Source organism: Pezoporus occidentalis, unplaced genomic scaffold, assembly GCF_034315485.1.
Source record: "Pezoporus occidentalis ecotype Australia unplaced genomic scaffold, CSIRO_AGI_Poc_V1 ctg32, whole genome shotgun sequence".
Lineage (NCBI taxonomy): Eukaryota > Metazoa > Chordata > Aves > Psittaciformes > Psittacidae > Pezoporus > Pezoporus occidentalis.
Window position 1 is genome coordinate 3,823,275 of NW_026915158.1, and position 576,716 is coordinate 4,399,990.

Consider the following 576,716-nt stretch of genomic DNA (forward strand, 5'->3'; position numbering starts at 1 on the left):
ACAGGGAAAACATGAGCCTCTTTTTCTCAGCTAGACATGCCCCTTTTCTTCATTCTGTGCCACAGTGCACACTTTTAAAAAAATAATGAGTCTGCATGAATACTGTTATTTTCTTTACTAAAGAAGACAGATACCACCATGATAAAGTAACCCATCGGACAATTCAGACTTTTTCTAGTGCAATTTAACACTATTGAGGGTTCTCCGGATTTTTTCCTGGAAGACCCAGAAGAAAAAGATAACACGAAGTAGTTTTCTTTCTTTAAAAAATAGAAATCTCAAAACCAAGTTGAGTACAGATTTATATCCTACTACTTTCACACAGGTTACTCTCTCACAGTTACTCTCACAGTTTCAACACCCCCAGGTCCTTCTCCACGGGGCTGCTCTGAATCTCTTCTCTGCACAACCTGTAGCTGTGCCTGAGATTGCTCCGACCCAGCTGTAGGACCTTGCACTTGGCAGGCATGGTTAAACTTCATGAGGTTGGCATCAGCCCACCTCACGAGCGTATCGAGGTCCCTCTGGATGGCATTCCTTCCCTCCAATGTATCAACCGAACCACACAGCTTGGTGTCATCGGCAAACTTGCTGAGGGTGCACTCAATCCCACTGTCCATGTCAGCGACAAGACCGGTCCCAACACCGATCCCTGAGGGACACCACTTGTTACTGGTCTCCAGCTGGACATTGAGCCATTGACCACAACTCTTTGTGTGTGGCCATCCAGCCAGTTCTTTATCCACTGAGTGGTCCATCTATCAAATTGATGTCCCTCCAATATATCACACAAGTCTACAGTTTGCTGTCATCTCTCACTTCATTTATTTTGGCCCACTAATTCTTTTCAGAACATTCCTGACCTCTTCTAGGTACCAGAATATATGCTGTTGCACTCCACTGCAAATCCTCAATCTTCCCTGAGTGTATAGAATGGAAGGGTTAATCAGATTTCACTAATGCTCTATAAGCCTGAAAGCTAAACACTGAAAGGAGATTAAAAAATGTTAGTGAAAATTGTCCACAATTTTCTTACTAATAATTGCACATTCCATTATCCTACTAGTCTTAGTAACTTTTGCATTTCTTTATGGGACTTTCCTGAAAAAAAGTCAGCAGTGGTGTTTAACATAATATAACATAACATATACTTCTCTGTTAATACTGTGTTCTTCCTAAGGGTAAACCATTGAGACTTTTATATGGTTTTTGCATCTGAGCAGTAAAAAATGCTTTTCTACTGTGCTCAGGGATTTAGGCTAAGATGCATGAGGCCATTTTTTGTTTTAGGAAGTGTTGAGCAACACAGCCATTTATTTTTTTTTTAATGGATGTGTAACTGTTTCAGCTGAACTTTGTCAGGAAATCCTTCTTAGCTTCAAAACCTACAAAATTAGGTGCTTTCTCACAGTAGCTTTGAAGGAACTTTATCTCTCACATGCAAGAAGCAAGTTCAAATCTCTGAATCAGCATCTTGCAACTTTTGCTGACAACTTCTTTATTTGTTTGGGTATGGTTTCTCTTTTCTGTCCTGTTGTGTGAAATGAGCATTTTAAAAATTTTTAGAAGTTTCACTAGGTAGGTATTTTACACAGAGTTCTTTCTAAAAATTTCTTGTCCCCAGTTTCAAATTTTCTAAATTAGGGCAGTGTTTTAAGGAAACAGTCCATCTTTTCTTAATGCTTGCAGATGTGACAGCTTATAAGAACAAATCTATACTTCTGGGGTCCAAGTTAGGAGTTATCCATTTTGTCTGCAACCAAAATACGTCTTTAAGTCAGGTAAGGCTCCTTTCTATCTCCTTTTCTGCTGTAACAATGGTAGTAACTTATTATGTGAGCTGGTATGACCAATTATATAACATTATCAATAGAACACTGTTTAATATAATATGGCATAGGGATGGATTTGTTCCCAAAATTTGTGGCACATAAGCTATTATAAAGATCTTAATATGTCCTTTACAGTTAGGGCTGAGAGAACACATACATGTCTACTAAATTATTTGTGACATATGACTGTCATGAAATGGTGATAGCAATGACTAAAAATGGAGACCAATGCACTCAAATAAATTCAGTTGGTATATGTACATTTTTTGTATATGAGACAGCACACTTAAGACTACAGTTATTTTCACACCATTGGCCAGACACCAGTTTAACTCAATGCTTGTGAATAATAGAACAGCAGCAACCATTTGCTTGAGTGACTTTCATGTGAACAGAGAGATTTCTGCTCAGCACACGAGTCCTGACTGCTCTCTTCTATGTGTTATAATATGAAATGCAGAGATGCTTATTCTGGGTGCTCACCAGAGGCTCTGGAAGAGACAGTCCTCACTAGACTCATGTTTCCAAAAAAACAGATTTCAGGTATGAATTCAATGTGGTTTAGACTCTTGAAAGCAGATATACCTGTCACAAATGTAGACAGGTTTTGAAAGGGTGGTAATCCAGTTAAACAAATAGAAGTGAGATCCACAGTATAGGTCTTCCTATTTGCCCTCCGCCCTATGATTTTGACCCAGCTACTAGCCACCCATTTCCAAGAGCAGATAGAAGTTAGTTTTGGAGAAGGATATCCCAGAGTCTTTTGTCTAGGGCATTTTTTTTAGAAGATAAAACATGAATCATTATAATAGCTGTAATATATATATGAATAGTTGATATAATCAAGCCTATAATATTTGTCAACCTCAGAGCTAATGCTTACCAAACCAAAGTTACATAGTATTCTTTAATTTTCAGAGTTCATCACCTTTGTAAGATGGTTTGCATTTTTTATTCACGTTTATTCACAGACCTATTGTTTAATGCTGCACCAGGGGAGGTTTAGATTGGATATTAAGAAAATTCACCAAAAGGGTTGTTGAGCATTGGAACAGGCTGCACAAGGCAGTGGTGGAATCACCATCCCTGGAAGTGTTCAAAAATCATGTAGATGTGGCATTTAGTGACATGGTTTAGTGCTGGTCTTGGCAGTCCTGGAGTAATGGTTGGACTTGATGATCTTTCTTAAGGTCTTTTTCAACCTAGTTGATCCTATGAAATGAATGAAAGATGTGAATGCATGAATCTGCTTAGCCAAAAAGGCAATTAAAGCTGTCTCTCATACAAGCAACTTCTAGCTTACTTAGAAAAGAAATAAAGAAAAATAGTCTTTTCTCTCTGCTGTCACAGAATAATGGCAGGTGCTTATTCTTGCAAAGGATTTAGGTTTGGGGTTTTAGTAGAGAAAGCTTTTCTTTAATTCCTGGTTCAGAATGTGAGCTCTGAAGATGGGTGGGAATTCAATTATTCCCCCCCCCACCCCACCCCAGTGTTTCCTGTTGGCTGGCTCTTTCTCCCTGCTTTAGTGCCTGGAGTTATTCAGTCCTTGAGCACTGTGCTCTGCTTACAGCTGAACTTCGGCAGTCTTTCCTCGTGCTACATGAGCAGGTGCAGGTGGATGGGCAATAATAATTAACACCTTGGTCCATTTCAGTCATCCAGGATACACTGATTTATTGACAGGTCAAATGAAGTGGAGTAGCAAAACAGTACAGATTACATGTGAGAAGAGTGATGTCTTGCTCATGACCTCTCTGTTCCACCTTCTGTCTGCAAGGTATTCTGTCTTGCTCAGAGATTCTTTTCACCTTACAGCCTCTTGGTCTGCTCGGTTTTTGCTTCCTAATTATAGTAGTCTTAATATACAGTTGATTATATGTCTTTACCATGGGAGAATCCAAGAAACATTACCATCTTTTTATTTTTTAAGTATTTTAGAGAAGTTATAAATCCATTCTTTACCTTTCATTTGTCCTACCGTCACCTGGGCCTTTGCTTTAATTTGTCTCACTTCTATTTGTTTTACAGTGTCCCATCCATTATAATTAGAGATCTGATTGAATTTGCATGCCTTTATGTTGATACTGGAGAGGTAAGAGAGAATAAAAGCGACACTATATGTAACCTGCTCACATAAAATAAACCTACACTACAAAATGGTGTTTCTTTGTAGTGGCAATCATGGTCACTTGTCAGTCTGTGGATATCTCTGTGGAGAAGTTTTATTTTATTTGAGACAGATAAAACAATTATAACTGGGCAAAACAATGTAATTGATGACTAGGTACAGTTTAATACAGCATGAGTAACTTCTCACTCTTCCTTGCATAGTTCTTAACTTCTTTTTTTTTTTTCTCTACAGACTACACTTCGTATAAAGGTAAGCTTTATGTAAGCTTGCTTGGAAAAGTGGGAGTTCTTTTGTTTCCAAATCTGTGGTACATGGACTACATCTGTGAGATGTCAATGCATAGTTCACAAAATACTTTGGAAAACTCATTTTAAAAGCTTAGATGTGAATTCCCACATTCAATTAAAGAAAAAAGGAAAGCAAATTAAAGTCATAAAGAGCCTCAAAATTTAGCATAATTTTATTTGTCTATAGAAGAGGATCAGTGTGGTAATATTGCACAAGGCTGCCTGTAGATTTCTTCCAGCATGATCATGTTGGCTTTTGTTTTGCTAAGATTATTTGCCTTTGGAAAGCTACATACACGTTTACTCTGTAATAGAAAGAAAAGAGAGTATTTAAATCAGGAATCCAGATTAGATCAGTTCAGAGTTATCCTGAGACTGACATTCAGATGTATGTCAGAAGCTAAAACCCAAATGAAAATCTACTGTATCCCTGTTACCAAACTTTAGCTCGTACTGTATCCTAATGAGCACACTACGTAAACAGGCACTATAAGAATCTTAAATTTCAGTATAACTGTGGCCCATTAAAGCTGTCAAAAAGAAATAAATGCATCAAATTTCATGTCAAGACTCACAACTTCATTTTCCTTGCAATGAAATCTTTTTTGTGCCATCATCACACTGAAGAAGCATCACTGAAATGGGTAGTTGATTCTCCTCCTGTTCTCCTTTTTCCTTCTAAGTTGTCCCTCAGTTCCTAGTCAGAAAAATAAATAGATGGAGCTCTGTTTAATCCCCAAAGTTGAGGAGAGGATCAGAAAGCATTGCTTGTGCCATTAAGAGAGCTTCCTACAGTGTCTCTTTTTTGATTTCATAGGAAGTAGAATACATACACCGCCTCACGCTTTTCTGGATTTGATAGGGATAATTTCTCACACTTTCTCTGGCTCACCACTTTCCCGGGTTTGTCTGAAATGCTCTGAATATGTAGAATGCCAAACGCATACATAGTGTACTCCAAATGTCTTTTTCATGTAGATGGGAAACCTCAGTTAGCTTTAACTCTTTCTATTAGCTGTTTTAACCAGGCTGTTTTCTGTTACATAATTTTAGTTTCATAAGAATATTTATGTTTTAAGTTTAGTTTCATAAGTTTAATAATAATTGGAATTCTGGTTTAAATGTCTAAATAGATTTGTTCTATATGAGTCAGCTGGATTTTAAAATGTTACTTTCAACTTAATTAAACTCAAAGAATAGCTGTAGGAATTGAAAAGTGATTTTTTTTTTCTTAACAGTCTTTCTAAAAGTGATTTCATATTTCTGAACTTAATAAGTTTAAAAATTGCTGCATAAATATTTCTACACTATTATGAATATTTCTACAATTATTTGAAAGTTTTTGTCCTCAAAAGACTTGTGCCAAGAATCAGCTACAGCACTATACAGGACCTTGCTATACTGTACTTAAGACATCACTAATGAAACTATAAAGGTATCAAGCAAACACACGTAGATTTGTACAAAGGATATACAAGATTTACAACTCGAAGTTTCAAAGATAAGCTGGTAATTTCATATTTTTGAGGTACAGATGCAATTTGCATTCTTTCATAGAAACATCAGCTAGATCAAAATAACCAATGTCTTCTATAGAATATTTTTCCAGTGCTTGTTTTTTCCTTGAAATATTTAGTGTCTGAATACGAAAGGTATTCTTGGTAATAATTTTGCAAGTGCCAAAGCTGAGGGTTTTCTGAGGAAAGGAAAGAAAAGAAAGCTTTTATAGCATAGTTTATGGCTCCGATAATACATCCATGCTTACCTCTTTACTTCTGAACAGCACATCCTTTCAACCTTTCAAAGTCATAGTAAAACAGGAATATCTTACAAAATTCCTTTCCTGAGATAAAGATCATAATTACACCCCATGTTTCTTGTACAAGGGCCTTTATTCTTTGAGAATAAAGACTTGTTGGCTGTCTAGGTCTCAAGTGTGCTGCTCCTTGCTCTAAGATACACTGTATGAAGGATAAATACAACTTGCAGCTCACATCTAAATCTGTAGAACAGAATAAACAATAATCAATGCATACATCCATTTTGTAAAATAAAGTACCAAACCAATGTAAAATACAAAAGTTAAAAGCAGCTAACATCTAAAAAGAGGTTGTAAAAATGTAAGTAGATGTAAAGTGGTTAGGAGTGCTCTCTTCTTTGGATCTTTTTTGGGGTCTGAATGTGTTTTTGGTAACAGAAAGCAGAAACATTCACATTTTCCCTAATTAACAAAACCACAAAATTTATTAAATCAAAAAGCAACTTCTTCCTTCCTGACAGAAAAGCCAAAAGTGTTGTAAGCATATGTATCACATACAAACAAACGATTATTTGCCTTTTAGGATTATTCAAAGATGTAGCCTAATTTGTAAAGATTTGACAGTACAAGTTGTAATAACTAGTACAACTATTCTGATATAAATTATCAAAAATTGTCTTTGCAATGTGTTTTTACTGCACACGTATTAATGTTTTAGAAGGAAAAAAAATAAAGAATGTATGCCATATTTTTCCTCTAGCCAGACTTCGACAATCAAATATTGGAGATGCCTGGATCCTTTGGAAGGCTGTTTTTATACAGCCAAAGCCTGGTTGATACAATCCATGGTTATAATTAGATTGTCAATGCAAAAACATACTGCATAGTTGAAAATAATGTAAACAGCCTTTACATCTTTCTTGAAATGAAAATATTTTACAGTTGTTTTTTTTTCATTTGACAATGCAGACAAATATGAAATATCAACAAATCTGCAGTTCTACTTTACTTAAGAGTATCTCCATCTTTTTCTCTTTCTCCACATGTTCCCTAGGAGAATGATGAGCCCCAGTGATTTGCTGAGGCACTGCTTCTGTCTATTCATGTTAGGTCATCCAGTTGGGGAAAAGAAACAACAATATCTTCCTAATTATCATCATGGCATCTGAGTGCGTAAGTAGGTGAATGATTACAAACATCAAAACACGATTTGAGAATAATTAATTCCCTAAATGAGCATTTGCAGAAAACTGTTTGCAAAAAAAAATGAGCTTCAATTTGTTTGCACAAGTGTGTCAAACAACTCTGAATTGCAAACATATTAATAAGAATATTTCAGCTCTATGACAACTTTTAAGAAGGGAAGGGAGGGGAGGGGGGGAGGAGAGAAGAGGAGAGAAGGGAAGAGAAGAGAAGAGAAGGGAAGGGAAGGGAAGGGAAGAGAAGAGAAGAGAAGAGAAGAGAAGAGAAGAGAAGAGAAGAGAAGAGAGAGAGAGAGAAGAGAGAGAGAGAAAGAGAAAGAGAAAGAGAAAGAAGAGAGAAGAGAAGAGAAGAGAAGAGAAGAGAAGAGAAGAGAAGAGAAGAGAAGAGAAGAGAAGAGAAGAGAAGAGAAGAGAAGAGAAGAGAAGAGAAGAAGAGAAGAGAGAAGAGAAAAGGAGAGATTTCAGTTGGAAGGGACCTACCTTCTGGCTGGGCAGAGAAGAGATTCAGAGCAGCCCTGCGGAGAAGGACTTGGGGGTGCTGGTTGATGAGAAAATGAACATAGGCCGGCTTCAGTGTGTGCTTGCAGCCCAGAAAGCCAACCATATCCTGGGCTGCATTAAAAGGAGCGTGACCAGCAGGTCAAAGGAGGTGATCTTGCCCCTCTACTCTGCTCTTGTGAGACCTCACCTGGAGTATTGTGTGCAGTTCTGGTGTCCTCAACATAAAAAGGGCATGGAACTGATGGAAAAAGTCCAGAGGAGGGCCACGAGGATGATCAGGGAACTGGAGCACCTCCCGTATGAAGACAGGCTGAGGAAGTTGGAGCTGTTCAGCCTGGAGAAGAGAAGGCTGCGTGGAGATCTCATAGCAGCCTTCCAGTATCTGAAGGGGGCCTATAGGGATGCTGGGGAGGGACTCTTCATTAGAGACTGTAGTGACAGGACAAGGGGTAATGGGTTAAAACTTAAACAGGGGAAGTTTAGGTTGGATATAAGAAGGAAATTCTTTCCTGTGAGGGTGGTGAGGCACTGGAATGGGTTGCCCAGGGAGGTTGTGAATGCTCCATCCCTGGCAGTGTTCAAGGCCAGGTTGGACGAGGCCTTGGGTGATATGATTTAGCGTTAGGTGTCCCTGCCCATGGCAGGGGGGTTGGAACTAGATGATCTTAAGGTCCTTTCCAACCCTAACTATTCTATGATTCTATGATTCTACAAAGATCATCTAGTTCATCTAGACCTTACTAAGTCAGGGCTGATGGCAAGTTAAAGCATATTATTAAAGCCATTGTCCAAATGCCTCTTAAACACTGACAGACCTGGGGCATTGAACACCTCCTTAGGAAGAGTAAAGAAATGTTCACTTTAAACCTCCCATGTGTCCTTTCACTGGATTGCAGAGAGGAGCTCAGTACCTTCCTCTCCAGATACACTCAGGTGGCTGTAGGGAGCAATGAGGTTTTCCCTCAGTCTCCTTTGCTCCAAACTAGACGAGCTCAAGGACATTCCTTCCAGCCGTTTCACCAGCTTTGTTGCCATCCTCTGGACACATTTAAGTGCTTTTAACATCCTTCTTCAATTCTTGGGCCCAGAACTGCACACAGTACTCAAGGTGAGGCTGCACTGACACTGAATACAGTGGGGTAATCACATCTTTTGACCAGCTGGTTATTTTTTGATGCAACCCAGGATACAGTTTGCCCTCCTGTCTGCCACAGTATGCACTGCTGACTCCTATGGAGCCTGCTGCTGACCAGCACCTCCAGATCCCTTTCTGGAGGGATCTGTGGCTCTCTCCCCACTCCTTTCCCAGTTTATGCTTGTGTCCATCGTCACTCAGACCCAGGTGCAGAATCCAGCATTTCAGCTTGTTAAATTTCATCACATGAATCATAGTCCATGTTCCAATCTATCTAGATCCCTCTGCAAGGCCTCCTGTCCCTCAAAACAGTCAACAGCACCTCCCAGTTGGGTACCATCAGCAAATTTGGTAATGGTGCATCAAACTCTGCATCCAGGTATTGATATATAGAACAGAACTGGCCTTGGGGAAAACTAGTGGTGACCGGTCACCAGTGAGATATAACAGCATTCACTATGACCCAAAATGGCTCTGCTCTTCAGACAGTATCTTCACCCAGTGCACCATCAACCCGCTCATCCCAAGCTGAACAACTTGTCCAGAAGGTTGCTGTAAGGGGAAGTGTCAAAAGCCCTACTGAAAACCAGAAAATTACACTCATCACCATCCCCTCATCCACTGGGCAGGTGACCTTATTGACTTCTGTTTTGTAAAGCCACATTGACTGTGCCTGATGATTGCATTATTCTTTAAATGTTTTTCAAGTGTACCCAGTACGATCTCCTCCATAATTTTTCCAGGACCTGAGGTTAACTAAAAGGTCTCTAATTTCCTGGATCTTCCTTCACACCCTTTTTGTAAATTGGAGTAGCACTGGCTACCCTCCAGTCTGCAGGGACTTCCCCAAACTCCCAAGACTTTTGGTAGGTGATTGAGAGGCATCCTGCTGTAACATCTGCTAGCTCCTTCAGCCAAGCCCCTTGGACTTGTGAACATGCAGCTGATACACCTGCTCTCTTACTGTTTTGGTGCCCCAAAATGGAAAATCACTGCTCCTGTACTTGTGTTCTTCTGAGTCAGGGGATTCGGAAGCCTGAGGTCTATCAGTATTGTTAAAGACAGGAAAAAAAAACAAACCCAAACATTGAATATGTAAGTTTTTATTTCATCCCTATTAGTCAGGTGACCATCTTTAACAAGTGTCAGTCTGATGTTTTCTTAGACCTCAGAGTTCCAAGCTCTTGCCTGTGCCCAGCCTGCCTGTGGGAGGAACAGTGTAGGAAAATGAGAAAACTCCAACACTATGCAAGCCCTGCTCCACAGTAGTATTTTATCAACATTGTTTAAGTTATACATCCAAAATAAAGCACCAGTGAGTTGCTGTGAAGTAAACCGACTCCATCCCAACCAGACTCAATATACCTATTTAATAGCATTCTACTAAGGCTCTTTTTCTGTATAGCAAGTGAGGGTGGCTGACATAGTAGGTTTTGTCTCTCTCTCTACCAAGAAAATTGCACCTAGTTTTTTGGCTCTTAAGTTATTTTTATTGTTAATGGGGTACTTGACCTTCCATGTCCTGGTCAAATCAATTACTTTTGGAATTTAAAGAGACCTGGTGATTCTCTTATTTCTTGGCAGTGATAGCTGTGGTACTAAGTTGGCAGCACCCATGAAACCTCCTTGAAAGCGCTTAATATCTGTGCTACAGGGAGGGTTGCCACGTTAAGACAGAGAGTCCCAGAGGTACCTTGCAGGTGTCTTGAGCTTGCATCTCTATAGTCTTCCCTAAAACACTTCCTGAAGGAAACCTGAAAATGAGGTGATTGCCTGACAGAATGCTAGCAAAAAGGAAAAGATAAGCTAAGCAAAGATGTAATGCCCTTCCCACCTCCTCCTCCCTGTGAAGAGTCTGGCATCTTTGCCCTCCCTTAGGGAGGCATTGGCAATCAGGTCCAATAATGAAGAAAGCATTGGCAATCAGTTCCAATAATGGCTCCATTATTAATGGGTATGTTTTCTTCCTACAATATGTTTCTTCCTTGATTCTGTCTGTAGGAGTCTTATTCTCCTTACCCCTTTGGCTAGCATTAATTTGTTCAGCTTGCTTTTTTCTTTTTTTTTTTTTTCTCTGCCCTTTCTTTTCCCTGCAAACCTTAATTAATTCTGTATATTCTTGTTTAATAATACTTACCTACCTCAGAGGGACATTTTGAAGCTTAATTAATTATTGTTCAGGTATTTTTTTTTTGGTTGCATCTTTGAGCAATCTCTCTTTACAGCTATTCTGGCAACTTCTCGTTCTTTCCATTCTTCTTTTGTAGGCCTTGTAAAATCTTGTGCCCCAGTGAAGGTAATTAAAATTTTTCTGCTCTTCTTCCACATTGAAGAATTCTTCCTTGCATTCAGATCTGCTTGCTCTGGGCTGTACTGAAAGGGAACCTACTTTTTTATTATTCCTACTTGTTTGCTTTTGCATGTGCTGAGTTTCAGAGACATTGTCCCTCTCCTAAGCCACTGAAGAAGTGCTGTTCTGACTTGGTATGAGGGTCCCCAAGGTTGGGCTGCCCTGGGAGATGGTACCTAAGCTGTGAAGAAATACACAAACCAGAGGGAAATGGAGCACCATTGTTGATCTTCTCAGCACTTCAGCAGTTATTTTAACCAGGTGAAACACACCTGAAGTACTGCCTGTCCATTCCCATAGGTTGCATGGCACCCTCAGTCTTCTCCTCCACTGCCCTCTCTGACCCTTGGTAGCCACTGAAACCCCTTCACTCACCATTCTGTAAGACTTCTTCCAATGGCTCCTGATGCATGTTATCATATTTATATATTCATGTGCTGTTTTCACCTTCACATCTGCATACATCCCCCACCTCCCCCTCACCATCAAGATGAACCTGTAGGCATTTTACAGCAGAACAGAATTTCTTTTGTCACTGTAGAGAAATAGTTGGAGCATTTCATAATATTTGCAACTTACCCCCTCCAATTTTCCAATTACCTTAGCAGGAGCTTAATGACAAAGGTGTTTGTGCCTCTTGATAATTAAGGATGGTGTGACTGTGACAGAGAAAGGAAAAGACACCAATCTATGACTTTTTATGAAAGTCTAAGAGAAACAACTTCTTACAACGATTAAAAAATTCTACTGACATTTATTTTTAAAATATTAGCTAATTCTACACCTCGGGTTTTCTTTGAACTAAGACATCAAACTTCCACAGAACCACTCCAGTGGAAGGGGACATAACTCCTCTAGCTGATTATATTCCAGGAAAAGAGAAAGGAGGAGGAAATCTCATCTAAAAGCTTTGAGTGACTTCACTAAAACTAGAACATTTTTTTGTAGGCAGTATTGCTTTTACATTTTTTTTCAGATTGAATTGCATTTTGAAGCCAGCACTCCCTGATTGCTCACCACTGAAACAGCTACACTACCTTGAGTTTATTGCTTGATAAATGGTAATGTCAGGTCTCAGAAAATAACTGGAAGCAAACTACATTATGACATAACAAAAATCCTAGTTCCCACATTAGCCTGGTGATTATGACAAATTTGGAACACGTAGGACAAACAGCATTTCTGAAATCATGACAGATTGTAAAAGCAATAAATTTTAACTTATGTTTTAAGCCAACTCTTTTTTTTTTTTTTTTTTTTTTTTTGGCCTACAGTGTGTTCTGAATATTCTGTACACTTTTCATAGGCTGTATTCCCTTTGAAATCAGTAAGAGAACTGCAGTGTGAATCCAAAGACTGAGTTTTGCCCTGGGTGCTTTTGATACAAAAGTAGCAACTTTTATCCAAGCAGGTATGGGATTTGGATTAGCAAAAGGGTCTTTAAAACATGGAGATGAGACATGAGGCATGTTGAAGCTTGTTTTGGTTTCCTGTGGGTAACCAGTCCCTTCTTCCCAGCCAAGGGATGGAGGACAGTACAGAAAGATACAAAAGCACCTTTGCAGTGTCGTTGAAATTGATGGCCAAACACCCTCTGATTTGAGCTCCCACCTCAGTTGGTATGTAAATTCTCTAAACCAGGTCCTATGTCACAACAGAGTCCATTTGGTTTGCAGCAGCTCTTCTGCGAAGATACTGAATGTTCATAGCTACAAAATAAATTAGTAATAAAGTATGGACTAATATATTAATGTGTATTAAAGTCATTAATCTCCCTTTCTCCAGTCCTCCCAGTGCTGTGAGAAGCATGTGTTTTGCCAGGTATACTGCTACTTGAAAGACATCTACTAAATCAATAATTAAATAATAAAACTAGGTGATGTTGCTTAGAATTCCCAAAAGTTGTTATAGAGTGCTCCTAACTCTGAAGTGCCCATCAAGTAAAAATTTTATAGTAGTCATCATCCATGCAGCATGAGCTTCAAAACAGCATTTTGTTTCTTGAGTTACAGATATCTCCCTCAATTGTTGCCTAGAGCTGGACCAAACCTCTGCTATCAATCCAGCACTCACCACTATGGCTCAATAAATACAGTATTTGGAATAACTTGAATTAAAAAAGAAAAAAAGAACAGTTATTGACAGAAAATAATTTACTTTCTACAGACAGCATATTTCAATTGCAGATTTACTTCTAATCAACCTTCCTTCCTTTTCCTCTGTTGGATGTTTGTATCATTTTTCATCATAGTTTTGCTTCAGTTCTCCATGCACCCTGATTTTATTAAGAAATATGATCAATGATCTTAATGCAATGCTACCTAGAATATTTTTACTGTTTTACATTTCAGCTTCTTTCACATGTACAACAATCTTTAAAACTGCTGAAAATAGTGACTTTCCCCTGTTTCATTTAGAATGTAGCAAAATTACATTAAAAGATGAAACCATGTGGACGACTTATTAAAGTCCCTCACATTTGTGTAATTTAGACATTACATAATGTATGAAGGAGCACAACTCATATATACATATTTCAACAATAAACATTAATAGCATGTTATTATCTTTATTCCTATGCTTTTCCTTTAATCTACCAAAAGCAGCTGGAAGCAAAGTTCATATCACAGTTATTTTCATTAAAGCTACCCTATTTTAAGAAAGGCTAAGCTTTCTTCAGTGGGTTATGAATATTTTACCTTTCAGCATACACATAAATAAACAAATCTATGTATTTCATATACCTGCTATTTAACAAATGTTTTCCATCTGGACAAGAAGATATTTTCAGGACATTTGGACTCATTCTGATGAACGGAGCCATTACCAGAAAATCAGGTACAGGGTCATGGAAAACTATGGACAAAGTAGGAAACTGATTTGAATTCCACAGAGATGGACATAATAGCTGCTTTCTCAGATACATTGATATTTCTTGCTTAGATATTCTATACTTCTACAGTTATTATTGCAGCTATAGTCTGTATTTTATAATGTAGAAACATGCTGTGACTGCTGACAATAGAATTTGATGTTTATATTGCAGTGAGGCCTAGCGACTATGTCACTTTGCCCTTGCAATAACACTGGGCAACTGTAAAAACCTCTACGGACTAGAATATGGAGATAACTGGAATGTACCCAGCTTTGTTATCTGAGCTCCTCTTAGATCACATTTTGTTTTCCTGAATGGAAAATGTAATTTAAAAAGAAGTCCAGAATCTGTGAGCCAGGGGTAAGGAGAGGAGAAGAGCTTGTATCCTTGGTGCCAGGGAGTGAGGCTGTCCAGTTCATCATCTACATGAGAATTCCATAGCTGTTGGCTGAAATAATACCACCCACAAAGCTTTATTCTCAACTGAGAAAAAAAATGATAACAAGGGAGGGGCAGAGCAACACCCATTCTGGTATACTTAGAAGAATGTGGAGTCTTTTTATATGTGTGTGCAAAGGGAGTGTGAAAGCACAAACTCTCTCCCAAGGCACCCGAGTAATCAGTGAGGGCAAAAAAGCTGGTCAAAGTTACCGGCACACTGGGATGCAGGCTACTACAACTTCCATCACTGTATATTTTTGGGAACAGATTACCTGTTAAGCATGTTTTGCATATTGTTGATCCTATTTTGGAGCACAGGAATGGACTGTGTTCTTCTAAACCTATTATGACACTATTTCTTTGACAGTGTATTTAAAGGGTGACTTATAGTCCTTGGGACAAATTGTATGAGAATGGTGAGATCATGCTGATCAAGATTCAGTAGTTTAAGCAGCAGAAAACACACTCCTAGAACTGTAGCATGTAAGGCGTAAGAACCAGTGGTTATTCCAGGACTAATAGATCAGCAGTGGGTTTAAGTTCTTGGCAGGGCAATGCAACACATCTTGTTTTAATTAACCCCTTAGGTTAATTAAGCAGCTCTGGGACAGGATCTAGATCACATAATTTATTGTCTATCTGCTGCTGGGACTAATGGAGAGCTGGTTACCAAGAAAAATGTCAGACTTTTCCTGCAGAATTGAAAATTTGGCAAAGCACATCAATCTGATCAGTTCTCATACTTTCTAGGGCATGTGTCTGGAAAACAGCCACCATTAGAAACAGTAGTAACAAGCAAATAATGACATGACACGCATTTAAAATCAGTGTTGATACTGTCAGAAAACGAGCTTGCTTAGAGAACAGATCATACCAGCTGGAAGATAGCAACAGTTGCTCCCCTCATGGCAGAGTTAGAAGCAAATGCTATATAAACGAACAATAAATATTTAAAAGAAATCATCATAATTTATTTGCAAGATTGAAAGTATCCCAGATCCACAGAGAGAGGAAAGAGCATATAAAAGTTTATTGCTTTTAAGGAATGGATTAGTGAACATGAGAATCTCTAAGACAACCAATCAAAAAATCCATAAATCAACATTTTTCTAATCAGTCAAGTGTAGAACTATTAGATAGCAGCATCTGACTCAGACCACATCTAACTACTATGATCCTTCACAACTGCATCACAACAAAATCATCAAGGTTAAGTATGAAACCCCAATAATTATGTAAATACAGTTAGATAAGAATCAGTTATTCTAGATATTGCTGCAAGTCAGAGACTGGGAATAAGGGAGAATGATGTTTGCAAATTAAAGTTCACATTCAAAATGTCTAAGGAAGTTGTTTCTGCCAGACAGACCTGTATTAATATGGCAACCAGACCAGAGGTGGATTTATGAATAAATATGACTAAACCTGTAGCTTATAGGTTATAACCTATAGTTCTATAATGCTATGAAGGAACTTGATTTTATTTTAGCAGAGAGAGTCTCACCTCAACTGCAGTTTTTTTGTATTCAGAAGCTTACGCTTAGTTGTTTTATCTACATTCCCTGAATTATGAACTTTAAAAATGTTTGTACAAAAAATACTCTTACATTAAAATGGCTGATTTAAAGAAAATATTTGAAAATTATGTCAAAAACATCAAATATGGGAGAAGTTTGAAGTAAAATGAGCACCCATTGTGACCCAAAAAATTAAGGCTTAGGACCAACTTCCAGGAACACTTCTCCCTATCTCCCCTCACAGGTGACTTTGACCTTTTCTTTCAGACAATGGTTTGGCTGCAGCATGTGCGCATTTGACATCTCTTCCCTGTACAACCACAGCTGTACCACTGATTTGAAAGTAAAATGGAACCAAATGTCTACAGTCAATGCAGTTTATCTCATTTCTTCTTGTCTTCTGCTCAGGTAATCCTATGCTCAGATCTTTATACCAGCCAGTCATTTTTTGATGCCAGCTTTTGGTTCTAATCTCAATCTTCATTTTCCCAAGAATTTATGGAATGAACTTCAGCTAAAGTCAAGTCTAATTCCTGGGGAAGATCACAAAACTGAGGGTGGAGCATTTGAAGAAAAGGGAGGGCATGTTATGTGTTTCTATGATCTCATTAGAAAGGATTCCAGGTGAATCCAAAACCTGTCTGCCTTAAGAAATGCTGTGAAGCCTCTGTATTTAAGTGAGCATTCTCCACAAAAGGCACTTTGAGAGCTCAAATACTCTTGTTGATTCCTACCAGCATGACCTGGTCAGTCAGCAAGTACTCTTCAAGCTGAATTTGGATTCAAGGACAAAAGTCTATGGGGAAAGAACCTTGAAGCTACTGTGCTTGATTTTATATGAAACACACATATATTCCAGGCATAAGTGACAAAGCAAATCACAAGATGGTGAGATAGGACAAAAAAAAAAAAAAAAAAAAAATCTGTCACTTGAAACAACACTGGACTGTTTTTTGTTTGGAATTTAGCATAGAGAGTGAGCCATTGGCCAAAGAAGCTGAAATCTAGGATATTGTTATGAATGTAGCCCCTCTTTATATTTCCATGGAGCAGTCTTGTAGTATTTGGAGCTTTGGCAAAAACTAGAAAATTTTCTGCTAGAATGGAAAGCAGTTTAATCTTACCCACCCCTCAGGTAGAAAGCTTGAATGTTATGTAAGCTAATATTGATAGCATAAACATTACCAGGGCATTAGAACCAAAGCCACAGGAAATTCAGGCCTGCATAGTTGATGTTGAAATTTAATATATGGATTCCATGCTTATCCAGTGTCAACAACAGCTACTCACATGTTTCCAATGCTTTCAGTCTACGTATGGGGTGAGTGTATAAAAGATAGGAACCATGTGGCAAACCATATACTAGCAATTTGTGCTGTATAATAGACAGAAAAAAAATACCATACACCCCTGATTATTCTGATTGCACATAAAGATCTTAGATGTAAGACAACCATCAAATCTACCACAAACAGAAGATACATATTTTGGGCTATATTTCTTTTGGTACCAGTAATATCCTCAGTTTTTTTGCTGCATGAAAGTAGCAGAATATTACCAACTTAATATATATATATATATATATATATATATATAAATCAACCCTCTGCCACTGCAGTTAGGTAGGCATAGGTAGTTATTAAGATACGTCCTTGCTATAGATCAATAGGTGCATGCACACTTAAATATGTACACACCTTTATGTTTGCATGTATAGATATACATTATTTAGATCTATGTAGAGAAAGAAAGAGATAGAAAAAGTGAGAATTAAGAAGAGTATGGGACATAAGTTAAGCCTTAAAGTTTTTCAAAACAGCCAGAATATTAACCACCTTCTTGAAAGGAGAAGGAAGGATTAATTCATGGGCACATTCACAGGGAGTGCCCAGGACAGTGCTGTTTCTGTCTCATTAAAATTTTCACATTTTAAAAAGAAAGTTCAGGGGAAAAGTTTAAACTTGGAACATAAATTTGCATTCACTCTCAACTTGTGTTCTCTCAAAAATCCCTTTGCTGGTTGTCCTTATGGGTGAAGTACACTGATTCTTTACTCTGAAATTTTGTCCCCATCTTCTTGCTCAAGATTCTACTGGAGAAATGCTCATACTTTGTACATCCTGGATTTTACATAATAGATGCTTTGCTCCTTTTTGTATAATGATGGATTAATGCTGTAAAGATATCAAAGCTAACTGTCAAAATATTAGAATATATTAGTTTTGAAGTTTTTAAGAGAAACTAGACTTTTAGAGTTGTCCTGTATGACAACATGTGTCTGACAGTGATAGGACCAAAATTAATGACTAAGTAGTTAATATCCTGAATGGCAGAAATATAGCAAGACTAGAAGTAATACCTTACAGACACACTTCCATTACTACAATGTGAAATGTACCTAGAGGTCAAACCTTTTAAAAATGAAAACTTCAAAGAACCTGATATCTGCTTAGGTACCTAAGGACATTGAACAATTTTCAAAGCACTCATGAAATGATGGCTTGATGAAACATGCTGAAAATCTGAGAGGAAAGCAATTTCTAACATCATTAGGAAATGAAGACTTAGGCTTTTTTTTTTTTTTTTAAACCTTGGACATAGCATCCCATCATAATTTACAACATAGCAAGATCATTATTGTCTGGACAGCAAGTGTAGGAAAATGGTATTTTCCCATGGTACTCTGCCCATTTGGCCAAAGGAGATTTTCCTGTATCTTAGAACCACATTGTATAGACAGAAGTAGTTGAACTGTGGAAATAATGATTCACAGATGTCTGAGAATTTGCTTCAGACACTGGGGAAGATACATAAAATGTGCATTGTGTGAGCTCTACTAGGCTTTTCCCTAATGGCATGAGTTAAACTTCTGAGTACCTAACATTTTTCCCTAACCATGCTTTTAGTATAGGTTATACACTACTATATTCTACTATATTATACTTTTTTTCATTTGTCACATGTGGTAAGAGCACAAAGGCTCCATTGTTGCTAAGCTTAAACTTCCTCCCTATTATTACCACAGTACCTACAAACTGAGACATAGCAGACAATCTGCAAGTCATATTTACAGGCTTTGTTCTGCCTCTTCCTTCTTAAAATTACTTTTTTCTTTTTTTCTTAGTAGTGATGAAGATGCTTCTTTATTTCTTTAATAATTGGTGCAGTCAATTATTTTCTTCAAACCAGAATATGCTGGTTGTCAAACTGGTTATCCATTACTTGGATGTTCTAAAGCAACCAGTGGGGCACTTTTTCTTTCACTTATGCCTCATTGTGTCTTGGTGCTCCCCCAGGATCCATGTGCACCTCAGTCTCTTAGCTCCACCAAACTGCTTCAGGTTCTTCTGATTGCTGGTCATTTTCACTCTTGTATTGCCACTGGTGAGATTACACTGCAGCAGTTCCAACAGTCCAGCTAGAATTGAATAGGATTTTAGCTAGTAATGTGAGTGTTGACATAGCCATTGTTTGTGGCATTGAAATGTAAATAAATTCCTCCTTCCTTGTTGGTTTCAGGTCAGAAAACAACAGCAGCCTCTCCTTCTGCCCAAGTCTCCATCATCTTTTTTTTCTTTTTTTTTTTTGTAGTCACAAAACTCATCAAATAGCTTTGTGAGCTGATCCATTGTCTAGGGAATTCTCCTGGCAGTACCCCCTTCTTGACCCCTTTTTTTTTTCCCCATTGAGATGATAAAACCACTTTTTGTTTCTCATTTTTACCCACCATGGTCAGTTCTTCATGCATGTCTTTTCCCTACTTCCACTGCTTCCATACTCCATAACAATATTTTTTCTTTTTTTTTTTTTTTCTCTGGAAAACATATCCTTCCTTGTACATAAGGGTCTCTGGAAGGATCTTTCTGCTGCTGTCTTGCTGCTGTTTTGTTTTCCTGTTAATCACATTCTTCATCTAGCTGTGGATCTCATTGGACTGACCATTGCCACAACAATTTATACAGTACTTTCTGGGAAAAAGCAGAACTCTGTTGTTCTGAAATTAAATTGGCACTTTACTATTTAGAGAGGCACTGTGAATGCAGTTACCATTTTTTCTAGGTGCTTCCTGCTGCCTCTACCAAGCATCTTCCCCCTGGAAGATACAGAATGGTGTGTGTGGGGTGTGTATCTGGTGTTCAGATTGTAGTTTATTGCAGCCAAGTGCACTATAAAAAACAGACCAGATGACTGGCAATCTATAAGCAGGTCTTTTTCTCTGCTGACTAAAAAGGGGGCCTAAGCAATTAGATCAGATGAAGATGTCTACCCTGTCAAAAGTGTGATGAGATAAATCCCATCAATATTAGCTGTGATGGATAGCCTTTACTTCACAGCTGCCATTAAAAAACATTTAAGGATATTTAAAAGAACCTTAATAAAAGGTGTTGTGAGGCAAAACACAACTACTCTTAACATGTTGTAATTGCATACTTCAGTATGTCTGGCAGATAAGGCACCTATTGTTCCTTAACGCACGTGAGACGAATAGCACATTTAATTACCCTGTATGTCAAAATTAATGCAGATCCCAAAGCAGGCAGTGTCAATACATTTAGGTATATAGCAATTATAGTGCAGCCAGAGCCACTTAATGTACAGGATTGAAAACAGAAACTAAACAAACATGAAGAAAGGATAAAAAAAGCATGGATCAGTGCTTCAAAGAATAACCTTATAACCTTAGGAAAGCAGGAGTTGTTCATTAGTACTAGGCTGCAAGTCCAAATAAATATGTAACCTCTCAAAAGTGTTCAGACCAACCCCAGAGCCTGTTAGGCCTTGTTGTTTCAGAGACCTCAGAAAGGTGAAGGTGAGCTCTTGACACAATGCTTTTCATTTGAATTCACTTCCTGCTCTCTCGTTTACTGGAGGTAACTTCCCTTGGTACCTCAGCTGGCTTTCTTCACACAGAATGATTCGCTATTTGCATTTTGGTTCTAATACTGAATTCGCCTAACATGATTCAATCTTATTTTCCCCATGGTACCATTAATATTTTAATTTAATCAGAATTTCAGAAACTTGTTTGCCATCCAGAGCAACTTGGTTACCTGTCAGCCTCCATCAGCTTGTCATATTAGAGGTGATTGTTCCTTGAATCTAATCTACTTTAAATGATTTCGTTGGGTAGAGGTCTATAAATCATTTGAGAATGGGTCTGACAGATGAAGGCTTAGGTAAGTAAACAAATCAGGCTTGCTTTACTTTAGGCAGCAATGAACTTGGCTTTATCAACTTCTCATTGATTTCTGCACTCCAAAAGGTCAAAAAAATCTCTTTAACATAAGAACATTATTAATGTAAGTACAGTATTACAACCAACCATAATTAAGATAAGTCCCAACATTCAGTGATGAGGCTGACTTAAGAACATTGCAGACTGCATTTCAATAAAGCCTGTTATGCAGTTTGAATTGATGAATTCATTTCCAAAAGGTTTACTTTCTTCTTTCCAATCAAAACAGAAATTAACTAATTAAGCAATCCGGAGTCCCTCTGGATTTTGAGCTAAGTTTATAAAGGATAATATGATAAGGCTTTAGCTGGGAGTCTAATGTACAGTATATTATTTGAATCTTACAGTATGTTCACATTTACTTACCTAAATTGTGGTTAAAAAAAAAAAAGAATCTGGTTCCTGTGAAATGTTGCTGAGGAATCAGACATCACATTGTGATTCACTTCAGACATGTGCTGGGGCTGAGTTAATCAGTGATTGTCAGCATGAAGCTGGCAATAACAAGGTTATGCAGAGTTATGTAACATAAGCACATTTTGTCATAGTCTCCAGATTTCAAACAATACTCGTACATGTGCCTTGGAAGAGCTGTCTCCTTCAGCATGGGCAAGGGGGAAAGCTCTGCTCTCTGCAAGTGATCTCAACCTGTAGATGATAAGCAGAGGAAAGAAGTGAAAAATAGGTGTAAATAATGAGACAAAAAAACCTCATTTAGTTAATTAATTGTTTACACAGTTGACAGAAATACTAATGAGAAATACATAAGGAGAGATCCTGCAGCAATTTTAGATGCCCTTAAAACAGAAGGTAAATCAACAACCAGAAATCAACATCGGTAAATCAACATGCCCAGCATAACCCCCTCTTCTCCTAGATCTGTTCCACAAAAGGGAATAAAAGCTTATTTCTGTTTCTCATTAGTCTACAAAATGGAATTCAGATAAAACATGCATATAATAAGAAGTTTAAGGAATGTTTTCCTTAGAAAAGCTGATTTGGCTGCACTGGCACCTCCTGCCACATCCATGGATCAATGGAAATTGGACAGTTAAACAGGCAAACATGCCCATTGGGGTATGTAGCTACAAAGTTTGAACTCACCAAAAAGGGATCAACTGTCCTCAAACCTCCATGTCCCAGGGAAATGTGCAGAAAGTAAAACGTTTAATAATAATTAATATAACTCTATACATGTTGAAGTAAAATCCCTTCATGCTGATCTCTAAAACACTGCAGATAATTTAGCTTCACATTGGGCTGAACTCTTCTTTTTTTTTGTATATTAATATTCACATGCAAAGTTGTTTGAAGATTGTTACCAAGATCACAAAGTCCATGGGTGTACGAGATTAATGAGATTTACAGTCCAAGCTAAAAGAATTGATAAGGCTGGTGTCACACCCACTTGGTTCGGAACCTCAGCACATGTTATGAAGAAGCTATTTACAGTTGAGATTCCTGGGCAAATTTGCAGGAGTTCATGACATGGCTTAAATACACATCTCTTGTTTGTAGTAATTGTTTTAAATACTCTGCTCCAATCCCTTAAAACCATTTAAAAGTAAGGAAATTTTGTTGCTTGGGAAGGCTTCTTTCTGTCTCAGGCAGCAGTTTTGAATTGCAATTTCCAGTTACATCATCATGTCTTTCTACACGTCACCTTCCTGCACAGTAACAAACTGGTAGATAGCGAACTGGGCTGCTACTGGTGATAACACATTGTCCTGCATTGGAGGATGCTGGTGACTGAGGCTGACATGTAGAAAGAAAACGTGTATATTGGCCTGAAAGGACATATCCGCCTCTGCTATTTAAAATCTAGCGTCCTGTAGAAAAGGCACTTGTAGGTAGAAATTTACCCCAGTTCTCATTGATGGGTATGTCAAGACACCCATCTTAAGATGGATGTGTCCTAGAAATGCCCTGTTTCCCCTACCAGCTGCAGGGAGAGTCCGGACCATGCCTAGTCACAAAAGATTTACTCTTAGACTGGATGGCTAAAATTGGTGTGGGAAAAAAATACAAAGAAACAAACCGTTCTGAAGCTATTAAGTATCTGAAGCCAACAAACCAAGTTCTTTGGGTTTCTTTGGGAATAAACTTTCTTGCCCTGGGGTGCTTCCCAGCAACACAGGCAAAAGAAAGAAAAGCCTTGCATTTGGATGATACCGCAATATTCAGGCTAGACTGCAAAAGCATAGAAACATGATTTTGCTTTGGAACAACTTTTCAATTGCCCTAAAATGGTCTTCAGGACTAACCTTGTCAGTTTCTAATATAAATTTATTTGTTTATAGCTTTGATTATGTTCATATTTAGGAAAACCATACCTTAGTCACTTAAATGCTTCTACCCCAGTCGGATTTGCTTTAAGTTTTCAGTTATAGTCATAAGAGTTAGCACTTGTGAAAAACTATGTACTTTAAAGTCACAGCTGCATCAGCATCAGAAATAATATTTTATTTAAATTAGATGTATATATGGTAGTGACTTCCAATAATTCTATACACTTTTAGTTCTTTTAGCTCATTTGAAAATGGTCATGACTTGAGAAGAATTCAAGTTTTACATAATAATATTAAGCATTATTGCATGGTAATATATGTGGGAAATAAGGAAATAGAACCCTCTAAGACTTCTGTTTCTGATGGACTCAGCTTTAGTTGGTGGTGAGTCCATCTTGGAGCTGGCTGAAACTGGCTTTTTTTGGTCTAGCAAAAATAACATTTACCAACATTAGTTCAAGTGTTTACAATAAAACTCTTTGGTAATGCCTTCATCATTTCTTAATCAGGAAGACCTCGTTCGAAAACAGAAAACATTCTGATATTCTTGAGTTTTGTTAGCTTTTGCCTTTCAGAAACATTTGGTGGGAAAGAAACCTATGTGAACTGAAGCTCCAACATCTGGCTGTTGATTTGGAGAAAACTCCAGGAACAAACTTGCCAAGAAAGTTTTCAAGCTGACAAGCAGGTATTCTTTATCACGGAGCCAGGAGACACGGGGGATAGCTCCTCCTAACGTGTGTCTCCCCACTGCCACACAAGCCATCCTTTTATAGCCACTGGGCATACATACATATTCATGAGGCTACGCATGGATTACGTAATTTTCCAGAAAGTTCCCCGCATGCGCACAGAATTGTGGTGGTCTCTGAGGGTCATTTACTTCTTCCAACAATCTTCATCACTTCTGGCAGCCTTTGAAGCATGCGCAGTAGATGCTCGTACCAGTTTAATTGGTTTGTTAGCACCAGAGACATAATAATCCTCCTGTCCTCCTGCTTATCAGTTAGTTTAACTGTAGCCCATCCTGGACACCTGCGGCTCCCAGTTGCTCTTTATCCCTGTGTCCTGTTCTTCCAGACTGTTTTTCTTAAACTATGTCACAACTATAACAACTATAATGATTTATCTTGTGAGAACTCTCAGTATGTTCTCTAGCTGTACTCTATTTTTTTTCTCTATGTATTGTGCACCTCAGTAATTTTCCATTGCTGTTACAAAGCCATCAAACTTAACATACTTAAATCTAATTCTAAAGGTTTCTATATTCCATTTTGTGATTTTGTGCCCCCTTGCCTCACTATCTTAAGCAAAAGTTAAACTGGAGGAAATTTGTATCTTGGTGTTTTGTAAACTTTTTATGATATCAGTGGAGAGTGTCTAGTAAGTGACATTTATCACTGCTTTCTATTAAAGCCTGCCTGGAAGATTCAGGAAAGTGTTATCAGTGAATGCACATACATAGACTAAAATAAATGGTTACATGCTTTAAATTACAACATTACTTTTGCTTTCATACCTTTCCAGTACCTTAATCAAAGATATGCCTTGGAATTATATTAAACATATGTCATACATGTGCAATGTATACTTTACATTCCATCTCTACCAGGCTTAAAATACAGGTCAGAAGATATATTGTAAATTGCTCAGGGCTGTATCCTCCTCAACCTCTTCATTCCAGTGGGAATTTTTTCTATTTAATTCACAAGGCTTTGGATTCAGGTCCTTATTGTCTTTTTAGCTTTTGCCAGTCAAGAATAAGTTCCTCATTGAATGGTAACCAAAGATGGTATGGGCCAAACAATGTGATTGCTAGGTGAGAAACCTGCCTCTTGATGGTCCAGAAACCACCTGATTATACTCCTGAGCTGCTGAAAGGCAAAAGGAATTTTCAGATTTTTTATGGGGTTTTCATCACAATGTAAGAGCCAGTTCATCCAGTTCCAAAGTTTATCAACAGGGAAACTTGAAATTGATGAGTTTACTTCTTTTTTTTTCAACTGATATATCTGCATATGTGTTGCACAGTATATTCAATAATAATTTTGGTGATACAATTAGCCAAAGATAAAAGTTTTGGTAATATCCTGAGATTTAATAACTAAAATAATACTGGAAAATTAATGCATGTAGCTACACAAGGATTTTATTTAGCCCCCACTGGTTTCACTGTGAGTCATCTTTGCAGCACAGATGATCTATACATTTCTTGTCTTGTGAGGCCAAGAATGCTGGGGGGGGGCTGAACCACAATTATGGTTCTCTGGAGCTATGACGAAATGGGGCTACGATCTTTTAAAAACTTGAAACACTCATTAAAATTAGTATTCTATATGACAAATAAAAGTATTTGAGGTTTTTTAAAACGTAAATATGCTGTGGGTTTATTTTATTTATTTTTTTCAATAAAATTTGATATTATATGATTGATATGTATGTGGAAATAAATTGTTTACAGCAGTCCTGGTCTCCAATTGAATAACAAAGAAGAAATACTAGTCTGCTTGATTTGGAGCAATTTTCTTTTCTGAAGTTGCAGGGAAGGATAAGGAGTGGGACAGAAGCAATTTGGCAACACTATGTTCTTGCTACTATTTTCCTAATGACACAGATATGAATGAAACTGAACCTAGGGAAACATTAGAATATTTTGATACTTATGTTCTCTAAACCTAATGTTGCTATTTTATTATATAAAAATTTAATGCTTATTTTCTCTTGCTGCCAAAAATAGGAATGTATTTCCCTGACCGACACCTTTGTAAATTCACTAAGATCAGCTTTTGTGTTAGAAATGAATAGCGAAAGGTTTTAAAACTCAGCTGATGCATAGCTCCTGCAGATCTTTTTTAGGTCAGCTGGTTGTAGTTCTCTTCTCATTTAGTTTCAGATCAGAGGGATTTTTTTGTTTGTTTATCTTGGTGACGTTTAGTAAGAAAACAAAAACTTTGGGTCATATTCTGCCAATATATTATGCAGAGAACACCCAGAAGCTGTCTGCAGTACTTGATAGACATGATAGGTACAGAGATTGGCAGGACGAACTGGATGATCTAATGAGTTTTCCTTTTTTTCTGTCTAACCTCTAATACATAAATTTAAAGAAGAAAGATACTGACACATTTATCCCTTCAGCCAAAGTGTTGAAAATGTTGGAATGATTGCAAATAGCCTCTGTTTAACAGAGATAACTGTAATTTAGATTTCAGCTTGGATTTTGCAGCAATTGCGCTGAAATGAAAATCATAGGCACTGAAAAGTGTAGATTTTACTGCATGATAGAAAGCATTTTTTAATTTAAATCTTCCCTACTCTTTTTCATGGGAAAATATATTTAAGACATCAGAAAAATGTGTCCTTTGCGATACAGTTGGTAATGATAAGATCAGGTTATGAATATATTTCAGTTCTTGTTGACTAATAACATTTTGATATTTATGATGAAAAGGCCATGGAAGTTTAATATTTAAAATATTAAAATATCAAAAGTGACAATAGGAAGAATAATGTTTTCTAAAATGTGCTCTTCCATGATTATATTTGCTGTGGAGTACAGGTGTCGGCAATTTCTTTCTTAAAAGATTTTTTTATACTCATTTAATTGCTAAGAGGAATTAAATAAGTGACAATCCGTGGGGATTCCTTGCTGGTTTATGTAGTCAGTTGTTACATTTGAAAAAATGACTTTGTAACTCATGATTTCATACTTTGGAAAAGCAGGGCTTTTTTTTGCTTGTTTTGGGTTTGTTGTTTTTTTTTCAGTGTATGAGCTTGTAGTTTTTGCTGGGCAGATTAGTCCTGGATATTTCAAATACTCTCAAATAACGTATTCTTCTCTTTCAGTGACTGTGTCAAGAACATGACTGCTGCAACATATATCCACATGTAGGTGGTCAGCACAGCAGGAAAATGCTAGGACTATACGACAAATGATAGGTATAAATTATTTGCAAGCTCAGGTAACTGCAATTTGACTTTTTTGAGTGTGTAACAATGCCCCCGGAGAAGAAAGTGTGAATTTCTTCAGATCATTGCATTTTCATGGTCTTGGCATTAAGCAAAGGTAGCAACTCTAGGTTTTTGGATTTCTCTACTCATAAATAAAAGCCATTTTGTTTTTTAAGTCTAATTTTTGCGTGAAATATGTATATTCTAATCCTTGCTGAGAAGTCTTCAAGGAATAACAGTGGAGGGTTTTTGGTATAATATTTCATCTCACATGCTTGCAGGAACCATACATCTTTGGTGTTGAAGTTGCGGCACCTATATCAAGGGCTTGTGTATCAAAGCCATGTTCTTCTGTATTCTAGTGTTTAAAAATTTGCTGATCATGACTGACAGGTTTAGAGAGCTAACATGTTCTAGAGTTGTGGGTGATTTATCCCAGAATAACTTAGGTAATTCAGAGAATTTAGCTGCCACAGTCTTCCTTCTCATCACAGAAAAAAAAGTGCCTATTAGGATTGATTGCATTTCCTTTAAGATTTTTCATTAGAGAAGGGACTTCATCCTACAGCGTCCTCAAGTAACAATAATGTAAGTATCTAAATTTTCATTGAAGAAACACAGAGAAAAGTTTTGCAGTTGTAGTTACTTTTATGTTTGCCAAGCTTTTTATATTTTCTTTTCTTTTGCTGAAATGACAGTTCATTGCTAATGGTCCCATACAGAGAACCAAGTCTGTATACAGAGCTCATGAGACAAATAAATGCCTGGCAGGATGAGTGGAAATCGTTCTTACAAGAAGACATGATATATGACTTGGATGCCACAATCCTCGTACAGGTGAGATCACAGGAAAGTGAAATGCAGACCTGGAGTGGAAGTAGTTCCTATTTGTTTTCAGTATTTTTCTTTTCACAGGCACTGAACCTGGCCTCCCTTATCTCCACTACATAATACCATGATGTTCATAGAAGCAGAAGTATGCAGAAGAGCTAAATGCAGGCACTCAGTTGAAATCTTCTAATCTGATCACATTTTTTTTTAAATTCTTTTTTATTCTTCAGTGGAAATTAACTTCTTTCCCATTATGCTGGTTTTGGTTGGGGTAGCTATTATGGGGCTGTGTTTTGGATTTGTGCTGGAAACAGTGTTGATGACACAGGGATGTGTTAGTTATTGTTGAGCAGTGTTTACACAGAGTCAAGGCCTTTTCTGCTTCTCACCCCACCCCAACAGTGAGCAGGCTGGGGGCACACAAGGAGTTGGGAGAGGACACAGCTGGGACAGCTGACCCCAACTGAGCCATGGAAGTTCAGAGCAGTGCTTTCTCCTGGAAATCATGCCTGAATGTAAGGATATTACTGGCACAGACATTATATAGGGGTTTTCTTGCGTATGTATCCTTCTCATTTATCCTGCAATGGAAGTAGTAACATGGTCTTAGTGAATACCTGGTTTCAGTTCTAGGCTAAGTGAAGAAAAGTGCTATTTTCTTCTGTCATGTTCAAAAGTAGAAAGTGTAAAGTGAAAAGAAAAAGGTCTTTATTGATGCATGTGTAGGTATCTGCGTATATTTGAGTTTATATTAAGACATACAGAAACAGCGAGGAAATAGGATAGCTGTCCAAAAGTACCCCTAAACAGTAAAGACTAGAGAGGGAGACCAGTTATATATGTGGAAGGACAAAGCAGGAAACAGAACATGTCTTTAGAAAAAGCTCACAGATATTAAAGAAAGGTTTCTAGTTATTACAAGAGTTGAACTGAGGCAGAGTATCTGGAATTACAACCTATCTAGTTTAAAGCTTAAAATACCTGACAGATTTCTTAACAACTTTACTTGATGTGGGCTTGCCTTTTATATTAAAGGATTGAAGGTGATCCAGTCTTAAGCCTTGGATTGCTTTTAGTTTTGTTTTTATTTTAGGAGCTTTTTGGCTGAAGGAGGTTGTAAAGAAAATTATGGCACTGTCAAGTTCTCCACAAATTCTATTATTTTTATAACACTTTTACTGTTTTGTTTTGATTTAGTAAGTTTTTGAGGGGACGTTACCTAAGAGAAGGAAGTTGTTTCTCCCTCACCTCTTACACTAATCCCTGTGCACTAATACAAAGGACAACTATATTACAGACTTTAGGAGATTTATAACCACTTTGACCACAATGGTTGAAGAGGTTTTTGGTGGTGCATGGTTTAATTTCTAATTACCTCTTCTGCAACATATCCTGTCTCTTTTGAGTGAAACCTTATATTTTGCTGGTTAAAATAAAAAAAAAAAAGTTTTGGTTAAATCCATTTATGTTAGAAAATCCCCTTTTAAATAGGACTTGAAATGCAGAAGTATTGAGCATTTCTAGTTGAGTTTTTAAGACTGTGCAAAGTAACTGAACACAGAATTTAGAATTAGAAGACAGATAGGAACACATGTAAACAGGAACAGAGGACATCTATTCTACCTTTAATATCTGTATTTTGGTACCTCTTCTAACATTTGAGACTGCAGATAGGTCTTTGATTTTTCCACTGATTTCTCCTTAGGAATCTATAAGCCCTTTCCAAATTTTTATACAGATATCTGTCCAGTCCAGACCGGCCCTGAGGTAGTAAAAGGTAAGAAGCTTCAGCACGGTGTCTTCCTACTCTCACAGTTTATTACCAATTCCATTACCAGGGTACATTACAAATCTTTCTCAGGAGTTGCAGGAGGATCACTTTGAAAAGAGGTCAGATCTCTTCTTCTGTGTCTAAGCACTCATATTTCTTCATCCAAAAAAAAGCTGTCTGGGTATCAATTAAAATATATTTACAAACATTAAACTTTTTCTTTATAGCTTATTAGCAAGCATTTTCAATTTTCAGAAAAATTCAACCAGCTTTGATTTGCAGTATCTCTGTTAACCATCTGAAGCAGCAGGCAGCAGCTGAGGATGTTCATGAAGATGATATGCCAAGAACAACAACCACTTGTCACGGTCTCTCAGAACCCTTCTGTCCCATGGTGGCACCCCAGGATGGCTGAACTGGAGGGATAGATTTTTCTCTTGCTTTTGCTTACCAGTTTCTGGCTTGTTGGCAGTCTTACAAACATTGGTGAAGAACTGCCAAAGTAGCTTTGCCCACTGTAGAATAACAGCGTGGGCTCAGCCCTCCATTCTTGTGTCCTCCCAGCCCTTTCCAACATGCTTGTCTTCCTTCTAGTGAGGCTTCCTCACAGTGAAAAGACCACAACTATTCAATGCCATGTTTCTGAGGACATCAGCAGTTGAAAAGACCCTTGTTCTTGTGAATTGCCTTCCTTCCCCCTGGATGCAGGTGAAATGTCATCTCAGCCCCAGAATATACAGTGAATTTTGTTGAGGATCAACTGATCATCCTGAATTTTCAATAAGCCCCATGATTTTTTAAACCTGTTAAGGGTGTTAGGACTAACAAATCTGCCAGCTCTTCCTCAGGCACCTCCATCTGAGTCCTTGGTCCTAATCCAGGAAACTGTATAAGCATACGGTGATATGCACGTGGAAGAGCAGAGTTGCTGGAAATATGTACAAGTCTAGCATTGAGCAAAAATTTAAATTCTTTCCTGAACTGGAAGTTTCTGATGAAGCAACTCTTTAGTTCATTCATGTTATCATCATAGGCTGATTTAGGGGTATAGAGCAGCTGTACTGTGTAAGTCCTTGGTGCACTGACTCAAGGCTCAGAGCATAGAGATAATGTGGAACAGCTGGAGGGAAGAAATGATTCTTCCTCATTTTTTCCCCAGATTATTGGAAAAAAAAAACCACGTTAAAAAGGGAGGAGATTATATACTTTTTGACACAGTGTATTTAAAATAGCCAGGTTTAACCTGTTATTGAATAATAACAATAAATGTCTGTAAATTCATGTAGCAAGTACATTTGTAACTTCCTACTTTAAGAGAAAACCATTCTTTTCCTTTAATTTGCTGCTGTACTGGTACAGCCTGTGTAGACACATCATTCCTCTACTATCTACATTTTACTGATGTTTAACATTCTGCATATTTTCCTTCTTGCTGTTATCAGCTGAGGCATGAAAAGTTAATACTGCTAATTGTACCTCACATATATATATACACATATATTTACATCCATATATGCCATGTCTCAGCTTTGCTGCTGGTGCCAAGGAAAATGTTGGATTCTATTCAGTTTTATTCATATTCATTTTCCTGCCCACTTAACAAAATTACATTCAATGAGCTGTGGGAGAAATTCGCATCAACGGGCTATGTAATGCAATTTCTGGTATATATAAAGGAAGAAAAAGTCCTACATTTTCTTTCATTTCTGTCAAAATCAATCAAATTTTACTGAACTGAACATAATCTCTTAAAAAAAAAAACCACCCAAGCATTTCCAGTGAAATAAGCCTCTCTTACATGGTAACATGCACATATTTAAGAGGTCTCTGTTTTATTTTTTTTTAATCATGCCTAATTAGTTTTTTTTAATCACCCACACAACTAAGTCTCTTGCCTGCATAATTTATGACATAGAGGGGCCGGTGTCAGAAATCAAATGTTGTAAATTAAAAATAACAAGTTTGAGACTAGTGATTCAATTAAAACCCTAGAAAACATTGGATTATGCATAATTGAGAGCTTGTATGCAGAGATGCATGTCATGCTTGTCAGCTTGGATGGGAGGATTGGATTGGAGCTGTCAAGAGCATTTAAATCAACTCAGTAAAAAAATTAAAAAACAAAGATGATATTTATTATTAACTTCCAGTGTTCAAAAATAAACTGAGAGGTATTTAAATTGAATGCTTAGATGACAAGGCTTTATTTATAGCAGGAGTTAGAAAACTCAGTAATAACCCTAGCTGGCACAGAAGTAAAGATACTACTGTGCAGCTGAGCTGCAGCCTACAGTGTGTGGATTCAGCTGTTGGCTCTGAATCAGGTTCAGCTAATAGAAAGCTGTGTTGGAAGAGAAGAAATCCAGATTTTTGAAGGGAGCTGTGAAGGACCAAATCCTTATTTTTATTATCTTTTTCTTCCCTTTCTTTTATTGCTCCTAGAGACAATGATGATGTTCCATTAAACACTTTGGGACCTCTAAGAATATGCAAGGCCTTTCTGGGGAAATCCTGACTTGTCATGGTGACCCACCTCTGCAAGACTACATTTTACAGACAGTAAAGCTAGTTGGTAGGAATAGCGGACGTCCAAAGATTAACAATATCTTCCCACTTCAGCCACACAACCCAGAGTCAGTTCCAAAATTTATTTGAAATTGTTGAATCAATGATAAACTGCACTGTTGAAAATGAGCATAAAAGCTAGCCAGGACACTTCCCACGTTTGAAATTTAAAGAACATTTTCATTTCTAGCTTAAGAAGAAAGACTCCAACAAAACAGAATTGTGACTCTCAGGACTAGAATATATCTCTCTAATACACCTACGGACTCACCAGAACTCATCTTAGCCCTCAAAAATACACCAAGAAACTAAATACTCAGGAAGATTGTTTAGTTCCTAGCCTATAATTCAGTCACATATAATGAACTTCTATTTATTATAAACAGTCTAGTTTCTAATGATATGGCCATTTGGATAACTTGAGATTTCATGGCCAGGTACCCCAAAATGCTGAATTTTTTTAACATTTTTCTTTAAACAGACCCTTCCGTGGTTCTCTTTTAGCAAGTTCCAAGACATAAGATTCCATCTTTTGTTCCCTGAAGCTTCTGTGAACTAAATTTGCCAGTGTGCTCTGTTCCCTAACGGGGTATCTCATACCAAACAAAACAGGAATGTAACGGAATTGCCACCAGCTTTAGAAAGTTTTAAAGCATATGGCTCAGTGAGGTGGTACCTTACAGCAATGATGCCAGCCTTTTTAATGTTTTACGATGTTTAAACCTACACATAATGCTAGGGAAAAAAATCTTGCCTCAGGAAAAGTAAAAAGGACCTTAAGAAAGTGGAGGAAACTATATGAAGAGTTAAATTCTTCTCTTTTGGTACACCACTAACTGCTGACGTCAACAGGATTTACAAATGCACATCTGAGAGTGGAATTTGGCCATAAGTGAGGTGGAAAAATGATTGATGACTGCCTAATGGTGGAGGAGTTGGATCAGTGCAATCACACAGCCAAGCTGGAAGTTGCTCAGTTTGCCTTCAGCAGATTTCTATCAATTTTCCCTGAGAGTTCTGGGGCAGGTGGAGAGTCTCTAGGAACACAGGCAGCTTTTGGTACCCAGCTACCTCAGCTGAACATTAGCCCCACACAGTGCTGCTGGGGATGAGTTTCTGGGGGCCCCGTGGTGGAAAGAATGCACCGCAGAGGTGAGTCAGGGTCACCTTTTGCATAGCATATGCAGGGGATTCACACCAGCTCGAAATTTAGAAAGCGAGGCAGAGGAGCATTTAGGCAACTTCCAAAGAGGGAAATGCATAGTTAAAGCTCCTTAGTGAATCTAGAGGTAAGATTTCAGTGGTTCATTTTTTTAAACCTCAGTTGGCAATTCCAAATCTTTGCTATACTAAATTTCTCTTATAGCCTATGATCACTTGGTAGCATTTACATATACTATCTTTGTATCTCTTTCATCATCTTTCTTTGATGTTTTATTAGTTACGAGGTTTAGCCTAGAAAAGACTGTGCATTCCTCTTTACTTAAAAAAATTAAAATGTGAAAGATTTTAATTTAAGCCATTCTGAGAATTCTCCAAACTCTAACAAGAATAAAAATATGAGCAGGAGATTTATGTAAGCAGAAGAGATGAAGCAGTGGTGCATGATTTTTACTATATTGGAAACTGGAGGTTTATTCCTGAAAGTTCAAAATATTAAAATAATTTTCCATTCTTATAGGCAAAATCAACTAAATGGGAAAGTTGTGTAAGTAATAGATCTGCAAGTGCCTTCAACATTGGCTTAAGATTTGCTATTATTAACCTCTCTAACACTTTTCATATAAGATTCAATGGGAATAGAGTTCAGCCAGAGTCCCTCCACTTATTAACTCTGGTGTCTGGGAAAAGGATCAAACTTTTGTTGTTTATTTTGGAGAAACTGCTGGTGTCAATAAGCAAATTTTCACTATTGAAAAAAGTTAAATTCCATTTCTGTTAGAGCACAACCAGCCATTAGATTTCCCCACTAAAAGATAAGCAAGCCATTTTCTTCTACACCAAAAAGCAGATGCAAGTATTTCATTTGAACTGACTTTCTAGACTTAAAGGAGTGGAAATGAGAGACCATTCTTGCAGGCGAAACTATTAATCATTAATACTGTTCATTGTCATGGGACTCTTCTCTACTGTGTTCTACACTTCCACTTTCTGCAGAAAGGAAGAACTTTTGTATTTCCCCCATGGATTAAATCAAAAGGAGGGGTACTTTAAAAACTACTCTGGCAATTTAGGTCTGAATAGATGTACCCTGCAAAATACCTTGAAAAAAAGTCTGAGCACAGATTTCTAGAATGAGAAGATAGTAAGAGAGCTAACATGGTGAAGGCTGGATGTAAATGAGGAAGGTCTATGAAAATGGGAGTGAAATTCTGGGTCTTTGAAGTAGATGGGAGTGTCTACATTTTATTCTCTAAGATTAAAACTTCACCCTTTGCCATGTCTCCTCTACTTCCTCCCACCTTTACCATTTCTGCAGATCATCTGCAGATCTGCGCAAAGGAAATAAAACTCAAAACTGTGACTTCTGCCCGTGTTAGAGACAAATCAAAGTTTTTCAGACTGCTCCTGACTTATTTTTTTACTTTTGGGAGAAACTGCATGGGGTTTCAAGGGATGAAATGTGTGAGAGAATACAGGCCTTTCTTTTGGCCAAATGGCAAATGACTCTTCTTAATGGGATCTGTAGGTCTGTGTTTGATGCCTCAACTCTATATGCAGTGTGAGATGAGATAGGACTCAGAAATATTTTCCATAAAATCCGGTGTGCTGCATAGAAACTCCTGTAAGATAAGAGATTTAAATAACCCCTGTATTTAGAGAAACTGTGTGTAAGCACTTTCCTCAGCTTCCAGCTCTCTCCTTGACCAGCTGCCTATGCTGCTGTTTGAAAGCATGCAGGCTGACCCTGGAACTGTAAGCAGGCTCTTGCAGGTTCTTGGTCCAAAGCAGAGCGAGGGAGCACACAGCAATAAAGCAGTGTGGGCCATGCACAGTCATTTCTTCAACCTCTTACCTAACACTGCAGACATATCCTCAGAAAAATGAACTAGTGAACAGCAAGTTTCTGGTTGCTGGTTGCACATAAGCATGAACCAAGACTAAGATCAAGACTGGGGTATATCAGGACACTTTCAGAGACAGAAGTTTTACATTTCCTGCAGAAACTCAGGGGAGTGTTGTTTGGGTGAGATCAGTGTCTTCCAGGTCAGGTAGCAGCTTAATGGAGCTTTTCAGGGTTACACTTTAGCATACAGACAAATAAATTTCTTCCTAATTCCTCCTAAGGACACCTACCTGTCTTTCTGAATGTGGTCTTACTTATCTAGACAACATTACTAACAGAAAGTTAGGTGCCATGGGAAGACAACTATATTCCCCCTGGGGTGAGGCAGCAGCTCACTGGGGTTTTGAAGATCTGTATTTTGGACTTAGATGTTTACAATGGCTGTTAGACTCCTAATTCTTTTAGTGGATCTAGGCCATGGCATGTAGGCAAAGCTCGGTAGAGTCAGCTGAATTTCTTCTTAGAAGTTTTGTGTTTCTTTGAAGCTGAAACTCACAATGGAACTAATTATAACTTAATTGTAGTTGTCTGCCTAATGCCTTATAATATTGTTTGAGACATTCTGTACAATTATTTTTATACTTTTTAAAATGTGGTATCATGTTCTCTCTTTATATATAAATTAAAAGCGTGATGAATATGAATTCTAATGTTGTGTGGTGGGTGTAGAATTCTATAATGCAACCAGAAATATTTTTTTCCTTGCTGAAAAGCTTGAATTTCTACAGATCTGAAGAAAAAAAAAAAGAAGAAGAAACAAAAGCAACAACATGTTTCAAATAGTCCATGTTAGTCATACTGAATGAGTATGAAAATACATTAGTGAATAAAAATAGTGACATAAAGTTCTATGTAGTAACTACATATCTTAGTAACCTAACAGTAATATGCTAAACCCAAAGATTTCTGATCAAAACGTTCAAAACCTGGGATTTTTGATTGAATAATTCATAGATTTTAAGATCAGTAGGAACTGATGCAGTCATACGGTCTGACCTTATGTACTCAAATGCTTATCTGGCAGACAGTGAGAGAGAAATCCCCATTTTGTGGCTGTACTTGCTGTGAAAAGGGTGTATGCAAGAGGTTATCAGAGAACTACTTCATCAGAGGAACCAACGTAAATGTTAGCAGACTGCTAGGTTGCCCCCCCTGATTAGCACGAAACCACTGTATTGCATGAACTGGGAAGCTTTTCTTCCAAATAAGCTACAATAAAAGGCTAATGTGATAAAGGTAACAAAATGTTAACCTTTATACTAATCCATCTTTTCAAGAGACAAGGAAAAATAAATCTACTCATATAACCCTGAAGAATTAATTGGGGCTGCCCCATTTCATGAGACTCGCTTAAAAAAAAAGAGGGATGGTGTGATGAGAATCAAAGAAGTTACAAAAGAGAAGACCTCAGTAATAAGAAAATGAAACAAGGGCTTGGAATACAGGTTCCAAAATCCCAAATCATCCAAAAAAAAAAAAAAGTAGTAAGTGAAATCCTCAAAATACAGGATCAAAAAAACATCAAAGCAATCACGTATACACTGCCAACAATTAGAACAGTATTAATTAGCAACAATGTTCTTTAATCTATAAATAATAAAGTGATCAAACGGTCCCACAGAGAGGTGTATAACAATACATAGAATTTTACAGTCGTAGGTCAAAAAGTCTATTTAAAATCCCTGTGGCTAATTCATATGTTCTGTTAAAGTCCTGTTTATCATTTCGTTGAGAGGTAGAAGAGATGTCAAAATCATTCCCATTGCCTCAGACAAACTATGTAGCATACAGTGAAGAAACTGCATTCAATCTCTACTTTTTTGTGGTGAAGAAAGAAGGTGGAGAAAGTAAAAAGCTACAGTAAGAAAGAATCTATGTTTTATAAGAAACTTAAACCAGTCAGTAAGACAGGGAGTCTACACAGCATATTATGAGTGAGCTGTGCTGTCAAACTGAGTGTTCTGACAGGTAATCATAGTGTTGTAACAATACGTAACATAGATATGAATAAATCTATAAATTACACTAGATATATAGTCAGAATACTTAGAAATTTTCTTGATAAAGTTGTGTTGAAGGATTTACTTAATTAAACCACACGATGTTCTGATGAGCTAAGTTAACATTGTTATTGCCATTTAACTATTGAGTCAACTAAGGTAGACAGGTTAGATGAGTAATGGAAGGCTATTTTTCATCCCATTTTTCCATGTGGGAGACTGCTTTAGAATCTGATTACTCAAGTAGTTGGGAGCCTTCTTAATACTGACCCAAATTTATTAAAAGTTTATTTCTAAAATTTGAGGCTTTGGAATTTTATAATACCTAAAATCAGAATTATTCTCCATCTGTTATTTGATTATTTCCACACAGGGCAGAACTGTGCAGTTTTCTTTACTGAATCATGCATTGATTGTTTTTCCTGGCCACTTCTTCAGTTTGTCAATCTTATAAATTTATCTATGACCTCAAACATGTTGCATTCTTATCCAGATGTCTTAATCTGAAGACCCAGTTTCCACATGCTTTTTACCTGTTTCCACAGCATTTGAAGATCTTCTGCTATAACTTACTAATTTTCTTAGCTTTCCTTATCACAAACATAGTTTGATCTTCTGCTTTTTACATAGTTTTCTTCAAATATCTACCAACTCTCACACTCAATTTCTTTTAGGCTGGTTTCTCATTGTGCCCATGAACTTAATCAAGATGTTAACATTTTTGCAATTTTAAAGACCATATTATCATTAGTGTCCTTCATCCTTATATAACTTTTGGCCAGCTCAGGGTGATTCCTAGCAACATTATTAGTATCCATATGAATGAGAAGCAGGTAACAGCACCAAAAAGGACTAGTTAGATGTTTGCAACATTCCCACAATGTCAGACTGGGAGCACTGCTGGGTCCCTTTAGCTACCCAGAAGGTCTCTTAAGCCTCTGCTAGAAAGAGACACCGGCCAGTTTTTTTCTTTCTGGAGTAATCTTGAATCTCAGGTCCTTTGCAGCATGGGCCTTCTCCTGGAGGTGAGGTACAGATTGGTGGCTGACCAGTGGCTTTGTTGCTGACTGTGTGGTGTGGGGCAATGACAGCACCATTACAGGTGAGTGGGAGTGCTCAATGACTAACCACACACCACGCAGCATCTTTGGGCCAGGCAAGCAAAGCTACTCAGTGTCTTCAGTTTTCTCTCTGAGTTGCTCATGGGACAGTCTGTTCATTTGGGCAGCTCTAAGTCTGCCCCACAGCAAAGCTCTCTCCTGATATTCATATCTCAGTGTCTCAAGAACACTCCTACTTCCCCACTGAAGTGAACTCCAGTGCACTGTAGACAAAGCCCAGGACCCTTTAGTCCTTCTCTCACCCTGAAACTCTGAAATGCTGCTACTGAACTACTGTTATGTGGGTTCTGCTTCTCAGCATTCCCTTCCTCCTGTGGTATTGCTTCATTACCATTTCTTTTCTGGAGTACAATACATGGGAGAAAGTTCCAATGGAGCAGGCATAGTCTGAGTTGCCTGCAACAACCCTTGAGGTTGTGACTGAGTAATTATGTCACACTTCACCTCTGGTTCTTGGTGTCTTTGTGTCTTCTGTGCATAAACAACACCATGGAGAGACTATGGGAATAGAGTCAAGCTGTGGCCATAGAATATACCTAGGCAAATCAGCCAGGAAGTGCTCCTGGGTCCCACAGCACAGAAACGTTAATATAAATGTTGTATATCTGCTGAGTTAAGAATATAAAAAGGCTTCATCTGGGAAACTACTGGCCATTTAATCTGACTTCCCTTCTAGGCAAGTTAGTTGGGTCTGTAAAAATGAGCAAGACCCCTGAGGAAATGGATTAGCACAGTGCCTTGGATGCTGTCAGCTGAGTGGATTCAGCATGGTCTCTGTAAAGGCAAATCTTTCCTGGCCAACCTGAGGCACTTCTCTGAAGAAGTCAGTGAGCACACAGACTAGAAGAAGCTTGTGCAGGCAACATACTTAGTTTTCAAAAAGATGTAGGCTTTAATAAGTTTCCACATCAAGATTTTTAAAGTAACTGAGTTAACTGAATTTCCTCAGGATTGTGAGAAAATTCCTTTTACAGACTTAAACTCAGACTCATCAAACACTTGGCCATTTTTCAGGGTTTAGGGATGTCACTGGTAGACTCCCACAGGGATCAGTGTTAGTTTTATTCAATACAGACCAAGGATGCTTCAAAAAGGTGACATGGTCAAAAGGTGGCAGAAGAACCTCAGTATAAAAGGTATATTTTAGTTGCAAACCTGGGGAATACTAATTTAATCTGTGCCTACATGATGCTGAACTTGGAGCTGGCAGTCACAGCTCAGGAAAGAAATCTTGGCATCATTGCTGCCTGGTTTCCAAAGTCATCATCTCTATGTGCAGTGCAGACAAAAAGGCAACAGCATCAGGCATCATCAGGTAGAGTTCTGAAAACAAAGGAGATGACAACATTTTGCCACTTTATTAAGCTGGAATGTGCCACACCTCAAGTGCTGTGTGCACTGTCCTGTGTCTGTGTCTCAGGAAGGAGTTAGTGGAGTTGGAGGTGATACGTGAGAGGAGCAGTGAAGGAGTTCCGGGGGTGGAGCAGCTGCTTTCCAAAGGGAGATCTCAAAGATTAGGATCTTTTTTTTTTTTTTTTTTTTTTGAGAGGGAACACTCTGAGGGAGAGAAAAAGAAAAAATAAATGTGACAGAATCAGGAGAGTGCTGAATAAGCTGAATATAGAGCTGTCAATGACCTCCTCCTCAAATGCTGTAACCAGGGATCACTTGGTGACACAAGAGGGAGACTGGTTTAAAAGCATGCATTCCTTTACCAAGCACATAGTGAACTGTATCTTTCTGTCACATATGGTGTGAAGGCAAGCAGTACCATGAGACTGAAAAAGATTTCTAATAACCCTAATCCAGTGATTGCAGAAGCTGGGATGGATAATGCAAAGGTAATGATCTGCAATGAAAGGCCAGGCTCACGTGTTACATATCTGGCTGCTGTTTATACAGAGGGCCAGCCTGGATGGAGCAGCTGTCCTGACCATTTGGGCATCTCTTTTCTTCCTATGTACCTTTTAGGGGGATGAGTGAGATGAAAAACTGAGTATATTGACATCTCCAAATCTGGGTTGTCTCCAGCTGTCTTTCTGTATTTACTAGTAAAATTGCTTATACTGCTTCAGTAGCATAAGCAAACTTCTGCAATGCACAACCCCAGTGCTCTGGGGTTTTGCTTTGCAGAATGGCTTGGAAGCAAAGGGGAAACAAACTGACAGAAAATTATCTCACTGCAGTCTTATTAGCATACCTTGCTCTCTCTCCTTCCTTCTTATCTGAAATGGATTAGCCCTTAGCAGAAATTCTTGCTATTAGTCCCTAAGTACATGACCTTATGCCACTTATTTTATACACTTCATTCAAATGTAAAGCACTTTGTCAGAAAACACGTATTCCATACACAACACAAAGTAATTTTACACACATACATGTACTTGGTGTGTTATATACATTTATATAGAAAGATCAAGTAAAGTTACTGTCATTTCTGGGTCAGGATGACATTTTACACAGAACTGACCTCTGTCTTGAAGATGGAATACAAGTTTTCTGGTGAACTAATAAACTGGTTTTGAGAACTTTGATTTTTCATTTATATACCTTGTGTACACTTCTCTCTTCATGTAATTTCCATAATTTTCATTATTATACTCTTTGTAATGCATGTTAGATTTAAGAAACTAGCCTTTATCAGAGTGACCCTTTCAGCTTAGTGTTTAATTCAACTTTAACCACTATAGTGAAGTTTAGTGTGCAATGGCTTTGTACTGTTTCAATGTTTGTGATGGATCATTATCATCAATCTCTTTTGTAAGCTTTAACATTGTTTTACTTCTGACTATATATATGTTTCAGCATCTGCTTCCAAAAATCAAAATCCCTTTAACAACCCAGTTTTTCTTTCCACATATTGTGGAGAAATTAATTCTGTATTCTGTTTAGATTGGTCATCAGGAGGCCTGGCCCATACAGCACTCTCCTCCTGAGCTTTCTTAGGCCAGTCGTCCCATACACATCCAAAAGATTATACTTCTCTGCTGGGAATAACTCAGAGAGAAAAGAAGTTGTTTTTAATATAGAGTTGTCCCCTCATATACCCCCGTATATTTTTTGCAGTACATTCCTCCTCTGAATTGCAGGAATTGCAGTACATTCCTCCTCTGAAAAGAGACGTCAGACTCCTTTGGCTTGTGAAAAAAAAACCCAAACCTTTTCACTTATTTGAGCCTAGAAACCTCTTAGCTGTCTTTTGCCAGAAAAGTTCCTTCACCACTTCAGCAGAGTACAGCAACTGAATCTCCTTGTAGACACAGATTTAATTTGCTCAGATGTTAGCCAGTTCTGGAGCTTGTGGTTCTATGCTCTCCATTTTTTCCATGGTAAACTGTATGCAAGCTCTAAATCTTGCTACATAGCACTTCTCACTCATGTACTCAAAACCATTAACACTGCATCTCAGCAGGAATTTCAGAACTACGCAGACACACAAGAAGAAGCAATTTAGCTACAAATGTTTTAAGTTTGCCAATAACATGCACAGAAAAGAGCAATAAGCAACATTTGGCCATGGCTAATACCTACTGACATTGCATACAAGTCATCTCTGAAAGTGAAGATGACTCCCTTCTACTTCATTCTAGGCTTTTCTGGGCTAATGGCACTTTCAGAAGGTACTTACTTACATATTTTCCTCTAGAAAAGCTCGATTTACTGTCAAATACGTCTAGACTAAATAATACATGTATTTGCTTACCATTAACATTTTTCTGTAGAATTGTAGGTAGTTTACTGTTTACAAAGAACATAATCATGAGCGCTGACAGCTCTGTGCCTGCATGGTCTGCTAACTTTTAATGAAGCAGCAGGAGTTATCTGGTGCTACTTGGTCTGCAGATTTTAGCTTATGCAACTGATACATTTTGCATTTCTGATTTTTCCACCTGGGGACTTACTAACAATTATTTGGATCATTTCCTGCTCTTGTCTCACTGTCTGCCTCTTCCCTGGACTGTAACTCTGTGTAACAAATATGGTATGATTCATGGTACATAAACGAACAAAAAAGAATTATATGCTCTCTTTAAGGGAGCATAAGGTAGGTTTGTGTATTGAAAGCTGATCAACACAAAAGCTTGCCTTTTCCTAATGACATAAGTAATTTCATTTAATAAAAATGAGACATTTTCACGTCATCTTCATTTTAGTAAAATTTCCCTGAGTAATGTCTTACATTGTGAATATCTGATAGTTAATTCCGATTTCAGAAAAGTTCATTATTACATTCTTCAATATTGGTACATAAGTAATAGAAGATTGTTTGAAATTTTAATATTGCACAGAGCTTAAACATCCCTGCTATTGAGGCCTTGGATTTGCACTTTTAGATTCCTATTTAGAAACTTGGGGTTTGGATGGTTATATAAACATCATAGAAGGTCTGTGTTAGAAAATGGTTCCCTTCCTACTTCTGTAAGAAACTGGGGACAATATTTTAAAGTTATATATCAAATTGTACAAGGATGAAGTGAGATTATAATTAATTTTGTCAGGGCTGGAAGTTAATCTTGACAAAACCACAGAAAAATGCAGGTGAAAAGAAAAAAGGTTTCTGCCTGTTATTCCTCTCTCTGGTGAAATTCATAATCAGATCAAGGCAATATTTCCTCCCACTGACTTATAGTGATGAGGCACTATCCCCTTTCTTTTTAAGGGCTTTATGTTATGATCCTTAGTTCAGTTCTGCAGTAATCAAAAAAGTGCAGTCTTCTGAGCTGGGGGGGGGGTTCAATTAAGTTCATGTTTTTTTGTAGTTGCTCTTTGTGGTTACTTAGCAAATATATATACAGACAGACTACAGAGTATTTACAGAAGGAGAGAGAAACCAGCAGTTGTAAGTATCTGCTTAAGTAAGCCAGTTCTCATCTAACCAGCACACAGGAATGTATATCATGTAGACCCAATTTCAAACCTCAAAAATATATTGAGAATTAAGTAGAGATGAACAAGGCGTAATCTACATGCTGATCAAGAACTTGCAGCATAATGAACGCTTTTTTAAATAATGAATACATTTGACAGAATCCGTTTGTTCAGAAACAATCTAAGAACAGATAGGCATATTCAGCAAATATGATTTTTGTTATGAAATATTAACCTGTGAGCAATAATTAGCTCCCATACATGAAATCCTTACATGAGCCGTTTGCAAGGACCCTCTTCCTCCCAAATATAAGAAAAGCCCATTTGCAGAGAAGTCATTGCCTGGTCAGGAACAGAGTTAGCCTAGGAAATACATCATTTAATTGTAGATGGGGATTTGTGAAATATTTTGCACAAAGCACATTTTACTCAGGTTACTTTCCTTTCACCCACTGTGAAATCTAGAATAACAGAAGTTGGACAAGCTGATGATCAAATTTAAATATTGCTTGCAGCATCTCATAGACCTCAATTTGAATTCTGCCCAGTGTGATCTGTGACATTCCTATTGTCTTAAGAAAGCTTTGAAAGAGAAGAGAAAAAGAAAGCTCAGTCAGGAAAAATAAAAGGCAAGCCTGAATTAAAATGTAAATTTAAAAAAAGAGGGAACTAATAATTCTTTTCTGCTTTGCTGTTGATGGCAAGAGGGTTGTGCAAAGACAAGTACCCATTTGATTGTACTCCCAAACTTAAGGCTGTCATGTGGTCTCTGTTGCTGCAGTACCTAAGCGTGTCACCACTCTTCTTGCAGGTATGCACAAAACTCCCCTTCAAAGTGGCAGAGTTTTATTCTCTATATTTTAAATTTGAGGAATAAACAGTGAGTAAGGAAGAATTCTATATGCCCACTAACTTTGGAATTGATTTCACCTATTTTAGGTGCTTAACAGGGGCACTAAAACTAGTAATGTAATTGCCCTTTTGTAAAAACTACTTTAGTAGAAATGTAGTCTCAGGTAGCCTCTCCCCTGATGCCCCTATGTATTTCAGTGCAGTGCCTATTGTTAGGCAAAGTCACCCAGACAAATAATGGTGGAGCAAAGTCCTTCTGAGTGCTTCTCCATCTCTCGCATTTCTGGAGCTTCTTTCCTCACTTGTCAAGTGTTTGCTTATTATTACCACAAAAAAAGGGGACTGTGTGGTGATGATAGGGGACTGTGTGAGTTTGTGCCTACTGATACTCATTTTGACTGTGGGGTTCTGACTAAAGTTGCCATAACACTTCCAGTTATTGCTGGCAGCTGTGACTGAAACAATGTCAACCAAAGGCACAGAAAATAAACTTTTTCCTCTGCAGCTACCGTGCCTCACTTGTGGGTGGTGTGGTGGAATGTGTGTTGCTGCCCCTTATGTCACAGTGCTTCTGTAGGAGGGCAGAGAGCGCTCCCACTGGAAGGTTTCCCAAAGCACGTTCTTCTGGGGTGCTCGGCTAGCTCAAACATTCCTACAGACATGTGGTTTACAAAGGAGCTGTTTGGCCTACTTGCAACCCTTTGAGTTTTGCTAATCTGTAAGATTTCATGTATAGGGAACAAACCTTTTTCCCTGGGCTTAAATGAAGAGTTCTGTCAACTTCAAGAAGAATCCTTCAAGATTTTACTGTAACAGTGTTGAGGCACTGGAATGGGTTGCCCAGGGAAGTTGTGAATGCTCCATCCCTCGTGGTGTTCAAGGCCAGGTTGGACAGAGCTTTGGGTGACATGGTTTAGAGTGAGGTGTCCCTGCCCCTGGCAGGGGGCTTGGAACTAGACGATCTTAAGGTCCTTTCCAACCCTAAGTATTCTATGGTTCTATTCTATGATATCGGCTAGCGTAAGCAAGCAGAATTTGGCTCTTTCTCCTAGCAGTGATAAAATGTTACCAAAAATACTTAAATTTGCAGAGTTATATTAATAACACATAGATGAAATCAACCTTGAAATATTTTGATGTTTGCCTTTGGAGCAAAATATGAGTACGTGTTGTTTTCCTTAAAAAATAGAAGCTCAAGCTATCATGCTGTAAATATTGAATTATCATTAATATATTAGCACAGAGAACTTTAAGCCCTAAGACCTTCAGTATCTTTGCTCTTTGCTGAAGTCAGCAGCTTCAACCAGAGCTTATCATTGGTGTCTCTTGTGTAAATCCTTTGAAGTTATTACTGCTCTGAAGCGAGGAGAAAAACCAGGGTTTTATAGGGGAAAAGCTATACATTCAATTAGAAGATGAGCTCTGTTCTTGGAGGAGGTGGGAGAAAAGTGAAAGACTATGTGGTGGACAGCATGGGCCCAGAGTACTATTGAGGGCTGATCACCAGCTTGTATAATGTGTGCAGCTCTACTGATGTTGGTGGAACTACACAGGTTGCCACCACCTGGGAAACCGCACCTTTCTACTCTGGACTTACCTGAGCTGCTCTCATTTCACCTTCATCAACAAATCCCCAGTGATGGAGGCAGGAGTAATGATCTTACTCCTTCTATTCAGGACAGAGTTCTGGAGCCTGGCGGTTGTCCCAGATGGGAAGAATCCTGTGACTGGAAGAGAGATGAAGGGGAAACGCATGTGAGGAGTGTATGTATACTGTCCAGGTGGCAAAAACCTCTACCGCAGTTCCTAACACCAGCCACATAAACTCCCTTGCACTGCCAGTGCCAAAAGACTTTTTGTGTTTGCCAGACTTCCTGGTGTCATTCATCTTCATAAAATTCTTAAAGTTTTCCCATGTAACATTGATCTATGCTGTTGTTATTATGAGAGAAAAAAATCAAGACAATAGAAGTAACCAAGTAAGACTCCACTGAGAAACCTTTTTGTGAAAGGAGCAGCAGCTCTTCACTTTGGTGGAGGGATCCATACAGTGCACTACTCAGGCAGCTGAAACATGATGGTGTTTCTAGTGCTTGATGCAGGTGAGTTTCACGTGTAAGTAGAGGTAACCAGCTTTCTTTTGTGGACAGTTTTTTTTTCTTAATCCTCTCCTTAATTCCTTCTCTCCTGCAGTTGCAGAGCACAGAACTAATATGACATTTGAAGAGGACACTAGGGGAAATATAGTTCATTATACTATATAAAAAGATAGGATACACTAACTTATTAAATACTCTGGACAACTTAGTGAGAAAATTCCTATTCAATATTATTTCTTATTGCTAATAGAGAAAAAGCAGTTTCAACTTGTTTTTCTTAGAAACTGAAGCAATGGAGTAAATGTTTTATGTGTTGATCATCAAGTTATTAATTTCAACTGAAGAGCTGAATAGCATTTTGCCTTTGTGTAAGTGGAAATTAGGCAAATAGAGCTGCAGATTTTACTGTAAGAAATGTGGGTCATTGTGTGGGTTGGGGAAGATATTTTGTTCTGTGATCATTAACCATCAGACTTCATGACCTATAGTTGCTGCAACTTCCTGTATATTTAGTTGTTAAGATCTGTCCAAAGTGGCAGGACCTATGGATCAAAAATAAGATTTTTTTCTGCTTTTTAAATGTGATGGCTGGTACTGTTGTAATGGTAAAGCATGTTCCTGTATGTTTAACTTAAGTAAAACTCAAAACTCAGTCATGCTAAGTTTTATCACATAAAGAAACACGGATGAATCCCTTGCAGCCAGAGGTTCCCTTGAACCAGCTTGAAAAAAAAAGCAAGGGGTACAGCAGATCAGACAAAACTGTTTGGTACAGCTTCAGAAAGTGTTATGATCAGCCAGGGATTCCTTTTCATTGCTAGCTCAATTCCTTAAGCCTTTTCTAAACTATGGAAATGTACTATTCTAAGAAGCAGTTGGCTCTCCTAACATAGCTGTAAAATGCCTCATGCCCACGCCTATAGGCCTGACTTGATTTGCGGAAGTGTGCAAATAAGAAAAAAAATTCCCACTGGTAGGAGCCACACAGTAGACAAGATGTCTATGAATGTAGATATTTTTACCACCATTTTGCTTTGCTTTGTTTTTTCCAATAGGTTTAATAAAAACTGTGGTTGTGGCTCCCACTAGTTTTGACACATTCAGCAGCATTGGAGTCAACCTATATAATTTTAACCAGTTGTAAATTTCCTCACTATTAACTCTGCTAGAAATTCCTCAGTCCTTCTTTTTCTTTTTTTTCTCTCTCTTTCAGGCTTCCTTTTCTCCCTTGTCGTTCCTTTTCCTTCTTCCCTTCCTCCCTTCCCCCCTTCCTCTCTTCCTTCCTCACTCCCTTTCCTATTCTTTCCCCCTCTCCCTTTCCCTCTCTTCCTCTTTCTTTATCTCTTGCTTTCCTTCCCTTTCTTTTTTCCTCTTTCTCTCCTTCTTTCCCTATTTCTTCCCTTTCTTCTCTCCTTTCCCCTTTCTCCATTCCTTTCTCTCTCTCCTCTCTTGACACAGCTTATATTATATTTGATATGATCTATTGAAACCAGCACTGGGGTCTTCTATGTTAAACTTGCACGGTCTTTATGTCTGTGCAAACAGAAGTCACTACCCTTCATGCAGTGACTTGTCTGAAGTTCACTTCTGGCTTTTCAGAGTCTTCAGAACTCACTGAAATGACAGAGCTGCCAAATGTATTGGCAGTTACTGCCCCTGCAGTGACTAGGTGCCATATAAGATCCATACACAAGATGGGTGGCAGCTTTATGAGGGAGATGCCAAAGACCCATATAGACCAGAGGGGTCAGCTGAAAGACCCTGGGAAATGTAGGTGGAGCAGCTGGGAGACACTTGGCAGCTGATCAGAGAACGTATTAGGTGGGCAAAACCAGAGGGTAGGGTAGCTCTGAAGAGGCAATAATCCATGATGAGATCAGCTCATGCACCCACATGTGTGGCTTTACTTTTGTCACTCAGTATGCCTTGTTCAGATAGAAATAGCCCATTTTCTACTACTGGCACATAGCCAGGGTGTTGAAAAGCTTTGTGTGGGTTTGTACCAGAGAATCAGGTTATGGTCTAGCTCTGCACTTTCCTCATGTTACAAAAATACTAAATATGGTACCAAGGGGAATACGTTTTTAACCTTAACACTTCAGTGATGGATAGTAGGATGGATAGCTATACTTTCTTTCTAAGAGCCTTTCATTTACATCTGGGGCTCTCAGGTGACAGGTTACAATTCCACCATCCTTTAGCTCTCTTTCAATGAATCTGCAAAATTGCAGCTTAGATCCAAAAACAATTTTTAAGCTGAAAATAAATGTTTTCTTTTCTCTAAGAGGGAGAGAGAAATCCATGTGTCTAACAACCACAGAGTGTGGCTGTCTTTTCAAGTTTTTCAAATCTTTACAACCAATTTACAAATGAGTACATTTCTATAACCGCTGTGAATAGCCATGTTTTTTTAATGCAAGAATCTGTTTTATTTGGACTATCTCTTTTATTTTTTACTTTTTTATTTTTCTCCAAGAAAGCATACCACATGAAGAAGAATGTGGGGGTGTTGTGAGAATGAATGATTTTCAAGCTGTGAGGGTGTAATGGCCTCACGGGCCTCACGTACCCTAGGAAAAGTACTCTCTGCTGATGACTAGCGTCAACAGTGACTGTGGCTGAGCAGTGCTGAAAACAATTCAAGTCCTTCTGTCCCCAAGCTCACACAGTATTCAACAACATTTCAGGTAGTTTGATTAAAATCTGAAGAGGCACTGATTCCACTAGCCTGGTATTAACGGGAGAGTGAGCCTTAGTGTAGACAGCTGCCTGGCCCCAGAAGCCATCAGCAGTGCTCTGTGTGCTTGGTGTCTCCTGGAAATGGCTTCTGAGCCAGAAAGCTGTCTACACTAAAGTGTTCTTTATTTTCTTGTGTTACCATCAGAATAGGGTGAAAATTAAACAAGTGCAGTTGAAAAATGCAAATACCCTTTTCATTTGAATTTCCTCACGCAACTGAAATTTAAGATACTTAGCAAAACCTGAATTACTTTTTCTTTATATCCTTTTCACAACAGTAAAAGGAAAGAAAGGTAGACTGAAAAGGAAACAAACTGAATAATTTTCTGGTTTAAGATTCTCAATTAAAAATATCATCTTGGAAGGGGTCTTTTTAATTCTTCCCTCTCCCCCAAAAAAAGACTTTTTCACATTAGCTTGCTATGCATCTACGAAATGACCAAATGCAGACTATAACACTATTTCCCCGGGAAACAGCATGAGCAGCCCTGTGTTAGCCAATGTATACTTCCAAATGTGGTTGAAATGCAAAGCTAGTATGTTCAGTCTCCAATAAAAAGTGTGGCAATATGTATCAGCACCTTGTTAACAGAAGGACTTTTTAGTTAACAGATTTAAGCTACCTTCTCAAAAAGCCAGCTTCCGTTTCCTAACTGTACATGGAGAAGAGGGAGACTACTCACTCAACTTTAGTCACCTACACAAAGGCAAGCGTTTTCAAGTTCCTCAGCTACATAATTTTGACCTCTGCTGGAAGTTAAAATAAATTAATAAAACCACGGGGAATCATAGCTACTTGTTTAAACCAAATGATGTAGCTGTTTATTTATTTGCTTTTGCATCAATTTTCTGTCATCAGACAACACTGCAGATCTTTTCAAAGGCCCACAGCACTGGAAAAATTCTCTCTGGTTTAGAGCCTCCCATGAGGTACAGATTATCATGCCAGATTCTTTGTACAAAAATTTGTTTGGAAACTACTGTAGGACTTATTGTATAGAGAAAAGTGTCCAAACAGCATGTCAAACACTACACCTCTCTATCTTACTGAAACTGTATTTGAACCACGTGCATTTGAAAAGTGTGCAGATTGTATTTTCTAAAAATGATGTTACCTCCTCCTGTTGGTTCACTGATCATCCCTCTTCACACACATGAACATACTTGGCGCCCTATACTTCTCCTTTCACATTCAATAAACAGAAAGGTCATTAATGCTGTCAGTCACCAGTACATCTTGTTCTCTAGACCTGAGAAGCATATTGGGCTCACTGTCTGTTTCCCAGGCTCGGGAAATGTGGGAAGGATAGGCTTTGGAGTACAATGGAAAATTTCCTTGCATTAGCTACCAGAAAAAAGAGACACCCTGAAGGCCTTGTCCTTTTTCATTAAATTCATAAAAAGCTGTATAATTACAAAGCTTGCGCAATGCTAATTTTCTACATAACTTTCACACTTTATCAGCCCTAAAATATATCTGAAGTGGCAGCACTGATACACAGATCAGGTGCCAGCCCACATATCCTGCCATAGATAATGCAACATACAGAAGCATCTTCTAGTCTGTAAAGAATTAAGAAGAAATACCTCTAGTAAGGAGAAATGCTCTAGCTGGATTACTCAATGAGTGCTGACAGGAGAGGCATTAAACCAGGGCATTAACAGACTGCAAGAACTGCAGATTTGCCCCTGCTAGGCAGAAACGCCTTAATCATTAAATTAATGATAAACAGAACCCCAAAAAATCACATGCAACTATTAATAAACAATCTCACAAAGTTACATTTCATTAATAACCATAAACAAATCTGTAAATGGTGTCCATTGGAAGGATAATGTTTTTCCATTCTCTGAGAACATGTGTTTGTAAACCATGTAACTGGGCCCCGAGTAATTTTGGAGTGAGTAATTTCCGAATGTGCAATTACAAATGGCTAAAGTGCAATAGCTCCCCGAAGCATCATCACAATTTCTGCAGTGAGTGTTTAATTGTAGCCAGACTTTGTAACCTTACCATGGCCTGTGTCCCTGCCATAACCCTAGGCCTAAGCTCCACTCTTCAACATATGGGAAAATTTTTCAAGCTGATTGCTCCAATCTGATTAGGGGAAGTTATGTAGCTGCCATTTATTCAGAGTCTTGTTACCACGCTCTAACAGCTGCTTTGTAAAAGATTCCCATTAAGGCCATTTTCTGCCTACTCCAATTCCAGCATGCCTGTCAAAGTAATCATGATTGCACTGATTGTTCTGAGGGTGTCGGCAATAAAAAAATTAAAAGTCTCTTTGATACCGGCCTGGCAAAAAGCAACTTCAATGCAACAGTAAATTGGCTAGTAGAAAGTGCTTCCTGCCTCAGCCAGTTTCCTGCCTTGAATCCCTTGGTAAATTCCCCAGTGCATGAAGGCACAGGTGTCTCCAGGACAGTTGGAGAAGAGGAACTCGCTCTGTAGCAGGTGACTGCTAAAAACCTAGCACAATTCTATTTTATGACAACAATCTTTCCCTCCAGTTGCATCTTTGGCAATCTGAAAAGCTTTGCTGGAATTTTCACTGCCAGTTGCGGTAATATTGAGGTTGGTAAGCTGTGCATAACTGAAATGCTGTGGCAGTACTGCAAATCAAATGGAGAATAGATGGCTATCCATCATAGTGATAATCGCAAAATTAAAAAAGATAATTTTTTAAGAAACAAAAGAAATGTCGTGTTTGAAGGTAGGGCTGTCTAAAAGATAAGAAGACTCTCTGAAATTGCTGCCAGTGATTTCAGCCTGTCCAGAAAGACATCACCCATGAAGATAATGCATAATTTTTTTCTCTTGCTTATCCAGATATTTTTTTTTAGATTCAGAAGTTTGAATTAAACATGCAGTTAGAGGGACTTGATGTCAGTTAATTTCTGACACAAATATTCAAATGAATGGGTGACTAAAGCTTAAAAATGGTCTAGGCAGACTCTTGGTTTGAAAGAGCACCCACATAAGTATTTGTTGAATTCCTTGGATTTGCTTATGCATATTCCAACACAGATGCTTTTGTTCCTTTACATTTCAAACGTGGTTTTGCACTTCAACCATTGACGATTTTAGTAGTCAGAGATACAATATTACCATTTTTTTTACATTCTTTCTTCTAGGTAAATAGGAATGTAACATGATTAATGCCTGTCATATTTTTCAGTGATTATTCCTCCATGCAACAACTATAAGGTTCAAACCCAAATGAAATCAAAGACATTTGTTTAGAATTTAACTCACCTTAAGAAGCTTCAGGCTAATAACTGGTGATTATTAATATTACTTTATATTACATATAATCCATGGATTATGGATTTTGGAATCGTTGGTTGTATTCCGCCTCTAACTGTAGTGGTTTGTCTGCAATGGTTTTAACACATTTTGCAGCCAAAAGTAAAGCACACAGATCTAATGAAAATTCTCCAACTTGAATTTTACAGTCAGCAAAGCATGTTTATGGCTAATATAGGCTTACTGAGTCCCTCTGCCTGGACTGTGTTGACCATTTAAAATTTAACCGCCAAATCCAGTTATAGCTTAACCACAGTCTAAGCTGTTAACTTTGCCCAATCTATGTTTTTTTAAACTTAAGGTCCACAGATCTTCTAAGAATTAAACTCAAATAACAGTACTTCTCCTTTACTGAGGAAGAGACATTTGACTTCTTCCATGCCTTTTGAGAAGTTGACAACTGGAAAAGTTCCAGTGAAATTAAGTGATTTTTCTCTCTTTAGAGGGTGAAGCCAAATTCTGGGTATAGAGCATATAACAGTTAAAGGTCAACATATCTGCATGTGGGGTCCTATACTAACCATCAAACCTAAACAAAGTACTTAGGAAAACCTCTAAGCAAGGTTTCTAAATCTTTAAATAAGACAAGCCTTTTCCTTGAAAATGAGGTTTTTGCTCTTTCATTAGTTATGAAAATTGTCTTTTGTACCCACAAGGAGGGTTTGCATGTGTTCCCTATTATGCCTGGCTTTCCAGGGGTCAGGAGCACAGAAGTTATTTGGTGAGTTGTCCATGTTCCATGTTCCATGACAACTTGTCTGAAGGGGTCATGTTCTTGGACAGAGAATATTACACTTTCAGGTTATTTTTGATTAGTTCCTGGTGGCTAATAAGGCTTCTCAGTTGTGGCTGGACCTTACTGTGTAAAATAAAGTGGTTAGTTATTCCAGCAAAAGATGTTGGTAGACTGATCGTAGGATCTTTCTGCCATCACTGCAGATGAGTCATGCTCTCCAGAATCCCTTGTGTCTCATCAGTTTATCACAGTAGGGCTCTCACAGGTTTATTTCTAGCTGATTTTTTGATTATGTATATTGTAGGGGAGGACAGCTTGGCATTAAAGAGGCAAGAGGAGAAGACAGACAAAGAATTTAATGTCATTAAATTCACCTCATGATCTTTTGGCAGAAAATACTTTTATGAAGCAATTTTTGGAGTTAAGGCAAAGTCTAAAAATTTTTTGCTTGAAAATGGTGGTGAATAGATTTTTATTTCTGTCTGAAGGCAGAAATGGTTTAACCAAAGCAGCATGTTCATCGTTTATGCCCACTGATAGCCTAAGGGCCCAGTCCGAATGACAGTTGGATCTACACATCCAAACATTACCTGTGAGAAATTTAAAATTCAGAATTCAACTACAAAGCTTTAAATCACTGTATTGAAAACTTTCTTTCTAAAGGTGTTGATATACCTCATGGCTGCAACTGTTTTGGATTTTATAAGAACATGTCTCCCTCAGTTTCCATGCAAATGTTAGTTTTATGATGGCTTTTTGTAGGTCTCTACTTATTCGGAATCCATGTGAGTTAACTCTTGGTTAGATTTCCCTGGGCAACTCTGTTTTTGCTAGCATTCTGTTGATGTGATTTTTTTCAAATACTAACTTTTTATGGGACAAGAGACTAGGTGGTCAGGCTTCTTAATGGTGGTGAAGAAGTGAAGCAACACCTTCTGAGAGAGTGGCAAAATTGTTCAAATCCCCACTGCTTTATAAGGATTAATTTAATGAGAGCTGTCAGTGAACATCGGAGGTGTGAGAGAAGACCAGGGTGTTACAACTGCTCTTGAAACCATGCTCTGGCTGCATACCTGCCAACATTTCAAATATTCAAAGTGGTAGACTTGGCAGATATGCTGAGTCTGGTTCCTATGGCTGCCTGCTCCTGCAAAGCCTCCTGTCCCTTCTCTCCCCACCTCTTGGAGAGGTCAGCAGTTTCTTGCTCTTGCAGGCTGGCTTTCCCTCCTGAAAAGTCATGGACTCTCTCCTTCAATCCTTCTGCTGTCATTGTTAGAGGAGGCAAGACACTACTGATCCTCTGAGCAGGGTACCCTGCCTCAGTGACTGTGTGCCTGTCATCTTAGAGACAGTAGAAATTTTGCAAAATGGACATGTTGGACCAGAGATCTAGCATTGGCAGGCACATTTCTTGGGCACCAGGAGGAAGAGCAGCCAAAGCAGCATAAATATGGATTACAAAGAGAATTAATTGATAGACACATTATTAAATTATTTAGCAAAGGGGAGTGGTGAATACATTAGACAGTGCAGGCATGAAGCAAAATGGTAGAGAAGATGGAATTGATTTCAGATCTGAAATCCCCAAATGTGAATCTATAGGTGCTGTATGAAATCCAAAACTGGTAGACTTGTGCACTAGGTCCATCACTCTACTCAGGATTTATACAGTTATGTAGACATAAAAAACAAGTGCACCCAAGATTTACCTGATTTCCTGTGTTGTCACTGTCAAATGTATCTCTGCATGCTCAGTAAACTCAGTGCACTCAGCATGAATAGGAGATGTTAATCAGGTTTATACAGGCACATGAATAGTTGTGTGGGATTTGCAAGTGTCCACAAACTCAGTAGATTCAGAAACTATGAGCAAATGGACAAATTTCTTTTGCCCCAAATGGTCAACGGCAACATGAGAAAGGGGAGGTAGATGAATCAGAATTGAAAATCTATGGCCAGAAATGTCAGAGTTGGCAGGTATGGGTTCTATTCAGAAAGCAAAACAAAACAGAATAAAAACAAACAAAAGAGAGCAGTCACGGAGGCTACAGCTGGCCTGCATCTATAGTGGCTGTGGCAGAAGGGAGGAAATGAAAGCAGAGCTCCCAAACACCTAACCTGCAAGTATCTGAATCTGCCTCAGCAGTACTCTTATTTTGACCTCAAAAATGAATCTAATGATGAACCACACAAACAAATGCTGACCAGACCTGTTAGCCGATATTCTCTGCAGAGGCAGTAATGTTAAGGACTTCTCTGGTTACCCAGAGCTGAGCTTCTCTTCTTTCTGCAGATCAGATTTTTTCCTCACTGTCCTGCTGATCCAGTTAGCCCCTGATGCTATATATACCCTGCCCACACTCACTGCGTTTACCTTTACTTAAGGGAAGACTTGTGGTGGGGAAGTACAGGATTTGTCTGAACTAAGCATGGGAAGAATTATAGAATCATAGAATTAGGTTGGAAAAGACCTTTAAGATTTTCAAGTCTAACCATTAACCTATTCTTAAGGGAAACAAATTTCAGACTTTTTAATTCCTACCGTCAGGAGTGGAACCATTATTCAACTTCAGAATTATCCAGCTTTTCTCCTCTGAGATGTTAGAATTGTAGACAGTAGAAAGAAAAAGAGGAGAGTTGGTACTGGGTAAGAAAAGAGAATGAAAGATCCAACAAACTCATTTTGGGCTTGAAAACTGTAGTAGTTGAATCCCCATGGGAGACATACTGAAGGGTAATCCAGAGGAGGCTGTGAGTTGAGAGCAGGGGTAATTGCAGGTACACAGAATCGTGCCTGGAGAGGGCATCAGTGTGCCAGTTACTGAAAGTTAGGTGGGGCTGGGAAGTAGCAGGAAAAAGACAAAGTAGACCTGTGCTCTCCATACAGCCTTCAGTATTTTGTTGTCACAGCACGCCTTGCTGTATAGATGAATCTGAATGCCTCTGGTTGAGATGAGCATTGGTCAGCTATTTCTTTGTGAATAGTCTAATCAACAGGTTATAACACAGGAGCCTAAATCCTAGTATATTAAAGAAAAAAAGGAGAGGCTGTCTTCTAAAGAAAAAGCCTAAACTTCCTGCTCTAAAAGGAGTTTACAGGCCCTAGGGCTTCAATTCAGACCTGTGTTTTGAGCCCTGGGAAGTGATGGTGGTTAACCAGACGATGTTGCTTCCCTGCTGGCTTAATTCTGAGGCCTGGCACAATGAATGGGACTGACTTTTGCGGGCTCCATGCCTAATGTGGTGTGCCTTGAGCCACATTCTGCACCAAACTCTCTGCTCTTCCATGTAAAACCAGGGCATAAACCCAGCAAAGAAACTACTTTCTGCTCTGACAGACACATGGTTAGGTGCAAAGTGTTTCTCATATTAAATTATAGCAGTGACATGTTTCATGGTGTCTTTGGCTGATTCAGTATTTATAAGCTACCTACCTCCTCTCCAGTCAGTCAGTCATAGAGGATTTGGTTGCAACATGTCCATCTGGTCTATGTCCTGAGGTTTCCTTTAACACCTGGGGGAGAACAGGAGGGAAGGATGGAGAGGGGAAGAGAACACCTCGCTCCTACCCCCATCTGGAGCTAGGGACCAGCAGAGGCCCACACCTGGTCGCAGGAACTGGGGAGCATTGCTGGGCTCAGCAGCACAGGCACAGCCTTTGTGTTAGGAAGGGCTGTGGTGAACAAGGTGGCTCCTGCCACGTAACTTCTTCCTTAATGGTGAGTGCTTGGCTTTGAAGCTCTAGTCTCCCCTGATCAGTTTACTCCATAAATTAACGTGTTAATTGTACACAGAGTGCTGTCTATTAGGGAGGTGTGTGTTTGACAGCCTCCAGCTGCGTGTTTGCAGAGATCCTGTTGTAGAAATCATTACAACGAGCAGTTTTCACAACCTTTTTAACGCACTCTTAAAAGTAACAATTACAGGGGCTTTAACATTTGCAGCTGAAACATGTTTGGAAAATAGCTCATTCAGCTGCTTTAGTGTTAACTTGATGTTAGATCGGATTGCATGATACCAAATTAGCCATACACCACATATCATCCCACTAACATTGTAAGAGTTTTTCTTTTTCTTAAAAACAATAAAAAACCACCACCATTTTTAAAGCTCATGCTTCAGAAATTCTTTTGTAACAGGTTCCATCTGTTCTTAATTTCTTGCCTAAACAGGCCAGGCTAGAAAGCAAACCCTTTACTCACTTCAACTCCTTGTGTGAGTCACAGCTCGCAAAAGCGTGCAGGCAGTCTGGCCCTGAGATAGAGGCAAGCGTGTGTTATCTATTTACAACTAATCTCTCTGACCTCTCAAATGCAGTGGGCACTACTGTTACTATATATTGAATCCTGTGAATCATCCAGGCAGAATCAGAATGCATGCGTTTAAAAGTTTTGTTTTTTTTTAAATTTATCATTCTTTTCTCTTTTGACACTGATTCATACACCTGTAAAAACAAGTAAATATAACTTTGTTTCTTTTAATGATAGGAACTGAAGTCTAGCTGATGTTTGGTATAGGGTTCTACTGTCAGAAATGACCATTTCATGATCCATCAAATAAGTATTACTGAAGTGCCCCAAAGGGTCCAAACGTCAACAAGTCTGAGAGTATCCACACAGGCATTCACAGCCACCACCAAGGCATACAACCCGAACAACAGCTGATGAACTGTTTGTCACCTGTACAAGCAAATGTATATGTGCAGGGACAACAAACAGCTCATTGCATTGGTAAGAAACACCTGCACGCACCACTGGATCCATGTTCCAGTGGCTGCAGCTAGAAGTTTGTTAGGAAAGCAGAAGGGACCTATTTTTCTTTCCCTTTTTACATGAAATTTCTCTCATTGAACCTGGAAGGGCTGGGAATAGAGGGTGAGAGCAGAGAGGAAGCAAGGCATCAGGTGGTGAGAAAAAGATGCAGTGGAAGTTAAAGCAGCTTGACCCGAGGAGACACCGATCTATGTAATGGAAATGGGAAAACTTGAAGAAAGAAATGGTTTGCAGACAAATAATTGGAGAAGGTTGACCTCGATGCTGAATAGGGAGGGGAGGGAGAGAGGTAAAGAAAGAGGAAGAGAGGAATGAAGACTTGTGTAGTGTAAATCAAGACTTCAGTATAAGCATTCATAGACCATTTGGAGCCTAGAGAATGTATGCCTGTCCTTTAGCTACAGAATGCTTCAATATGCAATTTTTTAAAGTCACCTAAAGTGCTGCTTGTTTAAAAGAAAAAAGAAAATAAATAACCCTTTACAAGGCTCTGCAATTTGCTATTAAAATTGCATTAGGGATTTTCATGTAGTAGGTCACAGGTATGCTGCCCTACTTCACCAATCTTTTCCAACAGGCAGTGTGCTTAATGCATGCTGCTACCTGTCAGGGTTTTCCTGAATTTAGTGGAGGCCCTCACTGGTGTAGTAATACAGTAGGTTCTAAAATGCTCGAAAAATAAAATGAAGATTAAGATTAAACAAAACGTTTTTCTTGGTGATAAATTTAAGCACATTGAACGTAATTGCTCAGTTTTATTTAAAGAAAGAGTCTGTGCTGACCTTACACTCAAGTATTCTTCCTGACTTTACAAGCCTGGATACATGACATCATTTGGACAATTTGCACATATTTACACAATTTGTCATCATTCTGTCTTTACAGTCTGGAGAGTTACAGGATTTGCCTCTAGGCTTACTTTTCTCCCTGCACAAGGTGCTTTATGAGAATCATATGCTTGCAATACTATTTTTAAAAACTGAAAAATTTAAGTAAACATTGGGAACCTACTTCATATTTAAAGCTGATATGAAGAAAATAAATTGTGAACAGAGAAATGGGGGCTGGAAAATTCTAAACGCAAGCATGTACTGGAGGCACAAGTATTTTTTTTTTCCTTAGGCTACCTTTGACACGGGTATGTATGAAAAGCATGGGCCAGGATAGTATTTCAGAGATGGAGGAGGCATTAAATGATTTTTTTTGTGCTTCCGCCAAACGTAATTGACTCCTGTACCTCATTACCATATCAGTCAGTTGTGTGGATTATCAGAAAGATTAGAAACTGACTACTTGGCATGCACTCCAAGCTTAGATTCTTTTGAGATGAAGGAAGAGGAGATTGGCACAGTAGAGAGGAGAAGCAAACTAAACGCTTGTAGCTAAGTTACAAACTAAATGCTTATAGCTAAGTCCTTAGTGGCTGGAGCTTGGGAATAAATTGTCTAACTTTAAGTGGTTAAGTAAACCAATAGATACTTCAAATAAAAATTTGCATTAATTTTTGAGAATTTGAGCCTGTATATTGGGAGTCTTCTTAGGTCTACCCATTCAGCTCCTAGTTTTCAAATTAGAAAACTTTATCTTGTTTATGGTAGTTGCTATTCCTGAGGCAGTCTTTAAAACAGGATAGCAGAATATGTTCTTAAGAGGGCTGAAATGTTCTTTTCCAGCTCTGTTTTTTAGGCTGCACCTAAAACAAGGACATCTGTGAACTTTGGTTTAGGTGTATACTATGTCTGTGTTTGGGTTCTTATCAGGACAAGACCTTACTAGTCCCTTCTATCTGATCATTACTTTTGCATTCTGAAGTATGGATCAGAGCTGATCTATACAGTAGATTGGCTGAATCACCACTTGAAGGTGGTAGTAAATATGGGGTTGACAGAACTTATTGTTTTTACCGTATTTTCTGCAATTCCCTTAATCCTAATAAAAGGATAAAAGGATAAAATGTTTTTTTTTTTTTTTATTTCATGACAGGAAAAATAGTGTGAATTTAAAGGAAGACCAAACTGTTTGTAGAAAAAGATCACACATGACAATTCACTTCTTCTGGGCAAGGTGTTTTGTTGTTTTGTCTTTTTTAAAAAAAAAAAAAAAAAAATCATATTTTTCCCATTTTGAATGAATGTTTTCTTTTGGATTTTGCTTCATCATTTTAGAATAGTTGTAATTATCCCACAATAAAAAAAATAATTTTCACCTCAGGTTGAACGAATTTTTTTGTTCAAATAATATTTTTTCAACATTATGGCTTGACCATTGAATCAAGAAAATCTGCAGTGTGTGCAGCTAGTAAGACCTTTCTCCCACAGCAAGAAACAAGCCTGGTCATTGATTTCAGCTAGCATAAAATGAAGTCCGAATCGATTCACACCAGCAGCTTTTAACTTTCAGAGGGGGCTTACATTTGAACGATAGACTGAAAGTGAGTGATCCATAAACCTGGTAAATAACACTTTATTGCTCTTGTAACTCAGTAGATGTGCACTAAGCTTTATAGACAAAAGCAAATCTTCTGTCTAAGTTATTAAGGACAAATAGAGAGGAGACAAACAGCAGACTCAGAAAGGTGAGGATGGATGAAGACGGTAACCATCATTTGAAGTATATTTCCAATGAGTAATTGGAAGCAGGGGTCAGATATTCTGGCTTCTTGAAACGATCACTTTTTTAGAAGAGTTAGAAAGAGAAAGATGGAAGTTCTTACTGAAAGCAGAAAGGGATGAAAGCAGAAAGATAAACACAGAACCCTGCTTTGGGGGGCATGCATTTTGGGCTCAGTGACAGATGTGGGGAAAGAGGTATGGTAAGTGTACAAAGCATCAGGACATCATAGGTAAGGCTGAAGAACTTTTTAATGCTCTGTAAGGGAAAATAAACCTGAAGAGAGACTTTAAAAGCTCCCTGCGGCTGAAGCCATGCCACAGTTTTGCAGAAAGACTCAGTTAATTAAAACCTGTAAACCAAAACACCACTATTAATTCACTAAATGGTCCTGTGGGCTAACAGGCTGCTAATATAGCTTATGCAGATCCTGTGCCACTTGCCACTTGTGACAGCAGATTCTGCAGACAAGACTTTGCCTATGCTTATGTTCATATGTTGCCACTAAATCTTTGCACAATCAGGGCCTAAGCATCTGTCAATAAGTCTTGACCACACAGGCACATTGACTTATAATCTGACTTCTATTCAGTATGTGCAAGGGTCATCAATGCACATATTTGATACCCTTCATTAGTTTAGTGTGCTGTCTTTAGAGAAAAGTCAATGGCCTGCCCATCTCAATGGTTACCCTAGAATAAATTTGTGAACTAACTACAAAAGAGTACATAAAACCAGATGAGGCATGACAGAATTAAAGTCTTTGAGTCAGAGGCTCAGCTGTGGCAAGCAGCCAGCTGTGCCACTGCCAGTTAGGCCATGCGTATTACCATTACAATTATATCGAAGGGAAATGACTTCATGTGCAGGGTATGGCTTGAATATTAAAAATTCCTTGAGCGAAATGAAAGGAGCATTACGGGATGATAGAAAAAGAGTGCAAACATGTTTCATTTTATTTCAACACTACGCTCCAGCAGATGCAGTGGTAAGCAAAGGAAATTGCTAGGTCTCAATTTCATGTTCCAGGGCTTTACTGATTGGAGGACAGATTTACAGCACATGTAAGAAACAATTAGAATAGGGACTCCACCAACAACAAAGCGAGGGAATAAATTCCGATAATGAGACGGGAAAAGTACAAGGTAGAAATGATCTATGTGCTTGCATTCGAGGTATAAAATGTCAAAAAGCCCTGTGTCAGCATGAATTGCACTAGGCAACAGATGGTGTACAGATTACGCTCTCTCTCCTCCTCTGTCCCTCTCTCTGCGTCTCTTTCTTTTATAGTCCTTTTTTTTTCAAGAAAACCTACAGATTTCCCTCAAACACTTCACTATTTATTGGCTGTCAACTGAATAACCATAAATGTTTGGTTGTGAGATTGTTGGGGAAAGAAAGAAGGAAGGAACGGACCAGAAAAACTTCAAAGTTTTTCCATTCATGTTGCATGTACAGGAGATCTACTCTTTGGATGCTGAATTGTTGCTTTTGGTTAAATTTTCTAGGCTGAAAGTTTTGATTTTTCTCTTCCCCAACCTGGAGACAGTAACTAAGTGTCACGTCAAAAAGAAACAGAGAGAGGTGCCTGCAGAGTAAGAGCTATGCAGTGCTGAAATCATGTCTGACATCACTGCAGTGAAATAGAGCTCAAAGAAACTTGTTGCTCCTTCTTAAGCATTTGTTTAAATTGCATAAGCAGAGTGCCTGAATCATGCTAAGGTCTCATTTTGTAAGAAAAATTAATGAGTCATGGAGGGATCTGAAATTTGTGACATACTTTTACCTTGATGACTCATAAACCACACCACCTTATGACTGTAAACCAACTGACACTGCAGAAGTCATGCAGGTAGGGATTATCTGCTACCCCAGTGCAGGCACTTTGTGTGTGAAACTGCTATATTACATACAACCATTTAGGACAAAAGGTGAAGGAATTATTAGTTCTAAGAGAAAGACATTTGAAACTCAAATAAGGTAATACCTGAATGAGAATTCACTTAAAAATCTCCATCCCAATGAAAAAAAAAATGTATGAATGCCAGTTGCATCAGGCATTTTAAAGTCAAAACAATAAACTTGGGATTTTACAGTTGTTGCATTTCTAGAGCGGTACCCATTCTTCTGTTAGTTTTAACCATACCGTTATATTTTCACAGGGGCTGAATGCTCTGGAAGAATAAGACGAAAATAGCCTTCTGGGTGACATTTTTGCAATTTTCCACTTCTAAATTTGAAAACTCTCAGATGCCATTTATTCAGAATGCACCTGAACAAATTGTTTATTTATTAAAATTCTAGAAGTGTCTTTTTCTGAGTAGGAAACTGTCAGGACTTGGAACACCTAAGTGGCCAAAATTTATTTTAAAGTTCAAAGCTCAATTGTATTGTGATACTGTGCCTTGCACTTTCCACCCAGACCAATCAATCCATTTACAGCCAGACTGGTTTCTAACTTGCTTGATCACAAAGATTTTAGAAACGCAAATTAACCAAATCAGCAAGGGAGGGTTTTAACCAGAAGTTATGACCCCTTCATAGCCCATTAGCACCTGCTGAGGTGACCCACACTCTGCTTTGTGCCAGGGCTGCAGCAGTATGATAGCCTTGCCCATCATACCACTGCCCCAGGTCCTGCCCATGCTCCTGCTGCTATGTCCCACTTGCAGAAACAGGCAATGCTTAGAGGTATTACATGAAGGGGGGACAAGGGATGCTGTAAGGGGTAGTGGTTCCTGGGATACTATTTGTGATAAGTACAGCAAGGAGATGTGTCCAGAAGCAAAACACTCAGAGCTCAACCCTAAGGTTAGGGCAGTTACAGAAGTACCTTTATTCTGAAATAATAGTTTCAGTGTCGAGTCCAAGGTAGAAGCAGAGTGAGTATGAAAATCCACTGGAAATGAAAGTATGAGTTGTCTAGCTCTGTGTATTACAAGTAGCATATCAGGTTGTCTAGACACTCTCCAAACCCAGCTGACTCTGGATGGTCATTCAGGCGTTTCCCTGTGTGTGCATCCTGTAGGCGTATACTCACGGTTTGCAGATACAACCTACCTCATTTACTTTATCTGTTGAGTAGGGTGACAACTGCCATGTTGGCTCAGGCTGAAAACCTCTCAGCTGAGTGCCATGTCAAGGGATCATCACTCTCCCTCACCACCCCTGCACTGGGGTTCACAGGAACACTCACCTTCTTGTGGGGTTTCCTGAGTGCTTACTTTGAAGAAACATTCCCTGTCAGTCCTATGGAGGCAAATGCAGCAGCTGTTGTTAACCTTTGCCTTGTGGGGGTATATGAAAGTGGTATCTTCACAAAAGCAAGAGGATGCATGCCATCTCTAGCATGTCTCTTAAAAACATCACCAAAGAAGGAGTAGCAGTTATTCTCCCATGTCCTCCAATCACACATGGCTTTTGCCCTTATGGGATTCTAAAGAGGCTGACTATCACAACTTAAAGGCCTCTTCATTTCTCAGTGGATGAGGGAAACATTTAAATAATTTTTTCTTCTAGAGGTAAGTGTCCCAGGATGTGCACCCATCCTGAAATATGTATTGATGTCAGTCTGGACCATACTCAGACAGGAATAGTATTTCTAAAGGCACCAGTGGATATTATGACAATACCAATCATAAAAGCACCTGGGATGTGTTATTGAAACAAGGAGGTCTTCTGAGACACAAAGGAGAGTGTCAGTCCCCTCTGACACTGAACTGACAAGAAGAATTCTAGTGAGGACTGAAGACAGACTACTAGACATCATGTTACAAAACATTAGCAGAGACAGGTCCAAATACACAAGGACTTTTTCACATTTCACTGCCTGGGGAGAGACATGCAGCTCCAGATCATATGGTTGGGAGTTAAAAGTTCCAGATTTTCATATGGTAAAAGTGGCTACAGCTTCACAGTCTGCAGCCAGAGGCTCCAGCACACAGGAGGATGCTATTTCTTTCCATTTCTCCCATCTCGGTATCCTGAATTAATTTCTAGAACTTAATTAAAACTTCAGAATACCTCTGTAGTATAGATATTCTAATCACTTTCCTCATTATACAGATTGTGAGCGGAAAGAGAATGAGACTTTAAAAAATACTTAACATTAAGCTAATTGATTCCTTTGAAGTCTTTAGGAATATTACAAAGAACATGAAAGCCAGCGGAGTTAAGCCAGCTTTAAGTGCCAGATTTTTGAAGATCTTATTAGAACTGATTAAAAAATATAAAAATATAAAAATTTCCCGTTACTTAGGAAACTCTGAAGTTTATTTTTTATACCAAATTGGAAAATAGATTCAAAATTTTCCCTAGAACTAAAATTTCAACTTGAAAACACCAGACATTCATTGTCAAATAGCTTGTTAATATTATAACATGGTTTTGTTTATTGTCTGTCTTTTAATAGTATTGAGTATGTAATAAAATTGTCAAAAGAAAAAAGTTTTACTTTTCATTTTATTTGCATGAAATATTGGCTACTATAATGAGATAAGATCAAGCCAATTTGGTTTGACTTTTAATTGTAGGAAATGTCATAACACTTTGACACATTTCTGTGAAATGCTTTTAATCTGATGAAAAATACCCTTTCAGATGGAAAACCCTTTCACCTGAAGTGTTTAACCATTTCTAGCACTTATGTCCTCAAAGATGAAAGTTAGTTCCCTTGAAGAACCTGTATAAGTACCTGAACTGGTAAAATACATGCCCTTCCATGAACTGTAAGCCTTCATGTTTCCAAATAACTTCATAAAATATGCCTGAAAATCTCACCCAGGTCGTTTGGATACCTTACATTAGGCCACTGAGCAAGTAGGTGTTGGTGCCAATGAAACATGACAGGTCTACAGTCTTAACCATAAGTCTTGCTCCTTCCTTTTGCAATAATAAAAAGGAGATAATATGAAGTTTGTGTAGGAGACAGGTAGAGACTAGACTAAAAAGGGAGCCAGACACATCCATCCTTGTTGCATACCCTTTCAGCTGGGAGTGGAAAGGGCAGTGTATCTTTCCTATGGAACCAGCAGTCTGTACAGGTAGCAGCAGTCCTGCTGCTTTTGTGTTACACCAGCACTCTTCAGATTCATTTGCACTGACCTAGATGCAAAGGTTGTCATGCCAGGAACTCTTCAACTGGAGTCTGTGTTTGAGTATTGCTTTCTTCTTTTTTTCTGGGTTAAATTTTGTGAACTTTTGCTGCCTCAATTTCTCTAATAATAAAGTATACACCCTGTAGAGAAGTTGTGAGTACAAATTAATGAATACCAATTAACATACAGTGCAGGGGAAATCCTTGTTAGTTAGTACTATATTGCTCAGTTTTACTTCTTGGATCATGATCCATTTTTAATCTCAGTTTACTTTAGAAACCCCATGAGAATCACTTTGTTTTTCAGTTCCCAGTATACATATTCATTATCAATTACTATGACACTGTATTTACAAGTCTGTGATATGTTCAAAGTTTCTTTAAAGAGAAGTAGGGTGCTGTTCTTTTGCCCATTGATCCCTGCATCAATGGGAGAGAAATTCTGAAGGTCGGTCAGTATAGACAAAAAATACGCCTGTGTGTATATATGTATGTATATGCATAAGCATTTCTCATGAAAGATTATATTGGAGTTGCTATTTAAATAGATATCATTATATGTTGTTCAAAGGAAAACTTCTCACACCGAGGTGAATGTGCATGCTCTGTCACAGAGCTTTCTTAGAGCGCTTCTCATTATTAGGGACAGGATGATCATCAACTTCCAGGCTTAAAACTATTTATCTGAAAAAGACATCAACAGACAACACTTATAGCCAAAGAAATAGGCAAAATTAAAAGCAAGTTTTCAACTCAAACAAGAACAACAAAAAAAGCTAAAACTGTCAGTGTCAAGCTGTGAAGTAATTAATGACAAAACTGTGATCTGCATAATTAGTTTTTTGTAAGAAATTATTTTTAATAGTCTACACACTTAAAAACTGATAAAATGTAAGAGCAGCAGTAGGTCAGGAGATGCTTTGAAAAAAACCTGCAAATGTTACTGGGAATTTTGATTCTAGCATATACTTTCCATGCACTTTGGATCCAAATTATATTTTTGGGCTATTACACAGCTTGCCTTTTTAATTTTTTTTGTTCTCTCTGTTACACTTTTTTCTTAGATGTAGAAAATCAACACAAACTAGGGATGTATAAATTATGGTATATGTGGAATAGAGGCCCATGAAATTAGTTCAGTCAGGAAAAAATATGGCAAAAAATATTGAACCCTCTCTTAGCTTATTTTGGTTTTGAACAAAGTTAACAGTACTATGTTGTACTTTCCCCGTTAAAAATGGAACATAGATTAAGAAGAAAGGATTGGGAATAAATGTATGAAACACAGAGATACAGAAATTGATTGTGTAGTTTCATAACCCATTTCATTAGGCAACTACCAAGAATGAGGACGTTGAAACATTATTCTGGAGAGTTCTACGCAAAAATATGTAGCATCAGGTTTTAGGCTTTGAGGAATACAGTGGACATAACCTAAATCAACATATGTAGGCATGGTGTATGGGTGTGATTAAGTGATAGGGCTCCATCATTTCTTATGCTAAGTTCTCCTTATTTCTCCCTCAAAATTATGTGAATATTCTCTTCTATTTTGACTCAATCAGCTCCTGTTATGAAACCACCTGCTGGCTTTTACTTGCTTCCCATGTCGTTGTCAAAACTCTTCAGCCTCCAACTCCAGGCTCTGCAAACTCAGCCCATGGATGCTGCTCTGTGCTGCAGGTAACTCTTCACGCAGACCAGGAGCAGGAGCAGTACAGGCTGTACTACCATGTTACACCATGATACAAGCTGCACAGTTATAAACCAATGATTATATGGAAGCTTGAACCTGCTGTTTTGTGATTCAGTGACAAGGTCCACAAAAATGTGGAATTCTTTTTAAGGATGCCTTACTTTTTAAATGGCAGAGTCCTTTACAATAGACAGGCATTTCAACACTGTAAAATGAAAAATTTTGAAATAAACTAATTTAACTCTAGAGACATTAACACCATTTGTAGGCTCAAACTGTTCCAAGTTTTGCTCTGAGTTTGTTTGAAGCAGTAGATGCTAAAAGACATTAGAAGCCAGGTGAGCTTCTACTAAGGGAAACTCATTTCTGGAAAAACCGCTCCAACATTTGTTTGCACATTCACACATACAGATGGAGAATAGCATTATGCCATACGGAAGATAACCTAAAATATTAAAATACATTAATTCTCTTGCCCTGAAGGCCTGCTGGCTGATTACAGACAACTCACTGGGGGTTTGCACTCCAGTAAATTTACTTAGTTTCATAACATAGGTATTTGCTTGCGCTGCGATACACTGTAGGGCAATGAGCCTATTGATCCGCTGTTATTAGATGTGTTAAGGCTCTGAACCATGTTCAAGAAATAAAATAACTGAATTCTGACATTTTTCAAAAAGTTAAATATTACAAAGCTGCAGGCAAGCGGCAGAAAGTTTGGCATAATGTTGTCTTTTTTCTCTGGCAGTTTTAGATGTCTTTTTGTTCTGAATTTCCATGCAGACCAGGGTATTTCTTCCTAGATCCTGTGTTACTAGTTGCCCGTATGCTTGTGTACAGCAGCATTATAGCATCATAACAGCAAAAGGGGGTGTGAAACCTTTTCCAACCACCTTCCAACCCTTCTGGCTGCCTCCCATCTGCAACTGGAACTTAGATTTGTTGAACTGGCACTTAACAGTGGTCAGAGGAGGCTGTAAATCCTGCCATAGTGATGCTCCTCTACTCATTGCTGGTCTGATATGGTTGCATGAATTTTGGTTCCCTTGAGGTGTATCAGCCTTCAAAGAGGATAAGATAGCTGAGATCTTTCCACTGTAGGGGGAGACCACTCACAGAGGACAATAAATTAGCAAAAATCATCAACATTTTTAGAGAGTAAATATAAAGAGTATTGTAAATAGTGTGTTAACATGGACAGACACCCTCAGCTGGGTGAAGCTACTGATGCTGGATCCCCTGGCTACTTGTTTCTGAACACAAACATACTAGTGAATGAAATTTCAGCTGCCGTGACACCTGTACATATTGGTAAAATGAGTAGCAGGGAGACTGTAGTGGGCCAGCTCTTTAATTTCTGTAAATCAATTTAATCTGACTAACTCTCCTATAGCTGTTATGGTTCAGCCTAGAAAAACCTCAGGCTGAACCACTGCATTCTCACTTCAGGCCTTTGTTTTATATTCTTACAAAATAGGGAATATTTGTAAACAGTAAGAGTCTCTTCTTCATACACTGTCATTTAGAAGATAGCAAAGCAGCCTTCTCTTGTTGCCAGTTTTTGTTTCTATAACAGACAGTCAGGCTGTGCTATTTCAGCAAATTTTTTTTTTCCATGTAACATTTAATTTCTAGACTACTTGGGCCCAATCCAATTTCTACTGAAGTGAGTGGAAAAGCCTAATGTCAGTGGCAGCTACCTGAGGCCACTGAGGCTAATTTCCCCATTTGGGGAAAAAAAACCAAAACAACAAAATAGAAACACCAAAGAGAAATACTGCTTTCAACATCACTGTGTTGGCTCTTGATAGATTTATTCTGAGAAAGACTTAAAATGTAATTAGATGGTGGTCACTGTCCATTGCTAATCTCTTCCTTAGCTTAGCCAAACATTCACCAGAGGCAGTCTGGCCTTGCTTTCTGTCTTCATGAATATGAGCTGATTTCACAGCTAAGCATCATTCCCTTGTCTGTGTCTCCATCCACCCAGTTTGCATTTGGCCAGAGTTTGACCCCATAGTCATGGTTACTGGTAATTCCTACTGCTGCCTCTTTCCTCTGTCACAGCCTCCAGGTGCCGCACAGCTCTTCACTTGGTTGAATAGTGGTACTGCTCCCTCCTTGAGAGACCACACTGTTAAAACAGTTATATCCACATCATCAGTTAGTAAATTGTTGTTTAGATGGTGCCAAACCAGTGCCAGTGCTCATGGCTGGGAGGGAAGGTGATGGGGGGGGACACTGGGTGTATGGGTTGAGCACCTTCAGGTCTCCAAGTTAAGGCCCACCCCTTTCTGGCAGCAGTGGCAGCTGCCTGCTGCTTCAGAATGAAGGTGTGTATCACCGTTTTTACTGATGGACCGCTGAGGTGAATTCTGGGATAGATGTTGTATTCATATCCTTGGAGAAGAGCCATCAACGCTTGCTAGGAATTCAGCAGATGATATTAAGAGGGCGGTTCTATTCAGCTGTTTTATCCAGTATCAACGACTACAGCACATGAAGCACTGCTTCTAACATGCTCTTAAGCATGCTGCAATATGCACCCCTGGTGCAATCATTTTTGATAAATTGGTCTGTTTATTCAAGCATATTTTTCTTGCTGAGAGACTGTGAACTACTTGCATTGGCTAATCCACAGCCATGAAGACAGCCATGAAATGACATGGCATTTGTCACCACTGCACTTATGTGAGTCACTTCTTCCTGAGTCTCAGTTTCTTTGTTTGCAAAAGTAGAAATAGATAATCAGTGCTTAATTTTGGATAGCAGTTTAAATATTTTCTAACCAGCCATATATCATCATTACTTGCTACTTTATTAGTTTCATATTTAACACATGACTTTGCCTTGGTAACCATCTAATTTCTAATGACTGAATTTCCTTTGTATGTCTGCTCCTACTGAAAAGTACCATTAGCTGATTATAGTGCTAACTGCTGTGGCATTTTAATACACAAGCAACCCAAACATTATGCAAGTCCCTATTACACAAGTCAGATATCCACTGACATCCTCTAAGGTATGCCCAATTTTTAAAGCACTGAGGCTTCTTAAATAAAGACTGCATTCCCTGCACATGCTGTCAATAAAACTACTCTTTTTTAGATAGCAAGGCATGCAGTCACTCAGCATTCAACTGAAGCAGTGTGTTAAAAAAGAATCCCCCAATCTCTACAACAGCCTAAGTTGTAAAGGAGCAAAATTTAAAAATTTTGGTGGTAAAAAATTTTTCATCCTCTCAAGTATGGCATTTCTGGTTTCAACACAAAATTTTCCAGAGTATAGTGTCATTTACACTATGGCTCTAGATCCACAGCAGTAAACACTTAGGTTAGACTGCTGAACTCTTTCCTACAGCTGACTTGACACAGTGATTTATGTAAGCAGTGAAAAAAACACTAAATATAATTTTTCCATTTTACTGTGAAAAAAGTTGATCTTCTCCAGAACCCTCAAATTTCTCCTGTAAATCAAACACATTGATTTCTTCTCAAGAAAAAGAAAAAAAAAAAAATCCCTTGAAAGGAAAGCACTTTGAAAAAAAAAAACAAACCAAAAAAGTGTGGGGAGCTATTCTAGCCACTGTTGTTTCACAGTTCTTAACCTCAAGGCTACATTGGCCTTGAAGTTCTGCTGTACAGCTTAAATGTGGCTGGGAAAAAACTGGATAAAGATCAATGTGTTTCTGACACAAAATTTTGACGAACTTTTAAAAGAAAAAGCTTTCCAAATCCTAAGATATGTCAATATTTTAAAGAGATATCCCCATCATCCTCTGCACTGCAGATAATTTAAGACTTTCAAAATTAAGTGTGACTCCTTTGTGAGTGTTATTATTCTTGCATTTGAGTGGAGAAAGGCAACTTCAGTGTTCCTGGGTTGAGTAGTGGCAGCCCTTCTGACACTGCATATTACCTTTTACTGAGTGTTGTCCCACAGCCCTTTCTATATATAGATATATTTTGGAGAGCAGCATCCTAAATTACTATTATTCATTTTGACATAAAAATCAGACCCATTTAAAGTGTTTGAGTTTTCCCATTGCATTTTGTCCCTGGGACAAGATATGACTCTTTCTTCTTCCAGATTTTTTATTCCCTCTCCCTTCTTCATCCAACCTTTCTAAATATTTTTTAAGTACACATTGTGAAGATATTATTCAGCATCCTCCTAGTAAGAAAGACTGGATGAAAATCCTTTCAAAGTCTTCTACCCCTTCCCTTAATCATGCGAGGTGTAGTTGGTAAGTTATGTAAGGCATGTCTTTCCCCAGGGACCTAGCGCTCAAAGCTCCTCCTGATTGCTAGGGGAACAAGAGAGCTAGAGGGGATCCTAAATCAAACCCTGTCTCTATAGGGATGCTGGAAAGGGACTCTTCATTAGAGACTGTAGTGACAGGACAAGGGGTAATGGGTCAAACAGGGGAAGTTTAGACTGGATATAAGAAGGAAATTCTTTCCTGTTAGGGTGGTGAGGCACTGGAATGGGTTGTCCAGGGAGGTTGTGAATGCTCCATCCCTGGCAGTGTTCAAGACCAGGTTGGACGAGGCCTTGGGTGATATGATTTAGCATAGGGTGTCCCTGCCCGCGGCAGGGGAGTTGGAACTAGATGATCTTAAGGTCCTTTCCAACCCTAACGATTCTATGATTCTATGATTCACCAGAACACCAATTGCTGCAACATCTCGCTTTCATTAGGAATGTTTTCTCCAATTAAGAAAGGCATTGTCAAGTCTACTTTTAGAGCTTTTTGTTTTCTACTGGCAGAAATTGTAACACCATCTCAGAGTCCAGAGCATCTTCTGGGACAATATATTGTCTGCTTCTGTGCCATGACATATCACCATAAAACACAGGGCTATAAGAGCCTGTAACAATTTATGAGAGTACATTAGGTGCCCATGTATAATTTATCAAATCGGCATTATGGAGGCAGGACTATTCCTGACTGACAAAGGTTACCTCTGTATGGGTGTCTCATATAACCACGCAGGGAAGAATCCAATAGCCGACGTTCACTGAATTACAAGAAAGAAGCTTTTTCTTCACAGACTGGGCACTCCAAGAAATGAAGTTGAAGTGCATGAAAATAATTCCTGATCTTTAATATTTTGGTACTCTCCACAAGATTCCTATAGGGGTTTCAATACACATTGAAATTGGAAGAAGCTGTTTTTAAGGGGAAGGTGGTATAAAGGCCACTTGAACTTGAGCAAGGATCTGGATTGGATTTAGTAAAAAACCTGTGGGACATGTTCAAAATTTATTCAAATGTAAAATAAGGAACCCGTTGACCCTTTGAGATTCTCATTTCTTAGGACCTGCTATGTCTACAGTAGCAGCTTAAACATCATAGCTTTAGAGGTTGAGTACTCTTCCACTCAATTCTGCTCCCACTAAAATGAACATGAATTGGCTCATCTTGGGAAAAAAACCCAAAACCTCAGATGCAGTTGAGTTTGATTCAAAATAATAATCAGAATCTTATTTACACTGAATTATTTTGTTTTTTCCTTGACTGAGTGTCCTGGGTTCCGCAGTAGCAGTCATGTTTTTCCTTTGTGTTAACTGGTGCAGTGCTGTGTTTTGACTTCCAGTTTGAGAACAGTGTTGGTGAAGCCGATGTTCTCGGTTGTTGCTAAGTGATGTTTACCCTGACCAAGGACTCTGTGAGGCTCATGCTCTGCCAGGGAGGAGGGGAGGCTGTGAGGAAGCAGAGACGGGGCGCCTGACCCGGGCTAGCCGGGGAGGTATTCCATACCACAGCACGTCATGCCAGGGGTGGGGGGTAACTGGGAGTTACCCGGAAGGACAGGGGCTTCCGGGTGGAGCTCGTTTCTCTTGGCCGGTGGTATCGTATTCTCTTCCCTTGTTATTTTCCCTTATCATTGTTGTAGCTGATAGTAGCGGTGGTGATTTGTTGCTGGACTGTTTTTGTCTCAACCCGTAGGAGTTGCACTCTCTCGATCCTCCTCCCCGTTCCTCCGGGAGCGGGGAAGGGGAGAGCCCCGGTGCGGGGAGGCAGGGGGGGGGAGACGGACACGGACCTCGATTGTTGTCAGCTCGGCACCACTCACTGGGAGTGAGTGAACAAGCTACCTGACTGGGTTTAAACCACGACACTGAGAATTCTGAATAGAACACTGATCAAAGCCTCTGCAGTATGGTACTGTGCACTTGGCCATGTGGCAATACTATATTCTTCAGAACAAACTGGCTAGACTTTGGGTTGACCTGCCAGTTTAAACGCTGGCCAAGCTGCCATAGCCTTTCTTCTGGGCCTCCTGACCAGACCAGCAGCTATGTTGGTGGTATACTCAGTTGACCTCAGCACTGTATGTTCAGCATTTTAGCCAGTCCTCAGGGAAGGGAAATTGGTCACAGGCTGGAGCTATCAAGCATGGCTTCTAGCTCACTGTTCAATGGCTGCAGCCTTCAGGTTTCTTCACCAAAATCTCCAATTTTAGAAAAGGTGATATTTGTCAAAATAGCTGTTAGCAGACTGAAGCCAATAAATTCATTTTGATTTCTCTATTGAACAGTCCATCACATGATAAAAAAATACTCACTGTGACTCTGAACTAAATTTGTTCATTAATTTGGCATTGAAAAGACAGTAATATCCTTAGGAATCTGTATTTCTTGCACTAATATTATTTTCATGGCATCAAAATGATCTGTTTCCTCTGGGGAGACAGATAATTCAGTGGGTGGTCTGGCAGTTAGGGCACTGAATTTTCTGCCTTGTGGAACCTGTTGAAAGATACTTTTAATGAGTGACTATTCTCAGAGTGCAGTTCTATTTCCTTTAAAAATCTTCTTTTCCATGTCACAAAGATATCATTCCATTGTAAGCAAAAGGAAAAAAAGAAAAGTGTTTCTTTTTTAAAGCTTGTATTTTACTTATCAATTTCCTTTCATTCATCTTCCTTTCCCTGCTCCTCTTGCCCTCGAAATTTTGAATGATGTCACCTTAGTGTTTCTTTTGGAAAGCAACCAAATATTCTTCTGTCTACCTAGAAAGAAGATAGAAGACAGAAGATACACAGACATTCCTATCTTCCAAATCTCTCTCTGAGGCAAGCAAGTCCTCTTATCTGGAAAATTTTTGGAAACACAAATATCTCTCCAGAACTGAAATCCCACTTCTCACACATTTATACGAATGAAACATCTGTTCTAATACATACCAAAAGGAGTCTAGCCTCAGTTGAATACAAATAATTAATAGGAATAATAAATAGAAATTTTCCTATTTCTTATGTGCTAGCTGTGTTGCATGGTCTACAAATAGAGAAAATGATCCTGCCCATGTTCCAGCTGGTTTGGACAGTAACACAGGCAGTCATCAGAGGTCAAATCTGCAATGTTGGTTGGTGGCATATTCTACAGGAATGTGGTAGACTTTTGAAAAGGCTTTTGAGTCTCTTGTTGGAAAGCTTTAAGGAAGAAGTGATTTTCTTAAAATAATGTAAATTGGTAATCCAAAGATGAACAGCCAAGTATGAGAAGATGCAAGTTCCTTGGGGTATATGTGCAACATACTGTCATATTGTGTGTGAGATGTATTAAAAGACTATGATTTACATGCAAAACTCAACCAGTATTTTTTACTATTTAAAGGGGGGAAAAAAAGCAAGGCCTGGAAGATGCTGCCCAGAAGTGCATACAGTTGTTGATTTTCAAAAGTTGGTTGAGGGCTTGCAGTGAATAGTAGGGTAATAGAATATTCATGAAGCAAATGCCCTTCACTTAGCAGAGGGCAAAAGAAAGCAGATTGCTAAACCCTTTCAAACTTCCTGCGCAAGAAGCTTGCACTACAGAATAATGAAGCCTGTGTTTGCCACTCTGCAGCACAGTGCTAACCTGGCACCACTCGGCTCTTTCACCTCTCCCTTCCCTTTTAACTCCTCCTCCTATTTTCAGGTGTGGATCCCCACTACCGCCACACACTGCCCCTTTGACCACAGCTGCAGCAGCACAGACTTGCATAACTGATCACAGCCTCACATAAATCCTCCTGCCTTCCCATTTTCCCCTGTAGCCAGCCTGGGAGGATGAAAAACACCAAGCTGCTTTTGAAAGTGTGGTACTCACCTGTCAATACCTGAGCATGGTGGGGGGTCAGTGAGCCCACACCTCCTGCTGGCCCAGAGAGACAGGCTGCTTTTCACTTTGTTTCATGGATTTACCTCAGTGAGCACTGGTATAACTGGATGGAAACTGTATCTCCATTATGGCAGGATACAGACTTCAGGGCTCAAGCAGTTGGTATCCCAGTGTACACAAAGTGCGAGATTTTCCAGTCCCAACACTCCATGGGGTCTTGGAAGCCAGAATATCCAGCCAACCCTAGCATCTTAGCATCCCAGGATCCCAGCATCCCTGCAGAGGTGGGCACAATGATGCACCCATGTCATGACTACCAAAAGCAGGAGTGGAGATGATGCCCTGCCTTGGCTTGGGCTCTTGCACCCGTGGTGGGCTCTGCTTGGCCAAGCGCAGTATGCCACTGTCAGGCACATGGGGCACGATTGTTCATCCCCAGCTTGCCAGATTGGTGTCAGCTGCCTCTGCCCTGGCTGGTGATCCCTGGGGCCCCATGGATGGAGGCGGCCAGCACACACAACCAGCAGGCAAGAAGCAGCAGGTGGCCCCCGTGGAGGTAATCAGGATCACATTCAACGGGGGAGTCGGCTCAATTTTCAGCCCTGTTTCTGCTGAGGGGCCTGGAGCTGCCTTGTTAATGCTGCAGGGAACACGTGGGACACATTGACTGCATTAATTGTCCTCACTCATTCAGTGGTGGATGAATTATAATGTTACCACTCCAGGGTAAAACAAACACCTATCATAACAATCATGTCATTAGTGTGCAGATGCCGGCTGCTCTGCTTAACCTTTTGTATCTTTTCTTGTTGTTGTTTTTTTGTTTTATGGCATGTAATAAGAATATTTTTTATTGTTGTCAATATAATTGATTTTTGGGTTGCAAGTGTTGCTAAACCCTTGAAACAAGCTCAGCACATTACTCAGAAGCCAGGAATAAGCACACTGACTGGCAAAGCACAGATTAAAGTTCCTTTAGAGAGAAACAGTGAGGCTTTAAAAGTTTATATTTGCAGTTTGGTTTATCCTTTGCAGTATGACTGACACATTTGTTATTCGTATAGCAAGAGCTCTAAAAGGACTAATGGTCCTTAAAAAATATAGCAGTCTTGGAAATGTTTCTAATTTAGCTATAGCTACTAGCAACCAAAGTTTATGTATGCACACCCAGACAAATGTCACATTCTGGTTTGAAAATTAAACAATTCACGTATTTATAGAAAATCTTTTTTTTTGCTGTTGTGTACATATACACACATAAATGAAGAGAGACATGTATACATACAGATGTATGTATATGGGCATTCCTTTTTATCTATGAAACTTTATATTAAATTAAAACTAGTATGTATATTAATAATTCACATGTAAAAATACTACCTTGGCTTCAAGTTGCATTTACTCATTCATGAACCACAAAGCTTCTCTGAGTGTTGCAACTTCATTATCCTGCAATTAATAATCCTGAGCTAGAACCATGTTCTCATGTCTCTTTAATTGATCTCTATTCTGTTTTTTGCCATATTCTTAAATGGCATCATCAAATGTGCTTGGAACTTCCTACTGCATGCTACTAAAGTGTTCAAGTGCTCTATCAGATGTTACCTGTAATCCCTTACCTTGAGAGATATGCAAACAGAGCCGACTTCCAGCATCCCTTGTGCATGCCGTGAGCAATTGCTCATCTAAACACTCCAAAGAGGAAAACCGGCAGGCTTTGAAAGTGGTTTGCATGGTTCAGTGCTTGGCCCTGACTCTGCCCTGATGTCTGTTGAAACATAGAGATCCCTTATACTTGTGTAGATCACTGCTGGAGTCCGCAGCTTTGTCTCATTTTTTGTTAAAGTTACTGATACATATTGCAACATCCTATGGAAGTTGACTGTTCATTCATCTTCCATACATGAGCTTCAGCATGCATTCTTTGTGGAGGTGGAAAGGAGATGCTCTTCCATCTCCCCTCTGCCCTTCTCCCACTTCTCCATGCCCCCTTCATTAGGAAATGACCTGAGGTCCCAGACTTACAGACATTTGCTGATCAAATGCCTGTCATTACTTGTTGCAAATAAGCTTTGGGGGTTCACTGGAAATAAACACATAGTGTAAAGCCAGACTTGCAAACAAGTCTTTGAGTAATTTGCACCTAAAACCATGGTGCAAGAGGTGAGAGGTGTGCATGGAGAATATCATTGCATTATTCGTAGATGTACAAATGTAGAGTTGCATTATTCATTGTTTGATACTGTTACTGAGAGCTAGGTTTAAAATTGGATCCAAAGGTAGACACAGTGTCATAAAGCAAGAACTGGGAATGGGAAGAATAATAGTCTCAATACGATTACTTAAATACATGTAAATCTATAGCAGGAGTATGTTCATGGCAGGATGAGGTTAAGGATGAGGTTAAAGTTTTATGGTTATTGTTTCGGTGTTTTTTAAAATCATTAGACACCTTAGCTGACTAATTCCACATAGGTGCTTGTGGTTTGTGAAATGGAGAAGCCATTTAGAATAGTTTAGTCACATTTTAGCCTTAAACAAGTATTTAATTTTTACATATGTATGTAAAACCATGTTGTTTATTGGTATTTCCACTGAAAATTACTGTGATTCAGTTCTTTTGGATGCATTTCAAAAATGTAAAGTGAATTTATGTTCCATAATCAGTAGAAGGTGTATTTCCCTGAAATCAAAGATGTCATTTTTTATTATGATGGTGGATTCACCTGAGAATATAGTACCATTTTCTGGTATGCTATATTTCTATAAAACCAGAATACAGTATTACATAGCCCTTATAATGTTATATACAAATACATTAAACAGTATAATCTTTTTTCCGTACTTACCCTTTAGATTGTTTGTGAATGGGAGAATTCATCTTCCAGACTCTTTTACTTTATGTGTGCAAGTACATACTATCAGACTAAGAAATCTGCAGTTTCTGAAAAGTGTTTTTATGAACAAAATAAAGGCCTGCAATTGTCTGTCCTGTTTGATCATATTTTTTTTCCTCCAAATATTTATGATATGTTTTTTCAAGCACACATATTTGGTTGATCAAAACCAAACAAGGCTGTTCAGTGGCTGTTGGGTGGCTGTGCGTGTATTTTTCAAGTAACCTAGGCTAAATTCAACTTTATCCAGAAGTTTTTTTCCCTGGTCTCCAAAAAAATGACCATAAAAATGAACCCATATGAAAATGAGCACTTGTATGTAAAATATTTTCCCACACATTGCTGCTGCCGAATGTTTTTACTTAGCTTGCTGCAAAGGGTATGTCTGCACAAATAATGAATGTGTGCTGCCGTCACATCCATTCTCACATTTTTCTATTTGAAAAAGATATGTCGAGCATGGACACGACATAGATTGGGAAATAAATCTCTGTTTTTTGCTTACAAAATATTCTACCCTAAATTAATAAAGCATTTGATGATAATTTGACCTGGTACAGTATATTGAAGTTTGATAACCAGTTTTTAAACCTACAAGTACGTGTGCTATTTGCTACCATATGTGCACATACTTAAACATATTAAGAAGCCTATTTTGGATTGTATGCATAGATATAATAATACTTGAAATATTTTTAGTCATATATATATATTTGTTAATCCCTGGATGATAACGAAAAGCAAAATTCTAACCTAAAGATGACTCATGTTATAATTTGCTATAATGATTTCTGTAAGAATATTATTGAGACATGAAAACTGCTTATGGGGAGAAGTTCACAAGTAAATAAGAATATAAACTTAGATGTTGATTTGTACCAGCTGATGTTCTGCTCTCTGAGACATTTTTCTTTTCCTTAGTAGTGATGGATTGTTTTATACCCAAATAACTGGATAAATAAAATAGCTTATAGTTCCCCATATAATATCTATTGTTATATTAAAAACACTGTTGTAATGGCTTAAGAAACATGAAATTAAATTAAACCCTACATAAATATTTTAGAGTTAATTAGGAGACTACAGGTATGAATATACCTTGATTTATTCATAATTAAAAATCAGATATCACATGCCACTTCTTTTAGAAAGAAAAACTATTAATTGCCTGTAATTAGGCAATTGTCCCTATAGTTTGCTAAAATGAATTGAATTGGAATGAACTTGGTAGAAGGACATATTCATGGTAATAAGCTAAGTTTCCTGCATTTTCTTTGTTCAGTTGCTTTTTTTATATGTCAGTACAGAATATGGTAGAAACAGTAAAATATGCATATCTTTCTTACAGATACATTAAATCACAGGAAATACCTTTCTGTATAATTTGATATAATTTGGCATTTGACCTTTATCTAATGCCTCCTAACTTTTTATGCCAATTATTTTTTCTTCCTTTACCAAAATGTGAACGCAAAACCTGAGCTCATGAATGACAATATATTCATTCAGCAGACTGAAGATGTATTTTTCCAAAGTTGTAATTAGCGTTCCATTTTTTTTACAATGTGGAAATAAAGCAAAGAAAAATAGATTTTTTGGAGCCCAAATTCTTGAGAGAAATTACTGATCAAAACAAATACCAGACAGATTGTTGCTCTGGTGTCTGACCCTGAAGTATGGCGTACGATATTCGTGCATGGTCTAGAGTAGCTCCTGGAAGGTATGGTGTTAACGAAAATTTTAGAATCTGCCTTCTTTAACGCAGTTATTTACATATAAGCATCTTAATATAAATAGCTGCATTTCCTGCAATGTGAACATCTACCTCTTTTAGATACTTATTTTGAGGATCAATTGCCCTCTACAGGTTTATTGCCCCTTGTGGTGACTTTAAATGTAGCTTAGGTGACAAGCTTAGATTGAATGATCAATCTTTCTATGATTAAAAGTAAGCAAAAATAATCCAACTTTAGTTTTGTTGCATCTTTAGAAATGGAAGAATTTTCTTGACAGCCTATAAGTGCTTTGAATTACCGGGTCACATTCTGTATTTCTTATTGCACTTATTGTAGACAAAATCTGACTTGCACGTTCAAACTTAAAATCAAGATTCTTAATTAACCTTTCTCATAAGTATTTGAGATCCATATATGATGATTTACCATCTCTAGATAAAAGAAACGGCCATTGTACTGAGGGAATGTGAAATGTGGTGCAGTGCATGTATTGCATGCATATAGCTGCACAAACATACATTCTTATACAAATACATAGAGATGCACACAGAATCATAGCCCACTTCTGCAGATTGTATTGCTGGTTAAAAGTATGTGTGCATGTGATGAATAAAGGCAAATGTCTGGACAGCTTAGTGAAAAGAAATAAGGGCTATGAAGCCATCAAAATTTACAGACCAAATATTAGTTTGCCCTAAATCAAAGAATACCATTGAAGGTCTTCCAACAGAATCTAATATTCTGTATTTCACGACATATTATAATCAGTCATAGAACACCTGTAAAGAGTTAGTCTGGTCATGAATAAATTGCCAGTGTTTTATGAGCACTGTCAAGATTGGTAAATAGTTAGGAATTAGACCTTTAGAAATATTTAAAGAAGACTGGCAAGAACCTGTGGACTAATATATGATTTACACATGCTATGTAGGACATCTGAATGCCAGTTTAGAATGGGAAGCTTGTCTTATGGAATCCTAAGCCCACTGTCTCTGTCAGATAGGAGACATGACTGGTTATCTTACGGTTAAACTTATGTTGCACTTTGAGGGACTTAGCTGAAAGTTGAGATGACTGTGGCAAACAAGCATGCAAGTGCTACGTTCAGCACTACTATAACATACCATGAGGGATTGTTGGGACCGGAGTGCTGGACACGTCCTAAGGGGCCATTACATTGTGCTTTGTCTCTAGATGCTTATGGACAGCTTAGATGTTGTCCTGGGTTCAGCAGTAGCAGTCATTTTTCTCCTTCTTAGTAGCTGGTGCAGTGCTGTGGTTTTGACTTTCAGCCTGGGAACAGCGCTGATAACAGTTGCTTCTTAGTAATGTTTACTCTGACCAAGGACTCTGTGAGCCTCATGCTCTGCCAGGGAGGAGAGGAAGCCAGGAGGAAGCCGAGACGGGACACCTGACCCAAACTAATCAAAGAGGTACTCCATACCACAGCACATCATGCCCAGGATGTAAAACTGGATGAGTTACCTGGAAAGGCTGGATCACTGCTCAGTCAGGCTGGGTATCGGTCGGTGGGTGGTGAGCAGTTGTATTCTCTTCCTTTGTTATTTCCCTTCTCATTATTATTATTAGTGGTAGCAGTAGTGGTTTGTGTTATACCTTAGTTACTGGACTGTTATTATATCAACCCGTGGGAGTTACATTCTTTCGATTCTCCTCCCCATCCCTCCCTGAGCTGAGGAGAGAAAGAAGTGGGTGGAGTGAGTGAGCTGCTGCGTGGTTCTGAGTTACTGGCTGGGCTTAAACCACAACAGATGTGGATTTGGGCAACCTGATCTAGTGGAACATGTCCCTGATCATTATAGGGGGGTTGGATCAGATGACCTTTGAAGGCCCTTTCCAGCCCAAGCTATTCTATGATTCCAAGTCCAGAGACAATGCTGCCTGGCTGCTCACAGCCTATGGACCATTGGCAAGTCTGCTGTCTATGTAAAAGAAGTGAATTGAGACAAACCTTTAAGGCCAGCAGAGGTTACAGCCTCAGATACTCTATTTGTCAGCCTTCTGCATAAAGCCAGTCACAGCTGATGGCACAGTCAGTACTGAGACTTCATTAGGAAAACCAGTGGCTCAGAGGTGAGCCCCAAATCTCAGACAAAAGATGAGGTCCCAAGAGGCTTGCTGCCACGGGGCTTCATGCATGGTCTACCTCTGCAACTCAGCCTCAGCAGAGTATCTCCTTGAACTCAGTGTATATCATCTGTTGTTCACAAGAATAAAGGGGAAGTCTGTGTCTGCACAAACCAGTTTGTGAAAGGGAGCTGCTGGAACTATATCCTCCCAGACTGTGGCTCTGCAGTGGTAAACTATTTGAGGTTTAGGGCTGTTGAGGCTAATGATGCTGCTGAGATTCCAGACAAAGCAGGTATATTTTTAGTACTCCCTTAACTTTATGAATAACTGCCCCACATGCTTTGGTTCCTGTTTCTTGAAGTATTTTGACAGTTATCTAAAATAGAATAACCTACTTTTAATGTTATTGTATTATACCTACTTTTAATGTTGTTGTATTATACTTATATGTATAAATATATATTTACATATATATGATGTATAACACCCATGCATACACATGAAGGAATGTAGTGCCAGGAAAAGGCGGAATGGCTTTAAGTTGAAAAAGGGTAGATTTAGATTAGATATTAGGAAAGAATTCTTTATTATGAGGATGGTGAGACACTGGCACAGGTTACACAGAGAAGCTGTGGCTGTCCCATCCCTGGCAGTGTTCAAGGACAGGTTGGACAGTGCTTGGAGCAACCTGGTCTAGTGGAAGGTGTCCCTGCCCATGGCAGGGGGGTTGGAACCAGGAGATCTTTAAGGTCCCTTCCATCCCAAACCATTCAGCGATTCTATGATAAATTGCTTATATATACATTATTCATAAATCCAACTGGAGTGAAAATCCTCATACTTGAAGAAGAGGAAGATGTTGTCTTTCATAATTCCATTGTTTTAATGCTTTGACCTTTATTCTGAATGTAACAGGAATTTAATAGATCTTAGTGCAAAAGAAATGATGAATTTTTCAATGCCCGTACGATACTCTGTGTTTCTTTATATGAGCTATATTCTACTTAATGGGAAGATTTATAGGCTATGATCATCTATAATATCTATCTTCATTCTATGATTCTATAATTCATAGAAATACATCATATAACAAAGGGATATTGATGCAGTGTTTGTTTTTCCGTCTCCCCAACAAAAGCACACAAAGACTTCACAGTGTTATTAAATAAGGACAAAACCATGGTGCAAGTCTGTAAGCCACAATTCTGTGTTTTATCAGAAGATAAGGTATGAAAGAGTAAGTCATGCTTTCAAGGAAACTCTGCAATCTTTAGGACAGTGTAGAAAAGGCAGTGATAATAATTAGCCTTTTAAAATAATTCCTCTTATCCTTAAGCACATTATGGAAATGTATAGTACACATCAGATGTCTGTGTTAGGGGTGTGGGGGTCATGAGCATGTATGTGAATGCATGGATATGTGAGTGAGTGGAAGAGAGGTTTCCAGCCATCTTTGCATGGCTGCATTTGTAACTGAACTGAAATAGTGGAGCAATTTGTAGTGGTGTCATAACTCCCTGGGAGATGTTCACTGAATGCATGTCATTACTAGGTGCCACAAAACTTGCTTGGCTTGTTGCTCCCTCTGTGATACTAGTTCATGGTATGTTCTTAAAGATTATAATGTTCTACTCTAATTTTAGAGGTATTAATGTTGGTTAATCTTAACTAATCCTAAAGATTCCACTACTTTTACCACTCCCATCCTACCACTGGCTATTCAGCAATCAAGATTATCTTTTGTTCATTGGTAGACTATTCTTACTTATATATTGCCATGATTAAATTAACCAGTTAATTAAAATGAATTAAAATTAACATATAGAGGAGAATAAGATGATGAGGCAAGGCTCATTGCTCACTTAAGTACTCCTAAATTTTCACTGTAAAAAAGTAAGAATAGTACGAGACTAGGGGATTGACTTCCATGGTGAACTACCATATGCATATAGATTTACTATGCATATAGTAGCTGTTTGTCTAGCACATTTGGACACCTGGACATTTGGAAGGAAGGAAGGAAGTTAGCTTTACAGAAAAAGATCTAGAAGGTCCTAGTGGATAAGTTGAGCTGGAGCCAGAAATGTGCCCTTGCAGTAATGAAGGCCAGGGGGCTTAATTAGCATTAGCTGTTTCTTACCTAACAACAGGCACAGGAAATGACCCTTCCCCTCTATCTGGTACTAGTGAAATACCGTGCCCAGTTTTGTGCTTCCCAGACACCATAGGAAATCCCAGGAGTGGCTACTAGGCTCCTAGGGACTAAAACATGTGCCATATGAGGAGAAGCTGGGGCAGTTGGGTCGGTTCATTCTGGAAAAGAGAAGCTTTCAAGAAGGATCTAATTGCTGTCTACCCAACAAGGAAGAAGACAAAGCCTAACTCTTCCCAGAACTGTGCAGGGATAGGACAAGAGGCAACAGACACTGCTGGAAACACATGAAAATTCTTGATACAAGAAATTTTTACAATCAACCATGAGGCTGGTCAAACACTGGAAGAGGTTGCCCAGAAAAGCTATGGCATCTCAGTCCTTGTAAGTGTTCGAGATTAAATTGGACATAACCTTGCACAACTTGACCTCTGCTGAGAAAAAGGTGGGTCCAGAGAACTCTTGAGGTGCCCTCCAATCCATGTGGTTGTGTGATGGCCTGGTCCACTGACTGAGTCTATACTTCCCCATATTCCCCATATGCAGCTCCATGCAGTATCCTTCAGTTGAGAAAATGAGACTAACGTATGGCAGAAGTAGCTATAGACTGTGACTTTGGCTATACATTCTCACATAAATTCTCACAAGCAGTGTGGAATGCAGGTCTCCTGTATCTTATGTGGCAGTGTAGCTACTGTTCTCTTGGATAAAAGGAGGGAACCATCTCAGTTCTTCTGGGATCTGGCACTTTCCTTCATTTGCTTTCATATGTAATGCCTGTAAATGAAGTGTTCTGTTCTTGATTGACCCAAACACTTTTTTCTTTCTTTTTTTTTTTTTTTTCTTCAAGAAGAAACAACTTTAAAAAAAAATAAAATTGCTTTGGTTTGGCAGCTGCTTTGAGTGATTCTCACTGCCCTTAAGAAGGAATAGAAAGTTCAGTGGCTTTCTTCCCAATATATGGGCCAAGACAGTGGCCAGGAAGGATTGTTTTACAGCTTTATACTCTGGCCCAGGGACTGAATTTCATTCCAGTTTACCCTCTGCTTCATGCTCACATTACATCTAATCTTTCTATAGAGACAAAAAAAATCCAAAAATATTTTAAAAGATTAAAGTACAAATCACCATTGGCAGCCAACTTAGCACTTAAATAGCAATTTTTTTCCTTTGATTGTTTTATGCAATAAAAAAATCCCCAACACAGGGTAAATAAGACACAATTTCCAAGTGAATTCCAGATTTCTGGTTGTCATTGTTCATAATTTTTCCAAGAACAGTCTAAAAATCTCTGTTTTTTTTTTTTTCTGTGTCAAATTATAGAAATGTCAGTTCCAACATGAATAAACACAGCATTCAACGAGCAACAACTAGCACTGTTCTTTCCTCCAACTTCCTTCTGTACCAAAAAATATTTTTATGTTATAGGCTAGCCACTAGAAGGACCTATATCATGGACTATTTTTATTATTATTAAATGTTTTAAAAAAGAAGAATTAGAGGCTGAATTAAAACCATTGGAAAAACATTATATGGACATTTGCTTGGATGGGAATTGAAGAGTATCTGTTTCCTGTGGCCTCAACTGCCACAGAAGAAAGCCAAACGACTCTATACTCCATTTCTGGCAGCACAAGACCATTGATTTTACTTTTAAAAAAGATATAGCGACAATGCATTGAACAAAACTCGTTTTGGAAGATGCCATATAGATGTAAATGAGAGTACTTGGCTTCTCTACCTTCACACAAGTAGTGGGTCTTCATTGTTTCTAAAGTGAGCTTTGAAGTTGGTACATTGGCCCCTAAGCTAGTAGTAAGGGGACTGGAAAGGCTGCAAGTCTGGTGCTGCAAGAGTCTAATATGATGTAGCACAAAGTGTGTAACAGCTGAGGAAGGTACAGGTAGCAGGGGGAGTGGGTGACTTGTGAGGGCACTAGTAGGTCTCAGCTCTCCATATCAAGACTTCTTGAGGTATCTGCATACAAAACTACCAAAAGCTTCTTGGCTAGAACTAGGCACAACTGAAGCAGAGGGATCTGGGGCAGGCTTCAGTACTGCAAACTGAAGCAAATCTTCTGATGAAGCTGTTTGCAATAGCAATGGAAATGCACTCCATGCGCTGAAGTAACACAGTTCTCAAAACACTTGCATTGCTATGACTGCCAACAGCTCCTCAGACAAGTAAACCACTTCTCATCAGTTTCCAAAACTGTAAAAGGCAAATAAGGATAATTATCTTCCTTGCAAGAGGTTTTGAGGTCTGCACGTGTAAAGAATTTCAGAAGTGGGAGTATTTCACTGCATAATACTGTCTTTCATAGCTACAGGACATTTGACTGGTAGATTTTTATATTATGCATAAGTAAAATACATTCTTGATGAACTACAGATAACTTAGAAAAATTGAAGTAAAAAAAAAAAACATGAACAAAATAATAGTAAAAAAATTCCTTCAATTTATTCAGTCTATGTTAAAAATTACGTTATTATAATCGATTCCTCCCACTTCCTTACAGAAAAACCCACCAGAACCTTCTGACTTCATGGAATGCAAGATCCATTTTGACTGGAATAAATTTTGTAGAAATTTTCGTGGTGATGTCATAAGCTTTATCTTATTTCTGTTTTATTTTCTGTTTCTTCTAAGGATACTATAATTCTCTGGACCTTCCACGGGAAACTGCTAGGTACTTTCACATTCCTGCCACATACCAGACTTGGGAATATAAGCAAAGTGTGGTGGTGTCTCTTTGCATCAGTTCACACTACCACAAAGAGGTCAGCAGTAATGTGAGACTTTAACTAATATGAAGTATTTCATTTATAATTACCAGTATTAAGCATGTTTTTCTAAATTTTGTGTTTATAGTAATTAATTATTTAGCAATTACATGAAGTCTTAATATTTGTGTGAAGTGAGTTTAAGCTTTAAAAGTACTGAACACTGTGCCAAGAATATAACAACTCTGAAAACTGGGAAGGATCTAGCTGGAGAGCACTTTTGTATATGTCTAACCTTAAGTACCTAAGCCCGTACTTCTGTGCTGAACTGGGCTGGGATCTTAGTGCTCAGCACCTCTCTAGATCAAAACTGCAAGGGGCACAAATTACCATTAATCACTTCCTACTTGAAAATGCTGTGTCCCAGCTGCAGCTGTACAGCATGCTCTGCCTGGCCAAACCTGTCCTGCTAAACAACTCTAGGCCATAAAGATACTTGGCTGAAGAACAGAAAGCTCTCACCTTCTTTTCTTGTGTCCCTTAATGTACTTTTTTTTGCTGCCACTCTGGCGCCAGGGCTTCCTGCAACCTCTCTGTTTTTGCATTTTCTCACTGGGGAAAGGTGAAAAACAGGCTGAGCAGGAGCTGCAGAAGGCTGCAAGCCTGGTGCAGCCCCGGCTGGGCTAGAGGAGGCTAGACTGCCAATCACCCCTCTCTTTAAGCTATGCTACTTTTGTTCAATAGAGGTAATGGGTCCAGTGGGTAAGTAATAGGTCCAGTGGGTCTATTACACATTTTTATTGAAAAGCAAAATAAATAGCCCTGTAAAACTCACAAACTGCCCCAGGGCTGCAATAATTTATGCACCTTCTTAGACCTTCTCTCTTCTTTCTCTCTTTTCCTTTTCAGAGTTGCTTGGGTGAACTTTTCCAGCATGGCAGGTAAGAGGTTTTGTAAATTCAACACCAACTGTTTGAATAAAGCAATATTTGAAAATACTGCATGTTGTTATGTGGAGAATTGTGGCAGGCCTTTATTACTTGATTATACACATGTGTAGTACCAAAACGGATCACATATTACTCAGCCAAACTTGTTTAACAGAAAAGGCATAAAAACCAAAGTACGTATGGTATCAGGTTTGCTTTCCAGAGAGAATGTGTTTTTCCACAAAACTAAGGAAAGCGTAATTTACCACTCAAACAAGCTGGGAAAAAGAACATTCTTTCCTAAACAGCAACAATTATGCTTTTGGCAGGCAGTAATAAAAGCAATTGTGCTTTCTTTCTTACCCTCTTACCTTCCTTTCTTAGGTAAATCTATACCTGGAATTGATTAGAGAACAACAGGAGAGGTGCTGCTTTTGTTTTCAAGGACTACAAATGAATTTTTGTTTGGTTCTGAACAGATATTACCAGTAAAGACTGTCTTCACCTTTTTTGTGATTGGCTCCCACATGTTCTTCATTTGTACAAATACAGATTTCTTATGAGTGGGGTAAATAATAAACCCCAATGTTGTTGGAACATCAGGGTGAGGAATCAAAGGACATGATAAATGAAATAATCCTGATGGGAATCCCTTGAGACCTGCAGAAATCCATCCTTTCTTGAGTATCATGAGCGCAATATTCAGAGTTGTGCCTTGTCTGTTCCAAGTCTGATCCAGACAGTGCAGCAGGATATGAAAACACTGCCCTTTAAGCCCTAAAAACTCTTTTGGACAAAATCTTCATAAGGTAAGTGTAGCTTTGCTGTACCAAGCCAAATGACTCACTGCTCTGCTGTTCTGTTTCTGTAACCCTTTTCTTCCCAAGAACATAGCTGCATTAAGCACCTTTGGAATAACCTACTTTTTCAGAAAGGGAAAAAAAATCTTAACCCCATTAGTTAGAGGGTAGCATAGGCCCAAGAACAAGAGAATGAATATATTTCTGAAAACTCTTTGTTGACTTTTATCCCTACTGTTAACAATTTGGATAGTTTCATTGCCAGGTGGCTGTTGTTGTGCAGGATGATTTTACCTAAAACAAAGCAGCTCTTTCCCTTTTCTTTTTTTACTCATGAGAGCAAAACAGCAGGAAAAAAATCAATTTAAAATAAATTAAAAACCCCTTTTTAAATTGAATAGAACAATTTAGGCATCGCACTTGAAGCAGATGTTGCAGAAAGAGAAAAACACAACCTCTTTTCACTCCTTCCCCTCGAACAAAATTGTCATTAACACCTAAATATTGTGAGACAATAATATTTATATCAGACTGCACAACAGTGAATAAAACTTTATAGAAAACCTGCTGGCAGGATTAGTACTTGGAAGCTGAGTACTTCTCAGCTGCTATGTGGAGAGTGCTATGGCATAACAGTGATGTGTGAGGAACCAGTGAGGAAACTAAACACATAGCTAGCCCAGAGAAGCCTGGGACTGTGTGTAGTAGGTTAAGTTGTCTTGTGTGCTGTAGTTGGCTTCTGCTCATGCAGAAATAATTTAGAAGATGTAGCTAATTGTGGAGAGCAGAATAGTAAGCTATTAAAACAGTGTTGAAAGCTGATTACTTGAGGTTAAACCAGAAGACAAAGATTAATAGAGCACAGAGGAGAGGTTTCTTTATGGTGTTATTTTTCTAAAGTATTTCTTCTTCATATTTGATGTTGTGCCTATGAAAGCCACCGAGTCAAGAGGCCTGGAAGTTGATGTGTGTTGTCTGCAGAGCAGTAACAGGGTGACTTGTCACCTGACTTCCCTAACAGATTCAGCTTGAAAGAAACTCCCTGAGATGCAAAAATATACAGGTTATTTTCAGCAGTCCTAAATTCTACTCCAGGTCCCTCTTCCTACCATTCCCTCTAGTTAGCCCCTTTGTTTAGGGCCCTTTTCTGGCTATTTAAATGATCAAGAATTTCAGAGGCACCTTGCTTTCTCTGTTGGCAGCAACCACAGTGGTCCTTGGTGGAATTCAGATGAGAGAAATCCATCCCTGTGTCCCTATGCTCATTCAGCCTAGGGAGCCTCAGTAGAGACAGTGGCGCGTTGCATGCATTTATCTGCTACGACCTGGATTGGGCTGTCAGTAATGCATGAGCAAGGAGTAAGCAGTTCAATTACCTGTTGTGATTCTTTACAGGTTCAGATTTCCTTCCATGTGGAATAATGACCTTACCACTATTTGGAAACAGTAGTGAAGCTTAAGTAATAGCAGTGCTATAGGCAGGAAGGAGGAAGTCCCATAGGAACAGAGGACTTACATAGGGACTCAAAATTTTCAGGCCTAATATCTGGATTTAATTTAATTTTTATTCTGTTGCTAGAGACAGCCTAGAGTTTCTCTAAAGAATAAGCAAAGATACTGTCCTTTTATACTCCCAGGAGCGTAATCTTAAAAAATGTCTTCACTGTTTTTCCAGTGGCTACAGCCTCCCATCACATTGTGTTACCCTGTATGGTGAGGACATCTGGGGGGATTGAATCCTCTGGCTCCAAGTGAAATTGGTACTACTTGTCTCTCACCTTCCACTCTTAAAAACACTTGACAATTTGACATTCTCACTGCTAAGTGGAACTGACAGAGGCTCATCAACAATAGGACATTGTTATCAGCCCTGGCAGAAATCATACCAACAGCCTTATGTGAAGTGATGACTTGCATTTACTTCCAGCAGGATGAATGCAATTGGGTGTCAAGTGTTCCCAGTGTACAACTAGGGAACAGTGAGGAAGTTACTTAAAGAACTTGTGTTCTTCCTGCTCTCACCTCAGTCATCTTGGAAGTAGATTGCAAATTGTTTAAACCTTAAAATGCTGCAGAATAAATGTCTCATTATTACACTGTAGTTTGATATGGCTTAGGAAAAAAACCCTAATATACCTCAGTGATTGTTTTCAGATGTTGGTCTTTATCAGGCCCAAGATACTGGGCAAAAGATGAAGGCAAATTATTACTACCACTCTGCTTGCCAACAATTAATCTTCTTTCTGTTTTTCTTTCTTCTTCTCTTCTTTCTCTTCCTCCACTCTCCTTCCTTCCTTCCTTGAAGATAAATTCTTCTCGCAGAGATACAACCATTCCTTTCCCCCTGCTGCCTGGATCTTTTTAAATGGTCCAGATTTGGCTGTTAATATCTGAGAGCTCCAGAGCCTGAGACTGTGGGGAATAAAAATGTTTTATTGAAGCCAGCTGAAGATGCTCTCATCAGGTGACTGGAGGTGTGTTGACAACCCTCAGGTGTGTGAGTGAATGACATCCAAGTCCTGCATCCAACAGTGACCATGGAGAAAAGTGTATGAAGAAATTAATGGAAGAATTTCAAAAGGGTTAGGTTTCCATCCCTGTCATCTTATTTTGTGATACTCAATAAATAAAGAGATAGATTAAATATTTTTTTTCTCACTGTCCTGTCACTTTCAGACCTGTTGACAAAAACGAGTAATGTGACATTTGGCTACCAAACACTGAATGAAAATGGGGCCCACTCTACTTAAAAGGCATCATTATTGCACTGCATAAAACAAAATACTGTAAAAACCTTAACTTAGCTAGGGAAGGATTTACCCTTTCCTCTTTCCTAGCAGGAGGTTTTGTTGTTGCTGCTTTTAACTTCTCATTTCAATGCATTTCTCAAATAAGGAATGTAAGAGCCAAAAAGGCTCTCCTGAGGAAGAAGCCATCCACTGATTTCTCGGTTTGTTTTTTTTCTGAATATGGAAACAGCAGCAAAAGCAATGCGTAAGAAAGAAGGAGTGAGGCCTCCGGGTTTGTCTTTTGACATGGCTGAAGTCCCATTGGAGACCACCAGGCTTGGGATCTGTGCTGGCCAATGCTAGATCCTCAATGCTAGAAGACTCAGAAGTGCAGAACCAGTAGGTTCTTCCTTATTTCCTTGTCATCCACTGGGAGAAGCTCGAGCTACACAAACCCAAATAAACAGCTGAGGGAACTCCTAACTGTTACCCACATTATCCTTTATTTTCCCTTGTTTCTTAGACATTTGGTGCTGTAGGAAACACCTGCATGGGGCTCTGGTCTTTTTCTACCCAGCTGACTTTTTTCAACCGTGCACTGGCTTGGGGTCAGCCCTCATGAGCAGGTGTTTTCCCTCAGAATAGCTTTCTTGTCTGAATCCGAGTGGATCACAAGGGCCGAACTTCACTGCCGGAGGTCATGGGTCAAACACGGCAGCACAGGGTCCCCTGGGTACCGCGCTTCCCAGGTGTTTAATATTATCATAGGTTATTTGCTGAAACCGTGATAGAGTGTTCTCAGCGATTCAAAATAAATTTAACGAGAACAGTTTTAAAAGCCCCCACATTAGAGGATGTCTGCTCAATGGACAGAGAGGTTAAAGTTAATTTGATCAGGCATGTGTACTTTCTCCAAAAAGGAACATATGCACTCAGCAGCTTGGCCCCATTTGTTGCAATTTTGGGTCTCATTTCCATTTGCAAGAAAGATAACTACTTGCATATGGAAGCAATAAATAAGAGAAGTCATTAACATTTCTCTAATTTAGGGGAAGAAAAAAAAAAGTTTTAACGAAGTAATATCTTTGCCAGGGCAGACAGAAATGTAAATTAGAGATTGGAAGGAAACCTATTAAAGGAATAGCTATGTTACTAGTCTTTTTTAATCTAATGAATTTATGAATTGCCACTTGTTAGGTCGCAGACTTTGTTAATTTCCTACTTGTTTAGTTAAGCAGAGAAAGTGTAGGGCAGGAGGAGGGAGGGTGAAAGGAAAAGGCTTGTGAACAATGAACCTGAGCAAATATTTTCATACAATGTGTTAAGGCTATTAAGTTCAAAATTTTTGAATAAAACCAGCTCTATTTGAAAATCTAAGAAAGATTGGTCTGCACATTTACTTAGCAGGATGAGATGTACATTTCTGAAACTTGTGTTTATTTTCTTCACTTTTATAAACTTACACCCTTTAAAGGTGCAAAGGGTTAAAAGGTTATGACATTGACTGAGTATTTTATTAAAAACAAGAAAAAATTTAAGAAAACCGTGTCAGCGTATGGTGCCAACTTAGTAATCACACATCCATGGGCAACACTGTCAAAAGTTATAGCCATGCTGATACCTCTAGGGCTTTCTTTGGTCCAAAGCAGGAGGAAGAATTTTCATTCTCTCTCTTTTCTTGTGGATTGCAGAAGCTGAAAGCCAGTGCTCCACTTTGGTTCCCCTTTCATTGTTGGTTAGGACCTGAGTTACTGCTGAAGTGCAACAGCAAATGTTCATCTGTGAACCCACTTTGAAGAATGTCAAAGTGGGATTCTCAAGTGTCCAGTACCCAAAGGTGGGATATTTTTCTGAATTTTCTTGAAAAAACAGTTTTTATTGTGGAGGATGTGACAGAGGAGAATAAACAGCCAAAATAACAGAGCAAGCAAAGAAAAGACCTATGATAGTTCATATCAACAATGGTAGGCAAATTAGTACTCTGTGTAGTAGATAGTATTTTGCAATCTTTGGGGTAATTTCCATTACCCCAAAAAGGTAATGAAATAGTCCTACTTGCATCCATCATTACAGGCCTTTTCATAGGACCCTTTTCTGACATATAAAGAGTGAATGAATAGTACTAATTCAGTGGTGGTTTAAAGCATATGACTTAGCAATAACAATTCTAACAACTGCATCAGCAGTTACTCCCTAAACATTCAGCAGCATCCCCTCCCAGACAGACGAATGAGTGAGTAACATACTGAACACTCCTACATCGACCCTGGGTAGCTGCAATTTCCTTTGTTTATGGAGGCAACCAAACACTGAAAGTAATTTCTGAATGGAGATTCTTGGTGCTTAATGAAAAATGTTCAAATAGCAACCTGTTGGGTTGGCAAGTGGCTACCTTCTCACCTTTGAGGGCTGCAGGCAATCAACTGTAACAGTATCCCCTCTGAATGGGCCAGAAAATATGGACTGAGAAAAAAGTTACACCCCTATGTGTGCATGCACAAGCATATATATACACTTAGAAATTCAAACCAAACCTTGATGAGTTTTGATAAGGCCCCTCCTGCACATCACTTCAATGTAAGTCTGTGTGGTGCTTCTGGCTCCACTTAGAGCTCTTAAGTGAAAAAAACCCACAACCAAAACCCAAAACAAAGGCAGTTTTTGTTGCATTTATGGCATAAAAGAAAGCAGAAACAAATGGAAAAGTAACTAAAATGTCTGCTCGTGTGAGGCTTGTGTCTGCATTCTTGAGGGTTCAGATCGTTTGGATAAACTTGTACAAATATCTGGACTTTTTGGTAGGTTTTCATGATGAGCCTCTGAACCTTCTGAGGTTCACAGGTGGCTAGCCACTTTTGTGCTGCTGCTGCTGTGGGGCTGGATTCAGTTTTCTTTCTCAGGCCCTTGGTACTGAAAATATTTACCAGGTAGTTAGTAGAATCCAGTGAGACAAGTCATAAGCCTGTCTTTTGGGTTTCATTGGCCACCACAAGGGAAAAGTTTATGCTAATGAATTAGTCATCAAGGGATGAAATAGGAGTTGCTTTCTGGTTCACATACAAGTCTAGACCTAAGAAGATCTAGCCTCTGTTCCAGGTCCTACTACTGACTTCCTATAGGGTTTAAACAAGCCCCTCTGAACCTCAGTGATGTGTTTGCTAAAGGGGTTTGGTCTGTGTTACAAGAATAAACTTGTTATTTGTCACATAGTATAGAAATGAGCACATTAGAAAGCCTAGAAATCTACTAAGTAATTCCAGAAGGATGAGTAGACTAGTGTGGTTTTAGTTGGCTAGTCCCAGGTACAATCCAAGAAGGAAATTCTTAGGAAGCCTAATGGACTTCAGTTACTACTTTGTTTGGTGCTCAGTAATATTTAAAACAGCTTGGATTTTAAACCACATGAAAAATATGCCACCCTGCTGTTCCCACAGGCGTGAGCCAACTACTTGAGAAACTACATTTAAATCCTGTGCCAGTAATACATTTATTATTTATGTTTTCAATTACATTTCCATACCAACCTCCTTGTGTAAAACTGAAAAATGTAACCATGCTCCCCCCAAGAATTATCCATGTTTTTCTCACAGCAGACACTGTGTCTTTGAAAAGAGCACCATTCCCTGTGATCTAAGTGGCATAATTCCCATTGAAATTGGTGTAATTCAGAGTGAGTCCTTTTCCCCTCCTCAAAATGGGTATACCGTGGAAAAGCTTCTGAAGCTGTATAAAGTCAGAGGGTCAGTTGGTGCTGCAGTGGTTGTTGAGCAGCTTGGGCAGATGACTATTAACATGAGCATTGGAGCCAGTGTGATGCCCTGGAACTGAAGTTAACATGACTATGTTTAAATGAGAAAGGGATTGAATGCTTAGGAGCATTTATGAAAAATGTCCTGGGCTTTGATAACATGAAAGATTTCAATGACCAAATACTGAAAATTTGACAACCAGCCCATTCACGTACCTTAGAAGTAAAAAATATCTAAAAGCCTTAACTTTGGTGTCCTACCTGATCTTACATCAGATGATTTCTAGGGAAGTTGGGTCAAAGTGGAAAAGCCTTTGTGGTCTTTTATACCATGTCCTAAAAATATTAGTGGATCATTATGACAGCTATCAATCAGAGTATTTCTGGGTTTTCTTTTCATAAGGACTTCAGGATGAGAGACCCTCGAACACTGTAGATTTAAAGGTCAGATCTACCTATTGTAAGGAAAGAGCATTTTGATGCATTAGTTGTATTTCAAGCACTGAACTCAGCAAAACCTGTCATTCATCACCTATACTCCTCTGAAAGTAGCCTATATTCAATGTAAGAAAACATCTGCTGCACACATGCTAAAGTACATGTGACATTATGCAGTTGCATTTAAAATATTGTAAAATTACTTTGTTTTTCTATTATATTTTAAAGTATTCTGTGGCACGATGTAGATTATAAAACATAAGAAAATATCACAATCCTAGTGTCATGCTGCATGTATTAAGTAATAAGAACACTGTCAACTTTTGTAATATTTTATATGTGGAATCTGATTGTCTTTTCCATTTGTTGCCTCTCTAGTACCCTACAAAAGAAACAAAGCAATCAACCATATTGATGATTGCTAATCTAATGCTGTGTTTTTATGCTGTGACACGCTAACACTGAAAAATAGTTTCAGTATAAGGAGAAAAAAAAACAAACTCCTGAAAGGTTGATAATGCAAAAAGAGGAGAAAGGAGAGATTCCTTTTCACACTTTTCTGGAATGCAAATACATGAAAACTTCTTTGGAGGATTACTGAATCTGTACTGTTTACAGAGCTCAAGGCACCTGTTATCAATTTGATTTCTTACGTACGCATAGTTTTATTAAGGGAAGCATTGTACAGTTGCAGGATTCCAAGCACCAGTTAAAAATAATTTGAAAAGCTGTTAAAATAATTTACAAAGCCCTACTTGCTGATGTGAATTACAGTGTTTTGGCAAATGCATTTACTAAAAAGAGGAGTGTGGAGAGATGGAGCAATGGGGAGCACCTATTACAAATTTGAGACTGACAGTTTCAACAGCATGTAGCTACTGTGAATGAAATTGGGCCTATCCTCTTTTAAGTCTTGTAATGACTGTTTCTAAAAGAAGCTCAAAAACAAGAGCCAGACTACTCCTGCTAATTATCTGAGGTGTACCGAACAGTTGTGGATTAATGTGAGGCATTTCAGCTGTGGTCCGAATCCAGTGCTCAAGGAAAAGCCCTATGTTTTTTCTTGCTTATTCCTCCATCTATATTTTGTCTCTTTGTAGTGGTCTTCGTTGGTTCAATTGACTAAATATAAGTGACTGGTGCTATTTGTCATGTTCTAATGTATGCAAGAAATCCACACACATGGCAGAAGCATCACAAGAACTTTGGGACACCTGTGTTACCTGGAGCTGCAGATGGAGGCCAGGTGTGGTAAGCTAAGGCATCTCAAGGACAGTTGAAAGGAATCTGTATTTAGACTGAATCAAACCCTCTCTGAAACTGTAAAGGTCTCCCAAAAGCCCTATGTCTTGTCTGCAAGTTCTAAGCAGAATTTTTGAATACCCTATGGTGTTTCAAACGATGGCCAGCAACAGCACTTAGGAACCAAAATCTTGTACTCTGGAAATGTTCCAAGGATTAATGGTGTTAAAATTATTGCAAATTAAAATGAAATTTGTTCTTCTAGAAGGGGATTTCTTTTGAAATTCCATCATGCAGTACTAGCACTCACCCTAAAGTGGACCACTATTTTTCATCCAGTTGAAAATTCATCTAGATTTCTTTGCACCTAAACTTAGGTGCCTTCTGCCACCTAAGATGCCTTATAGTATCCAAAACATCTTTATAAGGCTGGCAGAGGTGACACAGGACCCACACACTACTGAAGACCCATGCATTCCTGGAGTGGCAAAATGGTATGTATGTCAGGAATATATTACATATGGGTTGACAACAACCATGTCAAAGGGAATTAGGTGAGCAAACCTACTGAAAACCATTGATTGTATTGATAATCTCCTTTGACTACAATGTGAATGTAGACATTAGTCGAGGGAAGACTGCATTTAAATACCTGTTGTTTCAGAGGGAGTCCTGCCCCAACTCCCTTCAGCTGTCAGCAGGTTCTTTCCAGGCACAAAAATTTTCCAGTCTTCATGCTGCTGCCAAAGTTTTGCCACTGGGTTCAATCCATAAAATATTGGCACTCTGGACATAAAAAATATTTTAGCTGTGGACTTATTTAAGTGTCCAAAATCACAAGGATTGTCCACCACTTTGCAGGAATAAACCTGTAAAACTGGCTTTGTCTTTCTTCATTTGCAGAGTGCCAGACTTATTTCTCATAACATGAAGAAGATGACAGAAGAAAAATAATGTTTTTGCATCAGCTGAGGTGGTTCAGTGTTTATGAAGAACTGAGATTTTATTTGCGAAATCTTACTGCTCAACTTCAGTAAGTTAAGAAGGAGCTTCTAATAGTCTGGGACAAATTATTACTAAATTGTACAGGAAGAAGCAAAACTTGATTGTTCACCTCATAATACACACAACTTCCAGTGCCATTTTATATTTCATTGGTACATAGAAACATTAATAGCCTTCTCTGTGGGGATGTTTTTCCCTGCCCTGATCTTTCATTAGTGACTGTCCTCCATACAGATTGTTGTATAGTATTTATGTATGTTTCCATGGACCCATTTGCTGTGAATTGATTTCATGATCAGACCGTATGCAATGACTCATTTATTAGCTCTAAACTCTCCTTATTTGCACAGACTACTTGTATTGATATAATTAGCTTTGAACAACCTCAGTAGTCCTGTTCATGGCCATGAGCTTTTAAGTTATAAGCTCAGTTCTTAGCAATGTTCAACTGGCAAGTTTTCAATCAGTTCTAATTAGACTCAAGTTAGAAGAAAAAGGCATAGCAACAAAAAAACCCTGACAATAGAGATACATTCTTAGTGGCCACAGTTTCTTCGTTACACACTCAGACAAGCATATCCATGTCATTGGTACTTGAGGATTTTACAGTGTCTGAAATGCTTCTAAATATGAATTACATATCTGAAAATTATTAATGACATTCCTGGCATTCCATTAATGTTATTTATTATTTATCGTGTGTGAGACGGAACTGCCTAGAGGCCTTTGCAAAGGATCAAGGGCCCGTTGAGCTAATCTCTTGCTAGGCATATCAATCCAGATGGATGAGCAAATGCAGAAGCACATGGCAAGCAGCAAAACCTGTTTGTCAGTTCAGCATTCCAGCCTGCAAAATGCAGATCTAGCACTGAGGCAGTGGCACAGTTTACACTAACTATTACCATCAGCTGTCACAGCTGAAAGGACATGGACTGAACAAAATCAGGCTGGTTTTAGACTTATTTACTATGAATCGTCTCATCTGTTCTTTGGCCTGAAAGATCATGTTTTCTAAAGGAGGCTTTGAAGGTAGGAGGAAGTGTACAGTTTGTTTTTAACCTGTGATATTGACTCAGAGTGTGGCTGGGGAGAACAAACATACTGGGAAACGGGAAGGTAATCCTTTTTACCTTATTATTAAGCATCATCTCATAGGACTTTTAACTCTGGCAAAAAAGAAAAGCAATATTAGTGCCGTGTTGCACCCATTTTGTGTATCAAGTGGACTTTCTTTGAAAAAGGTGGCATTAAAAATCCTCTTCTGATGTCCGCCGTCAGAAACTTTTTCTACCTGCCATTGATAATGAATTTACAGATATTTCTACTTCCTAACCCTCTTCCTCCACCTTTTCCTCTCTGCACAATTTGGAGGAAAAGGACTCGCTGGTTAGGGGCTACTCAGTGACCAAGAAGACCTGGGGTTAATGATTTCTTCTGTTGCAGGTGTCCTCAATGAGCCTGGGTCACTTGTATGGGTTTTCTTAACATTTTTTCCCCGTGTATTTTTATGGAAGATGAAGTTGTCTTCCTGTGGGGCCATAAGGATTCATGAACTTGTTATTGATAGGTGGTTTCAGCTTTTCATCTCCTGCTCTCCCACATCACTTTTTTAGCTACCTTTGCTTCATGATCTCAAGAGAAAGAAGGGTTGGGAGGCTGGTGATGAAAGATGCCAGGAGTTCAAGGATGACAGCAGGGCTGCTGTGTGAGGCTGGTGCTAACAGCTGCAGTCCTTTATTAACCATCACAGTTTCTCCCTTTAGATTGCTCATGCTCAAAGGCCTCTGAAAGCAGCTTAGAAAATACAACTGAAATCAGGAAATTTCCAAACTGCAACAAGGCCCAATAGCCAAATAAAATAAATGAGTTGGCCTACAAAATCCTTGTAACTTGCCACCCAACAACAATAAACCAACCTTGAGACAAGCTAGAAAGGAAACAAAGAAGCCTTTTAATTATTTACAGTAGGCTTATTGTGGCTAAGTAAACATTGGCCAAAGACTTATAAAGTTAGCCTCAGTAAAGCTGGCTTATGCAGTTGTATATAGCTGCAGCTTTTTTAACAGCAGCTTTTTTAACCAGTTCCAGCCTAGCATAAATAAAACATAACTCCCAGCAGAAGGGCTGTTAACTTTGAGACGGTTTTCCACTTACCAATTTTACTATAATCATTTTATAATAAGATAAACTTATTATCAATTTTTGTCTTAAATGGGGTAATCAGAGCTTTAGAGACAGAAAATAGTGTGCTAGCAGAAGAAAGCTTCCTGGTGTGGGGAAAAGGTAGTCCCACTGCACCCAGAGGTTTCTAGTAACCCCCTGATCTATGCTCTGAGGTGGCTGCTTGTAACTCCTGGCGCACTTTTGGGTCTACTTGTGAATGCTTTGGGTAGTATGCCCTGTCCAGCGGATGAGGAGCATGTGAGACCTAATGTCTTTTACATGCCATGTGAAGGTGAGCAAGGCAGGGTGCCTGGGCCTGGTGCGGAGCGGGAGGTAGACAACAAGCTCAAGTCAATCCAGCAGTCCTGCCCACAACTGATATCTAGTAAAAAAGCAAGTGAAGAAAATAAGAATTTCAAATGTACATACTCATTTGTACATACATATTAAAAAAAAACCCAACAAACAAAAACAAAAAACAAACACAAAAAAAAAACAACCAAAAAACCAAAACCCAAACATCCACAATGAAACAAACTCTTCAGCTGAGGAGATTTGTGTGTGGTGGAATTAATGAAATATGAGCATGTGTTTTTCTGTGTATTTAAGTAGGATGGCTGTTGAAACCCCTCAATCTCATATATGGCTTCACTCATTCCTCCTTTCTTTCCCCTTCCTTTCCCTCAGCCCCCATCTCCCTCAGCTCCACCCTTCCTCCCCCAGTCCCAAACCAGCAAGCATGGTACTGTGGCTCCCATTCACCTGCTCACCATCCTGTGGCAAGAGGCACCATATAACAGTGGTTGAGTTTCCATTAATGCCTTTCCTTCAGTGATTCATTGCTTCAGCTTTCTCACCTCTTCCCTGTCCCCAGATCTTATGAGATTTGCCAACCCTGAGAGCACAGCCATTTCTTGAATTTTGTTGAAGTTGACTACAAGTTTCCAGCAGATGGAAATGTATGCACTCTACCGGTGACTGAGATTATAATCAGATAAAATACTTGTAGTCAACTAAGTACTTTAGAAATTAACACACCAGCCAACAAAAATGGCAGCAAATCCCACCTCACTTTTAAATTAAGTCTTTTCCATCAGTGCTAACAGATGATTTTTGTGACAAAAGCTACAGCCCAAGAAAGGCAAGAAATTTCAGAGCAGATGGCATACAAGTGCCAAAAAATGGTTGGCCAAGGCTTGATACTCCTAGTTCTTCTACGGCAAGATGGAGATGTAATTACAATGTTTCTGAATATTTGGTTTTGGCTTTGGCCAGAGTTTCAGCAAGGAGTAAAATGTCTTATCACTCAACAAACTCCTCGTTATTTTAATGCATAAGGTAGGGAAGTGACACTACTGCCTACAAAAAATGAGTGTGTTTTGATTTTTTATTTGTAATGGTGTATTGTTCTAACCATTCTACTCTTTCTCAAGAGTCTTTTATTAGACAGTGCTGTCTTTTACGTCAAAATCTTCAACCTTTGCTTTAAGGCTGTTTTCTGACTTTCTGTTCTCACATGCTTACTACTCTCCCACTTAGTCTTCCACTTGCCTAGGTCTCCTTCTGCTTGCATCTTCTGTGTTCCCTATATAGCTGCTAGGCCTCCTCCAGTATAAGGAGGATATATAAACAAGTACTTACCTGGTGTTGGATTCAGCTATCTTTTCCTTGCAGAGCACAACTTCCTGCAGATCTAGTCCTGATCTCCTCTCTCCTAACTTTAAAGTTATAGTCTGCAGTATAGCAGGATGACAATGGTAGTGTGTGTTTCCTCCCTCCCCCGCCAAACAGTTAAAAATCTATGCAAAATGCAAGAAAAAGGAACGAGAAGTTCTGCTTTACCTTGCTGCTTGTGGCTTTTGTAGGCAGCATCTGTCCAGTTTAGCAGAGTTATCACAGGAGACAAGGCATTATGCATTGCAAATCAGGAACTCAGTATGTAGCAATTTAAAAATGAAAGTACAGCTTGAATGAAATACAACTCCTGGGTTACCAAACACATAGGAAGCCAGGAAAGTAATTGCAAATACAGATAGAAAGGAAAAAAGAGACACTAGGGAAATGTCTTACAATATTTTCTAGCAATCAGTCAGTAGTTTGTTGTCTTTAACATGGCTCAAAAAAAAAAAAAAGAAAAATCCTATAGGTTAAATTAGGTTGAACTTCACGTTTTGGGGTTTTCTTGTTTGTTTTGTGTGTGTGTTTTTTGTTTTTTTTTTTTAATTAAAAAAAATTATACAAGCCCCACAGGAAAAAAAGTCAAGCATGTAGTTTCCTTTCAATATATTCAAATGATAATAGTTATTTGGAGCATAGGGTATGCCAGATGGTATCACTTGAGTAGTTTATCTACTTTCCAGTAACAAGCTATATAAAATACTGATCACAGGAAGTTTTCGTAACACCCAGCAAAGAGTTTATCATAAACACTTTTAACTCTCTTAATAACCTTTCTTTTAACTAAAGTGTCATTTTCATTGGGTTTATTTAGCCCTGCTATTGCTTTGGCAAGAAGGGGAGGAGCATATTTAAAAAAAATGTTCACATACAGGGAAGACTTTCAGGTAAATCTTTGCAGAAACCATTGATGTTGTTGTAAGAACATCTAATGTAGAAATATACTTTTGATCAAATGAACCTTATCCTTGTCCATGTTTTGACATACTTAATGAACTCCAGACAAGGACTAAGATTATTTCAATGAGAAAATGGTCAAAGTGATTTAATTTTGCTAAGACAACATTTTAATTTCAATGTAATTTATTATTTTTCTTGAAGGGAAGGGAGGAGAAGGAAAGGAAAGGAAAGGAAAGGGAAAGGAAAGGAAAGGAAAGGAAAGGAAAGGAAAGGAAAGGAAAGGAAAGGAAAGGAAAGGAAAGGAAAGGAAAGGAAAGGAAAGGAGAAAAGGAATGAAAAATATCATTTAACACTGGCCTGTTATTTTAACTAAGCACATATCTTTTAAATGGTAATTTATCCTAAATGGGCAAACACTAGCTGTTGTACTCATGCCCTTCAACTAGTGCCATCATTTTAGAAGAACTAACATAGGCTGAAGTATACAGTGCGTTTGTAAAGACTTCCAGTTGGCTCCAAGCATATTTCCTGATTGGTGTTATTTTTCTATAGCTTCTGGATCTCAGGCAAACATTTAAGCTTGGCTTTAGGTTTATGCCAGGAGAAGTATTGGCCCAGATATGAAGTTTAAAGACACATCACTTTCCATCTTCCTTTCTTCTCTTCTCTTTCTAATTCCAAAACAATAAACTCCTAATAAAATGGACTGTTATTTTAGATCTTCAGAAATAATATTGTTCTAGGAGGAAAACCAGTTCACAGATGGGCATTAAATTTGGCTGTAAAGAAGACTTCTTACTTCTAAAGCTGCTACCAGTGTCTGGCTGTCTGAAGAAAGAGCAGATAACACAGGGAAAATGATGGTAATAAAACCTCATATTCCCATGTAATGATAGAGTTATTTATTCTCTTGGCTAAATCTCTACAGTTTGGTGAGATTTGCTGAGATCAGTATTACTGTGAATATTACAGTGTCTGGAAATCACCCGCTGTATTCTTCCTGAGCACTTAGTACAGTAATCCAACCTTCCTTACCCAAACCAGACTTTCACTCGACTCAGTAGTCAATTGCTGGGACTGCAGATTTTTAAGAAAAGTTAATTTTATGCATTATTTATCACAGTGTACTAGAATTTTAAGGCTATGAGAAAAAAAAATATTTTTGAGCTACTGTAATAAACATCAACACTCTGTGGAGTTGTCAGTATTAAAAAAGAAAGAAATTCAGCTGATGATATGTCTTCCATTCTAAGGTGTTGTTTATTACACAAAGAGAATTCACAAACCAGAAAGGATTTAAACCAGAAAGAGTGACTGGCCAATTTCTAAACATGAGTAATTCTTAGTTTTATTTACACCTTTCTGCAGGGTCAATTATAGTTTTAATGAATATTTGAATACCAGACAGTGCAAGATACTGTCCTTCTATGCAAATCTATGGGTGTTCTGACCTTGCATAACAGGGCCTTTACAGATTGTTTTGGTAGAGAGGGGGAGACAAATTTTTTAGTGTTTTTTCATCTCTTACTTGAAAACTCTTGTCAACTAAAGGAAAATGAAAGATATCCTGTACAGTCTTCTTCACAGGATTTCCATCCTCTTCTGATCTTGTTTTGGCTTGTCAAAGCTGCAGTGTCACTTTAGTTTAGCACTTCTGTTTCTTGCCTTGGCTGTAGACACTGAAAGGAAAAGAAGCACAATTAGGATATTTGTTTTGTAAAAGATGGAATCAACAATCGTAAGATTTGGAGTAGTCTCTATTTCCTTCAGTGAAGTTTGTCTAAACGAATTCCCCCCAACTCTGTTTTGAAACAGAAATACCCTCAACTGCATAGCCAGCAGTGATTATTTAGTACAAGTTGGATCTACCTCTGAGTATGTTGGATCAAATTCATTTCTCGGAGACAACTGCAATCTAGATGTGTTAGTTCAAATTCTTCATGACTGGCAGCAAAACTAGGTAGCTGGCATTGAAAGCTCTTCCTATGAGGTATTGTTCTTGCCATTTTTTCACCATTTCCTTGATTTCCAAGGACGGCTGTGAATCTGATGTGACCCTGCCAATGATTCTGGGTGCTCATGCATTAAAAACCTCAACAGCTATTTTGCAGATGTCTAGAAGGGTCATAATATGTATTTGTTACTGCTGTGGTAGTGATTTCAAGCTCAGTTTCATAAGTGCTGTGAGTATCTTTGGGAATCAGATAAAGTAATTATTGTACAGAGCTACTGTCAGGGTTTTTTTCATTTTTTTTTTTTTTATCTTAACCTTCCTGAATCCTTCATTCCGAAATTACAACAGAGGTAAAGTCCAGTAAACCAGAAAGTCCAAGTTACTTCCTGCACCAGGGGACATTTGCATGAGAGGGGAAAATCACCTTATTGATCATATGTAAAATAAAGAGACATGCTATGAAAGCTGCTGGGATGCAAGAAACTTGTGATCTTCTGTTAAAGCTGTCAAAAAATTTCCAGTACGATGCAAAGGGCATGGCTGCTGTGATACAAAGCTTTATGAGATCTCACTTAGAATGCCAGACTACTACCCAGTGTTCAAAAGCAATAAATTCATCTTGAACAGGGTCTGTTTGGATGGTCAGAGGATGAAGAACTTGATTAGAAAAGAAAGAATTGAACTTGCAGAGCTTAGTGGAGACAAGGGGTAAAGAGAATGTGATTACTCCAAATAATAGAAATAAAAGAAAGTGCATGTGTAAATACAGAGTAGAGAGGGAGAATAATTCTTTAGACTAATGAATAACATTGAGTAAAAGTCCTGATGCCAAAGTAAGGTTCTGGTGTAGCTTTGAAAGGTTATTCCAGTAGAAAGGACAGAAAATCCTAACTAGACAGCTGGTGAACAGACTTGATGACCCATGAAATCCCTTCTGGTACTCCATTCTTAGTCTTTTTGAAAGCTTTCTGTCTAAAATACATGCATTTTACAGGCTTTTTTTTCTTTGTGTTCAGTTTTACTTAGTAGTGACTTACTAAGGACAGCATAAGCAAATTGCCTAATGTGATATTTGACCTTTCTTTCATCCCCATGTAGTAAAACTATGTTTTATTCCAGATCAAGAATACTGTCTTCATCACATCAAAGATGAACTGAATCGCAGCAAGGGAAAAGTTTATTTTATTTTACATCTTGCTAGAAATCAGTGGTTGCCAACATGTATACTGCCTGAGTTCCTTGCAAAAAGTTTTACATACTTTCATTACTCCCTCAGAGCTGGATGTTGCTCACAATCCCTTCAATGAATCCACCCAATAAATAGGTGGTAATTTCCAGCAAGAAGTTTAAGTTCCACTGGTGCTCTCCTGCTTTTAAAACGGTGTCCCGGGTTCAGCAGTAGCAGTCATGTTTCTCCTTCGTGGTAGCTGGTGCAGTGCTGTGTTTTGACTTCCAGCCTGGGAACAGTGCTGGTGAAACCGATGTTTTCGGTTGTTGCTAAGTGATGTTTACCCTGACCAAGGACTTTGTGAGGCTCATGCTCTGCCAGGGAGGAGGGGAAGCCGTGGGGAAGCAGAGATGGGGCGCCTGACCCAGGCTAGCCAAGGAGGTATTCCATACCACAGCATGTCATGCCCGGGGTGGGGGGTTACTGGGAGTTACCCGGAAGGACACGGGCTTCTGGGTGGGACTCGTTTCTTCGCTGGTGGTATTGTATTCTCTTCCCTTGTTATTTTCTCTTATCATTGTTGTTGTTGGTAGTAGTGGTGGTGATTTGTGTTGTTCATTGGTTGCTGGACTGTTCTTGTCTCAACCCGTGGGAGTTGCACTCTTTTGATCCTCCTCCCCCCCCCGTTCCTCCAGGAGCAGGGAAGGGGAGAGCCCCAGTGGGGGGGCGGGCGGGCATCCTCGATTGCTGTCAGCCTGGCACCACTCACTGGGAGTGAGTGAACAAGTTGCCTGACTGGGTTTAAACCACGACAGTTCTTTTTGGCACTGAACGTGGGGCACGAAGGGTTTGAGCTGCTTCGGAAGTGATTGGCACTGAAGCACAGCTCCTCCTGGCACCCTGGTTGCCTGTGCTGGGCTGGATGTTCAAAGACAGGGTCTCCTCTACACATCATGCAACTGATGCTACATGGAGTAAATGGGCTGCACTAATTACACAATGAACTCGAATAGGAAATCTCAGTCGTCCAGGCATTCTGGAAGTCATCATGGACTGGCCAGAGGGCAAAGATTTCGGAATGTCACCAGAAGAGGAGGTGGTGTGTGCTGAAGAGGCCCCACCATATAATAAACTGTCAGAAAGTGAAAAGCAGTGTGCCTTGTTTACTGATGGGTCCTGCCGTACTGTGGGAAAGCATCGGAGATGGAAGGCAGCTGTATGGAGTCCTGGACGACAAGTTGCAGAAACTGCTGAAGGAGAGGGTGAATCGAGTCAGTTTGCTGAGGTGAAAGCCATCCAGCTGGCCCTGGACATTGCTGAACAAGAAAAGTGGCCAGTACTTTATCTCTATACTGACTCATGGATGGTGGCAAATGCCCTGTGGGGGTGGTTGAAGCAGTGGAAGCAGAGCAACTGGCAATGCAGAGGTAAACCCATCTGGGCTGCTGCACTGTGGAAAGATATTGCTGCCAGGGTGCAGAACCTGGTGGTGAAGGTACGTCATGTAGATGCCCATGTACCCAAGAGTCGGGCCACTGAGGAACACCAGAACAACCAACAAGTGGATAAAGCGGCTAAGATTGAAGTGGCTCAGATGGACTTAGATTGGCAACATAAAGGTGAATTATTTTTGGCCCAGTGGGCCCATGACACTTCAGGCCATCAGGGCAGAGATGCAACATACAGATGGGCCCGTGACCGAGGGGTGGACTTAACAATGGACACTATTGCCCAGGTTATTCATGAGTGTGAAACATGTGCTGCAATTAAACAAGCCAAGCGGTTAAAGCCTCTTTGGTATGGAGGACGATGGTTGAAGTATAAATATGGGGAGGCCTGGCAGATTGACTATATCACACTGCCACCAACCCGCCAAGGCAAGCGCCATGTGCTTACCATGGTGGAAGCAACCACCGGGTGGCTGGAAACATACGCTGTGCCCCATGCCACTGCCCGGAACACCATCCTGGGCCTTGAGAAACAGATTTTGTGGCGACACGGCACCCCAGAGAGAATTGAGTCAGACAAGGGGACTCATTTCCGGAATAACCTTATAGATATTTGGGCCAAAGAGCATGGCATTGAGTGGGTATATCACATCCCCTACCATGCACCAGCCTCTGGGAAAATCGAACGGTACAATGGGCTGTTAAAAACTACACTGAGAGCAATGGGTGGGGGAACTTTCAAGCATTGGGATACACGCTTACCAAAGGCCACCTGGTTGGTCAACACCAGAGGATCTCTCAACAGGGCTGGCCCAGCCCAGTCAGAACTTTTACATATTGTAGAGGGGGACAAAGTTCCCGTGGTGCATATGAAGAATTTGCTGGGGAAGACAGTCTGGGTTATTCCTGCTTCAGGTAAAGGCAAACCCACTCGTGGGATTGCTTTTGCTCAGGGACCTGGATATACTTGGCGGGTAATGCGTGAAGATGGGGAAGTCCGACGTATACCTCAAGGGGATTTGATTTTAGGGGAAAACAGCCAGTGAACTCAATTGTATGCTGTTGCCTGCTGTGTAATGCTTTTATAGCCCATCAACTAGATGTCTCCAGGTCACCAGCGACTGGCCCTGACTTCCCTCCAACCATCATCCCAACAGAGAATGAACTTTGATAGAACCGGATGAGTTCCGCAGTAAAGGAACGAACAGCAGCAGCAGGCAATGATCCAGTACTGCACACAGCCTTTCCTGCCCTGAAAGATTGTTACAAGAGATGGAACCTGACATCACGGACCGAATGGACTCTGCAGCATTATAGGGATTGGTCCATGCACTAAGAAAATGATCTTTTTCTCTTGGTCTGTGTGTACATGGATGTATATATGTGGGAGAGCGATGGTGTATTGAAAATGTGGGATCTGAGCATGATGTGAATGGTATGGAATAAGGGGTGGATAATGTCCTGGGTTCAGCAGTGGCAGTCATGTTTCTCCTTTGTGGTAGCTGGTGCAGTGCTGTGTTTTGACTTCCAGCCTGGGAACAGTGCTGGTGAAACAGATGTTTTCGGTTGTTGTTAAGTGATGTTTACCCTGACCAGGGACTTTGTGAGGCTCATGCTCTGCCAGGGAGGAGGGGAAGCCGGGAGGAAACAGAGACGGGGCGCCTGACCCAGGTTAGCCAAGGAGGTATTCCATACCACAGCATGTCATGCCCGGGGTGGGGGGTAACTGGGAGTTACCCGGAAGGACACGGGCTTCTGGGTGGGACTTGTTTCTTGGCCGGTGGTATCGTATTCTCTTCCCTTGTTATTTTCCCTTATCATTGTTGTTGTTGGTGGTAGGGGTGGTGATTTGTGTTGTACATTGGTTGCTGGACTGTTCTTGTCTCAACCCGTGGGAGTTGCATTTTTTTCGATCCTCCTCCCCGTTCCTCCAGGAGCGGGGAAGGGGAGAGCCCCGGTGGGGGGGGGGTGCGGGGCGGGTGGGCCTCGATTGCTGTCAGCCCGGCACCACTCACTGGGAGTGAGTGAACAAGTTGCCTGACTGGGTTTAAACCACAACAAACAGTGAGCCAGGAGAGTACTTAGCTAAACCTATGGTAATAATGACAGCTTAGTGTTGATAAGCTCTGTCTTTCTCTCATTTAGTTAGACAAACTAACACTGTTCCTTGCGGTTTTGAAGAGGAGAATGGTCTGTGGTTCTCATCTCTTTTTTTTTTTTTCTCTGATCACACTCTATGCTGTGACAGCCTTTATCTGTGATTGAACTGGGACTAGAATTTACTTTTTTATCTTGCCCATTCAGGTGTCTAGGTCTCTAGGGCAATCTAGTACTTTTTATGTACAACACTAACCAGAAAAAATCCTCACAGTTCAATTGAAGCCCATAATGTTATAAATTGTAATTCTGACTGAGATTTATTTCAGAACATTCACATTATGAAAGCCATTTCATAAAATGCATAGATGACTTTATTCTTAAAACTTCAGTACAAAAAGAAGCACTGTGGTCTCAGACTTTCCCTGCAGCTTTATGCCCTCAGTATACATAAATTTAAACTAAACCTAAATTTTATCTCAATATTTATTTTATTACCAATTGATGGGTCCATGGGCTGAAGTGCCATTTACAGCGCAGGGGTGCTTCATAATAGACTAATTTGCATAAGTACTAAATAATTTACATATATAAATTATATATCAAAATGTTCCCTAGAATCTATTCAATTCAATGATATTGTTGTTTTGTAGCCTTTAATACTGTTGAGTCTTTAATATTTAAATCCAGCACCTCTTCCAAAGCAAACCCACAGGAATTCTTTATTTTTTTTTATTTTTTTTTTTAAGAAATGTACTGTCCTTGTTATTAAGACAACAACTTGAACCTGATTTAACTGCACTGAGAGATATCAATGACTCCATCAGAAGTTTGGGCTCACAAAAAAGCTTCACACGAAGATTATCTAAATATTCAAAAAAGCATCAGTCATCCAGAGAATTGTAGTTGTTCAGAAGGATAATTAGGTGGGCATGAAGGTACTGCCTCAGTGATTCCAAGAGCCTTCTCTGTTCAATGAGCAATGAAAGCTTTACACTCAGATATATAAGTAAGAAAAGCAGGCAGCCAAAACAAAGGCCAGAATATTATCTCATCTAGGTTTACAAAACTTAAAAAATATCAGCAGAAAATCAAGTACAGCTGAGTGGATTAGAGAAGATCATCCAAGATTTTCCCAGTGGCTTTTGGAGTTAAGATTGGGTGGGTCTCAACAATATGCAGTATGAAGATTTAATTTGCCAACATAAACAGACAAATAAGAAATCTTTCTATCAGGTGATTAGGTACACTTCATATTAATGATGCATTGGAACTATAAAGCCAACTGTGTTTTTAAAGCTCTATTGAAAATTGTTTTATATATATAAAGTAGAACTATTTCTAGCCTTCACAATTAATCTGCTAAAACATTTGGTCAGAGTTGTCACAATGTCATTACCAAATCTATTTATTAATATGCGAGTCGAGACCAAAGAAGTTGCTTAACCATGCAGTATTTTTAAATGTGAAATTATAGGGATTTTTCTAATGATATGCAGCCTTCACTGTGGCTGTCCATGTATCCATTAGTCACTTTAGACTAGTTCTATAGTCAGTGGGTGAAAGTGTGCATTCAAATGGCACAATTTACCTTGCTATAATATGCACATCTCTCATACATCTGATGAATGGAATCCTGAGAGCCCTTGCTTTTGTACACTGATTGTAAGGGAAGTCCAGGGTGATTAGCCCACATGCAGTGAGTGATTTAGTACAATTGACTAAACATGATATCTGATGAATTTTAAGATTACTAAAGTTATTCAAACTGAATTCCACCCATGGACTAGTCTGAAAGTCCTTTGTCATGTCTGACAGCCCTTGTGGATGTCTGAGGCTTTATAGGATACATACAATATTACCATGTTCCTGTGAGTGATTCCAGCCTTAGATGCCCTCTTCAGGATGAGCACATATTTCTCCAGACTACATTATTAGCTGGACATATTCTGGTTGCCTAAACACAAGCAATCAGGGATGGCTTAGACTGCATGAGACATTGTCCATCCATTGTAACATGGGTCTACAGAAGATCTGCACTGTTTGATAGAAGGTGGAATATGGTACTTCATGCTATGCGTAAACTGAGCTGTAGATCCCATCCACTACTGTAAGACCTTTCACACCTGTCTCAGATGTGAACACCTGCTACATTTGGTTCTTAGATAGCTGCAGACTGGTACTGAATCCCATTTCCAATGTTACAGGGAATTAATTCAATTTCTAGTAAACTTGTAAATATAATTTGTCAGTTTAGTAAGCTTTTGTTTTTACAGATGTTACTCTGTCACGGGGTTAGAAAGCTGCGCTACCTGTTTGCTTTATTTTTGATCTGTGGATATACATAATATTTAATATTTTGCATTGTGTTTTGCATAGTCCCCAGCAAAGGAAAAGCACTGAAAAAAAAACTTTGCTTTAGAAATTTATCTTGCTAAAAATGCTACTAAATTTGAGTCTGATAGCAAAGTTTCTTTAAAACAGTACAAGAGCAGACAACAAATCAAGAGGAGTTGTGCAATACACATTATTTCATCTATCCTTACATACCTTTGGAGGGATTCAGTAGCTTGAACATAAGTGTCTAGTGCCGTTTGATATGCCCCAGGATACCTAAGACATCTGCATGGGGCTGACAGGTATGTCACAGGACTTACAAGAAACCCGTGTCCTCCTAGACGGGCAGCTGGAGACCAGGTGGGGTTGCCTGAGATGTCTCAAGTGGCAACAGATGCCAATGTTTAAGCAGTTGAATCTTGTTCTTTGTGTACAATAGAAGCCGGACCACAGTATGTGTTGCCTTGTCAGACACAATGCAACTAGCATGAAAGCTTTCTCTCTGACAGGAATCACCATCAATGATTTGTCTTTTAAACCATTCTTAATAAATTATTAAGAAATAAAACCTCATGCATTAAAGAAGCTTAGGGCTGGGTTCTGAGATAATATAAATTATTGCAGCTGCACTGACTTCTGCGAACTGACTCCTTTCTTTTAATCAGTTGAGGATCCAACTCCTAATAGAGCTTTTGCAGTTTTTTTACATTTCACATTCACTGGTATGGCGTTTTCTGGAGTCAAGAACATGTGCTGCTTGGCACAGTGCGTTGGGACACAGTTGCTGTCATTTGTTTGGCTTCAGATATTGTTCCTTCCCCAGGCAGCATTAGCGTGATTTGCAGTTGCTCTTTCCAGTCATGAAAAACAAAAACACCAAAAAATTACCTCTTTTTCTCTAATTGTGCATGAGAGTACATGTCCTTCAGCCATTGTATTATTTTTGGTAGCAATTGGGTCAGATTCCTGAGGGCCTGATCTTTCAGGAGCATGAGGGTGGTGGCTGTAGTACTTATTTCTGGGAATCACTCCTCTCACATCCAGGGAAAAGGTGGTTTGCCCCTTTCCAGAGAGTGTCCCATGGTGCAACCTTCCCTTTGGAAATTAATTTCTCCTACAGTATATGTGTTCTGAATGCAGCCTGCACCCCTTCTGATGAAAGACTGCAAAATTTGGGTCTAAAAATGTGCACCTATTAAAAAAAAATTACTGATTCTCCTATTTCTAGCTGCTAGATGAGCAGAATGTTTGGACTGAAGGGAATTTTTCCCACTGTTTGATTTTAGTTTTTTTTTATTAAAATACTGAAGTAGTCCTCAACTTTATAACTCCCAAATAATTCCCCAATTATGGCCTACATTGCTTCTGAGATAGAGCAGGTGGGATAACATGATGAAAAACCCAGGGATGAAATCCAGTCCATCTAATTTAGGCTGATAGGATAGGCACCTGCCTATCAGAAGCATATGCCTCTTCCTGCTGCAGCTCTAGAGAACTTGGGCATCATCACTATGCATTAAGAAGAAAAATTTGGGCATATTTTAGATGTTAAATTTAGTAGCAGCGGATTCCACCCTAAATCTGTAAAATCTTTTAAGCATCTGCTGTATTTCTTGCAAGGAAGAGCTGTTTGTGAGTGACAGGTTTCTTCATTGTCTTGTATAAATTGTCAGTACCTTTTGTAAAAAAATATACTCTGTAACAAGAACTATTTCCTTTCTTTTATCATTTTAGTCTTCAACAAGATATTGGTGGTTTAACCTCATTTTCTTGTAAATATAGGTAGCAATTCTTCGAGAGGTATATGCTTTTATTGTTATAAATGGATCAGGAAATGTATACACTGTAAATGTAAAACATTATTGTTACCTGTAGGAGAAAAAAATAATAATCATGTTTACTGAAATGACAGGCAATGGCAGCTGTCAAACCAAGCATGACAGTAGAGCAAAGATATCACATGAATTTGCCAAAAGCCTATTTGCATCAGCATTTAGAATTACAATTTTCTGCAGTATTTCACTATTTTAGGCCGAATAGCAATTTCAGTTTTGACCTATTACACAGTTACTTGCTTCTCTGCTCTCCACAAAAGGAGAATTGTCTTGACATAATATTTAGTTACTTTTCTGAAGAGAGCTTTGGTCTCAGTAATTGGTTCACATGTTAATGGGTGAAGGCTCAGACATGAGCTCCCTGAAATTTATATATGTGAGCTACAATTCAAGGTGAGCTAAATGCCACTTGTCCATGCATGGTGCACAGAAGATTTGGGTCTGCTGCTGTCATCAGGTCTCTAGCACGAGATGTAGTAACATTTCCTGGTGGAGGACTCCCACTCTGTTTCCAGCATATGGGTAAGGTGGAGCCTGCTACATTGATTTGAGGTTTTCCTAAGTGCTTGGTATGACTCACATGTTGTTATGATTTCCAGCCACCAAGGGAAAACAGTTGGCATGTTAGTCAGACATGCTGTGGTCTCCTGACCCAGAGAAGATACAAATGCACTTCCGTACTCAGTCTAGACTTATACCAAAACCTCTAGACACACTATTCTTTCCTCATTTGGTGTACTACACAAGACTGGGGCCATCAGATCTCCAGGAGAGATTTCACAGGTAGAAGACACTTTCCTCACTGCACAGCATACACATAATTTAGACCATGATGTAAAAAAGGAAAGAGAGTCAAGTCTAGCGAGGATTTCCATTGCTGTCCAGGGGAGTAAACCTGAGCTTACTGCCATTTTGCAGTGGTCAGTACAGCTGAGAGGAGCAGGGAAAGAAATCATGCCAGGAAAATTTATTAACTTTTCCCTGCAGAGAAACAAGGAAGCAGCAACTGAACCGTGACCGTCCTGTATTTTCCGGTAGTAAAGCAGTGACAAGGCCACAGCTCAAGTACAGCATTCAAGAGTCCAGCTTTTCTAAAAAAAATATATTTTTTTTTCCCCTCAGTTTTAGAACAGAAAAAAATGGGGGAGGGGAGAAGGATCTAATAGTAAATAAGTCTTCATAAGGTATTGGTGAAGTTGGATAGTTTCAGTGCAGAGAAAAGTAGTGCTTTATCCTAGATTTACTTCTAAGCATGCCGGTAATTGTTGAGAGAACAAGCCCTATCACAAATCTTCTTACCATGCAAAAAGGCGTTTGGACTTCACCAAAAAGTTTAAGCAAGGTTTACAAGTTAAATTAGTTATTTTTGTTGGCATTGTACTGCAGTGAAAAATTGTGGCCTTGTGAGGGTGAAGAGAGATGCCTGGCTCTAACAACTTATACTTCCTTGTTTCAATTCCCACATTGAATTATTTGCCATCCAAAAAAAGGGAGGTTACACTGTATTTGGATATGATTAGATTATGATTTACTCAATCATAGCCTGATTCTACATTAAGGTTTTCCTGATTGCATCGTAAGCTACTCATTGTGATGTATACATTTCTTTGTCCTGCATGTCAGATATTCTTCATTTCATAAAAAAAAAGGGTATATGAGAAAGGATACATTTACCTAGTAAGTGAAAACTAAAACTTGATGTGAGATGTTTTTGCATGAATCAGAGCAATTATTTTGTTTTCCTCTCTTTCTGCAAGTCATACTCTAGTTTTTTTTCTTTTTCTCTTTTCTTTTTCTATTTAGGAGGTTCTGTTCCTAATTTGAAGAACAATGTCTTATGATTACACAAGTTTAGTCTGAGTAAGAGAAACAGCTTCTTTAAATTCAACTGCAAACTGTATTTAAGTATCTATTGTTCATATCAACTGAAAATTGAAAAAACATGAACTGAAAAGAGATTAAAAATACACCAGAGACTTCTTCAATGAAAAGCTGATAAATACATAAGAACTGTAAAGAACATGAACCAAATGTCCAAAGATATGATACTAATCTGATTTTAAATTTATCTGATGAATTCTGGAAAAATGAGAAGCTCAAGCTTAATTCGGTGTTTACATCCTCAGCTTTATTTTCTAGTTTCTTTGTAATAGAATGACAATAATGAAACCTAGAAACACATGGACTTCTATATTAGAATGAGTTGCTGAAAAAAAAGAAAAATATTGTATATAAGCTCAGTTATGTTGTTTTTTTAAAATGTATTTGAAGTTACATGTACACAACAGTACTGTTAGAAAATAATTTTAGAAGTTGAGTGTATTTTTTCCTTTCACAACACAAGCATTTGCAAGAAAACCATTTCTTTTTGCAAGACAAGTGGACTGTTTGCCTCCAAAGCTGGGAGTCAATAATCTAAATAAAATAATTTTAGAAATTATATTTAATTATTTTGATTTACAGTGAAATTACACTTCTTTTAGGGATGAACTTGGCCTTTTAACACACCTAATGTGGTGAAGATGTATCTATGTCAACATTTGGAACTTATTCTGAATTATCAGAAATAAAAACAAATTAAAACTCTTTTTTTTCTAATAATTTGTATAGGTCCCTGAATACTGCAGGAATCTGTACTATGCATAGCTTAGGTACCCTTTTGTCTCCACCATAAAATCAACATATGCATATTCTTATATAGTAGTTGCAATGCTAAAATACACAAGTAAAGTGCTTGGAAACCAGTGGATAATATGATTCGAAATCCTTTCTCTCAAATAGAAGTTAAATAGAGTAATTCACTGGCTTTCACAGAGCTACATGAAAGAATAATTTATCATCAGATACTTAAATAAAGTTATTAATAGGCACTTTAAAAATTGCTTATCCATTTCAAAGTAAATAAACACTGAGTTTATTCATGCTGAGTGTAATTTAACTAAAAGTGACTGGAATTTGCTAGGCATGAAGGCAGTCTCCTACTGTCAAAAATGTTCTCTGATTTACTTTGTGAGTTGAATTTAAGTCAATGATCAAAACTTTACTTGATAGTTCATGGGCTAAACCAAGTGATGAAATAAAAGGTTATATAAGCAGCTCATTTAAGTCATAAAAAGCAACGGATTATTCTACACAGCTTTTAGTTACATAGATTTTGCATTTAACTGAAATGAAAGACTTAAACCTTAAAATGGTGAAGAATGTGTGCAGGAAGAAAAGATAAATATGAAATAAATGAGGCCCAAAATTTTCCAAATTTACATCTCTCTCTCTGAAACATTTCCACTGATCTGTTTGATTCTTTAATGGAAGTTTCCACAAGGCTAGCTTTTCTGAATAGTCTCGTATTTTTCCAACCACAGTTGCCAGATGCTTATCAAAGAGTTTCAAGCAGACCATATGCACACTAATCTCTCCCTGATAGTTTCTCTGGCAATTACCATTTCAGAGAGTCCTTGAGACAGACATCACACCTTCACCATGTTGCACATAACCACCAATGAACATATTCTCCATGTCCCTATATAATATTTGAACACATATATATTGAACACGTATATATTTGTCCTCTCTAGCATCCTGTGCCAGTGCGTTCCCTGACAGAGTCATGTTGTACATGAAGAGAAACTATGGGCTTCACAGCTTTTCAGACCTGCCGGTGGTTGTTGCATGTTCCCCTTAGCTGTGCACTGTTGTTAGAAGTGCAACATGCTGCTGTTTTCAAAGACAGATCATGGATTCAGGACAATGCTTGTAGATAACCTTTTCCAAAACAGCTAATTGAATTGTATCTCAGCTTCTTTCACAGTAAACTGGTACTGAGTAATATTTACTCACCTTACCAAAACAGCTTAAGATGTGCTGAGTTGTAAGGAAGATGGCTAAACACATGCATTTTTATGGTGTTTAGGAACATTTTTTTGATTTAATGAAGTTTGAAAATATTTCTGAAACTCAGTGTCTTTTTGTGGAAATGGAAGATGGCATAGTATGCATAATAATTAACACTTGGCATGATAACATTGTAAAAAGCATCAGTAATGAACTTGAGCAAGTCTTATCAGGAGAAAATAGCTTTAAAACCATCAAACAATATGTATGGTGTTAGCATAATGTTGAAAAGCTTTTGTTTCTCATAAATTTTTGAGGTGCAGTGCCTGCAAGTGGAGTTCATCAGCTAAGAGACGGGTTACTGAGCTCTGGCTAAGCATAGATTGAGCATGCAATATGTTGATGTGAGCTCATAAGTGACTTTCATTTACTAAACTGACACACAGTCTTCAGACTGTGGATACTTCTCTAAAATCCTGTGTAAGATGGATGACTTGCTTTCAGATTCACTTAGGCAAAGACGTTTGGCCATGTTTAATTTGCTAAAGTAATTTCCAGAAGAGTAGTTTCCTCCAATTGTCCATTAACATTAAGTGAGATTAAGGGAGCTATTGAATACTTATTCTTTTACTCAGGAGATCTCTATGCCTAGACAGCTTTCCTGATAATATTTATGAGAAGTCTTCTGATACACTTATACCTCATATGCTAAATATTTCAAATTCCTCCAAAGAGAGAAAGCAGGTGGCTTTGTACTCATTACAAGGAAATCTCATTTTGTTGTCCAGATTAGCTGTGGAACCAAAACAACATAAAATGTATGCCCATCTCCCTGATAAATGTTGACAGAACCCTCTTGCCAAAATACATCCATTTAAATCCAAAGTAGTATAACTAGTTTTGTTCATACAGCTTTTATTTACAGTGGGAAATTCTTCGCAATGATCTCTGACAAGTTACCAGACTATGATAAGTGATGGGTGAACTTCGAAAATACAGTTTAGTAAGGCAACTAAAATACTGCTTGTTTATCCAGACTTCGCAAAACCTCTTTAGTCAGAACATCTGATAAGATCTGGCATCCTCCTGAGATGTTCGGTACTTGCAAATTCTGGCTGAGTTGAGTATGGGAAATATTAAAGAGGTTTCTCTAATGTAGGTGGGATAGATTTGGGTGAAGGAAAATCAGGCTGGTGCCTAATTTATGACACTTTGTGTTATACATGATGTGTCTAGATCTTTTCAAAAACCACCAGAAAACAAACAATGATAATGGTTTGAACACAAAGAGTTAAGAATCCTGATGAAATTCTAAAAATTTTTTTGCAGCTTCTAGGCATTTTGGAGCATCTCTGCAGACTGATTTTGGTTAATTACCTTGCAATATTTGCTTCTATCTACAATTAATTACATTTCTACAAATACATGACTAAAAATGTATTTCCCTTCTTTTCTTTCTCTGCACCTACTGTTACAGTAAACATACCTGCTGCTTAAAGTGCTTGATTTTTCAGCCACTTGTTTCTGATATCCTGAGGGAGAGGACTGCAAGTGGGCAGGTCCAGGGCTGAAACAGATACGAAAGAGGTTGATAAGTACACCCGCACTCTGAGAAGGAGGTGCAGAGTGAGCAGCTGCATGTATGTCCCAGTACTCCTGGAGGACGCAACCTGGGGTACGGAATGTACCCAGAGCAGACTCCATTTCAAGAGTGCTGTGGATGGGCCAGAAAACAGGAAGAGCTTCCTGCTTCTGCCCAAAGTGGTGCCAAGATGTCTGGTATGTGGGAAAAATGAGTCAGACCTGTGCCTGCTGTTACACAATACCTATACACGATACCTGTGGTACAGGGAAGAGGACAGGCTGCACGAGGCAGCTCATCTCCGCAGAGCTGGCAGTCTGGTGGCTGCTACAGCTCAGTAGCATGGCTGTGCACATAAGCTCTTTCCAAACCTGTCCTAGCACACAGCTTCCTGGCAGTCCAGAAGAGCTTACCTTTGCATGTGGCTTGCCTAGGTGACTTGCTGCTGAGCCTTTCTTTGGAACCGCAGTGAGAAGCACTGCATCATCTTCCACATTCTCTGCCTGACAGAAAGACCAGACAGGCAGGTAGCGGGAGATTACTGGGAGTTCTATTCTGCCCAACTCCACTGAAGGAATTCCATGCCTGAAGGAAAAGGAGAGCCTTATCCTTCATTTTGCTACTTGTCTTAAGATGTTATGCAGCTTTCCAAGGAGGAAAATCAAAGGCAAGGTTTCTGCAGGGAACCTGGGAACTTAAAGTTGCTATGAGTAGTGGATTCTGGGTTTATTAAGTACTAATCACTCTCTTGTGTCAAATAGGTTGTTCTCAATCTTAAAAAAAAGGGCACCATCCCCTTCCTTCACCCCCTGCCTCCTTTTCTGTATTGAAATTTTATGAGAATTGCAGACTTTTTTCTCCTTTCCTGTGTATCAACTGTAAGTATTTGAATTTCAGAATCAGAGAATGGTTTGGGTTGGAAAGGACCCAAAGCTAGTTCCAGCCCCCTGCCATGGGCAGAGACACCTCCCACTAAACCATCTCACCCAAGACTCTGTCCAACCTGGCTTTGAACGCTGCCAAAGATGGAGCATTCACCGATTCTTTGGGCAACCTGTTCCAGTGCCTCACCACCTCAGAGTAAAGAACTTCTTCCTTATATCTAACCTAAATTTGTTTTATTCCAGAACGGATTTCCTGAATAATAATAAGTTTGGTGTGTGAACATGCTGGGGATGTTTCTAACCTCTGGTCTGCAAATTGCTAATAGATCCTTCTGCTAATGCTGGTTATATAAACATACATGCATTTATCCCCACTTTTCTGATATTTCAGACTCATTTGGATCTCAGAACTGGAAACAAATCTCACTAATTAGTCTTTTACTTTTTCCTGTAACAAAGTATGGGGTTTTTTTTTGGTTTTGTTTTGTTGTTTTTTTTTTTCCCCCACAGGTGATGTTGGTAAATGGCAAAAAAGCAGTTTATCTTATCACACTCACTTGTACTGATTATAAACCCATTACTAAAAACTAAAAGCCCCTATTCATAAAACCAAAGGGGAGGGGATGTTCCCCTCCCATAAAAATTCCAAGACGTTAAGAAATTTCCTGTTTCCATTCCAAAACTTTTCAAAATGTTTATATGAAAAATGAGAACAAATCACACCAGAGCAACTACTATTTGAATGGTCCAAGTGATTCCTAAGGAGACCTATGACCAAGTTCCTGTTCCTGCCTAGGAAGAGTAATTCTTTGTGTTAGATCTGCTGCAGTTTCATAGAGGAGTACCTCTAAAACTGGCTTTGAACCTCACTCATCTATATATCTCCTAAACAAAAATTTAAGACTAGATGTAATAGGTGTACAGAACGTATCAGAAAATTTTGGAGACCATAGCACAGGTATCTGTGGCATGATTCTGTTCTATTTCCTGCCAGTGCAAATGCATTGGCTTCGGGGGAATAAGCGTGCACATACTGTACCTCTATCAGGGTCTTTGTCTTCAGTTCCAGCAGACAGACTATATCAGATAAATACAAATGAATTATTACAAACTATTTCAAAGTTATAGGTCATTTGCTTTCCTGTTCTTCAGACAAAATGACGAATATTCCAAAAGAAAAAGAGAAGCTGAAGATATACTGCAAGATGGTTTATTTGAAAAGAAAAAGAAGAGCATCAGATACTAAAAGAAAACTCATTTTGTAATAGTCATTAAAGATTTTGAAAGAATGACACTTTCTAAAAAAGAAAGCTGGCTTGCTTTTCCATTTTATTCAGATAAACGTATCAAAATATGGATGAAAATTGAGCTCTAGGGAATGTGGTAAGGAGAGTGAAACCCTCAGAGCTGTGCTTTTTTTACTACTTCATGAAATGGAGAGGAATAGGCACTCTGAGGTCACTGTTCATCTGACCTGTTTCAGACACTGTTTGGAAAAGAATGAAGTGCCTGCTTCTTTCTGTTGACTATAACAGGAGCCTAGAGTAACTAATCAAGATGTAGACATCTGGATTGTTATTATTTGATGAGGCAAACCTTCACCATTAGAAATGCTTTAGTTAAGTTTAGTTGTTCAGGTTAGAAAGTGCTCTCTCATGCTTCAGAAGTGTTAGAAAATACAGCAGGGCCATAATTAATAATCTAAAACATGCTGACTTCTGAAACATGATGCCCTAATCACTGTGGAATTTGAATTATCTATAAATGTTGTCTTTTCATGCTCAACTTGAATTCATTAAGATTACTTCTGAGTTATGTTTGTTACTGGTGTGTAAGAAGGGAGCTGTGGAAAGATTTGATCTTAAAAAGCAGCTTTTCTTCAGATGTATATTGACCAACTTCTGTTGACTGCTGTAAAGCTGAAGGAATTGACATTCTGTTTCTGTTGGCTCAGCCAAGAAATGGATATCCTGAGTTACTATGGAAATTAAGAAACTTCAGGATTGTTGATGTTTTTTTTGGTTTTCTTTTTCTTTTTTTTTTTTTCTGGAGAAAATAATGGTTCAAAATTGAGTAATTGAACTATTATAGTAATTTTACCAAAAAAAAAAAAAATCCTGATATTTACCATTCTGTGAGATTAACTGCTTTCCCATGCAAAGTAATGGTACCGATATTAAGGGAATGAACTTTCAGAGTATCTAAGCTCAATCCTGTGAACACTTATGCACATCAAACTTGATTGTTCTTGCTGACAGAATTATATAATGAGTAGATGAAAGGAATGCAGCAGAGGTCATATGTTTGGAATTCAGCACAGCATATGTTCTTGTGCTTCATGACATATTACAATGGAAAGTTATTTACAGTTTGGCTGTAAAAGAAATTGTAGTTTATATGAATTAGATATCATTCTTTAAATAGTCTTTACCTTGCCTCATGGGATTCCCTCTTTTCTATTGTTTTCATTTGTACATTTGCACAAATTACTGAGCGTGGTTTCTGGAGTTTAGACCTCATACTTTGATGTATCAGTAATTTTCTGTTGGGTAGAGAGCAAGAGAACAAGATTAATATTTTCCTATTGTCTAAGAAGAATTAGGAGATTCTTAAGACTCCCAAAGATCTAGTCAGTTTACAGATCAAAAATGATAATATTGCTTGCTGTTGTGGAAATGCCAAGATCATGCGGGAAAATGAATATTTCTGATTCTGGTTCATCTATCTGTAAATGCTTCTTTCACTCTTGAAAACAGGTAGTTCTTCAGAATTTGAATTATCTCTTAAAAATACTCAGTATGATTTATTTTTTTTTGTATTTTTCTATTCCAATGAAAAAAAAATTAAAAGGCTAAAAAAATGTTGGTATTGCTAAATGCAGTTTTCTTTCTTATTTTCTTGTCTTACATTTCTTTGGATTTCTTTGAAAAAAAATTATTGAAAGATCAGAGAATTTAAAATGAAACACTATGAACTTAATGAAAATTACTCCAAGTAAAAATTTTCAATCCATTTACTATTTCAATAGTATTTGAGGTTTGAATTTATTTACAGCCTATGGGATCACACATTGTACAGTTGTCTATATTTGAACAGAAGAGCACGATCTTAACTTTACTGAGTCAGACCAAGGTCCACCAAGTCCACTGTCCTTATCAACAAATAGCGTATAAATGATGCCTAAGGATGAACCCGAGACCAAAACTGATATGTATTTGTTATAGTTTTTAAAAATGTCCTCTCATCCTTTCTTAGTGATTTATGGCTCTTGGAGTTCCTTAGAAAGAGGTAATGCTTTCCTGTTCAAAATTGTATCTATCTCCAACTCACCACAGCATTAGATGCCTATGAGTCAATGGAGATCACTAATTATGCAGTGAAAGTTTAAAGAATTAGGATCTTATTTTTCAGTGTTTTCTCCATCAGAAAGTTCAGATAACAATGTCTGAAAAATGGTTATTAATTTCTTAAAAGAGCTAACATTTGTTTTCATCTGGGTAAATATTTTTATTCTCATGTATAGCTATTTCCATGTCATGAAAAAAATCCTTTAGTGAGGAAGAAATGAATATGTCAGGCTTCTATATGACAAGATGTCACAGCTTTCAGATGTGAGTCAGCTGACAGTTTGATTTAACTATTAGTCACAGCAATTTTTTGTTTTTATTTAACATATAGGCATCTTACTCAGAGTTTTAACACTTTGCTACATTAGTTTTTATCCTGAGACACAAAAAATACTAAGAGAAGAAATCCTCTTATGCCAAAAATCAACTAAGCAAATGTAGAATTTGATTAAACCCTCTGTAAGTGTCAGTTAAAATGTAAAGATCTTTCAGGTTTTTATTGAATACTGGACTCTCTTGTCAGCTGGTATAAATCAGTCAGGTTCAATTTATGTTAATAGAAGTAGTCTGAGCTCTTTCAACTCTAGCATATGTATGTTAAGTATCTATGTTAAGTCAATCAAAAAATTTTCTATGACAAATGATGAAGGTATGATATGATCTAGATGGCAGGGAGTTGTGTTATATAGTGTATTTTAAAATTCAAGGTCAAAGATGTACATCCTGTTCAAATCACAGTGTCTGAGTTTTGAACATCCAGATATTTCCTTTAGAATAGGGGATAAAAATACAGAATAAACGGCTTTTTTTTTTTTTTTTTTTGTAAATAATTCAAATAATTTGAAACTGTCTGACCATCTGTACATTTTTTGATTGCCTACCTGAACTTGTCACAAGGAAGTGGTAACTCACTTCATTTTGAGTGAAAAAGCTGTCACATAAAAATGTCACTCCAATGTCTAGTCCTGTCATCACTCCCAGTGAAGAGACCAAGATTTAAGTGGATCACAGAAGCTAAACTGCTGGAATTTGGAACATGTTCTTCCAGACCAGAGCTCAAATCCATTGGTTACAAGAGTGAAGATGGTCTGAAGAATGTTCATTTAGCTATTTAACAATTTAACATGAAATTCATCCCTCTTGAAGTGCGATCTTGTAACTCTTATGCGCTTGTCCTGTGCTTTCAGTAGTGTGAACAGGCAGCCTTCTTTGCAGTAATTTATCACAACTGCCTACAGAGTGATCAATTTTTATGGGGGCTGAATCTCCCTCTAGTATATTTTGTGTTTCATCTTGAGTACAAGAGAAGTCTAGATGAGTGTCCTAGCCTGCCTGCTCACTTGTTGTAGAATAGATGGTTAAAACCTGGACACAGAAAACAGAAGGTGGGGTTTCCAGGCAGGACTTACCATGGTAGTGGACAGAACACGTCCTGTCACAAGGGTGGTGTAACCACACAACCCTTCTGGGTAAGAGCAATCACTGCCACCATTTTGGAGACCAGCCACAGCCCACATGTAAAAGTCAGCAGGCTAAGGGCACTTCAAGCTTTACGGTAGTCTATCCAGGCAGGACAGAGGCAGTATTAGGGTCCAGATTCAGCTCCCAGATTTGAAAGCACATTCTGTATCAGACTGTGAAAAATTGACCCTATTATTGTCTCTAGTACTGGCAGTCCCATGGTTCTATATTCCTGCCTGGACAGGATGTCAAACTAGGTCCTCTTTGAGCCCCAGCTGGTTCTGATGCTATTACTTACTGCATTGAAGGGAACTGACATATTTTTATTTCACTGGCATTAAAAAAGAAAACAAAAAAAAAAAGAAAAAATAATTTGGTAAATCTTTTCTAAAAGCTATTTATAGTTGGAAATAAGAAGAAGTTCTGACTCCATTGTGGGAAGAGGGAAAGCAGTTCATTAGCAGCAGTTGTTATGAGGAACATGTGAAAATTTTTCAATACCGTTCTCTTCTGGGCAAAAGGATCTACCAGCACCTCCCATGACCTCCCCCCTTCTCCTTTAGCAGCATTTCAAATGGGTTTAATGTTTATATGGATGGTAATAGTTTATCGCTAGATTCTAAATATGTTACATAAAACATGTGTTCTGATTTTCAGTTGATCATGCTGTACCAGAGGGGAGGAAATGCAATTAAAATAAAAGCAACACACTAACTGGTATTTCTGAAGGCAGTCTTTAGAATTCAAATTGTGACCTCAGTGTAGACCATAAATATAAAATTCATATGTGCTCTGCTTCCTGCATATAATTACCTATCACAAGGCTCATAGTTTAAATGAAATTCTTTATGAAGCAAGAAATAGTATAATGGTGTTTTCTGGCTTACTGCCCTACAGGATACATCAAGTGAAGATACTTTTTCTAATTTTAAAGAGAAATAAAAACATGTGGAACATATGCACTTTTGATGCTGTAATCCTATCAGAATATGTTTGTTTTTATTAAATTTTCCTCATTGAATGCTTCCTTTTCTCAGTGCATTCAGGGGGTGACACTACGTTCCACATGAGTTTACTAGTCATGTGAGCAGTCTGAAGGATCGTTCCGATTCTCTTCTTCTCCCTGTTTATAAATACTTGAAGCCCGCAGTCTAACTATTGGTCATACTTCCTCTCATCTTGGCGCAAAGCCTGAACAGGATTTGGGTAGGTGAATTGTGCGAGGGTTGAGGGTGGACAGGGAAAAATGATTAATCCTTCCAGACTGTAGGTGGGCAGCATAATTTTCCTAGTGGAAACTTTGGGCTCGCTTAATTGCCCTGTCTCATTGTGCAGTAGGTTCAAACCATGGATTGATCTTTCTGTCCCAAGAGCCACCATCTTTCTGACTGTTCATCTCTATATGTCTGTGGTTCTCCATCTTTGAAAGCCATCTCTGAGGTCATTTTACTGCTTTGCCCCTAACACAGAATCTCAAAGATGTCTATGTAGCAGCTAATAACACCCATGAGATTTAAAACATATGGGTGAACTCTAGGTTTATCTTAATTTTTCTTTAGACAAATGAGTCTGTTCAATGTTGTTGATTATTCATATCCAGTACATCTATTATGTCTGTCTTGAAGACCTCCTGTATATTTTCACACTTCAATACTTCCCACAAGGCATCAAATAACCAATGGGAATGTGACATCAATGTCCTTGTCGATCTTGGTCACTAAGGAAACTCACTTTTTCTTATATTATCTGCTATTGCTATGTTGGTCCTTGCTTGGATTTCAAGCTTCCAAAGCTTCTCTCACTTAAGCACAGGGAAGTGCCTTATGGCTCCTACAGTCTTCATTGTGAAAGTACGGAGCTCAAATTTGCGGTATTTATTTCAAATACACAAGGGGTATTTATTCCGAATAATCTTTGCATGATGTCACAGCTTGCTCTTTAAATTGTGTTCTCATTATATGTGCCAACATATTTGGAAAAAAACTGATGTAGAAAAATATTTTATCTACATCTTTGTCATGAAACTTGGTCTAAAAATATTTAAATGTATATGAAGAAAACTGAATCTATGTTTTTGTAAGAATGTTAATTTAAATAGATGCATATGACTACATTAAATACTTTTAAGAATGCTTTTAGGATGATTATGAAGTTCCACACATGTATTTTGCTTAAAAACCTCTTCAGTTCAAATAGCACCTTGTTCAACGTAATCTTATTCACATGTATTCTAAAACTGTGGTAATCTGTTTTGTGGTACATACTCAAGGATATGTGGCTATTATGTGCACATGATCATGCAAGAAAATGTGACAGGTAAAGAGAAATGTACGAAATGCATGTAGAGATGGCAGCCTACAAAGATGGCAGTGACAGATGTTCTTGTTGCAGTAATCTGATCATGGCACAATGACAACAGTAAAAAAAAAAAAAAGGAAGAAAAATGTTTAGGGAACACAGAAAGGCTAGCAGTTCTACTATCAGTAGAACAACTGCTTAAAATAGTTTTTAGGACTCAGTTCAGTGGCCTAAGTACATTTGTCTACTGCCACTGAAGACCACTGCTATAATAGCCTAAGAAGAGCTAATCCATAAAGCCAAAGGAGTCTGAAGATGCATTCACCTCAGTTAAAAGTAGACAATAGTGGAGATCAGCCGCATAACTCTCCAGACTCTGGAGGGGATTCAGTAGATCTTCACTGACTATCATCATTGACAATAGCTTAGAAATCATCCTTGTATGTAGACATCAACATCTGGACACAAACCTCTTGTACTCAGGTTGGAATGTTGTTGGTTGATTGTTTTGGTTTTTTTTTAATTAATTAGTTCCTTGTGGTTGCATTCTCTAGTATCTGATAAAGTACAGCCCCTTGATCAAATTACAAGCTCTTCTCCTACAGCTTTAAGATAGTAATATCTCCTGTGTGCATTCAGATTTCTGACTTGTCCTATAATTTTTTGTACATACTGCTAAAGGGATGTCTGTTATCTGAACACTCATTTTAAGAACATGTGTAGATACATAATATCTCTAGAAATATTACTGCCTGTCAAGGAGATTGAAACTGAACAACAGATTTAAGAATTATTGGTAGAGTAAGTGGGAAGAACAAACAGAGAAATAGTGTGGTAACATAAAAATGCAAAATGCTTTCTCAGTTATTTTTTCAGCATAACTCATATACTATTGATATTTAGACATAAGAAGAGTTTTTTGTGTTTTTCCTGTGCAGATTTTGGCAGCACTGTATGCCTGTAGAGAGTGGATCTCATCTCATGGGTGCTGTTTCCCTATGACACTGTCCTATATTTTCTATATTTTGCAATTGTACAAGGAAAACTTTTTTTTTGCTTTTTAATTCTTGTACCTTTCAGATGCTTGTGGTTTTTCATTATAGCTGCAAAAAGTTTTTATTTGTATGGTTCTTTTAATCTGTCCTTATTACAGTTAGTGCCTCTGTGGCCATATGTATATATTTTTGTAGATTTTCCTAAATTTCTTCCAGTTTGTCACTAATGAGAACAGTGTATTACCATCTTTCAACTAAGAAGCATGTGGTATAAGAGTGTTACATTAATATATGCATGTGTCTGGCTGTAGATCTCATGTCTTTTAGTAACATCAATGAGATAATATTGACTTCTTATTTTCCAGAAGCAGACGCAGGCACCATCTTGTTCTTGTATGCCATCATAATGCATAACAAAGATTTCCAGTTCAAGTTAGAGCATCATGAATAGATAACTACTCAAAATCAGAGCATTTTCTGGCCAGAACAGCAGCATCAGACCATATACTCCTTACTTTTCATGTTTTTATTGGTAGCCTTTATCATATTTGAACAGAAGAGTTGTGTTTATCTCTTTCAAAGGTGAATGAAATCATGTTGCTTACTACTTATTGAAGAAGTAAATCTTTCTTTTACCTTTGCCTCTCTGCTTGATGGATTGTTTAGAGAAATAAAGCTCTTCTCTTTGCTAAAATTGTCTTGCCTGAGTCTCAGCTTATTCTTTTGTATATTAGATATGTGTCTTTTTCTTTTCAAATGTGAGATCTAAAGGAAGGTGCTGCTTCTGTTATTCTTCTGCTCTAGGGTCCTTTTAAAGTTTTTATTTGGCTTAACCACATATGAGATTAATCAGTCCATGGAAGACAGGCCAGGTACCCCATCATGTCAGATTGTTACCATTAGTTTTCATTTCAGCCCTTCAGTTATCCGTATAAACTACCAGCAAGAATCAAGCTCAACTGTACAGCACTCTATTTTTGCTATCTGGCTCACGTTTTTCCTGGATCTTTGCATTATTTTCAAGTGCTTGAGTGATGCAAAGTTGCTTGCATTTGGGTAACTTCTGTCTAAAGGAGACATTAATAAAGACAAACATTCTTCATTCAGTGAATGTAATAATGTCTGGAAGCCTCCACGTGTTGTGGAGTGATCCCAGGCTTTCCAGCCAAGGAGGTATCTGTTGAAAAATCCCTTATCTCCCCCAGGGAGGAAACCTGGGATCCATTTATGTGTTCTTTGTAGTTGATAAAAAGATTACAAATGGTCAGTTAATATTTCAAGATTATTGTAAATTACTGATTAGCATGGTAAATTTCAAAACATTAAAACAAATGAAGACATGGTTTTTAAATATATTTCCTTTAATAATCAGGGCTTCTAGGGCAGTTGGTTATAAAAGACCAAAGGTCAACCGATTGGTTCCAGTCTGGAAATTTAGACGAGGTAAGTTCTTTAGGGCTCCTGGTTTGGATCAGGAACAATTAGAAAGAGCAACAAGCTTTTTTTTTTTAAAAAAAAAAGCCTCCCTGGAAATGAGTTAATTTCTTGTTTGAAGACATGGCAATAACAATACAGGAGGTCTTCTCTTCCTACTGTGTTGTAATTTGCATCCATAATGTTTTGATTTGTCTCTTCCTATTTCTCAGAAAAGATATAGTAGCAGGATATTACTGAGATTCAGAATCATTAGGACTTCATTAAAAATATACTGAAGCATGTATTTGTTAGTACGTGATGTAATTTCACCATAAATACTGAAAAACTAAATGATAGCTGTCAAAAATATTTCTTATGATATTAATTTATTTTTTTTTAATTATGAGACTAAACCCTTCAAAACTACAGAGGAATTTATGTGTAATTCTATAACATAAGTATCAAATAAATTGTGCTTGAATAATGTAGTTGTTCTTCCATTACTAAGCATTCATATCCCAACTTCATATATGAATAGCTTTCATTCATTTAAGGAACTGAAATTTATTGTGCTACATGTTATGTTTCTTTAATTTTGATTTTTTTTTTTGTAATTTTGTTAACCAATTTAGCATCTGTTTATTTCATTAAAATGAACACTTTATATGTAAAAAGGGATCAAGAAGAAAGAACTTGACCATCCTACTTAGATATTCTTTCAATAAAAAATTAACCTATCCCCTCCACAGCAATTGCTGACCCTTTCACCTCCTTTATCCTGTTGCCTCTCCAGCCTTCCAGGGCAATATTCTGGCTGACAAGGAAATAACACATCGTGTTGCTGAAGCTCCTATTTAATCTCTATCTGTTGATCCTGTTGGCAAGTAATATCATCAGTCTCCACTCTAAATCTAAATTATTTCTAACTAATTGCTCTCTTTGTATCTTCTCTTCGTTTTGCCAGCTCTCTGGTAAGCATCTTTTTGAAGGTATTGATCACCCTTTTCCAGCCATAGGATAGAGGGCATGCCACAGGCACTAACTTACTTAACCCCCAGCTACAAGAGCACTTAACACCGTGAGGAGCCAGGTTCTTCCTCCCCTTTCCTCCACCACTCTAAACTTGAACTGAAAGACAGCATTACAGCTTCTTTGTCTGATTCTCTACCTATCTCCTGTGCAACGTTCAAAGGAGTTTCTTATTATTATAGTCCTTGTTGTCAGAGCTGCTTCTTCTATTTTTTGAAGTGCCTCCCACGGTCATTGCTGACTCCAGGGCCCCTTCTTGTCAGTTTTTACATTAATGACATTCCCAGTGTACCTGAAACCAGAAATATTTATGTTTGCAGATGACAATGTTCCTCAGTTTGCTGCTAATGTCTCCTTCTCTCCTTTGAAAAGACATATGTGATCAAGTAGCTTAATAATATGCAGTACCTCTTTCCTTTTTGCCCCTCTCTCGACAGATATGTGGTTATTCTCTTTTCCTGCTCACAAATTAGTTACCCTTTCATGCTGCACAAACTTTACAGTTCTAGAAAAGTAGCTTATCTACTTCCTTAATAAGATACAAATGTTTTGTATCTACAGAGGTGATCTCTTCAGGTCAGGGCTGAGGACTGTTGGCTCAGCAGCACAGAAGGAGACCTGCACTGCTTTGGCTTTCTGGCACGTTTGTATTTTCAAAAGAGACATATATATATGTATATGTATAAGTGCACATGCAAATATATGCAAATCTGTACGTGTCCCTGTGTATACACACAGACGTCTTCCTGCCTCCCCCTAGACTGCACTGGAGCATCCAGCCCTTTCCAAGAGTATTGCATTCATCTGGGGAGGGGGTGGGGAGTGAAGAGAAAGCTTCTTGTCAAATATTATGACTACTTCAAAGGAATGGATTCCTAATCTATTTAAAATATGAAGTACATTTGGATAAGCCATGTAAATTAATGTTAACTTGGGGAATACTATGAGTAGACAGCTAAAAGGGGTGGAGATTATTGAGGAAAATGAATTCGAGTGGGAAAAGGAAATCAGGAAATTTTTAGCTAGCAAGAAAGAAGAGAACTTTAAGTATTTGAATATGTACTTTTCCTGTAAAAATGAAAAGATGACCACCAAATTGGTGGACAAAACTGTATCTTTTAAAAATGAGAGGGAGTATGGGATAACTCAGTGTAATAATAACTCATGTCTAAGTCACTAGTTCAAACACAACCCAACTAGCAAGAGCAAAGCACCCTTCCCAGCAGTCACTGGACTACTGAACAGAGACCTGAATGAAAGTTAGCTCAGTGCTAGTATTTCTAAGGTTCATTTGATGACTTCTGGTAGCTGCAAGGGGACATACACAATACGCATACACTAAATAGAGTCAAAAGGATAAAACCAAGAAACACATCTGTGATGCTTAGAGAAGGTTATTTTTTCTGGTATGAAAACGAACTATCCCTGAAGACCAATCATTAAACGGGCAGGAGTGAGACATCTCATAAAATATTCTATTCTGTCATTCCCCAACTCCTGGACTTTTTGGAGACCTGAGAAAACACACAGTAAAGTGTTAGCCTTGCCTGTATGCTAGGTTTTTGTTTTCTGAGACATTGCTTTTATAGAATGTCTCAGGACAACATAAAAGCTGTTTGACAATGAACGTTGGAAAGAGCTCATGTAAAGAGCAACATGGAAGGTCTACCGGTCTACCTGGAAGTGTGAAGTGCTGTGCAAATACTCAAATTATCTCAAATACCAGCAGCTGTCTCACCACATGAGTGCAGCAGACTTTCGGTGAATGCATCCTTCTCCCTTTCTTAGCCTGGACAGAGCACTCTGCTGATGTGAAGACTGCCCACATTTTCCTGAGCAGATGTGCTCAGAGTCAAAACCGAGGACGAAATGAACTCCAAACTCAGAATTACAGTCCCTGAGCTGACAAGAAATGAAACATTACAGGAGCAATGGGGAGGGAGCAGATGACATCCTTAGAAGCAACCTAAAAAATTGAGTTGATGTGGGCAGTCCTTTCACCTGTAGAGAATGGCTTCACCTACAAAGGAATCTTTGCTTTCCCTACAGAAGTCCTGTGCCTCTGAGGTCCTCTTGCCCTTACCAGTCTATGTATGGAAAATCACTAACAAGGCAGATGATAAAAAACACAGGCTCAAGTACACAGGCTAGTAAATTCTTTCTGGATCTTCTTTACGGGGCAAATTGCTTTAGTAAGATAGACCACATTCAGAAACATACTTAATCTACAATGCCCCGGACGCCAAATGCATCTCAGACTTATACAGATGTTTGCTGTTCTTGTAGGCTCTTCCATGCTTTTGGATTCAAATAACCACAAAATAAGAATAAAGTTAAAAATAATAAATAAAATAAAATTAAAATAAATAATAAAATAAAATAAAATAAAATAAAATAAAATAAAATAAAATAAAATAAAATAAAATAAATTACCACAGAAAATTGGGCTCTATCCAGTTCAACACAAATCTGACTATAAAGATCAATGAATGCACTAATGATGTTAAAACAGGATTCTTGAACTCATCTTAATTTGGATAGTGGACACAAACTCCTGCAGTCTGACCTGTACTTTCTGGGGGAAGTTGTTGCTGATGGGAATTAGTTCTTCAATCACCCATAGTTTTTGACTTGGGGAAGCTGATGCATCCTTAAATGGTCAGAGAGTGACCTAACAACAACTACATGATGTGAAAGGTGAGGATCAGATTGCTTTTTGAGAGTAGCTGGATCCTTGGCCCTTTTTTGCTCAGCAGGATCAGCATACCCAAAGTAATTTTAATTTTTCAGCCTCGACTGACTAAATTATAGAAATCCTTTTAGATATGAAAGATTACAGGCATTAGGTTTTCATCAAGTTGAAAGAATTCCCATGTCCACCTATGACTCAGAGGGACTGTTCATATCTAAATACAGAATGAGTCTAATTCAACTGTGAACATGTGGTATTTTGATGTTTGTAAGGCAGATTTCCCAAGTATGATGACATCTTTGCAAATGTCATGATTTGGGATTGCTATAATGTGTAAAGAGGAGAAAAGAATTAAGGAAGAAAGAATAGAGAGAAATATTCAGTCATTCCTAGACTTTTGAAATACTTATAATCAAAAATGTGAAAAAAAAAAAAGTGCCTTTCCTCAACAGATTCCAAATACTGGCTGAAAAAAAAAAAAGCTTATCTAAAAATGGTTAATTTTTAAATATAATGTGTATTGTAGGACCCTATCCTTGTATACAGCTTTTGAAATGATATCAACCTATATTGCACCCATCAAATACCTCACCCTATGTCCAATCTGTCGTAACACTGTATTAGAAAAGCTGACTTGGGCCAGTTTTGCATAAGAGCAAACTTATCAAGCACTTAGTCAGTAGATGTCTAGCTAGACATAAGTCTAATGAATCATACCCCAGACGATACTGTTTCTACTGAAACTCAGAGGGCCTACAGAAGGATAGCTCAAATGTATTTATATACACTAGCATGTGAAGTTAGATGAAATAAATTATATTCTCCATTTACAATTCCGTGCTACTAATTCATCTGTGTTTCCACAAAAGAGGCAGAAAGATTGAAATGGCAGGTAGAATTTTGGGTACCATGTAAAACCTATAGACTACTCATTTGTGGGTATGAAAATTTCCAGCATAGTTTAAGTCACATTATAGTTCTGAACTGTACTTGTACTACTGCCATCTTGCCCAAAAGCCATTACTATGATTTTCAACAGTATCTGAAATATCAGCTAGAGATTATATAGCTCTTCCTCTTTTATCCTAACCTGTTGGAAAGTATTATTTTCAACAGTTAAGCAGAGATTGAATTTGAGACCATGCTTTAGTGGTGAATGTAGGGTATATGGCTTTTTAATCACTTCGGGACAAGCAATATTACTGTGCCTCTTCTGTGGAAGAAACTACTAAATAATTGCTAGGCTACCTGCTGCACCTTATCATAATTGTAATTCTTTTCCCCTAAATGTTTGCTTTGAACTAGTTTCAGCCTCTGATACATAGAAGGTTTTTAATCTTGGTTCTTACCAATACATATTTACCTGAGACTGTCAAAGAGTCAGCACATTGGTTTATTAGCTGCTCAGCTAACCCAATCAGGCTGATAAATGTAGTCTTCAAACAGTAACAATAAATCAGAAAACATTTTGGATAAGATATGACTTTGTCCTGTTCAATCAGATATGTTTGAAATCACTACATTTGAATATATGCACTGTTGCTGATACAAGAAGCAATGTTCAAAATGAAGGTCAGTGGAGTTTTTAAAGAGCTGACAGGCAGAAGGATATAAAAGCAGCATAAGCTTAGGTTCAATATAGCTGGGGTTACATTATGTTATAATAAATTAAAAGATAATTTCCCCAAGGAGGAAGGGGCAAGAGAAAGCATGACGAGAAAATATTCTCTAGTGGAAGTCACGAAATAAAGAAATGGTAAATCTTGAAAATTCCTTTTCTCATTGAATCTGAGAAAATTGCCTCAAAAGACACAATGTTCTGCTTTGATTACTGCTTGAATTCTTGCTGCAAAGCTTAGTGGCAAAAAGGTGTGTATAACATGCGTGCATCCGGATTAGATAAGCATTTGCTGCATGGGAGAAAAGCATGCAGATGCACTCTAGAAATGATGATGAATTGGACAGCATTACATTCCTGGAGTGTTAAAAGTCCATCCCAGCTGAAGTGTTGCTTTATTTGCTCAAATAAATGCAACACTAGAATGGCTATGGTTCTCTGTTTCGCACACCAGTATATCATTTGTCTATATCCACGTAAAGTCTGGACCTATTGACCCAGGACATTATGTTAGATACACAACAAATCTATATAATATTTGCTCATCTTGCTATCTCTTTTTATGCCTACTGCTTTAGAAGAACTACCCCTGAACTGGAGACGTTGTGCTGAAAATATAATTCAGCAAACCAGAAACACTATGCTGTGCATGAGCAACATCCAGAGCTTTTTGGATCATCTCCAGTGAGCCTGGAGCACGAGAGCAAACAGAAACCTATACTGCTGTTGTTGATTTTGTACAATAAAATAATAAGAAAAACGGAACTCAGAAAAAGAAAAAAGAGCAATATGAGAGAGGACTGTAAAAGATACTTGGAGGACCTTACTGTACCCAGCATAGATAGCTGGCTTGTGACTGTAATGGGTTCAGCTACTGCTTGAACTTGCTGGAAAGAACAATTCTGAGGAATACAGTGGGCCCTTTTTGAGTAAATACAGTATTCAGTTTAAATCTGTCAACCTGGAAGCATTTAAGATTGCAGGATGTATGATTAAAATAATAAAAATAGTGTTTGTTTCTACTTTGTAAGACATAATTCTGATAGGCTGGAACAAAGTATGAGTTTGTGTTTTCCCTTTTACTTTTCCACAGAATAATTTCATATATAGCTCCAACTGCAAAATACACAGTCATATTTTTCAGAAAAGTGAGATTTCAGGATGCTTGTATTCACAGCTTCAAGCAGTATTAGTCTAACATAAAACACTCTGCTTCCAAGATGAAAAAAGCCTAGGGACCTGGCCACAAGAAGATGAAGGCTGTAGTGGCATCTGATTAACTTAGCAAAATAGAAAGCACACAGTCCTATGGTGAGAGCCAGGCAATAAATATACCAAATACTGCAGTCTAGTCTAACATGGGTTAATGCTTGTATCTTTCTAATCTTGCAAAACACATTTAGAGATGTACCCTTGTGTTGTTTCAAATTATTTCCTCATTGTTTCTCTGTGAGAAATGCACACACATAAATTGTTTATGAAAGCTCATCTCCGACACCATTTATCCACTTTCCTTGAGATATCAGATTTGCCAAAAACGAAACCTTCCTGTACGGTATATGAGCCACTTCCTGACAAAATCCCCGTTTAAGGGTTAGAGACGGGTTGTCTCTTGGGGACTGGTAATGAGATACAGAGCAGAGTTCTGCAAAAGTTCAGAAACAAAAGTATAAGCCATGTGAATCACGTGTGGTTTCATGCCTTGCTGCAAAGAAACATTGAAATGTTTCTGTGCAGAAATCAGACGCAGCTTGTCATGTGGTCTGGTTTGGATATGAAATCAGACAAAACCTCGGGTTTTAGCAACATTTCCCTTTCAGAATGTAATTGTACAAAGCTCAGACTGTAACTGAAGAGATATCCTACCAGTGTACAAGCATTATACATTGAGCTGCTGCAGAGAATTGTGTGATGAGGCGTACAGGCTGTTCTAATATGACTTGCAGCATCTCTCACGTGTAAGTACTAACCCAGAGCACTTTTGCAGCAGTGGGCAGAGCAGCACCTCAGGGCCTTGTCCCAGAGTTGTGTGCTAAAATAAATTTTAGCTCTGGGCTACTTGCACACTCTGAATGGGGCACAGGAGATGCTGTGAAATTTCTGAATGCATCATCTGAATATCCATTAGTACTCTTCCGGTTTTGGCTGTAATGGAGTTAATTTTCTTCATAGTAGCTAGTATGGTGCCATATTTAAGACTTTTGAACAAAGCAGCATTGACAACACAAGAATATTTTATCTATTGCTGAGCAGTCCTTACGCAGAGCCAAGGCGTTTTCTGCTCCTCACACCATCCCACCAGCAAGTACGCTGGGGGTGCACAAGGAGCCAGGAGGGGGCACAGCCAGGAAAGCTGACCCCAACTGACTGAAGGGATATCCCATCAAATATGGCATCATGCTCAGTGTATAACCTGGGGGAAGAAAAAGGAAGTGGAGATGTTTGGAGTGATGGTGTTCATCTTCCCAAGTAAGTACCAGGTGTGATGAAGCTTTACTTCTGGAAATGGCTAACCACCTGCCTGCCAATGGGAAGTAACAAACAAAATTTTTTTCTTACATGCACAGCTTGTGCTTTACCAATTCAAATGTCTTTACTTCATTCCATGAGTTTTTTCACTTTTATCATTTCACTTCTTTCTTCTATCCCATTGAGTGGGAGGAGCGAGCAGGAGACAGGGTGTTTCTTAGCTGCCTTCTAGGGTTAACCCACAATTGCGTAAAGGTTGTAAACTTTAGGATGTATGGGATGGAGAGTGGACTGCACTGGAGCAGCCCTATAGTCCTTCTGTAGGATTTTAACACTAGTTCTTATCTTCTCTGCATTTCCTAGTCTAGTATTCTGGCATTTGCTTTGTCTGGGGGCTCAGACCTTGGTTCAAATCCAGCCCAGGTACAATGCTGGGCATGCCTGTGAACCCTTAAACTGGAATGACTTCACAACCCTTTTCCATGGAGTAATCAGCACCCCTGCACGGGTTGGTTTTGTCAGGTTTGATGGGAACTTTCACCAGAAGTGACTCAGATTTTCATCATTGTGCATGTTCTTTCCTAAGACATTAATGCATGTTCCACAAGTGTTGCTTCATAGCCACTTCTCTTAAGTGTTACATAGGATATATAATACATTTTCCTGTAATAAGATACGACTGTGGAAATCAAATTTGCTTTCCAAGCTTCTTTAGAAGATCTTACTTACATCCCAGTAACTCCAGATCACCTCCTTTTCATCAGTCAAGTTACAGATTTAACTATATTTCAATTAAAAAAGGACAGATTTTGGGTTTAGGGAAAAGCAAACAAATTAAGAATAGAGCAACAAAGCAGAAAGCAACATAAAAAAAATCACATCTGCTTCCAAGAGAGACCCAGACGATGCAACATACCTAGACACGACAAGAAAAAGAAAAACAAACCTCAGTTGGCTTGCAGTCAGACACCTGCTCTGAAATCCATGACTCAATGGATTATAGTTCATTAACCCACTCAAGACATTTTCTAATTATTGTCACATTTTGTTATTCAAAAACTTGGCCACTTCCCAAGATAAAGGATCATCCTCAAAAAATGTCCTTGAATTCTCTTGAGAGGAAAAGAAAAGAGGAACTCGGGGTAAAAAACAAATTATATTATAGTATTGACAGTAAAGTCCCCAAACCTGGGTATGTCTATATTAATTATGAGCTTCATCTTGAATATATAGTTCAGTGGGAATGCTGTTTGCAACCAGAGAAAACCAAAAACCTCTTGACAGATTTTCATCTCATGTTGTTCTTCAACTGTCTTAAGATAATTGAGAGAATTTTTGGTAACCAAAACAAACCGTCCAGACTTTTTCTTGCTTTTTCCTAGGCAAATGTGTGCCTCCAATAGTCACCCACATCTCTTGCACTCTTGACACGAAGATGCGATGGGTCTGTTAGTTCTAGAATACAATTGCTCAAGAATTCCCTCCTCTCTTTCCCTGATGGAAATAAATAAATTCAATGCAAACTCTAAGATGTAAATAAAATATCCACAGAGAGAAAAAAAATCTTAGCTCAGCAGACATATCACTTTATTTCACTGTTTAAAAGGAAATGTCAAGGAAACCTAAAACCTTGTCCTAAGACATTTTTGCTTCGAGTTTGCTCTAGAGTTATGGAAATTCAGAATGATCACCTATTTCTAGGCTTTTAAGTTTCATATGGTGCCCTATGGGCACATTGCCTACTACAAAGTACTTCGATTTGGGGAAGTAAGAATCTCACTGGCTGTAGGCTCCATTACCCATCTAAACTGTAGAATTCTAAAACTTTGCCCAAGTCTCTAAAGATGGTCTGACATTTTAGTTGTCGTCCAAGCACCCTGAAGCTGTACTGCCAGCACTAAACCCAGTTAAAAGCATTAAGAGAATGGATAATTTTCTTCAAAAACAACTCAAAGGGAGGGTCTGACTGTCTTTTAATCATTGGCCTAAAATTATAAACGTTCAAGAATTTGGGAGACATGGGCTCATTTACTCCTCTTGAAGATAGGCAATTGTTCAGAGGAAGGGAGAAATCACAAAATGAGGAAGGTAAGTGCAAAGCTGACTATGTAATAGAGAAGGCACAGAAATTAAATGTGCAGAACCTTCCCTAACTCCATGGAACAGCTATGAAATTTACTTTATCCAGCAATGGATAAAAGCAGTTAAATCAGGCTGTAGCGATCAGACTCACTTCTGAGAGAGTCTCCCAACCACCAAGAGACAAAAATTCTCTTTGGTCTGCTCTTGACTGCACAGCTTTTTCTTTGCTTGCAGTTTGAAGAGAAGAGAAAGCATGGTAGGCAGACTAGGTGCTTCAAGAGTCTGTAATTAAGGCACTCTCCAAGGAAGAGAGAAATAGAAGTTTGGAAACCCATCAGGCCAAAGTAGAAATGAAATTCACATTTCCCACTTTCTGTGTGTTGGCTGAAAACATCAGGCTAATTTTCAGTAGTGCTTGGTGTCTTCAGACTAGTAAAATGCCTGCTCTCCAGAGAGAGTCTGTCCTCCCAGATGCTGGGACGACAGGAGTATTTGTACTCTGGAGATAAGTAGGAGCTGAGACATGGTTGTGGTCAGCAGCTGGCTCATTGTAAGTAATCTCATGCTCACTGTGTGGAAACACAGCACTGACTATCTTTGGCACTGCTCTATTTAGGTGATCCAGGTTCCTAGAAACTCAGTTTTCAGGCAGCATGATGTCTGCATTAGATGTCCAAAGTAGGTGACTAAGTTCTGAATCTAGCCATTCTCCTCTTAGGAGAAAAGATCTTCCTCCAGAGCTCTGCAAAGTTTATTATAAACCGTAGCACCAATTTTGTCCTCTTTGATTAAACTAGCAAGATATAATCCCCTTAGAAATAGTATCATCTTATTGAAAGATAGCACAGCACTTTTAAAAATTATTTCATAATGAACAATGCATAACTCATTTTCTGCTGATCAAGTTAATCTGTGCTCAGATAGCAAAAAATAACATTAAGCTAGGGCTGAGTCCTCTAGAACTGCAAATCGTCAGACACAGGAATAGTTCTTGCTTTAGGAAAAAACATCAGGTTAGCGGCAGGAAACTCTTCCCTGGAATTTCTAATTTAAAATAACAGACATCTGTGTAGTTTTTGATTGGGTAATTTTTTCAGCATACTTTGACAGCTGTGTGAATTGTAGATTTCCTTGCAGCCCAAAGTCTTATCAGTACAACTAAATATGACTGTTGAGGATTGCTAAAGGCAAAGAAGGAAATTAATCAGAAAGTTAACTTTGATTTTTAACTAATAGACATGTTCTAAACCAAAGTTAGAATAAAACTAATAATGGCTTGTTTTAAACAAAAAATAAATAAACAAATCTGATCTTTTTGCATAGTAGACATATTTTCAAATCAATTTTTTTTAAGAGATTATTGGAAAAAAAAAAATGTCTGAGATTTGCTCAAGAAAAGGATAAAATACAATTGTAGGATTGTTTATAGGGGAAAAATAAAATAGAACAAATCTCAGTGAGACTTGTATCTATGAATCCTAGAGGAAGGACAGTGTCTAGCTCCATGATGGAGGAAGAACTCCATTTAGTATGTGCTCCCTTTTTATTTTATGGTAGCTTTCAAGGCACTGGCAGACTAACTTTCTTTTATTACTTTCCAGAGAAAAGAACATGTTCCCTTACTAGTGGAATTAATCACCTTTTTGGAATCTCCATCTTTAAGAAAGAAGGATTTTTGCAATTACCTTTGCTCAGTCTGAAAATCTAGGCAGGACATATGTATTCTTATTCCAAGCTAAGCTTTCTGTTATATAATATTGGTCTTTATCCCATCAAGTTTTGTTCTTCCTTTTCCTTTTTTTTTTTTCTATTCAGATAATGTCTCTGTCATATTCTGTACAGTAATTTTAGATTTGTCAATAAAAATTTGTAGTAGTTGGAAGGGAAGAACTTAGCAACTGACCTTACAAAGTGTGTCATTATTTCTGGAGTGTGGTTTACTTTGAGGTGAGACAAATGGAAATGATTAAAGTCATATTTTATTGAATTTAGTAGAGGGGTGATATAATAGAAGATAGTATGGAGATGATTAACTGAAAATCAGTCACGTTATGTATCAGAAATGACTGGTATAATAAGAAATCCACAAAACCTCTCTCACAATATATCTAGGAAGGGAAAAAAAATCTTGCCATCAAAAAGCATTAAGTATTACCAATTAGTATCTTTTACTAGGGCTTTCGGCACAAGAGGATTGTCTCACCAAGGCTGAAGTTGTAGGCTCTGGAAAAGGACAAAAAAATCCCAACCAAAGCTCTCTGAGCCATCAGTCAGAATACCCTAGGAGACACAATATCTGTGGTGAGACACCATGGAAAATTATGCTTCTGCCCCCAATTTGGATGCAGTGTACATTTTTTTGCCACTAGAGCATCACAGCTCCAGCATTATTCATGTCTGTTCTTTGCCCTTCCCTGGTGTAGCCAGGCTGGACGTTTCACAAAGGAGAAGGAATTCACAAAGGCTCATAAGAGAACAGAAAAAAAAGCCTTGTGCAGGATATGCTGTGGTAATTAAAACAAAACCACAAAACAGCCTCTTTGCCTTAGCAATACTGGTCAATTTGTAAATAAAACCAAGCTGTCTCTTGAGGCCTACAGGAAAGAGAAAATAGGTTGGTCTTGGAAATAAACCTAAATCCAACAAAATTTATCTGGTCATTACAAATCCGCTAAGTGTAAATTATGGGTAAATGACTGGACAAATCAATTCACAGCAGCAGCATCCTCATGTTACTTATCTACTTGCCAAAACACTAGCCATTTGGGGAAATATATATTCAACATGGTTGAGGATACATAGTCATCTGAAGCATATTTACCTAGAAAGACAAATGGATGTTGCAAGAAGGCATCGTTAGATTCTAGCACTACTGTCCTTAATTGTATTTTGCACACAATCTGCAATTTCAAAAAAAGTATTTTTGACTTTGTAATTTTCAAAGGTTTCTCTGAATTCTGAGGCTTTATTTTTTTTATTGTTTATTTATTCTGCATAATATGACTGTCTTTGGTGAAACAAGAAAAACTGGGTTTGCAATCAGTCCATAAAGTTACTAATGTATTATTTTGGACTTTTTTTTTTCTCAATGAACAAATCCTTTTCTTTGGGGGGGGAGAAAGGTGGGCAGCAGGGACGGGAGGAGGGTTGAGAGAAGTAGGAAAGGCATACAAGTGGTAGATCTCTGTGATATTAATAGTATAAATGAAGAATTTGGCCAGTAAAGCCTTCCTCTTGGTGAAGAAGTGAGATAGTTTAGCTTAGGGAGAAATAATTCCTTAGAGTTTACTACGATCACTGGAAGGGAAGTGGAAATTTTGGGTTGGACATAGGCAAGTATAGGCCTTCTATGTTAAACAATTCACAATCCAGCAAAAATTTATGATAACCCTGTCTGGAAACTGAGTATTAAGTATTACTGTAATGTTATTAAGTATTAAATAATGCTTAGAGTATTATTTAAACAATAAGAAATTGATTTTAGGAAAAGTATGACTCAGAATCGCTGTACAACTGGAAAAAATGAGTTTCTGTTATAACTTGAGTGTTTTATTAGAAAGAACTCTGAGACAAGCTGTTGAAGATTATACCAGCTTTTTTTACAGAGCAGTGTATTTGCATTTTTTCAGTCAAGTTTACAAATAAAGGAGCATGTTAGAACTGACATCAGCCCTTTTAAATAGTAGTAATTGATAGGAGCCTTTTTCCATCATCCAGCTTGGGAAAGAAGATACTATCTTTTATTTTTTTTTATTTTTTTTTGTGCTGTTGTTTTGTGGACTTTCCTTTTATACTGCTTGCTTAAAAATCCATCCCTGGAGGTCACAAGGAATGAAATAAGGCTCATTTGTTTTGAGCTCTCATTGAGCACTCATTCTTCATTAATGCTGCCTAGGTTTAGATCAGAATCTGTAAGCAGAACTCCCATAAACCAAAAATCTAGGAAATGACAGTTCTGCGCTAACTTATGCAGATAGGTTTTAGTCTCTAAAATGTCTAGAGTACCTTTTGGCAAGAATTGCAATAACCAGAAACAGTACAAATACTCAAGCCTGGTTGTGATGCTGTAGCCCACAGAAAACATTGGGTTTAACTGTCTCAGCAATTAACTTTCTTTCCTTAATGCACCAGGACTAATTTGTTAGTCATGTGAACATGTCACAAAGTTCCTCTCCAGCTTTGTAGGCAGCATGGGAAATGGATGACCAACGTGTAGGACAGCTGAGAGTCTAAGCTTCATGCTTTTCAATGAGTGATAGATGATATCTATTCGATTAAATTCTTTCTACATGCTTTGTATGTGAAAAATTTTGTTTTATTCTACAGATGTACAGAGAAATAAGTACGCTTGCCATTGTTATAAATCAAAGATATAAAATATATAATTATGTTTATGAGTTGTAAGAAAAGCTACAATAAAAAAGGAATTTGTTCAAATAAATTGGATCATGAGGACAGTGCATGTCATGAGATCAATAAACAGCATTTGTTAGGCAACTCTATTGCTGATGAGACTGTCACAGAATTTCAGCTTCATCAAGTTCTTATTGGAAGAGCAGGCAAATGGATGAGGTGGAAGAGAACAAATGGTAAACCATTAATGTAGCTAACTGGAAAAAATACGGTACTGAAGTGTGTCTACATGAATTATAATTTAATCTAGGTGCCATTTGTCCTCAATTACATAAAGATACTTATAAAAATACCTTTGCTATGTCCAGTGCAATTTTATTATTTTTTAATGTGAACCCAACTGATAGTCACATTCAGTTAAAAGATACAAAGATGCAAGATGGAAAGTCTTATTGAGAATATTAAGGTGTAGATCTGCACTTTTACATTTTTTACCATCCAAATCGCAGTGGAATGCAAGTCTTTGATGCCTGTTAGATCCACTTTTTATGAGACAGAATTTTTAATATTGGAAGTTGGATAGCACTACAGCAGCTTCTGAATCCCAGCTGATTGAGGAGAAGGAAAAAAAAAAAGGCAGGAAAAAAAAATTTGAGGAATTTAGTAACAAAAATAAGTGACTCATATGTTAAATTCTTATCTGAGGGAAAAAGGTGTGTGGTGGACCCACACCAAAGCAGAAGGTGTGTAACATGTTTACGTGTTGGAAAAATGAATTTGTCTTTAATGAATATTCACAGTCGGAGAGCTGATAAATGTTTTCTAGTAATTGTAATTAGTTGGTACATATTTCTATGCCATTTTGGCATATCTTAAAAATCAAATTATGGGCATCAGATAATTTTGTGCATGTTACCTCCAGGTTGTAATAGATTCAGATTTGGGACTTCTGCATTTTTATTTGGCACTGTATCCAAACTGAGAGGATACATGAACAACATGTGAGTCAGGAAGCCAGCAAGCAGGGGTTCCGTGGTTCAGTTTGTTTACCTATGCACAGACATCCATGTCTTTTGGGATTCCTTGAGGTATCAAGGACACTGATGCCTTGCAAGTACAAACATGAGCTGTGGGTGATCCCAGTGACATCTCTGGGCAATTGAAGGTTAAGGAAGATGCCCTGTAGCACATCCACTCGTCACTTGCTAGGCAGCTGAATATCATACCAAGCATGGAGCTTTAGATTCAGCCCCGCTTAAATTTAGTTTCCACATTGTAGGCATCCATGTGTGAGTTAGGTGTCTGTGCTTCCACTGGATTCAGTGAAGATTTAATCTAAGGGCTATTCAGAGCAGCCAGAAATAGACAAGTTTTTCAACCACACTCAAGTGTCTAGTTCCTTTTGTAATATCTCCTGGCATTTTGACAGGACTCCAGCTGTCAGCTGAGAAAAGCAAAGTGTCTTATAGTTTCTAAAATATGTCCAGGAGACCTGTATTGATTACTCAGGACACTGTGTCATCTCAAATGTTAGACCACCATGTGCTGGCAATCAAGTCCTCACATTTAATGATTTTAATAGCTCTCTGGACCCTATTCATTGTAGTGTTTGATCCCAATGAACTATATGGGGATTTAGACACTTGACTTACATGTTGATAACCTTATTTAAATGTTGAATCTGGAACTGGATTCCATCCCTTTTGTTTTAAAGCCATCACATAACTGTGGTGCCCAAGGCAGCCTTAGCTGCCTATAGAATAGGGTGCATATTTTTGGTAGCGTACTGTAGTCCAAGTTGTTAACATGGATGTGAACTCCAAACAGACACTAAATAACAGATTTAACATGCCCATTTTCTTTAACATGTCCTGAGATCTCAGCTGAATAGGCTTTTTTTCCTGGAACATAGTGCACCGTTAAGTGCAGCTATATGGTTTTGATCTGGAATTAATTTGCATCCATGTAGCCTGGAGTCTAGGAAAAGAAAGCTTGTGTTTGCCAGCAAAAGGTATATGCATCCTTGGAAGAGCTATATCTGCAGCTTTCCCTTTTGGGGTTCTACCAATAGAGGTGAATAGAGTAATCAAATCTTCTTCTGGCAAAATACTGTTTACTCTACGTAATAGAAATGAAGCTTTTCAAAACAGAGGGGACTGGAAAATAGTCTATTCTACTTTATCTCAAGGCTTGCCACTTCCTCTTGAAAAGATGAAAAGATCCAATTTTCTCACTAATCAGGCATCTATGCCTGCCTGAGGAGGTCCTTAATCACAATTTTTCAGGTACTCAAAAGAAAAAAATTTTGTCCTGCTTGAATTTTTTATTTTGGGCTGGTTCAGCAGGGTCACCCAATCGCCCCCTGAGGGAATGACTCTACCCCTTCAAAGAAGGCCTCTCCTTGACATCGTTTTGCTTTCTATTTCTGCTTTATCTGCTACCCAGCGGTGAGGATATCTCAAGTTAAGATCAGGGACTCTACTGCCACCATGGCTGCTCACATATGCAGTCCTGCTTAAATTCTGCAGAGTAGAAGACATAGACTGTCATTTCCTTCAATGATCACCTTTATTGTTAGTCCCTAACACAGTGATTCTGACTGAGAATTCTGAGCATTATGCAAATTACCAGTAACATTACTGTTAAAATTGCTACTGCTGTTACAACCGCTACTAACTGAACTTCTTTTTCCTAAGTTAACCTAACCTAACTAAAAGGTTCTTAATTACAAAAATTCAGCTTTATATTGCCAGATATTTTAGATAAACCCCATAATTTCATTTGAAAATAGCTATTTTCTAAAATATGTTCCCTTAGTGAAAAAAGGTTTTTTTTCCTCTTGAAAACTTACGAACTGAATTTTTTCATCAGGTATACCGTGTATTATCACAGTATCACATTTCATCTAGTCAAAGCAGGAACACCTTACACAGGAATTGTCCAGTCCCTCCACAAACACTGAGTGACCCCTTGTCCTTCTGACTGACACTCCCCCTTTATATATTTATAGACACTTATAAGGTTTCAGTCTCCTCTTCTCTAAACTATAAAGACCCAGCACTCCCTTTATGCAAATTACTCACCAGGGCAGAGTAGAGGGGAAACATTACCTAATTAAAATTGCTACTGCTGTTACAACCGCTACTAAACTGAACTTCTTTTTACAGGCCTAAGTTAACCTAACCTAACTAAGCCGTGAGGATGCTGTGAAGACTGTGTCAAAGGCTTTGCTGAATTACAAAAATTCATAAAAGCTAAGAGATTTTATAATTGCCTTGATATTTTAGATGGCACCAAGGACAAGGTGTTCCATCACCCATAATTTCACCCGGGTCCTCCTTCTTGCCCTTTTTGAAAATAGCTACCTCTTTTCCCAGGACTTGGTAAAGATGATGGCGAGTGGTCTAGCAATGACTTCCGCCAGTTCCCTCAGCACTCGCGGGTGCATCCCATCTGGACCCATGGAAAGTCCAGATTGCTTGATTTTTCCTCATCGACTAAGGCAAGTCGCTCCGTCGAACTTCACTAAGGTCTCAGGGGTATAGGGCTTTCAGGACTGCCTGCAGCAGAGTAGACAGAGACAAAGAAGGCATTCAGTAACTCTGCCATCTCTGCATCTTCTGTCACCAGGGCACCCATCCCGTTCATCAGTGGGCCTATTATCAACAAAGAAAGGAGGCAGGATGTACAGGCATTGCAGAAGGCAAGAGATGTTATTCTCATTCATAGCCACCAAACAAGCTTCAGAATTAGCCTGGTGAACTGTATGCACTTCCATGGGTGATGATGAAAAATACACCTTGCCACACTGAAACTGAATGTAGGTGTATGCTAACTTGTAATTACTGAAGCAAATGCTGAAATATCTAAATAAGCTCACACTGAAACAAATGACTATGAGAGGCAGACTTGAACACAAATGTTCATCTTCATTAATGCTGAGGTGAAAAAAAGCAACGTGCCAGCTCAGTACATGGGCATTAAGGTCTGATTATAATCTTTTCCAGTAACTGCTACAGGTACCTTAATTGTTTGTAAAATTACAGTGGGATTCCTACAATGTTGCATATCACATTTTCATGAATACCACATTACTTCTTGTTGGTTTATCAAAATAATGGCTGCATTAATAAGGACTGGTCATTTGTTTCAAAGTGATCCTGTCAGCTAACACATGGAAAACCCTCATTCATTCCTTCCCTCTTCACTGTATTAACATTATTCATTCTGAACCCTGCTGGCATGCATGTGACAGAGTATGGAATTTGAGAACACTTTGGCATTGAACAGAACCCAATTATTGGAAATTATTGACATTAACAGAAATGGCTCTGATCCTTGCTTTTTCAGCAAAGAATACGTTGCCTCAGTTCTAGCCGCATGCTCGCTCTTTTAGCCTCCCCATTCCCTTTGTTGATTAAAACCAAAGCACAAGTGAGTGAATTCTCCCCACACTCCACCCCAGTATCCTGATAGCTGACTAAATTAACACTGCCCTCTGATCACCAAACGAATGGTCTTTATGGGACCAAAACATGGGTGATCAAACAGAGCGTCCGCCTAGTTTGACAGGTAGGGAGTTGAGTTGCACATGTGCCTCTCCTGTGCCTGGCATCAGCAGCAGGAGGGGTGGAGCAGTCCAGGGAGTTAGTGCATTTACAGTTGTTACCAGGGAAACAAGAAAAATTGTAGACGTTCTGCATTATATATAATATGATCTGAACCTGGCTGTATCACAGAAACATTTGGCTAATATAGCAATGTACTACAATATTAGCCAAGAAAATCCAATATTTTTACGGCTGTAGCAGGGACCTCTTTTATCTAAAACATTAGTCATTAGAATTTAAATTAGACCTAAAAGAGGAATGGAAATACCATGTTCAGCTACCTATCTCCTCAAAAAGCTGGCCTTACACTGAATTTCCATTGCAACTTCATTCATTTTCCAGCTTTAAATGGCCAGCAATGCAGACGATGCTTTGTTGTCTGAGAATTCCCCTTCCACTGGGGTCCCATTTTTGACTCTCTGTGAATGAAGTCTAAATTTCTATTTGGTATTACATAATTCTCACCAATTTCTTGCCAATTTGGACCTTCTGTTCCCACTGACACAGTACAGAAGAGCAAATATCTCGGAATAGCAAGGATGACGGAGAAGGACTATTCATCAGGGATTATAGTGATAGGACAAAGGGTGATGGGTTTAAACTTAAACTGGGGAAGTTCAGGTTAGATATAAGGAAGAAGTTCTTTACTGTGGGGTTGGTGAGGCACTGGAACAGGTTGCCCAAAGAAATGGTAAATGTTCCATCCCTGTCTGTGTTCAAAGCCAGGTTGGACAGAGACTTGGGTGACATGGTCTAGTGTGATGTATCCTTGACCATGGCAGGGGATTGGAACCAGATGACCTTAAGATCCTTTCCAACCCTAACTATTCTATGATTTTATGATCCTATATCTCTACAATTTATGTGAAAGTAATAACTGGTAAAAATAGAAAGCTGCAACACTCTCAGTTATATCTACTTTCTCAGCGCCTAACACCAAGCCTTTGTAACATGTCAAAGGAACAAAAGAACTATGAATCTCAGCTTGATTTTTGTAGCCTCTTTTCTGTAGAAAGCAGTCAAGTATATACACTTATTTTATACATTTATCCTGAATGGGAGACAGACTCTGAAATAACCACCAGAAAAGAGACCCTTAGCAGATCTATAGCTGTCTTATTTTGTGTCGGATGTTAACAGCCTCTGCACTTCAGAGGTGTGAAACAACGAGTTCCATACAATTATGCTTGATCAGTAAGACCAGTGGCCATGTCACTGGTGTTGAAGCAACAAAATGACCACTCCTAATATGACCTGTAAATTTATTTTCAGTTTTTAGGCAGTTGTTGCGTGGTCAAGGGAAGGGTCAGACACCAAGATTTGGGATGGAGGCTGATCAATATAAGTTTGGAGATAAGAAATCTTCAACAAGCCCTACTGCTACAAACCATAGATTCTTAAATGTGTCTATGTCAATGCCCGCAGCATGGGCAACAAACAGGAGGAGCTGGAAGCCATTGCGCAGCAGGGAAATCATGACATAATCGCCACCACAGAAACATTCTCATGATTGGAATGCTGCAGTGGATGGATACAGGCTCTTCAGAAGGGATAGGCTAGGAAAAAGAAGGGGCTGGGTTATGTTCTATGTCAGGGAGTGCATTGACTGCCCTGAGCTGCATTGACTGCCTTGAACTCAATGTTGTGAGTGAGAAGGCTGAATGTTTGTGGGTGAAAATCAGGGGAAGGCCAACCAAGCTGATATCCTGGTAGGAATCTGCTACAGACCACCTATCCAGGATTAAGTTACAGATGAAGAGTTTTTCAAACAACCGGGAGAAGTTTTACAATTGCTTGCCCTTATTCTGGTGGGGGACTTCAACCTACCAGATGTCTGCTGGAAGTACAATACAGCAGAGAAGAAACAATCCAGGAGAATCTTGGACAGTGTGGAAGATAGCTTCCTAACCCAGCTGGTTAGTGAGCCAACTATGGGAGATACCTGGCTAGATTTACTGTTTGCAAACAGAGAGGGACTGGTGGGTGATGGGATGGTTGAAGGACTTCTTGGGCAAAGCAATCATGAGATGATTAAATTTTCTATCCTTGGAGAAGTCAGGAAGAAGGTCAGCAAAACCTCCACCTTAGACTTCTGGAGGGCTGGCTTTGGCCTGTTTAGGGTACTGTTTAGCAGAATTCCTTGGGAAATATTACTGAAGGACAAAGGGGTCCAGGAAGGCAGGACACTCTTCAAGAATGAAATCCTCAAGGCTCAGAAGCAGGCAGTCTGCATGTGCCAAAAGTCAAACCAGCGGGGAAGAAACCAGCCTGGCTGAGCAGAGAGATATTGCTTGAACTCAGGAACAAAAAAGACAATTTATCACCTGCGGAAGAAGGGACTGTCACCACATGAAAACTACAAGGATGTTGTTAGGTTACATAAAGTTAGAAAGGCAAAGGCACAGATGGAAATAAACCTGGCTGTTGACATAAAAGATGATAAATACTTTTACAAATATATTAGCAATAAAAGGAGGGCCAAGAAGAACCTTCATCCTCTACTGGATACCAGGGGAAAACTAGTGACTGAGGATGAGGAAAAGGCTGCTTTTGCCTCAGTCTTTAATAGTCACACCAGCCATCCTCAGGGTACTCAGTTCCCTGAGTTGGATGGCAGAGATGGGGAGTTGATTGAAGTCCCCATAATTCATGAGGAAATGATTAGTGATCTTCTGCTCCACTTAGAAGTACACAGTTCTATGGGGCCAGATGGGTTACACTCAAGAGTGCTGAAGGAGCTGGTAGAGAAGTTTTCTAAGCTGTTTTCCGTCATTTATCAGCAGTCCTGGTCTAATGGGCAGGTCCCTGAGTATTGGAGGTTGGCCAGTGTGATGCCTCTCTATAAAAAGGGCAGGAAAGACCCTGGAAACTACAGGCCTGTCAGCCTGACTTCAGTGACAGGGAAGGTCATGGAGCAGATGATCCTAAGAAACATCATAAAGCACGTGTGCGGAAGTGGAGGGATCCAGCCCAGTCAACATGGGTTCATGAAGGGCAGGTCCTGCTTGTCCAACTTGATCTCCTACAGTAAGGTGACCCACTTTGATGATGGAAAGGCCATGGACATTGTCTCTTTGGACCTAAGTAAAGCATTTGACGCTGTCTCCCACAGCATTCTCTTGAAGAAATTGGCTGCTCGTTGCCTGGATAGGAGGATTATTCCCTGGGTAGGAAACTGGAGGGATGGAAGAGACCAAAGAGTGATGGATCGATGGGCTGTGGCCAATAGCATGAAGTTCAACAAGGCAAAGTGTTGGGTCCTGCATCTGAGCCACAGCAACCCCATGCAATTCTGTAGGCTTGGGGAAGAGTGGCTGGAAAGCTGCTCATGAAAAAGGACCTTGGGGGTGCTGATTGACGGAGCTGAACGTGAGCTAGCGTGTGCTCAGGCAGCCAAGAAGACCAACTACTTCCTGGTCTGTATCAGGAATAGGGTAGCCAGCAGGGCCATGACAATGATCATCCCCCTGTACTTAGCACTGGTAAGGCCACACCTCGAATCCTGTGTACAGTTCTGGGCCCCTCACTACAAGAGAGACATTGAGAAGCTGGGGCGGGTCCAGAGAAGGGCAACAAAGCTGGTGAAGGATTTGGAGCTCAAGTGTGATGAGGAGCGGCTGAGGGAACTGAGGTTGTTTAGTCTGGAGAAGAGAAGGCTCAGGGAGGACCTTTATCACTATCTACAACTACCTGAAAAGAGGTTGTAGTGAGGTGAGGGTCTCTTCTCCCATGTAACAAGTGATAGGACAAAAGGAAACAGCCTCAAGCTGCACCAGGAAAGATTTAGATTGGATATTAGGAAAAAATTCTTTGCTGAAAGGGTGTTCAAGCATTGGCACAGGTTGCCCAGGGAAGGGGTGGAATCACAGTCCCCGGAAGGGTTCAGAAACTGTGTAGATGAGTACCTTAGTGACATGTTTAGTGATGGTCTTGGCAGTCCTGGGGTAATGGTTAGACTTGATGATCTTAAAGGTCTTTTCCAACCTAGTTGATTCTATGATTCTATGATACTGCAGGTATACATCTGCAGTGTATGAACTGATATACGTAATTTTTAAAAGTCTTTAATAAAATCCATCTGGCTTTCAAGGTGGCAAAAGAAGAAAATGTTTTGTGCAATATTCATGCTTTCATCTTCCAACTAGCACTCTCCAGAAAAAGAAATGGAAAGTGAATTTAGCATTGGCAAAACTATTGCTAATTCCTTACCTTTGTTCTTATAAATGGCTTTCACTTGTTCCTCATGCTCTAGGGTAACTGAACCTTCATGAGAGGAAATCGTGAAACACCATAGATAGTTAAATTTGCAGAATTATTAGCAAGAGAAAGCAGACTAAAACTGAAAAGCGATTGACCTGCTCTGTGCCTAAGTACTAACTAGCATTTCTATTTCTGTCCACTGAGTTGAGTGTGGCTTGCAAATGTTAAGGATTTAAAGTTTAGCACAGTTCCAGCAGCGGCTCTGAGAGGGACACTGCAGTCACAAGCAAAGGGAGTAGGCATGGACCACTGGTGCTGCAATTCATCAGGAACACTGGGATGAGAGCTACCCACTCCTGACTTCCATCTCCTCCTCACCAGCCTCCCTTCTGCCTTGAGTGTGGGCTCATCTCAGCTCACAAAGTGCATTAAATATAAACACCATTCAAATCATCCCCATTCCCTCTGACTGACAGCAGCACTTTGTCAGCTTTGTCAGCTCCCTGTGCCTGTTTCACAGTGGGGGTGTGATGAAGAGGATGTATGGAAACGTATTTTAATTACAGGCATTTTTAATTGAGAAGAGTAAACATAAAAAATGTAGAAGTGTGACAGTCCTACATAATTAATTGGGGCCTAACAAGGCTGCCACTGGGCTGCTGGCACTCACTGGGCTTAGTAGCAATTTGAGGATGAGGAGAGGGAAAACAAAACGGCACACAGAGCCTCAGATTATATGTGTTAATTGAAAGCATATTAAAAACATCTCCACTGTACTTGGTCATCTCACCAAGCTGCAAGTTCATTTAAAAATATAAATAAAAATCTTAAACTGTTTAATTATTTTCTTCCAGAATGAAATTCATAAAGAGCCCCTCTGAAAGATTTTTTAATCAGCTTTCAAAAAGGCCTTAGAAAAATAAGCCCCCCGCCTTCCCCTTTTTAAATGGAATTTGTAATCTAACGAGGAAATTATTTATGAAGTATTTGCTCTGCACCTGAAAATACCTCCAGTGAAATTATGTTTGGCAACCTGAAGCACTTTGAAGTCGATGGAGTGGCAATAAAAATTAGGCCCTCATTAAAGAGCAATGCCTTTTCTCCAGCAAACTGGCACTGCCTCAAGAGGTCAAACTCTGGCAAGGCCACAGATCTCTGCCCAAGCTATGCCTGTGCACACACATGGAAGCAATTTTGCCCATATTCTCTGCTGCTCTTTATGAATTTCTCCTTCTCCTTCCCCCCTCCCCACCCTTTTTCTCAGGCTTCCTCTACAGCTTTCATGTTGCATTTAGGAAATTAACAGTAACTGTCAAATTACTCTGCAAATAGGAGAATATAAGTTTGGAAGGAGTAGAACTTGCCTTTTGCCCTAAGGCCAAGTCAGTGGAAAAGCAACAAAGGAATCCTTGAGAAGTGTTTGGATAGACTGTTTTAGCAAGCCAGACTCTTATTTTATCAAGTGCACACAATTTTTCCATTGGCAATTCTTCCCCCCTTCCTGTAAGTTATTCTTTCCCCTTGTGCACCCCACTTGCTGCATGGACTGGGAAAAGTACTGGGAAAGATTATAGCTGCTAAGCATTGGCAGAGTGGGTATTAATCCCTGGAGAGAGATGGAAGATATTTGGAAGAGGGGGTTCCTTGTGGGATTACAAAAGATGTAGTTTTGTTTGGAAAAAAAACCCAGACCCACCACTTCTCACATGTGCATACAAAGACAACGTAAAGGAGGGAGTAGTTACTTTAATTAAATACTGAAATCTTTTGGGGAAAAAAGTGAGAGAAGAAAGCTCAGAGGAATTGTAATCTATGGAGATGTAAGCTAATTACTTAATCACTTGCATTTGTAAATCTTATTATTGGAAAAGAAATTACTGTAGTGATTAAATTACAGATATTTATCTGCTAATAGCCCTGATTAACTGGTGATGCTAATCTGTCATTCTGAAAGCCAATATTAACCGCATCAATCTCACAGAACAATAAACAGTTTATATGAAAGAAAACTTTGTCCTCCTAGAGTCCAGATGTGAGAAGGGAATGTGGGATGTGTGAGATTCTGGAATGAGTTTGCTGGACCTAAACTGCCGACTCTCTCAAAATGAGTTGGTTTGGCCCATTAACCCGTTGTCTGGCACAAAGCGCTACTTAGTTATGAACAAGTGCTGTCTTATACTGCAAAAAGCAATTTAGTTAGCAGAACTTCTAGAGTAAATAAATAAATCCCAGGCTTAATTTATTACCAGAAAATTATTAGGGCTAGGGCAGGTAGGCCAGAGAGAGTTGTTACTAAGTCTTGCTTACAGGTCCTGCAAAGAAAAGGTAGCTGATAGAAGCCAAAGAGAGGTATAATTTATGTATTTTTAACAGATACCTGACTGATGCTATTGATTTTCACTTTGGCTAAATAAACTTTTTCTTTTTAATCAGTGTTTCTTACCACAAGGGAAAGTGATGAAGAGGAAAAGTGGAAAGACCGGTACCTTAATTTCCTCTCCATGTTGCAGGGCAGGTTTTACAAGGAAATGAAACTCCAGCAAATAAACCCAAGTTAGAGCTTCAGAGGAAATTTGCTGTGAAGCGGACAATGGCAAAGTACCCAGAGAAGATCAAGTTTCCTATTTAAGCTGTTCAAGAAGTACTGCAGAAAAAAAAAAAAAAGAAAGAAAGAAATGAAACAATTGCTGTAAGTGCTCTCCTTACAGAGCTCCTATCTGAAATATAACTTGAATCTACCAATGTAATCTTTATGATGACCAGATGTTACTATTTCTGGGGATGTCCTGAGTTTTCAAGGGCTGCTCTAGTTTCCTGGCTGATTATATTGAAACCGGTGTTTGCCTTGGTTACAATAAAATCTGCCAGCTGGCTAATCTCATCCTATCAATGTCTCCCACTGCAGTCTTCTTTATCCCAGAGATTTAAAGCAATATTTCTTTGTTAAGAAACTGATGCAACAGTCTTTAAACAAGAGTTAAGACCTTCTGATTAAGTTTTGTTGGAATTATTGGTGAAGGAAGATAGTATGGAAGGCAAGTGAGGACATGGCATGCTATTTCTTGTACTGGATGCAAAGATAAGGATGTACTGATAGTACAGTTCAGACCAGAAATGGTAAGAAATTACATTCACTTTGGCACAGCATCCAAAGAGTCTATTTTCTTCTCAAGAATGACAGAGATTTATCTAGAACTACCAAGTCACATGCAGCTGAGCATCTACAACAGGTCTGAGAGGCTGCCACACATTCAGAAGTCCCAGATGAGTCTACACCACTTGTGCAAGGGTTCTACAGTATGAGCTCAGTGAATCCTTTCAGAAAATACCAGACCAACAGCATGTGTTAGTCCCAGTCTTTAAACATCTCTGCATGAAAGTTGCCTATATAGGAGTCCCAAATAGCATCTGGCATGCTGCAAATGCTAGATTCAATGTGCAGTAAATCTGAAGTATCACAGGCAGTGCTGCCTTTATAGTCTGAGGGTAGGCAACCTGTGCAGTGCATGTGCAACCTGTGCAGTGCATGTGCCAGTATTTCTATGTGGGAAATACCTAATGGCTTCCTAGGGTTTAAAGGTTTCACCCTCAGCAGCAAAATAAACCAAACAAAAATGAAGGAAGAACAATATAAATTATTCAAGACATCCTGCATTAGAGCCAGACCTTTTGAGGAGCAGAACATTGCCAGTTTTCTGACGTGTTCAATAGTGGAGAATGCTTTCATGGATAAATACAGATTAATCTGATTTATTATTACAGATTTACTTCAAATTATTACAGATTTATTAAGTGCATTATCTCCCTCTGCACTTTTGAACTAAAGATGACATGTACTTGTGTGGTTAGGATCATGGGAGAAGAAAATACACAACTGCTTTCTTCCATCACTCCAGGCATGCACAAGGGTGAGAGTTGTGAGATCTAAAAATCCTAGATGTTAGGTAAACTGGTTTGGTTGAATAAAAGTATTCAGCACCCTTGGGCAGCTCAAGGTGTTCTAGATCGTACCAGGAGTGTAAGACAAGCTCATGCGTTAAGTGACAAGGAGCCTTCTGAAGACCTGCATCTTGCAATGGCAGGTGAAAAGCAGATCTGGGGGACCTCCTAGTATCTGACAAAACCATGTTCTGGGGACACCATGGCAGAAAATTGCCTAGGGAAAAGAAGACCATATTTTCAGGTAATGTAGAAATGCTCTCAATTTCTGACTGTGCAGACTGGGAAGCAGAATAGAGAAGCCCTCAAGTTTTCTGTCAATTTTCTCTTCTGAAAGGCTATAAAGTGCAGAAACCCCAAGGACTAAGGAGTTATATTGAATGGCTAGGAAGAAATGTTTTGTTGTTTTTGTTTTTGTTTTTTTTTATTATTTTTGGTGGCACGCAAGATTGGGGAGTTATTTCCCTAACAAATGGAGTGCCTTCTTACCATAAGGAAAAGGATTCCAAACCCAGGATTGACTGACTGGATGAAGTAGCAAATAATTTATCCTTGGTAGTGGTGCCTTGATTATATGAAAACATTCAAATGAAAGGGACCTTCTGTTTTTCTCCTCTTACTGGACTGCATATATTAATTTAATTGGGAAGGAACCACAGCAAGCAAATTCAGAAGAAAGCAGAATAATGAAAGCTCAGCAAATTTCGGACTGAAGAGTAGATCCTCCGTAAGACAATTTCATTTAGTTTGGTAAATTATAGGTGAATCTCAAAAATAAAACCTCTATAGTGAAGAATTTTAAATAATATTGGAATATATTCCCCTTTTTGATAACCACCCCAAGTTCCTGGGATGCAACAGATGGTAAAGAGAGCTTGAAACTTTCTGTCAGCCATTGGAAGCAGTGAAATAAAAAATCCAAAGATATAATTCATATAACATTTCTGAAGCCTGAAATCCTCTAAAAGAGAAACAAAATGTTTCCCCAAAAATAAGTACACATATTAAATAGTTAGAATAGAAAGGTATGTTTATTGTCAGGCTTTTGGTGTCTAAAATAAGTTATCTGGGATGAAAACTCAATACTCTGAACCTGTGTTCTGGCATGAAAGCACAGGGAGATCCATTATCTAATTTTGCATCCACTTAAACAAACCATTTTACACATTTTCAGCCAAGATCTTTTGAAGTTCACTTAACCGAATTGTTTTACACTCTGATTTCAATAACGTAAGGGTAAAGAAAGGCACATTCATTATTCTTTCTGAAATATTTTTAACAAAATATCTGTTTTTATAAAGCATTAGTGGTAAATGGTTAAAATGAAAAAAAAAAAAAAGACACAAAATGTTTTTATAAATAACTTAGGCCCTTCATTTTTCTTTCCAAGCATTTTGTCTGCATATTTTCTTTTCTGTGGTTGTACTAATTATGGTATAGTTATAAGTACTGTTATCTTTCTGGTAGTAAAAATGGCAATTATGACAAAGGAAAGAAGCTTTGTTGTGCTTTCAGTTTGTCTTGTCTCTTTTGACTGGGAGCTCTGCAAGGGACTTTCTTAGTCTGTGCTTATTGAGTAGGGATACAACATGATTCTGCTGTCAGTGGGAGCTGCGGGAATTCTGTAATTACCTCTAATGTTCCTGTTTTCCTGGCAAAGGAGGGGGAACAATCCGTTAGGAACAGGCATACATCTTGAGTCTCTTCTGAACACTAGGCAACTGAAAGTGCTTCATCCTTCTACAGTCCTCTTTAAACAGTTATATTTTTTAAGAGAAATACATTTTTCAGTTTTAGAGGCAATAATGCTGCACCACCAGTAGAGACGATAGACAAGTATTGAGGAAAGGGACGAAAGCCTAGTCTTCTAATTTATATGGTATGTACAGCAGGAATTCTTATTAGAGTTAAAATACTTGGGCATAAAAGAGTCACATCAGGCTTTTTTTCTGAGCCTAATGGCAGTTCCCCAGTTTCTCTTCCTTTCTGAAAAAAGTATGTCCTTCTACCAGTTGGACACAAATTTCAAGGAGCTTTACAAAATATTATGAATGCTTATAATGATGCCTAAATGCAAACCTGCAGTCAATCTGTTTGGACAACAGCTCTGATAACATCCTTTTTTTCTGAATAAACAGGTCTAATAACATCCTGTTAAATAAATTATTTTCCACAGACTCTGGTAACTTTAGATACCCAGACAACAGCTTGAGTGGCCTTGTACACACAAATAGTACATGTAGGGATACAATCAGAGAGAATGGCTTTAAACTAAAAGAAGGGGGATTTAGGTTATATATTAGGAAGAAATTCTTCACTACGAGGGTGGTGAGGCACTGGCACGGGTTGCCCAGAGAAGCTGTGGCTGCCCCATCCCTGGCAATGTCATGGCCAGGCTGGATGGGTCATTGAGCAATCTGGTCTAGCAGAAGGTGTCCCTGCTCGCTGCAGGGTGCTAGAACTAGGTGATTTTTAAGGTCCCTTCCAACCCAAACCATTCTATGATACCATGATTCGATGATTATGAGCTATAAAACTATCATGAATTCCTTTGTGAGAATAAAGTCATCAGTTTGTAAAATATCAAGGACAAAAATATATTTCAGTCCATGTAGCTCCCAAGTCTGTGATTATAAGATAATTTGCAGAAGTTACAATTTCAGCTTTGCAAGCAGGCTCGTAAGAATTCAGTGAGCATACATGCAATGCAACAAAATGTATTCAGGATTATAGCCTAAGCTAGGGAAAGATAAATCTTCCTAAATCTTCTGGATCTGTATAAAGAACAACAGCAGGTGTTAAGGGGAAGCATAAGACAAGACTGGAGTCATAACCATCACTGCTGCCTGAATGTTTGTCCTCGAGATTTTTCTTATGTACTATTTACAAGAGTTGAATGACTGGCTCAGAAACAAAAAGATCAGTATCCCCATCTCATCACTCTGTCACTTTAATAAGAAGACTGTCATTGTGTTGCCTACTGAATTTGAATACTTTGACTCCTTTGTGTGACTTGCCTAGCTATAAACTATCAATCACCCAGATGTGTGTGCAGTTCCTCTCTCACAGCTACCTAACTACCCATCCCCTGCCCCAGATATTAATCTTTCCACAGCCACAGCGGGACATTCCTCTCCAATGAGCATGCTTGACCAAACATGATGAAGGCAGACCTTGCAGAAGCACCCTGCTGTCAAAGGCCTGTAAGCAGAAGATTCTTAAGAAAACCTACATGAGTTGATATTGGGTAGAAAGACAGCTGGGAAAACTTATTCTGGGGTTGAATTAGTAGTGATGGCCTTCTGGCAAATCAGAAGTAAGACTCTTAGCTCCCAAAAGTGCCATGAAGGGTGTTTTTCCTAGATGTGACTAGAGAAAGAGGCTAGTGGTGGGAGTCACAAATAGTTATTCAAAGAACCTCTTCTGTAAGTGCTGGCAGAGTTGTTCAGATATTTTCTGGGAAACCTTGGAGCTTGGTCTGTGTTGGAGAGCTGTCAGGTGATTTGGGGGGTATAAGGTAACCATGGGTTATCTACAATGACTGACTCTGCTGGTCCATTTCTGTGGTTCAGGACAGATATCTGTCAGTGCTTGATAACATCACCTCTCAGTGTCTCTGGGGGAATGCACACGGTTTTTCATGATCATTAGCATCTAATATCAAGGAGTCGAAGCATATCTTCATTTTAGCCTCTAAGAGTTTATCCATTTCCATCTCTAGAAATGTAGCAAGTGATATCAAGTAATCACTTGGCATGTACCAAGGTGAGTATCCAAAGCAGTCCAATGGCACTGAGATTCAAAAGGTCTCTTTCCACGTACTAAAGAGGTCGGTGAGGTGGATTTACCTCTGGCCTTTGTCATGGCTCCACACATCTTTGGCATCATTAGATTATGAAGCATGTAATGCTTCATTTTTGCTTCTGCTCTTCCACAAGCAATTATTCACATTCAACTGTGTCAAAAGCCTTTGCTATAGATGGAAAAATAATAGAGTATTATGCAGTCACAAATGCCTTAATTTTTCAATGTTGGTCATATTTTTCATTTATGCTGTCTTCATTAATGGAGGTATAAACGTGGTAGAGTGAGAAACAGAGGATATAACACCTTCAGGAAAAACACAGAAGCAAATTACAAGGACATAATTAAATCAATATAAATAGCAGATTTTACTTTGAAGAGCTAAAATATGTTAAAAGAATTCTGTGTTTAGCAGAACATTTTATTAACACTCAGATCATTTTTACCTCTCAAGGACTTGCAGATTTCAGTGAGTATAGCTTACTGGTCTGACCAGTCGCACAGACCTAATTTAGGTCATGGACTTTGAATTCTTGTTTTTTTAAAGATTGTTGCAATCACTGGGGCAGAGGATTATGGTATGGGAAACTGATTTTTTTTCTTTTTTTTTATAAATTATAAAATAATTGTTTAGGTATTAGAGAAGGGATAATCTTACTGAAAATGTGAATCAGACTTAACCTGGAAAGTGACTGCTAAGAAGTGTGAAGATAAATCACATAAATTCAAACACCTTTCATGCGTGATTTGAAAGAGGTTTCAGCTCTCTCAGATGGGTATCTTACATTGGGGCATCTGCTTCCTTTATCTTGTGGAAAGGCCTAGACCTGTTCTGAAGGTATCCCCCAAAATGTAAATGTTTATTTAGTGGATGCTGTATTCAGCGAGATATTAGTCAAGTTGAATTTGCATACAAAAGTAATTACAGCTATTGTGACAAATCATTTATCACGTAAACTTTTCATCAAAATAAGCGAATAAGTAGAAATAGGTACATCCCATAACATGAATGTAATTGTAACTGCATAAAGATGTCCCTAACCAATAATGTGTTATGCCTTTCGTTATTAAGAAATATTTTTATTCACCTAAAGTTTTGTTTTACCTATAAATAACTGTGTCTCAGTTAGTAAGTGTGAACTGCACAGTTTTAACCACAACAGTACATCTATTTTGAGCAATGTAAGAATTTATCAACAATCTCTCTTCCCATCCTGTAGTGGTTTCAACTTCAAAAGGGCTGGCCTGAAATGAATTGAGAGATTAATGAAGGAAAAAAAAAAAAAAATCCTACCTGGAAAGTTGTTAATTACATAAGATCTGCATTCCTGTGTTTATAAGTACCTCTATTTACCAAAATTTTACTGAATTTATACAAACTTAAAGTCATGATCTTACATTATAGTAGATATTTCTGCACTTTCTCATAGTTTCTAACTGTGTTTCAGATGGAAATGAATGCTATTTTTACTTTTATTGATTGTTCAGAAGTGAAAACTGAAGGTAACAAAAAGTAATACTTCACATGTATTACTTACATTATAAACAAATTTGAATTTTTACATAATGATTTTTAAAACCCTCAGGAAAGTAAAAAAATTTAGATTGTCTTTAAGTAATTTCTCCATGCCATGAAACAGATCATCTAAAAAAAACCAGACAAAACTGCCTAACAGAATACAGAAACGCTATTGATTTAAAGTACAAATCAAACTCTTAAATAAAATACATGAAAGGAAATCAAAGACTTAGTGAAGAAAATAAGCAATATACATGAATAAGGCACAGTTACCTATAGCTTTTTTCAGTGTTATTCATATTGTTCTGTTTTGTGGAAGGAGATAAATAAATGCCAATGTATGCTTTTTTCTAAGGCAAACTAGCAAACCCAAAAAGAATTCTTCATAGAAGCCACATGTCAGTTTGTGTAGGTATGTTTTCTCCAGCTGGGTTATATTGAAAGTGATATGTCTGCCATCCATGAAAAGAGGCAAAGTCTTTAAGGCTACATATATGTACAGTATATTGGGAAAGCAAAGATGCTGCAGTTGCACAGCTAAACAAGGCAGTTTCCCCATGGTATAATTCATTATTATTGTGAGTTTAGTTAAGTGGGAGGTCTATTTATATGGTGGTTAAGGTGCCTGTCAAAAAGGCGCTTGGCACTTGCTCCTCCTTTGCGCTTTGAAGTTTACTTCCTACGGTAACATTTTCCAGTCATAACACCTCCTTCTTCACAGCTAAAAGTCAAGGCTGCTAGCCATCCCCCTGTGCTTCAAAATGTAGAAACCATAACTCAGCCCTAAGGAAATGAACCAATTACAAGGAATTGGGTTTAACTTCTTGCTGCAGTAGATGAATGGAGATCTACCATGAAAGTAAGCCTGCAAGCTTAAGAAATACATGTAGGTATTGAACAATTACAGTCAACTGGAACATGCTAAGAAACAAACCCAGTCTCTTTCTGCAAGGACCAATCATTGCACTTAGCATTAAAGGATAACAAAGCCATTATGATTGCTGTACTCCAGACAGAATGATGTGTGAAATTTCCCGTTCTGGTTGCATATTTTGGTGTTTTCATGATAGCGAAATAAATGACTGGTCTACAAACTGCAAGGAATGTAGATCCAAAAAATGTTTTCATTTCTGGCAACAGAAAAGAAGAGATAGCCTGCAGAGATTCATACATATAAATGGTATAGATGTATTAATAATTACAAGTTTAGCCTAATAAGGAGTAAAGGTCTGAAGTAGAAGGTTAGGACACCTTGCATCATTGTTCATTGCTTGATGCCTGAAAAGTTAATACTTGCTTTAAAACCTAGGAAATCTAGTAAATTCTATCAATTAATAACATCAAAAGTTAATTACCTTCATTATTTCATTTTCTGATAGTGCTGGTTTAGGAATAGTACTCCAAGAATGCAAAGTAAAAAAACCCAAACAACTAGTATCACTTCTCTCTACAGGTTCTTCTCATTTATTGCCTGGAATTGCATCTCATGTAATCCCAATACTATTCGTATTTAGTTTAGCATTCAAGATATTTTCCTTGAAATTTTGGATCACCTTTATTCCCTAAAATAAATACAGTGTACTGTGTGCGTTCAGGAGAGATGAAAAATATGAACATATCACAATGTCGTAGTACCTTACAAATCAGTTTAAAAAAAAAAATAAATTGAAAATCATTGCAGTCCACTTTTGATAGGCACTAACATAAGTATTCAACATATTCAGAAAATATTTACAAAAGTCCTAATGAAATCAGCTAAACTGCTTTGCTAATGTTGCTTTGTTGTGGAAAAGATGTTTTGGGCATGATCAACTAGTCAGAATAAAATGAGGTGGAAATTCCAAGATTTGAGATGTTCTACAAATGCTGCAGAAAACTGATGAACATTCAGCCAAACACATGATTCTTGGTCTCTTGTTTACTACATAGACAACAAGCATTATTTTTTCCATCGAGATTTGTATAAATTCCTTTTAAGCTGAATGTATGCCATGTAGGATGATTGTACAATCCTTTGTCAACTCTCACAAGCTAAATGAGGTCAGGGTCAGGCTGGGTTAGGATTGCACAGGTCTCCAAAAAGAGCTCAGGATACAGCAGGAAGTGGTCATGGTCACAAGGCAACAGGGCAGCCTCAGACTTTCCCTGGCTCAGGGATGAAGTAGCACCTCTCATGTTTGGACCAGCCTGGAAACAGATCCACTGTCTTGGCTTGGTGTGAAAGCCAATGTACTGCCCTGGTAATAGCTGCATTCTGTTGCATACTTGGCAAGCTCAGAATTATTAGCACTACTGTCCTGGCCAAAACCCCATCTGGAACTGCAGTTATGCTGGCCAAATTAATTATCTGCTTTGACTAATTTAGGCAATTATTTCAGTCTATTTGTTCACCATTTGTTTTCCAGATAAAACATGAACAAATATATATAATATTTGTAGTGAAAAGCTTTTGAAAACCTTTATTTTTTCAGCAATTACACTGTGAGCTAGATTACAATGAGCTGTCCAATTTTCAGAAGAGTCAGTGTTTAATAAACTGTAGCCACCGCATGTAGTCAAGACTTTCACTATCAGGTATTCGTGATTGAAAAATTTTAACAGAAATACATTTTAAATAAAAAAACCACATCCATGCGCAAACTGATTTGGTTTTGGTTGGTTTTTTTTTTTTTGCCTGCAAAGTTGTAGTCAGGGGATTGTGCTGTTTATCCATCTTACTTGTCAGTCTCCCTAAATAATTTCTCAGCATACTGGGCAGTATTTATTAAACTGAGAAAACCCCACAAAACAGAACAGGTGAAGTCTCAAAGTGAATTATATTCTATAATTTTTAGGCACACAAGTGCCTTGTCGGAGAAGATGGATCCAAAGCAGGACCTCCACTGCCAGGCATGACTTAATAGGCACATAAGGACTCAATATCACAGGATATTGAGTGATATAGGCCATAATAGCTCAGTATCACAGGTTTATCATCCAACTGTGTACCTTGGGGTTGCTTCTTAACCAGGGATACAAAGAAGGGAATGAAGATTATTGTAATCATTAGATGGTCGATGGCTCAAAGAATGTATAACCACAGGAAAGGAGGTTGCATTAATTCCAGTGGTCATGGAGTAACTTTATTTTCTATATAGAGGGAAATTGCATCAAAAGCTAGCTTTGTTTCAGAAAATGTTGACATGTCACATGAGTAAATCAAAATTAAATTTATACATTGATTTTTTTACTTTTATATTGTCTGTGTTATTCATATGTTATTTCATAGCCTGCTCTTCCTGTCCAGATCAAAACAGGTGTCAAAATGCTAAATATTTTATACTGAGAATGTTGAGTATCAATCTGGCTTTGTATCAGTTTTGCAAAGAGTAGGACTAGGCAGGAAGTTGGTTATTGTTCATTTCATATTACCTTATGCTATTTAATTTTATTCTTCCATGTGCATTTCACAGGGACATAAGGCTATTTTGAAATATTATATATTATCTTCTTTCTAGATCTACAACCTCTGACCTTGTCTCTCACAACAGTCTCCTTGTCCAGCTAGCTGTGTAATCTTAGTGCAAGTCTCTAAAGACCTTTACCTTTACATCCCTCCAACTTTGTGACCATGGGAAGCTGCTTTCAGCATTGCATCTGGACAAAGCCTCAAGCCAGGACCTGGGATTTAGCCAGTCCCTTCCCAAGCTGGTTCCCTCCTTAAAGCCAGCAGTTTGCCTTGCATTTCCACCCTCTAAAGACCCCAGGATACCAGATGTTGCTGCTCCTCCAGCAAGAAAACTCCCATGGAAATCCTCCTTTGCTAGACAGTATTTTCATGATAATGAAATTACAATGAAAGCGGCAACTGGGGCAATAATGGCATAACAGCCATACAGAGTGGTGAGGCAGCACCTCAAATTTAGCCTGGTTTCTCAGAAGCTGTAGAGCTCTCCATAGCTGAGGATGGGTCCCCACACTTACTGCTTTCATCTTAATATTCTCCTCATATTTAAGGGTTTGGTAATGTAGCAGCAAGGTTAGGTGCCATTAAAAAGGACATAATCAGCCATTGTCTCGGCTTCACAAAAAGTTATGGTACTGTGGTATCTTGCCCTGTGAAAGCAATTTTTGTCTGATGAAGGAGGAAGGGCCAACCAAGGAAATATCTACAATGTGGCTGAGGAGCTTGTGATAATAGTGCAGTAACTATTGCTAGCAGTAAACACAAATAAATCTAGCCAATGACTGCAGCCTGTAAAAACTTTCCCCACTCAGATGACTCTATCAGCACAGTTCCTCCTGGGCTCTGAAACATTTTTAAAGTAGATTTTTGTCTTTTTTTTTTTTAATTTTCAGTTTTCTTCCATCGAACTTTGCATGTCCCTCAGCTCCCATTAAACACAGCCCATCTGACCAGTCACCCTACACGTGGGGAAAAAAAAGAAAATGAAGAAAAAAAGAGGTCAGGGAAAGGTTGGTTGAATAGGCAATTAGTGGGAAATTTCATAAACAATAAGGGAAATGTGTTAGGGAGCAGCCTATTTTTCCCACATCAGTCTCCATTTCATCTCCAAGAATATTCTTTTCATGCATATTTAGTTTAAGAAAAAATCCACCGTACATCTTTCAGGAATTTTTTGTTCTTCATTTATGATACTCTACATGTTTTGGTAATAATGCTGGTACTGGAAACGAGTCAAATGAGCACAATCCAAATTAGTGGGCAACCTAGAGCAGAGTCTTTCATTTATAGTCCGCTTGATCAGACCACATTAAAATCAGCAACACTTAAGCCTACTCTGTTTGCAGCCCACAGGTTGTTATCTAGTTTCAAACCTTTCCGTTCAGAATTGTTAAGCCAGTGCTGTACTGCATGCAGCTCACCATTAATTGGAAGCTTGGATTCTAATGGCTGGTTTTGGGGGTGGGAACTGGAAATACTGAAACTCACACCATGCCCTAAAATGTATTAATTTAATCTAAAACCTTCACATAAAATTACCTGTTATTTTAAATTTAAACATCATAGTCTCAGCATTCTGTATCAGATGCTATGAATTTATTCACATCTAGATTTTAAACTACCTCTTTTCCACTTAAGATGCCAATTGCACTAGGCTACCTGAAACATCATTTACATAGAGTTATTACATCAGGAAAGAAAAAATCCTCTCTTGTGTTCAGTGCCTTGTTTCTATAATCCCCACAGACAGTGAGGAAGAAAGGCTGGCTTTATACTGTCAATTTCTTTTACTGCACCCATTGGCACTTGTCAATATTCTTTACCAGACAAAATGTGCAAATATTCTAGGACATGTAACAGCTTCAGAAGTTTGCTGCCACTTATATGTGGATGTACTGTAATGTCTGCATATTAATTAACAGAAAACGAGGAATATTTTGATGTTGCAAAGCCACAAATGGTTCCTTATTAGCTGAGCTAATAAATCAATTCCATGAAGTGTTCGTGCTTCTAAATCACTATCATATTTAATAAGAAAAAAAAAAAATAATATAGGCAGCAGAGTACCTTCTTGTAGTATCTAATGAGAAAAAGTCACTGGATAACTAATGGAATCTTGTAAACATACACAGTTCCTTAGGGCTTTTCTGGGAGATGGAATAAGATATGCTCCTAATGTACACTCTCCTGGTATTTTTAAACATGGGTTTGAACTGAAACATACATAAGATCTGGGGCCATTTGTCATGGGACATGGGGCCTGTACCTTTTCTTATAGGTCAATGCCCTAATTTATACACATTCTGCAGGCTCTTAGTAATGGTATTCATTCTTAGGCAGTTGTCGGACAAGACTCAGTCACACCTACTTGCAGTCATTCTCTTGTCACACTGAGTTAGAGTGACCACTAACAAATAAGAAACAATTGAGAATCATTCCAGTATTTTCTTTTCTTACCTGACAATTCCTCCTGAGGAGCCCTAGGTGTTAGACCTAGGTAAATGTAATTTTAGTAACTGAGCTCTGCCTAGCCAGCTTTCCCCACACTGATAACTCAGTGACACGTACTTCTCTCCTTGTCCTCGACTCTGAGCTGGACTTGTTTTGTGTATTGTTTCTTAAAATAAACAGAACAGTTCAGTACTATTTTGGCATGTCATTGAGATGACTTCTCCTACCACAGCTCAAGCTTTTAATTGTGAAACCAAGTCTAGAAGATGCATGTTGTGGGGCACCTTAAAAATTTAGTCTACTGGATGTCTCAGTTGGTTAATAAACTGAACTGAACTGGGCTCCCATTTATCTTATGCACAAGATCATCCACTTTTCCAGGAAAAAAACCCAAACCCAACAAACCAAAAAACCAAAACTAAACCAAACAGAAAACAAAACAAAACCAATCAAGCGAAAACCAACCAAACACACACACACACACACACACAAAAACACAAAAAAACACCCCCCTCCCCCTCAACCAACCAAACAAAACCCAACAAGAAGCAAGGCAGAAATAGATGAGACTGAAAAGGATAATTCTCTCTCTACACCTAGGATTCAGTTGAAACATGGCAGGTATGTTCATATGGACTCATGAGATCAGAAATGCTTCCATGTCAAACAATTTAAATAAAGTCTTAGAGAGCAAGCACTTATACTTGTGTTGAAACCCTGAATGAAGTGATACACCCTTTGAGGGTATGGTATATTTGAATTAATCTGAAAAATGAGCTTTTCTTTTGCAAGAATGGTGCAATAAAGTAAAGGAAATGAGAATGCTTTTATAAAAATAAAGGAAACGAGAGAGTTTTACAAATTGTATGAAGACAGAAGTTTTCTTCAACCTGTAGACTAACAGTAAGCTTTTAACCTGGGGAGGTCTAGTAATGAAACACCCACAGATATTCCTGAATACCATCCCATAATCTGCCTGGTGCTCACATTCTTGCTAGTGTTCCTGTCCAATATAAGGCAAAATGACAACAAATCTGTGAAAAGAAGTGTAGTTTTTTGTGTAACAGTTTTACTTTTTATAATTTAGGACTCCCTGTTTTCAATTTTCACACCCATTTAATATCAAGGCATATCATACATTTCAAAACAGTAAGTGCTGAGGGTTAGTCACATGATAACACCTGACATGTAGGTCATTTACACACAAGATGAACAAGGAAATCTGTCTCTTAACTTTAGATGTCTACATCTGACTGTGGGTGTCTACATATGACCTAATCATCCTGAACTGCCTCTACAGTAATGAGAGAAACATGCTTTCCAGGGGTGACAGCTTGCACTAAATGTAGGTGTCTGCTCTGGGACAAGATGAATCACATTCTAGAAATGTCTGTTTCTTTCCAGTAACTATAAATAGACTCACATTGATTAGCAGATATGTAGACATCTGTGCTATAGATTCTGACACGCAGTCAGTTGAATCTTATCCAAACACTTAAGAGATGCTTACAAATAAAAGAAATATATTACACAAGTAATTGACAGTGAATATTACCACTCATAATCATGCAAATCCTAATCCCGTGTTTCAAGATTGTGGTATTTTATGTGTTGGAATTTTAATTTTAGACCAGTGGATAAATTTGGATATGTTTAAACATGCTTTTCCTTCAAGACTTTTTAAACTGAAAGAAGAATCAAACCTTCACAGAATTAAAAAACCCTAATGGCTGACACATTTTATACTTGCACAACAATACTATCTGATTACTACTTAATTTCTAATAATAAAAATATGTACTTTAAATAAGTCTTTCTCCACACAAGTATAGTGATATATTTGCATAACTCGCATACACTGCAGGCAGGACAAGGTTTCCCCTCTACCACTCCTTTTCTTCTCATTTATATCCCAGGGGACAAAGAAATCTACCTGGCCATACAAAATAAAAAAGGCATTAAGTGTGATTGAGAATGCTGAAAGAAACTATGTATAGTATGTTTGCTAACTTTTTATAATGGTCTTTACCAAAAAACTCAGCCAAACTAAGAATAACTCATTTGTTCTTTACAGCATATAAACCTGTCACAAAATATACATATGTTGTATGGGACTTGACTGCAATTGCTGTATGACTTGTGACTAGAATCCTTTTTTGTGACTACCCAGAATTTTTTCCCATAAGCAGTTATGCTCTTCGATGCTCACTCTCTTAAAGAAGTACTGTATCGTCTGTGATTGTTTCAGTGCTGATGCCCTGAGCATTTCCCTAGATGTAATAAATACACTTCATGGAAAACTTCTAGCGCCAGGCAGACTCTATGATAGATATGTAAAAACCAATAACACAGCATTTGAACTGTTATCTTTTCATTTTGACTGCTGAAATCCTGATCTTAAGTCATTCACAGAATAATCTACCATGTAATAAGGGACTGGAAAGCTTTCTTATAATTTCCTCTATCATGAACAGGGATAATGTTTCTCTTGAAAAATTGTATTTAAGTCTCATGTGTCCTATAAGCTTTCTTTTCCACAGACTACTATAATAAACAATAAATTTGCTCATTCTGTCTCACTTTGTGCAGTTCACAATTTTTTAGAACTTCCCATTTGTCTGTTTCCTCTGGAAACTAGATTTTATCATTTTGTTGCTATCTGATAGCAGTAGGCATTAGAGTGATATATGTTTTTTTTCTGTAGTGAATCTGATATGAATTTATACACTAATGCACACAGCATTGGGAATAAATAGGAATTAGGGAATAGTTGCAGGTCTGTGGTCTTACTGGGCTCATGGAGATGTCGTGGGACGGTTTGCATGACTGGAGGGTTGCAGTTGAGGGATACAGACTTCATTGGAAAGACAGACAAGGAAGATGAGAAGGGGGAGTTGTCTTTTATGTAAGAAAACAGCTGGGGATAGATGATGAGCCAACTGAGACATTACAGGTATGGAGTAAAGAGAAGACAGGTAAGGGTAACACTGTAGTGGGTATCTGCCACAGGTTTCCTGACTGGAACACAGGAGGTTCCCTCTGACCATCATGGAACATTTTTGTAATTGCAGGGTCACCAACCACAGGAAAAAGTTGCCTAGGGTTGTTGTGGAGTCTCTACCCTTGGAGATACACAAAATCACATGGTCCTGGACAGCTTGTTATACGTGGCCCTACTGAAGGAAAGAAATTGGACCAGATGACCTCCAGAGGTCCCTTCCAACCTCAGCGGATCTGTGATTCTAAGATTTTGAAATCCACATTTTAAATGATGTGGCAAAATTATCAGCAACTTTTGTAAGATGCACATTTTCCCAACAAAAGGTTTCCTAATAAGAAGTGATTCAAAGAAATTTCAGTGTTTAATATGCAGTTGTTTTTTCATTTTTTTAAAAAATGTTTTCCAGAAACCATCATCCTTTTTCTCTGAAATTTAAATAGTTTGATTTGCTTGGTTTTTTATTCCATTATCTGAAACAAAAATGAGTCAAATATTTTTTTTTTTTTATAAAGAGTATTAAGGTCTTGATTGGCATTTTCAGTTTTTCTGCAAGATTGTCTTGAATATGTACAATCTAATTTTCAAGGAATTATTGCATTATTATTATCACTATTATTATCAGTGTTAGCATTATGGTCATTATTATATTGTTTCAGAGTTTCACAGTATGCTAGAGATTGGAAGGGGCCTCAAAAGATCATCTAGTCCAATCCCCCTGCCGGAGCAGGAACACCTAGATAATGTTACACAGGAATGTGTCCAGGTGGGTTTTGAATGTCTCCAGGGAAGGAGACTCCACAACCTCCCTGGGCAGCCTGTTCCAGTGTTCTGTCACCCTCACTGAGAAGAAGTTTCTTCTCAAGTTTAAGTGGAACCTCTTGTGTTCCAGTTTGTACCCATTACCCCTTGTCCTAGCATTGTTTGCCACTGAGTAGAGCCTGGCTCCATCTTCGTGACACTCCCCCTTTATATATTTATAGACACTAATAAGGTCACCCCTCAGTCTCCTCTTCTCCAAACTGTAGAGACCCAGCTCCCTCAGTCTTTCCTCATAAGGGAGATGCTCCACTCCCTTAATCATCTTAGTTGCCCTTCGCTGGACTCTCTCCAGCAGGTCCCTGTCCTTCTTGAACTGAGGGGCCCAGAACTGGACACAATATTCCAGATGGGGTCTCAGCAGGGCAGAGTAGAGGGGAAGGAGGACCTCTCTCGACCTACTAACCACCGCCCTTCTAATACACCCCAGGATGCCATTGGCCTTCTTGGCCACAAGGGCACGGTGTTGGCTCATGGTCGTCCTGTCGTCCACTAGGACCCCCAGGTCCCTCTCCCCTACACTGCTCTCTAACAGGTCGTTTCCCAACCTATACTGGAACCAGGGGTTGTTCCTGCCCAGATGCAGGACTCTACACTTTCCCTTGTTATATTTCATCAAGTTATTCCCTGCCCAACTCTCCAGCCTGTCCAGGTCTCGCTGGATGGCAGCACAGCCTTCTGGCGTGTCAGCCACTCCTCCCAGCTTAGTGTCATCAGCAAACTTGCTGATAGTACACTCAATTCCCTCATCTAAATCGTTGGTGAATATAATAAATAATACTGGTCCCAGTACTGACCCTTGAGGCACTCCACTAGTTACAGGCCTCCAACTAGACTCCGCCCCATAGACTACAACTCTCTGGCTTCTCTCCTTCAGCCAGTTCACAGTCCACCTCACTACCTGATCATCCAGACCACACTTCCTCAATTTAGCTGTGAGGATGCTGTGGGAGACTGTGTCAAATGCTTTGCTGAAGTCAAGGTAGACCACATCCACCGCTCTGCCATCATCCATCCACCGCGTTATTTCCTCATAAAAGGCTAAGAGATTGGTCAAGCATGATTTCCCCTTGGTGAAGCCATGTTGACTGCCCCTCCTAACCCTCTTATCCTTGATATGCCTTCAGATGGCACCAAGGATAAGGTGTTCCATTACTTTCCCAGGGATGGAGGTGAGGCTGACCGGTCTATAGTTACCCGGGTCCTCCTTCTTGCCCTTTTTGAAGACTGGAGTGACATTTGCTTTTCCTCCAGTCCTCAGGCACCTCTCCCGTTTCCCAAGACTTGGTAAAGATGATGGAGAGTGGTCTAGCAATGACTTCCGCCAGTTCCCTCAGCACCTGCGGGTGCATCCCATCTGGACCCATGAATTTATGGATGTCCAGATTGCTCAACTGGTCTCTAACCCATTCCTCATCGACTAAGGCAAACCGCTCCATTGACCTGACTTCATCTAAGGTCTCAGGGGTACAGGGCTCTTCAGGACTGCCTGCAGCAGAGTAGACAAGAGACAAAGAAGGCATTCAGTAACTCTGCCATCTCTGTATCTTCTGTATTGTATTTATCTACTACATTTTAAGAAGAGGACCTACTGTCTTGCTTATGCATCCAGTGTTTGAGAAAAATCTAGTCAGATGCACATCATTGGAGTCTAGATGTTATAGCTGTCTAATCGCCCTTTGCAGTGAGCATGCAATACGTGAACTTCCAGTGCATTTTAATTCCATTTATTTTTGACATTTATTTTAGAATGAGAAGAATCATTGCAATTCCCAAGATGTGAAGAAAGATTAGGGAAAAGTAGAAGCTGCCATCCACAAAGCCCAGCCAAAACCATCACAGAGATGTAGCTAAAGACTTAATCAGAGACAAGCCAAGAACAAGTGAACTTGACCAAATGGAGGACTTCATAACAATTAAATAGTGCTAACTGGAGAAATCAGAAACAGTGAAGTGAAGCAGCCTTCTTCCACTGAAGCCAAAATGAAGAAGTCACTTCCATTCTTTTAATCCTTCTGTCATCTGTTTCAGAGAGTCTCTGTTAATTTGCTTTTTTTAATTTTTGTCGCCTTCCATACACTCAAAATGTGCTATTTTTCTAACCTGCACTTTATTCTTAAGTATCAAGCTCTGTTGACCTCTTAGAAATAATTAGAATTCCCTCAGAGGATGATATAATGACTTTTGCATTTGAATTTCCCATCTCCAGTTTTCTATTTTAGCTTTAAAATATCAGCCAGATTTAATCCCATGCCAGTTTTACTGAAGAACCATCTGTAGCCTCCCTTGGCCCTGAATCAAGCCTAGTGTGCTTGTCCAGCTTTAGGATACATTATCAATTACAGTGAATGCTGTCTCACCAGATCATGAATCGACTCACCACATAAATGTCAAGAGAATTTTTTCTCTTGAGCTTCTTTTTTTGTTTTCAAATTTGGTTTCCATTTACTGAAAAATCTTGGTCTTCTACTGTAGACAATAAATAAAAGCAAGTTTCTTGTGCTGTATCCAAGTTGCTTATCTACTGTTCCAAACAACAATAGGAAGTATCACATTAGGGAAATCTATTGCCTCATCTGTGGAATCTAACCTGAAATTAAAAATGGTCTGTTGCTTCCTAAATTAAAAAACAAAACCTAAACTTGCAAATTTTTTTTTGTGATGCAGGAGAAATGCATTAATGGAACTCAGCTATAAAACAAAGGAAATAGATTTAAGTCATCTCTGAAGTGGATTTGGTCTTTTTAATTTTGGATGGGAAGCCTAGTGTCTTCAGAATTCCCCTAGATGTACTCCTTACAATAGATTGTGGGTTTTGATATGTATATTAGTACATTGTTTAGGAACAAGAAAAGAAAAAATAGATACCTGAGATTATTTAAAACTTACTTAGATTGCTGGTATGGCTCGTGAGCCAATGAATTTCATTTACATGGACTAAACTTTGATTCTCATTTTTTTCCTGCTTTATACTCTATTTCTCTTAGCCCAGTCCCAAGAATAGCATTTGGGAATATCACCTTGCAAAGACAGCGGGAGCCAGAACAGCTCAATTCAGGTTGAAGCTGGACTTTGCAAAAGAGATACCATGAATGTAGAATGTGCTTGAAGAGAAATTAACTGACAAAATTAATCACAAATCAGATGATGAGGAAGAAATAAAGGACTGAAGTAAGGTCTAACTTCTTACAGGTTACCAGTAGTTTTAAACCATAAAGGTACCTGTGATTATAGGTTGGCTTTCAAAAATGGTGTTTAAAATTTGTGACAAAGAAGAACTACAAAGATGTCCTCATGGCTGAAGAAACGGACCTTGAAATATTTAACATGTATCTGTTTAAATATGTTACCAGTGGGAAGGTCAGGTGTGAACTTACCAAGGAGTGATTCATATATAGATTGTCTTGCTATGTATTATTTATATGTCAACACTAACAAATGTTTCTGGTTTCTTTAGTTTTCATTAAGGAGCACTTTACATAATTGCTCAGAAGATATAAATAATTCTATGGGAAAGAACTGAGCATTGCAGTGAAAGAGACATAAGGCAAGTGTCTCATTTCATATTGGAAGACTTTGCTCTTCTGAAGTGAATCATCCAGTTGTCCTTGTTTATTCTGTGATTGTACATATAGCGGCAAGGCCTTGGAGCCCACAAGATGGTTTTCTTTTTAATGTCATTAAGTCAAAGAGGCTAATGGATGATAGCAAGCTGGAAGTAGACCAGTCTGAAATTTGTGTAAAGTGGACATTGGTCTAATCACGATCACTCTCTGATAGCTGGTGGAAACACAGTCCAGGTTCAGTGAGACATATTCAGTTGGACAGCAGATATTATGTTTGTTGATGTAGGCCAGATGGGTACATTGCAAAAAAAGACATATTGCATGCTTCTATCTCATTTTGATGATTCTTGATGTTACTGTTGTTTCCCTTCTAGTTTTGTTTCTTTTTTTCGTTCTTTTTTTTTTTTTTTCAATTATACCATTGCAGCCTGGTGTTTCATTTTGGTTTTGTGGCTTACAGAATAATTTTCTGGGGAATACAGGACTCCTCCATTACCATAATGACCTCTGTCTTCCTTTCTCTGTAAACTAATTGCCACCTAGTTGTTCAGTGCATTTGCCCAGCTGTTCATTGCATCAGATACAGGGATAAATAGCAATTACTTTTCTGGAACATGACTAGAACACTCAAGGAAAACTGAAGGACTGCTAGCAAGTTACTGTCTTTGACTATTGTTTTAGATATGCTCTGATGACCAAGATTACATGCATTGATTCTGCCCAGTTGTCTCACTGACCTACTTGAGTAGCCTTACAGAGCTGTAAAATCATACTTAAAATGCTGACTAGGGAGGCACAAAGTTTCTACAGGGTGCACAAACCCTTCCACTAAAATGATGACTTTTCAAAGACAATTTTTTTTCATTGCTCAAGTTCCAATTATGTCACAGTCTTAGAGGCCACTAAAGAGATTTGAAAATTGGTCTGTGTATCAGTATATCAGTAACTATTTCTCACATATTGTTTTCCTTAAACCTAAGTGTTTCAGAAAGTCTTTGTTGATGGTTATTAACCACAATTTTTTTTTTAAAACAATTCTGTTAAAAATTGGAATTTCAAAATATGAAGTCTCTTAGGCCTGTACCCTACAAAAAACATGTTCACATTCTGAACACTTTGGCGTTGCACAAATCTATAGGATTAAGGCGTAAACTGGTTTGGCATGGATACATAGGTGCAGTATTATCTCTGTTTGTTAGTTGATTAGGGACTAATTGCTGAAATCAGGTGTCTAAGCTAATATTTGTTTTAAATTTAAAATTCCCAGCCTCCATATTTTTACTGGATTTACTAAAAATAATGTTCATCACAAACTTCCTGGGTAACTGCTTGTGGAATATCTGAGATGCAACCATCACGGAAAATGTGTCAGTGAACTTGCGAAGCTAGAAACACCCTCCAGCTGAAACCATGTTCTTGCAAAAGCGATAATGCTTCTTATATTTCCCATTGATTTTTCTTTAAACAAGAGGAACAAGCCTGAAGATGTTAAACATCTTTATATTTCTGATTGATTTTTTTGAAAATAACAGGAAAAAGCTCACAGATGTATTTTCCTCATGTTATCTTTAAGCAATTATTTTCATACTACATATATCATCACCCAAATATTATTAAGAGGGTTAAACAAGCTGTAAAGCATCTTTTCCTTTTATCATGTTGCTGTTGGAAACATGATCACACTAATAGCACTCACACTATATTTACTTTAAGGAAAATATTACCAGTATTATTGATGTGACTTAATAAAAAGGAAAAACCATTACAAGTGCTGGAATAGATTTCTCATGGGAATAATAATTCTCTTATACCTAAAATAACTCTTTTTTTCCCTTCTTCTTCAAAGCTTTGTACTTTAAAAAAACAAAGCTGATTGATAGAGCTCATTGATCCATTCACACTTCTCTTTCTCTGTGCATGTCATCTGACTTCTTAACATTCACATAGCTTGTATACTTGCTTTGGGGTAAAATTCCTGTTTAACTACTCCAGGATGTTTAACTTCATGACTGAAACCTTATAGTAATCTATTACCATACAGGAAAAAAAGTGGCATATTTGTGCTAATTTTATATTTAAATTATATGTGTACTTTTTCATAAGTAATGGTATTTTACAGCGCCATATGACTTGATGATGTACAGTACAGATCAAAGCAGATTTTGCAGCAACATATGAAAGAAATACAGCAAATAAGAGGTACAGGAGTTTTTATTTAATTTTATTTTAATAAATGCTTCTGCATTACTTCCTTTCATACCTACTATGCTGGAGCATCTTTCAGACAAATACCATTCTCAAGTGTCTGTGTTTGCAGGGGGAGATATCTGGGCCATACTCCCACAAAATATTAAAGATTTTGTTGAACTAACTCCAGAATAGTTCATGGGCAGCTTCTTGAGTGACCTAAATGTCAAGGTCCCATAGATACAAAGAAATCAATAATAATGCTAAGCAGACTCTCAATTGTTTTGTAAACTTATTCCTAGAAAGATTGCATTAAGTAGGCAATACAGTTAACAAATTATGAACAAAGCATAACTTTTCCCTTAAAACTAACAAAAGCTGAAGTTAGAAGAAAAACTGGTAATACTGAGGCATCCAAACTGAAGCTAGGAGAAACAGGGACTTGAATTTGGATGACTGCTGCCTTCACCTTTACAAAATCACAACATTAACAAATGTTTACAAACACATGTCCTTTACTCTTGCTCCTGGTTTATAGATAATTTTTTTTTATAAATAACTTAAAAATAAAAGAAGTATTTTACTTCTTAATCAGGATTTTTAGCCATTTTGCAGTAACAGTTATAGTAATTTTGGAGCTGTGCCTGCATCCAAACACATCCAATTTTAGCAGGTGCTAAAGTCCCACATTCTCTTGCAGTTGTCTTTACTAGATCATAATATTTAACATACTTGTCACCTTAATCATTTGTAAACATAACACCACCACTTACTGACCTACTTCACACATGCTTTGTAAGAATCATGGATTATATATCCCATGAGGGTACAATAATGGCATGTATTCTGGCACCTTGGTGATGAATCTGGGAGCTTGAGAAGACTGGGATTTAGCTCCGGATGTAAGCACTGACATTAGACTTCATAATAAATCTGGGAAGTTATTCAGCTGCTCAAAGGTGCACGTTTGTTTTAGGAAGAGTGAAACATCTCTTCAGGCTCTGGTGGGTAGCTTGACATCCATTAACAATAATAGAGTAGCCACCTAGATCTCACATAGACGTGTGCACTGGTGACTTCAGTGTTCAAGTGTGTGAATCTTGAGTTGCTACAATCCGGGCAGCATCCTGCTGCATAAGCAATAGGCATCCCGGGCCATGTGAGTTGCCTTCAGGGTATCAGAGAAATCTGAACAGACTGGCAGATATGATGCAATACAGGGAGACCTGTACCTTTCTGTAGAGACACGTTTCACTGACTTAATCTTACTGTTTATGTTAAAGAAATTGGTTTAGCTCACATGGGCATCTCAGCTTTGTTATAATGCTAATTTGATTCTCTATTCTCTGTCAGCCTGCTACTTTTAAGGACTGTTGCAGTTCACAGTGGGGTTCACTGCATCTAGCTTTAGCCATACCCTGAAAGACATCCTTGTAGCTATTAAGAAATTGACTGGATGAGGTCATGAGGAGTGGTGGAGCTTTCAGCAGGAAGTTGGACCAGACGCCTTTCCAACCTGTAGGACTCTATAATTCTGCTTACATTTGCACCAACTACCCTGGGCTGCTCTGAGACACAGCAAACAAGCACCTAGGGGTTGGCACATCTGAAAAATGTAGGCACCAACTCCAGGGTGAGGTGAGTTGCACTCTACATATGCCTTGCCACTGACCTTAAGAAGACCGTATAGTAACAGATTCAGATGTAGACAGCTACACTGAAGATCTCTACAGCTGGTCAGGTAAATCCTTCCTCAGTAACTGTAGATTTCTACCTTCCAACATTTATTTGCTCTTAACAAGAAGACATAAAACTCCCCAATCTATTTCTCAGGGAGAAGTATTTTAAATGGATTATTATTACATCCATATTAATTTAGTTAAATAATTTATAATACCTTTATTATAGCCAACACATAGGTAGACAGTGTGGTCATATAAAACTTGTTTCCCTCAGAAATTAAGTTTAATAATGTAGTGGGGTTACAAAGCCTAAGAGATTAGTAACAGGAAACATATTTAATAGTGAGATGGTAGACTCTTTTCCCAACTTTTATCCCCACTTGCTGTGTGACCATAGGCAAGGCACTGTGCCTCAGTTTATTCAAATGTAAAATAGTTATAATTAATATTCAGCATAATTAATGATTAAGTGCCTTGAGAATGTGATGAAACAAGCTCTAGAAGAGAAGGGTATTTCTGCTTCAACCTCTTTAAAACTGTATCCCCTTGCCACATATTTTCAAAAAGTCTACAACTCCTTACTAGAGCTAAATGACTAATTCAAATTAATAATTTATCTGAAGAATTTTGCTTTGTTTTCTCTTTGCAAATTGTTCTCAAACAGACTGTAAAATTCTTTAACTTATTAGTTATTGTCAAATTATGCACTGATCTCTTTGGTGACTAATTCTGTGTCTGAAGAGCACTGATTTTTTTTCCTGAAAATGTTAGTAATTTGCTTTTTGCACTGTGCTGGTAGTCCTTTCTTATTATTGAAAAGCATATGTAATTAATAAATGCAGTTGTACCTATGTGTAATTATATTTTATAAATAAATATATGTTAAAAAATTCTGATTCATGGATATTAAAGGTCAGAGAGCACCAAGAGACCACCTACTCAGAACATCTGTAGAGTCAGCTTCCCCTGAGTTAAGCCTAATAATTTGTGCTTGACTCAAAGTGGCAGACTGCTTTTAAGAGGATCTGCAAAAGATTATTGAGAAAAGAAAACGTATTTTCAATAGACTTAAATTCACTATATGGGGATTGATTCTTTCTTCTCCTTCCACTACGAATCAAAGATGACTAGAAACTATTGTATTAAATTACATCCTCTGTTCATTCTCGATTAGATGACTTCAGGAGGCAGAGGACAATGCACTGCTATTGGTAAGCTCTTCTAATACTTAATTACCCTCTGTGTTAGAAAAGTTTCTTACTTTTAATATAAATTTGTCAGGCTTTAATTTCCCATTATTAGCTCTTGTTAATAACTTTCTATGCCAGTAATCCCTGTGAAAGTATTTACACATCACAATCAAATCACCTCTTGATCTCTTTTGTGAGCTAAACAGAGCAAGCTTCTTGATTAGTTTACTGTAAGCCTGTTTTTAAGCCCTCAAATAATAGTCTCTTCTGTACACTGTCTTAAATTTGTTGACATGCTTTAATATTCTACTGCCAGTCTCAGCAGTGACATTTATATAGGTAAAGTTCATGACATATTGATTAAGAACATCCATTTCCTGCTCAGAAATCAGGAGAAAAATCATTGTGACTGTTGCCAGACAAATGATGAATCATACATACTTAATAAAGTTTCAGTTACACACACACAAACAAATTCAGGTTTGGTCAATGCAAATATTTCATTTGCCTAAAAATGACATTTTTAATTTACTATTTATTTGTGCTTATTTTATCTATTTAAAATTCTTTGGTTAAAATTAACTTTTTTTTTTTTTAAAAAAAGCCCCTCCTTTAAAAATGAAATTAAAATATACATAATTTGTAAAATGAGTAAGCATAATTATTTGTTTTATGCATCTTTGACTGAAATGCAGGACACAAGTTTTGAATTGTTTGAGTTTCCACTTTTCAGTGATGTTGAAAATTATCTAAATAAGTTTTATCTGGCTGGCTGTGTGACTTAGGCTTTTAGCTGCAAAAAAATGTTATTGTTAAAACAGAACATCCAGTGTGCCATTTTTCCCAATTAAAGTTCAAAATCAAAATTAATTTTTCACAAACAATTTAGTTTTATTGACAGGAGAGCAAGGGAAAAATAAGGTAACTCACATCAAAGTGAACCAAAATTTGCATTAAAATCAGAAGATACAATCCAATCCTGAAAGAAATATATTCACTATGTACACATAATAAAAAAAGGTTACTGATCTATCGCCTCCTTAAGATCCCTGATATTCAATAGATAAGCTCATACTGGATTCAGTAGAGCTTAGATCTGGCTCTGTACATGATTTTCTTGGCATCATATGGCAGGTTATATGAATGGACACTTTACTTTGTGCCTTCACCATCTGTTCTGCCCTCTAATTACAAATGCAAAATGAACATAATTAAATATTGGCATCACAAAAATAAGCTAGAAGTTTTTTCAATGCATATGCATGTTCTTTATTAAATGCAACAAGCATCTGTTTTGTTTTCTTATGTTTCAAGACACAGATAGAGGGAAATTGCTTTTTCCTGACAGAAAGGATTTTTTTTATTAGTAAATTGGAATTAAATACAAGAGGTAACACTTTACAACAGTTGGTTAACCGCAGTTTCTGGAAACAGTTCTACTCTGAAGAAGCAAAAGAGAAACAGCAAAAAACCAGGAAGGAAAGCTATTACTACACATTCTGACTGACTACTGAAGTTGAGGTCTTGGTCCAGGTGGCACTGGAGCTGTATGATTCAGGTAGAAGTAACAACTTTTGAGTAGGCATCAAGACTCATGCCACAACCCCCTTCCAATGCAAGCTATTTATCAGCAGGTGCTGGCACAAACAAGTGTCTGCTTTCCATAGTGTTGTAGACCTTGTGCTTAATTCTTGTGAAGTGTTACTAAGTATTTTGGCACAGCATCTATACAGGGTGTAAAGAAGCATAGCCATTCCTATTTTTCAGATAAGGAGGAGCAGCTCAAGCAACATTATGAACTGCATGTACCCCACACTGCAAACATTACAAAAAAATACATCTATACCAGAAAATAAAAAAAGAGGTAAGGAGTCTCCTCTGTACCTGAAGCCATGTCGCATACAGTGGCTTGTGACCAGGCTGCTCAGGATCAACCTTCTTCAGAGCTGCACTGCTATTACATAGTACTTGGTCCTATAGTTCTTCATGGTTCCATGATTCTTATTTTTTATGTGATTAGTTAGTTCACAGTACCTGAAGTAATGAAGGATTATGCTGCAGCCTGCCATAATGATGCTTTTATAGCTTGAAACTGAGCATGTCCTAGATGTAACCAAGAAAGCACATGGCTGGGGTGAGCACAGATTCCACTGAAACACTGTTGGAGTGTTTTGACAAGGAGAAGGCAAAACTGCTGCCAGCCTCCCTAACTTGTTTTCCAGGGGAGTGAGCTGTCCTTCAAAGCATGCCTGGGTTTTCTGTCAGAGAGCTGAGGGAGCTGGCCCAACAAACCAGGCAGAAGATGCTGTGCCCCAGGAGCATAACGGCTTGCACGTAGCAGAGTAGCTACCCTTTGAGACTAGATCCAGAGGAGAAGTCAGTTGCTATAGCACTTGCACTGCAATAATGATCAGGTCTTTGGTGACTTGAGTAATTCAAAGTCCTGGATTAGGCCTATGGAGTCCCTACAGAGGCTTCAGAAAGACTGAGAAACCCCTGACTGGGATTTGCAAAATGCAGCCAGCCTGCCAAAGCTACCTAGGCTACTCAGGGTAGCTACAGAGAGAAGTTTGTTTTAGAATAAAGCAGACCCTGACAGTTAATTTCTGAAACCTAGGCTTCATTTTGAATTCACAGACATGAATCCTTTCCAGTAGAATTATGCTGAAACTGTTCCTTTGTCACATATTGCATAGTAAGCATTTACCAGATCATAGACTAGAAGTGAAATGTCTTGGTTCCCAGGTTGTCATTTACACCAAAGGTAATAAACTTTCTGTCTCTCTTTATGCAACCTGGACAGAAACTGCCTGATATAAAGAAAGAATCCATGAGAGTGAGTTGACTAGAGCATCTTTTCTTGGAAGGCAAGGCTTGCAATCACCCTTAAGTAGACAAGCATGCCAGCTCAGTGCTCCAACAGCAAAGCCCGTGTTTACTGCAGTACTCAGCACTTAATATTTGCAATATTTACTCACTTTTCATGACTGGCATGAAAAACCCAGGAAAAGAATCTGATATTTATGTTCTAGCTATCAGCATGAACCTTTCTTTTTTGGAGGCAGGGGCATGCACCCTGTTGCAATTCTGATTTGGATTTGTTTTCACTTCACTGTACTTCCACATACATCAGCAGCGTCTTGCTGTCAGCTGAACTGAATGACTTCTCAGTAAGCATGGGGATGGAATACACTGTGTTGTAGGCTAGGTTATACACATTTCAGAACCAGTGCGTAAACTGCCACCAGCAAATACTGGCTGAGTCCTGTGTTGTCAGTGAGCTCCCACAAGTTGTCCTCCACTGACAAAGGTAACATGCAGCTCAACCTTGTCAAGACTTCATCAGTTTGGGACTTGTCAAAAAGCAGGTCACTAGGCACTCTCACTTGGATTTTCTCTGCCCTAGCTTCAACTCTAAAAATTGGGTGTGTAGTCCAATTTTGTCATTTGGGCTCCCTCTAGAGCCAACTGCGTAAGAAAGATGCTCTAGCACATCATTTCTTTGGTCACAAGATGTGTGTCCAAGAAAAATAATCTGATTCACACACAAGCATAGAGAGAATCCTAGTGATTAGCTCAGTCTATATGCCTAAAATTAGGAGAGAGGAAAGCCACCTGTATGGGTTTTTCTAATGAAAACTAAGTCATGTTTCAACTTAGTTTGGGGATTTAAGTTTTCAGCTAAAATGCAACTCAGGATCTCTGGCTATTGTTGTATTTAATGCTAAACCAAGGTTTGTTAGATCTTTTGTGAAGATGTTCTCTTAGACGATTGATTGGTATTATTTTCCTTGGTTACCTGTTGAAATGGCTAGGGATTATTATGCTACTGCAAATGTCTTGCAGATTGATAAACTTTTTTTCTATAAATGTGTAATTTAAGAATTCCATTAAAACAAACAAATAAGCCCTAGCTCCATGTTGAATATTTGACTATGAATGCAGGTTGTAACAGTGAACAGGTATAAATTGCTCATATCTCCCAGACAAGTTTTTGCAAGGAAATCTTTTCCACATCTGCTGACCAGAGCCTATAGAAGCCTTACAGAAAGGCTAAGCAATATTTACTTCAATAGGTTCATATAGCTGATGTATATCTGGTAGAAGGATAGAGGGAGTGTAATAGAGATATTAAATAATTTTTAGAAGGATGTGTGAGATGCAAAATTCATACCAAAGACACACCACACTGTAATGATGTTCAGAAGCACCCGGCCCATTTCAGGCACTTCAAAATTTTTTCAATATATGCCCTACAGTGTTGCTTTTTTAAACACAGAGGTTGTCTTGGGGAGGATAACATCAGCTTGGTACTGTACCTCACACAGTGTGAAGAGGAAAGAGTTTGTTTTTCCTACAGTCCTGTTGAAGTGTTAATTTAAAGAAGTAATAATGTAAATTTTATTTCAAACATTCTTTCCCAACCAGCAGACATCTATATTAAGACATTTGGGTAATTGACCAATGTTACTGTAGCTCAGCAGGCATTATTTTCTTTTGGTAAAAGGATACCATAGTAAATTTCAATAAGAACAAGTAAAAAAAAAATAGGAAAAATGAGCAGACCTAAATAAGACTTGAATATGAAAGGAAAATATAAACCAGATGGGAATGATGGAAACATGTTTTCATATCTTTCTTTTCTTTTAAGATTGGTTTAAGTTTCCCTTCACTGCACTGGCTTTCTGCCGCAGAGTAATGTGAGGCAACATAACAGCAGCTGGGAACTATTCATTGACTGTGTATTGCTGCCTGACTACACTGAGGCTGGATCCAGCCTCCAACAAAGTTCAGTCGGAACGCTCCCACTGCCCTCTTTGGGCACTGGTGCAGGTGCTGGAGGGAGTAGCCTGATTCCTCTGAAGTTGATAGCAAAGTCTTTGATGAGGTCAACCTCTCCTTGGGTCCTGACAACTCCACTGTCAGTGTTTTGGGGGAAAGAGAAGAGAAGCCCTCCTGTTGCTTCTGTGCTATCATATGTGTCTCTGACCATTAATAAGTTTGGAAGCTGCAAAATAAGTAACTGTGGGGCTGGTTGTAAACAGTGCTGGGACACCTCATCCTTCTTGCACCCACTAACAACAGAGAATTTTTGTCTTCTGTTCTGCTCCTCCTAATTAAGCCATAGTGGCCACGGTAGCTCTGGGGCTCTTTCTTCAAGTCATTGTTTCTTGGTATGATTTTACTGGCACATGAAAAAAGCTCAGGGGCAGGAGTCGCATGGTGTTTTCTACTGAAGCTCGAGCTTTAAAGCTGGGACTGAGACTGCTTCACTCTACTGCTGACAATTTAGCAAATGGCCCATGTTATGCTGCTTTGATCTTCTGAAAGTTTTCAAAAATTTCATCCTCGAAGAAAGCTACAGGCCCAACAGATCCCCAGTTCATTAGCAATCCTTTAGCAGTTCCCAACAATTAGAGCTGTCAGCCAGCCGAACTCCGTTCTGAGGCCACGCATTCAAAATCCCTGACTAATGACTTGGTAAAAAGACTTGACAGTGTGTTGCAATTTGTTATAATTGAATCTAAGCTGCATCAGCTGTTTGAGGGGCTGAAATGTTTTCAAACATTACATTAATTTAAATTAATGCCACAAAAATATTCAGAAATCGTGTCTGTCAGATTCAGTGCTAATAACCATGTTCTTTTCAGATATGAAGAAGACATTTCATCACCATTTGAAAACATTGTCAGGCAGGCAGTTTAAATTCCCCCTCCTCCTCGCCTCTTAAGTGAAAAATAAGTTGATAATCATTATATTCATGAGAGGAAAGTACTTGGTAACTGGAAAGGGATGGGATGGGATGGGAGGGAGAGGCCTCCTGAACTATGAGACCCTGGGGAAGTAAAATTTGAAAAGCCCATTACAAATAATAATTTTCACTGACTACCCTTCAATATAAAACTTCCAAAAAATTAAACCAATTCTGCAGCAATTGTTGGAGAAAGTTCAAAAGTAAGATTCATCTTTTCATAACGCACTCTCTGCCTTTATTTTAACTGTGGACACATAAGCTGAACAGTGGGACATTTGGCAAGCAGACTTCCAGCACAAGCTCTCTGGTTAAATCTTGCATCTGCTTAGAGGATGCCTTTCACTCAAAAGACCTGGGATGACATGAGATATCAAGGCAGCTTTAATTTACAAATAAATTGTTTGCTTCTTTTTTTTTTTTAATCTTCTGTTAGTACTGGAAAGCTTTCCATTTAAATTGAGAGGGTCTCAGACTGTAAGCTCTGAGCATGAATTTTCCTACTTTGGATGCTCTAGAGTCTGAAAATGCAATTTAGACTCCTTATTCCATTTGTATGAGGACTATTTAAAAGCCAGCTCCAGACAGAATTTGGGACTTTGCCTGAAAATCAAGACAGTTTGAATTCAGTGTTTTTTCTCTCTCTTGGAGTACAAAACAACTTGAGTGGACAAAACGATGAGTTAATATTTAATCAGTACAGAAATTTCAGTGGTGTAAAAGTCACTGAAGGAGTACATTTCTCTCTAATATGCCTATGCAATTTAAGCAGAGCTGGGACACTACAAGTTCTAGTTATCATCACACTACTTTGCCTAACTAAGGAAAGTATTGACAAACCCTAGCATAGAAAGAACTAATTGACTTTTCTGACCTACAGAAACTAATTGCAGCCTCTTAACATGGTTAGCCTGGTGATGTTCACATCAGTTTTACTCCTCTAAGGTTCTGAAAGTCATGGCATTCACCTGACCAAAGGTGGATGTCCACTGTTTACATATCCAACACTGAGCTGGTCAATGGGTAGAACTAATGGGAACAGTTCACCTCTCCATGAGGTCGATCAAGTCAGCATTCGCAATACTGGGGCTTGAACGGTAGAAAGCTGAGATAATCTCAGTTCCTAATCAGGAACTGGACGTTCTTAGAAAACTGGCTGATTACAAAAACAGTCAACGAGAGAAGCAAACAGACCATATTCTGAATCCCTTCACATTCATAACCTCTTCTGACTTCTTGCTTCTCTTTCTCCAAGCTCACATGTGTTTTCCTGTGCACTGTATTATGAATAATCCTTTATATTAGTAACTACCTTTTCTCTATATTTGCTATTAATATTGTGGACCTGTTTTTTAATAAATTGCAAGGAAAGCCTCAGAAGAGTCTTCAGTACAAATGCAAACACCCTCTGAAAGAAGTATATGAACATGCCTGTGTTACTTTAGAGATAATGTAATGTACCTTTTTATTTACAAAGTTTTACACATGTAGACCTCTATATTAGCTAGATGGTATAGGAAGAACTAATAATATAATAGTTATTCCTTTGGTGTTGACGATTTCACAAACAAAAAATGTAACTCATTAAGCTCCTTATATAAAATCTCCTTATACAAAAAGACCTTCTGTGCTATGTTCTATTATTAAAAAATGTCAACAGTCAGCTTTGAGTTCTTAGACTTCAGCATTCCTAGGTTTTACAAAGATGTGTGTTCCAGGGATCATGGTTATCATTAAATAAATCACAGAAGAATATTCTACTAACATATCCTATATTAATTTCATATATCCATTTTCTTTAAGGTTTATGGATCTGATTCTACTAGGCAGGTGTAATTTCAGGAATGCTGATGTGTGGCCCTTCTTGAACACTTAAGTCTAGATTTATTTCAATAACCTGATCCATTGAAGCTAGGCTCACTCTATAGAGATGGGAGTATGAGAAGCATCTCCAGACAGAGATTTGCCTCTTTACTTTAGAAAACCATCTCCAGATGCTGCTTTCTGCAACAAGCATGTTGTTCATTCAGATGCCTTACAAGGTCAGGGAACATTGCAGCTTTTCAGATGCTTACAGAAAACATTCCACAGAAAAAATCCTTGTAATGTTTTTTGTTGAAACTTTTTATGTATTTTCTCTTACACCCATATTTTAACATCTTAATTATAATCTTATTCTGGTGTACTTTGAGTGCCTAACAAGATCTGCTGAAGTCAGAGGCAGCAGCTTCATACACGCTTAGTAGTAAAAGTTTTGATTTAGGTACAACAATGTAAATTGAGTGGCTTAATATAATGTGAAATCTGATAAATATATAAAATATGAGATTTTTTTCTTTCACATTAGAGTTATGCCTTACCTATTGTATGTCACAGCAGTTTCTTGATGTAATCTCCATGGCATGCTTGAATTCCTACTGCAAATTGCTACCTTTTAATTATTTCTAATGTACTTTCATGTTTCTTGTTTGCTTTATTCAGTGAGCAGCTTGTCTGCTCAAAACTGTAGAGTTTTGCTCTTCCACCTCAAATCAAAATATGTAAACTGAAGTAAAAACTGATTTAGAAAGGTGGGAGAGAGGGAATGTTAATTATCCAAAGGTGTGAGATCTACAAAAAGAGCCAAGTCACAAAAGGGTTATCCATTTAACTTAAATAGCCAAGTTAAACAAGACACAATTGGGGTTAATTTAGCTTTCCAAGCATTCATAAACTCATACTTGGGAGGTCGAAGGAGGGAAGTCAATTAGCCCCAATTGTGTCTTGTTTAACTTGGCTGGGTGAATCACTAACCCTTTTGCAAGCTGGCTCTTTTTCCAGTTATCACACCTTTTGTATGACCGAACAGTTTTCTAACTTTCTTTTTTATTGATGTCAAATATTTTTTTATCAGATATCACAGTTTCCTTGGGACAGTGGTTTGATAGCAGCATAATTAAATAACAAGAATGTATTCATCCATTTCAATGCTCAGATACAAATAAGTGTGGATAGAGATTTGACTAAAATCACATACTCAACAGGCTTTGTATTCATAGATTCCTGAAGCAAAGCCAAGTGCATAATCCACAGGGCTGTATGAAGCAGTCTGTGAAAAGTGGTTGGAATGTCCATGTGTTAAATTAGACACAAAGAGAAGCATCAACACTCCCATGAATGCAACAGAAACAGAAAAAATCCTACTTAACTCTGTAAAAGAAGCCACTTACTTGGGAAAACACGTTCTGTTACTTTCAGAGCTCTGGATGAAGCATATTTTGAATGCTTGCAGTACTGGTTGTTAGATTTATTTTTTCATTCAACAGGCTGCTAAATTCAGTTTTGGCAATTGTGTCCACAAATATCAATAAAATGCTCCTGCTGGCTGGTACCTGAGTTATGGCCTTTGTGCATAAGATGCAAACTGTAAGTAGAGAAAGAAACTTCTAACAAGCAATAAGCTTTTCTTTCTGAAACAGCGATGGAAACAGGGCAGAGACACACAGGGAGCACATCCACAATGGGAGCCTGTCAACACACACCTTGAGTATCTGCCACTGTGGTCAAACTCTTGTTTTATAGACCTCTTTTGTTGATGTCTTTGGCAGCTTAATTTGTCTTTTCTTTTTTCGCTCTCTCTTTTTTTTTTTTCTTATTGTTGTTAAAGAACATATATATTCCAAGAATTTCCATTGCAATGACATTCATCCATCATCTAACACACACACTAACACTTCCAGTTCCCTATGTATGTCTTCTACTTGCAAGCTACCAACATCCCTTCAACATAGTATTTGTGTCCCAGTAGGGTACTGTAAATATTTCAACGTTGAAACCAGTGAATAGACAAACAATAGCTGAATAATTAGCAGAAATATAGAACCTGGATCTTGAGTGAGCGTTTAGCTGCTTCGTTTAGATAATAGTATGATACCTGGTAGAAGGTCCCTTTACATTAGTTTCATTTCAGGTGTTGCAAGGTAGGAATGTTTAGCAAGGGTCTTTCCTAAATCTTTTGGCTCTGACATTATCATTCCTCCTTGCAGTGGTACTTTGTAGTGTTGCATTCCTTTCTCTGTGTGTCTGTTATTGTAAGTGTCTCATCTGGTGGGCCCAGAAATTACCAAAATATTGGAATTGTTCATTCTCTCCTATTGCGCAGAAGCACTGTGCATATTAATTATCTTCAGTCAGAAAGCTTCTTGGCAATTTAATTTTATTAGAGATGGATTGAGATACTGCCTGGAATTAATATGACTAAGGTGAACACATCTCTCCTTGGTTTCTGAATACTGGGGTAACCCAATATCAGCTCTGACTGGTACTTGATATGTAATATGATGGATGCACCCAGTGGAAACAGCTAAGTAATTACTGAAAATTATAAAGAAGCCAGATGAATTCAACGGGTTTTCCTTCTGATAATGTCTGAAAACAGCTGCTGCTAGAAACATGTACATAGTTACATACACACCCATAGCCTTGTCATGCACAATACAGTACTCACTGAGTTTTGCTCACACTGCATCTGCACTGTGTTGGAGGGATTTTATTTCATCACTTTCAAAATAACTTTCCATGTTTATGTGGTCTCCCTTTTATAAACCTGAGTTGCACCCTAACATATTTCAATAATATTGAATATAGTTTTAATATACCATATAAAGAATTTTGCCTTTGCATTTTTTCTAGTATGAGGCAGAAGGTTCTAAAGAAAATGTCTCTGCTTGGATATCATAGGACAAAGCAGCTGTTCCAGGTCATGGTCGTTTAAAGTGTTAAGAATTTTTTCCTTAAACTTGTCCTGTTGTGATATTTGACCAGGCTCTTTGTGGGTATTTATCGTCATCCATTCTTATTATTTCAGCAGATTCTGTCACCTCTTTGATCTCATTCAGTATTTTGTTCTGATCTGGAGGCCGGTAGTATAAAACCACTAGTGTATTTGTACAACTTAGTGAGACTCAGCATACTTACAATTAGTGTCAAAATGGTGTTTGATCTTGTCACTACCACCCTCAGCAAAGTATCCACAAGAGAATCAGAGAGGCTTTTTCTTGTTATTGCTCTCCAGAGGATCTCTGCCTGCCAATAAGAAAAAAGGTGACTGCAAGTTCACGTGCCTACAATGGCCATAGTTTTGACTATTTAGCAAACTCCAAAAGCCTCAGCTACTTTGAAGTCCCTCTCTTTCATTACAGACAGGGCCACATAAATGCTGTAGAACATCACTTCCCTGACCAAATATGACATGGTTTCCCTTTCAAATAAGGTTTCATATTACAGCACTTGAACTGAGGTGTACAGTGCCCAGGGGTGCATAGTGTTTGTCATTACAAGAAAAAGGGAAAGACAGGGAAGGGAATAATCAATAAGCTCATGCAATATTTGAACCAAAACAAATTTTTTTCCAAATGATCACTGAAATACAGGGTTGATGCTGATGTTGAAACAGAACAAACTCATCCACTGATGTCACAGAAGAATTAGGAAGAATTGAGACATCAGAAATCACTCTGAAAATGTAATATGCTCTCTTAGTTTTCTAAATTTATTTCCCAGAATCATATTCCATCACATAAAATATAAAATGCATGACAGACAATGATTTTCAGTTGTTTCTAGAGGTTCTGTAACCTTCAGCGCATGTCTCCTGACACTCTGAAATGCACTTCCATCTGTCTGCACTCTTTCTTAGTGTGCTCAGATGACTTTTCAAGTCTCTTAGAACTTTACAGACACTGATTAGACCATATTATTAAATGGGCTTTTATTGAATGAAGAGCTGCATTTGGGAGGAACTCCATTATATGGGGAATCGTTAAGAGTTCTTCAAAATGAATAAAAAAGGAACCAGAACTTTCCAAAATTACATTCTTCTAGGAAGGCTGAGGGTATTCAAGCAGTGCAGATTGCGTTGGCAGGTAGAAGGTGCAGATGTGGACAGGAAGATCCTGTAATCAAAAAACCCCTGCATAAATGTGCCCACCCCAAGTGTATGTACATAAATAAAGAATTGCTGAGAGACCAGCATGATGGGGGAAACTTTTCTTGGGAAATCAGTACAAAAGGTACTTCTATGAAGTGCTATACACTGATGTTTGCAGCTTGGGGAGCAAACAGGAGGAATTTGATGTCTACATGTAGTTACAGGGCTATGAACTCACTAGGAGCAGGGAGATGAGATGGGATAGGTCATGCACCTGGTTGCTGCAGTGGATGTATACAAGAGAGACATAGACAAACTCAAGTGAATCCAGGGAAGGGCCATGAAAAAGATTAAGCAGCTGGAGCATCTGTCATATAAGAAGTGTCAAAGATGTCTAAGGCTGCTCAGTCTGTAAAAGAGAAGGCTCAGGGGGATCTTAACCTTGTATATAATTACCTGTTTGGGGAGGAAAGGGTAGTAAAGAAGATGAGGCCAGATTCCAAGGTGCTCACTGACAGGACAGGAGGCAACAGTCACAAACTGAAAAACAGGAAATTCCACTTAAAGATTAAAAAAAGAAAAATCTATTATGGTCAGCATGATTGGGAACAGGTTGCCCAGAGAGGTTGTGGACCCTCTGTCATTGTAGCTATTCAAACCCTAGGTGGACCCCATACTGGGCAACCTGCTTTAGCTGACACTTCTCTGAGCAGGTGTTGCATTACTCAATTTCCAGAGATACCTTCTAATCTCAGACATTTCATGAATACCAAGATGTGTGTGGACAGTATATATTTTAGGCAAAACAAGAATCAAAAGACACCCATGATAAGGCAGGGCAAGTAAATCTTGCTTCAAGAGAAAAAGAGCCATTAGGAAAAAGCATCAGACTTTAGTTAGAAAGGAATTATGTTATGTGTGCTAGAGCTCACTGTGTCTGGAAAACGATAGCCAACGATTCAGTGAGTTAACAGAAGGCAATATAGAATGAGAACTGAATATATGAATCCTATAGAAACATACAGAGCATGAAATGGAGAAAATTGACTTCCTTCCAAAAGACAGGCGCATAAATATGACGTGATGCAGAAGAAAAGCACCAAATAGTCCTGTTCAGCTCTGAAATGTTTCTAACAAAACATCCTTTAAATCCATTTCTTCCTACTACTAAACCTACTACCTTGTAGCCACTCCATATAGAATCACAAAATCATAGAAGGGTTTGGGTAGGAAACAATCTTAAGATCCTCTAGTTCCAACCCCCCTGTCATGGTCAGGGGCACCTTCCACTAGACCATATCTCCCAAAGCCCTGTAAAACCTTGCCTTATCTTCTACCTCATTTAATTTTTAATGAGTCATCTTCAAAGCCATCAAGTCAAAGGCTAATTCTATCAGCTATTCAATGGTCCACCAAGGTAGCTGTGCTTTTTTGACAACACTGCTGTTGATAGACACAGAAGGTTATGGGAAGTGGTTTTGGCTGGTGGAATAGTGCAGCTGCCAGCGAAAAGATTAACTCTGTGTGTGGCACCTTCCAAAGAAACCCTCCCCTTTTAATCAATAATTCCTATTAGAGTGGAAGTCAATGAATAAGGAGAAAGGGAGTTACTGGAATTCTTTATCCATATGCATCCCACTTCTGGTGAGCATGCACCAGAGATGTGAATACCTTCACCACAGGGGTTTAATAGGTTTCACATGTACCCACAAGTTGAATTACAAAGATGAAAAGGGAGCAAAACATACAACCTCTTTTCTGTTATTGCAAGTTTTGTACCTGGCAAAGCCCACATTGCCACATTGCCTTTGCAAACAGCCATCTACAGCTACTCTCACCTCTAAAAGATATAAAAGTCTTGATGAAGATGAAAACTGCTGCTGTGTAGCATTGCCTGAGTTTTTTTTCAGCAGTAGGACTTTACAAGAATACTTCACAGAGCCTGTGCACAGACTTAAGTGCTGATATGCAAATGTCCATAAGTATTAAATTTCTGGCGCGGTCTCTGGCAGGGTTTTGCCTTATTCCAAAATAACTTTTCCGGAGTTAGCCTTGGAGAATACTTAGGGACACAGACGGATAATGTAAGCTAAAGACTGTTCCCAATATCTATGAGATCACCATGTTATGGAGGAAGATAATTTAGACATGTGTACATGAGAGAAACTTACCTTATTATCATGTGGTATATTATAACAGTGTAGTTATAACCCTGAGGGTCCAGACAGTCCTTTCCCTTTTCCTAAACTTCTCTCTCCTTGCTATAGGATGAATAAGAGAACAAGAGGTGCCTAAATACCACCACTGAGGGAGGTAAATAGACAATACCCCCAGATCAGTGAAACTTTGTAATAGAAATTTACCTAGGTGAGACACATGAATCTTTTGTGTCATCTTCATAGCAGGCTATAGAAATACAAATTATTCAAGTAGAAGAGCCAACATTTACTCCACTCTGGTTTATGTTTGTGACTGCACAGAAAGCAATACAGATTATTTGCATCAAAACAGAAGTTAATTAACTGTGCATTGTCAAAAATTTGCTGTAATTGTTCCTGGGCCTACTTCTTATTCCAGTACAACTGGGATTTGTTATGGTGATGGTTGCTTCTCCAGTAGACTTAAATATTTCCAGGAATAGTGCCTTTTTATCCACAACAACTGCAATCTGTCACTCTCTGCCCTAGTTCTTTATATCTGTGCTGTGACTAGAGATGTCTTTCAAACAAGACTATCAAGACGATGCATTTGCATTCTAGTGAGCTCAGCCGGTGCTGAATGATGTTTGGCCTGTGGAGTGTCACCTCCTCTCAGCCAATCTGTGTGATTCAAAAGGCACAGCTGTTGTGTAGAGGGGGGAAAAACCCCTCTTCTGCATGTTTAGGCATTCATCAAAAAATATCAGCTACTGAAATGTAATAATCAGATGTTATAGGTACACTTCAGAATGGCCATTTCCTCTTCCATCAGCTATGCAATCTCACTGTGGCAGCAAGAAGAATGGAAAAGTCTTTCTGATATATGAAGTCTTAATCTTTTATTCAGAAAGTATATCCTGATCAGTGTTTAAATGTGATAGGTTACAAAAAGAAGACCCTTACTGTTTAAATTGCAGCCTTCAAGGCACAATGAGTCTGTTAATCTCCCTGCATAGTTACTCTATGGCAGCTATCATGATGGCATTTCTTCTTATCACAGTGATGTGATCCAAGCAAAAACTGTTAAAAGGTAATTTCCCCCCCTGTCTTTGGCTCCCTATCACACTCCTAGAATATTCTGGAACAAGATGTTTTCTACTGTCCTTATTCACCCACTTTCCAGTCAGCCATTTACATTGGTATTACATGACCCTAATTGACTCTGAAATTTTAATTGAGCTAGAAAACTAGTCAAGGTGTTTTTTTTTCTAGCTACTCAAGCTAAAAATTGAAAGAAACCCACAGAAATGGCTGATTACACTGTTCCAGAACAAAATATCAAGAATGAATAGTCTTCTGCAATTAGTGAACTGTAAACTCTGTTTTTTTTTTTTGCCTACCAGGTATATCATTATAGCCCAACCTGAGCAATTAACCTTTCTAACAGAACCATTCAAGCATAAACTTCCCTTTGCATTTGAGGACTTTCTGAGCCCCAAAAGAGCTTCAGTTGTGTTTGAATGAAAGTATGTTGTCATACAGGGATATCCTAGGATGCTAGAAGCCAAAAATTGCAAACCTTTATCAGTTATATTCTTATCAGACAGCCAAGCACCTCTCAAATTATGCTGCTTTTTTTTTCAGAAATCAAAGGCCTTCAATATTGATCTGGTAATCTGATAACTTGATGAGACATTGCATTCAACTACTTGACCTAGAAAGAAGGTATTTTCTTGGATCTGTTGGGCTACTTGTCCTGTTGACCTGTAAATAGGATTTGCAGTAACAGAATCAGGAATTTAAACCCTACCAGCGCAGGAAGAGCAAGATACTCAGTAAAGCACTGAGCAGGCTGCTGAAGACATAACCAAAAATGTTTGGACAAGTGATGAGGGTGACTCAGTCTACATGCCTGTTCTTACCTGTGGTTACAGAAATAAAATTCAATAGCTCTGGGCTAGTGTAGGGAACAAAAGGAAAGTTTTTTTCACTGCTGGATAGATTTCACTTCACTTTATATTATCTTAATAGAAATATGGCAATAAATAAAACAGCATCACATAGTATCTCCCTCTGGAAAATGACTGGCATCACCAGAGAGCAAATACTTTTAGTAAATTCCTCAGATAGGTGGAATGAATCACCTGCTGGAAATACTTATCTATTTCTACTGCATATAAAAAAGAAGTCAAGATCACTGGTTTACTATAGGTGTTCAGCTTTCAAATGGCTAAAATCAACATTTTTATCAAGTCAATTCCACTGAAGTTGCAACCTTCTCACTGGATAAGATTTCCGCTTACATTTCTCTGACAATATGCGCATGTACCTCAGGATAAAGTATGTTATATCTGTTGTAGTTTCATTATGCACTGCCTTGTGACATTATTTGTGTATTATAGCTATCTTCTGCCTCTTGTAAATTAGGGGAAAGCTAATACAATAGTATAAATGTTGGTATGTGGAATTGTATATTTTTGATAGCTTCCACATGAAAGTATGAATATTTCCAGACACAAAAAAAACATTGTTTCCTTCATGCTCAGGAAATTTTTATCTGCATGAAGTTGAGAAAAAATTCTGCATGCTTGACCATCACATTTCATTATAAAAAATGGAACATTTGTTGCTGCATGTGAATTATTTAAGTCAAATGACAACAGCTTTTGAAGAAGAATGCTGTGCACTTACAGGGACATTCTTGGAAAGAGAATTGTTCAACTAGAAAACCTATAAAACTTTAGGATGTTCATATAATATTAAAACTGAATCTCACAATCGATGTGTAAACACTTAATAATTAATAACCAACAAATATGTTTAGTAACAATTCTGTTCCAAAAAGAGAAACAGAGAATGTAGAATGAAAGAACCATTGACTCCAGACCCTACTATCATGGGGTCAATTATATCGCAATAAGCATCTACTCACAAACTCATGAAATACCCTTCTAAGGTTAAGTTGTTAACTCCCTATACGTCTACTGGGCATACTGTTCAAATTCTCACTCCTGGGATGTCTATATAACTTCTTCAGACTCTCAGCCTCATTATTTTAAGCACAGCTTATAACTATTTGCTGTTACACCAACGCTATTTTTCAGATGAAAAGGTAGTTTTCCCTGTATTGTTAAGCAGTCACTGAGAGACAAGGGGTAGGATTGATCTCAGCAAAATGGTCTGAAAATTAGGTCTTCATTCACTCAAAGCTTAATCTACATAGCTAATGGAAAGAAGCAGTCAACTCTGGAAGACATAAAACATTCTGACAGACATATGTTATGATCCTTAGATAGCTCTCATCAGTGCTTCACCCTCTTAATATTGGCTTTCTTTACTGAAAATGTTGTCAGATGCATGCATATAACTGCAATGTCTTTTTTCACAGCAGTGTGTACTTTGTCAGCTGAAGTTCATCCTGGGTTTGTCTAACACACATGATCTGGGTCTTTATCTTACAGCAGCAACCTTTTGCAAAACTTCTTGTTGCTAGCCTTCACCTTTCTTGACCTCAGTACTAGTCTATTTCCTCATGTTTCTAGTTCTTTTGGTTTCCTGGTCAACCAGTTCTTCCTATATTTTCTTCTAATGCTACTCTGTGATGACAAGAACTGCCACCTCTATGTCATCAGCAGTTTAATGAACAACCTCCTGATTTCTGTACTGTAGTTATTAATGAAAATACTAAACAGTAAATAACAGGGAAATCAGTTCCAAGATCAGACCTTCAGGATTCTTATAAGGATTCTTAATTGAAGTCAACAGCTATTTCATTCAGCTCAAGAAGTTGTATCTTTCCTTTATTCCTTTCTACATTTCTGTCATTATTCTATGTCTATCCAGACTTCCTCTCATAACTAATACATTCACATCATATAAAAAATTATTTATTGTAGTCCTAATTAAAAAGGAATGTAATTCAGGAATGGAATGTATTACATTATTTTGGTATAGATGAGACTACTTTAGCTGAACTCATGGTTTGTTTTAACTCAAGAATCACAGAGCAACAGACAAGGACAATTAATGATAATAATAACAACATACAAATTTATTTAGCCTGCAGCCAAAACCTTAAGCATGTCTTTGAGGCATAAATCAACCAGACACTTTATCTAGTTTCCAGATAGATAAGTGAACATCCAGAAATGGAAAACAGCAGCTTCTAATTTTCATTTCAGATATACTTTTAAAATTCTTTGTAAAGCATCTTCAACAAAAATCTAGAGAATTCTAATCCCTAGTATTTTATTGCTGTAAATATATTTATAGGAAGAAATAATTCTCCACACACACTATAATGCACATAAGCACAATTCATCCTGTTCCTACCCACTGTTCTAAGGATCTATTTCACTCATTTACAAGAATAAAAACTAAGGAACCTAGTGCTGACATGCTTCTCCATTGAGATTCCTAAATGTTTTTCACATACATTGTCTTTCTAGTGAAAAGTAGGCATCTTCGAGTGTCAATGAAAAGTGAAGTATGACCTGTTGCTAATAAAGGGCATTTTTGTATATTTGCTTGGACTGTTATGTTTTGCTTGAATGATTCTTATCTTATGAAACAACTCAAAGCAATCTTCTAATTTGTGTTCTTGTTCTTTCTTTGTAACCTGCCAGTCTTAACAACAGTGGTTACATTTTCTCTCAGATCCTTAAAATACTGAATAGCAATAACATATCTAAGGATCTTTTAGGAACACCATTATATTCACTCCTGCCTAGCAATGCCATGAAATACTCAAATCCTCAACCATTGATATGATCTTGATCGATTAGAACTAACTTCTCTCTTAGTGTTAATTTTAACTTTATATTTTGCAATGTTTTTAAACTACTTTGCAAGATTTTAGGTTGCTGTTGTTTCAGCTGCAACTGGTAACTGGTGCAGTGCTGTGTTTTGACTTTAGTCTGAGAACAATGCTGATAAGGCACCAATGTTTTAATTGTTGCTAAGTAATGCTTACCCTGATCAAGGACTTTTCAGTCCCTCATGCTCTGCCAGCGAGGAGGGGCACAAGAAGCTGGGAGGGAGCAGAGGCAGAACACCTGACTGAAAGTAGCCAAAGGGGTATTCCATACCACGACATGTCATGCCTAGTATATAAACTGGGGAGAGTTGGCCAAGAGAGGCTGATTGCTACTTGGATTGGGCTGGGTATTGGTCAGCAGGTGGTGGACGGTTGTACCGTGCATCACTTGTGTTTTCTGAGATTTAATTTCTTTTTTTGTTGTTGTTGATTCTTATTATTATTCTCATCATCATTATTATTATTGTTGGTATTTTTTCTATTCTCACTATATTTTACTTTGAGTTACTAAATTGTTCTTACCTAACCTGTGGGGTTTGCATTCTTTGGATTCTCCTCCTCATCCCACCTGGGAAAGGGGGTGGGGGGGGGTGTGAGCAAGTGGCTGCATGACGCCTGGGTTTAAACCATGACATAGGTACATATGTGACTACTCAAATTAGCCAAGCTTAAAAAAAAAAAAAAGAAGGATTTTTTTGATACCATTTTCCCCAAGAATATAGTGACAGTTGATAAAATCCTGCAGTTTTTAATAATGATAATTAATGGTAGCTTTTCAATTATTTTCCAGGGAGTGATATTGGTCTAATATCTTTTAAATTTACTGACAGAAAATTTACCATCTTTTTATTTTTCATATCAGATGCTATCAAACACAACACAAGAGAGCTTTCTGTAATACATGTAGTATTTGTTGTAGTCAAACCATCTAGTCCAAACATGGTAGTCAAAATCAGAAGAGCTGTGCATAGCTAAAACTGAGCCAAAGTCCCTCTCTTAGCAAATACAATCATGCAATGCAGATGTCTAAATCTGAATGAGTCACCTTAAGAGTCCCTTCAGAGCTGATGGAGGGAAACAGATACTTCCAGAGCAACATTTCTTTCCTTATAAATAAATATATAAAACAGATTAAATAAGTCACACCTTAAAAATTCTCATTTCCTCCCCTGAATATGAAGAACTGCAATAACTCACTCATATACAGAAATTTAAAGCAAGGTGGAATAAATTGTAGCCTTAATATGTGAGCCCCCCATCTGTGACATGAGCAACAGCATAGACACAATGACTGAATATTTCTGAGTCTTTATTCATTAATATTTATAAAGTACTTTAAGATCTTGGGATCAAAGCAGTAAAAAGAGGCAATCAGCAATACATGGCCAATCCACTCAAGTGTCCAAATCCCATTTTATAGAATATTGTACGTCTAGGTAGCCCTTCCTTAAAAAGCTTATGAATTAATTGGGAGGATAGTTGGTCCACAGAGGGTAGGTGCTCCTGTCCTTGTACATGAGAATAGTGTAAGGAAATTTTAGTATAGCATCTTGCTTGTCTTCATCTTGTCTTAATATCAGAAGTGTTATGCTCCTACATATGCTAAAAGTAGTAAGACTTGCCTGCAGACTGTGTTGTACTGTCTTGCAAAGCTGATGAGCCTAAGAAGGGTGACCATAGCACAGTCCCTTTCATCTTCACGCATACAAGTTCCCTGGTGTGGGCTGCACTGCAATGTAGTGTGAACCCTGGGTACTGCCGCTGTAATGACAACCAATTCAGCAGCAAAGGCTGACTCCTTTTAACTGGGTCAAACTGCCTGGTGATATACTCTGAACATGAACACTCAGCCCTTCTTAGAAAACCCCAACCTATCTACAACTGCTCACATAGACCACCACAAACAGGTTCATTATCAGTCATATTTTTATTAGCATTACTTCTTTTAATCATTCAATACACTTGGAGAGCTAAAGGGGGTTAATGGCTAGAGGATATCCCCTCTCTGATTTGGGGGGCTCCAACCATTACATAATCACTATGCAAAGTGCTGTTTGCTTATTTTTCTGAAAGAATTGTACATTTGGCACATGGGTCCTAATCACACTGCTGGAGAGGAAAAAGGGCTGTATAAAGCCACACATCCAGCCACGTGCACAAGTGTTTTTTAGGTTTGCTTCTTTTTTAATCTGAGCTAGTTTTACACACACACACACACATATTTCCTAAGACATTCTGTATAATTCAAGTTATTTTTGTGTAATATGCTCTTTCTGGTGTTCCCGTGGATTCGTTAGGGTGAATAATTTCTGTCAATAATGAACACAGGAACCCAGTACATGAATACTTGACGAGATGAATATATGCATAGGTTATACATATCAATTTGTGGTGAATGCATGAAACAAATGCATAAGAAACTGATTTAACTAGCACGAAACACAGATGAAATAGATGGCATATAAATGTAATTATATTACTCTCAGGCAAATAAGATAGTGTAGATCTGAGGGTGATGGGTATGTGGATTCTGTAATGAACATCAGGGCAGTGGAAAGGACCCTTGCAAAGACAATTCTCATTTTATGTCCTTAAAAAAAGCAAGAGTCATAGAAAAAGCCAATAAGCAAGCAGTGTTAATAGGTGGAAAAATAAATGTATTCTGTGGGTTAAGAAACTAGAATGGATATAAAAATGAATCCTTGTGCATGGAAAGAAAGGTAATGAGAAGTATAAGGAATTACTAAGGACCTATCACACGAGGTAGAATTTGTATTATCACCTTCAGTGGATCTTAAATCTGACCCTAACAGTTTAACTGACATGCAGTATCAGAATGACAGTGATATTATTTATTTGTATTTCTGATCACAGTAAGTACAGATATTTAAAATCATATTTTGAAAATATCTAAATCTTTAAAAATCCCTTTTTAACGACTTGAATTTATTTTAGTTTTTTTTTAAGAATCTTAAAAAAGTATTTTATGATGCTCAGACTATTTTTATATTAGGTAATAATACTCTATGCTAAAGCTTACCATGCTGGAATGCCTCTAAGGACCTAGTCTCTAGGGATGTATATGTGGAGGACCTGGCCTTCCAGCTAATTAGTTTTATGGTCTTCTCTCTTTTAGTGCTGTAAAGCAGCTCAAGTTCCCAATAAAACAGTGTACAACTCCTTATCAGCTCCAACATATATCTTGCACCCACCAATAAATTACTCATAACTTTTGTCAGGCAAAAACCTAAGCCTGCTTTTAGCAAACTTTGCTTCCTTCATTATCTTCTCAGCCTCACGCATCTTTTAGGGGATCCTCAAGAGCTCCTGCAACACATTCCTGAATGAGAACAAAAGGCAAAAAATTTTTACCTGTTCAGTGATTTTGCCCTTCATTTCTCTGTGTGCTCCCTGTTTCCTGCCCTTCTGGATGCCAGAGCACAGACCATACAGTTTTCATTTGGACCTTGGCCCAGAGCTCATCACCAGCAATCTCATTCTTCTCCCCTGGCCTTTTCTTATCACCTTGCTATTTGTTTCTCCTGGTATGAAAAGCCACTCGTTCTCCAGTGAGGGAGGAGTGTGACCTTCATGGAGCATGCTGTATCCCACAAGGTTGCCTGTAATGGGTCTGTGGTCTCCTGTGAACCCTTTTGTTACCAGAAAGGTTATGCTTTGTGCCATAGAGCATGAAAGTGAATTCTCTGAGTAGTCAAGAGTTAAAATTTACCTTGGCTGTTTCAATAAAATGCAATTTAATGCGGCAAGGAACACATTTCATATCTAATGTTGACATTGAAGGATCTTGTACTGCTTTTTTACCAATAGAAATGACAGTGATTCATCAGCTTTTATTCCATTTTATATTGCTCCAGTGCTCTATCAGCCAGAGAAATGCTCTAATTTTTGGCAAAGTTTACCTGAGTTCTTTTCCTTGCTGCTTTTCAAATAAAAAATACTTCCTGTAGAAGGCACTCACATTTTTGTTATATTCCTGGTCTTCCCACCTTATAGTTTCCCAGTCCCCCTGGAATCCACAGCTCAGTATTTCCTATAACTTCTTTTTCAAAAGGACCATATATAAATGTGCGAATTCTTTCAGACTTCTTGACAATTTTTCATGTCTTTGCCTCCTCTGTTTTATTTTTAGAGTTTCAGCATGCATGCCTAACTTTATGTGCTGTGTACTTTGAATTGCCCTAGACTCAGAGGATTTTCTGAGATCAAACAGCATCAATATTAATTACTAATAGAGTTTCCTTTTTAAAAATAAACTTGGTTTTAGAATACTGAGACAGCATTTTACCAATTAATGCATTGAATTTACTTTTACACATACTCCATATCCTTTAATCATGAGGACAAGAAGTACTTAGATTCAAGTTCTTTGTTGAGAGAGGTTCAACATTGGTAGTGGAACCAGTTTGTAGATCTGAAGTTTGGACTGCAATTACGTAGAGTGTAAATCTCACATAGGCAGTTGTCATGAAGCTTTTACTCTGTGAATTAAAAAAAATCGTAGTCACTTCTTAATGCTGAATTCAGTTAGAATATATATATATTTAAAAAAATTAGGAAGAAAAAAGGAGATATTAATATAATTCAAACCTAAACCAAAACAGTTTCCTTTGTGTTAGCCTGTAGACAGGGTGTGTTTAATTTTGCAAATTTAACTACTCATACACTCATATCTGCTTGTATTTGGAAGAGTTTCAGATATAGAGGTTTAAACAGGTTCACATTCATCCAAGTTGAAGAACGAAGCAGAGCATAATTATATCAAAAGATACACTAAAAGGCTCCTTTTACAAATTGGGATGCATATCCACATCTGACTGGATACAGAGACAAGTAACAGAAGTATTCAGAAGAGTAGGATATGTAAGAAGGGCATCAACTGTCCTCCTACCTGACATAGTCTGAGTGGCAGGCCCTGAAAATAAGAATTAGCAACTTCTCAAGCACTCTATTTAAAATAGTGAAGCCACAGCTGTCTACTCAAAATGGCTAAGAAGGTATGTATTAAAATAAAAAACTGGAATCTTACTTTTCTAAGGAGCATTTTCTCAGAAGATGCAGCAGTATTTCTGTGAGCCACAAACGAACTGTACCAGCTAAATGGCAAGATTTAAGCTATGTGAATGAACTGTTTCATAGTACCAAACCCTTTTCTTTTGCCCTTTTTCTGTCCATTTCTCCTCCTCACTAACTTTTCAATCCTCAAACCAACACGAGCTCATTGGTTCATTACTCAAAATGAAATTCCATCACTTTGTTACTCTTCTAGTCGTCAAGCTGTAAATACACTTTCAAAGTAGCTTATAATTTCCTGAATATGCTTTACTCTGGGGAAAAAAAACAACCAACAAAACAGTGTGGAAAAATACAAAGAAAAAGGGCAAAGTGCAATCTATCTCTTATGTGCCAGAAGATGTGTTATTAGAGATGCCAAACCAGGCAGTTTAAAGACACAGTAAACGGATTGAGGCTAAGAAATACTTAAGGATTCACTGGAAAACAACATATGTGTGAGAATTTCAGAAAGGCACTCAAAATGAGACAAAAAAAAAATCTAGTCTCCCTTTTTGTGTCTAAGATGTCATAGAAGAAATCATAAGCTTAGTGTGGATTCTTTATGTTTTGCCAAAGGTTTGGCTGGAAATGATTCTGCTGCCATAAAATCTGTTTATGACAGCATAAAGTAAGTATATCACTCTAAAAATGCTGTCTATTCTACCCCAAATAAATGCATCAGGGAGACTTGAACCTTACCTTAAAATCAGGATGGGGAAGAGACCTTAGCAAGAACACATGGACAATCTCACCACCATATCACCCCAGGACCACAGGCTGGTGCTGCCATGTGGGAGTAGGTGGTTAGCTCTCTATCAGAAACCAGCTTCAAGAGCTGCCTGGGAAAATGTGAAACAAATGTACTGACAATGTCTGAGCTGCATGTATTTTGGTGCCATGAGAGCAGCAATAATTGTAGGGCAGTGTGTCTGATGCTGTGCTATAGTCTGCAGCTGTTGGTAGCAAATGAGCATTCAGTAAGCTTTGCACAAACCATTTTCCCTTCAGTGTTCATGTGTTTTATGGGCTTAAAAGTTAAGGAGGAAATAGAAATGCTTGTAGGGGGAAGTGCTCTTAATATATCATAGTAATTTTTTACTTGTGACTTTTGTGTTAACATAATTTGTGGCTCTTTCATGTTCTCCTTTCATTCTCTCTCCCCTGATTTTTGCTGTGCAAACACTGAGATTTCCTGGTAGAAGGAGACTTTAAACAGCCCACAAAGATAGACTGCTTTCATGCTTCCAAATTTTCTCAAGCAGTTCAGCTCAGGAGACTGGTGCAAGAGCATGGATCAAGTAACATTGACACACACACAGACAAACACCAGGGAAAGGAGGACATGAACCAGCTCCCTGACATGAAAAGGCAATATGACTTCACACCACAGGGCCATCACCCCACTTGAACTATGTGACAGCATTCTCTGAAACCAGCCCAGTCAAGCCAGATCCTTTGTGCCAAAAGACTGCTGCCTCACATTCCTAGGCTAGCTTAGAAATAAAAACCCAGAAATATCTCACAAGCCTCTTTCAGGACAGTCATTTTGTTAGTAAAGAGCAAAGCTGCTACTCCCGTTGGCCAGCCCTCCAGTGTCTGTGCTCCGTGACTATACCCATCTATATCAGGGTATATACACAGAAGAGGATGACAAAAGAAAAAAAGTTAGATGTGGTCAAAGAGAAAATGGAAGAAAGCTGAGCAAATAATCACAGAGCCTAGCAAATGCCAGTAAAGGGATGAGGGCTGGAACAACAGCTAACTACGAATAGCTATAAAAACAGCAGGGAAAAGCTCTGCTTTCTACATGGAGGCATCTCTGAAGCAGCAGAATTCCATCATAAGCTGGCCCCACATCCAAAGGCCTGAGCTCACCCTCCAGGTATTTTTTGTCACTAAGCTTATTTATGCCAGCGTAAGGTTTTTGTTTGTATGTTTCCACACCAATGGTACCACCTTTCTGTCAATTGATAGAAGAAACCTAAGCAATTTCCAGCTAAAGGCTGGGAGTATTTATAGTGTTCTTGTTAGCATGAGCTGGTGCTTCATCAAGGATAGTTAATCTACAGGCATATAATAATTTTTTTTCAGCAATCTCAGAACAAATGGGATTGAGGCAAAGTACAGAGATGAGGACTGTGAGATTCCTTGGTGCATTCTGGAGTTGCACATTTTCCACTCTCCAAACCCAATGTTATACAAGTGTGTAAGAGAAGAGATGCCAACAGAACAGAACAGGTTGCCTGTCCAATCTGGCCCTCTGTCTGTAGAAAAAGCAATCAGATATTTAAGCCATCAGCCTGTCCACTTCACAGCAGACCTCTTCTGTTGCACTGTGACAATTTCTGCAACCACTCGATTAGGGATGTTAGAGGGTATTTTCCTGTCTAGTTCTTCTAGTATCTGTTTATATATCTACTGATCATGAATTTGTCGTCTCCTTTTCTCAGACTGCTGGTGCTCCTTGGCTTCACCCCACTGTGGGAACAAGGTCTTGCTCTCAGTGATTATACTTTACTGATATTTTGGCCTGACAATACCCAAGATTATTCCCTTTTGCATCTGCCATTCCATGTTAAGACAATGATTTTGAAAACCAGCCAGAGATGACTCCAAGTTTTCTTTCTGGTAGTTGAATCTCAGTTGCAGCTAGCATTTACAGCTCAGGTTTCAGCGTCATGGAAGCATGGTTTAGATTACTGCTCCCTAGAGGCATTCCCTTGCATTTATTGATATTGAAGCTCATCTGCCACCTTTTCTCCAACTCATTCAGCTTTGTGCCGTTTCCCTCCTAGCATTTCTTACAACCTGTGGATCTGTTGCCTACCCAAGATAGACTTGGTGATTTTACCATGCATTGCCTTTCCCAGGTTGCTGTTGAACACAGCCAGCATTGGCACAGGTGCTCAGTGGACAGAAGTGGAGGCAGAGTCAAGAGGCTGTGGCTTTCAGACCTTTCCAGAGCCCTTAAGTACATGGGAGTTACCCTCTACCCTTTGGTGGCCACATGGTCCCACTAATCCCCTTGCGTGTTCCTTCCATGGGTGCCTTTGGAGAGCGTCTTGTCATACTCTTCATGTTCCTTTCATCCCTTCTCATTTGTTTTTCATTTACCTTAAACTTGCTGTGTGCGTGGTCTTTCCTGTTCTCCGTTTTGGGGCCAGATTTCCTTAAAAAAAAAAAAAAAAGGAGAAAAGGCCTTTCCATGTGATAGCCTGCATAAATTTCCATTCAAAGCTTGAAGGGATTTCATGGACTGATTTGTTTTCTTTCTGAATTGTGGCACACTTCTTACCTGACTTCTAGCACTGTATTTTTCAACAGCCTCCAGGCTGCTCCTAGGCTTCTTTAGTTTTGGACAGCTGCTTTTAGGAGTTTTTTGCTTGTTTGTTTGTTCATTTTTAAACAGTTGCATCATTTTTACACAGTTTCTTTTCTTTAATTCAGTACTGTGGATACTATGACAGAGGTTCTCACTGAAGTGGGTCCTGTGAGTCACTCCAGATTATATTCAAAAGAGCCTCTTTTTCCTGTGGTTTTTAAGGCTAGTTGTTCCAGACAGCAGCCATCTAGTGTCTCCAGAAAATTTATGTGACTGGTGTGTAAAGGCACTTGTCAGTTTTATTCTGTTGTTTAATATTGTTCAGGCAAGTCAAATGGTGGTCTAATTTGCCTTCATTTTTTATTGCAGTTGCGATTATATTTCCCTTTTGGCCTTTTCAGGGATGCATTGGACACCAGCCACATCCGGCTTGTATGTTGTATTATTCCAGGTACTCTTCCATATCTATGCATTTTCTCCTGTTTCTACTTTAGGAAAGGTCACAGGGAAGTATTATGTTTTGTTGACACTTTATGAAGTTTTCTCCCTTTGTGCTCACGAGGCCAGGTACCATGCACTCACAAAAAGTTATCTGACAGTTTAATAGCTGAATCTCCACTGCCACCAGCTGCTCCTTCCTCACTCCTCTGCCACAGCAGCAGGGGAAGTGCAAGATGACACTGACATCAGGTGAAACGAAGGGTCTCATGTACGAAACTGGATGCCTCCCCTGGGATCTAGTCCCAGGCATCCCAGCAAGACTCCCACTTGCCCCCACACAGGGTCACCATCATATGAATATAAACCAAACACTTCCTGCCCTTTCTGGCCTTTTGGGACCCAAACCCCATTTTCTTGTTTTCTTCTTCTTACAGTTTTCCTAAGCATGATTGCCCTTCTGCTGCCCCCTTTCCCACTGGCAGCAGCATAGTTCTTTAAAAGCCACCGGCAGTTACAGACTATATATATATAGCACTGCCACCTGGTGAGTCTGGTCTGGAAAATACTGATCTCCACAAATCATTGTTTCATGGCTCACTGACCACAGTCAGAAAAGTTTGATTCAAATGCAAAGAGATGGAAGATATTCTGCTGGGCTTTTGCGCTGTCCATTGGCTTTTCTATGGAGTTTAAAGTAACCTGAGCACTGATAACAGGCATTACTTGCTCATTCAACTTGCAGGTTTGACCAGTTGCACATATTGTTTATCATCACTTTCTTGTAGCTGGGAGTGGTTTAAGCACAAGAAGCATTTTCAGGAGGGAGATAAGAGGTAGCAGGAGCTTTTCCATTTTCTAAGGGGAAGGAAGCAAGTAAAGCAAGTTTGTATCCATGAGCATATCAGCTGGCAGTTGTCTGCAAGTAACATTTCCTCAGTGAATCCATGCAATTTTCACCAGCTACATGCCATTTTCACCAGCTGCATGCCAAGATAATTCCAATAACTTCAAGAACCTTGGTTGTTTTGTTTTGTTTAACAAAATGTTAAAAATGCTAACATTAGAGCAGACCCAGTTTCTCTTTACCTGTCTTGTTTATTATTTGTTTTGCTTGAAGTTACCAGAAGCATAGAAATAACATCCAGGACTTACTAACTGTTTCAAATAAGAGTGTTTGAGCTCTTTATTGCCCTTCCTTCCTATTTCTATCTACAAAATTTAGGCAGAGAGCAGCTGAGGATTTTTATCTACTCATTACAGTAAGTTAACCAGTTCATTAAAACCAGTTTAATCTCAGAGTTGCATACAATAAGCTCCTTATCTGAGAGACTCTCATGTTCCTCTGTTCTCTTTTGTTCTCCTTTGCATCATCCTATTATCAATGTTAGACATAAAGTTTTAATTTAGTAATTACTGAAAATTTTATCCATCACTTAACAGAATTCTGTAAAATTTTGTATAAGGGTTGCCCTTGTTCTCTGTGACCACGATGAGTGAAATTAAAGCACAAGCTTTTCCAAGCTGCATTAACTGCAGTTCCTGCAAATCCACATGCCATTGCCAGATGCATTGTCTGTGACTGTTTCTGAAATGTGCATGTAACAGAAAAGCATACTCTATATGGAATAAAAATCTTACAGTTTTATAGAATAAAAAGTCCCCACTGTAAACATTATGAAATGACAAATACTCTTAGGGGATATTTATGTATCCAAAACAATATCAATTATTAAAGCGAAAGGGGAAAAAAAAATTAACTAAAAATAATGCAGAGTGTTTAATAGATTTGTTTAAGAGTCATAAACAAATAACCCATGAATACTTTAAAACAGTGTTGAAGGAAGCAGACACCCAGAAGATTTTATTAAAGATTCAAACATTTATGAAGTGTGCTCTAGAGGTTAGAGCAGGGTCCTGACAGCCAAGAGAGATGCCTTATTTCCCTGCTTTACTGCAAGTCTTCCCTGGAGTCAGCAAACTACCATACGACTCTATGGCTGCTCCTTAGACAACACTTGGCTGCATTAGGAGAGTGCTCATTAGGCCTATTGTGAGTTGCACAATCTTCCATAACCAATAGTAAAAAAAAACCAAACAGGTCTACAGATAACCCTCTGCACCCCAACCCCCCTGGCCCTGGCTCTGCCTTTTTCTCTCCTTCTTTTCCCCCAGAGAGGAGACTTTAATAAGTTTCTTTTGTTTCTTTAGAAAACATATTAAGGGAGTGCAAGAGGCATGCATTTATACTTTCAGAAAAAGGCAAAAGAGAATACAAATATCCTTGTTTTCTTGTAATCCAGATTCTAAGTAGACTTAATGGCCCTGTTAGTGCTGGACAAAATTAAGTCCTTATGAAACATGTTACAATGTACCTTTGTAGATCTCATTTTCAATAAAAAAAAGGTTTAGGTCATGTTGAACAATCTGCTACTTATTAGCACTTTGCCTTCAACAGGTCACCTTTCATGGTATAATACTCTGTTTTCATTAAACATGGAATCTAAAATGGCTATATTTTTAGAACTCAAACAAAATATATAACTTGTATTGTAAGCACAAAGATAAAGAAACACAAAACATTTAACTGCAAAACCTATATCTTGCACAAATCTGTCAGAGTCAATACTTTTCTCTAAACGCTGTGATCATTACAGGAACAGCTTGTATTTTTTAAATGTGAATTGTTAGGTGTAACGTTTGTTGTTCAGCCAGAAAAGGGAAAAAAAAATAAGAAAAAGAGAGAAAAGAAAAAGAAAGAGCAGTAAACAAAAATAAGCAGAAATTGCAGACTTTGACAAGTTCAATATGGTCTACATCTCAGAATCATGCACACCTGAGAAGAAAGAATGAGGTAATGTAAAACTTAATCTGTTTATATTTTTATATTTTAATAGATAAAAATATGATAGATACTAGATATATCCCTTTTTTTTTTTTTCCTTTGTGCATGCATTTTGTTTCAGGCCTGCCTGAGGAATATTTCTGAGGTTAAAAAGTCTCCCCTCATCTTTTGTAACAGCAGTTACTTCGAGGCATAAAAACCTGAAACTGTGCTCACATTTCTTAAAGGCTATTCCAACATATGGATATGTTACTTTTTGGGGAGCATTTACTTCTGAGTGCTTATAATAGTCCATTATATAGAGAAGGAACGGATAAGTAATCTCCTCCTGCTTCATCTTTTTCAAAAGTGAGGGAATACTTCTAGCCCTTTACCTTGGAAAGTTCACTGTTCCTTTAGGAGCACTATTTTATTTGCTTTGATCAAAGAGCCCTCCCAGTCAATGAGTCTTATGCAGGTGGTTGCATTTGCATGGGGTGCATTGATACACACTTGTGGATTGTTGACTAAAAGAACTAAAAGCACGTGGTGAGATCAATAGTATCTGCCTGAAGACAAGAAAGTTGCAATTCTCCACCACTCTGCCTCATAAGTGCAGCCTAGAAGCAGAAATCAGTACTAGCTTCAGTCCTCTATGCTGTGCACAGGGGTGAGGAATTTCAAGCACCAGCATTTTTTTTCTTATTTCAATGGTATACGTGGGGTAATATTTTTTTATGCTGGAATAAGGTCTTGGCAACAGGTGCACTGTCTATTCCATGATAGTGCACTAACCATGATATGAAAGACTCCTTCCCAACTTTATTTGTTTTCTGCATCAAGTTATCTCCAAAAGTTTTCTGAAAAGGATATATGGCAAGTATTGTCATCCTGGATATCCCAGTGGCAGATTTTAGGTCTCTGTCATGGAAACCTCTCAGAGGTACAGAAATCTGACTAGTGGCTTTGAAGACCAGCAATCCTCCTTCCCAACAAAACAAATATGGGGAGACATTCTTGGTTCTCTACATCCCAGAGGTGAATCACAGGCACTGAAGTCAAAGGGTAATATTGCTAAACCACAGGGAAGGTGGAGATTTCAGCGACAGCTGTCAGCAATACTAGTAATATGAGTAGGCTGAAGAAGGTGGCTACACAGGTCCTCCTTCAGATCACTTAGAGTTTTGATCTGAGACTTGCTTCCCCCATCATCCACAGAGCCCCTCATGTCCTTGCTCCCATGTGTCTTTTCAAAGGTGTGTACTTTATACTTAAAGTATGCATTAGTTCAGGTTAGGCTAATCCCAATGTCACGTGCAAAGGCATCAATCCTTCCCTCCCTCCACTGGAAACATGTCTCTTTCCTACATCTGGGCAGTATGTTTGCCTCTCTCACGCCGTGTCTCTCACATCCTGCTTATTCTGTGATGAAAAAGACAAGGAATAAACCACATAAAACCTCATGATATGAGCTGGGGTCGAAAGTAGGTTATTTAAAGGTTGGTAGCTCACTAGGAAATCAGTTTTAGAGCTCAGACTGGAATAAGTCCTGCACTTCACATTGACCCTTCCTCTTCTTTCTCCATCTTCCGAATGATAGCTTTCTGTTCCTTCCCTTGTTTTCCTAACCATTAACACATGCCCTCATATGAGTTCTGAAAGTTCAGATTTAACAGAACAATCAAATTTCCCTTGCTTATAAACACATGCTCTTAGAAGAGGAAGACAACTGCTTGGAGTGATCTACCATTCCTAATTTTATCCCATTTTTTTTTACCTTACTGGCTTGCTTTTTGTTATCAAATGCATTAAGGGTCACCAATTCATTGACTAAAATTTAGTCAATTTATTAAAAAAAATAGAACAGGAATTGAAAGTAATATCAAATGTTAAATCCTCTATTTTAAAAAATACATTTTCCAAAGACAGTATTGATATAGTAAAATAAGTTAATGTGTAAGTGTAAATAGCATGCAGAATGTTCAAATTTGAACATTATATTAATGCCTGAGTGACAAAAGCAGATTATTTATATGAAAGACTTCTTCATAGAAAAACACAATTTTAATTGTCTGTTTCCATTCTCAGCAGATTGGAAATGATTTCTTATCATACTGTGGATTTTAACTGGTATGTACATACTTGCAAGTGACAATCATACACATTTGGGAAATTACTCCCATAAACGTTATTCCATTCCAGAATCCTATGTTTTAAGCATGATGTTCATCATATGCTGGAAAGAAGCTTGCAGTTAATATATGGAAACATCATTTGTATTTAATCATGCAGTTGGGAGTAGTTATAGTAACTAAGTAGATGCAGGCAGTTTAAAATGCACAGATTGTTACTGCAACCTAGCTTGCCACGGGCACTTTTACCCTTTGATAGCTCAAGTGCCGAATAAATAAAGTACAGTCAATGCTCAGAACTGGTCAAAAAAAGCTGTGCCATCTAAGTTATACTGTCAGTCATGTTAAATATGGCCATAGAGCTTAGCTATGACAGTGTGAAAACAAAGGGCACGTGTACAGCTTTCTTACTGCCTTTTGTACATCATTTCTGGCATCTGGAGGGCACAGCAGCATTTTCACCAGGCTTAACTGGGCTCCCTTTCATGCCCAGATATTTTTAATAGCAGATGGAATCTGGGCTAGGACATTCACCATGTCATCTAGTGTCTGTCTGATGCCAGCTGCATGCACAAGGTCAAAGGTGTGACAGGGTGACTCCTGCACTGGGTCTCACCAGGCAGTTTCTGTTCAGCACCTTTCAGTTCAAGCAGTAATCATTCAGGAACTGAGTTTAAATGACAAATTAAATTAAGCTAGATCCCAAAATGATTTTTATAATGTATCACTCTACAGGCACAGATAAAACAATGGCCTAATAAAACAAATGCAAATGTATAGACCTTTTGTCTTATTAAATTCACATGAAAAATGTCATCTTAAGGATGTTGGGGCATAAAATCTTAACAACATTTCTCTTTAGACAAAATAAAAATACATGCAGTTCCATGTATGCATGGTGCATATGTTTGATATGTGTGTACATACATGCACATGCAAGAAGGACCTACAGAGGAGGAAGAAAATGATTCTGTTTGTCTGATAATAAACTAATGTGCTGTAAAGCATTTTAATACTGCAGAGATGGCCTTTAGAGAAAACTGGAAGCTAGACCAATGGATCTATACCTGCACAGTAGCATGCCTAGTTTTTAAAGATTTAGTTATACAAGTTTCCTGTAACACATTAAAACACATTTATGCTCACATACTATTGCAGAATTGTTGATACAAAATTTGCTGCCTCCTACATTAACATTACACATGATGCTTGTTTTTCCTTCTCTCTTTTTCCAAGGTATAAATGAACAAGTAATGTGGAGTTCAGTAACATAACTGTACAAAATTAGTTACAAAGAGAAATGTCAGGGTTGATATTCCTGACACAGCCTTTTTAACTCTTGTTATGTCTTAGGCTTGCATACTGGAGGTAGAATAATGCAGCAGTCCAAGGTCCCAGGAGGCTTCTGCTACTATTGTCTTTAAGGTTTTTAGCCTGTGGCCTTGATTGAAAGGAGAGCTTCAATTGGGCATACTCATTCCTTATTATTAAAAAATGGGCATTGAGGCATGCCTTAGTGAAGAAAAAGAAGAAGGAGGAAGGGGGGAGTTTAAAATATTTGCTCTCTGTTCCTCTGTAAAAACTTCTAAGATGGACTTAGCAATTGATGTTGAAGCAGAGTTAGACAGCCTTTGAAACAATTACCTAGTTCACTCACATTGTGGAGGATCTAGCTCACTGCAGTTTAGATTCTTAGACAGCATTTTGCTTTTCTGTGATCAAAATGCCTGTGCGGTTTGAAGGGCTTATCATCAGAGTTGAATCCACACAGAGCCTAACCTGAGAACAGCCAAGAAAAGCATACATTTGAAGGGCTTTGATGCTCCATCACATAGTCATTCAGTGGCTATAATGGAAGAGAAATACATGACAGACTTTGGTCGTTACTGTCATTCATAAATCTTGGTTACATACACCAAGTGTTCCAGATTTCACAGTGAAATTGAGTCGGTATTTCACTTTGCTGCAGAATGAACTCTCACTGCTTTAATCGCACACATTACTTTTCTTTACTCATACTACTGAGGAACATATATGCTAAAATGATTTTATTTTCAAGAAGATCTCTTTACTATATTTACATATTTTAGCAGATGGTAACCTACCAGATTGCAAGAAGCAGGCTTATTGATGTGTTTTACACTTCTGGTTAAAGAATAAATATGCGCAGGCACTTAAATTTGAGAAGTAAGGAAAAAAATGTCAGATTTCAAATACTAATATTACATTCAGGATAATTTTTTCTTACTTGTTCAGAGTGAAGTCCTTTTTAAAGCAGTTTGGCAAAGGATTAGGACTTGTAATATATGTCTGGTTGAGGCAATAAATAGATTAGCCAGAAGCTAGGGATTTTAGTTTTTTTTTTGCCACTGGCTTCAGCAGTGCCAAGATTTTGGCACATGGTCTAATTTTGTAATCTTTAATCAAGCAAAATTAATTTGTATCAAGTATAGACAGAAGTGCTCCCACACAAGCCATCAGCAAGGCTGTGAGTGCACAGTAAATAAAATAAAGGGTGAACATTTTTTACAAGGAACAAAATCATTCAGATGACGGGTCATTGCCAACACCACTCTTTAATGGCCTTCTCAACCTCTTCTGATGTAACATAGCTCTTTCTTGTAACATAGCTCTTTCTTTTGCAGCATATTACCCTTTCTTAATCCAAAGGCACATATTATTTCTGTATTGTTATATTTATTTCTCTCCCTGAAATGAACACTACCAGCTCATCGCCTCTTCTTTGATTCTTATTTCTAAGGTTGGTTTATACATTGTTACATGTCTTTACTCTGGTGAACATGTGTTTTTATATTTTTACCTTTAATCCTTAATAAGGATCTTCCACCCTGTGTGTTTTCCTCCTCAATTCCTCCCATTTATTCAGTCTATTATTCTTATCAAAACAATTAACAAACATGCATGTATTTTTATTGTTTCAGTGAAAAATTAAGAGTTACACTGTTTTAGCAGAGGAAAAATCCTGTCAAAGAAAAAGCTATACAGTTGTTTAATTGACTAAATCTCTCTGAAAAGCAAAATGAAAGCACCAGATGCTCAGTAGCTATAATAATTACCAGGGATGTACAAGCTGTGTCTGTACATTCCCTGAGAATGCTCATATTCAGCTTTATTAAAGAAGTCCTATAGCCTTCTCTTGGTATCAGAAAACCTTGTGTGTCCAAATACATGTGCTTCACACTTCTGGAGAGCACCTCAGGTGGGAAGTCCCTCAAAGCCTTCAGAGAGCAGGAGACAGGAGTGGACACATCCTTCCTTTGTGTTCTCCCCTCTCTCCATGCCCTGTCACTCCCTGGAGGTGTGACCACAGCTTGCCTCCCCAGCAGTCCTCTGCAAGGCCATCAGGATTTCACTGTGCTCTGTTCTTGTGCATCGATGAGAGAGTGTATGGTCCATGGCACAGTGGCAAGGGATGCCATCAAGACTAACAAGCAGCGCCTTAGTAGCCTATAATTTCATCCTGAACTTTGATGTGCTTCCTGGAGACTAATTTCCCTTGAAATATTTTCCTTTCTTTCTCGGCAAAAAGTGTCTGGCAGCCAGGCCCTGGCTTGCTGCTGCCCTGCTGCTTCTGGTGCTGTGCACTGGACGTGGAGCTGAGCTGGGTGAGAGCACTGTGGGGCAGAGAGGGTAACGTGCCTATGTGAAACAGCAGACCAGGTGAGCTCTCAGCAACAGAGCAGCCTCCTGTATAAATGTCTGAGGGTCATGGGCCATCCCTCTTTATCGAAACATATCTGAGGCTGAACCTTGGTTTTCCATTTGTATTGGCTAGATGGTTTCAGTCTGGTTGACGTATTCATCTAACCCACATCCATCAGTCTGAATAATCCTTTAGGTTCTGCCAGTGCAGCGGGTAAATAATCTTTCTAAGCCCCCACTTTTACTGAGATATGAGCAGTGCTAATTGCCTGCTCTTTGCCAGACCTAGCAATATGTTTTCCACATTCCCTAAAAAAAAGTGACTAGTTGGCTCAAAATTTCTCGTCTTCCTTCATCACTTCCAGTATCTATTATCCTCTAATTCTCCAGTAATACCTTGGGTCTAAATTAAGTTAGTGACTCAGTAATTGGCAGTGATCTCTGTAACATTGCAACTGAAATGGTATGGGGACTGGATTTCTCAATCACTAGTATATGAACTACATTATATAGAAGTCAGGTGAGGATTTTTTCCACTTGCAGACTAACCTCCAGGTCCCAGTCTCTGCTGAAGCCTGTCAAGAATTTTCCCCTTGACCTCAGTGATTTCTGGCTCTAGATCCAAGGTGGTTTGCTATGCAGGTTTTTTTTTGTTTTTTCAGTTCTCATAAGATCTCTGGGATTTACAGTCACAAATCTGTCTGTAATTGTGTTTTCAATCCAATTACATTGAGTAATCTGCCTATCTATTATCTGGTAAACAGTATTTTAAATCTGCATTGTAAAATTTCTCCATTCTATTTTAGCTACAGCTGTGCTAACTGTATGGAACAGTGTATCAACCTCCTTCATGATATAGTTCTTGCCTGCCTCACACAGCAGACATTTCCAAATGGCTTGTGGGTTTTTTCAAAGCAAAACATTCATACAAATGCTACCATTTGGAATCTGCTTTGATCTCCAGCACCACATGGGAGTTTCTAAGATCCCATTGTTGATCTACAGGAAAATCATTGCTGAATTTGACCTGTTCACATTGACAGTCACTAGACTTAATGTGAGGAAATCAAAGTACTGTAATACAATGAAGTCACTCATGAGTTGAGTTGTAACTCTCCCTTACAGGGAAACTTAAAAGAGTTGAGAGAGTTTCAGTGATAGTTTGTGTCTGTTATATAATATATGAAGGCAAAATGAGGAGGAAAGAGATGTTCCCATCAGAAAGGACTTTACAGTATAAAGCAGCAGTTAAAATACAAATGTTGCTGAATTACAGAGGAATAAAAAGAAATAGGAAATGTCATGGATCAATTTGTTAGTGATTGTGGAGATACTGAATTGATCATATACCCTGGAAAGTTCTTAAGCTTATGATTTATGTAACCATGAAGGTAAATAATTTCTCCCCCCACCTCCCTGGAATAAAAGTATATCTTCAGTATGATGCAGGGAAAATTTTTCTATAAATTAATATCAGGAAAATCATTACAGGAAGGTTTTTCAAAAAAACATTTCAGCACCAAATGGAGAGTGCTGAGACACTATGGGATCCAATAACGTCAGCCAGCCACAAAAATGGAAAGCTATGTAGAGATCTTTGCCATTTATCTAAGCATAATTTCCTTGTTCCATAGCTTCTCACATTTCCCTTGTCTTCCAGAGGTGCCATAGATGATGCTGTTTCTCATCTGCTATCTACTGCAGTTGCAATACAATCAAATAATGCCAAAGAAAGTGCACAGGTGAGTGAAACACATCCACAATAACAAGAGCTATAGCTTTGTAGCCCTATATAGGAAATTCTTGGCTTGAAACATTCTTAAAGGAGACTCCTAACATCGTTCATCAACATTTCTGTCACCCCAGCAGACATCACATCTGATGACTGAGGGCTGCCCCTTACAAAGTGACGTTTCCTCTCAAGCTGGGTTTGGTGTTACTGCATCCCCTGAGAAAGAAAGGAGAGGAACAAATGGTCCAGAGTAGGCACTGCTGGTGAACCTGCCCCTTAAAGGTGGGCTCAATGAACTTGAGAAGTGTGCAATTAAAAACCAATGAAAGTGAATGCTTTTCTTTATATTATTTAGTTAATAATTCTTTGCTGTATCTCTTCTTTCAAATTATTTAAAACAAAAAAAGTGGCTAGATGTGCATACTTGGAGCCTAACCATTCTATGATTCACTGAATATTTGGTTATTATCACTATTAACATTAGTTTTGGATAAGAACCTCAAAGACCCAGGTACTGACCTTTGGCATACACAGGCAGAACCTCAGGTTTGATCCATTCATGTGATTCCTGACACATATAGCCACCCCGCAGAGTATCTGTCATCATTTCAGAGTGTTTTAAAACTCAGGGAATAGCCAAAAAAAAAAAAACCAGCCTCAAGATTGTCGTCACTGGAAGAACATTAAACAGATGGGATTTGTTTCTTTCAGAATGTCTATTAATCCTTTCAAAATAAAGATGTTAAGATCTTGGTAAGATTGATTTGCCTTTGGTGCTTTGTCATGTACTGTGGAAAGTTGTTTAATAAGGTTAATAATTAGAAATACAACATGGATCAGCTGAAAGTTTTCAATAATAAAGTGGCACACATTTAGGAAGTTTTCCCTATCAGTGTCAGACAAGAACAAGAAGTTATTTTGTTTCTCAATTTTGATGAAACTCTAACAGGAAGTTTACTACAGGCCTGACAACCTTCTGTTGAAAAGGAGAAACTCCCATTGCATCTGTGAAGCTGTCTGTACCATTTTGCCAGAGGAAAGTATAACAGTGGATGCGTGTGTGCTAGTGATGTTTTATCTATTCTTTTTTTTTTTTTTACATAAGGCAGTTGTTCAGTTCTGTTGGAAATCATACAGAAGATTATCTTGATTTTAAATCAATATCAATAAGTCTGGGGCAATTTGCTTGGAACGTCTAATTACTTTTCCCCTCCCACTAGATTTTCAGGCCTGGTTACCTCAGGGCTTCAAATACCTTGGGATCCATCTTTGTCTCAGAATTGTTCTCAATTAACTTTACATGCCCTCTTTAAAACCCTGGCATTGGCAGTACTAAGCGGTAAAATCTTCTATTAATTTATGGGCAAAGCCACACTAATAATACAATGTATGCTTTTTCTATGTACTGCATTTGTTCACACCCTGACAGTATGGCTTTTAAGACATTATGGAAAGGGACTGAGTATATTACAGAGTATTAATTTTCACTGGTGGGGAAAAAACAATTAAAAAACCCAAGCACCAAAAAACCCTGCCTAAGTTTGTTAAGACTACGCTATCAAAAAATAGTAAAGGAATTAATCTAAATATCTGTGAGAAGTTCTGCAAACACTGTATATAAAACGTGCTGGCTGTACCATGATAGAAATTAAACAATTGGCAGAGCCTAAGACGATCATGCAGTCTTGATTTCTTCTAATGTTATTCATTCTCTTGTAAGCCAGGGTAACCAATAGTAGAAAGTTATCAATAGGATTGCAACAACATGTCTGCTTTCTCTTTCTACCATATGCAGCAGATTCTTGGGATGAGCTCTGTCAGAACTCAGAATAGTTCCCCATAGGATGGGTGAGAAAGTCAGAAGCATCACCATTGAAGTCTCTCTTGGTACCACATAAAGTACTAGTAAAGCCACAAGAATATCCTTTGCTGACAAGTGACTGGATACTACATATTCAAACAATATCTAGATCTGTAAAAAAGCACAAGCAAAGGAATGATAGAGATCTCGAAAATTCTGAAAGGAAAGTCAATTTGGAACAGTTCTTCACTATCCCCTCCAGTTCATTAAGTAAGGGACATCAATGCGCTGCTGAATAGTTCAAAAGAAATGAATGGGTAGTTTGCTAAACGTGTAGTCTACTGGTCACAGATAATGTGGAAAATAGTGTGAAAGCATACATGGGTTCCAAATAGCTGCAGAAGAAAAAAGGTTTTGCAAGGCTCTGTAGTAAAAATACAAGTTCTTGTTCAGGAAGATCTCAGACTTCAGTCCACTGTCTTCTGGAAGTCTTTACTGGGCAAGAAGCATCATTGCATGCATTCCATTTTTCATTGCCTTCCCCAGATAGCTGATATCATTCACTGCCAAAGATATGTAACTAAGTTGTCTGACCTAGTTGATACTTTCTTATATAATTTATGTGAAATATTATAGCCACTGTGAACTATGTTCCCTGAAATGTGTTCTCTTTTGCTTTTAAACTCAAGAGTTTGAATGAGTCTCATCACAATAGACAATGAACATTTTTTGTATGCAGGAGTTCCAGGTGCTTAGTTAGGTTTCTGTAAGCCTAAGGGAGGGACTGGTGAATGGTTCCACCAAGATTTTCTCACACACTGCATAGCATAGGAGTTAAGGATAGGCAGGAGAAAGGAGAAAAGCCAGAGTTCAAGGCCATAAAGGATTAGCCAAGCACCTACACTACTGCAAAGATAAACATGGGTTAAATACAGTGATTCACGAATAAAAAAGCTGCTTTTTAGGATAATTTCCTTGGGTTGCTCCTGTGGTTAATCACACTTAATATTAAAAAAACGTGCCATAATATTTTTGCCTTCAAATTCCAGCCTGTGGTTGTTGTAAAACTTGTATTTGTAAGACTGTTGAGTCTCTTAGGATCTGCTAAATTTTTCCTGTAGAGGTTCTTATACTTTGTAATCAAACTTTCTCTCAATTCTTATTGTTTTAAAGCTCTCCTTCCTCTTTTTTCTTACATCGAACATTTTATGCAGTCTTCAAACATTTCTGCTGCTCTTATGTGAAGGTGTTTCAGATTTCTATTATTCTTTCCAAACTGTGGGCTTCAGGACAGGTAGACCACACTACAGCTTCATCCTAACTGTAAAGCAGCCTCACTGCCTTTACAGAGTAGGATAGGAATACCCTTTGTTACTGCAGTACTGAATGGAGACCTTATCCTTTGTTGTTTACTTGTTCTGATCTCTGGGTCACAAAACTGATTTTGGTTCATTTTAAAACAATGGACCAAAGGTACAATTACAGACATGCTATGCAATTAGACTTTTGTATCTTTGTGAATTTAAGAGGCTGTTACTTGATACTAGCACCTTCCCTGTAGCTATGTGTTAAAGCCAGGCCTCTAGACCAGCTGAGAGTGTTCACTGGCATACCAGTAGTTTATAAATGCCATGTCAGAAACTATCCATAAAGCAAATGCCAAAGGCAGACTTCATTATGGTCTTGATATCTGTAAGAACTACCTGAGGGAAAGTTGCAGTGGAAACTTAGCTACCTAAATGACTGCTATAGACTTCTAGTCTGCAGATTCACTTTAGGACCCTAGTGAGTACATCCACCTGAAAGAAGGGCCTACATTTAATGGAAAGTAGTGAGTGCTTCTGAAGATTTCTGGGGGATAATCCTGCTACAGTGTATATATTAACTGAATTGGGATTTCTCTTCCATAACTTTTACAGTCACCACTGACTTGATAGAAAGCCTTAGGAGAACATTTTTAAACAAAATCTCAAAATAAATGTACTCATTAAGTGCCTCATAATATCACTTGATGTTCCATCTATCACCATATGCACAATAAGATAACTTTTTCATTTCTGAAGGCAGATGTGTTTACCCCAGCTCATAATTATTCTGATATAGTCTAATTTATCATCAAGGGGGTACTACAGTGATACTTCTGGGACTTGAAGAGAAACAACCACCTGAGTCAACTGGTATCTGAGTGGAAGGACCTAACATTAAATGCAATTTCTAACCAATTTCATTGGAACCTGAGGAGGAATGGAGAGAACAGCCCTGCCCGTGGGAATGGTAAGGGAAAGGCATGCTATCCTATGTCAACAGTGAAGTAATAGTTGTTTCACAATGCATTGTTCAACATATACCAAAGCAGTACCAGTGAAGGAGGCAAAGACTGAACTCTAAGTATCTGAGTTAGATTTCCACTTCTGTTGCAGTTATTGACAGCTACTGACAGTGAGTCAAGCAGCAAACTCAGCACCTTGGTGGTACCTGTAGCGTTTGTGGATTTCTTAGGAAATAAATTGTTGGGTAAAGCCCAGTGGGAAATACGGACAATTCACATGAAGCCTGGTTTATTTTTACTCAACCAAGAATATTTCTTAACAAAAACAGCAGTAGTACCACTACATCAGCCTGTAATATTTCTACCATTTAAACTGTAAATTTTTGAGGATTATGCTGAATGCTGCAAGATAGCTAAGTAGCTGAAAAGCTGTGTCTCTTCCTACAGGAAGAGGAAAACATGATCCTGGCAAATGGGGCATGCTAGGAATATGGAAATAGTCAGGCAATTCTTGTTTTTAGGTTACAAACTCTTACCCACAGCTTCAGTCCTCTTAAGCTCTAGCCCTCTCTCAACATACCGGTCAATTCCTAATTGCACACTGGGATGCAACATGCACTTTTGACTCCAGAGTCTAATTTAATGAAAAGGTTTTCCATCTTTATGGCTGGAGAATGTCAGAGGTGCTCTTTGCATAGACATTGTTTTTTCAACTGGTTTACTAACATCATTTTGCTATTCGTACCTAAGGGATTTAGGAAAAACACAGCTCCTGACACAGTTACCATGAAGACCTAATGTTCATAAATGCCAGGTTGTCAGTCTCATCAGGTCTAAGCAACCGAAATAGAAGGTGCTTTTTAATGCTACCCCAGAGTCAATTAAAATACAGTAATGCTGACATCTGCAGAATACAGAATGATCAAAGTAAAGAATGCCCATACAGCTTCTGACATAAAAACAGTGTGTTTGGCGGCAGAGTGACACAGTGTAACAGGTCAGGTAATTATGAGAAAATCTATGATGTATCTGTTGCAATTGCTTAGCTTCTTTCCATTATCAGAGCCATCAAACAGAACAGTGCTCTCACTTCTCCTGATGGATCGTAAAGCTAGTGACACCCTCGCTCTCCTGATACAGATGGCATCTCAGGAGCAGCTGAATTAATTTGACAGTAAATAGGTGATAGCAATTGCTGTCTTCTCTTTTTTTATTATTTTTATTATTTTTTTTAATTGCACCAGGACAGCTTTTAGCACGTCTGGGAATAGCTCAGAAAGCCTATGTCATGATTAGCAGTGTACCCTCCTCTCCTGTAAACCCCTTCCAATGTTTCTGCTGCTGTTTTATTTACATGATAATTGCTCAATGGCAACAAAATTTTATTCTCCCCCATCTCCCCATCCTAACTCTCAGACTGAACTATGTGCATTAATTATGGTGATTAAGGAATTCTCTCATTTTTTTTGCCTTGATGTGTTTATTAAATTAATGAAGGAATCTGACACATGGGCTTGTATGCTTAGGGTACAGTTATGTTAAAGTCATGGGTATATTTTAGATGGCTGAATATTTTCTGCCTCAGTAACATTATAATTGGCTTAATGGATTTTCAGTTATGTGCATTGGCTTTCTCCCCTCTCCAAAGCAGACTAATTACAGCTTTTTACATTAAATTCTAATAGATTTCAATTTATCTCCTCTAAATTATCACAATAATTACAGTAATAAATTAGGCATGTAGCTGTCATTAATCTAAACAATTTGAACTGGGTATCATAGCAGCGCGACACAGACTATGTTTCCTAAATGTGCATTCAAATATATTCCTTACTGTAACCATTGTGTGGGAGGGTCTCATTTCCCAACAAGCTGCAAAACCCAGAAGGCAGAATGGAAGGAGAATGAGGAAGAGAAGGGGGAGGTGGGGAATGGAAAAGGCATGAGAGAATGGAGTAAAAGTGAAAACAGACCAAATTTTAGGGACTATTGCATACAATTAACAGTGTCTGAAGAATTGTCTTGGACCCAAACATACCTGAGGAATCCTGGCAGACCTCAGACTTCATCACTAATCCGTGACTGTTTTTTTCCTTCTTATATAAAAATGTGTTGCGAATGTTTCTTTACTCAAGAACACCTACTTGAAATTGCAGCTGGCTGAAACACGAAATTTTAACTTTCATAGGAAATTTTGGAAGGGACAACTTTGGGGTTGTTTTTTTTCTAATTTAGCAAAAATTTCCAATTTATCAGAACACATGACAAAACAGAAATTCTGAAAAATACCATGGAGGAAACTCATGTGACCATTTCTTTTTAAATTAAGAGCATTCTCCACTTTTCTTTTTCCCTTCACTGAGAGATACTGACAGAAGTATTGACTTGACTTTAGTCAGCTTCAGAACAGCTCTTCAGCAGAAGGCTGCAAGGCAGTGACATGCTCACACCACTTTCCTTGGCAGCTGCCAGGCTTGTAGGATTTAGGCTTAGGACAATTCCCTTCACATCCCTCTGTTTTCTCCCTTCTTCCCTAGACAACTGGACTTCCAAAACATTTGGCATCTTGTGTGCTTGAAACTCGGGGCAGGTGGACCCTTCATGCTACAGGACAGTCACAACCACTGCAGTAATAGCAGTTCAGGCAGGATTGCAGCAAACTAAGATCGACAGAAAAATCACCCCTTGGCGGTGATGTGTGTTGGCTTCTAGACTCTTACAGATATAGCAATGTTGTTCCCTCCCCTAGAGGTTAAAGCTAGTTTGGCTATGACTACACTAATGCCCAGCCATGTTGGTGTACTATAAAGCAGGGCCACTGTGCAGCAGGGTGGTGTGGCTAGGATGTAAAGACTCTTCTAGGGGCACAGCCAGACCCTAGAAAATGAAAAATCCGTGTTCAGAGAGGCGGTAGCCCCTTCACAACCACAGCTCCTTGGGAACACAAGACTTCGCTGCCCTGGCAAACATGCAGACACAAATGTACGTTCATCTGTGGGAACATGTGGACTGTTACCAGAAGGGACCTCCAGGCTCTTCCTCAAATGCAAAGCACTGATGGTCCAGTGAACTATCATTTCTTATGGCATGTACTCTGCCTGTGCAGTTTCCAATTACCTCCATTGGTAATTAGAAATAGCAATAGGGGTAATGCAGTTTAATAACCTACAGTTCAGGGGTATTTTCATCCTGAAAAAGGAAAAAAGATTTAAATCCATGTTGTAGCAGGGAGTGCTTTATTATCCCAAAATTTAAAACCAAGGGCAAGAAATTTTGTAACACTTGGATGTAAATTTGTATATACTGAATAATTCTCTGCTTCCAATTATCAAAATATTAAGCTACAAAGATCCTTATATGGTATAAATCTGTGAAATTTTTGGCTTTTTCTCTTATGAAAGTGCAATGGAAGTTGTATGAACGTTAAGAGTTAGTAAAAATAACTTCACAAAAGTCCAACCTTTCAAGATCCTGTACTGCAGCTAAATAAAGTAGCCTCAGAACACTGATGCCACATATATGTGTGTATAATATAATGTTTAAAGCTTTCCTGTGAACCAAAAGGGAATACCTAATGTGAAGTTTTAATTGAGTTTCCATATATAAAGACACTTACTACATTTCTGTTATACGCCTTCTAGAGGAAAAAAAAGTCACATTTCTACTAGTGAAAATAACATTTTGCAAGTTCAGGCTGTTTTTCAATTTTGGAGAGGTTTAAATTGGTAACACTTAAAATAGTAGCATGTTGATTTGTGCAGCTCTGCAATGGAATTCCTCTGGAAGGATGTCTGACCTCTCCATTAATATGAAATGAGCTCCTAGTGATATCTTAATGAATATGCAGCATCCCCTTAGTGACATGAGTAACATTTGAAACCCTTATGCATTTTCAATGGGCATTCACCTCAACTAATCCTCAGAGCAGATTCATTCATAGTAATGTTTCCTGTTATCTGCTTACAAAGTTAAGATATTCTTACTCTTTGAAATTTGTCACTTGCTCCAGAAGAGGAAGGAAAAGAAGTGAGCAATGTCTTTAATGGGCAATGTGCCAAGATAAATGGTCCCCACTGTGTATGTTAGAGTTGAAGCAATTGTTCTTTCTGTAGATGCTACTTCCTGTACAGAATATTGCAGCCTTATGGCAACCTTTGTCTTTTATTTTAATGATTGTATGAAATATTAATCCCTGAAATGGTAATGCTAAAAAGAATCATTCTGCAGTGTATCTGGTGGCTACAGCTGTGGACAGGGATTCAGAAGTCAGATCCTATTCCTGTCTGCACCATAGTCTCAATGGGTCTGTGTCTGAGTTCTCTCACATGTCAAAGAGGAAATAATATCATTAGCTAAGTCCTAGGGGAGTTTCTGCATCTTGCCATGATAAGCTGGTAAAACACGCTGAGACCCCATGTGGGACTGGGTGGCAAAGCTTTCTGATTATACTAACTAGAATTTATACTGGACACAGCGTGTCATGTTATATTGTTGGCTGACCATAATAGGCTTAAACATCCTGACCTAAGAAGTACTTTCTTACCATAGATTTTTCAAAAGTTATTGCCACTTCAGGAAAATTCAAGGTGTTTCTGTTTGAAGGCAAATCTTTAACAGTATATTTATGAGGCTTCGGGAGTCTAACAGTCTCGCAGTTCATTTTCATCTTGTAGTCAGTGACAAAGATCAAACAACAGATACACTTTTTCTTTAAGTCCGATGGTAGTTAAAGTTCAGAGTGAATTTTTTTAGAGATAAAAAAAAAAACAAAACAAATCAGGTTTTAGGTTTGGTTTTGTTTTTTGGTTTCTTTTTTTTTTGTTCTACACTCACTCATGGAGGGCATGAAAAGTCTTTGTAGACTGTTATCCTCCTTGTTTCCGTTTGACGTAAAGAAGCACATCAAAACACACATACCTACATACCTATATGAAGGAGTCAGTTTCGTTCTACTATCCTTTCTACAATACAAATAATGTGGTGAGTACATCAGTTGAAGGGAATAACAAAGCCATTTATTACTTTTGGTGGTTTGGGTCTTTTGTCTTTCTTTGTTTGTGGGTGGGTTTCTTTATTTGTTGTTTGTTTTCTTTGCTTCCCCCCACACACATACCTGATGGTCTTTGTTTCCCCAGAGACCTACTTACATCTGAAGTTGGTTCTTTTTCTTTCTTAAAAAAAGCCCACCAAAATTTAATTTATTTCTAAAATGACTGGTGATATTGATTACTCTCCCAAGCCCACAAAAGCCTGCTATAGAAAGTGAAAAAAAAAAAAAAAGAAAGGGAGAAGGGTAAAACAGGGATGAGATATGTTTGGATTTTTTCTCTTTTCCCACCAGTCCAAAGTTTACAACATCCATCCCTGTTTATTTTCACATTGTTTATAACCAATGAACACAGGAATGAAAGGCATAAGTAAAGAGAGAGGAAAGAATTGCATAATTAACTTTTAAAATTAATTCATGACCCAGTTAAAAGGACAAGGAGGGGGTTATTAATTAATTAAGGTGGGAAACCCTGTGGGCATGTGAGATTTAGCGAGTTTTAACTTACCAGCCAGGTTAAAAGGGTTTTTAAGAGTGTACTCAGCGCTCAGTGAACCTGGAATGCCATTAATACAAAAAAAAAATGTGAAAATATATTATAAAAGGTTTTTTCAAGGGGACTAAAAAGTCTAAAAAGACTGAAAATTAATTAGGAAAAATCCTGAGAAATGTTTCAGCACAATTTGAAAAAAAGCTTAGCCTGATTCTCAGCTTTTTTAAGCCTGCTTAGCTCTACTGAGCACAGTGGATGCTTGATGTTATAAAGACAGAGATTTAGTCATTACATTTATTTTTAAAATTCTTGTCAGGTCCTAAGCTTTTCAGCAGAACAGATGGATTAACAGCTATGGCAATTGTAGCAATATTAACTGATATTATTCTAACTGAACTTTTTTGACTCTCTGGAGACATTATAGACTCTCTCACATCACCCATGCTGTTTCCAGCACTTGTTCAGGTACTTCAGGGTAAAACAGGTTAAGAAGTCCTTACAGCTTCTTTTTCCTTCCTTTTTTCTTATTTATACATCTTGGTGTCTTTAGAGTTTACAGTCAGTCTTTAAAGTCAGGGATAAGCCTTCCATGAACTGCTGGCACTACCAACAACAAATATGATAGTCCATGAGTTATTTTCTGAATTTACAAAAAAAGAGTGCTCTTTCTCACTGAGACTATTTGAAGTGGATTGCATGGTTTACTATTTGCTTATTTAACCAGTCTTACATTTCAATCATTTAATGATAGATATCAAGACTAACTACGTTCAGCTGACTTTCATTAGCTGATACTGGCTATGTGTCTCTGTCTCATCAGTGTTTGGCAAAATCTCAATCACTGTTCAGATATTGTCACAAAAGCTAAATAAGCAGAAAATCTTTTCTCTTTCTTAGTCGCCACTTTGGAATACCAAAGATTTTAAAAATCCCCAAAGTAATAAGCAAAAGGTATCAAAGTGTTATGGAAGTTCAACTACAAACCATTTGAAAATTAGGGGGAGAAGAAAATTTTGATTAGTAAAGACAGGCCACTGTTACTGGAATTTGGGTCTTTTTATACACAAAATATGTCATACTAGCTGTGCTGTATTACTGTTCCCTAGGCAAGTAGCAATCTTCATTGCTTTATGATTCTCTTTTTCTTTATCATACTGCAGCATTTTGGTGTGAGAATTTTAAAATTAAATCTCCTTATTGTGCAGGCAGGATGTCCAGTTTTATTCTATCAAATGCCACAGAAACAAAGGGAACAATCCATTTTTCCTGATAGAAGCCAACAGTTCGTAAGAGGTTTGAGATGAGTGTAAGGATACAATTTGCCTAGAGAGTGCCTGAGGATCAAGACAACCTGACTTTCCACGGAATGAGTCTGTCAGCTGGCATCTTGCAGTAATTGCTTCCCATGGCAGGACCTTACCAGCCAAGGGAGGACTGCTCTCGTCAACCAAGAATCAATTTCTACAGTAGCTGAATGATAATTGTTTGCTAAGGCTTGGGGAACTTGTTGCCAAGACTGAAAAAGGGGCTGAAGCTATGATTGGCACTCATTAACCCGGGATTTGGATTTATCATTTACTTTAGTAGAAGAATCTGTAGGGGTAAAGGAGGGAGAGGATTGCAAAATGTTCTTTTGTTTGGAAGGAACAAATGAGATCAACCTCAGAGTGGGTACCTGAATGTCAAGCCTGAAACCATACCTATCTTCACTCAAAGGGACCAAAAAGCATGCACTATGAGGTGATTTGAATGCTTTCCTTCAAGTAGAAACATCGCTTTGGATTTTTCTTTTCTTCCCTGATACCTCTGTTTGTGTGTCTTGTTCATTATGGTAAGCACATACAAACTTATGTCCTGAAGTTAGACTGCTGAGTTACACAGAAAAGAGAGGCAGAGAAGACATGCTAGAGGCTCAGAATAGCTTCTGACTTCCATAGCCAAGCTTCTGCTTTTACAAAAGGCAGTCACCACTGCCTACCCTCTGCTGCAGAATTTATGCCCAGCTGCAGCTGTACCCAGTAATGTTAGCTGGACAGCTGTGTGTGGCATGTTCTGATCCTCACTAAAGTATGCTTAATGCCAAGTATTATGATTGCCAAAGACCCTGTCAAACAGCATTTAGCAGGTAGACCAGACATATGGAGTGTGATTTAAAGCACCTGATACTGCCATTGCAGTTGTCTTTCTCAGCGCCTGTTGATTATTTATGTGACCTTCCAAAGTACATTGATCAACACAAAAATATCTTTATGTCTTCGTCACAAACTGTGCATCCACATAAGTCTGGCAGTGCTGGTTCAGGGACAAGCACTGAGCAGTGACTAAGTAGATAGCATGGTATTTAGAAGACTGCTTCAGAGTCATGTTCTGCAAGGGATCCCCTATATCATCTTTGGTAGCTATCAATGGTTTTGGAAATCCCAGACCAATCTCAGCTCTATGTTTTACTCTCCATATGTATGTGCATTACTAGAAAAGAGAATATCTGTTTTGTGACTCTGGTTTCAACAAGGCTGTCCCTTTCAGATTCTTTTATGCTTGGATCTCCAGAATAGTAAAACTGTCTCTTGCAGCCTGAAAGTGACCCAAAGGTGGCTGTGGAGCCAGTGGTGGCTCTAACGGGTTTTATCTCATAGTGATCTCAATAGAAAGTCTTGCAGTAGGCATTTCAGCATCTTCACGTGCATATAAAGTAACAGACATGAATAAGAACAGTACAATTCGATCATTATCAAGATAATACTAACAAGACAAGAGGAGTTAGCAGTTGTCAGAAAAAAAGACCAGCCAAAATAACCCAGCCATTGTAACTTTCTCCTATGTAAACTTATTAGTGCTTATCCCAAGTTGCCTCATGCAGAGTGTCCCTTGAGGCCAGCAAAAAGATATAGTGTATGGATTCTGTAGAGACAGGAAGGATGTCGTATCTTGCATGACCTGACAGGACTGGAAAAGCAGCAAATCTGTAACTTTTCCATGCAGGCTTGGTTTGCAGCTCTCCCCATGTCTGGTTTGTGTGCACATTAAAGCTTGCTTGCTTATCCACACTTTTAATAAAAAAAAAAACACAACAATATTCAGATCTGGGGAACTGTCTCATCATCAGCTGGAAAGGGTCTGTACTCAGCTGTGGTCTTACTCCTCACCTACAAGCCACATGGAGTTCTTTAATTTTTTCTTTCCATATGTAGTTTGGAGTATTTTTTCACAACTTTCTGTTTCCAGAGACTTTCAGCTGTGAACTCTATCAGGTTGTTGTTTCCAGTGCATTCTGAATGCAAACCTGCTATCCAATTAATCTTTTGTGGTGCAGATAGTGTCACATCATTTGTACCCCCTCAGCAGATCAGCCATGTCCTCAGTGGCAGCACTACCTGGGTATTTGGATGCGAATTAGACAGTTCGAGCAGCCAATTGCTAGACATGCTAGATTGGAGACAAGCATCCGGCAATGAACTGGCCCACAGAAATCTTAATCTTAATAATAACTCCCCTGTTCCATGACCTGCTTTTTGAATGTTCATGAAAAATGCTGAATGACTTGAGAGGAACTACATAGATTAAGTGGCTTAGTAGATCAGAATTCCTCAGATCCTGCAGGCTGATTCTTTAGCTCCTCTGACAATTATACCTCAATTTGACCACAGGGGAATACATTTCCTCTTTTCTAATAGTTTGGACATTACGTGCTATACCTTCAAGTGCAGGTCTACCAGCAAATCAATGTGAACAGATGTCAAGTTACAGAATCCCAGCCTGGCAACGTGTTTGCATTGAGATTTAACTGGGGGAAAGCAACTCTGTAAAAATGCCAACTTTTCTAAGATTCACAGCCAAAAAAGTTCCATTAGATGAATCTTGCACATGCAAAACGCCACAGTCCCTTATTAAACCAGTCCCAAAAGAGACAATGTTCTTTAACTAGGAGGATGTATTATCTAAGGAACATGATTTTCAATCTAAATCTGGAGATTTATATGTGCAATATGTATGTGCACAGACAGTGGAAATAGTGATTTTACATCTGTCATACTTACGTATTTTCCAGCTGGTTATGAACTGCTTCTTAGTGAGCAGATACCGTATTTCACAGAGATCTGGAATATGACTGACTGCTGTTCATTATACTGCAAGTAACACTACTCAGCTGAGTTCTGATTGTGCGTCCAATGGTTTGTATAAAGCAACTAGGGTGACATGCCTCTTTGATGTGTGAGACAGATTTAATCTGTAGGCCTAGCATTTTCACAGAATAAGGCCCTTAAATGGGTAGTTCTGGAGGGGTATTGCCTTACCAGAGATACAAAAGTCTAAAAGGAGCAACACCAGTTTGGTGTTTGGTAATTTGTCTTGAACTATGGGTTTAAGACATTTGAAAAGACAGAGAAGAAACCATGGTCCCCAAAGTTATATCAGAGTGTTGCCATGGATATGTTTTGTGACAGTGCTCCATTTTGATGACTGGTTTGGAAAATGCAATGGCCTTTCACCCACACTCATAATTTTGTTGGCGCTATCTCTGTATTTCCACCAGGTAGGCCTGTCTCTCAGAAGAACCTGTACTTTGTAAGTTTTATTATGCTAACAAATTTAGAAGCCCATGTCTCTGTTTCTCATGCTCCTCCCCGCTAGTCTGCTATTGGAAAGCAATGTGGGACTGGTTATTGGTAACGTACATTTTTCAGTCTGTAAACATTTGCATTCCATACTTTTATTTTCCACATTCCTGTAAGATTACAGGGATGGTAAGCATTAGATTTGTACCTGTGCTTTCAATTACCTTACACAGGAGTTGAATTAAGTCACTTACTAGGATGAGTGTAAGCTCCTGCACACTACCTTGAAAATATGAGGCTTAAAATGAACATTATAGTAACAAAGCACAGCCAAGAGTCTTTGAAAGTTAAATTGACGAAATATGATGAAATTAATAAAATGAAACCTTATATCCGAAGATGTTTTCTTTGTTCTTGAATAGAACATCTTACATTAAGGTCCCTATCTGAATGAGCATACAGCATACCAAAATTATAGTGTTAGGAAAAAGACCTATCAGGTTATATATTTTGTGGTTAATGGCTTCTGCTGTGTTTCATTTCAGAAAAGCAGCTCAAGAAATGATCCCTATTTCATACTCTCCTTGGGAGAAATCCTAATCCTGAACCAGTATTAATTTTCTTTCAGTGTCTAAATCACCCTGTGTACAGAGGCCTCCATTTATATAACTGGAAATCACTGCAATAATTGTGTATGTCTCTCTCTTTTTTCATCCTTCTGCTGCACCCATAACTCATGTCATCCTATCTGTGCTAGTGTTTGTCACCACTCTTTTCTGGAATGAGATGTGTTGGAGTGTGTATAATAATCTTAATTCATAAGGGCTGCCTAAAAAGAAGATGTAAGGTCAGCTCAGACTTGGTTGACAGCTAACGAGATATTCTTCATCAGTTCAGTTATTACAGGTGTCTTTTGTAGAAGAATCTCCTATGGCTATTGTGAAGCACAGACAAGATCTAATCATCTGTTTCAGTGATAGTGGGGAGATTCCATGGCACGGTCCCAGTAAGGAATTGATGCCACTGTCAGCTTCTAGGTGTGAAGACTGCTGACATTTGTGTCTTTTTCCTGAACGACTAAGCAGTCAAATTTACTTCAACAATAACATTGTTTCCTCAGCAATCCCACTCTTTGCAGGAAAAGAATAAGACTTACAGCAACACTGATTTAGAATATAGGTTCATAGCCCAGGAGGTTTCTTATTTCTGTGCGAACCTATGAATTTTTCCAAATTTTGTGTGGGCACATCTGTTAGCCTCTCCTTCATGTGGTGGATTCTGAGTCAGCAGGACTTAAACGGTCTCCTGCCAAAAACCACATCGCTGCATGAAGGCAGTGCTGAGCCTGACCTTATAAGCCCAGCTGGTTTGTGGGCTCCTTGGGGCATATTTTTGTTCTAACACTGATATTTGTTTTCTTTCAGCATATAAATCACTCCATGTACAGTCCTGCACTTACACTGATGGTCATTATATCGTTATATAGTGCAGTGGTATTAGCTTGGCCCCTTCACTGTTCTTACGCAGTGTTACAGCTTTTCAGTTGAAGATGGCTTGCCTCCTTTTGGCTTGGGGTGCAAAGATATGAATATTCCTCTTTCCATGGACAGCTGTGTAGGCATGGGCTGTACCTAAGGAAAGCTAGGCCAGTGGACTTACCAGTTTTAGTTCAACTTTATTTTGATTGACCTTTGTTTTGATTTCTGCCCTTATGGCTGTGAGCCACTAGGTAGCAATCCAGCCCACACCAGTTTTTATGATGATGTCGCAAGCATGCAGTGCCTGTTTATTCCTCAATGGTGAATAGTTCTCTGTTTAAAAAAAAAACCGAAGCCACTGTTCTCAAGTCATTTACTATGAGTAAAACTCGTTTTTCTTTATTATGTGACATAGTTTCTTACCTCTTCTATAACTCAGCAAGTACAGCTCTGGAACTGGGCCATGGGGGAATTAACAGAATCTCTATTGCAGAGGTGCTGGTAGCCAGACCAGATCAGCACAGTTAGTCAGCCAGTTACCATGCCTGTGGTACCTGTCCTGCTGAGTTCACAGCCATGTTGGCAAGGCCATGGCACCAGCAAAGCCGAGGGAGAGCTGTGGCTCCTCTGCACCAGCACCCTGGCAGCACATTGCTTCCAAAGGACCCAAAGCCTGGCATCTGCCCTTTGTATGATCCTTAAGCCTGTGAAAAAAGAAAATTAATGCCTCACTTGATTTTTTTGTTAGAAACCCCAATGAGCCAAACTCTTTGAACGCACACTATGTGGGGAGGATTTAAATGTTTGGGAAAGGTTGTATTCCAGCGTACATCGCTGGAAAGCTGCCAGATACAGCCTGGAGCCAGTGAGGAGAAAAGTATTTATTGTGGTCAGTGTGGTAATATTGAGGGCAGCAGGGACAGACCAGAAGGAGACTGAAACCAGAACAGCCGAACACAGAAAGTACACAGAAATTATAATCTAATAATGAGCTCCTGAGAAGGCAGGGCATGAGAAGGAGATGCCTGAGCTGTGGAAAGGGTCAGGTAGCTAATTTCAGTAGCCTGGTAAAGGCAGAATGGCTGCTGCAGCAGAGGCAGTGATTTGTTGTCAACCTTTGTGTTACCAACAAAGGCTGGGGCAAAGGGCCCAATCCTTACACCTCTGGAGCCACCTAAAAACTCTGACCTCAGCATCTTCCCAGCTCTGACTGAACCTCCTCCATCTGACAGAAGGCAGAAATGCTCTTCTGTGCTTTCCCTGAAAAAGGCTTTTACAGTTATTTTTCTACTTCCTTGTAGTTCCCTTCTTTCCCCCTCCCCTCTTTTTTTTTTTTTTTGTGTGTGTGTGTGTGTGCATGTCTTATTTTCCCCTTTGTAATGGAGTGAAAAAAGGTTAGATTAGAAAACTTCAATTAAGCCTTTAAAAAGACCATCTGCTGAATGCTGACTGGGGTTTCATGTAAACAAAATGCCTGTGCTGGTTACAAACAAATGATCTTATCTATTGTATTGTGTTACAAATTAAAATTAGATTAAGCCACCTACATGGTACCGCTGCTGAATCTTAAATTTCTTATGGAAACTGAATGTTTGCTGCAAGTATTCATTCGGCCTGATGAGAGCCTCATTATTTTTGTACCAGCAGTACACACTGGGTATAGCATAATCAAAGCCTGGGGGTACGTATTAATTATCCTTTTGAATAGTGATGAAATTTTAAAAAGATCTCCTTTAGGCTCACATCATCAGCAGATGAAACAAAGCTTTGCACAGCTTGTGAGCAGTGGCTCACATGTGTTTTTACATCTGTTCAGGATATTTCAATTTGAAGCGCAACAAGCCAAGTCTGGGATTAAAGACCCGGAGAAAGAGGGGGGAAAAATCTGCAACAATAACCAGACCCCTCCCCTTCCTGTCTGCAGCAGAGAAAGAGCGCGTCTTCTTGGTAATAAAACCTAGCTCCATTTTGTTTTTCTTTCTTTTGGCTTTGGGAATATAATCTAGAAGAGGGGTGTAATGCTCTGAACCTGTGCTCTGCCTGTGGGTGCTAGGGCTAATTACCTGGTCACCTGTTCTTGTCTGCCTATTGTGGCATCCAGTGAAGTTCTAGTTCAGGCTGTCAGTACTAGGGGCTCTTGTGAGTTTACTGATGTTTGTTTCTCCAGTATGAATTACGGTCAGGTAGAAGAGAAGAAATATTTGTGCTCCCTTGGATCCCTGCAGATCCGTGTTTGTCAGCTTGTGACAAAAAATGGGGAAAGAGAGATGCCTTTGTCAAAAGGGTTATGTCGTCCTCTTTGAATGGTATCAGGCACATGCTAGAATTGCTTTGCTGGAACATGAAAGGATCAGCTCAAAATACTTTTTAAAACAATCAAACTGCAAGCCACAAATTGTGTAGGTTAAGTCTTACTGCTGTCATGAGTAAAAGCAGAAGTGCTCAGTTAGAATGGGGATGTATTAGCTTTCAGCGGGGAAGGATTGCTGCAGTTCAGTGCTCAGTCAAAGGACCAGATTCTCAGGCAGCCACAAAGTCAGAACCCCTCTGAAGTCTGTGTGAGCTCTGACTTGATGGGCATTCAAAGATCAAACTGATTATGTTTACAAGTCCACACACATATTGCTACTTAGTAGGTCTTCTTTTTTTTTTTTTTTTTCTTTCCATTGTATCTCTTGAAAGAGAGGCAACAGCCATTCAGCCAAATTAAAATAAGAGAGGCAATGGCAGGACATGAATGGAATCAGTGTTGTTGACCAGCCATGAGCTTAGATCAGCTGGTTAAAAGTTTATTCATTTTTACTTAGGAGAGCAGGCCAAATTCTGCACTCTCAGATGCTGCTTTCTAAAGATGGGACCAAGCCTGTTCAACATCTTTGTTGGTGACATGGACAGAGGAATTGAGTGCACCTTCAGCAAGTTTGCTGACGACATTAAGCTGTGTGGTTCTGGATGCCATCCAGAGGGACCTTGACATGCTTGTGAGGTGGATCAGTGTCAGCCTCATGAGGTTCAACAATGCAAAGTGCAAGGTCCTACACCTGGGTAGGGCACAGCTACAGGTTGAGTAGAGAAGAGCTTCAGAGCAGCCCTGTGGAGAAGGACTTGGGGGTGTTGGTTGATGAGAAAATGAACATGAGCCAGCAGTGTGCACTTGCAGCCCAGAAAGCCAACCGTATCCTGGGCTGCATCAAAAGGAGCGTGACCAGCAGGTCGAAGGAGGTGATCCTGCCCCTCTGCTCTGCTCTCGTGAGACCCCACTTGGAGTATTGTGTGCAGTTCTGGTGTCCTCAACATCAGAAGGACATGGAGCTGTTGTAGTAAGTCCAGAGGAGGGTCAACAGGATGTTAAAGGGGCTGGAGCGCCTCCTGTGGGACGCCAGGCTGAGAAAATAGGGGCTGTTCAGCCTGGAGAAGAGAAGGCTGCGTGGAGACCGCATAGCAGCCTTCCAGTATCTGAAGGGGGGCTATAGAGATTCTGGGGAGGGACTTTTCATAAGGGACTGTAGTGATAGGACAAGGGGTAATGGGTTAAAACTTTAGCAGAGGAAGTTCAGGTTAGATATAAGAAGAAGTTCTTTACCGTAAGGGTGGTGAAGCACTGGAATGGGTTGCCCAGGGAAGTTGTGAATACTCCACCCTGGCGGTGTTCAAGGCCGGATTGGACAGAACCTTGGGTGACATGGTGTAAGGTGAGATGTCCCTGCCCATGGCAGGAAGGTTGGAATTTAAGGATCTTAAGGTCCTTTCCAACCCTAACAATGCTATGATTCTATTGTAGCCTAGAATGTAATCCAGAGTTTAATTATAGAATCACAGAATCATAGAATCATAAAATAGTTAGGGTTGGAATGGACCAATGGACTTGAGTGAAAGCATTAAAATCTGCTAGAAAATAATCTGTGTTTCACAGATTAGAATACATGCTTCAGTTTTTATGACAGATCAGAAATGTTTTCAGAAGTACATAGGGACAGCACCAAAGATAAGCCATATAATCTATTTAAAATTCATACTTCCTTAGTTATGTATGATGTTTTTGAAGAACAACAATCTTGTCAAAGAATAGGATTTGTAATTCACTTACTGGGTTGAGAATGGAAGAGTCTTAGACACATAGAATCATAAAATCTCCCTCTATGGGCCATTTTGAGAGATCATAATCATCTCCCTGTTGATGTATGTTGTAAAGCAAGCAGGACTCAGGGAGGAATCCCAGACTGGCCAGAACCTCTGTTCCCTCTGGGTCAGCTATGAAGGTGCCATGGCATAACCACACACACAGCGAGAGAACTCAGTTTTATTCACAAGTTAGCAGTAAAGAATGTGAGCCCGTTTCTACTGATAGGATAAAATTGACTTAGACAAAGTGAGCTCTGCCTAAGCAAGGACTGGTGGGAGAACGCCCTAACCTCTACTTTTCAGGCAACAAATAAATGCTGTCATTATTAAAAATTAATTATGCTAATGAGTTGAAGACTACGCTCCAAGTTGTGTGGTTTCTGCAAACTAACAGCTGTTGCGGTTCTTTCTCTGTGCTCCAGCCTGCATGGCCTGTCATTTATTATTCCTTGCAGAGTCCGGAGCATGGATCATAACAATATAAATATGGATATATGCTTAAAAACATGATTAAAAATAGTTGCTGCTCGTGGACAGTAGCCAATTTGCCAACATGAATAAAAACAAATCTATTTTTAAAAATGTAGCATGACATATAATAGACAAGCCTGTAAAACTCAAACAGTGAAACTTTTCAAGAGTTACAAATGACTGAGTGTTAAAATCTGCTTTCCTAGAAAATAAAAAGTGACCAAAAGTGGGGATTTTTGTATATACAGAGGAAAAAAAAGAAAAAAAGAGAAGTGCTTGCAGGCTGAGACTTTGCATGCTAAGTTTCAGCTTAAAGCAAAATTTAACAGCTGAGTTACAAACCCCTAAAATAGGGTTTGTAATGCAAGTGCTGACACAACTTTATCTATTATAGAAAGAATGGCACAGCTATAATTAAATGTACATACTGTATTTTGTCTTTAACTAACATAAATAGGTACCAGGATGGCCTCCAGTACAGCTCGGCACATTATTTTGACTTCAACACAGAAGAAGCAATTCTTTATTCCTGCATGCTGAGACGAATTATCTAAAATTATAGGGCCCTTGGATTTCTCTACAAATAGCACCCAAACACCCTCACAAGTTGATGTCAAGTGACACTAAGAGCTCCAGCTGTTGTAAGGGACAGCGATCTTATCCTGATGTTGCCCTATGAGACCAAATTACTTGTTTTTCTGGTTCACTTCATTATGTGTATAATCAGGGTGTTTTCACCAAAATATCAAGGTTATGCCAATCAACTAGACCAAGCCTTTGGCTTTGGGTGCCTTTAAATTGCTAGGTATCACTGTGACTTCTTGTTTTTGTGGTGTCTCTTGTTTTTGTGGTGTTTTTAATGATACTTCATTGAATAGGTGATATGTAGTTAAACTTTTCTGACTTCTTTTTTCCTGAGTTTTGCAACCCTTCTCTTACATTTCTATGTAAAAAAACCAGCTATTTAATTACACTCTTAGCTTTTATCTAGTAAATCATCTTGTTGGTTTTGCCTTCTACTTCTTTTTCCTGTTTCTTTCTTCTTCCTGTGTATGTTGCTCTCTCTTTGCCCCCTTTGCCCTCCTTTCTCTCCATAGGACTCCTTTTCCCACCTCTCTCTTTCCCTGACTACTTTGCATCTGAGTCTGGCATTTTCTAGGGGAGCTTCATTCTGAGGGGATTTTTGCACATCTAACTCACAGAAATCTATGAGTATTTTGGGTACAAAGTGCCAGACTCCTAATTTCTGCGTCTTATTTGCAAAGCATTCGAGTTTAACAGTTTAAAAAAAATATGCAGAAGTCAAGCACCTTGTTTGGCATATACTTTCACACATGTTCAACTTTGTATGAGTTGTGTCTGTTATGGCTTGAGTCTGAGAGATGGGATTGAGGTAGAGCTTTGCAAAATACTTCTGATTCATCTGGGGGGTTTTGCAGACAGTCAAGGATTTTCTTGCCCTGGTGTCGCAATACCTTGTGTAACTTGTGCAATGTGCTCCCATCGTCAAAAGTGAGCTTTCAAAGTGAATTCTCTCAAAAAAGAGGATTCCTCTCCTAGAACGTGCTTCGGTGCAAGGAAACACCCCACATCTCTGCTGATGCAAACAGTATCAACTCCTTTGGTATCTCTTCCAGGACATTTAGGTGATTTTACTGTTGCTGTAGCAATTTAACCAGAAGGAATGTTTCAGAGACAAATATGGGATACACATTGCTAACGATCAGGTGACAAAAGATAGAAAGCAGACAATAAGAAATATAGTAAAATGGCTGATGAAAGAAACATGAAACAACATCTTTTTTCTAAGGAAAATATTCTGTAGTAAGGACAAGAAGGAAGTTTTATTTTTGAAAACCATTTTTTTTCAGTGAAAAGCAGAAAACAAACAAAATTTTAGATAGATGAACTTGAAAACAAAGATTGAAACAATTTAAATACTGTTTTACAGATGTTTAGTTTAGAAATCTGGGGAGGTTTAACAAAATTGTAGGATATTAAAAAAAGTGAAATTAAGATATTAGAGAATTAATTAATTTTAATTAATTTTTATTGCTTAGTTTTCACTTTGAAGCCAGTAGGGGGGAAATTAAATGAAGATTAAATAAGAGATGCGTTTTTATTGCTTGTGGTGTAATGAAATGACAGATAATATTTATCTTTTTGCATTTCTTCCTTACATTTTTCTTTTTGTTGTGAGCCTACTCTTACAGATCTGCTGCATAATGCTAAAAACCACCTGGTGTCCCAGGACATCCCCTCTTTTCAGGTGGTTTCGGCTCTCAATTTTCGGCCTCCTGCCTATGACAACTCACCCGAGGCACAGCGATATCCCAGCATAACACAAGCCCTGTCATGTCGTACTGCTTAAATAACACAATAAGGAAATTAAAAGGCTTGCAGGTTATGATTTTCATTGTTATGGCTTATGAAGTCTTGGAGAATTTCAGGAAATTGATTACTGGGGCGAGGGGTTGGTACCCATAGTTGAAAAAAACAAAACAACGAAAGAAGAGCAAAGAACCTCAAAGTCTTTTGATATTAATACAGAATATAAGCCCCTGTCCACCGTCGCAGAGCTATGATCAGGCAGGGATGGAAGTGCCCGGTCGGTGCCCGCGGTAAGCCGGTGGAGGAGGAGCGCTCCCTGCCCCGGCCCAGGCTGGATCAGCGGGGGGCTGATGCCCTCTACCGGGGGATCCGCCTGTTAACCGCCGTGCCTCTGCTCCCTCTTCCGCCCAGGAGAGCATTCACCTGTATCTTCTTCCCACCAAAATATAATGGGAGAGGAGAAAGGGCAAGGCACTAATTAATGCCGAAGTCCTTTCACAGGTCAGCAGCGGGAAGGAAATCAATGGTGTGGCTTGCAGCTGCACTGATTCGGTGAAGGGAGTGGAAGAAAGCAAGTCAGGTTTCTCTTTATCTCAGTATTGTTCCTAGTATTGCCATGGCATTGCCCCGCTATTGCCTCTGGCAAATGCCTGACCCAGGCCAGCCCTTCTGCCTAGGGACATGAGTTTCACCTGAAGCTTCATGAAGCAGCTGTTCAAATGAGCACTGGAGGTCTGTGCTGTGTTGGAACTCACAAGTTTAATAACACCCTTGAGTTTCATCCTATTATAGGGGAAAAAAACCCAAAGCAAAGGCAGGTTGGGTTGCCACCCACAGAGAAAGGCAAGAAAGATGGTGGTGGGAGAGCTGCACATGGGGTGGTGCAGCCTTCCCTGCCCTGTAGCATGCAGTAGGACTGTGTCCATTCAAGGCACCCCTCTTTCCCTCTTCCCTATTCCAGCAAGGGTGGCTGGGAGGAAAGTACCAATGGACCCAGGGAGGGTAGAGGTTCTGGTCCAAAAATGAGCACGGTCTGGGAGAGGCCAACCCTGGGGTGCTTTCTGGGAGGAGAGTGCCTCCTGCGTCATGCAGGAGTGGGTACCAGAGAGGCTGCTTCAGTGATGGCCACCCTCCCCACATGGTGATGCACCTTCCTCTGCGGGAGACCCAGCTACTGCCACCATTGCCAGCTCTCAGTGGCTGAGCGAGAGGTCTGGTGTTAGCCACATAGGCATGAACATTTGGTCTTTGTGCAGAAACTCACATCCAAACTCAGCAGCCAGTGCACTGCACCCAGCCAGCATACAACTGAGTGGGATGAGGCTGTTTCATTTTGAGCCTTACCCCAGGATCTGGTCACTTACAAAGGGTTCAATTAGATCCATCATGTTATCTGAATGGTTATTTTGTGACTTAATTCCCCCTGCCTTTTCACAGTGGTAATTAAATGAGCAAGGGGAAAAAAAAAGAAAGAGACAGATTAATTGATTGAACTGATTCCAGGAGAAGCCATTACTCCCATTCCTCTTCTGCTCTATGCGGTGTTTAAACAAGACTGAAATAGGGGTGGGAGAATCCTGCCAACATATTTCTGTGAGCATTGCTTTGATTTTCAAATGAATTGTCTTCATCTGCTTTTATCCCCTTATTGCCTTGCCTTTATGTGAACATTTGTACAGTCTAGTTTGCTCATGAAAAAGAAAAAAAAAGCTAGTGTGTTTCAATACAATGGAAAATGAATTTTGTTTCCATGAGCTCAACAGTTATGCAGTGAAAGGACAAAAGCAGAATCACCTAGCAGACCAGTAATCACTAATGACATTGCTTAGATATGCCACAGTGCAAATGAATATTGCTACATCATGGATTGAACAAAATTCATGGAAATTACTCAACAGAACTGCCAAAATCACAAACTATAGAAACTCCGCATTTAGAAAAAGAGAGGAAATGTACCAAACACTGCAGTTATTGCCAGTTATTCACTCTTGTATTGAAAATATTAGGAATATTTTTCTTTTAAATTACATTCAGTTAATGTACATTTATAAGTGCGATGGCAGCAAGTATAGAGCATATTAGTCAAATCTGTGTTTAGGGAATATGAATAATGTGTATTAATCATAAAAGTCTCTTGGTAGTAACAAATATAGTTACAGATTTTTAAAAGTATTTTGAAAGGAAGGAAGCAAGCAAGAAAAATCACACAAGAGTGCACTTTTAGGAGAATTTTACAAAACAATCATCAGCATTAAGGAAATGCAATTTTTCATCAGGATCTAATCTATAGCTTCATAAATCTCCTCGTTGAACAATTATTCAGAGAGAAACTAAATATATATAGTGCTAAAAATCCTAATAAATATTTCCAGAAAATGTGAAAAGTAGGCAAAAAGCCACTTAGTTACCTTCTCTGCATCTATAAGAAAGTTTACTATGTTACCTGGTGTTTGTATGCAACTTTTCTTTTTCATAAGTTGCTTTATACAGCAATATAAGCTTATATAAGGTTACAGAATAGCTGAATTTTTTCAAAGATATATTTGGAATTTTTAAACAAGCAGAACTGATGTTTAGGACAATGTGTTTTCCCACATCATGAGTCTTTGGTTTAAATGTCAGCACTGGGATTCCTGTTTCATCCTGGACGATTGTTCACCTCAGGAATGTGCTATGGATCCTCTTCCCTCCCGAACTGACCTACATGTTTGGAGAAAGCATTATGATTTTAAATCTCCCAGGAAGAATGCAAAAGGCAAATTAGAATGGTAAACAGGAAAAAAAATAATGAGGGAGTAAGGAGGAAGCTTCTCACTGTGTTCTTTCATCCTGGATGTAGCTGAGTATACACACAGCCTATACAAAAGTCTCAGGTTTTGGTATTCCTTTAGAAATCATGTAGAAAACAATATTAAATTTGCTTTATTATAAAGCACACAGATTTCACATGCAAGTTTCTGTAAAAAGGGACCAGAGGATTATACAAAATCAATACAGGGTTGTGGCAGTGTGTGTGTGTGTGTTAATTCTGATATGAATATCACATATAAGTCAAAGGAGGTATTATCTTCCTGAGAAAGGTTTTTGCTGCATTATCATCTTGGGCATAATTCTGTGAGAATTGATGTAGCCAAACAGAAGAAAGTACAGGAGGAAAGTCTTAGAAAATTTGAGGAAAAGAGAAAGATGAAAATGGCTTCTGATTTGTAGAAAATCTTTACTATTTCCCCCTTCCTCCTCTGCCCCCACCCTTATCTGGATAAGCAGGCTGACTAGGAGTGGGGATTTTTCCTAAATAAAAATAAACCTTGGAGGTGGGGCTTTAATCTCTCTCCCTCTCCTAAAATCTCCACACCTTTCACCAATGGCCACCGTTGCCCAACTGCCTAGCTCCGTTGATGGGCCTCCAGTGAGAAGGCAGCATGGCAGAAGAAACTGTGTGGGACCTGAGCATCTTTCCTTCTGCACCTGCACAAGTGGCTTGAATTCAGGCAGATGAGCATTACCTGCAGAATGTATGCACAACGTGAGGGGAAAGGGGTGCTTAATTTAGTTAGAGACTTAAAATGTGTTGTTTGGAAGTACCTGATAACTTGTGGCTAGCTATGTATATGAAAGCATATAAAGTTCCCAACAATGCCTGATCGCGAACTACTGGCTAGTACAGTTTTTCAATCAAGAAGGCGAAAGAAATGCCTTCTGTCAGAGCACAACCAAATCCATTGGAAAAAATAGTTGTTATTTCAGGTGCACAGGTTCCCAGTAGAAAATAAGTTCAATTAATTAATTTATTTTTCTAATTTGTGAAAATATGCCTAGGGTGACCTCTAGGCACATGTGCAAAAGCCATAAAACCAGATTCATTCATTAACCAGCTGACACAATGTCAACTGAGGATAGTCAAATAAACAAATAACATGTGAGGAAAACTTAGACTCCTCCCAGCCAACTCTCTGTAGGAAAATGCCTTTGAGAGTGAACACACTTGGCAGCATGCCTTAGGCTCCTTGCTCACCACCTTTCTCGGGTGACAGAGAGAACGGAGGATGATGAATCATGGTGATGAACCCTTTCATTTTTTTTTTTCATGTTTATGCCATTCAATTACATAAGCATTAATTAAACTATAAATATACCCAGTTTTTCCTCTTTATTTTTTTAATATGTCAAATGTGAAATAAGAACCAGTTGCAAAAAGGAGTGTGTAAAAGCATTTGGATGTCTGGGATTGGACAGAGAACTGGAAATCAGGATTTCTAGCTTCTCCTCCTCCACCACCACCTGTCCTGCTCTCTGATCATGGGGAAGCTATTCAGAGTGGTTTTATGTTTAAACTTCATCACATAGGTCATCACTTCCTAGCAGATCTCTCATTGCTACAGGATGCTATAAATGGAAATTAGCTGAGGAAAAAAGCAGATGTACCTCAGTACTGTCATTACAGAAGTAATGGAAGGAGTCCAGACACTTCTTGAAGTACCAGGGAGCATAAGATTCCTGTGGATAGGTGACAGTGATGCTGAGACATCAGCACTTTACCCCTTTCCTAGCATTTCCACATTATTGTAGTGATTTCGCTGTTGCCAGTGTCTTTGAGGTTCCTGAAGAAAGTATCTATCAGGACTTGAAATGATGTTATCATGCACATTCACTGTGGCGTCACTAGCAGCTACAGCATTCCTCCCACAACATCTTTGTTATGCATTATGAAGTAATGTGTTACAGTTTACATTACAAATAACCAATTTTGGAAAACTTATATTTTAGCTGTTTGACAAGCAATTTTTTCCTTAGTAATAGAAACAGGTTTGTGACCAAACATCCCTTATAAACCCCTATTTGTAATCACATGGGGAAAAAAAAGTGTTTTGGGTTACAACTTCATATTTGAGTTCTAACAGATGAGATTCTGTTCAAACCGGAGTGGTGTGGCTGTGATGGATACAGAACAGGGCAAAGTATATCTGGCTTTCAACCTGGGAGGAAATCTTCCCCCTACCCTGCCCCCCTCAAAAATGTTTTCAAGAAAAGGTCAGACACAGGTTTTTAATGCCTGGGGAAAAACAAAACATTACCCACAATAGATTTAGGCAGTTCCATTTTTGCTTGCTATTTTTAAAAGCATACATGTTATTTAAAAATAATTAGCTTGAGCCAATTTATGTGCAATGTATATATTGCACATATGTCTAGAGGAAACCAGAAACAGGGTTGTATAATCGTAACCTTACGGCACTGAGGGCCTGGCATAATTACTGTTGCAAGAGAGAAAGCCAAAGAGATTTTATCTGTCATATTTATTTCCCCCATGTAAATCTATTAAAACAAGACAAAAATAAACTTTTGATGTGCAAAGCTTAACCCAGTTTATATAACATGCATTTCATTCTTTATTATTATTATTATTAATAATAATAATTTCCCTCATATTCATGTGCAGTAAAGCACTTGAGATGGCATCTGGAAGGTTATTTTTTCAGCAGCTGCAAATTTCATCTGTTGCTCATGAAAAAACAAAGGCATCTTCAAATCCGCACGTGCGTTTTTTTCTCTGATTTTGCTTCTGCATGGCAAGTGAGGCTGTATGGGGCATAAGTAGGTTTTACCAAGCAAATGTAAGCATGTGCATCTGCATAGTCTTCTGACCCTTTAAAGCTTAATTAGTCAGTATAAGAAGTCTGCTGTGTATGTGCAATATCATCACATTGAATATACCACAGGACTGAATGTGAGGAAGAAAGTCTGGAGTTGAGATCTCCCAGAGGCTTTGGACTGGCAGATGACTGACGCTTTTCTCTATCCTCAGATTAAACACCAAGGTCAACTTTACTTGCAAGGAAAAGATGCAGTCAAATAAAACCATATAAACCCTGCTAAAATAATACAATTTGAGTAAATCAAAGCCTTAGGACTTTCTCAAAAGTGTCTTAAGAAACTCACTGAAAGAGAGCAGTGCATTTCTAGTGAGTGTCAGTTAGGGACTTTTAACATTCTCCTCTGTAGCTTGGTGACCTTGCCAGCGGTGGGGTAGATTTTCCCTATGCAGAGCACACATCTTTTTTTTTTGCAGCACATTGCAAACACACTTTTCATAGTAATGTCTTGTTTTGTTTCAGGTTTATTTTTTTTTTTCATAGATTATGCATTAGTAATTTGTGCATCACATGCTGGCAAGCGGAATCACAGTACATTGCACACACTACTAATGTGAGACAGAAACCTCAACATATTCTAGCTCTCTTCTCATATCTTGTTAGCATCTGTTTGTGGTAGGCTGCGATGATGAGGTGCTAATATGATACAGCGAAGGAAGTGTAATCCATGAACATTTTTGTGTCACATTTGTGTAATATATTACACTAATCTGACCAGACTTTCATGTGCTTTTACCCAAGGAATGCCATTCCAGCTTCCTCCCTTCCCCCATCAATGCCTTTGAAGGTTTGTGAATGATTTCCTGTACACAGGCTGTGTAAGAAAGTGCACACATATTTTCCCTGGTTGAGGAAGGAGTGATTTTTATACTCACTTGCTCTCAGTGTAACAGCGTTCATGAACAAATTGCACAAAAGAGGGAAGCATGTTCAATTATATTCTTCTTTCTTAGCTCAGAAGTAAATGAAGTAGAAGGTGCACCCTCTCCAGTAAGCATCAGATCCATACAGAGCACTTCGTGCAGTGTCTGGGGGCAATTTTTTAGCAAAGCTTTAATGAGGCAGCAGTCTGCAGGTTGTACAGCAGTAACTAGGTTGTCTGAATTGGCAGCCATTGCTTTCTTCCGAGGTACCATCAACTGGTGGCATCTTGCAGACTGGTTCTGATTTGCACCTTGTTACTTGTCCTTAGACAATTTCTAGGTCTATTTTTTCTATCCATGATTAGTATTCATAGAATCATAATATCATAAAATGATTTGGGTTGGAAGTGACCTAAAGCTCACCTAATTCCAACCCCCTTGTTATGGCCTTCAGGTGGTATCTGTCTCTTCCTATGTGCTTATGTAGCTCTAACACATTGGGATCCTATTCCTGACTGTAATATCTTGTCACTACTGCAATAGAAATAAATGTGGTAGTAAAGCGAACTCATAAAAAGCAAAATTGCATTATAATTATAATATACAGTGCTTCATATTACTGATCTGATTCTGAAAAGGAAAACCCATCAAAGTTCTGAAGGAAAGAAAATATGTTAGAAATTCATAATGGTTTTGGCAAGCCACTGTGTATTTCTCTTGTTTGTGGATCCTCAGTGTAAGTTAGAATTTAGAAGGAGTGGTGAAGAAAAAATATTTAATACTGAAAGTTTACTGGTCTATGGAGGCCATATGTATCTATATATCTATGTATTTATATGTCTCTCTCTATATCTCTATATATCTATGTATTTACCTATACATCTATATATCTCCACATCTATATATCCTTATTTTAGGTATTAATTTGAGACTTGAATGACTTGATACCTATCATATGGTGCAACTCTTTAGATGAATCTTCCTATAACTTCCCAAGAGCTGCATGTGATGCAAGACCACAGCTTGTCTATCCCTGTGATAGACAACACAACAGATTTGCATTCTACCATATTAAGATCAGTTTTGCTGTCTGGTATTTTGCATTTTTCCCCATTAGAGGTTCTAGGGCTTCAGGAAACAACAGCTCAGCAGTCCTGGTACTGAGAAGAAGACTAATCCTGTTGGAAAAGGAAGGAGGAAAGGAGGGTGTGCATTTTCTAATAAATCAAACAGTGTCTGTAATATTTCATAGCACCAAAATGCAATCTTGCACACTGTCAAAGCTTTGCCTTGTACTAAAGAACATTTCCTGAGCAACTCCCAACAACAGCCACAGAATGCAATCAGAGCACCTGCCTAGCCCAAGATGATTAGCAGACTTCTGCTTTGGACTACAGGTAGTTCTGTGAATTTGTTCCCTGGTAGTTCCTACTTAGTTTGCTTTCTAGTGTTTTTATTTTGCCAGATATGGCAGGACCAAACTTGATTCTAGATGGCATTATTCATTGCAAAGTGAAGGAGGATTTAAAAATATCTCTCAGTTATAATCGGATTTTATCATTCTTGAATATCTGGGGAATTATTTATTTAGAATAGCAATGGCTGGTAGTGACATGCAGTATGTTTGTCCAGACCTTCAGTGCAGCCACTGGGAACTGGAGCAGAAATGCAATGCAAAGGCAAGCCATGTTCATCTCTTCCCTAGGTAAGTAAGCTGTGCATTGTAGTATTTTGGTGTCATCAAACAGAATATTGGTGAATTAATCTAGTGGAAGAAGGACAAACACCCCAAGTAAAGTGTTTGTGGATAATGCTGATGTAAAAGAAACCCAGATCAGTACATACCATAGCACATTAACTTGTCGCTACAATATGAAAAAATAATGTATTCGTAGTTTGTGTTCTGACCTCCTATTGATGCTATGAGGTTTTGAGCGTAGCTAGTTTACTGAATGTCCTGGTAAAGCAAAGATGAATAAAATTAAAATAAAGAATGTATAAATTGCAAATCAGAAGAAAAAAAAAGTAATAGACAAAAGCTGTCAGAGTCTCATGAGCTGTTTTAAAAGCATTTTTTTCTTTAAGAACTACTCTTTTCCATCTTCCCTGACAACTTTTCGCTTTTTCTCTTATTTTAATAAAAAGATAGTATTTGAGAGAATCCCAGAATCCAGCATCTCAGCCTCTGCCTTTGTTGTATAAATTACAAAAAAGAAGCAAAAAAGTCAAAACCAAAACCCAAAGCCTTTCAAAAAAACATCACCAACATGACTTGGGCCTCCCCTTTTGGATGCAGAGCTTCTTTAACTGCCATTAAAACCAGGAATCTTGATCAACCCTCTAAACAAAAAAGACACTGAAACAGGACTTCAGTGTTATAACAGAAAACAGTACTTTTGTCTGATGCTGTCTGTTGTGAAGTGAAGGCTTAACAATGACAGGAAAAGGTGCTATCCCTAGACTTTCCCTGATCTAGTGTGTACCTTTTTTTTCTCTGCACTCGTCTTGCAGAATATTTTAAAGCAGGAGTGTTCCTGAGGGGTCAGGTGGTGGGCTATTTAGACTGTAAGGATCTCGTGACTTCTTAGATGACCTTCTCCAGGCTATGTGTCACATACAAAGGAGAGACATGAGAACAAGACTCTGCAGTGTAGAAAGATGCTGGAGGGATCACATTGAGATGGTAGGGAATTGCCTAGAAGGATGGGGTGTATATCCTCCAGATACCAGAGATGTTGCCATGTCTGCTTAGCTGATACTGTAGCAAGGCTGAAAAGCTTTGAGGAGGTTAATTCAACATTTATAAATGTTTTTAAAGGAGAATATAGGTTTAGGGTTTTGTGTTGTTTTATAAGGTTTCTACTGAAGATTCTGAAAATTGTTATATAATCTGAAGAACCAGAGAAAACCCTATTTAGGCACTCTGGTAGGTCATTGCCCAGTTAATTACTTACAGGAGAAAAAACTCACCATATTTTCTGTGTTGGCTTTGGACTACATTTGTTTGCAATCTCAGTTTGTTGCTTTGAATCCTGTGTCAATGATATATATCTACAAAAGCAAATGTTTTATCCCAATGTCTCCTTTCTTAATATTTGGTCCTAAAGTCTATACTTGCTGAGGTAAGAAATGGCAAATGTTTTTTCCAGATCTCAGGAGAAAATAAGGCCCTTTTGGTCATCTAAAATTTTTCACCTGCTTTCACCAAGGTGAAAAAATGCCGATGTATGCAGAACAGATAATTCTTATAAAAGGGTATTACACTGAGTAGTTTAGTGATTTTATTTCTGGTCAGCATAGTACTTGCTGGGGGCTGGTTAACCAGAATTTGAAGTAACAGTTGACCAAAGGTCTGTATTAAAAGCTTGGTTTTGGGGTTTCCAAAGTGTCACTGTTCTGTGACATAGGACAGGGAATATAGTAGAATTGGTTTATTAAAGCTACAAGCTCTTTCCTGTTAAGCAAGGCTTCTTTTAAAGTTTAGGTATGTGTCAATATAGTTACTGTTTATATAGTCAGTCCTATCTGCTGGAAGAAGAGAGTTTTGCATAAACTTTTATGCCATCTATGATGTTTGCATGCTTTGGGAAAGGAGTCTCTGAAAGCTATATAATTATGTCGGTTTTAGCCATATTGTCAACAAAGGGTAAGTGATTTGTTTTAAAAATCAAGCAATACTCTAATGAATATTATAACATGCAGGAAATTTTCAAGTTCTGTAAATACGTGTAAGACATGGGAAATTGGCCTTTGGGGGCTCATTCTGTAATAGAACTGTCCAGATAATTTAGTTTGTGCAGTAAATGAAATACAATATAAAGACATTGGACTGTAACATATGTAGTCTTCATTGGTGTAGATTGGTGTCTGCTTGAACAACTATTGATAGCTCAGCATGATATATAGGAAACATAAGTTAGATTTAGAGATGAAGAGTTCAGATAAGACTTCATCACATTTTCCCTTAGAAGAATGAAGTGAGGATTAAACAAAAAGTAGAGTGTAATGATGCACACATTTTTATACTTAGACTGAAAAAGCCCTAACCTAGAACTTTCCCATTGGAAAAACAAAGCTGAAAATATTTTAAGATAAAATTCAAGAGCTTTTAATGTAACTACAAAACTAAAAATATCTTCATACAAAATTTGATCAAGCTCAGGATAATATTATTAGATTCCCATTGATTTCAACAGAAGCCATATCAGACCCTAAAATATTCTTTCAGTTATCTTTAAAGAAATGGGTAATTCTGTGCACAAGCAGTAAACAATTTCAGCAAACATATCTAACTTCAAGTATTTCTTAAGAGTGGAAAGAATTATCATTTTCATACTGATGAAACAATCACAGAAACATCTGTACCCAAAGAACAGTATTATTTATTGTTTAATATTGCTCATGTTTGCTCACTCAAACAACCAAGAAAGAAAAATGGAAGGTAAGTAGACAGTGTAGGGAAGATACAGCACTGTAATAAAAGTGAAAATTCCTCAGTCACTTGAACTACTGCACTTTTTGTCATGTGAAGGTTTCCCAAATTATAGAGGGAGTCTAGGGTAACGGAACTTTTTATTTTGTTTTATATGCCACTGGTCCCATGGACCATATTTTATACCCACACAAAATAGGCTTCTCAAAGAATAAAATAAAATTTCCATCTCATAGGATAAAAGACAGAAGTGAAGAGTTAATGGAAAATTATGGTTTTCTTGCAACAAATATGGTTTACATTTATTCCTATGTAAATTTTAGCTTGTCCTGTTCCAGTGAATTATTTGGCAGAACTTGCTTGATCTCAGTAGAAACAGAATCCTTGTAGGAGGTCTGTGACCAAGTTTACATGGGAGAGAATCATAAATTCTTCATTTCGATTTTGATAAAGATTTTTTTGTTATCTTTTTGCACTCTCCTACGTTTTTATCTCAATGCAGCTGAGCAGCACAGTTACTCAAGCAAAAGGTGTTAGAGTAAAACTTAAAGATTCTTGAAGATGGCTAAGCAGAGCTGAAATAGGAGCTGCTGAAGTGCTCAATGGGAGCAGGATTGTAGGCATGCAAGAGATCTAAGGGAGGAAGTTTTTAGAGGTTTTCCTTCCTCATATTTTTGTCCCAAGAGTTTTCCTCATTATTTGATTCTCAGAGGAAATCTAATCACTGTTGGTATCACTTAACACTCCTGGATTCAGTCCCCAAGTCTGCCACTTACAGTTAGAGTAATTTTTTCTTGTCTCTGTTTATTTATCTTAAATAAAACCTGTTCTGTTATTTATTCTGCTCACTGGAATTGAGTGAGGTTGGTTTATTTAAAATATTTATATATGAATAAACATTATATATGTAGGAAATTTCCTATATAATTTTAAATAAAATAACATAATATATTCTTCTTAATATATTACCTAGTTATAAAGAACATAGCCAACTGCAAGAGAAATGATATACACATATATATGTAACCTTATGTATGTGTCTAGATTATTAGAAATACTACTGGTACTTGTGAGCAGACAAAAAAAGTAACTTTTGATATCCCAGTTAAAGTAATATCATCTTTACTTCTTTCTTCCTCATTGATTTCTCTCCTTTAAATTGCCTTATTTTTCTCTAAGTGAAGGTGTTAAGTGAGGAAATCTCTTTGATAGTCTCCAGAAAGAACTTCCCCTGCAACATACTTGGTTAAAGGAACTGTTAGTCTTAACTGAGCTACTCACATCCATTAAAAGTATTTGTCCCAGATGTGTATATAAATGTGTAATATAAACAATATTTTTACACAGGGAATTTAAGGTTTTGAGGACATTATTTTCGAAGTGTCTCCAACCAGATGTGCTTTGTGCTCTTTGTTTCATTTCTCTGACCATCTCTAAACATTTTACTTTACTCATTTTCAGAAGGATTACATTCACAGGCAACTTCAAAAGCTGTGTACCAGTCTTCTTGTTGTATAGAATGCAAGGGGATCCGTCATCTCAGCCAGCATCCCTGCCATGAGCCATTTATTGCAACAAAAGGCACTATGTTAACGACATGGCTCATCATCAGTCATTTCTAGTGTAAAAGATGTCAGATCCACTGCTGGAGAACAAGGATAATTTGGACTTTGCTTTTTGAAATGGAAAGACGGCAGGGGCTGCAAACAAAATTACCTGTAAATTGGTTGATGATTTTCTAGGCTTTTTTCACAGTAAACCCCTACTCTGAACCTCTTCCCTTTTGTTTCTCTGGTTTTGGTTTTTGCTTTTGAAAAGCATCTTAATTTTAATCAAACTGCATGTTTTAGTTTACTCTCACAATTTAAATTTAAAGCAATTTTATAAATTTAAATTCCTGTTCTAGTGAAATGTATTTTTCATGATCCTGTAATTGAAAGAGCTTTAATTGAAATTAGCCCTATAGAAATCAGATAAAAGTTTATAGAACTCTCCAGAAAATTGTAAGCCTGACACTGACGTATATCTTTTAAAGTCTTTGGTCTCACTTTTGACAAGTTTAACATTAATGTTGGCAAGAATGTAACTGCATGCTCTAATAGAAGAAGGTCAGTTTTAACCAGTAGTTGGGCTGGCAATAATTGTACAGGCCTTTAAAAGGTTTTTGCTCTTTTTTTTTCTGAGTATTTGTAAAATGTTAGATTGCTGGTATGAGTTTATCATCATAAACTCATATACTTCATAAACTCATATAATATTCATATTATATCCTTTCTTACTGCACTGTTTCTTTTTCTTTTTTCTTAAATATCCTACTAAGCAAAATTGAGACTGATCTGTCACAGAGGATTTCAGCAGCATATATAGATTCTTGTGCTGAGCTTTGGAGAAATAATGTTCCTGGAAATAAATAGCTGATGTACAATAAGACTCCAAATTTACAGTAACCATTTTTGAGCTAGGTAAATAAGCTGGCAGCTTGCAAGCACATGTATGATACATTTATCGGCAAGTAGCATTTACTTGCACTTACTTTGAACTCATGCTTAAAATTAAGCATGATCATAAGTGTTGAAGAATCATGGCCTCCACAGATAAAAGGAAAAGTGAGACTTGTAAGTTATTTGCATTCAGCTAAAGCATTCAATATGGAGTCTCATGAAAATTGGACTAAAAAATTAATTCAGTTTGGTTTGAAAATACATGCTCTTCTGTGGTTTCAAGAGTGTTCAAAGGAGCTTAGTAAACAGTTAAGTAGCAAGTATCAAACTAGGTTAAGGTGTCTAGTGAGGTACCACAGGGATCTCTATTAGGTTTTATTTATTTAAGTTGTCATTAAGAACTAGAAGAGGGATTCTGTAAGTGAGGCATATAAAATGAATGTTAATAACCACAGTTTAATTAAATTCACAGTTAATGCTAAATTGGAAAGAAGTTGCAAACAATAGAGAAACAATAAAGAAGGAAATAAGCATCTGGACAGGACAAAATAAACTGAAGATCAGTTTGAAAGAAAACCTGATACTAGTGGGGAAAAATATTGTAATGCAATAGGAGGAAGTAACAAATAATAGAGAGACTTAGGAATGACAGCAAATAATAAAAAGCTCCACACAACTGTTTATTCTTGGTGTGTCTGTATTCAGAAAGTATTATGTCATGAGGCTGCTTTCCATATTACTCTTGCACACTGCCTTATGATATTTTGTTTCTATATCAAAGTAATTTTTGTTGAAAAATTATTATTATTTTACTGATACAGTTTATGGATTAAAAAATAAAAAAGAAGAATGCTGAAAGAAGAAAGAATTAGATATACAAGTAGTATATTAGATATACAAGTAGACCATGGACACCTAAAAAAAATGGGTTTTATTTTGGACAGTGAAGAACATCTCAGCTGTTGTTAAGAGGATGGAAGAAAAAAAACGAAACCAAACCTACCTAGGTTCCCTTATATTGTGGACATATGTGTGCTGGGGCAGGGTGGGGGGCTATGAGACACTCTTTGGACTTTTTAAAACCATGTTTTTTGAAATGTGGAATGATTCTACCCAACTGAGAGACATTATCTTATTAAAAAAAAAAGTTTATTGGCAGCATCAATTTCCTTGACAGAGTACAAACCCTTGTGAGCAAACCATATTTTTTTGACTCTGACCCCTAAGTTTCCATGACACACATTGATCCTATATATAAAATGATAGTCAGTGAGGAATCTGTAGTGTCTAGTTTATGTGGTCCTATACTCTACTAGGAGACACAATTTTCTGCATGTCATTAATTTTTCTTTGTTAATTGATCATGTATTCTACAGCATTTATAACTGCATTGCTGGCTTGGAATAAGCAATAGTGCACCTTGCAAACTTTGAAAGCTCCTGCAGAGGTGTGATTAGTGTCATTATGTAGCTTTGGGGAACAGGAGAGTGCAGATTTCAACATGAAAGTTAAAAAGGGAACTCATTTATTATTTTCTGCATCTGACTGATGTCCATTTCTTCTATAGTCCCCTCTGATTTATTATCCTAAAGCTACAGAATGTCTGTAGTTGATGTTCTGTCAAAGCTGCAAGGGAATAACTAACAGCTGTGCATGGATTGTATTGAAAAAAACCCTGCATCCTATGATTTTATTTGTTCCTTTCTAGGTGCTGTTGGAAATGGTACTAACAGATGCAGCTTAGTAGTCTGAGCAATTTATGAGTTTTTGTCTCAAACAGGAGGTGTTCAAAGGAATATTTAGGTGGTTTGATGGTTAATACATGATGGTTAAACTACAACTTACGAGCTGAAATGTATCTATTGCTAATTAGCTCTGTGTTTACTCTCTAGCATACTCTTATTTTTTTTTCACCATTTACTTCTCAAACTCATGACTCTCAACATGGTTTCCTTTTCCTTTGCTCAAAAGTAAGGGTGCACAACGCTTGAGACCTGGTTCTAAAATGAGGCATTAGTAATTTAAAGTGAATGTAAAAATGATTGAAAGGTAATTGAGCCTCCCCCACCTCCCCTTTCCCCCCTGCAGGAGGAGATTGAGCCCCATCTCCAGCAGGGGATGCTTTGAACACACTCATTGTGCACCAAGGCAATAGCTAGAGAGCATTTGACCAAGACGTGGGAGGTGCACATTCACTTTTTGCATGTCTGATAGGAATCGAAAGCCCACATCTCTGATTCTCCTGGGAGTGCCCTGTTTATGCATTTCATCCAATGACAGCTTCAAATAAAACTTATAAATGCTCCTTTCTATCAAGCAATCATTGAACAAGACGTAAAGAAACAGCTTTTCATGTTCAGAATGGAGTCCAAGATTTCCTCTTGCTTCTTTCTTTCTCTCAACCACCCCCATTTTCCTTCACACAGCTCCACCTCATCTGTGAGTTAGCTCTAGCAGATTATTTGGATTCATGTTGTAAGACACCTAATTCTGCATGCATTGGGTTAAGTGCTTTTTGTCCAATTTGTCTTCTAGATTTTATTCTGGGAGCTAAATAAGCTTGCAAAACTTGACTATTGGGTTCTTAGGTCTCTGTTTTGTATGTATCTATTCCTATAGGAAATCATAATAGTATCCCTCTGAGAAAAAGCAATAACGCTATGTTGTGAGCAGGCTGATATGGAATGCAAATGTGTAGTTTCACCTAGATAAAACTGTGCAAAATGTAGCAAAAAATCTTCTGTTTATAGTCTGAGAACACTAAACTCAGGTATTGTCTTGTAAATGTCATTATTAAGAGAATGATAGCCAGATGTAGTCACACACCTGTGTGAGTCATTAAAACTGAAATGAGTAACAAACTATCTGAATTAGCAAGAGCATTTCTACAGCTACTGCTTGAAGTTTCAGGGTTTTTAAATTCTTTTTTTTCTGATATCTATGATAAGTTTGGCTTTTTTTTTTAAATCCTTATTATCCTCCTTCTTTCTCTGGCTCAAGGATGTCCCCCAAGGTACAGTTTGTATCTTACAGATATTTGTTCTTTCTTTTATGAACATTGGCCCTGACTTTAGCAAGAGAATGATATTTTCCTTCAGTAAGGTACAATTAAGTAATCAGGGACATGAGCAGCCTGTCTTTAATAGGCTGATTAAGATCCGTGAAAGTCAGCATCTCATTTTTACTGCGCATACGAGGCCTTATTTACCACAGTTTGGACTGTTGTAATGAGATCAAGAGAAAGTGTCTTCATCTTAGGGTAACAGTCCACTAGGACTTGTACCAGTTTAACTATTTCAGAAGGAACTACACACTCACCACCATATCTGTACTAGTATGAATGCCGACCAGACCTATATAAGATATGCTGTGTTCATGCCAGGAAAAAATCAGTAGGCTTTGATAAATATGCAAGAAGGATAAATTCAAGAAAAAACCAATTTCCCAATAATTAAAAAGAATTGCTGATGGTTACTTTTGAATTTAAAAGAATAACAACATTCTAAGTAATTCTTGTTATTCATAGAAAAAAGTTGGTTGGGATTTCCCATAGTTGTGATTCTGGTTTAATTTCCTGAAAGGTTTCTTATGAAAAGTAAAGCTGAGATGCTTGATGTTTTTTGTTTTATGTAACTTATTTATATATTTCTTGATTCTGTTGCTGTTTCAGTGAAAGTGCTATAAAAATTTGGTTTCTCTCGTGAGCTTTCAAATGCCATATTCAGTCCACCCTCTCCCACCAACTTACATTAGGCATGGCAAACAGAGCAAACAAATTCTGTGTCTCTTAAAAGTAAGACCATTTGCAGTAAAAATGTGGCCAGTTCCAACTGCTCACCTAACTAGTGAGATTTTCACAGACATCAGGCCCATCTTCTCGTTTAACCAAATGACTGAAGAATCTTGGGCTGAAGGTGTTTTCAGCTATAAACAGTTCATCCTGTTGAGGCCTTATATTTAAAAAGTGTGTTGGGACTCTCAGACAAGAGAAAACCTGTCAGTGCATGGCACAGAGTCGCAGCACAGGTAGTACGAAACGTCAGTGCCATGAGGTGCAGGACGCAGAAGGAGCAGAATGTAATGTTGCGTTGTGGAGATACACAGACGTTACATCAAGGATGTAGTGCAGATAGCTAGTGAGATGATAGCTTTAAATTACTACTGCCCTAACCAACAGTATTACACCTGTGTTTATGTGGGTTTCATGAGCTGAGGGCTTAGAAACACTCTGGAGAGCCTTGTAGCATCTATGGTAAGCTCCTTTCCATTACAGCAGGACAGCTACTGATGATGGTCAAGTTGATAAATGGTCTGTGCTCTGGGTGGGGAGCTGGCTGACTAGTCTCTCCCAAGGAGTGCTGGTAAATAGCTCCTTTTCAAACTGATGACCTGTCACTAGTGGGTCACTAATGATATCAATGATCAATATTGGGCCAAACACTGTTTAATATCTTCATAAACTATCTGGAAGATGGGGTCAAGTGTACCCTGACTGATTTTGCTAACAATACCAAACTGATCGGGGGAGTGAACACATTGGGAGGGAGAGCCACCCTGCAGAAAGACCTGGATAGGCTGGAAAAGCTGTTGGAATAATCTCCCTAGGTAAGTGGTGGATTCCTCAGCATTAGACACTTAAGATTTGTTGGACAGTGTGCTGGGCCAGCTTGTCTAGGTCGTGCTTTGCTAAGAAAGATTGGACTAGGTGATACTTAAGGTCTTTCCAACATGGTATTATTCTATGTTACTATGAAGGGAAACCTGATTAAGTTTAGCTTAGATATCAAAGTCACTGCTTTGGTTTTTGGTGTTCTTGTATTTGGAGTTCAGATTTAGAGAAGGGACCTTCTTCAGGCAGCGGGCTGCCAGTGGTTTTCTTGGTAAGAGGTTGCTGGCTTTGAAGCTGTGGAATAATTCTTGTTCTTTGATTTGCTTTAGCAAGAACACACTCATACCTCCTTCTGGAAAAATATGTGCTATAATGAACCATTTTACCAAGTTTGTCTTGTGGAATTTCCCATAAATTCTGCTTGCAGGAGAGAAAATGTTGATGTTAATGGCATATAACAGAAGTGAGGAGCTGGAGAAGTTGCCTATTATGTCTAAATGACATCGCTGGAGACAATCGGTGAGGTGGATTCTCTTTACTTCCCTAGTATCTTTTGTTGTCTTATTACATAGACAAACAGGACTGTCAGTAGCTCCTCAGTCCCTAGTTGTTCTAACGGCCTCTTTCAGAAAGTTTTCCCAAAGTAGGGTGAATGTCACAACAAATCCATCACAGTTTCCTTATCAATGAGTCTTTGTGGGCTAAGAGGCATGGCCCACCTTCTCATCCTTCCTCCCACCCATCCAAAGAACTGAGACTGACATCTGGTAAGTCCTCAGGGGAATGATAGCACACAGCAGTGGTGCATGGACCTCTTATAGAGCTACTGAACTTTTTAAAAAATGTGCCTCTAAAATGACCATTTAAGATAAACTTGATGAAAAACAACAAATGCACAAAGAGAAGTAGGTATAAAACTTGAGCCCTTTAGATTTTACTTAAAGCTCTATATTCAAAAAGGTTTAAAAAGGAATGCAATGGAACATTTCATGCCTCAGTTTAAACTATTGTTTTTCAAAGGAAATGTAACTTGAAATAACCATGCATTTCTTACTAAGTGGAAGCGAGTGTTATGCAAACAGAGAGTCATGTGTGAAAGTAATTCTTATCTTACTGCCTGGACTAGTTGGGGGATAAAATAAAATAAATCCAAGTCAGGTCCAAGTAGAAAATGGAACTCAAATTTCTGGAGCACATGGAGCAGGGACTGAAAATGCTGTAAATCAGGGGAAGTCAATTGACTGCAGTAGGAAACATGCTTTCTTTGTGCACACCTGTAGGTCAGGACTAGCAAAAGCACTATTAAAAGCAATATCCCTACTTAATTTTTAAGGACTGTTTACAGATCAAAGTACACTCATTATAAATAGGGATGTCATATTTAAATAGTCCCTGCTTTACTGCCATCTAAAGTACTCTTAAAATATTTCCTTTTTACTGTGAATTAAAACATTCTTGGCAACACCAGTCCTCCCCTGCTACAAATATTGCTCCTACTAGCAAATGGTAGATATCTAAAAGCATATTTTAAAGTTTTTCACTGTAGCTCACATCATCTCCAGTGGACATCAGAAACAGTACAAGCTCCATCATCCACAGGACTCAGAGAAAGTTTGAGTTGCTTAGGACAGCTTCTGAGCCTACTCCATTAGGGGGCAATACTGTAGATGGTCCCACGGATTTAACAAGGATTTGTATGAGGAGAGCTACTGAATAATGAGTAAAACCACAAATACCAGTTCTCAGTAGGTCACAGGTGAATCTTCCTTGTGTTTGAGGTCAGTGTCCCCATTTTATTGAAACCAGGATATGCACCTGCTGTCTCTTCCCACTCAATTCCTCTACTGTTTCCTCAACCACAGAAGTTTCATGGAAGTATTGTTATTCATTTTGTCCTTTCTATGATTTTTTTGAAGATATTAGAAGAAATGGACTTTTGAGCTGATGTACTACAACATTCTTAGTTTCTTGGGGTTTTCGTCATCTGCCCAGTCTTCACAGCACTGGTGTACAGCCTACCTTAACAAGCATAACTGACTTTCGTGTCATGCTGTATCAACAATGGTTCGCTTCTAAACAACCTAGTCCTGAGATACAAACAGTAGCTGAAAAGCAACAGCAAAGTTCTTCCTACCTTCTTGTTCCAGTTGGCCTCTCTTCTCCAGAAAATGTACTTCAGAAGAAATGGACATCACAGAGTGTTTTGAAGGTGGGTGCATTTAGGTCAGGATGAACTATACTGTTAGGAAACAGATTCCTCAGCTGGGGCCTTTGGAGAAATCACTCTGACTTTTCTCAGCAGACAGTGGAGCATGGGACTATAGCCCAAGCATTGTAGCTTGGAAGAGGTAATCAGGACTTCTTAGTGCTTTCCCAATTTCCAGGTAAATAACCTTGAACTTTTGAAGGGCCACTAGCACTTAAAAAAAAATTATTACCTTGAGTCTTCCTATTAAGAGAGGATATCTGATATGAGTACTTCCTAATATTTCAAGGCTCAGAACTTGTATTGTTCATTGTCTGGGTTTAGCAGTGCTATTCTTAGTATACAATGCTTTGGATTAGTAGTGTAGATGTTATTCCATGCATTTTTGGAGTTCCTGTACTACTTCTTATCTTCTAAATGCACCAGAGGCAGTGGTTGTCAATGATGTCGATACATCATAGATTTGGTAGTTTTGACTATAGCTATTCTCTGGCACAAGTCTAAATGAGGAATAATGTGACTGGAGTCAATGCAAGCATGCATGTGAAAAGACGACATGAAGAGACAGAAGACTGACCTACAAATTGTTTTCACCAGTGTAAAGTGTAATATGTTTTCTGTCATCCCTAATTTGATCATTGTCTTGTGCTATGTGGTTTGTGTTTGTATTAGTTACTCTGTGGTGCTATGAGTGTGATAATATACCTCTTGCCACTTGTAAAAGGAACAGTAGTTTTTATTTAAGGTTTTTTTAGTACAACCTGAAATTGCGAAAGCAGCCATGCAGAGTTTAGCTAAACTTAGAAAGCAAATATTTAAGTATGAGTAAGTCTATAAATAATAGCAGCAATCAGCTCAGGTTGTTGCCTGTTCAGAAATGAGGGTTTTCTTTAAATGGAAATGTTTTCATTTCATAATTATAATGCAAGGGAAATCAACATCCTTTTGTCCTATAAAAAAACTTGAAAAAACACAGTAGGAAACAAGTGGCCCTTATTCTTACTTCAGTTTTAATACCCAGAGAGGCAAGGTGTCTTCAGTTCACATCAGTTTCAGTTTTAATCAATAGAGATGCACTGATGTCCCACAGCATCTGCCCTTCACACCTGTTTGGGGTTTCCTTCATCCTCTAAAGCATGGATGGCCAATTTTCATATCCTAAAATCTATTTTTATTCCCAGCCAGGTGATATGGGGCCAAACAGACATAGACATGTTTCTAAAGTGCTGCTCCAATCTACCAGACCAAACCTAGATCTGCACCTTCTCCTTCCTACAACATGATATAGGAACAGGCCAACTGCTGACTGGCTAGTGTTCCCTGAGCCAAAAAAGTGTCGTTACAGGCTGAGTGCTGGCCCTGAGCCATCTGTTGACTAGTTAGGCACAAGACTATTCCAAATCTCTTCCCTTTATTCTTTTTGCCTCAAGGATCTGAGTGATTAGATTCCAATCTCCTTTCCACAACCACCTCTTTTTACAATACTGGCACTGTTTCTGCTAGTGACAACCCTTCCTAAAAATGAGCTTCTTCCTGGAAGTTATTCTGAAAGGTTCTGTAATACTAATCTGGTGAAGCCCTACCAAACAACATTGCTCTTTGAAACCTTTGCTAAGAGTTGCTTGTCTCATTATTTTCCTCTTTTTTTCCCATGCCAGTGTCTGGACTTTTTGTGTGTTTTTCTCTGTTTCAACTGAGATGATGTTTTAAAAGGATCTTGTCCTGGGTTCCGCAGTAGCAGTCATGTTTTTCCTTTGCGTTAACTGGTGCAGTGCTGTGTTTTGACTTCCAGTTTGAGAACAGTGTTGGTGAAGCCGATGTTTTCGGTTGTTGCTAAGTGATGTTTACCCTGACCAAGGACTCTGTGAGGCTCATGCTCTGCCAGGGAGGAGGGGAGGCTGTGAGGAAGCAGAGACGGGGCGCCTGACCCGGGCTAGCCGGGGAGGTATTCCATACCACACAGCACGTCATGCCTGGGGTGAGGGGTGGGAGTTATGGAACTCGTTTTCTTGGCCGGTGGTAATTCTCTTCCCTTGTTATTTTCCCTTATCATTGTTGTAGCTGATAGTAGCGGTGGTGATTTGTTGCTGGACTGTTTTTGTTTCAACCCGTAGGAGTTGCACTCTCTCGATCCTCCTCCCCGTTCCTCCGGGAGCGGGGAAGGGGAGAGCCCCAGTGCGGGGGGGGGGACGGGCACGGACCTCGAATGTTGTCAGCTCGGCACCACTCACTGGGAGTGAGTGAACAAGCTACCTGACTGGGTTTAAACCACGACAGATCTGCTAGAAAAAGTCTTTCTGAACTGTCTCCCTGTCCTAGGAAGGACACAACACAATGTTTATAATAATTGCTACAAGGTATATTCTATTTTTAATTATACTCACAGTAAATTAAAATAACCGTTATAAAAATTAACATTGTAATCGAATGGAATGAAAAGACTTAAAAACTAAAGGTTAATGTCTCCTTTTATTTATGTGAATGAAGAGTCATGTGGCATAAGCTCACTGAAAGCGCTGAGCTCAACAGTATCCACTGAAATCAGAGGGGATAAGGGGAAGGGGTGCAGCTCCTAAATGGAGAAGCTGGTCAAGGAAAAGACACTATTAACTTGCTGATGTGCTTTGCCCTTGTCCATTATGATTTATTTGTCTAACATCATCATAACGAATTAGCAGGGCTCATTTGGAGAGCTTTAAACTAGATTCGAAGGGGGATGGGGTTGTAGCTGGGCTTGCCCCAGTGGGGCAGCACTCCAGAATTGATGAAGACTGGGAGGCCTCCTATAATCCTAGGGTGAAATCGGTGTGCTCAGCTCGCTCCCTGGAATGTCTGTACACCAATGCGCGCAGCATGGGAAATAAACAGGAGGAGTTGGAAACCTGTGTTAAGTCAGGAGACTATGATCTGGTGGCAATTACAGAGACTTGGTGGGACAGCTCACATGACTGGAATATAGTCATGGAGGGCTATGTCCTTTTCAGGAAAGACAGGTCAGCCAGGAGGGGTGGTGGGGTTGCTCTTTATGTGCAGGAGGAACTACAATGCACCGAGTTCTGTCTGGGGACAGATGACGAGCGAGTTGAGAGTCTGTGGGTGAGAATTAAGGGGCAGGCTGGCAGGGGCGATACTGTTGTGGGTGTCTGTTACAGACCACCGGATCAGGGTGAGGAAGTTGACGAGGCCTTCTACAGGCAGCTGAGAGCGGCCTCACAGTCACAGGCTGTGGTCATCGTGGGGGATTTTCACTTCCCTGATGTTTGCTGGAAGGACCACTCAGCAACCCAGCCGCAGTCCAGGAGATTCCTCCAGTGTATGGATGATAACTTCCTCCTGCAAATGGTGGATGAGCCAACCAGGAGAGGAGCGCTGCTGGATCTCATCCTCACTAACAAGGAGGGTCTGGTCGAAGCAGTAAGGGTTGGGGGCTGCCTTGGTTGCAGCGACCACGAGATGGTGGAGTTCAGGATCTTGTGTGGTAGGACCAGTAGAATAGCAAGTAGAATTGCAACCCTGGACTTTAGCAGGGCAAACTTTGGCCTTTTCAAGCAATTGCTAGGGGAAATCCCATGGGCAAGGCTGTTTGAAGGTAAAGGGGCCCAAGATAGTTGGTTGACATTCAAGGACTGCTTTTTCCGTGCTCAAGATCGGAGCATCCCAACACGTAGGAAGTCAAGGAAGAGGGCCAGGAGACCTGCGTGGCTAAATAGGGAATTGCTGGGTATGCTCAAGTGGAAGAGGAGAGTTTACAGGTCATGGAAGGAGGGGCTGGCCACTTGGGAGGAATATAAGGCTGCTGCTAGAGGATGTAGGAAGGCAGCTAGGATGACTAAGGCCTCCTTAGAATTAAACCTGGCGAGAAGGGTCAAGGACAGCAAAAAGAGCTTTTTCAAATACATGGCAGATAAAACTAACACCAGAGGCAATGTAGGCCCACTGATGAACGGGATGGGTGACCTGGTGACAGAAGATACAGAGATGGCAGTTACTGAATGCCTTCTTTGTCTCTGTCTACTCTGCTGCAGCCAGTCCTGAAGAGCCCTGTACCCCTGAGACCATAGATGAAGTCAGGTCAACGGAGCAGTTTGCCTTAGTCGATGAGGAATGGGTTAGAGACCAGTTGAGCAATCTGGACATCCATAAATCCATGGGTCCAGATGGGATGCACCCGCGGGTGCTGAGGGAACTGGCGGAAGTCATTGCTAGACCACTCTCCATCATCTTTACCAAGTCTTGGGAAACGGGAGAGGTGCCTGGGAACTGGAGGAAAGCAAATGTCACTCCAGTCTTCAAAAAGGGCAAGAAGGAGGACCCGGGTAACTATAGACCGGTCAGCCTCACCTCCGTCCCTGGGAAAGTGATGGAACACCTTATCCTTGGTGCCATCTTAAGGCATATCAAGGATAAGAGGGTTATGAGGGACAGTCAACATGGCTTCACCAAGGGGAAATCATGCTTGACCAATCTCTTAGCCTTTTATGAGGAAATAACACGGTGGATGGATGATGGCAGAGCGGTGGATGTGGTCTACCTTGACTTCAGCAAAGCATTTGACACAGTCTCCCACAGCATCCTCACGGCTAAATTGAGGAAGTGTGGTCTGGATGATCAGGTAGTGAGGTGGACTGTGAACTGGCTGAAGGAGAGAAGCCAGAGAGTTGTAGTCTATGGGGCGGAGTCTAGTTGGAGGCCTGTAACTAGTGGAGTGCCTCAAGGGTCAGTACTGGGACTAGTATTCTTTAATATATTCATCAACGATTTAGATGAGGGAATTGAGTGTACTATCAGCAGGTTTGCTGATGACACTAAGCTGGGAGGAGTGGCTGACACGCCAGAAGGCTGTGCTGCCATCCAGCGAGACCTGGACAGGCTGGAGAGTTGGGCAGGGAGTAACTTGATGAAATATAACAAGGGAAAGTGTAGAGTCCTGCATCTGGGCAGGAACAACCCCAGGTTCCAGTATAGGTTGGGGAACAACCTGTTAGAGAGCAGTGTAGGGGAGAGGGACCTGGGGGTCCTAGTGGACGACAGGATGACCATGAGCCAACACTGTGCCCTTGTGGCCAAGAAGGCCAATGGCATCCTGGGGTATATTAGAAGGGGGGTGGTTAGTAGGTCGAGAGAGGTCCTCCTTCCCCTCTACTCTGCCCTGCTGAGACCCCATCTGGAATATTGTGTCCAGTTCTGGGCCCCTCAGTTCAAGAAGGACAGGGACCTGCTGGAGAGAGTCCAGCGCAGGGCAACTAAGATGATTAAGGGAGTGGAGCATCTCCCTTATGAGGAAAGACTGAGGGAGCTGGGTCTCTATAGTTTAGAGAAGAGGAGACTGAGGGGTGACCTTATTAGTGTCTATAAATATATAAAGGGGGAATGTCATGAGGATGGAGCCAGGCTCTACTCAGTGGCAAACAATGATAGGACAAGGGGTAATGGGTACAAACTGGAACACAAGAGGTTCCACTTAAACTTGAGAAGAAACTTCTTCTCAGTGAGGGTGACGGAACACTGGAACAGGCTGCCCAGGGAGGTTGTGGAGTCTCCTTCCCTGGAGACATTCAAAACCCGCCTGGACACATTCCTGTGTAACATTATCTAGGTGTTCCTTCTCCGGCAGGGGGATTGGACTAGATGATCTTTTGAGGTCCCTTCCAATCTCTAGCATACTGTGATACTGTGAAGTTGAATATATCCATATCTGTAATAAAGTTCTGAATACTGACAGAGTACTCAAGGGTTTCCTGGTGGTGGATGCATTTCTGTAGGAGGCAAACATTTGACACAGAAGAAAAGTCTGTGCACGGTACATTGCAATGAGCAACATCTTGACAGATGGGTGGGCAAGCTTTTGCCTTTCCTATCCTAGGTATCCCATGCTTTCACCTGTCACTACCAGTTTATTACCTGCCCTTATGACTCCGTAGCTGCTGCCTTTCTTGTATCAGTTAAGAACATCTGAATTGGAAGTAAGGTACAACTTTTAACTTACTAGTAACTAATCATCAGGACTACTTCATATGCAGTCCTCAAGGCAAACATAGTTATTTTCCTAACACATGTATTCCAACTTAACGACCCACTGGACTTGATGCAGCAAAAGAATGTGGCTTATGTTGTGCCTCAGGTCGGATGAGATGCTCATGCCATTCCCCTTTGGATTTAAGGATCCATGAGTCAAACCCAGTGCTTTGGTTTATTTCCAAAGAAACTAAGTAAAACAATCTGAGACAGTCCCCGACCAAACAAAACTGTCTGCCTTGTACCAGTGGAACTAAATTCATTTAAAATGTGTTTTGACACCTAAGCCTAACCTAGAAAAAGAAAGCTTCCCTTCATTGGTAAGCTCTACCTCACCTGCTTAAAAATATTACCACAGATGAAGTTTCCTTTTTTAACAATAAACTATTTAGTGAATGTTGGGCTTCAGCTTCTCGCCTTTACAGCCGAATCATTAATTACGACCTTTTTAGTGCTGTTATTAAGCAGTTCCCTCCTTCCCCTTCAAATTCTTTTCCTTTTCTAACAGTGAACCTTCTGTGTCAGCAGCTTATAAACTGGAGCAGTTGTAACGTGTAAGCAGCATCCACAGATCAAAGAGGAAATAAGTTTGAGGGAAAGGGGCAATGCAGCACCGACCGGAGGAGGCAGTACATAGGCAGGCAAAGCAATGACTCCTCTTTCTTTGTCCCTGTTATTAGCTGGGATTTCTTGGTGGTCACTCTGCAAGGACAGCCATCAGGATTCTGTGGATGTTTAAATCATGTGAATCTCTGCCACCTTAGGGGAAATGAGAAGGCTGCAGGAAACTCTCCAGCAGGCAAGCACCAAAAGGAAACATGATGGGTTGCCATGGGCATCTGCTCTCAGCAGCCTGGGCAATTCCTGGAAAGCCCTGCATGAAGGGAAGGATCTCCATCTGAGAAGGATCCATCATGATCACCCTGGAGACTTCCCCAACACAGTTCACGGAAAGGAGCAGCTTTTCCTTTTGAATAAAAGAGACGCTCTTACATCTGCGCAAGCATTGCACCCAGAGAGGGTGGGAAGGCATGGCAGGGTCTGCTCTTGGAAGGGGTGAGATCTGCATTATGCAACACTGCCTCAGCTGCAGATGCATGAGGCTTGTATACTTGCATTTGTTCAGTGTGAGTCAAGACTACAATACTGATGTGTTCAGTGTAACAGCCAAGGCCACTTTTGCCCTTACGCATTCAGTGAGGCAAACCACAGGATGGCTGCTTCCCAGGCTGCCATTCACACTGCTCTCCCAGCTTCATGAGGATGCTTTTCCCTTTCTGCTGAATCTTGAAAGCATTTGGTGAGGGACCTGCTATTGAATTGCTGCAATGTGATCAGCAGAGGTGAGAGGCAGTCTTTTCATAGCTACTTATGGCATTAAAATTGAGATATCTTATTTTCCTCGGTAAGTTAATTTTAAACTTTTTTCCTTCCTTCTGTCCTTTTCGCTCTGAGTTTCTGCAGAGGTTGAATCGCCTCAGGAGAGCTGAAACAGAGATCTGCTGCCACCTTCTGGTCACTTGGAAATTCTTCCACGTCCGCCACAGAAAGAGCGCTGTGGAATACAAGTGGCTACATTTCACTAGATGGTGAAAATATCCTTCTGTCATCTACAGCTGTACATCATACTAGTTTTCATCAAAAATACGCTGAGAACTTTGGAATAAATTCAACACTGACTGAAATATTTAGGGATGGGGTCTCAGTGTTGTGCATGTAAAACAGAAGAGCACTACATACCCAACTCCAGCATAGGCAGCCAAAGCTTCCAGAGAGCTCAGTCACTGTTAGAACTTGAAACGCTTTTGTGTGCCCTGCCCCAAACTGGAAACAGCCACAGAATTCTGCTCACTCTGAACAATCACAAGAACTTTAAACTTGTGCTACTTTCAATTATTATGTACCTCTTCAGTTTAAAGTTTGAAATATTTGCATGGCAGGGATGGAAAAAGACGTGCAAACAGCCTATCCCCATTGATGGAGTTTTTAAAGCACTCTGGGGGCTATCTCTTGATTGCTCTGTGATCACTTGTTTCAAACCTTGAATTACTCTGGTATGTAAATACTGATAATAGCTAAATATAACAGAAAGTGGCCACATACACATGTGTACACCGTATTCATCTGTCAGGATATTTTCCTGGGTCTTCAGCACCAAACTCCTGACCTTTACCACTGGAAATAAAGGCTCTTTTGTCTGTGAGCAAAGTAGAAAGCTGAAACAGTAATTTTGGCCAGCCAAAAGAAAGACAGTATAAAGCATTCACTTCTCAGAGGCATCAATATTGCTAATGATTTCAAACCCCTGACTCAGGCCTCCTGAAACCATTAGACAGGCCTTACGATCGTCAGCGCTTAAGACAACAATAAAGATATAAGGGCTTTTTCTTTATTTTCATCTGTTTTTTCAATCTTTACACTTCTGCGTTTTAAATTTTCGTCAATCACTCTGGCAGACATCTTTTAGGAGAAATTCAGCTTCTCCTGTGATTACCTAGCTGCAAGAACTCAGGTTTTAAGGGACAAAAAGCTATACACAAAAAAAACCCCAAATTAAAACGTTAAATATTGCATGGCTAGGAAAGTCAGAAAGATGATTGAAAGTTTTTTGCAGCCCCCATTTTCAACCTTTGCAGAATATTAGAGCTCCTTTAAGCTGACATTTAATTATGGGGACTGTCCCATTACAGATGGAGGTGATGGTCCTGGCTTAGACTGATTCTCAGGCTCATGTGAGCTTTGCCATCACAACCCTGCCAACAGAGAAGGCAAGACACCACATCTAAGACTCCTGTTGTCCTTTTGCAAAGAAACAAACCGTGGCACCTGGGAGAAATATACCTTGTAGCATCCTTGCATAGGCATTGTAGGTCCTTGCATCTTGGGGCCCCAGTCACTGCTGTGCCTCCAAGATGGGCTGTGCCCTTACTCCAAGGCAGAGTTGTAAGCTGTGCCTGATCAAATCACGGGGAAAACCATGCCTGAGGAACCAAGTTCTGTGTGAGATCAGCAGCCTGAATCACAGAGATAAAAACACATTAATCTTACTGGCAACGCCAAAGCCTAAAAGTCTTCACTGCGTTAGGGAGAGGGATAGAGAACTCACAGGGTTTTCTTTTCACAGCTTAACAGAGACTGATGTACAGAAAATGCTTAGCATCTATTGTCAGAAAATTGAGAATGGTGATGATCCCTAACAGCAAAGCTCTGATAACATTAGTCTTTTCTGAAAATCTCAGCAGGAGTTTTTAATCAGGGCAGCCTTGTAAGGAAGAGACAAGTAATGATTTCCTATAGTCTGCAAAATTCCGATCAGGGTAAAGTAAACATTGCTATTACAGGGTTACAGAGTCAATTTCCTATCACTTTTCACTAGAACTATTGTAGGGAAACATTTGGGTAACCACATGTTGTGTTAAAAACCCCTTAAACACTAGCAGTGTTTCCTTTTTAGGAAAAAAAGACTTGTGAATGATTTAAAGCCTGATTCTGTAAACTGGGCTCTCTTTTACTCAGAAAAGGAATGGGGGAGAAGGAGGAGGGTGCCAAAACTATTGCGTATTACCAGATTTCCAGGATTCTGCATTTTCTTACTCATTAAACTTCAGATTGAATACGCATCACTTCTCTGCACACAGTTCCAGCCCTAGGGATTGCACAGTCCTAATGGATTTTAATTACATTATTTATTATTTAAATTAATTTAATTACAAAAAATAACAGACTCTGCACATGTTTGAAAATGCCATGCTGTACAACTAAATCTTGAATAATTGTTAAATTTCTTGCAGGCCTCCTGCTAGGAAGTACTGTTTTTCTTTAAAAGTGAGAACACTATTATATCCGTCAGTGGAAAGTTTACACATTGTATTTCTTCTTTCATATGCCGTTAAACATGAGGCTCTCTCATTTCCCCCTTTCTTCAGAAGGCAGGAGACCCATCTGGTAATATTCTGCAGATCAGCATTTCTTAAGGAGAGTTTGATTTAAGTGGTGGTTTTGTTGAAGGCAACGAAGAAGAAACTTATGAACCTGGGTTACAGCACTATGTCTTGTGCTGTTATTAAAGTTACTGCAGGCTTGTTCCATGCCAAAGATAGAGCTGTCTTTAAGCTGCAGAGAATAAGAAATATTTTCTTAGTTCTCATCCCACTGTATTTTGGACTTGCAGCAAAGAAAAAAGTCCAGTGTTTGCATAGCTCTTGACTTGCCAGCTAATTTTGTTTTAAGAGTTGATAACTAGTGTGGATAAATAAAAAGCTCCTTCATAAGCTCATTAATTGTTAAAGTTTTTTTTTGGGGGGGAAGAACCATTTTCATGAAAAAGATAACATTTTCAAGAACAGTGTCTACGCACCATTTCACTTCTGTTTTCTGACTGGCACTGGGCGCACAGATGTTGAGATACTGCAAGAAAGATGTTGGCATCTTACTTCCCTGAATGAAATTTAGTGGTTAGGCTTCTTTTCCTTTCTTTCTCTGAGACAGAAATCCAGAGCAAACTGTGCGAAAACTGGGAATAAAGCTTTCTTGGCTGAGAGAATGCATCTAGGATTTAGCTGTAGAACAGTGCTCCAACAAAGACCAGGAAACTTTTCAAAACTTTCCTCTTGAGGAAAAAAATGAAAAAAAAAACCCCACAAACCTCTTGACTAGAAGTCAGGTTCATAATACAACTATATTCTTCTTTTCTTAAACCCTAAATACCCCAAATTGCACCAGACTTCTGTCTCCCGTTCAGCAGAACTTTGATTCTGAAAGAAAGCAACACATGAAATCCACTGGAGAATTTTCTGCTGCTGTTGCTTGTGTTCTGTATGGATTTTAGTCAATAGTAGTATATGCATCAGCAGGGAGAATGCTGTACAGGAAATGCCAAGTCAGATCAGCAGTCTACATAGTTCATATTTTGTTTCAAGAAAGGATAGTGACAGGTAATTCAGTGCTGGTCATTTAAGTAATTGCATCATCTGCAAATATTACCATCTCAGTACTTAGCATCCTACCCAAATGACTAGCAATTATGTTAAACAGTTCTACTCAAGCACACTGAGACAGCAAAATGCTAAGATATGCAGTGGTGAAAAATGCACTTTTAATTTTAGCCTGGTTTCAGCCAATCTAGCTTTAGGAAATTAGCTGAGGTCCAAATATATAACTGTACTTTAGGCTGTCTTTGTAGCTGTTGTAGACAGAAAAGCACTCATAGAAGGTAAGCAACCCAATCTAAATGTCCCACTTACCATCTATAAATAACCTACCTTGGAAGTGTCTACCTTTCTCCATCTCTCTGTAAAGAAGGGCCAGTAGAACTGTTCTCCTGGTAACAATAATGGACAATTTATGATTTATGAATTATCCTTTTCTTTTTTTTTTCTTTTTATTCCATGACATAAGACGGCTTATTTGTTGGATTGTTTTCCATCAGAGACTTTTAGATAAAGACTTTCTGAAAGTCCTTTCTCTCCCATTGGTAGAAAGAACAGTAGATAAAGTTCGCCTTGACTTCAGTAAGGCTTTCAACACTGTGTCCTATAACATCTTCATCGAGAAGCTGATGAAGTGTAGGCTGGATTAGCAGTGATATAGAGTGAAAGCTGTCTGAATGGCCAAACCCAGAGGGTGGTGATCAGTGATGTGAAGTCTAGATGGAGACTAGTTACTAGCAGTGTATCCTAGGGGTCCGTACTAAGTTCAGTCCTGTTTATTGTCTTCATTAATCTGGATGATGGGGCAGCATGCCCTCAGCAAGACTGCTGGTGGCACAAAACTGGGAGGAGAGGCTAATATGCCAGAGGGTCATGATGTCACTCAAAGGGACCACAGTGGGCTGGAGAAATAGGCTGATTGGAACCTCATGAAATTCAACAAGTGGAAGCCAAGTCCTGCACCTGTGGAGAGGAACAACACCAGGCACCAGTACATGCTGCGGCTGCCCAGCTTGAAAGCAGCTTTGCAGGCAAGCACTTGGGGATCCTGGTGGGCACCAAGTTGAATGTGAGCCATCAGTGTGCCCTTGTTACAAAGAAAGATAATGGTATGACACACTGCCCCTTGCCACACTACCCTTGACACCCTGCCCCTTGACCAGCATTGGAATGTAGGCCGGATGCCACACATATCATCTGAAGTGATGTGTAGAGCATGCTACTCACAGATGAGGTATGAGTCTCTAAAATCACACTACTACTGATAGAGCCAAAAGGTGGTGAGACTCTTATCCACATTCAAAAGGCATTTGCAAATTGGCTGTTGTCAGATAACCTGGATAAGAAGAGTCTCTGACAGTCCACTGGAGCCATGGCACACTCTTTGCTTCCTGTAACAACTTCAACTCTCTCTTTCCCAGCTTCTGTTTCTGTGGTTCCACTTTTCTGTGACTTTCAAAAGCTTATATTCTTCATTAGAAGGATTTCTTACCCTCCCTACCCTTATCACTGATCTTTGTCATTGTCTTGTATTTTCCCTTCAGTATATATTATTCGAAGATAGACTGATAATATGAGACTGACTTTAGCTTTCATTAAGAATGATGCCATGGGGCCATATATGCCCCATGCTGTCAGGGCCAAAACACTTTCCGTTTCCAAAGGTTTTACCTTTACTCCAAACAACTGTATCCTTGTTGACCATAACAGAGATCACAATTTATAGACCCAGGGATGAACTTTAAGAGTGTTCAGCAAAAGCTTCAAAGCAAGGATCCAAAAAGATCTTTCCCATGAAAACAAGAGATTCATGGTTAGTATGACTTTCTAGCCCTTCACACAAATGACATGTAAGAAATTAATCCCTTGCTGCTAGGATAAACACTCTCCCAACTTCCTCAAGTCTAGCTTTGGTAGCTGCGAAAGTCAAGAAAGCAAGGATGAAATACTTCAAAGGCTGGATGAATATTTTGGGTGCTTTTGAACCCAATATAAAATCCCAACTGCGGACCTTCATGTGTCTCATATATTCCTATTTCCTAGAGACAGGGCACATGCAGATGTAATATATGACACTTATGGCTTCTGAGGAGGGTGGCACCAGAAAAGTTACAATGCAGAATAATCCTAGCAGATGGAGCCATGCTTTAGAAAGAGCTATTCAATTGGCCCTTCTTAACAAGAAAGGCTGGGAAAAGGGGAGGGTGAATGAATAGAGGGAAAAAGTGATGACTCCACAGAAAATGATTGGGCTTTGCTGAAAATGAGGTGAGCCTTGGGGCAAAGTAATAATAGAATAGTAACTTAAATTGATAAAATACCTTTCAGCATAGTCTCAAAGCACTGCACAGTTATTAAAACCTAATGCCAAATTTAGCACCACAATAAAAAGACAAAGCAAAAGCAGTTCCACAGTATAGTGAAATACATATAAAATACCCAAAATAGAGTAACTCTAAACCTTGGACAATCTTACTTTCCTCTAAGTTTTAAAATATGAAGTGATTTTCAGGGCACTGAGTACTGGGCTATGTTGTTTTACAAAGAGGGCCATAAAGTAGGCAGTACAAAGTTTTGGGTAAGGGGCACACTGTGGGCAGAAAACAAACCTGCTAATTTTGTTGTGGGAATTCCCTAGAATCTAGAAAATAGATATTTTTAACATTGCTTATAGACTTTAAATTTAAGATGGTCTAAGAGTTTGGTCTTACAGGAAGAGGAGGGCAGGTGAGGAGAAAATGGAATTTTTTTCATTGGCTCCCGACTTAATTGGTTCAGTGAAAGGATTGTTGCATAAAATACCAGGTCTGGGTTATGCAGGAAACCAGATTATGATATTGTAATGAACCTTCCAGTTTCAAGAACATGCACATCTACCAGTAATTAATGTTATTAATGTGGAAATCAGTATAGCTGAGACATACTTGAGGGATTTTTCTTGCACCTTCTATCTGCTCTGGACATCTTATTCTTTCCTTACAATTAATAGAGATATGGATTTCTTTATTCAACATTCACCTGCCTCGTTATAGTTATCTCCATTAGGAGGTGACAGATCCTGTCCTAGAAATTCATGTTTCCCTCCATCAGCTTTACAAGGAGTTTAGTAGAACCGGCAAAGAGCTCTTCATTCAGTCAATTGAATTCTACCTTGGGCTGGGAGCTGAGGGAAAGAGAAATATTTTCCAATTTTTGCAGAAAGGAGAGGCAGAAAATGCTGTACTGGCTGAAACTTTAAACAGCCAACCTGGAAAACATGGAATTTGGATGAAACAGTTGTAGGCATTTCTCATGTGCCACCAAGCAATTTCGAAGTCATTAGAGAGCACATCCATTTCCAGGGCATTTTTGTGAAATATTTTTTTCTATTTGACTGTACTGGATGCATTTGGTCAAATTAGAACTCCATTCAGTTGTCAGGATATTTGTTTGTGTGTCTTGCAATTTATAAAAATACATGTGTTCTCTCCCTTGTGCTATCCTTTCTATCTCTGATTTGTTGCTGAGTGTTAGATAAAATCATGGGGAGTATAATGAATAAGACAGTTTCTAAAAACTTCACTTACTGATTTACTGCAATGAAAAATACTTCCCAAAATATTATTCTTTGACTTCATACTACTTGGGCAAATACATTGTGACCGAAAGCTGAATGAAAATGCACAACCTGCAAACTTTTAAGATGGATATCCCAGAGAAAATGCACTAGCCTTTCCTCTCTGGCTTCACTTCAGTAATCTGATACCTAAATTGCCAGTGCAATCAAAATTTGATAGGTTTAAAATCAGTTAGAAGGAAGGAATAGAATCAGTGATCTAGAGTTACTGACTAAAAATCTGCAAAACTGTGATTAAGTATGGATCTGGAAAATAAATTGAGTTTAGAACATAAAGGAAGAAATAATCTAAAAACCAGATCTTTTCCATAAGGCACAAAGGAAAGAGATGTTCTGATAAGTCCTCTAAGTAATGATCTGCTATCTTCTGCATCTGAAACCAAAAGCAATGTTAAGGCTGGTGCTCACAGAGGTCTCCAAACTGCCTCCTTCCACAGTTACTTTTGAACAATCCCAAGAACACGACAGTAAGTTTGCTCAGAGTAACATGTTCTGAAAAGGTCTAGGAAGTCTTAAGTCTGGAAAAACACAAAGCACAGGTGCTTCATGACTGTAGCCTACTACTGAAAAATAAAGGAACTGAATAAGACTAAAGCCCATCTTAAAATTATAAGTGAAAAGCAGAAGACACTTCTGTTTCAGTGCAGTTCACACAATAATGTATTTTACATATCAAGAACAGAAACACATCAAAAAAGAGAGAAAAGAAAGGAATACAGCCATATAGAAACTGAAGTTAGTGAAAATGGTCTGAAAACCTATGAGCCAAATTTGTCAAAAAAAGCGGAAGCGTTACCATTTTAAAGAAGTTAACTTTTTTAGTCTAAAACAAAGAAGGCATCACAGGGCAAGGAAAGGAAAAGTAGTAAATAAAAATCATGAAGCTGTGGTTGAGGGAATTTGGGTATAGCTGAACAATAACACGTAAACAGTGAAAGTACTACTGTTCATAGCAGAAATATGAAGAAAGTGGGTATTGAAAAGCACAATTCTAAACCCAGGAAGAAAGGAGAGAGAGGTAGGTATAGATTAACATAGGAAATGAGGAGGATGACCTAAAAAAAGAATCAATCCCCCTTCCAGTTCTGCCCAAACACCAAAATCTTAATATGGTGCTGCATCTTCACCCTGGTGGCAGGCTCAAGCCTTCCAGGTGGGACCTCACCCTAAGGGGAAGAAAGAATGGGTGTTCGTCACTGTCACAGGGTGAGGGCCAGTTTCCGTGTTTAGGGGTAAAGGAAAACAGGGTTGTAGACAGGGTTACCTGGGAATCCACATGGATGAGCATTAGAGCTGAGGAAGCAGCAAAGGCCGATGAATAACGAAAGAAGGCACGGCTGTTGGGACTATGGTTAAAAAAGTTAAATTTAGAGATAGGTTGTATAAAGTGATGAAAGAAGATTAAAAAAGTAGCCCATGCATGTCAGAAGACTGAGAAATAACCACAACATTTATTATCTCTTCATTTTTTAAATTTAGCTGTAGGCTCGATATTACAGCTTAACACTGTATTGACAGGTCTTAGTTTGAGAGGTTTGGAATTACACCATAGAAACAAAAAAGACAATATTGGCTGATAAACTGTGGACGTGTGAGTCAATAAAATTTGTATCTATAAAAATTAGCGGTCCAAATGGCCCTGTCAAGAAAAGAAGGTTTTACAATCAAAACAGGTAGGTATACCAGGTAATACACTGTAAAAGAAACCCATTTGCAAGCTAGGGATAAAAAATTACTAGGAACAACATATACACACAGCACATTGCTCTCTACAAGAGCTCACTGGGAAAATGGAGACATTTTATTACCTAAAAGTCACTTTTGTTTTAGGAGATAGTCTGAAGAATGAAAACGCAGTTTAAAGGTCATCTAAAGAGGAATGAAAACTAATAGTTTTCCTATGAGCCACAGGCAGAATCAATTCTTTTCTTGTTATTGTTTTTAAGATATCTTAATATATTCAGGGAGCAGGTGACTACTGAAATGTCAAAAACTGCCCCTTGTAGGTCAAAGATATTGAGAACTGGACAAAAGAAATAACACAAAAAGCTATATCAGAAACATGAAAACTGAATAGTGCTTGGAAAATTAAGAACTTTGAAATCAGAGCTCACTCAGACTGTTCACAGTCACAACAGAATATATGAATAACCTCCTTCTCAAATTCTCCTCAGTGACTAGCTGTCACCATCACTTTTACTCACTGTTAATATGCTGGTAATCAAAAATCAAACAGTACAGACAGAGACAGAGCAGAATTATATCTTGTGTTCCTGTATAGTTTTTGTACTTTTATGAATTATGTACTCATAAAAGCACAAGAATTATAAAGACTTCTCTCCGAAATTTCTAAGAGAAAATGCTAAAAATTAAATAGATTAAAAATATTGTGAGCTTCTGGCAAGCAGTAATGAGAAAAATCTTTATCACTGAAGTTTCTGATCTTATAAAAAAAAAAAAAGAAAAAGAACAAGAGCTAAGAAGAGACAACATCTGTCAGAATCCTGGGATTAGAATAAGTTTGGAGAGTCCAACACTGAAATTACTTGAAGTGAGAAGAACTTGGACGTCCTGCAAATTAGTAAAATAGAACAAACTTTAAGACACAGTTAAAACAAAAAATGTCACAAAGAAAAGGACAGGCAGATCTGTAACAAGAGGGCTTCAGAGAAAATGCCTGGTTTGGCAATCATTTTAATTAAAGATAATAAGACACTAGTATATAGTTCAAAAGAGCATATTATTTGAGCAATTTTGTGGATCTCAGATTTTGAAAGCTGGAGGCTGGGGGAATATGTTGTCTTGATGTTTTATACCTGCTTCAGTTACAAATAGAAAATAGAGACTCTCTGGAGAACTGTGTTATACAGGATATTTATATTAGGAACCTGAAGAGAAATGTGATGACAAAATTTTACATATTTCTGAACAAGCTGATGGTTTAAGGAATAAATTCTTTCCCTTCTAAGCAAGAAAGATATATCTCAGGGTCTGGAGATGTAAAAATAATGAACAAGTTCAGTAAAACTGAAAGTGTATCATCTTCCAGGACTATTTTGTTTGTGAAGAAAAACAATTTGAATTAAAAGAATAATTTTTTTTAAATTTTTTTCTTAAGATGAAAAATGTTATTCCTTAAATAAAAGAATAAAGAAAAAGAAAGGAATAGAGAGATTTAAGCAGAAGACGACTTTGGAAGAAGACCTTAGGAAAGATACTAAGATGGAACTGAATTAAGACTATATATTTTCCACCTGTTTTACACAGAGAAAACAGTGCAAATAGAAGCTGTCTCCAGTTAGGATCAATGCATCACCTATCAGCAATGCTTTTTTTTTTTTAACATCTGTATAGAAAAAAGCTTCTTTTCTCTGTCTCTGGTGATTATACACAGAAGTATGAGTGTGGTGGAGGAAAAATATCATTGTAGTGCATTGTGATATCCCCATAGGTCTAAGCTCTCATGTAAGGAAATTTGCTTTGTGCAGAACAGAAGAGAAAACAAACGAACAAACAAAAGCAGCTATCATTCTAGTAAACAACCTCTGGTAAAGATGTTGCTCAAATGTTTAAGGAAATTTTCATCCCTTTCTCCTGTTAGACAGGAAAATATGATATGGAATATCATGATATCAAAGGAATGATTCTGTCAAGGCAAATTGTAAAGAAGAGGGAAAAGAGGTTCAGTTATTTTGAAATATTGAATGTTTGTTGTAGGGCGGACAAGACATACTATAGATTCAATAAACCTAAATCCCAAATCAGACACTTTAAATACTAATACTGTATTGGATGATATAAATTTTCCTTAGATAGTGGAGATGATTTGAACTTCAGGAAACTTGTCATCAACGGTTTCTTCTGTAAAGTTATAAGAACTTCAGCCTTTGGCAGTTGTCTAGTTACCTAGTGCATTTGTAGGTTTACTTGCTGCCGTTTCTTGATTGCCTGAATAAAAAAGGTCATTAAGCTCTTTCCAAGAGACACATGGACAATTACTGACTGCATTCCTTACCAGACTTGTGACATGCAATAGGGATGAGGTGAGCATCCTCCATTTCACTGTGTAGTTGCTGTCTGTCTCTGCCATAAGGCTGTCAAATAGGAATACACAGTTTTATGACCTGTTGACCTCTAAGAGGGTATCAAGCACTTTTCCACTTCCTTTTGCTAGAAACAAAGAATATATTTGTGATATCCTTGTGAAATTCATGCATGTTTATAGAATCATAGGATCCTAAAATATTTCTAGTTGAAAGGGACCCACCCATAAAGATGATGGAATCCAACTCTCTGCTCCTTGCAGGAACTACCAAAAACTAAACCATAGGACTAAGAGTGTTGTCCAGATGAACTCTATCTCTGACAGGTTTGATGCCATGGGCACTGCCATGGGGAAGTCTGTTGCAGTGACCAATCAGCCTCTCAGTGAACAATCTTTTCCTAAAGTCCCATGTTGCTAAATAGCTCCAAGACAACACAAAAGGCAACTTCTATTCTCCAAATTTTGAAGAGAAACTTGAAAGAGCAAATGATATGGAGGAGAAAAAAGGGTGAGTTTTGAGTTAATATTAAATTTGAGTTAATATTAAATTTGAAAAAAGATAATTTCTGAATTTATAGATCTTCTGTTTCAGATTAAGAATCAATGTCTTAAATACAGACTTCTTTTTTATTAATTTTATACTTCTGAGAAAAATACATTCTCTCTTAACATTTCAATATTAGAATACAAATACTAAAATTTTTATTTCATTAGTGCCTTATCTAGGAATTATTTACCTCTCTCTTCCCTCTTCAGAAAGATACAGAAAACATTAAAACCATGTCTTCTGCACTTATTTAAGTATTAATGCAATGCTTGATGACTATCAGAGTTCACAATTGTAACAAAATCATGAGTTGGTTCTCATAGGAAAATGAAAACGTATCTCCAAACAACAACACAATGTTCAGAGCACTGAGAAACCCACTCTAGAGCAAAGAGAGTAGCTGACCAAGCTTCAGGTGGTGTCAATTTAATAGAAAAAGATAACATTGAAATAAAGATTCAGAAGGGCCAGTTTGAACAGCTAAAGAGATTCATGTGGAAATGTTAAACTCCTGGTTCACTACCGGGACTTAAATGCCCCATTTCTCCTCTGCAGCAGGTACTGCTCTATGTCTCCTAGATAGCACAGCTCACCTCCACTGAAACTTTACGAATGCTGGGCTAACACACAAGGCGCTGCACAAGCAAGAGCAGAGGAGGCTACAAGGTCAGATCTTCTTTACATAGATATATCGTGGGTCCCATTTGGTTACTTATCATTTCCTGATCCCTCACCATCCTCTTTCTGATGCAACAAGAGCCAATGGGGCCTTAGGAGACAATTTGAAACATCTCTGACTGGTTCTTCATGGGCAGCAATGGAAAGCTGCCACTGGTCCTTGTCTATAAGAGGCAGCGTAATTTACCATGTTTGTAAGTAAGTCAACGTCTCAAGCATCTTCCCTCATCAAATTGGGGTTACCATGCTGACTATATCTATTAGGGTTGCTAACTCAGTTCCTTCACCTTGAAGGAAGAGAAACCAATTTCTTCTTCCTTCCCTCCTCTGCGATAGTGGTTTTTACTTAGATCAGAAACGCCAATCTGAGCCTAATAAATATTAGTAGCATTGGAGCCTATTTTTTCCTAACAGACCCATTATTTAGTTAGACTTTTTTTGTCACATCATCCATCACAACCATAGGGTTAAGCCTGTTTCTGTAATTCGGTTACACTTAATGCAGCAGTTCAGCTAATTATGTGGCCTTATACACACAGCAAAAGTTTTGTTGTTTTTGCTGCTTGCTGAATTGGCATTTTATGACTAAGCACCAATGACCATCTCTGTACAGCCTCCTGACAAAGACGAATAGACAAAGACGAATGTAATCACTTAGACTATGTCACATTAAAAATGGAGATCGTTCAAGGGAAATATGCCTCTCAGCAGAGAATTATTAGATGGTCTTGTTTACAGGGTGAAAACTCATATAAAGCAGAAGTCCCTATTTAACCAAATATAAAGGTAAAACAAAAATAAACTTAAACCAAAAACAAAGTCTTCCCCTATGTACTACTTGGCAATTTGCTTTGGTGCTAACTTGCTTAATCAGGAAGCGCAGTAAAAAAAAATCATTTACTTGGAAAATCAGTATGTCTGTCATTCAGTATTGCAACCTTTCCACATTTCAGCCAACGATGGCCTTTGTCAGGCTTATATGGTCTTGAAATTATTTTTATGAAGTCTAATGCCATCCAAACTGCCAGAGGTACTTAACTTGGCTACTAATACTCAAAGTAATAAAGGCTGTTCTTCAGCATGGACTGCATGATCTTTATTAAGCTTGATGAGCAACCAATAAGTCGCTAGATGAAATTAAGCTTTTTATAAATAATGTGTATACACATAAACATTTAAACCTACATTCATACATATATTCATTTGTAGGCAAAATAATATTCATTTCATTTCAAGAGAGAACTCGTGGCAAATAATTTTTCTAGGAAGGACTATAGTAGCTTAGCAGAGAAATCAGTTGCTTTTTCAGCATTGTGAGGAATTCAGGTATAAACAATTCCACAAGACCATATATACAAGGAATATTTTAACAATAGGATTTCCCAGTTTCGTCAGACACTTTAAGATGTGAATAGACCTCAAGGAGGACTTTCAGAAATGTTTAACCAGCTTCATTCTCTAAAGGGCTTTTGTTACACCCAAGAGGTGTCTACCTCACGTTTTCTACCTCACGTTTAGATACTCACTTATATTGGCAAATTTATCCCCATTGCATTTTGGGGAGAGTATTCTGCAGATTGACAGCAGGCAACGCTTCAGAAATTACAAAAAAAAACCCCACACAAACAAAAAAATCAAACTGTTTGTCCACAGCGTTTAGGGCTAAAAATCTACTGTGAACCTACAATGAACCTCTTCTATCTGAAATTTTTACTCAGCTGAGAAACATTATGATTTGTCTGGCAACCTAATCTGGCCCTTATTCAGAATAAGGTGAGATGACCTTCTGAGCTTAGTCTTGTCTCTTCCAACTACTGTCAAAGTAAATAGCCAGATGCCACCCAGGCACTACCAGCTTGATGCAGGAATGGCTGATGAGCTCCTTCAGCCCCTCTGGTTGAGCAGATCTGTGCCAACTGATACTATCTGCAGTGAAGCCAATTTTAACTTCTTTTTACTGATTATGTGGAGCTTTGAACTACGTTGTTTGACAACTTTAAGGCAGATTTTGAAAAACAGTTAACCTAGCAGAGAAATGTAATCATAACATAGCTTGGCAAAGCAATCAGCTACTGAGATGCTGGCAGACAAGGCATTTTTACTGGATAGGTGTTCATTATACTACATATCTGAAAGCTTCTGTGATGTTTCACAACAGTCGCATCACAGGTGGTGCTGGCAATAACACAACTACAGACTTCTACTAATTTTCCTTGGAAACTTGTGCTTTCAGCCTCTTTGAATGTTTCTAAGTTTTTTCTCACTACCTATTTCATACCCCTTCAGTCAGAAATTTGTGAAAGTCTGACAGAGACAGTTCAACATGAGAATTGCTGTAAAATACTTTTTCAAAGATTTTAAAAGAAAACAGAACTATCTTTCCCTCTTCTAGTATGTGAAAATGGCTTGAAATTCTAAAGAAAATGTTATTATACCTAAGAAATATTTATTGTTTTCCTTGGGGAAAGAAGAAACTTAATTCATGTATACTCAGGCTATAAAACTCTAGAAATCACCTTTTCAGAACTTCTTAAGAGGTTGGTATGCACATGTTTATGAAAATAAGGTTCATACAAACTCCATCCTCAAAGAATTCTTTCCCTCTGTTTTCTGTCGAGTATGCACAATACCTGCAGTGGCACTTTCTGCTTGTGAGCTCTGTTCACCTGGCACAGCTTCTGCAGAGTATAAGGATTTCTTGGAGTCCAGAGTTGTATACCAGCTGGCCTATGATGTATTTCACTCACAAAGCAAATAATACTGATGAAAGAATAAATGTCATAGCATTTTTAGTGGTGTTCGAAGTGGTAGACCTTCTTGTTCTCCCACAAATTTACCAGACTATGCCAGATAAAGAAATTAAGGAAACCCCAGAATTCCTTAAGCTGGGAGCTAGCAATTCCCCAGCTGTAACACTAAGCAATTTATTTCATATTCTAAATATGTTTATCACCCTACAACATACTCAGTAAAGAAATGTTATGATTAAAAAGTCACAGTGCTAAGAGAGAAATAAGATAATTAGTGGCCTGTGTGAAGCATTACGGTGCAGTCTTTAATTACACAGCCTTGTCTACCCACAGGACCCCTGCCTCATTCAGTGTACAAGGCAGACTGTGCTCACAAAATGAGCAACTATGCCATATTTCTTTTTCTTGTCATCAGTTAATATATGTTCCCCTGCCTAATTTTCTGCACACCATCCAAACTTTGCACTGAATACATAATTATTCATTTCCTAATGGGCTTTTCCCTGGTGTTTTTTTTTCATAGTATCCTACTTATTAACAGAAATTAATGGATTTATCTTCATAATGGCCCTGTGGTATCATTCTCCCCATTTTACAGATAGGGAATTGCCAAAAATGTTGGCTAATTTGGGGTGATAATTTGAGATGCCTAAGGTCTGATTTCTCAGAGTATATAGCATCATATATGCTCAGAGGGGTGCTCCCATTTATCTTAGCGACTGCTGCAGGAGCTTGGCAATTCTTAAAATAAAAACATTTTGCAGGATCACAATTTACATGTACAAAATGTAAAAATTGAGAATTTATATGATTTTCAAAGAAAATCTCTGACATAGTCAGGATGGAACCTGGTTTTCCAGGAGCATTCAGTGACTTTTATCACAATCCTTTTTGTTCATCTGCCTCATATAGTGCTCATCTTGAAAGCATCAAGTGATCTTCAGTCATGATGGAAAACTAATTTACGTCTGAGCACCGTTCATACTGTATTTTTAATGAAGTGGAAGTCTTATGATCTTTAATGTCAATCCTCAGGAATAACATATATTCGTATAGTGATGAATTAACTTTATTTGGACATTTTCTAAGGTTGGACTACTGGGCAGTTTTGCGTTTTAAAGATTATTTCAAGTAGCCTTGTGAAACAGAACTACTTAATTTGAACACAGAGGATATGGGGAAAAAAAATTGAACAGAGCCCAAGTATGTGTGTGTCCTCACATGAACAAACTCACTGAAGTAGAACTGGGGTGTGCAGAGCAGCCGTTTATTTTTCAAGGTATGGTGGAAAATGGAAAAAGGAGGAAATACTTACTGTGTGGACCTCCCACTAGAGGGGGGTGGAGGAACACATTTGGCCGGTGACTTTGGGGCTTGACAACAAAGCATAAATGTTGGGATTCAAAAGCTGTTGATTTTACACAAGTGAGTTTGTTAAACGGTGTAGAGGTATTGCAAGAGCAGTAGCAAAGCTGTGTCAGTCTTCCCCTTTCCCTGGACACGTGTACCATATAACTGAAAGGAGGTTTTAGCAAAGTAGGTGTTGGTCTATTCTCCCAGCAAGCAACAGGACAAGAGGAAATGGCCTCAAAGTGTTCCAAGGAAGGTTTAGATGGGATATTAAGAAAAATATCAAGTACTGAAACAGGCTGCCCAGGGAAGCAGTGGAGTCATCATCCCTGGTAGCATTTAAAAGACTGCAGATTGTGGTGCATAGCGATATGGCTTAGTGGTGGACTTGGCAGTACTAGGTTAATGGCTGGTCTCAATGGACCTGGTCTCTGTTCCTGCTCCTCCTTACCTCCAGGTCTGCCTTTCTTAATTTTTTCACCACTTCTTGCTCACTCATTATCTACTCCTCCCTAATGACTTTCCATCTCTCAGGGATGGATTTTCCATTTCTCACCTGTGTTCAGCTCCTGACACCTTCTTTTTCACCACATTTCTTTCAGACCTCTATGTCTCACTCTTCCATCCCACCTTCCCACCCCTCTCTTCATTTCCTACTCCACTTGCAAGTGCAGCTCTCCTGCAACATTGCCACAGGGATAGAAAAACGTGGTGTGGGCTCAGAGTAGGTACATGTAGCATCCATGACTGGTGCTAGCAGAGCATGCTTTGTTGTGCTTGGGATGAAGCTGCCCAAAGAGTGACAGCCACATGGTCAAGCTGCATCCCAGTTCATTGTGGGACTGGCAAGACATCACAAAGTGTGTACTAGAGAGGTAGAAGGTGTATGATTTTTCACAAGTTTACAGCTTGGCCAGATTTGGGCAAATTTGCACAATTCAAGGCACAGTCCCTATATGAGTATGATCTTTATACCAAATTTTGGGGGAGACAGAACATTTTCAAAGCATATTTTTCTGTTTTCCTCTTTTGTTTGTAATGTGATCTAAAGAATATTTTATGTAGCACCATTCTCAGCACCATATATGCTGTTCAGCACCATTTATGCTGATCAGCAAAGTAACTTCTGTTGCTCAAAGACCTTAAAACCAAAAAGCATATGGAAACAAAACCGTCCTTCAGCAGTCCTGTGGCATGAGGAGTTTCAGCTCTACAGCTGAAGTTTGCCAAGCTATAAACAGCTAGTGAGTTTTAAACTGTGTAGTGATATAATTTTAGCTAACATTTTATCTATCTCCTGCACTATAAACCCACTATAAATGTTACCAGAGCAGCATTAGAAACTAAAGAAGAATTTTCAACCATATTTTATATAGTTACTGCAAAACATGAAATAACATCAGTGACAGATATTTACTTAAATAAGTACTCTGTGAAGACTGTCCATTGATGGCATGTTCTTGATTCTTATGTTCAAAACTAGGTTTGACAAAATGTTCCAGGCCCTCATCATAATAAACTATGTTAGTTTCTCTGTCACAGCACCATGATAAAGTGAAGTCATAATCAGCATCTGAATACATCATGTATAACCAGGATATGCTTCTTAAGAGTGAGATCCGTCACACAGGTTACACTGAATGTTTTATAGATTCTCTGATCTTATTTTTGGCCAACAACTTTTTTTAATAAGCTTGAAAGATATTCCATCTCTGATGTAATAGACCTGATTTTAGGTGGCTGAATATGGAGACAGACTCATAAAAGTAGATATGCAGCTTTTAAAAATTTCTGAACGGTTATAAAAGGTTTGAATCATAAATTATTCAGCTAAAAATATTTTTTAATAACCCAGACAAGTCCTGCCTCAAAAGAATACAAGTAAAAATAATGTAGAATTTTTCTACCCACATTAAAAATATTCATATTTGGTATGTTTTCATTTAATATTATTTATTTTCATCTTTTGGAGAATTGTATTAAATTATAATAGTATCTTATTTCTTGAGATCAAAAGAATCTGCATTTAATATTAATAGGGACAATTGTCCATATGGTCTCATATTATCTTATTGGAACATCAAAGCTTGCTTTGGATTTCTTCTAGTACCCCCTGGGCAGATCCCATGTTCACATGGAAGCTATTGGCTGAGATTCAGGACTGACTTTCATGTTGGAGGAGGAGAAAAAGACTTATCTCATACCTATAAATGGACCACCAACAGACGCTTTGAAGATGGGATGGAGGCAAAACATACACTACGCGTGAATGATTACTTAGGAACTTCTTTCATGTGACTGTTGGGAAGAAGTTTTGTTTCCAATGGACAAACCTGATGACAGACCTGGGGAAACTAGACATTTCTATAAGCTTTCTTTGCTGTTTTGCTTATGAGTGTAGGCATATTTTGAAAGCTTTTTCATGTGTAGATGTTGTATACAGGAATGTCTTTTTTGAAAGAGTTTTACAATGGCTATTGACATCCATTATACGTATTTCTTAAAAGCCCCTGATAATCTCTTAGTTTATATGCGATCATTTTCAAAATGCATTTAAATGTGATTGTGTAGGGCTGTACATTCATGTGTAAGGTTGGACATTCCCTTTCAAACTCACCCATGTGAAAGTTAGTGGACTAGACGCAGCTGACTGTCTTAGCTGCACCCTACTCAACAGAGAGAAACAGGAACCCTTAGAAGTTATCCAAACTGGTTTAGGCAGGGAGGGTGAACTCCTCTCTAGAGATACCTGTTACTTTCCATAGGGAGACACTAGATGATTTGCTTAAGTGGATGTGAGACAGTAACACTTGGTCAATTCAGCAAGCTAAATGACTTGCTTTCATACCAGTTTGCTTTTGGACATTGCTCAAGATGTCAGAGTGTTTGTCGAAGACATTGTCCCTAGATATCAAGTGGAAAAGTACTACTCAAAAAAAATCTTACTGCAGCTCATAAGCTGTTACTGACAGAGAGGTTGTGAATGCTCCACCCCTGGCAGTGTTCAAGACCAGGTTGGATGAGGCCTTGGGTGATATGATTTAGCATAAGGCATCCCTGCCCACGGCAGGGGGGTTGGAACTAGATGATCTTAAGGTCCTTTCCAACCCTAACTATTCTGTGATTCTATGATTTAACGTTAGACTTTGGGTAGGTTATTTCCTCCTTGCTGAATAACTGTTAAGTCTGGTGTGATATCTGGAGATCAGGCACAATACTATGGGCATCTCAGGTGATGTGAAATACCTATGTCTGTACCTATATCCAGTCTCTGAATTCAGATACTTATGTTTAGGTACATGCAGCTTGGTGCTCAATCTGACCTGCACTGCTCCCCTAGCATTAAGAAGAAACTTCTTTTGTCTATAATTTACTTGTTGATTCAGGAGTGTTATGCATCCTTTGAAGTTTAAATGCAGGCTCACATCTCTCTCCAGCTAAAAGTTACAATATTAGCTCAGCAGAAAAGCTGGATTTGTTGTATTTGCCCAGCCTTTAACCTCTTCAGGGAAGAAAGAGTAGGGTCTAATTCAAGCAACAATAGCTACCTTTTGTCACTACTTATTCAGGGAGCTACCTTTTTCTCCCTTGATTGTGTATGGGGTCACCAGTATGAGAAGAGAATCCCAGAGAATCTTTACGTAGCTTTTCTCAATCAGATTTTTTTAAATGTGGGTTCAGATGATGGCAAGAAAGCTGGTTGCTCATTGTATGGGATCCTGTGAGATTGATAAATGTCCCTAGGGGTATTTAAACCATATGCTTCACCACAGTGTATAGAAAACTACATTCAAACTCGTGTTTAAACAAGAATATAGAAATTATAGTGAAACAAATAAACAACAAAAGAAATATGCTAGCCTGTTCTGCTGTTTCTAGTATATACTTTACATAGATAGGTACAAAATGTTCCAAGTAGGCTGAAGGTGTAGCCTGTTAACCCTCATGCTTTAATCTGAATTTAGAATAGGTAGTGTGAATTTAGTTTTATGCGGTTTTTCGATTTCTTAAATTTCACATACTATTTAAAGATACTATGATGATATCAGTAAGACATCTTTACTGGAGACTTTGAAAAAAAAGATAAACACTAGATATCCAGAAGGAAAAATATTCCACTGGAATATATTATGGGGGAAAAATAGCAAGCAAACACAGTTGCTGTTTTTTGAGAAAGTTAGAAGTAATATTAATCAAAATGGAGAGCTCATTTTCTCTTATTTTTAAACACCTGAAAGATTATTTTTTCAACATTTGTCTGGAGAAAGTGCTGTGATCCTTTTGTACTTAAAATCCTGTGTCACATAATTACATAGATTGCATAATATTAAGCTAGGTAGAAGTTGAAAGACAGTACTCTTGTGTACATATCCCACTGGAGTGTAAACATAAGCATCATGGAAGATTTTATCCCTGAAGATTTCATTGCACTTGATGTGATATTGGTGCACCAGGGAGAACCACCCATTTGAAGGACATTCTGAGGGAAAGTGTCCTAAGTGATTTTTCAGGTTGGGTTTGTTGGAAGAAATACAGACTGCTTCTCATCATGGCACCAGAGAATATACTAGAAATAAATAGAAAATATTTTATTTTTAAGAACATGTAATATGCAAGTTTGTTACTGAATTGATGTTTTAAGTAATCTGTAGTATTCACTGGAAACTTGCAGAAATCAAACTACCTCTTTATCTTCATCAATCTTTGTAACTTGCACTGTCAGTTCAGATCAGCAAGGGCACTCTTTGTCTTCAGCTGTCTAGCACTTCTTATAGCCATCCTTGATATGATGTGCATGCTTAAGGCTTAAGGCTCCTTAGACTTAAAAAAGTTAATCTACTAAAGGAATAAACTGAACTTCTATGCAAAATAACATAGCATGTTGTGATGATATTTTTCCAAAATACCCAGAGGCAGTTGACTATTGTCAGAGTACTACAAGGACAGAAATACATCTGATACTACTAAGATGCTCTCTACATTGGGGTGTGTGGTCAAATAGCTTGTCTGTATCTTAAAGGACATACTTTTATCAGATTTGCTAAAATATTTTGCCCTTCAGGCTGACTTTGTTTACAAAGTTTCTTCCTTGTCTTCAAAGACTACTCTGCAAATGCCTATATAAATGCTGACAGAGTGCGTGAATGACGTCGGAGCATTTGTATTTCATCTTCAACTCTTGCTTCTTTTATAGCCATGACAGTAAAATCACAAGACAACAAAAGGTTTGTTTTCTACTGAGAGCTGAATTTACTACAGCATGTGTGCTTTTCCTTCCTTGCTCACCTAACTCCCTGTTTCTTTTTTAATTCAGCTTTTTGCTCTTAGTAGATGTTGCCTTTAATTCTGTGCGCTCATAGCATGGTTTCTAGTATAACAGTGTTCCACACTCGGTATTCTCTTAAATATTACTTTACTAAATGTAGCAAACAGTAATTTATTATGTTATTGTTAAAGAGACTGCCACCTTCCACAACGTGCTATTTCTTACACTGCTGCAGATCAAAAATGCAGATGAACCTTGCATTTTACATATACACAGAAGTGTCACCTGTGCAAAAGAATTTGCTTATCTTTAGACAGGGATCTTGAAAGGCTGGAGAAACAAGGTGGTAGAACTTCATAAAGTTCAGCAAAGAGAAATGCAAAGTCCTGCTCTTGAGGAAGAACAACCTCAGGCATCAGCATAGGCTTGGGGCTGACCAGCTGGAAAGCATTTTGGCAGGGAAAGCAAAGCTCTTAAGAAAGGTAGCCATGAGCCATCAACAGACCCTTGTTACAAAGAAGGCTGAAGACATCTGGGCGGCATTAGGCAAAGCCCTGCCAGCACCTAGAGGCAGGTGATCTTTCCCCTATGCTTAGCACTGATGAGGTTCATCTGGAGTCCTGGGTTCAGCATAGGGGTCCTGGGTAAAAGAGATACATACTCTGTACTCTGTGGTACAGTTAATGTAATTGCAGTACAGAATCACACAGAGGCTTATATAAGCAAGACTTTTAGTCATAATTTTCAAATGTGTCTTTCCAGTCAGATTGCTCTTCTTTTCCTTGAAAGAGTAATTTAATTTTTCTATGAATTTCCCTGTTGCTGCAGAAGCAGCACTGGAACAAAATGTTGTGTAAGTTCTCTGTCTTTCAATTCCTTTGCTTTCTCAGCTTCAAAGAACCACATCAAACATGCAACAGAACAAACACCAACTGGATTTTCTTTCAGCATGCAACAGAAATCACATTCTGCCAACTGCCATGCAGAATATGGGGAAATGCTGCCAAATTCCTCCTTGACATACAACAGAGCCCACTAACACCGAGATAGTTTTATGAGTATGTTGCATGATATTTTGCTTGGCTTCTTTAAATGCATTTTCATATCAAACCAAATAGTGCTGTAAAAAACTGATATATAACATCTGAAGCAAGATCATACTGTTGAAACACATCATTCAGTTGTCTGAGTTTTGTCTCTTAAATCTATGACCCTTACATGCTTCCACTTTCTCCCCATTCCCTTGAGTTCACTGCTGGGGACAGCCTTCCTACTGAGTACCATGAAAACAGAAGCAGCACCTCTTTTAGGATGTGAACTATGAAAACAATTCTGATTTCACTTATTTCAACCCAAGCTGTGGAATAACTTCATAGGTGTGGGTTTAATCAAAATTAAGAAGAAGACTCTCTTCTGACTGTCTCTTTTACCTCTTCTTTTTTTAATCTATATCATATTAGCTGTGCTACCTGTTTTAGTCTAGGGGGTAGTAACTTGCTGAGATTTTTCTGATGTGGAGATCTTCTCCAGTACCTGAGTATTCAAGTCTTTTGTGTTGTTGATTGTCATCTAACAACTTCTGCAAAATAGCATGCAAGAGACATGAGACATTTGCACACGTTGAGATACCATGAGCGATAACTCTGCTCTCAACCATCTGATAGACCCTTTGTTTACTGCTGCTCTTTGTACTGAAGTTCAAATATTTTGGAAGGAATAGGGGAAAAATGGCTCAAGAAGCCCCTCAACTCAGTGTTAGTTTTGTTATGAACAACATCTGCAGAATATGGTAGGAAAAAAACCCATCTGTTTCCAGTGACTTTTCTGTATTGTGCCTTTCTACTGACTCATACACAAACCTGAAACCAGGCTGTTTAGGGCGTTCTCTGCTTAGTTGTTATGTAAAAAGCCCTGGGAAAACTCAGCACACAAAGAACATACTCAGAGTTGGAGCAGGTATTAGTAGGCCCACAGTAAGGCTGAGCTTCACAACTTCTGGATGAAAGATCTTTTGGATGGAAGTGGAGATTGAGGTCTTGGATACCTCCAGAGAGAGAAAACCCAAAACATCCATTTTCTAGTGGTAACATTATTGTTCATAGCAAAATTTATTGTGAAGTAGAGGCAGGTTTTTGTATCTATTGGTTTCATCTGGTCTATGACAATTTAATGCACTGGAAATGGGATTGTTTATGTAGCAGACTGGTGTGCCTGGTTCTGCTGTCTTCATCTGTGTTTTGCATGGATATGCACGAGATGCTGGGCAATGCCTGTGTGAACTGGTAAGTGGATATGGTGTCCCACTGCCTCTATGAATGCATTTAAGTGAATTGAATTAAATTAGTATTTGAAAATCCACCCTTTAAGAAATTCAGATGAGAAGCATCATTTACTGTTATCATTGCCCAAACATAGCTTTAAAATTTAGGCCTCCTTGTGCACGCAAAATTGAAATTTTCCCTTCATCTCACCAGGGAGGGGGAGTGACCCTCTCTCACCCTCTCCCTGTTTAACCCTGTAGCTCACCAGCTAGAGGACTCATAAGATGTGTAGAAGTCAGGCTCTTACTGCTCTTCTTTGTACTAAACAGGACCTCTTATTAAAAACCATGATATGTTTATGTATGCTGTTCTCACCCTTCTTTTGAAGCTTGGTTCTTTTGCAGAAACAAACCTCTTCCAGACTGGCTGGCTCAGAGGGGTAAGAGCTGTACCCCTCTGGTATGGCTCTGCAGCCCCAAGATGCAGATGCCCACTAAAAGCAGGGCTGATTTTTTTTTGCATGGACTTCATCCCACTAAACAAAGTTACTGGACAAAGAAAAGCTGTTTGTGCTGAGATATAGCAGTGTATGTAATACATGTTCCTCTCCCCCTTACTACTGGCAACTTTAAGACCTTCTCTGGATAAGAGATGTACTAGGGACAATTTCTAAGTAAGTCACATGTCTTGTATGAATATGGGAGCCTCTGCAAGTGTATTAGGGATATTTCATCCTTTAAGGGGGCTGTGCGGAAATGTTTGCTTTTATTTATACAATTACCTAGCATTGCAGAAAGCTAATGTTAGGACATAGCTCGTTCTGCCTCTTGACCTTACAAGACCTATTGCCAAAAACTTATCAACCTATCTTGGGTTTTTTTATTAAAAAGCTGAAACTTATTATATTCTTCCTTTTAATAACCTTTCACAGATCACAGTGACAGACACTACTTTTTAACTTTTTAACCAAAGTCTTTTTAAGAGAAATATAGAGCAAGAAAGCATTTATCAAAAAATGGTGATCCTTGGAGACCACATAGCAGCCTTACAGCATCAGAAGGGGGCCTACGAGGTTGCCAGAGAGGGACTCTTCACCAGGGACTGTAGCAATAGCACAAGGTTTAAATTTAAACAGGGGAAGTTCAAGTTAGATATAAGGAAGAAGTTCTTTACTGTGAGGGTGGTGAGGCACTGGAACAGGCTGTCCAGTTCTTACTGCTCCATCCCTGGCAGTGTTGAAGGCAAGGTTGGATTAGCCTTTGAGCAACCTGATCTAGTATGAGGCACCCCTGCCCATGGCAGGGAGGTTAGAACTAGATGATCTTAAGGTCCTTTCCAACACAACCCGTCATGTGATTCTATAATACAAAGAAAACAGAGGAAGAAAGCCAAATAGAGCCATGAGACAGCATTTGTTCCTCTTCTATTTTGTATAAATGTAATATCATTCAGAAAAAAACCATATTCCTCTGGTTCCTCTTCTGCTAATGTTTTCAACCTGACTAGATATATACTATATTTTTTTAATATGGTGCTTATTGTTTCTTTATCACACGCATCCTTCATGTTTAGGAGACCAGAAACTCCAGCTATGGAGCGAGTGGGCAAGAATCCAATCACTAATCTCAGGGATTTTGATTTGGCAGAGAAATGGTGGTATTTCACTCAGAAAGAGACACAGGCTTGTCCATCTGCAGCCCATGACAGAGCCTCTTCAGGGCTGCGGCGCATGGAGAGAAGGCAGGCTCTGCCTCCACCTGCTCCATTGTCCTTGCTTAGCTCAGGTGAGGAGGAGAGAGAAACCCCAAACAGCTGCTCCTTCCTGCGTTGCAAGTTTGGGGCTCCTCTCTAAGCTTGCTACATGGTGAGCATGGATGCGCACAGGGACCAGTTGCTGCTCAGAGTGAGTCTACACCTGCTATTTCCAATTCACAAAACCTTGTGCCAGCAGCTGGCTACAAGAAAGTGAGCTGGAGCAGGTGCTGCAGGTGACACTAATCCATCTCACAAATTGTAAGGGTTACAAGAAATCTCCAGGAGAGGACACGTTATTATTACATTTCTTCTCCTATTGTATAATACTGGGTTTTCGGCAAATAGATTAGTCAGTGGTAGGTGTCTACTTAGATCCTCAGTGACAAAAGGTCAATTAGGGTCATGTTTGCTTTTCTTGTAGAAAATGCTGTTTGCCCTTCTTATTTTGGCAAGCTTAGACCTGCATGGCTTTTCCCAAAAGTATGATTCTATCTAGTTCAGTGTTCCAAACTTTCAGAGAGTGTGACCCTCCGTTGTCATCTTTGCAGCTCATGTAATTTTTTGGAAAAAGGGAAAAGCAAAATAGGCTGTATTTTGCATGGCTGAGTTTAGTAACTAAAAATGTAAGCCACCAAGAACAAAAATCAGGGATAGTTCTGAAATCTTTTATAAGTACACTGTAAGACAATTCTAGGCTCATTCCAAAAGAAGCAACCATTTTCTGCTCAAAATTAAGCGTCTGAAAATTATGTAAAATGTATTTCCAAATAAATTGAAAAACGCGAATGCAATTAAAAATAAAAAAAAAAAAAGAAAAAACAGAAACAACAAAAAAAAAAAGAAAAAAAGAGGGAAAGCAGAAGTTGCTAGACTGGCTTCAATACATCCTGTTACTTGTTTAAAAAAACCCACGTGATATCCTCGTATTCTTCCTCTCACTGAAACTCAGACATCAAAAGCAAAGCAAACAGTATAGAAGTTCCATCTAGCAAGGTAAATAGGCTCAGTACTGGTATAGTTAGCACATGAGGGATAAATACAGTCTGTTTGTTGTGCTATTGGGAAAATACAGTTCTATTAGTCTGAGCTACCATACAATAGACCTACAATATTTCCCTTTCTGTAGGATATAATTAGGAACAAGTTGTAGCATCTGAGGAACTCATGCCTTTGGAGAACATGACAACTTTTGAATAAATAAGAAGGAAGATGTGAAACTTGCTGTGTACCCTTCTTCTCACTGTGGGGAGTTGAACAGGCTCTTTCCTGTCTGGCTGTTTAATTTGCTCATTTGTAGAAACCTGCTCTGAGGAGGAGAGGAGAGGAGGGGAGAGGAGAGGAGAGGAGAGGAGAGGAGAGGAGAGTGGAAAGAACAGAAGATGATGACACAATGATGAAAAATGTCAGATGGGTGAAGAGGAAAGCCTCAGGTTGCTCTCTTTCTGACTTGTCACTGTTTGTGGCAGTAGATGAAAGCAGAAAACCAGTCTGCTATTCTGTTCAGTAAACCACATGGAGCAAAGGCTCTTGAGTTTTGCTACAGAGCTGCCCATCACTCTCTTGTCAAATGAGCATTAGGCCAACAGGCAAAGATACATGAGAAAGATTCATTTTATAATGTAAAGAAAGTGCCTTTTATTTGAACAGGAAGGTAATATGCATCAGTTTGTCACAATCTTAGAAAAGAGTTTTGTTGGAAGCAGCTGTCTCTCCTGAACGGCTTGGGTCCAAGGTGATACCCTCACAAGTCTATAGCCTATGTAAGAGACAGTAACTATTTGGTTCAGTATGTCCTAAAAGAGAAACCTGATAATGAGGTTGGGGTGGTTGGTTATGCAACATAACTGAAAGAAAACTGTGTTCTCAAACTTATCTGGCTTGCTAGTATTCCTCTCTGAAGTGTCAGATGCACCTAAACCTTCTTAGATTTAGTGTAGAAAGCATACAATTATATTTTCATCATGACATTTTGTTCCACCCTTCAGACACTTTTTATGTGGGTTCATATTTTCATACTCTGATATTTTCATTGATCTTCCACTGAGCAGTGGTTCAGCATGAAGCCACAGTGTGCCCAGGAGTGCTGGCTTCCAGCTGTTCATGCCAGGAGTTGGGGCAGAGAATGCCATAGGCACCAGGTATCCTCTCTGAGGAAGCATTGCCTGCCTGGTGTGGCTGAGGGCTAGTGGGCTCTACATCTCATCAGAGATAGGCTACAGCATTTCCAGGAGAGCAAAGATCAGTGACATGCTTGGGTTCCCTCAGCTTCCCCAAAACCCACAAGCAATGAGTTTTGCTACTTGGATACGTGTCTTCTTGTACAATGTTTGACAAAATCATCATTGAAATTTGGGAAAGGACACTTCTTGCTGTTTAAATTGTGCTCTTCATCATTCTGTAGACATTTTTCTAGAATTTGACAAGAATGGAAGTTTCTGGGGAAAAAAAATATGCTTTAATTTGCATTTTAACAATTCCCAGTGTTTTTTTTTTCTTCATAAAGGGATGTTTTAAACATAAATATTTGAGTTATGTGGGGTTTGTATTTGTTTTATTTCTAGTCTGATATATAAAATGTGACTATTGTTGTATACATACACAAAAAGAATCTTTCTAAAGTATAATACAAGATATAATAGCTTTTACTAAAAACAAATTACTAACATTTCAGTTCAAGAACATTGCTTAAAGAGCACACTTCAGCATGACTTTCTTCTTTTTTTTTTTTCCACAGTAAAATTTTGGGAAAATATGCTAAAACATTTTGTGTTCAGAGAGAAGAGTATTTGCTCAACAGAAAGTGGTTTAATTAAGGTATCTAGCTAGCTCTGTAGACAACCATATGTGTGCATGGTTCAAACATGAGGTAACTAAGCAATGCATTCTCAGCTTTACTTCCCACTGTTGTTTGAACCATTACTCGAACAAGTTCTTGTCTGTTGTAAATCACTGTAACTTACTTGGTTCTTATGCAATAATGCTAATTTATACCAGATGAGAACAGCTGAGCTAACTTCTGCTCATCAAATTTTATGCAGCTTGAATTAGTTCAAAATCCATTGCATTCTTACAATGCTGTTGAAACTTTTTATGGTTATCTTTATAAAATATTTCCAGACATGTGAGGTGTAAAAAAGGCCCAAAAAATTTGGAACACATCAGTTCTACGTAGGAAAAGGCAGAGACATTTTCAGGATTATTGGAAATCCTTTGTTAGGATGTTACTTTTGTTAGTGAACAATCAAATCTGGGGGAATGTCTAGAGAAACTTAGGGAATTTGCTTGAACTATCCTTCCAGCTAAGTTTCGAAGGTATTGGCCAGAAAATGTCTGGATTTTAAACACTGGGTCACTTAGAAACATATCTTGAGACCTAATGATCCATGTTACTGTTTACTATTCTCAAAGAGTTCTGGAGTTAAAGTGTTTTAAGCGCTGAATTAAAAGTATACTCATTGCTGTAATTTTTTGATAACATGAAATTTCCAAGGTACACTGTAAATTAATCTATGAAAGTATGCAATTGGAAAAGCTTAGTCAACTGATAAGGTAATTTAATGACTAACAAATAGGTAAATGACAGGTAACTAGTTGGAGCTAATTTAACATATAATCACAGCATATCTACAAGACCTTACCCATATCATAGTTGTTTTTAGCACTTAAACTATTTTACAAAATTTGTGTTCAACTATCATGTAAACTAAATGATAGAGGGAAACTCAGACTAGTCAAGATTTTTTTCTAAAATGTAATCAATTAGTATATTTCATTTTAAATTTAAAATTAAGCATATTTTAAAAGATAGTATTCTTAGAAAACTTAAAAACGTATTTTGAGAACAAAAGGCCAGTATGTGGAATACAAATGATAAGTGCTAATTTGGGTCTACATCTTCTGATTGCACTAAACCCCAATTTTTGATAAATGCAACTCAGTTAAACATAAATATTGATCAAAATTAACTTTAGCTTTCTAGAAGAAGTTGCTTAGTCATGCAAAGACTGTAAGATGCTGAGGTCCTGACCTCAGAGGAGGCTTATGAAGCCTTGCTGTTGTGGAAGAAGCTGCCTACTTGCAGGATAAAATGTGATTCGGTACTGTACATCCTCAGCCTTCTGTTCTTAGACATGGGGCTTATTCTTCTCTTTATAAAACCTCTGATGCCTGCAGTGCAGCACAGGGATCACAGTGGGAGAAGCAGCTTACAAAAGCAAGCACTTCTAGTCTAAGGAGTATCCTATAACTGTATTCCTATCACAGTATCCTATCACTGTGCAGATGAGCAGATTATGGTCCGGTCTTCATGAGACAAGGACCATTAGCAGAAAAATCCCTTTATTTCTCTTTCGTTGGGAAAGAATAACAGTTCAGTTTGCATTGCTCTGCGTACTTCATAAGCACAAGGACTGAGTCTTGGCTCTGTGAACCATATTACAGAGGAGCTCTTGTTCTCTCCTGTCCATCACAGGAAAATGTGGCTCTGTTTAGTCTAAGAAACCCGAATCAGAACAATAAATCTTAACTCTGTAAATTATTAGGACCTTGTTTCAAACACTGAGCCTACCCAAATGATCTTAAGCGCTGGGAAAGTGCAGATCTGAAACCAGATAACACAGCCTTTCTTGATGCAAATTTACTCATGACAACCTTTTGTATTTAGCCACACCCCTAAGCTCATCAGGACCTTTCATGTACTTTCCTAATAATTTCTGTATTATGTGGATTTTATAACATCACATACATGTCATCATTCATTAAAATTTGGAAGCCAGCAAAAGAAGCAATAGTGTTGGACATCGGCATCAGACAGCAAGCTGAGCTTCTTTGGGGTCATTATTTTCAGCTGCTCCCGAAAAAGTGAAGGTTTTTTCTAGAGGCCTGTGTTCCTTACTTCTCATCTTCTTGCAGGCTTTCTGCCTCAGTGATGCGCTCTGGCTCTTCATATTCTAGCTTGGTTTGCACCACTGCATGATCAGTTTTGTCTATCCATTCCTAGGAAAATGAAAATGTTGATGTTGGCAGGGACTGAGATATCAGTCAAAAGAGACCTGGTTGCACAGACACTGATTTTCCTTTAGATATGGCACCTTTACAGGATAAGCCATAGTGAAGAAGATTAAAAGGAAGCAATATAGAGAAGCAGGATATAATATAGCAGGACACAAGTAAAGCAGACTAGCAGGAAAGCAGGCAGGATTCCACAAATGCATACAAACTCTTATTTGCTATTGAGACCACGTTAAATACAACTTCATATTTAATCAGGGCCTTTAAGAAACCTTGAATGTGTTAAACACCTGGCATTCCTTCCTTGACGGACTCATGCATTCTTTGACCCACGTCCTGACTTCATCTAAATTAAGACTGAGCTTACATGGAGATTTAGGCAACATAGCTTTTCTGTATTAAAACTTCAGTATTAATTTGCATTTCATTCTTTCTTCTTCAGTTTCAGTTTAAAGCTATCTTATATATAGAAAGTTTCATTTTGCACTGAAACATTATTACTACTCTCTGATATTGGGTTTAAAAATGTAAATATTTGACTTGCCTCCACTTAGAGGAAACTTAATAGTAATTAAGATGAAGGCAGCCCAATTTAATACAGAAAAATATATCACATATGCTATGTAATGAACTCAAGAACAGTAAGAAAACGAAAGCAAAAACTGTGGCCCATACATTTGACATCCTTTTTGTGTCTAAAGGTTTAGCACCCATACACCTCTGTGGCTAAGAGAGGATGCTGCTTACTCATGCCTCCAAAGGCATGAGTGCCAACCCTGGTTCAAAAGTAAGAATCACCGCACTTCACAAACATAAAGCAGCACTACACTGATTGTATGAGCTCTGGTATTTGTTCTGTGGATCCTCTTGGTGATGTCGCATGAGGGGAAGGGCTTTTTTCTTGGGTCAGAGACTGTGGGTTTTCTTTGCGGAGCAAGTATCAGTATTTACTTTTAAATTATTCTCAATACTGCAGAGATTACAGACTTGCTAGGATGGCAAAGTTTACCTGGAAGTTTCCATTATAGTCACTGAAGAGATCATCAAATATGTGTTTTGGGTCTGGTACAGAAGGCATGACTGACTTCTGAAGCCTGCAAAGAGGAAAATAAAATACAAATTGACTTTTTGTTGTAGCGTAATCATTCATACAAAAGTCTAATTCAGCACATTTCTGTAGCCACAAATATATTTTATATGACAGTACTCTAAGCTTGAGTTTTTTTGGATGTGTTTTAAAGTCAAAAAGCAATTATAACAGTGTGATAAAACCATGAGGCTAAGAGTGACTGTTCTGCTAGATTTCCAGCCAACCCCATCCTAGTAAAATCTGATCTTTATACAAACTTCCAACTAGCCGGTAAGTGCAATTCTGCTCCATGCAGTAGTCAGAGATTTACATTCCCTGGTCACATTCCCCTAGACATGAACTTGGTGCAGAAGCCAGCTGTACTGGCTGACTTAGTGAATGCAAACGCAAACATGAAACATAGAATTATAGGAGAAAAAAACTCAATTTATGATCTGAAGAGTTTACCAGAGTCCAGCATACTTTCAACTCTGAAGATAGGGAGTTTTTGGTTTTTGTTTAATTTTCTCTCAAAAAGGCCAAACCTGGGGCCCTTGCAGGGTTCTTTGTTATTTGGTGGGTTGTTGGTTTGTTTTGTTTTTTTTTTTTAAGTGTAGATTCTAAACTTGAACACAGTCATTCAACTGCAAATCCAAATATTGATACAGTCTTATTAAAGTCAAATGCATTGAAGCTTACTTCAGCCTACCGCAAGCAGACACTGAGTCTCACGAAAATTGTACAAAAGAATGTCAGTTCATAAGAAATAACCAAATTAATTGTCTTCTCATAATTTAACAAGATTATTGAAAAAGAGAAGTAATTAAATAGAAGAGACAGAATTTTATCCCAAAATATTGACTTTTAACAGAGCCGTTCAGTTTTTTATAATTTAAGGGATTAGTTTTTGGAAGGCCAGTATACATTATCCTTCAAATAGTAATAAAGGTACTGACTTCCACATAGAATCATAGAATCATAGAATCGTTAGGGTTGGAAACGACCTTAAGATCATCTAGTTCCAACCCCCCTGCCGTGGGCAGGGCAGCAAGGCCTCGTCCAACCTGGTCTGGAACACTGCCAGGGATGGAGCATTCACAACCTCCCTGGGCAACCTACTCCAGCTCCTCACCACCCTAACAGGAAAGAATTTCCTTCTTATATCCAACCTAACTTCCCCTGTTTAAGTTTTAACCCGTTACCCCTTGTCCTGTCACTACAGTCTCTAATGAAGTGTCCCTCTCCAGCATACCTATAGGCCCCCTTCAGATACTGGAAGGCTGCTATGAGGTCTCCACACATGACTTTATCAGATAAAAATTTTGGTGCTAAGAGACTTGATCCTGAATCATAACTCTGTTTTTATGACATGGCTATTTATTAGTAACCAATAAAATTATATTTACCTCTGCCATTGACACAGAAGAATCAAGAGGATAAACATCATTAGAAGTGCTGCCAGCAAGAAACTTAACACAATTACTGTGTTTGACTGAGGTTTTATATCATCATTACATGAACCTAAGAATAATCACAAAAATGTATGTGAAAAAGTTATTTTTCTTTAACAGTATTTCTAATCACGATACAACATTGAATGCTCTTAAAACAAAACAGAAATAAAAAGTTTTAAGTACAAACAAGACAAGTTCAATCATTCTATTGAAACCGAAAAGCCATCCTTCCCCAAATCTTGCAAAAGAAGAAAATTGTGTTTTTATTTATCTAAATTGACCTGGTTCAGGACAAAGGAGCAGGCTCACAGGCAAGGAGTAGGTGCATTATGAATGAATTGAATATTTCTCACATCTTCATCACATTGCATTGACAGTGATAAGCAGCTTTGTGCTAAGATCTATATTACATACACTGACTCACAATCACCAATGCTGCTGAGATTTTACATGTAGCCTGAATGTCTTATTTCCCAAGATAAAACAAACAAACAAACAACATCTCCCCTATCTATCTCAGCAAACAAAAAGGCAGCAAACCACAAGTGTCAATGCCCAGAATGTAACTGGTGGCAGGATATCATCTAACACACAGGTATGTAAAATTAACGCATTTGTACACTTTTAGCATTCTCATTGTTTATCCTGCAGCTTTTGTAATGCCACCTCAAAACTCTACCTACTGCTACTGACCTGCTTTCCACATAAATGCTATAAAAACTAAATGATTATTCATGCAGAAGAAACCGTCCAGCCTGTTCTGCCTGCCTGCTTTCGTCAGCTTGCCAGAGAGCCACAAAGAAAGTAAGGTCTTCAGAATCTGTGAAATTCAGAGCTTCCTCTGATGCTAGATTGGGGTGAACTCATCAAAGTCCTGAAGTGCTTACCCCAGTGAAGGGGCTGTGTCAATGTCACTTCAGATCCAGGGTCTCCCAGAATGACTAAACAATTAGCCTGCTAGGGGCTTTTATGAGTGCACCTCTCAGAAGGTGCACAGGGTGACATCGTCTTCTGATTTCTGGCTTGCATTTGCCACCACATCAGAGGACGTATTTGCAGGTTCACCATTTGCATGGTGAAAGACGTTTCTCTGGAGTTCAGTACTATGCCTACTACTAATGCACAGGATACACTTACTTGAGATTTCATACCAGCTTGTGTATACAGATATTCTTCAGCTGAGTAATAGCCCACTGCATGTTTGAGAACTCAGATCTGGGTACACTGAACACCTGGTAGTTTTGATAAAACCTAGTGGGTGGCATTTCGTTCTTAGCTGATATGACACAAATGTGCTGGAATGCATCTATGAGCATCAGACTTCCATGACCTCTGGTCCTGTAGTTCAACTGGATGTATTTTCAAAACAAACTGACTTCAAACTGGGGCTTCAAGGGCTTTCTTAGGGTTCAGGTTTGATGTTTACATATCTTATGTGGACACCCATGCATCACTTCTATGTCATTGCTGAACCCTAGACACTATTGTAACACAGATAATGATACTCAACTTTGCTGATTATGGCATAAATTGAGAGTGTTGTGGCCCATCAGGATCAAAATGGACACGACTTAAACATGGGCATTTAGACATCCGCATGAACTTTCTTCGATAACAAAAGATGCAACATTAATTTACAGCATGTTCCCAGCGTCCCAGCCTGCAATCACCCCTTCCCCATTTGTACTTAGACAGTATATGAATGTAGCACAACTGTTACCTAATAAGGTGCCATTCATCCAAAATGTTTCTGCTTCCCAGTCACTGCTGTAATTAACTACGTTGCAGTAGGGTACTAGCCTCTTCAGTCTGACCCAGAAAGAATAGCATTTTCTTGAATCAAAGCCTTGCTCTTCAACACTGCAACACTTAGAAGTTCTGGACTGAGAAGGAAGGTGTATCATCATTAATTCTGGTTTTCAAGATGGTGCTTCAGAATACTATACCCAGTCATGGTCAAAACAAGGATAAAGGATAGGCCAACCCAAAACCTCAGAACTGAATTTTAACTACTCAGAGTTTTGAGAAATTCTGTTCCTTGACTGACTCTTCACTATTCATATCCATTCCTTATGGTCTGATACTGAGTTGTAGGTCAACAATCATTACTTAGTGCACTGTTACAGTTGCATATTTACAATATGCAAAGACACTTCAAAAAGTATATACAAGTTATATTTAAGAATGGAAAGCTTAAGTCAGTTAAATAATATTTGAAATACTTAACAGCTAATTTCTGAATAAATAAAAATTCCATGTCCTCTCTTTTCTTTCATTCTATTTGTTATTTTCTCTCTTCTTTTCTCTACTCTGCATTCTGCTTTTCTTCCAAAAGATCTTCTATTTTGAATGTATAACCTTTCCTTAGATTGTCCTCATCTCTTTGGGTAACAAGATATAACTCAAAAAATATTTTTTTTCTGTCACGACAGATATCCAGGCTCTTAAAAATCCAACTGTTTTCTACTACCAGTAATATATCAAAGTATAGGATGGGAGAACAATTTGAAAACAACTCTATTTTACGTTCTCTGGAGATGCTACTTCCCTTCCAATGTTGATTAAAAATGTCACATCCAACTCACTTGCCACTGTTTGTCAAACTTGCTTTTGTATTGAAGCTCAAGTCTCAAGCACTTCACAGCTCTCTCTGGTGTATTACAGCTTACAGTAACGGTGTCATCATTCCAGAAGAAGGTCACATTTTCTGGTCGATTGGGCTTTACTAAGAAGAGAGAAACAAATTTTGCTATAGTCTCTTAAAAAGAAGTATTTTGCAGTTAAAATTATTGTTACTCTTTCCTTGATGTTTCTAAGTACTAAGTGAACAAGGTAGTCTTTCTTCTTGGAGGGTGCATTTTTGTAGCTCACCTGCTTATTAAACATCAAAATGGAGTTTGACATGGTGACACAGCTCACAGTTCAAGGTGCCACATTCAAAGGTAGACGCTATCTCATGTCAGGAATCTACTGCGTGTACTTAAGAGCTATAATCTCCTCATACTCCCTGCAATCAAGAGGAAGAAAGAGACTTCCTCACTGGAAAAGGACTGACAAGTTCAGTACCATAAAATCTACAAGACACAATTGTGCAGATGCTGGAGGCTATGTGGGGTACAGTCTGGCATCTGCAAAAAACACTGGGTGCCTATCTGTGCACAACAGAATATACTCCTCACTATTTCAGATGAGCCAAAATGCATGCAATGGTTTGATCTATGAAGCTTGTAATCTTCAGTAGCAGAAAATACAAAGGTCAGAAGAATGTTATCTGCTCTCTCAATCCTTCTAGTTGCTTTTTTGTATTATAAAAATTCTGCCTTCCTAATTTAAAGACTGAAGTCCTATCCTTGATATTTTTGGTTTGTTACCTAACCCTTCTGAAATTCATTTTCCTATCAGTGCATATTTAATAGACAAAATTGGAAGATCGGGCTGCAGCTTTCCATAATTTGTCAGATATTGGTAAAATTATGAGATCCAAAATCATTCTCAAAGTTAGATACCATGACAGGTTTTTGTTTCATCCCTTTTGCTAAAACATTAATAATAAATGTTAATAATATATTTGGTTTTTTTTCCAGATAATTCTACATTGTATATTTTCTGCATTATTTTTTCAGAAAAAAAGTTCTTCCACTTTAAATGATGTAATTATGTGAAATTCCACAAGATTTTGACAAACTAATCTCACACTAGATGTAAAATATGTATCTGGGGGCAGGAAAAACAGGAACATCTTTTCTCTACTAGTAGAAGGATGTCTTTTATTCTGTCAGACTCTACCGCAGTGACTCAACTAATTTTGTTGTCATCCAATGGTGGTTTTATGACAGCCTCTTCAATAATAAGTAGTTTGCTGCCTTGCATCACATGGAAGATGAAAAAAGAATGGAAAATTGAAAATATGAGATCACATAAGCAGAACTAAGACAAGAAACTACCTAATTTTATTCATTTTCCTGATGTGAATACTGAGCAGGCCTGGACTAGATTTGTCGCACCCATATACTTTAGTATTTTTGGTCTGATTTTTAAACTATGCTTTGGGACAAATCTGACTGTATCATCTCATTTAGCTGCAGCTGCACACAGGTCTGAGTAACTACTAGTAACCCCAAGGGGTGAAAATCAATATGAAATAGCTATAGTTTATTTTGACACACACACTAAGAATATTTTGTACACCAGTATAACTGATTTCTTCTTAAACTAAGGAGAACTAGAGAATCAGTGAAGACACTAGGATTACAAAAGTAGTTGTGATTTATACACTTACTATAAAAATCAGATTTTAGTCTTTTAGAAAAAAGCTCTTCACTTCCATTGTTATTCCTGATAGAGATGGCAAGGGTGGGTCCTTCTGTCTTAAAAAGACATCCAGAATTATAACCTTGATCCAACAAGTATGTGGGACATGGCTTCCAAACTTTGTACTTGCTTTCATCAAATCTATGAATGAAATAATATTGGTGAATGGAACACTCTTACCAGTTAACACAAGTTAATTCCTTTTTGTTATTCTTTCTTTTTCTTTTCTTTCTTTTCTTTCTTTTTCAAATGCTGCTATCAAGGGAAGTCTGCATATGGAGTTTCTTGAAGTAGCAAATTTCATAGTAGTGTGAGGGAATCCATTAGCCAAACCTCATTGACTTTCCAGCCCTGGGTTTCTATGCAGTTTAAAATAATCAAGTTTCCTTAATTTTCTAAAAAACAGAATGACTTTCTCAAACAGATGCTTTCATGAACCTGTTTCCAAGATTGTACTGTTAAAAGCTCTTTCACATATAGTACCCAGAATGAAAAGGGAAGATCACGCTCTGTGACTGTCTTAAACAAAAACATTCAATTTCTATTAGTCATTGATGTAGTCAGTTAATAAGAAAAATATGCACATATGTGAAAAAACACTTTCAATAGTGTAATTAGCATAAGCATTTAGCACACTGACAGGAGAGGGTCAAAACTTTCATATAATGTCTGCTGTGACTGGCTGCTCAGCAGGCTTATTTACTTGTACACTGCTGTAGCAGGTTGTGAAGATGAACAAGTTTCGTGCTGGATGATGAACAAATGCTAAAAACATTTTCAGGTATAGTTCACAGAAGAGTCAACTTAAATATTTCAGCCTACCAAAGTAAATAAGAAGAAAAGAACAGGTATTACAAATACTCACGTATAAGAAAATGACACATTCTCTCCAGGAAATAGTTCTCTTGCTGCCCATGTGATCTGCATCTTCTCATTATTGAAGTTGATTATTGTGGTGCTGATGGCATTTTTCCCACCTACCCATGACATTAACAGAGAATATGATTTCAAATGCTGTTTGTATGAGAAACATCCCTTGACATTGGTAGGCAATCAGTATTTCAAAGATATGTATGCAATAGACTCAGATGATCATAAAATAAGAAGACATAAGAATATCTAAAATGCAAGGAAAGAGAGTAAAATAACCTAGAGACATTGAAATTAAAATCTCAAAATAACAAAATGAAAGCACGCACAATTTGTTGTGTTTGCATGGCCGAGTTTTGGTAGCAGAGGGTCTACTAGGGTAGCTTCTGTGAGAAGCTGCCAGCAGCTTCCCCTGTGTCCAGTAGAGCCAACACCAGCCAACTTTGAGATGGGCCTGTCTCTGGCCAAGACTGAGCCCATCAGTGATGGTGGTAGCACCTCTGGGATAATGTATTTAAGAAGGGGGAAAAGAGTTACTGCACAGGAGCAGATGTACCTGGAGAAAGGAGTTAAAATGAGTGAAACAGCCCTGCAGACACCCAGGTCAGTGCAAAAGGAGGGAAGGAGGTGCTCCAGATCCAGGAACAGAGATCTTCCTGGAGATCACGATGGAGACCATGGTGCAGACTATGGCAAGGCAGGCTATGCCCTGCAGCCATGGAAGTCCATGGTGGAGCAGATTTCACCTGCAGCCTGTGAAGAGCCCCATGCCACAGCAGGTGGATGCCCAAAAGAGGCTGTGACCTGATGGGAAGCCCATGCCTTTGGAGGCTCCTGGCAGGAGCTGTGGCCCCATGGAGAGAAGAGCCCACGTTGCAGCAGGCTCCTGGCAGGACTTGTGACCCATTGGGGGACCCACGCTGGAGCAGTCTGTTCCTGAAGGGCTGCACTCATGGAAGGGACCCACACTGGAGCAGCTTGTGAAGACTCATGTTGGAGAATTTGATGGAGAACTGTCTCCCATGGGAGGAACTGCATGATGGAGCACAGTAATAGTGTGAGGAGTCCTTCCTTATGGAGGAAGGTGCAGCAGAGATGATGTGTGATGAACTGACCACAACCCCTATTCCCCATCCTGCTGTGCTGCTTGTGGGAAGGAGGGAGGGAATTCAAAATAATAAAGCCCAGGAAGAAGGGAGGAGGGGGAGAAGATGTTTTAAGGTTTGGTTTTATTTCTCATTACCCTACTCTGAATTGACTGGCAATAAATTAAACTAATTTCCCCAAATCAGGTCCGTTGTGCCCATGGCAGTAATTGAGTCATAGCCAACTAATCCAGGCTAATCTGTCTAATTCAGAACCCTTACCAGGTGAAGGGTGACAACTCAAAACTCTTACTTGGACTTGGACACCTGGGCAGCCCCACTGAAAGACGCAGCAGTGAATTTTCTGTTTTTTTGGAGGGTGGGCTCCACATGCAGCGTTTACCCATTGTTCTCCAGCTGTGAGGTTGCAGCAGTTGGCCCAGGTATGTGAAAGATCCACTTGCACCAATTTCTAGTGCTAAGCAAGTGATGTGGGTTGGGTTTGCATTGCAAGACTGGTCTCAGGTTGCTCAGCATTGTAGGAATGCTAGTACCTGAAGTCTCAAGGGACTTGTAAGGAAAACAGGTAACTTTACTGGTGAAGAGTAGGTGCTTGCAGATGTCAAATGTTTAATAAATGTTTGGGAAGATCTTGTAGAATTTACCATGAAAAAGTGCCTTAATTGCTCTAAGGTGTTCGGTCAATTTGGTCAAGAGGGCTGTACACGTACAGAAAAAAAAGGAGGAAAAGGAAAAAGGGCATTTATAACCTAGGTAGGCAACACCACTAAAGAGAAGAAAGGAGAGGAAAAGTGTGATTTGAACACCTCCAGGAGTGAAATACTGTAATGATATGTGGCTTATGTTTCATTACTCCAATTTCAGCATGGTAAAATAATATTGTACTGCTTAGCCCTTCTCCATGAACTTTATCTTACTGGGCACTATAAATAACACTTTTATTTGGTAAACTGTGTTTATAGGTAAAGTGGTGGAATTAACACAGACAGCACCCGTTCATTAACTGTGAGAGAGAGCACACAGAATTTGCTCATGATTTTATTTATTTTCTTAATACACCTGAGGAAAACAATAGTGCCAATATTTACACTGAGTTTGCCTCTCAGATACGTGCTGTGTACTTGGGAAGCTCCTTGAAACTGCAACTATGTATCCCACAACTCTGACACTGACAACAGAGAAAGTAAAGATTTTGGTAAAGTGGTAATCCTCTCTTCCCTCTCTGTATAGGCCAAATTTTGAAGTCCTTTTTCAGGGTGCCACATTTACCCTCAATTCTAGTGTAAAAAGAACACAAGCATCAAAACCCAGAATCCCACAAATTTCCTTTAATGGGATGTTTGATCTCTTCAAACTTGCAATGAGTGTTTGGCTCTAAAGGTGAATAATAAGGAATCCAGAGGGACCACACAGAATTTCCACGCACTAAGGAGCAGATATGCCATAAAACCTGAGGGTCTGATCTGACTGGTCTGTTGGAAGGAAACAAAAGTCACAACTGCATTCTGAACCTTGGACAACACTCATTATTTTTTTCAGTCATGGTATGATGGCTTTGTACTACTTCTTAGAGGCTGCAATTCAGAGATGCACAGTAAATCCTGGGGTTGGCAATGGATATTTTTTGGATAACAGGGAAGAATATCAGTTTGGCTCCAGTCCTGCAGTGAGGACATCATCATCATAGTGATGAACTTTGCACGTTATGAGCAGTCCACTTGACTTGAGCAGGATTACTCAGAGCACATCAGCTTAACAATACATATAAATCTTTCTAGGATCTAGGATTACATAATATGTAAGAACCTTACATATTGTGAATTGAAACTCTGTGATTTTAGCATTTAAATATAAGCTCCAGCAACTGCAGTTATTTATGTACTAAAACGGAAGCTAATGCATTATGAAATATGTTAATAATAAATAGAACCACTTAATAGAAATAAAACAGAAATTTTAATAATCTAAATACATATTCTCTTCTGTGCTCTAGTTTTTAAGAACTTCATATGAAATCAGTTTTTAACATAATTAACTGTGTAGGACAGAAAAGGCTTTACCAGTCTTTTATTATTAAAGACTGTGTTTCTAGAGCTCTAGTCAGAGCAGTTTGCTACTGTGCTTTCTAATTTCATGTGTTTTGTAGCCTTTTTGAATGTAGTATGAGTTGTGTTTTGTATAAATTGTCAGTAAATATTTTCATGTGTCTTTTCAACTTATAGCATGTATGTGGTGCACAATTCACATTTCTACATGGAAAGGTGCATAGCCCAAGTGAGATTTTAAAAGTTTGGATTCAGTTGGCATCAAGTCCTCTGAGGATATGTACAGGTTATCTGAAATATGGTAACTTTTTTCTGATGATCTTTCTTTTGCCTTTAACTGAAAGGCGGTTAGTTTCCTTTCCTTTCCTTTCCTTTCCTTTCCTTTCCTTTCCTTTCCTTTCCTTTCCTTTCCTTTCCTTTCCTTTCCTTTCCTTTCCTTTCCTTTCCTTTCCTTTCCTTTCCTTTCCTTTCCTTTCCTTTCCTTTCCTTTCCTTTCCTTTCCTTTCCTTTCCTTTCCTTTCCTTTCCTTTCCCTTTTTTTTTTTTACTTTTTTGAAGCATTTATACACCTATACTTCTGGAGTCAGAATCATTCATATATTTGCTTAATGGAAGGAGACAGAGAGAAATAAAATGAGATTTTTATTAATCCACCTTTAACACCATAGATGATTCCCAGTTAATGTGCCAGCAGCTCTTTAATAATTGTAATCATTTAAAACATTCTTCTATTCATGATCCTATAGGCACACAATAGACCAAACTAACACATTCATCATTATTCATTGTATTATGATAATGGGTAGATGGAAAGGTCAAAAATATTATGAATAGGCAGTCCCTGGGCTAATGAGGTGTGGCAGCAACTTTGTGCCTGAGGATGACTTGCAAGTCTGTCTAGGTATGTAGTATGCTGCAGTGGTGTAGTACACATACCAGTACTCCGCAGCATGAGCTTCAGGAAGAATTATCCAAGTCCACATCTTTGGTAAAACCAGACTGGGACTGGAAGGGATCCACAAAAGGTTTTAACCTCACAAGTACTGCTGGGCTTTTCTCCAGACAGAGAGGTGTGGAAAATACCACTATGGTGTGTGGAGAAAGCACTTTTACAGGGGGAAAAGAAGAAATTTCCCTGAGCAAAAAATTATGCAGACACAACCATGCGCAAGAATATGAGCAAGTACATTCCACCTCCAAGCCACTTTTCACAGTTTATTACTGAGAAAAAAATACTCTTGAAGGGGAGCGTAGTAAAAAGGTTGAATGTCATGGAATAGAACAAAAAAAAGAGAAAAAGGAGGGGCAGAATATTAATCTGCAAAGATAACAGAATGGAACATGCATGTACTGGAACAGTTGCAACCTCATTGAAGCACAACAAAGAAGAAAAACTACTTTTGATTTCCTAACACTGATGAAACTTGATAAGTAACCGCATGTTGAACTTCCACATATCGACGCACACTGTATAGAAACCACTGGAGAGCAAAACCTAGATCTGAGCCTACAGTCTTTGGTTACCCTTAATACTACTGGTCTATCAGAACAGATTCATTATATTAATAGGAACACATGTAAGTCAAAGAGGAACTCTTCGCACACAAGACTGTTGACTTAAATGCACAGGACAGGCTGAATAGAAAACATCTTTTCAAGAAAAGGAACAAGACAGCAAGACAATTTTTTATAGACATTTTGAGACAAGGCATAATCCTTATAATGTACAACTTTACATCCTTACAACCCACCAAACTGAGTGGGTTTTTTTTTTCAGAAAATCGCTGACCATTGCTAGGTATGACAACAACTTTAAGCATCAAAACTGTAATTTTCAAAACTGTAATTTTCAAAATTTGTTCCACAAAGTCATGCCACCAGTACAGCATGCCTGTGGGTGGTTGCCATCTCAGGACAGCAAAGAGTCATGTCCTGTCACAGGAGAGCCAATGACTCACAAGGCCAATTAACACTGAAGAATCAGGTGGCGTTGCATTGCCAGAAACAGTACTTACTGTACGTAGAGCAGAACAGAGAGCTGATTATAGGTTGATAAGAAGAAGGCTTAACTTTAAAGTACCTCTTTCTCTTCATAAAATGAATGACAGGGAACTTGTGGAAAATTAACATGAGTGAATATTAGATTATCGGTCTGTGTGTTGGGCTTTGTGATTTCTATAATAATCCATTTATCTTTGGCAAACTGTAAATAATGGCATTGCAGACAAGCATATGAAATATTTAGGGGTTTAATGTTTTTATTAATTTAGTGTTTAATTATTTTTTTGTCTTGATGCTTTTCAAGTGCAATATATTGCTGGATATTTTCCCAGTGTGTTAATTCTTCCAGAATACTAAGCACTGAAGTCTTACCTGGAATCTGTTTGACCCATCTTTGTTCAATGTGAAGGCTAGTCTTTTTTTGACAGTCTATTTTGTTATAACCTATGCCTTCAACAGTAAGAAGTCTTACTTAAAGAACAGACACAAGTTTAGCATGTTCTGCCCTGATTTTTAATTAGAAACTTCATAGAAATCTGTCATTATCATCATTGTTATTGGGATTTTTTAAGAATCTACTTTCGTCTATCTCTGCTGGATATCAATTTCTGTTTAGTGGATTCTTTTCATCAAATAAATTAATATTGTAACACATGAGGTAAAGTATGCACAGAAATATTGTTAACTAATATATCAATTTCTTAAATAAATATCTGGGGATTTAAACTTACCAGGAGATTGTGACTGAGAAGCCACCAGGTTGCCCAGTGTGAAGAGCATTGAACATGCTTGAAAGATGAGTCTCATGGTTGGAATTACACAACAAGAGATGAGTAATCGTAATCTTTGGATTTTACTATTTGATTACTTTATACCAGAGGCTGCAGGGAACTAGAGGAAATGACTGCAGGAAATAAAACAATGACATATGTCTAGCTATAAACAAATCAGAAGGGCAGGACTTTGGAATGCACACCTTTTACATACTATGTTAAAAAAAAACAGTTTCTCAGAGTATCTCTCTTGTCAGCACCTTGCTTTATCTTTTCACAGCTGTGTCAGTCAGTGGTGACAGGAGCCCTGATCCAGTTGAGGACCAGGTCATTGTACATAGCTGTGATCACATTATTTCATGGATGAAGCACTGACCTCAAAGTGCCCAGTGACTAAGGGTAGGAGAGGTACAAACAGCCTGCCTCCCCACTTACAGATCAGGAGTTGTTCCTGCTAGCAGGTGTTTATACTGCCACTCCATATGCCTAGTGCACTGCCGCTGGCTTGAGCAACTTCTTTCCCTAAATCAGAGGAAGAAGTTGAAGGTCTTTTTGTGACAGTGAGAGACGAGCTGCTAGGGGTAGGCAGGCTGTTACATAAGAGGAAGCACTAGGATGAATTTACTCCTATGTTACCTGGACACATATATGTTGATGTAGCTTCCAAATAGACCCATATGCATAATATTTTATATATATATATATAAGTACATATATATGGCTTGGCTTGGCTTTGCTAGCAAAGATATGGGAAGGGCTTTACCTGTGCTTACTACAAGCATGATGACCAAGGGCATGTGGGATAGGCAAATCTGGTTGGAAAAAAGCTGCTTAGGCAATCAGGAAGTGTCCAACCAGGACTGTCATTTCCTGGGGCAATATACATATACACACACACTATACCTATACCTTATACGTCCATATACCTAAAATTATACATAGGAAGTGGGAAATAGAACAATGTTTTGCCTGAGATGAAACCTATTTCAGAACCAGCAGAACTTAAAATCTTATAATAGTCAAAGTTATCAGAGACCTAGAATCTGTAGGTCTGCAGCAAACTAGGCTATGCTAGTGGTACAGCAAGCAGGAGCAGTAGAACAGTGCGGCAAAGCAGTTGGTGCAGCGGACTCAAGAGCCACACAGTGCACATGAGGACAGTGGGGAGTCTTCCCTAGACTAGCACCAGTCCAGACCCACGAGCTGAATGCCTGTTAGCAGTCAGAGTCTGCTAGATGCCCTCCTGGATCACATCTTCTAGTCTAGGCTCACCCAAGAGAAATCCAGGGCTCCACTGTGTGAGCAAAAGCATGGGGATGATTTGAAGATTCACTTCACAAAGTTGGTCCTAGTCTGAACTACGTCAGCGTGGCCCTAGCCTTCTGTTCTTATCCAGCAGGATTTCAGGAAGATAGTCCTGAGTGAAAAAGCACTCTTCTCTGGGCTTAATAGCTTCTTCCTTCACGTCCTGGTAAAGGTATGCAGTTTACTTTTCTATCGATACATGAAACAGGCAAGTGCACCCCCTCCCTTCAATTCAATTCTCTATTATGCATCACACAACACAAGCTGCTCCATGAAATCGAGAGGCAAAAATATAAATGGTAGACCTCAATTCCTATCTCTGTTTCCTAGGTGGCCTCAAGGTTTTTCTGTGCTGGCATCAGAAAAAATAGAGGAACCTTCTTCTTACGGAGAGACATGCTTGGGCTGATGAATGACTCAGTCATGTTGTATGCAAAGTGGCCTTTGTGTGCAAAGGCACACACACAATCCTGCGTTCTGGAGACCTCTTCTCCTGCACTACATTTTGACTCCAGTTTCTCAGATGGGGAGAGTAGAAGTTTGTCTGCCACACATGGTACACACAGGTAGTAGAAGTTTTCTGCCACACAGGTAGGGAGCTGGATTATGGCTGGAAATACACCCAGATGTGCTTCCATGATTTCTGTTTAGGCTTATTTTCATTCCCCTCAGAGCCTTCCCTAACATATTCTCTGGCCTTTTGAACCCAACAGTACTGCTTGCCAGCTGAGACCAGTATCAGCTTTGTCACATCATCAAAGTCTCCAACCAGGTGTTGTGATCTGGCTGTTTACTTTTCTTGGGCTGGCTACTTTCGTTGCCTTATCCATTGCATGTCCCTGGAAGACCTTGTATTCGAATCTCAGTGACTCTTGGAAACCCCAGCATAACTATCTGACACACATACAGTAGCTGTCAAGCCCGTGCTTTGATCGAGTTCCTCTGGAGGGGTGCATTAATTCCTGGAACTAAAATAACACCACAGAACTGAAATACTAAACTAGGTTGTAGGTGATAGATAATGAAAAGCTGAAATAGCTCACTGTTTCCATAGTCAGCATTGCAGAAGCCAGTGAGATAAACAAATGTAGACAGACCTCCAAAGTATTCTGGTTCCCCAGGACATGGTAACTCCCACATGTCCCCATTTGAGTTAAAAATACAGAACATGTGTCTTGCCTTTCCTTCCAGAACCTGTATCTTGAGTGTGGTGGAACTAAATTTGTCCTGGTCTGCTTTTCTTACAGATAAAGCATCCTAGACTGCAGACCTCTTAAGACAGTTCATTCTTTAGGGAAAAAGGGTTTGGGGAGACTGTGTGAAGCTGAGGCACTATTGAGATATTTTTTCATTTGAGGTCTTTTTCTGCCTGTCTGCCTACAGGAATGTAAACGACTAATTTGCCCACAACCTCTGGGTCATTGCTTCCATAAGGACAAGGGCAGAGCATTGTCACAGCGTGCCCTCTCTTCAGGGCTCACACATGGTGGAGTATTGGCATGTTTGGCCTGAGAAAATAAGATCTATCTTAATATTGCAATTTTGTGCAGGAACAGGGAATGCAAAGAATGAAGGTGAGTTGAATACCTGGAGCACTGTGTTCAGCTCTGGGGCCCGCAACACAAGAGTGATGTGAACTTACTCAAATGAGTCCAGAGGAGGCCATGAAGATGATCAGGGGGCTGGAGCACCTCTCCAGTGAAGACAGGCTGAGAGTTGGGGCTGTTCAGCATTGAGAAGAGAAGGCTCCAGGGAGACCTTATAGCAGCCTTTCAGTACATAAAGGGGGTCTACAAGAAACCTAGAGAGGGGCTTCTTACAAGTACATGTAGTCACAGGACAAGGGGGAATGGCTTTAAAGTGAAGAAGAGTAGATTTAGATTAGACATTAGGAAGAAGTTCTTCACTGTGAAGGTGGTGAGACACTGCACAGGTTGCCCAGAGAAAGTGTGGCTGCCCCATCCCTGGCAGTGTTCAAGGCCAGGATGGATGGGGCTTTGAGCAACCTGGTCTAGTGGAAGGTGTCCCTTCCCATGGGAGGGGGGGTTGGAACTGGATGATCTGTAAGGTCCCTTTCAACCCAAACCATTCTGTGATTCTATGAAAATTAGCAGCCAAGGCTTGCAGTTTTGACTGCCAGTAGAGAGTACTCTTAATGTGATACCCAGAGGATGAAGACAATGCAAGTAAAGCATGTAAATCTAAAGAAGCCCTTCTGATTTCTTTTGCACTTTGGATCAAACCACACAAACAACCCTTGGTCCTCTGCCAACTCCTCCACCCATGACAGCAGCTCTCAGAGGTGGCTTCATATTGCCAGCTGCAAACCCTTGCACCCTTACTGTCTTCCTTCCTCGCTTTTTATTCCCTTTCCTATTCTTTCATCAGTGGTGTAAAATAGGTCTTTGATCACAAGACAGTTCAGCAAAGTAAATTGTCTCGGTTTATTTTTTCCTTTGCTTAAAACCTAAACAGTCAACTTGAGCAACTTGCATTTAATGTTATTTACTCACAGCCTTGGTAACAGACTCCACGAACAGCCCCACAGGCTGGCTGAGCATGATTTCATGTATTTGGAAATAGTTTCCAGGTTTGGTTGCTCCATCACCTTCCCAGGGATTGAGGTGAGGCTGACCAGCCTGTAGTTCCCTGGTACTCCTTCTTTTCCTTTTTGAATGTAGGAATGATGTTTGCTTTCTTCCATTTCTTAGAAATCTCTCCCATCTGCCACCTTTGTCAGCACGTATGGATGCATTCTATGCAGCCCAATGGATTTATGTATGTCCCTTTTGTCAAACAGTAAACAGGGTCCTCCTCTGCTACTAATGAGTTTTCTTTGCTCCAGACATTCCTTCTGGTCTCAGGGACCTGGGATTTCTGAAAGCTGGTGGTGCTAGTAAAGACTGAATTGAAGAAAGTATTGAGTGCCTCAGCACTTTCTGTATCATTTGTCACAAAGTTCCCTGCCTCATTCAGCAATGTCATTCCTTAGTCTTTTTCCTTTTGCTGTTTATGTACATGTAGATCCTTCCTTACTGCCCTTCACATCCCTTAACAGACTCAACTCCAGGCTGGCCTTGACTTTCCTAACCCTGCAAGATCAAAAAACGTCTTTATGCTGCTAGGTCATCTGTTCCTGCTTTCACGTCTTATGCACTTCTTTTCATGTCTGATTTCGGATAGGAGCTGCTTGTTTATCTATGCAGACCTCCTGCCATCTTTGCTGTTTTTTTTCTTTCCATCACTTTCCTGTCATTCATCAAGAAGTTTGGAACAGGCCAAGCCATGGTAATACAAGGAAAGACCCACAAGTGACACTTTTTGAAGCGATTACACAAAAGCATGAATTTAAGAATGCCAGGGACCCTTGAGGATTAATCCTCTAAGCTTTGCCCATGGGTTGCATATAAGCCACAAAAGTACAGTAGAGGTCTTTACACATGCACTTTGCAGCATATTAAAAAAGGGAATCATGTTCTCCTGTCACAACAACAGGCTGCACTGACTTAAGTTGAATAAGCTGATTTGTCATGGAGTGATAGGACTCACTACTTTCTAAAAATGGGTCATTTTTCCCTTTATCTCACCCACTCCAAGCACACTAAAATCACTTCTTGTCAATGCTAAAAATTACAAGGGATCATCACTGCATAAAAGAGATTATCTCTGCTATTTTATGGCCTGTTTGTGGAGTCTTTTACCAAGTCTGTGAGAAGGCTGTCTACAAGGCAAATACTGAGAGTTCTGACTTCTTATGTACAAAATACCAGTTGATTTTATCCCATAAAAACTCAAATGACAATGTAGGCATATTCAGTGTCTAAAGTTCCACAAACACCTATTTCTTTCTCTAGACAAATTAAAAACAGTTATATCCATGCAACCTGACTATCTTAAATTGGCAGGCTGATCTCTACTTTGCAGGAATTTGCCTCAGAGTAAGAAAGTAGTGGTTGTTCTAGATGAAGCAATGATTAACTTGCTTGTGTATGCAAGCACATTACCTTTCTAGCTTTAAGATGCAAGTAAGTTTAATCACATACATGATTACATTGCAGAGTTTTATTACTAAGGGGGACTGAAAGTTTCCTGATGCTTTGCATTGGTTTGCATGATATCGTTACAATCTGTCTATCAATACTTGTTTTCTGAACTTACTGGAAAGTGAGCTTTCCTTCATTCTCAGGCATTACCCAGTAGCTAGTAGCAGCCACAATAGGCAAGCATTCAAAACTGAGCTCACTAAAAATACTGCAGAGAGCAGTACGTAAAAGCCTTATTTGCAATCGTTTGTACCAGTGCCCGTCTCATTCAGCACTCTTTTATACCTGCCTGGTACCCAACTGCCACCAGTGACAATACCTGTGTCAAGGGAAGGGCAACATTAAACCAGACTCCATATGTACTGCATCAGTAGGTAAAGCTGTCTCACACAAAATTATTGCAAAAGGTCATTATTAGAGTTTCAAGGTGAAATATCCTGAAGTCAGAATAAAGAGTGATGTATAAGCTAAACCTTTATTCAACTCATTTTGTCTGCGTACTGCATACAACTTAGCCACATAAAGGTGGGAGCAGAGAGCAGAAAGAAATTGCTTTTTGAATGGATCACACCCGGATCGTGAAGGAGTCTTTTATGTCTTGGACCCTGTTTGATGTGTGAAAGAATATGGAAGGTATACGCTGAATGAATCTGTGTGCTACAGATAAGAATAGTCACATCCTGAGTAGGGCATTTGTCTACACATTGGAAGTTCTTCACTTTGATAAGATCTGTTACTGATACTAACAGCCCCTGTATAAATTTCAAGTCCTTACATGAAAGAATAAGCATGCTTGGCCATTGCAAAGAAGTGTGTCAACAGAAATATTCCAACAGAACAGAACAGAATAGGAATAGAAATATAATATTTCAGTTGGAAGGGACCTACAAGGATCATCTAGTCCAGCAGCCTGACCAATTCAGGGCTGACCACAAGTTAAAGCATATTATTAAGGTCATTGTTTAAATGCCTCTTAAATGCTGGTAGGCTTGTGTATTAGTCACTTCTCTAGGAAGTCTGTTCCGGTATTTGACCAATGTCTCTGTAAATAAATGTTTGACAATGTCAAAAGTAATATTTTGGTTAAAGTTAAGCACTGTTTGAAGACATCAGACACAAGCAAGCACTCAACATAAAATTAAGAATGAACAAGGTATAAAGTACTGAAACATTATAAACAAAACACTTTCAATGGGTAGTGTACAATAATATAAAATTCTTGCAATAAAGGGTTTGCTTGTTTCATGTAGAAAGTCTTTTCATTATTCCATTCAATAGTGCAAGTTTAATTTTTTAGCATATCACTTGTTTAAATTTAATTCTTGCCATATGTACCCTTAAAAATACTTGTAATACATACTACATTTTTGTTCTTAGTATTATGCTTTCATATCCTGAGGCAAAGAATAACAATTATAAATTCATGGATGCAACTGAACCCGTTTCTCTTTTTGGGACATCCTCCATTTTTTGTGTGTTTTGCATCAAATGGAAACCTGACAGTCACCTAGACTTCTATTCTCTTTCTCTTTTCCCATGTACTTATGTTAACATTACATGTGCAGCCCTTCAACTGGAAGTCAAAATATTGCCCTACTCCCACATCTAAACTGAAAATATGGTAAAGCAAATTTTACCATGTGTTCTAAACAATCTATAGAAAGTGGAGGAGTACTTGTATACAAGTGCATTTGTAATGATCTTTTGATTACATAACCCTTAAGATTCTGTAAGATTAAATCCTTAAGATTCTAATAATATACATTAATAATAATAGTTAAGACAGTGTGATTTTGTAATTACAGAGGTACAGTCCAGTAATGATAGGAAAGATCAATTCTGTTACTTTCAGTTGCTCCTCTTTGAAGAAGTCTGCTTCTTTCATCCCCACCATCGAATTTTTTGACCTATTTTTTAAATTTCTAATCCTCTGGCACATTCCTTTTCAAAATATCCAACACAGCGTCTCTTGCTCTTTCTTGGTAAAAGGCAGAGCTCCTGTCATCCTGGAAAAACCTTGTATTGCAGGCAAGTGACTTTATTCCCGTTTCCTAAAATGATATACCTCAGCACATAGACAGAACTAGATGATCTTTAAGGTCCCTTCTGACCCAATCCATTCTATGATTCAATATGGGACAAAGGTCTGACTTATTAAAGAATATATCAGCAGTAATAGGTCGGAAATTATGGCAGATTACATGGGAGAAGAGGAAACTTACATACTCATTTTCAGCCTGGAAGAAAACATCTTTTACTAAAGTGAATAAACAAAACAAAACAAAAAAGCAACAAAAAAACCCAAACAAACAAACAAAAATACCCAATAAGAAAACAAAGGAGAAAATAAGCATCCTCAAACTAGTCACTGGTATTTCTACTGCTCAAAAGAAGAACAAGTAATGGAGCCAATACAAAACCAATAATCTTTCCTTCTCCCACCAAAAAGCTATTTTATCCTCTGTATCTCATTTCTCCCCAAGTCCTTACCTGTTGCTTGCAGCAAGCAGAAGACCACACTAGTAATATGCCAGGGCATTACTTCAACTTTCAGAGTTCAAACTAATTTGGAATGCAGCCAAAACCACACTCAAGGCAAAATAGTGAAACACCTCCTATAAATCACAAGATTTCTAAGAAGGAAGATCTTCAGTTAAATAACCATCTTGAGACTGGATCATAGCCTCTTCCATAAGTTACTCGCCAGCTGGGGCTGCACTACTGACATCCTAGTCTGCCTTCCAGGTAATGAGAGAAATAATATTGTTTCTGAAAATAAACTTTTATATCCAAAGAATAAGGAAACTGCAATGACCTATTTATTGCAGAGATTCATAATTATCATTGCCACCATTTCAGCCTCTGGAGCACGTAAGAACATTCAGTTCTCATTTAGTGAGGTCATGCATAATGTAACTTCAATTGAACTTAAGGTATTGGAAAGGGGAAGGGAGTCAAAGAGTAAGATTTGGTCTTGTTTTGCTTCTGTGTTTGTAGAGAATACTCATCCCATGAGCACGATGTGAGGGATGGGCCTGCTAGGAAAGCATGTTGAAAGCCAAGAGGGTTTTGCCTGCAATATGCACATCATCCCTAGGGCACAAAGAAGACGGGCTTGAGATGAGCATTGGACAGGTACTGATTTCATGCTGACGTTCTCACTAGGTGTTGCAGGTTCCTGTGTGTACTGATGAGTCCCAAATGGTTAGGAAACTCCACGAAATGCACCCTGGAACTTCCAGCTGGTTTCCCTCCCCCTCCTCCCTCCACTGCTGCAGACATTGATCAAGGGGAGATAAGGATTTAGTTTAAGAGCTCTTCCGGAAAAGCATCTGCACATGCAAGTGTTTAGAAGATACAAAAACTAAGATAACTTTAAGAATGATTTTTTCCATACTACTTTTAACTTCTTACAAATGTAGTTGCTTTCATACTTAATGCAGTTGTTGGATTTTTCTGCTGCTGAATGACAAATTTGACATTCTAAGTCAAGTTAGATTAATGAAATAGCTGTTTTGTTGCTTACAGTCATTTGGGTTTTTTATTCCTTCTGTACCTTCTGTGGTGCCAATGGTGTGAGCTACAGCATAAGCAAAACCAGCGCTTATGACCTTCCAGCTAGCAGTACATTTCAAGAAGTTGGGCTCCAGTTACAACATGCATTGACTTAGAAAATCAAACCCCACCAGGTTTTACCCACTCCTGATATTACATTCTGTTGGTGTTTCAGCAGCTTGCTAGTGGAGGTTGTGTTGAAACAAGCTAAATGCTTTCCACAGTTATTGTCTGTGCTCAACTGTTAATAGCAAACTTCTGTGATATCTGGAACCAAGCATACTAAAAAAAAAAATAAAATAAGCTGTGCAAAATAATGCTAGACTGAGTAGTCAGTAATCTCACCAAGATGACTGCAGATTCTTATCTTTGGAAAGCATTTTAATCCTTGCCTCAGGTATTTGTTTTGAAAGATGCAGGTACCACACTCATTTCATTCATCAGGCAGTTTATTGCATTTGCTTTTGTTGGTTTTTCTTCACAAAAATATCCTATCTAAAAATTACAACATGCTAACAATTTCATTCTTCTGAAACTACTGAGCAAGGACTTCCAGAAACAGACTTTATTTTCAGAAGTGGAACTGATCTCTGCTCGTACTTTCTCTTTCAGAATTTTTATTTAATTTCTCAAATCACTATATTTCGTCTTCCACATGGAATTTGACTAAGAACCAGCATTTTTCACTTCTAACAAGCCTAAATTAAATCACAGGAAGATCTGCAAACCTGGTACTTGGAAGTGAGCCTTGTGGACTTGTGATGCACTGAACAGTTCATTCTCATTTTCATAACAAATTAAATCTCTCATGAACCAACTGAATTTGCTGCTCCTGAAAAATCCTATGTTCCACCATTGTTGTTGACACTGTCCTAAAAATATTACAGGCTACAGTCATTCTTTGAATATATTTTAATGCTCTTGAGTTTAAATCTTGCACAAAATCTGATAACATCAATGGTATTTTGAACAGTCTTCCCTTGACCTTGAAGTCAGATATTGAGTTAATTTAAACTAAGATTAAAATCAACATAGAATTTACGTCAGCTGCAGGGCAATACAAGAATCAGAATACTGGAGCAGGGGACCATGGAGGGGAAACATGCAGGGAAAAGAATTTCCTTATGCTAATGTTGCTACCAGGAGAAAAATATACTTTAGTTGCCATAGTGGTGGATTTATACCCTTCGTTGAGTCAAGGAAATACAAACAGATCCTTTCATGCAAATAGCACCTGCACTGCACAAGCAGCATTTGCTACAGATAGCAGTAGTCCTTAATTTTCTATGCCTTGAAACAGTGGTGGGTTTTTTCAGTACAACTTTGGGAAGGGGAATTGAATCATACAGAAACTTTGGAGGACCCTGAGAAGAGCTATAGAATAGCTGTAAAAGTTTATGATTTTTATCAGGCAAGGGTTTGTTTCTAAGATTGTTATCTGCAACAAGCAGCAAGCAGGGAGCAGAGATCTTGCAGGCCAAGATGACACCTACAGCCTCTCATCTGAAAAGAGAGAAAAACAAGGCCTTTAAGATTTCTGCTTGCTCTAGGAGGATCATATTATTTTCTTTACTTCTCCCTGTTCTTTAGTAAGTATCAGCTATTTTGAATGTACCCTCCAGAATAGGCATATTTCTGCTTTAACATAACCTGCATTTAGTGAAGGGTGATTTCAATCTGACTAACAACAAACACTTCTCACGCAAGTTTGCTGTGATTCTTAAAATGAGCAAACAAGGTGACATAGCAAGTGCCCACCTCTCCAAAGCACTGCTTGAGGCTGTCCAAGGAGGAGCAGAGGCTTTTCTGTAGAACAGGCTGGTGTGAGAGCTGTCATTGCAAGGATCAAGAGAAACCATGTCTTCAATCATGAGCAACAGCCTCCAGCATTTGGCAAGTTAAATGGAAGCAGGTTTGGACTCTGATAGGTATCAAAGGGGTTTTGATAAATGAGAAAATGCTTCAGCCTTTGTTTATTGAAAATGTTAGGCCTCCTTGAACATACACAGAAGAATGTAAGCACCATTTAGCTGGCACAGGTGGACACAGGAGCTCTATCCCTCTCATGAGATGCTTGTTCACAACCTTCTACATAGCTGATCTCAGCACAGTGAGCTAAGGAAAATAAATATAAGTAAACAAAGACAAGTAAATGCACAAAAATGAGGACTAGGACCATGGAAGTAGAATATTTTTAAAAGTGAGAGGAAAAGATTATTAATTTAGAAGCTTATGTTATGCCTCTGGTTTGGATTTGTGTTTCAAATGTCTTCCAAACTACACTCATGATTTCATGCATAATAAGTGTGACATGAAATTACAGTGACTGCTGATGCAAATGAAGTAATTGTGCATGCCAATTATGTGTTACATGCCTGTTGCCTTGTTTGAATAAGCAATTACTGAATTTATACAGACAAGCATGTTAACTAGGAATGCATATTAGGCACATAATTACCACCACTTAATTCAGAAAATCGGGCAAAGTAGAATTTAGCTGGGGGAACAGTTATGAATCTTGTCATTTTTCCTAGGCATAAAATTCTAGTTTCATTATATGAATTTCTTGCATTTATACCAGCTTATGCCCCAAAGTGATATAGAAAATTAAATAAGCTCAGTGAAATCAGACACATGCCTAGATAAGTGTAGGAATGGTCATTTTGATTATTTTGGCACTCTTCAAGTTTTGCCTGCAAATTTGAGGATGCAGCGCTATCTGTCGAGAGCTCTGAATTTTCTACTGAACTTCAGTTACCCGTTGGCAGATTAAGCAATCTCACATGCTGTAGGGCAAAGGAGGCAGAGGACAGCCAACACACTGAAACATAAATTTTAGCCAGAGCGATGCCTGGTATTTTCTGCCCTTGAATGCTTGGCAGCCTTGTATTGCCAGGTTGCACTTTTGTGCCTGATCTGAGAAGTGCTATCAGCCAGTTCCGCAACATCACCCACAGAGTTGTGATAAATCCTGGATCAGCCAATATCTTGACCACTGGCTGGCCTGCATGGATTCATCAGTTATATTTATAATTCTCAAAATGGTACAAATACGTAAAAGCTCAATTCTGTTATAAGATCTCCTGCAAGTGAAGTCGTAACATGCATTTGTCAATTTGAAAAGCAAAACCTTGTATTTAATTATTCCTGGTTCTGGCTCTGTGTGTAGTCCCAGCGCTAATCAGGCATTGATAAATCTTAAACATGGATGTCAGTACAGAAAGAAGATCCAGAACTACTTATTTTATAACCTTATAACCTATATATATTTCATATTTTATAAAATAGTTATCATTGTTATAATAGTTATAATTGTTTTAAGTTATAAGCTAGATATTTTATAAATTTTTATAACTATGATAAAATCAGTAATTTAGTGCTCTTTAAAGAACTCCCAAATGAAAGCCACAGAACTGGCAGGATTCCCCCAGACCCAATCTCATAAATTTGGGTTTTTCCCACTGAGAATGTATCATTCCTTTTAATTGAACTGCTTGCTTTTGTAAGGCAATGTGTGCAAGAGAGGAAGATAAGTCACGTATTTAGGAAATTGCCTGCAGGTCCTTATTAGAGCTGAATTATTTGGGCTATTTTTCTTGTTTCTAAAATTAAGAGAATTTGTTGGCAAAAACTAACTCCCTGGACTACAGAATCACAGAATCCTAGAATGGTTTGGGTTGGAAGTGACCTTAAAGATCATCTAGTTCCAATCCCACTGCCATGAGCAGGGACACTTTCCACTGGACCAGGTTGCTGATATATCCAACAAGGTGGAAGGATTAGGGATCCATCCTTTAGCTTCCATGGAAATCTCAGCAGAGGATTTCTGAAATACATCACCTACGCTGTCCTCCTTTCTGCCCCTGGTGTTAACAGTGTATGCTGGTTTTCACCACTTGAGATTCATGTTGCATAATTATATTTGGAACTCTGGTGTGCTCCTAAAGATGTGAAAACAATCTAGTTGTCTCTTTAAAAGCAAAACAAAAGAAAAGAAAACAGAGCAAAACAAAATGAAAGAACACAAAGCAAAACAAAACAAATCCCCTAAGCCACTTTCACCTCATCTCCCCTCCTCTATACCCCCAAGGAAACCACACTGGGTCTGATTAACTAAAAACCTAATTTCATCTGTATGCAAATTAAAGGAAACAAGAAGTCACTCTGACTTACCATCATTTCAGAAAAGAGTAGTTATCTACTCTGAATTTCTTCAGTGGTCAATTTGGTTTATTCATTCAAGTGCATATTTGACATTGATTCCCTCTCTTTATGACAAGATTTAAGACCTTATCACTTCCGTCTCTGGTAGATCTCCACCATAATTTTATGATGAATGTATTTATGTTAAACCCATAGCAATTGTTTCCAGACTTGTGCAGCCTTAGGATTGCTGCATCCACTTCAAATTTGTAAAAGGTTTGTGTGCAGATTCTCTTCATTTTTCCCAGGTTTTGAGTTGGTTTCATAAAAGACAATGTCTTTCCTGCCAAACCTTGTGTCACTGCATATTCCTGCATAGACCTAACAAAGCCTTGTTAATATCAAAACGTTCTTGTAAAAGATGAGAGTATAAAAGAATTTTTTTTCTGTGTGTAACTGCCATTTTTCTTACTTTTCTTGTGGAAAAATTGCAAATGAAATCTAAAAATATTTTTGTCTTTTTGACAACATTTTGCACTGGTATGTTTTTCTCAAAGACAGAATTGTTTTAAATGTGAAGGATTTGATTTCAGGTAAATATTCTGAATGCTTGCAAATTACCATTCTGATAAGTGCATAAATACAGTACACTGCTTTCTGTTTTGTCATTTGGCAGCTTTTCTAGACTGGGCTTTTATTGGAGAAGGTTTAGGCATCAATACCCAGCAGTGTTGCCTTCATTGAAAAAATGCAAGGATTACATGTAAACATGTGCCTCTTACTTGATGAAGAGCTCTGGTTAGTGCTATGTATTTATTTATAGGCATATATTTTAACTAGTTCAAAATTGTTAAAAATTGCTATTTAAAAAAAATAAAGTTGCAAAATTGTTACTTAGTGAAAGTTAAATTTTTCAGTGACTTGAGGTTTCACAAACCCCAGATTTCTCTTTTACATTCTACCAGTTAATTAGGAATTATGTTGATTCATGTCAGTCTTGTGATGTTATACAGCTTCTTTCATCTGTTCTCAAGTGAACCCATATATGTTAAAGTTTATGAACATAAAACTGCAAAGGAAGTTAACTTCACTCATTCATTCTTCTGGTTTGAGTTTTGAACAAAAAGAAACTAACCAACTGTAACTTGAACTATTTGCCTGCTTGTTTCAGCCCATGATAGCAAAATTTAACTTCTTCGTAAGATGAAAAATGTGATGAAAATTGAACACCAGATTTTTTCTTACACATATTTTTTCTTTCCATTGCCATAAAAAATGATAACAATCCTACATGTTTTTTTTTAAGTCTACAATGGAATTCAATATTTGTATTTTATGCCTGTTGTTTTAATTATTTCTTCCTGTTTTTCACATATTTTATTTAAAAAGATTTCACTTCTTTGTTTTCTTTCCCATCTTGATTAGAGATAAATTTCTGATACAGAGGAAACTACCAGCCATGCCTTATTAGGGATTCCCATGTCATATTAATCCATCTGAAATTTTAGGATCTCCCTAAAAATGATGCTGTCTCAATTCTCAACAGAAACAGACAATGCTGGACACTTTGTGAGAGCCTTTTGTCCTGCCTGCCATAGGTTAGTCCAGTACACCTGAATGGGATACAGTGGCCTGGTGAAAAGTTGGGCTTTATGCAACTGTGGAAAACTTTGTAGTTCTAAAGGAAGCTTGCAGATAAATGAACATTTAATAATGCTCCTTTGCCATGACCAAATGACTGCCTATCATACAACTAGCTAAAGATGATTCTGTCACCTCAGGCCCCAGTTTACCTGTATTTCTGGAAATCTGAAAAATAAAAGCTTGTAGTACTTAAGCTTTAAAGCAGGCCTCAAGGAGAATGATGCTCAAGTGTGGAGGTGAGAGTTAAGAGACTAAATTATATACTCTGTAGGCAATCCTACTATAAAGAGAATGGAGATGCTGTTCTAGGATTTTGAGATCTGGTAATTCTCTATCATCAGGGAAGGGGATTTTGCATCAGGGAATGTGGTTCATGCTGTTCATCTTTTGCTATCTGAGCTAATAACAACATAATATTCTTGTCCCTATCAATGACTAATTACCCTGAATATTCCCACTCTGATTGTGACCAGTTAGCCAATTCTTTATCCAACAAATGGTCCACCTTTCAGATCTTCTCCTACAGTGGGTGGTTCTTAATTCTTTCATCATACAAAAACACTCAAAACAGGGTGATATCTTAAGTAACTGTCTCTAGGTAGAATTTGAATCTGTCTTTTACTTTTTTTTTTTCCACAAATATCAGCTATTTTGGGGCTGCACAGGAACTTTTCAGCCAGGACGTCTTCTTGCTTTCTTACCGTATGATCCAGCTGCAGTTACTATTGACTGCTGAGAGGGCCCTTCTGTATAAGACTAACTGGAAGTGAGGTATGAAGAAGATAATATTCTTAAGTAGGCAAATCTGCTTAAAGGAAGAAGGGGAAAGCCAGCCTCTACAGACAGCCTCTTGCAATACCAGCTTTGGTTTTTTTCTTGACAGCCCCCATTTTGTTTTCTCTGTGAGTTGTTTTAAACAGGAAGCAGGGGCCCTTCTTAGAACTGCAGTAAATGTAATTGAATTTCAAGTGTTTTCAAACAAACAAACCATAGAAAAGTTGCGGATGGGGAAATATAAGCAAAGTTTTCTAAAATGTTGTTGTACAGGCAAACACATGTTTTGAGTTAAGTTGAGCTCGTTTCTTGAAACAATATTAACTTTGTGATGGCCACGACCAACAGGCATATGGGGAATGGAGGGTGGCAGTGTTTATCAAATTAGATCTAAAGGGGAAGAACACGTATTTATGTTCCTTTACTTTCTTAGTATTTTTAGAAGGCAAACTGAAAAGGACAAGTAGAGGCTGGGAGGGTTTATGTAAAGATCATATTGTTTTGGGGCTGGAAAAGAAGATTCAGCTTTTGTTAAAGATGGTCTTTTCAAGATGACCTTTTATATTTATTGCAGTTTAAAACGTGGTATTGCTATGGAAAATCATGCTGAAAAGTTTTATCTGTTTTTCCTAAAACTTTTCGCCTTTCATTTGTTTGGGCATGATAAAACCCCTGTGCATATGAATGTAAGCAAAGTCGGTTTTATGCTACATTGACATTTCATAGCTAGACAGTTATATTCCATGCTTTTCTTTCTGAAATCCATTCAGCTACAGAGAATTTCAGCAATCCATGGATCATTGCAGTTAAATAATGGTTGAGCCAGCCCTTTGCCCTGTCTCAGTTACATGCTTACAATAGAAGCTGCTTCAGTGATGTGGAGTAGTCATAAAATCTAGTCTTGGAGAGTCTAAGTAAAAAAGGCTTCCTGGGATCATATACTCACAAGAAGTTGGTATGTCACATCTCTTATCAGTCTGCATTGCTGATGAAAAGCAATTCTAATGGGAATAAATTCTATCTTTAAGTGATTTAGAAGCAATAAATGCAAACCTCCTACCTCCACTCCTTTGCACTGCCTCTCTCCCATATAAACCCATTTATGTTGTTTTAACTGAGTTTCAGAGTAGAAGCTTTCTTGGTTCACTTATGTGACAAGAGGACCAAACTGGCATGACTTCACTCATAGCTAAAGAAGGGTCAGCCTGCATTTTCAGTGCTTTGTAATGCCAGCATTGATTCACCTCTCTTCTGCATGAGTGGAAAACAGTGCTGTTACAGAATGCCTTGGGTTTATCTTTCTTTCCACTGGTGTAAATTGCTGCCTTCAGTGAAAGTCTAAGTAATGGAAGTTTTCATTCTGCATCTATCATTTATCAACTATGAAGGACATGATTTTCCTCACTCTTTCAATGAAGGACAAAGCTCACCTTATGCTGTAAGGAGGGCTGTGTGTGGGCTGGCAGCTGCCCCAGCAGAGCCAGCCCAGGCTGCAGCCTGTCCCTGCCATCCCTTTCACCGTGAGAAGCAGATTAAATGTTAGTCAGGCTCACACTCTGTCCAAGTTCTGTGTTGAAATGCTAACTTCAGTTAAGGATGAAGAAATTTAGATTACTAGGGATAATAACAAAAGCAACTAATAATTTCTGCTGAAGTCATGTCACATTAAGCAAGAGAAGCAAGGTTTAGTGACACCTGATTCACAGTACTTACAGGGAAAAAACAAACAGATCAAGGTAGGCTTTTTTTTCTTTTTTTCTATGATCTCCAGTTTCATTATCTCCTTTATCAAACAACAAAGCAGATAGCAGAACACACTAAGCAAGTTTTAAGTTTTGGTTTGAACAAAATGGATTCTTTCTGCTCCACATCCACGCTCAGGCAGCATCTTTGGACAAGTGTTTATCTTGGAGGGGTATGAAAAAGATGGAGGAGGGAATCAAAACAAGCACACAAGTTGTAGGTGATACACTTCTGCATGGCATGTGTCCTCATACAGAGATACGAGCTGCCACAGCCAGTGCTATGTCTGTATCCACAGCACAGTGTTAATAACCCTGCCAGTATGGCCATTAAAAAGACCCCACAGAAGGTCATGTGCCTCTGCCCAAAATCATGGGTGGCTGTTCTGAAGAACACTCTTACTGAGCCAGGTTATATTTTAACCTTCTTCACCAACTTTCTGTAGCCTTTTAGGGAACAAATTCCAGGAAGAAGATATAGGCCACACCTGCTCATACTCCTATCAAAAGTGATGAGATTATCTACAATTCAAAACCTATATATTTTCTTCCCCTTGTAGGAGCTAAGCTTTAAATCTCCTCTATGCTCTATCCCAGGGAGACCACAGCTTGGTCTTCCAAAAGCCCGCTCCTTCCCAGGTACACAAGGCAGCAGCCCCTTAGCCCTTTCATGTCCAGTCTGCAAGAAGGAAGTCCCAGAGCAGGTGAGGAAGGAACCTGGCACTGCCAACCCAAGCACTCCTCCAGCTGGCATACTGCAAGCAAAGCATGTAAGGAGGGGTCAAGTGTAGTGTGAAGCCTCCCCACGTCTGAGCCACACAAGTGTGCTTGATAGCTCTTGATGAATCAGGGGTTACTGTATTAGATTTTTTTAATCATCCTGTGAACCCATGTTGACCATCAGCATCCACAGCTCTCCTTGGCAAAGATTTTCGCATCTTAACAATGTATGTTATTTCATGCAACTATTTCACACCTTTCACCCCGTTGTCTTTTACTTTCCAGATTTATTGTATTCTTTTAAAGTTGGACAACCAGACCTGCATGCAGTTTTTGAGCCTCTGATACAGCCTGAATTTTCACAATGTCATTATAATATTTATTAGCTTGCTCTTTCTTACCTTCTTATTAATTCTGAATATTCTTGAAACCAATGAATAAATAGATACAGAGCACACCTGCATGCTACAGAGGAAGAAAAAAGAGATAGACAATCAGTTTGTCTTGACAGGATGTTTGTGTTATGATTCGAGAGATCAAATTGCTGCTTTATATCAAGTATCATCTGGCTTTGGAAAAAAAAAAGAAACAAAACAGAAACAGAACAAACCCCCAGACTATCAAGCCCAGCCAGTCAACCAAAACTAATATATTTTAATCTTGTTGCTTATGTGATTTTTGTAATATTGAAATAACATTTGCATCAGGAGCTTTGCGAAATATTTCCTGCTTGTTCAATTATACTTTCTTTTTACGCCAAGGAAAATATATCTTCATTCTGACATGAGACTCAGGTGGCACTGGCCCCTCCCTTCTTCTATGGATGACACTGAGCTCTGAAATCACCCTCTACCCTTCTCTGCTGAACAGGCAGAGTTTGTGCAAAACTTGCATGCGCTTCTCAGTGTTTCAGTAGAATAAAAAAAGTGCTGTACACTCAGCGAGTACTTTGCTGTTAATTTATTTGGGGGTGAGATTGATGTGCCCTCATAAAGTTTACGTGATAGTTCGATTTGAATTCACCACAAGTGCAAACATTTCATTTTAATGGCAGAGCAAGCTGAACACACCTTTAGGATGTGTGCAACCACAATAATGAGATGTATGCTTTTAAAATCAGATCTTTAATATACCCATATTATTTCCAAACAACTCAGTGTTTCTCTGACTTGGGTTCTTTGACAAATAATGTCATTCTTCTACATGCATTGTAAAACAATTGCTTTTTTTTTTGGAGAGCTGTTTCACTCAGCTTCAATTAAGAAAAGAACGTCTTTTATAGAGGCAAAACCCCCAGCATTTTAAGTCTGTAATTCTTTTATTCTGTATTGACTACAAAATCAGAATTTAGTCTTCAACGTTGTTATTGTTAGGTGTGAACCATACCAATCAGCTCATTAGCTGAAAGTTTCTAAGTATGTGTGAGACTAATTTAATTGAATTCAAGAATTTTATCTAATCTTATTAAAGGTCAGATCTTATGCATGTTATATTACAATTTATTTTGATAATTTCACTTCTCTGAAGTGTGTCTTCAAGAACTTTGAGCCTGATTTATTAGGTAAATGAGGTTGGACTGATCATGATGGGTGCAGATATGGACCTATGTCTCTGTCACCTCTTCTTTTTTTCCGCTTAATCCTGCTAGCCATCTTCAGCCAGAGTTCAACTGAAGGTAGAAGATCCACAAATATTCAGTGTTCACAAGCTTTAAAGAAGTAGTCATCAAGGGAGAGGGCATAGTCTGTGTCAGGAAAACTCATTCAATCTTCATGGCAATGAAAGAATCCCAATAGGCAAAGGATGTAGAGTACTTCTGTTACAGGGCTCGTTTGTTTTACTTCAGCATTGAAACACCAAATTCAGCTTTATATAGCCAGTTTGGAACAAAAGACCCACATGGTAATATGGAAGGATATATTTTTTTTGCTTATGACTGTATCTCACAGATCAAATCAGCTTAGTATCACATACTTCATGTTCTCAGCTCCAGTTCTGAACTGACTTTAGATGTCACAAATGGCTATTTCAATCAATCAGGAGTACATTTTCAGTGATGGTTTTGAGCCTTGCATCTGCTCAAAAGAAGAATTATGAAAATGGCAGGACCTTCAAATTGTCAGGTATGTATGTATATGGTCAGCACAGGGCCTCTTATGATGACAGGTCTGAGGACACATGCTGATACATCTTTGATATAGCTATTTTTCACCCGGTATTTCTTTTTAACTAACTTTATGCCTTGAAATAGAGTCCCTTCAGTAAGAGGGATAGTAAGAGGGAGCTCCAGGGAGAAAAGTAGAAGGAAACAGACAGCCATAGGTGGAATGAACTATCCTTTGGAAATGTCTGTCTTTCTCTATGAGATACAGAGGGGTTCTGTTTTTTAAACACAGGCACCTCACTTAGGTGGGATGAATCAGGGTATAGGTGTTTGCATATTGCTCCACACGAGGCAGCCTTTGTCTTGGTAGAAGGCTTGCCATACAAATATGTCCAGTTTTTATTGATTAGAGAGGTTGTCATGGTCATCTTGATGATGTGCAGGTACAAAACTCTCTTGAAGGAAAGGGAACAAGAAAGGATGTACAAGGGATCACAGCAGGAATACAGGTACATAGATGAGGAACTAATTCATTGCTGTTTCTTACCATCATCAGGGAAAAAAAAGTACTAAAGCCCTGATGTGAGATCAAACAGACTAAATAATATAAAGACCCAAATGTAGTGTTTGCCTAGACATGAAAGGGACTGGTTCTCCAGTCCCCTCGCCTTCTACAGTGACCTATGCTCAGGCAGGATGAGTGAAGAGTGGGTGAAAATTCAAGTGCTCTCAGGGAGTAGCCCTGCACATGGCTGTATTCTGCCTCACGAAGTACAGAGCTGTGAAAAACCCAACTCTCTTCTGTCAGCCTGAAAGCTGTTACCTGCCTCCTCTGACGCCATGTCCTCGGTGGTCCTTCATCCTGTGGACTGACACATTGGACGGAGGTGCACAAACCAAACCTTTAGTATCCCAGGATCAGATAGTTGAGAGTAGAATAAGTCTGTCATCCTGGGATCTCACAGGCTGGATGACAAAAATTGTATATTGTGGGGTCAGGATGTCATAAAAGACATTTCTCCTCAGAGTCTCACAGTAGAGGTGCAGTAATTTTAAATACGTGTCTGAAAGAGTAGAGATCAGAATTGCAAAATACATTTCTTCATACTAGTCTAGAATAAGTTTCCACTTGAGCTACACAGCGGCATTGTCTAAAAAGTAGCTGACTGCTTGAAATGATACACATACATGGTTCCAGGAAAGAAAGACAGTCTGAACGTGTTTCAAGAACAGGTAACAGAGTTTTTTTTAGGATTACTGACATTTCTGAATCAAAATGTGGCTGAAAAGAATAATTAAGAACTCTGTAACTACAAAGCTAAATTTCAGACACTAGTTAGATGACCTAGAGGATGTATGGGCCCTGATATCTAGTGGAGCTGTGTACGTTTGAGACAGGTCCATGATGGAGTCCAAATAGATATCTATGTGCCCAAGTCACTCAGCAGAGAAGCAGCAGGATGCCATCCTACATGTCCATGCTGGGAGCTCAGTGAGGTTATGTGAGTTTGTGTCCTGAGGCAGCATGGCTGTAGGCACGCAGCAGTGCACAGGCAAACAGCTCCTCTTGTATATTACTGTTCTATGGAGACAGCTTGGGTATCTGCATGTCTTGCAGTACGAAGTCACTAAAAGCCAGATGTACAAAAATTAAGCTCCTCAGTGCAGAGCTGCCTGAGGGCCCTGACTTATGAAGTCCAGTGACTTTTGCTGCAGTACACCACCAAGCAACTGTCCTCTGCTGAAGAACTGGCTAAAGGAGCATTGTGAACTTTAATATGAGTGCAGGCGTTGTGGTTGTGGTCACAACAGCTTGGCAGCTTGGCTGCTGGCATAAGTTTCTGTATGCCATTGATGCCCTATCGGGAGCAATCTGCAAAGGTCAGAAAAAAAAAGTGGGGTCCATAACTTCTTGAAATGCAGTAGCATGACCCACTGCCAAAGGTCCTAACTTAGAAAGGAAGAAATGCAGAAGAGTCTTACTTTAACCCCTGATTTTCAACACAGCTGATGGGTGTCTTTTTATTTGAAACATAAATTTTTTACAAATGCTCCAGAAGCTAGAGCAGCAGAGTAGCATCAATGGTTTGCCAGAGGAATTTGCCAGTTACCTGTAGCATATACAACAGACTAACAAGGATTTGACAGAGACAGTGTGAATACTCACCACAGAGTGTGTATGGGTCTTTCTACAAAAAGGTTTTCTTGACATTCCCTGGCTCTGGGACCTCTGTGGCTGCTAAACAGTCCTGTGGAATTGTTGCCTCACCTGGATTTTGCATTGCTTATTTAATGCGTACAGTGTTACACACGCTCTCTTTAAAAGTTTTTGCGGCCAAAGACAAATGTGCTTGGCTTGAGAGTCTGCTTTTGTGAGGTGACTGACTGACACCTAGTGTTTAAAATTTACTCGCATGGAAAAAAATGTACATAAAAACAACCCAAAGGGGTTATTTTTAGTAATAAGAGCTCCTAGCTGTTTCAATGTACCATCCCATCAGCAATGCTGCAGTTCCAGGGCTGAGGTGACCTAGAAATTAGCATTTAAAAAGATCACAGGATATACTGAATTACTAAATCAATAATCACCGTGGCCTGATAATCACCATGTTTTCAGTAAGTTAATGGTCTTAAGTGTGCTACCTCTACCCCAAACCTTCTTAGCTGGTACAACTAACCCATAGCTGTAATGCTGGGAGGGAAGTGACCTGTCACTCATGAGTGGAGTGGTCCTGGCACCTCTATGCTCCACAAAGACCAGCAGTGCCCTACTTTCCACTTTTAGTACAAGTCCCTGTGCTAGGAATATGGCAGGAGATGAAGAAAGCAAATTCCCCAAACAGGTTAACTTAAAGCCTCTTAATTACCAGGTCTAACCTCCTACCATCCACAGCCTTTTTGTTTAACACACACAGACTTCAATCTAAAAGTATCCAAAGTATAGGCTACATATGGGACAGGTATTCTGTTATTTTATTCTTTGTTGGTTTTCATGAAGAAATAAACTGAGAGAGGTAAGGATGCAAATAATTTACATTTTTTATATAATCCTAAATACCTCATACTTCACAGGCTCATCAGTTAAGTAGGGCAGATTTACAATGCAATGAAGCTGACTACATTCACAATATTATGGATTATATGCTACCATGAATTCTCATCAGCTTGTTAAAGGTGGGCACAATTCTGTTTATGTCCATCTCTTCCTATCATTGCCAGATGCTGTAACAGTCCATGCTATATGCAACACTGTTTCTTTTTATTAAATGTCCAAAAGGGATCAGGGATAAAGCTTTCCCATCCTGTGTGCTTTGGTTGGTTTGTTTCCTTTTCTTTTTTAATCATTTTGTTCTACCAAAAAAAAAAAAAAACACCCTTTGATTCAGGATGTTACTGGAACTATGTAAGTGGATAAAGCCTCTTGCCATACTCTTGCTGGAAGTCCAGGCAGCTAGTTTTACCACAATAACACAATGAAGATGGACTGGGTGACATTATGAAGCCACCCAGTTCTGAGGTTTTCTAGGTTTAGATGTTAGCTGAGCAGCATGCCTTGCTGTTCTCCTGAAGACAGAGGTCATGTACTTGGTTTCAACATCAGCAGTGAACTCATTAATCCCTCAACTGTGAAACAAATATGATACATCAGTGGCTCCTCCAACTGCTCTAAAATACACATGCAGTTGATCAGTCAAAATGACCTAGATCAGTGATCCATTTTCTCTCTGATAGCAGCAGTAGCAGGCGCCATGCAAGAAAGTCCGAAAAGGCAGATATATTCTCCCTATGTCTTGTAATTTATAAGTGGAAGACCACGAGTCAGAAAAGTTGGCTTTTTATTTAGCAAGTCTTTCATAGATATTTTTTCATGCTTGTTTATCCAGTTTCCTTTTGAACATCTTCAACATCCTATGTCAAGCAGCTCTATAATTTAAAAATTGTGTAAAGTTTTCCTCACATAGTAGCCTTTTGCACAAAACCAAGTATGAAATGAGTATCTATTAACTATTGTGGTCTACAATATTTACATAATCATCACATTTCTCATTTTCTCTGTCAAAAAACCCAAATGACAGCTAGAAGCCCAAACAAGCTTTAAAATACAATTATTTTTCATCTATATGAATGCAAAGTAGCAAACTAATATTTTGAGGTTATGAAAACATAATAGTATTGCTTTATGGTCTTGAATATTAATTCTTTTCATTCTTTCCCTCCACTTCCATCTCTTCTTTCCTTCTTTGTTAATGCCTTGTGTTGCTTATGTATTATACCTACATTTTTTATGTTTAAATGTTTTGGATTTACTGCAGATAAATGACTGTATTCTTTACAATATTTTGCAAAATTAGAGGATTATAACAGGAAAGCTGAGTAAAGTTATAGTAGTTTTGACTCAAAGGTGTTGGCACTTCACTGCTCTATGTCACTCTAAATGTTTTCCTGAACTAAACGCCAAAATAATATTTTCTAATTATTTGTGCAATAGTTAGGGGTTTAATCACCTGGCAGGTTTCAGGAGAATCAGAAGCATGGTGATGGGCTTTATACGCAATTAGCACTGAAAGCTGTGATGGGATTTTGCCTGAAACTAGTGAAAACATGCTGATGTGTTTATTCTGATGCTAATTCTGATGCTTATTCTGATTGCTCTCAGTGCAACCTGGTGCTGCACCAGCCACCAAAGTATTTTTATGTTCTCAATGACACCTTTATCTTTGGAGTTACTTTGTAGGAGCCCCCTCATTTCTTTAGATATTAGTACATCAAGTTGTACCAGTCAGCTAGCATTGTTTATACCAATACCAGCAGAAAGCACGTAGTAGAGTAATACAGGCAATACACTAACAGTACAACATGCACTGAACACTTGGTCCTGAGGAATACTGGTAACTTTTTCCATACAAACAGCATTACCTTGACTATGCTCTTTCCACATGCATACACACACACTCACATGACTTTTCTTTATTTGCTGGATACATTTCACTTTGGTGAAACTTACAATGCTATATAATTATGTGTAAGCTAAATGGGTGCAACTGCCAGCCTTTCTACTTGATAGTGAGAAGAATAATATTGTAAACTCAGACTTCAGCCTAAATATGTGGCCCAAGATTCTCTGCCCTTGCTCTTGATCAAAGATATTTTTAGTCAAAACTGAGGTTTCTGGCTTAATAATGTTGATCTGAAACATGACTAGAGATGAACTGTGACTTTAACTGTGCTGGAAAATCTCCCAAACACAAGGGCTACACCTGTGAAGCTGTTCTTTAGCTAAGGTATCTCCTTTCACCTGGCTAAGGAGAGCAGAATAACTAGGTCATGAAAAGCATGTTTTGCTAATGTGGTCATCTAATCTGAGTCTGATCAGCTAGAGTCTAACAAGAAAGAGACAGGCACCCACAAAGAGGAGAGTCAACTTGTCTTGACACCTGGGCTAGGTTGGAATGATGTATTTGCTGACAGTCTTCTTGCATTATCCCAAGGCCCTGGCCAGCTCTGTTTGATTAGACACCCAACCTTGAGGAAGCTAAAATTAGGGAAGTTGAATCTTGTCCCTAATAAAGGCCAGGTCTTCAAGAAAGAGAGGAGGGCAAGTTCTTTAAAGATATCAATGCAGTTAAAGCATCTGGAAAAGGAACATTTCTCTTTGAAAGTAGGCAGGTTGTACGGTAGGTGGCAGCAATGGACAACCTGACAAGTCTTAGTGCAGAATCCCTTTGCTAATTCCCTTTGTCCTCTTTGCCATTATTCGCCTTTCAAAGAAAAAGTAGGGGCTTCAGAAGCTACAGTAAGGTATGCCTGATATTTACGTAGTCACTGATGTTCAGGGAGAAGCATAAGCATTTAATAATACTCCTAGCTGTAAGTCCTTGTGTGCTATATGTACTTGGAAGAAGTGGGGACTTGGAGGTGAAAGTATAAATATAGCCAGCCATGACTTATCACAAGGTCTTTTGATTCCAGAGTCCTCTGTATATGCGTAAGTGGAGAGAAGAGCAATCTATGTGCGATGCACTGCCCAGTGTTTCATCAGGTTGTGTCTCTTCAATAGCAGAAGGTGAAATCTTATGCGCAGGAGCTCCGTTCACAGGTACAGTGAAAGCAAGTGCTTAAATTCACAGAAGCAAGCCAGATTACCCGTTTAAGGTTTTTAGAGAATCATAGAACAGTTTAGGTTGGAAGCGACCTTTAAAGGTCATCTAGTCCAAATTCCCCTGCAAAGAGCAGGGACATCTCAGACTAGATCAGATTGTTCAGAGCCCCGTCCAGCCTGATCTTGAATGTTCCTAGGGATGGAGAATCTACCACATCTCTAGGAAAACTGTTCCAGTGTTTCACCACCCCTATCATAAAAAATTTCTTCCTTATATCTAGTCTAAATCTACCTTCTTTTAGCTCAAGACCACCACTCATTGTACTATTACTATAAGCCCTATTTAAAAGCCTCCCTCTGTCTTTCTAATAAACCCGCTTTAGGTACTAGGAGACTGCTAGAAGGTCTCTCCAGAGTCTTCTTCGGGCTGAACAAACTCTCTCAGCCTTTCTTCATCAGAATGGTGCTCCAGCCCCCTGATCATGTTTATGGCCTCCTCTGGACTCACTCCAACAATTTCATCTTTCCTGTGCTGAAGACACCAGAACTAAACACAGTACTCCAGCTGGAGTCTGATGAGAATGGAGTAGAGAGGGAGCATCACCTCCTTCAATCTGCTGGTCATGCTTCTTGTGATGCAGTCCAGGATACAATCATCTTTCTGGACCGTAAATGGACAATGCCAGCCCATATCCAGCTTTTAATCCATTAGTACTCCCAGGTCTTTCTCCTTAGAGCTGCTCTCAGTCCACTCATCCTCCAGGCTGTATTGATACTGGGGATTGACTTGACCCAGGTGCAGTAATATGTATATGCTTAAATGTTTATTGCTACACTGAAGATGGCACAATTTTGCTTTTGGATAATTATATTTCTTTACATATGTATTGCACATAAATCCACTATTGGAGAATAGATCTAAGATAGGTTTATAATAATATTCTTATTTGAAGGAAAAATTAGAGCATTTAATAAACAAATCAATCGTTTCTTAGACGGGTCCAGATACTGATATTTTTATTATCAAATTTGCACTTTAGGATTAATTTTCCAGACAACTGATCTTATGATATTTCTTTTTATGATGTGTGTCTCTGTTGGTTGCCATATGCATGTGAGCAAACTATGTGTATTGACTGAAACTGAGACTTCTGCTAAGCAAAGCAATTTTAATCTAAAAGAGTTATTCTATTTTCAGGTAAAATAATAAAATTATTTTAATCTATAGGTTCTGGGTTATTTCAAATCCTGGCACTGGTTTTGGGCTTCAAGCATTGCAAGCCAAAGCTATATAAATTATACGTTTATAAAATATATTTTAAGGAACAATATAATATTCACTATAATATCAGTGAAGTCTGGATTCCAGATGTATTTGGCCAACGTGTGGTACTTCTCTACCCCACTTAGCTCACACATGTTCTGATTGTTTCATTATATCACTTTTATATCCTCACAAAGAAAGGAACCTGTACTTTCATGACACTTGTTTTCTATATGCTTCTTGTAATGACTTTCAACTGAACTACTAATTCTTCCCCACCTTCTCAAGAAAACAGATTTGGATTATGGCTGTTGGGAAAACTGCCTTGTCTACCCATAGAGATAGTGTCTGACCATCCAAGAGAAAAATGAGTTGATTGTGGGTTTTCCCATCTGCACTCAAGACAGAGAAGGAGGCATTACAGGAGTTGTCATTACCGAAGCATGATTCAGTACCTGATATCTACCATCCACCTTCTCCCTGGTGATTTGAGTAGGCATCAGGCTGACAGGTATGGAGAGAAGAGCACCAACATTCAAAAGTAAGGCCACCCTAACCTTCTGTAAAAAATACAGTGCAACAGTAAAGGTAACACTACCTAGAAAAGTTGATTGTTTTTTCCTGAGGTCATGAACTTGATCTTATGGCAAACAAATTCAATTATAATCCCTTTGTTGTTCAGGCATTTCCAGCTTGAGCTCTTGAGATGTTACCAGCCATTCCTAATATTAAAGGAGAAAGAGTGCAGTATTCTCCACTGTGATGAGGGAGATATTATACCAAAAAAAAGCATATTCAGGTAAATTAAAACTCTGCACAGAAATGTAAACTGAATGTTTCAGAAGCACAAACAAAAGTTTTATATTGTCCTTTTCAATAATACTAAAGATGTTGTAATAAAATACTTCCTTCAACCAATATTATCTTAAAAATGGAGAAATTTTACCGTCAATGAAAGCAAGAATTTTTTAGGTAGTTTCCAAACTGTCCAGACAATTAGGTCCATCATTTACTTGTACCTCCTACATATAAAAAAAAGTCTACAGAAACATGTTCCTTGCAAATTTAAGGCCCTGTATTCCTTATTTTGTAGCAAAATAAATACTGTCTAAACTAAAAGTTAAAATAGTCTGTCCTGGTTGTGTACCTCAAAATGAACTGGCATGGCTCCCCACCTCATGGAAATGGCAAGGGAAAGACAAGGAAAATTAAATAGCAAATCTTGGTGAGTTCTCAACTTTTAACTCCTCTGAGTTATACTTACTTAAGCAATCAAAATACAGCCAAAAACTGTTTTCTTTACCTTGTCTAAAGTTGGTTGTTTTTTTTTTCCTTTTGCTAGCTGCAAAAGAATAAGCCCATCACATTAAAAGATCTTTTATCTTCACACAACTCTTCTTTCTGGTTGATATCTGCTTACACAAAGCAGTGGCTTAGAAAGCAGATTTTGTTTAGAGTTTAAAGAACCTTTGTGAGCTTCTCTGCTGTTTCCAGAGACATTCATTGCTTCCACCATCTCTTAAAATCACTTCAACCAGATGTTGAATAGCTAGTATGAAATTTGTTTGAATAGCCAGTCTTCAAAGGCATTGATCTATCAGACAATATTTGGAAGTTATTGCAGCATTATGAAACACTAACCCTAATTCCATTTTAACTCAAGTGTACCTTAATATTAGATCATATTGTATGAGGTGTTGTAATTTTACAGGGCTGAACATCAGTAGTAAATAGTTAGAGACAAACTGCAAGATAGTGCTTTGCCTTTGTGATCCAAACCTCATTTTGAGTTGCATAACATCAGAGCTCAAAATATTTCAAATTACTAGGCTCAGACAAACTCCAATATCAGCCATTCTTAGGTCTGATAGAATATTCTCCGCCTCATAGAAAGGTAACTCTTGCGTGCAGATAAAAAAAGTCTATTGTCCCTGCAGATCTTCTAATCCAGATTCCTTCAAACATTTCTGTTGTTGAATGTTCTCATCTCTGTTCTCTTCTGGTGTTCCCATAGTAGCATCTGAGTACATCTCCCTTTGCACTGACATTTGATTCTGTTGGATAAAAACTTCATTATGCACAACATCTGTATTCAATGGTATTACAAATTCTGAATATTTTTACAAGCATGCTGCTTATTTGGTGTATGAGGGATTAGTACAGATTACTTATTCTGTCATGTAACTAGAATACAGAGATCATATGGGTTACTGTCTCAATCTAAAAGTTGCTCACAGGCAAATTTGCCTAGCTGTTTTGAGGACTAATTTTGTTGCTTGTCACTATCCAGGATGATATGACTATGTACCTAAGTTTTATGTCAAAGTTATAGTCTAACTTTTACAGGCACTTTAAAACACGCTAGAGATTATACTCCCTTGAAGATTTCCTCCACCCTCTCTCATTGTCCTGTAACCTCCACAAGCTTTCTGTTCTGTTCTGATTTCACTGCAAACATTGTGCATGCCTTTTCCTCAGTGTTTCATGGGAATAGCCTGCTGCTCCAAACGTAATATTGCCCCATTCCAATCACAAATCATACCATATGTGTTACCCAGTACCTGGTGGTGTCATCTGCAGCTAACCAAGTTTTGATATTATCTGAAGGATGAGGAACAGGCATGGTTATAACTTCCAGGCATTGATACCTACAAGAGAGTGGTACAGACATGAGACTATTAATTGTCTGAAGAACGGCTCGGTCAATATTGCTTTGTAATAGATACACCAATAAACAGGTATCTGCCATTTCTAAAGCCATTCTACCCTATTTTGTTTCACTGCAGACATTTTGCTCAACATTTTTCCCAGTCTTCTTCAGCCTGTTTTTTAGCCTGCTAGAGATTTAAAAGAACAGTATGAATATGCACAGACATTTGTTTTCCAAGCAAAGTGAGAGCTTGTTGCATGCTACTACTATTTCTATAGGTAAAAAAAATCACTCCTATATGTCGTTTTCATTGTTAAAAATATTACCTGTGAAGTGTGATAAAAAGAAAAAAAAAATCAGATGACAGGGAGCAGGCATAGGATCAGAAATATCTTTAAATTCATTTGCTGAAGTCTAGCAGAATTAAGGTTTGAGAGTGAGCGGTGTTTGCACAGAACCATGAAAACTTTTTGATTCAACACAAAGGATTATCTGTTTGGTTTGAGTACTATGTAAATTTTACACCAAAAATATCTATCAGCTGAATCGCTCTCTGGAGGTTAGAGTCACTCCTCATTATTTGACCAGAATATTGGTTTATGTTTAGATGCAGATGACTTTTAATGATGTTTTGTTTGCCACAGGGGAAACATTTTATTCTGTATTTCATTATTAGTTCTTTTAGATCTATATTTCCTTGAGTCTTTGTTTACTGAAAGATAGAGCACACGATAACTTCTTTTATCTTAATCAGAAATAATATTGAGTCATTAATTAAATAATTAATTTACTTTTAACAGAGACCATGCCATACTGCACCTTTCAAATATTAAGGCATCATAATTTATCATCCTATCCTGAACAAGTTTAATTTTCAGTTCAAGAAAGCTTTCTCTGCCATGTCAGTATGAAAGGTTTAGTGCCATGGAGAAGTAGATTGCATTAATTGTTGGTGGGTGTAGAATCATTACTATTATTTTGCTGTGCTAATAGTACAGAAAAGCAAATTCAATCCATCAGCATGACTTCCCTTTTTTCTTTCTTGTAAACTGTCCAGCTTGCAGTAAAAGACTGCTGTAGGTAATAATTATGACAAAAAAACTGGTCAACAGGGCAAATGCAGTTCATCTTTGGCATTGTTAATGTTGGTGGCCCTGAAGGCAGGACATGCGAAAACATGGTGTGAAGTCACATGGAGGGTAGAGAGAGAGCAGTAAAGTAGGATGAAAGAATATCATTTACAGAAATGCACAGAAAGACATCTGAGAGTAGGGTGCGAGACTGAAGCCCCAAGGACTATGATGGGAGCTGTGAGATGACAGCGATGGGGTTCAGTATCTTAAACTATATCTTAACACCTAGAACCCTTTTGTCAGAACATCGGCTGGAAATGCACCATTACATGCTTCTTGTAAACATAATTTATCTGAGAAGGTCTGTGGTTGACTTTAATCCATTTTATAGTTTGTTTGCCCTCACCATGAGCTCTCTTTCACCAGAAATTTATAGTACCTTCCAGAAACATACACTACCTTTTACATGCACGTATCAGCAGACCTCCAAGGAAAATCAGGAGACAAAACAATGTGAGGCTTAGCAGAATGACGTCCACTGTTTTCTCTTAAAAAGAGGCAAAGGTAATGTTAATAATGATGTGGGGAAGTGTAGTTCATAAATGGGTTAATTATATATTGACTGATAACTATTGTGCTATTCCTGAACCCCCACTGATTGAAAGAAACATTTTCTGGAGCTTTTTCAGGGGAGAGAGGGGCTTCTTACTTCAGCACTGTTCCTTCCTCCTTGTAGCCCTCATCCTTGCAGCTGTTTTCATCCAGCACTTTCCCTTGCTTCCTGTGCTCCAGGAGACTCCATCCCTTCCTTTCCCTGGATTTAATCATAGAATCATAGAATCATTAGGGTTGGAAAGGACCTGAAGATCATCTAGTTCCAACCCCCCTGCCATGGGCAGGGACACCTCACACTAAACCGTATCACCCAAGGCCTCGTCCAGCCTGGTCTTGAACACGGCCAGGGATGGAGCATTCACAACCTCCCTGGACAACCTATTCCAGTGCCTCACCACCCTAACAGTAAAGAACTTCCTCCTTATATCCAATCTAAACTTCCCCTGTTTAAGTTTTAACCCATTACCCTCGTCCTATCACTACACTCCCTAATGAACAGTAACTCCCCAGCATCCCTACAGCCCCCCTTCAGATACTGGAAGGCTGCTATGAGGTCTCCACGCAGCCTTCTCTTCTCCAGGCTGAACAGCCACAACTTCCTCAGCCTGTCTTCAGACGGGAGGTGCTCCAGCCCCCTGATCATACTCGTGGCCCTCCTCTGGACTTCTTCCAAGCGTTCCATGTCCTTTTTATGTTGAGGACACCAGAACTGCACACAATACTCCAGGTGAGGTCTCACAAGAGCAGAGTAGAGGGGCAGGATCACCTCCTTCAACCTGCTAGTCATGCTCCTCTTGATGCAGCCCAGGATATGGTTGGCTTTCTGGCTGCAATCGCACACTGCTAGCTCATGTTCATTCTCTCATCAACCAACACCCCCAATTCCTTCTCCACGGGGCTGCTCTGAATCTCTTCTCTGCCCAACCTGTAGCCGTGCCTGGGATTGCTCCGACCCAGATGTAGGACCTTGCACTTGGCATGGTTAAACTTCATGAGGTTGGCATCAGCCCACCTCACAAGTGTGTCAAGGTCCCTCTGGATGGCATTCCTTCCCTCCAGCGTATCAACCGAACCACACAGCTTGGTGTCATTGACAAACTTTCTGAGGGTACACTCAACCCCACAGTCCATGTCAGTGACAAAATGTTGAACAAGACCAGCCCCAGAACTGATCCCTGAGGGACACCGCCCGCTACTGGTCTCCAGGTGGACATTGAGCCATTGACCACAACTCTTTGTGTGCTGCCATCCAGCCAGTTCTTTATCCACTGAGTGGTCCATCCATCAAATTGATATCTCTCCAATTTAGAGACAAGGATGTTGTGTGGGACAGTGTCGAACGCTTTACACAAGTCCAGGTAGATGACATCAGCTGCTCTACCCCTGTCCATCAGTTCTGTAGCCCCATCATAGAAGGCCACCAAATTGGTCAGGCAGGATTTCCTCTTAGTGAAGCTATGCTGGCTGTCACCAAGCACCTTGTTGATTTTCATGTGCCTTAGCGTGCCTATAGCATCCCTTCCCGTTATCTTTCACATCCCTAGCCAAGTGTAATTCTAACTGGGCCTTAGCTTTCCTAACCTGGTCCCTAGCTTCGCAGACAACATCCCTGTACTCTTCCCATGCCGCCTGTCCTTGCTTCCACTTATTATAAGCCTCTTTTTTCATTTGAATTTTCCTCAGCAGCTCCTTATCCATCCAAGGAGGTCTCCTGGCCCTCCTGCTGCACTTCCTTCTAGTTGGGATGCAACACTCCTGAGCTTGTAGCAGGTGATCCTTGAATATCAACCAACAGTCTTGGGCCCCCCTGCCCTCTAGGGCTATATCCCATGGAACCTTACTAAGCAGGTTCCTGAAGAAACCAAAGTCTGCTCTTTTGAAGTCCAGGGCAGTGGACTTGCTGCACACTCTTCTCACTGTCCTGAGGATCTCAAATTCGACCATCTCATGATCGCTACATCCCAGGCTGCCCTGGAGCGTCACATTTCCAACGAGCCCTTCCCTGTTGGTGAGCATGAGGTCAAGCATGGCACCTCTCCTTCTCGGCTCCTCTATTACTTGCAGAAGGAAGTTTTCTTCCACACAATCGAGGAACCTCCTGGATTGCTTGTGCTGGGCCGTACCGTCCTTCCAACAGATATCAGGGTGGTTGAAGTCCCCCATGAGAACAAGGGCCTGTGAGCGTGAGGCTTTTCCTATCTGTCTATGGAGTGCTTCATTCGCAGGTTCTCCTTGATCAGGAGGTCTGTAACAGATCCCCACAGTAATGTCTCCCATCGCTGTTCTCCCTTTAACCCTGACCCACAAACTCTCTGTGGGCTGCTCACCTGTCCCCAGACACAGTTCCACACTCTCCAGCCTATCCCTAACATAAAGGGCAACTCCCCCTCCCCGCCTGTCAGGCCTGTATTTTCTGCTCTCATACGCTGGCCATGGCCTGTCCTGCCACTGGGTACTTCCATCCAGCCCTGATTCCTCTCTCTATATGCTATAGACACTCTTGCTGCTACTCCAGCTGCTTCTGGATTCTTGCTGTTGCCACTTCCCACCTCCATGCATCATGAGGCCCCGTGAGCACCCCTTCACAGCTGTAACTGGTTTAAGGCAAAACGAAAATAAAAGCTTTCTGTCAAAAAGAAATATTCTCTTTGACTGAAAAATTAACATTTGGTTTTCATTATATTTACCTTTTTTAATGCTGCTAGGCATAGTCCTAAGGAAAAGATAGCAATACATTTTTATATTGTTCAACAAATACTACTGCTCTGTACCTTGCATTCCTTCCTGCAGAAATACTCAAAATACCAAAATATCAGTGTCTTCAGCTGACTCAAACAGATATTTTTGGCAATTTTATTTGTCTGTTTAGTACCTAGCTTTGGAACTACAGTGAGCTTGGATTATTTTGAACTGAGCACTTTGAAGAAAAACAGGAAGGAACAGCTCTTAAAATGTTAATAGTCTAAAGCCAGTTAAACAGTGGTTTTAGGATCAGTCTAGATAAAATTCAAAGAATAAAAGAATTTTGAAAAGTTCCTAGTTTGAACCTATCTCTAGTTTAAACCAAGGATATTACGAATTTCCACAAATTTCATATGAAACCAAGAAAAAACTCACAAACTTCTAGACAATACTGAGTATAATAGCCTGTGCATTCTGCTAAATATAAAACTATGCTTTATTCACTTTAAGATCAAAAGGGAGTTTTCCCCTTCTTGTCTTTTGAGATTAAGGCTCAGAAAACATATTCTGAACAATCTCTGGACTGTGTAGTAGAAAACCTTTTGTTCTGTGTCATTTTGCTAACCCCATGTCACGTACACACCCGAAAGAGGAAGCAGTGGTCTTTGCATCAACTGAACCACAAAGAGGTTTGTTTTTCTTGCTTTCTTACTTCATGCATTTTGGAAAAGAAGGAAGAAGAAGCAGCATGCAAATTCTTTCAGGTAGACCAATTGGGGGGGGGGAGGGGGGAGCTTCTTTTCAGATGTAAATGGTTCAACTCAGTCACAGATAACAGTACTTTGAAATCAAAACAAGTGGCTTGGTTTGCAAAAATGCAGAACACCTCTGAACTACCCTTAACTTCAAAGAGATCTATGAATGCTCAGCAGCTCTAAAAATTAGACCAATTATTTCAAGTTTCTATAAATGAATAAAGCTGATTAAACTTTTCTTTTTTAGCAGAAAGTTTCTATACTGAAGAGATCAGTTCAGTTTAAATTATGGTTTTTTTTCAAGGACATATGCTAATTCCAATGGAAAGTGAATGTGTTTCCCATGAGAAAATTAACAAATTCTTTTCATGTCAAAGGAACATTTCAGAACAAATATTTTAGTTATGTTTTGAATTATGTTATTTCATTTTGATGTTTCAGCTTGTTTAATTGGAGGCTGAAATGCCTCTTCAAAATCCATTCTTAAAAAAATATAGCACATATCCTAGATGAAACACTGGAATGTCATGTAGAAGCAAACAAAAAGCAGGTCATTCCACACTCCTTCAAGACTTTCAGCAGACGAATTGACACATTCCAAAATAAAAATAACGAATGGATGTTTTTTCCTTTCATGTTATTCCACAAAAAGATTCAATTCTTTCAATTCACTGTATCTATGAAATTAGGTATGTGACTTTCATGTAGTTATCATGAATTATACTACTAATACCAGTTTTTTTTAAATCTAGGCAATATTAAAATACAGTTCATAATGTCCACTTATACATGTTCCCAATTAGCAGAAAGAATATAGTTTCGATGGAATAGAAAATAAAATGGGTAGAAAACTTTCTCTAGACATCGGAGATATTTAAAGAGGTTTTCCCAAGCATGTGACTGCTCCATGTAATATACTCATAGCTTCATTTTATAAAAGTTACTGCTTGTCTCTGAGCGCAGAAGGAAGAAGGGACATGGCTGTGTCATGTGAACTTGGCATATATGCAGTACGCTCCAGGGGTAAATCAACACTCTGCACTGAACACATGAGGATATTACAGCTTGTATGCAGTGGTGGTCTTGTTGACCATAAACTGTTTCTGAAGTGCGGAAAACATGCTGTGATTGTTCAACCTCTGCAATAGCTGTAGCAGAAGCTGGGAAAGCAGCAGTGTTAGAAAACAGCTGAAGGACAATTACAGCTGCTGAGAAGAAGGTTTGCTAGGCTGGAACCAGGACAGGTGATGGTTTAACTTCATTTCCTTCTTCTGGTGAGAGGCTGGCAGGAAGCAAGTAAATCTACATTCCCCCACCAGTAAAAGCCCTTCTAATTTTTCTCCCCTCCACTGTCTATATATCACACTAGGCAGACCCCTCTGCTGGCCATGCTACCATGCTAGGCAATCCCTATCTTCAGTGAGAAGAAAGAAGCATCTCCAAAGGACACTTCAAGTCTCTGATGGCCTGAAACGTGTTCTCTCCTTCCCCACAGTGGACATATGAAATAACTAGGTTTCTCTCTCCAAGCACTTCACAAATGAAATGTTTTTGAAATTAGATGAATGAATCTGGGGCAATATAGGTGGCCGCTGAGCAGACCATTGGGATGCAGTGAGGCATCTGGTAAAGTAGGCAGACAATGTATAAACCCAATAACTGAATTTACTTTCAATCCATTGCAAAAAAACAGTAATGTCTGGCCTTTTACTTCGTGTGTCTTCAGATAAATATGTACTTGAAGCTCAACAGATCACAAAGACATATTTCAAAACACAGTCTGTTACATTAAGTAAATATATTTGTCTTGTTCTGTTTCACTATCAATAGTATTGTATTTTTTTATTATTATTACTACTTTTGCATGTCAACCTGCAGAGGCAAACCTGTGCATTAGTTTCTCTCCATAAATATAGCACCCCTCCATTACACTACCTCCCTTTTAGCTAGTCTGACATCACCTGACATCAGGAAGCCGCTGCATGTGGAGGCATTTTTGTCATCACAAGAAGCACAAGTTTTCCTTGTTAGTACATGAATGTTGAAATCTAGTCATAGGAGGTGAAGGAAAAGTATTGCAAGGCTCTTGTTTTGTTTGTGCTGAAGTGAGCTGCAGGTGCCAGAGCATATACATTAATTTAAATGAGAGTTAAACCACCTCTTCAGATAAGAAACTACTTCCCTGATGTACTAAAAGAAATGTTAGATTTAGTCCTTAAGGACCATGTGATTTGGTGAATAGTATGACTTCTGTGAATTTCTTGTCTTACTAACTCCAGGTAAAAGTATCTATAGGGATGCTCGGGCTGTCCCTAGCAGGGCAGTCAGGGCAGTGTTCAGAGCTTTTCATTGGCTGACCATTATTGTTTTCTAAAGGTTGCCAAGAGTTAGAAGCAATTTACTTCAGGAGAAAAGCCATGTGCAAGAATGCCTTAAGATCAAGGAAGTACAAGTCATTAGACAAAAGACTGCCTTTTCCTAAAGCACCTAGAGCTGTGTGAGCCTGGTGCATGACATGGATCTCTAGGTACTGCTATGATACAATAATGCAGCAAGGAGAAAACAGGTGCAATAATAAATATGTTGAATGATATGGATCATAACATATCTAATGATAAGGCTTATGAACAATAAATACATGATAACTTACCATGATCAATAAACACTGGTTCACTCCATTCACTCCAAATCTTGTTTCTTATGCATTTCTCTTTCTTTACCCTTACTTGTGCTGCACATTTTCTTGCTGGTTTATGAAACGGATACTCGTATTTCTCTCCAGTGACATTTACAATCTTTCAAGATAGGTTTAGGGGATTATTTTAGGTGATTTTTCATTGCAAATCAGACAGATATAAATCTAGGGATGTCAAATACTATTATTTACATCTCTAACCTAGTAGGAAGAGATTTTCAGAACAGGTGTTCACATCCAGACACAATCTGTCTCTTACCTCCCATGTGTTAAAACTCAGGACTGAAACGGAAGAAAGCCTGGAACTGATAAGATGGAAGGACTTATCAGCTATAGTAGGACAGTAAGAATTTGAAAACACTCATTCCCCTTTCATTTTTTACTACACCAAATGTAGGACAAATGCAGTAACTATGAAATTGCAAGTTTCAAGGTTTGGTGTGGGTAGTTTGCTATACCTGCTTGTCCAATAGAATAAAATCTTGCATTTTTCAGCTGACTGTTGGTGAGGTATATCCACTAATTTTGTGACTACTTTCAAATATCTTTAATTGTGCCTACAAAAGAAAGCATGACACTTCAAAAGATCAAGTCCACACAAGAAGTGTCAGAGTTTAAAACAGAGGGATCTTTGAATCATTCCTTACTTTTGAAAACTGTAGCCAACTTCTGTAAATAAGTAATGCTAAGAATTTAAGAAGGAACAAATAAGAAAGCAGAAAACTCCTGCTCATAAAAATTAAAAACAATGTTAGGAAGCTGCAGAGAATTAGAAAGTATTCATCTCAGACACAGAGGATCCCAGAATCTTTGCATCTTGGGTGTTAAGAAAGCATGGTGAGTTAGTATCATAAGTCCAACTTTAAGAAAAAGGGATGTTCTGCTCTCCTCACACTGACCAGTGTAGTGTGGATTTGATCCTGTGTATTATGCCATTTCTTTCTCTTCCTTCATGCTCTTTAAGGCCTTTACAGAGCTGGTGCCAAACATAGGTCCAAAAGTTCACATGCTGTTTTCAAAAGTAAGTAAAAATGGGGGAAAATCCTTGGGTTTTCAAAAGCAAACTGGAAATTACTACAAGGGTTGAGTGCTAACCAAGAGCTGTGTCTGAAAATCTCTTCCTAAAGAGCCAGTAATAAGCTTATATCATCATAGGAAATTTCCAAAATGCAAGACTCAAAGGCTTCTTATGAAATTACGTAGACCACCTTCTTGTGCAGCAACTTCCAGTCACATCTGTCCAGAACATTTGTGGAGGATGTCTAATCTATTGTCCATAACTCTATAGAGATCCATCCCCAAGCAGCCTCAGAAACCTGTTTCTGTGGTAGGCATTTCTTGCTATTAGGATACTTTTCCTGACTTTTAGCCTACTTTTTCCTTGCTTTGAGTTTAGTCAGTCATTTTTTATCCTACTCATAAGGTGGCATGGGTAAGTCTGATCCCTGTACTCTTTTATTTACCAGAAGGCTGTTAACACAAGTTACACTCACACTATAACATGTCCCTCAGTCTTCCATTCCTAGAACTCTCACTGATGTTCTCTCAAACTTCTTCCCAGCATATTTATATGTTGTGGTGATGCCCAAAGCCCAGTTTGAAACTTCAGATGAAACTCAGTATCTAGAAGGTTAAATTAGTCACAACCTACATCTTACGTGTGACATATCTGTCATATAAATCTGAGTAATTTGACCTTTGTGTAATAACACATGGAATGATCAAACCAGTTGGTGGCTTGGTGTAAACCACAGACATTTTCTCTTCTCTCTTGCTGCCTGTACGTTAATTCTATATTTTGCTTTGACACATCTGACCTCTACTTCCTAATCATAGGATTTTTCTTATTACTGAATTTTGGCTTGTTGATTTCAGACTTACCCAATATTTCAAATTCTAATCTTGTTTCCTACTATGCTTGCCAACCCTTCCTAGCTTTCAGTCACCTGCAGATTTAACTCCCTACTTTTAAGATTTATCAGTCTGTATCACAGTATTATTATTTGTGCTGATAAGTATTCAGCAAGTCATCTCTTTGGGTATTCAGAATAAATAAATAAATAAATAAACAATCAACCTTAATCATTATACTCTTACTTGTTCTGCAGCAAATGCCAATAAGCCTTCTTATGAATTCCCTAATAGCTCAACTCATTAAGTCTCTGTGACAGATATTAAGACATTGTTTTGATCAGGAAACAGAATCCCAAGCTTGCTTCATGCTTCCCCCTCCTGTGTCTCCTGTAATATTGCTCTGTAATACTGCTGCAGTATTCTTCCTTAACATTGCCTCCTCCCCTTTCTTCTTCTGTGATAGGTAATTACCATTTTAATCATTGTCAGCTTTGATACTGATTCTCCTCAAGTCTGCCTTAAAATCCCCTCACTTAGCAGGCACCCTTACATGAACAGGATACCAAAGATCCAGCATGAGCCTCCCTTGATCCCTCTGCTCACTGCCTTTAGCACTTAGGATCTTTGTGAATAGAAAAGGACAAGGCCTGGGATGTCTCTGGCATGGATTTTTAAGTATTAGAGTTAGGAATGGTTTAGGGAATGATAATTAGCTGCAGAGATGACCTAGAAGAAGGCTACCTGTCTGTCTCCTGGAAAATCCCCAAAAGGACTGGGAAGCTTTGACATGTCCAAATACAGACCTTGAGCTCCTTTTCTGTGTGTTGCAATGACAGAGCATGGGAAATGCCAGCTCTGCTCTGGAAGCTGCCTAGCGCTGTTAGTACTGCATCTGAATTAATAAATCCTGCTGTAATTTATAAAGACAGATAACTTTATGTGATCAATATTGTGTCTTTCCCATTACACTTCTCCTTTCTACCATGTCTAACAAAGGGTGGATACATATCAATTTATTTATATGCTCTTTCAGAGTTTCATTGTCTTTTAAGTGTTTGTAGCCAGTTTAGATAAGCTTTTTATTGTTAGAGTACTGTGCACTGACTGCAGATAGCAGACTGTGTGTTAGCAGAGATTTAGGTTCTTAATCAAACACAGAGCTTCAAAGACAGCTTGAATGAAAACTACCATATAAACCTGAGTAATTAGGTTTCCGAATCTTTAGGAAATTCACATTCCAATGCACACCTGAATTTCATACTTACCATATTCTGAATTAAGTGCTTAGATTTGTACTTTTGTGGTTCAAATAAGAATCTGCATGAAAATTTTTCAGCTCTTATTTACAGGTAGTTTAAAACTGCCACTAAGTAATGCCAGGTGTTATTTAGTCACCATATGGAATAACCTAAACTATAACACAGTTCTATTTCTTACTGGTAAATCTAAAAGAAGATGCTGATACACCATAAAGATTTTTAAATATGTATAATGTATGCAAAAAGCAGGTGTGATTCTTTTAGTGATGCATGTAGAAATAATTACAATGTCTTTTTTTTTCCCTAAAAAACTGTTATCAAACTAGCTGCTAAACTTTTCTTTTTATCAGTACTCCATTTTCTATAAAAGTCAATAATCTATGAAATACTAATGTAGAATTCAAATTCAAGATGAAAAAAAAAAACAACCAAGCCACTTCAATGCAAGCATGACTCTGAAAAATTTCAGAAAGCGTGTTGATTTTCCATTTTTGACCAGAAAAACAAGGAAAGTTGGATTATTTATGAAAGACCTTGAGATTTCTTTAAAGTTTCTTTGACTTTTACCTCCATTGAATTCAAATGATGCCCAATTTTTATGGCAGTTATGCAGTTTAAGTGCATTATTATAGTTAAAAAAATTATTACCTTACGATCTGTTATTTTCACTTCATACAAAAAACACTTGCTACTTGCAGAACCAATTGTAGGCGGGGGTTTCCAGTGAATTTGAATACTTCTGTTTTCAAGGGAAACTGAGATGTTGATAGGCGGGTTCAGTTTCTCTGAAAAAAAAACATACAGAGAGACCTGCTGGAACTCATGCTCTTTCCATATTTATGCTTATGCAAAACAAACACTGTGCGTTAGTCCTTAAAATAACTCAGCTGACTATTTTGGAGTTTTTCACACCCAAAGGAGTCATTCAGTGACTCATTTTCCTTAAAAGTGCTGTTCACTAAGTAGCATCCATTTCTGAGCCAAAATAAAGAAAATTACAGGGGTTTGTTTCATGCCCAGGAAGAGGTGGAATCGCCATCCCTGGAAGTGTTCTAAAAACATGTAGATGAGACCCTTAGTGACATGGTTTACTGGTGGACTTAGCAGTGCTAGGGTAAAGTCTGGACTTGATGATCTTAAAGGTCTTTTCCAACCTAATTTATTCTGTGATTCTATGATTGTATGTATCTTTCTAGGGAAGGTAGTAGGAGTGGACAGGAGAAGCAAGCCTTTTGATTTCACTCTCCAGAGTCTGTGTGGGTAGCAAGGAGACCTCCGAGCTGCTGCAGGCTCCCTGCCATGTAGGATACATGTTTCTTGTCGGATACTCCAAGTCTGCCCATAAGCCTGATAGTATAACTTTGAAAGAGAATTAATTTCATCTCTCAGTGGGGGGTTACTGAAGTGATACAGATTCCTGGCAATATATATGTTTGATATATGACGCTTGCCACAGATGCTTAAGAAAACTTTCTCTCTTGTAAATGAGCATTCAAGTACTTGCTACAGAGGAAGAAAGATGTGCCTAGGACATGTAAACAAGTAAACAAAAAGTCCCCCTCCTGTCACTATGTTCACCATGAACGTAGAAATGCAAGGAGTGTGATGGCAATGTTTTTTTTTAAAGAGGGACAAGGTATACGGTTGGAAGCAAAGAACATATGAGTTCCCAGTATTTTAGTTTCTGGTTTAGATAAGCAAGTCTATAGTTGCTTTCTAGCATGGTACGTGTTAGGGCAGTGATCATAGTACTCTAGTGTGCTGGAATACTCAAGCAGCCTGAGCCCTCTCTGGCTTCCACTACATTGCAGGGAGGAACCACAGTTGGAGTTTTCTGAAAAAGCCCTCCCAGCAGAGGCAGAAGTGCACAGCAAGCCTCTGTAGAGAGGGTCAGCGAGGTCTGGGGCTGACATTTCTGCCATGTGATGCCAGAGGGGAAAGACAGAGAGACACATGCAGGGTGAGTGGCAGCACTGCTGGTCCATGAAGCCGTTGTGCTTGCTCCAGTGGCTGCAGCTGCATGAAGCTGTGTCATTCCACAGGTGGTGTATGCCACATTGGGGTTTCCATTTTAAATTTTGTTTTCCCTTCCCCTTCTTCCCTTGTCTCTTTGATCAATGATCTTTGTCTTTATGCCAATGTATGGTGCATGGGAAACAAGCAAGAGGAGGTAGCAGTGTGTTCAGGCCTGAAGGGCTATGACAACACTGCCATCATACAGACTTGGGATGCCTCCTATAACTGGAGTGCTGGAGTGGAAAGATACAGGCTTTTCAGGAAAGGCAGGTTGGGGGGAGAGGGAGGGGATTTCTTTCCTTTTCAGACCAATGAAATAACCAATGAATTAACTTTTCATAATAGGTAATAATAGGCAATACTTACCTATTGTCTGAGGTGTAAAAATTTTGTAATAAGACAATCTTGAATTATTCTTCATACCTCTTACAGTTATGTTTAAATTGATTTTTCTTGATGGCTGGAAATATATTTCTTTCATATGGCAGCCAATATTTTTCTTCCTTGCATTTTTTATATATTGCTGGCAATCAAAATCTTTCCCTATGTGTCTGTGAGAAGGAAATATAAGTCTTGTAAATCAAGGACTTAGCTGCAAAACCATGATTTCATACTTGTTTTGCACAAAACTCTTACCTGTATGAAAAAAAGATCTGTATATCTTCAGGAGCTTCTGCTTTAATATACCAGGTGCAATTGAAAAAAGAAATGTTATATATGATGCATGAAAAATTCTGAATATACACTGCAACAAAAAAAAAAGAGTAAAAAGACTGACATTTATTTTACATAATACCATGATGGATGCCCTTACAAACCCATTATATAGCCTTATTTTTAGAAGTGTGAATAAGTGGGAGGTGAGAACAAATAGGTCATTCTGCTTTTTGGACAATGGCAGTACACCTGCTACTAACAACAAAAGCCTTACTAACCCACTTAATGAAAAATTAACCCAAAGAAGTAGATTAAAAAAACTGCTCTTTCAAGATTTCCTGAAACTGGGTGATACGGAAGGCAATCTTCAAGACATGAGTTTCTAGGGAAAATGAAAGAGTTTTTGGGTCTTTTCAACAGCTTGCTCAACAGAGCTGGAGTTTTCTGAATCTGAACTTGTCTAATAAAGGAAATAATTCTACAATATTCCAAGAAGTTATGTGTCATATTCTTAACAAATCCATACCAAAGTAAAAGTGGAATAATAAGCTTTTAGAAATTATGTCTCCAAGCAACAGCGAACACTATCATGATGTCTTAACAACATGGAGGAAACAGCTGACCTGGAGGTGCCTTGTAAGTAAATGCTGTCCAGCCACTCTCCTTAATTACATCATCTGTTTCTTTTGCAAAAAGTTGTGTTTTGACTTTAGCATTAAAACCCGAATGTAAGTTAAGATTTATTCTCTTTTTCTTCTTTTGCAGTCTTTCCTAAGAGAAGAAAGAAGGAATTGCATGAAAGTAGACAGTACTAAGTATTGAAAGGGAAATTATGCAAATTTGTCTACTGAATGAAGTAATACATGATTTCACTTCAAACTATGTGTAACCATTGAACAACTTACTTCATTCTCGTGAGTGGTATTGAAGAATTTGTAACTCAAAATATACTTCACAGTATACTTCTCAGTTTCTTCTTTTGTCAGGTTATTGTTCCAAGACAGAATGACTCCAGGCTCATGCTTGGAAATCCACACAGTGTTATGTAGCTCAGGTGCATCTGCAATTACAACGATATTGCATAGAAGAAGAAAGGTCCCACCACTGTGTACGCAAAGGATTTGGCTCTCAGTAAGGCTTGCACACTCAGTAGCTCTCCCAGGAGCTCTGTTCTTACAATGAGCAGGTGGTTTTTCAGTTCTGTTGAATATGACTCACTTCAGCAATGACATTCATGTTTAGTTATTTGCAGCTCTCAAAATGTTAGGCCGTTCACTTTTACTTGTCTTGGACACCCCTCCTAACAGAGGTCTCCATTTCTCTTTATGGGCTATAGAAAGTGCTTTGGTAACAAGTTCAGATACCTGTGATGGCTAGTGTAGGATGAACTGTTATTTGATATTTTACTTACCTCCTACATCTTGTTGTTCACTTGCCAGGCTACTGGAAAACAGTGTCTTACACTGGAAAAAGCTTATTATCAGCATGATGGGAATGACTGTAACATGTGCCATAGCACACACTTCGTGCCACACTGTCTGCAGAAACTGAGACTCTATACTTCCAAGTTTGGTTGAAAAAGCAGTTAGAACATCATGTTTTCATTTTTCACCTGTGAAATAATATGAAACAGTCACTTAACTACTTAAGTGATGTCCCAGGTATAAGAAATAAATATAAAATTACATATATTTAACAGGTCTTGTTGTTTGGTGCCTTTTATACCTGGGATTTTTTATTTAAACCCACTCTTTAATTGGGTGTCATGGCAAAAAAGAACATGTGTGCCATACCAAGCTAGTTTTGGAATTACTGCTTAGATTGCAAATCAAGACCACAGAAATGACACAACTGATACTGAAAGCAGGCAGTTTGGTTAGCAGCTACTTGACATAACTGTGGCTAGATACAAACCCAGCAGCTGTATCCATATATCCAGCCCTTAGTGTCAGTAGAATGACTGTCAGTTCTAAGTTGTGAATCGTGTTACCTGGTTTAGGCATCTGCTTTAGGAAGATATGAATCAAAACCGCCTGAAATGAATCCTGTCATTTGCAAAAGCAAGTATCAGCAAGAGTATATCAGGTGTTTGCTAAGTTTGGGATACAGTGAACAAACATATTCCACTCTGATCAAAGCTGGGTTTAGAAAGACATAATTGCTGTATCTCTGATCGCTGAATATTCCTTCAAAGGCTGCTTCACCATGAAACAACTTCTGAGGCTTCTGAGTTCTTTGCAGAATTAATATGCCTCTGTGTTTGGGATCTTTCACTCACAACTAAGTAAGTTATCTTGGCTCTGATTTTTTTTCAGTACTAAGTCCTCAGACCTACTGTATGCATGTTATCCAAGGACTAGCAAAAGTACACCTGGTGCCATACCAAAATGCTCAAAATACACTGATTAACAAGTGGCACTGGTCATGTAGAGGAAGATGTGTGAATGTTCAGCACATCCAAAGAATTTGCAATGAAGTTGCCTGGAAAAAATATATACACATACACATACATTCAGACAAATACATACAGATTAATTTATAGTGCTATTTTGGCACAATGCAGTGAACAAAAGTTCTTTTAATGAATGCTGGCATTGCTTATGAAGTGCTATGAAAAATCATAACAAAATGCTTTAAGACAGAGATTCCCCCACCTGGTTCATTCTGGTACTGATCTCAGCTGTAGCAGCAGCAGCAGCTGTAGTATGTGTGCTACACCACGCACACAGTCAACCCAAAAAGTGAGTAAACTCTCCTACATGCTGTGCCTCTGAAAGAAGCCAATTCTAGTTGCCTGGAAAGGGAAGGGGTGAACTGTGCCATTAATGGTGCTGTCTGTGGCAATAGAAAAAGTCAAGGAAAACATAAATTGAAAACAAAGAGCTTTCAAGGGTTTATAATTCAACATGTAGTGGCTGTAAAGAGCTCATCCATTCCCATGAGATGGAGCAAAAAAAGGTAGTTCTAGGAACAAGTATGTCTTTTATTTAAATTAGGAGAAAGGGAGAAATGAAGATGGAAAGCACTAAGCAAGTTAAAATATTTGTGCCTAACATTAACATAAACATTGTGGAAAACTCAAGTCAAAAAGGGACCTGATACAGGAAAACAAACAAAATAAATCTTAAAGCAGCAACAACTTCTGGTGTTAGAAACAAGAACTGAAATAATCTGTGAGGTAATACAAGTAAATTCAGTTGGAGAGAGAAAACACAGGGGCAGAGAACAAAGATTTTTAAAGTCTGGATAAACTTAGAAAAAAAAAATTGAGTCCAAGTAAGACATTTCAGAAGAGATCTCTGCTGTTTTCTGGACATTACTTGTTCCTAGGAGTATCTTTTGTACAGCATTGAGAGGCACTTCTCAGTATGCAATAAACTCCTGCACCTTGCTCCCACAGGCACTGGAAAGCTAGTGTCAGCAGGCTGTGAATAGGACTTGGCAAATTTGTAGAAAACAGTACATGAAAAGCTACTAAAAGGTATTAGAGATGGATATACCCTCTAACATCCCTAATTAAGTGACTGTAGATGCTGGAATACATGGAAAATGGGTTACAGAAGATGGCCAGATTTGTGGATCACATCTGCACAGCACCTCTTGTTGGCACTGCTGTAGGCAGAACAGCAGATGGAGTGCTGGGCAGACCCCATGGAGTATTCCTTGTGTTTGTATGCAATGAACTGGTCCACAGAAAAGCACTGCAGCATAAGGACACTCAAGGTGACTAGGAGGGAATGAAAAGCCATCTATACATAAAAGGTTTTCCATTTACAACTTGTCAAAGAACACATATTTCCATTTATGCCAGCACAGATGAGCAGAAAGACAGAACATTTCTTCTTAGATGTTCACAGATGACTGTGTGTTTTTAATCCTGTGCCATGAAGAGCTTTATGTTAGCATATGGTGCTGACATTCAGTCTGTGAGGTGTGAGATAAAATTCATTGCCTGACAATATTTTTTTTAATAAAAGGGTCTCTGGTCCTTTTGTCTCTGGGGAAATGCACATTAGCCAAATATAAGCAGTCCAGTTAAACTAATGGGATAGAAATTATGTCCATAGTCAAAAGAATGTAAAAAATAACCATTAAAAAAAAAAATGCATTGTCAAAAAATACTTTTTTTTAAGTAAGGAAGTATTCCTAATATTTAAAACCAGTACTACAGTTATATTTTACTTTGTTTTTTGTTGTTGTTGTCTTTTACTTGTCCAATTGCTTTCATCGCTGAGCTTCAAATATATCCAGTACCTTTTGGCTGCTGCCTTACCTCTGGTTTACCATAGCGGTTGCTGGAATAAGAGACAAGAGAGGTAACACAGGGGGAGCTGCCAGCCCATCTGCCACTGCAGCTGCAGAGATTATAAGGGTTTGCACAAAACCCACCTGATGAATCTGGGAAGTAGACAGGGCAAGAAAAATGAAAGTAGCTAAACCAATCTTCACAAAACTTAAGAGCTACTACTTGGAGCATGAGGAAAATGAACCATTTAGATTTAAAAATTCAAGATACCTGAGTGTTTCCTGAAGTGTAGATCTGTTCATGGTCCTTGTGTCTGAACAAAGTAATTTTGAAAAGTTTGTGGAACTAAGTATTCTATCTTCCTAAATACAAAAGTTAACGTTTTAAGAAACAGCAATATTTAATATTTTCTTTGGAAGGAAAAAGAAAAAAGAAAAGTAAAACTGACAAAAAAAAAAAATTAAAATCAAGTACTCTTTAAAAATATATTGTGCCTGATTTAGAGGGTAAATTCAATAACTAAGCAATGAAATCTTTTATTCATGGCTCTAATGCACATTCTTAGCTAAGGGGAATCACTGGGACTGATTGCCTGATTAAGACTACCTGAAACTTATACTTCATTAAAGGCTGTCAATTCATATTTTTCAAAGCCCCCATATTTGACAGTAGACAATGTAGAAATTGATTAAGAAATTATGAAATAAACAATACAGGTCAAACATTTTCACAGGTTTGCATACCTAAAGAGTCAAAACAGCAGCACTGTTTATTTTCTTGTTTCAAAACGTACCTTCATCTTAATGCCTGTGAAATCCTGGATACCTAAGCATTGTTTGGGCTGTGAGGCAGGAGAGATCACCAGTGGAAAATGTCGTAGACTATAATGAGAAATTGATTCAAGAGAGTTCCCTTTTTTGCAAGATGCCCCTCAGTGGCCGGTTTCCAGTGCCACTTCCTGCTGTGGGGCCAAAGCACACTTCTGTATACACAAACACTATACAGTTCTTCAAAATACCTTGAAGGAGACACAACTCTGGGTGACTAACTCAGTTCTCAGAGCTGTTACTGTTTTTTCTCTTTGCATATGAAAAAGATTTTTAATTTGTTTACATATTGTAATGAGCTTTTATCTTCTACGAAAAACTCAGATTATAAAAGAAATTAAATCACATAGTGAAAATGGTGTCTATGAAGGTGTCCCAGAAAGATCATATCCTACTTGCCAATGTTCTCCTGCTTTTTCAGGGACTAATGAGCATTTTTCACTGCACCAAATTAAAAAAACAACCAAACAAACCCAAGAAGACACAAACTAGACAGATAACCAAAAGTCACAGAACCAATGGAGGAAAAAGAACAAATAAATTTTACATTTTCAATAGTTGTTACTGTCTGGTTTACTCTTCACACCTGAAGCTTTGTCTAACCCACCCTTTGAAGTCGTCCTACATTTACATGGTTTATTTTGAAAATGAAGTTAGTTTGCAGTTATCACATATGCAATTGCAAGCCATGCAGGCATGTTATAAGTGGCATTCTGGGGGTTTGGCTGCCTTGGTAATAAGTGGGTTTGAAATTAATTTACCACTTTATTCATGAAGCTGACATTTTGCATTCCAGCTTTCTACCATAAGTTGAATTCAAAGGGGAACAATGAATAACACTGTTGTTTGTTTGGTTTTTTTTTCTGGGAATGTGGTTTGGAAAGCTATACCTCCTTGTTCACATTGAAATAGTTACTCACTGAGAATCAGATTTTGGTGCAAAAAATTAACCTAAGGTGTCAAGAATGCATTATTTACTGCCTTTAAAAAAAAAAAAAATTGCCAGATCTGAGTAGGCTATTACCTTCTTAAACATCTCATTTTACAAACACTACTACAAAAGCACTGAAGAGATCAAGGAATATATTTTCTTTCATTTACTAACTGGTGCAATCACCTCCAGAGCATAGAAGTTGGCTCTTCTGCTTTGCTTTTCCCCATCTTTAGCTACTGGGCACATAGCAGACAAATGCTGAAAAAGTATCCCATGCATCCCCCTTACTCTGATGGCTTGTTAGGTGAAATGGTAGAGACCTAAGGGTCTTCACCCTCATCCCAAGCAGAGGTTGTTACATTTAAGTATGGATAAATTTTTGTTCTTTCAGTATGTGTGTTAAAAATACATGTTAAAAAAAAAACCTAGCAAACAAACAAACAAACAATCAAACAAAAAAAAACAACAAAACAAAACACAGCCAGAATCACGTCATACAAAAGCCCAGTGGAATGTTTCAGCTTCTTACTCATTAAAGCCTTAAAAAACTGCTGCTTTGCATCTTGGGTGTACAACACATGCCTCTATTTTTTTAGTAACATTTTTTGCTGTGATTAATGTGACTGGATTAGACATATTCCCTTATACACAGATTCAATAAATTCATTCTGGTTTTGGAATAGAAAAGAATATATTAAGTTCCATGTGTTTTTTTACTGTTAGCACCAGATAATGCAATTATACAATGTAAGGCCAAACCAACAGCCTTTAGCTCTAATATCTTGAATCCAACCTATCCCTTGTTCTGGAGTACATGAGACATGAGCTTACACTGGCGGTGTACAAAAAACATGCTTTTCTAGCAATGACCTAGATAAAGGGAGGTAAATGCTTCTTGAGAACCTTGACTATATTTAGAAGTATGTTGTATTTAAGACTGGGACTTAGAATCTCAAATCCAATGGTAATAAGTAGCAGATCTGTCTACAAGCCCAGGACTTCATTTTTAAAATGTAGAAAACATATTTTCTCTTTTTGTCTTCTGCTTATTAGCAGAACATGTGCATTCTACTTGTTTTAAGTGTGGGTTGTACATTGAATTGATGGTAGCACATTAGTAATTGCAGCCTATTTCTTCCCATTTTCTTACACCAATAGTATACTATCATTGCTGACTTCAGAGAAAAACCATTCATTTTGGTGGTATGTTTTCTGGAGTTTTCTTATAATTTAAAATAATTAAAGGAAGAAAACTACACCTCAGGAAGGGGGTTTGGGGGGCTCATTTGTGGGGTGTTTGTTTGTTTTGCTTTTATCTTTTAACACTTTTTTTTTTCCCACACACATTGTTAATTTATTCAGAAATGCAAGAATGGGAGCATTCAACACTTCTTTCCATCCTTACAAGAATCTTGAACTGAACCATCATTCTGGTTTATCAAAGTGCTGTTTTGGAACCACGCATGGATGTGGGCTGATCAAAATTGCATGTCATATAATTAAAAATATCCATAAAGCCAGTGCATTGTGCAGTACTTCACCCAGGGTTTAGCTGCCTGTAAAAAGATATTGCTGCCAACAATCCACAAAGCCAGCACTCTAAGCAATGCTTAGTACATAGCAGCCCTTTCTTTTGTAGTCATCTGAACCCTGTGCTGAGCTATTTCCAGTGAAGTCCCATGCATGTGACTAAAGGGTGTGGTTTTTCCCTTCTCACAGTCCCTTGAAGTCTAGTTTGTTGTATTAGTACAACTCATGTTTGCAATCACGTACTGGGGATATTTGGGGTGCTCTTTTGTTCCACCTCTGTTTACAGAAAATCTCATCTTTTGCTTTGCACTGATGTGAAAATGAAAATCTTTCACTGCAAAGGGGTAGTGAGGCAGGCTTGAAGTATATCAGTAAGGTAATGTCCTGAAAGTGATATGTGCTGCTGAACAGATGGAAATTTTGAAATTGCAGTTTTCTCTTGCAGTGACTAAATTACCACCATTTGGGTTTCTTAGTCCTGTTTTGAAGTTGATTTCATGCTTCTGTTTCACATAATAGTGATGGCAATTGTCCATGTGGCCTCCTACTCTGCAGATGCAGTCTTAAAATATAACGTTTCTTTTGTTGTATATTCCTTCTGTAACACTTTTTAAACTAGGTAGATGCATGTGTACGTATATCAATACAAGGCTTGCCAAAGAATGTAATTTCTTGGAGAAGATGTCTCTTTGTTTTCCAAAAATTATCAGCTACAGCAAATAGCCATTTGTTGATGCTGAAAGTAAACTTCAGATACAATGCCTTCGTTCTAGTTTCTCTGTTTTAATACATCTGTAAATGTTAATATAAATTACAGTCAACTCCTATGTGTAAAGATTTGTGAGACAGCAATGTGCAGGTTTGGAGTACACTGTAAGGTATGCTGACTTTGCATCAGGAGTGGGAATGAGCCCTACAAAGGAATGCAATACTAATGTAAGCATGCTTGTTCTCAGCTAATCAGGAGGAATCAGTGAACAGTTTGAATTATAAAGGTAGTACTGATAGCATTGTGATTACAAATCCATTAGGCTAAATAAGACACATTTAACACCTAACTTAGGATATGTACTACTTTTAATGAGTGAGCGAAAGGGGAAGGAAAGTTGAGAAAGAACAGATCTCTAATCTTTTCTGAGTGAGGAACTGAGGCACGGAAAGATTGTACAAGTTTTCTAAATTACACCAGAAATAATTGAAATAGCTAGGAATTGTTACTATTCTGAAATTTTCACTTCACACTTTGTGAACTACATAGGAAAATTCAGAACACTGATGAGTAACTGATATCTCATCATGCACACATTCCCTCTGTGGTAAAGTTCAGATCAGTGATGAATCACAATAATTGTGATGGCAAGCAGCCTTAAAGGATAAGTCTTGAGCAAATGACTTTTGAGCAAATGACTTACCTTTTCGCTTGAAAATAATAGATATGCATCATTAATATTTCTAGAAAGAGACCCTGATGTATTATAAAAAATATATTTCATAACTATGATCCTTCTTTCAATGGAATTCATGAAACATTGCCTAAAAACAGAAAATTTATACACACTTAAGAACATATATATTGGCATCTGATTGGTAATTTATACTAATATTCCTGATCATATAGTCAAGCACTGACAACAGAATACTTTATACTTTATCAGCTACAAACTTGTGGATGTGGAGGAAGAAGTTGGGTTAAAATCTGTCAGTCAGAGTGGGGCTGCTGTAGCCCTGACTTCTTCGACAGAAGAGGAAGGCAAGGTTTTCTGCCTCTGGGAAGAATTTGACAGAAGTGAATTAGCTTGCCTGAACTTTAAAAAAGGAATGTTGTTAGGACCTACCTTTGGCATAGTTTCACAGATGTTGCGGTCCCTCCATGATTCACTCTTTCAGTCCCACAGGAAAGACATGCACTTTTCTGATGGAGATGAGAGGATACAGCCTTCTTCAGTGATGTTTCCAAATGCGAGGGTTAGGTAATTCCCTATGTAATATGTTGGAGAGGCCCAGTGAGATATGCTTCTCATTCTGAGGTGGTTTCTTAATGTAGCTTGCCTAACATTTTCAAATCCTCTCCTGCACTCAGTCCAATGTCACTTGCCCTTTTCCCACAGATCAGGTTACTCAACTCCTCATACGCAGCCAGATCAGCTAACTAGTAAATTAGTCAGATCCCTGATCAGTCCCCACTGCTACTTCCCTTTCCAACTGTTAGTATTGCATTTGATCACTCAAGGAGTACCAGTTCTTTAATGCAAGAGGATTCAAAGGTGCCTGGCTGAGTCCGGCTTCTCATTACTCTGTTAAACTGCACCCCATATTAGGCCAAGTTATATTAATTTAGCCACTTTCATTTCATTTTTTCTGACAAGTATATGTGCCTAAATGTTTTTCTTCCTTTTAAAGAGTTGTTCCTTCATTTAAAAAAGTTTATTTCTGAAGAATCACTATAAGTGTTCCAATAGCTGGAAAAACATAAGGGGAAGATAAACACTATGCAAATGTTTTAGAGCTGGCTAATTTGTAGTAGGTAACCTCACCACTGAAACTACCAGTACAGGTATTAGCAGAGAAGTCATTTGTGGCACTGTGCAAAAATCTATCTCTACATCAGGAGGTTAAGATTCAGCGTTGATTACTTAGGTATCTGTCAAAGATCCTTAAGTTTGGGCTTGTAACTTTGAGTTCTGCTCAAAAAGAATAAGGATTAGTGAACTTGTTATGACTTAGTAGCCTATTACAGGTGTAATCTCATCCCATAAGGCAGAGCAAATATATTATTCCCTGGATAATTCAGAGTCTTGCCCTTTTGGCTGAGGCATTGGAACAGATTTGGATATAATTTTTACATTGTTAACATTAGAGATGACTTCTACACTGGAATGACTTTTCTAGTAACAACTGACCAGTAGATATCTATCAGGATCTCAGATTTGAGATAATAGCCTCATACTTAAACCAAAGCCTCTTTTGAGTACATTACATGAAGACTATTCAACACTTTATCTTCTCCTAAAATTGCTAGTAACCTGTTTTAGCTGGATCATTGTTTCTGACAAGCATAGTATATTAGTGAAGGAGCAAGAAACATCCCTGCACAGTCTGACCTCTATTTTGATGGTGCAATGACTGTACACAGGTGATGTCTCAGAAAAAGTGCTGTTGAGCTCCAGCTCAGTTTCAATTCATTATTCTGTTTACTATAGGAAGAGAAAGCAAAGCACTAAAAACTTATTTTAAAATAATTAGGTGTAGGTGGCTAGATGTGGTGATAGGTGTTGCCAGGACTGCAGGGGTGGCCTCTGTGAGAGGACACCAGGGGCTTTCCTGTATACTATTCCAACCAGCTCCAGTAAATCTACAGCAGAACACAGCTGATCTAGCTCATATAGTGTATCTCTCAAGCTTGAACAACAGCTCATGAATGAGGTACTTCTTAGAAGAAAATTGCCTTAATGCAAAACTTTACTAGAAAGTAAAGATTAGAACGTGATAAGCCCTGGTTGCTAAGAAATGCAGAGGAAGAACATCATTTATTTGCTTCCTTATTATTTTCTTACACAATACATAGCCTACACAATACACATTTCTCACACAATTTTCCTAGCCTGGGAAAGACCGAAGAACCTGAGCACAGTTCTCTGTGAGTCGGAGTAAAATAGTGAGTGCATGGGAAAGAAATGAAAGTATTTATGCAACGGCTGTATAGACACAATTTCAGACTGATGAATATTATCTTCTTAGTAATAATCAGATTATTGTCATTGCATCTTAAAAGGCAGAGGAATTCTGACATGAAAAAAATGTCTTTTCAGTGGAGAATATACTCCTTTTGATGCATCCTAAGATACGGCTGGCTTTCTGGGTCACCAGTACATGTTGCCGGGTCACGCCCACCAATATCCTCAAATCCTTCACTGCAGGGCTGCTGTCAATCCCTTCATCTCCCAGCCTGTATTTATAGTTGGGATTAACCCAACCCAGGACCTTGCACTTGGCCTTGTTGAGCATCAAGAGGTTTGCAAGGGACAACTCCTCAAGCCTGTCAAGCTCTGGATGGCACCCCTTTCCTCTAGCCAACCAACTGCACCACTCAGCTTGGTGTCATCTAACAACTTGCTGAGTGCACACTCAATCCCACTATGCCATTGATGAGGATGTTAAACAGCACTGGTCTCAGTACAGACCCTTTAAAGGCACAACTCATTACTGGTTTCCACTTGGACATTGAGCCATTGACTACTGTAAGTGTTTGTGTACACCCACCCAGCCAATTCCATAGCCATCTAACAGTCCACATCTAACAGTCCATCTCTTAAACTGATAGCTCCCCAGTCTAGAGGCAAGAATGTCATGGGAGACTACATCAAGGGATTCACATCAGGATGACTTAAAACTGTAAGTTTAGAATGTGTCAGCAGAAATGCCCAGCATAGACAAACCTGAATTTAATGCATGGAGTGGGCCAGTGCTGCTACTTACAAAAAAAAAATTTGCACCTTTCCTTTCAGAAATTAGAGTGTGTTTTGTAAGTGGGCAGTGAAGAATTAAAGCAGAACAAAACAAACACAAACCAAAGGGCAGAGTGTCTACGTAAGGGATGACTGAGTGCAGTCGAGAGGAAAATTTAAGCCCTCTGAAGACTACACATTGCAGCCTTCTTGTACACAGGCAGTACGTTGCTGCAAATATAGCAAATAGAGTGAAAAAAATACTTCTTGTAAACTGAAGATTAGGGACTAGTCACCGCCACACTGAGAAGCTGAGCTTCTCAGTTTTCAAGTACTGTAATACCCATGATAGGGCTATCTAGTGTACCTACTGGATAACCCTATACTGAGATATGCTGGGTCTGCATCTCTGCATTGTTACAGATAAATTGGTACTTAGTAAATTTCTGCTTACACTTTCCTTACCATGTGAGGTCAGCCTACCATTAACTGCAGTTGCCTACAGTTTCCCCTTTCCTTTTAAACTGCAAAACAGAAGGAGTAAAAGGTTTAAACAAACCTCCTTGCTACATCTCAGAGTGTTTTCATTTAGAAAAACAAACAGCTTTTGCTGTATGTCACAAATAAAGGAAAAGGAGGGGTTTGGACCAAATCAGCAGACTGTAGCTTGAGGAGACCTACTGGCATTTGCAGATACGAAAAAAAATCAGCCAATATATTCTTAGCACTGTTTCTTGAAGCGGTATAAACTCTGCTTGTCAGATTTGAAGCATAGTTTGGAAATGCACCAAATTGTCCTTCAGACTACATAGCAGCTAAGGTGAACTCCATCATCAAGTTGAATGGCATCGTGGTTTAAGCCCAGCTGGCAACCCAGAACCATGCAGTCGCTTGCTCATTCCCCCCTTCCTCCCCCCCACTTCTGGAGGGATGGGGAGGAGAATCGAAAGAATGTAACTCCCACGGGTTGAGATAAGAACAGTCCAGTAACTGAGGTATAACACAGATCACTGCTGCTACCACCAATAATAATAATGATAAGGGAAATAACAAGGGGAGAGGGCTGCTTGGAGACCTCATAGCAGCCTTCCAGTATCTGAAGGGGGCCTATAGGGATGCTGAGGAGGGACTCTTCATTAGAGAGTGTAGTGATAGGACAAGGGGTAACGGGTTAAAACTTAAACAGGGGAAGTTTAGATTGGATATATGGAGGAAATTCTTTCCTGTTAGGGTGGTGAGGCACTGGAATAGGTTGTCCAGGGAGGTTGTGAATGCTCCATTCCTGGTAGTGTTCAAGACCAGGCTCAATGAGTCCTTGGGTGATACGGTTTAGTGTGAGGTGTCCCTGCGCATGGCAGGGGGGTTGGAACTAGATGATCTTAAGGTCCTTTCCAACCCTAATTATTCTATGATTCTATGATTCTAAGAGAATATAACCACTCACCACCCGCTGACTGATACCCAGCCCGACCCGAGCAGTGATCTAGCCCTTCTGAGTAACTGCCCCCAAACTGCCCCAGTTTATATACTGGGCATGAAGTGCTGTGGTATGGAATACCTCTTTGGTTAGTTTGGGTCAGGTGTCCTGTCTCTGCTTCCTCCCGGCTTCCCCTGCTCCCTGGCAGTGCATGAGTCTCAGAAAGTCCTTGGTCAGAGTAAACATTACTTAGCAACAACTAAAAACATCAGTGTTATCAGCGTTGTTCTCAGGATGAAAGTCAAAAACACAACGTTGCACCAGCTACTAAGAAAGAGAAAAAATGACTGATACTGCTGAACCCAGGACAGATGGTTTGGTGAAAACATCCATGTCTAGGTCAAACACTGATTTTGAGACTCTTATTTACAAGACAGGGTGAATTTTCATTAATTCATACATTCCATATAGTTAGTTAGATTGTCTATACTGAAATTGATTGCATATTTATTGTTGACTCTGTATAAATATTGAAGGTTCTAACTTTTTCAATCCATTTCACAATAAAGGAAATTCACTTGACAATAAATTAAGGCTTTTATACTATCCCAGTTTTTTGTATCACAGTTCATTATAACAGTTACATTATGACCCAGTTTCTCCGGTGCTGAGCTAAGGGTTCCAAGAATAATTCTGTTCTGAGAATCTGCAGGGTCCAGTTTCAAGAATTACAGAAGTCGACACAGATGTCTCAACACTATCTTTATCGTCTAGCAGGACTCTTTTAATTCCTCTACAGAGCTGCAATCAGAAGAACTAAGTTTTTCTTCTCTCCCATTTCCTGTTTCATGAAGACAATAACTGTACTGAATAAATGCAATGGCCGGTAATTCACAAGGTCTCTCAACCTCCCAGACACTGCTATAATGCAATTTGTCAAAATAAACTTTTGGTGTAATTGTGGATTTCTCCTACTTACGCTGTTTATGAGCATGCCTGATGCAAGTGCTCTTTTAAGAACTATAAATAAGCATACAACATAGCTTTTCTCAGATCAGTGCCACTATTGTTTCACGTGCTCTGGAGTGTGTGTACTTCAGCCCTCACTTTCTTCAGGAAGGTGTTTTTCTTGCTGAAGGGACTTCAGCAAGAAGCGGCATCAACTTTGAAAGACTAAGTGAATTCTGCATCTTCTTACTGATCCCCCTTGGCTTTCTCAGCAGTTTCATTCTATGAGGTTCAAAGAGAATCTCCTGATTTCTATTTGAAGTTACATTAACTTTTCCTAGCATGTTTATCCCATGAATTTTTTCATTCAATCACCTTCTGTTCTAACATGAAAATGTCACTGAGGAGAAACAACTAAACTATAAAATCCTCCTAATATCAACTTCACCACTAGCAACATTGTATTTGTTTTTCTGGGGAAACCTTTCACTGGAAGACAAACACACACTTGGGGTTTTCTTTGGGGAGGGGTGTCCTGGGTTCAGCAGTAGCAGTCATGTTTCTCCTTTGTGGTAGCTGGTGCAGTGCTGTGATTGGGCTTCCAGCCTGGGAACAGTGCTGGTGATACCGATGTTTTCGGTTGTTGCTAAGTGATGTTTACCCTGAACAAGGACTTTGTGAGGCTCATGCTCTGCCAGGGAGGAGGGGAAGCCGGGAGGAAGCAGAGACAGGGCGCCTGACCCAGGTTAGCTAAGGGGGTATTCCATACCACAGCACATCATGGCCGGGGTGGGGGGTGACTGGGAGTTACCTGGAAGGACACAGGCTTCTGGGTCAGACTCGTTTCTTGGCCGGTGGTGTTGTATTCTCTTCCCTTGTTATTTTCTCTTATCATTGTTGTCGTTGGTGATAGCGGTGGTGATTTGTGTTGTACATTGGTTGCTGGACTGTTCTTGTCTCAACCCGTAGGAGCTGCACTCTTTCGATCCTCCTCCCCGTTCCTCCGGGAGCGGGGAAGGGGAGACCCCCGTTGGGGGGCCTCGATAGTTGTCAGCCCGGCACCACTCACTGGGAGTGAGTGAACAAGTTGCCTGACTGGGTTTAAACCACGACGAGGGGTTACTTTAAGTCTCACAGAAATCAGTTTGCTGATTGTTTGATTCTTCACACCTTTGAAAGTGAAATGGAGAATTTGTTTTCTTTTGGTTTTGATTTTTTTTCAATTGCTATGTTTTCACAGGAATTTTCATATCATTTTGCATCTGTTCCCACAAGCCTTTAATGAAAGTTCTCTGCAGAGTCTTTTATGCAAACTGGTTCTTTTTAGAAGGAATGGAATAAAAATGATGCAATACCTCTTAACTAAGAAGAAACTGCTGACTGCCTGCAGTCATACTGCATTACTTCACCTGCTATTAACCATGATAAGGGCATAGGCATCATCCACCTATCTAAACCTTTTGATCTGTTTTGCCAACCAACCTGTTCTTTTAAAGTGGAGTTTTATAGTGAACTTTACTTTTTCCATTCATTATTGCAGAGAAAGTATCCCAACCAGGGCAGCTTACAAACAGTGGATGGTGGATGAGTACATTTTAAAATGTTTTCTCTACTTGAAAGCTTTCCAAAGAGAGATTTCCAGCATTTTATTTGGAAATTGCAAGTCTAAATAGAGCTTGAAAACTAGCTCTTCCCTGAAGTAAGCAAACAGCCCAGCATTCACAGAAGTTCTGTGAAAGACAGACAGGCACAACCAATTCTACATGCTAAGCTCAAGGTGAAAATCACAGGTGAGTTTATCTTAAGCCATTCCTCAGCCTGGGGGAGAAACACTAGTAACATGAAACATACTTGTAGTAGTGGCCTCTACTGAGAAAGACCATTAGTCTGTGGACCATTGCAGAGGTTTTCATGGAAGCTATTCCAGGTATTTACTTGCAAAAGCATGTCCTTCCCACACACACTCAGGATGTAGAAATGCTGATACAAAAGAGAAAGGTAATAAAATTGGTGCTCTGCCTTGCATCGGTAGACTACCACTTGATGCTTGGGTTTTTTTCTTTATCTCATCACTAAGCAGAGCATGAGTAATGTGCATGCTGGATTGTCATGGGCGCACTTGTCTTACAAAGTGTTACAGCTCATCTGGTGCCAACTTGGTATCTTGCCACAAGTACTAACAAGGCAGAGCTGGGTTGACTGATTTTTCTCTAGTCAAGATGTTATAAGATTTCCTTGGAAGCCAAATGGAGAACTCACACTAGTCATAAGATCATCAATTAGCTTTTGTTCTACCTGAACACAGTAATATAAAAGCATGTTTCACAATCTGATTATTATCTTTCCGTACCTTATAGAATGGTGACAGAGAAACAGAGCTGAAAACCTTGTTTTCCATAAAACCTGGCAGTTGGTCTGAAAGATGTGCCAGTTTGTACCTGACACAGAACTCTCATCAGGAAAGACATTTTCTTTCATTTTGGCAATTTCACTTGTTTCCTAAGGTTAGGTCATGATTTTGAGGGTTTAGTTGCAAACAATTCATATACTGTTTCAGAGAAGATGTAGTGAGTGCAACTTCACAGAATCACAGAATCGTTAGCGTTGATGATCTCTAGAGATCATCTGGTCCAATCGCACTGTCAAGGCAGGGCCACCTACAGCAGGTTACACAAGAACATGTTCAGGACATGTTTTGAATGTCTTCAGAGAGGGAGATTCCACAACTTCCCTGGGCAGCCTGTTCCTGGGCAAGTTTACCAGGTACCACATCTTGGAGATAATTTAAATAATATGGCCTGAATCAAATAGAAGGACATGTTCTTCCTCTGTCATTGACGACAAAGAAAACATCCTTAATTTTATACTGCGTGGTCCCACTCATCTGTTTAATGAGTGGCTTAACCTGAAGGCTCATGTGTTGATATAATAACAAATTACCTAGTGATACCTATGGTTCCAGATCAGGTTCCATATTTTATCGCCTTCTTGGAACATAGACAGTGTATATCAAGTGTCTGATCATCTAGGAGTTTGTACGTACCACTGATGGGATTCAAACTCTTTTCTGCTCTGGCTTTTCTAAATCCTTCAATTTCTTTAACTTCCTTTTTTTTTTTTTCCTAGGCAATTTGCTCTTAACAGGCTCAAGGACAAGATGTGGAAGTAACTGACATTTTGGAAAACAGCAATCCTGCTGATGAACTAGAGAACATAACCCCCAAAATACAAGAAATCACTGAACTATCACAGTTGTTTTCCTGGATAATTCATCTGTCTAGCAGTGTTAAATGTTCTGAGAAATTTTCATTTATTAAACTAGAACATAATAGCAGCAAAGTTATAGACTGTGTCCATTACACAACAACTAGTATTTCCTGCCACACTGAAAGCTTTGACATCAGTGTGATTACATACTTACATCCTTTCCTCAGAAGACCTGTTTCATTCTGTGCAACTTACAGACGCTTATAAGAATCAGTTGTTTAGCTGTGAACCTACACAGTATTGTTGTCATCCGGCTGGGCAGGTTGTACATACCTTATAGAAAATGAGGTTTCAGGATCGCTGATATGAATCTGTCCCCAAAACATAATTCGCTCCAATTTTATAGGTATGTTTACAACAGAAAGTGAGAAAGAGAACAAAAAGCCTTACTTCTGTAGGTCCTGAAATTAAGTGTCTTAGCAAGGAACACGCTAGTGTCCGGTTGTAACCATATAAATAAAATTGAGGAATTGAGACCTGAAGAAGGGGAAACATCTCAAGAACACCCCCAATTCCTCCTTTGCCCAGAACAGCAACAAGAACAAAGGCTGGTGGGAATGAAGCTGTACAAGATACAGACAGAAGCAGGACAGATTTGATCAGATTTAATACTCCTCTTTCAGTGAGATATAACAGATTTCTATAGTAAAACTAGTAATCCCATTTAAATGCTGTTGTCTACTTTAATAACTTCATTTGCCTGTTCAAATTATTGAAAGGCAGTTGCGACGTTTCTCAGTTCACAGAGAGTTGGTTTGATGGACAAACACCTTTCAGGACACAGGCTCACTCTTCAGTGTCAAGAGCAGTCAAAATAGCAAAAAAGCCTTGGGCTTACTCATTTCAGAGCCTGCTAACAAGGGCAGTTGTGGGTATCTGTGACTGGGCAGTCCACAACTGACTGTGCTAGCACCACACTGTGTGTGCTGACTTTGAATGCAGTTGGAAAGTGGACATTCAGACTCTGAAGACAGAGGACAAAAGTCATTGCAACCTTCCTGGGACCAGGGCACCAGCACAGACAAGTGACATAGTGTTGATTTGGTACACTCAGGGCATTTGCATATGTATTGGAACTTGCCCTGGTCTCTTCACTGAATTCACCCAGCCCAGAAAAATTATTACACATGTCAAGTGAAAAAGTTGTGGAGTCTGGTGATATTGATTTGTTACACATCTACAGGAAATGAGGCTGGATAGTGCAAAGTTGGGAACAGCTGTTGGGAAATCCAGAGCACTGAGCTTATTCTCCTCTCACTACCTGTGACCCTAACCAGCAAGCAGAGAACAGTGTTGTGGCTTAAATGATGATACCTGATCTAGACCTGAACTGAAAGGTAGATGCACATATTCACCTTCATTTGCGGTTCTGCCTAGTAGAAACTCTTATATGAAAAATAAGCGACAGAAATGAGTGAAAAATACGTAAATGAAGTGACAATGAGAGTGTCCTTTTTTTCTCACCTATTTGTCTCCATGGTGAAAAACAACGGCTGTTACCATGCTTTTCCTAGTCACATTACAGAAGTACAGGGTAAGGAAAATGAGGAAGATGTAGGCGGGTTTTTACACCCTATTACATAAGCAGTTCAGAAGAACTTCATGAAATCACATTGCCAAAGTGCACAAAAATACACCACCAAGCCAAATTCACACCTTCCATCCTTTTTGCTCACCATTACTGTAGCAGCCACAAGGAAACGGGTTTTCAAGGAGGAGGTAAGTTTGCTTTTGTGTTTGTCTGGTTTTCTTTTCTATGTTCCTTTCTGGATTTTGTTCGGTTTTTATTTGTTATTCTTTATTTTTATTTTACTCCAAAGAAGCTAGGCAAAGGAACACTGTATTTTGTTATTCCTACTAGCATTAATGCTGTAAAAGAAATGTGAGGGGTAGATAGATACTACCTCCAAATACAAGTTTTGTCTGATGAATCTCTTAGCCAAAATTTTGATTATATGTTTTTTCTATGGTCTGAAAATAATTATATAAAAATATTCTAAAATTAAAAGTTTCCAGTATTACTGGCCTATCCACATAGCAGTATTTTGCTTCTTAAGACCTGCATTACAACACTGAAGAGTGCCTATGTCACTTTGTCTTGAAAACCCAGTCAAACTGGAAATGTTCAAATTTTTAGCTGTCTAAGTCCATAAAGCAAAATCATTGTGCAGAGTGAATCTCTTCTGTACTGCATTTAGACACCAGTAGACTAGAAGTGTGTCAGTGTCCTTTCTCTTATTACAATTTTAAAACAAAGTGCAAGGTTTTGGGATTTTTTCAATTACATACCTTCCTTTTCATTGATTATAAAAATCATAGCAGTACTGAGACATGGTAAGCTACATGGTTGTGTTACTTATAATCAGCAGGTTAGTGGACAGTTTTTATTCTCACCTAATGAGCTCTCTAATCAACCTGGATGAGAATAATCACTACAACAGGATTTCGACCTCATTGCTATTTCCAAACTCCTAACATGACAGTCTCCTGTGGACATGTGTCAGGATTCAGAATTCTCTAAGAGGTAACTGAGTGGCCTGTGCTGTTGCACAGCGTCTAGCAGAAGCTAATTTCATAGAGAGTTTAAAAACCACAGTGCAGAAGGAAAACAACTTCACACAGAAATACTTTAAGTTTTCTTAAGATTTTGATCAATAATCTGCACAGGAATTATTTGATGCTTGTGAGGATACTGAAATGCTTGCACTATGTATTTTATTATCATTGTCAAACAACATAAGAGACAGTTCAGGAGGAAGAGTACACTACAGAGAAACTAAACTGTTTGCATCACTACTTACAGAAAAGGATCATGAGAGTATGGCCTTACCTCTTTTTTAAGTAAATAATGATAAAGTGACAAATATGGAGTTATTAAAAGAGGAGTGGTTAAGCAAGAAGCCATGAGAACAATTTAGCTAGTCCTCAAGTATAAACTAGAAAGAGAAAAACGTCAGTGTCTCCTTGAAAGACCTTAGATAAACAAAGGATACAATAGTGACTGTCTTTGTTATTAGCTTTCATTGCGTCATGGTGCCTGACTTGATTAGAGTTGATTAAATCGTAGTTACGTCTTCAGCATCTCTAACAATGGCAGATAATCCTCATGGTTCAACACAAATAAAATCACAGTAAGCAGGTAACTGCAAGACCCAGACAATATGCAGTTGGGTTTACTAATCAGGTAGCTAAAAAACTACTAAATGAGTTTGCAGATATCTGCATGATTTGTGCATTTATACAGTCTTTCTGCAGAGTGAACATGGGATATTCTGACTGTTCACAGGCATGAATGGGACAGCAATTGAAAATTTTGTCTGTGTCATTTTTAATGTTTCCTTCATGAATTGCACTTGGCATGTGGGCAGGAATGTTTCAGGAGATACCCAGTATTTTCTGCACTGGAAAACCTCAAGGTAAGTCAGTCTGCTTGAATCTAGGGAATTTTGGTTTCTCTCTGACAAGTGACATTGTCAATATTTAACTAATGCAATATGTCATGTAAAGGAAAGAAGACTTCACAGAATGCCAGAATTACATCAAAGATAATTATGGAAGGCACACAGGATGTAGATTCCAAAACGTGACAATAGAAAATAAGGCAGCTTATTTCCTGGTAAACGGTTCTAGAAATAAACAAAACATTCAGTCATATAAGAAGGTGATTTTCCTGTACAAAATTGGTAAGGACTTTTTATTTTCATTATTTTATTTCTAATTTTATGCTAAGGGAATGAAGAATTAATCCCTGGGGGAAAAAAAAAATACATTTTTTAAATACTGCTTTTTCAGAACATGGGTTAGGGATTTTTTTTCTTTTCTCCAGCCTTGATAACTGAAAAGTCAAAAGTGTAAGAATGAACAAAAATAAATGAATGCAGAGACAATCTGAAATCATAAGTCTGGGAACTGTGAACATTTCAGTCAAATATTTATTCTCTGACAGAAAGGTGTCATGTTGCAGAATAACTAGCTAAGGATGCCTGAGTGGGACTACCTAGATCTCATAGTTCTGTTCATCCACAAGATATAAAAGAATCAATTACCTTAATATTGTGAGCAAAAACTTTCATTTTTTAAATGGAAGAATTTTGCTAATATGAAAAAAAATTAAAAAAAAACCCTCCGCTTAATATGAACACAGTCTATAAAAAACCCTGCACAGATTATATGTTGAATTCAGTAAAATCTAAGCAATTGCTTGTATTTTTTAATTTTATATACTGTTGTTGCTGATACTCGGGGTTCCTCATCTAGAGTGTTAAATCAGAAAGTTCTGTTTCAGAATATGGGGTGAAATATAAAAACTCTGGTAGAGCTGCATTAAAAATTTTTAATCCAGTTGCTTGAACATCTACCTATATTTTTAAAAGGCAGAGTGAAGAAAGTGATTATTAATCATTAGTATTTCTGATTCTATTATTGTAGAAAAACTCACCCCTCCATCAAATGTCACTGTGAACTGTACAGAAGCTTCTCATGGTTGTGAAATTCAGTGGCAACCACCTCGCACAAGTCATGTGAAAAGACGTGATTGTTTCAAATATGAAATTGTCATAGAAAGTAAGGTGAGAATAATAATGATTCTTAATAGTATTTTGTATGCTTTTATTTCCACACATACCACCATACAACCAATACCCAGTTCTTTTTCCCTATTTGACTAATCTCTCCTTTTTGATGTGTAGTGTCCCTCTTGCACACGAGCTGAGGACTGCTGCCCCTCACAGACAGCATCAGCAAATTAAGGGAATACTTCCAATCCACTGTACAGCTGGTCAAAAATAAATACATTTTTCTCTTGTTACTAGGCTGATCCTGAGAAAAACATCAGAAACACATCTAGAACAGTAAGTCTTTATTACGGTATAAATCTATTGTTTATGCTGGGTTGACATTTTATCTCTATCAGAGCATCCTCCAACCAAATTGTTTTGGTTTCTCACTGCCAGTTTCAGCGTACTCTGTATGCTGTTTTTTGACAAGTTTCCTAAATTCAAAGTTTTAAAATGTTTTTTTTCTAAAGCATAGTACAAAAAACACCTGCATATGTGTAACTTCATGATACTTCTATGCAAGTCACAAAACCTTCCATTTTACAATCTTTTGTAATTCCTACTCAATTATATATATGCAGAAATATGATCCGTAATTCCACATTACACTCAAGACACAAAAAATGTGGAGAACTTTGTTCTTTATTAATAATGTCTGGAAGGGGTTGAGATGGAGGAGGCAAGAAAATACCACCTGAAAGATTAAGCCAGTGTAAAGAACAAAGACAAAAGTATGTAACCAAGTTTTCAAGAAGGCTCAATATTCTTCTGAGAAGGATTTCAACATATGTAGCAATTTTCACTTTTGTGTAATCTGGCCATCAAACTCTATCTCAGTTTTGAAAACATCCACAGTAAGGGAATGCCAGACCTTTAAAGAGCTACCTTATAGTAAAATAAGCCCATTACAGACTAAAAACAAACTATTGTTTTGTTTTTTTTTTCCCCAAATCCCTTTTGTTTATCGAAGACTAAGGAGTCAGAGAAACATACTTCATATTTCATCTTCATATCACCACCAACAAAATGTTCAAACAAAAGGAATTAGGATGAAACAAGCTAATTTACTAAGTGTTTGGGTTTTGTTATTTCACTCTAATCTGCCCACAGGAATACACGTAAAATTTTCCTTTGTAATTTTTTGCATCATTGAATGAACCTGACATATTCTTAACATCTGTACATCTAGTTAATAAAAAGTTCTCAGTCTAGCTGTTTTGCATTTAGGCAAGCAGCATCACAGGAAACTCCTACATATTTGGGAGCTTCAGCACAGAAAAAAGGTACAGCGTCAAAATCAGAGCAACTGACAATGGTTGTTTAGTGAGCAACAGCTGGGGAGAGTGGAGTACACCTGTAGAGTTTGGTAAGAATAAAAATCACTACCCTGCCTTAGTTTTCCCTCAGTTATTATTTGTCTGCCTCATTTATTACTTCATACTTAGAGATGAAAACACATTGATATTTGCACATTAATATACTACAATAAAAAGTTAAGAATTTGCCTATCTCAGTATGAATGAGTTCTCCAAGCATTCCGGTGTGACAGTGGGTGCTTCTTGCAAGGAGATAGCGATTGAAGCAAAACTCTTTGAGATCTGTTGTCAGCTTTTTTCTTTCTACCATTTATACCTCTGGCTTTATAAACTTCTGTTTTCCCCGTTAATGCTCTGCCATCCTGGATTTTGAAGGACTCTGTAGGCCTCAGTTCCTCACAAAATGCTTAGTAACATCTCAAATCGCCACACTCCACATACTGTCAGCCCCATTCTTTCACATGTTATGGGGCAAGGAGGTGCTAAGCTAAATAAGTGACTTCATCCTGATGCTTGATGCTATAACGCAAAGCAGATTGCACATAGATGTGAAATCATTCCTCTTCTGTGATACTAATGAACACTTTGATGACTTCTTGTCTTTCAGGAACAAGCCAACTTACATCTGCTTCATCATATATGTTATCTCTGATATCAGTGCTGCCAGTAGGCCTTGTACTTTTTCTCTGCTCAGTGTAAGCTTTATTCCTTGTCCAAAGATTTTATTCTGTAGCTGAAATAACACCACTTTCCCCCCACAAAAAAATTTATGGCCTCTTTCTAAATGAGAGGAGGGAGGGGGAAAATCAACACAGAACTATAGCAGGAATCTTGACCCTCAAATTGGTTCTATATTTCTGGTTCCTAACCTTCTTACCCACTTGATCTGTATAACACAAAACTTTCTGATACTGGGACAAGGCCTTATATCATTGCTGCTTTCCTGCCATTAGACCCTGTAATGTTTTTTGCTTTGAGAATATTTCACATTCAGATACTTAAAAAAGCAATTTCCAATCATTCTCTAGTAAGTAATAAAATAAATTATTATAATTCAAATTCTGAACAATGAAATGACACCATTGTGTTCAGCCTATGTAATTTTGTAGTTACTTTTTCACTACTTTTGTCCTTGAGGAGTAAAATAATACCTCAGGAACACTATTATATGGTTACACTAACATTTTTTCTGCACCAACCCTTTTTTGTCACTGTAGAAGATCTTATTTGAAAAAAGCATCTGCTATAATACCACGGCCAAGAGACCCATTCTATGAGCTCTGCCCAATAGATTTCAAGGTATGTCTTCTTTCCATTTGACTGAAATTTGTTGTAATTAAGGATCCACTGCAGTCTCAAAGGTATGACCTAAATGCCAGGAAGGTGCACAAAAGTAAGGATAATTTTTTTTTTTGTTCTTGAGACATTGAAAGAGAAGGTCAATATTCTTCTATTCTCCCTTTTCCATTCTGAAACTGTGGTCATTCATCTGCCTGAAGCATTGGAGAAATTACATTTTCACCCTGTTCTCCCTATAAGCCACATGCTATCACTAGAATAGTGCTGAGCATAAACTTCTCAACACATTAATAATACAGACTGTTGGCCAGCTGTGAGGAGAAAAGGGACAAAGAAATCTCCTGCTGGACAAAAAGAGTTGTGCCGTAGTAGATATTGACATCCATGTTGGTATTTGGCAATGATGCTGAAAGAGGAAAGGTTCTTAGGATATGGTAAGCAATAAAGTGTAACAGAGAGCTGAGAGGTTCTAGCTTATGCAGAGATGGAGAGACTTGTAAGCAGCAGCAACTGACAGGCATAGCAAGAGCTACCCATCCAGATATGGAACTGCCCATCTAGAGAGCATGCTGCAGTTTCATCCACATTGCAATATGCAGTCTTTTAGTTGGCTACAGCCAGGTCTGGAAGCAAGAATGTATCTGCAAGGACAATGGATCACTGGTGGGCCTGTATGCATCTTTTTATTTTCTGTTCCTTCATCATGTTAACATTTCTATGTTGCAAAATATGAGTTTTCTGGCTTTTGACTTGAAAAGTCTTTTGTTCCACTCTAGGGAGCTCATCTTGGAAGGAAGACCTAGACATGTCTACTTCCTCCCATTGATGGAGTCCCATTGTAGCTTCTATTTAACAAATTACAAATCCCTGAATGACAGGAAACTTAGAAATTGTAATCTCATGGCTAATCTTGTGCATGAAACACTAACAAAATTTTTTATTCTTCTTTTAATAGACAGAATATAAGAATCAGTCAATAATGCATGAAACTGAAGAAACAATAGTAATTATTGAAGAAGTGACATAAAGGCATGCAAGAGAAAGAAGCAACCTGAATTCTTTCAAACATGTATACCTTCTTGATAAAACACAGCACTGAACCAGCTACTTGAAGTAAATTAACTCTATCTACCCCAGCTTCAACAAGGACAGCAGCAATTTATAGGTTTCTCATATTTTTTCCCTCTTGCAAACAGAGAGAATGACGTTTCTTGTAGATGTAATTCCCCAAGAACTTATCTTTAAAAGCCTCTCTCTATTTGACTGTATTTTCCATGAATAATTTTGGTTGTTTGGACTATTTTTGTTTTTTTCTTATGTCCATGTTTCTGATGGGGTAGAGTTAATTTTCTCCCTAGTAGCTGGTGAAGTGTTGTGGTTTGGCTTTACTCTGACAACAATGCTGATAACACACTGATGTTTTAGTTGTTGATCAGTAGCACTTACCCTGATCAAGGACTTTTCAATCTCTCATGCTCGGCCAGTGGGAAGGGGCAAGGGAAGCCAGGAGGAAGCAGAAACAGGACACCTCATCCAAACTAGCCAAAGGGGTATTCCATACCACAGCACATCATGCCCATTATATAAACTGGGGGGAGCCACCCAGAAGGCCCAGATAGCTGCTCAGGTTGGGCTGGGTATTGGTCAGCCACTGGTGAGCAATTGTATTGTGTGTCACTTCTGTTTATTGGGCTTTTTTCCTTTCCCCTTTTAGTTTTATATTCTCTCCCTTTGTTATTTCCCTTATCATTATTATCACTATTAGTAGTAGTACATTGGTGATTAAACTGTTCTTATCTCAACCCATGGGGTTTACATTATTTCAATTCTCCTTTAGAGAGGGAAAAGGTGGGGGGGGTGAGTGAGCAGCTGTGTGATATTTAGTTACTGACTGGGTTTAAACCATGATACCATTTTTTGGCGCCCAACATGGGGCTGGAACAGTTGAGATAAAAACAGATCTTTTATTTGCTCTCAGAACTGGTCAAGCTTGATCTCAGATTTGCATTATCTAATACCTTACTTTCAGTATGCTTTCCCTCCAGTGATATTTATCATCCATGGGACCTGGACTAAGGCTCTCACTTTGGTGTGCTTTATAGTAATGGCTTGTGATACGATAGAATTGCTGGTTGTGAAACCAATCTGGTATGTGTATTAAGCATTGCCATCACCTCTATATTTTTGGAGCCACCTAATTGAAACTATTAATAATTATACCTTTTGCCTTTTCTCCTTGGAGGGCCAACATGTGGAGGAGACCTCCTCCCATATCTTCCCCTTTGCCACCAGGCTATTTACAGTAGCATTTGAAAATTTTAAAGCTTTTTAATATCCTTTGGATACCACTGAAACACCACATAGATGCTCGTGTACCCAAGAGTTGGGCCACTGAGGAACACCAGAACAACCAACAGGTGGATCAAGTTGCTAAGATTGAAGTGGCTTAGATGAACTTAGATTGGCAACATAAAGGTGAATTATTTTTAGCCTGATAGGCCCATGACATTTCAGGCCAACAGAGCAGAGATGCAACATACAGATGGGCCCGTGATCGAGGGGTGGACTTAACAATGGACACTATTGCCCAGGTTATTCATGAGTGTGAAACATGTGCTGCAATTAAACAAGCCAAGCGGTTAAAGCCTCTTTGGTATGGAGGACGATGGCTGAAGTACAAATAGGGGGAGGCCTGGCAGATTGATTATATCACACTCCCATCAACCCACCAAGGCAAGCGCCATGTGCTTACCATGGTGGAAGCAACCACCGGGTGGCTGGAGACATACGCTGTGCCCCATGCCACTGCCCGGAACACCATCCTGGGCCTTGAGAAACAGATTTTGTGGCGACACGACACCCCAGAGAGAATTGAGTCAGACAATGGGACTCACTTCCGGAATAACCTTACAGATATTTGGGCCAAAGAGCATGGCATTGAGTGGGTATATCACATCCCCTACCACGCACCAGCCTCTGGGAAAATCGAAAGGTACAATGGGCTGTTAAAAACTAGACTGAGAGCAATGGGTGGGGGAACTTTCAAACATTGGGATACACATTTACCAAAGGCCACTTGGTTGGTCAACACCACCAGAGGATCTGCCAACAGGGCTGGCCCACCACAGTCACAACTTTTACATACTGTAGAGAGAGATAAAGTTCCTGTGGTGCACATAAAGAATTTGCTGGGGAAAACACTCTGTGTGATTTCTTCTTCAGCAAAGACAAAATCACTCATAGGATTGCTTTTGCTCAGGGACCTGGATACACCTGGAGGGAGGATGTGGGAAGTACAGTTTGTATCTCAAGGAGATTTGATTCTGGGTGAAAATGGCCAGCCAATTGAACTGTATGATGACGTATAACATTTGATATTATCACTTCCATGGCCGCTATACACCCATCACTGCGCTGAGCACCTCGTGGCACCCATCTCCATCGTTCCAGATTTGCGAATCTGAACCTGACACCCTTTTGATCACCACATTAACAAAGAATGAACTTTGACAAAACTGGGGAAGGGCAGCTGTAAGGGAATGGGAGTGAGCTTCAGCATGCAACAACCCAACACCACACATCATTCATCTTGTCTGTCCAGAGAGACTGTTACAACAGATGGAGCCCCAAGTCATGGTCTGAATGAACTCAGCAAACATTTGTAGAGATGGTCCGTAGACTAGGGAAATGATATCTGTGTGTATATATATCTATCAAAAGACAGGAAAAGTGATGGTGGGAAGTGTCATACCTGTCATGATGTGAATGATATTGAATAAGGTATGGATACTGTCCAGGTTTTTCGTTAGTATAGAGTCAATTTTCTCCCTAGTAGCTGGTGCAGTGCTGTGTTTTGGCTTTAGTCTGAGAACAATGATGATAATGCACTGATGTTTTAGTTGTTGCTAAGTAATGCTTACCCTGACCAAGGACTTTTCAGTCTCTCATGCTCTGCCAAAAAGGAGGGGCTCAAGAAGCCAGGATGGAGCAGAGACAAGACACTTGACCCAAACTAGCCAAAGGGATATTCCATACCACAGCACATCATGCCCAGTATATAAACTGGGGGTAGTCACCCAGAAGGGCAGATCACTGTTAGTCTGGCTATTGGTTGGCAGGTGATGAGCAATTGTATTGTGCATCACTTGTGTTCATTGTTTTTTTTTTCCTTTCCTCTCTTAGTTTTATATACTCTCCTCTTGTTATTTCCCTTAACATTCTTATTATTAGTAATAGTAGTAGTAGTAATATATTGTACTTTAGTTATTAAATTGGTCTTATCTCAACCCATGGGGTTTACATTCTTTCAATTATCTGATACCTGTCAGCAATCACATTTTAAGCTATTTTTTTCATCTACCACAGATATGAAGTGATGAAAAGTAGGAGGAAATTTTTGGTTTTGTAAATGGCTGTGAGCAACATTTAGAGCATGTTGTGCTGAAGGATGTAGCAACATAATTTGAAGGCAACAAATAGATTTATGAGAAAATTGTCTCCAGAACACTTGTCTCCTGAACAATACTTGTATGAGAAAATGGTCATAGATTCATAGAATGGTTTGGGTTTGAAGAAACCTTAAAGATCATCTAGTTCCAGCCCCATGCCATAGGCAAGGACACCTTCCACTAGACAGGGTTGCCCAAAGCCCCATCCAACCTGGCCTTGAGCACTGCCAGGGATGGGGCAGCCACAACTTCTCTGAGCAACCTGTGCCAGTGCTTCACCACCCTCACACTAAAAAATTTCTTCCTAATATCAAATCTCCCTTCTCTCAGTTTAAAGCCATTCCTCCTTGCCCTGTCACTACGTGCTCTTGTAAAAAGTCTCTATCCAGATTTCTTGTAAGCCCCCTTTAAGTATTCGAAGACTTTTATAAGGTCTCCCCTGAAACTTCTGAAGGCTGAACAAGACCAACTCTCTCAGTTTGTCTTCACAGAAGAGGTGCTCCAGCAGCTGACCACAACACTTTGAGTGGGAACATCCAGCTAATTCCTTATCCACCAAGTGGTCCATTGTCTTTCCAGTATAGAAGCACGGATGCCATGTGGGACAGTGTTAAATGCCTTTCACGACTCCAGGAAGATGATGTCAATTGCTCTTCCCTTGTCTACCAGTGCTGTAACCCTGTTATAGAAAACCAGCAAATTTGTCAGTCATGATTTGCCCTTAGTGAAGCCATTTGGCTGACACCAATCACCTCCTGGGAGTAGGAATGCGATTAAGGTATCCTTTTCCTATCTGAGGGCAAAGACCCAATATAACACTCAATGGGAAAGGATGGTAACAGACTTTGGTAGCACCATTAATAGCACCAGCTTTGCTTCAGAATTTATTTTTTTTAATTTGTTTCTATTTTTTGAAAGCCTCAGCAAAGAAATCCCCTGTGTAGGACAGTTCCCACGTCTGTGTGGTAACACCACTGTCCTTGTGGGCTGTTTGGATTGTTCTGTTGCAATATATTTCAGTTTAAAAACAAAAAGTACCCAAACCCTAAAACCACAAAACCCAGACTTCCTTATTGTGTTACTAAGGTACATAACCTGTGAGAGCACCAGATTGAGAGATGCTCCTCTGCTGCCTGCCCTACAGGCTCAGAAGATCTTCAGAGTGGGAACATGGGGCTTTGCCTTGGGTGCACAAGTAGCCACACAGTTGAGGTATCAGCTGGAGAAAGAGAACCCAGCACTGGACAAATGTGCTTGTCCCTGTCCACCCACTGCAAGACGCATAATTCAAAAGACTCATATACTGGAAGTTCATAGCACTTCCCAGGACCAGACTTAGGCACAGAAGAAACATACTGTTGCCCAGGGCAGGAAATGTCCCACTGCATCAGTGCTAAATGGTGTGATGAAAGGGTGTCCAAGATACAGACACTGCCAAGCAATCCAGCTACAGTCATCACCCAACTGTGGCCCAACTGCGGCCCAACTGCTTCTACCAAGAAATCTCCATAGGAGTGTAGAGTTACAGCTCTCTCAGAAACACCTACCCTTAAAACCATTCCTAAAGTGGTGCAGGATCAGTAAATACAACTTCAGTGTGATTGCTCCTAGCCTTTCTTCTTCCCAGCACAATGTCTGTGTCTGCATGGCTCACTGCAACTCCCTCCCCTCTCTGCTCCTGCAGCGTAAGTGAGCAGAGCTCCTTGTTTGGATGTGTCATGGATGGAATAGGTGGGAGACTGCTTAACACTCTGGGAACTGACCTATTGGAGAACGGAGACCCAGGGTGATGAAAGGAGAGAAGACGACTTAAACTCTGTTTCCTTTGTTTTCCAGAACCCCATTTGATTCTCTGTGACATTTCCCAGTGCTCCCAGCTGCCCTGATGCTGGCTGGGGAGATGGGACAGACCCTGGCTACCAGCTCTCACCCACCATGGGGAGCCCCCACTGCTCCCAGGCCCCAGAGATGGTTTGTACTGAGAGATGCTTTGTACTACTCAGTATTATTTACAGCTAGAGAGAAATACCTGCAAAAGAAAAAGTTTCTTTGTACTCATTGGATTCCTAAGAACAAAGTGGTTCTGTACAACAGAAAGGAAAATTTAACCAGCTAATCGCTTGTTCACATTATATGAAATCATGAGTTGTGCAATTACAGGAATTTGGTAAGAATCAGGAGGGAAGTGATGAATGTCATATCCTGCAACACTTCCGACAGTACGACAGTTCCCCAAAACGCAAGCAGTAAGGGAAACAGCCCTATTTATAGCCATGCAATCATTTAAAATACCAGTCTTTTTATCTTCTCTGATCTGGAAGACTATGATACAAAGATAAACAAGATAAAGATGCTTTGAAATAGAAGGTAGGTCTATCTTCATCTTTCCATCTATTTTGTTTGCTGAGGTATTCAATGAGACTCTAAGAAGTCCAGGGCTGGAGGGGTGATGTCCCCTTGTCAGAGGAATACATGGAGCTAAGTTGAATGAAGGTTTTTTTGCAAATAAAGTACTGTCTGCTAAGAAATGTCCTAGCCACACTTTTCATTTGATTACTGTGATTGATACTGAATTGTAGGAACTAGATATCAATCCTAGATCCACTTTAATGTATATATGCAAAAATATCCTTGAAAGTACAGGAACTTTCATCAAACTTAGCATACTCACTGTTGGGTAACTTGAGCTGATTGATATCGCTGTGATCCATTTTGGTATTTTCTGTTTGCAGCTGTTTACCCATCTGCTTGATGTCTATTCATCCTAACTTTTCTATATGGCAGATAGATAAATTAGACCTTAAGAGAGCAGTCACCAAATGTAGGTATGTAACATTTATGCAGTGGTCCCCAGATCAGCAGCTTTGTAAATCATCAAAACAAAATGTTTTGTTACAGAAAAGTACAACTTCTTTAACTTTGTTGCTGTTTATTTGAACATTTCTCTGACTGTTTGAGAAGTCTGTTGAATTTTTCCTCCCACCAGAACTGAGAGATGGTCAGGCAGTGTAGAAGCAGGCATATGAGCAGGTCAGACTACATAAATTTAGGAAAGAGTGGTTCACATCCACATCTTTCACCTTCATCACGTTTCACTGTTTTCTGCCTCCAAGGAGGAAGATATGGTTGCTTCTCTTGCACTCATCTTCGTGACTCAGTGGATGTTGCTGATCACTCAGTTGTGTGTTGGCTGGCACTGCACAGACTGTGAGTAGAACACTTTCATGGAGCAGTCCGCTGAAGGGGAGTGTAATGTGCTTCTTATTATGAGTAGCTGTGCTTAAATTGCCTTCTGCCTTATATGTCATGGGTAATAACCTCTACACCCAAAAATCTGGGAATCTGCACCTTACTGGTCCTACTATGTGATACTTGCAGCAGAGATGCCAGACTCACCTATTATAAATTTGATGCTGAATCAGTGAAAAATGGAACTGAGTTGGATAAGAAGCATGAATTTTACTGAGGACCAATGTTCAGTGACTGCAGGAGATATTACCAAGACTATAATGGTGACACCATGCTGATTATCTCTAATCACCTCCATCTTCTATATGATCCAACATAACTTCTAGGAGGATCTGTTGCATGACTTTACCAAGCATGGAGGTGAGATGTGCTGGTTAGTAGCTCCCATGTTCCTCTTTATGACCCCTTAAAATGGGTGCAGTATTCTCTTTTATCTGGTCACCAATACATTGCCTGACTGCCATGAATTTTTAAAGGTGGGAGAGAGTCTTGGGTGACATGCTTTAGTGTGTGGTGCTCCTGCCCATGGCAGGGGTGTTGGAACTAGGTGATCTTAAGGTCCTTTCGAACCGTAACTATTCTATGATTCTATGATGGAGCAACACCATCATAAAATATGGTGATTGGCAACAACCACCAATATGATTGGCAACATTAGCCAATTCCTTGGGGCCCTAAGATGCATGTTCATTGGGTCCCAGGGATTTATGTATACTCAGATTCTTCAGGTGGTCTTAAACCTGATCCTCTTTTATGAGGGAAGAAACTTCATTTCCCCAGTCCCTGCCTTGAGTAATGTTCAGGTACTTGAGATGTGTGGGAAAAGTGATTTCCAGAGAACGAGTCACAAATTTGTTGAGTTCCTCAGCCTTCTCCATGTAAGTTTTCACTAGTTCTCCTGTCTTATTTACCAGGGGCAGAACACTTTCTTTAATCTTTCCTTTTTGACCAACATACCTGAAGAATCCTTTATTATTAATTTTTACATTCCTTGCCAAATTCAGTTTAAATTCAGATCCAAACTTTCAGTAGCAGACAGGAGATCTAGAACTCGGATCCTGTGTAAATGGCTTACTTGAAAAGTGCCATGACTTCATGAAAAGGCAGCTTCTGATTCTGATTTAGTCTGTTTTCAGTGCTTATGCAGAGAAGACAGCAAACCAAGCAATTCCTGTTTTGCAGCTACTGTGTTTGTTAGGCAAATTCACCATCCTCTACAAGGTGTGCAGATACTTCAAAGCAAGTCATGAATTTTTCCTCTTAGGATTATAATTTTCCCTGTACATGTGTTACTCTGGCTTTAGCTAAATTTCCTTCCTCTGCAGCTCAAAGCTGTCTCCATCCATTTGGCAAATACTGTAAATCTGATTGGGTAGATAATCTCCAAAATTGTTTCAGGAACAGGAACTATAAAAGGAAGGTATTGGTTTTGACAGTCTATTTTACGTGAATACAAAAGGGGTGATTTACACTCCACTACTGTGACAAGCAACATGACAATGTTTCTCTGAAAAAAAAAAAAAAAGATTCCTACAAGTAGCTCAACAGTTTTGCAGTCCTCTGTTGCCATCTTTTCAATTGCCAATTCTCTTTTAATTCTTTGTGCTAATATTTTATTGACTGCATTTAATGTCTTCAAAATGTTACTAAAAATCCAAGTGAAACAGGTTAGTGCCTGTAGCTTTGAAATTCTTCACAGAGAAATCTGTCACATCTTGAATTTTGTCATGGTGTAGTGCCCAACAGTTTGCAGTGTCCTATTCACAATAATGAAAGGTCTGAGAAAGTTTACTCCTCTTTGTATGAGAGGGGTAACATATATGAGACTGTAAAGAGAATGAGGTACAATATCTGCTCATTCAAGCAACATGGATTTGCATATACAAAATGGCACTACTTCCTATCTCATCAAGCTCAAAGTGTTGGCTGATGCCTTCTAAAAGGATAGATAAATCGTCCTTCCTTTTAAAAGGTATGTTTAGTCTCCCTATTGGGTTTTCTTGGGGGTGGGGAAAGGAGTAAATTGTTTGTGACCAGGAGAAGACTCCTCATGTTCATCCCAGGTGGAGGAAGGTATTGCTGCAGAGCACAAACACCTCACAAGTTTGCATCTACACCTACCTTGAGTCTTGAAAAACTCCACAGCTCTGTCCTTGGGTTTCAATCCTTCTCTGGAGTCCATAGGAAAGCTCCTCATGCTCTTCACTCATTTGACAGCGTGCTGAAGAAAAACTAGAAATGCTGTGGCAGGGTTCTGAAGGATGAGAGACTAATTATTCACTTTGTGGCATTGCGGCACCAGTGTCTCCTTTTGAATAGGAACAATTCAAAGCACAGGGGTAGCCACTTTAGGTGTCAGCCTGTGGTACTGTCGGCTTCCCTGAGGTTTATTTTATCAGATGCAACTATATTCATATCCTTGGAGACTTTATCCATGACAAATTCTTTACTGAATCTGTTAGTGTAAATACCTTCTATGTCACTCCCTTAAAATGAAGCAAGTCATTCCTGACCCAATCAGAAACTAGCTGGAGCTGCAGGTGTGCCAAGATCCTCCAGCTTGGAGCAGTCACATGATTTTTACACATCATGGATATTCCTGTTTCTGCAGGCATGAATGGATCAGCCATTGAAAACTTCTCCTGTGTGATTTATAACATTTCCCTCATGAGCTGCACTTGGCAGGCAGGCAAGGATGCTCCAGGAGATACCCAGTATTTTCTCTACTGGCAGAACTCCAGGTAAGTAGGTCTGCTTGAGCCTAGGGAAGTCCAAATTCTCATTCAACACATCACATTGCCCATGTTTATCTAAAATACCTTGCTGTATATAGATATGATGATTCGATGGAATGTGAGCTTTACATTAAGGATGAAAATGGCAGAAATACAGGATGTAGATTCCAAAATGTGAGGATAGAGACTGAAAAAGCTTACTTCCTGGTGAACGGCTCTAGCAAAGACTCCCTGATCCAGTTCTATGATGAGTACATTCAACTGTATAAAATAGGTAAGTAAATAGTTTATTTATGCTTTATTTTCATTAGTGCATGAGGGTGGTAGCGCATTTTTCCCTGAGAAAGAACCAGGTACCCTGTCTCACCTAGAGCTGAGAGAAATTGTGGCCTCTTCAAGAAAAAACTATTCCTCAGGCAACAGAACAATGAGGAAAATAAGCAAGAAAGCTCTACTGCTGCAGCCTGCCTCAGATTCTTTAGCTATTGCTCATTGGTTTTAGTTTTAGCAAGGTCCACAGGACTTAAGAGATTGTACTTCCCCTGCCGTACTTTCAATGGTGGCCAAAAACCTTCCAACAGAACAGACTGGTCAAGAGAAGTTTATCTGAACAGTGATTTCGGTTTCTCATTGCCAGCTGGGATGGCACACACCACCACTATACCCCTGGTTAGAGAAATTAATATACGTACAAAATATCCTAGATTTTCATATGCTCTTTCACATGTGGTGCTCTACTTGTAAGCATCCTGTGTAATTATTTTTACTGTGGCAAATCTTTTCCGGCAAAGTCCCATTGGTTTGGGAATTTTCTCAAAAAAATGGGCAAACAAGGCTACATTCTGTAAGGAGAAGAATTGAGCTATGCCTTTGTAAGCTCCTGAGTCATGTTCCCTGGCTTAGTCCCCATTTCTACTGATTCTGAGGACAGGATTTGAAGATCTATGGTCTTTCAGTTATTTCTAAGAGATTTCCTAAAAAAAAAAGGATACAAATCGATATCTTAACATAGGTGTTACTTGCAATTTTTTTTTTTATCAAAGCAAAAAGAGAACAAGTTATTTTAATTATTTGAATTCCTGGTTATATAATTTCAGAAAAGCTCATGCCTCCAGCAAATATCACTGTCAACTGTGCTGAAATCAAAAACAATTGCATTATTCAATGGCAACGACCCCAAATAAGTCATTCTAACAAAGACAAGTGTTTTAAATATGAAATTGACATAAAGTATAAGGTAAGAGAAATTTCTTCACCTACATTTAACATTAATCCATACATTCACCAATGCACATAGGTGAAAAGAAAATCAGTCTCTCTTGCGCAGTGTAGACTTCCTGATATGTAACACCATATTCCTTTGAGGTTGTACCTTTCAGGCACCTTTTTATGCTATAGCACCCCAGTTTTGTATCCTTGCTCCCCTGAGTGAGATATTGCTGGAGATACACTAGATGACTATGACTGCGTGGAACTAAGAACAGAAGCATGGTTAATCAAGATTTGAACATACCACGACTTTGGCTCTTCCAAAACTCAGAAAATGCATTTATTTCACCAAGACCTGTTGTAGATGTCCTGGAGGCCTTTTGGTGGTATCTCTGTGAAAAGGTAGAGCTGGGATGAAATTACTGAATAGAGGAATGTGCACCCACTTAACAAGTAAAATTTGATGGAGGTGAATGAATCTTTTCTATATATGAAATGTAAATAGCTTATCCAGATATCATATGTAAGCAACACACCCATTGGTCCAAAAGTTGAAGCTGTATAATGTTAATTAAAAGGAAAATAAATGTGAGAGAAAGCAGAAAGGTGGTGCGAATAAACATAGGTTACTGAGGGAGTGATTTAAGCTACTGAAAGTCAATTTCAGACGTTGGCTTTTCACAGAGATAGGGAAGGAGTGAGATTGCCGTGTTGGGCTGCAAAAGGAGTAAACCTAAACTGTGGCAGAATTGCGGCAAATGACCACAGGGTGGCAGACGGTGACTACAAAGGAAAACCTGCCTGTACTGCAACTAGGTTTGGCCACTTAGTGGCTGGGTGAAGGCATTCCCTAGATTTCTGCTATTGGGAATTTAGTGTGGATCGGGCTTCCTATTTCATAGCAATATACATAACACCATGAATAACAGAAATTCAATCACATTTTACATGTGTGACGCTGATAAACTGAATTTGCTGAGACTCTCGGTTTCTTCTTCAGCCATGTTTTAAGTTAAGGCTTTATAGATCAGGATATCTGGGAAACCTGAAGGCTAACCTTTCCAGTGAAAATGGAACTAAAAAGGTATCAAACACCTCAGTCTTCTCCACCTCCCTTGTCACTAGGTTTCCCCAACTCAGTGGGCTGTATTCCCTTTAACCTCCCTTACGCTTCCACTGCACTCATAAAAACTTTTCTCATGTTCACTTCCCTCACTAGTCTCAATTCCAGCTGAGATTTGGCTTACCCAATTCCATTCCTGCATGTGCAGATGATGTCTTTGTGTTCCTCCCAAATCCTTTCTTCTACCTTCCGCATACTTCCTTTCTGTCTGTGAGCTCAAACCCAAGCTTCATGCCCTGCCATGCTCACCTGGCACTCTTGCTCTGTTTTCTGCATTCTGGAATGGACTCCTTTTGTGCTCTGGGGAGGCTGTCCTTGTAGATCAACCAGTAACTTTGCACTCGAGGCCAGGGCAGTTTCCCTTGATTACAGGAAAAGCCTGTGGCTAGGAGGCTTTCCCAGGCTGCCTGAAGATGGTCTCATCTGCTCTTTTTCTTGATTGGGAGATCTGGAACAAACAGTGCACCTGTTCTTGTCTGCCCTTTGACACCTGGTCATAAGCTGTCTTCCTGGTTCACCATTTGTCTCAAGACAGAACCCTGCATATTAAAGGAACTCCTTTATATGAAGCACAAGAACCAGGCTAGCAAGGCTGTTTGCAAGGGTACTCACAACCCACTTGGTAGGATGCATCACATATATGCTGAGCAGCCCCCGTTTCTCAAAAAGGGTCCCAAGGTCGCAGAAGCCAAAGCCCTGCCTGTGACACCAGGTACTCAGGTGTTGACCTGCTGGATGATTGCAATTCTACTCAAGCCTTTTCCTCTCATGGGAGGTACTGAGGAGATACCATCTGGGCTTCCTGCCCTTCATTGTCCCTCCAGTGGTTACCCCGGCCACATCTCTGATGCCCACACAGAAAAGCAGGAAGGGGTAATAGTTTAATTGCCAGACAAGTCTGGAAGTCCTTCTGCATCATCCTGGATCCTGGCACCCAACAAACAACAGGCCTTCATCAGGTCAGGAAGTTGGTGCCATCACCCCCTGCAGGAAGGAGTCTCTTTCATCTATCATACATATTTTCTCCTTCATTTTCTAAAATGCAGTACCCTTTAATACATCTTTTCTTCCAAAATTCTCAAAGAAACAGCTGTCCTTCTGGAGCTGCACTTCTGAAGCCTTCCATGACCTCACTGTTTTCATTTCTCATAGATTATTTTGCTATAAACACAAGAAAAGGGAGACCGTAGTGTTGCACTTTCCCCTAGACTGATCCCTGTGCTTAAATTAGGGGTTTTTACAGATTCTAGAAGCTGTCCTGTACATCAGCATGCCTTGCAAAAAACTGTTCAGGTGCCACATGAGCATGCATGAAATTATTTGATAAAAGAGTTTAGATTAATTTTATTTTGGTTTAAAATGGAGTAATACAAAATGTAAAATATTAAATAAAATATGTAGCTCTAGCAGACTAATGTGATGGTATAGTCTACAGCTATTAGTTCTGTGTAATCACCACATTTTGTAGTAGTCCTTATGGCTATTCGGAAGGGATGAGTGAATTTTTATTCTATAAAAAATGTAATTGGAGGGCAGCCTAAAATATCCCTGAATCCATGTCAGTCCTGAGTATTTTCATCTGAGGGAAAGTAATTTTATATAGCATTTGTAACTAAGTATAGTGACATTTGTTTTAAAATATAAGCATTAGATATAAACTAAAAAGTTTATTTACAGATTTCTACCTTTTTCTTTTCAAGAATAAACTTGCAGTTTTATTCAGGTCTGGTTTGCTTGGTGTTTCAGTTTACTCATCAATCTGAAATAAAATTTATTTCTCACCTCTGGTGGTCAAGAAAACAAATAGTAATACTTTCTCACAGAAGAATTAGTTATAACATAAACTTGGATTTGTAGGCAAATTATAAATTAGATAATAAATGTTAGATAAATTACTAGTTCTTACTAACAACCTGTCAATTAGATGAGAAAGAGTAATGCAGAAAAAGGGGACTGTAGATAAAAATGACTTATTATCTAAACACAAAACTAATCTTTTTTCTCAACTTACAGGATAATCCTGAGGGAAAAACCATCTATACTTCTATACAAGTAGGTTTGCTTGTTCTATTAATCAGCAATATGGGTTAATTTCATAGTGTGAAAAATAAATGGCACTCAAATGCCTTTAAATCATCATGTGTCCGATGTCCTGCGCTTTATGGGATCTTTATAGATTTTATGAATGTGTCAAACTTTAAATCATCATGATATATGTCATTTTTTATACACTCAAAGGCAGAACTTTATTACTATTCTTCAAGTATTTTGAAAAACTTTCCATTTCACATTACATTGGCCACTCTCCCCATCAAATATTTGGAACAGAATTTGAAGTTACACATCAGTGACAGCAGAGAAAAGACACACAGTGAAAACACCTCCTAGGCATTTAATTTTGTTTATAAAAAAAAAACAAAGACCACAAAAGCCCTTTGGGATGGAGGCTGCCTTCCAGGTATGCTGCACCTCTGTCCAATCAGTGCAACTTGCACATCCCACCTCTATCTTGAAAGTCTTCAATAGTGGGCGTGTTTCAGTAAATTCTAGTAACACCAACTATTGCAGTCTTGTATTTATTTTACAGGTTTGGCTGGAAAGTTACACTTTTCCTGAAAAGTCATAGTGCACAGACTGAGGAAGATGAGGTGCACACAGACAGTTTATTCATCAATTCTGTCTCCTCAGTTCTACCAGTGTTGAAATGAGACAGCTCAATATATTTTTCTGCCTCTGTCAATGTGCTGAGGAAAATTACCAGTACATCATATATATCATTAGAAATTACAAGACATAGTGTAAAATACGAAAAGCTTCTAAACTTAAAATTTTTTCTGAGTGACTGGTTATTTTTAGGATACACAGATGTGTACATGTCATGTATATAACAAATATTAACGTGTAATTTTTTGCTCTGGATCAGCAGTCTACTTTATAAAGCAATGTTCCCACAGCTTCATGGAAGTTTCATGGGTAAATGGCACTTGCATATTATCAACACCTAGACATGCAACAAAATAAAACACAGCTTTGCTTTGTTTTTAGGAAGGGGGAAATAATCACACGTTTCAAAGATACAACACAAGAAAGAAGTGTCTCTTGCAAATGAGGGCAGCTGGCAGTGTCTGCTTTGTGAGCCCAGCCTGGGGGGAGTGGAGTGCACCTGTAGAGTTTGGTAAGACCAAATCCATGCCTTGGGCTACTCATCCCTCAGTGATGTCTTGTCTACCTCACACACTGATTCGCATCTACAGACACACAGATCTATAAAGGCTTGGAAACATTTTGTTTCACTCCACACTGCAGAGAAGAGGAGGAATAGACTTAATAAATCTCTTAGCACTCTAACACTGGAAATAAATATAGAAAGTTACACATCTGCAGCTGAAGTGCTGTCATGGTTTAAGTACCACTACCAAGTACCATGCAGCTGCTTACTGCTGCCCAGTCCTGTTTACTGCATGGGATGGACAAACAGGCTCAATGTTAATCCTTCCCAGCAGACGTTACTGCAAAGGTGCTAAATTAAAGACTTGATCTTTATATCAACATTTACCTGTCAGTCACCAGAGTCGATGTTTGACACAGCTGTGCATCTACTCCTCTTTATCGATGATAATACTTTATGACTATTTGCCTTTCAGGAAATGAAGAAATTATTTCTTTTTCAGTATGGATCTTACTTGTGGTAGCAGTTGGGACAATTTTAGTGGCAATTGTCACAATTTTATTCTGCAAAAGGTAAAAAATTTATGCATATATTTTGTAGGTGCATGAAACATCTGCAGTTCTTAAACAAATGAGGTAGAGGTGTCTCGGTACTATAGATACAACTTTTTCACTCACACTGTACTAGAAATCAATCAAATGAGTGATTCTGAGAAAAGTATGATAACGGTGATGCCCAAAGTCCCTCCCTGTCTGATCCATACAAGTTTTTCCTCGACCTCTTGTATCAACATGGCAAGGAGACCAATTATATGCAATTATATGTTTGGTTACCAGTAAAGATTTTGAAACATTCACTAGCATTATCCTAGTAAACTGAATGTATCTGAAAGCACGCAAGCTAAACAGCTTGCTTCTTAAAATAGACCAAGCAGAACAGAAAGAAAAAGGATGTTTTTCTGCGTCAAACACTTTGTATAGAAATACACAATAATTCAGAGAAGATACTGTTCTTCCAACTTGTGAAAATTTTAGCAGCCACTTTCGCTGGTTGTAGTGACTTAAAGAGCAGGACAAATTCATTTTCCGTTCAAAGAAAATAACTGTAGTGAATCCTTAACCGAAAATGAAACTATTACTACTCAAATTATTAGTATTTTCCTGATATGTGTTCATTCTGTGCTGAGATAATGTGAGGGTTTTTATTTCTCTTCTGTGCTGTAAGAGAAAAATAAGAGCTGGTTCAAGGGTACAATGCTTTTGGCACAACTGTTACTTATTTTTAACTTTATATTCCATCCCTTTTGATATTCAGGACCGGCTCCTGGAAAGCAGCATTTCCACAAGTCCCAGAGCCAAAAAATGCATTTTGTGGACTGCCTGATAATACAGAGGTATGTTCTCTTTCTATTTAATATTAAACGTGTTAAGTATGTACAAGACTCTACTGCAGGTATTTTTAAAATTAGAAGGAACTTAACACAGAGAATGACTCTTCCTTTGCCGTATTTTGAGGAATTACAAGAGGAAATCAGCAGGCAAATTTGTTAAGAGAACTCAAATACAATGCTCTTACAGAACCAGAAATTTTCTCCTGTTCTAGTCCCATATGTGCTGGGGCTGATGCTCCCCCTGGTAGGTCCAGGCAGCAGCAAGGGCTGTGTTTTCCCAACATGAGGCACACATATGTACAATGACACACACATAGAGGACACTAATGCAGGCAGCCACAAAGACCAGCACAGGGGCCTTTACCAGCAGCGTGTCAACACCACCAGCAGTCACATAAACAGGGTCACAGACATCCCACTCCTCCTGTTCCTCGCCAGCTGAGGAGGGCTGAAGTTTGCCAGTGAGAAGTGCATAAACCCTCACTCTCTTCAGGTACAACAACCATAAATTTGCAAGCTCCTCACATGTGATCTCTGTGTCTGGATCCTGGGTCGCCCCATCAGGTCACCACATCTCACCTTTGGTCCCTGCAGCTCTCTCCTACCCACCCACTAGTCCCAGCTTCAATGAGTTTTGTTGTTTGAAGTTACACACACAAGATAGAAAGCAAGGTGACACAGAAAACAGTTCAAAATAGGATTTTGTAAGGTAACAGGACAGACTGCAGTGGTCACACGTGGCATTTGACCAGCATGATGACAAGCAGCTCTATCCCAGCTGAAAACAAGACACCTTATATATAAAACTAATGGAAGTTCTTATTTTTCTTTCAGCTGATGGAGAGCAAAATTCAGGCAATAACATCTGATAAGGAAGAGATAACATTAGTTGTTGACATACTGAAATAACAAAAATCCCTGAGAAATTTGAAAATGTATTTCTTAGCTCAGACAAGTGTATATTCCTGTGGAAAGTCTGGAATAATGTACAGGTTTCCTTCAGTTTCTTCCTTTTCTTGGCAAAACCAGTAGTGAAGCCAAAAGAGAATGATACCTCACATGTAATTTTTTTAAATGCTATTGTATTTACTTTTAGCTAAGTTTGACTGTTTGGGTGACTTCTCATTTTTGTGAATATGACTGAAATATTTCAGTCAAGAAATTTTAGTTACATTTTATTTTGTTTAAAGAAAAATAATGAGTTTGTTTTATATTAAAAAGATTAAGAATGAATTTATTGAGATAAATTTTTTTTATAAAATTTCTGGTGCCTGAATGCCATTGTTCTGCTGTCAAGAATGGGCCTATTCATATTTGAAGTTTTCTTGTATCTCTTATTAAAGCTACTAGAAAATTGAGAATGGGATTGAAAACAAGCTGCCAGAAAGTGGTGGCCTCTAATCAACAGGAATCTCAAAGGACAGGAATAGTCTAAAACCCTAACTGATGCTAGAGCTTACATGTGTTGCAGAGATCATCCACCATTTACTTGACATCAGCTCAGAATTTACTTCTATAGGTATCCAGCTTGTTATGTTCTTACTGCTCACTTGCTTTTTTACTACTTTAATTTAGTATTGTAAAATATTGAGTGCATGACTCAGTTAATCTATGTTCTTTTGTTCAAATAGAGGGGTTTACTATTGAGCTGAACAGTAAGTTTTCAGAGCCATAGAGTTAGGACAAGGTATTGGGAAAACAGCCCAGGCTGTTGTTGAATGCACTGACTGGTCATGAGCAATTCTCCTCAAGGATCAGTGCTGAGACTCACAGCTGTTAGTACTAACAGCTATTTGGACAATGGGAAGAAATGCAGCTTTGGCAAGACTGGGTGACAGCAAACTGAGAGCACCTCCTGATATAGTGGAGGGCAGGCCTGCCATTCAAAGGGTTCTTGACAGGCTGAAGAAATGGGTTGATAGGAACCTCTTAAGCAAATGCAAAGCCAAATAGCTGGGAAAAAACAGCTGCATGTATCCTAGAGAATGGCTGAGTGACAGGTCTGCGGAAAAGGCTCTGAGGCTTTGGTAGGCAATCAACTGAACACAAACCAGAAGTGTTTCCTTATAGTAATGAAAACTATCCACATACTGGGAGGAGCAGATGCAGCAGTCAAGGATTATTCCCTCTATTCAGCACTCATGAGTCTGTACGTGCAGTTCCAGATTTCAGCCTCCTAGTACAAGCAAGACATCAATGCTGCTGGGAAAGTTCAGCATCAGGACACCAATTTGATTATGGGGGTCTTAAGGAACTGGATTTTTTCATCCTGGAGAACAGAAGCTAAGGGGATCTACTAAAGTCTTCCACTGCATATAGAGAAGACGGAACAAACTTGTTGCACAGTGTGAGAAGAAGGAACAGTCACAAGCTGCAGCAAGAGAAAGTCCAATTTGATATGAGGAAAAAGAATGATTTACAAGGGAAAGTGGTTGAATGGTCTCTGTAACGGGTGTCCAAGGCTCCACCCTTGGATATATTCAAAACGCAACTGAACAAGTAACTGGACCTGACACTGGCTCTGCTTTAAGTGAGAGATTGGACTCAATGATCTTCAGAGGTACATTCCAACCTAAGTATTTCTTTAAATATTTCTCTAAATGGTTCTAGTCAAAGCTGGCCAGTCTTTCTAAGTCCCTGTTGTGAAACAATGGTATCTATTTGTACATGTAAAGCAACTGGAAGAGCTGGAGTCTTACTGTGTAATGGTAGTTGCCTACCTAGAGAGCTACTGCATAAAACGTGCCTCTTCCGCTTCACTCAGAAGCATCTTCTTCAACATAAGTCTTTGTAAGAGCTGAGTAGTCAGTAGAGACTGTGAGGGCAGCATACAAGACAAGAGGCAAATACCCTTACCTCCTGAGATATCTCTTGATAAACATCAGAGAGATCAGGAGCACAGCAACAAACTATTTTACTGGTATATTTTGATTTCTGGATTCCTTCCTTTGGGAAAGGAGCATATTCCAGCAAGAAAGTAAGACTTTGAGCAAGTAATAGCAGAGCACAGACAAAACTTCCATCTTCGGTTGAAAGTCTAATTCTTTACAAAGCTCAGCCTTGATCTGGAGTTATACCAAAAGAGTCTTATCACCTGATTCCCCAGCTCAGATGGCTGGTTAGTGAACCATCTACTTGTCCTACCTGAGGATGCAGTGCTGGAAGCTCACCTTGACTTCTAAGGTGGTCTTAAGACGTAAAGAGAAAATGTTCAGCAGTTTCTCCTCTTATCAGAATTAGCCTTTGAGCACTTTTATTCACAAGAAAAAGAAGTTTAATTTCTGACTAGCCCCATTAATTTTGACAATTCATTTATCTTGCTGCTTCTTTTGGTCTTCAAGATTCAGATTTTGGGGTTTCACAATATTTTTCATAATTTGGTGAGGAATCACTGACACATCAGGCTTTGCTGTTAAATTGCTTTTCACTTTGAGACTCAAAGGCTCAGATTTCTATACTAGACATTTGAACATAGCTATTTGATTATTAGGCCAATTTTAGAATTATACTAGACATTTGATTATTACGCTAAATACTCCCAAGACTACTTTCTTGCATTGAGGCCAATTGCCATGTAAGAGCCCAGATACATTTTATTAAACCCTTAAATAAGGTGGACACATGTAAACTGCCTTTAGAAATTACCACTGACCTGAGCTAACTTCTGGACTATGTCCAGGAGATGTTTGAGGACATTGCCTGCAAATCCTGGCCAAACCAATGCTGGGAACAGTTGTTCCTGGACATGTTCCAGTGCTGGGGAGTCTTTCAGTTACCAGAGTAGCCCAAGGCCATACCCCACAATGTCCAGTTTCTATGGTAGCTGGATGCAAGCAGCTATTGGCACACCCACTGCCCTAGCAGACAAAGTTAATGATTGCCTTCTGGTCAAAGAATCACCTGGGAAGCTTTCCACAGCAGATCAGAACAAGGACAATTTCTTAGCAAGTCTGAGTTCATGCTGGACACATGGGTAAACCATCTTTCTGTTTCTCTCAGTATGCAGCAGTGGCCAGAGTTGAAATGCTCACAATCACTTGCTGAAAGAGTGATGAGGCTGTATTAGACTACACTAGTTTATACAACCTTTCATAATATTGTTCCTTGTGGGCAAAATTACCAGTGAAGCATAGTTTGGCTCTAATCCATCAAAACCTAGCCATGAGCTATGAACTGTTCAGTGGCTGTCAGGAAGGGAATAGGAAAGTATAACAAAGAAGATACCAAGATACTCAGAAGCTGGTATTATGGTCTTGTTAAATAGAAGCTAAACAGTTTCCTGCTTTATCCTGGAGAAAGTTAACATACTTCCAACTTACTCAGGAAAGGTGTTACACCCATATTTAAAAAAAGGCCAAAAGTTCAACCCAAAGAACTCATAGGCCTATCAACCTGGAAAATTCATAGCGTGAATGCTATTGGAACACATTTCTGGGCACATTAAAGAGAGGGTCATTGGGAACAATCAGTATGATTTTACCAAGGATAAATGGCTGTGAAAACTGGGGTATCACAGGGGTCTATCCTGGGACCTGTCTGGTTTAACATCTTTCTCAATGACTGGGAAGAGGTGATGGAGTGCATTGTCACCATGTTTGCAGATGACACCAAACTGGGGTGCCAGCTGATTTGCTCAAGACAAGGACTCCCATCCAGAGGGACCCAGACAGGTTGGAGGAATAGCCCAAAGGGAACCTTGAAATAATCCAATGCTCATTTGAATTTACATTGTCTAGAAAAGGAAAAGGTAAAAAATATATCATTATTTAAAAATACGTTTTTCAAAAAGTGTTTGAAAAATCATGCTATGCATTTCCCAGAACTCTGTGCATAACAGCAGCACTTCTTCATCTGTTATAAGCCAGCTTCATACAACATTTAGCAACTTCTTGAAGGATATGACACAATTGTTTCATCTACTGCTTTTTTGGTTGGTTACATTTCTGAAGCTTTAGTTAGCCTAGTGTTTTTCTCAGACCTCCTCCTAACTGCAAGTGCTAAACCAACCAGATCACTCTACACTTGTGGACCAAGACCTCTGGTGCTGGAAGGAGCTTTCTTGGAAGAACTGGAGACATCTCTGCCCACCCCTGACTGCTCCAGAGGGAGTCGCAGCTGCTCACATTTCCAGTACTGAACTAGAATAAAACACAGAATGATATATTAAATAAAACCTGCTGGCTTATCATGAACACTAGATAGTAGTAGATAGCTGTAGGCTGTGACAGTTCACAAGGTGTTGAGATGTCTGTTCCCTGTCATCTCAGGGGACATGCTGAAGGGGAACGCAAAAGATTTCATACATATTGAAGGAAGCTGGTCCCCAGTAGATTCACAGTCCTGGGATTGTCCATGGGGGTAGCAGAGCCCATCACACCACCCACTGAGGGAGCACAGGCCGTCAGACACTGAGAACAGGGGGAAGATTGAATTGCTGAGGTGAGTAGCTCGAGAGAGGACGCCTTCAACACCGGAGCAGGGGGGGAGATCAGCGTCCGGGAGCCTCAACTCAGAGCGACGAGAGCCACCGAAGGAGCCTCAAGTCCTCGACAGGACCTGCCCAGGAGCCGGCAGCTCAGCTGACGAGAGCGAGCAGCTGACTCACACGGGGCGGAGCCTGAAGCAGCGGCACCAGCCCTGACTGGGGAAAAACCTGCCCCGGGGAGCGAGAGCGAGCAGGAGAGGCAAACAGCGAGGCGGGGCAGTTCGCGCGGGCAGGGGAGCGGGATGGTGAGCGCTTGAGTTGTATGAGCAGGGCCCGGTCCGGGATCTCTGCTCTGGCTGCCCCGGCGGTGGCCAGCGTAGGCACCCAGACAGAGCCGATGAGAGGGGAGGCTGCAGTGCAGAGCTCGGGGTGTAGAGAGGAGAGTGCCTGCACTGGTCTGGTGAGGGGAGGGTGCACAATGGGCAGGGCTGCACTCGGTGCTCCCTGGTGGAGGTCCTCCGGCAGCAGGGGCTGAGCTGCGGGACGCTGTCAGTAGCTGTAAGGTGTCAGGGAAGCGGAGGGGGAGCTGGGCTGCTTGATCCAGGCCCAAACTGTGCAGGGGTCTCAAGCGTCCACTGTAGCTTATGGAGGAAAGAAGGAGGCCACTAACCCAGGAAGCTGGGAAACAGTAACAAAAAAAAAACAAAAAAAAAAACCAAAAAAAAACCCACACAACAAAGAAGGAAGAGGACAGTTAAAAGCATGGGGTTTCCTCCTAAATCTGTTGTCCCCACCCAGAACGGCTTTGCTGTTCTGCAGGGGGCTGATGAGGAAACACAGTCACACCATGAACAGCCGGCTGATGCACTGGTAAAGATCTCTACTGGTGCTGCCAGGAAAAAGCGACGGGTCGTAGTAGTAGGGGACTCTACAGTGAAAGAGACAAGCACTCATCTGTCGGCCTGACCCTGCCTCAAGAGAGGTGTGTTGCCTACCAGGGGCACGGATCAGGGATGTGGCAGAGAGGCTGCCTGCTCTAGTAAGTCCCACTGACTATTACCCACTTCTGGTGATACATGTGGGTGCTAGGGACATAGATAGCAGTAGCCCGGAAAGAAGGACTACAGAGCCCTGGGAGAGGTGGTTAAGGTCTCTGGAGCGCAGACTGTCTTTTTATCAATTCTCCAGGATAAAGGGGAGGACCTCAAAAAGGCTAGGCAGATTGGCCAGGTTAATAAATGGTTAGAAGGGTGGTGCCATAGTCAGGGGTTTGCGTGTCTTGAACACAGGACCCAAGTTTGTAGGCCAGGTCTAGTGGGGGCTTTTGGAGCTGGTCTGATAAAGAAGGGAAAGAGCAGTTTTGGTAGGAGGCTTGCCAGACTGGTCAAGGAGGCTTTAAACTAGATGTGTTGGGGGAGGGGGCATCATTCCATCCCAACACACCCAGTCAGTTGCTAGCACCTATAATAAATGCTCGGAGCAATGTAGAGATATCCCAGCCACTCCAGCCAATGAGCCGGCTTCATTGGAGCTCGGCTCAGATGTCTCTATACAAATGCCCGTAGCATGGGGAACAAACAAGAGGAATTAGAGATGTGTGCACATCTATGGGAGTATGATATAATAGGCATCACAGAAACATGGTGGGATGGCTCCTATGACTGGAGTGTTGGAATGGAAGGTTACAGGCTCTTTAGAAAAGACAGGCCTGGCAGGAGGGGAGGGGGAGTTGCCCTTTATGTTAGGGATAGGCTGGAGAGTATGGAACTCTGTCTGGGGACAGGTGATCAGTCAACAGAGAGTTTGTGGGTCAGGGTTAAAGGGAGAACAGCGATGGGAGACATTATTGTAGGGATCTGTTACAGACTGCCTGATCAAGAGGAATCTGTGGATGAAGCACTCTACAGACAGATAGGAACAGTCTCACGCTCACAGGCCCTTGTTCTCATGGGGGACTTCAACCACCCTGATATCTGTTGGAGGGATAAGACAGCCCGGCACAAGCAATCCAGGAGGTTCCTTGATTGTGTGGAAGACAACTTCCTCCTGCAATAATAGAGGAGCCAACAAGGAGAGGTGCCATGCTTGACCTCGTGCTCACCAACAGGGAAGGGCTGGTTGGAAATGTGACGCTCCAGGGCAGCCTTGGTTGTAGCAATCATGAGATGGTCGAATTCAAGATCCTCAGGGCAGTGAGAAGAGTGTGCAGCAAGGTCACTGCCGTGGACTTCAAGAGAGCAGACTTTGGCCTCTTCAGGAACCTGCTTAGTAAGGTTCCATGGGATATAGCCCTAGAGGGCAGGGGGGCCCAAGACTGTTGGTTAATATTCAAGGATCACCTGCTACAAGCTCAGGAGTGTTGCATCCCAACTAGAAGGAAGTGCAGCAGGAGGGCCAGGAGATCTCCTTGGATGGATAAGGAGCTGCTGAGGAAAATTCAAATGAAAAAAGAGGCTTATAATAAGTGGAAGCAAGGACAGGCAGCTTGGGAAGAGTACAGGGATGTTGTCTGGGAAGCTAGGGACCAGGTTAGGAAAGCTAAGGCCCAGTTAGAATTACACTTGGCTAGGGATGTGAAAGATAACAGGAAGGGATGCTATAGGTACATTGCAAATAAAAGACAGACTAGGGACAAAGTGGGCCCTCTCTGGAAGCTATCAGGAGAACTGGCTATCCTGGATTTGGAGAAGGCTGAGGTTCTCAATGACTTCTTTGCCTCAGTCTTCACTGGCAAAAGCTCTGACCAGACCACCCAAGTCTTGGAAGGCAGACAAAGGGACTGTGAGAATGAAGAACTTGGGCCCACTGTAGAACAGGATCTGGTTCGAGACCATCTTAAGAACCTGAACATACACAAGTCCATGGGCCTGATGAAATCCACCTGCAGGTCCTGAAGGAGTTGGCAAATGAAGTTGCTAAGCCACTGGCCATCATATTTGAAAAATCATGGCAGTCAGGTGAAGTTCCCGATGACTGGAAAAAGGGAAATATAACCCCCATTTTCAAGAAGGGGAAAATGGATGACCCGGGGAATTACAGACCAGTCAGTCTCACCTCTGTGCTTGGCAAAATCTTGGGGCAGATTCTCCTGGAAGGCATGCTAAGGTACATGAAAAACAACAAGGTGCTTGGTGACAGCCAGCATGGCTTCACTAAAGGGAAATCCTGCCTGACTGATTTGGTGGCCTTCTATGATGGGGCTACAGAACTGATGATCAGGGGTAGAGCAGTTGACGTCATCTACCTGTACTTGTGCAAAGTGTTTGATGCTGTCCACACGACATCCTTGTCTCTAAATTGGAGAGACATCAACTTGATGGATGGACCACTCAGTGGATAAAGAACTGGCCGGATGGCTGCACACAAAGAGCTGTGGTCAATGGCTCAATGTCCGGCTGGAGACCAGTAACGAGTGGCGTCCCTCAGGGATCGGTGTTGGGACCAGTCTTGTTTAACATCTTCATTGCTGACAGGGACAATGGGATTGAGTGCGCCCTCAGCAAGTTTGCCAATGACACCAAGCTGTGTGGTTCAGTTGGTAACGCTGGAGGGAAGGAATGCCATCCAGAGGGACCTCAACATGCTTGTGAGTTGGGCTGATGCCAACCTTATGAAGTTTAACCATGCCAAGTGCAAGGTCCTGCAGCTGGGTCGGAACAGTCCCAGGCACAGCTACAGGTTGGGCAAAGAAGCGATTCAGAGCAGCCCTGTGGAGAAGGACTTGGGGGTGTTGGTTGATGAGAGAATGAACGTGAGCCAGCAGTGTGCATTTGCAGCCCAGAAAGCCAACCGTATCCTGGGCTGCATCAAGAGGAACATGACCAGCAGGTCGAAGGAGGTGATCCTGCCCCTCTACTATGCTCTCGTGAGACCTCACTTGGAGTATTGTGTACAGTTCTGGTGTCCTCAACATGAAAAGGACATTGAACTGTTAGAACAAGTCCAGAGAAGGGCCACGAGGATGATCAGGGGACTTGAGCACCTCCCATATGAAGATAGGCTGGGAAAGCTGGCGCTGTTCAGCCTGGAGAGGAGAAGGCTGTGTGGAGACCTCACAGAAGCCTTCCCGTATCTGAAGGGGGCTTATAAGGATGCTAGGGAGGGACTCTTCATTAGGGACTGTAGTGATAGGACAAGGGGTAATGGGCTAAAACTTAAAAGGGGTAAATTTAGATTGCATATAAGGAAGAAGTGCTTCCCTGAGCCTCACCAACCTTAGAGTAAAGTTGTGAATGCTCCATCCCTGGCGGTGTTCAAGGCCAGCCTAATTAGTAAGTGAAGCCTGGAGAATTCTCCACCTTCCTGTTATTGTGCCTGTGTTGGGAGTGGAATATAGGTGGCAATTAAAATCACCCGTGCTACAAGTGTTTGAGAACAGCAAGAAATAAAGAGAACATATTACATGAAGATTACATATCTGCACGCCAGATATCATGTGAAACAATCTGGGGAGTGGATAACGTTCAGTGCAACCCAGAGCCACATCTACAGCTGCTGGAAGTTAAAGCAAACATTGCGGCTTATACTCTCTATTTTTAGGACTGCAAAGTCTTTTGTGAACTTGACATTACTGAATTCCATAGATGCCTTGCATATTTTCTTTTAATTTGAATATATGGATGCTTTTGCACCTAACCCACAATATTGTAGCCTAAGATGAACCAAACAAAATTAACCAGTAATCAGGCAGTGAGAAAGTTCAGAAATTTGTATCTGATATTTTCCTTGCCATTTCTTTGCCTATAAATATGCAAGACATAATTTTCTCGGCTGTTTGCAAATACATGCTAAGTATTGATCTTTCTCAAAGAAGAATCTTCTAGACTGGTGCAGGAGTCATAAACAATGTATACAACTAGTCAGGTGCTGACAGAAATAAATAGCCATGTTGTAAGCAACTCCAACATGACTTTGTCACACAATACTGCTGTTATTTCCAGAACATATTATTCATGAAAATGTGTTTATTTTTAGGAGAGGTGTTTCTATGAGCATATTCATGAACTATGACTACAGAGTATGTATTTTTGTATAATGGGTTTGCATATTGTGACTATTAATGCTCAGTTCATCCAACATAACAGGAAGGAAGAGATAGTTGCATGATCAGTTCACTTGAAATCGCTAACATCTGCAAATTAGGAAATGTAAGGAAGTTCAAAAGCAGTAAAGGAAATGATAAACTGAGTCACTTTCTAACTTGCAGCATTTGGTATTAACACTGGCATGCAGCAAAAAAAGTTAACTAGCAGAGCAAAACACTGATACTTGCATGAGCACAACTACAAGTTCAAGTGTCCTTGCTGCTGTGATCCCAAATCAAATAAGACAGAGGAGGATAGCTTTTATAAGAAGAGGTATGTCTCTCTATGTTGTCTATTGATTTTGTTTTGCCACAGAAGATTTTGGGCAGAATACAGATGTTTGACAAGGATTAAGTTAGGTGCGGTTATACTAGCACATGTGCAAAATATGGATTAGCTTCCTGCTTAAAAAAGCCTAAGCAAAATTTTGGCGATATTTTAGCCTATTTGATTAAAACTGTAAATCTGTGTATATATAAAATTTCTGAAGATTTCTGCAAGATTCAGGGAAGACTGTGAAATGTCTGTGATGTCTGTTGTGCTATTTAACATTTGTTATCTGACATTTATTTTGTAATAAGTGAAAGAAATGCTATTTTCTGTCCCTTATCTATAAGTTAATCTCACTAATGTGGGTTTCCATTCCTTGAAAAGAGTAAATCACAGCATCTTGGGATGGTTGAGATTGAAAGGCACTTGGGTACCTTGTCCTGTCCCACCCCTTGCTCAGTGAAGGGTCAGCTGCTGTAGGTTGCTCAGGGCTTTGTCCAGTCATTATCCTCAATGCTGGAGGCTCCACAGCCTCCCTGAGAAATTTGGTCCAGGGGCTCACACTACCCCCACTGATTCTCCGCTGTTTCAGTTTTTTGCCTGTTGCTTCTTACCTAGTCACTCGGCACCACTGAGCAGTGTCTGGTTCCATCTTCCCTGCTCCCCACAGCTGGGTATTTATACACATTAATAAGATGTTCCTGAGCCTTCATCTCTCCAGGCTGCACAGTCCCAGCTTTCTAAGACACTTCTCGTATCAGATCCCTTAATAATCTTTGTGGTTCTTCACTAGACTCTCTCCAGCAGCTCTCTATCTCTCTTGTAGTAGGAGTTCCAGAACTGGACCCAGCAGTCTAGGATCACCTGCTGGCAACACTCAGCCTAATGCAGCCCAGGATGCCTCTGGCTGCCTTTTTTTCCAGGGCACATTGGTGGCTCATGGTCAGCTTGGTGTCCACCAGGACTCCCAGGGCTACTTCTGCCAAGCTGCTTCCAGCAGGTTGTCCTCAGCCTGTGCTGGTGCCAGGGTAGTTTCTCCCCAGATGCAGGATTGAGCATTTCCTTTCGCTGAATTTCAGATATTGTCAGGCCATTCCTGCAGCCAGTCCAGGTCCCTCTGAAGTGGAACAATGGTATATCAACCACTTCCCTCAGTTCTGTATCATCTACAAAAATCAAAATCCTGATCTAAAGACTGAATCAATTCTGGGGAAGTTATTTAGGCAACAATTTGCAAGTAGTATTTCATTTCCTGGTATACATTGTAAGGTTTTTATTCCTATTTCTATGCCTCCTGGTACAGTAAGCAAGTGTATGATATTCTCCATGTGTCCACAACGTATAAGCATCAGTTTATCCCCACATTACCCTATAAGTAAAATTCCATTTTTAATTTCTAGAAGCGTGTCATGGGCAGGAGTAACTTTCCCAGAGCCTTTCAAGAAAGTAAAGTCACTGACAAAGCTGGGAATTAGAACCAAGGTGACATTTTGTGGTAGCAAACTCCACTCGCAGCCCAAGAGTGAAGACAACAGAATGTACAAACTAAGAGGGTAAGAATTGAAAGGGCTTCAGTCAGTATCTAATGGATGCTTTCTATAAAAACTACTATAGACATACACAGCTTTTAAATGTGACCATATTTTTCTTCTGACACATTGATACAGAGATCATTCTAGAGCAAACTTAAGTTTGACCTTGCCTTGCTACAAAAGATCAAATGGACTGGATACCAAATTAAATAAGTATTTCACTGAATATAGAGACTTAGACAGTGCTACAAGGATTCTTAAACTAGAAATTTACTGTGTATAGAGGCTATAGAGACTGTGTATAGAAGTGTCCTGGTTTAAACCCAGTCAGGTAACTTGTTCACTCACTCCCAGTGAGTGGTGCCGAGCTGACAACAATCGAGGTCCATGTCCCCCCCCCCACCGGGGCTCTCCCCTTCCCCGCTCCCGGAGGAACGGGGAGGAGGATCAAAAGAGTGCAACTCCCACGGGTTGAGACAAGAACAGTCCAGCAACCAATGTACAACACAAATCACCACCGCTACCACCATCACTACAACAATGATAAGAGAAAATAACAAGGGAAGAGAATACGATACCACCGGCCAAGAAAACGAGTTCCACCTGGAAGCCCGAGTCCTTCCGGGTGACTCCCAGTTACCCCCCACCCCGGGCATGACGTGCTGTGGTATGGAATACCTCCTTGGCTAGCCTGGGTCAGGCGCCCCATCTCTGCTTCCTCCCAGCTTCCCCTCCTCCCTGGCAGAGCATGAGCCTCACAAAGTCCTTGTTCAGGGTAAACATCACTTAGCAGCAACCGAAAACAGCGGCTTCACCAACACTGTTCTCAGGCTGGAAGTCAAAACACAGCACTGCACCAGCTAACACAAAGGAAAAACATGACTGCTACTGCTGAACCCAGGACAAGAAGATATAGAGATAACGAAAACATGAAATGAGAGAACCAGATGTCTTCTCTCAAACCAATATAGGCCTTCCCCCTGCTGGTAAAGCCTGAGAAATAGGTAAATGGCTGCTGTCCTGGGTTTACCAGTAGCAGTCAATTTTTCTCCTTCTTGGTACCTGGTGCAGCGTTGTGTTTTGACTTTCAGCCTGGAAACAGTGCTGATAACACCAATTTTTTCAGTTGTTGCTAAGTAATGTTTACCCTGACCAAGGCTTTTGTGAGGCTCATGCTCTGCCAGGGAGGAGGGGAAGCCGGGAGGAAGCAGACAGGATACCTGACTCAAGCTAGCCAAAGAGGTATTCCATACCACAGCACGTCATGCCTATGGCCACACCACCCTGAAAACACCTGATATCGTCTGATAGAATCATAGAATCATAGAATAATTAGGGTTGGAAAGGACCTGAAGATCATCTAGTTCCAACCCCCCTGCCATGGGCAGGGACACCTCACACTAAACCGTATCACCCAAGGCCTCGTCTGACGTGGTCTTGAACACTGCCAGGGATGGAGCATTCACAACCTCCCTGGACAACCTATTCCAGTGCCTCACCACCCTAACAGTAAAGAACTTCCTCCTTATATCCAATCTAAACTTCCCCTGTTTAAGTTTTAACCTGTTACCCCTTGTCCTGTCACTACAGTCTCTAATGACGAGTCCCTCTCCAGCATCCCTATAGGACCCCTTCAGATACTGGAAGGCTGCTATGAGGTCTCCACGCAGCCTTCTCTTCTCCAGGCTGAACAGCCCCAACTTTCTCAGCCTGTCTTCATATGGGAGATGCTCCAGTCCCCTGATCATCCTCGTGGCCCTCCTCTGGACTTGTTCCAACAGTTCCATGTCCTTTTTATGTTGAGGACACCAGTACTGCACACAATACTCCAGGTGAGGTCTTAAAAGAGCAGAGTAGAGGGGCAGGATCACCTCCTTCGACCTGCTGGTCAAGCTCCTCTTGATGCAGCCCAGGATACGGTTGGCTTTCTGGGCTGCGAGCGCACACTGCCTGCCCGTGTTCACTTTCTCATCAACCAATACCCCTAAGTCCTCCACAGGGCTGCTCTGAATCGCTTCTCTGCCCAACCTGTAGCTGTGCCTGGGATTCCTCCAACCCAGCTGTAGGACCTTGCACTTGGCATGGTTAAACTTCATGAGGTTGGCATCAGCCCACCTCACAAGTGTCAAGGTCCCTCTGGATGGCATTCCTTCCCTCCAGCGTATCAACCGAACCACACAGCTTGGTGTCATCAGCAAACTTGCTGAGGGCGCACTCAATCCCACTGTCCATGTCCCAGTCTGAACACCGATCCCTGAGGGACACCACTCGTTACTGGTCTCCAGCCGGACATTGAGCCATTGACCACAGCTCTTTGTGTGCGGCCATCCAGCCAGTTCTTTATCCACCGAGTGGTCCATCCATCAAATTGATGTCTCTCCAATTTAGAGACAAGGATGTTGTGTGGGACAGTGTCAAACGCTTTGCACAGGTCCAGGTAGATGACATCAACTGCTCTACCCCTGTCCATCAGTTCTGTAGCCCCATCATAGAAGGCCACCAAATCAGTCAGGCAGGATTTCCCCTTAGTGAAGCCATGCTGGCTGTCACCAAGCACCTTGTTGTTTTTCATGTGCCCTAGCATGCCTTCCAGGAGAATCTGCCCCAAGATTTTGCCAGGCACAGAGGTGAGACTGACTGGTCTGTAATTCCCCGGGTCATCCATTTTCCCCTTCTTGAAAATGGGGGTTATATTTCTCTTTTTCCAGTCATCGGGAACTTCACCTGACTGCCGTGATTTCTCAAATATGATGGCCAGCGGCTTCGCAACTTCATTTGCCAGCTCCTTCAGGACCCAAGGATGGATTTCATCAGGTCCCATGGACTTGTGTGTGTTCAGGTTCTTAAGATGGTCTCGAACCAGATCCTCTCCTACAGTGGGCCCAAGGTCTTCATTCTCACAGTCCCTTTGTCTGCCTTCCAAGACTTGGGTGGTGTGGTCAGAGCATTTGCCAGTGAAGACCGAGGCAAAGAAGTCATTAAGAACCTCAGCCTTCTCCAAATCCTGTGTAGCTAGTTCTCCCGAGAGCTTCTGGAGAGGGCCTACGTTGTCCCTAGTCTGTCTCTTATTTACAATGTACCTATAGAATACCTTCCTTTTATCTTTCACATCCCTAGCCAAGTTTAATTCTAACTGGGCCTTAGCTTTCCTAACCTGGTCCCCAGCTTCCTGGACAACGTCCCTGTATTCTTCTCAGGCTGCCTGTTCTTTCTTCCACCTTTTATATGCCTCTTTTTTCCCTCCCAGTTTCCTCATCAGCTCGTTATCCATCCAAGGAGGTCTCCTGGCCCTCCTGCTGCACTTCCTTCTAGAATTATAATGAATATGTACATAATGAAGATGTATAAGCTGTAAACTGTTTCTTCTCAGTGTGTGTGTTAGCTGGAGCAATCCCCCATGCAGCCAATACCATTAGAAATTGATATGTTTCTAACCTGTCATTCTGGTTAGAGAGTTTATTTCCCGGATTTCAGTGACAGACTTATGTTTGCTGTCATCAAGTTTATGAGTTATATGATCACTGCTGCTTAGTAGGACACATCAAACCTTTGGTAACATTAGATAATAATTTTAGCAATGTTTTCCTTGGTAAGATCTTGCTAGTGAAAAAAAATAAACATGCACTCTATGCAGGTGCACACACCTCTAAATAAGAGAGAGCTCCAAGGCCAGGTATCACTGGCTGACTCACATTCACACAGCTTAGGTGGATAGATCAGGTTTATAGCAAACCTGCCTTGGAGAGAACTAGGGAGTGACTTCAGAATTGAAGAGTGTGCAAACCAGGTGCTGGAGTCCCTTCTGGGGTTGTCCCCAGTGTAGCAGGGGAGGTCAAGGCACTTGTGAGGCTGGCCAGGGGAGAAAAAAGGAAAGAAGCAAAGCAGAAACAAGCAGAGTTAAGGACAGGGGGGTTCATCCTAATGAATTCTATATTACCTCCTGTATTAATAAAATGTGAGGAAATACTGCTTACAAAGAATATATGTTTCTTCTGGTCTGATCTTCCAAACAACACTCCCAACCAGTTTAGATGTGTGTTCCTTTTGAAACCTTCAATACCGAAGTCTGTTCAGAGCAGAGGGAGGTATACCACAATTGTCTCCAGTTTGGGAGATGGTGGAGGGAGAAAAGCTCCTAACATTCTACCGATGTGCTGCTGGAGCCATTTGCTTGGACACTGGTCAGAAGGTATGGATCAGTCAGGTAAATGGCTTAGGGTTCACCACAACTCCTATATCTTTTATCCTGCCTTCAGGAAATAGAAAAAACAGGGAACCTGGCTATGTGTTGGTATATTCAGCTGGGGTGATGCAGAGAACATAGGCACAACCCAACACTGATCCTTTCTTGTGTAATTTGTTTTAAAAGTTAGTCAACTGTGAAACACAAACCCTGTGGGAAGCAAATCGCCCTAGCGCTGTGGTCAAAGGACATGGCCATTTCTTACGAGGAAAGTGAATACTTGCAGGCCTTGCTATTCCCACTGCAAGCCCAGTGACATGTCCAGAGCCTGGAGGCAATGGTGCCAGCAAATACTCCTCTAAGCAGGCAGATGACTCCTTTCTCAGCACTCCAAACAAGCATTTCCATGAGAAAGTGTCAAGAGTGCTTGCAGTATGGGGTTGCTGTCATGGGTAGGAAATGTGAGGGATATTTTGAAAGCAAAGGAGTCATCAGGGAGAGTAGACAGAGGGAGATGACAAGAAGAATGAAGCAAATACTATAAAGGAAAGGTGGACAGTTACCAGAGAATAGGAAAACAATTGCCTAAAAAGGAACATAGGATAAGGAAAGGAAGGCAAAAAGGTTAAGAGTAACTAACAGATGGCACAAAATTGAGAAAGGTATGCTTATATGAAAAGGGGCAGACTAGAATAACAAGTCTTAAGGTTATTATGTGCCTTACTGGGGAGATCACTGACAGCATGGGAAAGTGGAAATAACTGTTGAGACCAGTATCTCACACAGCATTTCATGACCAGTCCTCCATACTGTTTGCACTTAAGATTCTTCTGTATCACTTCCCAGCAGCTGTGGCCACATCCTTACAGTAGCATGATGATAGATGCTGCAAGAGATGAGCTGATAAGAATCAGGTGACAGTGAAGAGTTTGTGACTGTTGCAATCCCAGCATGGTGTCCTGTCTTGGCTTGATTCATGGAGACCATGGCAGACAGGTCACATCAAGCTAATTTCCATGAAATGTGAGGTGGATCCTAGAAATATTCAAGACTCCAGCCTGCTTGGAAGGTCTGGCTGGGTTTTTTCTTTCACTGTAAGTGAAGTCAGTCTGAAATCAACACTCTGAAATGACCGTGAAAATTGATATAGAAGGATAGGCAAGCAATGGAACCAGGGTACACTGTGCTCTGGTTTCTACCAAAGCTTCATACTTCCTTATCTGATATACCAGGCCTTCAAATCCACACAGCCCAGTAAACCCAGCCATCCCTTTCCTCCTCCTGGCCAAAGGCAGAATTCCTCTGTTTCTGGCTGGAGTATTCACTGTCTGACCCTCGCAGCACCAGACGAGAAGTCCCTTCACCGTAATCAGGGGAAGTGATTCCAGTCCTTCTGCGTCAGGGCGATCATTGATCACCTTCTTCCGTCTCAACAGCAACTAAGCTGTTGGGAGGCTTCTTGGGAGAACCCTTCTTGGCATCTGCCTTCCCCTTCAGTTCACACACACTGGCTTCCAGTTTAAAAGTGTGCTCAACATTCCACTTCCTCATGTCCTCCCCCAGGGCGCACAGGAAGAACCAGAAAATGCCATATGGCATGCACCTGGGGCTCCCTTTCCTGCTGACCAGGGCTGGAGGAGACTATCTCCATTAACTTTTATGTGGGAATGGGGAGGGAGAGATATTTTCCTCAAAATTTCAAAGCCAGGAAGATGCTCTCTCCATAGTTGATGCATTCAAATCTGGGCAACAAGTTTAATAATATTCACCGTAAGACTCAACAATTTCTGGACCCAAAACCAATAATAACAAAGAAAGTGTGGAAAAAAGATATTTTATTTGACAGTGAGATACAGTAAACTACACCTAACAATTGCATTCGTTAGCATATTCACAGTATGTCCACAGTCAGCTTTGATATTTACCTCCAGGCAGAAAAGAAAAAAAGGGAAAGTGATTCAGGGCATTGCTGTAAACATTATTTTAAGGGTTATTAAGGTGTTATTACATAAAATCTTGAAATCAGCCTCAAAAGACTTTGAATCAAGACTGTAGATTGGCCATATTCAAAAAAGCTGAGCAGGTGAGCATTTAATTCCTGCCAAAACCTGGCAAAGATTGAGACCTTTCTCTTCCTGCTTTTTTAGATAGTTCAGAACTCATGGATGTTTTCAATGCATTCCTAATAGATGCTGGCAGGGGCATCTGAACATGCCTGGTGGTGATGCTGGCTTTAAAGGACTACTCACAGAGAAGTTAAGTCATCCACACCCTGACACAAGCAAAGACAAACCATGCACTTCACAAAAGGTGCCTTCAACAAATGGTTGAAAGCCACTCTAAATGGTCATTTTGCAGCAGAAATGGGAACACTGACTAGGAAAATCTGCAGTGATGCTCTCAGGGTCAGAAAGCAAGAAAACCTGCCTTTCTGATGGTATAGTTAGGATATATATGTCGGAAAACAGTAATCCTAAATAGAATCATAGAATTACAGAATCATAGAACAGTTAGGGTTGAAAAGGACCTTAAGATCATCTAGTTCCAACCCCCCTGCCATGGGCAGGGACACCTCACACTAAACCATGTTACCCAAGGCTCTGTCCAACCTGGCCTCGAACACTGCCAGGGATGGGGCATTCACAACCTCCCCGGGCAACCCATTCCAGTGCCTCACCAACCTTACAGTAAAGAACTTCCACCTTATATCCAATCTAAACTTCCCCTGTTTAAGTTTTAACCCGTTACCCCTTGTCCTATCACTACAGTCCCTAATGAAGAGTCCCTCCCCAGCATCCCTATAGGCTCCCTTCAGATACTGGAAGGCTGCTATGAGGTCTCCACGCAGCCTTCTCTTCTCCAGGCTGAACAGCCCCAACTTTCTCAGCCTATATGGGAGGTGCTCCAGTCCCCTGATCATCCTCATGGCCCTCCTCTGGACTTGTTCCGACAGTTCCATGCCCTTTCTATGTTGAACTGTACACAACACTCTGTACACAATACTCCAAGTGAGTATTGTACAGAACTGTACGATACTCCACAATACAAACGGAGTATTGTGTGCAGTTCCAAGCGAGGTCTCATGAGAGCAGAGTAGAGGGGCAGGATCACCTCCTTCAACCTGCTGGTCACGCTTCTTTTGATGCAGCCCAGGATACGGTTGGCTTTCTGGGCTGCAAGCGCACACTGAAGCTGGCTCATGTTCATTTTCTCATTGACCGACACCCCCAAGTCCTTCTCCACAGGGCTGCTCTGAATCTCTTCTTTGCCCAACCTGCAGCTGTGCCTGGGATTGCTCCAACCCAGCTGTAGGGCCTTGCACTTGACATGGTTAAACCTCATGAGGTTGGCATCAGCCCACTTTACAAGCGTGTCAGTCACGTGTCAAATCATGGTCTCTGCACCAAATACAGTGAGTGTATGTATCATAATGACAGCCTGTGGCCTCTGCCTCAGGCTGCTGTGTTGTAATTGACAATAGTGAGCCTATTCAGTTTTTTCAAAGAAGAGGTGCCTGTCAGACCTCCTGAAGCATTGTCTGCTTGCCCTTTCTAAAGAGTATTTTGACTCTTCTCATTAAAAAAAAAAAAAAAAAGCTTTGCAGAAACCAAAGTACACTTTGGCATCTTTTTTTTTTTTTTTTTGGGGGGGGGGGTGCGAGGGGGGAAAGTTTGGGGTTTTTGTATGATTTTTGTTGTGGTTTTTTATTTGCTTTGGTTTGGTATGGTTTTCCTTTTTTTTTTGGTTTGGTTTGGTTTGTTTTTTTTTGTTTTTTTCTGAAGGCTTCATTGTCCCTTTCCAGAGAAGAAAAGATGTTTGATACTCTTGGACTCATTTGCATGATGTGGTGTTATATGATGCTATTTCATCCCTTGCATGCTGACATCCAGTATGTAGAGCGTAAGTATGGTTTTGCAGATATGATCTGAGAAACGGGGTTGAATTCTTCATTTATCAGAGATATTTGCAAATAATCTGTCGATTGTCATCTTAAGCCTGATAGATACTATCTTCTGCATTCAACAAAAATGACAGCCTATCCTTACTGAACTTATTCTGTAACACTTTCAGCAGAGGCACAAGAATCACCTATTGCAAATGTGAAAATGAATTGGAGAAAAATGGAACTGACCTGGGACAGCAGCAAAAATTTCTCTAAGTACAAATGTACCATCATGGACAGGGACATTGAAAGTATACAGACAGAGGTAAACTTGTTATTCATTGAGATAAATAATTGCACTTTTTTCTTTACCTTTTATTGATTTCACTTACTTTGGAAAAATTGATCAGCTGCAGGTAAAATCCAATCAGTGACTGTTTGCAGTCCACAGCTTGATCTATCAGGGGCTGTGGAAAGCTTCCACCAGTGCCAGGGTGCATTTGCTGCAGGAGGACATCCTGTGCATTACAGAACCGAAGTTCTGTCAACAAAGTAGAAAGGAAGCACTGGCCTGAACTGTACCTACATTCCATTATGAATAGGGATGTAGCTGCTGAAAAAAGGGCCTATAAGACTTAGTTAGACTCAGACAGAGAAAGAGACCCTTCAGATGAAAAATTAATTCCCCAAATACTGCCATGGATTTTCATTATCTCCAGTTCTTCACCTGTTTCCAGGTAAATTGGATCATGCCTGTAGCACTGGTTATAAAGTAATCCCACATCATCTAAAGGAAGCCTGACAGACCGAAAGAGAGATAGAGATGGCTTATTTAGCATAGCAAAGCAGAAGCCTTATTTAGAAATACGTATTACAAAACCACACTACAACTTTATTGAAGGTTATAAGTACAATGCCATAGACAACTTTCCGACCCCTCGGGAGGTTGGAATGGACTTCTATTTTACTTAATCCTTTGATTAAGTTCCATTGTGGTTCCCCTGTTTATTAACCATCCTCTGTTATGCTACTGGGGTACTATTAGGCTTCTCTAATAGTTGCCCATTAGTGTAGCATCCAACTCCTGAGCAGCAAAGCGTTTTGTGTAGCTGTGCTTTTGATCAGTCAGCACCATTATACATCACCTTCAAGCGGTAAAGGAGAGAGTTAGCTCCTGAGCCTAAACCACACACATATACACATGAGATTCCAGGCCTTCAAACTGAGTTTCTGTACTTCCAGAGCAAGCATCATCTAACACCAGCAGAGGAAAAACAGAGAAATAAAACATCAAAATGTTATTTTTCAGGTGGATAGTCCACTATGCAGGTTTCCAGTGGAACTATACCTGCCTCTGCACAAAGGGGTATTCCTTACTATTGAAGTGCCAAACACAAACATCTCAAAAACCATCACCTTTATCCCAGGAGGTAATGTTTATGGTCTGGGTAAGGCTTTCTCCATTTGCAATCTTTTAAAGAAAACAGTTCTTTACACAGTAGGTAACTGCTTTACTTTCTATTAAAAAATATTTTTTGCAGATCTGCTAAAACTACTTGCTCTGTTATGTTTCCAAAATTCTGCAAGAGATGCACTACCACAAATGTTTCGATAATTGCATTATTCTCTTTCATACTAGGGTTCAAAAATACCACTAAATTACAGTGGTTTAAGGGTGGATTCAAATAGCTGTTCTATCTGTTACAAATTAAGATGTTAGTGCTCCTTTCTTTGTTAAATGCTTTTCTGCTGGGCTGTGGGTGAGCTTGTAAGGAGCTACACCACAAAGCTAGCTAAAGGCACAGTCTGGAGAGCAGTATAACCCATAAAATGAGAGGAGGAGAGGAAAAGAAATGCCTGTGATAAGCAAATAGGGGCAAACTGAATGTAGCAGTCTCCTAATCTGGCACTGATGTGCATGTGCTCACACACATACATGCACATACAACGCATGTGCACAGGTTCCTTCAGCTGCCGTGCATCCACTGTGCTGAGGCAACTGTTTACAAAGACATTCTGAACCTTCCCCATGTGGGATCTAGTCTAAGTGGGGTTTAAGCAGACCCTAGGCTCATGATTTCAAACATAAAGTTTCTACAGCCTGTTTTCCCATTCCTTCTCCACTCAGAGCTCTCCATTAAAACTGCCCAGTCACCAGTGCTCCTGCAGCTGTGCATGACTGGGGGATTTCAGACTTGGCAGAGGTGATGAGATCATCTTGCTCGTATCTGAGTGGGAAAGTACTCCTTACTCTTCTCTTCTGGGTACTTGACAGAGGAAAAGCTCTCACAGTGACCCTCAAAATACAAGCTCTGCTTCTTAAACCCTCTTACTTCTGCAGTTCCTCCCAGGCTGTCCCTAGCCTCCAAGCATGCAGGTTCCACAGGCGATTTCCTTCCACTTCCACAAGGTGGAATACTGGGTGCTGGAGGGGGCTAGAGTCAGGGCAGGCAGCAGAAAACTGGCTGAAGGAGGAATGAGAAGGAGGCTCAGCTTCCAAAGAAACGCACTTCGGGTGCTACAGAAAGGGAAAAATCAAGTCACTATCACCCACATCAGAGTGGAAAGATCTCGCTAGGCAGCTATTTGATCAGAGGGCATAAAAAAGCCCAAATTTACTTTTAAAGTCTCAGCTTTTTAAAAGCTGTATGTAAACCCTTCAGGAGTGGATTCCTGAGCATTAACTGGAAAACGAGAAAGACTTCTCTCTGTAGCACCAAGGATGGCATGAAATGCCAATGTACCTTCCTTTACCTGTGTGAATGCTCTTCTCACTCACAGGTTTCAGGGCTCAGAATCAGTTATAATAGCATGAGAGTCTAGCTTTCTCTCAGTTTTCATGCTTAACCCAAGCACCTCCTCTAAACAATGGGGCAACCTTTTCTGTCACAGCAGTGAACATGGATGGCTCATACTCCAGCATATGCAGATATATTCTGCAAAGTAATATGCTAGGCTTTGGGAAAGGATTTGCCTGCTTCCAATGTCCTGGGGGTAAAAGAAACACTGAAATCCTTCATTCCTTAATTTGTTCCCTGTAGGATGAACAAGTTTCTGCAGCCTTATGACAATGTTTTTGTGAAGTTTCCTACAACTAGCTCAGCAATTTTTTAGCTCCAGCTTGGAGCAGTCACATGATTTTTACTCATCATGGATATTCCTGTTTCTGCAGGCATGAATGGATCAGCCATTGAAAACTTCTCCTGTGTGATTTATAACATTTCCCTCATGAGCTGCACTTGGCAGGCAGGCAAGGATGCTCCAGGAGATACCCAGTATTTTCTCTACTGGCAGAACTCCAGGTAAGTAGATCTGCTTGAGCCTAGGGAAGTCCAAATTCTCATTCAACACATCACATTGCCCATGTTTATCTAAAATACCTTGCTGTATATAGATATGAGGATGCGATGGAATGTGAGCTTTACATTAAGGATGAAAATGGCAGAAATACAGGATGTAGATTCCAAAATGTGAGGATAGAGACTGAAAAAGCTTACTTCCTGGTGAATGGCTCTAGCAAAGACTCCCTGATCCAGTTCTATGATGAGTACATTCAACTGTATAAAATAGGTAAGTGAACATTTTTATTTTATTACTGTTTTATAAAATAAGGAAATGGGGAATTTTTCTCTGAAGAGAAAAGAATAAACCAAAGTCTATATTCATCGTAGGATCCAGCACTGCAGGACAGACTTCATCCTGATAGGTGACAGAATATAGTTCCAAATATTCCCAAATGAGCAGAAGGCAGAAGCAGTCTGAAATAACTGCTCAAGTGGTGTGAACATTTCCATGAAATCCAAGTGATGAAATGCAATGGTTAGACTTTCAAGGCCACCCTTCTGATGGCCTCATTTTTCCATCCTTTAGTTCTATGTGTCTCTGAGAGCTGCAAGAGCTACATGTCCTATAACTGGGGCTGGGGGAGGGTAGACTTGCAAATTAATTCTGCATTCGTTAAATATGTGGGTACCTATGTGCGAAATAGGTGATAGAGCTCTAATGGAGATCTGGGACAGGATTCAGCTGCTGAAAAACATGCCTTTAGTGTCATTTGGGACATTCTCAGACACTTGAAGCATTCGCAAGCTTTACAGATGTGGTCCAGGACCTGTGAGAAATCAGGGTCCTCCTGGGTGTCCTGTGTGGTGTATGCACAGCACAAGACTGACTCCTGCTTGCAGCTGGTGCAGGCTGTAAAGCCCAGAGCTATTCAGACAAGCAGACCTGCTCTGCGGTGTTTTGCAGATATCACAGGCAATAGTGATGAGATCTCACCTGTATTGTAGGTACTCAAATTCAGATGACTTGGTCTTCTACATGAACAATACCACATGCACCAAAACTTCTGTCTTTTTTCCTATGAGGACTTGCGCTGTTAATGTGAAATTCAGATGCAGAAGAAAATGGAACTCTGCTGATTATACTACTCAATTACCAAAATCCTTCGTACTTTTTTTTACATGAAAGTCAGTTACTTCAGGTGTCCAACAACTGAAGTTTTGCTACTGTATTTTACTCCCGTTTACCAGATAACATTTGTTAACATCAGTAGCATACAGCTGTACATCAGTTGCCTCAACTTCAGATGTATTTTGCTATGAATGGATAAGTTGTAGCTGATTACTGTCTATGTCTACATTAATAATTTAATTTCTTTCCAGAAATACTCACTCCTCCATTAAATGTCACTGTCAATTGTACTGGAGATTCAGCAGGTTGCATAATTACATGGCAAGCACCCCTTACAAGTCATGTGGAAAACATAAAGTGTTTTCAGTATGAAATTAGCATACAAAATAAGGTAAAAATTTATTGGTTTGTATTTGAGACCATACCTGCATGCATGCATATCTATAATGTGCAAATTTCTGTTTCCTTTATTTATTAACTTCTTTCTTATAAGCTGTGTCCTCCTGCTCCAGCCCTGCTGGTTTCATATCACAGCAGTCATGACCTTTCAAACTAACCAAAGGTACAAAGCAGAAAAGCTGTTGTCTGTTTTGTTCACTCATTTTTGAACCTATCCTTTTTCTTATTTTTTTTCAGAATTTTCAGGTGCTTTGATCCAGGTCAACATTTGCTTCTTGTTAATTAAATTTTGATTGTATGGGATGTGCAAGAGGCTTTTCACAATACTTTGGGGGAAGCCCCTGTGCACAGATCACTCAGATGTCTAATACAGACTTTGACTGGAAGGAGGGTAAATTTATTGTTCACATCAATTGTCTTCACCATGTTATCAAACTGTTATGAAATCACAGCTTCCGGATCTGCTGTATTTGGAGGATGATTTGATTACTTGTGTAAATTGGATATACTTCTGCTGTGTGAGGATGCACAGTGTTAATATGCCCATAAGCCCATGGGCAGATAAGTAAATAATTCATGTTTCCTTCCTATTCTAAAAGGAATGGAGGAAGCCAAAACTCTGTAATAAAGTGCAACATTCTAGAACATTACTGAAGTAGAATATCCGATTACTTTTTTGTCAGTTTAAAATTACTTGTGATCTTTATAAGCAAGAAAATGAGAACAAAAGAAAATAATGAAAATGAAGACTTCTCTTTTGTTTGCAGGATGAACCCAAAGAACAGAAAAAGGATCCTCCTGTAAAAGTAAGTATTCTTTTTATATACAAATTTGTGCTTCTGCCCACTTAAGCATTTAAATACCATTATATAAAATATACTTAATTCTAGAACTATAGTTTTTATATCAATATAGCAATGAGAATCCAGGAAAATATATTCCTGTGGTATCTTCATGTGTAAACTTAATACATCCCTTTTGGGGATGCAGAATTTTCAATGAATTTCACAAAATTTCATACTTTTCATTTATCTCACAAATAGCTTTTGCTTATGACAGATGTGATATTTTGCTTAACAAAAACTGGAAGCATTCTTTCTTTGTTGGTGAAAAAATACCACTGGAGTTCCAAACAGCTAGACAGAGGGAACACAGAGATGTTCACAGTCTTCCACAACAAATGAGTGGTCCTCTCAGCCCCGGAAGCATCTTAAGCTTGGCAGATTCCATCCCTTTTAGAAATTATCATGAGGCCAGATGGTACATATCTGCTTGTGGATTGTCTCAAAAATATTAAGTCTGTTTAGCAAAGACAGGCACCATGCAAGGAACATTTGCATGATTAATCCCTGTAAAGGATGCAAGGTGAATTTACAGGGTATTTCTCCAGTTTCAACTTTCTGTTATGGGATTTTTAGGATACATAAAAAGGAACAGGGGAAAAAATGGTGTCCTTAAAGCATAATAAAATAAAGACCAAATAAACTTCAAAATCCAACTTGAAACTTCAAAGAAACAGAAAGATTCGATGGCAGTTGAACTAATTTATCACAGTTTTACATTTAGGAAGAAGAACGTTTAACTAGTACATAGCTACAGTCATGCAAATTAGTTTTTTTGTAGAAACTGCATCAGGAATTTAAACTCAAATGTCATAAATATTTGTTTACAGGGTGAAATGAACAGTCTGACTGTTTTGATTTTAGGTAAGGAGCAACAGATATGAATTCCAAAATTACAATGAAGAAAAAAAGTACATTCTGAAAATCAGAGCACGTGGAAAAAATTGTCTCGTGAGCTCAAACTGGGGGGAATGGAGTGAACCCATTGAGTTTGGTAAGACTGTAAAATATTATTTTAATTTTTTTTTTTTTCAGTATTACCATGTTCGCTTCCTTTTCTCCCTCTTAAAAATATGAATAAAATCTTAAATCTTATCCAATCATGTGGAAGAAACTGGGTGGAAATTATTAATGTGTAGGAGAAGCTCCATTACAATGGCAAGGGAGGCTGATAGCAGTCTTTGATTAGTTGGGATTGCGAAGGCAGCAGTTACTCAGATGCCAGGGCTACATGAACAGGCTGAGACACTCAGTCTTGTATTTGGTCCAAAGTTCTGAGGCTGCCTTTCAGGTCTAAGATTTTATCACGAATATTGTCCCCTTTCTAATGCATCTTCCTTTTCACCCTTTCCTCAACAGTCTTTTTATAACACTTTTGTTCTGTAATTCATTCTCTGACTGTTTCTTCTCCTATTGTTGTTTTTTTTTTTAACTCTACATTTTAAATATTTGAAATGGTTTGAAATGCATCAAGCGTACCTGTAAGAAGTCAAGCTGAAATCCTTCAGGTTGTTGAAAAAAAAAGGATTATGTGACATTGTCATCCATTACTGACAGTGACAAAGGTAGCTTTTCAGCATACTAAGATATTTCTCTGTCTTGGATGTTTCAGGTCAAGGGAAAGATCACTTTCCTTTAGTGATTTTATTTCTGATAGCACTTGGAACAATCTCAGTGACACTGCTCCAATATTGTCTTTTCAAAAGGTAAATCAACCTTATTGGTATTGTTTTTATGAAACACATTCCTTCTACCTCCTACTTTCCTACCTACAAATTTAAATGATCTGATTTGACCCAGGGAACTACAGACCAGTCAGTCTCACCTCTGTGCCTGGCAAAATCTTGGAGCAGATTCTCCTGGAAGGCATGCTAAGGCACATGAAAAACAACAAGGTGCTTGGTGACAGCCAGCATGGCTTCACTAAGGGGGAATCCTGTCTGACCAATTTGGTGGCCTTCTATGGTGGGACTACAGAACTGATGGACAGGGATAGAGCAGTTGATGTCATCTACCTGGATTTGTGCAAAGTGTTTGACACTGTCCCACACGACATCCTTGTCTCTAAATTGGAGAGACATCAATTTGATGGGTGGACCGCTCGGTGGATAAAGAACTGGCTGGATGGCCGCACACAAAGAGTTGTGGTCAATGGCTCAATGTCCAGCTGGAGACCAGTAACGAGTGGTGTCCCTCAGGGATTGGTGTTGGGACCCGTATTGTTCAACATCTTTGCCGCTGACATGGACAGTGGGATTGAGTGCGCTGTCAGCAAGTTTGCCAATGACACCAAGCTGTGTGGTTCAGTTGACACCCTAGAGGGAAGGAATGCCATCCAGAGGGACCTTGACACGCTTGTGAGGTGGGCTGATGCCAACCTCATGAAGTTTAACCATGCCAAGTGCAAGGTCCTACACCTGGGTTGGAGCAATCCCAGGCACAGCTACAGGTTGGGCAAAGAGATTCAGAGCAGCCCTGTGGAGAAGGACTTGAGGGTATTGGTTGATGAGAAAATGAACATGAGCCAGCTTCACTGTGCGCTTGCAGCCCAGAAAGCCAACCGTATCCTGGGCTGCATCAAAAGGAGCATGACCAGCAGGTCGAAGGAGGTGATCCTGCCCCTCTACTCTGCTCTTGTGAGACCTCACCTGGAGTATTGTGTGCAGTTCTGGTGTCCTCAACATAAAAAGGACATGGAACTGTTGGAACAAGTCCAGAGGAGGGCCACAAGGATGATCAGGGGACTTGAGCACCTCCCATATGAAGACAGGCTGAGAAAGTTGGGGCTGTTCAGCCTGGAGAAGAGAAGGCTGCATGGAGACCTCATAGCAACCTTCCAGTATCTGAAGGGGGGCTATAAGGATGCTGGGGAGGGACTGTTCATTAGGGACTGTAGTGATAGGACAAGGGGTAATGGGTTAAAACTTAAATAGGGGAAGTTTAGACTGGATATAAGGAAGAAGTTCTTCACTTGAGGGAGGTGAGGCACTGGAATGGGTTGCCCAGGGAAGCTGTGAATGCTCCGTCCCTGGCAGTGTTCAAGGCCAGGCTGGACAGAGCCTTAGGTGACACGGTTTAGTGTGAGGTGTTCCTGCTCATGGCAGGGGGGTTGGAACTTGATGATCTTAAGGTCCTTTCCAACCCTAACTATTCTGATTCTATGATTCTATCAATGTCATTAAGTATTACTACTAGTACTGTTGCGAATGGCACTTTGGCATACAAATTCATTGCAAGTAAAAAAGGGTGAAAGGATATTAAAGCAAGTGATTGATTCCACCAGATCATGCAAAAACATTTCTGTTCTTGTATGCATTCAACATCCACATCACTTTGAAGCTATTGGCATCACACAGTACCAAGAGAATCAGGACAAATGAATGTGTCATTACCATTCTATGATTCTATGATTATTTTGATAAAACTTCCACTTAATGGTGGAAGAAAGTTATGCCATGTGATTTATTCAAAGTCATTATTTAATAGTATTTACTGTGACTCTCACTGCAACATAGATTTCAGTTACCCAAGTGATTAGTATAATAGTTACCCAATCAGTCTACACTCAAAATATTTTATTTCTCACTTGGTGATTTGTAGAGAAAAAGCTGTTCTATCTTGAAAGTAAAAAATATCCTCGAGGTACAACACAAAACATGTGTGTAAGTTATATTACCAGTATTTTTAATTTCTTCACAGTCTCATTTTCTACCCAAAGGTACTGCAATTTCAAGAGCCTATTTTCTCCCATACCACAACCAAGAGACAAATTTAATGCATCAACTGATGAAGATAACCAGGTATGCTTTCTTTTGAATTCAAAGCTGTTAACTATAAAGCACAATAGGCCAAAGACTAGAAGAACTGGCATATAAAGATGAGTGTTTAATTTGGTCCATGTTTAATTTGCTCTCATACAAAATATGCTGGTTTAGAATTAGAAATGCTGTATCCAGTGCTGTATGTATTCGTAGCCATATTTTAAGACCAGAGTTATCACTTTCACTGAGACCAGCAATTTCTGTGTGTAGCAGTTTTGCTAGGTTGCTGTTCATACTCTGAAAATAACCCAAGTGAGGAAGCATTTTCCATTAGCATTTTCAAATATCAGTGATCATAATGCAATGTCAACATGTATTTTGTCTTATCCCCATGTAAAAAACCTGTGGCACTGAATGAAAATCAACAGGGTTGGCAGTCTCAACAGCTTAACTAGCTTTCCTATTTTGCTTCAGCAGAGGATTGGCTATGACAGTTTTGATGTTTTGTGCTAATTACGTCTGACCAATATTCTGTAGCATCCCTGTGCAGTCTATTGTAGTGTTTAATTATCCTTACTAAAAAAAAACTTTAATGGCCCCTTTTACCGCACTTAGTCCATTGCTTTTTATCCTTATTACTTTCCTGTTTACAGTATCTTAGCCACTTGCATAGTGCTAACAGCAACTAACTCCTCCGGTCTTTATTCACATAATGACAAGCAAGCTTCAAACTATTAATGCTTGTCTTCCAATTTGCCCCTTTGAACAATAGTTTGTATAGTGCTTACACAGGGAGGGAATGCTTTGTTATCAGCTGGCTAAAGCAAAGATGCACTTTAGGTCAATAAATCAGGCTATTTGTTTATTGCATTTCAGTGGGCAAAACAACCCTTTTCAATGAGGCTTTCAAAAGTAACACAAATTTTCCTTCAATCCTTTACAAAGGATCCTCAAAGCGTTTCTACTAAAACGCTCTAGTTTTGGTACCTATATACTAGCACATTGTCCTAACTTATTTGCTTACTCCTACCATCTTTGGCTTTAATAGAAGGCACGTAGTAATGCAACTTGGATGAGTTTCCTCATACACCTTAAGTCATAAATACCTGATTTCTCATACCAGGCTACCAGAGCTAAGGCTACAGAGCAGCAGCAGTCCATAGTCCATCATATAAATAAACAATAGCTAGTAAAGTAGCAAGCTGTCCTTCAAAAATTGCAGTCTCTTCAGATTCCTTACTTCCTCACCCTCACTCAGAACTATATTTCAATACTTACTTTTCCTGTTTTCTGGAATTAAATGCATTCCAAGGACTTGCAATACACACTATGTGTGCACATGCATTTCTTTCCCCAAAGAATGGCAGAGTAGCACAAAAAACGTGACCACAAAGCCCTGCAGTACTTACCAATCCCCCAGATTTCCTAGGCAAAATTCCCCAACAAAGTGCCCTGGTTTGATCTGTAACATACCCTCACAATGACTCCAAGTTTGCCCCCTCCCACCAGTACTATCCCTCCTACTTATTTACAAATTGAATATATCTCCCATCAGTATTTTAAGCCCCAAGCACTGTATCACTACTATGATCTTGGCTGGAAACTTCTGCTCTTAGAATTCCAGGTTGACCAACGTAAAACTGTATGATAGCAACCAAACTGGTTTTTCTACAAGTCTAGTTAGTGTCTACATATAGAAAACCCAGCCAATAGTAGCCAGTCAGCCATTTTCTCTATTGTCCCAGTTAAGGCTACCATTTAAATCACCTTCTGTTCTTCTTCCTTCCACTGACATACAGCTAGTATTGATCATACATGTTAAACATCAAAAAAACCTTACAGGTTGGAGAGACCTTAAAGCTCATCCAGTTCCAAGCCCCCTACCATGGGCAGGGACACCTTCAACCAGACCAGGTTGTTCAAAGCCCCATTCAACCTGGCCTTGAACACTGCCAGGGGTGGGGCAGCCACAGCTTCTCTGGGCAGCCTGTGGCAGTGCCTCACCACCCTCACAGGGAAGAACTTCTTCCCAGTATCTAATCTAAATCTGCCCTCTTTCAGCTTAAAGCCATTCCCCTTGCCCTGTCACTACATGCTCTTATAAAAAGTCCCTCTCCAGTTTTGTGAGCACCCTTTAGGTACTGGAAAGCTGCTATAAGGTCTCCTGGGAGCCTTCTCCAGGCTGAACAAGGCCAGCTCTCTCAGCCTGTCCTTAAACCTGCTTTCTCCTGCCTTGCAAGCATTACTTATGTATTAAACAGCAAGACAAAGTGCCTTTGGTACTGGTGTTATTTAATATTTAGAAGCATTCTCCAATTGCCAAGCGACTGTAGCTTACTGCATGTTACAGATTTTTCTTCCTTTTCAGACAGAATATGTAAATTTACCAAAAAAAGGTTGTACTGAGGAAGTAACTATGGTTGAAGACATGACCTAACTTTCAAAAAAGAACACACCTGTTTTCCCCAACTGGATCTGCCAACATGCAAGAAAATCATGAATGCTCCTGACAAAAAGACTAAAAATGAGTATACTCACCTGTCCCATGAAAATCCACCTAAAATGGAACAGAGTAAAAGATGGAGATCATCAATAAACTTTGTCATTTTCACTTTGGTCAAAAATATAATGCCAGACAGCTTTTCTGCTAACACCTACTGTGAAGACTTGCTTTAACTTAGCCAAGATTGTCCTCACCATGCGAGACAAGGTCTCTTGTCCAAAACACAGAAGGAACTCATATACCTGCCTTCACTGCCATGTTTCTTCTTTCCTCTGAAGAGAGCAATTCCCTACAATATGATACAACTGCTTAGTAATGCCTCAGTAATTACTTTTACCAGCTTCTAATTTTTACTTACCCAGAGTATTTTCTGAAGCAGAAACTATCCAAAATGTGTTTCAAATTGTCCTTCAACTTTCCAACCAGCAACATCAAATTGTTACAGCAATTAGATTTATACAAAACAGAAATGGGAATTACTTGCCAAAGCTATTCCTATTGGGCTGCCAGTCAGCCATTTCATGTGCTCAGTATTTCCTCTACAGTATTAATAGGGACTGAACTCCAGTATGCAAGTCCTCAAAAACAAAAAAAACACCCCAGTGTAACAATTGTGAGAACTGGAATAAAATCTGTGACGTTTTAATAACTATTTTAAATGTAAAGACTTTCTCACACCAGTGCATTTGACTCCTTTCAAAGGGTGTAAGCCCCATTTCCAATACCTTAAAACAAAAAAGAGGCTTTAGAAGCCATTATTTTCTTCTGGATAGTTTCCTGTTAAAGATACCATTGAAAACAAATATATTTCAGTGTTTCAATAAGGCAGAAAACAAATGCTTTTTTTTAGAAGTCTCATTTATTGTTTGCCTCATGTTCCAACGCTGCATTATCACACGTTGAAAATTGCTGCTGCATGACTAATGGAAGTCATATACCTTCCCCCCCCCCCCTCCAAAATAAAAAAAAGGAACACCAAGTACTACATGCTGAACACACAGCATAGGTAAATTGCAGTTCTGCTTCAAAAAAAAATGCACCTGTCTCCACTTGCATTGATTTGTTTTCCCATTTCATCTGCTTAAAACTAGGTCTGGAGTGGAAGGAGAAGGTAAGGTGGAAAATGTCTCCCCCTTTCAGAGGCTGCTCAAGCAATTGTCAGGTTTGGTTCTTCCTCACAAAACTTGGGTGGCCATGTGCTCACAGTGAGGATGTGTGATGCATCCTATCATTATCTCTACCTTTCAAGCCACCAATACAGAGAATCAACTTAAACAATGTTGTTTATGCAGACAAAAATTCTTCCCCTGCCCTCCCAGTCAATATAATTACAACTGAACCAGCAAGTTGTTTGGCAAGGTCAACATCAAGTAACCTGCCCACACGAAAAGGGAACTACCATTGCCAAACAGGATAAACTCACTTGCAGTAGGTACATAAGGTTTGCTATTAGCCTGTGCACAATGTAGCTGTGTAATGTACTTACACATATGTTGAAGCAGTGCTTGTGAAACAATGAAAAGAGAAAGCTAAATTATGTTTATGAGGAAGGTAATAAAAAGCCAAAGCCAGGTAATTAATTTAAATACTTCATCCTGAAAAGCAACCTTGGAAGGCATACAGAGAACTCAAAGACAGCTCAGCTAGCCCTCAGTGACTCATACAATAACAGTTTCTTTCTTAAGATATAGGGAGTTCTTAAAAACATGACTGGAAAATTAACACCTTGTTTTCTTTTACTTGTCCTCCTACCATGTCTTTGCAGATTACAAAGTACAAAAGTAAGATTATATACGTATGAAGAATGGCACATAGGTATTACATTCTCTTGAATAGCAGTATAACCATTCAGTCCAGTTCTTGTCTTCTGACAATCTCCAGAATTAGATACCAATGAGTACTGAAGGCTGACCTACCTTGATCTATTATTACAGCTACACAGAAGCACACCTATTACTCTGCATATACTCCATCACCTCTTGGAATGAGCCTCATTTCAGATTAAATTCACTTTCCACAGAGGTACTGACCACTGCTACAGATAAGGCCAAACAGTATCTCAAATGGCACAATCAGCATTTCCAAATAGCAGCAACAATACAATACACAAGTTACTCAGGAGTCGAAGGCATTTACTAGGTTCCTGGATTTTTGCATGAATAGCATGCTGCTTTCTATATTGGTAAAAAACAACAAAAAAACCCAAATCAGTTTAAGCTGTTTTACCAAGGGCAAAAGTACTACTTATTGACTGTCCTTGAGAATTTGGGTTCTTCCAGCACTACAATGGAAACCCCATTTTAAATCATATGAAGAATTGCAAATCCATTTTCAGGAGTCATGCAAAAAGCCACTTGCAGCAGCCCATCACACACTATCAGGCACAAAGAATGGGATTGGTTTCTATTAGTATAACCCATGCTTCCCCTCCCCCAAAGTTCTCAACATTCAATTTTTTTTTAAATGTTCTGTTACAGAGTGCAGTGTAAGTGTACCAGAGGAACCATTATCTGAAACAAGTTTTCAAAGAAAAGAGGCTTTCCCAAAGCTTTTATGTAGTAATTTCAACACAGACAGAGTATGTTTATTGTTTTACAGCAGAATGCCCCAATTTAAGAACAAAATTGCTAGATGTTCAGCTGTGCAAAATGGTACATAGTGCTTCAGTACAAGTGGAAAAGAACAAGATTTGTTAGCAAGAACTTTCAAATACAATTTTATGGTCCTAGAAGATGGGACTTGAAACTAGGGACTGGTCCACAGGCAAACAATTTCTTCTGACTAAACTGGACCCAGAACCAACACCACTCATTCCTGAAAAAAAAAGATCACCACACTGAATTGACAGATTCAGTGTCTTCATGCATCTTACTGAAAAATGGATCAGTCCTCTGTGTCAGTTTCTAGCCCCATCTACAAATATCATCTGGCTCCGATAAATAAGACTCACAGGAATTTCTTGAAGGTCAATGGTCCATAATGGTAGTTATTCTACATTATCTGCTCAACTTGATTTCCAATTCTAGTTAGGCTGTTTAAATGACTTTCTTGAATTCATCATACAGCACAAGCACAAAAGCACCCCCCATGCCTCTGAGAACATTGGACCATGCACCCTTGAAGAATGCCTTTCCTCCCTCATCTCTTGCAATCTTCCTCCAGCAGTCAATTGTTCCAGAGTACATGATATCAGCTGTAGAAAAAGAGCAGAGTCATTTTTAACTCCCAAAGTTGTTAAAAAAACGTTCGATATAACTGCCCTGTTTCACTTCTCTAGCAACTTTGCTATGCATTTTAAGACTGTAACACAATACTTAGTTTAGGCAATAGAAAAGCTTCCTATCTGCTTGCCTAGTTATTAAAAGCTAAATCACAAAATAAAAATTCTAAGCCTTCTTTTCAGCAATTATACTATGCCCTGACTGCCTTAATTTAATCTGTCATTGCAAACATTGGCCCATTTCATCTTCTACAATGAAAAGTCCTCGGCCTATTTCCTGACAAATGCCAGACGTTGAGCTCTACTGCATTTCCTCAGATCATTTAAATGTAATATAGCTTATATCAGGTTTACGGAACAAGGAACTGTAAATGCTGAGGGATGACTATTAGGAAAAAAAGAACTTCATCTTGTCAATGCTGTTTAAATAACTGCATAAATTAACAGCCTACCTCCTTTGCGCCCTGACTGCATCATCATCCTACGCCGCACCGTATCGAAAGGATAGGAGACCACACCAGCCACAGCAGTCACCGTCTGGGCAATCATCCAACTGATAACAATATGTGTATTTCTGGGATCTGGGAGCATGCCTGCAATAAAACCCAAGGAATTAACTTTTTGTCTTGTACATTCTCTTCTGGTTCACTCACTGCATGACAGCTACTACACTGTATGTGTAGTATGAATTACACATACACTACCACACTGTATGTGTAGTATGAACTGTTATGAAACACTGTAAAGCCATACTCTGACATCACGAAACACTTGCTAAACTTTACACACACTGAAGCAATATATAACACAACTTAAGAAAATTCAGAGGATTTTCTTCTCAGTAATCAAAGTAGGTAACAATTCAGCACCAGAATTCTTTTCAGGTTGACACGAGAAGTAATAAACCATTCCATACTCTTTTTAGAAAGACATGTCACTAAGTCACTGTCCCTATGTATTATATTAAACTATAAGCCTATTATATATAAACTATATATATATAAAGCCTATTATATATAAACTATGAACAACTATATTAAACTATCAATGACCTTTATGCCCCAATGCCAAAGCTTAACAAACAAATACTTTGAAAAGTACCTCTCAAACCCATTCAGCTAAACACACATGAACTGGTCCAATACGAGTACAATAATGCACTTAACAAAAAAGTAACTTAGTAGGCTGCTGCTACTGACACATGCTAAAATTTTGCCTTCAACACTGCAGTGTCACTGCAGTTGGCACTAATATCCCCCCTCCACCTCCACACAGCTAGTACAGACACAGGGTAACATCCAACAATAGACACAGACACTGAAAACAGGTTTATCTCATCCCCTCTGAAACATTACCTTTTGCTGTATCATAGATCCCAAAGTAGGCAGCTCTATAGATGATGATGCCTTGGACAGACACATTGAACCCTTGGTACAAGCCACGCAGACCATCAGACTTGGTAATTTTGACTAGACAGTCCCCTAGACCAGAGAATTCTCTGTCTGCGCCAGCTTTTCCAACATCAGCAGCCAAACGGGTTCTTGCGAAATCCAAGGGGTAGACAAAGCAGAGGGAAGTGGCTCCAGCTGCACCACCAGAAGCCAGGTTACCAGCAAAATATCTCCAGAATTGAGTGTGCTTGTCTACACCTCCCAAGAACACCTGCTTATACTTATCCTTAAAGGCAAAGTTGAGAGCCTGAGTTGGGAAGTATCTGATGACATTGGCCAGGTTTCCCCGCCAGAAAGACAGCACTCCTTGCTCCTTTGGAATACGCACTACACAATCGATGATACCCTTGTATTGCTTATCAGCAGCAATCTGTTTGCTTGCATGTTGTACCTGCAAATGAAAATAGATATTTTGACTGTATGCCTTGACAGGCAGGCACTACAGCTATGTGTAAGTCTGCTTCTACTATAAATGAACTGATGTTAAGCTTGAATGCCTGACAGCAGTTGTGCACAGATTAAGCCTCTGTTATCCACAGTAAACCAGCTGTGACAGCAAACCTCCAAACAAAAGCTTGTGGGTTAGTCTGAACCTTAAGACCAAGATGAACCGTCATTTATTCCTATTTTGTGAAGAGCAAGGAACTCAGCAATTAGCTTAATTCCCAGGAATTAAAAGCCTAGGTTTACACACACACAAACGTATGTGACACAGAAAATGTACCTTAAGACATGGTTCCATGAGGAACCATGGGTACAGAAGACCGATAATTCTAACACAAAAAGCCTTAAAATTGCTTCCCGTCTTCTCCAAAACTCAAGACTTTCCAATAACAGGCCGTGAGGAGCATGGGCAAGCACAGAACAGGTAGGTGAAGGCCAGCACTACCCAGAGCCGGCAAACCTCACTGACATGGCCGGGCCGCGGGGGCACCTCAGTGACCCGCATTGCGCCGAGATGACTTCCAGCGGGCACGGGAAGGGGCCCGACAGCGCCAACGGCCATGCCGTGTGTCCGCATCCCGTCCCTCCCTAGGGCCACTCTGCCGGCGACGGCGGCGAAGGTCGCGGGAGTCACCTTGGGGCACTAGGCCGCGCCCCGCCCAGGGGGCACGCGAGGCCCCGCCCCGCCGCCGGACCAATGAGCTGCCGGCCGCGCCGTCACGTCAAGGTCACCAAGATGGCGTCGCGCTGCCGCCCTTGGCGCCAAGCGCGGCACGGCCGGAAGTGACACCGGGAGCCGCCCCCTCTCCGCCTCTCCCCTCCCCACCCCGCCGCAACGCCGCGCCCCGCATAGCGGAACCGGCTTCCCTGCCGCCGCCGCCGCCGCTGGCACCCGCAGCACACGTGACCTCCCGCCACCGGGCCCCGGCCCCGCACAAGCCCTTTGTTCTGCACGGTCGGCCTTTCCCGCCCTACGCCGTTCCCTCTGCCCCGGCCCGGCACGCCTGGGCCTTGGAGGGGGGCTGAGGAGGAAAATGAAGGGCTGCCCGCGGCTCCCCGCTCCCCTCGGGCTCGGCCGCACCGCTGACCTGAAGCAGGAGCTTGACCCGCTCAATGGGCGCCACCGCAGTCTTGCTGATGGCGGCGGCAACGCCGCCCGCCAGAAAGTCCTTGAGGAAGGAGATGGCCTGGTCCGCCATGTTCGCGCCGGAGCCGCCGGGAATGAGACACCGCTGCCGCTCAAGCCGAAAGGGCGGGACCGCCCCCGCGCATGGGCTAAATGCCGGGTCCCTTCGGCCCCGCCTCCCGGCCCTCCATTGGTCACACCGCCCCGGGGGCGGGGACTCGGCGCCGGGGCGGGAGGGGCTGGGTCGCTTCTAGGCGGCCCCCGCCCCTGCGGCGCCAGTGGTGCAGCGCCGCGTCGGAAGGGGCTGGTTGGCGGTTTGGTCGCGGGTGCCGCCTCTGAAGGCCGAAAGGCCTCTCCCGCAGCCCGGCCTAGCAGCGCGCGGTCAAGATCGCCGTTGTTCGCACCATCTTTTCCCATAAGGGTGGCTCTCCGAAGCGTTTTCTGTGACCACATTGTGCCCTGCGTGGCGGAGCGCAATTCAGCAGCTCGTATCCCGCAGAAACGGTGTATCCCGCGCAGGCAGAGGGCGAGGCGGTGGAGCACCGGATCTGGGGTACGGTCGGTGAGCCTGGGCAGGTGGGCAGTGAGCGGGACAGCCAGGACAGCTGTGAGGCCTGTCCAGTGGCGACTATGGAAGCCAGTGTAGGGTGGAAGCCCTGTTTTCTGTCCGGGGCCCTGAGTGGCAGCACTAGCTGTTAGGTGGAGGAGAGCTAATTTGGGGCATTGTCTGTCTGGGTGCCACCAGGTTTTGCTCCATGCTCACCACCCTCGGTAATTCTCAAAAGCATCTTTTTGTTTCCAGGTTCTGCTCCCACCTGCTCTTCCTCAACATGGCAGTGACAAGTCACATCGCTGGGCTTTTCTGTCCATTCCTGGTCTGACCTGAGACAATGAAATGCCAACAAACTTAACTCCAGTTCCCAGGAGGGATGATGTGAAGACAGAATGGTTTGGGTTGGAAAGGACCTTAAAGAGCATCCATTTCCAACCCCTCTGCCACAGGAAGGGACACCTTCCACTAGACCAGGTTGCTCAAAGCCCCATTCAGCCTGGCCTTGAACACTGCCAGGGATGGGGCATCCACAGCTTCTCTGGGCAGCCTGTGCCAATGCCTCACCACCCTCACAGTGAAGAATTTCTTCCTAATATCTAAATACCCCTTTTTCAGTTGAAAGCCATACCTCCTTGTCCTGTCACTACATGCCCTTGTAAAAAGTCTCTCTCCAGATTTCTTGTAGGCTGCCTTTAGGAAGCTGCTCTAAGGTCTCCCTGGAGCCTTCTCTTCTACAGGCTTGAACAACCCCAGCATCTCATCTTCTTGAGAGAGGTGGTCCTTGTCCTGTCTTCTGGTTTCATCACTCACATTAGATGCTGTCAAAAGATCCTCTGCAGGCTCTCCAAGGAGGCACACACAGCAGGGCCTCTGTCCCTACTGAAGTATGCCTAGTCTCCATCAGTAATTTCTGCCAATTCCTGCTAATTTTATTGTATGCCTAAAGTGAAATTTTACACCTAATGGCCCAACTTCTGTATGAAAGCATACCTATTATTTCAGAAAGTCTTGACATTGTTCTACCTGGAGGGCATTAGATAATGCACACCTTTTGTTATTCCTTTCACTTTTAATGGATGTGTCCTACAAAAGTAAATAAAGCCTTTATTTTTATTATTTTTTTTCCTAAATACATGACTGTTGAAACAACAAAGGAGCAGAAGCTGAGGTGCCTGAAACCACTGATTACTCATGGGTATAATTTGCAGGATTTCAGAATGAGCGCATCTATCTCAGAGGACATGTTGTGAGAACAAGATGTGCCAGGCATAGCATTTACCTCTGCTGTAGTGTAATATACTGTGGATTATATAGAATCATAGAATAGTTAGGGTTGGAATGGACCTTCAGATCATCAAGTTCCAACCCCCCTGCCATGGGCAGGTACACCTCACACTAAACCATGTCACCTAAGGCTCTGTCCAACCTGGTGTTGAACACTGCCAGGGATGGAGCATTCACAACCTCCCTGGGCAACCCCTTCCAGTGCCTCACCAGGCTTACAGTAAAGAACTTCCTCCTTATATCCAATCTAAACTTCCCCTGTTTAAGTTTTAACCTGTTACTCCTTGTCCTGTCACTACAGTCTCTAATGAAGAGTCCCTCCCCAGCATCCTTATAGTCCCCCTTCAGACACTGGAAGGCTGCTATGAGGTCTCCACGCAGCCTTCTCTTCTCCAGGCTGAACAGCACCAACTTCCTCAGCCTGTCTTCATACAGGAGGTGCTCCAGTCCCCTGATCATCCTCATGGCCCTCCTCTGGACTTGTTCCAACAGTTCCATGCCCTTTTAGTGTTGAACTGTACACAACACTCTGCACACAATACTCCAAGTGAGGTCTCACGAGAGCAGAGTAGAGGGGCAGGATCACCTCCTTCGGCCTGCTGGTTATGCTCCTTTTGATGCAGCCCAGGGTACGGTTGGCTTTCTGAGCTGTGGGCGCACACTGAAGCCGGCTCATGTTCATTTTCTCATCAATCAACACCCCCAAGTCCTTCTCCGCAGGGCTGCTCTGCATCGCTTCTCTGCCCAACCTGTAGCTGTGCCTGGGATTCCTCCAACCCAGCTGTAGGACCTTGCACTTGGCATGGTTAAACCTCATAAGGCTGGCATCAGCCCACCTCACAAGCATGTCAAGGTCCCTCTGGATGGCATTCCTTCCCTCCAGGGTATCAACCGAACCACACAGCTTGGTGTCATCGGAAAAATTGCTGAGGGCGCACTCAATTCCACTGTCCATGTCAGCGGCAAAGATGTTGAACAAGACCGGTCCCAACACCGATCCCTGAGGGGCACCACTCGTTACTGGTCTCCAGCCGGACATTGAGCCATTGACCACAGCTCTTTGTGTGCGGCCATCCAGCCAGTTCTTTATCCACCGAGTGGTCCATCCATCAAATTGATGTCTCTCCAATTTAGAGACAGGGATGTCGTGTGGACAGTGTCAAATGCTTTGCACAAGTCCAGGTAGATGACATCAACTGCTCTATCCCTGTCCATCAGTTCTGTAGCCCCATCGTAGAAGGCCACCAAATTGGTCAGGCAGGATTTCCCCTTAGTGAAGCCATGCTGGCTGTCACCAAGCACCTTGTTGTTTTTCATGTGCCTTAGCATGCCTTCCAGGAGAATCTGCTCCAAGATTTTGCCAGGCACAGAGGTGAGACTGACTGGTCTGTAATTCCCTGGGTCATCCATTTTCCCCTTCTTGAAAATGGGGGTTATATTTCCCTTTTTCCAGTCATTGGGAAATTCACCTAACTGCCCTGATCTTTCAAATATGATGGCCAGTGGCTTAGCAACTTCATTTGCCAGCTCCTTCAGGACCCTCAGATGGATCTCATCAGGTCCATGGACTTGTGTGTGTTCAGGTTCTTAAGATGGTCTTGAACCAGATCCTCTCCTACATTGGGCCCAAGGTCTTCATTCTCACAGTCCCTTTGTCTGCCTTCCAAGACTTGGGTGGTGTGGTCAGAGCATTTGCCAGTGAAGAGTGAGGCAAAGAAATTGTTAAGAACCTCAGCCTTCTCCAAATCCAGGGTTGCCAGTTCTCCTGATAGCTTCTGGAGAGGGCCCACGTTGTCCCTAGTCTGTCTTTTATTTGCACTGTACCTATAGAATCCCTTCTTGTTATCTTTCACATCCCTAGCCAAGTTTAATTCTAACTGGGCCTTAGCTTTCCTAACCTGGTCCCTAGCTTCCTGGACAACATCCCTGTATTCTTCCCAGGGCCATATGTCACATTATGGGGCGGGTGGGGGGTGGTTTTGCACATCAACAAAGTAAATTGCATACTATTTTATACCCTGTATCATAATACAAATGTAACACGGTGATTCCTGGGCTAGCACATGGTTAGGCACATACAGTGTGAGAGAACCATGTTTTGGATGTGGTTAATAAAAGGCTGTAGTACACATTCTCAGACAGGCAAACACAGCTCAGTATGTTTTTCTTTTAAGAAAGCTCATAACGAAACGTTAATATTCTTGTAACACAACACAATGAGTGCAAGGTTGGGATTCCCCCCCCCCCCGAAACTTTCTACTGATTAAAAAAGAACTTCATGTTCTGGGATTCTGAAGTGTTATCAATTTGAAAAGTGAAGGCAAAATACACATAACTTTTTTGATAGAAACTGCCCAGTCAGTAGCTGTCCTGTCCCATTCACCTTTGGAGCTGAAATACACCTGACTGGGGGAAATTCTTTTCTGTTTCTGCACTTTTTTTTTTTTTACTTAATTATTTTCTTTACCTAGTCTTATATTCTGCTATCCACTTTTGTAAGTGCTCACAAATTAAGTAGGGCTAAAAATGAGGAGGAAGATTTTCTTGAACCGAATGTGGTGCTCCTACATTTCATCTCGTTATAATTACAGATGAAACTTGCACTTTTATACAACTGCCTTTTTCCAGAAACCTCACAGAAGGAGAAGTCCACCTTGACTCTCTCGAGAAGGTACCACTCTAGTTCTTCTATTTCCAGTCTTGCCCATGCCACTACAGTAGCAGTCTCCAGACTTTGTTAGAGAATGTTTCTTTATTTACAATAGAGTGCTTAACATAAAGTGACGTTAAAGTGGATGGTGATGGAGTGTTGAAGTGTGCTGACCCCCTGAAATGGGCAAAGCTGCTCTAAACCCAGGACTATTCTAATTGCACCATGCAGGAAGAAACTCTGATTTCTCAGCAATGTGAATACTGCTGTAAGGCTGTATTTGTGGCTGGAGACTTGTTTCTGAGGGTAGAATCTTCTGGCTTCATTATACTTGAGTTTAAAATAAATGCAATCAATCCTTCCCCTTTTTAAAAAAACTTCATAAAGCTGACATAACATTTCTTGTTTACAATATTGATGGGAAACTGAGTTTGTAACTGCATAATTACAAAACATGAAACATGACTAGAAATGTCTAGATTTTACTAGTAAATCCCCCTTTTTTTTTTTTAGGTCTTAATGCAAAGAATAACATCTAACAAATTTCCCGTCACTCTGATTTTGACATTTGTGAATCCATGTTGTTGCAGTAAGGCTCGATATTCAGAGCCACTTCTCTCCTTTCCCTCTGTCTGCACAAGCATGTTCAAAGACTGCAGCAGAGCTGTGCTCCTCTTCTCATCATCCAGTACCATTTCTGCCAGCAAAATCTCACAGCCTAATTTAAAAACAAAGGCATGCCACAATACTAATGCATTACCAGACAAGAGAATTTCTGCTATCGTATGTAAGGATGCAAACTACCAGGTGCAGGTGATTTCATTTATAATTTCTATGGATTTGCTCTCCTATAACTAATCCACCATTAAATGCATAATCCACTCCCCTCTAACAAAACCCAGGAAATTCCCTTCCACACTACGGAGGGATGAAACACTCACAACTCAAGTCACCTCTCTGTTTTTAGGGGAAGAAGGGATGACTTCTTGTAGACTTGGCATGACGGTTATGAAAAACAATAAGACAGGAATAGTAGCTATTTCTTTTGGGGATATATTGCTGCTCCCTATTCATACTGAAGTGTTGCCAAGCAGACAAAAGGGTGGATGACAAGCATTATAGAAGCAGAGAAAAAGTCAGTATTATTGTTCATTATTTCTGTAGGAACTGAGGCCTTTGTGGTGTGACTAACATAGGGGTGTAATATCCTGCCAAAAGATGAGGGAGAGTGAAGAGAATGCCAGCCCTCCAAAAACTGGTTTTTAAGAACAAAACCAAACCCTACATTAAATACTTCTACTATCCATCAGTCAGCTAACACATCCAAAAATGAACTCACAGTCCATACAAAGGGGCTTAGCCATTAAATAGCTATTCTCAAGCTTTTGTGCTGGGTAGCTCAGATGACATACTACCCTTTGTTTCTGTTCCATTCCTTTTCCAGCCAGAACTACTGTTAATAGCTGTAACAAGGTCAAAAACTGATATAAAAATGATTGTGCTGGGACAGCCAACCAAGTTGTGTCTCTTCTTTCTTACAAACTTCTCTGTTTTCCTCAAGGATTCTTACCTCAGCATTCAGTGAACAAGTGCTGCAGTTCTTGTTTCTATTACTCATCTATCATTCCGTTAACCCTCATGTCTCAAGGACAGGAATTCCACAACTTCTCTGGGCAATGTGCTCCAATGCTTAATTGTCCTGAGAGTGCAAAGCTGTGGTGCATTACCAGACACCATGGCCAAAAGAGTAATGCTTAACGTGTATTACCGTTGTGCTTTAATCACAGACTATGTTGAGGCTGTATGGTAGCCAGGCACATTCTATTCAAATTTTACAGTCGGATATATAGTACTTAGAGGCACAGTTGTAAAGTCTGTGACAGCTACAGGTGTGCCAACGTTAGGATTGAAATTTTCTGACTCAGTTTATAGCAGCTTAAAGAATAGCATTATAAACTAAATTAATAATTATGACATGAGAAAACATCTGATTGCTGGAATGAGTCTCTCTCAAAATACAAGCCTGTTAAGCGTAACAGCAAGTTCCACGTCAATACAGAAAAGACATTTAAAATTAATTCAGCTATTGAATATTTTGCCTTATCTCTTTAAATGTCTGTATAGATGTGATCAGTCGAATTTCCATTCATAAAAGCCTCCTGCCAAGAATAAAGCCCCAGTGATGTAAAAGTCTGGCATTTCCCTGATTTTACGGAGCTGAAATGTTCTGCAGTAAGCATACTTCTCATGATGAACTGAATCACTGTGGCACTTTCACTTTGCTCAGTGCTCAAAGTGCAAAGTAACTTCTCATTAAGTAATGTAAGAGAAGAGTCTGCCAGGCAGATGAGTGACCTTTGCTCATCAACTCCTTAACTGGCTGAGGTTCATGATTCAGCAGAGGCATGGCCACTCTCACACTGGCTTATTGGGGTTATTGCTGTAGAAGTGTGACAGGCGAGAAACTCACAACTGATAGCAAAGAAAGCTAGTCTGAAAGTGCAACTTTAATCTCTAGGAAGGCTTCCACTACAAAGTACACTTTAAATAGAAAAAAAAAATACAATAATGAAGTACCGGGGAAAACAAGCAACCAACAAAATGTTAGGAAATGTGACATTAGTGACAAATTACTTGAAGAGATGGGATAACAGTACATACTTCTCCAACTAAAGACTGGAAGAACATGAAGAAACTTCTATTTTAAATTTTTGTAACAATTTACACATAAATCCTAAAACTCAAGTAATGAGTCAGAAAACATATATGGCCATTTAACCATATTTAGAAAATCCCAAAACTGACAGGAACAGGTTTTACTACAGCCTGCGTGGGTGCATACTATGGCTGAAGTTTCTCTGTGACATTATAGATGCTGTAGGAATATGTTTGAGCTTCGTCCTATTTTCACTTTTGCTTGTGGATAAAGTGCTTAAAAAAGAGAGCACCTTTGAGTTGTTTTTGAGGGAAGCCCCACAGAAAAGTGAAAAAGAGGACAAGCATCCCTGAATTCAGACAGATGGTGCAGTATTCACTTTTTTTTTATTATTTCTAGTAAAAATGAGCAGTAACCACTGAATATACTGCAGAGGGAGAATTCTCTTTAATTTCAAGGTTGAGGAAAACAAAGGTATTAATGTGACTCATAAAAGCTTTTAGTTTTAACTTGCCATGCAATACATTTAGACAGCAAGTCTGAGCTTAATACAGTCTGCAAACTAGCCAAGATAACTGGACATGAACATATTTAATACATAGGAGTTTTGGTCAGACAATTCTTAAATGCATAGAACTCACTCCTGCAGAAGCTAAGTCCAACTTTTATTCAAGGCCTATAACAACTATTCCTTAGATAAAGGGTCAAAACTATCCTAAACTGACAGTATGTGCTGGCTGATGAAGGGTACATTGCACAAGTGTTGTAAAAACTCAGCATCTCAGTCTGCTTCTGGGCACACTATGGTGACAAGGTCTGGAAGCACAAAACAACATCCAGTAAATTTTCTGTGATTTTAATTTGTACATTTGTAAATCCATGTTTCTCTAGCAGCTGTTTATATTCTGAGCCACTTCTTTGCTTGCCTTCAGTCATGCTGAGGGACTGTAGTACAGCTGTAGGAGGGCATGTCTTCTGTTCGTCAAGCACACTTTCTGCCACTAGCAAGGCACTTCCTGCATTTTCAAAACAACCCAAAGTGGTTCAGTAAAGTATTTCTAGCTTCAGGTTTTCAGTGTTTTGTTCAGAGATGGTTTCAGAGGACCTTCACACTAATGTTTTAATGGTATTCAGTGGGAATCAGTTACAGAATTTTACTTTCAATAATCTCTTCCTGGAAGCAACCATTTAATTGTTAAAAGGAAGGGGGGAGTTTAGAGCACTGTCTTCACTTCAGTGAAGTTCAGATCACTTTTTGACTATGATCTTAAACTAAGTTGTGTTTCCATTTGTACTAAGCAGCTCCTGTAAGCATCTGTCATACCCCCATTTTTGCATAAGATTAAGACAGTAACCCACAATTATCTTTTTTTTACCCCCCTCCCCCCCAAATGGGATTATGCTTTATGGCCTAGATCTAATTCTGAATGCTTCTTACAAAACAAACCTTATAGCTAGTTAATCCTGTTGGATTAAAGAAGCAGCTAATCTTAGCAGTATAGGCTTTTCTACTTTTTGTAGTCTTTGATCTTTAGTACTGTGCAAACATGAGTCAGTGTGCCATAGCAGCCAAAGCAGCTAACTGTATCCTGGGGTGCATCAAGCACAGCATTGCTAACCACTGTACAGTGCACCGGTTCAGACCCACCTCAAGTACCATGTGCAGTTGTGGGCACCTCAATATAGAAAGGACATCAAACTACTAGAGGGTGTGCAAAGGAGGGTGACCAAAATGGTGAAAGGCCTCAAGGGCAAGACTCAGGAGTGGCTGAGGTCTCTTGACTTGTTCAGCTTAGAGAAGAAAAGGCTGAGGGGAAACCTTATCACAGCCTAAAGTTTCCTCAAGGGGAGCAGCAGAGGGGATGGTACTGATCCCCTCTCTCTGGTGGCCAGCGATAGGACACAAGGAATGGAATAAAGCTGTGTTTAGCTTTATTTCATTTTTTATTAGTAGGTATTAATATAATGCAAGCACAGATGTTCAAGCAAAGACTACTATGATTGGACAGAAAAAATACACCTTTTTAATATGAACATCTAATGATTACTTATTATGTTTATGCATTAACATGTACCTTTAAACCCACAAAATGAAAAAAACTTACCTGGTTTGCAAACAGCTGCTATCTTGCTTAAAAGCACATGTACCTTTTCATCAGGCCAGTCATGAAGAACACGTGAAAGGATATAAAGATCTGCTTCTGGAAGATTATCCTTGAAGAAGTCACCTGTTGGAAAGCAGAGTTAGTACATTCCTGCAGAAACCACAGAGGACATTCCTACAAAATGAAATTAAAATACTGCAGAGAAACAAGGAGCTTCAGCAGAGGTAAAGAAAGAAACAAGAATGAACAGGTATAGGTATGCACTGATTTGCAGATAGGAGAGCATAGTTAAAGAGAATAGCAAAACACAGGTAAGAATTTCATAACACATAAAAATGAGGAGAAAGCCTAAAGCAAGGAAGGAGACATTCAAATCTTTTGTAGCCACCATGTTGATCTTGCTTAGAAAATAAAAGCCTGAGATAAGGACATGGAGCCTCTGCTCCCAGTGGTACTGAAAGCATTACTAATTCATACTTCCTTATTTATCCACATTTTCCAACCGTAGCCAGGCTTTTTACTCTCACGGGTTTGAGAAATACAATGTCCCCATTTAGCATGGGTAAGCATGCATTGCCTTGTACTAAGACAAGTCAGATTGGAGCAGGGTAGCAGACCAGTTTCTGCAGCAGAAGAGCCTGCGCTGTGCTCTAGGATAACAAAAATAAGACAAAAGATCACGTGTTACATTTACCTGATACAAATGTTACTGGAGCTGTGTGTTGTGCAGAAGGCTGAAAGTAAGAGGTGTTTGCAATGACTTCTGGAAGGTCAAATACTGTGACTTTGAGATTTGGGTATATTTGTACTAATTCATGAGCTAGAGCTCCAGTGCAACCTGTTGAAAGTTTAAAAAAGTTAAATCAAGTCTTTTCTCCCAGAATTTGCAGAAATTTTTAAAGACAAGGCTGTATATAACACTAAAATAGAGACATCAAATCAGAATTAAAACTACACACAAACCAAACCAATTCTAAAAGAATCAACTTTTTGTTCTAGCAGTGTAGTGTTTCAACTTTGACACCCCCAATACAGAAGCGTTCAGAAATAAATCCTTCATTACTTTTGAAAGTCTTGCACATGCTAATGGACAGCAACAACACAGCTTAAAACGGAGCTCCCAGCCCAATATTCTATCATCTGAGCCACAAATCTTGTTTTCTGTGTTGAGCAGTGTCAGTAGGTAACTGATTGTGACAAACACTCACTTACTTCAAACTACTCAAACACCATTTAAGTAGCTCTGCTTTCAGTTAACTACACTTAACCATTTTATCCTGACATTACCATACCAGCAAAATAACAGTAGACAATAAGACTGCAGTTTTAGTAAAAAAAAATACACATATGTTTTAAGTAATAAAATAAGTAATAAAATATGGAACTAAAATCAAGCTTTTCCCTTAAATTCATATTAACGTTCAATTACAGGCAATACCTCCTAAATCACAAGCAGATTTAAACCGTGAAAGATCAAATGCTGTAGCCACGTCTCTTGCTGTTAGGTGGGCAATGCTGTGCATGGCAGCCATAAAACGTTGCTTCACTTCCTGGCTGTGATAATAGTCCTAAAAAGAGAAAAAAAGCCCACAGTAATTGAAGTTTAGTTTCATGACTTAATTAAAACTATGTACAACCAAAGCAGTAGTTGCACACCATTAACATTAGAATTCTAAAATTAAAAGTGCCTTTGACTAATTGCTCATCCAGCTTCTTTGCTGTTTCACTGTAGTGATACTAACATTAGGCTAACAGGACCTTAATTTCCAAAAGCCCTTATTTCCTTTTATCAACTGTGTATGAGGGATGTAGACATCTCCTCTAGCAGACTGGCTTCTTCAGCATCTAGAAGATTAATACAAATTAAGAACCTCAGGATGTAGTCTGAAGTACACAGTACACTTTTTAGCCAGCTCTGCTGTCAGAGGTGAAGTTCTGACACTATCTGCTCACTCTACTAGCCCTCGCCTTAACAGGCACAAATATTTATGCCCCTCAACCTGCTTCACCAAGTGGCTAATTGACACATCTGCATCAACTCAAAGTGACTTTGAAAACAGCTCTGATTATGCAGTCAACACAGACTGAACTGAATACACAACAGCATCAAAGTGAATGGCATCCTACGTGGAAGGAGTGAATGTGTGATTAGGTACTACTACCTGGTGTTACAAAGGGACACGAACATAAACAGGCCCAGAGGTTGTTCTGAGGGTATGTTAGCTGGTTGGGCAACACCTTAGCCAGAGAATTTTCGTCAGCACTCAAATTTCCCAGTACATTCTGTGATTGCTCCAGACTTTAGAGTCTAAAGTTGACGAGAACAGAAGTCAACTTTCATAGATGGCCCAGTCTCCATTTGCCTCTGGATCAGTTCTGGGCTCCTCACAGATAGTTTTGATCCTAATGAGAGTTTATATTACCTTAAATAAATCCTCTGCTTTCTTTCCAAAGGCTCGATGGTTCTGCCTGCTTCCTTCTTTGACAGCAGACTCCAGGTATGTGAAGAGAGGCCAAAGGTGGTCATTAGAGTGGATAATGTAGCCATGAAGTGAGTATTCACCATCTGATGTCAGATACGTATTTGTTGAATCTGTATTACTGTACCCTTATGGGAAGAAAACAATTGTAACCAGGCTTTGTTTCAGTATAACTGTTGCTTAGAATCTGAAGGCATGTCGTCCTGCATAGCTGTTAAATAGCAAGCAAATCCTGATGTTATCTTTACTGGGCAAATATTTATATGAAATAATTCTAATAGTCTTCTTAAAGGAGCAAGTACTTTGTTTATAAAAAAAGAATTTAGATACTGGATGATACAGATAGGCTTTTTTTTTTTTTAATTTTATTTTTAACCAGAGTAGCTCATTTAGACACCTAATATTTAATGGAGAGTACTATAAGTTCCTCATTCTTGGCTGCATTTTGCTTTAGATTACAGCTTCTCCTTCCCTTAGTTCAAGTTTTCTCCAATATGTTTTGCCTTCAGGGCTTTCTCCTTGGTCTTGTCCTCTAACAGAGTTGAAAACCTGCTTTGTTTCCTTTTCCTGACACTACCATTTCAAGTGTTACTATGTAAATGATGCATATGTAAACTTATAACTACATAGAGTGGAATGGAAGAGTTAATTCCAATTCCCTCACCTATATACACCTTCAAGCACTGTTCCAGTTAGGAGCACTAAAATTTACGTTGTTGTCCATGAAAACGGACACATTCCAGAGCATTCCTTGTAAAAACCCTGATTCACTGCTGAGGACTGTGACTCTGTATTGCTGCATCAGGGAATGGAATGTGGTCCTTATTTTAGACAGAATCATAGGATCATTTAGGTTGGAAAGACCCCCAAGATCATCAAGTCCAACCGTCACTCCAGGACTGCCGAGACCACCACTAAATCATATCACTGAGGACCTCATCTGTATAGTTTTTAAATACTTCCAGGGATGGTGACTCCACCACTTCCCTGGGCAGCCTGTTCCAATGCCTGTGAAGAAGATTTTCCTAATACCTAATCTAAACCTCCCCTGGTGCAACTTGAGGCCATTTCCTCTTGCCCTATCACCTGTTACTTGTGAGAAGAGACGGATACTGACCTTGCTACAACCCCCTTTCAGGTAGTTGTAGAAAGCGGTAAGGTTCCCCCCTCAGCCTCCTTTTCTCCAGGCTAAACAACCAGTTTTCTCAACTAATCCTCCTCAGCCTTGTGCTCCAGGCTCTTCACCAGCTCTTTTGCCCTTCTCTCACTCCAGCACTTCAATATCTCATACTGAGGGACCCAGAACTGAACACAATATTCAAGGTGCAGCCTCACCAGTGCTGAGTACAGGGGGATGATCACCTCTCTACTCCTGTTGGCCACATTATTGCTGATACAAGCCAGGATGCTGTCGGCCTTCTTGACTGACTGGGCACACTTCTGGGTCATGTTCAGCGGCTGTCAAGCAGCACCCCCAGGTCCTTTTCCACCAAGCACCTTTCCAGCCACTCTTCCCCAAGCCTGTAGCATTACATAGGGTTGTTGTGACCCAAATGCAGGTGATACATCTGAGCTATCACACTGCTCCCTGAGACTGCCCACGGAACTGTCAACTTTTTCTTAGAAATCTGGTCATTGCTATATTCAGAGAGCAAAAGCAATCTAAGGTTTCCTCAAAGACTTGAATGTGTTCATTAGATAAAGCCTGACCTCTAGATGAAACAATTCCAGCTACTAATAATTAAAGCAAAGAAGTAACAATCCATTCCCCTTTCCCCCAAATCCAAATGACCCACAATATCAAGTTAAGCCCTGTGACCTTCAAAGCAGCTCTTCCAGTCCTGCATCTCTTTTAGTACTATATGCAGTTGCAGGGAGGGGGAATTAGTCACCTTGTGGTGTTTTCTCCAGTAATCCAAGAGCAGCACACGCATCAAGAAGTCTTTCTGTTCCACACACAGAGGTTCCAACCTCATTTGCAATATCCACAGCCTTCAGTGGACCTTTATTTTTCAAGTGATCAAACATCTTCAGCTTAGAGGCTACAAACAGAGCCTAAATGTAGGAAAAAAACCTGTTGGTGTACTGTGTTTAAAAGACTGCAATCAAGGAACCTTTCACCTAGAATTACTCTGCAGAAGTACTCTTTAAGTGCATCAGAGTTTAACAAAACTCCTAAAAATTGCTATGATAATTACATAATCTGAGGGTTTCTTTCCTGCTATGAGGGTTTCATTATCTTAGCCAAGTAACAGAATTTTTCCAGAGGCGTTTGGGAGAGAAGGGAACTCAAAATACTCTGCAACGCAGCCTACAGATTTTGTAGGAAGACCACCTCTTTATTCCGATATTTAGCATATCCTAATCTGTAAGACTGTCCATAAGGTCAAACATTCTTAAGCATCTGAACCAATGGCAAAAGATCAAATTAAATTTGATTTGCCCAAAACATAAGGAATGGAAAGCTTCACTAAGGCAGTGTAACAGCTTCAGTTGCTGTAATACTTGTCTGGTTAATAAAAATTAAGGGGAAAAAAAAGAAGAACAAAACTTCAGAGCACAACTGTCCTACATGCACACCTTCTAGAGCACAAGAGTGGAAGCGCACACAGCAACCACAGAATCCATTTCTTTGCAACTGCAGGCGACTATAATGTATTTAATCAAGGCAGCCAAGGAAAAAAAAAAGATTTGACATTCTGTTTGATAAAAATCAAATGGAGAAAAAGAGATTAATTTCAGGGAAGGTCTGCTACTGTGTGTGTATATGTATCATATCATTGTCATCCTCTTTTTACAGTTTCCTCTGTTATTCTAATGAGAACATAAAGGTGGGATTTATTATAATCCAGGCTTTCACAATACTGAGCTAACTGCATCTAGACTACAACCATTTGGCTTCCAAGACCTGACCAATCTTTGAACTGATACCACCCAGAAACTGTAGGAACAGGAAAGAGAAAGTAAGAAGTGAGGTCAACAACTTGGTTGACTCAAATCACTCTTTCTACTATTTTGTAATTCTCAGTTAAAGGAGGTAGGGGGAAAAATCAAAGGAAAAACCCCAAAGGTCTGAGTATGGATCAGACTATGCAGATTCAGAACATACTAATCTTGAGAAAGTAGGATTTAACCCTGATCCCCTCCTGTTCTGCAACAGCAGCTGTTCAAAGTAAAATAGGTGGCAACAACTTCACCAGGAGGACATTTTGTTCTGCTTTATGAAGTCCTTGAAACAACACTGAAGGACCAAAATGAAAGGGAACTTGAGAGCTTTTGTGAAACTAAATGCCTTTGTGCTCTTATTCCTATTCTACAAGTGGAGAGATGTTGTGTTTTGTCAGATCACAGGAAGCATTCACTGCAACTGGTAATTAAATTTACAAAGATCCAAACCCTGAGGAAAAAAAAATTTCCCAGTAGCTCAACATAAAACTCAGCACTTCATACTACGACATTACACTGGATTAGTGGGGAAAGAAAGCTTCTGCTTCTATTTCCAGTCTCTACCCTCTACTGCACAAAAACAAATTCTACATCCCGTAACTGTAAACAGTGTATATAATGTGCAAAAACTGATGAGTCTCCATATTAAATTGAAGAAATGCTAAACATCATCTCACCTGTTCAAATACATCAAAACCCATCCTCTATACACAAAAAATGCTCAAATGCGGCAATCTCAAGGCTGCTTTATTCCAAATCTCTCAGTACTGCTTTGCAAGCGGCACGCCCACAGATCTTCACTGACCACATTATGGTTTTCCTTCAGATCTGAGTACAACTTTCTGCTGTTTCAGCAAAACCATTGTTCACTGTCTGGCATGTTTCCCTACATCCCCCTGAAATTTGTTAAATCTTTAGTTCCAGGTTTGTCATTTCATTGCCACTTTAGCAGTTTTTTTCACCTCTTCCTAAAACATGACTGACTGATGGAAATCAGTGACCTATTTAGAATGATTGGTGTTTATTTCTCCTTTGCATTCTCCACTATTGTCTTCACTAGGTTGGAACTGAGTAGAAAACTGGTAGCATGTAAAATGTCTAGCTACTCATTTCTCATCACACTTGGCTGCTACACAGAGTATGTGACCTGTTTGTAAAAAGTTACTTGTATGTCTCCTTCAGATACTGCGTATTATCAGCTAAACATACCTGATGAAAACAGGGTATATAAAAATCTCCTTAACAGGGAATAAAAAAACCTCTAAGATCCTCCACAGAATTCTAATGCTAAGCATTAGAAGTTAGAAAGGAAATATAACATATAGTTACTGTCACAGTTTTAATTCAGATAAGCTAACCATATTAAATGCTGTCTTTGCAGAGCATACAAAGGTAACTTCCTCTTTGATGTGCTTTTGTGAGCAGTAAAAAACACAAACCACCAAACCCCTAAACACCAAAAAAACAAACCCAATTTTTTTCTCTCAAGAGACAAAATTTGTTTCAAATGGGTAATTAAAATTCCATAGAACAGATAAAAGCAGATCCCCAAAAAACCCCAACATCTGTACTGCACCAGAAATTTCAGCTATCTTGGACTCTCTAATACTTTAGTGGTCATTTACTAATTATTACTACATTCTTACACTAGCTCAAGTATTTCACATTACCTGTTATATATTGAAGTCTAATGAAACAACTGTATCAGCCAGGCATGTAGTAAGCAGGGCTTTGTTTGTTGGAGTTTTTTTCCCCTTACCTTTGAGGCTCTAAATCCATCCATCAGCTCTAGAATTTTAGATGGAAGTTTTGTTGTACTTTCTGGCATGCCATTCTGATTTTCCAGAGGTACCATAAATCCACTTCTGACACTAGAACTGTTTTCAGAATTGTTAATAGATCTTGAGGAACACATCCCGCTGCTGTCCAACTTACTAGAACCTTTGTGCTCTGTGAAATTTGAAGATTCACTTTCTCCATCACTTAGGTTCTCAAAAGTGTCCACAGAAGGGATAGAGTCATGCTTTTTATGTTGTACGCTGTGTTTAGAAGGCGGATAGTACAATTCTGCTAGCTTTTTGCAGAAGTGATTCAGAGGAAATCCCATCACGTTCAAGAAGTCTCCATGAACATACTCAACTAACATTCCACCGAGAGCCTGGATTCCATATCCACCAGCCTTGTCCCTGGGGGAAAAGAAAGCAAAAATGGCATATATTTAATTACAGTTAAGAGTGAAGGTAGCAGAGATCACAAATACTCCAGACATAGTGCAGAGTCTGGAATAAAGGCAGGCGTACTCAAGTTAAAGGCACATTAAATCTACTAGACTCAACACTTCAATTTATATATCACAAGATAAAAACAAGGATCAGTATTTCTACTAGGGGTGAGCAGCCTAAGGTGTTTATGCTTCAGACAGTCCAAGTGCCATAGTAAGCTAAGCAGGAGGGTACATCAGCTGGCTGTAGTCAGACTGCATTGACATAGGTCACCCAGCATTTTCCAAGTCCTGGCTACCAAAAAGGTAACAAACAACATTACTATTGCATCACACAGCTGCATCCTGACCCTCACTCTATTCCACAAGAGGCTGAAGGGCCTTAAGAATACGTTAGCTCCAAAAAGAACTCACACTGAAGAAGACATCTTAGAACTCAAATGACTGTAGTATGCATCTTGTGGATCTTAGTCACAGAAATATCTAAAATGAGGATCAGGAAGACAGGACTTTCCTGGGGAGGAGCAACCTATTCAAATACAAAACCCAGTACTCTCCCATTAAGCCCTGTCTAGTTCTTGCATAACCCTCAGATATAAGCAGAGCTGTAGTTCATGCCACTGTGCTCTTAGATGCCATTGTAATACTAGTAATTTGGGGCACAAATGTATTTTCACAGAAAGTAGCCTTGGAAATCTAATTTGTCTTTAGGTATAATTATGCAAATTCCACTACGTGGAATGGAAATGTATACAGGCAGATAAGCTGAAACAGACCCAACAATTTTATTGTCCACATTTAAGAAACAAGGCAGTTTGGAGTGTGTTTACTATAAGATAACACCAGAATCTGGAACCCTAAGTCAACAAACTTTGAAACCAAAGGTCAGTCTCAGATCTATTAACTTAAAATAGTATGGAATTACACAAACTACTTGTGAAAGAAGGTTACTACACAAAGAAGATTACTGACTTTTCACCTTAGATTTGATGAGAACCAGCTCTTTGTATTTTTGGAACTTATTCCTGGATTCCCTTTTTGATAGTCTCCTAAACGAAACAGAGGATCAGTATCCCAGCAAAAGATATTTTTGAATTGCTATGAACTGGGAAACAGGGCTTTTCTCTTAATCTTGCACACAGCAGCAATATCTAGCTTTGTCACAGTTTAAATTATTCCTTCTTTCATGACATACTTGAGACTTATACCATCTAAATTAGAAATATTCTAATGACTAAATAGTAATTTTATTTTTTAAATGAAGCAGCAGTCCTGTAGGATGAAGTCATTATGGCATATACTGACAGGGAGGCAAAAAACATTGTGACCATCAAAAACAGTGGTATCATACTCCCAGGAAGGACATTACCACAACTGCCCACATCTTGTGCATTTTTATACAGAGCTTCATATTCTGAACTGGATCCTGAGAAGGATTCTCTACTACAAATACAGGTCTAGTCCAAATGCATGAAGCTATGTAGTTAGTAAAAGTTCCACTGTTTCATCAACAAGCATCTTCCATACTAAAATCCAGAGTATATCAGTATTTACAGAGCTCTCAACTGTCTCTAGCTAATCTGACAGGGTTTTGTAACTGGATACTTTTATCAGCATAGCACTAACATCAAGGTTTCATTTATTAACAGTATTAACAGCATCAGTTAATTTATGTTATAATAAAAAACACAACTCCCTTTAAAGACCTTTTGACAAACAGCAAGATCACTGCTGCAACTGAAATATTTTTCAGTTACCAACTGCAGGAATGTGTGCAATATCCATTGATTTAAAGACAAAACCACCACCACCAAAAAACCCCTATGATCAGCCAACAAACAAACCCTCACACAATGTGGCAGGAATGTGTGCAACACCCACTGTTTTTTCCTAAAAAACCCAAACAGCTCCCAACGGACTCCCAAACAAACCAACCCACAATATACAAGGGGAGGGGACGGGGGGGGACGACGTTAAGAGACATAAAATAGAGCTAACTCTTCCAAATGTAACATTAAAACACATTTACTTTTTAACTGTAGAATTTGAACATGCCACAAAATAGTATAACCATGTATACAATATTTGTATTGTTCAACTGAGTCCATGATCAAATAAAACACTTTTGCAGTAACAAGCCCTTCGGCTCCTACAGATGAAGGGAAATGCTTGGTTGGGTTTTAGGTGGGTTTCCAAAGGCAAGAACATGTGTCTGACAATGTATGTGTCTTGGTCCATACAGACATGAATGTAGAACAACTATTTCCTACAGACAAGTCAAATGTAGCAACATGACGTGAAAAAAAAAACAAGGTTCAAAGTCAATTCCAGTGTAAGAACAGCACAGCTTTCTCTGCTTCTGTAATCCTACACCTGGAAGATTTTTGCTCTTATGCTCTTAGAGCTGATAGCCTCTAAGCTATCCATGAGCTTAGCTACACTGCAAGACTGATTACTTGCAAAATCTAAATTTTATGTTTGCTATAGCTCTGAAAGAAGTAACTCTTATGATAAATCATACAAGGGAAGAATGACATTTACATTCTACTTTATTACTTCATAGTTAAGTCTGAAATTGTACAGCTCCAGCTTCTGTAATCACCTCTTTCCCAGAGTGCAGTAGGGTCCTTTGATTTCACTGCCACCATTCAGAGCAGAGTTACCAAAAACCACACAGAATCTTCAAACTGGAAGCTGTAGCAGAGATCAAGGAAGTTGTTCACAAGGGAAAGATTACAAAGTAAGAAGTGGGGTCAAAGAGGTGCGCAGAAACAAAGTTTACTCATTACGCAAGTCCCAAACTGTTAAGGTTATTACAGTCCAGCCTTTTTGTACAGAGCAAGGAAAGATCTGCCAGCCAGCAGAAAACCCTTGGTTGGAAAGAGAAACAGGAATAAAACCAGGGAAAGGCCATCTTCCTGCAGCCAAAATTTGAGGGCCTTTATAGCCTCATCACAGACTACCTTGAGTCAGTGCTCTTTACTCACTCCTTATGCATATGTTAAGTCAGCTATACACTTTTACAATTAGTCCCTGAGTCACCAGTGACAGACTTTTGAAATACTAAATGCCAGTTCTGTCCTTGCTATAAAAAGAACTCTGCCCAATCCAAACAGCACAAAAGAGGCAATTTTCTTTTAGTTTTTCATGTGATCATTGATTTTAATGTTTTCAGAAACTTAAGCAGCCATTAAAAAAATAAACAAATGGTCATCTGAACTGTGTGTTTAGAAAAACCTGTATGCACATAAATGTGTAAGTAGTATGTATGGGTGGCCACAGAGGAGGGGAAGAAAAAGCCCAAACAAAGGAAAAAACCCGTAAGAGACTTCACCTTACTGTTTTGCAAAATTTAAAAGGACACTATATTTAGTAGTTCTTTCCTAAGGCCAGAGCAAACTCTTCCTATTGTCTTGAAGACTGATTGGCTTCTGCTTCAGAGAGTAATGAAATACATTCTCTGAAACTCTGGTCCCTGAGAAGCCCCTGCTGTCACACCCCCTGCTTAGCAGAATGAACAGAATTACCCAGTGCTGCTCATGAGCCTTTTTGCTTTAGCAAAGAACTGCTAAAGCATATTTTCTTCCAGAGGAAATAATCAGAATATCACAAAATATTTTTCAAAATGACATTCTTCCTAAAAATCCATGGTCATTTCTCCTGCATAAAGTTGCAGTTCAATCAGCTGCATACTAAAGATCACCTTCCAAAAGCCTACTAGGAATTTCTGTTACAAACTGTGTTGCTGACAAAACGTTCTTCACTGCATAATCCAATTTAGCTTCAGTCTCTGTAATAAGCTGGGAACCTTACATGTTCAGAAAAATTGCCCCATTTACAGATAAGCACTTAAAATGAATTCTAAATCTACAGTGGTTCTTCTTTCCCCAGTGAAAAGTGACAGTGTTGTTTTATAACACAAATGAGTTTAAAAAACACCATGACATTCTTACACAGTGAGAACTGAAGTTACAGAGCCAGAATTTCACCTCCGATCACCGGATATGCCATCCATAGTGCTAACTATGGCCTGATTTGCCTTCACTAAGCTTCAGCTAATACAAGGGAAGGGGAAAGCCTTTTTGTCTTCAAATAAGTTCTACCAAAAAAAAAACAAAAAAAAAACAAAAAAAAACACAAACCCAAAATAAACAAAACAATCTAGTCAGCTTCATCTTAGGAGTAGACATTCTGTTCCCATCCTACTTATTCTGGGGAATCAATGTTGTCTGTAAGTAATCAGTATATTACAAGAGTAGCGGAAACATGGAAGTTAAGAGATAACTGTAGCATAGGAAAGTATATAAGCTGGCCACAAGAATAAGTGAAAATTTAGCCATCATTCCTTGCAGCAGAGCAGTGCTATTTTAATAAACTAAACCAAGTTCTAGTTTCCTTCAATAAAGTTCTCCAATACTAAGTCTATTCACCTTTTTTATAATGAGAACTATCCATTGCCTCGGGTATCCAAGCTCCCTGAATGCCTCTGTTAACAGAGAGGTAATTGTATATTGCATGCGTACTTGCTCTAATCCAGCATTTCAACAGCCTTCACTTCCCAAATTTCTTAGGGTACTAAAAAGGTAGCTCACTTTCCCTGGAGCAATCAGCTCTAGACGAGAAGAACAGAATACCTACCTTGCATCACCCATGCTATCATTTATCAAATACACACAGCAAAGCTTCGCAGAACACAGGACAAAATGGTTTTATGCCTGTAGCTAGTAACACACGCAAAGGCCTATTCCTAAATATTGTGTGATAGCTTCTGGGTCTTACTTACATTGGCTCCCCACTATGAATGTACTCCCACAAAAGATCTTCAGACAGGTCAGAAAATTTTACTTTAGTCTCTTCATAGAAATCAGTGACTTCCATCTCTAGCTGATTATCTACAGAAGGGAAAAGGCCTCATTAAAAGCAGAAACTGTAGTTTAAAGAGCGTAACAGCTCAGTTTTATTTTGTATTCATCTGACATTTTTGCTTGGGAAAAAGTAAGGTATTACACAGATGTATGAAATGACTAATAATGTTCTTTAGGGACAATGGACTCAACTTTCCCCAGAAAGTGAAAGCTTGCATTTTCAAGCTCCACAGCCCTGTCTTGGGACACTTCCTATGTGGGATGCACTCGTAAATCAACAATGTTTATGCAGAACTATTTATGGACTCCTAGCATACACATCCAGCACTGAGAACAAAGAAGGCTACAAACACCCTTCTAACTTTATGGCTTTTGTCAAAGAACTCTTAACAAAACCTCATAGTTAAACATATAGCTGTTATAAATGCTTGAATGTGGATTTACATCTACAGTGCAGTCTCAGGCATCCAGCAGTTCCATCAGTAACCATCACTGTAATTTTTGTATTGTCTCTCAAGAAATAACAAGATTATTTTTGTATCTAGAAGTGGCCGAGAGAAGGCCAGAGGTGCAGTAACAAACTGCACACCTGGGTGTGGATCCTGTTGCTAAAAAAGATGAAAATCCCATCTGTAACATGTATGTGGTGCTTAACAACAGTGCTTTAATTATAACAAACCTAAAAATGTATTCTACAAAACTCAGTTGATTGAATCCCTTGGGGAAATATGCAGATTTATGGTAATTTTATTCATTTGAATATCATATGGCTTAAATCTGTATATTTCAAATGATATGTGCTGTCACAGCATCAGTAGTACAGTTGTGTACATTTTTACTCTTCCTAAACAATTATTATTCTTGCTGGATAGCTCATAGGAACCCCTTGATAACATTGCAGCAGCTCTCTTTCTACTGTACTAGCATATTAGTAGGGGTACTGGATGACTGACAAGAGTTAGGAGCAATCATTTCAGTAAAGATTAAAAGCTGTAAATAATTTGTCTACAGAAAGACTATGTCCACTAAAATTTCAGAGAAATGACCCATGCAAAAGTTCCATTAAAACAATGTTGGCATAATTATCAGAGGAGGTCCCTCAAACCAAACACTCCTTAAATTATATTAATGGTAGAGTTCTTATAAACCCCACTTGCTTACTGTATAAATTATCTGATAAAGAACATTAACATATTGCTCCCTACAATTCATTACAATTCATTAACAATCTGAGGCATTAAGCCACTATTTCAGTCATCACCTAAAGCTTCCCTTATGTACTGAAAAGAGAAAAAAAACAAGCAACTGCTTTTATTAATCAGCTAGTGTAAATATAACACAGGAACAGTTAATATGGTTCGAATCTGCCCAGCCCCACATTTTGTAGTGCCTTACTTGAATTTCATTTAGAATGTTCCCACAGTTTACACTACTCTTTTAATTAGTCCTATAGCTTTCAGAGACAGCATTTCTGAAGTCTACTCTATTTTTTCATCCTCCTTCCTGTGTGAAAACTGAATACAGTGAAAAAGCTGGCTTTTGTAGGAAGCTTTTAATTTACGTATCGATAAGGTAATTCTCATCTGAGTAGGAAGCCAGTTCAGACTATGTATGAAAAATGTCCATTCTGTTTCTTCATTTGTACAGATCCTTAAAATTTTTAATGCAAACACTGAGTTTTAATAAAATGACACATATACCTTTACTGCTGCAATGTATAATAGCCACTCCTGTGAAAACACTGTGCTCTTTCCCATTCAACCTGTGAGGAAAAAAAAAACAAAACATGGTTTAAGCAACAGTTTGATGAAACCTGCCATGTGCAAAAATGTTCTACATGATTATGTTACTACAGCCTGAGAGACAGACCATTATATTAATATATATGCTTGATGTATTATCCTAAACAAACATTTTTTTTATTCCAATATAGGTGAAAAGACATTGACAAAACAAAAAAATACTATAAAGAGATTCAGACATTTCAAGTCTCCAAAATCTCACTTGTACTGATGTCCACAGCAGTCTACAATATCAGCTTATTTATTGTAAACAGGAGGAAGTGACTATTTCAAATGCATAAGAAAAAGCCAATCAGCATAAACACTACTCTTGCAGGCATCTTCACTGAAAGCTGGCAATGAATAGCTAGGTGACGCAATTTAGACCAAACATTTGATAGGCAACTAAAGGTTATGTACTCATTTCATCTAGACTGGCCCCAGGGATCCCATGGCAAGCCAGGGGAGCAGATGCAGAAGGCAGACCCTCCCACGGGCTCATTGGTAGTGGCTCCAGAGCGCCACATAGTGGCCGATTCCTTTTGAGAGCTTCTAGTTTTTCATTTAATGTGTAATAAATAGCATAAGAACTTGAATCTTTGAAGAGAGTAGTTAAGAAATAGTCTCCTAAATACTAGCCAGCCTATTTGAGGTAATCCATCTCACACTCCTACTATCCCCCCTAGCATTCTACCTAATTAATTGTAAGATGAAACAGTGAGTGTCTGCACTTTATTCTTTTCATATAGAACAAAATTAAGAGGAGTTCTAAAAGGCTAAATTTTAAGTGCATTTCATACCCATGATTAAGCCACTGACCTACTGAACTTAGGCAAAAAACCCCACCAAAACAAACAAGCAAACAAACCCAAAACAAAACAAAAACATCAACCAACCAGCCAGCCACGGAGCTCTTCATATACATCAATGAATCTGTACAGCTCCTTTTAGAACAGCTTAACATACATATTTGGAATCTTACTTAAAACTACAGACCTGGAGAGCATCCTATATGCATCTTGCTTATCAACTGGTTTCTCCAGAATTTGTTCATCCACAGACTAAAACAAAGATAGAGAAAGTGTGAGGCTTTTTCTTACTTTTCAGAAACTGAGGTCAGAAATTATATTTGAACCATAATTTCAGCTAGGGCTTCAAACATGAGTGACTGAGTAGAGCAAGAATCACAGGTGTTTTGTCAGAACATGTGATTTATTACCAAGCACATAACGAGTGCAACACTCCAGTGGCTGCAGCTCTCAAACAAAAGGGTAATTCAACCTCTTCTGTCCTTAACCTTTCACTGTCTCTGTGAAGATGACAGGTAAAAAGTGATGCCCACTACAAGGCACACCACCGAACAGTTCACATGATCTGGACTTCTAGACAGTCAACAACTGACTGAGAACAGAATTTCCCTTACATACTAGACGATCCAAGGCAATATTTAATGTAATATTAGCATCTCTGCAAAAACAGCAGCAAAGCTTTTAGCACTCAGGATACCAAAACCTGCCTTGTTGGGCAAAAATACCCTAAAACCCATACCCACAAAACCCACAAGATACATCATATTGCAGGTATAACTTCTCAGTGAAGACAGCTTTCAAACTTTAAACCTAAAGATACAAGTACTTTCTACGCTTGTCATAAATTAAAACAATGCTAAACCACAGAAGACTTCTTACCACAATAGTGTCTGCTCCTATGACAACATCAGGTGTTCTCAGGTGTTTCTGCAAAGGCATGAAAAAAAGAAGGTATTTCTCAAAAGAGGAAGAAAGAACAAAATCTTTTATAACCTATGGTAAGAAAACAAAGTTTGCTGGTTTACAGGTAGGACTCAACACTGGCCTGAGAACAAGCCACTCCTTTTGTAGTGTTTACAAAATCTGTAATAATTTGTCACCATAAAAGTGAGGAAAACAGGAGGCATGAGCAGACCATTCCTAGGTCATGATTTTGCCTAAATACATTATTGATGAACAAATACATCCAGGAAAGAACTACCTGCATTCTCAAAAGTCATGCTCTTCAAGGTGGCAGACACAATTCCTTTAAAGAAAGTGCAAGTGTATGGAAGCCAGGGAATACAGCCCTCTAGGATTGTTTTTCCAAGACAAGTTTTGCTAAAAGAGGGAACACATACTCTCTGTTTTGGGGAATTGAGAGGTAGGAGTATAAACTTAAAACTTGTATCTGTCGTCATAGCTGAGGTTTGATTGATTTGCATGTTATGAGGTACATGGTTATTATTTAACACAGCAAGACAGGAAACTTGTCTGCAACTGTGATCATTATATTAATAAGAGTTTGTAAGGAGGTGATTTTTCTATAGAAAGGCTGTTGATGTGCTTTAAATAAAACTAATTCCAGGCACCATTAAAAAAATTCCATTTTGAAATCCACTGAATTAGCATTATCACAACATAGTGTTTTGCAATGAAAGGCCAATATAAGTCAGTTAGCAAGGCTGGGTTTAAAATTCACTCTCCTAATGTTATAACATTCTCTGAAAAGAAGCTGACAGAAACCTGGATAACGATTTACATTGGACATCATGCAATATTTGTTCTGAAGAGCGGTGACTTCTGGCAGCACTGTTGGTTTAAAGTGTTTAAAATTCCTTTTCTGACATCAGTATAGGTTCAAACAAACACCCTCCTCTCTTCCAGAGTTGTATTATGGTACATTTTGTGGGATCTTAATCAGATAGACTTTGAAATAGGTCCTGGTAGGGAACAACCTTATGTACTCAGAGTGATCACAGCCAAGGCAGAAGTCAAACATGCCATTTACAATGTAAGCTGCATCACTGGTTTTGACAATATTGAGGATACAAAATGGATGCAATGACTACAGAATCTGAAATCATGTCAGCTTCTCCTTTCTTAAAAGAAAATTGCCTGTTTGCCCAGAATGCTTTAAAACTGAATTTGTCTTCTTTTTCTGCTTTCCCCCAGCATCTCTACACTCACAAATTCTGAGCTTGTTGTGGTTTAAACCCAGCTGGTAACTCAGTACCACGCAAGTCACTTATTCACCCCTCCCTCCTTCCCCCCCCCCCCCCCCCCCCCCCAGCAGGATGGGGAGGAGAATCAAAGGAATGTAAAACCCGAAGGCTGAGATAACAACAGTTTAATAACTAGAGTACAGTATATTACTAATAATAATGATAAAGGAAATAACAAGGGGAGACAATATAAAATTAAAAGGGGAAAGCAAAAAAAGAAACCAACAAGAAACAGCAGTGATGCACAATACAACCACTCACCACCCATCAACTGATACCCAGCCTGACCTGAGCAGCTATCTCTTCCTTTCGGGTAACTCCCTCCAGTTTATATACTGGGCATGATGTGCTATGGTATGGAATATCCCTTTGGCTAGTTTGGGTCAGGTGTCCTGTCTCTGCTTGCTCCCACCTTCCTGTGCCCCTCCTCACTGGCAGACCATGGGAGACTGAAAAGTCCTTGATCAGGGTAAGCATTACTCAGCAACAACGAAAGCACTAGTGTGTTATCTTTCTCAGACTAAAGTAAAAAACACAGCACTGCACCAGCTACTAGGAAGAAAATTAACTCTATCCCAGCTGAAACCAGGACAGTTATACTCCTGTCACAACTGTTTAACTACTGTTCAATGAAAGCTATAGCAAAGCCCTGGGTTCACATCAGTGAGTTTTTCCATAGAGTATGCCTCCACAGACAACAAATACCTGGAGTGCACAACTGTCCAGCCACATACCTGACTGCTGGAAGGAACTATGGAGTGTATGATCCCAAGCAGGCATAGGTATGCTGCTAAGAAAAGATATGTCACTTCTGTTTGTGGCAAGCCTGAACTGCAGTCACAAGTCCTTCTTATGATTTGGTGAGCTAATTTCAGGAAGCTATCGTTTACAAATGACAGAACAATATGCATTTGCCTTCAGTGGGGAAAAAGCACTGAGACCACCTAAGAAATACATGCAAATTAAGTCACAGTAACACACACCAGTTAAAGATGAAAATCTTATTGCCAAAATAGCCGGTGACTTACTACATGCATTCTGTTCGCTACTTCAAGAGCTTTCTGTTTTGCTGTTTCCACAGCATATTCATAAGGGGCTGCAAAATACGACTTTTCGAGTGTTTCCTTAAACCAGGATGGAACGACCTCAAACCGCAGGCCCTGTAACAAAGGAATGCAATACAGTCAATCTGATATTATTATTAAAGGGTGCTTCCATAAAAATCTAACAGTATAAAACTTACACATTTCACAGACTATTCTGATACAGAGTATTTTTTACTGAATTCATCCACCGCACTTTACTTGCATATCAGTAGTACACACTCTGACAGGAGATTTGCCACCCACGCTTTATCTGTCATTATACATGTGATAAACAGAAAACATGAGACAGTTTCTGTGTGGTTTTGTCAAAATCTCCCCTCCCCCCCTTCTTCCTGCGTCTTGCCTCCAGGTTATACCTGTAAATTTACTACACCCAGCAGGCACACCGTGCTTCTATTAACTTTGTGCATGCTTGAACCTTGGTGCTTCCCCAAGTCTCTGTTCTGAAAATATACCTCTTCCTATTCAAATTCAACTTCTCCCATGAAGAATAACAAGAGTAAGCAATCTAAATCTGATGTATTATAATACCCAAGTGTCATTCAAAAGCTCCCTGCAGCCTGCCCAGTGAGGTCAGCATGTGCTTCCATGGAGCCTGAATGGTCTGAATGATGGATTACAGCTTCCTTAGTGTCCCAAAAGTGCTCTGCAGAATGAATAAGGGACAGCTACCTATTCTGCTGTCTCTCCCCCTCATAATACTAATCCCATGAAATTTTCATATATTTCAGAAGCCAAAGTAAAATTTTCACAAATTTTGGTATTAAATAGCTAAAGGGCAGGTAATGGAAGCACATTTTTAATTCATGTAGTCTGTTGCAAGATCTTCCAAATTTTACTATTATATAGAATCATAGACCAGTTCGGGTTTCAAAGGACCTTAAGATCACGTAGTTCCAACCCCCCCCCCCCCGCCATGGACAGGGACACCTCACATTAAACCGTGTCAAGGCTCTGTCCAGCCTGGCCTTGAGAACACTGGCAGGGATAGAGCATTCACAACTTCCCTGGGCAACCCATTCCAGTGCCTCACCACCCTCACAGTAAAGAGCTTCCTCCTTATATCCAATCTAAACTTCCCGTTTAAGTTTTAACCCGTTACCCCTTGTCCTATCACTACAGTCCCTAATGAAGGCCCCGTTCAGATACTGGAAGGCTGCTATGAGGTCTCCACACAGCCTTCTCTTCTCCAGGCTGAACAGCCCCAACTTTCTCAGCCTGTCTTCATACAGGAGGTGCTCCAGTTCCCTGATCATTCTCGTGGCCCTCCTCTGGACTTGTTCCAACAGCTCCATGTCCTTTTTATGTTGAGGACGCCAGAGACAATTATGTTGGCATTTTCCAGGCTGAGCAAGTCTTCTATTTGCCTGATCACACCACCCCCTGTCAGCAGGATACTTTAATCCATTCTCGTATTAACCTTGATGGTTAAGTGAAACTGATGCGCACGGTACTTGCTTACAGAGGAAAGCTGACCACGAAATACTGGTACTGGAAACAACAGTAACATTCCTATGTAAGACAGCGTGCACTCGGGGCAGCACCCGCCGTTCGAAGCCCAACCCTGGGCCTTTCTGCCTCTGCCCAGGCCGGCTGGCAGGGCGGCCTGGGGAAGGACCGCCGGTATCGCCCCGAGGCGCAGCACAAGCGGCTGCCGCAGGAAGCACGGCGCGGGCTTGTGCCGGCTCTGTGCAGGCGGACCGGCGGCCGGAGAGGCGGCGGACACCGCAGGCCCAGCCCGGCGCTGAGCACCTGCACACCCCCAGCGCCCGGGAGCGGGGGTCGAGCTGCAGCACCACCGGCCTTCCCCCCCCAGCCCAGGCGGGGCGAGGCGAGGCGAGGCGGGCACTCACCACGTTGGTGAGGATCTCCTGCCGGCGCGGCGAGGCGCTGGCCAGCACCACCCTCTTGCTGACCAGCTTCCCCAGCACCGGGTGCAACACCATGGCGGCAGCTGCCCTCCGCTCCGCACACGCTCGGGATAGGCCGGGGCGGCGGCAGCAGCGGCCTTATATGACGGCAGGGCCGCGGGGCGGGGCCGGGCTGTAACCGCCCCAGCGAGCTGCGGAGACCCCGCGGACCGAAGGCGGGGCAGTACGCGGGGGTGGGGAGGGCCGGAAGTGCTGCTTCACGGCGCGCCCGGGAGCAGGGTGGCGCCCACGCCGGTGTTTCCGGGTCCTGGCGGCCTCGGGCAAGCGGGCGCAGCTGGCTATGGAGGGGTGGGTGCGTGGGGAGCCGCCACCGGCAGCAGGCTTAAATAAAGAGGGACAGACATCAGGGACAGACACAGATTCCGTGTCGTAGGAGCCACGTTTAGCATCACACAGCCCCGTTCCGATAGTTCTTTAATAAACTGAAAGAGGGTAGATTTAAATTGGACATAAAGGAGAAGTTCTTCGCTATGCAGATAGTGAGGCACTGGCACACGTTGCCCAGAGAAGCTGTGGCTTTGCCCCATCCCTGGCAGTGTTCAAGCCCAGGTTGGATGGGGCTTTGAGCAACCTGGTCTAGTGGAAGGTGTCCCTGCCCATAGCAGGGTTGGAACCGGATGATCTTTAAGGTCTCTTCCAACGCAAACCATTCTGTGATTCCTAGCGTTGGCAAAGAGGCAATACTATTCATTTTTTTTTGTCAGAAGGAACTATGATCATCGCCTGATTTGATGCAAATCTTAGATATTCTCTGTTTGGCCTTTTAAGCAAGTAAAGTTGAACATAAAAAGTCCAATATAAAAAGATTAATTCCCAATAAAATAAATATATATTCAACAGTGAGTCTGAGTAGTGCCAGCCAGCACCCATGGTCACACTGTGACACGTGTATATGTGTGTGAATGGCTAGCCACAGAGCATGCTCAGACACAAACAGCATCCAAAGACTCCTGTTCCACTTGCTGGCTGGTCAGGACAAAGGTCTAGTAGTGGAAAAATACATGCATGCAGGCACACGTACGTATCTGACAACCCTGTCATATTCAGTGTGGACCCCTCCAGTAGCAGAGCTCAGACAGGGCTCCTGTGGTAGCAGGAGGGGCTGGGGCAGAGGACTCTTTTGCCCCTGTGGGGCTGCTGGGGTACCCCCACCCTTGGGCCTCCTGCTGCTGTCATGGTGCAGGGGATCTAGCTGTATTCACCACAACCTCACAGGTTGTACATTGTCCTAAGTAACAGAATGCAAATTTTGAAACTACTATTTTTTTAAAGGGGTGGCAGTGACTTGAGAGCAGAATAGAAAAATTATCTTTAAAAATGCTTAAAAAAATACTGTGAACCTAGGGAAATTATACTGAATTGAAAATGCAAATAAAATGCTTAGATTAACTGTGAATGAAGACAGCTGCCCTCTGCAAATCCATAATACTGAAAATAGTTCTGGGATAGCTGGAGAGCCAATTAGGAAAAATGCGTTTTTGTGGAAAAGGGGGAGGAGTAGTCTTGTCATAGAACCATAAAATCATAGAATGGTTTCGGTTGGAAAGGACCTTAAGATCACCTAGTTCCAACCCCCCTGCCGTGGGCAGGGACACCTCACACTAAAGCGTATCACCCAAGGCTCTGTCCAGCCTGGGCTTGAACGCTGCCAGGGATGGAGCATTTACCACTTCTTTGGGTAATTCCAATGCCTCACCACCCTCACAGTAAAGCACTTTCCTTGTATCTAACCTGATGTTCCTCTTCTTAAGTTTAAGCCATCATCCTGTCACTACAGTCCCTAATGAAGAGTCCCTCTCCAGCATCCTTGTAGTCCTCCTTCAGATACTGGAATGCTGCTATGAGGTTTCCATGCACCCCAACTTTCTCAGCCTGTCTTCATACAGGAGGTGCTCCAGTCCCCTGATCATCCTCATGGGCCTCCTCTGGACCATAAGAGAAAAAGCCAAACTACATCACATCAGCTACCACAGCTGGAAGAGATTTGACGAGTAATCATCATTAACTGCTCTGTAGCAGCCTTGCAAGCATCAGGCAGAACAAGTGTGAGGCTGCAGAGAGCTGACCGAGGTGACGATCAATGGCACCAGCAGTTATCAGAAAAGTTTCTGTCTTGGCTGACTGAACTAGTCAAAGATTAGCTTGTCCAAGGCTGGTTATGAAACTGTTGTCTTTTTCAAGTACCTGGGGTATTTTGAGCAAAAGAAAAACAGCAGAGAGGGCTCTGAACTGCAGAGACCTTTCCTTGACATTTTTGTTCTGACCTCTCTGCTTTTCTGCCTTTGCATTTATGCTGCAGCCATTACAGTAACACTTTAAAGCATGTAAAGAACACTGTGGTAATCAAAACCTTTTGTCTACTTTATATGTACCCCAGATGAGTGTATGTATTTCAATGGGGATGTATTATTTGGCTGAGTCACCTCTGCAACCAGAAGATCAACCTGTTTGAGGAATAATGCATTCCACTGTGAAGAAGTTAGTGAATTCTGGGAATGTTGCTATGAAGAGGATGAACATTTCATCTTTTACAAGGCAGCTTAGTTTTTCTATGATAACCTCAATAATTCCAAGAGCTCAGACTTGGTTTTTCAAGGACTGCCTTTCTGCCATTAAAATACTTGCCATTGTCCAATGTATCTACACAGTTCATGAAATATCTCTCTATTACTACAGGGAAAAGAAGATTAGTGGTTTACAGATGGGTTCTCTTTCACCACCTAGTCATCAGGAATTCTCCTCTGATTAAATAACATCTTTGCGTCATTTAACACCACCTGTGCTATGTCATTTTATGTACAACTGATACTTAGCTAGCAGTCTTCTGAGCAAGGAATTACCTGCTTCATGTAACAGTGTATCTCATTTTCATATTGCTTTACATGTTCAACTAAATTTGTGGGTTATGAAGAGGTGTTCTAGATTTCTTTAATAAGTTCAGATCCTTTCAAGGTGTATAAAACAGAAGCACATGTTAGCTCTCAAACTGTTTTGTCATTGCTTCTTGCAGAGTGCTGCTGAAGTTTTACTGGAAACTCATAAGATTTTCAAGAGCCATTTTTCCAGACTCAAGAAGCACTTGCAGAGCTGGTACCCCAGATTTCCTTCCCCACTCTTACTCTTTAGCCCTGTGTTCCATTAGTCCATTTTTAAGAACCCCTATAAATTTAGTTTCTTCCAGCTCAGGACTAAATGCTCCTTCCTCCTCTTCTATACAACTTGGAAGTTTCCTTTCTGTTTGAAGTAGAGTGGTGTTACAAGCACATAGAAGTATCTTGGGGAAACCACAGGAAGTCAGATTAAATGAAATTTTAAGTTAAATATGTGGGCTGTATAGTATGTAATGTCCCTGTAAATGTTTTTACATATATTTAGTTTGAAGATGTTTATCCCACATAGCTATCAAATAATGTAATACCTTTTCTGTGAGGAAACTTCACAACTGTTGAGGGAATGTCAGCCTGTTGACAGGAACATCACAACAGGAGGAATGCCAGCCTATCTTTCAGGCAGCTCCATGCCCATCCTACAGGACAAGGAGAAGCAGCTACATCAAACGTATAGCAATGCCCAGCAAAACAGAAATCACTATCCAAGCCCCAGTGAAGCATCTTTGGCCAACATATTTAAATGGTGTAAAGAGTTTCTGTCCAAGAATGACTAAAGAAGGGATGTCAGGGAATCAGAGTAACTGCTTTTGGCCTCTGCTACAGAGAAAGTATAGCGAGGTGGAGAAGTCTGTAAAGAAGACCACTGTTTCTGAATTGTTTATATTTGAAAAACACATTAAAAAGTTCATAAATATTTTCAGAAAATATTTTTGCATGTACATAATGAATACATAACATGCACGTGACATATGTGTGCATTTATATAAAACACATGTACACATGTATAATGTATGATACAAATATATATTTGCCTAAGTAAGAAAAACAAGTCTCCCTTCTACTTGTACAGTATAATGATTACTGCAAAGACAACCGTATAAAGTTAAATGAAGATAAGATGCAGAGAAGAGAGGTTTTATTGACTCAGCTGGAATCCAAGCTCTTCCAGAAAATGACTTAATGGTGCTCCAAGGTCAAGAACGTTTGTGGAGCTCGTATGTTCGTTATTTAAATCTCCACAAGAGGGCAGTGCATCCCATAATTTTTCTGCGAGTTTGCTCACTAACTTGTAGGTAGCTGTAGCGAGCTATAAATTCTGAGGACTAAAGGACTAAGGACTATAGCTGGGTATGCATGCATATTTGGACATATGGCGCAATCAGAGCTACTGCTAATATCAATAGGTCTAGCAGTGTCTTGAAAGAGGTGCTTTGAGATTGGGGCTATAAAGAGACATCATAAACACAGTAATAGGTGCTAAGATATGTTTGAAACAGAGCTCCTCCAGCAAATTGTCATGAACATTGTAAGAACAGGAATCTTTCCACCCTGTGGCCCAAGTATCTGTATTGAATATGAAAATAAAAATTACTGTGAGATTAAAGGTTTTTTTGTGTGTCTTCTATCTTCTCAATCTGAGCAGATTTATCAATTTAAAAAAAGTTATATGCTGTATTTTATCTCATTTTTTTATCCTTTAAAGGTGTAGTTTTAGCAGCAATATATGGGAACACTTGGTAAAAAAAGCTCAAATCTATGGACATTTTACGTGAAAGTGTACAGAGTAGTTTGCATTATCAGAATGGGGTGAGGTACAGATGAATTCTACATATGCTATGGAATGTAAGGTGAAATAGGGAAAGGAAGAATGTCAGCAAGCCTGTTGACAGTAATGAGGAACAGGGGAAATTGAACCATCAGTATTGCAGTACTGAAACTTCTTGAAGGAGAAAAAGCAGTTTTACCTCCATAGAGAGTTTCTAATTGAGAAGGTGAACAGATTCTGTGTAGAGGCAAATGATGTGAAGAGGCTTCCAGTCATTCAACATCATTATTTTCCTTTATTTTCTGAAGCCATATGAGCCTGGGAAGGTGAGAAAGACCTACAGCCCGTGTGTTTGATCAGGTCCCCAGGAATATTATTTCCCTGGTCATTAGCCTGCATCAGATGAACAAACTGCTGTTACAAGCATGAAGATGGTAAAAATCCAGACAGCTATTAAGAAGAAGGCGGCAACAGTCCTGGGATACTAACTGCTTTTGCGCTGTGGGTCCATGTTAACATGGGAGTCTACCAACATCTGGATGTCTGAATGCAACCAGTAGCCAAAGCAGCTACCATGTAGGTTTTGGAAACAGAGAAGGCAATCGATGTGAATGCTGCCAAGCAATAAGATGATTAGAGCAGTACTTCATATCTGCTTTTGATCAGATAAGTTGCACCTTTTGTGCTTGGCAAGCCCACATTTCCAGAGATATGAGTCCCTCTGTGAGATGTTTGCTCTGTATTTAGGTAGTGGTTTATTTGTCTGTTAACCACATTCCTTTCCTTGCAGCAGAGATCTGGAGATACGCTGCTGCTTCCAGCTTTCATGCTGAAAGGGCTCCACACTTCTAAAATGAAACTGGCTGTTTATGAAGAAAAATACTTACAGACATTCTGTAGCTGCAGATGGCTTCTTGCAGAGACTAACTTTCTGGATCCCTTTCCAAATCCTCATTTACTGTATTTCTACCCCAAGCTGCCACAGAGGTTACTTCTTCAACCCCTCTCCCATCTCTATCTTGAATCTCTTTATACTTCCTTTAAGTCTGTTGTCTTTTCTCCTTTGACAAGGCTGCTCAGATATGCAGCAGAGGAGCCAAACCGTTATGTGTCCTCAGATTTAAGGCACTCAACAAAACGCCATTTTCCTGGTACATTACCATATCCAACAACAGCATTTAAGGGTGTAGAACATCCTGGAAGAAGCTTCAAATGACAATTAGCCTTTGTAGCTCCTATCAGGACAGCATGTGCCCTTTGCTTTCTTCATCTGAGTAATTATGGCATTGCCAGAGGCAGGTCATATGGGCAGTGGTGCAGAAAGTGGGGAAAAAGAACAATCAGTGTCCTAGTGCTGTAAATTTCTGCAGAAGAAAAAGACTGACTGCAGGACATCATCATGAGCAAGGACAGTCAAGCAGGGGATTGAGGTATTTATTGGTGCTAAAAGCTAGAAAGTTATTCTGTCTGGCAGCTCTGAACTTCTTGTTTTATAATTAAGAGGCCTGATAATCTTCTCATTTGATAACGTGTTCCAACTGTTTAGACTTGAAAGAAAAATACTAGAAGCCATGAGACTTGAACAAAGTCATGAAAGACCAGAGCTCAACAGGAGCCCAGACTTCAGACAGGCAGGGTTTTCTTGTGAAATAAAAAAACAAGCTTTAAAAATGATACTTCAGCTAAGCATTATACTCTTATTATGCTGTCCATAAGTACACTTTATAGGTTTGACAAGAGGACACTTACAAAAATTTAGTCCAGAATGAAAGTAATCCAGATATATCAAGATGAGCAGTATGTTTGAAACTTTTCTCTCAATAGCTCCTTTTAAGACTATGAACTGCCGCATAAATGAGGAAAGACAATACAAGATTTATTCCAATAACGAGTTCCTCTTTATTTCAGGATGGATTTAATTACAGGGCAATCACGTAATGTCACTTCCCCTTAGTATTCCTCCAACTACTGACCATTTTAACCTTATGGGTTTTCCTGAGTCTACTATAGTTTGCCTGTTAGTTATGTCTAATGTATTTCTTTTTCGGGTGCTTTTCCAGTCTCTCTGTGGAACCATGTACTATGCGCAGACACAACATTCTTGTCAAGATGTTCTCCAATGATGCTATGTGTTGTGAGTTACTAACTTTTCCTAGTTTTAAGCCTGGATCTCATTAGTTTAATATTCCCCAATTCTTGGTTAGGCAAAGGCAGTGAAACTTGTCCTGATGAACTTCTGCACTCCACTGAGGATTTTGTAGACTTCTTTCTAACCTACCTTATATTGTCACTTTTCTGAGCTGAAGAGCCCTAAACTATTTAACTCATAAGTTTTAAATTCATACCCGAGATTATCCCACATGCCTTTCTCTTGACCTTTTCCAGTTCTTGTAGATCCTATCTGTGATGAAGACACAGAAGTGCACAAAATAAGCAAGGTGTGGACGAACCATAGATTTCCACAATGCTGAGCTGATGCAAGTGGTTATGTTTTATGATTCATAGTGGTCACTGCTAAGAAACACCATTTTGTATACAAAGCCATTACAGGATTTCCCCATGTGCATTGTTTCACACTTACTGAGATTGAAATTCACCCTCAAACATTCATGCTATCATGCACACCTTTGGGTATATAGCATATACCCTAATTGTCTTCTATAGCATATGCCCTAATTATCTCCTTAGAGAAACACTACTCTAGTGGTTATCAACATAGGCATCATGTTATTTTAAACACTTTGAACTGGAAAAAATTGCAAAAAGAGATTGAGTGACGTTAGGATGACCTCTGTCCCTCTCATGTATCAGCATAGATGTAGCTAAACAGACACTGAACCCAAACCAGAGCATAGTCAGCCTAAGGAATGTTTATCAAGGCACTACCAACTCTGACTGTCCCTGTCCAGTCCCCCAAGGGCTCCTCCTACCCTGCCTAGGGCCCAGGACTCCGTGTCAGGGGTGTCAGCCCCTGCCCCAGCAACTCCACAGCAGGGCCAGTCTCCAGCTCCCCACAGCCCTACCCAGCCATGGGTCCTGCTGAGCCAGACTCACCCACAGGCCCATGTCCCAGCCTGTCCTTGGCCCACCCCTGTACCCAGGGAGGTACCCAGTGCCTGGGGCTGGGGCTGCCCTGATCCTGGCAGGGGTGAGACAGCCCATGGCTACCAGCCCCCTTCAGAAATGCACTGAAATTTTTATTTTATATATATGTATATATATATATATATATATATATTTGGTGCACCTATTGAGCAAGGAGAAGGAGTCCAAGTTAGCCAACATCTCATTCAGGTATTGCTACTTCTAAAATTTATGTGAAGGGGGTATGCCAAAGCCAGCTTCTAAGATATAGATATAGAAAGAACCAAGAAAAATAAAGGTATGAAAAAAAGAAAAAAAATAAACTTCAAAAGCATGGGAAAAATAAGAGAATTAAAAACATACAGAAATTTTTTAAAAAGTCAATAACAATGGGAAATGGATTAATTTTATTTCATAACTTAGTTTCCCTGCCCTCTGCTAAGCTTGGAAGTTTCTCACATGGCAGGTGCAAACAAAGGAAAGAATCTTAAATCGTGATCTTTTTATGTTTGTTTGGTTTGGGATTTTTATTGTTCTTATATACACAAAAATGTCCAAGCACATTTATAGATGATTATATTGCTAAACAAGAATTAAAACAAAATAACAACCCTACCAAACACAAAACCCACCCCTTAAATCTCAAACAGAAGCCTATACATTCATGTCTTCTCAGTAAAATTACATTAACCACAGAGGCAACTAAGTAAGCATGTTGCTCAGGACCCATATTCCCTACGCCAAAGGCAATATAGTCATGAACTCCTCAATAACCTCTAAAATGGCAATCTCCATATACATGTACATGTTTATATGTACATACATGTATGTCAACTCACACCAATTGACCAAGGAGGGTAGAAGTCTTGCTACCTTATGATGCCCCAGTAGGACATGCCCCAGTGTCAAAGAACACTTTAAAAAACAATTTCTTCTCCTCATCTCTAAAAAAACTCTTCAAAACTTCACAGCGTACACCATGGGACTTGAAAGATTGCTGTTGTTGGGTTCATTTAGATATTCCTTTCTCAAGGAATAATCACACTCAAATGGGAATTTTTCCTAATCTGATCTGACTAAAAGCTAGCTGGTAAAATGGCAGAAAGAGGTACCTGAATGAGCAATCCTTCCTCTTCCCTTTTAGACAATGTCAGAAGAGGTATGAAGGGCTATGAAGAGCTGTGTGAGGCTGGAGAGAAGAACATTTTCAGTCAGTTGTGAGCATCTTTTCTCTCTTGCAAAAGGAGCAGTTCAGTATTTTTCAAAACATAGCAGATGATGTCCAAAGTGCAGTTTCTGCCCTTTTGGCTCTGTTTGGTGCCAGTTGCAGATCAGGCACATAGCAGCATATTTTAGGAGGCACTAGGTGCTTGAAGATCAGGTTCAAGATAAAACAGGTTCAAAATCTGCATTAGAGCTAGGACAAGTAATGATTTTCATTGTAAAAATACTTGCATGCTAAAAAAAAAAAAAAAAAGATAAATTTTGAGGAGAGAGATTTCAGTATAACCTCCGAAAATGTTCCTGCCACAGCAAAATGCTGAAAACGGTTCTTGTAGTGAGAAAGCTGGAATTCTGTGGAAGTGGATGGTGAAGGGGCTTGCACAGCAAGGTGGACTCATGCAGAAACATATTCAGTGGACTGCCTTTTAGCACATGTGAGGTGATTTAAAGTAGCAAGTTCATCTCACGACACATATGCACACAGCACAGAGGCTGGTAGCGCAGGGTAGCTTCCAGGCAAATTGATGGAAAGGTTTGGACAGGTTCTATATCACTAAGGCTGGCCTTGTGGGCAGAAAAAGTGCAGATCAATTAAAACCAGTACTGTGAAATGCCACAAAACACTTCAGATGGCTTTTAAAAGGTAGTCCTAGGTCCACTCACATTTATCCTTCTCCAGTAACTGACTCTACTTTAGCAGAATATAGGACATACAAATATTTCACTGTTTATTTTGTGGCTATCCAGCTTCTATCATGAAGAAACTCATGGTGATTAGTGGTATAAAACTTTGCCTTAACCATGTTGTACACAAAGAAAAAAGTCAGATTTTAAAGGCCTTGAGTGTTGCCTTTTACTTAGGCACAGGAACTCAGAAATCACTACAGGCCTGCTCAAGGCAGACCTAGCATGTGATGTCTGAACCAACTGTCCACGATGTCGAAGACAGCCTCATACTGAGCACTGGGTGGAGTGACAGTGCACAAAAGGATACCATATAGCTTTCTCTTGCTTGTGAGGGGGAGCTCATCTGGTGCTGCCAGGTGTTTATTGACTCTTCTCTGCCAGTGAGGCCCAAAGGCATGTAAAAAGCTGTAAATACTACAGAAAAAACTTTGCCTTGTTCTGTCCCCAGCACATATTCTGTAGCAGTTGTCTTTCCAAGCACGTAGGCAGTTCTTGAGTTGTCAGAATGATTAAACCATGACATAGTATATGCAAACAAGCTGGAGAAGGATATTTCAGAGTGGAGTCCCAAACACAGGACTGCACATCAACCTGCCATAACCTCTTTCCAGCGTACTTGGTCCTTCTCCCATCCTCAAGCCTTGCTTTCATTTTTTTTTTCCTTTTTCTTTCTGTTTATCTACTTGAAAGAAGTACATTTTTGACATCTGGCCATAGGAACAGGGTTTTTGCTAGTTTCTGCTGACACAGAATCACTCCAGTCTGTGGTTGAATTCTTGTATATCCAGCTGAAAATCTGGTTAATAATCAATACTATCACCATAAGAAAGGTAAAGTCGCTGCCTGTACACTATATAAAGCTAAATTCTCTGCTGAGGGGGATGGTGCTTCTGTCTATAGCCTGTAGGGAATTGGTGAAAATGACATGTTAATACCAATCGCATAAGAGCAGCAGCATTGTTACTGTAGTAGGTCAATGTGAAAAATATCTGTTTTCTTAAATCAACTGCTCCCCACTGTCCTGAGAAATTAATAACTTCAACAAATGAAAATATCCATTCAGAAGCTGAAGTAGTCTTAAACTAGTAGCTCTTGCTTTCCTTTCATTGTATGAGATATTTTGGTGTTTAAAATTGAAATAAGTCAACGTAACCTTTTCAAAGGTTACTGTGGTTTGGTTCTGATAAACAGTTGGGCGACTGTTGTGGTAAATTCACAGCGGGTATGCATTATGCATTAATGGTAGAATGACAAGCCATTTTTCTCATTCTTATGTAGAAATACAAGAGAGTAAGCAGTACATTAAAAAAAAAAAAAACAAAAAACAAAAAATTCAACAAAACAAACAGAAAACCAAGCCCACAAATAAAAAACTCAGCGCATTGCTTATAAAAATAACTCACCCCAAATCCAACTTCAGTGTATGCTGTAGTTCATATACAGTAATATTTCACATTCACCGAGAATCACAAGCCTTTGGTTAAACACTGAGGTCATACAACCTGGAATTATTTTTTGTTCTAAACTTATCCCTTGCTTTCATGCAGTAGGACTAATTCCAGGCCAACACTTATTAATCAATGCTGGATTTGCTTCAGTGCCTTCTTGAATAAACTCTGTTCCTCCAATGCTTCCATTTCTTAGCAGAAAATACTGAAGTACAATACAAGTGTGGCTTGAGGTCTGTCACTGGAGCAAGGTATTTTGAGGGTAGCTATTCAAAAAGAAATGTTTTCTGTGTCTACTCATGGATCTCATGCCTTTCTTCTAGGGATCTCTAAGGCTAAAAAACACTCTCTCGCCTTTGCAAATAGACCTTTACTCCCTCTAGCCCATCCATAGGTCCACTTGACATCGACCTGGCTGACATGGTTCTTCCAGAGAATAAGCTTTCCCTTCTGGTTTCCAAACTGTCGCTGAGCAGGACCTTAGGGCGAAACACTTCCATGAATTTCTGGTAAAATTCTTTGCATGCAAAATAATAAATGAAGGGATCTATGCAGTTGTTCAGGCAACTGAAGCATAAGGTGAGCTTGTAGGCAGGGTACAAACTCCTGCCATAAAACAGGCGGATGATCATGTGCACAAGTAGGATAAAGTTATTGGGGGCAAAGCAGGTGACAAATACCAGAAGGACTATTATCGCCAGGTATATGGATCTAGTCTTCTGCCTGTTACCATATCTGCTCGATGTCTGAATAAGCTTCCGAATTATGCCAATATAGCACCCAACTGTTAAAACAAAAGGGATGAGGAAGAGCACAACAAATAGTGTGAGGAGAAAGGCTACCCAGGCTGCAAAGTTGGGCAGCATATCCCACTTGAGGACATCGAAACAGGTTATAATCCCCAATTCTTTCACTTCGTAGGTCAGATCCGTGCTTTCTAGCGGGTAGAAGGCCAGTAACAAGAACATCCACATACCTAGGCAGGCAGCCAGGGCATATCTTTTTCTTCTCCACTTAATCAACTTCATGGGATATACCACACCCATGTACCGCTCAATGCTGATGCAGGTCATGGTCAGTATCGAAGAATACATGTTGGAGTAGAACATCACAGTCACAAGGCTGCAAAGAGTCTTGCCAAAGGTCCAGTGATTGCTTTGGATGTGATAAGAAATCTGGAAGGGAAAGCAGCTGGCGAGCATGAGATCCGTGATGCTTAGGTTGATCATGAAGATAACTGAAGGTGTTTTGGGTTTGATGTGCCAGCAGAGTACCCAAAGGGAGAACAAGTTGCCAGGGATGCTGATCAAAGCCACCAGTGTATACACAACTGGAAGGGTGATGGAGATAGCTTTATTCTGGAGCATTGCCAGTGTTTCACTGTCCAGGTGGGATCCGTTTTTAACCATTATTCACAAGGTGGATGTTGATCCCTATAAACCCACTGGATCATATCATGAACACTTGGCTTAGAAACCTAGAGGACAAATGTCAAGAGAGAAAAGAAATGTCAAAACAGAAATTAAGAATGTACTTCTATTAATCAAACTACAAAAAAAACACCAAAATCCCTGTGTAGTTTGACAGATTATATATTTTTATATTTCTTTCTTTTAAATTTTGTTCTTGTCAGTGGAGCTATATCAAGAATGAAACTAATCTTCAGTTTTCAGGGGAACTTGAAAAATGGCTCACTGACACAAAGCTCTTGGAAAAAAACCTTAATACTTCTATTTCAACTCTTTTATCTATGACTTACTATAGTAAATACATATTCATGAACTTTATTTCCTCAAAAATCCTTCCCAAGTGGCACCCCTTTGTGCCTAACAACCCTAAAATTTCTCAAAACAGATTTTTTTTATACGAAAGTACCTACAGAGCTCTATTAATAAGCCTTTGTAAGTGAAAGATATTTGTTCTCGCAGGATAAGGGATCTCAACCCTAGATACTGTTCCAATAGAAATTGCATGTACTTGGGAGGTAGGAGTAGGTGAAAATTTCCATGAAGTCTGTCACACTGGTCATAAAGCTATTGAATACCTCTTATGTTCAGGTTTGGATTAGTGCTGATCAGAAATCTATTTTGTTCTAAACTTGCTTTTTCTGCAGTAATGAAAACTGTGTCATGGCCTGGCTAAAGGCCTTTTTATGCCTTTGTGGAGTACTATGATCAGTAAAACACAAGTGCCTCTCAAATTTAGGCACCCTTTGAACAGGGCTTGAAAGGCACCAGACTTTGTGTTCAAGTGCCTACAAGAGCTCTCCAAAAAGGGTACCCCCCCTTGGCGTAGTCTCCAGTCTGCATAGTAAGGAAGATGTCTATCAGAAGGAGCAAAATAAGAATGATGCAATGGTTCGCTAGTGTCTTCTGCAGGGCATACAGAGTAAACAAGACTTGTTGCAAGTCACTCTTGAGAGCAAGAGGCCTCTTCAGGAGATGCGTAGTGCAGAAAATTCTTTTTCAAACTTTGTCTTTCCTTTTGCCAAATCCTTCTGGGGCTCTAATTCTGAATTCCTTGTTCATGATTACTGGGCTAGCAAAATCCCTGCTCTGAGTCACCCTTATTTGTGATGCTTTGCTTTTAAATGCTGCTGGAACCACAAGCTGCTGGAACCACGATGTCGCATTAACGTACTTTACCTCTCCCATTATTGCATCTATTTGGGTTTAGTTAATACTGTATTTATATTTTCATCTTGTTCAGGGTAATTTTATGTTCTTCCCCCACTACAACCACGTCTCTGTTTGCATCTTGTGGTTTAACTTAAAAATGTCATAAATCAAACGAGAAAGTAATTTTTATGAGTTTTAGATTCTCCTTACATTTTATGAGTTGCTTCCTTTCAATTTCAGATTTTCAATTCAAATCAGTGGAGCTTGCATGGATTCTAAAAAATCATGGACTGTAAAAAATAAAGTCTCAGCTAAGGTTTCAAATCCATAATATGTAAAAATATAGTCTTATTACATAAATATCCCTGTTAGAAAGATATGCTTTTGCTTTTATGTTTGAGAAAGCTATATTTAAACTACAACAAATGGATATACAGGTAAACTGAAACAAAAACTCAGTGAGGATTCTTCAAGTGAGGAGATCCTGTCTTACTACTATTTACATCAGTCCGCAAGCTTCTGAGATACAAAGAGAAATGTTAAGCTCTTCCGCTGGCCTCATTTCTGAAACATTTAGTGGTTGGATGTATTTTAGTTTTATATTAGTACTAAGAGCACCTACAGCCTCTGAAGTATTGCTTGCTAAATCCAGGTAGGATTTTTTCACTTGTCTTCTCACTGGCTCATGGCACTCTGCACAGAAATCTCACTTACTTAGAAATTCAGTAGCACAGGTTTTCATCCAAGCTGTAACTGTAAGCGAAGGTGACAGCTGCTTGGTGCCTTTTTGACAGAAACAGTAATTCCTTTCTCTGTAATTGACAAAAGATGACAAAACACTAAAGGTTATACCAAACATCAAGCAGTAAAAAATCAGAAGAGTATTATTTCTTTGCCATGGAACAGTAGCAATAAAGATGTGTCTACTTCTGTTTTAGGGGACTACTAAATTAAACTGATGTGTTTCCTCTCTTGCATCTATTCTTTTCCTGTTGTTGGTCAAGTGCACATGTGAGAAAGACTGAAAAGCCTGTGAGCTTAGTGAAAACCAGAATTACTGTTTTATAAAAAATTTTATAATTTGTTTTGTGATTTGAGATGGAATAATAAGCCTCAGAACTTCTCATGCAGCAGACAGCCATCCAAAACTTATTCTGCTTCATAGTTTTTGGTTCACTACTTGTCAAAGCACTATTGTGTAGAAGAAAAAAAAAATCAAAAATTCATAAATTCTTTGATATAGTTACACTTTTGGAAACTCACCCTTCCAGCTGAAGGCTATGGGATGGCTTGTTTCAGATTAAAGGAAAAAACCTGCAAACTGAAATGCAATTTCAACTGAATTGCAAACAGGTTCAGAATGAAGCACAATGAAAGCACAGATTTTATTGTAAGCATTTAGAGAAATAATATCAACAGTTTTTAATGAATGCAAATGTGGCTGAAGAATATATTTTGTCTCTCAAAAGACTGCATTTTTGTTTTTATTTTTTAATAAATTTTCTACGTGTTCAGTTTTATATTATTACAAAGCAGTAAAAAAAGCAAAAGTGTGAGGCTAGTTTATGTCTACCTTAATGTAGCTAACACTGGAGAAAACTCAGTGACCTTCAGTGTGTATTGCTCCTGCTGGGGATTCAGCTCCTTCAGGACTGTCTGAATTGCTAGTGAGATGAAACAATATTAGACAAGAACAAACAACAGACACTTAATTTCTATTGTAGACTGAGTATGAGGAGAAGAAGGGACCCGGAAGGAAAGGAGCCAGGAGGCAGTCATCTTGAATTGTAGGAAAAGTGACAAACGCTTTGATACCTAGATAGAGTAAGGGGTTTAATATCAGAGACAAGAAGAAAAAGTGCCCTTCTGTAACACATTTCAGTTATTGTTCCTAAATCATCATTGATGCAATTCAGAGAAGCACTTCTGCAGATGCTTGTTCACCAAACTGAGGAATGTAAATGAGTGCATCTCTGACTGCATGTTCCTTAAACTGAACAGGGGCTTTACCGAAAGAGGCTGCAGATTTTTTTCTGGATGGTTCTTTCTCACCCTTGCAATAAACTTTCAGGCAAATTTTAGCTTGTGGGGTTACATCTCTAAAAGCCAAGGGTTTGGTTCCCTCAGTCAAGATCTGAACCCAAGTCTTCTAAGAAACTTCTTTGTATTTGGCCTTCCATGTTCTTTTTGCCAATTTCTTTTTTTCTGTTTCTGCTGTTTTGTTCTGAGTATATTGCAAAGATCAGAAACTGTTGCTGAGCCCATAGTTATGTTACCACAAGGCGTTATTTCATGCTAGTCTTTAGCTTCTCTTCTTTTAAGAATAAATACATCTGGGAAATGAGACTTTTACACTCTGTGCACTTATGCGTACAAGTACTTTGAGCAAACAAAACAAATCTGAAAACATCTTACTAGCTGCAGTATTCTTGACCTATGACATTTCGCTTTAGAAAAATAAACTGTTCTCTATTTCTTATTTTTCACCAAATATTATTCAGATAAATAGCATAGAAAACAATATGTATGCCTTCACTGCAAAATATGGCACATTTTTTACAATGAAAGAGCTACATTCTAATCACTGTATTAATCAAAAACTCTTGTGGAGACAAACTTCAGTCTTTCTCTTAGTACACATAGTCAAAGTAAGCCTTATGGTGGTTGTAGCTCTGACCTCAAATAGTTAGGGCAAGGCAAAACAAGAGTGTATTCTCTCCACAAGGATTTCACATTGAGAGGTAAAAAACCTCTTATCAGTAAGAAAAATGTAGAAGCATTACCATCTTTAGTGTAGTGGAGGAGTACCTGTCTGTTGAGCTTGTTAGCTATATCAATCTAGATAAAAGCATCTTTATCAAAAGAGAAGAAAAGTAATCCTATCTTTTCTGCCTTCTTAGAGAGTGCTTCTCTTCTCCAGCCTGAGACTGCAAGTAAGCAGTTTCCAAGATTCAACAAGAAAGACTTAGTGTGAAATCTAAATGTACAGGTGAGAGGCAAAGAAACACCACAAGGAAATGCTGTACTCTTTCTTCAGAAGTAGCTAAGTAGTAAAACTAACTGTAAATATCTTCCTTCACATTTCTTATGTCTGTCCTGGACTATGCAGTTTTGCTGATGGTTGATATTTAGTTTACTTGAAACTTCACCTTTGCTACCCATAAATTAGCAAAGTGAGGATTCTGTTCCGGTGTTAGTAATGTTCACCCTAATTTAGATAAGGTTTGCATAAAACCAGCCACTATCATCTGTATAATAACCCAGTTCAGACTGAAACTAGTCGCTGTGGTCTTTAAAAAGTTCATTTCTGCAGCAGTCAGGTTTATGGAAATAGTATGGCTGTGGGCCAGTATTGACAAAAAGCTCTCCTCATCTGAAGAGTGATTCTGTGATAGTTACAGTACAAAATGGAGCGGTTTGCAGTTTCCTTTATTGGTGTGCAAGATAGTCAGCATTCTGTGAGCAAAACCTTAGGTCAATTGAAACTCAACTTGTGTAGTTCCACTGATAGGTTGTCTAGGCTGGTTTAAATTTCAGGCAGAGTAAGCATCCTCAACTGGATTTAAAGAGGTTCCAGTTGATGGGGTAATAGCTAGAATATTATATATATGTTAGACTTTCCTAGTAAGCTTAATTTTTCCAAACCTGATATTTTTAAAAGGATTAGCAAAGCTATGGCAACACCTAAGAATGCAACAGAACAGTTCAGGAATTCATTCTGCACAACTTATACTTTGCAGTTATTGCCCATGTGCATGCTCTTATCTCCCAGCATCACAAGGTAACTTGCCCCTTGGTGAGCTAATGCTAACTTGCACTTTTCATCGAGGAAGAACATGCATGCAAGCAGTTACTAAAATATTGCTGATGCCTGGTGGGGACCCTTGACTTCATTAGACTACAATTTTTGTCCTATGGTGCATGGCCATAAAGAACCAGCTCTTGCAAAGCTCCTTTTAACCACTCTAGCAGACATCCTGGTACTGTGGAGTTATCCCGTGCCAGAGGGCCCTACTACCCTTGAGTTATGGGAAGATGGTGAAGATTTGTTTTTATAGAACTTTGACTGCAAAAAGTGCTCGATCAAGTCTAAATTTAAATAACACATGAACTGATTTCCTTTATAATTTTAAATCTTTCAGATATTGTCTACATCCAGAATTGACAGACAATGGTTTCTGGTCTGCATCTACTTCTACAAGTAATTGTCTCACATAACTGTTGTGAAAGTCAGAGGGAAGAGTATAGTCAGTCATTTCCCTTCTGTCCTCAATTGTTGGCACAAGGTGTTTGTGATAGACAATAGGGCAGATTCCCAGCAGAGAATCCCCTCAGTCTTCAGAAAGCTTGATGGTCTTGTATTTGAATCTGTATGGTCTGGTTGGCATTTTACAGCACACATATATCTATATATATTCTATTTAAAATCTGCATTTTCTATTTTTCATCTCTCTTTTCTGTGAAAGCCTTTTTTGAATGTTTCCTCTCCTGTTCAGTCGACAAAGGCACAAAGGAATTGAGGTAAAGCTGCATGCCTATTTTTGAAGATTGCCTTTATAGATTAAAAAATAAAAAAGGATATGGCAGTCTGTAGCTGTTGATCGAGTTAACATGATGGAGTCTACAAACAGGACAGTCAAACAAGTTTTGCAAGTGTAGCTGAAGGGATAATTTGGCATGGTATTTTGGAAATGTTTGAGCAAAGAATATAGGATAATTCTAAAATTCACGTAACGTACAGGGGCCAGAAATTGTAAACCATATTGTTAGGGATGAAATAAAGAACTTGGCTGAGCATGCAGGCCATCTTCAGGTAGGTCTTCTTCCACTACTTCCACTGATTGGTCTCAGTATGTATAAAATCTCTTTACTACCTTAGAGATAAGTAGACCTGTCCCCAAAAGCCCATGTTGGATACGTAGCAACTAGTGACTTGTAAATACAGGCTGAATTGTTGTTTGTTTTGTTAAGTAAGATCTATATGCATATGCAACCTTTTTTACCAAAGCAGTAGCGTTAGGCAGCAGGATTTGGGTATAACTAGAGACTTTCTTGCCTATTCTTTGCTACAGGTGTGTATTTAGCATCCATAAAAATGTAAGTGTCTATTTTAGGGTGAGTTGGAAAGTGTGGATGCCACTGACTGAACTGGGCAGTTCTCCAGTGACTGTAACAGGCTCATATGTAGTCACTTCCATTGTAAATGCAGGTGTTTGAAGCTGAATCCATCCCATTTTAAATATCCCGTTGATTCAGATCCTGGTTTCCTGGAGGCCTGTAATTGCCTGGATTGTGTCAAAATCTGAACTAGTCCACTAAAACAAAATTGTCCCCTTTCACACTTGGACCACTGCCACTTTGAAACAACCAGGCCAGGTTCCGTGTGAAAATGAATTGGCACATAATAGGAACAAACGCACAATTTTACCTGTGCTCATCTTCTACAATAAGTTTTCTGTGATTGTGAAATTCTTTGTGTAGCAAAGATTCCACAGCTAGGAAGCAGTATAAAAATTATTGGGCCTTCTGTTGGTCATACTGCTGTACGTGCTTGGCACATATTATTTAGGCTTTATTGAAAGCCCAACTATAGGACTGACTGCTCTGCTCTCTCCACAAGTCTCATGCAATGTATTGGCAGTGAACTCCGGGTAGACTGGGTGTTCTCCTGGCTCACACATCAGTTAGAAGTGATTCTCACGTCAGCAGTAGCGAAGATAGATAGTCTTGGCTGAAAAATACATGAGACCAGGGACGCTATAGGAGCTAAATTGACATGCACTTGGCAGCTTTCTTGCATATCTGATTCTCTGGTCCTGAAAGGGCAAGAAGAGCTAGATGTGCAGAAAGAATGAGCCTTGTTTCCTGTCAAACTGTGCCTCTTACTGGAAGGCTTTGATACAAAAATGGGCTACCGGAAGCTATTTTGTGTGACCAGGACTGATACAGTATCCACTCATTTTAAAAGGTAAAAAAAGAAAGACCCAGGGAACTATAGGTCAGTCTCACCCCAGTGCCCAGCAGCATCACGGACCTCCTGGAAACCATACTAAGGCACATGGGAAATATAAGGTGGTTGGTGACAGCCGGCATGGCTTCACTAAGGGCAAATTGTGCCTGACCAATTTGATGGCCTTCTATGATGGGGCCACAGTGTTGGTGGATAAGGGAAGAACAACTCATGTCATCTATCTGGACTTGTGCAAAATATTTTACACTGTCCCACATGACATTCATGTCTCTAAACTGGAGAGACATCAATTTGATGGATGGACCACTTGGTGGATAAAGAACTGGCTGGATGGCTGCATGCAAAGAGTTGTGGTTAACGATTCAATGTCCAACGGGAGACTGGCAAAAAATGGTGCTCCTCAGGGACACAGGATTGGTGTTGGGACCAATCCTGTTCAACATCTTTGTCGATGACATGGACAGTGAGATGGAGTGCGCCCTCAGCAAGTTTGTCAATGACACCAAGCTGTGTGGTTTGATTGATACCCTGGAGGGAATGAATGCCATCCAGAGGGACCTTGATATGCTTGAGGGGTGGTCTAATGCCAGCTTCATGAAGTTCAACAATGCCAAGTGCAAGGTCCTGCATCTGGGTCGGAGCAATCCCAAGCACAAATACAGGCTGGGCAGGGAATGGATTGAGAGCACCCCTGAGGAAAAGGACTTGGGGGTGTTGCTTGACAAGAAGCTCAAAATGACCCATCAACTTAGGGCACATGTAGTACTGCTACAGAGCCCAGATGGCATGACCAGCATTGATTTATCCCAGGACCAGTCCAGCATGTCCAGGATTCATGCAAATCCAAATGAAGTTTGAGGCAGATCTGTGCTGTGTGCACAGCACCTCAGAGCTCTTTGCTCAGTAGGTAGAAGCCAGCTCACCCTGTCAAAGCTCATGCAAACTCACTTCATTCTTGTGCTGAAAGAACTGAAAGTTGGCTTTGCTGAAAAAACTCACAGCTTATGTTGAGCAGCGATAACTGCAGCTGCACTGCTTGTGTCTGGCACAGGGCACAGTATAAATTCACATATGCCTGAACAGGGCTGAGTAGATGTACACGAAGGCATAGAGCATTGGTAGCAGGAACCTCAGAAACAGCTAACTACAGGAGCAGATACACTGTATGACCTATTTTTAAAAGCAGTGTTACATATGCATACAAGGGAAAAAGAAAGAGACACCATAATTATTACTTAGCATGTTTTCCTGACTTCTCCTCAGTTTGGCAGTTTGATACCAATTAGAAATATGACTGTAACAGACAGAAATGGAGATTATAAAATGGGAAAAAAGAAAAAGATTTCTAACAAAAGCTTCACCTCTTCACCTCTTCACAACTTGAGCTATCACAGTAATACAAAGAAATACAACAGGAATAGCACCCTGAAACCACATCTGCTACTGTTTCATTCTTCTGAAAGTACTAGAGTGCAGTTGAGGCAGTAGGGCAAACTTCAGCTCTTCAGATGAACCAACTTCAGGTGCCCTCATATTCAGGCTTTGGATTTCACCCCAAGCCCTCCCTGCACTTGGGTTATTTAAATCCATAAATAAGACAAAAACTGGATTCTGTCCTTGTCTAACATACTCTTTCTGCATTGAGAAGTATATAAGTGCCCAAATTATAGTCAAGTTATATGCTAATACATTTTACTAACGTTACCTATGAAATAATCACAGGCAGAAGTCAAATGTGTTCTACAGCTGTTTTTTTTGAGGGAGCCAGCCTCTGCTCCTAAAAAGACAATGCATTGCAACAGTTTGTTATTGGCTTTACTTGACTTCTTCTTTATTGCTAGAAAAATACCCTGAGATATCTGGATCATTGGTGCTCTAAAAATCATTACTGGTATCTTGCTGTCTTGAGAAAAAAAAAATGAAAGTGGAGATTCTGTGCTTTGAAGGGTGTTATTTATTGACCTGCACACTAAAAATTAGTGTCTTAACTATTATTTTTATGACCTTGGCATTTATCTCTGACTTATAGCCAGTTCTAGGCTTTCCATTTGTGAAAAATCTGTATTCACAATTTCTTCTACTACCTATATCTGTTGTCTGCTGTTTTCCGGTGCATGGGCAAGCAAACACATTCTTGCTATGCAAGCAAAGGTACCTCATCAGCCACTCTATGTATTTGTCCTCACTCATTCAGGCAAATGAAGTTGCTTACCTCCCTGCGATAAAGTTTTTCAAAACAGTATTCATTACTGTACCATAGAACATTCTATATACTACAGCCAGTATACTACCATCCTATGCCCTACTTTGTCACTGCCGTGAGTTGTCTGCTTGCCCATATGATTAAGGTAAATAACACCACCAAGGTATTTTAAATGGAAACAACATGCAAGCAGCACAAGCTGATATGAGGTGAAAGCAGCCTTAGCATGATTCTGAGGCAGGCATTGGCTCAGGACAGGGTACACCAGCAAAATAAGGGGGAGGTGGAAGCTGCCATGAGGAAAGACAAGCATTCTTATTTATCCAACTTATATAATGAATATTATGCATGATATATTGTCATTATAATATACTGATTTTATATACTTATATTAAACATAATTTATATATATATGCTATACTTGGGTTTTTTTCACTGATACCACACACTGAAATGCCTATAAACCTCAAATTTGACACTCCAAGTGCTATAATTTCTCTTTTTTATCAGATGATGCTTTAGCCTGTATTAATGATTCATCGTATAGATATATGCATGTACATATATATGTGTGCACAGTATTAGGTATCTTATGATATTGTATGATCATATATTATAATGTTTGATTTTTTTTTTGTTTCATAGTGTAGCTAAAACTAATAACATTTTTCTGTCTTAAATTTTTTTTCATAACTGCAAGTGAAATTTCTGCTATTTGGATATGAAGTGCTAGTAGGATAACCTTTTAAATGAAAGGAAAGCTCCTCCTACAACAGAGGAGCTCCAAATCCTAATGTAAAAAGTGCTCAGACTAAATTTAAACTTTGAGTTTCACTAGGTCCAAAACATTTAAAGAGAATTTCCTTTTAAGGTGACACCTAAAATTAAGCCACCTGAAAAATTATGCTGTATCTGTGAAGTGCAGCAACAAGGAGAAATACACAAAACTGCATTAGGTATTTGAAATTTACTTAGCTTGACCTCTATACTGGAGAATTTAAAACTTTTCAGGTTTTATCATAAAACAAATCCATATATTTTAAATGCAAGCTGTAGGTGATTCCAAATGTGGCTACCTATATACATAAGATGTGGTATAACTCAGTGAGACAGTGGCAGCTAATTATTTGCCTTTAATCATTTCCTGGCTGTGGATCTAACTTTTGAGGTTTAGCTGAGGTTTAGCTGAGACTGGGGTCTAACCTCAAGCAAAATATATGTCTTTGTCAGAGAAAGAAGAGGAGCCCTGGGTGGCATGAGCTCCCAAAACAAGTCTGCACAACAGAGAGGAACTTGACTGTGGTGAGAATTCAGGTGTGGGAAAAGAAAGCACAACATTTTTACCCTTTGGCACTTAAAAGTGACAAACTCTATTTCCTTCACCCAAATAGTTTAAAATGAAAAGGAAATTAAACTCCTCCTAATCCACTAAAACCTACTAACAAAAAAACCAAATAATCTGGCAGAAAATAAATACACTGAATAAACTTGCAAACACATCATGGAGGAGTCCCGCCACAGATGAACAGGCCTTGCCTTTCTGAGGAGGATAGACATTTACTCATGTACTCACAAAGGAATAGCAAGCTGGTGGAAAAGCTCCTACAGATGGTCCTTCAATGGCACAGATTAAAATATCACCTGATAGAAACCAGAAATTTTAGCCCTTGGCTGGTGAGATGATTATAGGCTTTATAGATATAGAACTCTAAGGTAGTTTTGAAGACTGGTACAATCATTCTCTGATAAGACACTAATAACAATAGAGCAGTAGCAGACAGTTCTTTGGAAGCAAAATCTGGGTTTCTAGGAGCTATAGAGACCTCTAAATGATGTGCTCTGAAATATTACTGCATTCCTGCTGCTTCAGTGTGTGAATTGAAGATAGTTGCATAGAAAAATGATGTAAGTGTGCTAAGAATAAAAGAAAAGTTTGCTGCAGATGGCACCTATTCAGGGAAATAGGTTTTACTTAAACCAAAACAGGTCAAGGCTTCTGTTACTAAAAGTTGAGGTTATAGTTTTTAAACTCAAGACTAGAGAAAGCCACTTGGCACAGAAAAGCATACAGTTCAGGATGACACATACTTAGGGTGGGAATGTTATTAAATCCTCTGTATTCTTAGGAAAAAAAAGACAGGAAAAGGTATTAATAAGGTCCAGGAAGGAACTGGACAAACAGTTTCTACGTGTGAAGTGTATGAAGCAGATCACATAAAACAGCCAGAAAAAAAAACACAACAGACATTTGCATCTCTACAGGTACATAAAAGGTGTAAAAATGCTAAGGCTGATTGCCCTGGTTTTCACTGGGAATCTGAGCTAATTTAGGCATCTGAGAAGCCTCATGAAAGAAAGTAAAAATTTCTGTAGGAAACGGAATGGCCATAGCACACACTGGTACAGCCCTGCCAAAATAGGCCGTGTCACTGAAGGATCAGTATTATTGCATTACAGGAAGCTTTGTGTCACATCCAGTAAACAATTCAGCTACATCAACAAATGAGACAGACTTTCCATGGGCTGAAGGCTGTAACTGCAGGACCATGTCATCAATCACGTAACAAGGATGGTAAATATGGCAGCAATGTGCTTGGGATAGAAAAACAGCTGTGAAAGCAAACAATTCAAGACAAAACCTTTCAAGTATCCCTAAACAAGCTGGGCAAATGTGCCATGGAGTGATGTGTATGTTCAGGCACCACAAGTGTGACTCCTCGTGTAAGCCACTCATTCAAGGTTCAGAGGGGAGCCTCTCACAAACTGAAGAGGAGCAGCTTTTGACTCAGGCTTCTCTCATCCTGAACCTCCCCAGCAGCAGGAGCACTAACCTGAGGTCTCCCACGCCCCCATGAGGACACCCGAGAGCTTTGGCCTGTAGCCTATCTCATAATTTTCTGTGAGTTCAGCTGCTTAATTATAAAAATAATATTATGTGTTTGTGTGTGAGGTTTGACCCTACCTGAATTTCATTGATATGTCTAAGGAGACAGTACTTCTCTTTTGCTTAATTTTCTGGATCCTTAAAGTGCTCAGCTGGAAGATACCTACTAGGTTGCCTCAGCCATTGCTTTGGCCATTGACAGAAGCTGTACTGGATACTGGCAAAGCCCAGCGAAGAGGGAAGCATACTGATGAGCCTGGCCTTTTGCTACACAGATACTGAATTAGGTCTTGGAGAAATACCAAAGGAAATGTTATTACCACTGAGGAATCCCTTCTCTTCTTAGAAACACCTTCTCCTGTCTCCAGAAGAGAAGGGACTGCTCAGACTGAAGTAGAGAACACCTTTGGTACTCCTAGTGTTGCTTGGTACTTATAAACCACATGTGTTTGTGGCAGTTCTCTGCTGCAGAGGTTGGCTGGCTAGAGGCAGCCTCTGCTCATGCTGTCTGGCTTTTTAGCAGAGTGATGGCACACAGCTTTGCCTTCTTGCCATGGCTCTGGCTGCTTGGGAACTGGTGGGGAGAAGTCAGCAAGCACAAACGAAAATCTGCACTAGGGAGCATTCTTGCAAGCTAATGGTACAGAGAAGCATGTTCCAGTGACCAAAAATCTCCCCTGGAGGTGATTAATCTATTAGCATCACATTAATGTAAAAATACAATTTGTTGGCCCCAAAGAAATGCATAATACATGGAAATATCTGATGAGAAATGAGATTTGATCAAAGTCAGCAAGCTTGAAACCTGGGCACTCATGAGACCTTGTCAAAAGGTTTTGGTTCCCTTTTTCACTCTCTTGTAGTGCCATAGATCTTGAAGGAGAATTGCTGCTGGGAAATCAATCCTTCAGTAGCAGCTATCTGATGTTTTGGCAGTGGCTGAAACATGACCGCAGGCCCCATAGCAGCCAGCTTCTCTTGTGACACCCCAAGGGTGCCCTTAGCTTCCAGCGAGTAGAGACAGGATGGTGCTTTTGAAAACACTGTGACACCCCTTCCTTGCTTTGGAGGAAGATCAGCACCAACTATTTTCTCACTTCTCTTTCTGAGAACAGCAGAGGTCATTTAATCTTTGCTACTACTTAGTTCCTAGCTCTGTTTTGGGACCTATGGCTCGTGCTAGTTTATGGAAGTTCAGGGGCTCAAGGCTGTCTGAGGGTTTTCCCACATAACTGCCAAGCCTATGGTCTCCCCAGCCCTGCTCGAATCAACTGGGGCTGGGGCATGGTTTATGCAGGTGCACTTGGTGGCTAGCCTGCCTTGAAGTGTGGCATCAGTGGAGATGCCCATCAGCATGTTTGAGATGGAGGCACCGACGCCTGTGATAGTCACTTAGCATTACAGACCTTGGAGGGTTAGTGCGGTTTGGCAAGCAAATGATGGAAAAAGCCACCTTTCTGAAACTCGCTCAGGGAACTGATGGAAACAGGCCCAAGTCTTTTTTATTTTAAAATCTCTGCAAGTATTTAATAAAAACGTAAAGGTAATGCAAATTCCAAGACAGCACCTTTAGTGTCCTTTCTTTTTCTGTGTGTGTTTCTCTGTTTCTTGCTCTGTCACACTGTCATACACAGATACAGAGAGAGAGAGGAAGAAAAGGAAAACAGAGTTTTAAGTTTTAAAATAAAGCCATTTTCTTGAGGAAAAGGATTGTGTATTATCTTACCATAAAACAGCCTAAAAAGGCAAAATAAATTCTCACACCCCCTTCTAACACCAGCCCGCCAGCCATGTGTGTGAGCAAAGCCATAGTGCTCTAACATCTCAGATGCCAAAGATAAGGGTGCAGAGATAAAAGATATCACATGATGTAGGGAAAGTTTTGCACAAGTTAGGACTAGCTGCTCAGTGCAGGTTCCTCTTTCAATTCTCTGAAACTCTTTAAAAAACATTATACACACACACACACACACACAAAAATTTCAAAAGCGGTTTCCTCAGTTCAGACCTCCCACCACTCCCACACCATCTATATAGATGTTACCTCTAAGACATACCATAAACTAGTCATAAAAGTCTCTTGTATTTGCACTGCATAGACTGACATAGTTTTTTGAGCATTTTGTTCTATCCTGTTATAAACTACCCTACATAAAAAAATGAGACTTGTTACTTAGTTCTGTTTACCTGTTTCTTTAATGTAAAAGAAATCTGTCCTTTATTTACCAAGACTAGTAGAAAGAAAAAGCACATAATAATTTATCACCTAAAACCTATCCTTTCTTTTTAAAGGTTATAAAATGACAACAGGACATATTTTTAAATGGTCACGGTAATCACAAGACTACTGTTTAGGCTGAACGTGTGTTTATATTGGTATCTTATTTTTAGATCACATCACATGACAACTCCTTGCCACTGCCATTTGTTTTTAGTTATAGATGAAATACTAATTTTTAAGTCTTCAGGAATAATAGGGTATACTTCAGTCTTGCTTTGTTCTTACTTGCTCTGCTGAAATTCATAATCTGACCAAAGCAAAGAGTGAACTACCTAGTTTGCATTTTATTAAATGTCTGGCTTTTATTTGCCTTGTAGCTACTGCCTTTTTTTTTTTTTAGTTTTGTTTTGTTTCTTTAACCAGCTACAGCAAAACAAGATTTAGTAAAGAAGCTCATTTTGGCCTAAGTCCTCAAAAATAATTAGGCATCCAAATATTTTTGAGGAATCAGTCCTTAGCAGTAGCACTCCCGACTGTTTTTCAAGCACCTTTCTGCAAAAGCAAAAGCAAGCTTGTCTCCTGCTGCCTGAACTGCCAGTGAAAAGGTAGCAACAGTACTTTCGACCAGGAAATCAGCATGTCAGTGACCTCTCTGCAATGGCACGGTAACCAAAACACTGTAACTTCCTAGATTAGCATAAGGATCCACCTTATTGAACATGCCTGTGTAAACATGGCTCTGGCACGCCAAGAGCACTTCCAAAGTACTGGGATAAATTGGGTTGATAACAACACCCACAACAAGCTTCCTCATTATCATTCCTACAGAAAGCCATGACAATAAAGACATTAAAATGTTATCAACTTCTCTGTATCTTTCTTGAGAAAGAGCCTCCTTGCAATAACAAGAGGTAGATGATTAAGAAGCAGGATTCTTCTAAGAGTTGACAAGACTGTAGGTGTATCCTTGAGGATGATAATCAGATTATCTTCAGTTCCAGTGGTCGCCTTCACTTGCTCAACGCCTTTTAAAAACTCACTTTCCTACTCTGATTTAATTTTCTTTTTTCTTTTACAGTGCCAATATATTTGCACTGCTCAGTTACCAGCTGCTGCTGGCTTAAGAAATAATACTGTTTCACTTTGTAAATGCTCCATTAGAAGGACAACAAGCAGCTTTTGAAATTGCAGGCACAGAACCTGCAAACTTGACAAAGCTGTCTGAAAAACCATACTTGCATGCTTATTCCAAGATGAAAACTTGCTGTACTACACTACCCATTTACTTGGATTTTGCATTCTCTTCTAGAATGCCTGAAGAAGTTAGATATGTTCTGTATACAGTTTTGTAGACAGTATTCATCTAATTAATTAACATTATTTTGCTGGTATCAGTGGACTATTTCTCATGGTTTATGTTTTTCCCAGACAAGGCATCAAGGTCTCTTAGGCTGTAATCTCTGCAAACCTTTCAATGACTTCTTGAAACAATGCAGTAAACTTGATGAAATCATTCAAAAATTGACAGCAAGCTCTTTAATGAGTGAGGTTTTGTGCTATCTTTTTGACTCTCCAGTTGAAGCTATATTGAAGGGACCATATTTGTCAAAACTGTGTTCAGGTATTTTTCTTTTTAAATTGACCACTACCTTATACATTAAATTATGATACCCAAATAATGAAACTTCCAAAATCAATTATCAAAATAGAAATTTCTTTCTTTACAGGTAGTGTTTTTTTCTGTCCAAACTATAATAATGAAATAATATCCTAAAGTGAAAATATCTCCATAAACTGCAAGGTAAAATAGGATTTTCTGGTTCTCAAATGACTGACAAACTCCTTGAGAACAGATATCCTATGCTTACACTGACTACATTTAACTGCTAAGAGGGGCAATTAGACAGGGAGATACCTAGGAAGCTGTTTTCCCCACTTTTAGGCCAGAGAAGCGGATTCAATAAAAATGAAAGCGGGTCTCATGAAGTTACAACATGGGGCAAGTTGGCCTCAGGGTGGAGACTAACGCTCATGGGACATACATGGAATAGTTTACATGTATCTCCTTGCCCCAGCCCAAGACGTCAGCTGTCTCTTGAGACATCCTGTCACTACTGGTATAACTAACTCATGTCAGTGGGCATGTGGACGCATCACTGTGAAAGACAGGGTTTGGGGAAGGTAGTATTTGAACAGGTTGGTTTAGTGCTGTGTGGTGGCAGATAGCAAGCAATACTTATACTTCTGATACAATGTGTGAGGTTGGCTTGTCAAAATAAAACAGTGTTAGAAAGATGAATGAGAAGACCATAAGATTCTCTGTGGTAAAAGCCTGACAAACCCCTAATCCTATGAAACTGGAAACTGTTTCCACCTCTTCAACCTTACCTTGCTTTCCTGATGAGAAGCTATTTGAAAATTTTCTTGGCTTTCATATTCCCAGTTGGCTGGGAAGATGCATAGATCAACTTATTCACAGACTGTAAATGAACAAGAAAAGCCTGAGTATCTAAGAGATTGCCTATGAAAGAGTTAAGAGGAAGGGAGGAGAAATAAGGAAGTAGTGGTTGAAACAATTTGCTTTTAAGCATGCAAAGTGAAAAAAGACTTGCTAACATTTTAAGCAGTGTATAAACAACACAGGAGAGCCCCAGACTAGGTGGGTTTTTTGTTTGTTTGGGGTTTTGGGGGTTTTTTGTTTTTGTTTTTTGTTGGTTTTTTTTTCCTAGGGGCATTCAGAGTCATTGGAAACTATAATGGAAACTTCAGAAACGGAAACTCTGCACACTTTTAGCCAAAGAACAAGCACAGGTTTCTCACCCACCCTGACTGAAACATGAAGTGAAGATGCTATTTCTAATAATGAGCAGAGGGGTTGGTTTCCAAACCCTTCCAGTGTAGAGCAGCACCATTTTTTTTCTACCGAGCTATTTAATTTGAGGTCTATTGGATCAAAAGTGTATAAAACAGAGCAAGTGCAGTAAAGTATTTTACCTTGGGGCTTGCCAGTAAGGACAGCTGGACTGTCAGTGTCACAAAGACAAATTAAATCTGATTTGCAAAGAGCATTTATGTACTCTGTAATTATGACCTAAGAATGCTATGATGGCTTTTTAGAAATTATGCTGAATTTGGCTGTCTCTTCACTGGGGAAGTACTCTTGTCATTTGTCATCATCGGAAATAGTGATTCAGCAATAGTACAACCTTTGTAGCCCTAACATAGCAAAACAAGCTCTAACACGAAAGTCACTGTGTCTTGCAGATGTCTTGCAGGTGTTTAAAAAAGTTCTGTCATTTACAACTGTCTGTACTTAGGGCTAAATGCAACTCTCTGTACACAGATTGCCAGTTTTGGCACCATGTTTCATCAGCGTGAGTGGTTGTGGAAGAGGATTTCGATTGAGGGTGGTTTAGTATTTATTTATTTCATAAGTGAAATAAATGTGAATAAAATTAATATAAAATAAATAGTTAAAACTGAAAACATTTCATCTTGATCTTCAGTGTTATTTAGTAGTTTAATTGCTGCAGGCTTTATTTTCTGCTTCTATATAATCCCATTTAACACTTGCAGATGAAGCAATAAGACAGCACCTAACAGTCTGTAAGATTTTTATTTACCAGCATCGCTGCGAGTTATCTATCTTCACTGCCTTTGATGGCTACACATCGAGAGAATTTAGCTTCGACTCAGATCTCAAAAAAGGAAATAAGCACCCACAGTATAGTCTCTACAGCACGTCTCCCTCTCTGAAGGAGAGCACTGAGGCATTATGTTGACACAGAAAGCACAGACTGAATCTATTTCAGGGGAGGTTTGGATATTTGTCTTCTTCCCAGAAGAAAATAAAAGAGCACAATGGCACTGGGCTGCAGAAATGGAAGGTGAGGGCTAGGACTCTGTGGACCACTGTGGGGATAACACGCACTGAGAGGCTGGACCAGACAATGCTTTCTATGAACCAGAAACAGCGTAGGCTGCCTCGACTTAAAAGTGAAAGACTCTGGGTTTTCAGTACACCTTCTTACCTGTCAAATGGAGTTTGTGGGTGGGCATGTGAGCTCATCTGCAGGGGAAGAATGTGATGTGGGAGAACCCAGAAAGGTATGTGGGAGTCCTGGGTGACTGTCAGCTAGAGCAGGCACTTCCACTTGTTCACTTTATCATTAATTTAAAAGCAAGAATGTAAACAAAACCCAACTATTGAGCCCAGCTGCTGTTCAGCGTTGTTTGAAAAGCATCTTTGGTCTGTATTCACACATCTGTATTTCCCCTCTCTCCCTCAATAAATGTGGAGGTGTTGGTTAATTCTAGCCAAACTTGGTAAGTTTCTGTGCAGTGCATCAAAATATTTTCCCATTGGATGAAAGCTTGAGATTCAGACATTTATACTTCCACCTAATCTTTTTTGGTCCATTTCCCTGGTTTCTCCAACTGCACATAGTTTCCTGTGTGTCATGGCTGTTATAACTCAAGAGAAGGTCGCAGACGTGTAATGACAATAATGACAAACTTCACTATATAGTAATCTACTGTAACTCACAGAATTGTAGAAAGAAAATAGGCAGGAGTTTTCTCCTACCCACAGGGAGATTGTTGCTGCTATCTTCCCTTTTGGAAGAGTCTCATGCTAACTGCTCAAAATGCCTTTTGCATGTCCCTTTTTCAGCCTGGGATCAAAGCAGTAACATTGTAGCTCAGAATAAATGGCAAAATAATTCATGGGGTTACAAAAACTGGTCTGCAAATTCTACACCAAATCCTGGTTGACTCAGAACATGACATATCCAATTTATAAATGGGCCAAGACCCAGTGAATACCTCTTCCCTTGAAGGCAACAGGAAGCAAGAACATTTAGCATTTGTCTCTCTTGGGCCCACAGCTGGACACAAAAATACCTTTGAAACAGAAGCATGGCTTTTTTTTCTAGTGAATATTTTGGTCAATTCTTTGTGAACAAACCCTTACTTATTCATTTCTTTCTTTCAGATTTACTGGAAAAGTTTAAGCTGATGATATACGGAAGGTGAGAACTTTTTCCTTGCTGAAGCAAGTGGGGGTAGAGGAGCATTTGCAGGTATGGCATGTTGGTCCGAACCGTCTAATTGTTGGTAATGGCAAGCTGCAACACAATTTTTTTTTTTTTATTTCAAACATGAAAAAGTCAAACCCCAGGTTCCCCCACATTCTTTAGAAGTAAGCAAAGATGCTTCTGACCACCTATTTTTCCTTCTACACTAGTGCCAGAGACAAGTCAGAGCAGCCAGAAGAGCAGCCACAACTAAAGGAGCCGGTATTTCTGCAGTACAATTTGTCTCTCTTTGCTCTCCTCCTACTGACTGGCATAGGAATAACCTCTCCACATGCTGGTGTTCCCTGCATAAAATGTGATCACCAGACACTGATATGAGAATCTTCAATGTTAGTTTTTGCAGTACTGCAGCAGCAAAAACTGGGAGGTGCTGGGAATCCCCCCCACTCAGTGTAAGCATTTTCAAGTCAAGGATAGACCAACCATCTCTGTTATTGATATCCAGATCAGTTATGATCTCTGCCTCTGTCATGTGGGATTAATTGTGTACTCATGTAAGGCACACCACAAACATGAGCAAGAATAGTCATGTGAGTCGAGCAAAATTATCGGACTAGTATAACTTGTAAAGCTGCGCCTTGTCCTGTTATTTTCTCTAAGTGTTGTTGATGGAAAACATTTTATTTAAAAAACTGAATAAAAGTATATTGCAAGTATATATTGTTTTAAATCTTAAACATTTAACATTGTGAAAACATCTCAGTGATGAATTTGGGACTATTTTATCCACCAATGCCAGATTTACATCTCTGCATTGCAGAGAACTGCTGAGATTATAAAAGCCAGAGACCTAGCAGGAGACCTTATTCTTCACCCTCTTAGAGGTGTTAATGATATTTTTATGCCCCATGGGAGAAACGTGTGAATTAGAAGGCACATCTTTCAGTGAAAAAGTGGGTTCCACATATTTTCTTTGACAAGCATGTGCAAATTTGGGTCATGAATTGGGCTGATAAAGAGATGAATAAAATGTACAAGGCAGATTAATCGAACTTCAGGGCTTGATCTTGCTTCTGCTTAACTCCGCATCATGTTCTTGTACTAGCAGCCAGCTTGTGCTATCTGCAGTCACAGATAAGCTGCAAACTTTTTGACTAACTATGCATTTCTAATGACCACAACAGCTCTGATTAGTTTGCTGGTTACTTAAGCACTGTGTAACAGATCATCAGCTTTGCAGAGCCCTGGGATTGAGGGGAGGGGAAGATGTCCCTTACAAAAATATCTTTTCTTTTCCCTTCCTGTCAAAATACACTGCTCATGTACCTCAGGAGGGTCACTGCTCTAGCAGCGTGGAGAAATGAACAGCAGAAGAGACTGTGAACCAGAATTTCATCACCGGGTTCCCCAGGTTGCTTTGCAGTTTAATCATCCTAGTAGTGAAAAGCTGAAAATCAACAAACTGCCAAGCATCTTACAAGTCAGCTGGCTGGAAAATGGACAAGTTTAAGCCTGCTCATTTCCATTTGATCTGTGCTGAAACCAATACCCTCCCAGCAATTTTCCCAAAGGCAAAATACCCCATCAGAAATATCTAGATGTTCTAGATCTTCATTGTTCAATGACTGAAGTGCGCTATGCCCTACGTACAATGCACTGTTCAAGCTCTTGTCCTCAATGCCAAATAAATAATTTATTTGTAGGCATTTTTGTGGCATCCAGTGTTGTGGCATTAAAGTGCTTCAAAAAAACCCACAAATTTCTACTTTGCAGCCTTCCTGTAATATGAAGATTATTTAACTCCATGTTACAAACAGGAAAGTGAGGAATTGAGACCTTGAGTTGCCTAGGATCTGATTTCTAACAGCATGTGGTATTACATAAAATTTTACTGCTTCAAAGCCACATTTCTATTGACTATATCTGGGTCTGTACATAGTCAATACTTCTGCAAGTCAGACCCAGGTGTTTTTTAATAAGCATTTGAAAATGAGGAACTCAGAGTTGTTGGCTGTTTCTGAAAGCTTAACGCCTTGAAGGCAGATCTGAAACAGAATTTCAGGCTCTGTAAAATGAGTGTCACATGGGTGGAAAGATTAAGGCATCAATGAGGACTTAGGTGACTCATAATGGGATCTGAAACAGTCAATGATGAGGAATGGTGTGCAGCCAGCACTCTTCACATGCCACATATATAGGTCATCTGGAGGAGACTATGGATGAGCCTTGGAAACATGAAGACTTGGGGAAAAGAAATCTTAGTGAGTCTCACAGAGCATCCTCTTTCTTGCAGGAAAACTACTGGGAGACCTGAGCCTGGAACCTCTTCTTGTTGAAGGTTCCTTTTATGAAAATTCCCTGTTGTCTTTTCTTTCTGGGGACTGAATATAATTTACTACAATATTTTAAGATGGTTGATAGAAGATAAGCATTTCCCTTCCCTGTCTAAGTAGTAGTGGTTAGTCAGGAAATAGATGCCTCAAGTTGCCTCCCTAGTCTGACCATGGAACTTGTTATCTGCGCAGGAGATTGTTTTAACCACAAAACTGCTAGGTACTGCCCATGTTTAGCATCAAAGATGCGCAATAAAAAACTTGTTGATATAATAACTCAGGGAAAGATGAAGATGCCATGCAGGAGGGCAAGAGAATCTCCAGCCTTGTGAAAGGGCAGTCACCAGCTGTAAGGTAGTGGACATGGCTTTGGTATCTGCTCTTTAGATTGAACTTTGGGGTTATTGAGTGACTACTTAATGTGAAATAGTGTCCTCGAAGATAAGACTAAAGATGAGGTCTTTTGCCTTCTAACTGAACAGTATTTCAGGCATCTGCTTTCCTTTTGCCCAATGACCATTGCTTGCTCTTCAACTGGTCAGGTGAAAATCAGCCCAGATTGTGGTAACTAGCTTACTCTCTGGCTAGCAAGGAAGAAGGTGGATAAGGCTTTAAATTCTTTCCAAAGAGAGTCCTGAATGTACATGCTCTTCCTCCCGGGAAAGTACTCTAGAGGAGGAGTTACCCTATTTCCTACCCTTGACTGTGTTTTGAAAGAAAGTAGTTGTATTTCTAAAGAAGAAACATAGTCTTATTGATGTGCTTTAAGCATGCTCCTTACCAGCACTGGAACAGCTCTCTGAGTCTCAATTGACGAAATCCAATTGCTCTATAATTGCAATGGATATCTGCTTATACTTGTCCTTAAGTATCTTAAGTACTGCTATCTTAAGTACTGCTATCTTATGTTATGACAAGCAATTACTAGGGCATAATTCCCCAGTAGTCAGAGGCTGCATGAGAATTGTCCCCAGTTGAAACCGAAACTCTGAAGTTCCATGCCAGCTCCATTTCTTGTGTTTCTCATGCATTCTTTTCTTATGGAGGTGCCCTTTTCTCGGAATCACACAAGACCTTCAGGCAGAATCAGTGGCAGAATCTCATTTCTCAGGACATCACTCAGTAACCAGTCTACTTTGCCTTTTCCTGTAGTTCTAAATCTCAGTCAGCATGTGTTCTCCAGCAGCAAGTAGATGAGACCTGATCAAGGAGACAGGAAAAGGCCTCCCTCTGAATGGGCTGTTGATTGATTTTTTTTTGTGCTGAAGTATTTTTCTGTACTATTTACTCTTAGGAGACCGAGGACTGTGCCGCATGCACAGGGGAAATGTTACTACATAAAGAGTATGTCAATATTAGTAAATCAAATGCTGTCAGAAGCTGAGCTCAGGCCATGAAATTCAATCCCTCAAGCTGTTACATTTCTGGCACAGTTTTGTTTTACACTAACTAATGCTCCCTCAAACAACTCTGTGCTCCACACAGCCATCTTGTGTAGTTTAAGAGTTATCATAGACCAAAGACCAGTCCCAAAAAGGAGCTTGGATGTACCCATCATGTTTAAGAGGCTGAGAACAGTTATTACAGTTATGTCAAATAAGCTAAAAAAAACCAACAAGGTGTGACTGGTCTCAGCAAATGGATGTAGTGCAAAATTACTGTTGGACAAGACCATGTTTTCTTTCTAGACCACTAGAGGGTGCAGACAAACTTACTTTGTCTTGAAGATTTTATTTTTAGGTTACAGAGACCTGAATATTGCAGGTTTTTCACAAGAGTATTTGAGGAAAAAAAGCCGAAGGGATCATGCCTTGCTGTCCTCTAAAAACCCACTTACGTTATCTGTAGCATGTAAAAACCAGTCTGCCTTTCTCCTGCTAACCACTGTCCTGACACCGCTCTCAGTCCTCATTTACCTCGATTTCATACTACCAGTTTTCCTCTTCTCTCATTTTTTTTTTCTTTCCCTCACCATTTCTGTTCCTGCTTATCCACAGTTTCCTATCCTACTTCCCACCATCCCCCTGTGTTCCAGGAAGATTTCCATTTGATCCCTGCACTGCTTGACTCTGACAAGAGGAAGTAACAAAAGTAATGAAGGCTTATTCTCAGCCTGCTGAGCCATTGTAGCCAATAAGTGGGGTCTACTCAGTGTACCCAGGGTCCTAAGAGAACAGAATTTTAATTGAGATGATTTAGAGAATCTCAAATACTGATCATATTTTTGAGAAGTTGAGGGTGAGGGGGAGAAAGGAAAAGTCTTTTCAAGATTATTCCTTTCTTTATGCTTACTCACCTACTCAAAGCAGAGGCTTGTGTTCTTGAATATTCCCTTTTTGCCTCAGCAGTTCCCTCATACAGCTAAACTCTGCATGTAACATCCTGCTACAGAGAATGCAAAACTTTTCATCTTAAGTGTTGATCAGACTTACAGGCTGCTCCCTAAGGAATTTGTCTCGATGTGGTCACCGCTGATGTTTCCGTGCTGCAACAGATCAGATTTCCTCTATGAGTAGAGCTTCAGAAAGGACCAAAGAAAAAACCTTTTAAGAGTCAGTTGTTACCAAAATAAAAGGAGTACATCTAAAGATAATGCTGAACAGTGACAAGAACTGATAACATTGCCTTTCATGGCTTTAAAACACAGTTCACTAGCTGTAAAACGTATCTGTGCAGGATCACTGAAGATGCAAAATATCCACATCTGAAGATGAAGAGAATGGAAAAGGGCACATACATTTTGGTGACTTGATATATTCCCTTCTTACTTTAGCAGATCTGAATCAGGTGCAGTGTATCTGATAGTACGTAACCCTAGCTGCTTCATCATGACCGTACGAGTGTGTAATTTCTGTTGTTATTTCAAGACTTAATGAGCAGTTCAGAGAGCGAGAATGTGAGCACAAAATTATTTTCAATTCATCAGCTGCTGAACCTGAATTCCTTATGCGGTAGCGTGAAAATGTAACAGAAATGTGTAGCTCTTGATGGACAAGCTTATAGATGCCTTGCCCCAGCCTGATTGACTCTTGAGCCCTCATCAGTCTGTGCAATATCAATGAGATGTCAATGTTACGGTATCAATGAGAGTTAAATACAGCATTTAAAAACCTGAGCTGTTGCATGAAGCACATACAGATTTCTCTCTCTCTTCCTCTGTCTGAGTATTTGGCTTTATTTAAATATTCAGCAACACTGAAATGTAAGACTACCAATGGAAAATTTCCGTAAGGACAGAAGTCTTCAGATCAAAAATGTGTGAAAAGAGACCAGATCAAACTGACATTACCAGATTCAAGGATGTAGAAAATGAACCATGTGGGATATTTCTCATTGTTTAGGGTGTAAAATTAGACAAAAATTGGATTATATTACCCATTTTAAACCTATTTTAAAATAACAGCCCTAATTCTCAGGCTAAGAGACCCTCACAGGTTTCTGGCATATAAATAGTAAGCCCAGGAGGAGCACCAACTTGACCTTCCCATTCAAGAGCTGGCAGTAAGAGTAAACAAGCCCAAACAACAGTTCCAAAGACATTTACTTATAAAATGAGCTCATTTCATCCAGGAACTTTTAAGGCAGTAGTCAAGGGTCAAACATTCCTGTTTCTATAAAGTCATTTTTCAAAGAAGAATCTCCTTTTGCACTCTGTGAAAAACATGAGAACACTGTCAGTAAGTATGCCTGATATTAAAAACATCCTTCTGTCCATTTGGAGGCTTTGCAAGCATTAGTTGTCAGTGTTCGACCCCCCTGTACTTCTGCTTCAAAACAACCTTTTATCTGGAAACTATGCAAATATCAAATGAAGTTGTTAGGTGGCAATATGTGTGCAAAGTGGAAGAGAGCACTGTGAGAAGACATTTGAAATCACCTAAGTTGACCCTTTTTGCACTTACAGTTGTCAGAGAGAGCAAAATCATCTGCAGAGGCAGAGTTGAGCCAAAAAGTTGAACCCAAACCCACCCTGGAAGTCAGAAGGTGAAAACACAGTTTCAATAAATGTACCTCAAGTGATGCAGAAGCAGTGGGTAAGCTGCTGGCTGGTGACAGGGGAGGCCTGGGTTCAGGTCTTTGCTCTTCCCCCACAAAGCTGCTGAGTACTTTTCCTTGGGTTGTACCTGTGCAGTAACTGGGAAATGTGACTGCAGGATGAGTAGACACACTGTGGCCAATTTTCATTCAGGGGGCCGTAGCATAGGCTTCAAGTATTTAGCAGCTAAGGCCATACAGAACTCTAAGGAACAGCAGATTGTTTAGTACTGACACTCAAACTGAGAAGACTAAGGCTGATGCAAATGCATCAACCCTTGCCATATCTTCTTCCCTAGCAGGATGATGACAGGCTCTCTAGCTGCATCTAAACTGACGTATAGCTCCTTGAAAGGGAAGACCTGGGATTCTTGATCAGATTGCCTTCCCTGGGGAGCTGCGAAAACCAGGGCACAAGTCTCGCATCAACTGGGATTCATCCCAGTTCCTCATCTGCAGGTGACAATGACAAAACTTCTCATAGTCTTTTAAGGGTCAAATTCATTACAAAGGTTCAAGTGCTACCATAGTAGCAATCTCACAGGGAAGGTGGTGGTGACTTAGAAATGAATTCCAAACCTTGATAAGACTGATGTGTCTGAATCAAACAAATGCTCATGAAAACCTTAGCTATATTCTCCCCACCACTATGTATAAAATCCAGAGAGTGTTTAAACCAAACAGTGAGCACAGTCAAGGAGCCAATGTCCAAACATCAAAACTGATTACAAGCAAAGACTTAAAAAAAATCCAAATGCTAAAACCCTGAATCTCCAGTATATGATTTCACAAAGGGATCCTCATGGCACATACAATTTCACTTTCTGTAGGGCAACCTGATGACTGCACATTATTACAGTACTTGCCCTACGGATGGCTATTTTATGCTTGTTTCTGAACTATTAAAGAAAACTTCACACAAATAAGCTCTCTCTCTGTCTATTGAGACAACAAATGCAGTATGCAAGAGTGCATTGTGTTACGAGACTTCCTTCTGGTGCCTGTCTTTCTAAGTTCAGTTTTTATGCATCAAAAGACCCCGATGAAATTACATCGTTCTATGATACGGTTCCACAGTCACTTCTGAATGTATGTTTGGTTGCTGCAAACCTGAGGAACGGTCTCAGGATGACTATAATGCGTGACTCTGCAATAGCTAAAGATAGATATCAGGTTCAGATTTACAAATAAAACTGGACCAAAATTATCAGGTGGGGTTTTTTTCCTTTTATTTTTTCTCCTCCCCAAATATATAGAAGCTCATTCTTCCTCCTTTTAAAAATAGTATCTTTATAGTGTTTCAAAATATGACTTCAGTGTTGACGATAATACGAAGACACACTAAGATTTTTATTACTCTCCTTACTAAAGCAAATTGTACACCTGAGAACCTCTTATTTTGATGCTGGTTTGTGCAGAGTAAACTCCTTATGTCTGGCAGTAAGAGTTTTCTTTCTTTTTTATGGCAGTATTTGCTGTAATAATTCTAATTGTATAATATATTTTTTCGCTAATATTGCTCAATTAGTAACCCATGCAGTTCTTTAGTTCTACAGCTTACAGTCATCTGGCAAAAAGACACACATGTACTTCTTGGATTGCAATGAACTTTGTTCCCCCTTCAGATGCAAGTAATAGGAAGGAGATCAAATCAATCTTGGCTGAGTCTGACTCCACTGAAAAACAATTCTGAATAAACACTCAAGAAATGAAAAACTGTACTCCTTACCTGGTCTGGGATGGACAGTGCACCTTGAAAGCCTCTTAAATGACAGAGAAGAATTAGAAATAGTTGAAAGTTTGTACTCATCCAACCACAGGGCTCAGGAAATGACCACGTATTTTGCAATGATTAACTCCTTCCTCACTTCTTTTTCAAGTACAGTAAAAAAAAATCCATCTTACCCTTCCACTGCAGTTTGGTAACTAATGCCATGCTCTACACATGATTTCTGTTTCATATGCAGGTGGCCAGAGGATGTGATTCTGATCACCTCCATGGAAGAGAGAATTTACAGTGTCTTCAGCATAACTGTGATGAAGTACATTTTACTGTTGAGTAAAGCTTACGAGATGAAGTGCAGAAATGACTCAGTAATGGCTTGGGCTCCTAACTCTCATTTTTAGAAGAGGCTTAGAGCAATATTCTCAACATGACTTCAGTGCTGTGGTGCCCAACAGAGCAAGAAAAATAACAACAAACTTATTTAAAGGAGCAGCATCCATTGCAGTCTGAACAGGCATTGTATGTACAGTGCATACAGTGATTCTGTTATGCATAGGCGGTCTCTAGGGGAAAGACAGGAATGGCTAAACATCAATAGCTAGGTCCTGGGTGCATAAAGACCCTTCTACCATAAAAATGTGTTCCCCTTTGCTGAACATATCTGTTTGACTGAAAGGCATTTCTGAACCTAAGCACTGTTTAAAACCATTAGCCTGGAAACTAGTAAAGGCCAGTTTCACACAAGAGTACAGGTTGCCTTTGGGGAGCAGGCACCTTCACACTGAACCCAAAGCGACATCCAGGCTCTCTGCATGCAGGTGAAGGGGAAAATGACACCCCAAAGTGGATTCCATCCATCAAGCCAGCAGGATGAGAAATAAAACACTTCTAACGATGCAGACTGTAACAATGAAGACAGATCTGTGTTTTGTACCCTTCTCCTGTTTTTACAATTTAGAAAGCAAGCCCTGGACATAGGTATACATGTGTCCTTTCCACAGCCTTGAAGTCTCTTCACGTAGGCATGTGTGTGTTTTATTTTAAAAACCTTCTGGGGGAGGGAAGTGTTACTGACTGAATTTGGAATATTGGTAGAGGAAGAAAGAATAGAAATGTCACCAACGTGCACTTTCATACAATAGTTTCATACCTCAAGCACACAGCTATGATGGTTTGGGTTTAGTTTTCTGTTTGAGAGGACCTAAATCCATGTTTTGGGTGTAAAGTCATCAAAAGTCCACAGAAGTTAGAAGATGTAGGGATCTAGTCCATTCTTCTCAGCAAAGCTGAGCCGACAAAGTAGGATGTGTCAGCAAGCCTGTGCTCCACACACTTTTCCGTGGGAGAGGCTTTGTATGAACAACATTAAGGGACTTCAGTAACAAGGACCAGAGTTCAGCATTATCCAGATCTTGATGGATGGTGGATTTCAGAAACAGCTTTATTCTTAGCTTAGTACTACGTACAAGACCTGGTGTCTCAGATCTTGGATTCCACTCAGCAGAGTGGTCCATATTCATCAAATGATGCAACTTGCAGCCTTGTGCTTAGGCATTATCCCAGAAAGTGGGAATGGGGAGCCTGAATCTGATCAGACTGAAGGGTCTCAACTGCCTGGGTCAGTATTCTGGATTACTGCACCATGGGTGGCTAGGACCACATTCCCCAGAACTGCGCACAGCCACTATGCGGAGATCGCTGCTTCATCCACCTGTGTTTGGGAGGGTTCAGGCTCCTCTGGGCAGGCAGACACCATGTGGTGCTTCACCCTCCCCCAGATGACACCCCTGAGACACCTAACGACAGCAGACCTTATACCTCAGCCTCTAGAGCTTCTCAGAATGTGGAGAGACCTCATGTTTGGGTTATCTGAGACAGGGGTGAGGTTTTCTCACCTAGCTGTGGTCATTTGCACTACATATGTCTACACAAGGGAAAATCATTCAAGGTACTCCTGAATACAGGCAATGGAGATAAACCTTTGCAAGGCTCTTTATCTGGGAGTTTTAACAGCTAACTAAGAGTTACTTTCGCTATATATATATATATATATATATATATATATATATATGCATACTTGTATAATTCTTTTATGCAATCAAGATTTTCTAAAAACAATTAAATCCTTATTATCTTGAAGTTAAGTTCTTCCATTGACTTCCTAGGGATTATTTCCAGTAATAATGACTCCTATGGCATGCTCCTGAGAGATACTGAGGAGTGTTATCTTCACTTGGTGTTCATCCTTTCGCAGTCTACCACAAAAATAACAGGATCCTCAGTGTAAGCAGCTGCTTAGTTGTTTTTCTGTAATGGAGGCCAAAACATTTGGGTGATTCCTCAAGCTAGGGCTATTTATTAAATAGCTTCATATACAGAAGCATAAGGGAGTTTTACATAAAATGTGGTTGCAGGCCAAAGACTCGAGTTCTTCTTGCCTCGACTCCTCTCACTTTCACATACAAAAAATGAATCAACTGTCAGTCTTTGTCAGCTGCCAGAATTGCTTCTCACCATGAGCCTACAGGTAAACAGGAAGGAGTTTCAGTCTCACAACCTCAAAGCATGCAAAATATATTGAATCAGACCTCCTAAAAACTAATGAGATTTGGTTTGATTCTTAGGTTGGTATTTTGGTTGATACTTTTTTAACAGCAGTCTTTTTTCAGTTCAAATAGAAGTGCAGCTTTTTTCCACCATTTGATCCTTAAGACTACAGATATTTAAAATTTTACAAATTTTACACCTTACCATTTTTAAATAAATTTTTCTTTCTAAAACTGGGGAAAGGGACTTTCAGAACAAAAAAAAAAAAAAAATCAGCATTTAATTTTGGAAAAAAAATATGCAATTTGGCAGTCTGGGAGTACTATATAATATAATTAATATAAGCAGGCATTAATGCTGCTCTACAATATACTATGGTATCTCATATAATAATGAAACGAAAGTTTATTATTATTATCATCATGATCATGATCATCACCATTTTATTATTATGAGGAGCAGTACTATTACAAGGTAATTTGACAGGACTCATTTCACCATGTTAAAATTTCCTCAGAAAGCAAGTAGATAAACAAAGCATCCCTCTAAAGACTAATGACATCTTTCAAAATTATTATGAGCAATGATGTGAATTTTTACAGATCAGTTTCTTTTAGGTGAAGTTCTAGCTCGCTGTAAGTCCATAGTCGGCTTCTTACTGAGCTCGGTAGGGTCATGAATGACTCAGTAGGGTCATGAATTCATCTTGCGAGTCCTCCCAAGAGCTGTCTCAAGCAGTCTTTGACTATTTGGGTTCCTGCCTTTCTTGGTAAGAATCTGCACTTTGCCTGTATTCTCCTAGGAGATGGGGACATGACTTTTGTGTGAGACATTTTACACTACTTTGGTAGTATTTTAGACTTTTTTATTTTTTAATGTGATGTTAGAAAGCTCCTCAGTTTATCTCTAGTGCAGAGATCTTCCTCTAGGGCAAATCTGCACCAACCTTGAGGGCCACCTGAATGTGGCTCTGGCTCCTGGTGACCAGAGGAAGCAGGCACAGACTGGGATCTGATTTGCTCAGGGCCTTTGCTTTGCTTGAGATGGGCATTCCATTGCCTGGGGGAGCATTTCAGTCACTGCAGCATAGTGTCAGGATCTCTCCAACTAGATCTGTTCTATCACATCCAGGGAAACTTCCTACATTTTACATTGAGGTTTACATGTCCTGGTTACAGGGACACACCTGTACAGGGAACTTTGAGACCCTGTACATCTCCTCCCCCTTCAAACACACTCACACATGCCCCTTGGTTTCTGTGCAACACTGGAGGCACTCTCCAAATGAGACTCATGGCACGTGTTTTCCTTGCAGTCTGAGCAAGGGCTCCTGTGCTGTGTGGAGTAGGAACAGGTGAGTGAGACATTACTGCAAGCAAGGGATACAAAAATGGGGACAAAGAGAGGGAGAGTGATAACAGATGGCAGAGGGGAGTGAATACTCTGTGATGGGCAAGGGGGTGGGAGAAGCAGGGGAGCAGGGAAAAGAGCCTTAGGTAGGAGTAGGAAGAGAGCACAGGTTCTGACCTGGCACTCTGGCATGCATCAAAGTGCAAGTTCAGCTGCAGAATTTGTCTTTCCTATTCTATGCTGTATAAAATATTGAATTACTCTCTGCGCAGATTGAATCTGCAGTCTGGTGACTGGTGACTCTTCTTGGGAAAGAGGTGATGATTGGATCGAGAACCAAGAGGTGCCTCAGTTTCCTGCTGTTGAAACTAAACCCCACTCTGTGAAGCACCAGCGCTCTGCTTCCAGGTCTGTGGCTGTCACCTCACAGCACCCCTGTGAATCTAGCACTGACATTTTTAGAAAAAAAAAAACCTCAAATAAAAAGATGCATTTGGACTGAAAATGAAATCCTCATCAGCACAAAATACCATACACATTTTTGATTCATTAAAAATTCTTGACAATTTTATCCATGATCCTCAGTATGCCAGGGGTTTTAAGGTGTTGATCACTGTCATTGCAGGTTTGATCACTGCCTGCATTGCAGACTGCAGTGAAGTGCAGCAGTACACAAGCTTTTTCTGAATAAAACCACCTGCATAGCACAAAGTGGCTAGAAATGTATCTTGAATTGACTCAGCTTCAAGAAAACTAACAACTTTTTTTAAAAATCATTTAGAAAACTCTGTGCTTGCTGGCTGATCGCTGGTCTGACTAACATTGACTACTAGGCAGATTTCAGTTTGATAATCCTGACACTCAGTCAGACTTTAAAAGTGACTTCTCCTTGCTATTATGTCTATTTCAGGGTATGATCCCCATATAAGTGGGTCTCCCTTAATTTTCCCAGGCAGTGTAAAAGGGACATTAAAGATCAAAAAAGAAATAAAGCAGGGATCAGAGTTTTTTCCTTTGTATTTAATTATCGGGGCATTTTTCCACCAGTCATATGAAGTCCAATTATGTTTGTCATTTGTCTTGCTAAAGATGTATTTAAATTTCAACCAGCTTAAGGACTGGACTCAGGAGTAAGCACCTCAGGTTCTGTTTCTGTGGGACAAGGGTTTGGAAGAGGCAGGATTCAGACCTCAGTCCGTTGGGTTATTGCATTTTGCAGAAAGAACTTTCTCCCTTACAGAGACAAGGAGAGTGGTCAGGAGATTGAGTAACTTGGATTGGAGGAAAATGCACTCACTTGTTGCTGTTTTCCAAGCACCTGCTTGAGCTGGGGCCCCAAGATTAGAGAGAGGATACTCTCTGCTGACATGGCCACACACCCATTTCTCTGAAGCCTTCCCAAAAGCTGGGTTAGCTCAAGAGGCAGATCCCTATGGTTCTGCAGAGGGTCTGGTGGTCCCTCTACAGTCTTATGTTTGAAGCAATTGAGCATTGCCTCATATTTCCTAGGAGAAGCTAGTAAGACCACTTCAACTAAAGTTTTCCCAAAGAGGTGTGGACATACTCTTGGCCTCAGTTTCTGGAAGCATGCCTTGAAGTACCTGGGGACCGACCAACTGAAGTCAGTAGGGTCAAAAACTCTGTTTCTAGGGATATATAAGTTCAGCAAAACTTCTGCTGGTGGTCATCAGGGTTGTTTGGTTACCCCAGTCAGAAGCAAGGCTTGTTTCCTGCCAGACCTCAGCCAACTCAGACATTTGAGTGACTGATCGGCAGACTGGCAGGAAACCAATGTTTCCTGTCTTCCTGTTCCCTGATTAACCATGCTTATGGATATATCACTGAATGGACTGGGTTGGAAGGGACCTTTAAAGATAATCTTGTCCAACCCCAAATGAAGGACATGCAAGTGTGAAGCCTTTCTTCAGGCTGTCTGACTTCCTAGTTCCTTGTAACTGTGCTCTCTAATTCTTGGACAAAACAGGCAGAAAAATTGCCAGCTCCTGTAAAAGTCAATGCACTCATCTTACAGAAGTATTTTTTTTGTGATTAAAAATCATTGCTTTTTAATGCTTTGGGTTTGTTTTTGCTTTCTGTTTTCAACAACAGAAGTGTTTCTGTTTTGTTTTGCACCTATTTGGAAAATGGGATTTTTCTGTTGTTTTTTTTTTTTTTTCCCAGATGTAGGGTGTGACAAACCACATCAGTTATCAACTGGCCAGCACCAGTGATTCCACCTGCCAAGGCAGAGAGACTGTGACCCAGGCCTTTGAGAGGACCTAGGACTAGGCCCACCTGGGAGGCAGGAGAGTCTCTTTCTTTTATGTGTAAAAGGGTTGTTTTTCAGACGTTATGTAAGGCATCCTATTTGTCTCTAACTTCTCACTGATTACAAACGGATTACAGGAAGGAAGCACTCCACCCAGTTTCTTAATTTATCATGCACCATTGCTTAAAGGTGTCATCCATGTCTCAACAGAAATCTGTTTTCCCCCTTCTTTTTAATAAAAGGGGGAAAAAAAAGAAAAAAAGGCAGATAATTTTACTGCTCATTAATAATTGATTGTATGGCAGTTGCACCAAGAAAAGCTTTTGATGTTTCCAGCCACACATTAGCGAAGAAATTCTTTGCGCAACATGCATACAAAAAGATTAGTGCTATTTCTTGCAGAAAGGAAGTGGCATGTGAGAGAGAAAGAATTTAGGTAGTACATGTTTCCAAAGATCTCTCTATTGCAGCTCGAATCAGAAACCTCCATCCTACTCTTATGATACGAGCACCAGGCAGTATTTTCAAACTTGAAATTATTCCTGGGAACTATGCGGTAAAAAAAAGTGAGGGTCAAATTGTAGTCCCAGTTCTGCTGAGAGGGGAGTAAAATCATTGCATCTCCTGGAATGATTCCATGCTTACTGACATCCTTATGGGTCTACAGCTTTGCTCCGTACATCCTTGTTGCTTTTGCTTGTAAAGCTGTGCATGCAAAATGCTCCCACTCAGGTGAGGGAAGGTACTTTGGGGTGACTCAGGGAAGAACCCATGGCTCTTGGGATACTCAGGGGGCACAGGGAGCCAGCTAAGAGAGAATGCAAGGAGGGCAGCACCTGTGGATGTGCAGTAAGATGGGAAAGAAGCAAAAAAGGAAGCAGAATGGCTCAGGAACCCTGTGTCAGAGAGCCCAGGCAGCTGGAGAGGAGAGCTGCCTGCCCAGGGCACTTGCTATGTCAGGTGTCCTCTCAGATGCAGCTTTCCAGAGGAGTGGCAGCCTCAATGCAAACCTGGTGCCTCAGATGCCTACAGCACTCCAGCTGCAGCATGACCCCAGCTCCCACAGGGTGCAGCTGTGCCCCATGGAGCCACTTCTGTGGCTGGTGCTCCCTGGCAGCAGACATGGATCTAGAGCCAAACTTTGGGCAGCAGGTGAGGCTGTAAGGCCAGCTCATGAGAGAGGAGAGGTGCAAAGCAGCAGGTTGAGTTTCTGCTGTGCTATGCTTTGCTGTACACTTCAGATACTAGGGGCTACACAACGTGTTGGGCCGTGACCATAAATGAATGACAAAATCATCAACACCATTAGAAAACGTAACTACAATACGTTAACACTGAATGTATCAACAATGCAAATACTGACTGCAAAGAGGAAACCAAATTTACGTAGGCAGATTAAAGCTAATCTGAGTGTCTTTTTGCCATTCTGTTTTTAACTGCAGGCTCTATAAACTCATCTATACTTACCCTTGACCCAGGCAACAATGAATTATGCTCTCAGTAAGATATTTGTTTGCTGCATGACTGAATGTTTATTGTATTGTCTTCAGTCATTTCCTTTAACAATGAGAACGGGAAAGAAGCTTTAGAAGAGTGTTTTTTTAAGCCCTAGAAATGCAGTCCAGCAGGGTGCAGGGCCCCTGTACTAATGTGTACCTTGCATTTCTAATACATATCCTGGAGTATTCTGATGGCAAGGAAGATCTGCTCCTTTCTTGCTATTCACACTGAGCTGCTTTTAGTACCAAAAATTGTCTCTAAGAGAATTTGCAATCATGTTCTGGCAGAGAGCCGCATACACTCTTCTGTGGTTTTTGCAGTCTGAGCTCTAAAATAGCAGTCTTTTCAGGTCCCAAATAAAATTATATTGTGTATCTTTTCCATAAGAAATGTATTTTCAGTTCTGCAATTCTTCTCTCAGGAAGTTCTTGGCATATCTTCAGTTCCATTGAATGTCTCAGGAATGCATCTGCAGATCTTCATTTGTGCCTTTTGCTGAAACTCTTTGTACCCAAATAACAACAATGGAATTAAAGAGGGGACTGTTTAAGCAGAGTCTCTCACCTAAGTGGTGTTTCTTAAGGGAAACATCTCAGGGCAACAAACACATGAAAGTGAGCTGCTATCTGTCATCCCTGTGCTGAAAAGTGCTAAGTATCTTCCAAAGTGGAAGTGAAATCTTGAAGAGGAGTCACACCAAAGGAGCAGTCCTGAACATCTCAGGTGTTTGCAGCTTCAAGGGAACAGTTCCTGGGCATTGCCCGAGGCTTCTTCACTTGGCCTGAACTGGAGCATCACCTTCTTCTGCAGAAAGCAACTGTGAAGGGTGACAGAGCATGGACCTGAAGAGCCGGCTCCTTCCTGGAGACAGCAGGCCACACAGGCTCTCCTTGCCACACAGCAAAGACCTCCGGGTAAGTTAAAGGGGAATTTCACAGAGGAAGCCTGAGGCATATAACAGCTACGGGAGACATGACAGGAGCCTGGGCTGACAGGAAAGTGAGGGAAGGGCTGTCAGGGCAGTGGGCAGCTTTCACTGCCGGGCATCTATCCTGTTTTGTTAACTAATGCTGCCAGAGCGGTAGGATGGATTTGGTGATCTGTTCTGGGATTACCCTTTTTTAGGAAAGAAGGCCAAATAAGTAAAGAACACATTTTATTTCTAAAATGTGTGTATTATGTGTATTTAAGCAGCAAATTCCCTTACATGTCAGAAAAACTTTATTTTTAATTTGGAAAATACTATGCATTTTCTTCCATAAATAAATATTTATTTTTAAAAATAATTTTCCACAATGTTTAGTATGTCTCCCAGTTTTAATAGCAGTTTTGGCATTTGTACATAATGCATCAGGAATGGATGTTTCCTTAGGTACTCTGAATAGCTGTTCCACCAAATAAAAGTTTCCACTAATGTGTGTTTTACTCCTTCTCAATTATTATTCCTCTCTGTTCTCCAGTTCCATTTTCTCTTGTCACCCTGGATTCAGTCCATTTCTTGCTAACAGGATTCTGGTTAGAAGGTGCGTTACATGTTTAGGTTGCTTAAATTTAGTAGGATTTAAACCTATGGGTTTTTTTGTGGTTTGTTTGGGGGTCTTTTTTTTTGGGGGGGGGGGGTTGTTTTGTTTTTTATTGTTTCATTTTGTTTTTTTATAAGGCATATTGTCCCTTATCATCCTCGTGGCCCTCCTCTGGACTTGTTCCTACAGGAGACAGGTAACAGTCTCTCCTGGTGACTTCTGCCATGATGCCGAGCTACTGACACAATGAATGCAGGTGTTCTCAATTGTTTGATGGGCACCAAAATCCTCCTGTGGGCTGTATGCTGCCACATGCAATTATAACAGGCCTAACAGCAGCAGCCAAATGACAGCTTGAACTCCCTTCCCTGAAAGCAAGGGAGCAGCTCACGGAGTGGAGAGCCCCGGGGGGGGGGGCTCGATTGCTTTCAGCCCGGCACCACTCACTGGGAGTGAGTGAACAAGCTGTCTGGCTAGGGTTTAAACCACGACAGGCTCCCTGGCCAGCAGCAAGTATGGGAGCATTTACTATAGCTGCAGGAAAATACACCCATGAGTGAGCAAATGAATCTGAAGTCGTTTGGAGGAAGGCCCTAGCATATTTGTATAGCTCTAACAGAAACACTGAAAGCACCAGTATCTATCCCAGTTGAGATGGCCTGCCTGCTGGACCAGTGTGAGCCACTGCTTCTCCTACATGACCTGGAATATTTTGGGAAACCTGAATCCAGTGGCAGAGAAGCAAGCCAGTTTGGCTGACAGTGTCCAAAAAGCATCTGCAGCAGCATTTCCTTGGTCCTCACAAACCAGTTCAGCACTGAACAAACTCTTAAGAAGGACCTAGGAGCCACATGAGAAAAGGGAAAATTGAAAAAAAAATTATATATTTTCCAGGAATTCTTTGTTTCCTGTGTGGTCTAGCACTATGGTTTTATGAAAACAAAAAGCCCTGCTACGACCTGAAGCAAACTTTTCTCTGGGTTTGATTTCTTTTTCCCCATCTACTGTTGAAGTATCTTTAACCTTAAGGCCTTGGTGGAAAGTGAAAGGATTTTCAACTGACAGTGGCAGCTAGATGGCCGGCAGATTTTCAAGTTGTTGAACATGTGTAAGCCTCCAGAAGATCAAAATATTTTGTTTCCCTGGTTCCCACAGCATAAGCTAATTTGTATTGGATTTTCTATCCTGAAAATTCCTCCTGCTCAGGTACGGGGGATATTATTCATCTTCCTTGTTGACACCCACATTCACAGATGAAGGGGAGCCTCAGCTTTTATTAATATGTAGTGACCCATTTGTAATTTCTGATTCTAGAAACATAGCTGCAAATGTGAGAGGCTGTATGTTTAATGAGCCTATGGCTGGGGATGATAAGAGACACTTCCTGCAGGTTTAAGCTCATCTATTGTTTTTCATAACAATGGGGAAAAAATCAAACGTGTTTTCTAAATCAGCAATTTATGACACAGTTAGTTTGCATTCCCTAATGAGGAAGCGTTAGGGAATACCCAGACTTAAGAAGGAGAAAGGATTTCAGGAAACAGGATAAAAATTAAGGCTAGTATGTCAGTAATTGCAGCTCATTAAGCTACACAGTATGTAAATAAATGTCATTGCTCAGTAAGTCAATTTTCTTCATCACACAAGTAGAAGCCTCTACTGACACCGCCTTCCTTCCCCATACAATTGTATGCATTTTCATGAGCATGAAACTCTTCTTCCCACATGCTGCAAGATCCTCCTTCAATGTAGAAGTCACTAGCTCTCCCTTTTTGATATGAGCTGTTCTGTCCCTTCCCTAACAGCAACAGCTGGCACCACAAACATCCTCCTGCTCCTGCAAGAGCAAGGCAGCAGCAAACAATTGCTGTCCCAGGGAAGGGAAGAGAAGCAGCAGGAGGGACAGCCAGCCCTTTTCCAAGATTCCTCTGTTGTTAACTTATGCCAGGTCACATTCAGGAAAATCAAAACTGCTGATTACAAAGCCTTTGCTCCTTATCCCCCCCTCTCCCCAGCTTCTTTCCCTTCAGCAGGCTCTGGCTGGATGCAATGCAGGGCTCTGTCCCCCAAAATACACTTTCAGAATGCTGCAGCGGAGACTGTGACTACTCGGGAAGCCTGATATGTCTTCAAGGGTGTCTGCTTTGACTGTGAGATCAAAGAGCAGCTAGGGAGCTTTGACTACCCTCAGGGACTTGCCACCGTTTGACCAAAGCCAAGACACAGGCCAGCACTGAACTGCAGATGTGAAGGAGCAATTGCAATCCAAACACTTCCCTTGGTTCCCTCTTCACTGCCACCATTACTTTACTTAACTCAGACTTGGCCAGTTGTACAAACTGGAGATGGAGAGGATGGAGGTGGTTTGATCTCCTTTCCCAAGTAACAAGGAACAGGACAAGAGATAACAGCCTGAAGCTGCAGGGGAGGTTTAGTTTTGATATTAGAAAAAGTTTCTTCACCAAGGGGGTTGTCAGACTTTGGCACAGGCTGCCCAGAGCAGCAGTGGAATCACTGTCTGGAAGTGTTCAAAAACTGTGTAGATGAGTCCCTCAGTAACATGGCTTAGTGGTGGCCTTGGCAGTGCTTGGGGTAATGGTTGGGACTTTTCCAACCTGGTTGATTCATAGAGTTATAGAATAGTTAGGGTTGGAAAGGACCCTAAGATCATCTAGTTCCAAACTTTATGAACAAGTTTTCTTAGGCCCAGCTATAGCTTACAGCAACCTTCACCCTTGTTTTGTCAGCAAAGATAACATTTCCTTTTCATCTTCCTCTACCCTATAAGGCCAGATAAGAGTCAGTTTAAAGCTCCAACGCTCATCAGCTGATACTGCAGCAGTTTTGTGGCTAAAAATCACATTAGCTTTGTCTGGAGGGCAGTCTGTCCCATGTCTCTGAAATTGCTGTCCTGGAATAAAATGAAATCTCTTTCTAGAAGTGCCCATTTCTTCCAGTTGAAGATTAACCCAGACACCTACATTTTAGACTTTGTGACTTACTCCAGACAGGCAAGTCTTAACTTATGGGTGTATTAATAAGTTAAACTCATTACTGCCATTTCTGAGCATATATTCAGCATGCAGGTTCTCAAAACTGGCCATGGTATACTCAGTATATGAAACTAAACTATTTGAGTGTAGTTTAGAAGAAATGTGATAACAAATGAGTATAAAAGTAATCTCCCCCCTCCCCCCAGTTCCTCATAAAGAGAAATAACTATTTCATTTCTGTGGGTGTACAGGTTAGAAAAATTAAAAACATGAATCTGAGTTAGTACCAGTTTGTGCAACTGATGCTCCAGATTATTAAGTCTAGGGTATTGTTAGCTATGCCTACAGACCTTTCAAATTAAATGTTGCAGAACTAGAGCATGGGACCAGAAAGTAACAGTGTATTTTTAATTCTAGCACTTTTACCTGGAGGTCCTACTGCCAGTCTCATGTATCTAGAAATACTAAATGTGAGAAATATAAAGAGGTTGTTTTAAAAATCAGTTTTTTTTTCCTTTAATACTAGCTTTATAGATTGTCATTCACTGAAATTCATACATTCAAAACCTTTTTTTGCAACTAGGGGGATGATAAACTTTCTTTAAGAGCAAAAAACGGGTGAGAAGAAAGTTCAAATTCTAATTGAAAGGAATAAATGAATGCAATTAAAAAAGGATCTGAGGTGATCTGGAGTTGAACCTAAACCAGTTCCATTTATCCACAAGAAAAGTTCCCTTGAGAGAAAAGAGAGAAATCCAGCCTCATCAGCCGTTTTGAATATGACCAGGTAGAAGAATCCCAGGCAGCTGCACTGATAGAAAAGAAGTCATACTACTGGTGCGAGATGTAGGTGAATCCTACTCTGAAGGATATTTTTGCAGCTGCAGCATGGAATATAAACTGCTGACTAAATGTTTCCAGATCAACAGGAAAGGAAGTTTCCAAAAGGAAGACAGGCATTTATTAAAGGGAAAATGACATTTTTAAAAGTAGCTTGGGATGTCAAACTTATGAAAACTAGGAGATAATAGCTTGAAAAGTCACTCTCCCTCTGTACAAACATTGTGAGAAAGTTTGCTCTTTGACTACATAACCATAGTCACCCTTCCCCTTGTGCATCTGCTGGGGGGGATGGGGGGAGGGGGGGGAGGGAGGGGGTGCTTCTGGGCTTGAGTGTGAATCCAACCGTAGAAAAAATGCAAAAGACTTATTCAGGAATCGCCATCATGCATGTCGGATTTCGAATCTGTAGTGATGGGCAGCTACCCACCAGGTGGTGCCATGCAAGCACGCTGGTTTACAGCGGTACCTCCAGCAAGGGCCTTGCGCTCCTCCAAACTGTAATCTGTTCTAGTGGAAATCAGCCCTGGGAGATAATTCTTGCAGCTGTGTTGCTACCCTGCTCTTTGGAGCTCTGTTCTATTTTTTCAAGAAACAACGTAAAGTAAACATGAAGGAAAGAAAAAGAAAGAATCTTGCTATAATTCATACATTTTTTGACACTGTCTCCATTGACTTTTCCTCCATGTGAAAAAGCATATATTCAAGTCCCGAGATAAAAGTTTCGATTGATGTTTCTGTGTTGAAACAATTGTGCTTATTAGCAACGAGCAGGCAAACTGGTATTACAACAATGAAAAAGTGTTGGGGTTTAGTCAGCAGATACCAACACTGACAGCACAGCTTGGGATGGAAATATGTGCTGTCCTAGGGTGGAAGATAATCTCTGACACTCAGTAATACTCTCTTTCTTCCACTTGTCTTCACAACTATTTTACTAGCATGCCCTTTCCCACACACAAATCTTAACAATCTTTTTTGGACAGTATGAAATCTGGCCTTCCATCTCCTGCCTGAACTCCCTGTGGAGGACAGTTTATTCATTTATACTGAGCATTTTACTTCCTTTTGTCCCTTTTCCATTTGACTCACTCCTGCCAAGGTATCTACTGTGTCTGACTTCTGCTTCTGGGTAGAGCTCATCCACAGCAGAAAAATCTGGCACTTTTGGAGGCAGAAGAAAAATAACACAGTGTGTACAGAAGGTGAGAAAGCATCTTCTATATATCCTGCTTTTGGGGGACTCTTTGGGCTCTTTGGTGCTTTCAAGGCAACTGAGAGGAAAAAATTGCTGAGTCCTGATAGCTTCATCCAGGTAGCCCTGAAGAATAATTCAAATAACTGTAAAAAAATAGTTATAGAAAAAAATCTTAAAGTCCAAGAAGCAATGGCCCACAATACAGTCATCAGAATTCAGTACTGTCCAATAAACAACTTCAAAGTGAGCCAGACTTGTTTTCAAACATCACAAGGAGTCGGTCCTCATGCAAAGCATTGGGATAACATAAATATAGCCATTCCAATGTAGGATCCTAAAATGTCTGGCTGAGGGGTGACAGAGTTTTTAATGTTGTAAGCAAAACACCTGTACCTGCCTCAGAGCTCCTGGGACACACTCCCAGGCTGGGACTCAGTCAGGTGGCTTGGTTTCCTGCAGAGGACATCTTTGGATGCAGGTGCCTGGGATTTGAGGACAGAAAGGCAGGTGCCTTCATCTCAGCTAGATGGAGATCTGCCTCAGGTTGAGCAGATCATAGCAAGAGAGATGCTGCTGCATCACTTCTGGATTCCTGAAGCTGAGGCAGTGGCACCCGCTGAAAATCCCTATTGTTCATTTCCAGGGAACTGCTGCCAAGACAGGGCAGGAAGAACATGTTTAATGCCATGCTTTGATGCATGACTGAAATGGCAAGTTTGTGACCCCCAAACAAAGTGTTGTAACCAAAAGTTCATTCCCATATTACTGGTCTTCTTACAGTAATAAAGCACCTGAAATGTCTCTGAAGAAAGGGACTTTTTTGCTCTGACTCAGACCAGGTGCCATAAGTCTTTTCACCTTAATGTTGTGCCTTCATGCTTATTTTATGGTGAACTTTAACCTCACAAATACAAAACAAGTCAAAAAACAGTGTTTGCATTCCCTTTCATTGCATGTTCCTCACTAGTAAGGGCCATGAGCATTTTTTCAGCTGTTTCACAAGCAGATTTTGAAAAATGAACTTAGTATCCATCACCAGCATGAGAAGGCAGAAAAAAAGGAAAGCACTGAATTGCAAATTATTCATCGCTTTCCTTTTCCTTTCCTTGTGTTTTGGCAATGGTGTCCCTTACCTCCATAGCTAGCTCACAACTTGTCTATGAATTACAGCAGGGCCTTCATTTACTACCAAGTCAGTTTAACATCCAACAGTTAAAAAACTTCAAGCCATATTTATCTCTGAGCACCTTCACTGGCACAGAATCAGTTTCAAGCTATTTCAAGCAGGACTATAACAATTTGACAAGCTCATCATTCAATCAGTTTATTTAAGGCAGGATTTATTTCCTACCACATCTATAGAAAAAGTAGTTTCCATGCACATACATACATGAGGCAATAGAAAGCTCAGAGTACTGGCTTTCATTTTGTGGCATGGCTGGCTCACATTCTCAATCCATAAATGAAACTGCACTTACACTGTCAACAAAGCTCTGTTTTCTCCCTGTGGGAGAAACCACTGGTAATTTTTACTTTGTTGTGCCCAGCTGAAGATAAACCATCTCCCTGTGTGGAAGTGCCAAAAGTATAAGCCATTTAAAGGGAGTCAGCAAGACTATACAATTTCCTTGATTCCATTACAGCTTTTATATTGAGATGGTTTTGCCAAGCAGCTCTCACTGCACGGAAGATTCAGCCCAAAACATGTCACTGCTCATGCCTGTAAATGGTGAGGTAGTGATAAATAAATAAAAAGGGAAAAAGCTCCTCTTATAACAAGTGGAAAATGTCTACATTGCTCAGATTAGACCTTTTACCTGTGTTTAACTTGAGCTACATCACTGCCTGGAAAGACACTTTAATATCTATTAAAGTGATGTGAAGCTCATTTGCATGCTCAAGTGAGTAATATTGTCAGCAATATTTTTAGTGCATTGAAGTATCAAGTAGAGCATTGAAGCTTCCTATCGAAATACAAATAAGCCCCGTTGTTATCAATTAGCATGTCTGTTATGGTCTAACCACTGCCTGTAGAAAGAGAGGTATTTCAAAACTGTCTGCCTTTATCCCCTCCTCAGAGCAGTCAGTCCATACCACACTACAAAAAGTCATTATTTTTGTGTCTGTATGAAGCAAATGCATGATGTTCTCAGCTTTCAATGTTTTTACATGTTCCAGTCTATCCTACCTCATTGCAGCTGCAGACTCCTCTCTCTTCTCTACTGTGAAAGTCTGTTCTGAAAACTTCAGCCACAGCCACAAGAGAACAATGTGCTTCCTGAAAGAGACTTGTGCAAAATCAACCTTTTTTGCTTCTAAGGAACAAAATGGTGATTGGCAGAGCGAGCCCCCTTCCAGAGATGATCAGAAAGAGTGCTGAGGTTTCTGGGAAGTTCAGGCGTTTTCAAGATTTGGGTTTGGTCTGAGTCAGAACAAAACTAGACACACAGAGAGTTGTGCTTTTTTTTCCCCACAAACCAAAGATTCCAAGAAATTACGGTGTTTCCTCAGATGAAACACACCTTGGGTGCTGCCCCTGTTCCAGGAGGCTGATGCTTCTGAAGGTTTCATCTGCTACAGCAAATGCTTAAGGATTTTATTGAGTTACTGAGTATGCCCATTGCCTGCTGCACAAATACTTTAAAGCCTCTGCTTCCAGCATGGGCTTCTCAGGCCATGGCCATGGCCTAAAGTTCTTTCACACTGGTGGCCCCACACTGCAAGACCCTGAGAGCACCAGCTGGGACCTAGCAACTTTGTCGATGATGCAAAGTGTTTCCAAGAAAACACTTGAGGTAAAACAACAGCTGCCCTACCCCTCTCCTCAGGGTCAAGCTGCCCCTGCTCAGTCTCTGCTGCTGCCCAGCTGGGTAACATGGGGTCATGCTGCCAGGGCAGAAATTGCTGTGACTATCCCTGGGGCATCTTTGCATCTCCCATTTTCTTGGGAACTGCATTTGTGAACAGATCCCTAGTCTTGGTCCTTGCCTGAGCTACACCACAGTCTGGGCCCAACTCTGTACCTGCTGACCATCACCTGCTGCACCCTGATGGACTTGTACTCATCCCATCACTGTGGCTGTGTTGATGGCTGCAGGACTCTGTGCTGGCCATGGGCACCATCCCATCCCATCCCTGCTCCTCTGGGTGTTGCTCAACAGACCTTTTGGAAGGTCACAGCCCTGCCAGCCTCCCAGCCAGCCTTGGCTCCTGGCTTGCTCCTCTGGGGCATCCTGTCCTCACCAGCCCCTAAGACATCCTTATGGTAAAGCGAAAGCAAAAGGGTGCTCTTCTTCTCACTTCTCAGCTACTCTAATTTGTGTACATATTTGGTTTTATGGGCTCCAGTAATTTCCTAAATAAATGTCAGGGCAGAAAACTGAGGAAAAAAAAAATCACAATACAGCTACTGTGTGTGTGTGTGTGAAGGTGCAAGCACTCGATCAAAAGAGCCCAACTGAAAAGAAAAGGAAATACTTCGAACATTTCCCATTAGGAGTTATCCTTTCAGTAGAGAGGCACAGGTACCAGGCTAACATGTTGAACTCTGGCTATAGTGTCATATCAAACAGATGTAGAGAGGAAAAGCTATAAGACTCCAGGCTCTTCTCTAATCCTTTCATGGGATTTTCTACAGGAGATATCAATTCCCTTTCATAACATATCATCCTTCTCAAAAAAGTCATATAGAAACTGTTGAAAACTGCCGTACTTTTCCAGTGGCTCACTGAGGTTTATCCTCAGCTGTCAAGTAATTGCCCTATGAGAACAGTGGATAAACCAGGCTTTTTCACACTAACTGTTCCACAGGAAAAGCACCCACCAAAAAAAAAACACTTCTGTAATAGCCTTTCTCTGTAGAAAGAACCTTTGTTTAACTATTATTGATTTACCTAAAATACTTGAAAAGCTCTGTATATTGTCAACCTGAGTATTCCTAAGCTCTGAATGCAATGAGTATTGATTCATTAACGGGTTCACCAGCTTTGCACAAAGATGCCTCTTCATAGTGTCCAGAGTCACAGATGTCTGTCCAGGACAGTCAAAGCTTTCCACAGAAGAGTCCATTTTCTCCCCACATTTTCCAGCTGACCACAGTGCACTGACATCAATTCAGGTCACCTTCCTCCACTCTATTGTCCCTCCAGAATCCACATCTTACCCACCTTCCCTCACTCTCACCACGCCAGTTTCACTTCCCCTCTCAGCAGTTTGTTGAACACATGTGCACAGAGCTGAACAAGAACAGTCCCTCTCCCTGCAGCAAATCCATGAAGCAGAAGTAAAATAAACTGAGCAGCTATCTGACTTTTGGTTTTCATTGTTATGCATTCTCCATCCTACTCACTTCAGCTGCTGCGGGCACCTTGCCCACAGTTCACACTATCAGGTCTTTAGAAGGGATGCTGAGTAAAATGTTTCTTTTGAAGCCTAAGTGACTTTAGAAGGCAAAATCTGACTTGGGCTCTTAAATTGTGTAAAGTTCAGAAAGCTTCAGCCTTTTCTTGAGATGGATACATACATGTAAAGTACTTGGTATCATAAAACATGAGTGGGAATACACAACTAAGCAAAAGCTAAATACATAGCTAAATGAATTAACTAGATCAGTAATTGTAACACTGAAACCCTGTTTTCAGAAAACAGCTGTTGCCTTAAACAGGGAAGTTTTTCACACCTTTATTTAACCATAGGAAAGCCTGAATTCCATACAGACATTTTCAATAAAATATAGTTTGCTATAGTACTCAATTCAGCACAGTTTTACATAATTACACAATTAATGTGGCAAAATAAAAGCACATCATTTATAATCCATGGGACTTTGGGGAATTTATAAATCAAATATTTGTCTGGAGGGTTTTAATCTTCTGGAATCTGTCTCACTAACACACAAAGTAAAGGCAGACCAAAACCTGGATTTACCCTTTTATAACTCACAGTATAAGAAAGGGCAATCACAGTTTCACAAAGCAAATAGGGCTGGATGGGGCCTTATTTGTTCATATCTTTTTCCTGTGGCAAAATCATGCAGAGAATGAGCTCCTTCTTACATAAGCCCTTGAAATACTCTTCTTATCCAGGCTAGACAAACTCAAATTCTACAAACTACAAAGACTGAACAAATGCTACCACAAATTCAACACTTCTGTCAGTCAGACAAACTGAGAAAAGAGTTACTTCTGCTCCTAATGACTTTGTACATTCTTAATAAATAAATTATTTTCTTACCTTATTTTTAAAAACACATTGAATTCCTTCAGTCTTTTCTCACTGAATGCATTTCTGCTGTAGGATGCCAATAAAAATGTGTTATTCTGTAGCACCTTCTTCCCCTTTTCTTTTAATCACTGACAAAGTTATTTTAGAATATTTGCTAAAAGGATACATATTCTTTCCCCAGTTCAAAAATCTATTTTTGGAAGATGCACTCATTACTCATGAAGCACTGTATGGCTGTTTTCCTCACCTTGCATCACCATCAGAGGTATTTTCCAGAATGGACATACGGTTTTGCAACACTGACATTACAATGTACATCCGCCTTTCTATAAGGCAGGGAAAGCTGCAAAGAATTTCTTGAAATTCTAAGTGCAATCCAAATAGAAGATGAACACAAGTATGAAGGAAGCAGTATAATTGTCTCCATGTTAACAGCCAGATCTGTCTCTGTACTCACTCACAAGATTAACTTTCCACAATGGAAAAAATAGGCAACCTGTTTCAATAGTGCTTCTTATTTGAGATTAGCCACACAGGGATGTCCTAAATTGCACTGAGACTCATGCTGTGCAGCTGGTCAGAGAGATGTCCAGTGCAAGGGGATTCCAGTATGACACAGAGCAGTGGCCTACAAACTTATTTGACCATGAATCCCTAACAGTAAAAAATCTTTGAGCGCACCCACCCAGTATATGCATGTTTATTTATAAATAAGTTATGTATGTGTACTGTCGTACTAATATGCAGTGTATAAAACCTATCAAAATTGACATTGAAAAAGCATGACACAAAGGTGAAATAAACACTATTTTAAAAACTTATACTTTTATTTTATTTATTAATGGTAAAATATTTTCTTCTTGCACCCCATGGATTTTCTTGCACATGCTGCTTTGGAGACAACTGACACAAATATCCCATTAGGTAATGCCAACAGTGTCTAGCAAATCTCTGCTGTCCTTGTAAAAGTCTATTCCTATGCTAAGCCACCTTCTTTTGCATTTGTTTTCCTCTTTTATTAAACCAGAGAACTTGTCTGCAGTAGCTTCCCATGCTAATCACATCAGGTAAGAATTACTCCTGACTGGTGCAATTGTCTGAGATTGGGAACAGGATGTCACCTTCAAGATCTAGCTGGGATGCTGAAAGAAATTATTACTCCAGCAATTCATTTGCTCCTTAACAGACAAATCATTTAACAGGAGCTCCTCTAAGAGAACTTTATATATTAAGCAGTAGAGGATAGCAGCAAAATTGATTGGGGTAGCAATATACATAGCAGCTTTCACAGCATTAGTAAAGATGAAAAGAATTACATATGTCCAGCTTGGCTTCACTCATGCGAATAGGAAATACAACAACCTGAAAGTATCTGAGGTAAGAAGATTCAGAAGTGAGAAGGAAGTTGGGGCTTTCCAAGCAGTAGAAGTCAGAAAGTGTGATGATTAAAACCAGTAGATATTCAGAGTTCTTTGTACAGAATAGAAAACTCCATGTTGGTTTTAGGTATATTACTCCCAGCAACAGTTAGGAATACTTGGTAAAAAATAGTGGTGGCAATAAGAAGAACTTGCCCTACTTAATACAATTATAATTTAGTAAAAGAGGTGCTTTGCTTGCAGATATGCCCCCCTCTCTTTCACTGGGCTACAGTCTGTGCTACAGTGCCAATGCCCCTTCCTCAATACCCTCTATGAAGTTTGGTCTCTCAGTTTAAGTTACATTAAATTTTTCCTCTATTAGGTTGTTCTGTTAGTGATCTTCAAGGTGACACTTCAGATTTGAATATTGATATTTGTTTTCTTGCTTGGTCATCTATATAAGATAAATTTTATACTGTTGCTATCTATGATTTTTTTCTGTATTGCCTGTATTTCATTGTTCTTCACTTGTTATCCAAACTCAGATACAACCTAGTTACTGTGGGGCACACTGCTTGGACTCATGTGTCTTTTAGAGTATAAATGAAGGTCAACAAACAGATTAACACATTCTTTGTACAGAAGCCTTCCTAAAAGACACTGCTCCAAACAAGCATTTTTTCTTTGCCTTGGTGCAACATCAAAATTTGCAGTCAGTTTCCTTCACAGAGAAGTGGTGAGAGGTAGATGGAAAAAGAACTGTGTAAGTTTTGCCTTTCTACTGTTTCTGACTTTAGACTAGTGTGCAATTTAATTAAAGTGATTCTAAGTCAGGCAGCAGTGCAGAACCTAAAGTGACATACACAAGCATTGACCTCAATTGCTCCATATATACCTTATTGCACTTTTTTTGCCAAGAGTTACAAATGACCTCTTGCAGTGTAGGTTGCAGCAGACTAAAATATGGCATTTGCCCCAGCTCCTGAATAGTTCAGTAAGTGGGGCTGTGCATGAGGGCAGCAGAGGTGTAATCAGATATAAATTTTTCCTGCCTCTGCTTGTGGTATTTAATCTCCACTAAAAGAGCCAAACAGGTACGTGCAGCTGATAATATCTTGAACTGAAGCAGTGACTTCTGCCTGATTCTGGCTGGGGAATTAGTTATCATCTGCCCACAGCCAGCCAGCAGCTGGGGAAAGAAGAAGGCATGGGACAAACCTCCCCATTATTATGGATAAAGTCATTTGGGTCAACTAGGCTGGAGCTGGGTGATTGGCATTCACTTTCTTGAATGAGAAAGCTCTTATAGGAACTGCTTCATTGTCAGATCAGCAGACATGGTTGTCTTTCACCAGCACCACTGAATTCAGCAGGGCATGCCTATACCTTGTGTAAAATAAAATACCTGAAAAAGAGATTAAGCCAATGTGAAAGTAATTGAAAAACACTGTGCATGCAAATTAAAATTTCCCCAAGTACTTCTTACAAGTACCAGCATGTGGACTTAGACCTCAGCATCACACAGGCTGTAGAATATCATCCCTTTAAGGGGAATATCATCCCCTTGAGAATATCATCATGCCTCGAGGTCAGTTAATTGCCATCTGAGCAACAGACCTTTGAGAAAAGCATTCACAACAAAGTTTGTGTACAGGGCAATTTAGGTGCTAATTTCCATTATCTTTTAAACAGGGGCAATTTATGGGCAATTTCCGTTACCTTTTAAACTCAGCAGTTTGAACAGCAGCAAACACTATCACATTTCTGGGCTGGAAAGAGCTTGCTAGAAACCAAACACCACGGGTTCATAACAGGCTTACACATTTTTGTTAAGAATATTCTGGTTTAACTATGTTGTAAAAATGTGCCCTGATGATTTTGGTCATGGGCTTGTTTCCTTTCGGGTTTGGATGGGAAAGGAATGTAGGCTTCCCACCTCACCTAAAGGAGCCTATGAGTGATGAAGCTCCTGTAATCCTCCTGCCATAAGAATCATAGAATCATAGAATCATTAGGGTTGGAAAGGACCTGAAGATCATCTAGTTCCAACCCCCCTGCCGTGGGCAGGGACACCTCACACTAAACCGTATCTCCCAAGGCCTCATCCAACCTGGTCTTGAACACTGCCAGGGATGGAGCATTCACAACCTCCCTGGGCAACCCATTCCAGTGCCTCACCACACTAACTTGAAAGAATTTCCACCTTATATCCAATCTAAACTTCCCCTGTTTAAGTTTTAACCCATTACCCCTTGTCCTGTCACTACAGTCTCTAACAAAGAGTCCCTCCCCAGCATCCCTATAGGCCCCCTTCAGATACTGGAAGGCTGCTGTGAGGTCTCCATGCAGCCTTCTCTGCTCCAGGCTGAACAGCCCCAACTTCCTCAGCCTGTCTTCATACGGGAGGTACTCCAGTCCCCTGATGATCGTCGCGGCCCTCCTGGACTTGTTCCAGCAGTTCCATGTCCTTTTTATGTTGAGGACACCAGAACTGCACACAATACTCCAGGTGAGGTCTCACAAGAGCAGAGTAGAGGGGCAGGATCACCTCCTTCGACCTGCTGGTCACGCTTCTTTTGATGCAGCCCAGGATACAGTTGGCTTTCTGGGCTGCAAGTGCACACTGCTGGCTCATCTTCATTTTCTCATCAACCAACACCCCCAAGTCCTTCTCTGCAGGGCTGCTCTGAATCTCTTCTCTGCCCAGCCTGTAGCTGTGCCTGGGATTGCTCCGACCCAGCTGTAGGACCTTGCACTTGGCATGGTTAAACTTCATGAGGTTGGCATCAGCCCACCTCACAAGTGTGTCGAGGTCCCTCTGGATGGCATTCCTTCCCTCCAGGGTATCAACCGAACCACACAGCTTGGTGTCACTGGCAAACCTGCTGAGAGTGCACTCAATCCCACTGTCCATGTCAGCGACAAAGATGTTGAACAAGACCGGTACCAACACTGATCCCTGAGGGACACCACCTGTTAGTGGTCTCCAGCTGGACATTGAGCCGTTGACCACAGCTCTTTGTGTGCGGCCATCCAGCCAGTTCTTTATCCACTGAGTGGTCCATCCATCAAATTGATGTTGGTCTGATTTAGAGACAAGGATGTTGTGTGGGACAGTGTCGAAGGCTTTACACAAGTCCAGGTAGATGACATCAACTGCTCTACCCCTGTCCATCAGTTCTGTAGCCACATCATAGAATGCCACCAAATTGGTCAGGCAGGATTTCCCCTTAGTGAAGCCATGCTGGCTGTCACCAAGCACCTTGTTGATTTTCATGTGCCTTAGCATGCCTTCCAGGAGAATCTGCTCCAAGATTTTGCCAGGCACAGAGGTGAGACTGACTGGTCTGTAATTCCCTGGGTCATCCATTTTCCCCTTTTTGAAAATGGGGGTTATATTTCCCTTTTTCCAGTCATCGGGAACTTCACCTGACTGCCATAATTTCTCAAATATGATGGCCAGCGGCTTCGCAACTTCATTTGCCAGCTCCTTCAGGACCCATGGGTGGATCTCATCAGGACCCACGGACCTGTGCACGTTCAGATTTTGAAGATGGTCTCGAACCAGTTCCTCTCCTACAGAGGGCCCAAGGTCTTCATTCTCACAGTCCCTTTGTCTGCCTTTCAAGACTTGGGTAGTTTTGTCAGAGCCTTTGCCACTGAAGACCAAGGCAAAGAAGTCATTCAGAACCTCAGCCTTCTCCAAATCCTGTGTAGCCAGTTCTCCCAAGAGCTTCCTGAGGGGGCCTACGTTCTCCCTAGTTTGTTTTTTATTTGCTATGTGCCTGTAGAATCCCTTACTGTTATCCTTAATATCCCTAAGCCAAGTTTAATTCTAACTGGGCCTTAGCTTTCCTAACCTGGTCCCTAGCTTCCTGGACAACATCCCTGTACTCTTCCCATGCCGCCTGTCCTTGCTTCCACTTTTTATAAGCCTCTTTTTTCAATTGAATTTTCCTCAGCAGCTCCTTATCCATCCAAGGAGTTCTCCTGACCCTCCTGCTGCACTTCCTTCTAGTTGGGATGCAACACTCCTGAGCTTGCAGCAGGTGATCCTTGAATATCAACCAACAGTGTTGGGCCCCCCTGCCCTCTAGGGCTATATCCCATGGAGCCTTACTAAGCAGGTTCCTGAAGAGGCCAAATTCTGCTGTTTTGAAGTCCAGGGAAGTGAACTTGCTGCACGCTCTTCTCACTGTCCTGAGGATCTCAAATTCGACCATCTCATGATCGCTGCATCCAAGGCTGCCCTGGAGCGTCACATTTCCAACGAGCCCTTCCCTGTTGGTGAGCACGAGGTCAAGCATGGCACCTCTCCTTGTCGGCTCCTCTATTACTTGCAGAAGGAAGTTGTCTTCTACACAATCGAGGAACCTCCTGGATTGCTTGTGCTGGGCCGTGCCGTCCTTCCAACAGATGTCAGGGTGGTTGAAGTCCCCCATGAGAACAAGGGCCTGTGAGCGTGAGGCTTTTCCTATCTGTCTCTGGAGTGCTTCATCTGCAGGTTACAAGGACCCTAAATAAAAAATAAACTACTTGATCCTTGGGAGAGAGAGCTTCAGCACTTGCCTCCTGCAGAGAGCTGAGATGAAGACTCCATATCCATATCCAACTTCAGTTTTGAATTGTTTAAGCTCCTTTTAACTGGTTTTTAGAACCTCACTTAAGATGTCTTATTCTCTGCACTGTATGCAGGTGTGCCCATATGGAGCAACAGCTTCACACTTCAAGTTTAAGCATCACCAGACTTAATTCCTTTAGCTGGAAAGGATTTATGCAGAAACTTTGATGGAGGAAATTCAATTTCAGTCTCTTGGATAAGCATCTCAACAATCAAATTGCTTTCTTTTGCATACTGCAGAGAGTTACTTTCAGCTGTCATGCACTTGGACTTTGCAGGCCTCAAGAGTTCATTCTTAAAAGGATGCTGCTTTGCTCTTAAACTGATGTGCATATATCTCTAAACTCAGTGTTTTAGCAAGAACATACGAGAATCTCAGTGAAAGACAAGCAGAGCACAAAAAGGGAATGCCAAACTGAGGGTCAAGGCAACTGCAAACATTACCTTAAAACTTTATACTTTCCTGAAAGCTTGTGATCAGCAGAACTTGCTTAGAAAGAGTCATGGTCCCTGATAAACTGGTTGAGATTAGAGGAACAACATCCATCTTTGTAAAGAAAATTGGCATAGCCCAGCTGTGTACGGAAAGATGATAGAGTTGCAGATAACACTTATGTAGAATTTAAATTCTTCAAGTCCTCTTACTAACCATAACCCACAATATACAATGAGCTATGTACATGTAAAATATTTAAACATATAATCAGAAGGAAAGAAACATGAAAAAAGTCCAGCCTTTATCTTAGTAAGCAAAGACTTACTCAAAGAAGTAAGAGTGCTCTGGATTGCTAGTAAGCATCACTGAAATCTAGCAGAGATACCAATTTATTACACTACCTATGTTTACCAGTGAAAGGTAAAGTGGGCAACTGAAACTACAGACAAAAAGTTCTTTGGCTTTGCAGCGTGGCCCAGACAGATTTATTTTCTACAATGTCTTTTAAACAAAACAATCTGGCTGTTATCATGACTTCCCTTTTTATAGGTCAAAGGATCTTGTTATCGTGACATTTTCCCTTTTCTAAATAATACCCTATGACTCATAATTAGGTACCCTTGCACTAACCTAAATAAGTTTTTTTGCCTCTTTGGTGCAAAGCTTGATTCATGTAGTTATTTCATACCAAATTAGGAGACAACAATTAGACTGTAGCATATGTAGATGAAAATACACTGTTAGGTTAGAATTCATTACTTCTTTTATAATTAAAATGATTTGATGCAGATCCTTTTATTATCTCCCCACTTGCAGAAAACTGTCACTTTATCTTTCATATGGGACTGTCATTACATTAGAGATTATTACCATTCAGAGTTATGAAATATAAGGCAATCTTCTCCTCCTGGCACCTCTTCCCGTCATGCCTATAATATTATTGCAAACAGAATAGGAAAATGTGGGTTAACTAGCAAACTAATGGGAAAAGTTTTATTCCATTCAGTTATTGCAGAACACTCAGGAAAAATAGCTCATCTGCAGTGATATTGAGGGGCTTGAAGCCAGAATATTGGAAATGCCCAGGATTTATGTAAATATCTAGACACTGGCAGAATAAGTAACTTCTACACAGAGATGACGTATTAGATTTTCCTGTGCTGCAGGTCAAGACAAAACTGCACTGTACCTGAAGCTGATGTCACTAGAATAAAGTTGTTAGCCTTATTTCTCCTTACTTTCACATTTCTGCCACTTGCTGATAACACACCATTTCTTACTCAGCTTAGTTTTTACAGCACTCATACCTTTCTTTATAGTTCTGCCTCATGATAAAGATGGTTAGAAATTAATGATTGAAAGGCTTCAATATAATACTGACAGCTGCAAGAATTGTTGCTTAGACATGCAATGGATGATTTCTAATGTTCTATTATACAAATCTTGCAGAAGTGCCTGCATTTGTTACAGAGATCAGCATTTTTTTTAAATGTTAGATATGTGTTTTATGTTTCATTTCGATTATAGTTTGTATACATACATGTATGTGGGTGCATATATAGATAGATGCATGCAGGTAAGTATAGAAGTATATACATTTTGTGGGACAGAAACAAACTTTGATCAAACTTGTCAGTGATTTGGGCCACCTGATGATTATTTCAGCTGTCTTAATCTGCATCTTAGTATAAATCTGGTCAACACAAGTTACTCTAAGACATTTTTTAAGATGAAAGGTTAAAAGGTTTAAGATGTAAAGGTTGACAGCACATTCTGAGACATGTTGACAGTATCTGTCAGTATGAAAACAGCAGTGTTATGAGGAAATCAAATGTGATCCCGCCTGTTCATTCTCCCTTTGTATAGCTTTTCAGTTTCACAATCAGACCCTGGAAAATGAGGAAGAAGGATTGTCAGGAGCAAAAAGCAATAATAATGAAAACTTAGCACAGCATCTGTCATTGATTCCCCTGACCTCCCCGATGTGTGTGTGCTGGGAAGCAAGGCTGGGTTACAGGCAAAGCTGTTGAAACAGAGAATTGATGCTATAGTCACTTATACTTACGCCAGATCTACCAAAGTACCTATGGTCTTTCTGGATTAGGTGAAATATAAGTGAGGAGGGCAGGCTGAACCTACAGAGGGGATCTTGTCTGCTTAAAAGCTCTTCAGAAATTCATAGTTCTACAAATGTAACAATGCAGTTTCACCTCGTTTAAAAATTCTTTGGTGTGTCAACAGTTACACCGGTACAGAATCTTGTGGAATTTTTCCTTTTGTCAAAAGAGAAATATACAGTTGAGGACGATTACTGGTATTAACCCATTACTCTTCTCTGATTCAGAAACAGATGAAGAGATAAGAAAATAGCTCTTGCATTTCACTCCATAAATTGCTAAGAAAAAATCTGTATTGTCATATTCTTCCACTTTAAACAGAATACAACAATTAGGCCTGTGGAGAACCAGCCACAGGAAGTGATGGTTAATTCCAGTTAATTGGAATTGCCCTGCATCAGAACATCAATATTACTTCTAATGCTATGCATTCTCTCCAAGGTAGACAATCTGTTACACACCCACGCTTCACTGACACACAGCACTCAGCTAGATTAAAAAAAAATTATTAGAACTAATGAAAGGAAATTGAATGATTTGTGGAGCCATTTCTTACTATGGGAAAGAAAACAATATATTCCAGACTCATTTCTCTGTTCCTACCCACTTCTGGGATTAATTTTGCTTTGTGAAGAGTGACTATTTAGAGTCTGAAAACAACACTGAAATGGCTCTTCAACAGTCACACAATCTCTTCATCTGAGAGATCCTTCTGTGCTGCTTCCTCCATCTCCAAGTACCATTCATAAACTGCTCAACTGCACAGTGAATCATTTTGTTTTCTCTCAGAGTGAGAATAAAGAAATGTCCCCTGTTCAGTGACAACAGAAATCACACTGAAAGTAAAGACAGGGTGCCACGTACTCTAATTGCTTTTAAAAACACATGTGCTAGGAGTATTGCTGGATGCCATATAGTAGAAAAGATTTAGATGAGATGAATCACTCTCCAACAGGTACATCTAAGTTTTAAACTAAAAAGAGTTTTCCTTCTTCTTTGGTGTGTTTTAGAGAGGAAGAGAGAAGGAAAGAAAAGAACATACTGGGTTGTTGTTTTATGTTATGTAAGCATCCATGTAACATCTTGCCTTTCATTACCACAAATGACCATTAAGGTCAAGAAAATGGGGCATTTCAGGAAGAGCAAGAGAAGAACACAGATAAGACCATGTGTAGTTAGGAGAATTATATCCTCTTCCAAGAAAGGAAGAGAGTGATCTGCATTCTGGCATGAATACAAAACCTAGTATCTGCTGTTTATAGCCTATTTTTAATTGTCTTTATGAATAGATCTATTATATGCAAATAACAAGCGCTCCCTCTAGTGAACTTTTGTGGGATTCAGTGTTGTACCTACTGAAAGTACAGATCGGGAAGTTTATAGGCAGAACTGGACCTATAAAGATGCTGGGGTGGGACTCTTCATTAGGGACTGTAGTGATAGGACAAGGGGTAACGGGTTAAAACTTAAACAGGGGAAGTTTGGATATAAGGAAGAAATTCTTTACTGTGAGGGTGGTGAGGCACTGGAATGGGTTGCCCAGGGAAGTTGTGAATGCTCCATCCCTGGCAGTGTTCAAGGCGAGGTTGGACAGAGCCTTGGGTGACATGGTTTAGTGTGAGGTGTCCCTGCCCATGGCAGGGGGGCTGGAACTAGATGATCTTAAGGTCCTTTCCAACCCTAATTATTCTAGGATTCCAAGTGATACCTTCTATTAGTCTATCTGTTGAAGTCAGAAAAAAGGTACAAGATTTCAGACATGATAGATGGCTTTTAAGGTTGGTAGTGCAATGTATTTGTCAGAGTCGGGGAGAGACAATGTCTTACAGTAAAAACCAGATTTACATATGCTGTTGCACCTAGATACAGTCCCTCACTGATGTTTACTTCATCCTTCTTCTCCCCAGTAGGTGTGATACCCTTGCTTTAATGACTTACACTTCAGACTCTGAAACCTGAAGGGACACATTTACTTTAGGTATCTCACTACAGTGAAAAAATAATAATAAAAATAACTCATCTGCCCAACACAGAATGTATTTGAGCAGAGACACTGTTTACCCCTGCTGCACTGCAGTACTGATGCTTGATTACATCTTTTAAAAGTAACATACGCTATCACTACTTCTTCTTGCCCATATGTTTTACAGTATTATTGAATGTAATGCTTGAAACAGTTCTTTCATCAGAAAAACAGCCTATGAAAGCTGTCACAGGTGTGGCTGCTGTCACGGCATGGGTAACTTCAATTCTGGTATTTTGCAACTTTTAAGAGCATTTATTTACTCTCTTATTTTAAAATACACACAGTCTGGGGCTATCATAACGCACAGGATTATAAATCTCTGCCATACGCAGTGTCTCACTGTGCTGCTACTGAAACTTTCTGGAATGTAACTAGATCTGCTTTGTGGGCTCCCAAATTCAAGTCTGTAGGAGAAAGTGTGATAAACTATGCAGGGACTCTCAGCCTATAAAGCACAAACTATTTCATGCTGTTGTACAGTAGCAGTAGTTTCTGCTTTTACACTATCACTTAACTAAACCATAGAAGAAACAAGAGCAGAACCAGCAGTAACCATCATCTGCGATGTGAAATAGTAGCTCTGCACAAGAGCTGAGGTCTTGCTGCAGCTGCTGGGTTGGTTGACGGTGAACTCCTGTGCCATTTTCACTGGTGTTTTACAGTCATTATTTCCACACAGCGGCTAGCACCAGCCTGCCGTTAAAGGCTACTTACTGCAGTCTTGGTTTCTCAAGTGATGGGACCTGGTTGGAAAGGTCCTTAAAGCTCATCCAGTTCCAACCCCACTACCATTGGGCAGGGACACCTTCAACTAGACCAGGTTGCTCAAAGCATCATCCAGCCTGGAGTTGAATGTTTTCAGGGATGGGGCAGCCACAGCTTCTCTAGGCAACCTGTTCAGCGCCTCATCACCTTCATACTGAATAACTTCCTCCTTCTATTTAATCTAAATCTAAAAGTGCCCCACCGGGAAGCAGCCCCGTTCGCATCTGCTGGGTGCACGCACACTGACAGCGCCGAGCACCGTGTGCGCCTGACGGACAGCCCGTGCTGCCCGGAGCAGCAGGACTCCTTTCGGAGAGCCCTCACCGCGCTCCCGCCCCGCCGCCAGGCGCCGCTGGAGCGCCGCTACCATAGAGATCGCTACCATAGAGAGCGTTGCCGCCCCTTGCCGGCTGGGGAGTTTTCCGCTATGCGGAAGCGGAAGAGGCCTGGCGGCGCGGAGTGGCAGGGGCTGGGGTAGGCAGCGGCGGCGGAGCCAGCCCAGCGGATGCCGGTGAGGTCGGGCGCCGGTGGGATCCCTGCGGTGGGCAGGGGGCAGTGCTCTGGTGGTCCGGGGACGCGTACAGGAGGAGAAGGGTACTGGTAATGCTGCCCGGCACGTCCCGCTCGGGGCGGGGGGCCTTTCTCGGCGGCGTGTCCCCGGGTTCTCGCCCCGCCGCCTGGGCTCCTCTCACCAGGGGCAGTTGGCGGCTTTCCCGCAGCCGGTGGTGGTCGGTGGCGCCGGTGCGGGTCACGGCGCTTCCCCGCCTCCTACTGCTGCGGCTGCTGCGAGGGAGGGTGGTGGGGCTTCAGGCCTTTAAATAAAAGGAGTGTTTTTCTCTCCTTTCAGACACCTTCCAAGGCTTCCTGCTGGAGGAGTTGGGCTCTGCCTCGGCGCCGGCCTGCTGGGGTTTCCTGGTTGTTATGTAGACTTCAAAGCGGTGTAACATTGCTCTGCCAGTCCCTTCCTTCCTGAGAAAGGGTAGCTGCTTTCTGAGCGATCACATACCAACTTCACGTGTCCCTAAGATTGTCATCAGCTTCTTGTTTTTTTTTTTTTTTTTTTTTTGTTTTTTTTTTTTTGTTTTTTTTTTTTGTTGTTTTTTTTTCCGGAGGCCTTACTGAGGTTTTATTACTTAAAGGCTTTAGTAGTCATAAAGTAATTTAAGATGTTTGTATTACTCAGTTTTAACTCTGTAATTGACTCTTGTATTAAGAGACATTGTTTTAACTTGGGATTGGTTAAATGGCCAAAGAATTCAATTATTTACGGATAAGGGCTATTTTGTTTGACTGGTGTTGGCCTTTGACTTAAACTCGCATCTTTTATTTCTTTTATCCTATGCTTTTTCTGTGTTATGGCTGCTGCAACAATAGTTCATGATACATCAGAAGCTGTAGAGCTCTGTGCTCCCTGTGGGTTATACCTTAAACCCATTACAAAAATGACCATCAGTGTGGCACTCCCTCAGCTGAAACAACCAGGAAAATCCATTTCAAACTGGGAAGTGATGGAAAGATTGAAAGGGATGGTGCAAACTCATCAGTTTTCCACTCTGCGGATTTCTAAAAGCACAATGGATTTCATCCGGTTTGAAGGAGAGGTTGAAAATAAAAGTTTGGTTAAATCCTTCCTGGCATGCCTCGATGGCAAAACAATAAAGTTGAGTGGCTTCTCTGACATTTTGAAAGTCCGTGCTGCAGAATACAAGATTGACTTTCCAACCAGGCATGACTGGGACTCATTTTTCCGCGATGCAAAAGATATGAATGAAACTTTGCCTGGGGAAAGGCCAGATACTATTCACTTAGAGGGCTTACCTTGTAAGTGGTTTGCAGCAAAGGACTCTGGCTCTGAAAAGCCAAGTGAAGAAATCCTTATAAAAGTGTTCAGGAACTTTGGAGAAATACGTAATGTGGACATACCCATGCTGGACCCGTACAGAGAAGAAATGACTGGCAGGAATTTTCACACTTTCAGTTTTGGAGGCCATTTAAATTTTGAAGCTTATGTTCAGTATCAAGAGTATGCAGGTTTCATTAAGGCCATGAATGCCCTGCGAGGGATGAAGCTCATGTATAAAGGTGATGATGGAAAAGCAGTGGCTTGCAATATAAAGGTGAGAAACTGCAAGCTTTTGGTTTTTTTTTTTTGTGAGAAACCAAGTGCAATTGTTATGTCCCTAGTGCTTAAAACCTACGTCTGTATACTGTAGTGATGACAACACGTAACACTAACAGCACAAGCGTAGTTTTATGGAGCAGGTATAAGATAATATTTAAAGGGAAATGATGCAAGAAAGAGGTGGTGTTAAATTGTGAATAAAGCGTGTGGGGGAGGTGGTGTTGCTTTTCTTTTTTAATGAGACAGTTCTAGAAAGAACTGCTTGATGGAAGGACCAAGTATGCAAACATGACCTGCTGAATAGTTTTTAGAAAGCAATATGTGTTTACGTATTTTGTTGTTCAGAATTAGAATTTTAAATAAGTTCAGACATACTTCACCAGAAGGCTGACTTTAAAGCACATTGTTTTCTCTTGTGTTCACTACAGATAGAAAGATTTGGGGAGAATTTCACAACCTCTGTGTTTGGTTCCTGCACTCATCATGAGGTCCACCAGACAAGTGTCAGAACTCTGAAGTTCAATAGCATATGGCTGGTACAGCCTGGGGAAGACACAGTTAATCATTAGTGTGCTTCACATACAGAAAGGCCCCATAAAAATTTAAGTGATAACATTTATCTGAAGCACAGTTTGCTGTAAATGCAGCCTTCATCATGCATAATATTTACATACTGAATTTTCTAGATCTATTTTTTTTGTAACCTCATTGTCTTAGAAAAGACAGCTATGACAGGAGAGAACAAGACAGTCTGTTCAGATGTAGTATCTTTGAAAGCATGACCTGAAGAAAACTTGCTCCACTATATTTGTAGGTGGTCTGTGCACGAATGTATCGGCTGAGTAAAATGTTTGCAGATCTGTTTCAATATGCTCAGTAGTCATTCACCAAATCAGAAAGTGGATTTCAGAAAAAAGCTTGAGTATTCCTGTGTGTAATGTGGGAACATGCAAATATTTAGTCGGTATAACTAAAATACTGTAATCTTTTATGTTGTTGTCAAAGGTTGTTGGTTGGAAGCTGTTTGTACCTTGACCCTCAAGGTTTTCAAGGGGATGTGAAACTCAAAAGTGTCACGTGCAGGGGATCAGGGTTCCCAAATTTAGTTTGGCTGTGTGGAAGGAAGCGTGCCTTGCTGGCAGCTGTCCTGGGGGTTGATAGGAAAGAGAGAGGGCTGCCTTTGCAACTGTGCAGTCAGGATAAGATCTCTTTCATGTAAGGTCACACCTTGCCTGTCCTTCTAGCCTGTTGGTGAAATACCATTTTATGTAGAGGCTGGGTGAATTAAACTACAGAGTATGTGCTACTTGTTCTCTGCACCATGGTTCATGACCATGGACCTGTGGAAATGTATCATAGATCCTCCTGCCTGCACACAGGTGGTACCTAGAATGGGAGATTAGGACACCAGCCCTGGTGTCCTGTTCCAGCATGCAGATAGACATGGCCAAGGTGTGCTCATATGTCCTATAAGCTGAGCGTTTTCCCAGGTCTCAGTGCTCAGATGTGTGTAACATCCTTTTCTTTCGTGTTCCCAGTCACTGACTTACTGCTTCAGGTCAGTGTACCTCAATTTGGGAATCTTGGTGTTAGGACTGATGTGGAGGCGCTTGCTTAAACCAGGTGCAGAATGTTGGAGAACTGTTCCTTCTGCTGAATTTCAAGATCACGGTTTTAGACAGAAAGAAAGGCCTTTATTTAGGCTCATTTTTACCTAGTGCTCTACAGTCTTTAACAGCATACAGGAGTTGAAAGAGTTCTGTATGTTTCTGTTCTGACAGATTGAAAGCATTGGACAGCCAGGGCCTAAACCGCACTAGGGTTTACTTTTTAATGTCAGACACATATACAGGTGTAAACTGGCACCTGATTGTTCATGTGTGCTAGCATTTAGTTCCCAGTTATCTGGTTATGGTACTCTGTACTTGCTCTGGGCACAGAGAGAAGTTCCCTTTGTTTCAGAAAAGGTTTTATATTTCTGATTTTACTTATATTGCATTTTGGATAGTTTTGTGCTAGATTAAAATTGTTGGAGATTGTGCAGGTTGTCAGGGATTTATTTTATTTTTTTTTCCCCTGTCTACTTGTTAAAACTGTTTTCAATTGTATGCTGTAAAGGTTTCTTTTGACTCAACAAAACACCTCAGTGATGCATCAATTAAGAAGCGTCAGCTTGAAAGGCAAAAGCTTCAAGAGCTTGAAAAACAGCGAGAAGAACAAAAACGTAAAGAGAAAGAAGCTGAAGAAAAAAAAAAAGAAGAAGAAAGGTATTTATCACTTATGCCTGATTCCTAAAAATAAAACTGAGCAATAACAAAACTGTAGTTGCTCCTTGTATCAGCATTGGCAAATAGAAAATAACTATACACAGGTTGGCTTTCAACTTCTACTTCTGTAGCTAAAGTGAAACACTTAAAACTGAGAATGTTGTGTTCCTTTTGAGGAATCAAATCAGGGATTATGACATTTGGAGAAAGTGTTTTACACCTTTTTTGGTGGTTTTTTTTTTTCCCTGCTAACTGTAATTCCAAGAGCTGGGAGTTTAGATAGTGTGTAGTCATTCTGTGATGGAAAAATCTGCGTTATAACTGAAGAACAGAAAATAATGCACTAGTTCTACTACTAGAATACTTTGATACTGTAAAGCTTATTTGTTGTATCCTTCAGTCCTTTTCCTGGAAAGGCATGAGATACAAGCATACCTTAACAGTGACATTTTAAGAAAATATATAGGGGTGTAAATGTCATAAGACATTTACTATTCAGAATATAAACAAAAAAGGAGCAAAATGTTTCAGAGGTTGTGCGGTGTCCATTTGCCTTGATGTGTATAAATTCTCACTAGGTCATCTAGTAGGAGCCACGGATTGCAAAAATACTCAATTTCCTAAAAACTGTGCCATTTGACACCTGATCTAGAAGCCCTCGGCCTTTCATGGAAGCTACCGTTTTTTCCCTGTGACTGAAAAAAACCCCACCAGCTCCTGCACACATTCATGGGCTTGGTAGTTTTCTCACTGTGATGATTCACTGCCCGGTTGCCTGATGTGTTATTATCTCTGGTTGAACTGGTTTAAAAAAATAATATTTCTGTTGTAGCCATGTTTTATGTTTGGATCCCAATTTGTTTTAAAATATTGGCAGGGTGAGGATTGTTTGCTACCACAACTCATGATGAAAATTTTCACTGTTTTCTACTTCTGTTTTCCAGTAATCAAAAGCTTTACGTAGAAACAAATTTACTTAAAGTACAAAATACACTTTTACATAGAGTAGAAGTCTAAAATTGTACCTGCCCTGGATAAGGTAAAAATGTTAATCTCTTTCTAGGAAGCAGAGAGAGCTTGAAGAATATGAGAGAGAGAGAAAAAGAGAAGAAAAGTTGCGAAAGAGGGAACAGAAACAGAAAGATCGTGAAGTTCGACGAAACAAAAAGCAACTTGAAAAGCTTCAAGCTGAAGAACAGAAAAAACTGCAAGAGAAGATAAAGTTAGAAGAGAGAAAGCTCCTGTTAGCTCAAAGAAATCTTCAGTCTATTAGACTAATTGCAGAACTGCTAAGCAGAGCAAAGGTAACTTCAATATTTATTTGGGAAGCTAATGAAGAATCCAGCAGAACAAAGCCGTTTACTGACTTGGGAGGGGGCAGAGAGTTCTGTTCATTAAACAACAGATTTAGTACTTCAGATACTATTTCTTGGATCAAAAATTCAGAAAAGTGCAATGAAACTGTATTTCTCCCTTGGTAAAATATGCACAAATAGGTAAATGGAAGAATGAACTTAAACCTGAAGTCCTAAGTAGCATTTTTTATCTGTAAACTAATTGGCATGAGTGCTCTTAAATGTAGTAAAAGAGTGTATAAGCATGACGAAGTGAACTAAATACAGAGGGTAAAGGTGCAGGGCTCCTCATTCTAATTTGAATCTGTTTCCTGTCTGGCTTTCAGCAGTTCCATTAACTATTCTTTGCTGTTTCAGAGAATGAGCTTTCATTGATTGATGTTTGAGAATGTGCAGAATGACTTTTCTGTAGGAAAAGTGCTGTCAGATAAGGTTTTGAATGTTAGATCATCTAACAATATTTTTATTTTTCACTGAAGCAGGATGTCATTTGCCTAAGATTTGGATGAGGTTATGTTAGGGTGTAATGTAATGTATGTCAAGTATTTTCTGTAGAAATGAAAAACTGTGTGCCAAAGAACAGTATTTTTCCTTGATGCCAGTGTACCTCAGGAGAGTTTTTGACCTCATACAGTGCTGTGTGGTCGGTTACATGCTAATAAAAGGGAGGAATACTTCTTGCAGGCTTTGTAACTTAGCAGCTGTGAAACATAAAGGTCATCTGATCAAATAGAGCAGCGTGTTTCTTTCACTCCTACAGTTTTGAAGTCTACACTAAGCCTGTCTGGGTCAGAATAAAAGAAAAAAGTTTGAACCTTCTTTTTCAGGACCATGAGTTTCTAAAGTGGTTGAAAAAATGAGAATCAGTTTCTGCTTAATGTATGTGTTTAATTATTTGGACCCATTTGGTTTTTATGGGCCCACTGTAAGGTCACCTAGGAACCACAGATTGCAATAATCTAAGAGAAATTAATGTTTTAAATTTGAAGCCTTCAAGTGCTAGCCCTGATAAATACATTTTAATACTTCAAATATCACTTGTTGTTCTAGCTTATGTGTTACTTTCATCATATCAGGGAACCATAAAGACCAAGCTTTGGTTTTGCCTTGTCAAACAGATGGGAGAAACATAACACTCAGAGTTTGTGGACGTCAATAGTTTGAGATTATTGATGTCTCGCCTAACAGCAGTTTTGTGTTAGTGCGGTTTTTTTGTTTGTATTTTCTTTCCCTTTAAGAAAGAAACAGTAATTTTTTGGCAGGATGGTTCAGTTTGTTATATTTTATTTTCTTGCCAAATTGCTGCTTTTACATTATGGTATAACTTGAAAGTGTGAACAAGATTTACAAATATTTTTTTGTTTACTCTTTCCTTTGACTATCTTTCAGACAGTAAAGCTTTTGGAGCAAGAACAGAATGAAGAAAGGATTTGTCTTCAGCAGCTAGAGGAGAGACGAAGGCTCCAGGAGGCTGAACTGAAACGCGTGGAAGAAGAAAAGGAAAGAGCACTGGGGTTGCAGAGAAAAGAAAAGGAACTGAGGGAAAAACTACTGAACAATCTTCTGAGCAAGAAAATGGATGCAATTAATCAAAGCAAAGAAGAAACTGAAGCATCTCAGTCTGATGTGCTGAAAACCCCTAGTGGTGTTCCACACACTGTGTCTTCCAGCTGCATCACTTCTACCTCAGGACAGGCTGTTACAAGCAAACTGGCTTCCAGCTCTCAAGGTGACATTGCAGCCTCTGAAAATGTAAACGCTCAATGCAAGTACTTGAATGGCAATATTAATGACAAAGTTCATGTCAAAGAAGGTCAGAAATTTCATACCACAAACTCTGAGAGGTGTCCTCAGAAAAGAAGTTCAGGGGTACTTTCATGTCTTCCTGTCAGTAACCAGCAACAAAAGAGCCTCTCTAACTCTGACCAGAATACTTGCAGGAAGGACTTGCGCTGTGAGCAGCACAAACATAGCACAGAGCCAAGAAGGAGAAAGAGCCGGTCATGTAGCAGCGTAAACACTGATGAGAGTAAGGGTAAACGCGAGAGGAACAGGCACAGAAGAGATGAGAGTTACCAGAATGAAAAGCACAGGAAAGAAAGGAGGTATTATAGACACTCTAGCAGAAGTTACAGTCCTCGACGAAGCCATAGTCCTCGTCGAAGAAGTGTAAGCCCTAGACGTTCACGTTGCAGAAGAACACGCAGTAGGGAACGTAAACGAGACAGACGAGAAAGAAGTCGTAGTCATAGAAGTGTGAGCAGGAGGTGGAGGCACCGGAGATCACTGAGTAAGCAAAGGAGTACTTGAGTGGGTAGTGGAGGCCTTGGCTTCTTGGAGAAGCTGTGGCTGGACAAAAAGGCCAGAAAGTTGTAAACGAGACCTCTTCGGTGTGACTGCTGTAGAAAACACTTGTTTCAACCAGTGGTTAATTTCATCTAGTCCCTGAAGTCAAGAAGATAGATGCCTGATTTTTTTAACGTTCCTTCATGCTTTGTTGTCTCTTTCTAGGTTTCTACCACAATGTACAGGTATAACCACTTGTGCTTGTGCTCGAGTTCCTACAGTGCTAAAAGCCAACCTGTTTTCTTGGTTTTCAGTTTTCTAAACCTTAATTTTAGTCAATTTAGTTTTTATTATCACCTGCTTTGGCTTGAGAAGTACTGGGTGCCAGTTAGAGGAACTCCCGATGTGACAAGCCTTTTCACACATATTTGATTTAAAATGCTTTCTGCTGCATTCAATTAAATCACTTTTAACAGAGTAGAGTTTTTGCTGATTGAGATGCATAGCAGGACTTTTGCATAGTTCTTAAAACTGACTATAGAGATACACAGGATATCTTTTTTAAACTGCTGTAATTCCTTCATACGTCTGTAGGGTGCCAAGCTTTGGTGCCCGAATTACTCTGGCATGTAATGCTGTTGGTATAATACTACTTTCCATGGAAGAGAGGTGCACTGATGTAGGAAGTAAGAAGCAATGTTAAAATGGTTGAAAAGTTTTTCTGGTATTTTGTTGACATATTTGGCTTTGTAACTACTTCAGGTGGTGTAGAGCCACTTGAAGCATTTTTTCAGGTACATACAGAGGTAGCCATTGTCTTTGATAAAGGGGCCTTCTTGCTAAATTATTTTTACTTGTGGTGTTGGAAAATAAGGCTGCAGTGTCTCTTATTAAATCCATTTAAGAATACTTTTGCTTCTAAAATGCAGCTCAGGAATATTAAAAGCTATAACATTACAGTGAAAGAGTCTATTTTGCCTTTTTATGGTAAATTAAAAAGAAACTGTTTCCAGTGAACTGAAGTTGCTGGTTTTGTATGTCAGTGTATTAAAATCTGCTAAAGTGTCATGCGAGAACCCATTTGCTGAAAAAAAATCACTTAACACATTTGAATAATGAAGCTTAAACACTCTTCTCAATGGTCCTGTGATGTGCAGCTCTGTCAACTGTTAATTCATCAGTATGTGTACTCTTTATCTTCAGCCTTCAGATGCCGTTTTAATCACAATTATCTATCAAATCAAAGTGTATCCCTTTCCTGCAGTGCCTGAAGAACACTTTGGGGCTGCAGCTCAGCCAGATCCCTGGCTGTCTGATTTTGCATTACTTTCAGTGAATTCATGTGAGGGCTGTTTCTTTCTAGACCATGCTGCTGAAATCTTGTAGTTACTAGCTGTGGAAAGAATTTTGTCTTCCTGGTAATTCATGGCTTTAATGATCTCCAATTAATTCTGTTACTTACCGAGTTTTTGTGACTTCTCTTGTGAGTTTCACCACTGTCTTGGGGGCCAAGGGCTAGACTGACTTACCTTAATCATCTCAACACCAGAAATTTCTTGAATTCTAAGTAGTTGCTTTCTGTGGAGAGTTCATTTTTCTTCTGTGTCTGTTAAAGTGTTAAAGGCCTATCTGCCTGATGATAAGTTCATCTTCAGCAATGATTTAGCTAAAATCTAGTCTCATGTTGGCTGCAAATACTTCATAAGGTGGGTGGGATCCCTGTTTGTAAATGCATGCAATTCTGCTTAGCCTGCTATTAAAAACTGACATACTGCCCATGGTAGCACCATTTTAAAAAAAGGAAAAGTGTATTCTGTCTGCAGTTACACAAGAAGTTAAACTAATGGCTGTTGGCACCAGTGTCTTTCAGCTCCTGATTAAATTTTTACTAGAATTTCTGCAGTATATTTCTATTTAGATTTCCACTGGGATTGATGGATCGGGTGGGGGTCTTGATGGTGTGTTACATAAGCAACTGGGGAGATGCCGCTTTACGATGCTATGTTCGGGAAGTCATCAAGCTAAGAGTGCAGTGTCATTGCCAAGAGTAGAAGCAGTTAAAGCAGTGGCATTCACCAAAAAGTGTTCAAGTTCTATGAGAAGAATCCAATAGATGCTGTTGTTTGATACTGAAAAAAAGACTCTGCTTGTTGGGGCACAGGGAGGGCATCAAGAGCAGGTTTCATATCCCACCCCAAAATGATTAAATTCCATTAGCTCCCCTGACGTTTAGGGCAGTCACTGAAGCCAGAGAAGAGAGTTGTGGGGAAGATCTTCACCTCTCAAGTTTTGATAATCATTCAGCTTAGCACACTTTATCCAGCACTGGCTTCCTGCAATGTCGTAAAAGTGCAGTAACGTGAAGTAACTCAGGTTTTTATAGTGTTTGTATTATTACTTTTTTCACAGCAGCCTCTGGAAGAAAAGCCTGAAAGTGTTTTGAAGTCACTTGCAAATACTTTCCAAAATGCAGAGGGCATGTAAAACAAGTCTGCTTTCAGTCAGACAGCTGAACCCTGTAAAAACTTCTTAAATCTCCTAGTAGGTAAAGCTGCCTAATAACTGCTCAGCGCAGTGTTTATCTAGTCTTAGCAGTATTGTTGCTCCAGGCATATAGTTTGTATCAAAGCTCTCCAAGACTTTTTTGGTGCTGAATCCTCTGAAATCATCTATCCTTGCTTTGGGTCTGCTGTGATGGAGTTAACCTTCTTCATAGCTGCTGGTGTGGTGCTGTGTTTTGGACTTGTGACAATGTTGTTAACCCAGCAGTGCTTTTACCTATTGCAGGGCAGTGCTTGTACAGTGTCAGGGCTGCCTCTGTTTTGCATTTTGTGCGCAACTTCCCCCTGAATGGGTACTAAGGTTGGGAGGGAACAGAGCTGGGACAGCTGACCCCAGCTGACCAAAGGGATATCCTCTGCAATATAACATCAAGCTCAACAATAAAAATGAGGGCTTTTGTCTTTCCAAGGTTGCTCCAACACAATCTGGGTGTCAGTTTGCTTGTGGTCTTTATTGATGATAGGCTTGAACTGCAAGGAAACTTGGAAAGACTTGAAACTGTAATCTTTTAATAAGATCACAAATATAAATTATGTCCAATATCGTTTATTCAGGTTTTAATTATGGCTGAGGTATGTGCTTGTACAAAACCCTCGATGATGCAGTAACTTCAAGAATATAATTTTCAATAGAAAACAATTGCTCTTTGTTCTGTATTGATTATTACTCAGTACATTTCTATCAGTTATTTTCTAAAGGGTCTTAGTGTTTGAAATGAAAGAACCTAGGATACCAGCAGGCTTTATAATGTCTTCTAGAAGCTGAAATACCAAAGTTACTGATACTTTTCCCTGCTCTGAAAGAGTGTGATGCTGACTGCTTGAATCTGACCTGCTTGCTGACTTTCAGGAGCTGTCTAAAAGCAGATAAAACTAGTTGGTCTTTTTTCTTACATTTCAATGTATGTCTGAGTGACCTTGAATTCATATGAAAAGATAAGTATTTAATGTCTACCCTTTGCTGGGTTAGCTGCTTTGAAGCAATGTCCTTTTGAAATTAATTTCAAACTTTGGCTAACAAACTTTGGTCTAATTAATGGAGGAGTTCCAATAATCAGTTACTGCTCTTGTTTAATTATTGAATGTGCAGTGCTCAAATCACACTGCAGTTACAGGCTGTAATATTAAGGAAACTGAACAGTAAAGGATTTAGCAACTAATACTAAAGACATACCAAACTAATAAATACTTCTGAAACACTGTATTTACGTTGGCAGGGTTGAATACTGAGTACAGTCTAACTTAGCTACTATGCTGCCTCTACTTTCATACCTGTAGCTACTAGAAATCCAGTCCAATGAGAGTGCCTGCAGACTGGTCAGAGAGGATTATGTACCGGTAGTAACCTGACTCTCTCTGCCTAGGATTGTCATGAGTTGCATGATTCTTGGGACCCATTGCGTCAAAGTTACATATCTTACTCCATTTGTCTGGCAATATTCAGTGTTTGTTTTGGTGGCTTTGTTCTGGTGGGTTGTAAGCAGGAATATAGATTTATTCGCTATTTTTATCAGAACATCAAGGATCTAAGTGAGCAAGAATGAAAGTCTGTGTTTTTTTTTCTCCATTAGACTACTGTTTGATAAGTTGGAGCCTGGATGTCAGCTTTCATCTTGACTGAATGCATGGCAGCCCCAGGGGCATAGGGTGGAGATGCAGAAAGAAATCTCGAGCCAGTGGGTTCCCACCTTGCTCATGAGGATGTGTAGGGTCCAGAAGTGTATTAATCATCTATTGATACAAGGTAGCATGTGACCTCTTATCATCTGAGGATGAGGACCCTGCTTACCACAAACTACTTGCAGAAAGGTCTGAGCTGCAGTGGGTGGGAAGGTTGTGGGCCAGAGCTCCTGTAAAGTAATTTTGATGATGTATAATTCGTATTGCCAAAACTAATTGATATTAGTAAGGAGTGGTTACCAAAGATGTGGCCATACTCATGTTTTCATCTAATTGACTCTACCTTCGAAGAGTAATGTGTTCAATGACCTAGAATAAGTGCATATGCATTATTAGGTATGCATATAAAAACATTTGATGTTATCTGGAAGGATTGTCTTGAAAGCTGTTAGGGAAAATGGGATATTTTTGCAGTGAGCACAGGGCTGTGCCAGGGACTGTGAATCTGTAACTGCAAACCAGTGAGACTTGATCACTGACCACACCAGTGTTAGCTTTAGGGCAGTTCTGAAACATGTATCAGATTGTGTAACAGACTATTACCACTACTCATGTTTGATAGCAGTGGTAGAGATGTTGGTAGAGTATATAAGACAACAGTTAAGCCAACTAGTTTGGTAGATGCCTTAAGTCATAAATGGGTGAGCAAACTTGACCACTGATGTATTCTATTGCTATGCAAGTTAAGGGTGGGGTTTTATAATTAAGAGGTAATATATGTATTGCCTGTGTTTTGATCTGGTATTCTGACTTTCAGGTTTGGTTATAATTTGGATACAACACCTATTTCATAGAATAGTTAGGGTTGGAAAGGACCTTAAGATCATCAAGTTCCAACCCCCCTGCCATGGGCAGGGAAACCTCCCACTAAACCATATCACCCGAGGCCTCGTCCAACCTCGTCTTAAACACTGCCAGGGATGGAGCATTCACAACCCTATTCCAGTGCCTCATCACCCTAACAGGAAAGAATTTCCTCCTTATATCCAGTCTAAATCTCCCGTTTAAGTTTTAACCCGTTACCCTTTGTCCTGTCACTACAGTCCCTAACAAAGAGTCCCTCCCCAGCATCCCTATAGGCCCCCTTCAGATACTGAAAGGCTGCTATGAGGTCTCCATGCAGCCTTCTCTTCTCCAGGATGAACAGCCCCAACTTCCTCAGCCTGTCTTCATACTGGAGGTGCTCCAGTCCCCTGATGGTCCTTGTGGTACTCCTCTGGACTTGTTCCAACAGTTCCATGTCCTTTTTATGTTGAGGACACCAGAACTACACACAGTACTCCAAGTGAGGTCTCACAAGAGCAGAGTAGAGGGGCAGGATCACCTCCTTCGACCTGCTGGTCACGCTTCTTTTGATGCAGCCCAGGATATGGTTGGCTTTCTGGCTGCAAGCGCACACTGCTAGCTCATGTTCATTTTCTCATCGACCAGCACCCCCAAGTATTTCTCTGCGGGGCTGCTTTGAATCTCTTCTCTGCCCAGCCTGTAGCTGTGCCTGGGATTGCTCCGACCCAGCTGTAGGACCTTGCACGTGGCATGGTTAAACGTCATGAGGTTGGCATCAGCCCACCTCACAAGCATGTCAAGGTCCCTCTGGATGGCATTTCTTCCCTCCAGGGTATCAACCGAACCACACAGCTTGGTGTCATTGGCAAACCTGCTGAGGGCGCACTCAATCCCATTGTCCATGTCAGCGACAAAGATGTTGAACAAGATTGGTCCCAACACTGATCCCTGAGGGACACCACCTGTTAGTGGTCTCCAGCTGGACATTGAGCCGTTGACCACAACTCTTTGTGTGTGGCCATCCAGCCAGTTCTTTATCCACCGAGCGGTCCATCCATCAAATTGATGTCGCTCCAATTTAGAGACGAGGATGTCGTGTGGGACAGTGTCGAAGGCTTTACACAAGTCCAGGTAGATGACATCAACTGCTCTACCCCTGTCCATCAGTTCTGTAGCCCCATCATAGAATGCCACCAAATTGGTCAGGCAGGATTTCCCCTTAGTGAAGCCATGCTGGCTGTCACCAAGCACCTTGTTGATTTTCATGTGCCTTAGCATGCCTTCCAGGAGAATCTGCTCCAAGATTTTGCCAGGCACAGAGGTGAGACTGACTGGTCTGTAATTCCCTGGGTCATCCATTTTCCCCTTCTTGAAAATGGGGGTTATATTTCCCTTTTCCCAGTTGTCAGGAACTTCACCTACCTGCCATGATTTTTCAAATATGATGGACAGTGGCTTAGCAACTTCATTTGCCAGCTCCTTCAGGACCTGCAGGTGGATTTCATCAGGACCCATGGACTTGTGCACATTCAGATTTTTAAGATGGTCTCGAACCAGATCCTCTCCTACAGTGGGCCCAAGGTCTTCATTCTCACAGTCCCTTTGTCTGCCTTCCAAGACTTGGGTGGTGTAGTCAGAGCCTTTGCCACTGAAGACCGAGGCAAAGAAGTCGTTCAGAACCTCAGCCTTCTCCAAATCCTGTGTAGCCAGTTCTCCCAAGAGCTTCCTGAGGGGGCCTACGTTCTCCCTAGTCTGTTTTTTATTTGCTATGTACCTGTAGAATCCCTTACTGTTATCCTTAATATCCCTAAGCCAAGTTTAATTCTAACTGAGCCTTAGCTTTCCTAACCTGGTCCCTAGCTTCCTGGACAACATCCCTGTACTCTTCCCATGCCGCCTGTCCTTGCTTCCACTTTTTATAAGCCTTTTTTCATTTGAATTTTCCTCAGGAGCTCCTTATCTATCCAAGGAGATCTCCTGACCCTCCTGCTGCACTTCCTTCTAGTTGGGATGCAACACTCCTGAGCTTGCAGCAGGTGATCCTTGAATATCAACCAAGAGTGTTGGCCCCCTCTGCCCTCTAGGGCTGTATCCCATGGAACCTTACTAAGCAGGTTCCTGAAGAGGTCAAAGTCTGCTCTTTTGAAGTCCAGGGCAGTGAGCTTGCTGCACACTCTTCTCACTGTCCTGAGGATCTCAAATTCGACCATCTCATGATCGCTGCATCCAGGGCTGCCCTGGATCGTCACATTTCCAACGAGCCCTTCCCTGTTGGTGAGCACGAGGTCAAGCATGGCACCTTTCCTTGTCAGCTGCTCTATTACCTGCAGAAGGAAGTTGTCTTCTACACAATCGAGGAACCTCCTGGATTGCTTGCGCTGGGCCGTGCCGTCCTTCCAACAGATGTCAGGGTGGTTGAAGTCACCCATGAGAACAAGGGCCTGTGAGCATGAGGCTTTTCCTATCTGTCTATAGAGTGCTTCATCCGCAGGTTCTCCTTGATCAGGCGGTCTGTAACAGATCCCCACAGTAATGTCTCCCATAGCTATATTCCTTTTAACCCTGACCCACAAACTCTCTGTGGACTGCTCACCTGTCCCCAGACAGAGTTCCATACTCTCCAGCCTATCCCTAACATAAAAGGCAACTCCCCCTCCCCTCCTGCCAGGCCTGTCTTTTCTAAAGAGCCTGTAACCTTCCATTCCAACACTCCAGTCATAGGAGCCATCCCACCATGTTTCTGCGATGCCTATTGTATCATGCCCCCATAGATGTGCACACATCTCTAATTCCTCTTGTTTGTTCCCCATGCTACGGTCATTTGTATAGAGGCATCTGAGCTGAGCTCCAAATGAAACTGGTTCATTGGCTGGAGCGGCTGGGATATATCTACATTGCTCCGAGCATTTATTATAGGTGCTGGCAACTGACTGGGTGTGTTGGGATGGAATGATGCCCCCCTCCCCCAACACATCTAGCTTAAAGCCTCCTTGACCAGTCTGGCAAGCCTCCTACCAAAACTGCTCTTTCCCTTCTTTATCAGACCAGCTCCACCAGCCCCCACTAGACCTGGCCTACAAACTTGGGTCCTGTGTTCAAGACACCCAAACCCCTGACTATGACACCACCCTTTTAATCATTTATTAACCTGGCTAATCCTCCTAGCTTTTTCTACGTCCTCCCCTTTATCCTGGAGAATTGACAAAAAGACTATCTGAGCCCCAGAGCCCCTAACCACCTCCCCCAGGTCTCTGTAGTCCTTTATGTTCCCCAGGCTACTGCTATCTATATCCCTAGCACCCACATGTATCACCAGAAGTGGGTAATAGTCAGTGGGACTTACTAGAGCAGGCAGCCTCTCTGCCACATCCCTGATCCATGCCCCTGGTAGGCAACACACCTCCCTTGAGACGGGGTCAGGCCGACAGATGAGTGCTTGTCTCTTTCACTGTAGAGTCCCCTACTACCACGACCCGCTGCTTTTTCCGGGCAGCACGAGCAGAGATCTTCTTTACCAGGGCATCAGGGCTGTTTCTGGCTCAAGTGCGTTTCCTCAGTAGCCCCCTGCAGGACAGCAAAGCCGTTCTGGGTGGGGACAACAGCTTTAGGAGGAAACCCCTCGCTTTTGGTTGTCCTTTTCCTCCTTTTTTTTGTTTTTTTTTTTTTGTTTGGTTGGTTGGTTGGTTTTTGTTGGTTTTTTTTTGTCACTAATTCCCAGCTTCCCAGGCTAACGGCCTCCTTCTTTCCTTCATGAGGTACAGGTGAAGCTTGAGGCCCCTGCACAGTTTGGGCCTGGAGCAAGCATTCCTGCTTCCTCTCAGCTTCCCTGACATCTCGCAGCCTATTAACAGCATCCCGCAGCTCAGCCACCTGCTGCAGGAGGACCTCCACCACGGAGCACCGAGTGCAGCCCTGCCCATTGAGCACCCGCCCCTCACCAGACCAGTGCAGGCACTCTCTACACCCTGGGCCCTGCACTGCAGCCTCCCCTCTCATCGGCTCTGTCTGGGTGCCTACGCTGGCCACCGCCGGGGCAGCCAGAGCAGAGCTCCCGGACCGGGCCCTGCTCATACAACTCAAGCGCTCACCATCCCGCTCCCCTGCCCGCGCGAACTGCCCCGCCTCGCCGTTTGCCCCTCCTGGTCGCTCTCGCTCCCCGGGGCCGGGCTGGTGCCGCTGCTCCTGGCTCCGCCCCGTGTGAGTCAGCTGCTCGCTCTCCTCAGCTGAGCTGCCGGCTCCTGGGCAGGTCCTGTCGAGGACTTGAGGTTCCCTCGGTGGCTCTCGTCGCTCTGAGTTGAGGCTCCTGGACGCTGATCTCCCCCTCGCTCCGGTGTTGAAGGCGTCCTCTCTCGAGCTACTCACCTCAGCAATTCAGCTACTCGCCTCAGCAGTTGATTAAGCATATGTTGCATTCTGTTGCTCTGGCATTTCCGCAGCCCAATGGACCTGGTATTGGCAGAATGTATCTTTTGCTGCCTCATAAAAAATTTGCAGAATTGTTGCTAGTGTTTGTACAAAGCAGCAGTCTAGTTGCGGGTGATCCTTCAGAACTGGGTCCGCAGCATGGATTCCTCTAGCATCTTACATTCCTACACATGTAAGTATTATTACTGTTAAAGGCAAGTGTACCCTTGTTTTTTTTTGTTTGGCTTGATTTTTTTTTTTTTTTTTTTTTTTTTTGTTGTTGTTGTTGGGTTTTTGCTTTTTTTTTTTTTTTTTTTGCTTATAACGGGCTCTTGAGGCTTCTTTGAAGTAGTACGCATCACCATCCTTTCTTCAATTACAGCACAGAAAATAATCTGATCTCTTTCCCCCTCACCTGCTGTATCCTCTGAACACATTGCTTCATGCCTCACAAAAAATCTCACAGATTAGCTCAAACAAATGCTTTGTCATAGTAGTAGGTTATAAACCTTTTGAAGAGTCAAAACTGATCAGAATTGTTTTCTCATTGATATTTAATCTAGTTGCATGTGCACTGTGAACCACCAGAACCGCTTTCTCATTTCCTCCGCTGCCTTTCCTTCCTTCCCTGGTGGAATGGAGGAGAGAACCAGAAAAGTAAAAGTGTGTCCTGGGTTCCGCAGTAGCAGTCATGTTTTTCCTTTGTGTTAACTGGTGCAGTGCAGTGTTTTGACTTTCAGCTCGGGAACAGAGCTGATAACAAGGATATTTTGGTTTGGCCAAGGACTTTGTGAGGCTCATGCTCTGCCAGGGAGGAGGGGAGGCTGTGAGGAAGCAGAGACGGGGCGCCTGACCCGGGCTAGCCGGGGAGGTATTCCATACCACAGCACGTCATGCCCGGGGTGAGGGGTAACTGGGAGTTACCCGGAAGGACAGGGGCTTCCGGGTGGAACTCGTTTTCTTGGCCGGTGGTATCGTATTCTTTTCCCTTGTTATTTTCCCTTATCATTGTTTTAGCTGATAGTAGCGGTGGTGATTTGTTGCTGGACTGTTTTTGTCTCAACCCGTAGGAGTTGCACTCTCCCGATCCTCCTCCCCGTTCCTCCGGGAGCGGGGAAGGAGAGAGCCCCGGTGCGGGGAGGCGGGGGGGGGAGATGGACACGGACCTCGATTGTTGTCAGCTCGGCACCACTCACTGGGAGTGAGTGAACAAGCTACCTGACTGGGTTTAAACCACGACAAAGTGGGAAAACCCATGGGCTGAGATAAAGACAGTTTAACAGATAAAGTGAAAGCTGCACACAAGCAAAGCAAAATAAGGAATTGATTCAGTGCTTCCCATGGGCAGGCTGGTGTCCAGTCATCCTCAGGAAAGCAGGGCTCCATCACATGTAACAGTTATTTGGGACAACAAATGCTGTCACTCTGAACATCCTCCCCTTCCTTCTTTCCCCAGCTGTACATGCTGAGCATGATGCCATATATTATGGAATATCCCTTGGGTCAGTTGGGGTCATCTGTCCCGGCTGTGCCCCCTCCCAGCTCCTTGTGCACCCTCTGCCTACACGCTGGTGGGGTGAGGAGCGGAGCAGGCTTTGACTCTGTGTAGGCACTGCTGAGCAGTAACAATAATATTCCTGTGATATCAGCACTGTTTCCAGCACAAATCCAAAACATAGCCCTGTGCTAGCTTCTATGAAGGAAATTACCTCAGTGGAAACTACCATAGTTGCAAACGGCATAAGACTTTATAAAAATGTTTCAGGTGAGTCACAAGGTAAAGACTTCAGGGATGCTTGCCCATGCCAAGCTGTGAAAACCCTTGTTTTTGAAACTCTTTGAAGAAATAGATGAGTGTATTATCAGATTAGCAATTGTAAAATGGTCTGTGCAAGTCAGTTGCATGTCCACTAACTGCCTTAATGATGCTTGACAGAATACAAGTAATTTCTGACATGAGAGCCTGCCTCAGCTGCTGCCTATCTTGGTTTTTGCATTTCTCTCTAGAGTTTTGGGCTCTGCCATTCTTAGCTAGTGAGCTTGTCTGTCCTCAGGGAGTGTACGCTTCTTCCCTGCTGGGACTTTCCTCTGACAGAGATCTCAATGAATATTTGGTTGAATTATTTGTTGAGCAATTATTTGCAGGCCAGAAAGTTAAACCAAGAATTACTCTGGATTGCTTGTGGTAGATTTTGGATGAGGGCATTCTCAGTCAGTTGTTACGATAAGAAAAACTGAGGAGAAGGGAAGGCTTGCTTCAAGAGTGACCTGGGTGTACAGGATTTCCTGCCCACTCCAAATGTTTGTCAGTAATATATGTGATATAAACAAGGAAAAAATAAAATTGGTGTCAAAAATTGACAGAAGGATGTCATGTTAATAGGGTAAGGCATCTGTTGTAAAACATGAGAAGAATTACAAGTTACAAAGAGGAAAAGGAACATTTTGTTTTAGAACTGGATGTTATATTTCAAAGAAAAGTGTGATACTGAATATCTTAGCTTTTTAGGGTTCTTAAAAAAGAGAAGGGATGGGGGTCAGTGGTGGCACAAACTGTATTATCCTACTACACTTCCAGGAATATTTAGAGGCTTTTAGCAATGATAGCAAGGCACAGTTGTTTCCGTATTAGTATTACTCCTTATCATAGTCACGTCCCTGAGATTTGTTCTTGTTGCTTGTAAAGAAGGTTTCATATGTGAAAAAAAGTGTCATCTTCCATTTCTCACTGGCAGACACTTTAGTTTTACTAAATCTGCTTTGTCCATAGAGAATTTCTTGCTTTCAGGTGTTATACAAAAATGACATAATTATTTCTTGTACAGTATTTTTCTGTAGTGAGTCATTTAGGCAAAGAAAAATTAATCACCAAAATAGAACCATTAAGGCAAAGTACAGCTTTAACCTGCACATCGTCTAAGCACTGCGATGATAAGTTTTAGAGAAACCTTAGTGCAAGATTGCTCAAAAAAGCTTGATGAGGTTTTTAGAGAAAGCAAGCCATTGCAATTTTGTCTTCATGAATGCATTTGTAGATTAAAAAGAGCTTAGACTTTAAGCCTCACTAACAATTTACTTGGGAACAGCAACACAGTGTGTGTGGCTTTGCATCAGTCTGATGTGGATTATCTACAACCCTCCTCTCCTACATTGCATTACCAGTAGTAATCCCATTAGATGATTACCTCTATGTGTCCTCAACAGACGGATTTAGTCATAATTGAAAGGTACTTCAGGTGGGTTTAATTAACCCTGTGGCCATTTTATTAACAGAGCCTCTTGTACCCGGTAGCTTTGCATTAAGTGAAGTGAATTTATGGCCCCTTAGGACATTCTAATCTACAGTTGTGAACATAACTGCCTGTTATTTAGTCAAAGCTACAAGAATCAAGGGTTGACCATTTTTGTACTTGTGAATCTTTAATGCAGCTGTGCTAAATGTCACTGTAATATCTGATTGCTGATCTATGGCCAAGTCATTTGAGGAAAGTGGTCTGTAAGCTGGTGAGCAGCAGCTCGCTTTGCCTAGAGTTGTTTTGTTTAGCTCAATGGAAGAGAAATGTATTACTTCATTGTGGTGAGCATTTACCTCCAGTGTGCATAATGGACTGGATCTGAGTAGTCATTACCATCCCAGGAATGGGAAATCTTTATGCTTAGGCAAAATTGCACCAGTTTTTTCCTCAATACTAGGTAGGCAGGATAGCAGGGAAAGATGTCCATTATGAATATAACTGTGTTCTTGAAACCTGTTGTTCAGGCCTTTCCTTCAGAGAACCATGTCTTGTTATATGCAAGCTGCACAGCCTCAGTCACTCTGGCAAGAGAGGAGTATTGTGATCTCCAGCCTCTACAGTACAATTTAAACAATATCAGTGTCTAACCTATACTGAACAGTGAAGTCTGGTGCACTAGCAGGACTGTAGCACTATATTTACAGGTGCTGTTGGCCAGGCTGAGGAGGTCTAAGTGTTCCTACAGGCTGGCGTTTGCCCTAACATTTGTGTGTTTGGACCTGGTAACACAGGAGAGCCTGTGGTGTTAGAGCCTGGGGAACCCTTACAGTTTCCAGAGGTGGAAAAGGCTGATAAATTTTGGGAACCTCTTAGCTGACTTCAACAACTAACTCTTAAAGTAAGTTGATATTTCACTACTGGCTAAAATAAATGCAGGACTGCATTTCTGGCTAAAATGTAAGGATCTGAATGGAAAATACAGTTTCACAGAAGGATTATGCAGTGAAATCTTTCAGTTGATAAAGCTTCACTGCATACACAAAATGGTCAGAAAGAACAAGTGGAAAACATTAGACTGGCCTGTTTCTTCTAAAATGGGGCAGCTTTGAAAGAGAAGCACAGAAGTAACCTGCAGCAGCAGTGTATAAATGCAACCCTCCTTCCTAGGAAAGGAAGGGAACACTAAAATGTTGTGTTGGGACAAAACTGTAAAGTGCAGTCTTTAAACATACACCAAGCTAATGTACACAAAATGCTGAGCTGCATGTTGATCACTGTATTGCCCATTAACTTAATCACTGAAGCATGGAGAAAGCTTCCACTGAAGAAAATGCTGGTTTGTAACATTCTGCGACCCATGTTATTACCTGTCATGTCTCATTTAATGTTGTTGCTGAAGGGTTGCTAAATGTGTGATATAAAAACCATGAGTCTTTACTTGGTGGAGAGCATCTTTTCTCACCCAAGAGTTACAGTTTCAGCCCCAAAAGGCAAAATGGCAGGCATTTACAAGCCAAAGGAGTGGACAGTGGGGCAGAGAGGTTTCAGGAAAGTAATCCAGAGTTTAAATTTTAAGATGAAAACCCATGAGGTATATTCTGCTTGAAGTTGAAATCCATGTCGCATCTTGCACTTGTCAGTCATGTTATAGTTTGTTCCCAAGGACATTCTGCGTGCCCCTGCTTAGTTTTGCAGAGAAGGGGAAGAAGAATGTGGCAGCCAGCTGAAAAATGCAGAACATTTTGTCATCCCTCAGCACGCTGCTCTGGCAAAACATGGCAAAACACAAGTAGGACACCCCTACTGTGGTGCTGCTATCAGCAAGCATTGCTTTGTAAGCCGTTATGTGAGAGACTGGCAAAATATGGAAAAACAAGAGCAGATTTCCTTGTAGACTTCACCTCAGTGATCATCATAGAATAGTTAGGGTTGGAAAAGACCTGAAGATCATCTAGTTCCGCCCCCCCCCGCCACGGGCAGGTATGCCTCACACTAGACCAGGTTGCTCAAGGCTGAGTCCAGCTGGCCTTTAACACTGCCAGGGATGGAACATTCAGAAGTAGTCACTGCAACAAAGCACAACAAACTCTTGAAGTTTCTTTTCAGACTGGCTGCTTCTCTACTTGGGGATAGGTGTACCGTACCGCCAGCTCTAAGTACACCTGGACCTGTGCCCATCACAGCAAGTTTCAGTTCCCTTCTGGTTACACCCTTGTGTTTCCTTTATCCATTCTGTGGACACAGCTTGCAGGGAAGCCCACCCAGGTTTTCCACGCATGGGTGGAAATTATTCCAGGGGCAAACTCTGGTGGGATGCTTTCTTCTCCTTCAGCTCCTTGTGTTGACTCTGATCTCAATCATTTCCTCTTGCCTGCTATGTAGTAGTTATGCCAGTCATTTTCCTTGAGCAGGTAAGGTCAGAGGCCCTGAGTACATGACCTGGTGCCAGAGGCAGAAAAAGTCTCTCTTTCAGTATGGTGAAGGTAAGTGCTGTGCATATGCTTGGGTGAGGGGTGAGTGGAAATAGGGCTCTGGGAGATGCCAGGTTTGACCAGGAATATGCCATAACTTCTTTGAAAAGAGCTAATATTCCTTCACTCCTATACCCTTGGGAATGTTCACTTTTCACGTAAATAATTTTGTTGCCAAATTTTTGTCTTTCTTCTGGGGTGATGCCATTCAGCTGACTGACGTATGTAAGGATTTCTATTCTTGGGAAGTCTTCCAGCATCAAAAAGCCACCCTGATAGAGTAGAGCTGCTTCTGAGCAAGCCCTGGTTAAGATTCTGCTTTGGTTGATGAGCTCCTGGTGCACTGCACTGAATTCAGGTTCCTGATGCTGTTCTGCAGTGATTTCTGATTTGCTTGTTAGAAGACTTCATATGCTTCTAATGTTACCAGCATGTTAACTGACTGCTGAACTGACAACATAAGCTTTAATCCACACTGATTCTTTAGCCTTGTATTTGATGATGGAAGAGCTAAAGAAACAGATGGACCTGGTAGAAAGACTCACTGAAGCCCAATAACTTAGCTATCTGTTTTGTAACCAATATGTTTCTTGGAAGTGAGAAGATTAAGTGGATCAACTTGTGTGCTGTCTGCCTAGTAGAAAGAAGCTTATTTAAGAGGGAGAGAGAATCTGTGCTTCAGTCCAGAAAGAAGATGGGTTCTACAGAAGACCTTGACTATCCTCAACACATCTTGCAGTACAGCAGTGGATTTTTAGTCTCAAAGGTAAGAAATAGTCTTGGATAGATGTCTAGCAGTATGCAGACAGAAATATTCAAGGTTCTCACTTTAGGTGCTGAATGTAAGTCTTCGGAATGAAAACTGGCTCATATGAAGGCATCCTCTCTACTCCCCTTAGCAGGAAGGAAATTTAGAAAGAAAAAGATTTGAAAGTGACCTGACCCCTCAGGATAGACTTAACATTTATTGAGACCTCTCTGACCTCTGGGGGCTTGGATGAGCAGACCTTCTCTGAATGAGGCTTTAAAAAAACACAGGGTTTTATAGCTGAGGGCTTGCTGTCTGATTGCCTCAGATATAGAAGGTTCCTTCGGTGGTGGGATTTTTTTCCCACTTTTCATTTCCAGAGTTTGAGAAACAGAGAGCCAACATGAACTGCCTTTTTCCTTCTTTATTAGCCATGCAAAGAACAAGATTTTTCAACTACCTTCTCAAAGAATTTCTGTCCTTCTCCCATGGTTTTCTGTATGGAGGCATCATATTATGCAGGCAACTGATCTTGAGAGCTTCTGTGTGTTGCCTTTTTTCACATGAAAGATAGACTCTAGTATAATGACTGTGTTTCCAAACAGCATTTGATTAAGGCACAAAGGTAGTACTAATAGTTCCACCTCCCTTATTGTTTACTGACATTTGCCTTTCTGTGGGTGAGCATATGGACATATAATTATAATATCCACTGCAGTGGAGATTTTTTCCTCATAACTATTTAGTTACATTTCCTATTGTCCCTTGCTACACCTCTTGCCAACATGGTAAGGTAAAGAATACTCTTCAGGTTGTGCAAATACTGCTGCATCCTATAGCTCCTGAAAGCCAGAGCTGACAGTAAAGAGAGGAGAAATGAATCATGAAAAAAACTCTTGTGCTCTTGGGGCAAAAAGCAAGAAAGTCTTGAGAGTATGTGCTCTGAAACTAAGGAAGAGCCAGGAACATTCACACCCAAACCAGGTCTCTCAATGTGAACCTTTGTGAGCCAAAATCATTGGCTGGCTTTTCCAGAAAAGGAAAAGAAATGGGAAAAAAAGGTGCACTGCAAGCACTTGATGGTATTATCAGTGTTCAGAGAAACTTCAGTTTAACCATTTGTCTTGTTTATATGAAATATGCTTTTTACATGAAAAAATATTATTATGTGTATATTTTCTCCAACGAAGCTTTAGAAATGCAGTAGGCTTTTGTGCTTTCACCTGACACCTCACTCCTACCTTTCCTTTCCCCCAGGTTATGTTCACTGCTTGTGAGCTGGGGGTGTTTGATCTTTTGCTGGAGTCAGGGGAGCCTCTGTCCATGGATGCCATTGCTGCACGCTTGGGTACCAGCACCACAGGGATGGAAAGACTGCTGGATGCCTGTGTGGGGTTGAAGCTCTTGGCAGTAGAGCTGACACAAGAAGGAGGTAATAAAAGCAGAAGAAGGGGAAGAAACTATAAGAGTTAAATCTCTGATGGTTTGGCAAGTGAGGCAAGGTGGGGGGAGGTGATATCTAATCTTAGTACAGTTGGCGGAAGGAGAAGAGGATCACTTGCAAATGTCATCTCCTTTTCAACTGAAAGAGAAGAAGCAAATGCCAGCATTATTAAATAAAGGTGTAAAGTAGAGCCCAGGTGAAGTGCTTTATATCCCTAAATGTCTTTGTGGAAGAGCCTCAGGGACCTTGGAGAAGATATTCAGGGTCTCTGCAGAGGTGGTCTCAAGAAAACTCTGAGGTGTGGGCATGATTTTGAACCTTAAAACAAAATGCCAGGGTAGATGGACAATGGCATGATTTAAAAACATGTTTTATTTGTCTTTGTGGTTTTACCACCATGTGAAGTATTTAGTTAGGTTGCTGATCTGAACTGAGAGGTGATATAAGTTTGTCCTTGCAGCAGAAATGTTGAGTCCATGGGGTCAGGAGGGATTTCAGACCATCAGACCGCTGGTCAGGACTGGCCAGAGTCTTGCAAGTTGTATCCCCTGCTTTGACTTTTGTTGTCTGTCCCTGTTTTAGGGCTTACAGTAGTTGCTCAATGAGTTTAAGGAGAACAGGATCTATCTTTTACATTCCTTTTGTGTGACAGTCCCATGGGTGAGTGATGCCACTGCAGATGTATTGGAGGAAGCAGGGGGAGATTTCTGCGAGTTCTTTAGGCATTCAGTCTCTCTGTAGAAGGTCCTAACCTAGTGAACTGAGAAGGGAGTAAGTGTAGTTAGCATGCTGTTTTGGGGACTTGCCTCCTGCTTGCTGATCTTGTTGACTGGCAAAGATGCTTGTCTGCAAGGGCTTCTTGTTTAAATAGGCTTCTGCCTTTGGTGTGCTCTATCAGTAAATAATGATACTCATAAAGAATTCCTCTTGCTGTTCTTGAAATAAATGTTTGGTGCTAGAGTAAGTATAGGTAAGTATTGCTTACTCAAATTGAACGAGGAAACATACATTTCAGCAGCCCTCAGCCACTGCTCATTGTAGTGGAAAGATTGATTGTAGAAGCAATGTAGTTGTGTCTTTGGTCATGTGGACATCTCTTGGTGACAAATACCATGCTGTGCAGTAGGTTTGGCAAGGTGGTATATACATGTTAATAAACATATTTATTTCACCTATTAGCCCTCTACAGAAACACAGACATTTCCAACATCTACCTTACAAAATCAAGTCCCAAGTCTCAGTATCATATTATGATGTATTACTCCAATACAGTCTACTTGTGCTGGCACTACCTGGCTGATGCTGTGAGGTAAGGAGGAATGTTGTGTGCTGTCTGTTGCAGACTGCTTTGTGGCATCTGTGTGGCTGCTCTGAGTAGTGTGTTTCTGGGGAGGGGCACAATGAAGATGCTGGTTGGTTCCCAGAAATAAAAACCAGCAGATCATTTCAGCTTGTAATCCAGCCTATATGTATTCCGTTTTTTTTCTTGTTTTCCATTTGTGTGTGTTTTTGTTTACCTTTTCTTTCTGTTGGTAGAGGTGACCCAGGAATCAGATTTTATGTGTTTGACCTTGAGGAAAGCATTTGAACATTACGGTGTCTCTTAATACATCACATTAAATGATGGGTAATGATGGCTAAGGCTGCTTCTGCAAAGATGTAAAGGAGTAGTTTAATATGGGGCTGGAGTCTTCTTGTTCAAGTCTGTGCAACAGATGATTAAACATGGTGTGTATCATGGTGATGGTTGCACCAGTCTTGTGCCTTTATCTGAGACATGTTCCCATAAATCATAGAATGGTTTGGTTTGGAAGGGACCTTAAGGATCATCAGTTCCAACCCCCTGCCATGGGCAGGGACACCTTTCACTAGACCAGGTTGCTCAAAGCCTCATCCAGCCTGGCCTTGAAAAAAAACAGTCACTTATGTGGAAGGCTGAGAAATACATCAGCATATTTTTGGGTGGCAAATGAGGATGCCTTTACAGCCATTACAAACAGGCTAGCATATATTCTGTACAAAGTTAAGCACCTTTCACAGTGATGAACTAGCTGAAACTGAAGCCCCAAGGTGTATTTGGGGTAAAAGAAGTAGAAATCCACACTCACATACCTTTTTTGGTTGCTATTTTAGAGAAGGAAGAAACCAGTATGAAAGAGCTTTTCACATTTCATCTAAAGACCCTTTTGGAGCAATGTACAGGTAATCAGGATATTTATAGAAATTATTATTATTATTGTAGATAAAATTAATGTTTTTAATTATGGCTCAGGACAATTAAATATGATTATGTGAAAATCCCACTCATCAGAACTCATCACACAGCATTTTCCTTTCTCAACAGTATCCATTACTGGGACATTGTCTAATATTTTGGGTAGAAGTGTATCATTTCTTATTCTGAAAAACATATCACAGGTCTCTTGCACAGAAAGAATAATATTTGAAGGGGGGGAATGAAATCCCTTGGAAGCCTGAGAATTAGCATCATAATATACTGTTGGACTTCACTAGTCTTAATTCCATATTTAAATGCATGAATACATAGCTGTACCCTTCTGCTAGGTAAGTTTATATGGCAAAAGAGTGTATTTTGTGTCAATAAAACCAAACATTAGTGTTTAACTAAAACTGCTAATAACATTTCTACAATAGGAATCTCCAAGGATATGGTAAATTACCTGTGCCGCATCTGTTTGCGTTACTAGATCAGAAGAAGAAATGCTGAAATTCATGGCTGGCCAGAACTCGGTATGGAGCGTATGTGGCAGGGATGTACTTGTTGCATTTGATCTTTCCCCTTTCAAGAAGATCTGTGACCTGGGAGGTGAGTGTCATTAGATCTTCTTTAAAAGCCTCTAAACTGTCTTCTGATAGTGGCCTCTCCTGTCCCTCCTCTTCCCTTTGGGCAACATGTGGTGAGCAAATGTATTTTGCCAGCTTCCATGAGGCTGAATGCACTGAATGTGCTATTGTCTGTATCACTTCATGAGAAGTTGCTGAGCAAGTTGGTTTTGTGTCAGCACCGACCTTTTTTTGCTTTCTTCCCAAAGGAGGTGGAGGAGCTTTGGCCCGGGAGTATGTTTCTTTGTACCCAAATTCCACGGTCACAATTTATGACCTGCCAAAAGTCATACAAGTGGCCAAAGAGCAATTTGTTCCACCTGAGGAGCATCGTATCACTTTCCAGGAAGGTAGGTGTGGACAGTGGTGTAGTGTTGTCACAGCTGTTGCTCCTGAGCCCCTTGTCTCTGCTCAGAGGTACCACACTGGGGGGTCAGGTCTCCAATTGCCCCTTATGTTAGCACTGTCCCATATTGCAGCCTCCCTAGCCCAGATCTGCAGTTCATTCCTACCACAGGGCAGTCCCAGTTGTGCATCTGCAGCTACTTTCTATCAGAGACAACTCTGTTATTCAGCAACCCAGAGACTTTTTACTCCTGAACAGCGCTATTTCATTTCTTCAGAATGAGGGTATTTTAACACAAAAATAAGAATAAAAAAAAAGTCCTGCAGTTCTGAAAAACTATCATACCATGTTACAAATCTTCCTATCACTCCCTTTTCTCCTGCACAGACCTCCTGGCAGATGTGTGGGAGGCCAGGCCTGCTCTGAGCAAGGGGTTTTCCTTCTCTGGGAATGATTTATTGCTTTAAAGTCCTAAGAGATGTCAGGCTTTGAATGTAAGTGAGCTAGTCTGCATTTTTCTCGCCCAGTTCATAGTCTTTGTCTTAGCAATGGTCTTTGCACCATCTATGATGAACATGAGTGTAGGGATATCTAACTTTAAATGTTTACAAAAGTCTTCACAGTGTTGCAATGACAATATTGCTTGAAGCTCAGAGAGCAGAAAGAAGCCTTGAGGAAGGGAGGGAGTATATAAAAGCAAAGATAGAGGATCACAGGAAATGTTATGTGTGACGGTGGTACAAAGAAATGGGAGAAGAAATGTCAAAGTAAGGTGCAGAGAGAAAAATCTGAATGTAATACACGAGGTACTGAAGAAAAGGTGTGATGATGCAGGTAGTGCTAGGAGGTGAGAGGTGTATTTTTTCTTAATGATTTATGATGTTTTTCTGTTGTTACTGAAGGTCTTTGAAAATCTGCTTAGAAAAGGGGATTTTTTTTCCTTTTTTTCCATGATAGAAACTGAGAGAAACTGTCTCCTCTTCTGAAAGCTTTATGAATCTGAATTGCTGTCACAGGATAAAACTTAGTCTCAAATGCTTTCCTATGCATCAAAGGTTGAAGAAGAGCTGCTACTTTTAAACATTTTAGACCTTCTTGAGACTGAATGAAAAAAATACGCAATGCCACAGATGTGAGTGATGGACATGGCAAGTCCAGAGTTTCCAGAAATGGGCAGAACTGAAAATACTTGTTTAACTTAGCCCGCTGTGGTTTAGGGTTTTTGTGTAATACATGTATTCTCGCTTTACAGGAGACTTCTTTAACGATCCAATTCCAGAAGCTGAACTGTATATTTTATCCAAGATATTGCATGATTGGGATGATGACAAATGCAGGCAGCTGGTGGCAAAGGTCTACAGAGCTTGCAAGCCTGGTAGGTGTGAGCTCTTGAAAAGCAGAGAGACTCCGGGCTATCAGTAACAAGAAGCACGCCAGTCTCTATGCTCAATTTGGGTTTCAGTGCAGGGATTTCCTTAGTTTAGTCTTCTGCTTTCCTAAGCTGCCATGTGCAGCTGAGCCAAATAGAGTTTGGGCTTCTAGTTTTAGTCTCCTTCTCTACAGGGACTTCTCTTTCAAGGTATTTAGGTGTAAGGATTGGGGATTTGGGGTATTGTTTAAATAGGTGTAGATGACAGTAAAAATCCCATTAAGCATCACATTGCACCCTCAGAGATTTAAAAACAGTGCCTACACAGCCAGGTTATCAGCAAAATCAGTAAGCTTCTGCGGATTTCAGCTGTGGGAATAGGAAATTTACATCTCAGCCATAACACCCCCTTCAGACTTGGTGCATGAGTACTTAGGTATCTGAGCAGAGGCATGCTTCAGTGCTTTTGTTTTCATTGTCTTCTGTGATGCTGAAATAAGACTGAATATAGAGGCTGCTTCTTCCTGAAACTAAAGGTTAGGATCTGACCTAGTAACTCAGCTGAAAAATACCTCATCTTCTCAGAGCTCGGTGTGTGTTCTATTTCTCTTTATTCAACTAGGCGGTAGAGTGCTGCTGGTTGAATCACTGCTGAATGAGGATAAAAGTGGGCCTTTAGAAACTCAACTGTATTCGATGAATATGTTGGTCCAGACAGAAGGAAAAGAGCGAACAGCAGCAGAGTACAGCAAGCTCCTCAAAGCAGCTGGCTTTGGAGAGATTCAAGTCAAGAGGACGGGAAAACTTTATGATGCTGTTTTAGGAAGGAAATAATAACACCTCTTTCATATATTTACAAGATAGAGTAAGTCAAGAAATGTGATATTCTCAGAGGGGAGTCATCAACTCAGCTTTTATTTGAAGTAGCCAACTTTCTTGTATTTGCTCCTGGTGCATTGTCAGGAGAATCAGTAACGACAGATATTGAACATGAATGGATTACGAGTCTTGCAGCCTGACTAGGTCTTGCCTTTGGGTCTGAAAGGGGGAGAAAGAAGTCAACACCTGTTCCACAAGAAATAACCCAGAAAGAAAACATGCAGTGTGTTGGCTTTAGATCTTTTCATTCTTTCCAATTTCAACAGTGTATCTAACAAAAGCAATGCTGAATTTGTAATCAAATAAAATTGATCCCTGTACTGAGCTCTGTTACCTGAATTTTTATTCCTGGGGAATTGATATAGTATTGATATGGAGAAAACTCCAGGAACAAACTTGCCAAGAAAGTTTTCAAGCTGACAAGCAGGTATTCTTTATCGCGGAGCCAGGAGACACGGGGGATAGCTCCTCCTAACGTGTGTCTCCCCACTGCCACACAAGCCATCCTTTTATAGCCACTGGGCATACATACATATTCATGAGGCTACGTGTGGATTACGTAATTTTCCAGAAAGCTCCCTGCATGCGCACAGAATTGTGGTGGTCTCTGAGGGTCATTTACTTCTTCCAACAATCTTCATCACTTCTGGCAGCCTTTGAAGCATGCGCAGTAGATGCTCATACCAGTTTAATTGGTTCGTTAGCACCAGAGACATAATAATCCTCCTGTCCTCCTGCTTATCAGTTAGTTTAACTGTAGCCCATCCTGGACACCTGCGGCTCCCAGTTGCTCTTTATCCCTGTGTCCTGTTCTTCCAGACTGTTTTTCTTAAACTATGTCACAACTATAACAACTATAACGATTTATCTTGTGAGAACTCTCAGTATGTTCTCTAGCTGTACTCTATTTTTTTTCTCTATGTATCGTGCACCTCAGTAATTTTCCATTGCTACTGTTACAAAGCCATCAAACTTAACATACTTAAATCTAATTCTAAAGGTTTCTATATTCCATTTTGTGATTTTGTGCCCCCTTGTTTCAGTATAAACAGAGCAAGTGACATCTCCGTATGGTTAGTTTTTCAGGAGAACTCCTGTCTGAGCCTTGGGCAGTTTGGTGTGAAAAGTGGTTTATTTCCTCTAGATTTTGGTATCAGTTATGAAGAATAATTTTGTAGCTTGACTGGCTGAAGCCCAGTGATGCTCTTTACAGGGCAGGCCCTGAGGTGACACCTAAGAGGGAGAATGATACAGCCAAATCATTGTTATACACAAGGGAGGGCCTTATTGCATGCCTCCTGCTATTTCTTTAAATCGTTTGATCAAGCACAACCAGCCATAATCCACCCAGTTTTCTGGGAAGCGGAATTACAGGTTACTGGAGTGAGAAACATTTGCAGAAAGGCACCAGAAAGACTCTTTGCAGCTGTGGCTTGAATACAAATTGCATTTGTCTATTAAGCTGGATGCTAGAAGGGCCTGAGACAGCCTTCTCAGTACCCATCTGCTAGAGTCTCGTGCTCCTTTGATTGTAGGAGGAGTGTAGGGAGAAAGCAGCCTCAGTAGGGGAAAGCTGTCTTTTTTGTTATATTTTGTGATATCAAAATCAAATCACAAGGCTGCAGTGGCCTTTCTCATACTTAAAAGCAACGGTTCATGAGCCACTGTTGCAGGTAGCAGGTTTATGTTTAAGTAGGATCTCACCCTGTAGGTATTGACAGGATATTGCGGGTATTGACAGGATATTGCAGGAGTTGGGGCAAGTGTTTTTGGAGAGTTCCCTCCCAAGCTGCAGTCATTGTGAAGGTTATGTGGCACGAAGGTGACTTTGCCAGGAGCTGCAGCCTGTGAGTAATGCATTCTGAATGCTTGCTCACTTTCTAGACAAAGCGAGGTGTTACATCCTGCAGCAGCCAGGCACCAACACAAATAGTGAAACAAGGCTGACCTGGTCTTTATTTGGAAGGCCCAAAGCAAATGGCTTAGTAGAATAACTAGTTTAAAAAGACAGAATAAGAAAAGGAATATAGGTAGCAAGTAAATTTTGCATCCATTCAGATGCTAGGCACCCATGTTTGTACAGCACTGGATGGAGTCCAGCTGGATTTTTCTCCTCAAATGTGAGGTTTGCGGATGTCTTCCATCTGCATACCATTGCAGTAAAGCAATTTTGATGATGTCATAATGCCCCAATTAATCAATATTGGTAAAAAGTGGTTACCAAAGCCACAGATGCAACTCTGCATCTGTTCATCCGTCTGCCAATGGACCATTATTTTTGGAGTGCAGACTGTTCAACAGCTGTAGACCAGAGGTGAATGCCTGAGTTATTTTGCTAATGAAACATTAGTTATCAGGAAATCACATCCTGAGTGCTGCTGAACCATACCCCTCCAATTTTGTCAAGGGCCTCTGAAGTACAAGAACAGGGTAATACCAGAGGACCCAGGGGTATAAACAGAAATCACATGTCACCAGTCACAGATAAATGCAACTGAAAAAGGTAGGCAGAAACAATTTTACAGCAGAATTTGAAAACATGTAGACTTGTATAGCAGACTCACAGAGCTGCCCATGTTTAATCACATTGCAGAGATGTCTGTAAGGAGAATATATAGCAGCAATGAACCCAAACTACTCAGTATTTGCACTTGTTCAGAACTTGTACAGAATGGATTCCTCCAGTGATTATATTCTTAGACATATATTGTTTATTATTGTTAAAAGGAAGTGTACCTCTATTTCTTGTACTTGATCTGTTATTGTGCTCCTTAGGCTTTTTTGAATTTGTATGCACCCTTTTGTCCATAGTAACAGTTAAGAAAATCCATTTGACCTGGTATAGCCTCACATGCCTATGAAAGTCCAGAGGAAACATGGGTTCTACAGAAGACTTTGACTACTCTCAAGTCATCCTGCAATACAGCAGTGGATTTTTAGTCTCAAAGGTAAAAAGATATAACTCAGCCTTGGATAGATGCAAAGACTAAGATGTTCAAGGGACTTGTTTAATGTCTTTGAGAAGAAAACAGTTAATAATAGAGAATCCTGGTACTATGCTGACTTTAAACTTGAAATACATATGGTGGAAGTCTAAAAGGAAAAAAAACCTCAGCGCAGCCACGGCCCTCAGGATGGACCTAACTGTTGAGACCCCTCTGACCTTTGTTATCTTGTATATGTAGGCCTTGTATCTGCATGAAGTTTCTAAAACACAGGCATTTATAGCTGAGGAATTGCTGTTTGACAGCCTCAAATGTGAAAGGTTCCTTTGGTGATGGGATTTCTTCCTACTTTTCAGTTTTGGAGTTTGAGAAACAGAGGACTGATTTGAACTGCCTTTTCCCCTCCCTGTTAAACCATCCAAAGTACAAGATTTTTCAAAGAAAGATCTTCTTCCCTCCCCAGATTTACCATGCAGCAGACTGAGTTTGATAACATTTGTCTATTATATCCCTTCAGATGGAAGGGGCTGTGAATACAGAGTGTGTTATAATGACCCTCTTCCAGACAGCACATCTTTAAGGCAGACAGGCAGTAGTTTCAATTTCCTTAATGTTTGCTGATGCTGTTTTCCTATGTGTATGTGCGTTTGCATAAAATTCCTCTATTCAATTTCAGTTTTATTTTTCCTCATTTACAATCTACAGCGCTTTCAAAATTAATATTCCTGTCATGTTTTTGAGGAGTAATCTCAACCGTGTTTTTGCTGAAGGTAAAGGAGTTTTGCCTCTCAAGGTTGTGACCAAATCAGTTGCCAGCTATAATAAATTAGGAAGAACTATTGATACTCTCGAGAGTGAAGATGCCTTACAAGAGAGAACTTGATAGCCTAGAGCAATGAGCAATCACTAACTATATGAAACTGAACAAGTACAAATGCCAGATTCTGCACCTGGGGTGGTGTAATCATGGATGTTCTTCTAGAGTGGGGTACAAGATGCTTATGAAAAGCCCTGCAGAAAGGGATCTGTTGGTTTTGTTTGATGGGAACCTCAATATGAGTCAACAATTTGCCCTTGTAGCCAAAATGCCAAGTGTATCAATGGTGTGTATTAAGCACGGTATACCTAACCTGAAAAGTGATTGTCACACCATACTAAGCATTCATGCAGCTTCACCTCTGGTAATGTGGACAGTTTTGTGCTCCACAATATGAGAAGAATATAAAAATTAAAGTGTCCAAGTTAAACTAACAGTGAAATGCTGAAAAAAATACCACTGAAATTCATGGCTGGCCAAAACTCAATGGGGTAAGTGTGGTAGAAATGTTCTTGCTGCATTTGACCTGCCCCCTTTCAGGCAGATCTGTGACCTGGGAGTTGAGCATCAGTAGATCTTTAACAAGGCTCTGAACTGTCTTCCTTTACAAGCTCTGAGAAGAAAAATCACTCCTAATTTATATGAGTGATGGAAAGCAAGACATACCTCAGAATCTTGTCAGCAATAAGAGGAGTGTTTTACTGTCTTGGTGGGGTTAAAAAGGGAAAATTGAGAGTGGTGAGACCATTAGGAAACTCCGTGTTTTTCTCTACAGTCTCATTTGTGTGAGTGGTGGCATATCCCCTTGTGACCATACAAGGTTTGGTAATTTTCACGCCCTGCTTAATACAATCTTCTGGTGCCAGACTTTTTCCCTCCTCCCTTTCAATCAGTGCCATTAGGTTGAGAGATAATCTGCAGCCTGTCACACAGCTGTCCCAGTGCTGATGAGACTGCCAGGACCCACGGGAGCCACCAGGCTGTCTTGCGGGCTCCCTCGTTGCAGCTGATTTAGTGGCTCTGTTTTTCATTTCTATCTTTCTAACTGTGGAAAGAGGAAGACACTGGCCATCTGCTATTTCTTTAAATCAGTTGGTGAAGTACAGCTTGCAATAGCCCAGATGCCTGGTGCAGGAAGCATTTGGAGGAGGTGGTGGGAAATGGGTGTCTGTACAATTGGCTTGAATGCTAGTTGAGGCTGCAGCAACTGGTCTAGTTTCTTAGCAGAATATATGAAGTATACAACTCGTATAAGTAGGGATTTTTTTCCTTGTCAAGGCATGGTCTCCAAGTCCTGGAAGAAGAAATTACCTTAATTTTGTTGTGTCACACTTCTGAGCGTATGACACTGAGATGTTAACGTTCATCAGGCTTTCCTTTAGAGAGGTGGGTATTTCGATGTATTGTTTCAGTTCAAGCTGGAGCTTAATTTGAAGAAAGTTATCCTTTGCCAGTGCTTAGCTCTAATTTTTTAGTAAAGCTGTGAACCCTTATCACTGCACAGGAAAAGCTGGAAAGATTAAGGCTCCAGGAGAATTCGACCCATCTCTCCTGAACTGCTGAAAAGTGCAAAGATAGTTGAATCGCACTATCCAGATATAGGCTATATAGACTATTCCCCAAACCATCTCTCAAAGTGTTGGCCACCATGAAGCTCAGGGTCTTTGGACAGAATAGAAAATGCAGATGCTCTTATTTCAGCCATCACTCAAGTCTGGTTGAAGAGTGCATTATCTGATACTGTATTTAGAATGTTATGCCCATATGCAGCTAGAAATAAGGTATAGAGACCAGAAGATATGCCTTACAACATTGCTACAGTGCACATTTTGGGATGATCAAGAGAGATCCAAGTCCTCCAGGAGGTAGTATGATAACAGCAGTCTGTTAATTTTGTGTGACTACAGAGACAAGTATTAGAATGTCTGTCTCTAACTGCACATATTCATCTATATCTATCTATAACAGACACTGCCTCATAAGTTTTACATTGATACATTTTCCTGTTTGTGAAGAAAAGACCATCCTTAACTTTTTTTATCCAAGATCTAGCTTAGAAACATCACGCTTGGTATTTCTGGACACAGTGTAATGAGTATATTTAGAACAGGGTATGAAGTAAAGTATGCTTGGTTATGATGGGTTGACCCTGTCCAGCAAGACATAAAGACCTCACAGCAGCCTTTCAGTATCTGAAGGGGACCTATAAGGATGCTGGGGAGGGACTCTTTGTTATGGACTGTAGCGACAGGACAAGGGGGATGGGTTCAAACTAAAACGGGGAAGCTCCGGTTAGCTATAAGGAGGAAGTTCTTTACTGTTAGGGTGGTGAGCCATTGGAATGGGCTGCCCAAGGAAGTTGTGAATGCTCCACCCTGGCGGTGTTCAAGGCCAGGCTGGATGGAGCCTTGGGTGACATAGTTTACTGTGAGGTGTCCCTGCCCATGGCAGGGGGCTGGAACCAGATGATCTGACCTCACTATTCTATGATTCTATATCTTATTATACATCTAGCGTTTCTCATGCTTAAAGCCTGAGTAGCTAACAAAACCATAATATAATTACTCTTGAAATTCTGGAGTTATGCTTCTGCATGTTTAAAATCTAAGAGTGCTAAATAGGACACAAACATATTGTCACCAAATCTGTTGGTGTTTGAAGTAATAACACAGTGTTAGGCATGTGAGGCAAAAAGTTAAGACTAGCTTATATTTCAGACATATATACTGTATATTATATATGCAGATAAACATGAGGAAAAAATTAAATACGAGTTATTGCAGGAAAAGTCTTCTGTTGCTGCTTTCTATCCTTGTACGTTTATTTCCGGTTTATACCTTATTAGTTGGAGCTGGTTTCTGCTCTGGTGCAGCCGCCATCTCACTTGCCACTAGATGTCACTGTTGCTGCGCTTGTCTGCTGATACGGCATCAGCCACGGTCGAGGAAAAGACCGCTCTACACCGTCAGCTGAAGTGCCATGGAAATTACAGCTTAGATGTTGGAGGTCCAGGTGAAAATTGTTAAGGAGCCTCTGTGCACAGCTCTCAATAAATGCAAACACGGTTTTGTCACACAGCTCAGTCTGGAGCCATGTACGCAAGGAGCAAACCTTGCATCTTCATGGCCGTGAGGCCGCAACAGGAGCCCGTTCTTCTTTACCATCTTTAATACGAAGCAGAGCGCAGGGCCCTTCTTCATAAAAGGTTGTGCCAGTCCAGCAGAGCTCGGCTGTAAAAGCCCTTTTATGGTGCCACAGGAAAACTGACATTGTAGTACATGGGCCTTATGTTTCATTTCTTCTTGTTACTCGGAGAATAACAGCATCCTTGCAAGTGCAGACCCAGATTACACCATGGGGTTACTGCCTCTCTGCCAGTGCTGCCAGGAGGGGAGCAGGCACGGGGACCCTGGGTGCTGGACCCGTTTCCCTAGTGCCCTACACTGGCCACGGAGAGACCCCAATCACTGCTCTCCCTGGTGCCGATGTGGGTGACCACCTGTCCTGTGTGGGTCACTGTCCGGCCCTGGCTGCAGTAACCAGTCAGACCCTGATGGTGTCCCATGACATTTGGCTGCAGCCCTTGCTGCCCTCATGGCCCTCGCCTCTGTCTCCCCCATGCAGGACCTGCCTTTGCCTCCTCACTGCAGGGGCTGGCACCCCCCAGTGCCATTCCCAAGTCTTCTGGTAGCCTTTCTGAGGGGCTGCCTTGCCAGGGCCTGCCGCTCTGTCCCCTCCATGAATTCTGATCTCCTTCACCAGCCACCCTGTGACCACAGCCACCACTGGCAGTTTCCCAGGGTCAGCTCAGCCAGCAAGACCTCCAGCCAGGGCCCTGTCATCTGCCATAAGTGCATAGCAGTTGTTCCTAGATGGGTTACAGATGCCCAGGGCACTTCAGCAAAGGCATCAAAACAGTGTGCAATGGAGGCTATGGCCCCTGTCCACCATCTGCAGCTGTAACCCTCAGATGTAATGCAATCTGCTTGGATTCACCACAAAGTCCAGGGTGAAGCCAGGAGCAGAATTGACTCCCACCAAGACCATGCCAGTGCACAAGTCACTAGAGGGACTCCACTAGTACATGTCGTTGTCATGGTATAGCCATGATAGCTAACCAGTTTTTCCATGGATATTGTTATGCCAGAGTTACCCTACTGGAGCATCAACCCATTTAGTTTAGAAAGTGGCCCATGTGATACAGCTGTAATCTTTTGTGGGTATTTCTTCAACTGTGCGTAGCCACATCTACCTGTGATGAGAAGACAGTGCACACCACTTGTTCATGTCTTTGGATTCATGTTCTGCACACATCCATGCTTTGTGTGTTAGCCTTTGTCTCCTATGGTAGCTGAGGTCACACTCCTGCATTGAACAGCAGCATGTTAACAGAAACAAACAAGAAGTTTTTTTTACATTTGGACAATTTCTGGTTTCTTTTAAAGGCAAAAAGCATCATTGGAGGTGGAGACTGTGAAGGAACTATGTTTTTGCCCTGACTGAAACTGATCCCAACTGTGGTGGTTTGACCTTGGCCAGCAGCTAAGCACCACCCAGCTGCTCACTCACTTGCCCTACAGTGGGAAAGGGGAGAGAATATGAAGAGTAAAAGTGAGAAAACGCGTAAGTTACATAAAGGCAGTTTAATAAGATATGGTAAGAGGAATTAAAAA

At 39.7% G+C, this 576,716-nt stretch overlaps 11 protein-coding genes and 2 long non-coding RNA genes across 34 annotated transcripts; 8 read left to right on the forward strand and 5 right to left on the reverse strand.

Annotated features, from left to right (window-relative positions):
* Positions 1-26,910: 26,910 nt before the first annotated feature.
* On the forward strand, positions 26,911-28,605 carry LOC134168709 (uncharacterized). Its single transcript, XR_009966640.1, has 3 exons — positions 26,911-28,093; positions 28,204-28,342; positions 28,421-28,605. It is a non-coding gene; the product is annotated as an uncharacterized LOC134168709 (long non-coding RNA).
* A 68,545-nt stretch (positions 28,606-97,150) lies between these two features.
* Positions 97,151-99,801, forward strand: LOC134168710 (uncharacterized). The gene is made up of 3 exons (XR_009966641.1): positions 97,151-97,236; positions 97,661-97,726; positions 99,681-99,801. It is a non-coding gene; the product is annotated as an uncharacterized LOC134168710 (long non-coding RNA).
* A 7,157-nt stretch (positions 99,802-106,958) lies between these two features.
* Positions 106,959-385,630, forward strand: LOC134168695 (uncharacterized). The gene is made up of 2 exons (XM_062628683.1): positions 106,959-108,367; positions 384,267-385,630. Exons 1-2 carry the CDS (start codon positions 107,148-107,150, stop codon positions 384,286-384,288), a joined length of 1,242 nt encoding a protein of 413 aa, XP_062484667.1. The 5' UTR covers positions 106,959-107,147; the 3' UTR covers positions 384,289-385,630.
* Positions 296,712-312,829, reverse strand: CRLF2 (cytokine receptor like factor 2). Its single transcript, XM_062628656.1, is given in 10 exon segments — positions 296,712-298,879; positions 298,882-298,961; positions 298,963-299,060; positions 300,085-300,169; positions 301,551-301,665; positions 303,319-303,481; positions 304,184-304,323; positions 305,878-306,050; positions 306,775-306,886; positions 312,662-312,829. Coding segments are annotated over 10 exon segments (1,128 nt in total). The 5' UTR covers positions 312,738-312,829; the 3' UTR covers positions 296,712-298,793.
* On the reverse strand, positions 341,429-366,125 carry LOC134168680 (interleukin-5 receptor subunit alpha-like). Of its 2 annotated transcripts, none has more exons than XM_062628657.1 (11): positions 365,726-366,125; positions 357,765-357,965; positions 357,259-357,413; positions 356,977-357,124; positions 356,333-356,441; positions 356,063-356,247; positions 354,329-354,465; positions 350,523-350,667; positions 344,280-344,367; positions 342,652-342,745; positions 341,429-342,151 (listed from the first exon to the last, which is right to left on the reverse strand). In XM_062628657.1, exons 2-11 carry the CDS (start codon positions 357,865-357,867, stop codon positions 342,020-342,022), a joined length of 1,296 nt encoding a protein of 431 aa, XP_062484641.1. In that variant the 5' UTR covers positions 357,868-357,965; positions 365,726-366,125; the 3' UTR covers positions 341,429-342,019. The 2 variants fall into 2 exon arrangements, with proteins under 2 accessions (XP_062484641.1, XP_062484642.1); XM_062628658.1 differs by having other exon boundaries at positions 342,659-342,745; positions 365,726-366,122.
* Positions 375,347-385,424, forward strand: LOC134168701 (granulocyte-macrophage colony-stimulating factor receptor subunit alpha-like). 3 transcript variants are annotated; one of them, XM_062628708.1, is made up of 10 exons: positions 375,348-375,686; positions 376,334-376,491; positions 377,254-377,383; positions 377,475-377,650; positions 378,396-378,535; positions 378,779-378,817; positions 379,751-379,889; positions 380,447-380,534; positions 381,057-381,138; positions 382,094-385,424. In XM_062628708.1, the coding sequence occupies exons 3-10, from the start codon at positions 377,256-377,258 to the stop codon at positions 382,163-382,165; spliced, it is 864 nt and encodes a 287-aa protein (XP_062484692.1). In that variant the 5' UTR covers positions 375,348-375,686; positions 376,334-376,491; positions 377,254-377,255; the 3' UTR covers positions 382,166-385,424. The 3 variants fall into 3 exon arrangements, with proteins under 3 accessions (XP_062484694.1, XP_062484692.1, XP_062484693.1); XM_062628709.1 differs by having other exon boundaries at positions 376,337-376,491; XM_062628710.1 differs by lacking the exon at positions 376,334-376,491 and having other exon boundaries at positions 375,347-375,686.
* Positions 385,631-387,792: 2,162 nt separating the features above from the next.
* LOC134168699 (granulocyte-macrophage colony-stimulating factor receptor subunit alpha-like) lies at positions 387,793-400,060 on the forward strand. 2 transcript variants are annotated; one of them, XM_062628705.1, is made up of 10 exons: positions 387,793-387,953; positions 388,700-388,793; positions 391,447-391,576; positions 391,669-391,844; positions 392,668-392,807; positions 395,916-395,954; positions 396,948-397,077; positions 397,547-397,643; positions 398,386-398,464; positions 399,296-400,060. In XM_062628705.1, exons 2-10 carry the CDS (start codon positions 388,709-388,711, stop codon positions 399,368-399,370), a joined length of 951 nt encoding a protein of 316 aa, XP_062484689.1. In that variant the 5' UTR covers positions 387,793-387,953; positions 388,700-388,708; the 3' UTR covers positions 399,371-400,060. The 2 variants fall into 2 exon arrangements, with proteins under 2 accessions (XP_062484689.1, XP_062484690.1); XM_062628706.1 differs by lacking the exons at positions 387,793-387,953; positions 388,700-388,793 and adding an exon at positions 388,847-389,195.
* An 8,099-nt stretch (positions 400,061-408,159) lies between these two features.
* LOC134168694 (granulocyte-macrophage colony-stimulating factor receptor subunit alpha-like) lies at positions 408,160-431,704 on the forward strand. 4 transcript variants are annotated; one of them, XM_062628679.1, is made up of 12 exons: positions 408,937-409,243; positions 418,760-418,855; positions 419,027-419,163; positions 420,148-420,286; positions 422,011-422,140; positions 422,233-422,408; positions 423,503-423,642; positions 424,418-424,456; positions 425,357-425,486; positions 426,105-426,198; positions 428,211-428,292; positions 430,622-431,704. In XM_062628679.1, the coding sequence occupies exons 1-12, from the start codon at positions 409,159-409,161 to the stop codon at positions 430,688-430,690; spliced, it is 1,317 nt and encodes a 438-aa protein (XP_062484663.1). In that variant the 5' UTR covers positions 408,937-409,158; the 3' UTR covers positions 430,691-431,704. The 4 variants fall into 4 exon arrangements, with proteins under 4 accessions (XP_062484666.1, XP_062484664.1, XP_062484663.1 ...); XM_062628681.1 differs by having other exon boundaries at positions 408,938-409,243; positions 420,148-420,268; XM_062628682.1 differs by lacking the exons at positions 408,937-409,243; positions 430,622-431,704 and adding an exon at positions 408,160-408,907 and having other exon boundaries at positions 418,763-418,855; positions 428,211-428,384.
* Positions 431,705-433,305: 1,601 nt separating this feature from the next.
* On the reverse strand, positions 433,306-437,129 carry SLC25A6 (solute carrier family 25 member 6). The gene is made up of 4 exons (XM_062628707.1): positions 436,960-437,129; positions 435,332-435,818; positions 434,429-434,569; positions 433,306-433,949 (listed from the first exon to the last, which is right to left on the reverse strand). Exons 1-4 carry the CDS (start codon positions 437,068-437,070, stop codon positions 433,792-433,794), a joined length of 897 nt encoding a protein of 298 aa, XP_062484691.1. The 5' UTR covers positions 437,071-437,129; the 3' UTR covers positions 433,306-433,791.
* Positions 437,130-441,978: 4,849 nt separating this feature from the next.
* On the reverse strand, positions 441,979-466,619 carry ASMTL (acetylserotonin O-methyltransferase like). Of its 2 annotated transcripts, none has more exons than XM_062628660.1 (13): positions 466,511-466,619; positions 464,580-464,711; positions 462,227-462,274; positions 461,535-461,599; positions 460,458-460,519; positions 458,676-458,784; positions 453,431-453,857; positions 450,618-450,780; positions 448,669-448,853; positions 447,684-447,813; positions 446,940-447,083; positions 446,246-446,368; positions 441,979-442,202 (listed from the first exon to the last, which is right to left on the reverse strand). In XM_062628660.1, the coding sequence occupies exons 1-13, from the start codon at positions 466,601-466,603 to the stop codon at positions 441,994-441,996; spliced, it is 1,890 nt and encodes a 629-aa protein (XP_062484644.1). In that variant the 5' UTR covers positions 466,604-466,619; the 3' UTR covers positions 441,979-441,993. The 2 variants fall into 2 exon arrangements, with proteins under 2 accessions (XP_062484644.1, XP_062484643.1); XM_062628659.1 differs by lacking the exon at positions 441,979-442,202 and adding an exon at positions 443,974-445,156.
* Positions 466,620-474,820: 8,201 nt separating this feature from the next.
* P2RY8 (P2Y receptor family member 8) lies at positions 474,821-526,195 on the reverse strand. Of its 13 annotated transcripts, none has more exons than XM_062628695.1 (5): positions 506,718-507,002; positions 504,965-505,158; positions 503,250-503,471; positions 481,879-481,969; positions 474,821-479,164 (listed from the first exon to the last, which is right to left on the reverse strand). In XM_062628695.1, exon 5 carries the CDS (start codon positions 479,094-479,096, stop codon positions 478,023-478,025), a length of 1,074 nt encoding a protein of 357 aa, XP_062484679.1. In that variant the 5' UTR covers positions 479,097-479,164; positions 481,879-481,969; positions 503,250-503,471; positions 504,965-505,158; positions 506,718-507,002; the 3' UTR covers positions 474,821-478,022. The 13 variants fall into 13 exon arrangements, with proteins under 13 accessions (XP_062484679.1, XP_062484680.1, XP_062484675.1 ...); XM_062628696.1 differs by having other exon boundaries at positions 503,386-503,471; positions 504,965-505,191; XM_062628691.1 differs by having other exon boundaries at positions 504,965-505,191.
* An 11,671-nt stretch (positions 526,196-537,866) lies between these two features.
* On the forward strand, positions 537,867-546,530 carry AKAP17A (A-kinase anchoring protein 17A). 2 transcript variants are annotated; one of them, XM_062628678.1, is made up of 6 exons: positions 537,867-537,994; positions 538,331-538,462; positions 538,858-539,600; positions 541,724-541,872; positions 542,936-543,176; positions 544,617-546,530. In XM_062628678.1, exons 3-6 carry the CDS (start codon positions 538,926-538,928, stop codon positions 545,535-545,537), a joined length of 1,986 nt encoding a protein of 661 aa, XP_062484662.1. In that variant the 5' UTR covers positions 537,867-537,994; positions 538,331-538,462; positions 538,858-538,925; the 3' UTR covers positions 545,538-546,530. The 2 variants fall into 2 exon arrangements, with proteins under 2 accessions (XP_062484662.1, XP_062484661.1); XM_062628677.1 differs by having other exon boundaries at positions 538,331-539,600.
* A 13,595-nt stretch (positions 546,531-560,125) lies between these two features.
* Positions 560,126-568,605, forward strand: ASMT (acetylserotonin O-methyltransferase). Its single transcript, XM_062628662.1, has 8 exons — positions 560,126-561,417; positions 562,657-562,831; positions 564,023-564,152; positions 564,977-565,045; positions 565,552-565,670; positions 565,897-566,037; positions 567,286-567,408; positions 568,025-568,605. Exons 1-8 carry the CDS (start codon positions 561,235-561,237, stop codon positions 568,234-568,236), a joined length of 1,152 nt encoding a protein of 383 aa, XP_062484646.1. The 5' UTR covers positions 560,126-561,234; the 3' UTR covers positions 568,237-568,605.
* Positions 568,606-576,716: the final 8,111 nt, after the last annotated feature.

Bases quoted from the DNA above. Each gene is read 5' to 3' on its own strand.
- SLC25A6 (XM_062628707.1), bottom strand. From the start codon at position 437,070: ATGGCGGACCAGGCCATCTCCTTCCTCAAGGACTTTCTGGCGGGCGGC. The intron at 435,819-436,959 runs GTCAGCGGTGCG...TTTCATTTGCAG, and splicing joins GGGTCAAGCTCCTGCTTCAG to GTACAACATGCAAGCAAACA. The intron at 434,570-435,331 runs GTAATGTTTCAG...GTTTTATTGCAG, and splicing joins GATCTATGATACAGCAAAAG to GCATGCTCCCAGATCCCAGA.
- LOC134168680 (XM_062628657.1), bottom strand. From the start codon at position 357,867: ATGGCACATGTTACAGTCATTCCCATCATGCTGATAATAAGCTTTTTC. The intron at 354,466-356,062 runs GTAAGTATTGCC...TTTTTTTTTCAG, and splicing joins TTTTACACCTCAGACAATAG to AGAAACTGAACCCGCCTATC. The intron at 342,746-344,279 runs GTAGTGTATGTT...ACTCTCTTGTAG, and splicing joins CTGATACGTGCATGTAAAAG to GTATCAATGCCTGGAAGTTA.
- LOC134168694 (XM_062628679.1), top strand. From the start codon at position 409,159: ATGAGCACAACTACAAGTTCAAGTGTCCTTGCTGCTGTGATCCCAAAT. The intron at 418,856-419,026 runs GTAAGTATGGTT...TAACACTTTCAG, and splicing joins TGACATCCAGTATGTAGAGC to CAGAGGCACAAGAATCACCT. The intron at 426,199-428,210 runs GTAAATCAACCT...TTCTACCCAAAG, and splicing joins CAATATTGTCTTTTCAAAAG to GTACTGCAATTTCAAGAGCC.
- ASMTL (XM_062628659.1), bottom strand. From the start codon at position 466,603: ATGGTGTTGCACCCGGTGCTGGGGAAGCTGGTCAGCAAGAGGGTGGTG. The intron at 460,520-461,534 runs GTCTGTAGTTTT...TTTTCCTCACAG, and splicing joins GCATATAGGATGCTCTCCAG to GTTGAATGGGAAAGAGCACA. The intron at 458,785-460,457 runs GTATATGTGTCA...TCCCTTCTGTAG, and splicing joins TATACATTGCAGCAGTAAAG to ATAATCAGCTAGAGATGGAA.
- P2RY8 (XM_062628698.1), bottom strand. From the start codon at position 479,096: ATGGTTAAAAACGGATCCCACCTGGACAGTGAAACACTGGCAATGCTC.
- LOC134168695 (XM_062628683.1), top strand. From the start codon at position 107,148: ATGGACTGGCCAGAGGGCAAAGATTTCGGAATGTCACCAGAAGAGGAG. The intron at 108,368-384,266 runs GTCAGAACTTTT...GGCCCACCACAG, and splicing joins AACAGGGCTGGCCCAGCCCA to TCACAACTTTTACATACTGT.
- ASMT (XM_062628662.1), top strand. From the start codon at position 561,235: ATGTTTCTTGGAAGTGAGAAGATTAAGTGGATCAACTTGTGTGCTGTC. The intron at 561,418-562,656 runs GTAAGAAATAGT...CCTTTCCCCCAG, and splicing joins GTGGATTTTTAGTCTCAAAG to GTTATGTTCACTGCTTGTGA. The intron at 562,832-564,022 runs GTAATAAAAGCA...TTCACCTATTAG, and splicing joins AGAGCTGACACAAGAAGGAG to CCCTCTACAGAAACACAGAC.
- LOC134168699 (XM_062628705.1), top strand. From the start codon at position 388,709: ATGGTTGCTTCTCTTGCACTCATCTTCGTGACTCAGTGGATGTTGCTG. The intron at 388,794-391,446 runs GTGAGTAGAACA...CTGTTTCTGCAG, and splicing joins TGGCTGGCACTGCACAGACT to GCATGAATGGATCAGCCATT. The intron at 395,955-396,947 runs GTAGGTTTGCTT...CTTTGTTTTTAG, and splicing joins CCATCTATACTTCTATACAA to GAAGGGGGAAATAATCACAC.
- LOC134168701 (XM_062628710.1), top strand. From the start codon at position 377,256: ATGAATGGGACAGCAATTGAAAATTTTGTCTGTGTCATTTTTAATGTT. The intron at 379,890-380,446 runs GTAAGAATAAAA...CTTGTCTTTCAG, and splicing joins GAGTACACCTGTAGAGTTTG to GAACAAGCCAACTTACATCT. The intron at 380,535-381,056 runs GTAAGCTTTATT...TTGTCACTGTAG, and splicing joins GTACTTTTTCTCTGCTCAGT to AAGATCTTATTTGAAAAAAG.
- AKAP17A (XM_062628677.1), top strand. From the start codon at position 538,839: ATGGCTGCTGCAACAATAGTTCATGATACATCAGAAGCTGTAGAGCTC. The intron at 539,601-541,723 runs GTGAGAAACTGC...TATGCTGTAAAG, and splicing joins CAGTGGCTTGCAATATAAAG to GTTTCTTTTGACTCAACAAA. The intron at 541,873-542,935 runs GTATTTATCACT...ATCTCTTTCTAG, and splicing joins AAAAAAAAAGAAGAAGAAAG to GAAGCAGAGAGAGCTTGAAG.